The 576,716-nt window shown below is 39.3% G+C and overlaps 5 protein-coding genes, 5 long non-coding RNA genes and 8 pseudogenes across 29 annotated transcripts, besides 12 other annotated features; 8 read left to right on the forward strand and 10 right to left on the reverse strand.

Moving 5' to 3' along the window:
• On the reverse strand, positions 15,835–26,319 carry GUSBP9 (GUSB pseudogene 9; annotated as a pseudogene).
• Positions 22,151–22,652: an enhancer, noted in NCBI's record as "H3K27ac hESC enhancer chr5:70499789-70500290 (GRCh37/hg19 assembly coordinates)". NCBI's record gives its function as "activates a minimal SCP1, AML or CMV promoter by ChIP-STARR-seq in primed H9 embryonic stem cells {active_cell/tissue: H9 hESC(primed)}" and the evidence as "EXISTENCE:reporter gene assay evidence [ECO:0000049][PMID:30033119]".
• Positions 24,474–24,974: an enhancer, noted in NCBI's record as "H3K27ac hESC enhancer chr5:70502112-70502612 (GRCh37/hg19 assembly coordinates)". NCBI's record gives its function as "activates a minimal SCP1, AML or CMV promoter by ChIP-STARR-seq in naive H9 embryonic stem cells {active_cell/tissue: H9 hESC(naive)}" and the evidence as "EXISTENCE:reporter gene assay evidence [ECO:0000049][PMID:30033119]".
• LOC124900994 (uncharacterized) lies at positions 28,868–36,373 on the reverse strand. The gene has a single exon (XM_047417973.1). The coding sequence runs from the start codon at positions 34,571–34,573 to the stop codon at positions 33,989–33,991; it is 585 nt and encodes a 194-aa protein (XP_047273929.1). The 5' UTR covers positions 34,574–36,373; the 3' UTR covers positions 28,868–33,988.
• On the forward strand, positions 33,552–34,241 carry LOC728452 (POM121 membrane glycoprotein (rat) pseudogene; annotated as a pseudogene).
• Positions 36,374–38,414: 2,041 nt separating the features above from the next.
• Positions 38,415–77,484, reverse strand: GUSBP17 (GUSB pseudogene 17; annotated as a pseudogene). Its single transcript, NR_033968.1, has 4 exons — positions 77,379–77,484; positions 44,156–44,343; positions 40,484–40,568; positions 38,415–38,645 (listed from the first exon to the last, which is right to left on the reverse strand). The product of NR_033968.1 is annotated as a GUSB pseudogene 17 (transcript).
• Positions 40,795–41,294: an enhancer, noted in NCBI's record as "H3K27ac hESC enhancer chr5:70518433-70518932 (GRCh37/hg19 assembly coordinates)". NCBI's record gives its function as "activates a minimal SCP1, AML or CMV promoter by ChIP-STARR-seq in primed H9 embryonic stem cells {active_cell/tissue: H9 hESC(primed)}" and the evidence as "EXISTENCE:reporter gene assay evidence [ECO:0000049][PMID:30033119]".
• On the reverse strand, positions 46,894–54,679 carry LOC124900993 (uncharacterized). Its single transcript, XM_047417972.1, has one exon. The coding sequence runs from the start codon at positions 52,592–52,594 to the stop codon at positions 52,010–52,012; it is 585 nt and encodes a 194-aa protein (XP_047273928.1). The 5' UTR covers positions 52,595–54,679; the 3' UTR covers positions 46,894–52,009.
• Positions 51,573–52,262, forward strand: LOC728575 (POM121 membrane glycoprotein (rat) pseudogene; annotated as a pseudogene).
• A 56-nt stretch (positions 77,485–77,540) lies between the features above and the next one.
• On the reverse strand, positions 77,541–108,045 carry LOC105379016 (uncharacterized). Of its 2 annotated transcripts, none has more exons than XR_948416.3 (3): positions 107,784–108,045; positions 102,524–102,597; positions 77,541–79,033 (listed from the first exon to the last, which is right to left on the reverse strand). It is a non-coding gene; the product is annotated as an uncharacterized LOC105379016 (long non-coding RNA). The 2 variants fall into 2 exon arrangements; XR_948417.3 differs by lacking the exon at positions 77,541–79,033 and adding an exon at positions 83,333–84,527.
• Positions 107,079–107,904: an enhancer, noted in NCBI's record as "OCT4-NANOG-H3K27ac hESC enhancer chr5:70584717-70585542 (GRCh37/hg19 assembly coordinates)". NCBI's record gives its function as "activates a minimal SCP1, AML or CMV promoter by ChIP-STARR-seq in naive H9 embryonic stem cells {active_cell/tissue: H9 hESC(naive)}" and the evidence as "EXISTENCE:reporter gene assay evidence [ECO:0000049][PMID:30033119]".
• Positions 107,905–108,730: an enhancer, noted in NCBI's record as "OCT4-NANOG-H3K27ac hESC enhancer chr5:70585543-70586368 (GRCh37/hg19 assembly coordinates)". NCBI's record gives its function as "activates a minimal SCP1, AML or CMV promoter by ChIP-STARR-seq in naive and primed H9 embryonic stem cells {active_cell/tissue: H9 hESC(naive and primed)}" and the evidence as "EXISTENCE:reporter gene assay evidence [ECO:0000049][PMID:30033119]".
• Positions 139,220–264,945, reverse strand: LINC02197 (long intergenic non-protein coding RNA 2197). Of its 2 annotated transcripts, none has more exons than NR_134269.1 (3): positions 264,891–264,945; positions 263,834–263,978; positions 139,220–139,604 (listed from the first exon to the last, which is right to left on the reverse strand). It is a non-coding gene; the product is annotated as a long intergenic non-protein coding RNA 2197 (long non-coding RNA). The 2 variants fall into 2 exon arrangements; NR_134268.1 differs by lacking the exons at positions 139,220–139,604; positions 264,891–264,945 and adding exons at positions 170,044–172,112; positions 264,139–264,525 and having other exon boundaries at positions 263,834–263,974.
• LOC105379025 (uncharacterized) lies at positions 192,225–195,022 on the reverse strand. Of its 2 annotated transcripts, none has more exons than XR_001742723.2 (2): positions 193,631–195,022; positions 192,225–192,567 (listed from the first exon to the last, which is right to left on the reverse strand). It is a non-coding gene; the product is annotated as an uncharacterized LOC105379025 (long non-coding RNA). The 2 variants fall into 2 exon arrangements; XR_001742722.2 differs by having other exon boundaries at positions 192,225–192,871.
• Positions 193,974–204,182, forward strand: PMCHL2 (pro-melanin concentrating hormone like 2 (pseudogene); annotated as a pseudogene). The gene is made up of 4 exons (NR_003922.1): positions 193,974–194,205; positions 194,476–195,769; positions 203,485–203,622; positions 204,005–204,182. The product of NR_003922.1 is annotated as a pro-melanin concentrating hormone like 2 (pseudogene) (transcript).
• Positions 216,447–217,078: an enhancer, noted in NCBI's record as "OCT4-NANOG hESC enhancer chr5:70694085-70694716 (GRCh37/hg19 assembly coordinates)". NCBI's record gives its function as "activates a minimal SCP1, AML or CMV promoter by ChIP-STARR-seq in naive H9 embryonic stem cells {active_cell/tissue: H9 hESC(naive)}" and the evidence as "EXISTENCE:reporter gene assay evidence [ECO:0000049][PMID:30033119]".
• LOC107987420 (uncharacterized) lies at positions 263,772–264,774 on the forward strand. Its single transcript, XR_007058809.1, has 2 exons — positions 263,772–263,861; positions 264,249–264,774. It is a non-coding gene; the product is annotated as an uncharacterized LOC107987420 (long non-coding RNA).
• Positions 272,775–273,701: an enhancer, noted in NCBI's record as "H3K27ac-H3K4me1 hESC enhancer chr5:70750413-70751339 (GRCh37/hg19 assembly coordinates)". NCBI's record gives its function as "activates a minimal SCP1, AML or CMV promoter by ChIP-STARR-seq in primed H9 embryonic stem cells {active_cell/tissue: H9 hESC(primed)}" and the evidence as "EXISTENCE:reporter gene assay evidence [ECO:0000049][PMID:30033119]".
• Positions 273,702–274,627: an enhancer, noted in NCBI's record as "H3K27ac-H3K4me1 hESC enhancer chr5:70751340-70752265 (GRCh37/hg19 assembly coordinates)". NCBI's record gives its function as "activates a minimal SCP1, AML or CMV promoter by ChIP-STARR-seq in primed H9 embryonic stem cells {active_cell/tissue: H9 hESC(primed)}" and the evidence as "EXISTENCE:reporter gene assay evidence [ECO:0000049][PMID:30033119]".
• BDP1 (BDP1 general transcription factor IIIB subunit) lies at positions 273,840–396,477 on the forward strand. Of its 9 annotated transcripts, XM_047417372.1 has the most exons (41): positions 273,840–274,278; positions 276,768–277,044; positions 280,006–280,115; positions 282,247–282,306; positions 284,285–284,410; positions 285,543–285,676; positions 288,584–288,678; positions 302,031–302,085; positions 304,673–304,816; positions 307,593–307,871; positions 309,173–309,320; positions 313,439–313,597; positions 315,459–315,615; positions 319,751–319,842; positions 320,788–320,980; positions 322,810–322,940; positions 327,654–329,340; positions 330,430–330,617; positions 331,374–331,596; positions 333,133–333,311; positions 334,250–334,460; positions 335,511–335,641; positions 340,478–340,679; positions 340,945–341,138; positions 342,128–342,512; positions 350,497–350,616; positions 357,231–357,267; positions 357,746–357,838; positions 359,643–359,871; positions 360,294–360,454; positions 362,546–362,696; positions 363,228–363,408; positions 366,871–366,934; positions 367,609–367,795; positions 371,305–371,509; positions 375,075–375,114; positions 378,171–378,426; positions 380,463–380,709; positions 390,503–390,688; positions 394,196–395,234; positions 396,016–396,477. In XM_047417372.1, exons 1-39 carry the CDS (start codon positions 274,067–274,069, stop codon positions 390,632–390,634), a joined length of 7,875 nt encoding a protein of 2,624 aa, XP_047273328.1. In that variant the 5' UTR covers positions 273,840–274,066; the 3' UTR covers positions 390,635–390,688; positions 394,196–395,234; positions 396,016–396,477. The 9 variants fall into 9 exon arrangements, with proteins under 9 accessions (XP_047273328.1, XP_016865119.1, XP_016865120.1 ...); XM_017009630.2 differs by having other exon boundaries at positions 394,196–396,477; XM_017009631.2 differs by lacking the exon at positions 394,196–395,234.
• LOC100419852 (sterol carrier protein 2 pseudogene) lies at positions 293,747–294,458 on the reverse strand (annotated as a pseudogene).
• Positions 301,591–301,885: an enhancer, noted in NCBI's record as "tiled region #10712; HepG2 Activating DNase matched - State 6:EnhF". NCBI's record gives its function as "activates a minimal TATA promoter and a strong SV40 promoter by Sharpr-MPRA in HepG2 cells {active_cell/tissue: HepG2}" and the evidence as "EXISTENCE:reporter gene assay evidence [ECO:0000049][PMID:27701403]".
• Positions 350,058–350,258: a silencer, noted in NCBI's record as "peak5278 fragment used in MPRA reporter construct". NCBI's record gives its function as "represses an SCP1 promoter by STARR-seq MPRAs in K562 erythroleukemia cells {active_cell/tissue: K562}" and the evidence as "EXISTENCE:reporter gene assay evidence [ECO:0000049][PMID:32103011]".
• HMGN1P12 (high mobility group nucleosome binding domain 1 pseudogene 12) lies at positions 355,841–356,035 on the reverse strand (annotated as a pseudogene).
• LOC124900999 (uncharacterized) lies at positions 398,328–402,443 on the forward strand. The gene is made up of 4 exons (XR_007058810.1): positions 398,328–398,788; positions 399,147–399,232; positions 400,639–400,762; positions 401,140–402,443. It is a non-coding gene; the product is annotated as an uncharacterized LOC124900999 (long non-coding RNA).
• Positions 405,188–405,974: an enhancer, noted in NCBI's record as "NANOG-H3K27ac-H3K4me1 hESC enhancer chr5:70882826-70883612 (GRCh37/hg19 assembly coordinates)". NCBI's record gives its function as "activates a minimal SCP1, AML or CMV promoter by ChIP-STARR-seq in naive H9 embryonic stem cells {active_cell/tissue: H9 hESC(naive)}" and the evidence as "EXISTENCE:reporter gene assay evidence [ECO:0000049][PMID:30033119]".
• On the forward strand, positions 405,529–476,895 carry MCCC2 (methylcrotonyl-CoA carboxylase subunit 2). 7 transcript variants are annotated; one of them, NM_022132.5, is made up of 17 exons: positions 405,529–405,743; positions 411,115–411,181; positions 414,469–414,553; positions 417,848–417,949; positions 420,695–420,822; positions 422,545–422,657; positions 444,829–444,942; positions 450,310–450,374; positions 453,132–453,231; positions 453,340–453,435; positions 459,192–459,264; positions 462,008–462,084; positions 464,400–464,466; positions 467,286–467,442; positions 468,258–468,372; positions 470,858–470,943; positions 474,932–476,895. In NM_022132.5, exons 1-17 carry the CDS (start codon positions 405,615–405,617, stop codon positions 475,047–475,049), a joined length of 1,692 nt encoding a protein of 563 aa, NP_071415.1. In that variant the 5' UTR covers positions 405,529–405,614; the 3' UTR covers positions 475,050–476,895. The 7 variants fall into 7 exon arrangements, with proteins under 7 accessions (NP_071415.1, NP_001350076.1, XP_016865177.1 ...); NM_001363147.1 differs by lacking the exon at positions 444,829–444,942; XM_017009688.2 differs by lacking the exons at positions 459,192–459,264; positions 464,400–464,466; positions 467,286–467,442; ... (1 more) ...; positions 470,858–470,943; positions 474,932–476,895 and adding an exon at positions 454,293–454,356 and having other exon boundaries at positions 461,960–462,076.
• Positions 537,464–539,234, forward strand: CARTPT (CART prepropeptide). The gene is made up of 3 exons (NM_004291.4): positions 537,464–537,641; positions 538,069–538,152; positions 538,697–539,234. The coding sequence occupies exons 1-3, from the start codon at positions 537,483–537,485 to the stop codon at positions 538,802–538,804; spliced, it is 351 nt and encodes a 116-aa protein (NP_004282.1). The 5' UTR covers positions 537,464–537,482; the 3' UTR covers positions 538,805–539,234.
• Positions 537,602–538,488: an enhancer, noted in NCBI's record as "H3K4me1 hESC enhancer chr5:71015240-71016126 (GRCh37/hg19 assembly coordinates)". NCBI's record gives its function as "activates a minimal SCP1, AML or CMV promoter by ChIP-STARR-seq in naive and primed H9 embryonic stem cells {active_cell/tissue: H9 hESC(naive and primed)}" and the evidence as "EXISTENCE:reporter gene assay evidence [ECO:0000049][PMID:30033119]".
• LOC100422013 (catenin beta 1 pseudogene) lies at positions 572,570–574,500 on the reverse strand (annotated as a pseudogene).

Here is a 576,716-nt window from a genome sequence, read left to right on the forward strand (position 1 = left end):
AAAAATGGACAAAGTACATAAACAGGCATTTCTCAAAAGAAGACATACTAGTGGACAGCAAACATATGAAATAATGCTCAGTCTCATCATCAGAGAAATAAAAATTAAAAACACAACGAAATGTCACCTTATACTAGTCAGAATGGCTATTTTTTAAAAGTCACAACACATCAGGTATTGATGAGAATGCAGAGAGAAGTGAGTGAATCCTTATATAGTATAGGTGACATTTTTATTTATAGAATATCAAAATAGTTACTTAAAATTCATTTGAATTATAAAATATTAAAATGTAGATTTATGAATACTTTGTACTTTCTAAAAGTTTAACCACAATAAAAATCCAAACTACCACTGTTGTGTCCATAATAATTCATAATTGTATGTGATGATGTTGAGAAATCTTCCTAAATATTAGGATGAGTCCCTCATTTATTTTAATGAAAATATCATTCTTAAAAGCATTTCAAGGAATATAGCTCAATAATTCAACGAATAACATTTGCAAATTGATAATCCATGGTTCAAAGATGTCAAGATGAACTCAAAGTCTACAGGGATACCCTTTTGATTCAAGGAAATAATGTTACCCTAAATGAGAGAAGATAGGGAAGACCATGTCAAATGAATCACTTTTTGATGTGGTTTGGCTGTGTCCCCACCCAGATCTCATTTTGAATTTTAGTTCTCATAATCCCCATGTGTCATGGGAGGCACCTGGTGGGAGGTAATTGAATCATGAGGGCGGTTACCCTCCATGCTGTTCTTGTGATAGTGAGTGAGTCTCACAAGATCTGATGGTTTTATAAGGGGATTCCACATTTGCTCGGCTCTCATTCTTCTCCTTCCTGCTGCCATGTGAAGAAGGACTTGATTGCTTCCCCTTCCACCATGATTGTAAGTTTCCTGAATGTTCCCCAGCCGTACGGAACTGTTAGTCCATTAAAGTTCTTTTCCTTATAAATTACCCAGTCTCGGGTATTTCTTCATAGCAGCATGAGAACAGACTAATACACACTTCAATATTGATTTACATTTCTATGATCATCAGTGATCTTGAGTATTTTTTAATGTTTGTTGGCAACCTGCATGTCTTCTTTTGATAAATGTCTGTTTATGTCATTTGCCTACTTTGTAATGACATAATGTGTTTATTTATTTATTTATTGGGTTCCATGTAGATTCTGGATATTAGTACTTCGTTAGATACATAATTTGTGAATATTTTCTCCTGTTCTGTAGGTTGCCTGTTTACTCTGTTGATTATTTCCTTTGCTGTGCAGAAGATTTTTAGTTTACTTAGGTCCCATTTGCCTATTATTATTTTTGTTTCATTTGCTTCTGATGACTTAGTCATAAATTCTTTGTCAAGGCTGATATTCAGTAAAGTTTTCCTAGGTTTTCTTCTAGGAATTTTATAGGTTTTTACATTTGAGTATTTAATCAATCTTAATTTTTATATATGGTGAGATATAGGAATCCAGTTTTATTCTTGTGTATACGGATATCCAATTTTTCTAGTATAATTTATTGAAAAAGGTATCCTTTCCACATTGTTTATTTGTGCACGCTTTGTTGAAGATTAGTTGGTTGTAGGTATGTGGCTTTATTTCTTGGTTCTCTATTTAATTTTATTAAACTATGTATCTGTTTTTGTATTGGTACCATGCTGTTCTTGTTACTATAGGTTTGTAGTATAATTTGAAATGGGGTGAAGTGCTGACTCCAACTTTGTTCTTTTTGCTTAGAATTGCTTTGGCTATCTGGGTCATTTTTTCAATTCAGGATTTCATATACACTTTGGGATTGTTGTTTTCTAATTCTGTGAAAAATGACATTGGTAGTTTGATAGAAATTGCACTGAATCTTTAGATTGCTTTGGACACCATGGTCATTTTTAATTTTTTTTAATCCATGAACATGGGATATTTTTCCATTAGTTTGTTTTATTTCAGGTTTCTTCCACCCATCTTTTGTAGTTCTTATTGTAGAAATATTTTACCTCCTTGGTTAAACGTATTTCTCAGTTATATGTGTGTGTGTGTGTGTGTGTGTGTGTGTGTGTGTGTGTGTGTGTGTCTATTGTAAATGAGATTGAGTTCTTGATTTTGTTCTCAGCTTGAATATTATTGCTATATAGAAATACTACTGACTATTGGACATTGACTTTGTATTCTGAAACTTTATTGCAGTCTTTTGCCAAGTCTAGGAGTCTTTCAGAGTCTTTAGGGTTTTCTTTGTATAAGACCATGCCATCTCTTAATGTAACTTCTATCCCAACTTTTGTGGTAATTTTTTTCTTGCATTTTTCATAATTTTATTTTCTAATTTGTTTATCCAGAAATACCATTTAGTTCTGTTTGGTATTAGACTTGAAAACAGTGCAAATTTTCTTTCTTAATAAATAATGAAAATAAATTTCGTTTTTGAAATTCATCCATGTTTTTGCTTAGTTCATTCATTTTTACTGATGTATTGAGTAGTCTTAAGTTACCAATTTCATTTTTAATAGTTATGCTTTTTCCAAAAATTTTATAATAATTAGTAGTTTTATCATGACTATTCCTATATACATATTCATATAAATGCATAACCAAGAGTGCAATTGCTCATTTGGAGGGCATGCCATCTTTAGCACTATGACTATTAAATAAATTGTTTGCATTGATTAAGAGAGTGATATTCCACATCATCACCAGGACTGTGGATTGTCAGACATTTTAAGTAACTGTGGCTCCCCATACAGGATAACTTGGTTAAACTTGCTATTCACTTGGCATCCCTAGCATTATATTATTGTCATCATAAGAATGGAACCCAAAGTTCTGGAGTTTTTAATCAATTATTAAACAACAATTAATCGAATAGCGTGTAAGTTCCTAACCTTGTGCTAGCCGTTGTCCTACGTTTGTGATAAGAATAGATAAAGTGCCCTTCTACCTAGCAGTTTAGACAATAAACAAAGAGAAAAGAAATTAAATGTGTATTGTATGATAGCAGGTTAGTGATAATCACTAATAATCCAATGAGTTTATATGATACCAAAATATTGATTAGATCAGGAAATCACTGCTAAAGAGGAAACATTATTTATCAGTATGTTTATAACAGATGGAGCAATGAGTATAAAAGTCATGTGTTAGGGTATGCAAGATGATGATATAGAGCAGAGTAATCAAGGCAAAGGATAATGGTAGGTGGAGAAGCCAGCTTATAGTTCTGAGCAAGATTATATCTTTAGCTTTTATTAGGCATGTAAATGAAATACTTTTGAGATTTTCAGCTGGAAAAATGAAACTAATGTGAAATGCATTATATTGCCAGAGATGACTTCCATTGCCTGGTGGGGAAGAGACTGGAGGAAGGATGGATAATGGCAGCACACAGATGCTGCTGAGAAGCTATTTTAGTAGTTCATGTAAGAGACAATTGTCAAATTTGCAATAAACTTCCAGGTGAAATGGAATTGACTTTCTAATGGCTTGGAATGGTGTATATAAAACAGCTGGTAATGACTCCATGTTTTGAAGCTTTAGAAAATAGATTAATAATGGCTCAAATTACTGAGTGAAAAATTACTGGGAAAGAAGCAGGATTGGCAGGATGCAGATAAAGAATTCTCTTTTACTTACTAAGGTTGAGATGCCTATTTGATATTCAAGGCAGTCGCAAATGAGATGAGTGTTCAGGAATGAGATATCAGCTAAAGATATAAATTTTAGTCTTGTGCCCATATCTTAGCTGCAAGGAAGGATTTTATGAACTGCTGGTGAGACTGTAAATCAGTGCAATCAACGTAGACAAAGAAATAAATGCATACACCATGTCATCTTGTAATAACTCCCAACCCCCAACACCTAAAGAAGAGACTGTGTGTTTAAGTTGGGAGTGTATTGTGGAGTAAGAATAAGAAACAGGATGGGTGCTATAGGGAGAGAGAGTAAAATCTAGAACACATTATTAAGTTAGGTGATGGAATACTATATGACCATTCACTGAAGTGAAACAACGGGGGAAATATGTATCCATCAGCTCTAGGAGTTCCATTTTTCAAGCATAGCCTCATGGATGCTAACTTCTCGATGTGTCTAGACAGTGCATTTATGAGTAACAAGCAAAATGCCTACAACAATCCACACAACATTGTCTGAGAAATCCCACAGCAGAAAGTGAATTCTTGCTCTGGTCTGAAGCCACATACTATCACTTCCATCTTTATGAAACTGACCAAAGTCTACATAAAAATAGTAACCAAGGCTCTGACTGGAACAAGAGGTAATGCTGAGAGGGTCTGCAGTGATGTAAGATCCAATACACCCTATGATTTTTAAATTTTGTTCCTGGGTTTATAGCCTAGAGAAACTCTGACATATATATGTGTATATATATATACATTCATATATATACACATTTAATATATATATATACACACATACACATTCATAGCAGCTTTTTGTTGAAATAGCAAAAAATGAGAAAAAAACTAAATGGCAATATAATGAACAAAAGGGAGCTGTGTTTTGATATTTTTATATAGTACAATGCTAAACAGCATTTAAAATAATTGATAAGAATTATATGGGCCAACATAGATGGACATCATCAATGTCATATAAAACAAAATAAAGCAGAAGGTAGATAGACACTTTTTTTTTGAGTCGGAGTTTTTGCTCTGTTGTCCAGGCTGGAGTGCAGTGGCGTGGTCTTGGCTCACCGCAACCTCCGCCTCCCGGGTTCAAGCAATTCTCCTGCCTCAGCCTCCTGAGTAGCTCGGATTACAGGCACCCTCCACCACGCCTGGCTAACTTTTGTATTTTTAGTAGAGACAGGGTTTCACCATGTCGGCCAGGCTGGTCTTGAACGCCTGACCTCAGGTGATCCACCCACTTAGGCCTCCCAAAGTGCTGGGATTACAGGCATGAACCACCACGCCCTGATGATAGACACGTTTTTAACTTCTAAAAATATATGATCATGATTGTGTCTGTGGAGACTTGCACATATACTAAATTTTAAACAATTAGAGATATTTGTTCATTACCACATTTTGGGAGTCATTATTTCCTCTATGAAGAGAGAAAGGAATTTGATACAAGTTCACAGGGGCTTCCAGTAGATTGAGACTTTTATTTCTAGCTGAGCTGCTGATGTATGAATTTTTTTTGTTATTATGACTTTCATATGTATTAAAAATAAAATGAAAAAACAAGGATTAGGTGAGGAACCTATACGTCTCTAATATGCAAAATACCACAGAAATAATGACTGTTGGGAAATTAGGCCTTAGCTCTGATGTTTGAACCATCCCCTCAATGTTTCCCAGTGCTTCTTAGAGTATTTTGATCACCTCTGTGTTGGTGCTTTAGAACTAGAGAAGAACGTTTTGTTAACTTTTTTTTTTTTTTTTTTTTTTTTGAGACAGAGTTTCACTCTTATTGCCCAGGCTGGAGTGCAGTGGCACAATCTCGGCTCACTGCAACCTCTGCCTTCTGGATTCAAGCGATTCTCCTGCCTTGGCCTCCAGAGGAGCTGGGATTACCTGCCACCACATCTAGCTAACTTTTTGTATTTAGTTGGTCGGGCTGGTCTTGAACTCCTGACCTCAGGTGATCCACCCATGTCAGCCTCCCAAAGTGCTGGGATTACGTGCGTGAAACACTGCACCTGGCCTTTTGTTAACTTTTAGTTTAAGTTCAGGAGTACACGTGCAGGTTTGTTATACAGGTAAACTCGTGTCATGGGGATTTGTTGTACAGGTTATGTTGTCACCCGGGTATTAAGCTTAGTACCCATTAGTTACTTTTCCTGAACCTCTCCCTTTTCCCACCCGCTACTCTCAGGTAGGTCCGAGTGTGTGGTGTTCTCCTCTATGAGTCCATGTGTTCTTATCACTTGGCTCACATTTATAAATAAGAACATGCTGCATTTGTTTTTCTGTTCCTGCGTTAGTGGGAGCTGAGGATGGGTGGAGCTGAGGATAATGGTCTCCAGCTCCACCCATGTTCCTGCAAAGGACATGATCTTGTTCTTTTGTATGGATGAATACTATAAAGTCTTCCAAACTGTTTTGGTTTTGGTTTGTTTTCTTTCTTGAGAAAGGAAAGACAAAACAGAAATAAAAGAGTAGGCCGAGCGGGGTGGCTCACGCCTGTAATCCCAGCACTTTAGGAGGCTGAGGCAGATGGATCACTAGGGGTCAGGAGTTTGAGACCAGCCTGAACAACATGGTGAAATCCCGTCTCCACTGAAAATACAAAAAATCAGTCAGGCATGGTGGCACATGCCTGTAATTCCAGCTACTAGGGAGGCTGAGGCAGGAGAATCGCTTGAATCTGGGAGGCAATGGGTTGCAGGGTGTGCTGGGATGGCACCACAGCCTGGGTGAAAGAGTGAGACTCTGTCTCAAAAAAAAAATAATAAAATAAAAAAGGGAGAGAGAAAGAGTACCAATGTATGGCAGAAATCAAGAGAAGAGTTTGCTTTTTTGAATAACTACACCCTGGACATTAGTTTCAAGAAACCGTCTGCTGGAAATATAACTATATGTTTAAGTTGATGGATCATTATTACACGTAGCAGAAAGAAAGTCACTCCTTGCTAGAAAGCCCTGTGTAGGTCATTAGGCATCACAGTGTGGAGTTATCTAAGCAAGCACCAAGGTAGGATATCTGAATAACTGATTTATTTCCATGTTTACTGACAATATTCATTGCAACAAGTCAGTAGAGAAACAGTAAAGAGGGCAGGCATGGCTATGCTTCTATAGAATCTAGTGAAGAGGAGATAATTTCAAATAACCCAAGAAGGTAAATGAGTAGTCAAATTTTCAAAAGGACTATTAACTCACAAACAGGAAACTATAATAGAAAATAGTTGGTTGAAGGCAGAATGCCCAGTTCAGAAAAGATTCCTCTGAAAAGCAATATATAAGCATAGACTTCGAGGATGAAGAGTCACTCATTTTGAAAGAGCAGATGAAGAAAGTTTCAGGACAAAGAAACAGCCATCTGCAAAGACCTCAACAAAGATATCACACAGAAAATGCTGTATTTAATCTGTTGCTAGACAAAAGTGAGCTACGGATCACATGGTCTTGGATGAGGGAGACAGCTGATATAGTTTGGATGTCCCGCCCAAATCTCATGTTGAAACCAGATCCCCAGTGCTGAAGGTGGAGCTTGGTGGGAAGTGTTTGGATCATGAGGTCGAATCCTTCGTGACTTGGTGCTGTCTCCATGGTAGTGCACCTACCCCAACATACTCTCTCTCTCTTGTTCCTGCTTTCACCATGTGAAGTGCCTGCTCCTGCTTTGCCTTCTGTCATGAGTAAAAGCTCCCTGAGGCCTCTCCAGAAGAAGATGCCACTGTGCTTCCTGTACAGCCTGCAGGACTGTGAGTCAATTAAACATTTTTATAATATCCAGTCTCAGATATTTCTTCATAGCAATACAAGAACAGCCTAATATAACAGATAAGCAGGGACTAAAGTCATCAAAATTAGAATTGTGCATTTAATTTTGATTGCATTTAATTTTGATTGCATTTAATTTTGATTGCATTGAAAAGGCAGATGCTTTGAGGCTAGAATGAGGTAATAACTGTTTTGTTTTGTTTTGTTTTGTTTTGTTTGCTCTTAACAAATTAGTGTGACTTCAGTCCATAGTAAATTGGAGAGGAACTGGTAGAACATAAAAGAACTGGTAAAAAGCCATTGTAAACACTCAAGTTTCAAAAACAATTTTGTGGTAAGGGCAAATCCTCAGGTCAAGAAAAGTGTGTTACTAAATTCTGTTAGTTTCCAGAAGAAAGATAAAGTCATATGACACAGATTTTACTCCTTACGTTAGAGAGTGTGCTAAGGATACCACCCACATTTTCCAACATTTATTTCCATCATGTTTTATGATCTTCATCTATATTCCATCCTCGTTATTTCTAGCAAGTCTATGAAATTTCTTACATTAATAGAAATAATGTATTAATATTCAGCAATGTGCTAAACATTGTTGAAACATTGTCTCAATATTACTCTTGGAAGAGCTCTAAGGTAGACAATATTTCCAATATATGAGTCATGAGGAAACTGAGGAATGGAAAGATTAAACAACTTGTTGAGGGTAGCATAATTGTAAATGGTGAAGACATAATACAAATCCTAATATCTATGACTCTAATGCTTTAAAAAATCATTATATACACTACGCTGTCTCTGATGTGTGAATCTACCCACTTCTAATTCATTATAACAAGTATTTGTTGCCAGGTAGCATTCCGGGCTTTGGGGATACATCTTTGGAAAAGCTTACAGAAATCTCTGTCCTCAGGGAACTAATATTCTAGGGACTATACAATAAACAATAAGCAAAAATGTAACATGTATAGTGTGTTAGACTGTAGTAAGTACAATGGCAAAAAATTAAGAATGGAGAATGTCTAAGGGGACAGATTGTTTGGAATTTGAATAAAGTGGCTATGGAAAACTTCACTGGGATAATGGCATCTGACCAAAAGCATGAGGAAGATATAGAACAAACCGTATCTGTTGCATGTTTAGTAATAACCAAGAAAATACTGTACGTGAAGCTGAGTGAGAAAATTACATAGTGGAAGGAGGGAAGTCCATAGAAGAATTGGGGGCTTCATGTGGTGGAGCATCTATAAAGCATTGTGCAAGATTCTGACTTTTACAATGAATGAAACGAGAGATCAGAGTTTTACACAGAAAAAGGTAATAACCTGATACATGTTTTAAAGTGATTATACAAATTGCTCTTTTGAGGATGTACTGAAGGGTGCCTTACGCAGAATCAGAAACACCTGTTTGCTGGCCATTTCAATAACCTGGGCAATAAATGATGGTGGTTAGCACCAGGATGCTAGTGGTGAAAGTAGCAAAAATGATCAGAATTGAGCTGCATTTTGAACATACAGTTAATAAGTTCTGTGGCATGACAGAAAAATGATTCCATAATATTTCTATTGAGCAACCTTGTTGATGTGATATTCAAACTAAGTCCTAATATTAAACAATGTAGGAATTTCAATGAAAATATGACCAAAGGGAGAAAATGGCTCCCAACCTACTGTAATTAAAGTTCCCTTCTGTTGTTTTAAAATGCTACTATGGATAGAGAAAACAAGATATGGATTTGGAAGAAAATTGCCCACAGTCTAATTGTCAGATTTATTGACTTAAAAATGTTACATGGCAATAAAGTTGAAAGAAAAATAAGAAGAAATTCTAAAAGCCAGCATGTTAGATTTATTCCCTCCACAAAAAGAATTGCTAATATTTATAAAGTGAGATAATATGCCAAATACTTGTACTTGGCATAATTGCATTTTCTCAACAAATCCTATATAATCAACATTGTTTTATTTGTATATGTGTGAAAAATCATGACACCTGCAGTTTAAGTTACATTTGTATGAAACAGTCAATATGTGGCAGAGCCAGAATAAAGCCCACGTTTAGATTAAAGGAATTCTCTTTCCATTGCACCCACCCGTATTGCCTGTGGAAACCCTAAACAAGCCATTTAAATTTGTTGGAATTCCGTTTTTCAACTTTTTAAAACCTCTTAAGAGTCCAGTCCTAAATCAAGTTAATGTTTAAATTCTTCACTTATGCTTAGTATGTACATTATTCCAAAATGTGAATTGGTCCCAAATATCATATTCATTCTAACAGAGGACATTAAAAGTTTAAAAGATATCTGTTATATGGCTGAACTGATTATATTTTATCGGAAAGTGAAAGGAACTACTCAGCATATTTCTAATGAGTATACAGAGGAAAAGTACTTTGCCTCATTTAATTTTGTAAAATCTCTCTCTGGCACATAATTCACAGTCTTTTTTTGCCCACAGGAATAGTGAGGCAGATATGTATTAATTCATGTCATAATACAAGAATAGGTAGCGATAAAACACTGGCATTTTCCAAATTGCCAGTATAAAGAATTGCCAGAAGAACATGGGTATTAGCTTCAGATTCGCCAAGGGGTTAACATTTATGTTATCTGTTAAATATGAATTATGTATTAACTTCTCATATTTCATATATAAAACTTTATGCTTTGGTCCTGTTCCTCGGGATGACCTTGATGTAATCAGAAATAATAGTGTTCTTTACCAAAGACATTAATCAATAACTTTATAATACGAAGCACTATGAATATTTAATGGCTTCAGCTTGAATAATTCAAATCCCGTATTACTAAAAAATAAAGTCAGTTGAGTGACTGAGAGTTCCATATTCCACAATTCCTACTCTGCTTACTACCTATTCTATTTACTATTCTCTTTACTATTTGAGAAGGGTATGGAGTTGTGTATGTTGCAAACATCACGTAACTTTTGTTCGACTTTCTTGAACACGTCATATTATTTTTTTTAGTTCATTTTCTGAATATAAGTAATTTTTGGTGAATTAATACTTTAAACAAGAGTTCACCTGGAAAGCAGTAGGCAAAATTTCATTAAAAATATTATTTTATTAACATACCTTAAAAATGTAATAGGACAATGCCTCAAAGAACAATTTCAAAATAAAAACACAGAAAACAAATGACCAGCAAAATTGCTCTGAAGTCTTAAAAACAGAAATAAATACTTCAATAATCATAGGTAATATGGAAATCCAATGTATGACTTACCTATAGAAAACCCTTCTGGAATTTCATTTAAATCTAACGTCAATATGAGCTATGTAGGAAGTCCATTAATAAATAAGAATATTATATAGGTACACATGTATATATTAATTTTAAGCCATATGCAGCCCTATTTGAAAATGTTAAAAAAAATCATCAGGATTAGTCCATACTGATTATTAAAAAATAAAATTGTCACTGCTCATTGTAGAAGATAAATGTCAGCTGTGCAGCAGATGTGTTTATAGCCACCCAGTAATCCTATCGCCTCAATAATGCATTTCCCTTTTTTTAGTTAAAAACTTAATTACATTAAGAAACTGTATGTGTTTAGGAATATGAATATAGAAGGAGTAATCGTTTAGTAAAATAAGTTTTACTTGCATATTAAAATTTACTGTGTTTGTGAAGATGCTGATAGTACATTACATATGGAGATCCAAGTGCACATAGTCACTAATTCTTTAAACTATGTTTGATATTAGTAATAATTTACTTTACATATATATCGGAATTTAATTGAAAAATAGTAAATGACTGCTAATATACATTATTCTTCTGAGTTGCATTTTTGCTTAATGAAATAGAATTTTTAAAAAAATTGTTTATCTTTATTCCTACTAGATTATACATTTCATGAGAAAAGCATTATCTCTTTATTAGTATATTTGTTTACCTATATTAGAACTTGACTTTGAAATAAACCAGATATAATACCATTGTTGTAGATGTATTTATTGTAGTAAAAATAATATTCTGCATCTGAGTTTTGAGCAAGGAGATTTTACAGTCTCCTTTCAGTTAGAAAACTACAAGACCCTCTTAACTGATGTTGGAAATGTAAGTAAAGAAGATAAAAATTAAAATGATAAAGAAAAGCATTTGGGGTATAGTAGCACTGTGCTTCCCAGGAGAATGAGTTGTTAAGTGCTCACTCCGCATTTTTCAGTAACATATACTTAAAGTAAGCACACAGGGGCTACAGACGCTATTTTTTGGTTCAACATGACCTGAGCAGTTAATTATTTGTAAAGGGAAGAAGCAAGAATAGGCTCAGGGAGGGAGACAGAGAAAGACTGGGTGGGGCGGGGAGGGAGGGAGAGTTTCACCTGTATCTAAAACAGATCAGAAGCAATTTCTTCCTCCAACTCCTCACTTGTCTATTTCTACTAATAAAGAGCAAAACCAGACAAAATAGATTATTGTGTCATTTTTGTTTTCTTATTTTGTAATACACAGAAAAACTCAAGCTGGAGACGGAAATGAACAGATGCACATGGCTGGAAAGACTCAGTGCTAATCTCTACAATGTTGTTTTAATAGAATGGAGACAGGACCACATACTTTCTTACAATAATGAGGATCAATAAAGACAAAACTGACACTTTGTAATGAATAATGATCTGAACACTCACCTGAGAAAGTATCTCTTTGTTGCAGGTTTTTGGAAATGGGCTATATTTTTTGAATCATAACCGATATGTACTGCCATAAACAAGAGGATTTCAAGCCAGCTCCATCTGGTCGAAAATTATTTTATTTATTACTAAGAGAAAAGTGTAAGACAAGTCCTGTGGTAAAAACAGATTTATTGCCTCTGCTATTCACCTGTGTTATTTCTTCATATATTACCATTGACATATATTATCCATTCTTCACAGCAATGGCTTTGCCGTGGCAAATTAAATATCTCATTGTCCTTCTCTGTCCATTTTACATTATAATGTTTCTGAGCAGACTTTTATAGCTCTCTCACAGAATTATAGCAAGTCTTTAAATAAAAACAAAATTGAAACAAAAATTTTAGACTCAACTTAAAATCCCTCTTTATTTTATAATTTGGATTTTTAAGTAAAATATGCTATATCCTATTTAACGAGAACTTTCATATGTAATGTATCAATGGAATTATCTAAAGCTCATTTGGTTTTGCATAAAAACACAATTAGAGTAAAAACATTCTAAAATAGACACTGGAATAAAAACAATGAAAGCAAAACTATTAATTTTACATTTTTCATTCAAGTATTTTGATTTTTACTATATTATATTATTATATTAGGTATCAGAGTAATCATTGATCGCTTTCAAAACCCTGCTCCTTTCTAGGTGCAATGAAGAATTTTTATTTTATTGAAAAGTTATCTTAAGATGTAAGACTTGTGAATGATAGTAAAGATTTAGTAGACCCAATGTATTCTCAGATAAATGTAAAATAAGCAAGATATGAATTAAAGGATAAATATAGAGTTTAACAGCATAGATCTTAAAATCCATTATCATAAGGTAGAAGGATGTATAATTTATCATGATTAAAATATACTAAATATTCATATCACAGCATTCTGATTTCTGATATCTACAATTTAGGTGACATATATACATATGTGTGTATATATATATAACTGTATTATTTGATATTTTAAAAGATAAAAGAGTTATATATTCAAATACCAGTATAGATGTTGCTCTGAAAGTATTGTTAGATGAGATTAACATGAAAATCAGTAATTTCTGAGAAAAGCAGATTATTTTCCAAAATATTGTAGGGCTCATCCAGTCAATTGATTATATTAAAAGACTGAGATCCCTCAAGGAAATAATTCTGCCTGCAGATTGCCTTTCGACTTGAGACTGTAACATCAACTTTTCTCTAGGTCTCTTGCTTGCTAGCCTACCCTGCCAATTTTTTATACATTAAAAAATATTTTTCTCAAATATTGTAGTTCTGCTATTTCCAGAAACGCTTGAGGATTGTACTTCCAAGTTCTTTTAAAGTTGATCATCGTCATGAAACTCATCATCAAATGGCATTTGAGCAAAATCTTTATTAATTAAACATGAGTGGAAGTTTAAAGGCCAAAGCACAACTCACTCAGGCATTGTGAACTATGTGTGCAGACAGATCACAACTCATCCTTGGTCTCTGGGTGTGTCTGCGTCTATTACTGACTTACCCTGGATATGTAAAATGAGTAAGAAAAACTTTTTGTGTTAGCCACTGGGATTTTTGGTTTGTGTATTACTTTAGCATATTATCTCATTTTGAATGCTATAGTTTAGGACACTAGTTTAAACTACTGAAGTTAAAATGTTCTCCTTATTTCAGAGGAGAGAAGGATCTTACAGTGACAGACATCCATTAGTAAGAATTAATTTCTAGAGATAAAGTGAATTCAGTAACCACAGTGTCAGTAGAGTCAGCATGGTCAAAATAGTCTACATGGGAAATGTTTGGTGGCTCTTAGTTGATCATGGAGTCTCTAGAACCAAAAGTTATGAATGCCAATTAAGTTTCGATTTGGCTTATATGATCTCAAATCTTCAGGTTTACAAAACATATCTTGAGCCACCACCCAGCTCTGTCACCCAGGCTGGAGTGCAGTGGCACCATCTCAGCTCATTGCAGCCTCCGCCTCCGAGGTTTAAGCGATTCTCATGCCTCAGCCTCCTGAGTAACTGGGACTACAGGTGCTCACCACCATACAGGGATGTTTTTTCTATTTTTTTGGAGAGACACGGTTTCACCATGTTGGCCAGGCTGCTCTCGAACTCCTTACCTCATGATCCGCCCACCTCGGCCTCCCAAAGTGCTGGGATTACAGGCGTAAGCCACGGCGCCCAGCCCATTTTTTCTTTTCACCCACCTCGGCCTCCCAAAGTGCTGGGATTACAGGCGTGAGCCACTGCACTGAGCCTACAGCTCATTTCTTAACACATAAAGCTTTGCACCTCTCCACAAAACTGCCATCAGGGATGTCCCCAGAAACCATTCATCCCAGGTGCCACGCAGAGAAGAGTTGCTTGTTCTCCTTTTCCCTTTACCTCTTCCCTCTCACCTCATCATGTTCATTCATTCATCCCTTTTCCATTCTCACTTTTAAGCTTTAACCTTTCAAAAGCCTATCTTCCCCTATAAGTAATGTATTGTAACTCCCGCCATCACCATATCCTTCTCCAACCAACCAAACTGCCATCCTGAGTTTATGGAAAGTCCATAAACTAAGAAGAAATGGGAAACATTCATTGCTAACTTGGCAGCCCCTCATCCACCCTACGTGAGAGCACAGATCTTATTGTCTTTGAAGACCCTTTCTTTTTTTTTTTTTTTTTTTTTTTTTTTTTGAGAAGCAGTCTCACTGTCGCCCAGGCTGGAGTGCAGTGGCACAATCTCGGCTCACTGCAAGCTCCAACTCCTGGGTTCATGCCATTCTCCTGCCTCAGCCTCCCGAGCAGCTGGGACTACAGGCACCCGCCACCACGCCCGGCTGATTTTTTTTGTATTTTCAGTAGAGACAGGGTTTCACTGTTAGCCAGGATGGTCTCGATCTCCTGACCTCGTGATCTGCCTGCCTCGGCCTCCCAAAGTGCTGGGATTACAGGCATGAGCCACCGTGCCCAGCTCCTTTTTTTTTTAAAAGACAGGTCTCACTCTGCTGCCCAGGCTCAAGTGCAGTGGTGTAATCATGGCTTACTGCAGCCTCCAACTCCTGTGCTCAGGCTATCCGCCTGCCTCAGCCTCCCAAGCAGCTAGGACTACAGGCACACACCACCACACCTAGCTAATCTGTTTAGTTTTTGTAGAGATGGGGGTCCTGCTATGCTGAACAGGCTGGTCTCGAACTCCTGGCCTCAAGCAATCCTCCCACCTTGGCCTCCCAAAGTGCTGGGATGACAGGCATGAGCCACCATGCCTGGTCTGAAGACTTTTAAATGCTGCCATATTCAAGACGCGTTGAAACTCACCTGTATTCGATGAGCCTGCTTTTCGCAAATGAGTAACATAAAACAGACTGAAATACCTTAAGCTTCTCAGCCTTTTACCCTCCTCTGGAATAATGAGTGTATCCCAAAAGTAAATCCATAATGAGGTCCAGTTTTTCCTTCATCCTTGGCTATGAAATAGACAAGAAAAAGGCAAGCTAGCCATTTCCATCTCACTATAGCAGACTCTCATGTTTGCTTTTTGACCGTACGTGGGAAGCGGGGGCCTGACTGCTTTCCTACTTCCTAAGCACAACTTACTTTTCCTAGGAAATTATCAACACAACCTACATGGATTAAACCAGGTTCCCCCCTTTGTTTCCAATATTCTTACAGCCAAAATGTCCAGAATGGGCAAGGCAACCTGAAAAAATGAGGACGGGTACATTATCCCATGCGCTAAACTGCCACTTACACTGGTTAGTCATGAAATCGGCAAAATTCCAGATGAGCTCTCCAACCACGTATTTTCTGCGTTTTTGATCCAGACCCAGATGGTACTGCTCTAGCAGACTTTTCTGGTCCTCTTCACTGAACATCAGAGGTGGATCCTGGGATTCAAGGCAAAGAGAATTAAGAGTAAGAACTGGCAGAATTGTAAATGTTAGATAAAAATAAAGATCCACTTGATGGTGACCAAAATATCTGTCCTCACTGGGGGCTGTAGGGACTGCAGGACTCACTGATGCTAGGGTAAAGACAGCCAGGGAGAAATTGGAAATCATCATTCTCAGTAAACTATCGCAAGAACAAAAAAACAAACACCGCATATTCTCACTCATAGGTGGGAATTGAACGATGAGATCACATAGACACAGGAAGGGGAACATCACACTCTGGGGACTGTTGTGGGGTGGGGGGAGGGGGGAGGGATAGCATTGGGAGATATACCTAATGCTAGATGACGAGTTAGTGGGTGCAGCACACCAGCATGGCACATGTATACGTATGTAACTAACCTGCACAATGTGCACATGTACGCTAAAACTTAAAGTATAATAATAATAAAAAAAAATACAAAAAAAGAAACGACAGCCAGGGAATGATGTAACCCAGAATTAAAAAGGAGGTTTAAAAAAAAACCATCAATTAGCAACTGCTTTATTTATAAATATAACCTGATACTCAATTTTTCTTACTTTTCCGTCTCTGTCTGCTGATACAGTCTTAAGGCTGAACTACACTAGAAGGAAAAATATGTCTTTAGGTCAGGCGCGCTGGCTCATGTCTGTCATCCAAGCACTTTGGGAGACCGAGGTGGGAGGACTGCTTGAGCCTAGGAGTTCAAGACTAGCCTACAAAAAGTACAAAAGTTAGCCAAGCATGGAGGCACACACCTGTGGTCCCAGCTACTTGGGAGGCTGAGGTGGGAGGACTGCTTCAGTCCCGGAGGTCAAAGCTGTGGTTTGCACCACTACACTCCAGCCTGGGTGACAGAACAAGACCCTATCTCATGAATGAATGAATGAATGTAAAATGAAATTAAACTAAACCAGGCTGGGCATGGTAGCTCAGGTCTGTAATCCCAGCACTTTGGGAGGTCGAGGCAGGAGGATCACTTGAGCTCAGGAGTTCAAGATCAGCCTAGGCAACACAGTAAAACCCAGTCTCTATAAAAAGGCTAAATATTCGCTAGGTGTAGTGGCGCATGACTGTGGCTCCAGCTACTTGGGGGGCCGAGGAGGAAGGATCACTTGAGCCCAGGAGGTTGAGCAGTGAGCTGTGATTACGCCACTGCACTCCAGCCTGGGCAACAGAGTAAGGCTGTCTCAAAAAAAAATTTTTTTTAATTAAACCAGATAAATTCAGTTATCCTAGTCATATATCAAGACCTCAATAGCCACATGTAGCTAGTGGCTACCATTTCAGACAGTGCAGACATGGGGCATTTCCATCATTGCAAAGGTTCTTTTTTGAAACAAGGTCTCACTCTGTCACCCAGGTGGGAGTACAGTGGTGCAATTATGGCGGACTGCAGCCTTGACCTACTGGGCTCAAACAGTCCTCCTACCTCAGCCTCCCAAGTAGCTGGGACTAGAGGCAAGCACGACCATACCCAACTATTTTTTTTTTTTTTTTTTGAGACGGACTCTTGCTCTGTCGCCCAGGCTGGAGTGCAGTGGCACAATCTCGGCTCACTGCAACCTCCACCTCCCCAGTTCAAGCGATTCTCCTGCTTTAGCCTCCTGAGTAGCTGGGATTACAGGTGCATGCCACCACACCCAGCTAATTTCTGTGTTTTCTTAGTAGAGACGGGGTTTCACCATCTTGGTCAGGCTGGACTTGAACTCTTGGCCTCGTGATCCACCCACCTCAGCCTCCCAAAGTGCTGGGATTACAGGCGTCAGCCACTGCACCCAGCCACAACTCATCTTAAATATTTTGTAGAGATGGGGTCCATGTTGTGCAGACTGGTCTCAAACTCCTGGGCTCAAGAGATCCTCTGACCTCGGTCTCCCAAAGGGCTAGCATTCCAGGTGTGAGCCAGCACACCCAGCACTGCAGAGGTTCTATCAATGCTCACCTAGACCCTCTCGAGTTTCTTAAGAATTCAGAACTGGGGCTGGGTATGGTGGCTCATGCCTGTAATTCCAGCACTTTGGGAGGCCAAGGCAGGTGGATCGCTTGAGGTCAAAAGTTCAAGACCAGCCTGACCAACGTGGTGAAACCTCATCTCTACTAAAAAAAAAAAAAAAAAAAAAAATTAGGTGAGCATGGTGGTGCATGCCTGTAATCCAAGCTACTTGGGAGGCTGGTGCAGGAGAATTGCTTGAACCTGGGAGGCGGAGGTAGCAGTGAGTCAAGATTGCACCACTACACTCCAGCCTGGGCGACAAGTGAAACTCCTCCTAAAAGGAGAAAGAATTCAGAGCTGGTTACCTTTTCAAAGAGAATGAACAAGGGTGCATATCCACAAATCACTTCCCCCTACTTGACTAGTTTGCAGAAGTGTCATTCTGTAAGCACGATAAATTTAAGGGTGCAAACAGAACAGTGCAGTCCATTGTGGGTGGCTGTTCCCTGTGTGTCAACGGGAGTCCCAGGAGCTGTGCAAAAGAGTGTGAGCTGGCTGGGGAGGGGACAAGGGGCTGGATGGGGTTCAGGAATCCACATGAAAAAAACCCCACAAGACAAAGCAACATATCTTTGGTGAGAAGGACAAAAAATGAGATGGATAAACAAATGAGGACAGGCCAGGCATGGTGGCTCAGGCCTGTAATCCCAGGATTTTGGGACGCGGAAGCAGGCAAATCACTTGACGTCAGGAGCTCAAGACCAGCCTGGCCAACATGGCAAAACCCCACCTCTACAAAAATACAAAAATTAGCTGGGCATGGTGGCAGGTGCCTGTAATCCCAGCTGCTTGGGAGGTTGAGGCAGGACAATCGCTTGAGCCTAGGAAGTGGAGGTTGCAGTGAGCTGAGATCACACCATTGCACTTCAGCCTGGGTGACAGAGTGAGACTCCATCTCAAAAAAAAAAAAAGACAAAGTGAGTGATTAAACATGGCTCTAAGATCTCACCCATGCCCTCAATAGGTATTATTTAGCATGTACTGTGTCAGCTATTGCAGAGTACCTGGGAAACAATAATAAATAGGACTCCTGTCTCCTGAGCCCACAGTCCGATCAAAGAGAGAGCCAAAGAAATAACAACGGTGCCTGGCGAGAATGTTGGGGGAGCCAGGTTCCGGCTGCAACAGGGCAGAGCACGGGGAAGGTTCCCTCCGCCTGGGGCAGGCAGGGTAAACCTCCCCACAGAGGGGACAGCTATGAGGAGACTCAGATGCCAAATAGGAATCTTTTCAGCCACGTGTCGTGACTCATGCCTGTATTCCCAGTACTTTGGGAGTCCAAGACAGGAGGTGAAGACCAGCCTGATAGCGAGACTGCATCTCTACAAAATATTTTAAAACTAGGCTGCACATGGTGGTGCACGCCTGTAGTCCCAGCTACTCAGGAGGCTGAGGCAGGGGAATTGCTTCAGCCCAGGAGTTCGAGGCTGCAGTGAGCTATGATGACACCACCACACTCCAGCCTGGGCAACAGAACAAGACCCTGTCAGGAAAAAAATAAAAAATAAAAAAAGGCTAGCACAGTGGATCACACCTGTTAATCCCAGAACTTTGGGAGGCCAAGGCAAAAAGATCAATTGAGTCCAGGAGTTTGAGACCAGCCTGGGCAACATAGCAAGACCCTATCTCTAAAAAAATAAAAAGAAAAGGATCTTTTAGTTGGTGATTATGGTGCCAACTTGGGCATTCCAGGCAGAAAGAATAGCTCAAGCAAGAGCAGGAGAGCAAATGAGGGCAGTGGAAACAGATCAGTGGCCAGGAGTGAGAAGAGAAGAGGATGAAAACCCAGGAGAGAGCAGAGGACACTGAGTGTCCTGACTAGGGGTTAGGACTTTGTCCTATGGGCCTGGGGGAGCCAATGACAGGACTCAAAAATTTTGATTTGTGGCCGGGCACAGTGGCTCACACCTGTAAATCCCAGCGCTTTGTGAGCCTGAGGCAGGAGGGTCACTTGATCCCAGGAATTCAAGACCAGCCCGGGGAACACAACAAGGCCCCATCTCTACAAAAGTAAAAAAATTAGCCAGGCATGGTGGCCTGTGCCTATGGTCCCAGATACTCAGGAGGCTGAGGTGGGAAGATCGCTTGGGCCCAGGAGGTTAAGGCTGCAGTGAGCAGTGATCGCACCACCGCACTCCAGCTTGGGTGACACAGAGAGAGGCGGTCTCAAAAACACATAAAAATTTGGATTTCTTAGAAAGACCACTTGGGCACGGGTGATAGGAGGCTGTCTGGAAACAAGGCCAGTAAGGAGTCCACCTTTGAGGACCAAGCGAGTGGGGCAGAGGCCTGCCTGCTGGTGAGAAGGGAACGTGGACAGGGTAGCGGGAGGTGAGCCCAAAGCTGAAGCAAGGGGAGCACTGCAGTGGGCGCAGGGCAGGGTGGGGGAGGCAAGTGGCATCTCTGCCCAGAGAGAATACACAAGCAGAAAGTTCAACACCGCTTACCTGGTGAAGCCCTACAAGCGTTTCCACTCCATACGCGCTCTGAATAATGGGATTGTGATGTCTTACACCAATTCTCAAACTGGGCGGCCAGCTGCAGCCGAATCAACTCCAGGTGCCCGTAGTTGCGATACCAAGAGTAGTAGCTGTTCACACGGATCACATCCACATACAGAGCCTAGGACCAGAGCAGCAGAGCCCGTTCAGCAACCACAAGACCGCATGACTCAGTACTCACATGCTGTGGGGGCTCCTCTGACAGAGAAGGTAAGAAGGGGATGTAATCCCAGCACTCTGGGAGGCTGAGGCAGGAGGGTGGCTTGTGGCCAGGAGTTCGAGACCAGCCTGGGCAACACAGCAAGACCCCAGCTCTACAAAAAATAGTATCAAGAAAATCAGCACGGCACAGTGGCTCATGCCTGTAATCCCAGCACATTGGGAGGCCAAGGTGGGAGGATCACTTGAGCCCAGGAGTTTGAGACCAGCCTGGGCAACGTCGTAGGACTCCATTTCTACAAAACAAAACAAAAAGCCTAGAACGGGAAGAGCTGCCTCTCGGGGCTGAGAACATCCAACTGCACCAATTTAGATCCTGAAATTACCCTGCCCCACAAGCAAAAAACATGGTCACAAAGTGGCCCAAAGGAGGCAGGCCTGTGATTGCACATTGACGCTCACGACGTGTGCAGCTGGGAAGGGCTGTGAGAGGCAGAGCAGCTGCCAACACGCAGTCCTCAGCCAAAACCCAGGGCCCCCGCCACTGGAACTGACTCCTCTCCAGGCAGCACTCCCAGCACTGGGCATCCCCTCACCTTGCCCTGGAGAAGCCCTCCCACCCAAGGGGCCAATGCAGTCATTCTCGCAGATAATCTTTTTCCGCTTTGTTTGGAAGACAGAGTCTCGCTCTGTTGCCCAGGCTAGAATGGAGTGGCACAATAATGCAACCTCTGCCTCCCACGATCAAGCGCAGGCGTGGTGGCATGTGCCTGTTATCCCAGCTACTTGGGAGGCTGAGGCAGGAGAATTGCTTGAACCTGGGAGGCGGAGGTTGCACTGAGCTGAGACTGTGCCACTGCACTCCAGCCTGGGCAACAGAGCAAGACTCTATCTTAAAAAAATAATAAAAAATAAAAAAGAATGCTAGTATCAGCCAGGCACGGTGGCTCATGCCTGTAATCCCAGCACTTTAGGAGGCTAAGGCAGGAGGATCACTTGAGCTCAAGAGTTTGAGACTGGCCTGGGCAACATAGTGAGATCCCATCTCTACAAAAACATTTAAAATTAGCCGGGCACAGTGGTGTACCCCCGGAGTCCCAGCTACTTGGAAGGCTGAGGCAAGAGGGTTGCTTAGGCCCAGGAATTCAAGGCTGCAGTGAGCTGTGATCACACCACTGCACTCCAGCCAGAGCAACAGAGTAAGACCTTGCCTTCACACACACACACAAAAAAACAAAAAACTCAGGTTCCAACCCTGGAGTTACTAAATCAGGATCTCAGAACGCAGAGATCTGGCATTTCAATAAAACTTCCCCTGGAGATTCTGATCAGCCAGGTTTGGGCCAGATGAACTCTAAGCTCACTTAAACCTTTGACATTTTATGAGTCTATTAAATCGAGTACAAAAAATGCTGAGTCCAAACCGGGCAAACAAATCCCATCTCCCTATGCCCAGCCTCCTTGGATTCAGAAAGCCACACTGCCTGGAGAGTAAGCAGAGAGAGAATTGTCATTAACCCAAAGACCATCTTTGAAAACAGACTGGCCGCGGCTGAGTGCGGTGGCACACGCCTGTAACCCCAGCCCTTTGGAAGGCCGAGGCAGGAGGATCACTTGAGCCCAGGAGTTCGAGACCAGCCTGGGCAACATGGCAAGACCCTGTCTCTATCTTTCTAAGTAAAACAAAATAAAAAGCTCAGACTGGCAGCACATGGTTCTTTCCAGCTGTTCCCATGAGCAGGCTTCAGGACAAGCCCAGGCAAAGGCAGGGAGAAATGGGGTGGGGACCCCCAGGCTCACCCCCTTGTCTGCTGCGTAGGTGGAGTTGGTCCCAAAGGTCACAGGCTGGGAGGGGTCCAAGGCTTTGGTGTGAGCAATCACCATCCTGTCCACAAAAGAGAGAAGACACAGGTTCCGTCAGTCCGGGAAAGGCTCAGACACCCTCCCATCCTCTCTGTCCCATCTTCCCCTGCCAGAACACAACTGGTGGCCAGGCACGATGGCTCACGCCTGTAATCCCAGCACTTCAGGAGGCTGAGGCAGGCAGATCACTGAGGTCAGGGGTTCAAGAACAGCCTGGCCAACATGGCAAAACCCCATTTCTACTAAATATACAAAAATTAGCCAGGCTTAGTGGCACGCATCTGTAACTCCAGCTACTCGGGAGGCTGAGGCACAAGAATTGCTTGAACCCGGGAGGTGGAGGTTGCAGTGAGCCGAAATCACACTACTGCACTCCAGCCTGGGCCACAGAGCAAGACCCTGCCCCAAAACAAACAAACAAACAAACAAACAAACAAACAAACAAAAAGAAAGAAAGAAAAGAAAAAAAAAAAAAAAAAAACAAAGCACAGAGCCGCTGCTTTCTTCCCTAACTTGAGATGTATTTTACATAAGGGCACGTTCCTCTAGTCCTAGACCGAGCTCTCTAACAACACTCTTTCTCCCCCACCCCTGAATCCAACTCCCCCAGAGGCGTAGCCACCCTGCCGGGTACACAGAGCTGAGGTCACTGGACTGAACACTGCCAGAAATGAGGTTCACTTCCTGAAATAGCTCTTGAACACAGGAGTGAATGGGCTGTGGATTCAGGTGGAATATTTATTAATGCATCAAGCAAACAGGTAGTGCGAGGTGGGAGGTAGGCATGAGGCTGGGTGCTAGGTGCTCAGTAATGACTCAAATCTAAGTCCACAGGTCCTGGGCAGTGGGAGTGGAGATGCATGCACAGAAAAACGGTGCAAGTGCCAGGCGAGGTGGCTCAAGCCTAGAACCCCAGCACTTTGGGAGGCTTACTTGAGACCAGGCGCTTGAGACCAGCCTGGACAACATAGCAAGACCTTGTTTCTACAACAAATTTAAAAATTAGGGCCGGGCATGGTGGCTCAAGCCTGTGAGCACTTTGGGAGGCCAAGGCAGGTGGATCACGAGCTCAAGAGTTCGAGACCAGCCTGGCCAACATGGTGAAACCCCATCTCAACAAAAAATAAAGAAGAAAACTAGCTGGGCATGGTGGCGTGAGCCTGTAATCCCAGCTACTCGGGAGGGTGAGGCAGGAGAACTGTTTGTACCCAGGAGGTAGAGGATGCAGTGAGCCAAGATCGCAACACTGCTCTCCAGCCTGGGAGACAGAGCAAGACTCTGACTCGTGGGGAAAAAAAAATATTAAAATTTAGCCTGGCAAGGCAGCGCACGTCTGTGGTCCCAGCTATTTGGGAGGCTGAGTGGGGAGGATCGCTTAAGCCCAGGAGGTCGAGATGGCAACGAGCTATGATTGCACCACTGCACTCCAGCCTGGGCAACAGAGTGAGACCCTGACTCTGAAAAACAAACAATGAAAGAAATGTTGCGAATGGAAATGACAAGTGGTGGCAGGAATTGGGCACTCTATGAGACAACAGACACATCCCCGATTGGAGAGTCAGGGACAGGCTCTTAGAAGAAATGGCCTTTATGCTGAGTCAAGTTAACCAGGAGGGATGAAGGGAAGAGGCTCCCAACAGAGGGACCAGTCCGTGCTCAGAGCTCCCAGCATCTGCCCAAGGCCTCCACAGAACAGACTGTTGTGTTTTTGTTTTGTTTTGTTTTGTTGAGATACAGAGTCTCATTCTGTAGCCCAGGCTGGAATGCAGTGGCATTATCTCAGCTCATTGCAATCTCTGCCTCCTGGTTCACCTGAGGCGATTCTCCTGCCTCAGCCTACCTGGTAGCTGGGATTACAGACGTCCACCACCATGCCCAGCTAATTTTTGTATTTTTAGTAGAGACAGGATTCACTACCTGTTGACCAGGCTGGTCTCGAACTCCTGACCTCGGGTGATCCACCCACCTCAGCCTCCCAAACTGCTGGGATTACAGGCGTGACCCACCGCATCCGGCCTAGACCGTTGTTGAAGCTGGTTTTCTTCTTCTTTCCTCAGTTCTTTTCTTTTACATCTTCCCCCCATCATTGCTCTGCCCATCCGAAGGCTGTGGCTGGCACAGGACAGAATAGAACCTCCTAGCCTCAAGTTCCAAACCCACACTCTCCAATAGCCAGGCTCTCAGATGGGAAGCTTCAAAGCCTTGTGACAGCCTGGCTGAACCTCTCCAGCCTGGGCCCTCCCTCCATTTCCTGCCCCGGAAACAGGCATCTCCTCTGGCCACCTCCCAAAGCCTGTCTGGAAGCCTCAGGCACCCGCTCCTGGAAGCCTGTACGATTCACAACAAACGGCCTGTCCACCCAGTCGTGCTGAGCACACCCCTATTCCCCCGAGCTCTGAATTGTCCTTTGCCCAGGCTAGGACAACATCTCAGAGCCTTCTGCCTGCTGCAGACTCGGCTCAGCCCAAATCACTCCATGAAATTGGGGTGTGGCATCTGCCTCAAGGAGCATTTCTACAACCTCTGCTGCCTCTACCGCAAATGAAACTGGCTCTCACCCACTGGCTCTCGGTGACGGGCACAGTGCGGAGCCCCACAGGGAGTGTGTAGAAGTCAAAGGCCCCAGTGACTTCTGTGCAGTCAGCCGCACCTACGACAGCCAAAGCGCCAGGTGTGAGCGCCCCGACAGCCTGAGCCCCATCTGGCCTGCCCTACAGCAGGAAGACCCCTCGTGCATGCACCCCAGAAGTCGCCACTGGGCCTGCAGAGAAGCAGCAACCAGAGGCTCTGCCCTTCACTGGCTGACCCTGGGACCTGCCCTTCAAAATCAGGCCTTCTCCTTGACCAGACGAGGTGGCTCATGCCTGGAATCCCTACACTTTGGGAGGCTAAGGCAGGAGGATCACCTGAGTCCAGGAGTTCAAGACCAGCCTGGGCAACCTAGTAAGACCCCAACTCTATAAAAAGGAGTTTTTTTTTTTTGAGACAGTCTCACTCTGTCACCCAGGATAGAGTGCTGCGGCATGATCTCAATTCACCGCAGCCCCTGCCTCCTGGGTTCAAGCAATTCCCCTGCCTCAGCCTCCCGAGTAGCTGGGATTACAGACGTGCACCATCATGCCCTGCAAATTTTCATATTTTAGTAGAGACGGGGTTTCACCATGTTGGCCAGGCTGGTCTCCAACTCCTGGCCTAAAGTGATCCGCCCGCGTCAGCCTCCCGAAGTGCTGGGATTACAGGTGTGAGCCACCATGCCCGGCCTACAAAAAAAATTTTTTTAATTAGCCAGGCATGGTGGCATGTGCCTGTAGTCCCAGCTACTCAGGAGGCCAAGGTAGGAGGATTGCAGCTCAAAGCTGCAGTGAGCTGTGATCAGGCCATTGCATTCCAGCCTGGGTGACAGAGTGAGACCATCACAAAAACAAACAAACAAATAAATAAATAAATAAATAAATAAATAAATAAAAAATCTGGGCCTCCCACCAAGGGTGGGAAACATCAGAAAGCTCAGAGGACCACACCTGCCCGTTCACCTGTCCTGGGCTCCTGCTGAAGCCAGGGCTACCAGATGGGGGCAAAAGACCTCCCTTACGCAAGTCCCAAACCACCATTACCTCCCACGAGTACAGGTAGGCGGGGTGTTCGTGCATCAGGTACGGCCACCAGAGGTTGGCACCCAGCACCTTCAGCTGGCCCTGGGTCCCAGCCTGGTTGTCCACGACTTTGTTTTCTGCATTCAAAAGACACACTTCCAACTTGAACTGGTTACTGCACTTGACGGAGATCTGGTAATTCACCAGCCCTGCAGGAGGCAAGAGAGACCAGGGCTTAGGGAGGGACATGACCTGGGTCACACAAACGGGAAGGCCCCACAATGACCACTCCCAGGCACTCTCATTTGCTTCTGTTGCTTTTTTTTTTTTTTTTTTTGAGATAGAATCTCGCTCTGTCACCCAGGCTGGAGTGCAGTGGCATGATCTGGACTCACTGAAACCTCTGCCTCCCAGGTTCAAGTGATTCTCCTGCCTCAGCCTCTGGAATAGCTGGGATTACAGGCACCTGCCACCACATCCAGCTAATTTTTGTATTGTTAGTAGAGACGGGGTTTCACCACATTAGCCAGGATGGTCTTGATCTCCTGACCTCGTGATCCGCCTGCCTCGGCCTCCCAAAGTGCTGGGATTACAGGCTTGAGCCACCGTGCCCGGCCCTGAACCAATGCGCCCAGCCCGCTTTTAATTTAATTTTTTAATTTTTTTTTTTTTTTTTTTTTTTTTTTTGAGATGGAGTCTCACTGTCACCCAGGCTGGAGTGTAGTGCTGCGATCCTGACTCGCTGCAACCTCCACCTCTGGAGTTCAGGTGATTCTCCTGCCTCAGCCTTCCGAGTACCTGGGAATACAGGAATGCACCACCATGCCCGGCGAATTTTTCTATTTTCAGTAGAGACGGAGTTTTGCCATGTTGGCCAGGCTGGTCTCGAACTCCTGAACTCAGGTGATCCACCCGCCTCAGTCTCCCAATAGATTACATATATTATTAATGAATTGCTTCCTTTAACACCCTATTCATTGAATTTTCCAGTAAACCACAATTACTAATTACTCCTGAAATCAGAAAAGAGGTTAAAAAGATTTTATAACAGTATCCTATGAAATCTACTACTTTCAAGTAATAGTAGTTGAATTACCAAAACCCGTCACTCAAGCCAATGACTACAATTAAGATATGAGTAACATTTCCTAGATAAATAAAGTCAATTAATTATATTTGCATCTGGGAAATAGAGAAAGTACATATAAGCCATGATTTTGAAGTCAAAAGAGAGAGAATATTTGCCAAGGAGGGGTGAGTTATAGTATGTAATTATAACATACAGAAGCTTTTTGTATGCTGGTAACTAATTTTAATTTCCTACATTTTTATGTAGATTTCTGCTATTCTTGTCCTATTTTCCTAATCATCTTTCTATATGAATGACTACATAATTCTGAGAATACCAAAAGAGACAGACACAGAACCAATCGGATTCCTTTCTTCTTGAAGCTTCTGCACAGCAAAAGAAACTATCAACAGAGTGAACAGACAACCTACAGAATGGGAGAAAATTTTTGCAACAATGCATGTGACAAAGATCTAATGTCCAACACTGATAAGGAACTTAAACAAATTTACAAGAAAAAAAAAAATCTCATTAGAAAGTGGGCACAGGACATAAACAGACACTTCAAAAGAAGACACACATGCGGCCAACAAGCATATGAGAAAAAGCTCAATATCACTGATCATTAGAGAAATGCAAATCAAAACCACAATGGCATACCATCTCACACCAGTCAGTATGGTTATTATTAAGAAGTCAACGCCGGGCATGGTGGCTCACGCCTATAATCCCAGCACTTCAGGAGGCCAAGGCAGGCAGATCGCATGAGGTCAGGAGTTCCAGACCAGCCTGGACAACCTGGCGAAACCCCGTCTCTACTAAAAATACAAAAATTAGCCCAGCGTGGTGGCGGGTGCCTGTAATCCCAGCTACTCAGGATGCTGAGGCAGGAGAATCGCCTGAACCCGGGAGGCAGAGGTTGTAGTGAGCCGAGATCATACCACTGCACTCTCCAGCTTAGGTGACAGAGCGAGACTCTGTCTCAAAAAAAAAAAAAAAATATTTGAATTTTGTTTAAATCGCTAACACATACTGGGCATTTAATAACAAAAAAAAAGGACATGAGATTGTGATCCTTATGAAGGTTTGAGAGGCATTTCACTAGGGTTCAACATACAGCAGTCTGAAACATACTGTAATAATTTAATCCAATGGCTCATCTACAGCACCTAAAAAGATTACAGCAGATTCTCATTATTCAGTGTAGTTACGGTCTAGAAAGTTCCATGAACAAATAAAAAGTTAGGTTTCAGCAAGCTACTGGTCACACTTTTGTAAGCTTACCAACACCTACTTTTGTTGTATGTGTGCTTATTTAATATATATTGTTGGCCAGGCACAGTGGCTAACGCCTGTAATCCCAGCACTTTGGGAAGCCAAGGCGGGCAGATCATTTGAGGTCTGGAGTTCGAGACCAGCCTGGCCAACGTGGTGAAACCCCGTCTCTACTAAAACTACAAAAAAAAAAAAAAAAAATTAGCCAGGCATGGTGGCGCATGCCTGTAGTCTTAGCTACTTGGGAGGCGAAGGCAGGGGAATCGCTTGAACCCAGGAGGCAGAGGTTGCAGTGAGCCAAGACTGCACCACTGCACTCCAGCCTGAGCAACAGAGTGAGACTCTATCTCAAAAAAAAAAATAATAATAATTAATTAAATGAAGAATAAATAAATAATATACATTGTTCATTCATTAACATTGAACTCACAGCCAACGGCACTACAGCACTCACGCCTGAATGGAGTTTATTTAATGCATGTATTTTCTCTGTAAGACACATCACAGACTTCTTGGACTTGTGAATGCTAAGCAGCACTTCAGCACTATGCTTGGGGGTTAATTTAAATGGCAAAACAACCAACAAACAGTACAAAAACAGGAAAAGCATGGCATTAAATAGACCACAAAAAGGATACCTGACTATTGTATGAGAGCTGAAAAAGAAGGCAGAATATCATCCTGTTCAAACTCAAATTCTTTGACACTCTGCGCAAACACATGACTATGAAAGTGCTGTGAGTACTGATTTGGGGGTTACAAAAAATAGTAGGTGAGTTCACAAATACAAAAGCTGAAAACAAGGAGGATCGACTGTATTTTCGTAGACAATCTAATCTCAGAAGATTTCAGTTCAGACAAAAATCATGATAATTACTGTATTACAAAAGGGCACTAGATAGGGGGGAAAGAGTAAAAATCACAATTAAAACAAAGGTTCAAAATTCTGCAGCAACCATATCCAGTTACACTTTAATATGTTTGCGGCAGACTACATTATTGTTCCCAACTCATCACCCCTCCCTATATCTAAAACCTTTCCCCAAGACAATGCAGTTCCTCCTGCTAGAGATCAGGTATATTTATCTATACTATCAATGTTAGCCATGGACAAGGTATGTGCTTTGGCTGACTGAATGTTAGTGGACATGAGAGAAGCAATGGCTTAAAATGTACTTCCAGAACTGGAGTTTCCTTGTGATTCTATCACTGTGACAGAAACACATTCTCAGGTAGTCCACTGATCCAAGGGGGAACAAACACACAGAAAACATACCTAGACTCTATCTGCAGCTTGCAGCCTCACCAAGCCAACAACAGTCAACTCACAGATATGTTAGCAAAAATAAATGTTTTTCGTACCTTAAGTTTTATATAATTATTGACCTGCAGTTAACTGATATACAATATACATTAATCTTAAAATATCAGTATCCCATTAAAAATATTTACATTAAAAACTGAGACCACTTTCTTTCCTCCTTTTTTTTTTTTTTTTTTTAAATTAAGAGACAGGGTGTCTCAATGTTGCCCAAGCTGGAGTTCGGTGGCTAGTGGCTATTCACAAGAACGATCATCGCACACTACCTCAAACTCCTGGGATCAAGCAATCCTCCTGCCTCAGCTTTCCAAGTCGCTGGGACTATAAGTGTGTACCACAGCATGTCAGCTCTCTCTCTCCTTCTTGACCTAAAGCCTAGCATAAAATTAGCTAAGTAGAATGTTTCCAAAGATGGCTGCATCAGTATCTCCCATCCCACATAATTTCTGTTTGATTTTGCCATTCACCCATAAAATGGTGGGATCTACCTCCCCTCCTTGCAAATTTGAGCTGGCCCTCTGATCCTGTCTAAGATCTGAAGCCAGATATTAAGGTACTTCATTAATTTCCATGTTTGTCCTCTATGCAACCTAGCAATCAAGCAAGAAGTCAAAACATACTGACATAGTTTGGATGGGTCCCCACCCAAATCTCACCTTGCATTGTAATAATTCCCACGTGTCAAGGGTGGGGCCGGGTGCAGATAACTGAATCATGGGGATGGTTCCCCCCATACTGTTCTCGCGGTAGTGACTAAGTCTCATGAGATCTGATGGTTTTATAAATGGGAGCTCCCCTGCACATGCTCTCTCCTGCCTGCCACTATGTGAGACATGCTTTTGCACCTCCTTGCCTTCCACCATGACTGTGAGGCCTCCCCAGCCATGCAGAACTGTGAGTCAATTCAACCTCTTTCCTTTATAAATTACCCAGTCTCAGGTATGTCTTTATTTGCAGTGTGAGAACAGACTAATACAATAAGTTGATACCAGTAGAGTGGGGTGCTGCTGTAAAGATACCCGAAAATGTGGAAGCAACTTTGGAAATGGGTAACAGGGAGAGGCTGGAACAGTTTGGAAGGCTCAGAAGAGGATAGGAAAATGTGGGAAAGTTTGGAACTTCCTAGAGACTTGTTGAATGGCTTTGACCAAAATGTTAATAGTGATATGGACAACAAGGTCCAGGCGGAGGTGGTCTCAGAGGCAGATGAGGAATTTGTTGGGAAATGGAGTAAAGTCACTCTTACTATGCAAAGACACTGCAGGCATTGTGCACCTGTATTAGAAACGGGCATAAGATAGGCGGGAAAGAGGGAAAATAAGAATTTTTTTCTAGAGTTCCCTACAGATCTGTGGAACTTTGAACTTGAGAGAGATGATTTAAGGTATCTGACACAAGAAATTTCTAAGCAGCAAAGCATTCGAGAAGAAGCAGAGCATAAAAGTTCAGAAAATTTGTAGCCTGATGATGCAACAGAAAAGAAAAATCTATTTTCTCAGGAGACTGGGTTGTAGAAATTTGCATAAGTAATGAGGAGCCAAATGTTAATCACCAAGACAATGGGGCAAATGTCTCCAGGGCATGTTAGAGACCCTCACAGCAGACCCTCCCATCACAGGCCAGGAGGCTTAGAAGGAAAAATGGTTTTGTGGGTCCAGAACCCCCTGCTGTGTGCAGCCTAGGAACTTGGGGCCCTGCATCCCAGCTGCTCCTGCCATAGGTAAAAGGGGCCAAGGTACACCTCAGGCCATGGCTTCAGAGGGTGCAAGTTCCAAGCCTTTCAGGTTCTAGGTGGTGTTAAGCCTGCAGATGCACCGAAGTCAAGAATTAACGTTCATGAACCTCCGCCTACATTTCAGAAGATGTATGAAAATGCCTGGAAATCCAGGCAAAAGTTTGCTGTGGGGGGGAGGGGAGGGGAGGGGGGGCCCTCATGGATAACCTCTGCTAGGGCAGTGTCAAAGGGAAATATGGGGTTGGAGCTTCCACACAGAGTCCCCACTGGGGTACTGCCAAGCAGAGCTGTGAGAAAAGGGCCACCATCCTCCAGACCCCAGAATGGTAGATCCACTGACAGCTTGCACTGTGTGCCTGGAAAAGCTGCAGACACTCAATGCAGCCAGAAGGGGGGCTGTACCCTGCAAAGCCACAGGGGCGGGGCTGCCCAAGACCCTGGGAACCCACTTCTTGCATCACCTAGATGTGACACATGGAGTCAAAGGAGGTCATTTTGGAGCTTTAAGATTTGCCTGCTGGGTTTTGGACTTGCATGGGGCCTGTAGCTCTTTCGCTTTGGCCAATTTCTCCCATTTGAAACGAGTGTATTTACCCAATGCCTGTATCCCTGTGTATCTAGAAAATAACTAACTTGCTTTTGATTTTACAGGCTCATAGGTGGAAGGGACTTGCCTTGTCTCAGATGAGACTTTGGACTATGGAATTTTGAGTTAATGCTGAAATAAGAGTTTGGGGGACTTAGGGGAAGGCATGATTGCTTTTGAAATATGAGGACATGAGATTTGGGAGGGGCCGGGGAAGAATTATATGGTTTGGCTCTGTCCGCACCCAAATCTCATCTTGAATTGTAACAATTCCCATGTGTCAAGGGTGGGGCCAGGTGGAGATAACTGAATCATGGAGGCAGTTTCCCCCATGCTGTTCTCATGGTAGTGAATAAGTCTCATGAGGTCTGATGGTTTTATAAATGGATGTTCCCCTGCACATGCTCTCTCCTGCCCACCATGTCTGACTAAATTTTGTATTTTTACTAGAGACGGGCTTTCACTATGTTGGCCAGGCTGGCCTCCAACTCCTGATCTCGTGATCCGTCCACCCCGACCTCCCAAAGTGCTAGGATCATAGGCATAAGCCACCACACCCGGCCTCTTTTTTTTCTTTTTCTTTTTTTTATCTGGAGACTGAGTTTTGCACTCGTTGCCCAGGCTGGAGTGCAATGGTGCGATCTCAGCTCACTGCAGTCTCCACCTCAGCAGGAGAGCAGGAATCTTCAGTGATCCACGGGCAAATATGCAGCCATTGTGGGCACCTGTTCCTCCCGCGACCTTTGTGCCCACGTCTCTCCCTCCAGTACCTACTGCACGACCCCCCACGTCCGCCTCCTGCCATTGCCAGCAGGTGCCTTGCGCGGGTACCTGGCTGCGCTTATTCATCCATTATGGTCGCTCTGTCACTGGTGCCATTATGTGCTCACATGCCCACTCCCTCAGGTTTAGAAGTCGCGTTGCCCGGCAACAGAACAATCTGCTGGCTTAGCCTTTGGCCAAGTTGGCAGCTGGACGAGGACGCTCAGAGCCCAGCTCTTGAGAGTTCAAGTATCCGACAGTTCCCCACTGCTCCCAGGAGCGGTTACCCGGGCACTCTGTGCCCCTCATTCCTGTTTGGGCCAAGGCCGAGGACCTGCGAGTAGGGCTCAGTTGCCTGGAGCCCCTTCAGCCCATCCCCCAGTTCACTTTGCTTGTGGGATCTCCCCGTTGCTCCTGCCCCTGGACTGAGTGGCAGGCCATCCTACAAACACCCGGACACTCGACATCACTGGTGTCAAGACAACTCTAAGAAGGTTTCAAGTGATCCTGCAAGACCTGTGTTCCATCCTGGTGATTCTGTCTTCAATTTCACTGCACAGGTACCACAGTAAGCCAGTGCTGTGTGCTCCGAGTTCCAGGGCATCCCCCAGCTCAGCCACTACACTGAGCACAAGGACTCTGTGGGGCCCAGGAGCAGGTAGTCACCCCTTTGGGGTCCACAACACCCGGCTGTCCCCAGACTTGTGTCCAGGGAAGATAGTGTTGAGGGCCCTCAAGGAGAGCGGGGCAGGGATGCCTGAGCAGGACAAGGACCCCAGAGTCCAAGAAAATCCTGATGATCAGAGAACGGTCCCCGAGGTCACCGGGGATGCACGGTCTGCATTTTGGCCCCTGCGGGACAATGGAGGCCCCTCTCCCTTTGTGCCCAGGCCCGGGCCTCTGCAGACAGACCTCCATGCCCAGAGCTCAGAAATCAGATATAACCACACATCCCAGACATCCTGGACGAGCTCGAGCACCAAACGAAATGCCATCTCCAGCTCCTACAGCTCCACGGGAGGCTTGCCGGGGCTAAAGCAGAGGAGGGGGCCAGCCTCATCCCGCTGCCAGCTGACCCTCAGTTACTCAAAGACAGTGAGTGAGGACAGGCCTCAGGCTGTCTCTTCGGGTCACACACGGTGTGAAAAGGGGGCAGATACAGCACCAGGGCAGACAATCGCCCCAACGGGTGGCTCCCCCAGATCCCAGGACTCTAGGCCCCGTAGACGCAAGATTCCCCTGCTGCCACGCAGGCGAGGGGAGCCTTTGATGCTGCCACCTCCCTTAGAGCTGGGGTACCGGGTCACGGCTGAAGACCTGCACCTGGAAAAAGAGACGGCATTCCAGCGCATCAACAGTGCACTGCACGTTGAGGACAAGGCCATCCCGGACTGCAGACCCTCACGGCCTTCCCACACTTTGTCCTCACTTGCAACAGGGGCTTCGGGTGGGCCTCCCGTTTCTAAAGCACCCACTATGGATGCACAGCAGGACAGACCCAAGTCCCAAGACTGCCTGGGCCTACTGGCCCCCCTAGCATCTGCTGCAGAGGTCTCCTCTACAGCTCCCGTGTCTGGGAAGAAGCACAGACCACCAGGACCCCTGTTCTCCTCCTCAGATCCCCTTCCTGCCACCTCTTCCCACTCCGGGGACTCAGCCCAGGACACCTCGCTGATTCCTGCCCCCTTCACACCTGCAAGCAGGGATGCCGGCATCAGAAGAATGTTTCGTGTTCGAAATTGTTTGAGGGGTTTGGGTTTATTTTTGTTGGTTTTTTCTTTTTTTTTTTTGCTTACGTGGGCATCCTTCAGCTTTTAATAATCTGAAAAATTCTATTTACCCATTGTCAATGTGTATAAATTAATCTCAGTCAATTTTATACAATAAAAGGTGAACTTTTATCCATCAAACAATAATTTAACAAAAAATGTACCGGAAGAAGAATGTTCATTACAAATATAGGAAACATAAATATTACCAAATATTGGCAAGCACTAAAATGTTCAGAAATATAAGTCTATTACAGTTATAGCTCTCTCAAGCAAAAAAACAGCAGAGAAAAACTTAGTTTTCCTGAGGGGCTATTTATTTACTTAGGGATTTGTTAAAAGGTCAAATGGGGTCACACAGAATACTAAGAAGAGCTGTTCACCCAGGCCTCACTAAGAACTCTTCTTCATGCAGTAGCTATATAGTAATATGACAACTGCTCCTACGACCCAAAGAGGAACTACAGCAACTACTCTTTAGCATCTGTTGCTCCCAACTCTGCTTTGCAATTATATGACTCAAGCATTCTGGCTCCGTTAACTATTACTGCTGTTACTCCCAAGTAAATTCCCTCTAAAAAATAAAAATTTTTAAAGCTGTAATTTAAGCTCTCTGCTGCCTCATGACTTCAATTCCATCAGAGTTACGCATTGTTTCCTCTGTACATCTTTGCTCTGCTTCCATTGCTAATTCCCTAGTAAAGTGTTGTATATTCAAAGTTCCAAAGAAACAGAATATCCAAGACATCACCAATCATCCAAAACACAGTGTAGGAGGCCACAGTTAAGAGAAGCAAGACCATTAGCTCTTTTTATAGGCTCGAGAACAACAGGATGCTTTGGTCCTGTATCAGCAGGACGCTTTTTGGGTAGATCCTACTGCCACCCTACTATCGGGTAGATCCTACTGTCACCCTAGCTATGGGCACATGTCAGAGTCCCATGTAATAAAGGAGACAAAAGGAAACCACCACGAGTATAAACTAAGAAAAGTACTCCAAGGTTTCTAAGAATGGAGCTGTATAACTCACTTTGCCCCGTTTGTTACTTCTCCACGGTACTTACCACCACCTATTACATATATTTTGTTTATAGTCAGTCTTCCCCCATTAGAATGAAAGTTCCGTGAGGATAGGACTATACAGTCAGCCCTCAGTATCCATGGGGGACTGGTTTCAGGATCTCCTGAGGGTAACAAAGGATACTCAAGTCCCTGATATAAAATGACATAGTATTTGCACATCACCTTTGCACATCCTCCCATATACTTCATATCAACTCTAGATCACTCATAATATCCGATGTAAATGTCATGCAAATAGTTATTGTACTATATTGTGTAAGGAATAAGGACAAGAAAAAAGTCTGTACATGTTCAGTACAGACGCAATTTTTTTTTCCAATATTTCCAATCCTTGGTTGCCTTAACGGATGTAGAACCCAGGAATAAGTTCTGGTGTCCTATTGCATAGTAGGATGAGTATAGTTAACAATAACATATTATATATTTGAAAATAGCCAGAAGAGTAGATTTTGAATTTTCTCCCTACAGAAAAATCATTATGCAAATTACCCTGATTTGATCATTACACATTGAGTACATGTATTAAAACATCACATTCTACCCCATATATATGTACAGTTATTATGTGTCCATAAAAATTTAATGTCAATGTGTGAAATAAAATGAAAAAATAAAAATTTTTAAAGCTGTAATTATCTCCATCTGGTAGGAATATATACAATCTGAAATAAAAAATATATTTGTAATTGTTAGGACAAAATAGATTATACATTAAGTCTGCAAATTATAAATTATAAAATTCTCACAGAACCTGAAAAATTATTGATACTGTTAAATATTTAAAAAGCTGTCCTTGGAGAGAAAGAAACCTATCAGATTTACATCAACAAGTGTAATATGTCAGCCTATTACCATCTGCTACAGACTGCATGTTTGTGTTCCCTCAAAATTCATATGATAGGCCCGGCGCGGTGGCTCATGCCTGTAATCCCAGCACTTTGGGAGGCCGAGGCGGGTGGATCATGAGGTCAGGAGATCGAGATCATCCTGGCTAACATGGTAAAACCCCGTCTCTACTGAAAATACAAAAAATTAGCCGGGCGCAGTGGCGGGCGCCTTAGTCCCAGCTACTGAGGAGGCTGACGCAGGAGAATGGCGTGAACCCAGGAGGCGGAGCTTGTAGAGAGCCGAGATTGTGCCACTGCACTCCAGCCTGGGTGACAGACAGAGCGAGACTCTGTCTCAAAAAAAAAAAAAAAAAAAAAAAAATTCATATGATAAAGCCCTAACCCCCAAGGTGAGGATACTGGGAGGCGTGGCCTTTAGGAGAGAATTAGGTTTAGATGAGGTCATGAGAATAGAGCCCCTATGGTGGCATTACTTCCTTTATAAGAAGAGACACTAGAGCTGCTTTTCTCCCTACCATGTGAGGATACCGAGAGAAGATGGCCATTTCCAATCTAGGAAGCAGGCCCTCTTTAAGAAACGTAATTTGCCAACACTTTGATCTTGCACTTCCAGTCTGCAGAACTGTGAGAAATATCTGTTTTTTTTTGTTTGTTTGTTTTTGTTTTTTTTGAGACAGAGTCTCATTCTGTCATCCAGGCTGGAGTACAGTGGTGCGATCATGGCTCACTGCAACCTCCGCCTCCCAGGTTCAAGCAATTCTCCCACCTCAGCCTCCCAAGTAGCTCAGACTACAGGCGTGCACCACCACGCCCAGCTAATTTTCGTAGAGACAAGGTTTTGCCATGCTGCCCAGGCTAGTCTCAAACTCCTGAGCTCAAGTTATCCACCTGCCTCGGCCTCCCAAAGTGTTAGGAATACAGGCATAAGCCACCACGCCTGGTCAAAATATCTACTGTTTAAGCTACCTAATTTATGGTATTCTGTTTTAGCAGCTGAAGCAGACTAAGATACCATCCTATAAGCTACAGACCAGCACTATCCAATAGAACTTTATATGACGAGCAAATGTTTTATATCTGTGCTATCCCTTATGTTAGCCACTAGCCACATGTATCCATCAAGTATTTGAAATATGGCTAGTGCAACTAAAGAACTTAATTTTTAATTTTCTTTTTTTTCTTGAGATGGAGTCTCGCTCTGTCCCCCAGGCTGGAGTGCAGTGGCGCCATCTCGGCTCACTGCAAACTCTGCCTCCCAGGTTCACGCCATTCTCCTGCCTCAGCCTCCTGAGTAGCTGGGACTGCAGGCGCCCGCCACCACGCCCGGCTAATTTTTTGTATTTTTAATAGAGATGGGGGTTCACCGTCTTAGTAAGGATGGTCTCGATCTCCTGACCTAATGATCTGCCCGCCTCGGCCTCCCAAAGTGCTGGGATTACCGGCGTGAGCCACCACGCCCGGCCAATTTTTATTTTATCTTATTTAAATAACCACATGTGGCTAGTGGCTAATGTATTGAACACTACAGCTGTAGACAATACGAAATAAATATAAAGCAGTCTCCACTTTGGAAAAACAGAAGACTCTTACTGCCTCATAATATAGATGAAAAATGAAATACTAAGATAAGTAAAACGTTCTTTAAAGAACAAAAACAAAAGAAAACCTAATGAAAGCTATAAAAGTCCATTGGATAATAATGCTACCAGTACTAAGGAAGTACAGCCCCTAAGAGTGACTTGCAGTCACAAATATAAAAATGACTATTCAACTGAACTCCTAAGGTGAAAATTTCTTATTCACCATGCTCCAAAATGGTCTGTAATATTCTTCAGAGATGGCATGGTGGGGGAGGCAAGTGGCATCTCTGCCCAGAGAGAATACACAAGCAGAAAGTTCAACACCGCTTACCTGGTGAAGCCCTACAAGCGTTTCCACTCCATACGCGCTCTGAATAATGGGATTGTGATGTCTTACACCAATTCTCAAACTGGGCGGCCAGCTGCAGCCGAATCAACTCCAGGTGCCCGTAGTTGCGATACCAAGAGTAGTAGCTGTTCACACGGATCACATCCACATACAGAGCCTAGGACCAGAGCAGCAGAGCCCGTTCAGCAACCACAAGACCGCATGACTCAGTACTCACATGCTGTGGGGGCTCCTCTGACAGAGAAGGTAAGAAGGGGATGTAATCCCAGCACTCTGGGAGGCTGAGGCAGGAGGGTGGCTTGTGGCCAGGAGTTCGAGACCAGCCTGGGCAACACAGCAAGACCCCAGCTCTACAAAAAATAGTATCAAGAAAATCAGCACGGCACAGTGGCTCATGCCTGTAATCCCAGCACATTGGGAGGCCAAGGTGGGAGGATCACTTGAGCCCAGGAGTTTGAGACCAGCCTGGGCAACGTCGTAGGACTCCATTTCTACAAAACAAAACAAAAAGCCTACAACGGGAAGAGCTGCCTCTCGGGGCTGAGAACATCCAACTGCACCAATTTAGATCCTGAAATTACCCTGCCCCACAAGCAAAAAACATGGTCACAAAGTGGCCCAAAGGAGGCAGGCCTGTGATTGCACACTGACGCTCACGACGTGTGCAGCTGGGAAGGGCTGTGAGAGGCAGAGCAGCTGCCAACACGCAGTCCTCAGCCAAAACCCAGGGCCCCCGCCACTGGAACTGACTCCTCTCCAGGCAGCACTCCCAGCACTGGGCATCCCCTCACCTTGCCCTGGAGAAGCCCTCCCACCCAAGGGGCCAATGCAGTCATTCTCGCAGATAATCTTTTTCCGCTTTGTTTGGAAGACAGAGTCTCGCTCTGTTGCCCAGGCTAGAATGGAGTGGCACAATAATGCAACCTCTGCCTCCCACGATCAAGCGCAGGCGTGGTGGCATGTGCCTGTTATCCCAGCTACTTGGGAGGCTGAGGCAGGAGAATTGCTTGAACCTGGGAGGCGGAGGTTGCACTGAGCTGAGACTGTGCCACTGCACTCCAGCCTGGGCAACAGAGCAAGACTCTATCTTAAAAAAATAATAAAAAATAAAAAAGAATGCTAGTATCAGCCAGGCACGGTGGCTCATGCCTGTAATCCCAGCACTTTAGGAGGCTAAGGCAGGAGGATCACTTGAGCTCAAGAGTTTGAGACTGGCCTGGGCAACATAGTGAGATCCCATCTCTACAAAAACATTTAAAATTAGCCGGGCACAGTGGTGTACCCCCGGAGTCCCAGCTACTTGGAAGGCTGAGGCAAGAGGGTTGCTTAGGCCCAGGAATTCAAGGCTGCAGTGAGCTGTGATCACACCACTGCACTCCAGCCAGAGCAACAGAGTAAGACCTTGCCTTCACACACACACACAAAAAAACAAAAAACTCAGGTTCCAACCCTGGAGTTACTAAATCAGGATCTCAGAACGCAGAGATCTGGCATTTCAATAAAACTTCCCCTGGAGATTCTGATCAGCCAGGTTTGGGCCAGATGAACTCTAAGCTCACTTAAACCTTTGACATTTTATGAGTCTATTAAATCGAGTACAAAAAATGCTGAGTCCAAACCGGGCAAACAAATCCCATCTCCCTATGCCCAGCCTCCTTGGATTCAGAAAGCCACACTGCCTGGAGAGTAAGCAGAGAGAGAATTGTCATTAACCCAAAGACCATCTTTGAAAACAGACTGGCCGCGGCTGAGTGCGGTGGCACACGCCTGTAACCCCAGCCCTTTGGAAGGCCGAGGCAGGAGGATCACTTGAGCCCAGGAGTTCGAGACCAGCCTGGGCAACATGGCAAGACCCTGTCTCTATCTTTCTAAGTAAAACAAAATAAAAAGCTCAGACTGGCAGCACATGGTTCTTTCCAGCTGTTCCCATGAGCAGGCTTCAGGACAAGCCCAGGCAAAGGCAGGGAGAAATGGGGTGGGGACCCCCAGGCTCACCCCCTTGTCTGCTGCGTAGGTGGAGTTGGTCCCAAAGGTCACAGGCTGGGAGGGGTCCAAGGCTTTGGTGTGAGCAATCACCATCCTGTCCACAAAAGAGAGAAGACACAGGTTCCGTCAGTCCGGGAAAGGCTCAGACACCCTCCCATCCTCTCTGTCCCATCTTCCCCTGCCAGAACACAACTGGTGGCCAGGCACGATGGCTCACGCCTGTAATCCCAGCACTTCAGGAGGCTGAGGCAGGCAGATCACTGAGGTCAGGGGTTCAAGAACAGCCTGGCCAACATGGCAAAACCCCATTTCTACTAAATATACAAAAATTAGCCAGGCTTAGTGGCACGCATCTGTAACTCCAGCTACTCGGGAGGCTGAGGCACAAGAATTGCTTGAACCCGGGAGGTGGAGGTTGCAGTGAGCCGAAATCACGCTACTGCACTCCAGCCTGGGCCACAGAGCAAGACCCTGCCCCAAAACAAACAAACAAACAAACAAACAAACAAACAAACAAAAAGAAAGAAAGAAAAGAAAAAAAAAAAAAAAAAAACAAAGCACAGAGCCGCTGCTTTCTTCCCTAACTTGAGATGTATTTTACATAAGGGCACGTTCCTCTAGTCCTAGACCGAGCTCTCTAACAACACTCTTTCTCCCCCACCCCTGAATCCAACTCCCCCAGAGGCGTAGCCACCCTGCCGGGTACACAGAGCTGAGGTCACTGGACTGAACACTGCCAGAAATGAGGTTCACTTCCTGAAATAGCTCTTGAACACAGGAGTGAATGGGCTGTGGATTCAGGTGGAATATTTATTAATGCATCAAGCAAACAGGTAGTGCGAGGTGGGAGGTAGGCATGAGGCTGGGTGCTAGGTGCTCAGTAATGACTCAAATCTAAGTCCACAGGTCCTGGGCAGTGGGAGTGGAGATGCATGCACAGAAAAACGGTGCAAGTGCCAGGCGAGGTGGCTCAAGCCTAGAACCCCAGCACTTTGGGAGGCTTACTTGAGACCAGGCGCTTGAGACCAGCCTGGACAACATAGCAAGACCTTGTTTCTACAACAAATTTAAAAATTAGGGCCGGGCATGGTGGCTCAAGCCTGTGAGCACTTTGGGAGGCCAAGGCAGGTGGATCACGAGCTCAAGAGTTCGAGACCAGCCTGGCCAACATGGTGAAACCCCATCTCAACAAAAAATAAAGAAGAAAACTAGCTGGGCATGGTGGCGTGAGCCTGTAATCCCAGCTACTCGGGAGGGTGAGGCAGGAGAACTGTTTGTACCCAGGAGGTAGAGGATGCAGTGAGCCAAGATCGCAACACTGCTCTCCAGCCTGGGAGACAGAGCAAGACTCTGACTCGTGGGGAAAAAAAAATATTAAAATTTAGCCTGGCAAGGCAGCGCACGTCTGTGGTCCCAGCTATTTGGGAGGCTGAGTGGGGAGGATCGCTTAAGCCCAGGAGGTCGAGATGGCAACGAGCTATGATTGCACCACTGCACTCCAGCCTGGGCAACAGAGTGAGACCCTGACTCTGAAAAACAAACAATGAAAGAAATGTTGCGAATGGAAATGACAAGTGGTGGCAGGAATTGGGCACTCTATGAGACAACAGACACATCCCCGATTGGAGAGTCAGGGACAGGCTCTTAGAAGAAATGGCCTTTATGCTGAGTCAAGTTAACCAGGAGGGATGAAGGGAAGAGGCTCCCAACAGAGGGACCAGTCCGTGCTCAGAGCTCCCAGCATCTGCCCAAGGCCTCCACAGAACAGACTGTTGTGTTTTTGTTTTGTTTTGTTTTGTTGAGATACAGAGTCTCATTCTGTAGCCCAGGCTGGAATGCAGTGGCATTATCTCAGCTCATTGCAATCTCTGCCTCCTGGTTCACCTGAGGCGATTCTCCTGCCTCAGCCTACCTGGTAGCTGGGATTACAGACGTCCACCACCATGCCCAGCTAATTTTTGTATTTTTAGTAGAGACAGGATTCACTACCTGTTGACCAGGCTGGTCTCGAACTCCTGACCTCGGGTGATCCACCCACCTCAGCCTCCCAAACTGCTGGGATTACAGGCGTGACCCACCGCATCCGGCCTAGACCGTTGTTGAAGCTGGTTTTCTTCTTCTTTCCTCAGTTCTTTTCTTTTACATCTTCCCCCCATCATTGCTCTGCCCATCCGAAGGCTGTGGCTGGCACAGGACAGAATAGAACCTCCTAGCCTCAAGTTCCAAACCCACACTCTCCAATAGCCAGGCTCTCAGATGGGAAGCTTCAAAGCCTTGTGACAGCCTGGCTGAACCTCTCCAGCCTGGGCCCTCCCTCCATTTCCTGCCCCGGAAACAGGCATCTCCTCTGGCCACCTCCCAAAGCCTGTCTGGAAGCCTCAGGCACCCGCTCCTGGAAGCCTGTACGATTCACAACAAACGGCCTGTCCACCCAGTCGTGCTGAGCACACCCCTAATCCCCCGAGCTCTGAATTGTCCTTTGCCCAGGCTAGGACAACATCTCAGAGCCTTCTGCCTGCTGCAGACTCGGCTCAGCCCAAATCACTCCATGAAATTGGGGTGTGGCATCTGCCTCAAGGAGCATTTCTACAACCTCTGCTGCCTCTACCGCAAATGAAACTGGCTCTCACCCACTGGCTCTCGGTGACGGGCACAGTGCGGAGCCCCACAGGGAGTGTGTAGAAGTCAAAGGCCCCAGTGACTTCTGTGCAGTCAGCCGCACCTACGACAGCCAAAGCGCCAGGTGTGAGCGCCCCGACAGCCTGAGCCCCATCTGGCCTGCCCTACAGCAGGAAGACCCCTCGTGCATGCACCCCAGAAGTCGCCACTGGGCCTGCAGAGAAGCAGCAATCAGAGGCTCTGCCCTTCACTGGCTGACCCTGGGACCTGCCCTTCAAAATCAGGCCTTCTCCTTGACCAGACGAGGTGGCTCATGCCTGGAATCCCTACACCTTGGGAGGCTAAGGCAGGAGGATCACCTGAGTCCAGGAGTTCAAGACCAGCCTGGGCAACCTAGTAAGACCCCAACTCTATAAAAAGGAGTTTTTTTTTTTGAGACAGTCTCACTCTGTCACCCAGGATAGAGTGCTGCGGCATGATCTCAATTCACCGCGGCCCCTGCCTCCTGGGTTCAAGCAATTCCCCTGCCTCAGCCTCCCGAGTAGCTGGGATTACAGACGTGCACCATCATGCCCTGCAAATTTTCATATTTTAGTAGAGACGGGGTTTCACCATGTTGGCCAGGCTGGTCTCCAACTCCTGGCCTAAAGTGATCTGCCCGCGTCAGCCTCCCGAAGTGCTGGGATTACAGGTGTGAGCCACCATGCCCGGCCTACAAAAAAAATTTTTTTAATTAGCCAGGCATGGTGGCATGTGCCTGTAGTCCCAGCTACTCAGGAGGCCAAGGTAGGAGGATTGCAGCTCAAAGCTGCAGTGAGCTGTGATCAGGCCATTGCATTCCAGCCTGGGTGACAGAGTGAGACCATCACAAAAACAAACAAACAAACAAACAAACAAATAAATAAATAAATAAATAATCTGGGCCTCCCACCAAGGGTGGGAAACATCAGAAAGCTCAGAGGACCACACCTGCCCGTTCACCTGTCCTGGGCTCCTGCTGAAGCCAGGGCTACCAGATGGGGGCAAAAGACCTCCCTTACGCAAGTCCCAAACCACCATTACCTCCCACGAGTACAGGTAGGCGGGGTGTTCGTGCATCAGGTACGGCCACCAGAGGTTGGCACCCAGCACCTTCAGCTGGCCCTGGGTCCCAGCCTGGTTGTCCACGACTTTGTTTTCTGCATTCAAAAGACACACTTCCAACTTGAACTGGTTACTGCACTTGACGGAGATCTGGTAATTCACCAGCCCTGCAGGAGGCAAGAGAGACCAGGGCTTAGGGAGGGACATGACCTGGGTCACACAAACGGGAAGGCCCCACAATGACCACTCCCAGGCACTCTCATTTGCTTCTGTTGCTTTTTTTTTTTTTTTTTTTGAGATAGAATCTCGCTCTGTCACCCAGGCTGGAGTGCAGTGGCATGATCTGGACTCACTGAAACCTCTGCCTCCCAGGTTCAAGTGATTCTCCTGCCTCAGCCTCTGGAATAGCTGGGATTACAGGCACCTGCCACCACATCCAGCTAATTTTTGTATTGTTAGTAGAGACGGGGTTTCACCACATTAGCCAGGATGGTCTTGATCTCCTGACCTCGTGATCCGCCTGCCTCGGCCTCCCAAAGTGCTGGGATTACAGGCTTGAGCCACCGTGCCCGGCCCTGAACCAATGCGCCCAGCCCGCTTTTAATTTAATTTTTTAATTTTTTTTTTTTTTTTTTTTTTTTTTTTGAGATGGAGTCTCACTGTCACCCAGGCTGGAGTGTAGTGCTGCGATCCTGACTCGCTGCAACCTCCACCTCTGGAGTTCAGGTGATTCTCCTGCCTCAGCCTTCCGAGTACCTGGGAATACAGGAATGCACCACCATGCCCGGCGAATTTTTCTATTTTCAGTAGAGACGGAGTTTTGCCATGTTGGCCAGGCTGGTCTCGAACTCCTGAACTCAGGTGATCCACCCGCCTCAGTCTCCCAATAGATTACATATATTATTAATGAATTGCTTCCTTTAACACCCTATTCATTGAATTTTCCAGTAAACCACAATTACTAATTACTCCTGAAATCAGAAAAGAGGTTAAAAAGATTTTATAACAGTATCCTATGAAATCTACTACTTTCAAGTAATAGTAGTTGAATTACCAAAACCCGTCACTCAAGCCAATGACTACAATTAAGATATGAGTAACATTTCCTAGACAAATAAAGTCAATTAATTATATTTGCATCTGGGAAATAGAGAAAGTACATATAAGCCATGATTTTGAAGTCAAAAGAGAGAGAATATTTGCCAAGGAGGGGTGAGTTATAGTATGTAATTATAACATACAGAAGCTTTTTGTATGCTGGTAACTAATTTTAATTTCCTACATTTTTATGTAGATTTCTGCTATTCTTGTCCTATTTTCCTAATCATCTTTCTATATGAATGACTACATAATTCTGAGAATACCAAAAGAGACAGACACAGAACCAATCGGATTCCTTTCTTCTTGAAGCTTCTGCACAGCAAAAGAAACTATCAACAGAGTGAACAGACAACCTACAGAATGGGAGAAAATTTTTGCAACAATGCATGTGACAAAGATCTAATGTCCAACACTGATAAGGAACTTAAACAAATTTACAAGAAAAAAAAAAAATCTCATTAGAAAGTGGGCACAGGACATAAACAGACACTTCAAAAGAAGACACACATGCGGCCAACAAGCATATGAGAAAAAGCTCAATATCACTGATCATTAGAGAAATGCAAATCAAAACCACAATGGCATACCATCTCACACCAGTCAGTATGGTTATTATTAAGAAGTCAACGCCGGGCATGGTGGCTCACGCCTATAATCCCAGCACTTCAGGAGGCCAAGGCAGGCAGATCGCATGAGGTCAGGAGTTCCAGACCAGCCTGGACAACCTGGCGAAACCCCGTCTCTACTAAAAATACAAAAATTAGCCCAGCGTGGTGGCGGGTGCCTGTAATCCCAGCTACTCAGGATGCTGAGGCAGGAGAATCGCCTGAACCCGGGAGGCAGAGGTTGTAGTGAGCCGAGATCATACCACTGCACTCTCCAGCTTAGGTGACAGAGCGAGACTCTGTCTCAAAAAAAAAAAAAAAATATTTGAATTTTGTTTAAATCGCTAACACATACTGGGCATTTAATAACAAAAAAAAAGGACATGAGATTGTGATCCTTATGAAGGTTTGAGAGGCATTTCACTAGGGTTCAACATACAGCAGTCTGAAACATACTGTAATAATTTAATCCAATGGCTCATCTACAGCACCTAAAAAGATTACAGCAGATTCTCATTATTCAGTGTAGTTACGGTCTAGAAAGTTCCATGAACAAATAAAAAGTTAGGTTTCAGCAAGCTACTGGTCACACTTTTGTAAGCTTACCAACACCTACTTTTGTTGTATGTGTGCTTATTTAATATATATTGTTGGCCAGGCACAGTGGCTAACGCCTGTAATCCCAGCACTTTGGGAAGCCAAGGCGGGCAGATCATTTGAGGTCTGGAGTTCGAGACCAGCCTGGCCAACGTGGTGAAACCCCGTCTCTACTAAAACTACAAAAAAAAAAAAAAAAAAATTAGCCAGGCATGGTGGCGCATGCCTGTAGTCTTAGCTACTTGGGAGGCGAAGGCAGGGGAATCGCTTGAACCCAGGAGGCAGAGGTTGCAGTGAGCCAAGACTGCACCACTGCACTCCAGCCTGAGCAACAGAGTGAGACTCTATCTCAAAAAAAAAAATAATAATAATTAATTAAATGAAGAATAAATAAATAATATACATTGTTCATTCATTAACATTGAACTCACAGCCAACGGCACTACAGCACTCACGCCTGAATGGAGTTTATTTAATGCATGTATTTTCTCTGTAAGACACATCACAGACTTCTTGGACTTGTGAATGCTAAGCAGCACTTCAGCACTATGCTTGGGGGTTAATTTAAATGGCAAAACAACCAACAAACAGTACAAAAACAGGAAAAGCATGGCATTAAATAGACCACAAAAAGGATACCTGACTATTGTATGAGAGCTGAAAAAGAAGGCAGAATATCATCCTGTTCAAACTCAAATTCTTTGACACTCTGCGCAAACACATGACTATGAAAGTGCTGTGAGTACTGATTTGGGGGTTACAAAAAATAGTAGGTGAGTTCACAAATACAAAAGCTGAAAACAAGGAGGATCGACTGTATTTTCGTAGACAATCTAATCTCAGAAGATTTCAGTTCAGACAAAAATCATGATAATTACTGTATTACAAAAGGGCACTAGATAGGGGGGAAAGAGTAAAAATCACAATTAAAACAAAGGTTCAAAATTCTGCAGCAACCATATCCAGTTACACTTTAATATGTTTGCGGCAGACTACATTATTGTTCCCAACTCATCACCCCTCCCTATATCTAAAACCTTTCCCCAAGACAATGCAGTTCCTCCTGCTAGAGATCAGGTATATTTATCTATACTATCAATGTTAGCCATGGACAAGGTATGTGCTTTGGCTGACTGAATGTTAGTGGACATGAGAGAAGCAATGGCTTAAAATGTACTTCCAGAACTGGAGTTTCCTTGTGATTCTATCACTGTGACAGAAACACATTCTCAGGTAGTCCACTGATCCAAGGGGGAACAAACACACAGAAAACATACCTAGACTCTATCTGCAGCTTGCAGCCTCACCAAGCCAACAACAGTCAACTCACAGATATGTTAGCAAAAATAAATGTTTTTCGTACCTTAAGTTTTATATAATTATTGACCTGCAGTTAACTGATATACAATATACATTAATCTTAAAATATCAGTATCCCATTAAAAATATTTACATTAAAAACTGAGACCACTTTCTTTCCTCCTTTTTTTTTTTTTTTTTTTAAATTAAGAGACAGGGTGTCTCAATGTTGCCCAAGCTGGAGTTCGGTGGCTAGTGGCTATTCACAAGAACGATCATCGCACACTACCTCAAACTCCTGGGATCAAGCAATCCTCCTGCCTCAGCTTTCCAAGTCGCTGGGACTATAAGTGTGTACCACAGCATGTCAGCTCTCTCTCTCCTTCTTGACCTAAAGCCTAGCATAAAATTAGCTAAGTAGAATGTTTCCAAAGATGGCTGCATCAGTATCTCCCATCCCACATAATTTCTGTTTGATTTTGCCATTCACCCATAAAATGGTGGGATCTACCTCCCCTCCTTGCAAATTTGAGCTGGCCCTCTGATCCTGTCTAAGATCTGAAGCCAGATATTAAGGTACTTCATTAATTTCCATGTTTGTCCTCTATGCAACCTAGCAATCAAGCAAGAAGTCAAAACATACTGACATAGTTTGGATGGGTCCCCACCCAAATCTCACCTTGCATTGTAATAATTCCCACGTGTCAAGGGTGGGGCCGGGTGCAGATAACTGAATCATGGGGATGGTTCCCCCCATACTGTTCTCGCGGTAGTGACTAAGTCTCATGAGATCTGATGGTTTTATAAATGGGAGCTCCCCTGCACATGCTCTCTCCTGCCTGCCACTATGTGAGACATGCTTTTGCACCTCCTTGCCTTCCACCATGATTGTGAGGCCTCCCCAGCCATGCAGAACTGTGAGTCAATTCAACCTCTTTCCTTTATAAATTACCCAGTCTCAGGTATGTCTTTATTTGCAGTGTGAGAACAGACTAATACAATAAGTTGATACCAGTAGAGTGGGGTGCTGCTGTAAAGATACCCGAAAATGTGGAAGCAACTTTGGAAATGGGTAACAGGGAGAGGCTGGAACAGTTTGGAAGGCTCAGAAGAGGATAGGAAAATGTGGGAAAGTTTGGAACTTCCTCGAGACTTGTTGAATGGCTTTGACCAAAATGTTAATAGTGATATGGACAACAAGGTCCAGGCGGAGGTGGTCTCAGAGGGAGATGAGGAATTTGTTGGGAAATGGAGTAAAGTCACTCTTACTATGCAAAGACACTGCAGGCATTGTGCACCTGTATTAGAAACGGGCATCAGATAGGCGGGAAAGAGGGAAAATAAGAATTTTTTTCTAGAGTTCCCTACAGATCTGTGGAACTTTGAACTTGAGAGAGATGATTTAAGGTATCTGACACAAGAAATTTCTAAGCAGCAAAGCATTCGAGAAGAAGCAGAGCATACAATTTCAGAAAATTTGTAGCCTGATGATGCAACAGAAAAGAAAAATCTATTTTCTCAGGAGACTGGGTTGTAGAAATTTGCATAAGTAATGAGGAGCCAAATGTTAATCACCAAGACAATGGGGCAAATGTCTCCAGGGCATGTTAGAGACCCTCACAGCAGACCCTCCCATCGCAGGCCAGGAGGCTTAGAAGGAAAAATGGTTTTGTGGGTCCAGAACCCCCTGCTGTGTGCAGCCTAGGAACTTGAGGCCCTGCATCCCAGCTGCTCCTGCCATAGGTAAAAGGGGCCAAGGTACACCTCAGGCCATGGCTTCAGAGGGTGCAAGTTCCAAGCCTTTCAGGTTCTAGGTGGTGTTAAGCCTGCAGATGCACCGAAGTCAAGAATTAACGTTCATGAACCTCCGCCTACATTTCAGAAGATGTATGAAAATGCCTGGAAATCCAGGCAAAAGTTTGCTGTGGGGGGGAGGGGAGGGGGGGCCCTCATGGATAACCTCTGCTAGGGCAGTGTCAAAGGGAAATATGGGGTTGGAGCTCCCACACAGAGTCCCCACTGGGGTACTGCCAAGCAGAGCTGTGAGAAAAGGGCCACCATCCTCCAGACCCCAGAATGGTAGATCCACTGACAGCTTGCACTGTGTGCCTGGAAAAGCTGCAGACACTCAATGCAGCCAGAAGGGGGGCTGTACCCTGCAAAGCCACAGGGGCGGGGCTGCCCAAGACCCTGGGAACCCACTTCTTGCATCACCTAGATGTGACACATGGAGTCAAAGGAGGTCATTTTGGAGCTTTAAGATTTGCCTGCTGGGTTTTGGACTTGCATGGGGCCTGTAGCTCTTTCGCTTTGGCCAATTTCTCCCATTTGAAACGAGTGTATTTACCCAATGCCTGTATCCCTGTGTATCTAGAAAATAACTAACTTGCTTTTGATTTTACAGGCTCATAGGTGGAAGGGACTTGCCTTGTCTCAGATGAGACTTTGGACTATGGAATTTTGAGTTAATGCTGAAATAAGAGTTTGGGGGACTTAGGGGAAGGCATGATTGCTTTTGAAATATGAGGACATGAGATTTGGGAGGGGCCGGGGAAGAATTATATGGTTTGGCTCTGTCCGCACCCAAATCTCATCTTGAATTGTAACAATTCCCATGTGTCAAGGGTGGGGCCAGGTGGAGATAACTGAATCATGGAGGCAGTTTCCCCCATGCTGTTCTCATGGTAGTGAATAAGTCTCATGAGGTCTGATGGTTTTATAAATGGATGTTCCCCTGCACATGCTCTCTCCTGCCCACCATGTCTGACTAAATTTTGTATTTTTACTAGAGACGGGCTTTCACTATGTTGGCCAGGCTGGCCTCCAACTCCTGATCTCGTGATCCGTCCACCCCGACCTCCCAAAGTGCTAGGATCATAGGCATAAGCCACCACACCCGGCCTCTTTTTTTTCTTTTTCTTTTTTTTATCTGGAGACTGAGTTTTGCACTCGTTGCCCAGGCTGGAGTGCAATGGTGCGATCTCAGCTCACTGCAGTCTCCACCTCAGCAGGAGAGCAGGAATCTTCAGTGATCCACGGGCAAATATGCAGCCATTGTGGGCACCTGTTCCTCCCGCGACCTTTGTGCCCACGTCTCTCCCTCCAGTACCTACTGCACGACCCCCCACGTCCGCCTCCTGCCATTGCCAGCAGGTGCCTTGCGCGGGTACCTGGCTGCGCTTATTCATCCATTATGGTCGCTCTGTCACTGGTGCCATTATGTGCTCACATGCCCACTCCCTCAGGTTTAGAAGTCGCGTTGCCCGGCAACAGAACAATCTGCTGGCTTAGCCTTTGGCCAAGTTGGCAGCTGGACGAGGACGCTCAGAGCCCAGCTCTTGAGAGTTCAAGTATCCGACAGTTCCCCACTGCTCCCAGGAGCGGTTACCCGGGCACTCTGTGCCCCTCATTCCTGTTTGGGCCAAGGCCGAGGACCTGCGAGTAGGGCTCAGTTGCCTGGAGCCCCTTCAGCCCATCCCCCAGTTCACTTTGCTTGTGGGATCTCCCCGTTGCTCCTGCCCCTGGACTGAGTGGCAGGCCATCCTACAAACACCCGGACACTCGACATCACTGGTGTCAAGACAACTCTAAGAAGGTTTCAAGTGATCCTGCAAGACCTGTGTTCCATCCTGGTGATTCTGTCTTCAATTTCACTGCACAGGTACCACAGTAAGCCAGTGCTGTGTGCTCCGAGTTCCAGGGCATCCCCCAGCTCAGCCACTACACTGAGCACAAGGACTCTGTGGGGCCCAGGAGCAGGTAGTCACCCCTTTGGGGTCCACAACACCCGGCTGTCCCCAGACTTGTGTCCAGGGAAGATAGTGTTGAGGGCCCTCAAGGAGAGCGGGGCAGGGATGCCTGAGCAGGACAAGGACCCCAGAGTCCAAGAAAATCCTGATGATCAGAGAACGGTCCCCGAGGTCACCGGGGATGCACGGTCTGCATTTTGGCCCCTGCGGGACAATGGAGGCCCCTCTCCCTTTGTGCCCAGGCCCGGGCCTCTGCAGACAGACCTCCACGCCCAGAGCTCAGAAATCAGATATAACCACACATCCCAGACATCCTGGACGAGCTCGAACACCAAACGAAATGCCATCTCCAGCTCCTACAGCTCCACGGGAGGCTTGCCGGGGCTAAAGCAGAGGAGGGGGCCAGCCTCATCCCGCTGCCAGCTGACCCTCAGTTACTCAAAGACAGTGAGTGAGGACAGGCCTCAGGCTGTCTCTTCGGGTCACACACGGTGTGAAAAGGGGGCAGATACAGCACCAGGGCAGACAATCGCCCCAACGGGTGGCTCCCCCAGATCCCAGGACTCTAGGCCCCGTAGACGCAAGATTCCCCTGCTGCCACGCAGGCGAGGGGAGCCTTTGATGCTGCCACCTCCCTTAGAGCTGGGGTACCGGGTCACGGCTGAAGACCTGCACCTGGAAAAAGAGACGGCATTCCAGCGCATCAACAGTGCACTGCACGTTGAGGACAAGGCCATCCCGGACTGCAGACCCTCACGGCCTTCCCACACTTTGTCCTCACTTGCAACAGGGGCTTCGGGTGGGCCTCCCGTTTCTAAAGCACCCACTATGGATGCACAGCAGGACAGACCCAAGTCCCAAGACTGCCTGGGCCTACTGGCCCCCCTAGCATCTGCTGCAGAGGTCTCCTCTACAGCTCCCGTGTCTGGGAAGAAGCACAGACCACCAGGACCCCTGTTCTCCTCCTCAGATCCCCTTCCTGCCACCTCTTCCCACTCCGGGGACTCAGCCCAGGACACCTCGCTGATTCCTGCCCCCTTCACACCTGCAAGCAGGGATGCCGGCATCAGAAGAATGTTTCGTGTTCGAAATTGTTTGAGGGGTTTGGGTTTATTTTTGTTGGTTTTTTCTTTTTTTTTTTTGCTTACGTGGGCATCCTTCAGCTTTTAATAATCTGAAAAATTCTATTTACCCATTGTCAATGTGTATAAATTAATCTCAGTCAATTTTATACAATAAAAGGTGAACTTTTATCCATCAAACAATAATTTAACAAAAAATGTACCGGAAGAAGAATGTTCATTACAAATATAGGAAACATAAATATTACCAAATATTGGCAAGCACTAAAATGTTCAGAAATATAAGTCTATTACAGTTATAGCTCTCTCAAGCAAAAAAACAGCAGAGAAAAACTTAGTTTTCCTGAGGGGCTATTTATTTACTTAGGGATTTGTTAAAAGGTCAAATGGGGTCACACAGAATACTAAGAAGAGCTGTTCACCCAGGCCTCACTAAGAACTCTTCTTCATGCAGTAGCTATATAGTAATATGACAACTGCTCCTACGACCCACAGAGGAACTACAGCAACTACTCTTTAGCATCTGTTGCTCCCAACTCTGCTTTGCAATTATATGACTCAAGCATTCTGGCTCCGTTAACTATTACTGCTGTTACTCCCAAGTAAATTCCCTCTAAAAAATAAAAATTTTTAAAGCTGTAATTTAAGCTCTCTGCTGCCTCATGACTTCAATTCCATCAGAGTTACGCATTGTTTCCTCTGTACATCTTTGCTCTGCTTCCATTGCTAATTCCCTAGTAAAGTGTTGTATATTCAAAGTTCCAAAGAAACAGAATATCCAAGACATCACCAATCATCCAAAACACAGTGTAGGAGGCCACAGTTAAGAGAAGCAAGACCATTAGCTCTTTTTATAGGCTCGAGAACAACAGGATGCTTTGGTCCTGTATCAGCAGGATGCTTTTTGGGTAGATCCTACTGCCACCCTACTATCGGGTAGATCCTACTGTCACCCTAGCTATGGGCACATGTCAGAGTCCCATGTAATAAAGGAGACAAAAGGAAACCACCACGAGTATAAACTAAGAAAAGTACTCCAAGGTTTCTAAGAATGGAGCTGTATAACTCACTTTGCCCCGTTTGTTACTTCTCCACGGTACTTACCACCACCTATTACATATATTTTGTTTATAGTCAGTCTTCCCCCATTAGAATGAAAGTTCCGTGAGGATAGGACTATACAGTCAGCCCTCAGTATCCATGGGGGACTGGTTTCAGGATCTCCTGAGGGTAACAAAGGATACTCAAGTCCCTGATATAAAATGACATAGTATTTGCACATCACCTTTGCACATCCTCCCATATACTTCATATCAACTCTAGATCACTCATAATATCCGATGTAAATGTCATGCAAATAGTTATTGTACTATATTGTGTAAGGAATAAGGACAAGAAAAAAGTCTGTACATGTTCAGTACAGACGCAATTTTTTTTTCCAATATTTCCAATCCTTGGTTGCCTTAACGGATGTAGAACCCAGGAATAAGTTCTGGTGTCCTATTGCATAGTAGGATGAGTATAGTTAACAATAACATATTATATATTTGAAAATAGCCAGAAGAGTAGATTTTGAATTTTCTCCCTACAGAAAAATCATTATGCAAATTACCCTGATTTGATCATTACACATTGAGTACATGTATTAAAACATCACATTCTACCCCATATATATGTACAGTTATTATGTGTCCATAAAAATTTAATGTCAATGTGTGAAATAAAATGAAAAAATAAAAATTTTTAAAGCTGTAATTATCTCCATCTGGTAGGAATATATACAATCTGAAATAAAAAATATATTTGTAATTGTTAGGACAAAATAGATTATACATTAAGTCTGCAAATTATAAATTATAAAATTCTCACAGAACCTGAAAAATTATTGATACTGTTAAATATTTAAAAAGCTGTCCTTGGAGAGAAAGAAACCTATCAGATTTACATCAACAAGTGTAATATGTCAGCCTATTACCATCTGCTACAGACTGCATGTTTGTGTTCCCTCAAAATTCATATGATAGGCCCGGCGCGGTGGCTCATGCCTGTAATCCCAGCACTTTGGGAGGCCGAGGCGGGTGGATCATGAGGTCAGGAGATCGAGATCATCCTGGCTAACATGGTAAAACCCCGTCTCTACTGAAAATACAAAAAATTAGCCGGGCGCAGTGGCGGGCGCCTTAGTCCCAGCTACTGAGGAGGCTGACGCAGGAGAATGGCGTGAACCCAGGAGGCGGAGCTTGTAGAGAGCCGAGATTGTGCCACTGCACTCCAGCCTGGGTGACAGACAGAGCGAGACTCTGTCTCAAAAAAAAAAAAAAAAAAAAAAAAAAAATTCATATGATAAAGCCCTAACCCCCAAGGTGAGGATACTGGGAGGCGTGGCCTTTAGGAGAGAATTAGGTTTAGATGAGGTCATGAGAATAGAGCCCCTATGGTGGCATTACTTCCTTTATAAGAAGAGACACTAGAGCTGCTTTTCTCCCTACCATGTGAGGATACCGAGAGAAGATGGCCATTTCCAATCTAGGAAGCAGGCCCTCTTTAAGAAACGTAATTTGCCAACACTTTGATCTTGCACTTCCAGTCTGCAGAACTGTGAGAAATATCTGTTTTTTTTTGTTTGTTTGTTTTTGTTTTTTTTGAGACAGAGTCTCATTCTGTCATCCAGGCTGGAGTACAGTGGTGCGATCATGGCTCACTGCAACCTCCGCCTCCCAGGTTCAAGCAATTCTCCCACCTCAGCCTCCCAAGTAGCTCAGACTACAGGCGTGCACCACCACGCCCAGCTAATTTTCGTAGAGACAAGGTTTTGCCATGCTGCCCAGGCTAGTCTCAAACTCCTGAGCTCAAGTTATCCACCTGCCTCGGCCTCCCAAAGTGTTAGGAATACAGGCATAAGCCACCACGCCTGGTCAAAATATCTACTGTTTAAGCTACCTAATTTATGGTATTCTGTTTTAGCAGCTGAAGCAGACTAAGATACCATCCTTATAAGCTACAGACCAGCACTATCCAATAGAACTTTATATGACGAGCAAATGTTTTATATCTGTGCTATCCCTTATGTTAGCCACTAGCCACATGTATCCATCAAGTATTTGAAATATGGCTAGTGCAACTAAAGAACTTAATTTTTAATTTTCTTTTTTTTTTTGAGATGGAGTCTCGCTCTGTCCCCCAGGCTGGAGTGCAGTGGCGCCATCTCGGCTCACTGCAAACTCTGCCTCCCAGGTTCACGCCATTCTCCTGCCTCAGCCTCCTGAGTAGCTGGGACTGCAGGCGCCCGCCACCACGCCCGGCTAATTTTTTGTATTTTTAATAGAGATGGGGGTTCACCGTCTTAGTAAGGATGGTCTCGATCTCCTGACCTAATGATCTGCCCGCCTCGGCCTCCCAAAGTGCTGGGATTACCGGCGTGACCCACCACGCCCGGCCAATTTTTATTTTATCTTATTTAAATAACCACATGTGGCTAGTGGCTAATGTATTGAACACTACAGCTGTAGACAATACGAAATAAATATAAAGCAGTCTCCACTTTGGAAAAACAGAAGACTCTTACTGCCTCATAATATAGATGAAAAATGAAATACTAAGATAAGTAAAACGTTCTTTAAAGAACAAAAACAAAAGAAAACCTAATGAAAGCTATAAAAGTCCATGGGATAATAATGCTACCAGTACTAAGGAAGTACAGCCCCTAAGAGTGATTTGCAGTCACAAATATAAAAATGACTATTCAAGTGAACTCCTAAGGTGAAAATTTCTTATTCACCATGCTCCAAAATGGTCTGTAATATTCTTCAGAGATGGCATGGTAAAGTACGATAAAAGGGTAATATTAACAGTATGCTGTCACAGGTGCCATTCTCTTAAAAAAGAAATCCAAAAATAAATATAAATGGAAAGCAAATAATTAATGGAGTTTTGACGGTCAATCAATGGTAAATATTATTGGCATTAGATTTTTCTATTAATTATAGTTTACCTATGATCATGTATTTTTCCATTTAAAAATTACCCTAAAACTTAATGGCTTAAAATAACAAATATGTATGACACAATTCATAGAAGTCAGGGAAATGATGGATTTGGGTAGGTGGTTCTGACTCAAAGTCTCTCATGAGTAAAGGTTGCTGTCATGTTGTTGACCCAGGCAGCATCCCCTGAAGCCTTTAACTTGTGTTGGAAGGTCCGTGTCTTAGTTTGTTTGCACTGTCGCTACAGAATACCATAGACAGGGTAGCTTATAAACAACAGAAACGTTTCTAATGGTACCGGAGGCTGGATGGTGCAAAATCAAGGTGCTTGCAGATTTGGTGTCTGGTCAGAGCCCATTTTTTAGTTCATAGTTTACTGTCCTCTAGCTCACATGGCAGAAGGGGCAAGGACGCTTTTTGGGGTCTCTTTTATAAGGGCACTAATCCCCGGCTGGGCAAGGTGGCTCACATCTGTAATCCCAGTACTTTGGGAGGCTGAGGCAGGCAGATCACGAGGTCAGGAGTTCCAGACCAGCCTGGCCAGTATGGTGAAACCCCGTCTCTACTAAAAATACAAAAATTAGCCAGGTGTGGTGGTGCGTACCTGTAGTCTCAGCTACTCAGCTACTCAGGAGGCTGAGGCAGAAGAAACACTTGAACCCAGGAGGCAGACGTTGCAGTGAGCTGACATGGCACCACTGCACTCCAGCCTGGGTAACAGAGCAAAACTCTGTCTCAAAAATAAATAAATAAATAAATAAAAATAAAAATAAAAACAAAAAATAATAATCAAGGCACTAATCCCCAACATGAAGACAGACTATCATCTACCAAAAGCTCCACCTCCTACTATCATTACACTGGGGGTTAGGATTTCACAAATTCAGTGCATCATAGTCTGCTTCTAGAATGTTTAATCATTTGGCTGGATATCAGATAGGATGCCTCGGTTCTTCATGTGAGCTTTCTAGAAAAGATAGTTTGGAATTATTTGCATGGTGGCTGGGCTCGTAAAGAGTTGAAGGAGAGAAAGAGAGAGAAACACCAGTAAGGAGCAAATTAGTTCACTCAAAATTAAAACCCTAGCCTTTGTGACCTTGTCTCACAAGGTAACATTCCAATCCTGCGGTGTTTTATTTCTTAGATGGGAGTCACTCAGCTTAGCCTGCCTTCAAGGGGAGGAGTATGAAGCTCCACTTCTTAAACTGAGAAGAATCAACAAATATGTAGATATATATATTTTTAATAGTATTACAGCTCATGAACCCATTTAAACCCATTTTAGAACTTTAAAGAAATATTTTAAAACGGAATTTTCAATTAAGCAGAAGAAATTGCCAGCTGTGGAACAGTGAACTTTATCGCTGAAATCACACACATATATACACACACACAGTGCAAACTCATACATGATCAAATCTATAATCTTATTACACAAAGTTTTGTGAGAGGAAAAATGCTTGACTTTTCAAAAGGGCTCATTTATTAAAAATAAAATGACCATTGTGTTCATTTTAGCTGCAACCTTTAAGCAATCAATGACTATATACTTGCTGTAATCATCCTTTAAAATTAGAATTATTGAAAAGCTTTATCACTGATGAATGAAAGAAAGTAATATTGATTTGTGGCCAAGAGAGATAATCTCAGGCAATAAACAGGTGCAGTCTTTGAAGGAATCATTTTATTTTATTACTTTCTGACATTATTGAAGCCAATTTTAAATAAATTCATCATGTTTTTAAATTTAATCACGTATTATTTTATCATACATTAGGTAAAGTTTCAATCTAAGTAACTCCTGGATAAAAAATGAAGTATATCAATTTACAATTACAAATACCCAAATTGTACAGGCATGCATTTTTCAATGACATTTATAAACTGTGTTTTGTTGTTTGTGCCTTGTGTTTGTTTTATTAATCAAATTAATTTATACAGATATATGTATGGAAATGAGACAGATATAACCAGTTCTCTATAAGTAAGCATTATTTAATGGAGTCTTTCCTTTCACTAATGATCATCAGGACAGCTAGGGAAGTGAGTTGAAATTTTCAGGCCATTAGGTTAATAGTTCTAGTAATTCTAGTAATGTTTCGACAGTCATAATATAAATGATACTATGTGGCTTGAATTAATGCATTTTCTTATGTAACAAATAATAAGACAATTTTTAAAAGTGGTAATTACTATTTTTAAATATGACAATTAAAAATAATGAAAGAAAAGAGGTTGTACATTGAGTAGCCATAACATTATCTTTAAACATATTTATTCTTCATTTCCTAACTTTTCCCACCTTTTGGCTAAATCGTATGTTCTTTCTCTAACCTCACTTCTGTTTTATTACTCTCTGGGAAAGATTTTTATATAAAACGTCTAAGCAATCAAACCTAACACAGGATGAATTTCTACACATTACTATACCCTCTGGTCACTATTTTTTTCTTCTCTTTATTGCCCATTTCCCTGTTCTTGAAACATTCCAATTATTTGCCTTCCATGACATTCTACTCTTACTTTTACTTTTCTGTCTCTGATTACTCATTTCCAGTTCCTTTTGTCATCTCCTTGTCTTCCTACACCTGCCAATTAAATTTGAATTTCCTCTGCATTTCATCTTATGTCTCCTTTTCTTCTGCCAAATTCTCTCCTTAGACAAATACAGTCATTCCCATGGTTTTATATCCCACTTATATTCAGGGGCTCTAGAATGTATAGCGCCAGGCCAAATCTATCTTAAGAACTTACTTTACTTAACCAATTACATCTGCATCTGCTCAGGATCATGTAACCCACATCAGCATTTGGCTCTTTTGTAGACCCATTTTTTCTTTTCCTGGAAGTCTATTTTGACACCTACTTTCTGTCACTACCCACGTTTTAGCATTTAGCCTTGTCAATTTACTCTCATCCATATGTAACTCTATCCATTTTCTTCTCTCTATTATGAACAGCAGTTTGAGCCATCATGACCAATTTTGCAGTATCCCTTCTTAAATCAGCCTCCTGTTTCGCATTGGACATTTTCACCCCCCAGCAATTCCACCGATTTCATTCTCGGAAAAATATAAATGAAGAGTTACATTTTTCAATAGCCATAATCATTAAATTTCCATGTGTAAGAAAATGTTCAGAACAGTATCAGTGCATTTATAATAAAATTTAAAAACTTGACCCACAAATCTCTACTTGTCCTTCTAGTTTTATTTCATTTGTCTCTCGTCAATCTCTACATTCTGATCACCACAATCTTTTAATTCATCTGAAAGCTAAGCTCTCTCTTAATTTACATTCTCTATACTTGCAATTTTGTCTACCTAGAAGTGTCTTCTTCCATCTTTGGATTGTTATTGCAAATCCATTGAATAGTTCTCATCTGAATTGTTTCTTCCTTGGGATGACTTATAAACACTTCATCCTACAGCCAAATCAGAAGACCAATATCAAAATCTTTCATCACATCCTAAATTTGCTTATATGTAATTATATGGCAAGAATCTCTTTGTCTTTATAATCATTATTCACTTATCTATGTTTTTTAAAAACTCTTCTAGGTGGTGATGCTAAGCTCCGTAATGTTGGGCTTGTTACCTGTCTCAACTATCTTCCACACCTACCACAGTACCTGCTACATAGATGTATTCAATATATATTTTTAGAATTAGTAAATGATGAGCAAGCGTGTACTTTTGTTCTCTTTCATTACAGTGTTAGAAATGCTATTACAGCATTAGAAAAGATAATCAGAAAGAAAATTTAATAGATCATCAGAAAAAATCCCAAGACTTTTAGGCAAATGAGCCTACAAACACAGGTGGAATGGACTTGCAATTTACCAAGAAATAGGTTTGTCATACTTAGAAACCAACTGCATAAACATGTTTTTATCTATTAATAACTTCATTTTCCAAAACGCTCTACTTTATATGAGACGATTCTTGATGGAAATACCATTTGCTTCTAGGCTCGTTGCTTAAACATAAAGTTAAAAATCTTTGTATGACACATAAAATTGTGGTGACTGCTTAACTTTGCAACTATAGTGCTCCTGAAATGCTCATTTAACCAGTCTGTGTTCCAGACCTACAGAACTTAGATGGTGCTAAAATTGCGCAAAAATTGTGTATTTCTTCTACAACTAACTTCTGATAAAAAGGGGGCAGAGAAGGTTAACTCTCTCCCCCTTTAGCTTTATTTGCTTAGTGAATTTCTACAAAACATAATTTAAGTGCTATATTTTTCCAAGGTTTTAATAAGGAAATAAAAACCGCAATAGGTATCTTAAGCAGAAAGTGCATTTCATACATATACAATAGGAAGGGCTAAAATAACTAAAGTAGCTGTGGCATGGAGGAAGGTTTTGAGTTCTTGAATTCAAAGGCACGCAATCATTTCTGCAATCCTGGGTCAAAAAGATGCTCCTGCTATTAAAACTTTAAGCCTCTTATGCCCATGAAACTGGGGATTAGGCACAAGGATATTGAATCCTACCACTTCCACTACTTCTGAACTATTGTCCCCATGATTTCACTTGCCAGAATCAACAATAGCAAGACAGGCTTTGATCTCTTCCATTTTTCTAAGTCTGATTCATATGCAAACAATCGGTAAGTGGTCTAAGCTGCATTCATAAAGCTAGCTCAAGGGAAGCTGCATTGCTTGTTTTGTTTTGTTTTAGTTTTCTAACCTCTTCAAAGAGTGGAACGAAAGTTGAGGAAACCTGTCCAACAGTCTACCACACACCTTCCATGAAAGGTTCCCCAACACCTCCAACAAAATAATGTAAACACATGCTGGAACCTGTATTACTCTCGCACCATAACACTTCCCACACTTCCCACGATACTTTTTCTCTTCATGGGAATATCCTTCCAAAACATGCTGATATCTCCTAAGCATTATTCATCTGTCGAATTTTCCCACCTATTGTAAGGTCTTCCAATTGTTAGGTTCTTAATAAATATATTTTAAATTATTAAAATTCTGAACTAATGGGTAATCAACTGTACGACCCGAATTGCTCATTTGCATACAGCTGAAGTCCCTCCTCAAAACTTCTGTAATACATGAAACTTAGGCAAATGGTTGGGTCATTACCATATATTACTTTATATTTTTATTTATCAGTATATGTGATTACAGTTATGCTTATGTTAATTGATATGTATATGTACATTGTATTATTCTGTTACATAGCACAGCATTTTGTACTCAAAAAGTGACCAATAATAATAAGCTACATACTTTGGGAAGCATTGCAGGCTAGTCGTACAGTTTTGTTTTGTTTTTTTCCCTGCAGCCTGACAACCTTTTTAGTCATTCACTAAACCTCTCTCAGCTTCAGTTTCTTCATCTGCAACATATAGCAAATAATAAAACTTAACTCAGATGGTTCTAGTGTGAAATAATACAGAGTAAATGTGCCACCAAATACAAACCAATGGCTTGATTGACATAACTCACTGCTAATTTTCTTGAAATGATTCAAAGTATTTTCCAGACAAGCACACACTGAGGGAATTCGTCACCACCAAACGAGTCCTATGAGAAATACTCAAAGGTGTCCCAAACACAAAAATGAAAGGTCAACATTCATCATCATCATCAAAACACATGAAAGTAGCAAACTCATAGGTCTTGTAAAACAGTCACACAAAGTAGGACGAGCAATCAAATAGCAACACAACAGATTTCCACCAAACCACAAAGACAAAGAGACACACAGAAAGAAAAACAAAAAACAACAACAAAATAACCCCAAAGAACTTATAAAACAAGTAGAAAACAAACAGCAATATGGCAGAAAGAAAACCTCATGTATTAACATTAACCTTGAATGTAAATGAATTAAACGTTCCACTTAAAATATATAGATTGATAGATATTGGGCCAGGTGCAGTTGCTCACACCTGTAATCCCAGCACTTTGGGAGGCCGAGGTGGGTGGATCACGAGGTCAGGAGTTCGAGGCCAGGCTGGCCAACATAGTGAAACCCTATCTCCATTAAAAATACAAAAATTAGCCAGGCGTGGTGGCCGGCACCTGTAATCCCATCTACTTGGGAGGCTGAAGCAGGAGAATCGCTTGAACCTGCAAGACGGAGTTTGCAGTGAGCCAAGATTGCGCCACTGCACTCCACTCTGGATGACAGAGTGAAACTCCATCTAAAAGTAAAAAAAAAAAAAAGAAAGGTAGATTGATGGAACGAACTAAAAAATGATCCAAAAATATTATGCTTACAAGAAACATATAGACACATACAGACTGAAAAGTAAAGACACATACAGATTTAAAGTAAATGGGTGAAAAAAGATACTCCATGTAACGGAGACTAAAAGCAAGCAGGAATAGCTATACTTATATCAAGTAAAACAGAACTTAAATCTAAAACAGTATAACAATGACAAAGGAAGTCATTACATAATGATAAAGGGATCAATTCAGCAAGAGGATATAACAATTCTAAACACATATGCATCCAACACTAGACCACCAAGATTCATCAAATAAATATTACTAGACATAAAAAAGGAATAGACAGCAATACGATAATACTGGGGGACTTTACCATCTCACTCACAGCATTAAATGTTATCATCAAGACAGAAAACAAATAAACCTAAGACTTAAATTCAACCTTAGATGAAATAGACCTAACTGACATTTACAGAAAATACTACCCAGCAACTACAGAATATACATTCTTAATAAAACCGCAATTTCACCCAACAATCCCACTACTGGAGATCTACCCAAAGGAGAACAGATAATTGTATGAAAAAGGTATCTGCACCCATATGTTTATCACAGCACTATTCACAATAGCAATGTGTCCCTCAGTGGATGATTACATTAATAAATCTGGCACATATGCGCTATAGAATACTATTCAGCTATACAAAAGAATAAAATCATGTCTTTTGTAACAACATGGATGTAACTGGTCATTATTTTAAGTGAAACAAATCAGACACAGAAAGACAAATACTGCATGTTCTCACTTATAACTGGAAGCTAAATAATGTATACACATGGACATAGAATGTGGAATGATAGACAACAGAGACTTGGAAATTTCAGGAGGGTGGGAGGAGGGGATGATGAGAAATTATGTAATGAGTACAATGTACATTTTTCAGGTGATGTATATTCTAAAACCCTTACTTCAACACTATGTACTTTATGGAGGTAATAAGATTATATTTGTATCCCATAAATTTACATAAATAAAAAATTGCCTTCTGTACTTACTTTAGCCCAGTTATTGTTAGGTTCAACATTCAGCACTTTACTCAAATTTTCTATAGCTTTCTGGACCTTTTTTTGATATTTATATATAGTAGTGTGGCACAGAAGTGCTAATATTTACCAAAATAAAAGTTATATTTTTAATTAAAAATTAATTAAAAGGTTGTAGAATCTCAGGATGGAATGCAGACTGTTACAAATTTATCTAGCTCTATTATGAACCATACAAAATAACTTCAGTGAGGGACTTAAGGGAAAGGGTGCTAGTCAAAGTGATATTGAAAATGAGTGCAGTCTCTTAAGATGAAAGGCAAAAGAAACTTGTACGAAGGCATTTAATTTAGTTGATAAAGATGTTCTTCTACTAAGGGCAGGTTATCAATTCTGGTACAGCTATATACATATACTGGAAGTGAACAATTAACTAAATAGATGTCACAAAATAAGAGTCAGGATTTTTATTGTTGGAGTGGGGGTTTAGAGATACAGGAAGGCATTGATGCTTGCGGGACTAGGTTAGAGGTAGTGACATCAGTAAGAACCCATGTTTAGCTTAATACAGACATAGATGGTGATATGGTTTACATTTTGTCCCCTCTCAAACCTCTCGTCCAATTGTAATCGCCAGTGTTGAAGGAGGGGTCTAGTGGGAGGGGATTGGATTATGGGGGCAGATTTCCTCCTTGCTGTTCTTGTGATAATGACTTAGTTCTCACACAATCTGGTTGTTTAAAAGTGTGTAGCATCTCCCCCTTAGTTCTCTTCCTCCTTCTCCAGCCATGTAAGATGTGCCTGCTTCCTCTTTGCCTTCTGCTATGACTGTACGTTTTCTGAGGCTTCCCCATCCTTGCTTCCTGTACAGCCTGTGCAACTGTGAGGCAATTAAAGCTCTTTTCTTTATAAATTACCTAGGATCAGGTAGTTCTTTATAACAATGGGATAATGGACTAATATAGATGTTTACATATAGAAATATTTAAAGATATGTGTAAGAATATACACATTGTTTCTTTGCTCTCTCATCTTAGAGAGCTATGAAAAAATTGATACTCCCTTAGCTACAGGCACAGCTAGCACTTAAATATTGATTTCATATATAGAAAGCAGGGCGTCTTTGAAAGTGGCTGATTCTAAGAATGGGGAAGAAAATACACAAGATGAGCCTGGGACATCCTCTAGTGCCAGAAATTATGAAAATACTAACAAAAATCTATTCGTGAGATATGTCAAACAAGCACAGGGGCCAAGTGAAAGGTCTTTCAATTTCTAGAATAATTTTAGCAACACAATACATTAATTGGTAGTATATTTGGATTATACCCAAAAATGTAATTTTCCTTAGTCCATATTGATATCAATAAATGACTGAATAAACAAATGAATGAGATAAAAGAGGTAAATCTCCTCTGCAAATAATTTACATATGTATTCCAACTAAAGGAAGTCAGCTCTTAAAGACATCTTAAGCAATACTGCAACTGAATTAGCTTTCCAAAGATACTGTCACAATTCATCTATTCCAAGACCTATACATTTCATATTTTAATATCTCCTGAAAATATAATGCATTTTACAATTCAGTGGTATGTCTTAGTTTAATTAGCCACAATGCGAATTACTTGCTTAACGGGACATAAAATAGTGCATTATACAATCTATGGGCTCTTGGACTCAAGAAAATACGATAGAAAGGAGTTTATGTTAGAGTCTGCACACTGACTAAAGATCAGAGCAGAAAGCAGATTCTAGGAACAGTCACATTTGTGGCAGTCACTGGTCTCGGCATGCAACAAAATTCAAAGTAAATAGTGGTAAGGTGGGAAATGGACAAAGCTATGTAGCTAGAATCAGAAGTCTTTGAAATCAAAACATCAAGATTCAAACTATTTAGGGGCAGTGGGGCTGACGTGGTGACCGTGGGCCTGATCAGATAAAACCTTTACAAAGAAACAGTAGCTCTCAGACTCACCTCCTGAGACAGAGTTGTTCTGAGGGGAAAATGGGTAAGTTTCTACAGTAACATACAGTACTTAAACATACAGTAAGATACAGTACTTAAAGCCCTGACCTGTCCAGTTCCCAACACATCTTTCTTGATGGGCACCTAAATGTCACCTTTTGGTTTTATTTTTGTGTTTTTCTCATCTAAGCTCGGAGAGCAAAGCCTGACAGGGTGAGCCCCCAAAGTGTGTTCATGTCTTAAGAGTGTCCAGAAGCCACCTAGGGAGTGTGCAAGTTTTTCATTTTCATGCCAGGGACAATGTCTCTCTTTATTGAGCTAATGGCAAGGTATGGGCCTCAGAATATGTACAGTTTGAACATATTTGCATCTTCCCTTTAATTAACTGTGAAATCTGTGAGGCTAATGAGAAGAAAATTGATGGGTAGTCGGTGGAAGAATTTTTTTTTCATTGTCATATCTTCAACTTTCCTGGGGTATAATAAGAGATGCACAGTCAATTCAGTATACTTGAAATGTGTGATGTGGTCAAATTTGAGATAGATATATATATATATGTATATACTTTTGGAAATATCACTACATTCACAACCATCATTATGAAAAGTTTTCTTGTGCACCTCAGTAATCAGTCTCTCCCTCCATGCTGTCTCCAGGCAGCCATTTGATTTTCCATCAGGTAACATGAGTGAGAAGAAAATGTTTGTTGCAAGCTATTGAAATTTTGTGGTTGTTCACTTTTTAGAAACTCTTTGGAATTTTCTTTCTCATATCTTTATTAACATATAAAGTGTCTGTTTGGCATACTTTCAGATAATGTAAATAATATACTCAGCAATTGTTTTGTGCTGGGCTTCCATTTAATCTTTCAAGATCATATGGATTTTTATAGCTTTATATGTTGTGTTTGGCATCTTAAGCTCACTATCTACCTACTGACTCTTAAATCCCAAACTCTAAAGAGGTTCTGAAGATTCCAAACAATGGCTTGATAGCTTAAAGTAAAAAAAGCTCAGGATAACTCAAATTTTGTGACTTAGCATGCTTGAGAAAGTTTTTTTTTTTTTTGAGACAGAGTCTCACTCAGTCACCCTGGCTGGAGTGCAGTGGCGGGATCTCGGCTTACTGCAAACTCCGCCTCCCGGGTTCACGCCATTCTCCTGCCTCAGCCTCCCGAGTAGATGGGACTAAGGCGCCCGCCACCGTGCCCGGCTAATTTTTTTTTGTATTTTTTAGTAGAGACGGGGTTTCACCGTGTTACCCACGATGGTCTCGATCACCTGACCTCGTGATCTGCCCACCTTGGCCTCCCAAAGTGCTGGGATTACAGGCGTGAGCCACCTCGCCCGGCCTTGAGAAAGTGCATTTAAGCTCCTTCCTAAATGAATGATTATTTAGTCTTGCAGTGTCCATAATTTCTTTAGGTCACTTACGGAAGTCTCAAACTTGTCTGTAACACCTGATAATAACTTCCAGTACTATTCTAAAATGTAGATTTACTTTATCACATTTTCTTCTAACTTCTACTTGCCCCTGTTGTAACAATCTTCATTCTTCTTTTGTACTTATATTTTCTCCTTTTAAAACTCAATATCTAGGTCCTCTCATAATTGTGCTTAAAATTCATCCTGCAGTAGTGTCAGAGCAGGGTTTCTCAAAGTCATTGTGGGGAACTATCGTGTACATTGTAAGATGATTAGCAACATCCCTAGCCTCGACCACCAGATGCCAGTAGCACACCCTCTCTTTCACAGTTTTTTTTTTTTTTTTAATCAGAAATATCTGCGCACATTGACAAATGTCCACCGGATGGGAAGAAGAATGTGGGGTGTAAAATTCCCATTTTTGAGACCCACTTGCTTAGAATGTATTAAAGACCTATAATTGAAAATACCTTGGCAAAATCTCCCAAAATTGTCTCTCAAAATAACAGTATATACAGTGTAACATACACAACATCCTGTTATACTAATGAAAAAATCTAAGAAAAACTCTATAGGATGATATTTAGATATTACAGTCACTATATTAACTATTAGGATAATGTGCCACTAATTCCCAATCGTCACTGCTTTCATGTAGTGCTTGCTCCATATTGTCTTAATGTTAATCCTTAACATACACAGCCTAACATATTTATTGATGTGAAAGTTTTTGTTTTATTTTCAACAACACGGTCTCAACCAGGGGTGATTTTCACTACCAGGGACAATTTGTCAATGTTTAGAGACAATTTTAGTTTTTACTGCTGTAGGTAGTGGAGTGTGCTATTCACATCCGGTAAGTTTAGGGCAGGAAAACTGGTAAACCTCCTATAACATGAGGCTAGAGCCCACAACAAAATTATCAGGTCCAAAAATGTCAATAGTATTGAAGGTGAGACAATTTCTAGGGAGATATTACACCTTGATATTCTCATTTAATATGCTGGTAATGTAATCCAGCATTTTTCCAAAAATGAGAATAGCCTGGTGGCCTTAAATGTCATTGTTTTACTCTTACTTACATTGGACTAAAGAATGAGATCAAATGCAGCTGAATAATTTGGATATTTAAAGCAATAACATTTTTCACTAACGCGCATAGGCTTAATGCCTGGGTGACAAAATAATCTGTATACCTATTTACCTATAGGTTTACCTATATAACAAACCTGCACATATACCCCTGAACTGAAAATAAAAGTTAATAAATAAAGTAATTACATTTGTTTAGAAATAAAATAAATTTAGAAATGGAAAATATTGTTGAAAATATTCTAAGAATTTTAAATTTATACATTAAAATAAAAATAATCTGAATATTATTACCAACAGAAAATCTTTGTCTTGATCTCAAATTCCAAGTAGAATACCTTTAGACTATCTCTAGCAATAGCTAACAGAATAAGATTTACAAATCTTGATAGATCATTTTTCATGCCTGTGTCATTTTAAAATGAATTGATGGCTGTTAAAACTTAATTTAATTTGAGTCTCTTCCGGATCATATACATAGTTTTACAGACAGCCATGTTCAATGAAATTATAATATGTAACACAAGAAATATGCCAGATGTAAAGTAAGAATCTCTTTTAAACGCTCTGATATTCAAAAATCTTTATCAGATTTCCTAAACTAACGATTTTAAACAAAACCTTTTAGTTAAGAAAGCATTGGTCTCAATAGTAAATCTGCCAATATGAATTGCTGCATTTTATTTTTGAACTTTCTAAAGGCCATCTGCCAGAGTAATTAGATATAAAATCCTGCATGCAATCTAATATTAGATGAAAAGTTTAAACTACCAATGATACAATATTGATGCACAGAGGAATGAATTGATTTTTTATGTTATTCTCAAATTGAAAGTCAATCTTTTTATAAAATAAATTTATAAATAAATCCAAATATGATATTTTAGCTCACTTTTGACAGTAGGTTTTCAGTTTCTGATGTTAACAATGGCATAATTATGATTTGCTGAATGACTTTAAAGTGATCGGATAAGGAAACAATTAGGGTTTGCAGTAGCTGGAGAAAGAAAAAAAAGAAATATTTAGATATTGCATACTCAATATGGCACATACTACGTCACAGGCTTTAATATCAGTTGACTACTCTCTTTAGAAGGAGTACGGTTTGACCTAGACCAGTTTATTTATTCATTTTTGTAATAATTTTTCCTCATTCTCTTTGACACATTGGTTAACCTAAAATTACTGTGTCGCTTAGGACATTGACTAAAAATCGTAGTCTTTCAGTTTGTGGCTGCTCACAGGATTTTTTTTTTTTTTTTGCTTTGGCTTACTAAATAATCTTTTATTGGAGTTAAAACAACAAAGCTAGTAAAGATATATAAATCAATGCCAAAAAAAAGGAGACAGGCCTACTTATATGCCATTATCTTCTGTTATTGCCGTTGGATAGAAGACAGACATTATCATTTTTAATCAATTGTATACTTCATAAATATGATACAACAGATATTTTTACTTCCAAGATTATACATAGAGTTTTTATGATTCCTTTGTGAGTGTGAACTATATAGCTGTCCCTAAAACATAATTGAGAACAGAAAGGTTTTATTTTTAATTATATAATTTTCTTGCCCAAGTTATATGGATTCATAGGTTACAGAATGTATAACAATATACATTTTTTGCATTTTTAAATTTACTGTATAATTTATTTCTGAAACCAAATTTGATATACAACTATGTAAACCATTAAATATGATCTGGATTAAAATAATCTTAACAGACAAATCCAAAAACACTGCATTTTATTATTTCTATTTCTAATGTTACCTCCAGGTTTAGACTCCCCTAAGTAATTGACTCTACCTATTATGTTTGTGTTTTGAAACATCACTCTATATTGTAACAAAAAGAAAAATGACACAATTAGTTTCCTATATGTACACAAAAATTTTCAGTTTTAAATAAGGAAATATAGTTTTGAAATTTAAAAAAGTAAATGTTATAATATTTTCTCAAATAATTTACTACTCATATTCCCATTGCTTAGTTTCATTAATTTTTACACTCACATTTTACATATCCAAGATATATTTCCAGCTTTATTTTCAGAATGAACTGCTAGGATCTTAGATGAGTTTATTATTTTGCACGAGGTGCCACTGCTTGACACCTGATTGTGTGTATACCCCCCCCTTTTTTTTTTATATACTTTTAAGTTTTAGGGTACATGTGCACAATGTGCAGGTTAGTTACATATGTATACATGTGCCATGCTGGTGTGCTGCACCCACTAACTCGTCATCTAGCATTAGGTATATCTCCGAGTGCTATCCCTCCCCCCTCCCCCCACCCCATAACAGTCCCCAGAGTGTGATGTTCCCCTTCCTGTGTCCATGTGTTCTCATTGTTCAATTCCCACCTATGAGTGAGAACATCCGGTGTTTGGTTTTTTGTCCTTGCGATAGTTTACTGAGAATGATGATTTCCAATTTCATCCATGTCCCTATAAAGGACATGAACTCATCATTTTTTATGGCTGCATAGTATTGCATGGTGTATATGTGCCACATTTTCTTAATCCAGTCTATCACTGTTGGACATTTGGATTGGTTCCAAGTCTTTGCTGCCCAAGGTAATTTATAGATCCAATGCCATCCCCATCAAGCTACCAATGACTTTCTTCACAGAATTGGAAATAACTACTTTAAAGTTCGTATGGAACCAAAAAAGAGCCCGCATTGCCAAGTCAATCCTAAGCCAAAAGAACAAAGCTGGAGGCATCACGCTACCTGACTTCAAACTATACTACAAGGCTACAGTAACCAAAACAGCACGGTACTGGTACCAAAACAGAGATATAGATCAATGGAACAGAACAGAGCCCTCAGAAATAACGCCGCATATCTACAACTATCTCATCTTTGACAAACCTGAGAAAAATAAGCAATGGGGAAAGGATTCCCTATTTAATAAATGGTGCTGGGAAAACTGGCTAGCCATATGGAGAAAGCTGAAACTGGATCCCTTCCTTACACCTTATACAAAAATTAATTCAAGATGGATTAAAGACTTAAACGTTAGACCTAAAACCATAAAAACCCTAGAAGAAAACCTACGCATTACCATTCAGGACACAGGCGTGGGCAAGGACTTCATGTCTAAAACACCAAAAGCAATGGCAACAAAAGCCAAAATTGACAAATGGGATCTAATTAAACTAAAGAGCTTCTGCACAGCAAAAGAAACTACCATCACAGTGAACAGGCAACCTACAGAATGGGAGAAAATTTTCGCAACCTACTCATCTGACAAAGGGCTAATATCCAGAATCTACAATGAACTCAAACAAATTTACAAGAAAAAAACAAACAACCCCATCAAAAAGTGGGCGAAGGACATGAACAGACACTTCGCAAAAGAAGACATTTATGCAGCCAAAAAACACATGAAAAAATGCTCACCATCACTGGCCATCAGAGAAATGCAAATCAAAACCACGATGAGATACCATCTCACACCAGTTAGAATGGCAATCATTAAAAAGCCAGGAAACAACAGGTGCTGGAGAGGATGTGGAGAAATAGGAACACTTTTATACTGTTGGTGGGACGGTAAACTAGTTCAACCATTGTCGAAGTCAGTGTGGCGATTCCTCAGGGATCTAGAACTAGAAATACCATTTGACCCAGCCATCCCATTACTGGGTATATACCCAAAGGATTATAAATCATGCTGCTATAAAGACACATGCACACGTATGTTTATTGCGGCACTATTCACAATACCCCATTCTTTAGACTTTTAAAATCAATACCCACTCTTCCCCACGAACAAGAGAAAGTAAAAACAACTAACAGTGGATTTCTGTATCACGATGACTCATTTTCAATAGAACACTACCATAGGTCAAATGGATGAATGCATAAATAATGAATGGATTAATATCTTTTATATAATCATGTGCCACATAACAACGTTTACATCAATAAGAGACAGCATGTAAAACAATGGCTCATTAAGATTATAATAGGGTTGAAAAATTGCTATCACCATTATAGATTGATCACTCTATGAAGTTTGCACAGTAAGATAATCACCTAGCCACACACTTCTCAGAACATATCCTCATTGCTAAGTGACACAAGGCTGTATTTCATTTAATGATTGCGTAAATAGTTGTTGAGAAAAATCTGCACTCTAAGTACCAGGATAAAAGAGATTAATAATAAATTAATGATTAAATGCACCATGATCAATCTTATCATTGAGGTCTATATGCTACATTTGGATTACATCGTAAAGGCAGAGGTTAATCATCGCAACTTACACAACAGGATACAGAGTGGATCAGCAGATAATTACATAATAGAATACAGTTTGAAACCTGCAAGATGCATTAGAATTAATTAGAATCAAACCATATGTGTGACTTTGGTTTAAATGTGCAAAACCTATTAATATAGATATAGCCAGGACATTTCTATTGTGTGTGTGTGTATATATATATATATATATATATATAGTGTGTGTATATATATATATACACACACACATATACATGTATATATACATACATACATATATATATTTTATATATATATATATATATATATATATATTTTGTGTGTGTGTGTGTGTGTGTGTGATGGAGTTTCGCTCTTGCTGCCCAGGCTGGAGTGCAATGGCATGGTTTCAGCTCACTGCAACCTCCGCTTCCAAGGTTCAAGCAATTCTCCTGCCTCAGCCTCCCAAGTGGCTGGAATTACAGGGGCCAACCACCACACCAGGCATATCTTTGTATTTTTAGTAGAAACTGCTTTCACCATGTTGGCCAGGCTGGTCTCGAACTCCTGACCTCAAGTGATCTACCCCCTCGGCCTCCCAAAGTGCTGGGATTACAGGTGTGAGTCACTGTACCCAGTTTGTCTTTATAAATCTTATAGAAATATTTAACTTTTAAAATCAACCACACACAATTAAGACTTTGATAAAAGTAATTAAGAAGTAAAGCAATGGAAAAAGCAATTTTTAAAAACATATATGAATGATTGAAAGCCAGGAGTAAAATTAAGAATTGTATTAAAATATCACTATTAAAATTAGCTACATAAATATTTAATTAATGCAGCTAAATTGTTAACAAAATTTACAGAAGAAAAGTATGTTAACATTACTGAATCATCTTAAAATCTTATTAAAATTTAAAGTTCTTCTCAACTGAAATTATATCACAGAAAAAAATAATGTCACCTTAAAAAGTTTAGGATTAGAAATACATAATTATTTTTAAATATAGTCTTTATATATTAATTATATTTCATTAATGTCTTATTTCTTGAATAAACTTTTTTCATGATACTATTTAAGTGCCACATTCTACAATAATATGGAAAACAATTCTACAAAATGTGGCATACAGTAATTGATAGGTAGTATAGCACACCTTTTATCTCTTTATAGCAAAAACATAATGTGTAAATTAATATAACACTAAGTCCCATATTGTCATTTTTTGTCAAAGAGCTATCTCCTTGAAAACCATCATCCTCAGATGCATCTCTAACTTCAAAAAGACCTTAGAAACTGTAACAATTGTAAATGCGTTATAACTTAAAGAGATATTATCTTCACATTAGAGGCTAACAGGCTTATACCTACTGATAGCTGACAAGTATTATAGGAATCCTGGCAGGCAAATTGTTGCATAAAAATTATGTAATTTACTAACTGTAAAATAACCTTTAGAGTTTAGAATCAGTCAGATAAGTAGAACAGACAATTGTTATCAAAGCCATATAAATGGCTATTAAAATTATTTTTTGCTACCCTCATTTTATCTCTGAAGAGACATCTTGTTAAAAAATGAATAACAGACACATATAAATACCTAATTACAAGCAGAGTTAAGATTAAAATTCAGCCTCATTAGGGGTGGGATAGAAATCAGTACACTAAAGAATATTTTGGTGCAGGTAGTTTGTTTCAAATGATTCAACCTTCAACATTACTTCACTTAAATTTTAGCAAACTTTCTGCTATAATTTAAGCATACAGACCTATGACACTAGACATATGTCCTGTGTAAGCCTGGGCTAGGGGAGCTCTATTTAATACTTACATAAACCCCAAAGATGTCCTAAGAAATAAAATTTGGAAAAACTTTGATGTGCTACAGCACGGATTTTCTCCTACAGCAACAGAGCAGACACTTGAATGTAGTTATACTCCTGCTTTCCACCTCCCTGTCAAAACAATAAAAAAGGCCACAGGCCTGTGGTTCTGGCCTCCAGGGAACTGGTGGCTTCTTTAACCCACACTGCTGCTGCTGAATCCCATTTAGGTTTAGGGTTTATTTTGTATATGCCTTTGTACAGGCTAAATGCTGGTCTAGTTGAAAATCAACCTAAAACAACCTTAATAGCATCTCATTTTATTGTGACTTTACTTTTTGTGTTGTTTGGTGTTTTACTTTTGGAGACAGAGTCTTAATCTGTCACCAAGGCTGGAGTGCAGTGGCATGATTATGGCTCAACCTCCAGGCTCAAGTGACCCTCCCACTTCAGCCACCTGAGTAGCTGATACCACAGGAACATGCCACCACATAAGGCTAACTTAAAGAACATTTTTTTAGATGGGATCTCACTATGTTGCCCAGGCTGATCTTGAGCTCTTTGCCCCAAGCAATCCTCCCACCTTGGCCTCCCAAAGTGCAGGGATTATAGGTGTGAGCCACTATGCCAGGCCTCTCTCATGACTTTAAACTTGAACATGCTTTTGTGCTGTGGCCGAGTTTAGGATCCCAACCAGCCTGTGATTACTGTGGTCACCACACAGATTCCCTCTTGTTCCATCTTTTATATTCCATCTTCTCACTCTCATAACTGTGTGGATAGGAAAACAATTATCCATACAGGTATGATATTGGCAGAGAAAATCACAAAATGTTTTAATGAGCAAACACTTTGGGGATGGTAATAATCTTTCTACCACCTTCATTGTCTTGTTTAAGTATCTCTACATTCTTCTTTAAAAATTAGGAATATATCTTTCTTGCTCTTTCGTTGTTGTTGAACACCAGAAGGGGATATTCCTTAATTCTCTCTCCATAGCTAAGGACAGTACAGCACAATATTCCATTCAGCAGGTGAAGTCAGTATGAATGAATGCATTTCAATCAGCAAATTGCTGGTTGTGTTGCAACTCCTAGTTATGATGTTTTGTGTACTTTGAAGGGCTCCCATTAATTAAGGTATTTCTTATAAGCATTCAGAAAGTTTCTTTTCTTGGCATGCGACTTGAAAATTTGTCCTGATATTTTCCCTGTGACAATGTTTTGTGAATTGTAACTCAGCCACTTAAGTGGCTCCTCATAATAAAGCCACATGGTATCCATGTACACATATTTAACAAATCAAAGAAGTGGTTCTCAACCTAATCTCTAGAGGAGGTCCTTCTTGTTCACTTTCAATAACTATGTTGAAGAATAGATTCTAAAAAGCTATCACCAAATTTTCGAATATGTTTTGAAATTTGTGTCCACAAAATCTATAAATCAATAAATGTATAGAATAGAGCATAATAATCCAATTAACAAATTTAAGATGTCATCTAAGCAGGAATGAATGCAATAAATAGGCCTTCTTACTTCAAAATCAACTGCAGAGGTAATGCATTGCCACTAGACTTGTGTGCTGTGTTGGTAATAAATTAACAAAAACTTTGGGGATAAGAAAAATCTGCAAATAAAATGGTGTGTCATTTGTGAAATATAATCACAAAAATGTTCAGATTGTTATAATTAACAGAAAAACTATTGTTTTTATTATATCCAGTGTTTAACAGACACTATTCATGTATACATACAACATTCTTATAATAACTCTTGTGTCCATGTAAATAGCAGTCTTGCCAAAAAGAATTGATTATCATGTAGTAGTTTGTAAGTATTTTCATGCATAGGCTGCAACCCTTTAGAGTGCTATTCTAATAAATTATTAATATTAACTTGATGAACACAATTCTAAGACATTTCATTTGAGGATATGTTTATTAACTATTAGGTTGGTACAAAAGGCATTGCGTTTTTTGCCATTACTTTCAATAAAAAATAGAACCAGCATTTAGAAATCTACTTTCAGAAACTTAATAAAATGAGAATTTGTCCTCTTTTACATATAGGAAGCCTGCATAATAAGCATTCTGTTGCTAGTACATAAGCTTCCCATTTTCATCAGGAAACTATACACTTACATTTCACTTTTACTAACTTCAATGCATGACTTCTACCTTCAAGGTGATTTCATGCTTCTAGCCACCATGTCTGTACTCCAGGACAGCAGCACAAAGTGTAGAAAAATAAAAAAGACATACCTCCCTAATGAGTCAACTGCACTTAAGGAGCCATCCCAGAAGTTTCACACGGCTTATTTGAATACAGCTATATCCAGATGCAAGGAATGCTGGGAAATGTGGTATTGTGCGCAGCTAAAGTTGGGATTATGTTAGTGAAAATGAGACCACGAACATTGGAAGGTTAAAAGCAATCTCTCATGACATATACAATTACAGAAATTAAATTAAATCTTTAAGCAATGTGATAAACCTATGGAATGTTAACAGGCAAAAATAGCAACATTAAAAATTACAGTGAGGGAATAAGGTATGATTCGTTTGTAGATGGTTTGTGTGTCATTAATCTAGGCAAAAAGTCATAAACTCCTCTAACAGTGACCACATGTATAAAAGAAATAATAATACACACTATGGCTAACAACATTCCATTTTGGCCTATTTACTGTTGTTAAGTCTCTATGGTTAGCATCAGAAATGTACAGTTTTGATAGCCTATGACCTCAACATGTTCAGTTTGATAGTAGAAAGGACAACATAAAGACAAACCAATCAACAAATAAGAATAAAAACTGTTAAAAAAAGGACAATATTATCATAAGAACATAAGGATGTGATAATGTATTTGACATATCGTTTATTTATTGTTTTATAGTTGGATAATACATATAAATTTACTGCTCCTTCAATGTTAGAATCAATAGAATCATAGCAGAAGTAATTAAGCAGATAAAGATCAAAACGTCACCTTTATTACTTACTGTTTGAAAAATAGTCTAAGGCTGGTTTTACAGGGTTGCTCCTATCCATCACCTGATGTGAAGTTTCTTAGGAAGCTTCAGGACTACACCAAAGAAGCAGAACCTGCTCTTTCACTCTGTTGCATTGTGTGGAGTGCAGGGCATCATGACTGCTCTCTACAAGAAAAAGAAAGGAAATAATTAAGAAACGCACAAAAGTTTGTGAATTGAGAATCCCAAAATAGGTATGAAATTGGTTAGCTTTCTAAATTCACCAATCTCATAACTAACACCTGTCCCCATGCAGTGAATGAGTAAAGGATGGACAGACTCCATAATGATTATTCTAGGGAAAGCCTTCTGAGTAGAAAGAGGAGAGTTTTGCAAACAGTTTTGTAGAGTTTACTCTTGTTTATGCACTGATAATAAATAAGAGTTCCTAAAATTCTCTCTAGAACTCTAGGTAAATGAGATATTTCACTGCTCATGCTGTGTGACCTTCATGTCCCATCTGCCTAGACTGTAAATATGCTTTCTGAAGTTTAAAAGAATTAGTATACTATGCTTACATTAAGCAAAAAAGTACCCTTATTATGCAGGATCAAGTAACACTCTAAAGATTCATGTTTATGAAAAAACACTGATGATTCTATTTTATTATGTGTCTTCTAAAGAGAAAAATACTTGTGCTCTGCAGCATAATTTTACAATGTGCTATTCTAAATACTTTCATTTAAACAAGACCATTATGAAAATGTTTTGCACACAGAAATATATTTTGAATACTTTTTTAAAAAGATCACAAAGTATATGGTCTCTGTACGTGTTCAATTATTTTAATGCTTTCACTATAACAGGAATTCTTAAAGAGGATATGTACTTGCATAATGCTGATAATTCTTTCTCATTTCTGTTTGTGCTTTGGCTGTTGTTACAACCACTGAAAGTAGTAATTACATGAGTGTATTATCCATGATTATCTTTAGATATATGTGCATTTTCTTTAATTAAACTATAAACTCTAAATGAAAAATAAAAAAGAAGTCACCTCTTGTCTCTTTGTACAATATTAAAATTTTTTTCTTGTATCCAGAGTTTCCCAAATGCCTGTTGCAAAATTTTACTTAGGGAGTAGAAAGTGGAGAATCAATATGGTAAAAAAAACTGTGTTACAGGGAAGGAGACACAGGGTAAGCATTTTCCTTATCTTCTCTCCTGTATCTACGTGCTGCACAAGCATAAATGATAGCAGTCACATGAACGAGTACTTTTCAAGAACGTAGAATATGGTGATGGAAAAAAAAAACCGCTTTGAAACATCGAATAATATAAAAGCCAGAACTACTACAACTATTTTTTACATCCATAGAAGGTAAACTATTTTTAGATATAAAATTCCTTCTGACGGTAGTCCTGATCATTTAACCAATATTTTGATAAATCAAAGAAGGGAAAAATGGACATTCAGTCCAAAGATGGGCATGTATTCCCATGCCCAGTCAGGCAAAATTGTGGATGTTCTTTAAAATAACAATTCATTCAACAAATAATTTTTAAATGGCTACTGAATACCTGGAAAGGTTCTAGACACAGGGGCTATAGTAAGAAACAAGAAGGAACTAATTGACAAGAATGTGCTCACCGACAATGAAACATCTCCTCATGGAGCTTGAGTTCTGTTTGAAAAGACAGAGAACAAAAAAATATTATTGCACAGAGTGTTAGTTATGTGTGAATTAAAAGACTGGTCAGTACTTGAAGGAGAAGGAGTGACAACAAATCTCACTTCCAGTTCTATTTACCTGAACAGATTAATTCTATTTTGTTTCAATGCAACAGTAGTCCTACGGTTAACAAGATGCACTACACAAAGCAAACAACTTATAAAACGCATTTTTTCCTTATATTGCAAATCAATTTTAAGTGGATCTACAAATATACAATAAATAATATAAATTACGGATCGTTTGTTTCTAAGGTAATAAGTACATTTGTTAATTTCACATAAATAATTTCAGAAGGAGAGCAAATGTAAAAATGTGTTTTAGACAGTGGAGATGCCATTTTATTGTAAGACTATTTATACTCAAAGGACAAAGTAATCAGCTTTCTATGTCAATGATCGTCCTTCTCTATTTCACCCAGTTCCAGACAAACCCAAGTCTTCCAAGTCTCTTCATATATCTGATCCAATAAAATCTATAATGAGTTCAGTTAGCATACACACACACACACACACACACCACACACACACAAGCACACAAACACACACACGACTGCATTGAAATACTTGCTCTAGGGAAGGAACATAGTGTATATGCAACTTGTGTACTTTCTAAGTATGGGAAGACTAATCCTTTAACAACTGCATTTACTTTCTTTCACTTCTATCGTTGCTATCTACTCCTCAGAAATCTACTTAAACAACCAATAAATATATATGATGTTGTTATGAGAGTTTTGGAAATAATTCCTAAAAATTTGCATGGTTGCCTCTTTATATTTGGCAGCTTCTATCACCCATGGGAACAACCCCTACAGAATGATCAGAATATAAAGCATGTGAGCCCTGGGTTTCTCAGGCACTGGAAGGACCTGTCAGAATCCTCTCAGGTGGGTCAAAATGGCCAGGCTTTATAACCTCATCTCCATTCGTGTTTGCATGTCCAGTGCTCCAGGATGCCCTAACATTGAGCCAGACAATGGTTACAGCTGAGGCAAACTTTGAAGGAGCTGAGAGCTGAAGGCTGCTTTGTAATATTGCTCCTAGCAGCCAAGGGGGAAAGAAATCTTTTCTTGAAGAGCGATCTGTGTCCATAGCAAAATGTTTTTTTCTTAGCTCTTGTAAAATCGAAATTGTTTGCTTTTGAATTTTTTTAAATGATTCCTTTAAGATTCTTAATACCAAGATATCACAAGGTCAAGGAATTTTATAAAGAAGTATTTCTATTTATGTAATTTCCTAAATTTATCTATACACAAATCAGCACTAAAACATGCCTTTGATACTAACAACTTGATCGGTTTGTGAACCAAATCTGTCATGCAAATACATACGGCTGTTTTTAGATAAATTCTAAAGGTATTACCAAATCATTTAATTTTATTGTGTATCTCAATATTCTGGTTGATGTATAAGTTTAAATAGAACAAACTATTTGACATTGAAATGTTCTTTATCAAAGGAGAAGGAATACAATTTTAAAGCCACAACGAGTGACACATAGTTCTGAATGATTTATTGGCTGTCTGCCATTCTGAAATGGCTGCCAGTCAATGTTACATGTGACATCTTTCAGATAGTGTGAACTCTTTTATGCAAGCACCTTTCACTATAAAATTACAGCTGGAGATCATGAAGAGAAAAGTGTGGTGTTTATCTTAATGGGCTGAAAGACCTATTTCAACAGTTACAGTAATTCAGAAAAATAGTCTGAAGTCTAGTATTTCAATAATGTTATTTTCATAGATTTTAATCTCTAAAGACAATGCTTCACTTTTGTAGAAAATGACTTTTCTAATCATCCTGGATTTCAAAATTCTTTCCATTACTTAATATTTAAATCACTGGCAGAACTTGGCATGAGGACTAGAGAGCTGTCACCAAGCAGCCAGTCATTTTTCTTGGCTTCCCATATGCCATGCCCAGCAATAGAGCATTTCTTAGTAGCTGAGGAATAGCAGCAGTGCTAAACACAGAGATGACATTAACAGGAATGAGAGGGTCCAAGCTGTTTTCCTAGACTAATTCTCATTCAGCCTGAATTCAAAGCATTTTCCTATCATTATCATAGATATTTCGCTTGTGGTATTATCTATCTTTTGGCAATGTTGATTTTTTTCTGATTATCCAAATAAGTAATGTTAATGGAAAAAATCAGATATTAGGGGAAAAAAAACTCTAGAAATAAATGTTAACCCAAGACAATAACAATTCAATTAATTTATATGATACCTTAGGGATTGTGTCAATTATTTTTTAAATGAAATTCAAAAAATTCAACACCTGTGTTTTCTCCTACGATTACAAATTCAACTAGGGCACAATTGTAAATGGTTGTATTTGGTTGAATTTTTAGATTGTTTATAAGTTTTACTCTTGCAGACAATAATAATGGAGTTTCTTTGAAAATAAATTTAGTTGTTCTATAACCAAGGCATAAATATTCAATTCAATAAAATTAGCAAAAATATTAAATGAAAAGTATATTATATATAAAATGCATAAATAAAATATCCTGCACTGATCATTTTATGTCTATGGTTACCCTATTGATTCTGTGCACATTTGCATATGGGTATATATGCAATTTTATACAATGAAGTATTAATAGTGTACATAAATTTAGTAATTATTTTACCCCTTAAAAGTATATGCAATGAGTGTCACTTATATATAAATTCTGTTAACGTGGAAGAAGAATGTTAGTCAAAAAAACTACGAATTTAACAATTTTCTGGTTAATTCAAAGGGCTTTCCAAAAATGTCTTTTAAAATTCAATTTCATTTATTTTCTCATAGCAGAATATGAGAATGAATCTTTTTTGCTGCAAATTGGCTAGCAATAAATTTTTATTTTTATTATTTTAATTCTGTGAATTTCGGGAATGGAGTCTCATTCAGTATAAATATTATAATACTAATGAGATTGACTCCCTCCTTCTTATTAACAGTGTGCATTTTTACCCTCCGTGATTCAGTGCATGGTGTAGTGCTATAATTAAAAATGAACATTTTTTTTTAAATTTTATTATTATTATATTTCAAGTTTTAGGGTACATGTGCACAATGTGCAGGTTAGTTACATATGTATACATGTGCCATGCTGGTGTGCTGCACCCATTAACTCGTCATTTAGCATTAGATATATCTCCTAATGCTTTCCCTCCCCCCTTCCCCCACCCCACAACAGTCCCCAGAGTGTGGTGTTCCCCTTCCTGTGTCCATGTGTTCTCATTGTTCAATTCCCACCTATGAGTGAGAACATCCGGTGTTTGGTTTTTTGTCCTTGCGATAGTTTACTGAGAATGATGATTTCCAATTTCATCCATGTCCCTACAAAGGACATGAACTCATCATTTTTTATGGCTGCATAGTATTGCATGGTGTATATGTGCCACATTTTCTTAATCCAGTCTATCACTGTTGGACATTTGGATTGGTTCCAAGTCTTTGCTGCCCAAGGTAATTTATAGATCCAATGCCATCCCCATCAAGCTACCAATGACTTTCTTCACAGAATTGGAAATAACTACTTTAAAGTTCGTATGGAACCAAAAAAGAGCCCGCGTTGCCAAGTCAATCCTAAGCCAAAAGAACAAAGCTGGAGGCATCACGCTACCTGACTTCAAACTATACTACAAGGCTACAGTAACCAAAACAGCACGGTACTGGTACCAAAACAGAGATATAGATCAATGGGACAGAACAGAGCCCTCAGAAATAACGCCGCATATCTACAACTATCTCATCTTTGACAAACCTGAGAAAAATAAGCAATGGGGAAAGGATTCCCTATTTAATAAATGGTGCTGGGAAAACTGGCTAGCCATATGGAGAAAGCTGAAACTGGATCCCTTCCTTACACCTTATACAAAAATTAATTCAAGATGGATTAAAGACTTAAACGTTAGACCTAAAACCATAAAAACCCTAGAAGAAAACCTACGCATTACCATTCAGGACACAGGCGTGGGCAAGGACTTCATGTCTAAAACACCAAAAGCAATGGCAACAAAAGCCAAAATTGACAAATGGGATCTAATTAAACTAAAGAGCTTCTGCACAGCAAAAGAAACTACCATCACAGTGAACAGGCAGCCTACAGAATGGGAGAAAATTTTCACAATCTACTCATCTGACAAAGGGCTAATATCCAGAATCTACAATGAACTCAAACAAATTTACAAGAAAAAAACAAACAACCCCATCAAAAAGTGGGCGAAGGACATGAACAGACACTTCTCAAAAGAAGATATTTATGCAGCCAAAAAACACATGAAGAAATGCTCACCATCACTGGCCATCAGAGAAAAATGAACATTTCAAAGATGTGCTTCCAAATGCCAAATCATCACTAAAAAGCTCTGTGGCATAGAGGAAATTTCACAACCTTTTAGTGCCTCAATTTTGTGGAAGAATGGTTAGGAGGCTATTGCAATAACAAAAGAAAATTTGAATAGCTGTATCCAACATGAAAAGATTGCTAGTAGAATTAAATGAGTTACTATAGGTAAAACAATCAGGGAAGTAATTAAAGAGAATCTGCACTAACATTGTTTTATTAATTTAAAATATCTGTACACAATCCTTTGACTCATTTGGAATTAGTTTTAGTGTATTTTAGAAAATAAGGTTTATTTTTTATTTTCTCCCAAAACAATTCTTCAAGACAACTTTTCGAACAGTAAATTCCTTCTTTGTTTATAATATGTATTTTAATAAAGTCACTTATCTTCATGATTTCTAGGACATCGGTTCTATCTAATCTACTGTTCAGCATTCGTCTGAGTATTTTCTGAGCAGCAATTAACCCCTCTGTACCTCTGAGTGCCCACATTTCCTTGATCCATTTCACCTTGCTGATCAATCCTTCTTTACTCATAGTCTAAATTTTTTTTTTAGAACTTCTGAGAGTGCCCCAAACCTTGGTCTTGGGTCTTCCTTCAATCTTATTTGTCTTTCCACCTGATCTTAATTATTTACATCACATTATACCCTATCTTTATGGTGACAAATCTCAAAATTATCTCTCTGACCTAAACTTATCATTAAAGATTTGGTTGCAACTTATTAAGAAGTCAGGTTCAATGTAATACATGCATTGTTGATTTAATAAGCTCATCAAAATACTTAAAATTTTATTTGAATGCAAAAAAATAAAGCTTTTAATTTTATCTCCTATTTAATAATTTTGACAAAAACATTATACCAATCATTACTAATTATTGCTGGCTTTTAAAATATTATCTGATTAAATATTTTTGACTTGGAAAAATGGTAACAAATGCTTCTCTCTTTCTTGTCCCCTTGAACCATACTTGATATTGCTTTTTCCAAATCCGGGCCACAAGTTCAGAATATAACCTGTTAAAATATCTTCTGTGTATAAACTATCTTTAAATTTTCTTGAGAGAATACTGAGTAACCAAAAGCATTGCTCCTTCACCCTACAAAAGAGAGAAAAATTAAAAAATCACATTAATTTGTAATTTTAAATGGTAATTAAAGCTATTGTGAGGGCTCTTTTATCGGCCAAACTTGTGAACAAAAAACAGCTCAAATTTATGTGTAAATAAAATATATTGAGATGAAGCCTTTCATTCAATGTGTGATTTTCAGTTCAAAAAAACACACTGATGTTCAAGAACAAAGACTGGTACAATAACTATCTACAAAATGCTTTTGTTACTAGATTTTAATTCCTTCATCAAACAGACACAGTCAAAGTTGATAGTGTCACTAGATCTAGAGGTCTATCAATATCCTTCCCACCATTTAATATGTTCTTAATCTCAGGGAAATTCTAAATCATATTCTTCTAAACTGTACAGTTGACTCCTGAAAAACACAAGGTTTAGGGCCATCAAACCTCCCTAACCCCTCCCCACCACCCCAGCACAGTCAAAAATTCACATATAACTTTGGACTCCCCAAAACTAAACTAACAGCCTACTGTTGACTGGACAATCCTTAACACATATTTCATACGCTGTATGTATTTTACACCGTAGTTTTACAATGAAGCTAGTTACAGAAAAGAAAGTGTTATTAAGAAAATTATAGGGAAGAAAAAATACGTTTACAGTACTACAGTATATTTATTTCTCTCATAAGTTTACAATCCTGTGTTTACAAGATGGATCCTTCTTCTGAAATGGCAGCACACACAGCTGCAGACCTCAATCTAGGGTACCTATCAAGCAATTCATTGTTTTCCTGTAATGTCAGGACCCTTCTCTGTTTCCTGGAAGAACTTTCAGCATCACTAGCAGCACTTTTTATAGGTCTGAAGGTGTTATTCAAGGTTTATGGTATTGCACTAGACATCATGAATAATACAGGAGAAACATGAGAGAACACTTTTTACTGTGTTAATTTACTGGAGAGACAAGCTACTCACAAGAAGATGATTAGCATTATGTGGCATTTTAAGTGAATACTCACAACACTTGAGTTCACTGCAAGAACAACAGGTGGAGGCTAGGAAATTATCCCAGTAGTACAGTATGTATTACAGTTAATTTTGTGCAGTTATGATTTACTTTTGTATATTTTTGTTTTACTTTTCTCTAAACTTCAATTGGCTGCATGTATGCTCTGTGTTTGCCTACGTCTTGATAAATTTTAACTTTTTATAATAGACGCATATATATTTCATTGTATTAAATGATCACTAGTATCTACATATGATTTATGCATTCATGACATCGTTTTCTTAGTTTTTTAATATTTCTTGTGTAGATGGGTCACCTGTTATCTTTTTCAATTTTTCATAAATCTCCAAAAATTTTCTAATATATTTATAGGAAAAAATCTACATATGAGCAGACCTGCACAGTTCAAACCTGTGTTGTTGAGGAGTCAACTATATATTATAATTTAAGAGAGGATTCAACTCTTTCATTCTACTGGCAATGGGTTAACATAAACTTTAGTCAGAACTGCTGAGCTTTTCTGGCACAATGAGGACAAATTGACCAATGTATTTAACCAATAGCTGGGGGAAAATTTTGCTAAAATTGGTAAGTATATCTTTATATAACTATATCCTTACAACTTGTCTCAACCTTCGTCAGATTAATCCTAACAAAACTGTAAAATGTCTCAGTAAAAATCTAAATGAATTTTTCATAACAAGTGCTGGCAATAGATTTTAAATATGTTCTGATCATTATTTGTCTCTTGTTGGCATGGAGAAAATCCTTTTTTTTTTTTTCAGCCTGGGGAATCCCAAACTATATCTCTAGTAACAAGGAAACCATTTTACCGGAATTTTTATTAACATGGAAAAGTTCTGTCAATTAATCAGACTTCACTGTCCATATCACTTTCAACCTTTTGGGAAGGTAGAAAGATGGAATTCTGAAACTAAAGTTGGTAAAGTTCACAGAGATCGTCAAACTTGCATGGTCTAAGGTATTTCTTCTTTCTGTGGTTCATGAGTTAGTAACAGCTAAACCAAGTGTCTAGGAATATTAGCTCTGATTCTAGAAATCTACACTTATTTAACTAAATGCTGTAAGGACTCAGGAAATCCATTCTTTCAACAAAAGTTACTGAAGACTTTCCCCATTAGTATCCTAAACAATGTCTGCAAAATTGGTTTTCATACCTGGATACCTTGTCTTCTAAGAGACACGGCAGGGAAAGATCATAGGAAAAAAGTCACTATCAGGCACAGCTAACAACTAGCAAACCCATAGTCTTTAAAAGACTGATCCTTTGATTCCTATCTCTCAAGTAAAGAGGTTTAGGTCATCTTCATATTACAGGAAAGTATCCCTACCAAAAACTTCTAACTAACGACTCTTAGGATTCTTCCAAAAGCAAATAGTCTTTGGGAGAAGACAGCTTCCATCAAATGCCTTTGGATCAAGTGAATCACTATATGAGATATCGGTATCTGCAAACCAAGATCCACAAAAAAAGATCCATTGTTTGTCATATTTAATCTGTATATCTTGAGTTTTCATTTTCCTAGTTAACTTTATCTTTTTATGCTTAAGGTTACATTTAATTACTTTACCTATAAAGCTACTATTCCTAATTCCTCTATGCCGTCCTTAGTCACTCTCTAGAAGAGTCCGGAAGCTGGCCGTAATTTGTTCACAATTTGGCTAAACATGCAGTTGAATCAGTGCTAAGCTGCACACATTTTCCTTAGGATGCCAATTAGAGTTTTTTTTTTTTAACATCGATTCCTAAATATGAAACATCTGGGTTTATCAATAATTGGACTCACTATTTATTGTTATTTTATCTGACAAACAGCAGAGTATTAGATAAATAGAAATCTTAAATCCTAACATGCTGCACCCAGGAAAGAAAGCTTATGCCTACAGCAGAACAGCACTTAGGGATCTTTAATAGAATGCAACTTCTGTCACTAAACCTTTAGAAAGAAATGTCTTAAAAAGAAGAGAACAAATGGCACATACTTAATTCATTTCTCACATTTACATATCATAAAAAATTCTTATTACATATTCAAGCTCCTATCACATCTACCTCTTCCTCTATGTGATAAGGTCTTCATTTTATATCCCCAAAAGTGATTAATAGCAGAATGGAGCTGAAAGCAATCAATAAACTCAATCAACCTTAATGACTGCTACTGGATTTGTGGTACCAGAACCTATTGATTATTACAGCAATCTTGACATAAACTAACATACTGATGTGGTAGTCAGAATAATGGCTCTTCAGAGATGATGGGGTCCTAATCCAGATAATTTATAAATTTGTTAGCTTACCTGGCAGGACAGACTTTGCAAATGCAATTAGAGTTAAGGATTTTGAAATGGAGAGACTATCATAGATTTTTAGATGGCCAAATGCAATCATAAGATTCTTTACACGTAGAAGAGGGAGATATAAAAGGAGAATGTGAAGACTTGCTCCTTCATTTGTAGCTTTGAAGGTCAAGGAAAGGAACTGTTATGAACTGAATATTTGTGTCTCCCTAAAATTAATCTATTGAAGATGATTGGCATTGTTCAAATATTAATAGATTATTTTCAATGATCTATTAATTGGCAGTGTGATAGTATCTGGAGATGGAGCTTTTGGGAGGAACCTAGGTTGAGATAATGTCCTAAGTGTGGTGTTCTCATGATAATGTTAGTGTTCTTATAAGAAAAGGTGGAGATACTAGACCACCTCCCACCCAACCACCCTTCTCTTTCTCTCTCCGTAAACATGTATCCAGGAAAGGCCATGTGAACACAGAGAGAAGGAGGCCATCTACTAACCAGAGAGGGAGTGGGCCCTCACCATGAACCAAATATACCAGCACCTTAATCTTGGACTTCCCAACTTTCAGAACTCTGAGAAATAAATGTCAGTTGTTTAAGTCACCCGGTCTATGGTATTTTCTTACAGTATTCCAAGCTGCCCAAGACAGGGAACATGCATCAAAGAATGCAGCTGGATTCTAAAGCCTGGGAAAGGCCAGGTCATGGATTATTCCACAGAGCCTATAGAAGCAATGCAGTCTTCCAATGCTTTGATTTTAAATCAGTAAGACCTGTGTTGAACTTCTAACCTGGAATACTGCTAAACAATAAATTTATGTTGTTTTAAACTACTAAGTGTATTGTGATTTTTATAACAGCCACAGGAAAATAATACATTTGGCAAATCAGTGCATGTTTCATGATGGTCAATGATATGCCCCAGGGTCCATCTTAGCCATGATTTCTATCCCTTCAAAAACCAAAACAAAATAAAAAAGTAAAACAAAAAGACCAATTTTACTATACTACTTGATTTTTAACAATATTTTATATGTATTTAATCCAGTATATCCAAAATATTGTCATCTCAGCATAAAACAATATTAAAATTATTCAGTTTTACATTTTTTAAACTAAATCTAGTTTGTATTTTACATATAGCATAAATCAATTCAAATCCACCATATTTCAAGTGTTCAATATCTACATGTCACTAGTAATGACTATAGTGGACAGAATTGATCCAGATTTCCAGGTGTATTGCTATAAAACTAACCATATTTTTATCTTATTAAAACAAAACAAAACTCCTCCATAACTATGTCTATGTTCCTTTTGCTTTTATTAACATTGAACATATTCTTGTTTTTAATCTAATTTTGTCTGTATTTAGGTCTATTTTTTGGTGGTGTTATTTCTTGTATGCTTGGCATCAACTTTTTTTTCAATTTCTTAGACTATCTAAACTATTATGCTCTGAGTTTAGCTCAATTTCAATCAGCTACTCACTTTGAAAGACTCATTTAACTCTCTTAAGCCATTCTCCACAAACATGAAAAATCTTCCTCTCACTCTTCCCTGCTGAAACACTGCAAAAGTATGTCAAAATGGTGTACTTTCTTGGCACAGGGTTTCAATAAACTTAGTTTTGCTTTAATAACAAATTATCTGAATATATTTCAGGGAGTTCCACTGGTAAAAGCATAAAATCATGTTAGTTCAGGTCATCTTTTGTAAAGTTATGACAGTGCCATAGTATCAATTCTTGTCAAAATTTATGACTTCAAAATCAACTTAATATGCATCAACATAGATATTTTTTAGTTAATTCTAGACTCCAGGTGCTCATTTAAATAATATGGGTACATAAGACTGAACAAAACCAGTTGCTATTGAATGTACATTTTAGAGAAATACTTCATACACAGCTGTGTTTTGTTAAATAAGAAACTTGATGACATAATCAATATCACGGCAGCATACAACTGTTTGGTTAGTATGTCTCTTTAAACAAGCACATATGCTCATTCATGGAGTGTGTATTTGTATCTGTGTATGGTCTGTGTGGTGAAGCAGCAAGCAACAGTTGGATGTCTTAATTATCTAACAGGAAAAAACACCTAAATAATCAGAAGAAATTTTGATTTATTTATTAGTTCGACTGAGCTTTTCTCTTGAATGTAACACAGATGGTCCCAGATTTACAATGGTACAACTTTACAGCTTTATCATGGTACAAAAGTGATAAACATTCAGTAGAAACAATGCTTTTATTACCCATATACCCATTCCGTTTTTCACATTCAGTATTTAATAATTTACATGTGATATTCAACACTTTATTTAAAAATAGGCTTTAGGTTAGATTTTTTTTTTGGACTGGCTAATGTAAGTGTTCTGAGCACATTTCTTAAGTGTATTTTTTTTTAATACTTTAAGTTCTAGGGCACATGTGCACAACTTGCAGGTTTGTTACATATGTATACATGTGTCATGTTGGTTTGCTGCACCCATTAACTCATTATCTACATTAGGTATTTCTCCTAATGCTATCCCTACCCATCCCCCCACCCCACAATAGGCCCCAGCATGTGATGTTACCCACTCTGTGTCCAAGTGTTCTCGTTGTTCAATTCCCACCTATGAGTGAGAACACACGGTGTTTGGTTCTCCGTCCTTGCGAAGGTTTGCTCAGAATGATGGTTTCCAGCTTCATCCACGTCACTACAAAGGACATGAACTCATCATTTTTTATGCCAGCATAGTATTCCAGGGTGTATGTATGCCACATTTTCTAAATCCAGTCTATCATTGATGGACATTTCGGTTGGTTCCAAGTCTTTGCTATTGTGAATACTGCCACAATAAACATACATGTGCATGTGTCTTTATAGCAGCATGATTTATAATGCTTTGGGTATATACCCAGTAATGGGATCACTGGGTCACATGGTATTTCTAGTTCTAGATACTTGAGGAATTGCCACACTGACTTCCACAATGGTTGAACTAGTTTACACTCCCACAAACAGTGTAAAAGCATTCCTATTTCTCCACATCCTCTCCAGCACCTGTTGTTTCCCAACTTTTTAATGATCGCCATTCTAACTGGTGTGAGATGCTATCTCATTGTGGTTTTGATTTGCATTTCTCTGATGACCAGTAATTATGAGCATTTTTTCATGTGTCTGTTGGCTGCATAAATGTCTTCTTTTGAAAAGTGTCTGTTCATATCCTTTGTCCACTTTTTGATGGCTTTGTTTTTTTCTTGTAAATTGGTTTAAGTTCTTTGTAGATTCTGGATATTAGCTATTTGTCAAATGGGTAGATTGGAAAAATTTTCTCCCATTCTGTAGGTTGCCTGTTCGCTCTGATGGTAGTTTCTTTTGCTGTGCAGAAGTTCTTTAGTTTAATTAGACCCCATTTGTCTATTTTGGCTTTTGTTGCCATTGCTTTTGGTGTTTTAGACATGAAGTCCTTGCCCATGCCTATGTCCTGAATGGTATTGCCTAGGTTTTCTTCTAGGGTTTTTATGGTTTTAGGTCTAACATTTAAGTCTTTAATCCATCTTGAATTAATTTTTCTATAAGGTGAAGGAAGGGATCCAGTTTCAGCTTTCTACATATGGCTAGCCAGTACCATTTATTAAATAGGGAATCCTTTTCCCATTTCTTGTTTTTGTCAGGTTTGTCAAACATCAGATGGTTGTAAATGTTTAGCGTTATTTCTGAGGCCTCTGTTCCATTCCATTGGTCTATATCTCTGTTTTGGTACCAGTAAAATGCTGTTTTTGTTACTGTAGCCTTGTAGTATAGTTTGAAGTCAGGTAGCGTGATGCCTCCAGCTTTGTTCTTTTTGCTTAGGATTGTCTTGGCAATATGGGCTCTTTTTTTGATTCCATATGAACTTTAGTTTTTTCCAATTCTGTGAAGAAAGTCATTGGTAGCTTGATGGGGATGGCATTGAATCTATAAATTACCTTGGGCAGTATGGCCATTTTCACGATATTGATTCTTCCTACCCATGAGCATGGAATGTTCTTCCATTTGTTTGTGTCCTCTTGTATTTCGTTGAGCAGTGGTTTGTAGTTTTCCTTAAAGAGGTCCTTCACATCCCTTGTAAGTTGGATTCCTAGGTATTTTATTCTCTTTGTAGCAATTGTGAATGGGAGTTCACTCATGATTTGGCTCTCTGATTGTCTGTTATTGGTGTATACAAATGCATGTGATTTTTGCACACTGATTTTGTAACCTGAGACTTTGCTGAAGTTGCTCATCAGCTTAAGGAGATTTTGGGCTGAGATGATGGGGTTTTCTAAATATACAATCATATCACCTGCAAACAGGGACAATTTGACTTCCTCTTTTCCTAATAGAATGCCCTTTATTTCTTTCTCTTGCCTGACTGCCCTGGCCAGAACTTCCAACACTATGTTGAATAGGAGTGGTGAGAGAGGGCATCACTGTCTTGTGCTAGTTTTCAAAGGGAAAGCTTCCAGTTTTTGCCCATTCAGTATGATACTGGCTGCGGGTTTGTCATATATAGCTCTTATTATTTTGAGATATGTTCCATCAATACCTAGTTCATTGAGAGTTTTCAGCATGAAGGGCTATTGAATTTTGTCAAAGACCTTTTCCGCATCTATTGAGATAATCTTGTGGTTTTTGTCTTTGGTTCTCTTTATGTGATGGATTACATCTATTGACTTGCGTATGTTGAACCAGTCTTGCATCCCATGGATGAAGCCAACTTGATCTTGGTGGATAAGCTTTTTGATGTGCTGCTGGACTCGGTTTGCCAGTATTTTTGTTAAATGTACTAAATGCATTTTTTACCTAAAATATTTTCAACTTATGAGTATATCCAGATCCATCATAACACATCTTGGCCTGTGGTTATCAGGATGTAACTCATTATAAGTCGAGGTAGATTTGTATTATATCCCATGTACACACACACACACACACACACACACACACACACACACACACACACACACAGACTTAATCTGTTTACAGAAATAAAAGGAATAAAATACCGTTTCTATTATACACCAAAACTAGCCATCTTGACAGATACTTCACTCTGAAAAATAACGTTTTATAGCTACTTTACAGATTAGTATAATAATTTGGTGTTTCTGTTTCAGAGATTCGATTTCACATTTCAATAAGTAGGCCGCTCCCTCTGCTAAGCCTGGGAATGTAATTCTTTTGAAAAACTATCTGTGCTGTAAAATTACATGTCATATTGGGAAAAGGACAATCGCAAACAGTAGTCACACATAAAATCAAGCAACACAGACATCCTTTTCACATACAGTGAAGACCCTTGTCAATTTTGAGATTACACAGGAAAACAGAATGGGGGACAAGTGTCTCTGACACATAGAAAATCCCGTGAAGAAGAACTCAGCTGACACAATCAAAACATACACAAAACTGAAAGAAACAAGGTGAGTGCTTTTTATATTAGTTCAGCTGTCAAGAAAGTGTAAAATAAACCTAACATTTTTTTACTAAGTGAGGATTTTCTTTTTTGAAACATCATCATTTATATTTATCCAGTTTGCAACTTCATCAGCTGAATCTCAGGATGTGTTCCATGACACTGAAGGACAATTAAATCATATCCATGACAATATATGAGAAGCTGACAGGAGAACATGGTGGCATTTGAATTAATGTCTATCATTAGATAGAATTTCTGATCACATAATTTAAGTTGTAGTTTTCCATACAATTTAATCAAGATAAGCACTTATTAGGTGAGTGATATACTTTGGCTCTGTGTCCCCACACAAATCTCATGTTGAATCGTAATCCCCACGTGTCAGGGGAGGGGTCTGGTAGGAGGTGATTTGATCATGGGGGTGGATTTCCCATACTGTTCTCGTGACAGTCAGTGAGTTCTCACAAGATCTGATGGTTTAAAAGTGTGTGGAACTTCCCCCCGGCTCTTCTCTCTACTGACACCATGTGAAGAAGGCACCTGCTCCCCCTTTACCTTCTGCCATGATTGTTAGTTTCCTGAGGCCTCCCAGTCGTGCTTCCTGTTAAGCTTGCAGAACTGTGAGTCAATTAAACCTCTTTTCCTCATAAATTACCCAGTAGTTCTTTATAGCAGTTTGAGAAGAGATAGATACAGAAAATTGGTACCAGAGAAGTGGGGCATTGCTATAAAAATACCTGAAAATATGGAAGTAACTTTGGAACTGGGTAACAGGCAGAGGTAGGAAACAGTTTGGAGGACTCAGAAGAAGACAGGGAGATATGGGAAAGTTTAAATCTTCCTAGAGACCTGTTGAATGGTTGTGAACAAAATGCTGATAATGATTTGGATAATGAAGTCCAGGCTGAGGGGGTCTCAGATGGAGATGAGGAACTCATTGAGAACTGAAGAAAAAGTTACTCTTGCTATGCTTTAGCAAAGAGACTGACAGCCTTTTGACCCGGCCCTAGAGATCTGTGTAATGTTGAACTTCAGAGAGATGATTTAGGGTATCTGGTGAAACAAATTTCTAAGCAACAGACCTTCCAACATGTGGCCTGGCTGCTTCTAAAAGTTTATGCTCATGTCCATGAAGAAAGAGATGGCTTGAAACTGAAACGTATATTTAAAAGGAAAGCAGACCATAAAAGTTTGGAAAATTTGCAGCCTAACCATATAGTAAAAAAGAAAAACCCACGCTCTTGGGAGAAATTCAAGCAAAAATTTGCATAAGTAAAGAGGAGCCAAATGTTAATGGCAAAGACAATGTGGAATACGTCTCCAGTACATTTCAGAGACCTTTGAGGCAGCCCCTCCCATTATAAGCCTGGAGGCCTAGGAGGGAGAAATTGTTTAGTGGGATGGGCCCAGGGCCCTGCTGCTCTGGGCAGCCTCGGGACATGGTGCCCAGTGTTCCAGCTGCTCAGCTCCAACTGTGGCTAAAAGGGTCCAAGGCACTACTCAGGCCATTGCTTCAGAGAATACAAGCCTCAAGCTTTGGTGGCTTCCACATGAGGCTGGGCCTGTGGTTGTGCAGAAGGGAAGAGGTGAGGTTTGGGAACCTCCATCTAGATTTCAGAGGATGTATGGAAATGCCTGGATGTCTAGGCAAAAGTCTGCTGCAGAAGTGGAGCCCTTATGGAGAACCTCTACTAGGGCAGTGCAGAGGGAAAATGTGGGGTTGGAGCCCCCACACAGATTCCCCACTGGGGCACTCCCTACTGGAGCTTTGAGAAGAGGGTCATAGTGCTTCAGACCCCAGAATGGTAGATCCACTGACAGCTTGCACGGTGTGCCTGGAAAAGTCACAGGCACTCAATCCTAGCCTGTGAAAGCAGCTGTGGGGGCTGTGCCTTGCAGAGCCACAGAGGCAGAGCTGTCAAAGCTCATGGGAGCCCAGATATTGCATCAGTATGCTCTGGACGTGAGAGATGAGGTCAAAGAAGATTGTTTCAGAGCCTTAAGATTTAATGACTGCCTTGTCGGGTTTTGGACTTGCATGGGGCCTGCAGACCCTTTGTTTTGGCTAATTTCTCCCTTATGGAATTGGAGTGTTTACCTGATCCCTGTACCCCCACTGTTGTCTTGAAATTAACTAACTTGTTTTTGATTTTACAGGCTTATAGGCAGAAGTGATTTGCCTTGTCTCAGATGAAACTTTGGACATGGACTTTTGAGTTAATGCTGGAATAAGTTAAGACTTCCAGTCTGTTGGGAAGGCATGATTGGTTTTGAAATGTGAGAAGGACATGATACTTGGGAGGGGCCAGAGGAGAAATAATATGGCTTGGCCCTCTGTCCCCACCCAAATCTCATCTCAAATTGTAATCCCCTCATGTCAAGAGAGGGGCCTGGGTGGAGGTGACTGGATCATGGGAGCAGATTTCCACATGCTATTCTCATGATAGTGAGTGAGTTCCAAGAGATCTGATGGTTTAAAAGTGTGTGGCACTTCCCTCCTTGTGCTCTCTCTCTCCTGGTGCCATGTCAAGAAGAACCTTGTTTCCCCTTTGCCTTCCACCATGATTTTCTGAGTTTCCTGAGTCCTCCCATTCATGCTTCCTGTAAAGCCTGAAGAACTATGAATCAATTAAATCTCTTTTCTTCATAAATTACTCAGTCTCAAGTCATTCTTTATATCATTGTGAAAACTGACTACTACGGTTAGCAATCTTAAAGAATACTTGTGATTTTGAGAATCAGGCACATATTTTTTTAATAATCGGACTGCTTACAATTGTTTAACTCCTTGCAACTTATAGTTAGTGCCTAAAACTTTGATGACTTTCATTACATTTCAATGGCTCTGTTCCCTTATAGCAAACTACCTTTTTTACTGTACTTACTGTAACTACAGTGCATTTATTTTCAGCCCAAATAGTATTCAGTAATAAGCATTTCTTCCCACATAAGAATAAGTTATATTCCTATTCACTATATTCTAGAATTTCTATTTTCCTTCCACAGTGCCAGCTAAAATTAAAGTGGAATAATCTATTGGGGCCCTGTGTATTTAATGTTTGTTTTCTTAGTATATTATAAACACTGTGAAGGAAGGAAATCCTTGCCTCTTGTTTATACTTTTATCTCCATTATAGAAACACTCTGCATTATTTTCTTACTGCTGCTGTAGCCAATTACTACAAAGTTAGTGGTTTAAAATAGCACAAATATAGTGTCAAACAATTGTGTTTGTCAGATGTCTGCAATGCATCTTATGAGGCTAAAATCAAAGAGTGAGAACTGTTGTGTTCCTTTCTGAAGGTTTTAGGGGAAAATCAGTTTCCTTGACTTTTCCAGCCTCCAGAGGCTGTCCTGATTTGTTAGCTTATGGTCTTTCATTTGTTCAAACCAGAAATGCTGTGTCTCTCTGACCATTCTTTTGAAATCATACCACCTTATGTTTCTAGCCAAGAATGTTTCCCTAGTTTAAACCCATTTGATTACACTGAACTCAAAAGGACACTTTTTCATCTTACCATCCTTAACATTATAATACTTGCAAAGCCCCTTTTACCAGATAGTTAACATATTCACAGCTTCCAGAAATCAGGACATGCGGTTTTTTTTTTGTTGGTTTGTTTGTTTTGTAAACCATTATTTTGCTTACTATACTGTCTTAATTGGAGGAAGCAACTTCTTCGAATAGGTGAATTAATTTCAAATTGATAATGTGATTCTGAATGAACATTAAAGAAATCAACTATTACACCGAACATTACTTTATTGAGCTAAACAAATATTAACTGACTATATAAAATTCATTACACATTTGGAGATAGAATTTTGTACTCTTTAATAAGACTTTTTACATTTTTTGCAATCCTTTTTCTTATTTAAAAAATCAGTACTGTATTAGTACCCACAATATAAGTTTGTTCTAAGAATCAAATGAGATAAACATTTCAGACACCTATCATAGTATCAAGTTCATATCGTAAGCCTAAAATACCAGATGACTTTTATTATTTTCAGAATGTAGTCAAAATCAACATAAAGTTACATTAACACTTGGTTTACTGTATCATAATGCTAGCTTTGTGTCATATCTATCTAGAGAGTACACTGAATAGCTTAAACCAAGTAGAAGGTGATTTCTTGCTTACATAACAGTTTACCATAAGTAATTTTGGCTAAAGACGCATCTTTCCTGCAAAAAATAATTCAAGTTAACGAAGGATCTACTATTACCAAATTGTATCTTCCCAGATTACTTTGTATATATCACCATTCCAGAAGACAAAAGACTACTCATGAAATACAATTTGCACACTTCTTTATATATGAAAAATTCACTTCTCTTCCCTCTGTAAACAACTTAAAGTTTTGCCCAGTTACTGCCTACAACTTAGAGTTCAGGATGTTTCATGACGTGCAGTTCTCTCCCTCAGGCCACTATATGACTTAACGAGGACTAGTGTCCTATAAAGTCAAAAGACAAATTATCTGTAAAATCTAAGTTACCATGGTGAAGCTCCTATCAGAAGACAAAGAAGTCTGCAGAGCACTGACAAAAATATTTCTGAGCAGTACAAATATTTATTTGATGAAACCATAAACATGTCCTGTGGAAATAACTTTAAGGTCCATTGTCCCTGTGGCTCATAGATTTACTTTCTGAGGTAATTTACATTTTCTCTTATTCTCCATGCCTCCATCTTAAATTAGAACAATGAGTGTTTTCTCAGCATGACTCATCAATTGCACTGATTAGTGCAATTTGGGATGCTTGAGGATATTTTAAGCCTTAATTTTTTTTTCTCACAATAGGCTTATTGTACCTTTGCCAAGTAGTTATGTGGAAACCATTTATTTATTTATTGGATCTAGTTTATAACCAAACATACAGTTCTTTCCTAGGTATAATTCTAAAGTCTGCCTCATTTCCTTCTTTTTTCTCCTCCCCAACACACATATGCTTCTCTGACTGTAAAGATGACTACTTTAAGGTCATTTGAAATCATGGACTTGAAAGAGAAAACAACTTCCCTGATGAGTTCTTTGCTTCAGGGCTGGGTTCCTTGTTTTTTATGAACACAGTAGGATTTAATTTCTGAGCAGCTTTTTCAACCTAATCAGAAAAACCTGAGCTTTTCTGTCACTGTATAATTCCACCATTACTAGACTTTTTGTTTACAAGTGGTTTCCAACAAGGAATGACTTTGTTTCCATAGAACACTTGTCAGTGTCTGGAGACATTTTGAATTATAATGATTAGGTGGTGATGCTACTGGTATGTGGTGGTATAGCCTAAAGATACTATTAATATCCTACAATGCAAAGAATAACCTCCCACAGAATGCAGGAATATCAGGCATAAAATGTCAATAATGCTAAGGTTTAGCAACTCAACTCTATCCACTTTCTTTCCACTCTAAAGACAGGATATTTCTTTTTTCTTTTTTTTTTTTTTTTTTTTTTGCCTGTGTTTATCTATTTCTTGGATTATGGAACAGAACAAACATGAACACATTACCTTTTGCCTTTCCTCATTTCCCACACTCTTTCCTAGAGGTAATATTAAGCTTCCAATTAATTTTAGATGGTAGTTTCAATAATTTTTTTTCACTGGGTATTACAAGTCTTCATTTCAACCCTCTGAGTTTGGTTTACTTGTCCATTTAATACTAATTTAGTGGATACGTTTTAGGTGCTGTTATGGCAGACCCAACTCAAGCTGGTGATTTCTATATTACTTGGAATCGTGCTAGTTGCTTTGACAACTACACTCAACAACATATAATATCTTAAACAGAACAGAAGTTTCATTCATATAAACTGTTTTTTTAAGATAGGAAAAGCATTGCTCCTTTATGTCCGCATTCAAGAACATAGGCTACTAAGGTATTTAATCTGCAGTATGTTGCTTCCAAGACTACTGTAGAATTGGCCGTTCCAGTCAAGCATACTGAAAAACGTATACAGAAGAGTGCATGTTGGGATTTTGGAGACTAAATTGGATATAAAATATGTTATTTCTACTAATTTTCCACTATTTTGACTTTAATCCCATGCCCTAATATAAAGTATATAAGAATGAGAAACATAGTTTATGTATCTATCAAAATAGAACATAAATGTTTGTGAACATTTGAATCTGTCAGCTTCTCTTGCTCACGTGCCTGTAGTGCCTGTACTCAGGATGCTGAGGCAGGAGAATCGCTTGAACCCAGGAGGTGGAGGCTGCAGTGAGCTGAGGTCACACCACTGCACTCCAGCCTGGGCAACAGAGCGAGACTCCATCTCAAAAAAAAAAAGAAGTGACTCAACTGATTGATGTGTAAAACCTCATTGTAAAATAATGTTCTACAAATGAGACATTAATACAGTTAAATTTTTGGATTAAAAAAGTCTGCCACTTTGTGAATATGTTTTATTTAGGCTTGATTTAGTTAATTTTCTTTTTTCTTTTTCTTTTTCTTTTTTTTTTTTTTTTTTTCTGAGGAGTTTCACTGTTGCTGCCCAGGCTGCAGCGCAGTGCTGGGATCTCGGTTCACTGCATCCTCCACCCCGCCAGTTCAAGTGATTCTCCTGCCTTAGCCTCCTGAGTAGCTGGGATTACAGGCACCCACCACCATACCCGGCCAATTTTTTGTGTTCTTAGTACACATGGGGTTTCACCATGTTGGCCAGGATGGTCTCGAACTTCAGACCTCAGGTGATCCGCCCACCTTGGCCTCCCAAAGTGCTGGGATTACAGGCATGAGCCACCGCACCCAGCCAGTTAATTTTTCTATTAACTAAGACCTAATTAAGATTGAGGCAGAAGAAATGGGTCCTTGGGATTTGAAAATTACTATTCAATTTGGAAGTTTAATTTGCAACATAGATTGTCTGTTATTAAATTACTAGATATAATATCACAAAGGTGGAAAGAAAGGTTGCTTAGTTAAAGATCTAAGTTACTAGTCATGGTGTCAGATATAGAGAATGATTGAAGGTTATCAGAGTCACACACCAGATGAGTAAATTGTTGTTTTCAAGGAAGAGGTTACATAAAGGTAAGCGGAGTAATATTTTAGCATTTTTGTTAATTAAAAATTTGTAAAGTTATTTCCATTTCAAGGAAATTACTCTCAGTAATTTTACGGGTAAAATGACAAATTCCAAGTTTAATTTTCACATGTAACACCCTCCTTGAGCACTTATTTTTATAAAGCTATTAATCTATTTTGGTCTCAATTTACCTTTCTTTAAAGAGATTTTAAAATTTTCTGAAAGAAGCTAACATCTGGAAGTGTAGCTGTTATATTTTTCAATTTTTAATTACATATTTAATTATCCTTTAATTACTTAAGGTTATTCTCAAAAGTGAAGAGAAAGCTGGGATCACACTGCGTAAGATTTTACTCCTGAATGTAATATTCAAAAATGTTACAAAGTCTATCAAAAGGTTTTCATTCTGTGACAATACATGGTCAATTTGACATTGTCAGGAAGCACCACCCCCACTGAGAGATACCAAATTATGGAGTAAACCACCGTAATTTAGGCAGATCTTGAGAGAGAAAATGCTGAGTGGATGCAGAGGCAGCAATGAAGCTGAGCTGAAGAGGGAGGAAGCCTGTGCAGGGAACCCAAACACTACAGCTAGTTCCCCAGAATGGCTCCTAGGAAAGGGCCTCTGCCTGAGAGAGACCTGTGGCCTAGAACACCTAACACAAGAAACACAGTGATTGCAGGAGACTCCCCCAGGGCCCAGGAGCACATCTGGTGATGGAGGCATCTCTCCCACCCCCACTATAGAGCACACCTGCAAACAAAAGGAAGTATAAAACAGCCATGCCACTGGGTATTAGGCTAGCCACTGGCCATCACTCTTAAGCACTATGCATTGGATCACATCCCAAACTACAACATCAAAATTTATCCTGCTACATATACACCTGTGAAACCAAACACCAGAATTACTCATACATAAAAATCCTGGACAGAGAAAGCCCTGACCCTTTGAAAGCATCCAGAAACAAAACCAATTGCCTATACTCAACATACACTACAGTTAAAGGAACACTAACCCTACCAGAAGAGAAAAAATCAGTGCAAGAACTCTGGCAATTCAAAAAGCTAGAGTGTCCTCTTACCTCAAAATTAGCCCACTAGCTACCAAGCAATGGTTCTTAATCAGTCTAAAATAATTGCAACAGACATAGAATACAGAACCTCGATGGCAGGGAAGCTCATGAACATTAAGGAGAAAGTTGAAACCCTAGCCAAGTAATCCAGTAAAGCAATTTAAGTAAGTGCTGAAAGATGAAATTGCCATTTTAAACAACAGCCACACTGAATTTCTAGAGCAGAAAAAATTCAGTATAAGAATTTTATAATACAATAAGAAATATTAACAGAAGGTAGGCCAAGCTAAGGAAAGAATCTCAGAGCTCAAAGACTGGTTCGTTGAATCAACTGAGTCAAAAGAAAATTTTAAAAAAGAATTAAAAAAAGAAAATGAACCAAAGCTTTAAGAAATATGGAATTATATAAAGAGACCAAATCTACGACTCATTGTCATTCCTAGAAGAGAAACAAAGAGAAAAGGCAACTTGGAAAATAGATTTGAGAATAGAGTCTATGAAAATTTTCCTAACCTCGCTAGAGAGAGTGACATGTAAATCCAAAAAATACAGCAAACCCAGCTAGGCACTATAAAAGGTGACTATCCCTAAGGCACACAGTCATCATATTCACCAAAGTAAATACAAAAGAAAAAAAAAATCTTAAAGGCAGCTAGAGAGAAAGGTCATGTTTTCATAAAGCAAGAACTCCACTAGGCTAGTAGTAAATATCTCAGCAAAAACCTTACAAGCCAGAAGAGATTAAGGGCCTATGTCCAACATCATTAATGAAAATAAATTCCAGGCAATAATTTTATATTTCACTAAACTAAACTTCCTAAGTGAAGAAGAAACAAATTTCTCCTCAGATAAGCAAATACTGAGGGAATCAATTTCAACTTGACCAGCCTTATGAAAGGTCCTTAAGGGAGTGCTATACATTGAGTAAAAAGAATGACACCTGCTACCACAAAAGCCCACTTAAGTACATAGCTCACAGGCACTATAAAGTATCTACACAATCAAGTCTACCTAAAAACCAGCTACAAACGTGATGATAGGATCAAAATCTCATGTATCAACATTAACCATAAATGTAAATAGGCTAAACACCCCCACTTAAATGACATACAATGGCAAACTGGATAAAAATGCAAGGCTCACCATCTGTAGTCTTCAAGAGACTCATCTCATATGTAATGACAGCCACTGGCCCAAAATAAGGGGATGGAGAAAATCTGCCATGCAAATGATAACAAAAAAGCAGGAGTAACTATTCTTATATCAGATAAAACAGACTTTAATCAAAATTAAAAAGAACAATTGAAGAATGAAGAGCATTACGTCATGAGAAAGTATATGATCAAACAAGAATACTTAAGTACCCTAAATATAAATGCACCCAACATGGAGCACCCAGATTCATAAAACAAGTTCTTTTTGGACTACAAAAAGACAGACGACCACCCAATAACTGTAGGAGACTTCAACACCCCCGCTGGCAGCACTGGATCATCAAAGCAGATAACCAAGAAAGAAACTGTGTACTTAAACTTCACACTTGACCATTTGGACCTAATAAGACATCTACAGAACACTCCACTCAATAACCACAGAATATACATTCTTCTCATCTGCACAGGGAACATATTCTAACATTGACCACATGCTTGGTCATAAAGCAAGTCTGGATAAATTTTAAAAAATGAAATCATATCAAGCACACTCTTAGATCTCAATGTAATCAAAATATAAATAAATATCAACATCTCTCAACACTACACAAATAGATGAAAATTAAACAACTTTCTCCTGAATAACTTCTGTGTGAAAATCAAAATTAAGGGAGAAATTTTAAGAAAGTGAAATTAATGAAAATGGGAACACAAATTACCAAAATCTCTGGGATGCAGCTAAATCAGTGTTAAGAGGAACGTTTAAATGCCTTTATCATAAAGTTAGAAATACTTCAAATTAACAATCTAACACTACACCTAAAGGAACTAGGGAAGAAAAAAAAAAGAACAACCCTACATCAACGCTAGGAATGAAAAGAAACAACTAAAATAGAGAAGATCTGAATGAAATTGAGATGCAAAAATCCATACAAAAGATTAATGAAACCAAGAGTTGATTTAAAAAAAGAGATTGATAGACCTTTAGCTAGATAAACAAAGAAAAAAAAGAGAAGATCTAAATATATAAATCAGAATGACAAAAACGACATTAAAAATGGTCCCACAGACATACAAAATAATCCTCAGAGAATACTAGGAATAACTCTAGACACAAAAATTAGAAAATCTAGAGGAAATGGATAAATTTCTGAAAACAGGCAATCTTCCAAGATTGAATCAGGAAGATACTGAAATACTGAAGAGACCAATATGAAGCTCTGAAATTGAATAAGTAATAAAAAATCTACCAAGCCAAAAAGCCCTGGACTATATGGATTCACAGCAAAATTCTACCGGAAGTATAACGAAGAACTAGTACAATTCTACTGAAACTATTCCAGAAAAGTTGAAGAGAACGTACTCCTTCCTAACTCACGCTGTGAAGCCAGAAGCAGCTTAATACCAAAACCTGGCAGAGACGCAAAAAAAAAAGAACATTCAGGTGACCACTGTTGACGAACATAGACTCAAAAATTCTCAACAAAGTACTAGCAAACTGAATCCATCAGCAGCATATCAAAAAATTAATCTACTATGACAATACAGGCTTTATTCCTGGGATGCATGGCTGGTTCAACATATGCAAATCAATAAATGTGATTCACCAGATAAACAGAATTAAATCAAAAACCATATGATCATCTCAATGGATGCCGGAAAAGCTTTCAATTAAATCCAGTGTCCCTTCATGAAAAAACAAAACAAAAAAAAACCCTCAACAGTTGAGGCTTCAAATAAGCATACTTCAAAATAAAAAAGAGCTATCTACAACAAACCCACAGCCAATATAATACTCAATGGGCAAAAGCTGAAAGCATTCTCCTTTAGAAATGAAACAAGCCAAGGACATCCACTCTTACCACTCCTATTCAACATAGTACCAGAAATCCTAGTCAGAGCAATCTTGCAACAGAAAAAGAGAAAAGCACCCAAATAGGAAGTGAAGATTAAGGCAAACTATCTGTCTTCACCCAACAATATCATTCTATACCTAAAAAACCTTAAAGACTTCAACAGAAGTCTACTAGAAATGATAAAGGATTTTAGCAAGGTTTCAGGATACAAAATCAATGTACAACAATTAGTAGCATTTCTATACAACAACAACATCCAGGTTGAGAGTTAAATTAAGAACACAATCATATTTACAACACCTAGGATGAAAATAAAATCCCTGCAAATACAACTAACCTAAGATGTGAACGATCTCCACAAGGAGAATTACAAAACACAGCTGAAATCTGAAGCTGGATGCAGTGGTTCATGCCTTTGGGAGGCCGAGGCAGGTATATCGCTTGGACCCAGGAGTTTGAGACCAACCTAGGCAACATAGTGGAACCTCATCTATACAAATTTTTTTTTTTTTTTTAAATAGCGAGGCATGGTGGCACATGCCTGTAGTCCTAACTACCCTGACGGCTTGAGGCCAGGAGTTCAAGCCTGCAGTGAGCTATAATGACTCCACTGCATTCCAGCCTGGGTGAAAGGGTGAGACTCTGTCTCAAAAAAGGAAGGAAATAAGAAAAGGAAGGAAGGATGGAAGGGAGGGAGGAAGGGAGGGAGGGAGGGAGGGAGGGAGGGAGGGAAGGAAGGAAGGAAGGAAGGAAGGAAGGAAGGAAGGAAGGAAGGAAGGAAGGAAGGAGATTTTGATAACACAAATAAATGGAATAACATTCCATGTTTACAGATTAAAAGAATCAATATTGTTAAAATGGCCACACTGCCCAAAGCAACTTGTAGATTCAAGGCTATCTCCATGAAACTACCAACATCATTCTTCACAGAATTAGAAAAAACTATTCTAAATTTATATGGAACACCCCCAAAAGCCAGAATGGCCAAAGCAATTCTGAGCAAAAATAATAAAGCCAGAGAGGCGTCATACTACCCAATTTCCAGCTATACTATAAGTGTACACTAACCATGATACTGTTACAAAAGCAGACACTTAAGCCAATGGAACAGAATAGAACACTCAAAAATAAAGCTGCACACTTACCACCATCTGGATCGTGGACAAGGCCAACAAAAACAAACAATGGGGAAAAGGCACCCTATTCAATAAATGGTGCTGGGATAATTCGCTAGCCATAAGCAGAAGAGTGAAACTGGATGCTTACCTTCCACCATACACACAAATTAATTCAAGATGGATTAAAGGTTAAAATGTAAGACTTCAGATTATGAAAACTCTAAAACAAAACCTAGGAAATATTTTTCTCGACATTGGCCTTGGCAAATAATTTTTGGCTAAGTTTCTAAAAACAATTGCAACAAAAACGAAATTGACAAGTGAAAGTCAATCAAACTAAAAAGCTTCTGCACAGCAATAGAAACTATCCACAGAGTAAACAGACAACTTACAGAATGGGAGAAAATATTTGCAAACTATGCATCTGATAAAGATCTAATATAACAAATCCATAAGGAAGAAAAAATGACAAGCATAAAACAACCCCAGTTAAAAAGGGCAAAGCTAATACAGGAGCAGAAAATCAAACTCCGCATCTTCTCACTTATAAGTGGGAGCTGAACAATGGGAACACATGGACACAGGGAGGGGAACAACACACAATGGGGAACAACACACAACACACACTATAATTTTCTGTAGGGGGTTGAGGAGAGGGAGAGCATCAGGAAAAATAGCTAATGCATGCTGGGCTTAATACCTAGGTGATGGGTTGATAGGTGCAGCAAACCACCACCACACACGTTTATCTATGTAACAAAACTGCGCTTCCTGCACATGTACCCCAGAACTTAAAATTTAAATCAAGAAAAGGCAAAGGACATGAACAGATATTTTCTCAAAAGAAGACACTCAAGTATATGAAAAAACACTCATCCTTACTAATCATCAAATAAATAAATGCAAGCAAAAACCACAGTAAGATGCCATCTCACATCAGTCACAACAGCTATAATTAAAAAGTAAAAAAATTAGATGTTGGCCAGGCTGCAGAGTAAAGGGAATGCTTATACACTACTGTTGATGGAAATGTAAACTGGTTCAGGTACTGTGGAAAGTATTTTGGAGATTTCTCTAAGAACTTAAAACAGAGATACCCTTCGACCCAGCATTCCCATTACTGGGTATATATTCAAAGGAAAATAAATTATTCTACCAGAAAAATATATATGCACTCGTACGTTCATCAGCATGTTATTCACAATAGCACAGACATGGAATGAACCTAGGTGCCCATCAAAGGTGGATTGGATAAAGAAAATGTGGTACATATACACTATGGAATACTATGCCTCCATAAAAAAGAATGAAATTATGTCCTTTGCAGCAACATGGATGGAGCTAAGGACATAATCCTAAGCAAATTAGTGCTGGAAAAGAAAACCAGATACCACACATTCTCACTTATAAGTGGAACCTAAACACTGAGCACACAGGAACATTAACATGGGAACAAGACATGCTGCAGGCTATGGGGGTGGGGGAGAGAGGGGAGCATGGGCTGAATAACTACCTACTGGGTACTATGCTCACTACCAGGGTGCACTGTACAAAAGTAACAAATCTGCATATGCACTGTGTCTGGAAAAAACTGAAATTATAAAAACCAAGAGAATATGTTTCTAATGAATGTAGACTTTATTTGATGGACTGGACTAGAATATAATATTTTTTTAAGGGGAAAGGCATTGGGGGATGCACAATGTCTACAGGTTTCTAAACCTCTCTGGTTTCTCACCTAATTCATAGTCTCTTATGTCATTTTCATAGTTTTCATATTCTGCCTTTCCACCTCTTCTTTTTAACAAGTAAAATTCCTCATAGCATACAAAAAAACAATTTTATAAAAAACCCATATTATAGATCAGGGACCTGTGGATTATATGCTATTAGAACTATACAAAATGTCTCTATATAGTTTTCTGTATCTTTGGAATATCTTTGGGTGAAGCTGCAGACCTTCTTGGTGAGTGTTACAGCTCTGCGCAGAGCCAAACAGTGAGCAGCAGCAAGACTGCAAAGAGCAAAAGAACAAAGCCTCCACACTGTGGAAAGGGACCCTAGCACGTTGCTGTTGCTGGCTCTGGCAGCTGCTTTTATTCCCTTATCTCACCCCACCCACATCCTGATGATCGGTCCATTTCATAGAGAGCTGATGGGTTCATTTTACAGAGAGCTGCTTGGTCTGTTTACAATCCTTTAGCTAGACACAAAAGTTCTCCAAGTCCCCACCAGATTAGCTAGACACAGAGCACTGATTAGTGCGTTCACATACCTTGAGCTAGACACAGCATGCTGATTGGTGCATTTACAATCCTCCAGCTAGACGTAGTAAGTTCTCCAAGTACCCACCGGACTCAGGAGCCCAGCTGGCTTTGCCTAGTGCATCCCGGCCGCGGGCGGAGCTGCCCGCCAGTCTCTGGCGCGCTGCCGCACTCCTCAGCCGTTGGGCGGTTGACGGGACCGGGTGCCGCGTAGCAGGAGGTGGCGCCCGTCCCCTCGGGGTGGCGCGCGGGAGCCTGCGGTTGGGGGGCGGGGGGCGGGGGGCGGGGGGCAGGGGACGGGGGCGGGGAGGAGGGTGAGGGCTCCAGCATGGCAGGCTGCAGGTCCCGAGCCCTGCCCCCTTGCCCCGCGGGGAGGTGGCTGAGGCCCAGCGAAAATTCGAGCGCGGCGCCGGCGGGCCATCACTGTTGGAGGACCCAGTGCACCCTCCGCAGCTGCTGGCCCGGGTGCTAAGCCTCTCACTGCCCAGGGCCGGCGGCGCCAGCCGACCGCTCAAGAGTGCGGGGCGCGCCGAGCCCGCGCCCACCCGGAAGTCGCGCTGAGCCCGCGCCCACCCGGAAGTCGCGCTGGACCTGCGAGCACCGCAGGCAGCCCAGGTTCCGGCCCGCGCCTCTCCCTCCACACCTCCCCGCCAGCAGAGGGAGCCCGCTCAGGCCTCAGCCAGCACAGAGAGGGGCTCCCACGGTGCAGCTGCGGGCTGAAGGGCTCCTCAAGCGCGGCCAGAGTGGGCTGAGGCCGAGGAGGCGCCGAGAGCCAGCGAGGGATGCCAGCAAGCTGTCACCTCTCAGAAATACAGGAAGAACATCAATAATGTTCGAAGTTATAAAGTAGTAGGTTTCTATCAAGAGTAAAACATAAACGAAGTTATAAAGTAGTAGGTTTCTATCAAGAATAAAACATAAACGATCAAAGAATTCCTTATAAAAACATTTTTTATTTCTAGGAATCAAAACATAAATATAAAATTTGAGAGTCCACCAAAAAAAATTAGATGCCAGATTTCACTATAATTATCAGGGAAGCGCCCAAATGGGTTGTTTACGGCGCCTCGGGGAAACTTTCTGTTTCGTGTTAAGGGTCTTGAACCATGATGTTTAGAAAACCATGGGCTGATGCTTTCAGAACCTCTGTGATTTTTGCCTCCGACACTGCATCCAATAGACTAGCATGTTGATTAGGGAAAGCTAAATTCAATAAAAGACGACTGTAAGTGGGGTCACCACCTTGAGGGGTCATGTTAGAAAAGTAGATGATAAGGTGGTATTGATAGAGTATTGAAGTCTGGGCTCAAATGGTTGCCCGGGGCCTTTCAAGACCAATGACTGATAAGAATAGGTAATGTTCAGGACATAGAGTTTAGGATTGGGGGACACTGTGAGTTAAGGGCCATGACAGAAGTCTTCATAAGTAAACTGTTAATTGACACAAGCTGCTACCTGCCCAGGTGAGCAATCTGTTGGCCCAGAGGAGAGTTGCTTACTGACATAAATTGATTTGCAGAAATTTCCTGAAGCAAACAATAAGTTATTTATTGGTTTGCAGCCTTACTTTCCTGAAAAATGAATTGTGAAATCATGTTGACACAGATGGCCTCAGGTTTCAGTTCGGATAATTAAGCTGTGTAAATATAGAAAGTCGAAGGTTTCTGGGTGCTGTTGATTCACAGTATGCAACAATGATCATATTACTTTTATTTACTATGAGCTTCAGCTGAAAATCCAAAAGAAACTTTAATTTCAGATATTTAATGAAATCATTATAGCTGTGGTAATTTCCTTTAGCTGGGTGTGAGTGTGTGATGTGAGCGTGTGGTGTGTGTGTGTGTGTGTGTGTGTGTGTGTGTGTGTGTACTCTGGCAGCATATTCCAAATAATTTCTGTAAAATTTCAGTTTGAAATTAATAGAAGACATATTAAATTGTTTAAACTCTTTGTTATTTAAATTCTATATTACTTTAGTCGATTACTCTGTATTATTACGGCAAAGCTTTGATATGTTGCCCTGAATTTAAAGAAAAGGCTGTTCGGCCTAAAAACAGGAATATTTTATTACCAAAAAGAATTAACTACCATATGTCATTTACAGAAAAGAGTAAATTCTTCAGGGCATAGAAAATACACATTTCCTTCTGTTTGTGTGGAAATAAGCAAAATACCTGTTATAATAGATTCCTCACAGAATTTTGTGAAGCTTCAGGTAAACTTGAAAGAGAAAAATTAAAATGCTAGAGTTTCATAATTACAAATTGGGATATAAAAATAGAATAATTATTTGAATTTTGTATTTCTCTCCAGGGGATCAAAAGTAATATATAAACTTTTAATAAATATTGATATAGCTTCACGTTGACTCCATATGTGAGCAATTTGCTTTCTGTTAAATTCACAATTGCATAATTTTTTTCAGGCTGGAATGCACTTGGATGCCAGAGATTTTGATTTCTTCATGTGAAATAAGGTGATAATACATTCCAAAGTATATTTTTTTTCAACTTTGAATATATCTGGTGTATTTGGAGTAATATCTGAGTAAATACACTTATATGTAAGAGAATCAAAGGAACAAGATATTATTTTATATCCAAGGAAATTAACACTTAGAACATAAATACGTATTGCATTACTTCATATTAAAGAAATGTTTTACAAAAGAAAATAAAGGAGCTTATTTTATAGCCCCATTTCCACAAATAATAGCAAAGGTACATACACATATCTAATGTTTTACACACTCATTATTGTTTCTCTTAAAATTTGTTGCTTATACTATTTTAAAAGGCAAGCCTATAGATTGTTGTGTGTATATACATATACACACAACATACATATATGTGTGTGTGTGTGTGTGTGTGTGTGTGTATATATATATATATATATATATATATCAGCAAGCAAGAGAATGGGCCTCTTCCTGCTGAGGTTTAACATTTGCATGTATATGTATATTTTGATTCACATAGACTTATTGTTCTTTAATTACATGAACAGTGATTCCTGGTTACATTATTGGAAAATGGAAGCAATGCTCAAAGAGCATCACCTAAATTTCCATCATATTTTGCTCTCAATATATTTTGTACATCCAAATATATTGTGATTAATCTGCATACATTTTTGCTGTTCTAGGTGACGCTGGTATGAGGCTAGGTAATACACGACCTTAGTCTGCATGTTGTACTTGTGTAACACACATAATTTTACAGTGCTAACAGGTGCTATAATAACTAACTATAGTTAATGATGAATGAAAGAAGGAAGATGTTAAGATGTTAGGGAAGGACTCAAAAGATGCAGTGCTTGAGTTAGAATTTTAAGGGAGATTATGCAAAAGCAGTCACTTAAGGTGGGTCGGGATGATCTAGAATGTGGGAATGATGTATGCAAAGTCACACAGGAGAGATACAGCATGCATGTTTAGAAAATTGTTGATTACATATGGAAAGTTTGCAGGACTTGCATCCTAGAATGTCAGGATTTTAAGCTAAGTAGGGTTCAAATTAAATTTTTCACATACTTCGCTGCATTATAATAACTAGTTTATGTTTAACTCATCCACTAAACTAAGTTATTTGAAAAGAGATGCCAGTGTTCACTCAATCTAGTTGTCTGTCATTAATAATTTAAAAATAATTGAGATTTTAATTTTGGTCTGCTAAGCCTGTTTAATTAAAATTTGACGTTAAATAAGATTTTACAGGCCTCATTTTTTTTTCAGTCATCACAGTTTGAATATTAAACATTACTACTTTTATCTCCCTCAGTCAGCATAAAACATACTACTTATGGTTTTAATAACCAAATTCAATGAGCACCAACAAAATTTGATGTAACTATTAACTTTGAAATTTTGTTGAAATAGAACTATGCCTTGGGTATCATTCAAAGCATTTAATTGTTGCAATAAAAAACTTTGAGATAAATTGAAATGATGGACAATATGGGTCGAAAGCAACACTGGCTTGAGGGAATAGGCTAATGTTTGAGAACAGAATTGTTAAGGACAAGATTGGATGTTTATATTATTTTAGGAAAGATACACTCTAATGGAGTTTAATTCTAAAATGTTTAATATTATGAAAATATTATATGTTATATGATCATTATAGAAAATTAAAAATATAAGAACATCAGAAGCAAAATAGTCAAAGTCTACCTAAACCCAATTAGAAGTGAATACTATTAATCTTGATTTGCATGTTTCTAATCTTATTATTATCAAATTAATAAACAGCTTTCAGATATTCTGCTTCTCCCTGTTACTAGATCAGGATAATGTCATTTATGTACAGGCATCTCCTGCTTACTCAGTTCAGCATTGATCAATAAATATTTTAGACTTCCATTCAAAACACTTCCATTTTTCTTTTGCCCATATTCTTTTTATTCAGTGCTGCCTGTTTTCAAATACACAACACTTTGTCAAACAAATTCCAACATTAGATTGGATATAGTTGGTATCAAAGTAGTAATACACATTGCCATTCCTAATCCTCAGTGCATTGATCCTGAAAATTATTTGTAAGAATAGAAAAATACTGGATATTTCAAATTAAGTCTCATTTTGTTGCTTACCCATGAAAGACTGGAATTAACCAACATAACCATTACAAGGTGATTGAGCAAATGAATAGATGGAAAATATTATAGAAACTTTACTGCAGTTCATCAACCATTGTGGTCATTAGGCCATAGGAAAATACAGTGTGACAGTACCCCTGTCTTCTTTTCCATTTGTTAAGTCTCATATCCAAGTAACAGTGGGTAGACCTTATGAGAACCCAAAGTGAGATAAAAATAATTTTTGGCTTTTCAATGTATCTTATTTGATCTAAGAGGTATTTCCCCGACTTTGATGCAATAATTCTTGTCACAAAATTTGACTTTACTGAAGACCGTTTTAAGGATCTTTGCAGCTGACAGCAGTGACTTTTTTACCTCCTACAAAGTTTCAACTGACAGTCTTATTGTCTCTGACTTTCCCAAATTAATGACATAATTAGTCACCAGGGCTTTGGCTGCTCAATAGGGATTTAGTAAGCAATGAGTCATATGTTGGGGAACACTTCAACAAACAAAATGTTGGCAGAGAAAGATGTATGAATCAGCTAGGAAGAAACACTATTCTATCACTGAGGATCTTTCTAATATTAGATATCACAGAAAAATTTTCATATAGATTACCATACGAGTGAGCCAAAACCTCTAGGAACAAAAAAGCTTAGTATAATTATAACTCCTTGCCATGATTTAACTTAAAATTTCTTTACTTATTTAGCAATTCTATAAACAAGAATCATTTCTGTTAAGGATACTAAGGAGAGTGTTCCTATTGAATCAGAACATTTAAAACAAATAATTGAGGGAACTCACACATGTAAAACGTCATTAACCAAACTAAAATAAAATGTGAGGGCATAAACTTAACCAGAAATGTTTAAAACCTATATATAAAAAAAACTAGAAAACACTTCTGAATGGCACAAATTTGGACTTGAGCACGGGGAAAGAAATTCCATGCTCTTGAAAAAGCCTTAAAATCATAAATGTGCCAGTTCTTTAAATAAACTTATATCTTCTGTGTCATAACAAAACGACATTTTCTAGAATTTCTTTTTCCAGATTTAGAAAAATAGACAAATTTACTTGGAGGAATAAAGAAGCAAGAATAGCTAGAAATATCCTATAAAATCAATGGAATTTGGAGTCAATACAAAATATTAAGCAATTCTTAAAGCTTCTATGATTAAAATGAGTTATAACTACAGATAGATGAAGATCATATAGAAAATCAAGACATTGACAGATATGGAAAGGTGGTATATAATGAAAACATTTCAGATCAATGAGGGGGAAATGTTAACCGGAAAAGAATATTAAAAAGGCAATGAACTCAATAAGACAACAAGAAGCAAACCACAGAAAAATAACTGGACTGGATTAGAAAGAAAATATCTTAGACACTTCAAAAATAAAATATTCAAATAACCAATGAACTTATTAAAAGGTTTTTATTTATATTGGTTACCTGAAAAAATAATTCAAACCACAATGAGATGTAAGTACTTGTCATTCAGAATCCTGAATTTGAAAGGAATATTTTAGAATTCTAAGTTGAAGAGAAAGTGCAAAGTATTGATGAGAATGTTGACTAATTAGAACACTCAAATTGATGTTATTGGCATAACTTAGTTCAAATAATTTGGATAAAGATATGTATTAGGCCCCAAAATTCTACTTGTAAAGATGGTTTCTCCAGAAATGCATGCATATATATAGCTAAAAAAAAATGTGTACTCATGAAAACACTTTTCAGAATAACACCAAAATAACCCCAAACTGTGGCCCAAAAGTGGACTAAAATACTTATAAAGAGTACAGTAAACAAATAAGTTGTAATATGATCACCTAATAAAATATTAGAGAAATAAATATAAATAGTTTCATTTGCAGGTCATATAGTCAATTCGTCTCACAAATATAATATTAAGCAAAAAAATGTGGTTCAAAACACTACACACACTATTTGATTCCTTACTGGTAAAAGTTAGAATAGTGTTATGTTAGGAGGGATGGGTGGAAATCAGGTGTGTGACTATTACATTTTCTTATTCTGGATGATCATAGTATTTTAAAACTCACTAAGCTTTAAACTTATGTGCATTTACCCATGTGTATACAATACTTTAATAGAAGCTTCAAATCAATGAGAAAACATGAAACTGTCTGATGGAAAAATAGCTTGAGGAAATGAACAGGTATGGCAGAAAAGAAGGGCTGCATATAGTTTAAAAACTTGAAGAGATGTTTAATCTCTTTGCAAATAGAAAAACATACGCATTTAAATTGAAATACCATTTTCATGTTCCAAAATTAAAATTATTAGAAATATGATGGTAAACAGTGATGGTAATATGGGAGAAAGGAAACATCCTAGGCAATTTGGCTAAGCTTTTCTGAGAAAGATTTAGGCAATATGCCATTAAAAGATTTAATGTGAACAAATGGGAAATTTGCCCACATAAATAAATGGAAAGATACTCTATTTTTCCTAATTTAATCTGAAAATACCTAAGCCCCTGATATTTTTCTAAAAACTGGAATGTCCCTGTGGTCATTGGGTTTTAGAGACATAATTTTCACTGCGATGGTCATAATTTTAAAAGGTTGCATCATCCATTTTTAGTTAACATATATTGTACTAACATCACATATCTATGTAACAGAAAAATAGAGTCAACTCATGTAGGGACAGACATGAAAATGACAAATACATATAGAGATAGAAAGGTATCTTGTGCATTATACTGAGAAAGACAATAGAAATAAACAATTTACATGGGTTGATTTATTTTGATTAAGATATATAAGTGGTTAGATAAATGTTAAATAGGTCAGTATGTAATTACAGAAAATGACAAATTGTTATGTATGGTACATTTGTAGGCATAACACAGACATTACATTTTGGAAAATTGTGTTCTATGCAACAGTGCCAAGTCTAATGAAAGTAAGAGGAAGAGGAATTCAGCCAAAGTACCAACCCCTGTTATCCATTCCTTAAGAAAGGAACTTCTTTATACACTCAAAAGAGGGGATTCTTTTTAAATTTGTTTCCAGAGGGGCATCTGCATACACATACACATACACATACACACACACACACACACACACACACACACATTTACATTATATTTAAATGTGTGTGCATGATATATATATATACATGTATTTATTTATTTAATATATATGTGTTATCTGGGTCCTATATAGGAACACACACACACACACATTTTGAATCAAACACTCTTTCGTATAATTTTGGTGACAAACGTATGCAATAAATGAGAATACTTTAACTTTCCAAAAAGCTATTCAAAAGTATAATTTTCAAATAAAATATATGTTTGTATGACAACAAATGATTTTTTATAAATAATATATTCTGCATTATCAATCTGCCACTGGTTTTTATTAAATAAAAAAACCTGTAAGTTTGTATGCTCTTAAAATACATATAACATTTGTAAGAATAGTTTTTGTGTAAAAATAATTATAGTTCACTATAACTATGTTAAAAATAGACATAGCCAGGCAAGTCGCTCATGCCTGTAACCCAGCACTTTGGTAGGCTGAGGCGGGCAGATCACTTGAGGCCAGGAGTTCAAGACCAGTCTGGCCAACATAGCGAAACCCCATCTCTAATAAAAATACAAAAATTAGCCGGGCATGGTGGCCCATACCTTGTAATGCCAGCTACTCAGGAAGCTGTGGCAGGAAGATTGCTGGAACCCGAGAGGCGGAGTCTGCAGTGAGACAAGATCATGCCACTGCACTCCAACCTGGGTAACAGAGTGAGACTCTGTCTCAAAAAAAAAAAAAAAAAAAGAAAAGAAAAGAAAAGAGAAAAATAGACACAGATGAAGGGTGTCTTTGATTATGCAAATAGATTACCCATCTTGTACTCACTGTGTTTATTTCAATAAATGATCCACAGAATATGCTACTTTTGATTTATAGTTTTCTTCTCCTTCACCGCTGTGGACTGGGAAAATATTTCTTATTATTTCTGCTGCAGAGTAGCAAAAAATTATGAGCCAGAAGGAAGACCACTACAACAAGCAAAATCTCTGAGTAATCATAAAATGAAGAACTATTTCCTGTTGGGATTCACTGTGACGAATTTGATTTTAAATTCTTGATGTTGGCATTTTATTTTTAAAACTTAGCTTTCTTGCCTATTCTGAAATTGTCAAAAATTCAGAAAAACAATCATGATCATTTGCTTGCTGACCAGTGGAGACCTACTGATTTTTAGGCTGTGAGACTACAGTAATAAATAAATAAAAAAGTTCATACTTCCTTCTATCGAGGGAAATTGAGCATTTTTCTCATAGTCCTAAATCACCAGATCAAGGGATATATGTAATACTTGAGTGTTGACATTTTATTAATTTTTATATTTAACTAGAGCTGTAAAGTTGAAACAAATGGGTCAATGCAGTAGCCCATAAAATATTTTAAAAACACATAAAAGAAATATCACTAAAATTTAAACATAAAAAAAATACAAAAAAACCCTGAGCTATAGGAAGGGAAGTATCCTCTAAATGCCCAAGTTGAAGGTAGTCCTCTTAGAAAGGGACAGTAAGAAGCAGTGTTTGATGGGAACGTGATTTTTCAAGTATTTGAATTTTCAAACTCACCACATTAACTGAGTAAAATGAAAAAAATATATAAACTTCCTCTGAGGCAGAAAAAACATTTGGCATTTTCAAGATAGAATTATAATAAAAATATCTCGCCCCAATAGAATACAAAGAAGCATCCTTAAGCAAATAGAAGGCATCTACGGAAATATCACACTGAAGTTTGAACTAATAAATTATTCATTTAAGATCCAGAAGAAGACAAAGTGTCCTCTTTCACTATTGTTCTCTCTACTGTATGGGAGGAATTAACCAGTGAGACAAATCAAATAAATAAGTAAAACATACACAGTTAAGAAATGAAAAATACAATTCTAAATTTTTAAACAACTCCATTACCTACACATAAACTTCTAGTGACTGTAAAAATCAGCTGCTGGAATAAACTAGTAATTTTAGCCACATCATAGAAAAAATAAGTCAACCCATTAACTTATTTCTATATATTTCCAATGAGCAATTAATGATAAAAATCAAATCCATGTAAAATACTAATAAAAATAAAATATGTATATATGATTTTAACAAATTACATGCAAGATCTCTCTAAATAGGAAACTAGCAAAAGTGTTGGGAGATGTAGGAAAGTTCTAAATAAATGGAGTCGCATACAATAATTGATGGTTTTGATGTGTGTCCCTGCCCAAATCTGGTATGATGTAATCTCCAATGTTAGAGGTGAGGCCTGATGGGAGGTGATTGGATCATGGGGTGGATTTCTCATGAGTGGTTCAGCATCATCCCTCTTGATACTGTTCTCATAATAGTGAGTGAGTGAGTTCTCATGAGATCTGGTCATTTAAAAGTGTGTAGCAGCTTCCCCTTTCACTCTCTTGCTGTTCTGGCCATGTGACGTGCCTGTCCCCCTTTGCTTTCTGCCATGATTGTGCGTTTCCTGAGTCTTCCCAGAAGCTAAGTAGATGCCAGCATCATCCTTCCTGTATAGCCTGCAGAACAGTGGGGCAATTAAACCTCTTTTCTTCATAAATTGTTGAATCTTCTGTATTTCTCTATAGCAATGCCGGAACAAACTAATACAATAATCATGGCTTGAAAGTTCAGTGAATTTTAGTGTGTAAAAGGTTTTGGTTTTTCCAAATTAATCATTCTAGAAATCCTCACCATAATCACAAAAGATATTTTTATATAAATTGACACACTGATTTAAAAATGTACATCAAGAGAGCAAAAACAAATGATAGAAAGCTGAAAAAAAAGTTGGAATACTCACACTTCCTAACACCATGCAATAACTTAAAGCTATAGTCATCGAGAGAATGTGTTATTAGTAGATGGATAAACAATTAGAGTAATGGAATGGAATAGAGTTCACAAATAGATCCATGCTTATATGAATAATATAATATCAAAGATACTGCAGTTATTCAAAGGGGAAAGATAATTTTATTTAACAAAGTGTGCAGAACTACGAGATAAATGTGAAGAAAACAAACCTCAAGTCCTTCCTCACAACAAAAGCGTGAATGAGTTCAAAATTAAAGGAGTCCAAAATATATTATGGAACAATGTGTAAAAGTGAAAGCATAGGCTTCAAATATAAAGCACAGAAAATGTCTTAGTAAACTACATGAAAGCATTTCTTTTTATCCAAACTGTGGATACATTTCTTTTTATTCAGAAAGCAATAATTATATAATGATAAACTACAGAAATGTGTAAATATATTTATACTTTAATGTTTATTTTTAATTACACAATTATATATACTATTTATTATGAATAAGAGCAAGAATATATAAATATAATGTACAACATAGAAACAAGAGAGCTATAAAAACTAACAGATGCTACACAAAAATGATATAATAGCAAATAAGCAAATGAAAAATTTCTTAATATCGTTAGTAATAAAAAATAAAATGAGATAATTATACACATCTACTAGAAAAGCTACTATTTTAAAAATTGTGTTACCAATATTTGGCATAGATGTCAAGAAACCAGACTCTAGAGTTTGCATACATTGACGGTGGGAGTGTAACACAGTACAGCTACTTTGGATAACTAAATCTACCTTACATGTACCAATTCTACCCCTAGGCATTTATCCTAGGGGGGAGAAAAGCATAAGTCTGTAAAAAGGCTTGCACAAGTACCTTTATTCATTATTGTCAAAAACAGACACCATGCAACTGTCCACCAAGAGCGGCGTTCTCAAGTTCAGCACTATTAGCTGTTGAAGTGGCTTAATTCTTTGTTGTGGGGAGCTATCCTTTGTGGAACCCTGGCCTGTGGACACTCTATCCCCTCCTCCACAAACCTCTGATAACCAGAAGTGTCCCCAAACATTGGAAATGTCCCCTGGCAGGTAAAATGTCCCTCATTTGAGAACCTCTGGTCAAGAGTTTAGTAAATAAATTATAGTGGTATGTCTATGAAATGAAATAATATGTAACAATAAAAAAGTGCTACTTCAACATGCAAGAAATTGTTGAATCTCAAAAATATTATGCTTAAGGAAAAAAGACAAAAAGAATTCATACTCTATAATTCTACTGATATATAATTGTAGAAAATAAAAGCTAATATATGGTAATAAAACCAGATTAGTACTGGATTGACAATGTGTTGAAAGTCAAAAGAAGAGGCTTGAGATCTCTTTCTAGTGTGATAGTTTTACAAGTATATACGTATGTTAATGTTTAAAAATTTCACACCTCAAAAATGTGCAGTATACCAGATGTTAATTATATCTCATAAAGCTATTAAAATTTTATCTCAAAATTATAGCTTTATTGCATTTAGGGCATTATCCAATTTTGAATCTAATCCAGTTATCATAGCTTAATGCAGTATTATGAAAATAATGCCTATAAAGGTCCAGTTCCTCAAACACCCTTGGAACCAATTTTGTCATCTATATTAGTTACCTTGGGCTGCTATAATGAAGTACCACAAGCTGTGTGTCTTTAAGCAACAGAAATTTCTTCCCTCACAGTTGCGGAGGTCAGAGGTCAGAAAACAAGGTGTCTGCAGGACCAACCTCTCCTCTGGATGCTCTAGGTGAGAATCTTTTCCATGCCTTTCTCTTAGCTTCTGATGTTGCCATCAGAACTTCAGATGGTGTTCCTTGGCTTCTGTCAATATTAATACATAAATCCTTTTCAGTCTCAGCTTCTCTCTTCACATGGTCCTCTCCACATCCTATCTGTTTCTGTTCCCTCTTCTTATAAAGACAGCCCATGTTATTTTAAGTCCCACCTACAGACATAATTTTAGCTTGATTACATCTGCAAAAACTTTGTGTCCAAATAAGGTTTCATTTACCTTATGTGTATAACTAGGGGTTAGGGCTTGAACATACGGGTTTGGGGAGGGGAACACAGTTCAGACCATGACACTCATTGTTTCACTCATTAATGAGTTAAGGGTGCTTTGATATTATTACATTTGAATGAGAGTGGTCTTTAAAATTACATTTTGTCGTGTAGTTTGTTCCACCCTGATGCTTAAAGGGAGTCACCTGCCTCAGCCAATTAAACTGTGTTGTCTCTGCAGTGCGTTTTATCACAAGAACATGACCTTTAAGCACAAGAACACCTTGTACTCCACCACTAAAAACAGAAATGACATCTACCTTCACTGCTTCCCTATTTCTCTCCATCTTTACTGACTTGGTATTTTGTTGTTGCTGTCATTTCTGGTTGTTGGTCAATTTTCATTTCTGTTCTTATTTTGCTGATAATTCTTATAAATCAGTGCTGAATTTTGTCAAATTATTTTTCTGCATCTCTACAGATGATCATTTTATGTTTTTGTCCCTGTGATAATTTAATGAATGTCATTGATCAATTTTTAAATAATGAATATCTTTGCATTTAAGATAATATTTTTCACTATTAATGTTATCTCTGAAATGAAAGCTAAACCTAGTCAATAGATATTAGAGGTGCATGATTTTTAAAATTGTATAAAATTAGATAAAAAATACAAAGAAATATATATAATTTTAAAACTATGTAAAAATGTAAATGCCAAATGATAGAGCACTAAATGAAGCTTGTAATATTAAATACAACCTTTAGAAACTCTTTTGCAGTGCAGGAAAAAAATAGAACTGAAAACAAAGCAGAAGAAATCACAGATATAAAATTAAAGAGGATAGAATTAAGCACCTGAGTTCCCACATCTAAAGTGAAAATCTAAGAATTTAAATATCATTCAAATACAGACTAAAATACAATATAAAATAAAATTTCCTGAGCTAATTTTTAAAATACTGCTTAATTTGTAGGTAAAAATGCAGACTAATTTTCTGACTATATTACTATAAAAACCTTCTACAAATATTTTTTAACTAAAATTATAAGAAAAACATCCGCCATAAACACGTAAGATTAGTATTTTCGTTTCTGAAGTATAAAATGTCTGGATAGACTTGAGCTTGTTGCTTTAGTTTTATATGTGAAGACTGGAAAAATTCTGTTTTGTTTTGAAAAATATTTTGAGCTAAAAATGTTGTATTCCACATTTGTTAGGAATGGAAGTCTTTAAAATATGAAATATTTCCAATTGAAGAAAAATAGTGAAAATGAACTTTATCTGAATAAGATTAATGAAAATTACATGTTGAAAAAGTAAAATAGTTATGTGTACTAACAGTGACTACTAACCCAACAATATAAAATTAAGTAAAAATATTATTACCATGTTAAATACAAATTAAAATTAATTATAAAAAAGTTAAGATCTATGATTAAAGTATTAAAATAAAATGAGACTGTATTCACAAATCTAAAAGCAAATTGGTGAATGACATATTTTTTGAAATAATAAATTCTTTGGCATATTTTATATTTTTTATTATAAATGAAAATTATTTATTTGAAATATTTAAAGGAACAAAATATTTGCAGCTCTATTTTATTGAGAAAGGAATTACAAAACAAAAACAAGGAGCTTTTGTAATTACAAAAGAATATATTAATAATATTATTTAGAAGCACAAAACCAGAAAAGCTTTATATTATTTCTAACAATAAATGTAAACCATCTAATTTTCTGAAAAGGGGTGGAAATAAATATTTAACAAAGAAGATGTTATTCTTAAATTGTAATATGTACATTGCCTAAAAATAAAAAGGTAGTTGAAGATATATTGTGAACAACAAAAAATGAAGAGCTGATAATATTAATGTGCGAAGGAAACTCATAACATATTGTACTAATTATAAATCAGTGTATTGACAAAACCTGAGTCCTCAATTATTATTGACTGTCATTGACATGTTAATGATAGAATATTAAATATAGAATATAATAAAGCAATTTAGAATAAAAAAGAGAAAGCGATAGACATGAATAGAAACAAAATGCAACTGTTCAATATTAAAAGCCTTTCTAAATTGCTTGTGTTTTTCTAGTGACCTGTTTCGCTATGCAGTGTAGGCTCAGGTGTCTAGATTTTAGTTGCAGATAAACACAGGTAGTGTTTTCCAGATCTCAGAATGACCAGTTACATAAAAATAGGCCATAAACCATATATTTCATTCTTACGGTTGACAAACCTCTAATTCACCTGAAAATATTAAAAAGAAAGAAGACAGACGTGACAGTGGTTGGAAGTTGAGGATAAGAAGAAGTTGGCAGAAATAAGCTTTCTTCTTTTGGACAGCAATGCATGATAAAAAAAAATTAAACTAAAATCAGTTCATTTCCACTAACTGGGACTTATTTAGAAACTTTAAGAAAGTCTGAAGAATTTCAATTGAGGAGTAAATAAGGGCCAATTTATTTCATAGTGTGGACTCTCAAGACAATATACAACAGTGCTTCTCAAAGTTAAACAGTGTATGAGTGACCTGGAAATGAAGATGCAGATTTAATAGGGCTGGAGAGAAGTCTGAGATTCTCAATTTCTAATGAATTAAATTACAAAGAGGAGAAAATAAGGTTATTGCTTACTTTATATACATTCACAAACACAGGCTAATCAAATAATTGTTTAAAGTATTGCTCTGATAAGAATTAAATTACATAGTTCATAGGAAACATTTTCTTTACATTCGGATTTTATCTATTATTAGAATAATAATAGAATCTTGACTTTATGTAACTCTATGTTCCAAACAACTAGAAACTTTTCGATAGCAATTGTTCACCATTTAATAACATTTTTCCAAGATACCTAATGCACTCAAGGACAAAATAGCTGCCTTCCAGTGATTTCCAATTTATTCAATTTTCAGGCCATCTGTCTGCCCACACAATGACAGATTATAGTTACATTCTTGCCATGCTCTGAACAGCTAAGCCAATTGTTTTCAATCTTTTTTCTTCAGCAACTCCATCTCTTAAAGTACTTCAGAGTAGTTCCTGAAAGGATTCCTCTTTAGTTAAATGGCTATACAGCTCTCCCATCATCCAAAATAATCAGTGGAGAGATAGCAATATTTTTCATTACATTAGGCCAAGTTCCATTGCTTCCTTCATCTTGTAATCTGATCAGAAACACCACTATAGATTCAATAATTGAGTTTAGAGTTTCAGAGAATTTGGGGTCACAGAACATCTATGTCTATTTTGTAAAGATTATTGCATATTACTGAAATAGCTTGTCAAACACTGCAGTCTGCTTAAAGTATCAAAATAGAAATGTTGAATGCTGTGTCTGCACAGAGTTCATTTAAGCAAAGAATCTACTAGGCTCTTAAGTCTGTTAATGCAAATTCCTGAATACAGCTGACCCTCCATACCCCCATTGTGGGTGGATTTAACTAACCATGAATCAAACATATTTGTTAAAAGAAATACCAAGAATAATTTTTAAAAAGAAATACAACAATAAAACAATGCAAATAAAAAACAATCCTTATAACAATTATGTGCATAGCATTTATATTGTATTCAGTATTATTAATGTAAGTAATAATCTGGAAATGATAGAAAGTATACAAGAGGGTTGTGTAAGTTATATGCAAATACTAGGCCATTTTATATAAGAAACTTGAGCATCTCTGGCTTTTGCTATGAAGGGATGATGGTGGTAGGATTGGTGGTGGTCCTGGAACAAATCCCCAGCAGGTACCAAGGGGGACTGTAGACCCCAAAGCTGTTTAGGAATGGGTCACAGCAGCAGGACTGAGGCAGGAATGCTCCCCACAGAAAACATCAACCACCTGTTGATTTTTGAATCTGCTCCTCTCAGGCATGCCTTCAAATGCTATAACCTGGAGATTCAACTCATTTTCATGCTGCTAAGTAGGAATAGGTGATTCAATTCCCCAAGAAAGTGACAGAGGTCCCTGAAATATAGATTTAAAGTTACATAGTGTCAAATGCTAGTCATTTTCTTTTTGCTCGATGGTATCCTCTCAGAAAAACCTTTTATAATATTTCTAATTCATTTACCAGATTTATAGAATCATCAAATTGTCTATCCATGTGTTTTTCAAATATTTTGTGAAGTGTCTAGGGTAACAACCTAGTGTTCGAACGTATTTTGTGAAGTGGCTAGGGTAACAACGTAATGTTCGAACTTATGTTCGTATTTAAATACAAATGTATTTTGGTTGAGTGATTACTCAAGGTCACTGAGGAATCCACAAGGTTAACCTCCTGACTCTAGAACCATTGTTATATAGAGATATATAAATAGCTGATTTAATATTATAGGCTTAGCAAAATATTTAATAAATAAGGTCTTAGTAAAACAACACACATGTATTTATCCACTTATTTAATTTTGTTTTTCCATTTCTTCTGAACATAAGTTCCTGAGGACACGGGCCTTTTTTCACAGTTCATTTTTGGATTCCAACATCTAGCCAGTACTCTGCAAAGAGCACTGAATTTGAAAGAAATTTCTCAGTTAATGATTTGAATCATATAAAATATTTAGTAAATTTGAAAACTAGTAACCGTGTAAAGCGATTAAAACAAACATACTAGAGGGTAATAATCCCCCGCCCCTTGCCTTCTTCCTTTACATCCACTTCATTCTTATTCTTGTCTACTTCCCCTGCCCCACCCAGGGAACGTGGTTAGCCCATCAGCTGCAAAGATTGTTCTCATATAATATTGTTCCGATGGATAATGAGACTCTGAAAGTGGAACATAAACAGATAAAACAAAAACAAACAGAAAAGAACCCAAAAACCTAAACTCAACTTCAGTTAAAGCAGAAAATATCTGTCCAGCCTAAACCAGGCATACTCCACAGACTTCTGTTAGACGCCTGATCCTACTTCAGTCTGGAACCACCTAGTCTTCAGGTTTGCCTGGTGCTCACCAGCTGAAGAAATCCTTTAACGACCTTTATTCAGTCAAGTAAATCGTTTTCTTTTGGCAACTTGCATGTTATTTTTTAGGTTTTCATTTATTTATTTTTTTATATTTAAAGTCATATTTTCTTCCTTTTATTCACTTTGCTGGTCTTTCTCACTTTGATTTTTTTTTTTTTGCCTTGTTTTGCATTTGTTTACTTTAACATTTTTTGTAACTTATCTCTTTTATTTTGGAAATTATTCACATTATCAGTTTTCTTTTGCTAGGCAATTTTGATATTCTAATAAACATTATTAACATAAAATATAAAGTTTACTAACACCAAGCCCAAACAATACAAAGTCTTAGGGCTCTTTAATTGCAATTATTTAAAAATATTTGCTACAAATTGTTCATTATTTTATATTCATGTTGTTTTTCTTATTCCCACAAATCACATATTGTTGGTGTGTTTGTTAAATAAAATTGTGACTGCTTATATATGTTTTTTCACATCCTTTCTTCTTCTAATATTTTGGAATTTACATCCAGTTAATTATCCTTTATTCTATGGTACATACTGTAAAAGTTACTATTCTTGGTAGTAAACTCTCAGTTTTTGGATTGTCTGAAGATGTCTCTATTTTGATCTGCTCTTGAATTCTAAATCTAATTGACATAAAATTCTAGATTTGCCGTTATCATTTATTAGCACTTCAAAGATATTCCACAATTTTCTGACTTTCAATATTTTTGTTGGTAAAAATGGTGATTGTTAATTGGCTTGCATATTCTGTTTTGGATATTCCACTGTTTCCTTATAATTTGTTTATTTATAAGGAAACTTATAAACAAATTATAAGGAAACAATAGAATATCCAAAATAAAGAGAATAGTTATGGGTTCGTTTAGATAATTCTTCAGAATCTACTAATTTGTGTCTTTCTTCTTTACTTCTGTAAACTTTTCAGCTACTATATATTAGAATATTTCTTAACTTTTTTATATTCATTCTGAAATTTCTTGCTGAAATTTGTTCAGAAGGTGAGTTAACGGAGCTATACATCTTTAGTGTCATGTGCTCTAAATTGCAAAATACATGTATTTTTATTTCAGACAACTTGAGTAACATTTGTGCAAATGTTTTATATACACGGACTTAATTTGGTAAATTTAGGCATGTGGTAGACAAATTTAAAAATGTATAAAAATCATGGGCAAGCATATGAACATTCTATTTTTGCTACTATAAAAAAATAGCAGACTATCCAACTATTTTATGATACTCAACGATACATCTTACTAAATGGTCACGACTCTTGCCTCTCAGGGTCAGAGTTTGCAATAGTGAAAGCAAGAGAAAGCCACGGAAAAAAAAACAGGGAGAGGGAAAATATTAAGCTCTAGAATATGTACATTGTTTTGCTTGTATAAATTTAGAACATTCAACACATGTTTACAATGAATACATATAAAATACCAATGACATGAGGAGAATTAGAATAGAAATAAATACAAGGATTCTTTCATGATAACTAAAAATATCAGTGAAGGTTTGTACATAAAATTTAGGGATTTTATATTATTACCTAATACAATTCTGGCTATAACATCACTAAAGGATTGTAAACGTCTGCTGGGAAACCTATGGGAAAAAAATGCAAGTGGAACTGGTGTCATACAAACACATTTTCTAATGGGAAGCTTAACTGGTGAAATGTAAGTTGGAAACATTACTCAATTTAGGTCTATGAAAATGTTTTCCCAAATACAATCTTTTCTTGTTTGATAGGAGGTTTTACTGTGATGTATTATTTCTGACAGCCTCTTTTTTTTTTTTTTTAAAGGAAACGAGTAGAATTAAGTGAATTGATTATCATATCTAACCTGTAAGTACAAATTACTTTCCCTTGGAATTACATAATTGATAATTGTACATCCTCAGATGTGTTTGAATCTGAGATTTACTCTAAACTCAGAGGAAAAAAAGTGAAATTTTGTTTCCATTGTGACACCTTTGTTTCCTTTTTAAGTTTTCAAAATTTCTTAAAAATTATTTTTCCCTTTCATAATTTATTCAACAAGTATCTATTGTTAGGTGTTGGGAACACAAGACCTAAAACTCCTGACAAATATATTCTATTTCTGAGGTCAATTTGTACATTAATAAATGCATATATAATACCAGACAAGATTGTAATGCTAACCAGTTTGACTTTGAGGCACGGTATTCAGAATGTAAATGCCCCTGGAAAAAACATTGAATATAAATGCCCCTGGAGAAAGAATGTAGTTGGAAAAAACATTCTGAGGTAAAATTATGCAATATTGGTATGACTAATTAGAGTGACCAGAGGTTCACACATTTTTGTGACATGCCATTGGTAGAAAAAGAGCCATAGCTGAAAAAATATGGCAGTCATAAGATGTCAGTGGAAATGAAGACAAGGATACCTTTTGGTCAATTTTCTTGAAAATATTGGCTTTTTCAACAGTGTAGTTTATTTAAAATTTAGTCCCAGTTCTTAGCAATTATTTATATACTGATGGACTTATATCCAGGGTCTTCTTGAATTAAAAAAAGTCAAAAAATAATTTTATAAATTTAAAATATTATAAAATTATGATATATACAATTCTTGCTCTCTCTGTCATATTTTTCCAATTTTTTGTCTGTCTTGTTTTTTCTTGCCTTTTCTTCCCTGTCCTTTCCCTTTCGTTTCTTTTCTTTTTGTTTCCTTTGTCTGGCCTTGCTTTGAGTTTCTTTTCCAAACGAATTCACTGGAGGTGGTATTTTTATGCATAATATACACAGCAAATGTCTAGGGCCTCTCATTTTTTACAAATCTTTGTAAGAAAAGGCTATCTATTAACCCAATGACATTGTCATAACCTTTTCTAAATTTCAATGATATTCAGTTTCTCGCAGCTATTACATTACAAAGTATACCTCAGTAAAAATCTAGTAAGTCATAGGGCTGATGTTGCTGATTGCTCACTTGCTCAAGCCAGAAGCTTAGAATACATGCTTGATTCTTCACTTTCCTGTGGGTTTATGCCAAATCAATTTCAAATCTATAGATCTTATCCTCTAAATAACATACAGCATGCCTACTTTTTTCTCTCTCTCGACTACTGTCACATTAATTCAAAAGAAAAAGACTGATGATTCCTAACTTCCTGGCTTCAGTAATTGGCAACGATGACATCACTACTAAGGCTTCACTTCTCACCTCTGCTTCCATATGAGTGTAATGTTATTTTCTCCTATGACAGATAAGTTTATTTTTCACCATTAAAAGGTAAGAAACTCACTCATAACCAAAGTTGGAGGAGACAGTTATTTTTTTTCCCCAGCTTGCCTGTTAAAACCATAAGGAATGATTAATCTGCCATGGTGCTTGATGTGGCCCAGGGATGTGCTCAGACTCAGTCATGTAGGGGCAGGTGGTATTAACATTAGTTCAAACATGGAACCATGGCATGTGTTAGAAATAATGGCTTATATTAGAAACTGGACATAAAATTGTCGTGAGCAAGAAAGTTACCTCAATTTGAGTCTACTAGAAGTTTCAGAGTGCCATTTCACATGGCCACAAAGTTCAAAAGTTCCAAAAGAAGCAAAAGTTTGACCAAGAAATCAGTGATTTTTTAAAAAAGAGAAATTGAGCTCAATCATGTTTTTTATATCTTCTACTGTACTAAAAGTTTTTTTCTCAATAATTGACTAAAAGTTCATTAACTACTGCACAGACTTCAATATTTAGAAATGTAATACGGGCTTGCTAACTAAAAGTGAAGTTATTTTATTGTCGGAACTAGCTATTGTTAGAAAGACTCATTTGCTTTTTATAATACAATTTTACATATGATTTATAGATTGACAGATTATAACAATTTATAGATTATTACCTCATTAATTTATTGAATAACCTGACTAAATTACTTAGTCACTGAATTAAATACAACCCAGCCTTAATACTTTGGGTCAAGGAACATTGACCAAATATGTATTTATGCCACAGATTCCTTGAAATTTCTTACCAAAGTAAATTGTTTCATGAAAAATACAGAAATAAATTGGTAACTAAATAAAACATGTTCTATATTTCAACTTGAAAAATTAAAGAAATTAATAATTCTTAAAATCAAAGCAATGATCATTTGTTTCCTAATTATTATTATTGTGAATGTACTTAAAATTTTTGCTATGCTTTTAAGAAAGATGTACTTCTATTAAAAATTATTAAAATAAACAGCAGAGAGACTGACTTTTCAAAATAGTTTATCTGGGAAGAGCAATGAACTGCAATTTGGGATATGTGTACCGTACTGAACCATAGGCACATTTGAAAAAGCTGGGGGAGCCGAAGCTTTTTTAAGGGTAAAAGGTGAAGTTCCCCATCAAACTACCGTTGGCATTCTTCACAGAATTAGAAAAACCTATTTGAAATTTCATATGGAATCAAAGAAGACCCCATATAGCCAAGACAATCCTAAGCATAAAGAACAAAACTGGAGGCATCACACTACCTGACTTCATTACTGCAGGGCCTCAGTAACCAAAACAGCATGGAACTGGTACCAAAACACACATATAGACCAATGAAGGTGAACATAGACCTCAGAAATACACCACACGTCTACAACCACCTGATCTTCAACAAACCTGACAAAAACAAGCAATGGGAAAGGATCTCATATTCAGTAATAATGTGGGAAATCTGGCTAGCCATATGCAGGAAACTGAAACTGGACCCCTTCCTTACACCTTATACAAAAATTAACTCAAGATGGATTAAAGACTTAAATGTAAAACCCCAAACCATAAAAACCCTAGAAGAAAACCTAGGCAACAACATTCAGGACATAGGCATGGTGGGCAAAGACTTCATGACAAAAATGCCAAAAGCAATTGCAACAAAAGCCAAAATTGACAATGGGATCTAATTAAACTAAAGAGCTTCTGCACAGCAAAAAAAAAAAAAAAAAAAAAAAAAAACTATCATCAAAGTGAACAAGCAACCTACAGACTGGGAAAAAATTTTTGCAATCTACCCATCTGACAATGATCGAATATCCAGAATTTACAAGGGACTTAAACATGCTTACAAGAAAAAGACAAACAACGCTATCAAAAAGTGGGCAAAGGATATGAACAGACACGTCTCAAAAAAAGACATTTACGTGGCCAAAAAACATACAAAAGAAGCTCAACATCACTGATCACCAGAGAAATGCAAATCAAAACCACAATGAGATGCCATTTCACGCCAATTAGAATGGAGATTATTAAAAAGTCAGGAAACAATAAATACTGGAGAGGATGTGGAGAAATGGGAATGCTCTTACACTGTTGGTGGGAAAGTGAATTAATTCAACCATTGTGGAAGACAGTATGGGCATTCCTCAAGGATCTAGAACTAGAAATACCTTTTGACCCAGCAATCCCATTACTAGGTATATACCCAAAGGAATATAAATCATTCTACTGTAAGGGAACATACGTATATATATTTATTGCAGCACTATTTACAATAGCAAAGACATGGACCCAACCCAAATGCCCATCACTGATAGACTGGATAAAGAAAATGTGGTACACATACACCATGGAATACTACGCAGCTATAAAAAAGGAATGAGAGCATGTCCTTTGCAGAAACATGGATGAAACTGGAAGCCGTCATCCTCAGCAAACTAACACAGGAACAGAAAACCAAATACCGCATGTTCTTATTCGTAAGTGGGATTCGAACATTGAGAACAAATGGACACAGAGAAGGAAACAACACACGCTGGGGCCTGTTGGAGGTTGGGGGGTGAGGGGAGGGAACTTAGATGATAGGTTGAAAAGTGTAGCAAACCACCATGGCATACGTATACCTATGTAACAAACCTGCACGTTCTGCACATATATCACTTTTGTTTGTTTTTTGAAGAAGAAGAAGAAATAAAGAAAAAAAAAGGTGAAGTTCATGTAAATTATTTTAAAATAAACCTCTTTGGCCCCAGAAGCTTATTGCTTGGTATGGACAAATACTCATCGGTGATACTGGCTATTGCTGGGAAGATGTCTTCATAGAAGCGTCGTATCTAAAATTTTTGTAGTTTTCAGGGAGTCCTTGCAATAATTCTTTTAGAGACATCCATGCATGAAGGGCCTTCTTTTATACTCTCCCAGCTCCATTTTGTTGTGGTTTGACTTCAGTGAGTCAACTTCTTTGCTTGTAACTTTAACATTTCCCCCCTTTGACCAAGAATTTTTTCTGAAAGCATTGCTGATTAATCAGCCTATAGTTAGGTTTTGATTGTTTCTTGGTGCTGGAGTGGACCTTTCCTAGTCAGTCTGATCCTGCATCAGAGGTGAATGGCCAGCAACTAAGAGCAGATGTCAAAACCCTATTAGTCACATTTAAGAAACAAAGAGGTTCAGAAGGAGTGGCTCTCAGGATAAATCTGCCTGGAGTTCATTGCTAAGTTCAATTTTGTCAGTTCCATAGGCATTGACTACCATTTGGAAGTTCTGGACCAGTGTTACTCTGTTAGATGCATCATTTCTGCAGAGGTTGGACAGGAAACAGATAAAAAGTTTAAAAAGAATGATGCGGTACAAAATTAATAGTAACATGAAATATTGTCTATGAACATGGACCCAAAGGCAGCCAACTAATGAATCAAAAGTCTATGTGAGACTGAGTGAGATCTGTTGTAGCCATAAAGCCTGTCTTGCTATTTTATGCAATTAGGTCTTGACTTCCCCAGAGAAATATATTCAGGTACAGCATGTAGTTATTAGCAATGGCACAGACATTCTTGTTCAACCAGTAGATAATTGAGAGTTATCTCATCCTGTCCTGTTGTGTTATCTACGGCTACTCAGCAAGATACTTTAATGAGCACTGCTGGGCGGCAATAGCCTTTGCGGTGAAGCCTGCAACGAAACCCAAGGTGGCAAATAAATTAGGGATGTTGCCATAGTTACCCACTGGGTGGACTAAAGGATCCCTTAGGTCATGTAAAGATGTGGGTTTGACACGACAGATCCAAAACTTCATTCAGTTACGGAAGCTACTGAATGTGAAATTCTAACCACAGCGTTATTCTGCCAAGTGAAAAATGTAGGCATAAGCAAGAAAAAAAAAAATAAGAAGGATAAGAGTCCAGTTTTGTTACAATGTCTTGGGAAAAGCTTTCCACACTGTGATGTCATCAACTTCTTACTCTGGTTTGTAGTTTGAATGTTCCTGGGTATAGCATGGGGCATTTTAGTCAATTCTCTTTGTAGCCCACACAATAGCCATGAGATTTCTCTCTTGAAATTTACATGGAGTTTTCTGGCTCCAACTTGTAGGACTTTAGGAACAAGGCAGTTTATGTTCTTAGTTGGAGAATCATAGCCAGACGTTGGAGGAAATTAGAATAATTAAGTGCCCTGTCTAATTTAGAGATAGATGACAAAAACTTGAAAACAACAAAGAAAACTACAATCTACTAACAGGTGTACTGCAGTTTTTCTTCAGAAACATAATTTTTCTCTGTACAATCATCCCTATTTCTACTAAAGATAATCAGAGTAAGACTAATTTGTCTGCTGAATAAGTTTAGTCTCATTAAACTTGGCATGATTATTGACAACAGTATAGCAAGAAAAGGGATGAAACATGGGCTGTTTTTAAGTTTATTTTGATGGAACTTTTGATAAGAAATCTCAGATTAGACTTTTAAAAGCCTTTCAAGGGTCAGAAGTCAAAGGAGGGCGAACATCAGACTTTGGCTGCAGTATCTAAAAATCTGCATGAATTTCTCTCTTCTTGAGGTCTCCAATATATCTGGAGGTTCCTGGCCTGTCAAGAGGTAAAAATGTTTATTCACTCACTGTGAGCTTGGGAATCCTTGAAGCTAGGCATCCTGTGCATAGTCTCAAATATCACATTCAAGTCAAACCATTTATAATATAACCAATGTTTGTAATTCTATCCTGTTACAAAGAGAATAGATTTTTATTGAATTAATGCAAATAACTATGTTGCCATAAAATAAAAATATCAATAAGAGCTCTCTGAAGACTGCAGCCGCAGGTAGGAAGAAAAAATAAATATTTCCATTTTTATTTATAAAAGTATACTTTACCAAATTGCTGTATGCTATAGATAGCTTTTTAAAAGTTTTCTCAAATCTGGAAAACAAAAAATTTAAAAAAAACAGCAAAATGTTAAACAAAAAGTCACTCGAAAATATTGCCATCAGTTTGTTTAGTCCCATTCATTAAACTTATTCTACTTGATCTGGGTTAGATGTTTTAAGAAGCCATCGTTTCTTCATTAGAGTCCTGGAAATTCTTTCCCAGTCCAGTGGTATAATCTTAAACTCATAAGAAATCTAAATTCCAGCATACTTGTTAGAGTCCTTTTCATGAACCTCCTTGAAGAGGAAGTATTTTTCTTTATTCATTTTAATTTATTCTCTACAATACTTCATTAGGGAGTTCAATGATTTGCACTCAGAAGTTAAATAGCCAAGAGGCAAGCAAGTATAATAAACTTCAGAATTGGACTGAGGTTGTTGCACTGAAGGCCATGTAGTCTTTTGCTTCAGGGAAATAACAACAAAAATAACCAAAATGAACACATAGCTCCCTAGGCTTCTGAATCTCAGTAGAGAATAACATCAACATTTAATGAAATTGTAGATATTAACACATCATGGGAAAAAAGATACTGTGCAAAATATTATAATTAACACTTGGCACTTCTTATGTCTAGATTTTTATTATAAACAATAAAATATATGTAATATCTTAACTACAGACCTTTCATGTTGAAAGGGCATCTAACATAACTTGTTTTAACATTATGAAGGGAAAAAGTTTAGAAATTTCAAAGTGGAAACAATCCAACACTAACAAACTATAGTGATCAAAAGTATTAACTTTTAAAGAAAAACAAGGACAATTCATAAAAGTAGAACTACCATTTGATCCAGCAATCTTACTGGTTATCTACCCAGAGGAAAAGAAGTCATTACACAAAAAAGATACTTGCACATGCACGTTTATAACAGCACAATTAGCAATTGCAAAAATGTGGAACCAGCCTAAATGCCCGTGAATCAATGAGTGAATAAACTGTGGTATATATTTATGTGTGTGTGTGTGTGTGTGTGTGTGTGTGTGTGTATGTATATGTATATATATATGCATATGTATATATATATATATGCATAAATACATATATGTAATGGAATACTATTCAGCCATAAAAAGGAATGAATTAATGGCATTCATAATAACCTGGATGGGATTGGAGACTATTATTCTAAGTGAAGTATCTCAGGAATGGAAAACCAAACATTGCATGTTCTCACTCTTAAGTGGGAGCTAAGCTATGCAGATGCAAAGGCATAAGAATGATACAGTGGACTTTGGGGACTCAAGGGAAAGAGTGGGAAAGGCATGAGGGGTAAAAGACTACAAATTGAGTTCAGTGTATACTGCTCGGGTGATGTGTGCACCAAAATCTCACAAATCACCACTAAAGAACTTACTCATGTAACCAAATACCTCATGTTCTCCAAAAACCTATGGAAATAAAAAATTTAAAAAATTACAGAAAGGGAATGTATTATGAGACAAGCCACGTTTATAGACCAAAGCATGCTCATAGCTAGGGATGAAACAAACCACAAACCAAGCCAGCAAAGTTGGGTTGATTCCTTGAAAAGAATGGTTACCTATTGTCCAGATTGAGTAGCCCAAAGACAGAGGAAACACTGAGCGTAAAACATTCCCTTTTTTTTAAACCTACCACTCACACCACATGCACTGATCACTCTCATCACTGCTTTGGTAAAGCATGTAGGATGCAGTTCAGTTTCAATTTGGAGCTGTTACCTCCCCAGGCAAAGCTGCCACACAGATGATCCAGGCTTGGTGTTTTTCCTGAGAGCCACCTGCCACACATTTTCATAAGGTGACCATGACTATGCACATCCAGGCTACTTCCTGACTAGGCCCTGTTCAGGAAGCATCCTGAGGTGTCCATTCCTCGTGGAGCCAAATAGTTCCCTTGGTTGACTCCTGAGTCCCCTTGGCAAGCCAAGCAGAATTCAAGCATTTCTACTGCTAGCCTTGTGTGGGAGCATGAGCGAATGTAAAGGGAGCAAGGCTCTTCAGTCCATAAACCACAGCCTACTTCAGGGTGGTGCTGGACCAGCCCTATTCTTGGGTACTGAATTTCTTTTTCTCATTTGTTGGGATTTTAAATTTTCTATTTATTTTCTTAAATGGCAGGTATCCTACTGCATCTTCAATAAAATAAAATATATACATATATATGTTGTACACTGGAGAAAACAAATAGGGGAACAGTTTGATAGTTTAGCCCCATTTTTTGCTTTTATTTAACCTTTAGAAGAAAACACAATTATTAAAACAGAATGCTTGAGCAGTAATAAGCGTAGCCCTATGTATCAATATTATTGTACAAATTGGATGTGGGTGCTTAACCCAGAGCTGACCACCCTGATAATAATCCAGAAAAAAACCATTGTTACATCTGTTTGTAACAAGACATTTATTATTCTCAGCACCAGGACATCATAAAATGACTCCTTGATCTTCATTTACTTCACCAAGGGAAACGTGGCAGGCTACAGAAACTCAGCACAGCAGTTAGTGGGGCTGTGCCCTGGGTGCCCTGATGTCACCCACATTTCCCTTGCATGTCTCAGGTCCTAATAAGCAGTGCAGGACAATGTTGAGCCAACCTACTCACCCGTGCCCATTCCTTCCCAGAAACTTAAAGGTGATCCCTATAATAGCACATATGTCCTTTCCCAAATTGTGTCTTTGCTCCCCTAACCCCATTCTTGGCAGAAGAAAAAACAAAACATCTCTTGACTTGAATATTTGCTTATTTTAGAAACCGACACAATCACCATAAACTTAAAAAAAAAATAAATCAAAATGTTGTTTTCACTGGGTTGACAGCTATCTGCTTCAAGAATTCTCTAAGCATGTTGTTGAAAACCAGTGTAACATCTTTAGGATCTTTCTCCCAACTGACCAGTCTTCCTGTGAATCATTTCAGCAGTTCCTTTGTGGCAATGTTTACAAAGCATCTTCTAAGTCCTCTAATTCTATGAGCTTTGCTATCAAAATAGTGAAGAATAGGAAAGGGGGAGGAAAAAACTAGCTGACAGCTGTTTGGAAATCAGCAACAATGTGAAAGAGAAATGTATCTCATGAAAGTTTGAAAGACATGGAATAAATGAGCTCTTTGGAAATTTGCCCTGGCGGAGTGAAGATTCCCACTTTATCTTCTTAGGCAAGATAAAGATCCACCTTATGTAATTACACAGCTTTGTTTAAGCATCCTGTAAAAGACTGAAAAATCAACTGTCTTCCTAACTCTACAGGCAAACTAGAAAAAGGATCTCCCTGCTTACTGGTCCCTCAGGATGTTTTCCTGAAAAGAAAACCAGCTTAGAGATACTGGATTTTCTTCTATGACAAAGTGTCCTCTTAAAGTCCAACCGAAACTTGTTTGCACACTTACACTTCTGAAAGCCTAGGTCCGACTATAGGGCTGATACCGGGAGAGAAGTGAAGTAGCTGGGTGGTGAGGAAGTGGTCTCTCCTTTCACATCTCTGTGCAGTCATGATATCAAGACCCCTTGTGGACATCTCTATTCCATTCCTCAGTCAGTGACACCACAGAGCTCTGTTTGATACCGGGAGACTTAATGCAGTAAAAGTGACAGAAAGTGCAACTGATAGTAGGATGAAAATTATAATCTTCAAGGATTATTGAGCCATGAGATCTGCAATGCTATCGTAGGGTTTCTGATCCTGATGTGGGTCTCTGTCCAGGATCCTTGAAGAAATTATGGCACCCACATCCAACCCTAACATAGCTTCCACTTATGAAACAAGGAGGTTGTAATCAACTCTTGGTATGTAATAAACTGGAAGTTCAAAAATGTAATTTAAAACAATCTAAAAGAATGTAATGTTGGTCTCCATTGCACAGACTGCTAGGGGAATATATCAACTTGATTTGGGGAGGCTGTAGAGGTATATAGAGGAGTATATGGGTTAAACCTTAATGGACCATCAGTTTCAGAGAAGAAGCAATTTTTTATTGTAGCTGATGGCAAATGCTTTTAGAAAAGAATGAAAGCAGTCGGTCCCTGTGGATGACAGACTTAGAGCGGCCATGGTTAAAAATCTCATGGAGTTTATTATAATAATAATGTAATTGACAAAGAAATTTGTTTATTTCTGTGGCATACAAAACTTGAAGATAATAACCAAGATTATGACCGATAACATATCAGATTTTGAAGAATTTATTTTGTAACACATATCAATAACATTCTGAAATACAACTTAAAGAAGGTTTAGCACCACTTAGTATTTGACAATACTCCCTATATAATTTAATATATCAAGTAAGTCTCATTAGTTTAATATATCTCTTTACAATGTGAGATACACATTCTTTGATCTTTCCAGGGGTCCAAATGAGAAATATCAAAATTAACTTGAGGGCAAAAAGAGTTAATTTAAAATATTATTTTGGGAAGTTTGTCAAAAACATCAAACAGTTTAAAACACTTTATCAGAGTACGATAACAGGTAACCAAAATGAAAATTAAAAGATTTCAAAAAATAAATGTAGAAATTTACATAATTGTCAACAAAAACATAGCTTTTTAATACTGAGAACATTTACTTTTCTCTTTTTTTAACTTTTATTTTAGGTTCAGGGGTACACATGTGGGTTACTTACGCATTTATATAGGTAAATTGTGTGTCACGGGGTTTGGTGTGTAGATTATTTCATAACCCAGATAATAAGCATAGTACCCAGTAGGTAATTTTTAAATTTTCATCCTCCTTCCTCCCTCCACTCTAAAGTAGGCCCAGTGTCTGTTGTTCCATTTGTGTCCATATGTACTCAATGTTTAGCTCCCCTTATAAGTGAGAACATATGGTATTGGGTTTTCTAGGATAATGGCCTCCAGCTCCACTCATGTTGCTGGAAAAGAGATGATCTCATTCTTTTTATGGCTGCATAGTATTCCATGTTGTATATCTACCACATTTCTTCATCCAGTCTACCACTGATGGGCATTTAGGTTGATTCCATGTCTTTGCTATTGTGAAAAGTGCTGCAATGAACATACACGTGCATGTGTCTTTATGGTAGAATGATTTGTATTTCTTTTGGTATATACTCAATAGTAGGATTGATGAGTTGAATGGCACTTCTGCTTTGAGTTCTTTGAGAAATGGCCACACTGCTTTCCACAATGGCTGAACTACCTTACATTCCCACCATCACTGTATAATCATTCCCTTTTCTCCACAACCTCACTAGCATCTCTTATTTTTTGAGTTTTTAATAATAGCCATTCTCATTGGTGTGAGATGGTATCTCATTGTGGTTTTGATTTGCATTTCTCTAATGATTAGTGATGTTGAGCATTTTGTCATATGCTTTCTGGCCACATGTATGCCCTCCTTTGAAAGTGTCCGTTCATGTACTTTGTGTACGTTTAAATGGGATTGTTTGTTTTTCACTTGTTGATTTTTTTAAGTTCACCAGATGCACTGTGCTGGGGTTCTGTGATAGTCCCTAATTGCTGTGCACCCTCCCAAGCCTGAGAGCAGCAGGAGGGAGGGTTGCGAGACAGCAAAAAGGTGGACTGCCTCTCTCTTTGGGAGCTGCATGCCGGAGAAGTGTAGAGCTGCTCCCAGCTGGAGAACTCAGGAGGACTAGGGTGGCCTCACTAGCATCCCAGGCTAGTGGGCCTTATCCTACAAGGTTCAGTGGTGGTGAGGTCTGCAGTCTATCACTGCTCAGCCCCATGGACTTGGCCCCTTTTCTGGGGAGCGTGCAAGAAAACTTGGCCTTCCCAATTGCTGGAGCTGCAGCCCCTGGTTTTGGGGTACCCAGGGAACAAATGCTACTGGGACTCCACACCTACCTAAGAAGCAGCTCTACCCAGACTCCACATGGCTCTCTGTTTTGGTCTGGAGACCCCAGCTGGGGTATCTCCTGAGCCCAGGGATTCAAAGGTTCGTGGCAGAAATATGCATCCCACGGGACTCTCACTCACTCACCATTTTCTTGTAGGGGGATTCCCCTGGGTCTGTGCCACTCCTGGGTGAATGGTTGATCTGTCTCACTCTTCTCCGTGATCCGAAGGTCACACTATGTCACTGATGAATCCTTATGTGTCCACCTGGATGTTCCGGTTGAAGAGCTAGTGTCTCACCACTCTTCCTGCTATTTGTGAGAGTGGCACACACTAGCTGCTTCTAGTCAACCATCTTGGCCCCACCTCACTCACTTTTCTCAAGTAATCAAAGACCTAGTAAAAGAGAGCATAAAGCATAAGAAATTACCTTGATAAACAAAAAATCTTGGTTTATTAGGCCAGTTATCTAAAAGGTAGAGAAAACATTTCACTATTGTCTATTAAGAGCAGGTCAATACTCAAAGAAAAGCTTGTTGTTTCAGCACAGGGGACAAATTTCAAGTTTTCCATTCCTGTACTTTTGATAATAATGCTCAAGTTTTCAGAATATTTATAAATAATTTCCTTTTAACTTTAGCCAACTTGGTCACACATAAAATTCTTTTCACAAGATTAATCTTCCACAAACTTTCTATAAATTTGTCATCCAGTTATCTTATTCAGTTTTTGTCTATATTTTTTCTCTTTTTCTTTTTGGAACAGTAAGACATTCTACTTTTAGACAAAAAATACTCTCTTTTTCCCTTAACAAAAACACAACCTCTTACTTATAACTTTCTGTATGTGTTTTCCTTCCCTCACGTACAGATTTGTTTCCCTTCATTATTTCTAGTTTAAATTACTCTAATATTAATTTTAATTAACTCTTAGTAACCTTAATTTCTAGTGAAAATTAGTAAGCATTTTGAAGTGCATCATGTTAGTATTTTGCAGATGAACACCATCTCATAAAATAATTTTTATGCCTTTAATTAACAGGCCCAAATATGTTTAGCTTTTCCATAACATGTGAAACCAAGATGCCAAATTACGTATATTTTAAACTTCTGTTAAGCAATTGATATTTCAGTATTTTCCTTAGAAATGACTCAAATATTAAATCAGTAAAGTGTTACTTAATTTAATATAACATGATTTTAAGATTTCAAGTCACACTAAATTATTTTTGAAATTCTGACAACTTTATTATCAACCTTTTGTCAATTTATATTCACCTAATTCACTTGTTCTTAACAATTGTGCTTCAGTTCCTCCTTAAACACAAGGATGAGTGGATTTATAGCTTTAAGACATTCATTATACATCTCAGTAATAGCAAGCTTGTTTCACCAGTAACTTTAGGTTTAAAAACTGTATCTGTACATTGTAATTAATGCTGACAATTCTGAAAATATTTGTTTTTATTTTGCCAACAAATTTTAAAACTAGCTTTGTCTGCCAAAGATTATTTCGTCACATAAGCCAAAAGGCAATTGAGTTTCTGTTTTTCTGAGAGAATTCTTAGTTTAAACACTTATGTTTTCTCTGTAAGCCAATTAAGTAGAGCCGTTTATGAATTTTGGTAGAAAAAATTGTACATACGCACACACACACACACACGTAGAAAAATACAGACAGAGGAAGAACTTACAACTTGCATTAAGAATTGTTATTTGCCTGGCTTGCAAGTAGTTTTACTCCCTCTTTCAGACTATCTGTCTTTTAATGATCTGTTCAATTGGCCCATAAACAAGTGTTAGTTAGGCCACCCAAAATTTGTACTTCCAAAGAGATGATTTTTAGGTGAAGGAATGTAGAAAATTTAAATCTCAAAGGTACAGAACTTAAACACCACTATTTGTTGAGATGAAAAAAAGCATATATAGGAAGCCTTCAAAATGAAATGGTCAAGGGTGAGTTTACACAGATAGATAGATTTAGGTCTCTTCCTTTTGCTTTGTGAAAGCATCTAGTGTTTTAGGTGTCAGAGAGGGAGATATCCTTACAAAGCAGAGATTATCATTACAGGTTTACATTTCTTACAAAGAGTTTCAAAATAAACAGGTAAATGCCAAAAACGTATATTTTGGAGACGGATTAATTCACTAGTTGGTCTATTCAACTTAACTTGTTTCCTAATGAGATTAAATTCATGCACAAATAACCAAACCAAAAATTAAACCAAAAGAATACTCACCAGAAAGGATGTCCTTTACAAGAGCAGATCCCCCAAAATGTAAGAGTTCACTGAAAAGGTGGGAGCTCAAACCAAGAGAGGACTTATCTCGCAGCATAAAGACAACTTGTACAAGTGAAGATCACAATAGGCTCAGGTGAGTATCATACACAATTTCAAGTATCGCCAGATACTTGAAAGCCTTCCAAAGGCTTTCTTTGTTACTGTTTGGATAACAGTGCTGTAACTGTAAGTAACAAAGAAGGCTTGGAGCCTTTGCATCTTGCTTCTGACATTAGATTATGTCAACTTAAACAACAGAGATACTGACTCTCTAAAATAAAGAGTGTATTCAGGAAATAGCAGTAAATTGCAATTTGAAATACACATGCTATGGTGGACCTTAGGCACCAAAGAAGCTGAGGGACTGTATTAGTTTGTTCTAGCACAAAGAACTACCTGAGACTTGGTAATTTATAAAGAAAAGAGGTTTAATTGACTCATGATTTCATAGGCTGTACAGGAAACATGATTGGAGGAGGCCTCAGGAAACTTACAATGATGGCAGAAGGCAAAAAGGAAGGAGGCACGTCTTACATGGCCGAAGCAGGGGGAAGAGGGCAAAGGGGAAATACCACACACTTTTCAACAAGCAGGTCTCATGAGAACTCACTATCACAAGAACAGCAAGGAGGAAATCCACCCCCATGATCCAATCGCCTCTCACCAAGCCCCTCCTCCAACATTGGGGATTACAATTCGACATGAGATTTGGGTGGGGACACAAATCTAAACCATATCAGGAAGGCAAAAATCTTAAAAGAGAAATTTTATGTAAGTTTTGTAATAAACCTCATGGGCCAGAGAAGCTTGTTACAAGAGTTGGCAAATACTCATTGATAATATTGGCTGTTGCTGGAGAGATGTCTTCATAGAATTATCATATCTAACATTTTCGTGGTTTTTGAGAGAACCATTGCAGCAGTTCTTATTATAGACATATGTACATGAAGGCCCCTCTTTCATGGCCTCCCAGCTTCATTTTTTTATGGTTTGATGTAAGTGACTCCATTTTGGTGCTCACAACTTCCACATTTCTCCCTTTTGGTTGAAATATTTTTCTGAAAGCATTTCACACTTAAAAGATATAGATTGGCCGGGCATGCTGGTTCATACCCGTAATCCCAGCACGTTAGGAGGCGGAGGTGGGTGGATCACCTGAGGTTGGGAGTTCGAGACCAGCCTGACAAACATGGAGAAACCCCATTTCTACCAAAAATACAAAATTAGCTGGGCGTGGTGGCACGTGCCTGTAATCCCAGCTACTCAGGAGGCTGAGGCAGGAGAATCACTTGAATCCAAGAGGCAGAGGTTGCAGTGAGCTGAGATCACGCCATTGCACTCCAGCTTGGGCAACAAGAACGAAACTCCATCTCAAAAAACAAAAACAAAAACAAACCAACAAAAAATGAAATAATTGTAAAAACCAACTATAGTTCTCAGTAATGATAGTTTCATTACCGTCAGCTATTAGTAGAGTTAATTAACTCCTATCAACCTCACATTTTCCATTTAAAAAATGCAGGAGAAAAAGTTTGATGTGGGTTTAATGAGAAAATTTATATAAAATAGATCTAACTACTATATTTATCACAAAACAGATGCACAAACTATGTTTTTTTCCTCTCACTTGTTCTTATTTTATATATCATTTTAATTGAGGAAATCATTGAGCATAATGTAACAAATATTTTCATAAGTTATTATAAAGAGGGTTGAAGGACTTGTTAGAAAGTGTCTGGCAGTGGAAAAAACATCTGAATAGAAAATGAAAATAGCATGTGAATGCTGAAATAGCGTATTAAATAGCTGCAACTCTAATATAATTTACATTTGGATTTTAGTATAGACAGAATACTTAAATTTATTTCTGCAGTCTTTTCAGTTGTTAAACATTTTATTGAACTCTTCATGTGCCTTTCAGATGTATTGTGCTTCAAGTGTGCTTGTACCAGCTTTTTCTGTTTAGAAATGCTTGAGTGTCTCCATTGTCAAAACGATCAGAAGGCAGTAATTGTATTTCCAATGTGAGGACAAACAATACTAGATATCCTGCGATCCTACATTGTAAAAAATATTCCCATCAAATGCCCCAATGGATAGCCACGTAAGTGATCATCTGTAATTATTTAGTCAAGAAATGAATATTTTACATGTAAATACTTTGAATGGCTTAATACAAACTAAATTTTTCAGAATGCAACCACTATGGAAATTGAAGAGAAAAAGTCTTTTTATTGTAGAAACTTCCCAGAGTCTTTCAATATTTACAAAAATTATGTTGCCAATGGCAATACCTTAGTTATTTGAATCACCAGTAGAACACACTATAAAAACATGCATTGTCACATCTGTACCCTGTCACATCCAGGATAACGATAATATTGAGATATATAACTATTTAGCCCTTATTTTAAAACATCAGGTAACAAGCATCAATCAATTTCTATCAAATGTTTCAACTTGGGTATTACAGCATAAGCAGAAATATACTGTTACCAATATCCCAGCCAATTTCTTTTCCTAATGAAACAATAAAACTGAGAATATAGAGACCATTTAGTAAAGCTGATATATATATATATATGTTTGCATATGTGTGTGTGTGTATATATACATATAAATGTAATTAATACAGTAGATGAGGTCAAAGAAGCAAGTGATACACAACTTTTAATTTGGATGGGATGTCCTTGAAGATTCCTGTATTAGTCCTTTCTCACATTCCTATATGAAAATACCTGAGACTGAGTAATTTATTAAAGAAAGAGGTTTAATTGACTCACAGTTCCCTATGACTGGGGAGGCCTCAGGAAACTTACAATCGTAGTGGAAGGTGAAAGGGAGGCAGGCACTTTCTTCACAAAATGGCAGGAAAAAGAAGGATGGAAGGAGGAACTTGCCGAACAGTTGTAAAACCATTAGATCTCGAGAGAACTCACTCACTGTCATGAGAACAGCTTGGGAGAAACCACCTCCATGATTCAATTACCTCCACCTGGTCTCTCCCTTGACATGTGGGGATTATGGGGTTTACAATTCACCATGAGATTTTGAGTGGGGACACACAGCCAAACCATATCAACTCCTAAATCTTAATACACTTTATTACTAGCTGATATGATTTGGATCTGTGTCCCTTACCAAATCTCATGCTGAATTGTAATCCCCAATGTTGGAGGTGGGGTCTTGTGGGAGGTGATTGGATCATGGGGGCAGATTTCCCCCTTTGATGCTGTATCATGATAGCATCCTCATGAGATATGGTTGGTGAAAGTGTGTGGCACCTTTTCTCTTCCTCTCAGTCCTGCTTCTGCCTTGCAAGATTCGTGCTTCCACTTTGCCTTCTGCCATGAGTAAAATCTCCCTTTCGCCTCCCCAGAAGCAGATGCTGCTATGCTTCCTGTTCAGCCTGCAGAACTGTGAGCCAATTAAACTTCTTTGCTTTATAAATTACCCCATATCAAGTGTTTCTTTATAGCAGCAGTGTGAGAACAAGCTAATACACTAGCCTTCTTGAATACATCTTAGCAAGCTCTCGAGCAGCGTAACCACATAGATTAGAGAAGGCCAAAACTGACAGATTCCCATCTTGACCAAAGTTTAATCATTCTTCTCCAGTCCCTCTTCTCAGGCCCAGTTTAACAAAGACGCCTGCTAAGCCAGTTCACTGAGAATCACTTCGCCCTGGATATCTTATCACTTTGGCATGCCTTTAGCAATAATGCAGTTTAGCAAGAACCCCGCTCCCCGCCACCCCACCCCCCGCCACCCTTAATATCTAATTAGTTTCTATCCACTGACTCACTCCCTCAGCTCTTTGCTTATAAATTTCCAGCTCCATGCTGGGAGAAATTTTAGTTCAATCTCTCTCTACTATAGCTATATTATTCCCCCATTGCTATAGTCCTGAATAGTCTTCCTTGCTATTTTTAACAAGCATCTAGTGTACACATTTCCTTTTGACAAAACATAGTGTCCATATGTAGAGGGAAGAGGAAAGCTAACAAAATATAAAGTCATCCAAACCACACACACCTTGGACAAGCTTATCATGTGTGGGAATAAAATGCTGGAGGTGGGTTTGGCTTCCCCCCCAAAAAAAGTGTGTAATTTGAAATTTCATATCAAGAACAGTTAAATTCCCAGATTCTTTATCATTACTGAATACCTTAGTAATTATTCTTCATTTAACACAACAGGAAATAGGAGATTTATTTTCTGGAGAGACTTGTCCAATTAAAGTGGGGATATGGTTGCTCCGTTGAGCAGAAATTTGGCTTATATAGACCCAAAGCTCAGAAAAAGAGTTATAGATCTAAAATGACAATCATTGAGACAATAAAGTTCATGGAAACCACAATGGGAAGCATCTACGTGGAAATAAAAAGTTGGATTTTCAGTAGAGAAATTGGTAACAATGTAAATTTCCTCTTAATGTCAGGTGAGAACTAATTCTGAAGTCAGAGGAGGAAAGTAGCCTACAACAAAGAGTAAGATCATCTTGACAGGATCAGGGAGAAAGATAATAGTTGCAAATGGAGACAGGTATATTGATTTAGTGCCAGGTAGTTGAAAGACTATGAGTATAAAGACTTATATTTTCTCTGTGTTGCAGTAGCAAAGTCATCTGCAGAGAGAGAGAAGTGAGAAGGGAGAAGAGAGTGTCAGAAATTAGAGGATTGTAGAGATTGAAAAAGTTATGTCAGGCACAATTGAAAACCCGGTTTCCAATGGTGATCATCGTCTTAAAATATTATCAGTTTGTTTTCTTGCATGACATTCTTCAGCAGCAGTCATGGACTGAGAAATATGCAGAAATCAGATAGTTGAGTTCATCTAGAGAAGAGGTTGCAATGTGCTTCTAAAAAGGACAAAACCAAAAGCAACCGAGAGAGAGAAAGAGAGAGAGAGAGAGAGAAAAATGAAGATGTGAAAGGGGATAGGTCAAAACTCAGTAATTTTTTTTAAGCAAAGGGCCAGATAGTAAATATTTTTATTTTGTGAGCCATATTGTCTCTGTAGGAAGTACTCAGTTCTCCCATGTTCTGCAAAAGCAACCATGGACAATAAGAAAATGTGGCTGCGTTCCAATAAGAATTTATTTAAAAAATAGGAGATGGATTGTATTTAGCCCAAGGGAAGCAGTATGTCAATTCTGGTTTTATGTTACTGGCAATTACATTTTAAAATATTCAGTAATTGAATCTACAATATCGATTCCCAACTATTGCTGCATATTAGTATCATAATAGAATGCCAGGTCCCAGAGACACTGGGTCAGCCAATCTCAATTGGGGCCAAGGCACTCATATGTATCTTTGGAACCTCCTCAGGCAATTCTAACATAAAGCCAGTGTTGAGAAGAGCCATTGTTAGTTTGCTTGTGGGAGTAACTGACCGCAGGAGGATCATAATGCTATAGGCAAAGGCTGAGGCACCAGTGGATTGAAAGTCTTAGTGAGGCAGGAGAACAGCTGCAGTGGGAATTGTTGCCACACTGAACAGACAGGAGATTGATCAAAGAGTGGTGTGCTTATTTAGTCATTTAAGAGGAATATCATGTTTTGTCATTATACATTTCATGGGTTTGGTAAGCAGCCTCTAAAATTGCTCCATGTCACTTGTACCCCTGGTAGAGGTAACTCCTTGAGGAATCTTCTACTCTGTTGTCCTAGTTGAATTTATCTCACTTCACTATCAAATAGACTGTGGCAGAAGTGATGGATATCACTTCCAACATTAGATTGCACAAAGACTGTGGCTTCTGTCTTGGGAATCCTCTCTCTCTCTTTCATTGTAAGGGAAGCTGACTTCTATGTTGGGCGCTGCCTATTAAGAAGTCCACATAGCACGGAGCCAGTGTCACCAGTCACAGCCAGCAAGGAAGGACCTGGGGACTGCCCCCAGCCACATGATTAATCTTAGAAGTGAATCTTCCCTAAGTAAGGCTTTTAAATGATGGCAGCCTTATGAGAGTCCTTGAGCTAGAGGGCCTTACTAATTCTGATATAGTTCTTGACCCAGAGAAGTTGGCATAATGAATGTTTGTTGTTTTAATCCACTAAGTTTTGGAGGTAATATGTTAAGCATCAACAGATAACTAATAAAAGGAGTGATTCTGAGCAAGAAAGCCTTAAATGGAGGGAAGCTAAGGTCAAATAGTTTATGAATATCATCCTGTAAGAATACAGGGCTTGGAGCTTTGAAGGTGGGAGCAGAAAAAAATTTATGTAAGCTTGTCATTAACAATATGACTAAAAAAGTTCATTATACTGAAGGATAAATGCTTACATGTGCCTCAGAGAATAGATGTTTTTATTCCTGGGAAGAAAGATAAACTTTTTCAAAAAACATAAAGATTAAGTAGGATGCAGTTTCCAGCTTTGGATTCTGACATTCAGGACATGGGGAGGGTGATGAGCTTCTCCTGGAGGACTGAATTTAGGACACAATCAAGTTCATGATGGAAGCCCTTATGAGGTAGAGAGGGAGTGCATCTCAGCTCTTTCGATTAATTAAATGATTGCTTGAATTGGAGAAGGTGTGGGTATTTTGTGTTGTTTGGGTGAGTACATTGGAATGGTTTTCTAGCATTCCTTTGAGATTTTCCACAGTATAAGTTAAGGTAAAAGAACATTTTTACTTGTTTCAGAAAGCATACTGAGGAAGCTTTAATGTTACTATTAAGTAGGTAGGGAAATGACCAATATTATAAACGCAGATTTCCAGCCTCTCCTTTTAATGCTTTCAGAATGATTCCACAAGAACCTTGAAAATGTTGAGTATTTATATTTATTTTATGCCCTTTTATTGTGATTTTTTTAATAAATAACATTTTTTTGGTAAATACTGGAAGTTAATATTCTATAGTTCAGAAAAGCAATTTTGAACACTCAACTAGTGAGCCCATATAAAACTACATAACAGCACAGAATATAGTAAAATAATAATATAATGAACTGGGAGACAAACTAGGCACTGTGTGCCAAGTTTTTCAAGGAAGATACAATTTCAATACCAATGAAATAAACTCCCACAAATTGATTTTTCTTTGTGTGCACTCATCAGTGTAAATACAATTAAGTAATAAAGCCTGTACTTGTTCAGGAAAGATGTTTTCTATTCATAGTCTGATATCTGGGTGCTTTGGTTTCTGATAATTTGTTATGTAAAAACCCTGCAAATTAAAAAAAAAAAAAATCAGCAGCTCCAAGTTCATGGGCCCTTATCACAGAGGATTTAAAACCTGTGCATTTTCTTTAAACTGAGAATATTATTACATTTTTTAATCCAGTGATGAGACCATAATAGTTTTCTGAAATAATTCAGAATAATTATATACCTAAAAGTTAATTTGCATGTGCTGTAATTTAAATAAAAGGACAGTTAATTTTTGCATTACAAAACATGAAAAATAAAATCAAACGTTGCATCTTTACTTTTATTACATAAATTCCTTTACATTGTAGTGCCCCCTAGCACCACGCAAGTTTATAAACTGCTTTCAATATTAATTATGTTATTATAATAATAACTAATTTAAGAATGTATTATTAAAGTCAGTAATTTAATAATAATAATTTCAATAATATATGTGTCACAAAAATACCTGAAATTACAATTAGTATGTCCGGTTTACTGATGGGAATACTGTGGCTCAAAAACATCATCTCAGGCAGGGTGTGGTGGCTAACTCATGTAATCCCAGCACTTTGGGGGTCCAAAGCAGGTGGATCGCCTGAGATCAGGAGTTTGAGACCAGCCTGGCCAACATGGTGAAACCTCATCTCTACTAAAGTACAAAACCGGTCCGGCATGGTAGTGCACACCTGTAATCCCAGCTACTCGGGGGGCTGAGGCAGGAGAATCACTTGAACCCATGAGGAGGAGGTTGCAGTGAGCCAAGATCACACCACTGCCCTCTAGTCTGGGTGACAGAGCGAGAGTCCTTCTCAAAAAAAAAAAAAAAAAAAAAAAATCATCTCACCCAAATCATGTAGCTACAAAGTTATGGTTTAGAATAATTCAACTATTTTACTGAAATCAAAACTTTTACTATTAACCAATCAGTTACACTCAGCTTTGTGTAACTGAATACCAAATAACATCATGTTCCAGTAATTTTCATTTGAGTGAGAAGGGAGCACACTGGTACCCTGGACACACCCAGATACACTAAATCAGAATCTCTAAAACTTGGTGACTGTAAAAATAATTTTATTCTGAGTCTGAAACATATGCTCCGTGTTTCTTAGCAAGTTTCTGCAGCACAGGAGTCAGGTGAGGGAAGGTAGCGCCCCACTCCTGGTTATGGAAGGCAGAGGGTGAGTTCTGCTGCACATATGAAGCTATGGAGAGAGCAAGACTGCATAGGAGCAGGGTACAGTCTCTGGATATAGAAGACAGATAAACCTGGGTTATAGTTGACCCAGTGGAAAATTATAGGCCAAGAATAAGTTTCCAGATACCTTAATAGGACTGGGCATTTGATAAATTTTGAAAGTTCTCTGATAACTCGTATGTGCAGTGTAGGCTAAGAACTCATGGAAACAATATAGACATTTTTTGCCTCTCAGGGATATGCAGACACCCCAGTTCAGATATGATGTCTTCATGATCATCAGAAATCCAGATGGCTATTATCTTGTTGCTTTGCACCTCCAAGTACTGCTGCTTCTCATGTTGCCCCATGGCTGCCCCAGATCTAGCCATCAGAGCTGCCTTTCCAAGAAGGAAGAAAGCACAGAGATAGGACATGCCCCCTGCATGTAAGTCAGCTTCTCAGAAGTTACACGCGTTACTTCCCCTTACACAACATAGGTCAGAAATTGGTCACATGTGTCATGCCCTATGTTAAGAAAAGATTGGGAATATAGCATTTATTCCTGGTGATCATGTGTCCGGCTAAGCATTAGAGGACATTTTTACTGATGGCGAAAGGGTCAATGGAGATTGCAGTGAACCAGCCATCTCTGTCCAATAGGCACTTTATTTGGTGACAATAATTATAGGAAAGGTAGCACTAGACAGTTTTAATTCATTGAAGTTATTTTGGGTTTTTCTTGTTACTTTGTTTGTTTGCTTATTTGTTTTATCCTTCAGAGAAATGCTAGAAATTTAGTAATTAAATTAAATATTTCATTGAACACAAAAGCATAACATTATGGAAAAGAGTAACTGTTGTTTGGTTTTATTTATATATGTTAGTGTTTATACTGACTAATCTCACCAATGGAGACAGACAATTTCTAAGATTTATTATAGGCATTGTGTTTGGATCTTTCTTTCAGAAAAGTAAAAATCAGCTTAACCCAAAAATTATTTTAATAATAATTGGCATATCCAGCTTCATCCATGTCCCTACAGCGGACATGAACTCATACATTTTTATGTCTGCATAGTATTCCCATGGTGTATATGTGCCACATTTTCTTAATCCAGTCTATCATGGATGGACATTTGGGTTGGTTCCAAGTCTTTGCTATTGTGAATAGTGCCGCAATAAACATATGTGTGCATGTGTCTTTATAGCAGCATGATTTATAATCCTTTGGGTATATATCCAGTAATGGGATGGCTGGGTCAAATGGTATTTCCAGTTCTAGAAGCTGGAAACCATCATTCTGAGCAAACTATCGCAAGGACAGAAAACCAAACACCGCATATCCTCACTCATAGGTGCAAATTGAACAATGAGAACACCTGGACACAGGGTGGGGAACACGACACACCGGAGCCTGTCGTGGGGTGGGAGGAGGGGGCAGGGATAGCATTAGGAGATGTGCCTAATGTAAATGACGAGTTAATGGCTGCAGCACACCAACATGGCACATGTATACATATGTAACAAACCTGCACATTGTGCACATGTACCCTAGAACTTAAAGTATAATAAAAATAAATAAATAATAATTGGCATATCCAGAACCCTTTGCTGTCTTCTGCTACATTTGCACAAATTCACAGCTATTTGAATACCAGTCATTGTCAATCCTGGTCAGCTTTGAAAATACTGTTCCTTAGTTTTGCTCTCTGCCTAATTTACTTGGATTGAGGGGAAACCCAGGAATCAGTTGATTTGAGTACGTAGCCAATGTTGTAAAGAACTAATTGCTTTAACTTCTAATAGAAAAATATCACTATTTTTTTTAAAAAGTTACATAATTCATGTGTAGGAACATAATCCTTTTAGCCTAGAAGTAAAAAATGATATAGTCTTGCCCTATAGCACTGATCATGGCCATATATAATTTATAATAACCAAAATAATGACAATATTTTGGTACAGCATGCTCTATTAATTTGAATGCTCACGAGTTAACACATAATTCAATGTGATATGTATTAGGTTATAGAAAACCATGAGGTAAAAATCATAGGCTGCATTGAACTTTCTACTTCCCCAACTTTGCCTCATTATAGGGAGGGATGCAGCCCTAGAGTTCAAGAATTCCATAAAGACCAACCTGAAATTCTGGTGCCTGGCATCTTGTCACACCTTCTTCCAATACACAAACATCAAGGAGTGTAGAAGTTGAACATGGTCTGTTGTCACTGCCTCAAAGAATCCACTTCTAGCTTGTTCACACTAGGGTGTGAACATTTAAAGAGGGTAGGGAAGAACCACCTGGGTGGATTTTCACTGGGGATCTTATAATAAACTCTCAAAATCCCAGATTGAGACAAGGGAAGGGATGCTCAGTCGTATGTAATTAGGAAAAAGAGAGGGATTTTGAACCCACCCCTGCATCATCTAAGTCAAATAGAGCCAGTGTAACTGTTGGGACCGTTGCAGGTAGGGTGTGCTAGGTACCAAGCCGCAGTTAGGTAACCAATGACTTTTACAAGCTTATTTTCATCTCAGTACACCACATGCTTCATGTGCCACGTGCATGTATGTAAGTTACACATCTAAGATTATATTATTGGGTTACACTACCATGAATTATCTAAGGAAAACAGAATGATCATCATTGTGTGTGCAAAGACGACTTCTGAAATTAATACCAACAAGAGATTTCTTCTTTGCATATTTTCAAGCAGAAAGTGGACTAAATTATATCATTGGAGCATGACGTCTCAAAAAATATTTATTGCCAAATAATTCTTTACTGCTAAAAATTATTTATTGCATGAAATAGAAAAGATCTGAGACTGAAACTTCCATTTAAAAACATGATTTAAAAAAATAGAGTAATTACATAACAATTATGAAACTCAGATGCCAGAGTCAGAAATCAAGAAATTAACTATGTCAAGCAATTACAATATGATTACAAAGGCCCTTATATATTCATACAAGCTTTTTGCATTTTTTGAGCTAATTTTATGAAAAACATCAAAAGCCAGAAAACTAATGCTTAATGTATATTTTAAGGCCAAGAACAATATAGAAAAATTAATTTTCTCCTTAAAGTTTTTTAAGATATTTAAAGTAAACATTTTAAAAATTATTTAATCTGTGACCCAATTTGAATCACTTTGCTCTTCAGATTCCGATGTCTCCACAAAAATTCCGATGTCTCCTTGAAATTAGCTGATACATTATAAGAAATGAATGACTGTCCTGTCCTATTTGGGATACACATAAAAGTTACCCCAAAGGTTTAATTAGATAGTGAAGTACAAAAATACAGATTTGTAAAATATTACATATATAAACAATATAAATCTCTATTTTGACAAGTGACTTGATAAACTAGGTTAAATAATTGTTAATAGAGTTGAGTAAAGGCAGTGATGTTGGTAAACTAGTGATCCAAATGAAAAGAAAGTCGGCTGGGCACGGTGGCTCACGCCTGTAATCCCAGCACTTTGGGAGGCCAAGGCGGGTGGATCACAAGGTCAGGAGTTCGAGACCAGCCCGGCCAATATTGTGAAACCCCGTCTCTAATAAAAAATACACAAATTAGCCCAGCGTGGTGGCATGGTGCCTGTAGTCACAGCTACTCAGGAGGCTGAGGCAGGAGAATCGCTTGAACCAGGGAGGTGGAGGTTGCAGCGAGCTGAGACCACACCACTGCACTCCAGACTGGGCAACAGAGTGAGACGCCATCTCAAAAAAAAAAAAAAAAAAAAAAAAACCAGAAAAAAAGAAAGTCTTGATACATGGTGTATGCTGCATGTATGTAATTTACACTTCAAAGAGTAAGTCCTCCCACCATAGCTGTTTTCAAGTTATTACCATTTCAAGATACTAACTCCTGTGAATAGGAGGGTGAAGTCTTTAAATTACAGGAAATTGCAATAAAAGCCTGAGGCAAAGATATTTCAAGGGTTTTGGTTAAACAAAAGACACATTGGCTGGCATGAACAAGAGGAATCCACTATTGAAACCATCTTAGTCAATGGCAGGAAGACAGTGTTATGAGTCTACTGGTTACAGAAAATCTTTGTTTTAAAAACTCAGGTTTATCGAATTAAAATTTATATATGCCAAAAGTCATCTTTTTAAGTATGCAGTGTGTTGAAAACATAGATGGTTATATAACAAATACCATCCTCAAGATATAGAACAGTAACATCACCTAGAAAAATTCCCTTTTGTGCCTTTTGAATCAGTATTTCTGCTGCCCTCAGTCTTTGGAAATCGCTGTTCTTTGTCCCTATGGTTTTATATTTTCTAGAATGTCATACACAAGGGAGCAAACAGCATCCTGAATAGGCCTTTAAATCTGGCTTTTAAAATAGCATAATAAATCTGAGACACATTCATGTTGTTATGTTATCAGATTTGTTTCTTTTTCTTCCTAATGTGATATTAAATAGATACAGTATATAACTTTTTGACTATTCACCAGTTTTTGAAATTATGAATCATATGGTTAAAGTCACCAACAGATATACATATGTATATTACATATATGTATAATAATGTATGTATATATAATATATGTATATATACATATATGTATATAGTATACATATAAATCAGTGGATTCTTCAATTTTTTTATTGTCAAAATGATTTTTCCATTATAATTCCTTTGCTTCTCTGTTGAAAGTTTTAGAATGAGCTTGTTTGTTAGTTGCAAATATCCTGTTAGGAATTTTAACTGGATTGAATTTTTGTATTGAATTTTTTGTTTGGTTTGAACAGAATTAATTTATTGTCAATATTGGCTACCAAGCTCTTTACTTATTTACTTCTTCTTTGATTTCTTTTACCAGTGTTTTTTTAGTTTTTGTTACCCTTTCTCCATGTTTTTTTAGATTAAGAATTTAATGTTTCTTGTGCTACTTTAAATGTAACTTTAAAAAATTCTAATTTCCAATTGTTCATTAATAGTGTTGTAAAGTAGCGGGTCCCCCACCAGGGAATTTAAGGGCATATGTTGACTGCTTGAGTCCTGAAGGCTAGATGGTGAGCAAAGTTCATGGTGCTCAGCCGAGGAGCAGATGTCCCTGAAAACCAAAACATCCGGGAGCATATCTAGGTACATACCAAGAAGAACAGTTTCATCACATGTAGTAAGCAAAGAGCCAGAAAAGTAGCTTTGGCCGGGCGCGGTGGCTCATGCCTGTAATCCCAGCACTTTGAGAGGCCAAGGCGGGCGGATCACGAGGTCAGGAAATCAAGACCATCCTGGCTAACGTGGTGAAACCCCGTCTCTACTAAAAATACAAAAGATTAGCCGGGCGTGGTGGAAGGCGCCTATAGTCCCAGCTACTCGGGAGGCTGAGGCAGGAGAATGGCGTGAACCTGGGAGGCGGAGCTTGCAGTGAGCCGAGATCCCGCCACTGCACTGCAGCCTGGGCGACAGAGCGAGACTCCGTCAAAGAAAAGAAAAGAAAAGAAGAAAGGAAAGGAAAGGAAAGGAAAGGAAAGGAAAGGAAAGGAAAGGAAAGGAAAGGAAAGGAAAGGAAAGGAAAGGAAAGGAAAGGAAAGGAAAGGAAAGGAAAGGAAAGGAAAGGAAAGGAAAGGAAAGGAAAGGAAACAGAAAAGAAAAGAAAAGAAAAAAGTAGCTTAAAAGCAGCTTAGAGGAAGATGGTGGGCAGCAGGCGGATCTCTGGAGTTATCCCGCTGCCCTTTACGTAAGTCCTAATAAACTCATCTTCTCATGAAGCTGGACTTGTCTGAGTCCTTCTTTGTTATTTCAGCACTATCTCTTTGGCAGAGGGATGTTCTTCTACACAGGTCTGGGTTTTTCCTGCAACAATTATATATAAAAAATAATTCTGTATATTAACATTATAGTGTTATAGTGCATAGTGTGAAATTACAAAACTCACAATTTATTTCTAGTAGCTTCACTTTTAATAATTTTAATTATTTTGTACTCACAATTTATTTCTAGCAGCTTCACTGCTAATAATTTTAATTATTTTGTACATAATGGAATACTGTGCATAGACCATCCACGAATCAAATAGAGTTTTATTTCTTCGTATCCAATTTGTATGCCTTTTGTTTATTTTTCTTACTTTAGTACACTGGTTAAAATTTCCAGTATACAGTTAAATAGTTCTTGAGGACAGGTTTCCTGTACTTCTTTTCTTCGTGCCTGTGTATAACGTATATTTAACTATATAATACATACAACACAACTATGTTTGTCTTCATATAATTTTTTACCTTTTTTTTAGTTTGTTTACGTAGCCCCTATATCTCTAGAAATGTTTCTTGGATTTACGATTTGATTGCCTTCACTTCTTTTGGAAAATTCTCATTCATTTTGTTTTTAAGTATTTATCATCCTTGTTCTCTTTCATGAATCCGTTCAAGTTAGGCATCCAGAGCTGTCCTTCAGCTCTTGGATGCCATGTTCTGCTATTTATCACTCTTCTTGTTTCTTACTTGTATTTGTTATTCAATTTCTATGTTTTTTATCTTCAACTTTACTGTTCCATTCTTTATTCATATCAAGTCTTCTGATGAATTACTTCATTGGTGTTTGCATTTTGAGGTAGATACAACAGTATATCTATTGAGACATTAATTAGTGCAATTAAACCGAAGTTTAACACATTTTAAGTAAAAATTTATCCCACTATCGCATAAAACTTGTGAAAGTTAAAGTCATCAGCACTTAATATTGTCTGTCATGCGAGGCAATCGGCACTCAAGTGGCAAATGCACTCATTTAACTCTAAATTGGTACTTTAGTTAATCTCTCATATTGATTTTTTAACCCTTAAACACTGGCAAAGAGAAGCATACACCTAAAGAGAGATTTTTTACATTATTGTTTATTTAGTTAGTTTTTAGAAACAAGGTCTCCTCTCTCTCCCAGGCTGGAGGGCTGTGGTGCAATCACAGCTCACTGCAGCCTCAAAATCCTGGGCCCAAGCATACCTCCCACCTCAGCCTCCCAAGTAGCTTGGATTACAAGTGCCTGCCTCAGTACCCGGCTACTTTTAAAACATTTTTTGATACACATAGAGTCTCAGTTTGCTGCTCAGGCTGGTCTCAAACTATTGGTCTCAAGCAATCCTCTTGCCTCAAGCTTCTGAAGTGCTGGGATTACAGGTTAACCAGGACACCTGGCCGAGAGGTTATTTTTTGTTGTTTTAATTTCTTTATTTAATAGTCTGTGTATTTAAATTTTGTTGACAATAATCTTAACAGCAACAATAGTATCTACTTGAAAGGTATGCATTCTATATATAATTCCTTAGATATAAATTTAAGTATAAATATTTGAAAACTCTTTAATTTTTTAATATTGTGTCCCATTTCTTAAAAAAGAGAGAAGCTATATTAACTTTTGAATTCAGTACACAGTTAACAGTTCTTTCATTTAATATGTGATAATATAAATTTAACAGTGAAACTTTCAAATACTCATATTAACTTACCCTGATAGATTTTATAGCTTTAATATAAAACTTCTCATAAATGTAAAATTTGACAAAGCACAATATTCTCCAGGAAGTTAGAAAAGTAATATAATTTTCTGTCTCTCAGAATGTGTTTTCTAACCTCTAAATATAAATTGATGGACTAATCTTTTAAAATTCAGAATCAAATATAATTGCTTTGGTTTGATCATTGAGAATTCTTTTTCCATTCCATCATTTTATAGTTTTTGCCTAAATAAAATACTTAAGGAAGTTATTGTTATGTTGTATTTGAAAGATGCCTGATGGAGAAACATTCATAGTTCTTTTCTATCCTTATGAAAGGTTATATGAAAACATATATATATGTATATATATAAACATGTGGATAAAGTACAGAAAATCCTATCATTGCCTCTGACTCAAATGGTAATCTTTAATATAAAGATTTGAAACTTTCATGGAACAGTATATCAGAACTTTATTTCCAATTTGTTTATGTATACTTAACGTATATCCTAAGTATCAAGAAATCACATTCAATTAACATATACATTATAAAACAATTCCTATATGATAATTCTAATAAGTAAACATGATTTTAGTGGTAGTAATTATTCAATCAAATATTCATATTTTAAAGATTAAATCTTCATATTTTAAAGCACATTACATCAGTTTACAATTCGATATTGACTACTGGATAGAATTTATCAATGAAATTTTGAATATGGCATGGTTAATGCAGATCATGTGAATTAAATTGCAAGGCAGAGAGCTTTTAAATTAAAAAAATAAGCTGGTTTATAAATCCAGTGCTAGACAGTTAATAAAAGCAATACATATAAATCTCCCAGACACCTCCCAATCTTGGTATTTTGAAATATTTTCCTCTTTTTAATATTATTTAAATAAAAAAATTATCTGCCTTTAAGCAACAAAACATGAACTCTTGGTAGAAAATTCACTAATTGACATAGGTATCTAGACTTATAAACCTGTAAAAAATGTGAAATAGAAGGCATAAAGTATTTGAGTCAATAAATTACTAACTAAATCTTTTTTTTTTTTTTTTTTTTTTTGGGACGGAGTCTCGCTCTGTCGCCCAGGCTGGAGTGCAGTGGCGGGATCTCGGCTCACTGCAAGCTCCGCCTCCCGGGTTCACGCCATTCTCCTGCCTCAGCCTCCCAAGTAGCTGGGACTACAGGCGCCCGCCACTACGCCCGGCTAATTTTTTGTATTTTTAGTAGAGACGGGGTTTCACTGTTTTAGCCGGGATGGTCTCGATCTCCTGACCTCGTGATCCGCCCGCCTCGGCCTCCCAAAGTGCTGGGATTACAGGCGTGAGCCACCGCGCCCGGCCTTAACTAAATCTTTTGATTAAATCAGCTTTATAAAAAAAGTAAACGTAAACACATAAGTCTTTGTATAAGCACCCCTACATTTTTAAAAGTATATTTGCCTTTTCATAAACTCAGTTGAGTAGTGGTAACATTCATCATCACAACTTTTTAGAGGCAATGAAATTGATGTCATTTGAGGTCTTCATCTCATATTTATCTTTTATTTTCTTATTTTGTCATGTTTAGCAAAGGATAGTAAAAGTAGAGGATCATTCAACCCAGAAATACAGGGAAACTGATCCTTGTAAATAGCACCCTTTATAGACTAATGGATATTTTAAGAGCAAGATGTGCTAGAAAGGAAAATAAGGCAATCTCTTAATGCTGTGCCTTTTCTTCCATTACATTTTTAGATTATATATTATCCCTTGTTTATTGCTGTAGCTGGGGAAAATATTTTTATTGAAATAGATTGTTTTTTGAAGTTTGCTATATTAGGTAAAAATAAATACCAAACTTCTCTGTCTTCAGTTTAATAGAAAAAAAAAAATCCCTTGTTACTCTGTTTCTGCCTTACTGTTAGTAGAAAGATTTATGATTAAGTAATTTTAGTAGGACAACATTAAGAACAAAAACATGAACCAAAATACTTTTTAAAATAAATATACACATTTTTACTATATATAGACACATATATAAAAGTATATATACATATATGTATATATGTGACTTCAATAACAGGAAAATAGATTTTCCAGATGAAGAATCTAAACATCTCATCCATAACAAAAGGTTAGGCTCTATACCAATGCTTGAATGAAAACTGTAATATCATCCATTTAAAAAAATGCCAACACATGCATAATTTTAGGCTGTAAAAATGAAAATATTTCAGAATTGATTAACAAATGGTGGAAGTTAAAGTTGTCTCTTCCCGACCTGCACTTTGTTTTCTGTCTCTTGCCTTTTCTCACATTTTATTTTTCCTTCCTATCTCAACAATATACCCCACCTGCAGTGTGCCCAATGTGGACACATACCTGCTTTTTTCAGGCACTGTTTTGGACAACATTTCCCTACTGAGCATTAAATCACTTTTTCTTAAATACGTACTAAAGATTTCCATGGCTGAAAAGCTAGTTCCACATACATTAATAATCCTTGAAGAATTAAATCAGATACAACCTCTACATCAGCACAATATTTCAAGGTGGTAAGGGAGTGCTACTGCTGGGTTTGTCTTCACTTAATAACTTTATTAATGATGTGGATGAGTGAACAAATATGAAAAGAAAATTTATAGGTATTACATACGTAGATTCTGCAGAAACAAATAGGCTGGAAGGTAATGACTGTAGAATGACCTAGAGAGGTTAAAAAAAGAAAATAGTAGTCCAATATTATTCCACTTTTAAGTAAATGAGACCATTAAGCTCTTTAAAATAACCAGTAAATAAAAACTCAAAGCAATGATAGCTACATCAAAAAGTGAGGGAAGAGGGGAAATTATATGTTGCAATGTTACAGAGTACATTAAAGCATTCAGTATATTTCCTGAAAATTTCATAAGCACAGTTCTTAATGTTTATTCATAAATAAACAAAACCAAACCAAAAGCCATAGTTCATTTGTTTCTAACTAAGAGTACAAATTATTTATGCGGAAAAGTACATATAAGCTCACATAAATAACACGAATAATGTTTTCATTGTGAAGATATTCATAACGTTCAAATGACAAGGTCTTAGGAACTCTGCACCTTCATTAATTTTAATCAATATTTAACAATCAAGATTGTTTTCAATAAATCATGATCTAATAATGAAAGGGGGAAACTATTTGTTTTAACTTTCATTTCAGTTTTACCCTTTACTCACAAGTTGAAATTCATTCTCACTCTTTGCAAACTATTTTGAAACACTTCCAGGTAAAATTCATATAAATATTTTATTTTTCCTAATTTTTGGAAAAATTTTAGACTATTACAATCTGAGTTAATAGCCTAGTTCCTTTGTTGATCCAGTGTAAATAAATATTTCTCTTTTCTTGCTGTATTAAAAAACCCACAGTCTCTATAGCCAAGTCTATATCTATATCGATATCTATCTGTATCTGTATCTATCTATGTGTATCTCTATCGATGTATGCATACACAAATAATATCTGTGGAAGAATTTTTTTTCATGTAGTGTAATATCCACAGCTCTTCTACTTTAACCATAACTCAAGTTAATAACATTTTATTGTCTTTTGTTAGTTTTACCTGGAAAAGAAAGCACATCATATACAATATTATAAAATAGAAATAAAACTAAATATAGCGTTTTAGAAGGTAACAAAGTTTTATGTTTAAGGATATTAAATAAAATCTATTTCTTCCAGTATATTTTTTCACAATCTGTCTTAAATGGAATCTTCAGATATCTTAACAAGTTGACTACTAGATTTTGTAGTGTATTCCAATCAGATATCTATCTGAGGCCACTCTTTTTTTTAATAATCTAGGCTTCTGTAGACAATGTGGAAACATTTTTAAAATGATGACGCCCTCCTTTTCCTTCGTAGCTAAATTAGTACACAAAATTCTAAATATTTCCTTAGTTTTAATAATAATAAAGCAATATAAGATTCACCCTCTGTATTCAATTCTTTGTTACCAATTCTGCTACAATGAGAATTTTTGAAATTCTTAGTTATAACCTTTATTTTTGATAATTGCATTTAAAATGCAATGATAAAGCAAATAATTAAAATGCTAGGAATAAAATTGTCCTTTATTAGTTTATCATAAAGTTCCATAAATTTCAGCTCTCCTTGATTTCTCACTATTCTAGTTCATCAATTTTGTAATTAATCATTAAACATTATTCTTTCTCTATATTAAAAATATTAGCAATTAAAAAATCCCTATTTAATATTATATTCATTGTTTTAGTTTGATGCTTTTTTTTTTTAGTGATATGTACAGAAGACAAAAAAATGATGTGCAGCCTTTGTGTTCCATTTATTGTTGCGTAAAATAAAATTTCATCAATCTTGGATAAAAATTCTTAGGCCTATGATTATATTTGAAGGAAACACTAACTTCTGACATGATTATTTAGAACACACATTTTCTTAACTTGTCTTCCATTTTAGTGGAGCTATAAATAGCTTTGGCAAATTTTTCTGCTTTGCTGTTAATTTAACTCAGTAGATTTATTGAAATTTTAAGACACCACGTTACGCAAGATTTAGGGTATGTGACTACTCTTTCCTCCTGTGTGGAGGTCGACATTGCCACAGTCTAATATCATAGTTCCCCTAACTGGTCCCCTCCCAGAAGTGAGTTGCAAGTTCCTGCTGACTTTCAGAATTATTTCTCCATGTTTATGTCATTTTGATGCAAGAGAGGTCAATACACAGGTATGTCATCAAAATAATATTTAGACTATGTCATTCCCACAAAAAACAACTTATATGCCATGTTTTACTCACTACCAAAGTCTTGTTGAATACTACTTGTTTCATTCCTCTAGCCAGGAGACAACCTGGCAGGTATACTGCCTGAGCACCAAGAAGTTATCATATAATTTGCGTTTCACTGACCTCTCTTACCTTGTCAAATTACCCACAATAATTTTGGTAAAGTTGCATCTAACTTGGTATGGACTAAAAATACTTGCGTCGCCCCCAAAATTTGTATGTTAAAACCCTAATTCCACTGAGATGATATTTGGAAACAGGGCCTTTGGGAAATAATTAGGTCATGAGTCTCTCTCTCTCTTTCTCTCTCTCTCTCTCTCTCTCTCTGTCTGGTCTCTCTCTCTGTCTCTTTATGAGGACATGACAAGGAATGGAGGTTTTACCTGTAACCATTGACTGGCACCTTTATCTTGGACTCTCAGCCTCCAGAACTCCGAGAAGTAAATTTCTATTGTTTAAACCAGTCAGTGTATGTTGTTTTTGTTGTTGTTATAGCAGCTTGAATTAAGACACAATTTTCCTAAAACTTAAAAATGTCGGATTGGTGGATAAAATTGTATTTCATTGTGCTTTTTTCTTCAAGCCTTATACCTCTGACTCCAAACTCATAGTAACCAGTGTAAGACATGGTAGAATCTTTCCACTAGTGCTTGGGACACTATTTATAGTATCTACCCAATCTAATTTTAATGAAAAAGTTGAAGGTTGGTATAAAAAAATGTTTATCATCTAGGAGTTCCAGGCTCAATTCAACATACTTGTGATGGTCTCATGTAGTAGCAGTGACAGTCAACTACAAATGGTGCCTGAACAGGGACATTTCAGAGACTATCAGGGACATACAGAGACCTGAAAGGACCTGGAGGGACCTGAAGAGGTCTGCAGGGATAAACAGAGATAAGTAGAGGTAAGTAGAGAAAAGTAAGTAGAGATAAGTAAGTAGAGAAAAGTAGAGATAGGTAGGGAAAGACGGGGACTTGCAGGAACTTGCAGGAACTAACAGGTACCATAGGGACAGACAGAGACAGATAGGAATAGATAAAGACTAGCAATATAAGGTCAGTGCCCTGAAGAGGTACTGGTCTGTGTCCTAAAGAGGTACAAAAGTAGAGACTAGCAAAGACTAGGAGAGATTTGGAGGAACAGACAGGGACAGATAGGGACAGATAGGGTCCTATAGGACTAGAGCGAGGAAGGTCTGCTGGAACAGAAAAAAACTAAAACCAACTAGATGAACGAGAAAGCCCATTACAACTCTGTTGGCAGCGACATAAGGTTAGTGCTCTAAAAAGGTACTGGTCAGTGCCCTAGAGGTACAAAGAATGGGAAGTTTTTAAAACAGGGAAACGAGGAAGAATTTGGCTATTTCTTTTCTCTTTTTTGTTTGTTTGGAGTTTTGGTATGTACCATCTTTTTGTTATTTAGAATTTTTTGCCCCACCTACAGTGCCTATCGAAAATGGTGAACAGAAGAGGGAGAATGAAAATTGCCTTGTATCGTCTTCTTTGGTGGCTACAGAAAGGCTAACTTTAGCTTTGGCTTTCATGGATTGTAAACGTGCACTGGCACCTGTGAGATGTGCAGAGGACTTGGGAGGCTTTCTCAGAGCTTGTCAAGATGTGGGAACTGAGCTTCATTGCTCTGCAGTATTGACTCAGGCAATAGCAAATTTGGTGGCTGACAGATCTAAAAGAAGCCAAGGGTCAAGCCCTAAAGTGGGAAAGTGTCATAAGTGTAGAAAACTTGGACGTTTCAAAAGAGAATGCCGTCAGACCTCTGTGAACAAGAGATCTTGTAACATAGTCCCCCTCTTAACAGAAAAAAAATGCCGGACTTTGCCCTCGATGCAATAAAGGAAATCATTGGGCTAATCAACACCACTCAAAATTTCATCAAAACGGCACCCCCCTGTTGGGAAGCAAGAAGGGGGCCTGGACCCGGGCACCTCAAACTATGAGGGCGTTCCCTGTCCAGGCCACAACTCCGTTTCAGGGGTGGGTTTCCAGAGGCACATGGATTCCCTCTCCCCAGGAACACCTGGAAACGCAGGATTAGATCTCCCAGAGAACCAATTACATTAAATGAAAGAAACAAACTCACTAAGATTCACATTGGTATTTGGGGATCTTTGCCAACAAGATACAAGGGATTGATTTTGGTAAAAGCTGTCTTAACTTACAGGCCCAGGAGTTGTTGATTTTGATTGTGAAGGAGAAATTCAGGTAGTGGTAATGTCACAAGATCTTTGGGTTTTTGAACTGGGACAATACGTTGCTCAATTTTCGCTTCTTCCCTGTAAATTGTACCCTTCTCCACATAAGAAGAAGCGAGGTGGTCAGGGATTTGGAAGTGCAACTAGGAGAGAGATTTATCTATCACCACCCATAGCATCTAGTGGACCCACCTGTACAGTGCAAATTGAAGGTTTAAGGATTGCTTTTTGCTATACTGTTTTACGAGAAGGATAAGCCTCGATTTGCTTTCTCTGTGCCGTGTGTTAATCAGAAAGAGCCTGCTTCTTGTTCTCAGTGGAAAGTTTTACCCCACGGCAATTAACCAAAGAGGCAGAAGCTGAGTTACAAATGTTTCAGCAATGGCGTGCCTCCCGGCTACAGCAAAAAAAATAAAAAATAAATAAAAAAGAAAACACTTTTGATTCTGTTTGGTAGATTTACTAACGTGGGGACGAGGGTATACTTACATCTTTGCAGAAGATGAACAAACCGAGTGGGTGCTCCCAAGGTGTGTACGACCGTTGAACAGGAGACTGGAGGGACCCATGGATCCCAACCATGGACCTTGTTCCCCCAGTATGAACCATGAACCAGTTGAATCTGAATGCAAAGATGGAATGAGGACCACTAGAAGCAGGGAGCTCTCTTCTTCCCCATGCTAGCCTTTCCTTAAAACAGTTTCTTTTGTTTTTTGTTACCATTTCTATGTTCGTCTCTTCATTCAGTCTAGTAATGACGGTCTCAAGTAGTAACCGTGGCAGTCAGCCACACTTAAATCTTAATGCTTTTAAATTCTAGAAGGAACTCAAAAAGAGACAAACAAGTCAGTCATAGTAGTAATACATGGAGAATGAATTGTGAAATCTAAGAGACTGAATATCATGTCAAGCATAAGCTTTTTCAAAGCAATTAAACTGGGCTTTTAATGACATTACTTAGACTTTCCAGACAAAATGTGTAACAATACAGCTAATTTTAATAAAATGACTTTGAAATCCCCAAACTCAAATATAATCTCATGAAGTAATTGTTTGTGATAACACCTTAATATGTTTTATACCATCATTATGAAAAACAGTGCAAGAGAAAGGAGAAAAAATTCTTTATTGTGAGTTAAAAACTTTGAAACCTAAGTCAATCATTTTTATTGTTTCAAGAAATATTTCCCCACGGCTACTTTAGTAGCAAAATCAAAGTCAGGAGAGCCCAGGCTTCTGTAAACAAAGTTTAATTGTATCCCCTCCCCCTTTCTTCTCTGTCTCATAATTTTCTCAGTACTTTTTAAGGAGCGAGAGGCATCCCCATGAATGACACTGTTATAGGTTCTAAGGCAGAGGATGTGATGATGATGATCTTTGGGAAACGGTGAGGTGAATGTTGTCCACGAAGCTGCTTTCTAGTAGGGTGTCTGTGGGAAACTATACCCTTTCTGTGGGGTCTTCTGAATGTAGCTAATACTATTTTTGTTTGGGCTGGAAGTTTTTTATTATTATTGTTTTTACACTTTAAGTTCTAGAGTACATGTGCATAACGTGCAGGTTTGTTACATATGTATATATGTGCCGTGTTGGTTTGCTGCACCCATTAACTCATCATTTACATTAGGTATTTCCTCTAATGCTATCCCTCCCCCATCCCTCCACCCTACGACAGGCCCCTGTGTGTGATGTTCCCCGCCCTGTGTCCAAGTGTTCTCATTGTTCAATTCCCACCTGTGAGTGAGAACATGCGGTGTTTGGTTTTCTGTCCTTGTGATATTTTGCTGAGAATGCTGGTTTCCAGCTTCATCCAAGTCACTACAAAGGACATGAGCTCATCCTTTTTTATGGCTGCATAGTATTCCGTGGTATATATGTGCCAGATTTTCTTAATCCAGGCTATCCTTGACGGACATTTGGGTTGGTTCCAAGTCTTTGCTATTGTGAATAGTGCCTCAATAAACATATATGTGCATGTGTCTTTATAGTAGCATGATTTATAATCCTTTGGGTATATACCCAGTAATGGGATGGCTGGGTCAAATGGTATTTCTAGTTCTAGATCCTTGAGGAATCGTCACACTGTCTTCCACAATGTTTGAACTAGTTTACACTCCCACCAACAGTGTAAAAGTGTTCCTATTTCTCCACATCCTCTCCAGCACCTGTTGTTTCCTGACTTTTTAATGATCGCCATTCTAACTGGTGTGAGATGCTATCTCATTGTAGTTTTGATTTGCATTTCTCTGATGACCAGAGATGATGAGCCCTGTTAAGTTCTATCCTCTCCATATGTCCATGGGGCTGTTGGAAATATTCTTTTTCTGGGCTTCATGCTGTGCCCAGAGCATTTCCTTTTTCCTTCTCCTTTTTAAGGCAAGGATGCATCTGTTTTCATAAGGTTTGTGATAAAACAACACTCAAGTTTTGCAAGTTACATGATTGTCATCATCATCGCACTAATTTTTTGTGAAATATGCATTTTAATTACTTCCAAGAGGGTTTATTTCTAATGAAAAAAATTAAACAATAAATAATTTTAGACTTACCCCATGCAAGAAATGACAAATTCACTGAAGCAAACATGTTTAGGCTACACTGTATGCAATCTACAAATTGCCTGCTCAGTCTCAGTTTCTTGCATATATTTCTCATACATCTAAATGTTAATTTCCACACTTCTGTCTCTCTGAATCCCTGGCAAATGGCAATGGCTAGTGACTTTGCATTCACCTATCAGAAAAACATGAATCCGGACACACTTCCGGGAGCGTGGGACGTGGTAGGAATTTACTGGATAATAGGAACTGATATGTTATTTTGAGAGTGCTAAAATTCTCCCAGTGAATGTAACTTTGCCTATATTTTATATAACTTATTGGTTTTGGTTTGATAATTAAAAATATCAAAATTATCCTGGGGCAGGAGCCAAGGATGGTATTATACAGTGAGAAGTGAGTCCCACATGTCAGTCTTGTCATTTTCTTCCTCAGATAAAGTGCAGAATTTTGTCATCAGTAATATGAAAGAGAGATTTTACAGAAAAATTGCCAATTTTTGTCCATGAAGATGAGGGCAATATGCTAAGTATCAACGGACTAAAAGATGGCATATATTTTTTAGTGGGACATCCATGCAAGACTGCATTTCTTACCTGTTGACTATTACAGTAAATAGAAAATAATTATTTTAATTAAGCGACTACAATTTAGGGCATTTGTTGTAGAGATTTACAAATGTTTCACATTGCTTGACTTCAGGGGGCGCCATTTTTACATCATCCATTTCTAATAGCATGGCCAAGAGTATACTCCAAGTAACAAATGAGGTATAGCATATGAGACAAAGTAGAAACACTTAAAGGGTTAAAGAAATTTTCACCCGTATCTCTATGATGCAAAGTAAAGCAAAAGACAAAGAAACAAGCAAAAAAGAACAAGTGGTCGCCAAGCTGGACTGCAGTGATAAAACCATGGCTCACTGCAAACTCCGCTTTCTGAGCTCAAGCAATCCTCCCACCTCAGCCTCATGAGTAGCTGGGACTACAGGTGCCCACCACCACTCCTGGCTAATTTTTGGGTTTTTAGTAGAGACAGATTTTTGCCACATTGGCCGGGTGGGTCCCAAACTCCTGAGCTCAAGCAATCCACCCACTTCAGCCTCCCAAAGTGTTGAGATTACAGGCATAAGCCACCACACCCGGCCGCTGCATTTTTTTTTAATGGGAAATAACAAGCATATTCATTACATATAAAATGATATATTTAGAAATTTTGTAGGCTTTATAAATTCTGTTGGATAATGGAAAATTTTTTATTGTATTTTTTGTGTATGAGAACATAATGTTATAAAGTAAAATGTACATAGAGGGAAATGGGATTGTGAGGATAGTAACCATAGGTGAGGAGATGGATGAAAGAAAGGTCTTACACTGCTGTAAGGAGCTGTTACTATATCTTCTTCATATTTTTATAAAACATATCTTATTAGAAGACTTAAGTTACTTATTTTTTTCTTGTATGTATATATTCACCTCCATTTTGAAGGCTATTAGTCTGGGAAACCTACAAGAACATTGCCGTAGGGAAGCTCAAGTATGTTAACAACAACAAAAATAGTTCTGTGAATGCCTTTACATAATATAAGGTCTACATATTCTCTCTAGATCTGTGCGCCGTAAGACTGGATTTTGAAAAGCTGAGGCATAGACTGATAGCTCTTTACCACACTTGTTTTTTCTTCTTTCTGGATACATAGCTTGGCTATATTTCCATGCAACTGTGTCCCGGTTAATGTGTACCACTTTTAGAGGGTGGTACATATAAATGTTTCTTCCAGTTCTTTCAACATGTGTCATTTGAAAAAGGAGAACTCTGAAGCCCTCTAGGAAGTTGGAGCTACAATACTGGAGGCCAGTTTCCTGAATTACTCCCTGGTAAAAGCCACCCAGACAAGAAATGCCTTTATTTGAATGTTATTAATGAGAAACACATTTTAAACTTTCAGCCACTTTAACTTTGAGGATTGTTTGTTAAAACAGCTGGTGTTACCCAAACTGTTATAGGAGTCTACTAAATATCATTTCATTTTTTTCCCTTCTCAAACTCAGAATGAATTGGGAGATAGCCGTGGGCATTAAAACTGTTTCAAGAAGTGCAACTTAGCGTTCAGGGCTGACCTCATGAGCTTCCAGAGACATCAGAGTAAGTGACCCTTTTTCTAGTTTCGAAGCTCTGTTCTAGTTCTAAGCATGCAAATAAATTTTAAGCAGGATTTCTTAGCCTGCAGGAGCTGAGGATGATTAATAAGTCCTGCTGTTATGCATAAATGCACTGACCTATACTGTGCCCTTCAGTCAAATTGTATATTGTTTAATCGTGATAAATGAAGTGCACCAGGCACAGATAAGCTAGTCCCTGGAGTATGTCCAGATACACCTGAAAGAAGAATGACTCAAGCTGGGTGTGTAAAGCTACACTTTGGAGGATAGAGCTTCCCACAGGTGCAATGGAACTCTCACTTCTCACTTGCTCAGAAATTATGATCTGCAGTGTGAGTCTCCCCTGGTAAGGAAACGTGTCCAGCTCCTTGAAACATGTTCTAGAGAACAGCATTCATTACCCTCCCATGAACTTAAACATGCTTCTTGGCTCCTGTGCATTTTAGGTAAGTAAGCTTTGATTTCCCCAGGTGGTGTCGGTGTCTAGTCTTTTCATAAACTTGCACTTACTATTAACATGGAGAGGACATCCACAGGCCGAGATACATTGCCATGTCTTGCATTAAAAGCAAATGAACCTGAAGTTTTTTTGTAAACAACTTACGAAGTTTCATTTGATTTGATTTGATTTTTAATAATTCCCTGAATTGCTGTGATAATTAGAGTAGTGAATTCATTTCTGGTATGTTTTAAAAGTAATTCAAGGAAAATAATTTTGCAGAATCCTGATTTAGATAATATGAAGAGTGAATAGGAAAATGATGAAATTGTTGCTGCTTTTTACAGAGGCTTAGAATCATGGAAATCATTTGCTTTCAGGTATAAAAGGGAATAATTTCATTTTCTACTTTTTACTTTAAATTTCTGTTATCTATGTCTACATGCTTCTGTCCATTTCTTCATAGTTTGTTTTTTAAATAATATGCTTCTACCATTCTCTGAAAGCTATTTTAATTTTTCAGCTTGAATATAAATTGGTTGATACTGGCTGCAAATTATTTTTGGTATTCTAATTTGTCTATTTTTCTTTTTCTTGAAATGGAATAAATAAGCTTCACACACACACACACACACACACACACACACACACACACACAAAAACCCTAAACAAACAAAAAAAATCACACAGCACCAGCAAACTACTAGGATTTACTGTAGGATAAAAGCTCTACATGGCCCTGCATACAAACTTTCTGCATACTTCTGCAAATTTTTATGCATTACTCAATCCATTAAAAATCACCTTGGAAGAAACTGCAAACACAATAGAAACTAAATGAGATAGTCACAGAGAACAACAAAAATAGTAATTTAAGCTCCCATACAACATCAAGTGTGTTCAGTCTATTTTTGGTTCTTCGGGTTCTCTTTAAAATTGAATTGAGTTTGTATATGCATATGTATGTAGGAGTGGAGGATGGAATTAATTATCCCAAACATCCTACACTCACTCCTCTAATATTTCTTTTGTTAACATGCAAATCTGTTCTCTTCATTACGGTGATACTGCATTTACATTACAACACAATTAGAGATCATTAACTTTCTCCTTTATAATCAGCCATTTTCACAGGCCTTTGATATACAAGCACCTATAATATATTCTTACTCATCTCACACTTTCATTTACCAAAGTGTCAAAACAACATTTTTACATCATTGATATTTGTTTTAGTTTCTGCAAGCTGGCTGTTAGAAGATGATTACTTCTCTTAAATTACCTCTTACCCTCATCTTGCTATCTTTTTAAAAGGAAAGAAAAAGCACTATAAAAATCAGACACTTTGGGTTCTGAACCTTTTATTTTGTGTGAAAAGATACTTATTTATGTATGCTAAATCACACTGATGCGGAAGACAAACTGGCTCTTCGTTATTTTTTTTTTTGGCACTTTATAGAGGAAATGTGTGGAGAACAGATCTTTCCTAAGGTATTATATTCATGTGCCTTAAAGATTAAGAATACTCAATGCGCCAAGAAGTGCTATATACCAGAAAAGTTTGTATCAATTAATGTATCTAAATTAAGTTAAAGTTTCTTTCAATTTAATGTGCTTGCAGATGTAAAATTGCATGTTTAAGTTTTGCAGTTATGTACTAAATCTGGTGCTACACTTCTAATGTCTAAAGGTTTTATTCAATTTCAATTTATTTGTTTTATAGTTTGCCAGAATGTGCTTATGAAAGGCACTCTCAGTCATAAAAATAAATTATAAGCAGACTGGCACGTAACTATTTTTTTAAATAATAAACTTTCTGATTTTAGAGACTTGTATTCTTTTATAGGTCCTGGTTCTCTTTCACTCTCTGACCTATAAGAACCCATACAGCGTGCATTGCTGTGTATGGAAAAGCAGTAAAGGGAAGTACAGCCACCTTTTAGGTCCCATGAATAGCAAAATCTCTTTGACTAATCTCTTGTTTCAGGGTACGTCCACTCCTTGTTTAAAGAATGTAACTGGCTGGGCTTGGTGGCTCACTCCTGTAATCCCAGCACTTTGGGAAGCCAAGGTGGGCAGATTACAAGGTCAGGAGTTTAAGACCAGCCTGGCCAATATGGTGAAACCCCATCTCTACTAAAAATACAAAAATTAGTTGGCCGTGATGGTGGGTGCCTGTAGTCTCAGCTACTCAGGAGGCTGACTCAGGAGAATTGCTTGAACCCAGGAGGCAGAGGTTGCAGTGAGCCAAGATTGTGCCACTGCACTCCAGCCTAGGGGACAGAGTGAGACTCCATCTCAAAAAAAAAAAAAAAAAAGAATGTAACCACACTCAATAGTCACTAGCACATTGTTCTGAATAGACTATATACTGAAAGATATCTGCTGGATATAGAATGACCTCAGGAAAAAGTCTAGACACTATAATCCATCTCACTTGCCAGCATTTAGCGACCTTTCAGCTTCATTACTGACTTTCACCCAGTGTCCCTCAGGTGAGTGACTTGAGTCCTCTTTCATAATATTTGGCAGGAGAAAAGATGAGGTCATTGCTCCATCAATCCCGTCATGTCATGTCTGCTCATGTGTCATAGCTTATAAATAGTCACATGGTTCTGTCCAAGTGCAAGGGGGGCATTGCAGGTAGAGGTCCGTCTCCATGTGCCTTGAAAAGAAAATAACCAAATATCAGGGGAAAACAATAATATGAGCCATAGTGCCTGATATATACTATGACATCATAGAGATTTAATGAGTATTAATCAGGATTCAATGGCTGCAGGAGACAAACAGTTTCACAAACGAGGGCAATTAACTGGCTCATAGGCAATATCTCAAGAAAGGTGGGGTATTGTTATACTTCATGTGTTGCAGAAACATAGATGCTCCAATTTTACATGTTCTTTCTGTGTATGTAACATTCTTTGCCTTCTGGGTCTCAGCTTTATCTCTCAGGTTAACGTCTGTCACAGCTGTAGAGATAGTCACTGTCAATTCCTAGTTTCACAGTCTCCCATTTTCCAACGGAGTCTTACTCTTTCTTTGTTTCCAGTTCAAATGTATTATTGAAGAATCCTGGTTCTTAATTTAGCTTCGGGACCTATTGAATCAGTCTGTGGAAGCTGGAATAATATGATTAGGGCAGCAGAAATGAAGAATGCTTCTTTAGACCAATCACTATGTCCATGAGGCAGACTAAGGACTACATGACCCTAATAAATTCTAATTTCTAGAGCTTCTTATCTGGATCCTGAAGCAGTTTCGGCCTTTATACTATGAGAGACTGAATACACTAACAGACAATGGTGGTTCCACACACAGAAAATCAACTCTGACCTCTGCAGCAACCAGTCTGCAGCGATTGGTCCAAATGCTTAGGAATTGGTGGGTAACTTCCAGCTTCCCTAAGTGTTTCCCTCCAGCTTCCAATTTAGAACCAACCAGAGAATGCTAATTATGCAGCTTCACCCATCAAATAGGATGTTTTGCTTCTAGTTATCCAACCTTTAGATTCCCCATGACAATAATTTCCAACCAGGGCATTCCTGCAGCCTTCTGGTTTTCCCACGATAAAGCTTTCTCACTGCCTGCCTGCCTTTGATTCGTTGCCATATTGCAAGTGATGGTGGCCAACTCCCTGGCTACAGCAAGCTCTGACTGAATAACCTGTATTTCTTTTCATTTGAGCAGTCTTAGCTTATTTTTATAACTATTGAGGAAACGTTGTAGCAACCCTTACACTAAATGAACTTAATTATGCCAAACCTTTACTTACTACTTAAACAAATACTCTTCCAGACAATGTTACCAAACAGTGTCCCCTTTGTTGTGAAATCTTGTAGATACTGTTTAATTAGTAGAATCCTCTTACTTTCTTTTCCCTGTCAGTTTTACAGTATCCAACTGGTCCCGTGTATGATAGAAAACATTTCTATAAGGTAACACAGTATATTTCAACCCACACTATTACTATTGATGAGATTACTTTGCTATTCACATCTCATAACATTAGCAAAAATGCACAAATCTTAAACTGCCTTCTTTTTCCCCTCCAGGATGAAGGACAACCACATATTTAGCTGACAGTGATTCAAACTCTCATCTTGTCCAAAACTGACTTAAATGGCATAACTTTAATTAACTCTGATCTTACATTATCTGTTGACAGTTTTCACCTAGAATAGAGAAAATTAACCTTGTTTTGGATATTCTCTTATCTCTGAAGACTCCATCTGCCTGGGTTGCTGAATCAATTTTTGTAACTGGAACTCACAATCCAGCCTGAGGCAAAAAGTGAAGAGTATATGAGAGAGAGAACATTTATGTAGATAGTAGACAAGCACTAGAAATTGTGCATGATTTTGGAATGAAGGGCTCTTAGGTTCATTTTCGACTCTTAGCTGCAAGTATAGAAATTAAAAAGAAAATTAATGTTTTATCTGACTCCTTAAGAAATTATAAGTTAATTTAAACATATCTACTCCAGTGAAATAGAAATGAAATCTAAAGTTAATTCTCAGGCATATTGCTTTGCAAGAAATGCTCCTCTTCATAGAAAGCTGCCCAAGTAAACAAAATACTCCCTTACTGTAAACATTTATTCCTCTTTATGAAAAGTTACTTGTAAAAGAATTTTAACTAGGTATTGAGATTTATTTGACAGTTCAATGATAGCCACTCGGTGGCTCCTAAATCCGTACAAATAACATTAGCAATCACACTGTGTGGATCTACCTAAAATACTAAAGGTAACTCAGAATCAGTGTTACTAAGATATCGTGGATGAGTTTGTCTAGAGAAGAGCAAGCATGCCTTATCTGGAAATTCTGTAACCACCACAATGCTGATTAATCTGTAAAAGTGGGTCAAAACTTTCAACCACTATCACAGGCACTTTAACCCCCTATAAATGGACATTGTACAAATACCTTAGTCCCAAGGAAACCAATATGTCCTGGAGATTGTTTGTGAATGTCCCTAGTGGAGCAAAGCCTAAGTATAAGAATCTTTTTGGTGTGTTTTCCCCACCTGGGATCTCCTGTCAACCCTGTCAGCTGAAGGAAGGGCTCATTTTACAAGGAAGTGTTTTTGACGATTTTGCATGGTTGTCTTTATCTCTAAAGCATAATTACACTTATAATCTGAAAAGTATATAAAAGATAGAGATATTAAGTTGTTTGTTAAAAATAAGTAATCTGAATGTTCAGAATGACTTCATCTCCCTTGTTCTATAGTGCTTCTTTCAGTGTTACTAGCCATGTGATCCTCAGCTTTAAATCTTACAGGCTTTTTCTTGTGAAGTGGTAACTGTAAGAACCATGAACTTGGATCTAGTTACTACATTCGCCAATTCTTCATTTTGTGGTAGTTGTTGTTATTTTTCTTTATGAGACAGGGTCCTGCTCTGTTGCCCAGGCTGATGTACAGTGGCATGATCACGGCTCATTGCAGCCTTGAACTCCTGGGCTCAAGCAATCCTCCAACCTCAGCCTTCTGAGTAGCTGGAACTACAGGCATGCACCACCATACCTCACCATTTTCTTTTTTTGTATATATACATTTTTTTTTCGGTAGAGAATCAGTTCTTCATTATTAAGTTTATAAAATACCAGCCAGAGGCCAGGCGCAGTGGCTCACGCCTATAATCACAGCATTTTGGGAGGCTGAGGCAGATGGATCACTTGAGGCCAGGAGTTCAAGACCAACCTAGACAACATGGTAAAATCCTGTCTCTACTAAAAATACAAAAAAATTACAAAAAATTAGCCAGGCATGGTAGTGCCTGCCTGTAGTCCCAGCTACTTGGGTGGCTGGGGCATGAGAATTGCCTGAACCCAGAAGTCAGAGGTTGCAGTGAGCCGAGATCATGTCACTGCACTCCAGCCTGGATGACAGAGAGAGAAGCTCTCAAAAAAATAAAAATAAAAATACAGCCAGAGATCGATTTAACTGTTAACTATTATTTGATGTAATTAGCTACATACCTATCATATAATTAAAATTCAGTATTGAGATGGTTGTCATAGGGACACTTCAAACCAGATTAAGTTTATTTTAAAAGTGAATTGAGAGATTTTACTTTATAAAAAAAAAACCAATTTGGTTAGTTTGCCATTTAGGCTTCTAATTTTGATCTGAGGCCTGCTAACCCTGGAGATTACACAAAGACTTTGTGAGGCGTACTGCGGCCAGGCAAAGACTTTTAAAGAACAGGTTTCCAGGTGTCACATTCGAATACTTCTTTCATCATTCTTGCTGTCCCTCTTTCATTTCTTCTTTTTCAAAAGAATTCTTCTCCCACAATGTTTCTTTTTTTAAAAGAGAAAAATATATCTCCACTTTTTTTAACTTTACCTTGGTGCTTTGTCCCCAGGTGTTGAAATTTCCAGGATGCAAAACGAAGGGGCAATTCAAAACATTCATCTCCACTTCTCAAAAGTAAGTCACCTTGATGACTGGGTAACAAAATCTTGCTAATCATTTGTGTTTTTTGTTTTGTTTTGTTTTGTTTTAGATTTTTAATTACTTTTAAAAATTTGAAGAAATACCTAGTTGAATTGTCAATGGACATCTGCAATTTTTGTTGTCATTCTTCAAAGGAGTTCAAAGAATCAAATGTCATTGTTATAACAAAGCCCTTCCAATCCTATCCACTTATTTCTGAGAACAAGATTTCTCAGTTCTTAGATCTTATAAAAATAATGATATAGGAATAAGAATGATGTGGAACCTGCCACCTTCTAGCAATAAAAAAGGTTCATTTATAAAAACATGAATTTATAGGCAAAACATTAGGAGGTAAATTTCAAAAAACGCTTTTGCAAATAATTAAATTTTAAAATCTGTCACATGTTTATGTTTTAATTCAACTTTTAATAAAATTTGAATGTATGGAGGCATTTTTTATTTTTTCCTCCTTATCACTCTGGGCCATAAAGCTCCACTTCTTTCAGAACATGTGCATGAGATATTTATACAGCTCTTCAGGTAAGGTTACTAATATGCAGCCCTGTGATGCCACCAGTTATAATTCTATTACTGCATTACTACTCTTTCAATTAAAAAGAAATAGTAGAAAAAACAAAGCAAACAAACAAACAAAAGGCAAAATAATTGCATTTCAGAGGATGTCTGTTCCCGTGTAAGGTGCGCCTGTCCTTGCTTCAAGGGGAGTGGGTTACTTTTTTTTAAGTTTTTATATTTTCAAGATTTGGGGTTTGATACAACCATTTTTTTTTTAACTTTAAATTCTGGGATACATGTGCTAAACGTGCAATTGTGTCACATAGGTATACATGTACCATGGTGGTTTGCTGTACCTATCAACCTGTCATCTAGGTTTTAAGCCCCACATGCATTAGGTATTTGTCCTAATGCTCTCCCTCCCCTTGCCCCCCACCCCCCGACAGGCCTTGGTGTGTGATGTTCCCCTCCCTGTGTCCATTTGTTCTCATTGTTCAGCTCCCACTTATGAGTGAGAACATGTGCTGTTTGGTTTTCTGTTCCTGTGTTAGTTTGTTGAGAATGATGGTTTCCAGCTTCATTCATGTCCCTGCAAAAGACATGAATTCTTTCTTTTTTATGGCTGCATAGTATTCCATGGTATATATGTGTCACATTTTCTTTATCCAGTCTATCAATTGATGGGCATTTGGACAACCATATTTTTTGTTGAGTTTTGTTTCTTTAGTGGCTTAGCCATCTCTGCTGGTTTTAGTTAGTTCCAGCTGAGTCAATGGCTCATCTTAGACTGCATTTCTACCACCAACCTCTGCAAGGAAATACTCCATAGGACTTCTGGCCTAGACCTGAGGTTGCCATGGATTCATATTGAGCAAGTGAGTTCCATGTACACATCCCAGTCTTTCCTCAAGTAGCCTGCACGCCCTGTCTCCACCCTCAGTTTAAGAACACCAATGAGGTTTTTGAGATGTTCTTCTTACTTTCTGCCAAAGCAAGATATCTGATAGAAGGAGAAACCCTGTATTGACTCCCTGGCTTTTTGTTTATTCCAAAATTATGCTCTGTCTGGCTGACACATTGTGAAATTTAAGGGGAAAATTAGACCTTTTCCTCATTTCACTTTCATTGTTTTTTTTTTTTTAAATCTATTGTGTATTTCATTCATTTTGGGGGGGGAACAAATTCTACAAACTGCTTTAATATTGTCCTTTTTTTCTAATATTCACATTAACTTTTTATGTAAAACATACCAATGCTTTTAATAAAGCTTACATAGGAATAAACTATTATAGACCTGCATAGATATAAGTACCCATGTATTAATCTACATTAAAATAATGGATTTTATTCTGCGAAGACTCCAAGTTGCTCCTGGGTGCTAAGTGAAGCACTTAGGGAAATGTGTTCAGTCTTTGAGGTCATAGGAACATTAGATTATATCAAAGGAAACCTGGAGCCATCAGCTAAGTGGCCCTTCTGTCCTGTAGATACATAAAAACTAATGTGCTCCGCTATGCGGCTCACTTTCTGCTATTAGATACTATGAGGCACTAAGAAAAAACTACTGCCTGCATCATATCTTTCTTCGGTTTGAGATAAAGAGAATGGCCAGAACTGTATACAAGTCATGAAAGGCCCTGGTGTACATTTTTCAAAGTAGTGCAGATTGTGTTGAAATTATCAGTTTATCTTGCATATAAAAAAAACATATATACACTTTGAGTAAAATATAAAAAGTGGTAAATATCAGGAAAAGTTTGTTTTACTGTAACCATTTCTTGTTCTATTCTATTTGAGTATTTGCTCTATATATTTGATATACTTCCAGAATGCATCCTATTCACAAAGCAGGCAATTACTCTATCAGTGAATACAGTTGCAGAGTCTCTCCTCTATTCAGCTTCATTTGTACCTCCACTCCAGCCACTTGCAGAAATGGCGGATGCATCAAAAAGACTGGTTACAGGCCTTGCACCCTCCAAGCGGCTAATTACCAAGATGTTAAGTAAATGACCATTGCTCTTTATCATCCCCAATGGCGTATAAAAAGGATGTTAAACAGGTTGTCTCATGTTCCCTATACATTTATTCATTCCCGTGTTAAAATACGTCTTATGGGAAAAACAAAATTCACCAAAGAATGAGGAAGCGAACATGTGTTAACAGAGGGACTTCTGGCTAATTTTACAAAGAAGGATAAAAATTCTCAAAATATGTGTGGGGTGGATTGCGGGGGTATTACATATTCATAGCATGCCGCAGAAATCATTTTAAGTCTATCAAAAACAACTATATTGTGCATTTTCAAATAAGCACATATAAAAGATGAGCTATAAGAAGAGAGAAGGATGCTAAAATAAATAAGTAAAAGAGAAAAATGGCTGGGCACGGTGGCTCAAGCCTGTAATCCCAGCACTTTTGGGGGCCGAGAGGTCAGGAGTTCAAGACCAGCCTGGCCAACATGGTGAAACCTGGTCTCTACAAAAATACAAAAATTAGCTGGGCATGTTGGCTCATGCCTGTAATCCCAGCTACTCGGGAGGCTGAGGCAGGAGAATCCCTTGAACCTGGGAGGCGGAGGTTGCAGTGTGCCAAGACCGCATCGTTGCACTCCAGCCTGGACAACAAGAGTGGAACTCTGTCTCGAAAAAAAAAAAAAATAAAAATAAAAGAGAAAAGTAGGTGAAAAGAAGTAATTAAATGGTAAGGAAAGAATAGGTCAGGACAGGAATCCAGGATGACTTTACTATATTTGAACCATAGAACATTAACCAAAATCTTATTTTTCTTCCCCTCAGTAGTTTGAAGTTGAGCAATATCTGTGTCTTTTGCATCACACTCTGAAATTGCAAATTATTTCTTGTCCTTTCAGATAAATGATTATGCAAAAGAAGCCCAGAACTGGCACAATTTAGAAGGTTTGAGGTTGCTCTCATGTGTTTGTAGGGTATGCTATCATCATCCCATAGCCTAAGGCTGTAGTATTGGACTCTCTGGAAGCAGCTCTGAATGTGATAGGATGGAGATAATTGAAGATACAAGCAGCCATTATGTGTCTGAATATTGGTTTACCAGAAGAGCTAGATGTGTAGGAGCACATCCTTACTTGACAAATGTCTGACAGAATGACCTGGCACCATTACTGTTTTAAATGTGTAATATGCTATCTCAACTGGGACATTTTATGAAAGCTATAGGTTGTGACCTACTGTTCATTACACTTAGTTTCTGAGGTGCCAAAGACTGATGTGTGAGCCAAAGTTCATTATTGTTCTTCACTGGATCTTTGCATTTATTAGTCTGATGTTAATGGGATTCACTCTTGAGTTGGATTGATGTTCAAGGTTAGAGCCACAGATGAGCTCCTGATCTTGACCAGAAATGATTTGCCCATTGCCAATTAGAAGAAGAAAAGGGCAAGGTGGAGGTTGAACTTGGAGTTAATAGGAATAATAGATGCTGAGGGTACAAGATGAAACTCAGTAAGATAATACACTCTATTCTTAGACTGGCAAATTTACATAGTAAAGAGAACTTTTATCATTGTCATCCAAAGAAAATATAATCCTAAGAGAAAAAGTCCAGCTAGTTTTTTTTTTCTTTTTTGTTACCTGCTCATAGGATATAAACTTATTTCTATCACACACAGGTATCATTTTCTTCTATTTCACACAAATGTGTGAAATAAAACACATAGAAGAAGAAATAAAACACTTCTTCTATTTCACACAAATGACAAAAAATGTCCTTCAATTATTTTGACACACGATCTCTCAAGATACATATCCTTTTATATCAACTATAAATACAAATTTAAAATTTTGATAAAAGAGAAATAACTGGAATAAAACAAAGCAGTATTTTTTAAAACTATAGCTGTTCCCCTAAGATATTCTCACACTAAAGAATTTTTCCCAATTCTTCTCCCCCACTGAGAAGTACAGTCTTCAAAAATTAGTCCAGGTATTAGTGTTTACCAAGGAGGAATATTTTGAACAAGAATAATCTGATGCTACTTTTCATTTGTCAAGTACATTTTCTAAATTATATTCTAATAAGAGAGAATATGCACATTTGCATGTCATGATTCTTATAAATATTTACTGAGTACTGTCTCTCTGTAAAGAACTACAGTGGGATGGATTTAAGATATATAATACATAATTTTTCATCTTCAAATTGTTCACGTTTTGTAGAGATAGTAACTTGTGCATAAATGACTAGAATGTTAAGTTGCTAAGTGACAAGTGACAAAAATGTTTAACCTGTAAAATCTTCCCCTTGGGAAATTGAGGAATAAAAACTTCCAACTAAAGGAACAAAGATTGTCATGAGCAAAGTTGTATAAAAAATAAATTAAATGTAGGATAATAAAGGTAGTGTATTAAAGTGAGAAGGGTTAGGGTTTCTTAGGTGACAGACTGGCTTGATTTTGTGACTTGTGTGATGGAAGCAAGTTATGTAACACCTCTGAGTTTCCATATCTTCATCTGTGAAGTAGACATAGCTGAACCAACCACATGGAATTGTTGCGAGGGTGAAATGCAATGGTGTGTGCAAGTTTCTAGGCAGTGTTGGACTGGATCTACTATTACGCTATACAAATGATACTTAGAATTTTTACAGTTATGCTTAATATTGTCATAATTCCAGGAAATGAGAAAAATCTCAGCAGAGGTACAAAACGGGCAAGCTCTGGGCAAAATGATCTTAGTGGGTTTATTTCAAAGGATGCTTGAAAGTAATCTGTGGAAAACAAAATTGACAAAAAGTGCATGTTGAAATGGAAATTAACGGGTCTTTGAATGTTAAGACAAAGATAGCGGGCATGCTCTTTCATCTGTCTATCCCTGGCCCTTAGCATGCCTGGTGCTTTTCAGTGCTCCAGCTTTACGTGTTTAATCGTTTTTGTTTCATTCGAAATAAGTGTTCTCATAGATATAGAAAACCAGCAGGCAATAAAATATATATTCTGAGCTGTGATTTAGTGGTATTATTACTTAGCAACAGTGTGTAGGATGAATTACAGAAAGCAAAAGTAGGGCATAATTATAATCACTAAGACTAATTATCAATATAAACTTTTGCCAGAACAATTGTAAATATATGGAGAGGTGATGCACATGAAAAACACATTAAAATACCCTAGGATTTTGCCAAAATAAGCTGTGTAATAAAACAAAGGGAGAAGAAATTGAAGAATATGATGAAGTTTAAATTGAGGTTCAAGGTGTTTTGCATGAAGAAAGATGAGAAATTTAAATTTGAGATATGATGAGTTTATGGTAGGAAATTGAGATACCATATTTTGCCAGTTGGACTAGACCTCACAAAAAGACTCAAAATAAGTATGCAGAACGCATTAGTTTAGATATATTTGAAGAGACCATGGGAAAAAAGGAAAAAGGGAGGAGTTTAAAGAGTCAAACAAAAAGATGATGGAAAGGCAGTGGGAGACATAAAAGGGAACCAGAAATCTTAAGAGGAGAAAGTGTTCTGAAGAAACACACAAAGTCAATTACTTAAAAAGTTGAGAATCACTGGCAGTGCTGGATGATCGTGACTTTTTTCTCTATTTCAGTAAGCGGGCGATGGACATTAGAATGCAAGAGATGGATGAGGTATGGAAGTAGAAGGAATAAATGTCAACTATTATTTTAAAACATTTGCACAGAAGAAGCAAAGTAGGATAAGAGCTTAAAAATAAAGGTTCTGTTTATTTTCATTTTGTAGTCGTAGGGAAAATGTGAGCATGTTAAAAGAAAAGCTGAGTGTAAAAAGGGAATGAGAGGACAAATTGAAATAGACATGGGTTCAAATCCCAGATCCCACTGGACATCTCTGAGGCTTACTAGACATCATCTGTAAATATAAGATAAACACCTAATATAAAATGTGTTCAGCTATAAGAAGTTTGAGTTAGTGTATATGATTTTTAGAAAATCAATTTATCATATACAATAAAACATATATTAAATTAGACAGTTTGATGCATATTGACAATTGTATATCCCCTGCACATTTCCATCATATATGAAAACTTCTCACATGCCCTCACCATCTCAATCCCTGATCACAGGCAACCACTGATGGAGGTTCTGTCATTATGTACAGGATATATCTTTTCTAAATTTTGTATAAGTGACATCATACATGTGCATTATTTTGTTTCTGTCTTCTTTATCTCAGCATCTTGTTTTTTGAAATTTGTTCTTATTGAGTACATCAGTGGTCAGCTCCTTATTATTGCTTAGTGTATTTCATTTTAGGAATAATGTTCATTGAATTTATCCATTTTATCCATTATAATTTTGAGGGAAATTTGGGGTTTTTCCAGGTTGGGGCTAATATTAAAGCTGCTATGAACATTCAGGTACGACTCTATGTATAGATATGTCTAACTGTCAGCTTCTACATAAACATTTTAAAAATCACTATCTCTAAGAAAACTAGGAAATCAAACATCTGGAATTCGGCATTGGCTACCAATTGTAGATGAAACATACTTTTTCAATGATTTAGACACAACTGTCACAGCTTACAAAATGCATCTTCACCAATTAGTTACCTAGTTAGGCTCTGCAGACTTAATTGTTTATCTCTGACCATAGTCCTAACCCAACTTGGCTCCATAGTTGCTGGGATAAGATAGATTGATTTTAGCTATTGGTATCAGTATTCTACTTCCCACATGCCTGTCGAAAAATGCTCTTAGAGTTTTAGAACTGGAATGGCAAAATTTATTTCCTGAGTGATTAAATGGCTCCACTCCTACTATTCTAGGTCACCTTGTTCCTTGTTGAGAGATAGCCACATCCTGAATGTGGCTCTTTTCTCTCAGCTTTGCACCCACTGTCAATAGGCAAATCTCAGTTGCAAGAAACTCTTTAGGTAGAATGGAAGTATTATTCTTTCTGCTACATGAACCTGAAGGAAGTATTCTCAGATTATCCAGACCTAAGGAAGGATACATTCATCTATAGCTCCCTCTCAATTTACAGAAATGTTTGGTTGGTAGAGAGTCTTGCCTAAGTATTTAATCTGGCCCAAGGTAAAGAAATACTGCAACCTCAGATCTACTAGCCAAGGGGAGCTGGGTTGTTTTGAAAGGCACTGTAATGTGCCCCCTTTTTCTTACACAGCAGTGGGCACGATTAGGAGGCAAAAACTTATGGAAAGGAAAACTTAAGTTCTTCCTTATAAAAATTTAAAACATGTATCTCCATGGAGGGCCTGCAAAGTCTTTATAGGATATTTTGCCTTTGGGAACTTCTTTTTTTATACTACTATTTCAATCTCCTCACCTCCCTCTCTGTCTCTATTTCTAATTAGATAGATCATAGATACAGGTATAGATAAACATAGATATATAGATGGAAGGCCTTGATTGAAAGTGCTACAACCTCCTTCCACTGTTGAGTGGAAGCACCTGCTTGAGGGATGTACCAGTTTAGTTAGGAGGAGGAAATGAGGAGGGGAGTCTGATGGAGGAAAAAAATAAAATGTTCTGAAGTGATTGAGAGCACAGAGAGTTTGGAATAGACCTGCAAACAGGGGGCCCTTGCTAGGAACTAGGGCACATCCATGAAGTGACTTTGCTGTTGTGTTTACATTATTTGTCTTTTTCCATTAGATACTTGCCACGGTTATATTACGCATCCACAATTTCAAGATGTTGCAGTTTTGGGATGCATTGTTTTATTTCCCCCGAGAACACAGCAGCCTTGTGCAAGAGGCATTGTGCATGACTAGGAGAGGAAGAAATAACAAACTCCTTAAGAACAACAGGAGGGGGAAACGGGGAGTAGTTGTTTAGACAACTAATAGTTAATTTCCAGGCCTTGCCAGGTCAGGAAAGGAAAATCCCTAGGTGGGGTTCATACCTGTAGTCAAATACAAGTAAAACCAAAAGGTAGGGCCTAATCCAGGCACATTTATTTTTCCCCAAATACTTTCAAAAAGAGAGACCATTGAAGGAGTGAGGGAGTCTCAGGGTTTTAGGCTACATATGCTTTTCATCCACCTTGTCTATGCAACTCAGGTCCAGGATTCCTTCCAGCCATCACTAACTGAACCAAATTCCAAGGAGCCACTGCTTCACATTGCCATGCTCCGTGTTTTGCACAGAGGCTTCAGTTTTGATCAAACATGTTTTGTTTTTGATTATCACACATTCCACTCCAAAACTAAATATTATTTCCCGAAAATAATTTGTCATTTTAGAAATTGATACAACTCTGAAATGATTTTATCTGTTTGAATACTTTGATGATCATCTCAGACACATAAGCAGAAATTTAACATAAAGAGTTAAAGATTGATAATAAATAAAATTGTTTTTCAGATTCATTGAAACATTCTTAATTTTTCTTCTAAAAGAAATGAGTAAAATTGATTTTGTTATTTAATATCTCTAGAGGTGCTTATTTTAACTAGTACCTTATAACTAGAAGGTATCTGGGTCTTCAAAAGAATTTCATAGCATACCTCTGATCATTTAACTTGGCAAGTTTGTCTTTCAGAATATGTTGTAGTCAGATAGTCGAGAATGATCATTAGTGAATTCTCATATCCATCCATCTATTTCAAGTTGTACTTTGCCATAAATCCAGTTCAGAAATCTGTGGGAAAACTTAGCACTTCTGAAATTTTAGAAACTAGTTAAAAGGGATTGAATTCAGCCTTTCTGAGGCACTGAAGATAAAACTTAGACTTATATTTGTAATTCAACCCAAATGACAAATTTTTCAGTTACAGATTTTAATCTGGTTTTTAACTACCTCATAAAATTTTTACCAGTAAGTTCTACATAAAATAATTCAAAAATCTGATTGTCAGAACCACTGCAATTTCTCTATTATGAATGTATTTACAAGTCATCCTGCATGTAAAAGAAGCAATTTCATGTGGATAAGTAAAATGGTTAAATTTGTTTGTATTCTATACATCTATACATAATTACATGTACATATACATAATTAAACTTATACCCTTGTCGATGATGAAGTGAACGGTTAAAATAAAGTATGCTAGTCTTCACTTAATCATGTTATTTTAATTCAGCATAAAAGATAGATACAGTCATTATCTAACTAGTTAATTTGATTTTTTTTGGTTATTCTTATCCACAAGTAAGGCTTTTAGATAGATCTGAAATGGGATAATGGTGGAAGATGAGGAACTACCACTGATCAAGTAGCCATATTAGCAATGATGCAGTTTGCACAGGGAAAACAAGAAGGAATAAATAAGCAAATGGGAGAAGAATTACAGAGAACAGTATCCAAGATGCTTCAGTTCAGATAATATTTTGTTTCATTATGAGAGCCTGCACTTAATTTTCCACCAGTTTACCAAGCTAGCGTGACCATCATGACCTTGTACCATCTTCAGATTCCACGAATGGTAGATGAAGAGTTCTACCCATCACTTCTAATAGGCAAAGATAGCACATGCCTACATGCACTGATTTGGAAGAAGGACAAGGCTAGAGATGGTGAGCGTTCCGCTTGAGCTATGGGCTATTAGCTTGTGGTAAACATGACTTAATAGTCAGTGATATGGACTTCACTGGCAGGTCTCATTCAGATAATCCCACAGTTCTTCTACTTCTTAATATAATATTTTCTAGGATAGGGGGTGGGGTGTAGTTGGGGGATCCATCAGGTGAGTTGAGAAGAGGAATGTGATAGGAACTTTTGTCACTGTTGGAAAGTGCGTGGGTGGTGACATTGAATAGATTCACTCAGGGAGACAAGTTAGCATATCTTTCATCTTTTTATAAGCAGCTGAGTAGAAAGAAATTGAGCAGCAGGAAAGGAGGGACAGGATACAAGAAAGTGTCTTTTCTTCCTCTCCATTCTTACAATGTCCTGATTCTTCAGCCCAGAGCTTTAAATATTTTTGTAACTACTTTCTTGGGGAACTGTCATGTTAACAGTAATTTTGTATATATTGAGCTCCTAAAGCTATGGATGCTTTATAAAGCTACAATGTAAATTTATTTCTCTCCATAATCCCTGTCACTTTCCCTGTCTCCACATAAAAAGCAAGAGACTTAACATTTCATTATTAATTACAGCAACAGCAAGTTGGCTGTCAGAGTCAAACCTCCACACACTCCCCCCACCAAGCTGCTGAGCTTCCAGCCATTTACTCATTAAGCTTATGATGATGATGGAGTTTTTAAAACCTGCTCTTTGTAATGGACAGTAGACCTTAAAAATCTGTCATAAATTGCTCAACTGAGGAAATCAAATGGCAAAGAGAGTGAACCAGTGTAAGAGCAAACAAATTGCACCATAAAAGAAAGTAGTGTCTTTAACTGAGCTTTTATTTTTACAAAGAATGTGAAAGCAACTTGGAGACTGTAAGTGGATGCTGTGAGACTGTTTAACTAAGAGCAGTTATTCACATTAAAGAGGCTGAACACATAAGGAAAAAAAAAAAAGAAAGAAAATCAGACCAAACAAAAACAAAGGAACAAAACCGCCTTAGAGTGTTTTCGTTTTTCAAATGATATGGTACTGCTGAGTAAAAATGACTAGGTCCATTTTTAAGTGTATTTTTTTCCTTAACATTTTAAAACCAGACTACATAAGATAAAAGCATATTACAAGGTGAATACCGATCAAGTTAAGGATCTAAGCGTATAACAGATTTTTCTCTCATATTTCATAAGAGATTTTTCAAAATGCACATTAATTCTGATATTTTTATTCATTTATTCAGGAAATATTAATGAGGACTGTTGAAGTCAAAATAGAAATGTAAAGAGGAATCTCTAAATTTAACATTTAATTAAGAAATAAATAATTTGCAAATCAGGGCATATATTCAGACCGAGTGGTCTTCAGCATGTCTGAAGAATGAAGAGAAGGCTGGAGGTTTTACTAAAAAAAGAAATATTAATTATTGCTCTTTGAGAAAGTTCATTAGCATTGGTAAGGTTCTGGGAAGCTGGAACGTCTGACTGGTGACTGATGGTGGGTAAAGTAAATCTTAGATTTGTAGCAGGTTTGTTTGGCAACTATTAGATAAAACAGTTGTGAGGTTACAGCAGGCACTTTCAGCAGCCAGACTTGCAGTGAATTACATTTTGGGAGAGCAATGTTTTGTGTCCTGAGTGCTTTTTGCCCCTGCCCTCTTGACTCTGTTTTCACTGGGTATGACGAGAATGCCCCAATTCAAATAATCAGCTTTCACAGTACCTATTATGGTCCAGTTCTTTTCTCAAACACTTTGGAATTCAAGAATAAACTAAACAGAAGAAAATCTGACCCTGAAGAAGAAAGTAACAAATAAGTCATAAGTATAATGGATAGGTAAGTTATATTGCAGATTTGAAAGAAATATGTGATGAAAAATAAGAGAAGTAGAGCAGGAAAAAAGAAATTAAGATGGTAGGTGTGGTGGAAGGAGAGGAGGCAAATGCAGGCTCAACCAGAAGGTAAGAAGTCAACAAACATTTTGGAAGGTAGGAGTTGTCAATATGGACAACATGGACATCTGGGGGAAGAGTTCCATGTGGAGTGAGGTTACCCTAAATAATTGAACTCGCTGGAAAAAAACACAACTCTCAATTTTACTACATAGAAGCTCTTGTAAATGAGAGCAGATGAGCTGTTACTTGTGTTGTGTCCCCAAATGAAACAGCTCATTCTAACATGGGGTAGTGTGCATCAAAGACAAATCATGCCATCTCACAATAAGTATACCCACCAAGAACCTTTTGGAGACCTATATTTGGCACTAAAAATACCATTATGAAGAAGAACTTGTATGCCTAATTGCACCCATGCTTTGGTCAATCCTCAATTATATATACATTATAATCAACCACATACAAAAGTCTAATATGTGCATTTACCCTGTGATTCTGTTTTATTCATATTAATAGAAGCATGTTTCTACCACTGTGGTGTCATATTATTCAATTATTTTGAGTTTTAAATCCCAGGGACCGACTTTACCTGAGTATTGTAGCTCTAAAGTTGGAAAGAAAAAATAATGCTGATACCATAATCAGATAGACATAAACAAAAGTGGGAAGAAATCTGCTATTGTGATGAAGCCTATATCATTTAACACCTGAAACTTTGACCAAGCAGAATAAATGAATGAATAAATAATTAAATAAATTAATAAAATGATTCTGGAATTGTAAGCAAGGGAAGATGAAATGATCAGTAGCAAATAACCAAACATGAGCTGACATCATGAAGAAAATAGCAAATTCATGAATTATTCTAAAATCGAAGCATTTGTTAGTCTTAAGTGTGAATATCTCTCTATGAAATTCTTTAATCTGGCCTTACAGTATGATTTACAAAGCACAGTTTCTATTTCTAAGAGCCTCTTACAACTCAAAACTTGCCTTACAAATTTTCTTAGAAGTAATCTTGACAGCAAACACATATTGTTTGAACTTTGTTTTTCATATTTTGTACATTAATTGCCATTCACGTTTTAGTAGTAAATTCTACGTGGTCCCAGGTGTGTGACTGTGCATGCAAGTTATATCAGAACAGGCCTTCCCAGCTTTGTCTTATCGTTATAATATGCAAACTATTGGCATAATTCTACATCTCCCTAAAGATTTTTTGAGTCTTTTGGGATTGATGGTCTCTCTCCCTCTCTCTGGATGCTGCTTTAGGACACTTACTAAGTATACTACTGTGTCTTTCTCAGTGATTAATGATGACTAGATTAATTGGCTTTCTCTTTCATTGTAAGTTCCCCTTTAACATTTCTGATTTTAATTGTGAGAAATAACCCTGCGCATGCATGTATTAGAAGTCAGGGAAGATCCTCTTGATCCATCCCATCAATTTCCCAGGAGCAATTGGCATAATTTAAATCTTCATCTAACTATTCTCCTTCAATTGTAATTGGTGCCACCTATTTTTAAAGTAGCCTATTCTTGTAACATTAACGTTATTTTGATAATTTATTGCGACCCCATTGCCAAAAACAGGCACAAGGGCGCCATAAATAAAGCAGTCTGATAATTGCTTAAACAAAACTGGGCCCCATGGACCAGCAATAAACTGTCATTAAGGTTAGGCTGGAGAAGCACCTGCAATTTCTCTGGATAACCTCTTTTATTTCTCTGTGTACACTACTGCTCATTTCAGAAAATGACAGTTTTGAAAGAGATCAGCAATTTGTTGAAACAAAGAATGAGAAAAACATGGTCTTGGAGGTATAATTTACTTTTACATTTTGAATTAAAAAATAGAAAAAGATATGTTGAAAAAAATTATCATATGAAAACCATAAGATTTCTACTGTAGAGCTAGAGCTATTTCACAGTTTAAAAGCTTGCTCCCTTTGTGGTAACTTTTATTTGTTATTTAAATTCAAGTTAATCTTCCCTGACTTGTAGTACTAAAAAATAGTACTCATGGTCTTTTATTGTTTTCATGCACAATTTAGATAATGTATTTTAGTGTTGCAGCTTGGCTCAGCAATTTTAAAGATTTAGGTTCTGAAAGTTGTTCATCAATAAAGTGGCCTATGTACCTCATTTGCAATGTGAAAGTGTTAGAAATATGAAAGAATTATATTTATTTTATAATACAAAATATAGAAAGATTAAAACTATATTTAAAACCAATTCAGAACACACAAGTAGGTATCACTTAAATGTCTTTTTCAATGTCGGTGACATTTTTAGTTGCTTTTCTTTCTTAAAATTTGCTCCCAAAGTGGCCATAATAATTGATATTTTATAAAGTTGGGGAAAAAAACAAAATGAATGTCTTCCTTTTATATTTATCAGAAGGTTATTTAAATGAATTCTTCTTGAATTTGATGGAAGCATTTTTTAAATTATGTTAATTTTAACACATCAGATGCATGTTTGAATACAAATAAGATCAAATAGGTCTTGAGTCATATCTGCAGGATCTTAATTTTAACATCATAGAGACAAAGATTTTAGTTAATCTTTTGTTTTGCTGTCAAATTTCCCTCTAATTTTGGACATGACACATTTTATCTTATTGAGTTTCAATTATATATGTATAATTATATATATAATTGAATATATATGTGTACATATATACGTAGATATATATATATATGTTGGACTCATGAATGTACATGAAGATACTAGCTTTGAATGAAACAATGTCAATTGCAAACTGCTGTTCATGCTTAATATAAATTCAATTATGAACCGAAATCCTTTAAGACAAAACAGGGAACCAGGTACTCTTATAACTTTTCTCCCAATAATTTGATTTTTTGGAAAAATTTAGTACCATATAATTTTCCCCCAAATATTACCTTTATTAAAAATAATAGTAATAATTCTGGAGAGTTATTTACACTGTGATTTATTAAATCAATCCCTATGATTTAATGTAGTGATGAAAGTGGTCTTTATATTTAAAATGTGCATGTTATATTGCCAGTTTTTACTGAGCACATACATTGTCGGCTAATACATACTCCTTTGTAGGTGAGTGTTTAGCGAAGAAAGCCATTGCTCCATTGGCAAATTAGCGTCATTAGTTGAAGGAGCCCAAGGGTTTAAATTGCAGGAGGTTTGCAGGAAGCATGTGCGCTGGCAGAGCTGTGTGGTAAGGCATCTGCAATAACCGTCTACATTATGCTTCCATTTAGGTGGTGTCATCACTCTGTCACTTTCATCTATTCCATAATTTGCACAAAAAGAAAGCACACCACAACAACTCTTTAAATTCCAAAAATGTATGGTAAACTGTCAGTTTCTCTTGTATGAAGTTGTTTATCTCAGGATTTTACTTGGCGTGCAATTTCTCAATAGACGTATCCTTCCTTCTGAAATGCAAAGGAAATCCCATTGATCAATAGGGGTTGCAGTACTTATCAACATCACAACGGAGACAGCTTAATTCCTCAGATTAGCATTTGGCTCAGATCAGCAAATGTTTTCTGAGAAATTACTATTTATACATTTAAAAGTATCCAACTTCCCTATCTTCCTCCTATCAGCTCAAAATATAAGCCCGGGCCATGTGGCTGCATCTTAATCACGTTCGAGCTGGAGAGCCATCAGTTGAAAGCCTGTCTCAGTTCATAGATACGAGAGATTGTAATATTTTAACATTTCCTCCTGCCAAGTTGCTAAGCAATAAAACTATCTTGGCACTTTCCTGCCAGTTCATCATGAAGAACTACTTTAGTTTAGCTTAGTCTCTTGATGAAACAAATGGAAGGCAGCTGCACCAAACGGCCTTTCAGAAACGTGTTGCCAAACAAATCCCGGGAACTTTCACCCCTTTGCATAGCTAATTTAGATGGCTTGAAGCAGAGAAATCCCATGTTAGTATCAGCATAGAAAATCAAGTCTTAAATATGAGTGATTAAAAATTATACAAACAATAGCTCATCATAAATTTGCCGAGTGCTATTGTCCCATATTACCTTTCTCCAAGGTATACCTAAGTGTGATGATTTCTCAGCTAAAAAAAGGCACATTTTTCATACCATAAAGTCAACTTAAGTCAGACATACTAGACAAGCTACTGGCTAAATTTGAAATGTATTTCTACTTAATTTTTACTTAGCTTTTGAGAGTTTTGATTACATAAGTAATGCCAAAAGAATGCCACACAATAATTTCAAACAACAGAGAAATGTATACATTTAAAAGTGTATAAAGTAAAAAGAGAAGTAAGTTTCCTTTCGCATTCATCCAATCCTGTATATTTGTATGTGTTTTTTCACAACTGCCTCTGTGCATGTGTGTATGTGTATTTGTGGCTGCATATGTATAAACTAAGAATTTTAGTCTATAAACTTACAGCAAATATTGACACATTTATTTATTGCTGTTATTGTTTTTATTAAAATTGAATCATATCCTGAGCCCCCAACTTGCCATTACATGAACTAAGTTCTTCCCATCTCAGGAATCAGAAAATCCCAAGAATCTTTATCACAACAGAATGTTCTGGGAGAGTCCCCTTGGATTTAGGACACACAGGTCACCAAGGAAATGGCCCTGTGCAAACTCACACCATCATGTGAAGTGGACATCTGCATTCTAGTGCTACACAGACTACACCATCTGCTTCAGAGAGTTTGCAGGTGATCTTCTCTCAGTCTGTCCTCCTCACATTTCAGGTCCTTCACAGAGCCAACTCCTGTTCACTGTTATCCTCAGCCTGAAATCACAAAGCTTCCTTATGTAGGCCTTCTTTATCAACTCAGATTAAATTAAAACCTTTCCTCCCAGTGGACAACAAGGCACTTTTTAATGTATCCATTATCATACTTCTCAAATTTATTTTTGCCAACTCTCTGCTTCCTTACTAAACTATGGTATCCATAAGCGTAGCTTACAGTGCTCAACATTTATTCATTAATTGGACAGATACTCACTGAGCTTCTACTATGGTGAATTGATGTGCTGGATGCTGAGAATAAAACTTCTATTTGAATGGCATGATTCTCTCTCACTGTCCCTACCTTTGAGACAGATGTGAATAAAAAAGCCACACATTATTACTTAATTAGAATGATAAGTGTTATACTATCTATGTGAGTAGTTGGAGCAAGTTAGTCTAGTGAGAGAGGTGAGTGTTTCAGGAAATTCTCTGGAAAAATTTGTATGTAAGTTGAGACCTGAGAAGTAAACACAACTTCATTAGGAGAGAAGAGCATCCTTAGTTCTTTAGTGAGACTGGAAGGTGTGTGGAGTAGAAGCCTTAGAGAGGAGGAGGTGGTGGAAACACATTCTGAAAGAAGAAGTATTCTAAAGCCAGGCTGGCCAGCAAGGATTTTATATTACCGAATCTTTTGGGTTTTTTTCCATGAGAATACTGTGAAGCCATAAGCAAGGCAGCAATATGAGTAGATCTGCAATTAGAACATGATGGTGGACTTGGCCAAGATGGTGAAAACAAACAGAATAGAATTGAAAAATATTTTGGAGTTAAAAATAGGAGAATTTATCGATTCACTGATTGTGGGTCTGAGGCAAAGAAGATAAAAGTTAAAAAATATAAGAGGAAAAGCAATAGTTAACACTCATAATGCACTTGCTAGGTACTAATCATTAAGTTTCTCACATGTATTAGTAGATTTAATTTGCACAATAACCATAAGAAGTAGGTGCTATTATTACTCAAACATCATCGATGAGGAAAGTAAATCAAAGGGTTAATAAATAACTTGCCCAAAGTTGTACGGCCATAGGGTGGTTTGGTTCCAGAATCTATTACTTACACATTACTCCTGGGCTTTTGGAATGAGAAACTGAGGATGGTGTTGCTATAAACTGGAACAGGGAACATTGGAGAAGCAGTGAATCTGGGTTAAGGCACAAGATGATCTTTGAACAGGTTGAATTTAAGGTGCCTCTGAGATAGGCAGCTAGAGATGACAGGTCTGGCATTCTAAAGTTGAATATAAACAGAAGATATCATTTTGGGACTTATCAAAGTAGAAATGATAATGAAAGCCATGAGATGCATGAAAGCATTCAGGATTACAGTATAGAGTAAAAAAAGAAAGCCTATATGAAGTAGAGGAAGGGGTATTGGCCTCATTGTCTAGGGAGGAACTGCTAGGGTAGTAGAACAATGGGATTATGCTGTCACAAAAAACAAAGAAAAAACATAATTTCTTAAATCATGGTCTGTCACTGAATCTGGTTATAAAACCTTATCTTGCACTAGAAGGATCTGTAGCTTTTCCAGCTGAGAATGGGGTTCAGGATACCGAATCAACACTAGAAAAGAGAGAAACTGGGGATGAAGAAAACTCAGCTAAATTTCCTATAGGAAGGAGAGATTTTGACAGTGAGTAGTTTTTCAAAATTCAGTTCTTACATCCTACCATTAAACATAACTCTGAGTTTAAGCAAATTTGGATGCAATCATAACAAAATCAAATACGACCATGGCTCAATTACACCTGCCAAAAATGTGGGATTAAGAAGTGTTTAATTAGTTCTTATCATTTTGGTTTACTCAGAATTAGTTATACTAGATCCATTATTCTTTTTTCTTAATAAATTTTGTGTGATAATTATAGTCCTTTAAACAATTTAAACTTTCTTCTTCCTTCAGCACTCAGATGTATGCTGGGAAGAGTCTACCAACGTTGCTGGCAAGTCTGATTCTTTTTTTGATATGGACCTGTTGGTCCATATCATCTTTTCAGAAGAAAAGCATTTAATTGCCAATGGGAGGAGAAGCCCATAATGTTACTGTAACTTGGGTATTATGTTAACTGTCTGTTTTAAAAGAAAGTAGCGTTAAGATAGATCAGTAACCAAAATCATAGGCTTTTTCTGTGCATTGAACTTTGTGAAAATGCTGTATAATTTTGACTTACTAGTATTTTTGAACAATGCTTAACATACTAACCTTACATACACTCTAGACCAAAATAAGGCATCATAATTTACACCTTAATCTCAAAAATTAAGCATGTCTTTGGTGAATGGTTTTATATATACATAAACCTAAAACATATAAGACAAAAATTTATGTTTGGAGCCTGTGTTCTGTAAAGAGAAGGTTGATTTGTCTTTTAGCTATCGTATTTGGAGTGGAACTATAATACAAATGTATAATATTCTTTTTTTTTTTTTTTTTGAGATGGAGTCTCACTCTGTTGCCCAGGCTGGAGTGCAATGGCACGATCTCGGCTCACTGAAACCTCTGCCTCCCGGGTTCAAGCAATTCCCTGCCTCAGCCTCATGAATAGCTGGGATTACAGGTGCCCACCACCATGCCTGGCTGGTTTTTGTATTTTTAGTAGAGGCAAGGTTTCACCATCTTGGTCAAGTTGGTCTGGAACTCCTGACCCTGTGATCCACCTGCCTTGGCTTCCCAAAGTGCTGGGATTACAGGCGTGCACCACTGAGTCCAGCCTATATTCTTGTTTATCAGTTCAAAAATGCTCTGCACTGTTTTTGACTCTTTAAAAATAACTTAGATTCAAATTTATAGTAGAAGAAAAAAAATCTTTCAGATAAGAGGTGTTCTCCAGAATGGAAGAACGACTTGGCATGTAAGAAATAGCGTCAGTGTCCTAATGCATATTGTGACTGTTTGCATATACTTCTGTTTGTAAAAATATCGGTTTTATTTTCAGAGGATTTGTAAGAAACATTTAAATTTTCATTGAAATAAATGACAAGTCATACTGTCACTTAAAAAAAAAAAAAAGACCTTTGTCAAGGAGAGTGCAGTCAACCAGTAAACTGCAGATTCTCAGAATGTTTATTGACGTACTGATTATTCATTCTGTTATACTCTAACATCTGTATATTTTTACCAGTATTCTCAGACCACTTCTACCAAAACATAAATCTGTGATTGTGATCTCTGAAAGTCAGTCCTTTTATCTACTCAAGTAAGTGCAAATTTTAGAAAATAATTTTCCCTAGAAATATAAGTTGTTCTTTTCTTAATTTATCCACTAACTGTTTAGAAATATAATTAGCTTCTAAGATTTGAAAAACGGTAAATTTTAAAAGTCATATCTATTGGTTAAAGTTTAAAATACTTCCAGGAAATAAGCAGAATTGAGTTAATGTTAATTTTATCCAACTAATACTTGAAAAGGATCATTGATTTATATTACTGCCAGCTTAAACCATTTTAATTAATGTACTACTAATCATAACAGTGTTAGTTACAATTTTGTCTTCAAGTACAATAAAGACACATAGATTTGAACTCTTTTGATTATTTTTGGCCTCTTGGTCAATGCCTCATAGTCAAAATTTTAATTAAGATTTTGCACTAAAAGTAAAAAGAAAATTGGGATAAAAATGTGCAGTGTGTTTTATTCATTATGTGGAGGCATCTTTCCTATATCCAAGTTTAACTAATACTGGTCCTCTACCTGCTTAGATTAACTGGTAAGAATTTTATAAGCATTTCTTACTATCTGTTATAAACCAAAAATGGCAATCTTTCCACATTTTGACGTAATAATTTTGAGCTTATTACAAATTAAAATAAAAAATTAAAAACAAATATTACCTTATAAAAATTCAAACGGTATGTATTGAATATTAATTTAAATTACTGTTATTAATATTACATGAAATACGCATGTTGTAAAATTTTAAATTACTATCTGGTTAAATAAACTATACATATTCTGTAGAGTCAAATCAGATTTTGGCAATGTTGTAGAATTTAACTGAATGCCCAGATGGAGGAACTTGATTATATTATATAAAGGGGACTACAATCCTAGAGTTGGACTCAAGCACAAGCATTTCTCATTATTTTGCAGAAGAAGACACTAAGGTTTTCAGAAATTAAATTGCTTTTTGGAAAAGGTGGGAGATTCTGGGAACATAGAAACTTGAATCCAGTTTTCTTCAACTCCACGTCAAGACAGTTGCATTGTGTGAGAAAATAGCTACGGCCATTTGTGGTAAAATCACATATATGCAATTATGTGAAACTAATTGTGTATATGTATCTGTGTATGTGTGCGTGTACAATATATAAACTATCAATATTTATCAAAGTCCGTATAGCTGCTAGCAATGAGGGGGATCTAGGATTCTATCACATGATACCTTTTTATGAGGCCTTTGTTCTTTCCAGTACATTTGTCAGCTCGTTCATGAAAGAGATTCTTAATTATTTACTGAAATATCACAAAAGTGATGGTGAGCTAGGTTGCCACATTGATCCTGATAGGTCCTTGACAAATTCATATTGACTCTCCACAAATAAAACTATAAGGCAGTTTTTCCCATTGTGATGCTTTTGTCTACAATCTTAATTGTTAACTCTTCCAAAGAATAAACACACAATATATCAATTTTTTAACCCATTTAGGTAGAAATATGGGTATATAGAAAGGAAGAAAGCAAGGTTAACGGTGAGCAGTGGCTAAATGAACAAGAGAACATTCAGTTAAGTATCTCATCTCCAAAATGGTATAAACTGTGGCAGAAAGTACTTTGTTGAATCAATAGTTTCGAGACAGACATACAGTAGGGACATCGAAGGTACAAAATAGAGCACTGATGAAGGAGTGAATTATCATCTTCACAGATGAGTAGAGAAAGAGAAGGTCTAAATATTGAGATGAGAATATAGAAATTTCTGATGCACAACACAGCTCAGAAATTCAATCTGAATATATTCCAATTCAGTGCCTTGCAATAGATCCATAATGATCGCCTATCTTTCCAGCATACAAAGCAATGCATATCATTTAAACATTTTTCTAGCATGAAAATGTGCCTGGGTTATGCAATACACACTTTACCAAAATATGATTTTGGTGGCTGTAAGCACTTAATTGTAATGACCTGTAAAATGAGCAACATTTTTAACTCCGAAATTCTAATCAATATTAGTTAATGAGGTGTGTGACAACTTATAATGCTTTTAAATACTCTTAGTGGCCATCATAATACAAATTTTCCCACTTACAGCATATTTAATTTTAATCCTTGCAATAATATAAATGAAATACATCTAAAACACTTTATAGTAAGCACTCAAGTAAAAGTCCCCATAACATGGCCTTAAAAAAGGTTAATCTTTTAACAATGGGGTCATGAAAACATTTTTGTTATAGATATTTTTATGTTCCTCCTTGTATCAATCAGGATTAAATTTTCAAATATTCATACCATTTAACAACAGACTGAATAAATAACAAAGTTGTTAACACAAAATGAATAAATGTTTTGTATACATTAAAAATAGAAGATAGAAAAAATAACTTGGTAATGTGTTTAAAATATTTTATGGCCTCTACCCCATTATGTTATTCCATTTTCTCATAACTGTAGACCTTTAGCTACCAAACAGAGGGAAGGGGCATTGTACACTAGTTACCTAGAAAACAAATCATTTATAGGTCTTATTTTTGGAAAAGGAGATATCTTTTAATTCAACTAAAATGTAAAACATTGGAAGTGTCCCCCTATCAAGGCTTAGTTTTACTATTGCTTAATATAGATGAAGAAAAAATAAATCATATACTAAACTCGGGAAGCTTGGGTTTTCTCTTAAAGTAAGCCATGCTGTGATTGTTCCATCTAAACAGTTATATCAACTTTACTTTGTATCATATGAAAACAACAGCCTGCTGAATGACTATGTATTGTCTATTTCCACCTGCTAAACAAGATAAGACCACATGAAATAGGATCAGCTTAGCCATTACCTTCAGGAAGCTTCAGACATATTGTTTATTGCAAATGGACATATATTATAAATGTATATACAGACACATCTTTGTGATATTACTTCCTGAAGTATGTTCTTATGGAAATTTAACTTTGTTCATCCAGTCAGATTTCCAGAAATGTATCTACTGTGACAATTAATATCTTATTCTCCAACTCTTTGTTTTTCTCATTCTGTACTTACTTTGCTTTCATCAAAGACATTTTAGCAAAATTAATTTCCAGGACCATTTTCTTAGTGAACTAATGCCATTTGATCACCAATGGCCATTTTCGTTTTTATCTCGAGGATCACATTGGGCATTTGTCTCTGACTTTTCAGTCAGTTTATAATGCATTCTTGTTCCCTTTGGAGGATGTTTGTTCTTTTTTTCTCTGCCCGCTCCCAACATTAAAATCCAAGGTAAACTCTTAATTAAGTGGAGTTGACAGAAGTCACATTTTCTCTATAAAGAACAATTGGAATCCACTGGATTTGCCCTATCAAGAAAAAAGAAAATCATATCTCCAAGAGTAGGTATTGGTAATTAATTAATCCCTAATCTTTTTGAAAAGTATCTGTATTAGTCCATTTTCATGCTGCTGATTAAGTCATACCTGAGACTGGGTAATTTATCTTAAAAAAAAAAAAAAAAAAAGAGGTTTAATGGACTCATAGTTCCATGTGGTTGGGGAGGCCTCACAATCATGGCAGAAGGCAAAAGGCACATCTTACATGGTGGCAGGCAAAGGCAATGAGAGTCAAGAGAAAGGGGAAATCTCTTATAAAATCATCAGATCTCCTGAGACTTATTCACTACCACAAGAACAGTATGGGGAAAACTGTCCCCCATAATTCAATTATCTCCCACCAGTTCCCTCCCACAAGATGTGGAATTATGGGAGCTACAATTCGAGATAAGATTTGGGTGGGGACACAGCCAAGCTGTATCATTATCAGATATTGTATTCATCTGGTAGTGGTCAGTAAATCTGTGCACAATCTCAGAGTTGGCTGATTTTTGCTTTTCCATCCTTGCTATCTCACACCAGTGGTTTCCATCCTAAAGTACACAAACCATGTTATTTTTCTGCTCTTTGATTTCCTAAGCAGTATACCAGCTACTTTAGGACTGTGTTCCTGTACAGTGCCCCTTTTCTTCACGACCACCTACAAATCTATTAAGTACTTAAAGACTTTTTTCCTGTGATGGGGATTTTGATGCTTGTTTGTTCTTTCTATGCCAATTTCATACACTTCTGAGTCTCATCCATATGTCCCAACTGCTCCCTCTAAAACTAAAAGCTACTATTTATTAAGTATTTGTTGCATTTCCAAAATCACTCTAAGTACTTTGTCTACATTGTCTCATGTAATCTTCACAGTTTTCTGAGTTGTGCATTATATGTTGCTACTGTCCACATTCCTTCACTAAAGTTATGGATTTTAGTTTATTTTAATTAAATGGCCAATGAAGATTTTGAGAAGTAACTAGTATCACATAGCAGAGGTGGGAATGCATTTGAAGAGATCTATATTAATTTTCTAAGGCTGCCATAGCAAATTTGCACAAACTTGGCATCTTAAAATAACAGAAATTGATTTTTTTTACAGTTCAGAAGGCCAGAAATCTGTTTTCTCACAGTTTGGGCCAGAAGTCAGAAAGCAGCAGAGTTGGTTCCTTCTGGAGCCTCTCAGGAAAAACCTGTCTTATTCCTCTTTCCTAGCTTCTGGTGGTTCTTGTCACTCCTTGGCATTCCTTGATTTCTTGATTAGTTGTATCAATCCAATCTCCAACTCTGTCATTGAATGGCCTTCTTTCTTGTATAACTCCCCTGCATCTTTGTATTCAAATATTCCTCTCCTTTCTCTTTTAAAGATACTAACCACTGGCTGGGCATGGTGGCTCACGCCTGTAATCCCAGCACTTTGGGAGGCCGAGGCATGCGGAACATGAGGTCAGGAGTTTAAGACCAAACTGGCCAACATGGTGAAACCCCGTCTCACTAAAAATACAAAAATTAGCTGAGCGTGGTGGTGCACACCTACAATCCCAGCTACTGGGGAGGCTGAGGCAGGAGAATGGCTTGAACCCAGGAGGCAGAGGTTGCAGTGAGCCAAGATCTTGTCACTGCACTCCAGCCTGGGTGACAAGCAAGACTCCGTCTCAAAAAATAAATAAACAAAAGATACTAATCATTGAATTTAGCTCCCACCTTAACTAAGTAGGACTTCATTTTAACTTGATTACATCTCAAAAGACCCTATTTCTAAAAAGGGTCACATTCATAAGTACCAAGGATTAGAATGTGAACATATATTCTTGAGGGACACAAGTCTACCCACTAAAATGTGTAATTCCAAATTGCATGCTCAATTTTACAGTATACAGCACTAAACTACATCCTACTGCTTTACTGGGTGACTCTCTTTTAAAGGCCTGCCATGGTCTTTACCGTAATTCTTCAATTTATTTTGCTTGAGTTGTCCTATATGTTTTTCTAGACCCAATCTCAAGCCATCCTTAGCAAGAATCTTAAGAAAATCTCCCAAATTGTATAAGTACTCAGTCAATGCAGAATAAGCAATGCTTTCCCTGATTAGTTCTATTCTGTTTCTTCTGCTTCTGAACCTCTAGAAAGATCTCACCTGAGTTTCAGTAGAGTCTCTATACATCCTACATGAATGATCTAATCTCCAACCTCAACAGACTTCAAGTCAGTAATAAGTAAACAGAAAAACTTTGACTCATGTTTAAAATATTTCACTTGCCTTGGCCTCCCAAAGTGTTGGGATTACAGGCGTGAGCCACCACGTCCGGGTGGATCACAAGGTCAGGAGTTCAAGACCAGCCTGGCCAAGATGGTGAAACCCTGTCTCCACTAAAAATACAAAAATTAGCCAGGCATGGTGGCAGGTGCCTGTAATCCCAGATTCTCGGGAGGCTGAGGCAGAGAATTACTTGAACCTGGAAGGCAGAGGTTGCAATGAGCCAAGATCATATGACTGCACTCCAGCCTGGGTGACAGAGCAAGTTTCAAAAAATAATAATAAATAATAAAATAAAATATTTCACTCATAAATTAATTGATTCAATAAATGTTTCATTCAAGTACGTACACATTAGTACATGGTTTCAATGATCCTTGATTTAAAACCTTGGAAATAGCTTTAATTCTATATTACATTTACATCGACATCCACTCAGGTATGAATATTCTGTAGAAAAGTTTTGGTTTTTCCCTTTCCATTCTTTTGTGAAATGTTTGTCTTCCTTGTCTGCTAACACTTTTTAATATGACAATTATCATTAATTATTCACAAAGTGAGTTAATATTTGCTACATATTTAATGTCTAATTTGTTTCACTATTTTAAACGTACTGTACCTGGCTTCTGAAAAGAATGCAAAGCCCTCAGAGTCAAGTGCATAATATAATATCCTTATGGTTTTGCAGCCTACTATTCGTTCGGTACTCAATAACTAGCAATGAACAGCAAATGTAATTATATATGTGTATATATATAGAGAGAACATTTATGTATATATAGAACATATATATGTATATATATAGAACACACACACACACACATATATATATATATATGAAACATAAGAATTTATGTATAGCTAAGCTGAACATTTGGCTATCAGATAAAACTGTAGCTTTACAAATACTTAAGAACAGAAAAACTGAGATTGCTCCTAGATCTGGGGTGGCCAAAAGAAATGGAATCAGATGTTTTTGTTAATAGGTAATGCCCCAAATCTTATCAGTCATAAGCACTGGGCCAGACAGACCTGTGCTTAGATATTCTAATATGGTATACCTTTACTAGTACCTTGGTTAGAAAAAAAGATATCCCCTCTAGGTGGACAAATCAGAAAAACAGACCAGCTGTTAACAGGTCAAGCTTAAGAGCACATGGCTTGGTGATGGTGGCAGAGAAGGAATTTTAGACTCTCCGGCTCCCTCCACAAGGCACTATTGTGCAGCACACACATTGCACAACCTCACGGAGTAGTCTTGGCCTTAGCTGAGGGGATGAAAAGAACTGTTTAGTTAAGAAGTGAGATTTAGCAGCTTACATAAATCCTTAAGGTGTTTTACGCACTTTTTGTACATCAGTGCCTTACATTAATTAATCCATTTAATTCTACCTGCCATGAGTCTACCACACCCATTTTACTCATGTGGAAACCAAGGCACAGGGAGGTTAAATGGCTTGTCCAAGGTCACACAGCCTTTGAGTGGTAGATTCCGGATTCAAATACATGCAGCCTGATACTGAAACTTTGTTCGTGAACACTTTACTGCCTTTAAACAGATGAAATTAGAATAAATGGAAATTCCTGGGACTAACTATTAAAAAAGTGTAATAAGCTGTAAGAAGGAGGCATTATTAAGTAAAGGAACTCACTTTGGGAAATACCAGCTTAGAACTTAATAGGCTTATGATGGTATTTATAAACAATCAAAGGATCAAGTTGATAAGCCATTCTGTGACTTGTTGATAAATATCTTATCAGTTTTTGTACCCGGCTGAAATCCTTCCTCAAGAGATTAAATCACCAAAGGGGTTAACTCTTTGTTTTGTGTGCAATTTTTCCACTGCCAATAATTTTGTTCTCTGAGCAGTGAAACAAGTAATTCCCAAATTAAGAGCATGTTAGGACTATAGGTCCTCATTTTCCTAACTGCAAAGAAAATTATTTTAAAAGTAATTTTCCCCTCAGAAGCAATTCCAAGACTGAAGATTAAATATACAGAGAAGCAATGATTCAGGCTTTTAAAAAAATCGCTTTTTAAAGGAGTATAAGTGAAAACAGTTAAGTAAATATATTTAATTACCAAGATTTTATTGTATCTTTTACTCACATAAAAAGACTAAAATAAAACGTTTCTGGTTTTCACAGTAACTGATCTGATAATGTCAACTTTTGAAAACAGATAGTTATGACTCAAGGCTTTGAGAATGTAAAGAGACGCCCTTCACATGTTGAGAAATGGCACGATTTCACGTTATCAGTGCAGTTCGGTTCTCAGGGGGAAAGGTAAGCCCATAGCTAACTCCAGCTCCAAGCTGCTATTTCATGATAACAGCTCACGGAGCTGTGGGCCTGCTAAGCCTTTCCCACCTCGTTCTGGAATTCCTCTATAGCCCATCCGTACTACCAGGAGACTGGATCCGCAAAGTAGACACTTGGTCTCATGAAGCCACTGCTGGGCTCCAGAGAGAAGGAAAAACTAAGCGGTTTTAAAACCCCCGCCCTCCTTGGTTTACCTCCATCATTAAAAAACAACAATGACAACGACAACAAAAAACAAAACTAAAACGACTTATTGTTTATTAATTATGTTGTGGCAGACAATATGCTGAACATTAGGCATAATTAAATTCTTTTTAAAAATTGATAATTTATCTCTGTTTTATAGAAGTGTGAAACTGTCAGGAAGACAGATGAAATGATTTGCCTGAGGCCGTATCATCAAACAAGAAATTCATATTCACCTTTCTGGAATTCTTAGGATAATGATTACATGTGTTCAATTGTTAAAAATTGGCAGATAAAATTTTATGTATTTACCACGTACAACATGAAATTTTGAAACATGTATACATTCTGGAATGACTAAATCCAGCTAATTAACATAGGTATTGTCTCACATATTTACTTTTGTGGTGAGAACAGTTAATATCCACTCTCAACATTTTCCAAGAATACAATATATTACTAACTATAGTCACCATGTTGTAAAACGGATCTCTTCAAGTATTCCTCCTATATAATTGAAATTTTGTATCCTTGGACCAACGTCTCCTCACCCTACTCACTCCTCAAATATCCCTACCCTTGGAAACCACTGTTCTCCTCTCTCTACTTCTAGGATATCAGCTTTCAAGAGTGAGATCTTGTGGCATTTGTCTCTCTGTTCCTAGCTTATTTCACTTAACATAACGTCCTCTAGGTTCATCCATGTGCAACCCCCTAGGTTCATGTCCTTTTTTAAGGTTTAATAGTTTTCTGTTGTGTACATATGCCACAATTTATTTACCCATCCACTTCTTGATGGATGCTTCAATTGTTTCTGTACTTGAGCTATTGAGGACGATGCTCCAGTGAACATTGGAGCACCGATATTTTTACAGGGTGGTGATTTATTTTTCTCTGGATATATATACCCAGAAGAGAAAGTGCTGGGTCATACGATAGTTCTTTTCTTTTCGTTTTTTTCTTTTCTTTTCTTTTCTTTTTTTTCAGAAACCTCCATACTGTTTTCCACAGTGGCTGCACCAATCTATATTCCCAAATTAAACTTCAATGTGCAGATGAATTACCTAAAATTCTTTATAAATTGCAAATGCTGGTTTAGAAGGTGTGCTGATTTTGATGCATTTTTAAGACCCCCCTCCCATCCCGTGTGATGTTCCTACTCCACTCACTGATTTCCCATGTATTATCTAGGGTCTTAACCACATTGCTTGTTTTTCTATTAGAGTTTGGAACTGGGTCACCCATGCTCTGAGGCTCTATGAAACCCTGAAGGGAGAGGTAAACATATAAGCTCTGCAATCCAACTGCTTGGTTTTGTATTTTGGATTTGAAACTTAGTAACCATTTTCACCCAGAGGAAATTCCTTAAGCTCTGTAAGCCTCAGTTTCTTTATCTGTAAAGTGGGAGTTACAGTAGTATTATCTCTCACTGTATTTTTAAAGACCAAATGAGAAACTTGATGTAAATAGGAACCTAATGCCTGGTACATAGTGAAAGTTCAATATATACATTCATGAGTATTTTTAAGTAAAACATGTTCATTGCAACATTATTCACAGGGGCCAAGATATGAAATCAACCTAAATGTCTGCCAACAGATGACTGGATAAAGAAAAGATTATATATATATACATATATGTGTGTGTGTGTATATATATATATATACACACACACACACCCACACACAAACATATATATGTATATATCTGTGTATATGTGTATATATACACACATACATGCACAGATATATATGTATATATGTATATATGTATTACAGGCGTGAGCCATCTCGTCTGGCCAATTATCATTATTATTTTAGAAATTTATCAGTGATGCTTTTCTGTTCAGCTTTAATGAGGTGTAATGACAAAAAAATTGAATATATTTATGTATGCTGTACACTGTGATGTTTTGATATATGTATATATTATGAAATGATTACCACAATCAAGCTAGTTAACATATACATCACCTCTCGTAATTATCTCTTTGTGTAGTGAGAACATTTAAGACCTACTCTCTAAGCTGATTTCAATTATACAATATAGTATTACTAACTATAGTCACCATGCTCTACGTTAGGTCCCCAGAAATTACTTTTTCTGCATAATTGAAAATTTCTATCCCTTGACCAACATCTCTCCATTTCCCCAACCCCAGTTTACACACACACACACACATACATATACATATATAGTGTATATATACACATATACATATATACATATGTGTATATATATATGTGTACATATATATGTGTATATATACACTATATATGTATATGTGTAAAATTAGATGGGTGTGGTGGTGCCTGCCTGCAATCCCAGCTACTCAGGAGGCTGAGGCAGGAGAATCGCTTGAACCCGGGAGGCAGAGGTTGCAGTGTGCCGAGATCATGCCACTGCGCTCCAGCCTGGGCGACAGAGCAAGACTCCATCTCAAAAATAATAATAATAATATCAAAAATAAAATAAAAATTGCTTAGAAATTTCAAAATACAATACCTTCCACTGAACTTCCTTAATCCACATAGCACTGTATTTTTCTGTCTATTGCATTGCCACAAATTTAGCCACTTAACACAGATTTATTATTGCACAATTTCTGTTGGTCGGGAGCCTGCCACATTTTGGCCAAGTCCTCTTCTCAGGGTCTCATAAGGCTGTCAGGGTGCTGGCCAACTGCATCGTCATCTGGAGGCCTGACTACAAAAAGATCGGCTCAAAGGCCCCTCAGAGTGTTGGCAGCATTTGTTTCCTTGTGGTTGTAAGATTGAGGTCCCTCTTGCCTCACTATCTGTCAGCTGGGAGTGACCTCACCTCCTCCAGGCTGCTATCAGGTTATGCCACAGGCCCCTTCCGTTTCTGTAATAAAGAACTGCCCTCATATTGAATCCATATCACACCTCAGATTTATCTGATTTCCCTTCTGCTTTCAACTAGACAAACTCTCTGCTTATAGAAAGGCTCATGTGATTAAATTGTGCTCTATTTTAAGGTCAAGTGTGCTATGTAACATGACCAAATAATGAGAGTAAAATCTATTATAGTGACATGCCCTGGAATTATGTAGAAGCGAAACTATTGCTGGAGGGGTAATCTTTGGGGCCAACTTAGACTATTGATTATTCCATGTTCAAGGAGAGCTGGCATATAATTGGAGAGCTAAGAACCGTCAATATCTCAACATCTAAAAAAATAAAAATTGTAATTGTATTTAAAATGTTAGGAAACATAGTTAGAAATTTAGGGTTTTAAGCAGATATAAAGATCTTTTAATCATGCTACCACCTAATTACAATATTAGATAAAGAAGAACAATTAAGCCTAGTCTATATGTTAGAGAAATATAGTAATTTTTTCTGGAATGATTTATTATGTGCAGACTTTGGGTTATTGGAATAGATCATTGACCATATATGTTTTAAAGTACTTAAAAATATTTTATAAATAAAGTTATTTTTATACAGAACAGAAATAGTTGATATTGAATCAGAAATACTGTATTAGCATAAGTCATATGTTTAAGGAAATATATTCCTAAACAATAGGAAGAAACACAGGCAACACTGATGTAAAAAAGATTTACAGACATGAGCTGCATGCACTTGGTTTATGGACTAGAATTCTATGCCTTCTAGAAGCAGAAAATATGCAACGACTCATTCTGCCTTATGGCCATTTCAGAGCTTTTAATCTAATAAAACCTATATGTCAGCCAGTAGCATGTCAGGGTCTTATTACTCTGCTTCCTTAGAGTCTGATATGGGAGGTTAAGTCCCTGCACATATGTACCCCTTGGGGTTCCCTGAGGTGGAGCCGTGCAGGTTTGCTTCTTTGCTTACTGATATATATAAAAAAGATAACATTAAATATTCTATTCCTGTTTCACTTATGCGTTCACTAAGAATGATGAAAGTGGGAACTGTGTGGCATGGCCTAGGAATTGTGCATGAGCACACTCTATTTTACATGTCTCATCAGAAGTCAGTTTCTAACCTTCTTCTGTCTGTAGACAAGCATATCACCTAAGCTTTCTCAGAGATTAAAGGTATACCACCTAGCTTAAATGGCCCTACTAATGAAAGAGAGGTACACTTAAATTGCATCTTAATGAGAAAAAATATGAAAAGGAGAATTAATAGAGATTTCTCAAATAAAATCTAATGAGCATAATTTTTATTATTGAACAATGTTTGCCTATAAAGTCTTACTCAACTTGATGAAAAAATGCTAAGATACATGTTAAGGAGTCCTCATTTTAATACTTTATAAAATTGTATATACATATACTTAAGAAAGAAAAATAATGGCATATTTGCTGTCTTTAAATCATTGAGAAAAAAATAAAAGACTACATGTGTCATTTAATTTAGCTAAAGAAGGAAGGTGACTGAAAAATACAGTTTTTACATAAGATACTAAGTAGCTGGCTGGGTTTTGCTAATGTTCCCAAATTTGAAATCATTTTAAAAAGAACACTCCAATGAGCACCAGAGAACTGAGATGTTTTAAAATAAAATTATAACTGCACTTAATCTCACATTGTCTCCTTAGCCTTTTGACATTTTAATTGCTGTGCCATTTTTCACTGAGATGGCAAGCATTTTTTACATATGCATAATGTAGCCTGTGTTAATGCATATTGATTAAAGTAGACAGTGATGCGAGGATGTTGGAATTTTACCCACTGTGACCCTATTGAATGTTTCTCTCTGCTCTTTTTGTTTTCTTTATAACCAGAGGGGGAAGAAAAGCATGTATTTTCCAACAAGTCTCTATGCTATCTGAACTCTAGTATTAACAGGTGAAAAGTGACATGTTTAACAAAAGAAAGACTAGAAAGCATCTACATCACAAACTTGTAAGTCTTTCATTTCTGCATTGGAGACACTATAGGAAAATCAATAACTTCCTTTGAGTCTAGTGATCTAGCTGCTTACAAGAAATTTACATCTCCCTGACAGGCAGTTTGTAAGGTCTGGTTCACCTGGGTCACAGGAGTACACATAATTTGCATCTTGAGCAATTTCTCTCTTTCCTTCTACCTGTTCCATGAGGAAAGAAGATTGAACCTGGTCATAAAGAGAATCTCATTACGTCTCAGCTGAGAAGAGTAATTTTGTAGGTGTTCTTGGATTGCAAGAGTATCATATAATGATAATATTTTCTCATAGCTCTTCAGACCTATGCACACACCAGGAAATGAAAGTAACATACACCCAGGCACATTTGAAGCTTCTGAGCTGTCATTCACCAAATGAAATTTAAGTGTTCCATCAAAGTCATTTGCAAATATGACCTCAAGATGGATATCCAGATTCTTTGCTAACAAAAATATACAAGAAGATAGACATTTAGCTTACCTCTCATAAAATCTGAAAAAAAAATTCCCCTTCTATTTTATTTTGCCCTTCAAAATACACAAGATCTGAATGTCAAATAAATGTTTATATTATGATATGCTAATAATGCCTGGCATATATTTTCCTAGTTAGTTCTGTAAGCTCAGTTAAAAACAAATAAAAACCAAGGAGGCAATGCTGAAAACTTTTTGAATCAAAAATAGAATGCAATAGCATTTAATTATAATTAAGTCTTTAATATGCTTATTTAAATCTCACATACTTTTAAGCATGGGTCTATTTGCAAATTCATCTAAATAAATATTTGGCACGAAGTCTAAATCCACTTTATTCCAATGTTTTTTTTTCCGGGATAAAGATTATAATGAGATTCAAATGTAATAATTTTCATCCTGTATTCATGAAAATAATTGTCTAGGTGTAAATGAACGTATTATTACAATTCACTATGTGTACTCATACCTAGTCGTGAGGTCCTCATATATAAAATAGAGGGAGAGTACAACTTTAAAGTGTTTTATATATCCATTTCATATTTTTTCTCTTTGCAATTTGGGATGAATCTCCTTAGACAAATGGTTATGTTATTAACGCACCAACATTAACCTAGAAAAGGCTACTTAGTACTACTTAACTTGAATACTAATCACCCTGGCCTCAGTAGCCCACCATATCTTGCAAAGTATTCTGAAATAGTATTGGTGATAAACACCATTTGGAAAGGAAAAATGGCTGTATCTGTGTTTTTACATGCACACTCCCCTCATTATTTTTGCATATGATAAAATAGATAATATTTACTGAGCACTTATCACAAGTCAGTTGTCTTGTTAAGTGATGCAGAAGCATTTTCTATTAGTCCCCAGAAAACCACTGGGAGGTTGGTACAACACAGCTCCATTTTATCGAAGGATCCATTCATGAAGACCTTGTACTCACAAAATGAAAGATTAATTTCCCGCAGGAGCAAATAAAAAGCTGAATGGGGGTGTTCTTTAGAAATATCACGGTGGTAATTCAGCTTGATTTAGAATGAATTTCTAAACCTATCTCTGCTGCACTGTATTTGGTGGCTTGCTTCCCAATATTAGCCGTGTACACCTTACTTTTATATCATTATGACAGAATACACTTTTTCTTTGCATGATGACAATACATGTTTAAATAAAAGTCTATGCATCAGCAAAAGCACTCACAGGTGTTCTGATCCACTTGAACACCTGCTTGATTTACAATATGTTGACAAATTAGCTCAGGTCATCATTTATATTATCTAATGTACTAGTGCTACATACAAATAATAAAAACAAGAATTATAATGGTGTCCCTTCAGCTTTGAAATTCTGTGACTCTTCATAATAGCTTTGCATTATTTTAAAATTAGCATATAAAATAAAACTTCATTATTTAAAAATTTGAGCACAGTTAAATTGTTGGCATCGGTTCCTCTATGTTTTTGAATATACAGGTTCCTGAAAAGGTCCATAGTTTTAGCAGAGCAGACTTTACAGCAGTGGTGAATTTTGAGGGAGAAAACAGATGAGGACTGTCAATGTGCAAAACAAAGACCTAGTAAAAAATCAGCAGAAGAGAAAGAAACTATCAATGCACACCACTCAACAGCAAGGACAAAAGAGAGACAGGACAAGAGAGGATCTGTTGACAATGGTACACAAAGAAGGAAATAGAAAGAAAATACTGATTTTCAACTCTGGTTTAATATGGTGACTTCTTATCCAACTGCCTTAATGTTGAAAATGAATAGTTTTCTCCAAATTTCTTAAGATCATGAGGATATGCCTACACATTTTCATTAGAAAATGGTGCATGGGTAAAATTTTCTTTAATGTTTTGTAGTGTGGTAGCATGTTTTTCTGCCAGGTATATTAATAAAACCATATTATATTGCGTCTTTTCTGATCTATAATTATAGCTTACATGGTTCAGATGAATTTCCTCTCTGGCAGCTCTCTGACTTAATCGCTGCTGGTAAACACTATCACTCATTTTTTACCCACCAAATAAAATTTTTCATCTTGACGCATTTTGTCTGCATTGCACATATTTAAATACTCAACAACTACCACAGCAAAAACTCACTTCGGTGTTTACCTTGTAGACAAATGGCTTATCTATTTAGCTTAAATTCATAAACTTTGTTACAGCGTTATCAACTGGATGAGTTTAAATATACTGGAATCAGGTTTACCATGACATAATTTAGATAGTTTAATAGTTCATTAACAAGATATTAACAAGATCAAAATTATTACTCCTTACTGAAAAAGGCAGCTCTATATACAAGGACATAGTCAAGACAGTAGCAAAAAGGGTCTGTGTGTGTGCGCGCGTGCATGTACATGTGTGTGCCTGCGTGTGTATGATTCTTTAAGGTAATGTTAGAGACAACAAACGGTAATAGACGGAGTAAAAATAAAATATGTACCAGGCCAATGAAAGTTAGAAAAACTTCACCTATCTATTGCAATATACGTTGCTCTTCTGTTCTGGCTCAAACAGGTATGTGTTCCAGAAAGTTGCAAAACTCCTCAAAGACTCTTCAGTTCAATAGGGTATCCATCATCGGACCCATACAGTTGAGATTGAAAATAGATTCAGTCTGGCAGAAAAATGTCCACAGAAGGCTTTTCTCTTTTTTTTTTCTTTTTAGAGAAAAACAAGATAAAGCAAAACAAAATAAATTATTAACATGCTGCTTTGGATATGTTAGATGTGTTTCCCAAGGGACACTGTGGTATCTTCGTGGCTGGATATTTTCAGAACATCTCAGTGTATTTTCTTATTTACTGCCCTTGGTTCTCCTAGACTTTTGAACATTGAGTAGTCACATGAACGTTGTTTAGCAAAAGGAGGTGAACCAAGTAAATCATTCTCTGAGATAAAGAAGTCCATGGGAATTGGCCTTACCTCACAGAAACAAACCAAAATGAATTGTAATATTAATCTTAGTGCATTCAGGCTGCTATAACTAAAATAGCATATACTGGATAGCTTATAAACAACATAAATTTATATTTAACAGTTCTAGAGGCTGGGTAGTTTAAGATCAGGGTGCTGGCTGATTTAGTGTCCGGTGAGGGCCCCTTTCCTGCTTCGTAGGTCACACCTTTTGGCTGTGTCCTGTGTTCTCACATGGTGAAAGGGACCAAGGAGCTCAACTCCCTTGGGCCTATATTATAAGGGCACTAATCCTATTTATGAATGCTCCACCCTCATGACTAATCAGCTCCTAAAAGACCCTACCTCCAAATACCATCACCACAGGGGTTAGTTTTCAACATACAAGTTTGGGGGAAAAGCAAACATTTAGATCATGGCAATATTCAATATCAGAAGCAGAAGATGATTCATGCTAGAGGGTCCTCGACAACTGTGTTTGGGAAAGTCATGCATGGCTCTGCACGGAGTCTCTGCCTGGCCCTCATTTAACACTCATGACCCTTGGAATGCACACGCTCTGTGACCTTGCCCAAATCCTGAAGCTTTCATTCCATAATTTAAGGGGAAGATATAAAAGTGTATAGAATTCAGCTGTCATAGAAGCTTCACTATTCTCATCCTCTCTCTTCTCATTTCTTATATCTTAACTATGATTGCTAACCCCAGTGAGCTCTTTGTCAACACTATGTTATGGAGTTCCCCTAAACCTTTTTGTTTCACCTCTCCTCTTCGGTCCTGTGTTCTGAAAATTAAAGATAAAAATTTTAGATGATTTAAGAATCCTTATGAAAAAATGAGCTAACTCTGGAAATTTAAAATACTAAAACACTTAAAAGAGAATATCATATTGCAAGAATAATCAGAAACAACCTAAAGAAAAATATCTGGCTGGGCATGTTAGCTCACACCTGTAATCCCAGCACTTTGGAGGCTGTAATGGGAGGATCACTCAAGCTCAGGAGTTCGAGACCTGCTTGGACAACATAGCAAGACCCTGTCTGTATCATAATAATAATAATAATAATAATAATAATAAATTGCCAGACATGGTTGCACGTGCATGTAAGAGGCGGAGGTGGGAAGACTGGATGAGCTCAGGAGTTCAAGATTGCAGTGAGCTATAATTGTGCCATTGAATTCCAGCCTGGATGACAGAACGAGAACCTCTCAAAAGGAAGGAAGGAAAGAAGGAAAAAAGATGGGGAAGGAAGAAGAGAGAGAGGGAGGGGGGAAAAGAAAAAAATCCAAACACCTCAAGTGTGGTTAACTGCAGTTGGGAATTCACTTTATATTTGAGCTTTCTGAAATCTGAGATACTAGAGAAATATATATTTAAAAAATAACATGCATAATAACTTTATTACATTTATTTGTAAAGACTCATATGTTTATTATAGAATGGGGGATTAATCTTTCATTAAACTGGTCTTGTCGAAGTCACTACAACATTCAGTTCCCAGCCATGTCTGTATAATGACTTCTTATCAGTTTATGTTGCTTCAGCATCCATTTTGAATACTAGTATTGCTTTCTCATACTAGAAGCAGGGCTCAGTCACCCTTTACACAGTTTTTCATCCTACAGCATACCCAAAGGGCTGAAACTGGTGGTCATATATAAAAATTTAGAGGCATCTCTTCTGCCTAGCAGACTGAACACTGCTTTCTTGCCCCTTTCTTTAAAGGGACCATTCAGTCATTTGCTCTGAACTTTGAAGGCCCACACCCTAATCTTTATACAGTGTGCTAGTTGCCACCCGTTTCTCTCTCTTTGTCTGACTCTTCATTTCTGCCTGCCATGACTCCAGGATAAAGAACTGCCCTCCAGACTCATTATACCCTCCCACACACCCTTACTTGGATCCTGGAGTCTGCAAGGAAAAGTCCTTGAACTTGTTCCTTATTTTGGTGTTACATTAAATTTGCACTTTCCATCTGAAGAATCAGGAGCTGCCTCAGGTTGGGTTTTCCCTGGAACACTGGGGAGAATAAAAGGTCAAGCTCCCAATGCCAAAGTGTTGACCAGGCAGGCATAAACCAGACACAGGTCAGACAAGAATCACAGGTGGCTTGCCAGTGTAAGTTTTCCCTGGTCGCAGGTATGATGTGTTTATTTTTAAAAATAACATCATGCATATATTAAGTTTATTTGTAATAAACTTACAAATAAAGTTTGTATACACCCACATCCAACTCCTCATCATTTGCCCTTAGTGCAGGTTTGTCAGCTGCTCTAGTACTGGACCCATAATTTAGCTGGGGCTCTGACATCATGGAATATTTTATTTTCCCTTACCTAGCTCTCAATACACCCTATAATGCAGGCTATTCCTCCGCAGTCTCTTTTGTTGGTTCTTCCTCTTCCCTCTGACTTTTTTTTTTTTTGAGACAGAGTCTCGCTCTTTCGCCCAGGCAGGACTGCAGTGGCGCGATCTCTGCTCACTGCAAGCTCCGCCTCCCGGGTTCATGCCATTCTCCTGCCTCAGCCTCCTGAGTAGCTGGGACTACAGGCGCCCCCCACCGCTCCCGGCTAATTTTTTGTATTTTTAGTAGAGACGGGGTTTCACCATCTCCATCTCCTGACCTCGTGATCCGCCCACCTCGGCCTCTCGAAGTGCTGGGATTACAGGCGTGAGCCACCGCGCCCGGCCCCCACTGACGTTTTAATGTTGCATCTCAAGGTTCAGTCTTCGGCCCTCGTTTATCCTGTTTATATACATTTGGTTGGACTTCTCGTCCAATGTCAGGACTTTCGATATCCTCAATATGATGACAACTTCCAAATACATATTTCCAGCCCAGACTCCCTCCATTCCTGTATATTGCATGGACATAACACAAAGAATCATGTATCAATATTTACCACTTGGATGTCTAAAATGCATCTCAAACTTGGCATGCACAAAACTGCACCTTCAATCCATGAACTCACACACACCCATCTATTTGTAGTCTTACCCACTTCAGTTGACATTCACAACCATTCAGACCAAAATTTTTTAAGTTGTTCTTGAATTTTCTTTTTATTTTACATGCTACACCCATGCCATGGGTAGAATACTGCCCCAAATATTCATAATTTGAACATTTCCACCATCTTTGTTAGAATTATCCTGACATGAGACACCATTGTCTCTTGCCTGAAGTATTGCCATTTGTAACAACACCCAGGATCACACTGTCAATGAGATTCCCAAGAATTAGAAATTTGATCCAGTACTGAGCTTATTAATAATTTCAAGGGTACATATAAATGCATAATACAGGTGAAGCAGGAAGAATTCCATGACAACCAGTATGACTCCCTAGGTCATTTTTTCATCTCACCGTTATGTCTTTCAAGTAATAGATGAGACTTCTAATAAAGTACATGGTCACCTCACTTACAAAGAAAAAGCCATTTAGATTATAGAACATCACAATTTCATACTCATATAGTTACATAATTCACATTATGTTAATCAGGAAGTATGTCCCATGAATCTGTAGATTCCAGGTTTATTTACCAGAAGCAATTACAGAAGAAGCAAGTACATCCTGCCCAAAACTTTTCATAGTAAATACTCTCCTCCTAGTGTTACCAGGGGTCCTTGCTCCCAGAGCTCCCAAGATGGTGGTGGGCCACTTCCAAAATGGCGGCAGGCCACTTCCAAGATGGTGGCAAGCCTCATGTTCTCTGACTTGGGGTTCTTGGCCTCAAGATTCCAAGGAATGGAATCTTGGGCCATGCAGTGAGTGTTATAGCTCTATTAGAAGTCGTGGGTCACAGAAGAGAACTGTGGAACCCAGTGACTAGTGTTCAGCTCAATTAGGACGAACCCAAGCACTTAGCTGTGCAGGAACAATGGCAAGACTTTAACCCGATGGGGAGCGACAGTGGGCGCCTCGCTGAATCAGGAGCACAGCAGGCACCCTGCTGGATCCTGAGGGATGGAAGTCAGCGGAGGGTCCCTAACGGCGGCAAAACAGCAGTGGTGGACAGCGAGTGAAAGCTCAGCTCAAGCCGTAACAAACACGGACCAGAAGAGTGCAGTTGCAAGATTTAATAGAGTGAAATAGAGTGAAAACAGAGCTCCTATACAAGGAGGGGACCCCAAGGGGGTTGCCTTTGCCTGCTCAAATGCCTGGGTTTATATCCCGATCCTTGTCCCTCCCACTGTGCTCTCAGGCAATAGATGATTGGCTATTTCTTTACCTCCTGTTTTTGCCAAATTAGCATTTAGTGAGCTCTCTGATTGGACAGCTGTGAGCTCAGTTGCAAGCCCCGTGTTTAAAGGTGGATGTGGTCACCTTCCCAGCTAGGCTTAGGGATTCTTAGTCAGCCTAGGAAATCCAGCTAGTCTTGTCTCTCACTAGCACAAACCATGTAGTTTAATTGCCAGGAGGTCTGTCATTAAACATGACAATGTTTAATAGGAGATTAGACTTCTCACTGAATGTGTTTGTTTCCCAGGAGCACTGCCTTGCGAAAGGGAATTAATTCATCATTTCATCGCAGACCTGCTGTGTAAACATTTTCATCTCACCGCATAACAATGTCTCTGCTTTCACTTTGGCCCCGACATTCTATTCTGAACACAGCAGCCAAAGGGGCTGGTTAAAATGTTGGTCTGATCATGTCATTCCTTTGCTCATCACCGTGCAACTAATCCACATTTCATTCAGGCTAAGAGTCAAACTCCTGACAATGGCCCCGAAAGCCCCACGTGATCAGTTCTTGTTACTTCTCTGAGTTCATCCTCTGTTAATCTCCCTTCACTTTCTCCATGACAGGCACACTAGCCTCGTAGATGTTCTGTGGATTTGTTAGGTGTGTTCCTGCTGTGCTTTTCATAGATACACACAGTGACAATTCCTTTACCTCTTCTAAATCTTTTCTGAACTCTTACTTTTTCAGTGGGTGAATGTTTGATGACCCTATTTAAAATTGCAAATATCCAGCCTCCCAACACACATACACATACACATACACATACACATACACACACACGCACACACACACACACGCACACACACACACACATTCCAAGCATTTGTGGTCAACACTCTGTGTTTCACTTGTTTTTTCCTTATGTCAGAGGCCTTTGAACCACAGCAACTCCATCTTGAGTAGGGGCTGGGTAAAATAAGGCCGAGACCTACTGGGCTGCATCCCCAGATAGTTAGGCATTCTAAGTCACAGGATGAGATAGGAGGTCAGCACAAGATACAGGTCATAAAGACCTTGCTGATAAAACAGACTGCAGTAAAGAAGTCAGCCAAAACCCACCAAAACCAAGATGGCGAGGAGAGTGACCTCTGGTTGTCCTCACTGCTACACTTCCACCAGCACCAGGACAGTTTACAAATGCCATGGCAAGATCAGGAAGTTACCCTATATGGTCTGTAAAGGGGAGGCATGAATAATCTGAATAATCTACCCCTTGTTTAGTATATAATCAAGAAAATAATATAAAAACAAGCAACCATCAGCCCTCAGGGCTGCTCTACTTATGGAGTAGCCATTCTTTTATTCCTTTACTTTCTTAGTAAACTTGCTTTCACTTTACTCTGTGGACTCACCACGAATTCTTTCTTGTGTGAAATCCAAGAACCCTCTGTTGGGGTCGGATCAGGGCCCCTTTTCAGTAACACTTATCAATTATCACTTTTTTAAAAAAAATACATAATGGCTAGTTCCTATCTTACACTGTTAGAATGCAAGTTTCAGATATGCAAGGATATTTATCTCTCTTGTTCGTTGATGTATCCCAAATCCCTGGAAGAGGACCTAGTTAGATAGTAGCTTCTAAGTATTTTTTAATGAATATCTGACTGCACTGGGAATTATATAGCTGTTCATTTATATTGGACATCTGGTCATCCCTTGAATAGAAGTCAATGGGTTTTTTTGCTTATGCCCATACCATATTGTCTGGTAGTTGATTAAGATGATTTTCCCTGGAATATATTTCTCTTAAAAATATTTTCTCCTTCTAAATTACCAGCAACCAAATTAAGATGCTTCAAGTATTTTGCTAAAAAGATTTTAAAAGTAGGTCAATTAGAATAAATCCAAAGAATAGCATTTTTACTATCATGCACTGCCAATTTCTTATATGGCACAAGTTTGCCAAATTATGCAAAAATATGTACACATGCTTTTAAAATATTTTGACAGATTAAAAACTACATAGTAAAACAACTGTAAAATGATTACCAAGAAAAGCTTCATTTCATAAAAATGCTGTTTCTCTAATATATCAAATTTGAGATACACTGTTAATTCAATGCTCATAATTGAAAAAATTCTTACTTTTAGAAATGATCGCTCCCTAGCGAGAAAGAATATATCTTACATTTTTTTAAAAAAAGCAAAAAATGATGGCAAAAGTCAATTTGAACCCAGTTGAAGTAATCATTTAACTGATAAGTAATACTCTGTAAATATCTGTTTCTTCAGTTTCAGAAGAAACTTCAGTTGTTGATCTTCAATTCCTATGTTTTATATGAAAATATTTTGAAAAGAAAATAAGTGTTTTCCAACTGAGCATAATAAAGGAGGCTAAACATGATTATTCACACTTTGCAGTAATATACCTTTGACAGGCATGAAACATACATATGGATGAGAAAAGAGAGACCTCAATTTGTTTAGATTAGACCCATTTCAATCAGCAGGAGAAAACACATGTAAGAATGGATGTGGTTTGTGAAACACTGTGTTAGAATCTCTCTGTTTATATTCTGAAGGATGCTAGTCATGTGAATGATTTTAAGCAGCAGAATATATAAATGCCAATCAAGTAAATCACTCACGAAGAGCCAAAGCATCGCTGAAAGAAAGATACCCCAGGGAATTGGAATGACCTTACGCTGCCAAACCAAAGCAGATTGAAAAGTTTAATGCCATGGACAGATTTTGACAGTGGTAATGGTATTGGTGTCCTTGGCTCGTTCCTACTCTGGGGAGTTATAACTTTAAAAGCTTTGATTTTTGTTTATCATGACAAGTTCTTCAAATATATAGCTCTTTGGACTCAATGGCTCTGCCATGCCCCATTTCTCTTCTGTAGGCCTGGAATCAACTATGAGAAAAGAAAGCATAGCCATATATATTTTTCAAAGACATAATTTAAAACTATAATTCTACTTTGATACTTACAGATACTATAAATTTATAGTGCTATAAATAGTTAATAACATCATGATGAGTATTAAATACTCTTATTTTACATAGATTTGGCTATTTTCTTTTACGATGTATTATGTCTGTGACTCCCTTAGGTCTGCTTTGTTCATGACATTAAAGTTAAGCTTTGAAAATCCATATTCCATTTCTAATAGCTTTCCTCTGGCACATGAGTACACCTGATCTAAAGGGTGACATCATCCTTTACTTTCTCAATCATCTTGATTTTCCTCAAACTCTGGTCAAAACACCACCATTAGATGGACACATTTTCCATCATTTTTATAAGGTTCTTTTTCCTCTCAATACATGTAACTGCCACATATAGCAACCGAAGGATGATAAGAGAATTTTCATGGCACCCAAGGTGAGAAGCTGAGGATTGTCAGAGAAAGGTGGAGTGTTTATTTTTCTTTCTTTTCTCTTTTGATTCACTGTAGTTCTGTACCAATATCATCTTTGTCCTAGCTGAGCATGCCTCCTGACTTTGTGGAATAATGTGCTATATGTTCATGTGCATAAAGATAATATGTATATTTATAGTATGCATTAATTTGAATGAATCGAAATTAAAATTATGTGACTTTTTTCTCTCATGTCCCCTCTTCCGTTATTACACTACTAGTCCTCTCTAAACCCACTGACACTGTCCATTGTTCTGAATTTGATTCCAGAGTTAGAGCTCAATTCTCTGCCTAATATAGTATTTTCTGTTTACATAGTGATTGCTCATATATTTTGCTCTTGTCAGAAATCTTTGACGGACTTATGCTGCATAAAAGTGCTGAAGGAAGAAGTCATTTAATTTTAAAATAATTTGTTTACTATGCATTAGAGTCTAACAAAGACAGATGGATACACATTTATGGTAATAATGCTTATTTCTCTCATTTCCTTCTCATTGTATTAAAACTAAGAGCAAATAAGCACAATTCGGCTTCTGTTTGTGTGATTTTTACTTTTCAAGTTCTTTCCATCCTGACTCTCCTTGCAGCTTTCACATATGGACACATATTATTTGTGTTGAACATGATTCAAATACTGTTTTGAGTTATGTTGTACAATGTCTGATATATGTCATATATAAAAATAAAGGGTCTAATATATTCCTTCAAAGAATAATCAAGGTAAGTAATGTGCGCATGGGGCACACACTGTTCAAATAAATACTACAAAGAGACAGCAGTCTTTGCTGTGAGGCACACATCTTCCCTAGTGACCTCCCCTTGACAATAACTACGCTCCACTAAGGATGAATAAGGATCATTTCTTTTTCTCTCAGATGAGAAAACAGTACAACTACACTAGATGCATTTATCTTTTGTCTTTGCAACTGTCTTTCTGCTTCTTTGTCCATCCAATCTCTGTTTCTCTAGTCTAATTCAGACCTGCTCATTTCCCTCTCCTCCTGTCCATGTCTGTCTTCCTGTCTCCCTCTCTCTCTGCCTTTCTGTCCTATTTTTGCCTCTCAATTTCTCTCTACTTTTGTTTTCTTTTGGTTTGTCTTTCTGTCTTTTTTTCACTTTATCCTCTTCTACTCATATTTATATATGCATATAAAGAGATACAGAATTTACACTTTATAAGTTGAACTCATTTCTGTTCTGCTCTCTTGCATAGTAAAATATCAATCACACTAACCTGCTTACTGAGCCGAAGTTCTTCCTTACAGTTGAGAAACCTTCTATGCGTCTAAAAATGAACAGTCGTATCCATAACAGTGACAGCATGCATTTGATTTGCATAGTGCCTTTTCAGTCAAACTGTTATGCAGCCTAGTTAGACCTCTGACTTTGAGGATGCAGACAGAATTGTTTAACACAATGACCTTGACGAGCCTCACAGTAAAGTCTCATTCTGAGAAAATCACACTTGAAAGATAAAATAATTTACACCTAGCATTCTAGAGTATAATTACACCCATGATAGACATTACTTTTCAGGGCTGAATCTATGGCTACATTTTATAATGCAAGGGGAAAGAGAGAGATAGAAATGATTGTTTGTTGAGTGCATATCACTGACTAAGCACAATGCTAATTGATATATAATATCTCATTGTATTCTCTATGTCACATGCTTATCCTTCTGAGTTACCTCTGTTTTATACACGAGAAAACCAGAGTTCTAAAATAGTACATTAACTTGTTTAAGGTCACAGATTTAGGAAGTGGTATTTTTGAGATTCCATCCTGAGCCATGTGTACTGAAAATATAGGTTCTATACTTGTTAATATATGTCTTCCATATATTCCTATGAGGGTCCTATTTCTTAAAGTTATATAACTTTACTGCTTATTTAAAATATGCCCTAATTGAAATAAACCACTACAATTTTATTTGCCATTACAATCTTTGGATTAATTTTCCAAAAAGCTGACACCTAGCAAATTGTGAAAGGGTGAAATGTGTAGTTGAATAACACACCTACAAAGGCAGAAAGCTGAATGTCCCTCAGAATAGTAGAAACAATTACTGGGGCTGTGGAGGGGGAATGATAATAGCCAGACCTGCTTCTCTTGAATACATTTTATTGAAGATATCAATATTCAAAGGCAAAAGATAATAATAATGATCAAAAACTTTAAGTTGTTCTGATTTTCTCGATGTATTTTCTAGGTGTGTTAGTTTGAGGGAATTGAATGTATTGAATAATTCAATTGACTTTTCACATTTCACATACTAACATTTCCTGAATACTTTTAAGGCAATTGTACTTCTTTGACATTTTTAAGGCTAACAACAATCCTAAATTGTAGATATAATTTACTGTAGTTAAATAAATGATTACCTGAAGCTGGGAGGGTTTGTTTTACGTTCACTTAGAGAAATGGCAATTCAAATGATGAGTTAACTTATATATAAGCTTCTTATATATAACTTATATATAAGCTTCTTTTTTAAATTTTCAAACTCAGTGCTTTCCTCTAATTATCGTTCTTCCCAGTCTACTTCTGAACTCACTTTTCTATGTCAAAGTAATATGTCTCAGTTAACATTGTACAATCTAACCTCTGGCAGCAGAACCACGAATTCACTGAATTTGGGAGCTGGTGCCACATTTTTTGTGATAATTATGATCTTAATAGTATGACTTTTTTCTAACTTCCAATTAGATTGAACTTTAAAATTAACATTTATCTTATTTTACTTATTTTGTCCATAGCTACTGTTAAGTAGAATTTTAATTAAGCAGCAGTTGGTAGCAGTTAGTTTTAAGTTGTTAGAATTCGTGATCATCTAAAACCCAAATGTTAGTAGACACATGCTTAAAAATAGGTGCTGTCAGAGGTCCACAAATACTTGGGTCTTTTTGCCAGTTTTAACAGTTAAAATTAGATATGCTTCCATGTTATTTGGAAAGAAACAATCCAAGAATATCTAGTCCAAGAACTTGCGTGGTCCACTGAACAGCATCATTGACAAGGAATCAGGCCTTTGCTTCTATTCCTGGCCACATGCTGCGAAAGTCATTCAGATTTATCATGCAGATGACTGGCTTTGCATATCCCTATCATTATCACTAACGCTGAGATAGCAATTCCGACTTACCACACAGGAATCTCTAATGATTAATTGGATAATGTTCGTTAAGTGCTCCCAGCTACTTAGAATAAATGTACTAGATGGCTATTAAGCATTGTTATTATAAGATGTTGCTTAGATGTAATACCAGTGACTGACTGCTCCATAGTTATGAGGAAAATTACTTCCTCTGATAATATGAGTGTAACACATATTGACTTAAAATATACATTCTTTGGCATACATTTAGACTTTCCAAATGAGCTAAGCAAAGGGCGGCCTTCTATATGGTTTGTTAGTTGCTTATTTAAGAGTGCATACTATCTGTGTGGCACTTTTATAAGCACTTCATCCTTACGATAATACTGAATGCCAATGATATATCCTCACTTTTTATAGGAAGGACACAGAAACATAAATGCCTTGCCTGAGGCCACACAGCTAGTAAGTGGTAGGGTCAGAACTTAATCCTTTTAAAATTGGCTTCAAACCACTCATGCTTAACCACTCCCTTAGACTGCATAGCTCCTATATTTACATTTGTATTGTGTTTATCCCTTTGCTCAAGAAAGTGGAAGTGTTTGGTTATATATCACCTGGAAAACTTGCTGATCTATCTTTTTAAAGACAAATTGTGCAAGGTTAATCCAGGAAGATCCCCTAGGGAAAATCAGTTAAGGAGAATTGAGAGATAAAGAAAGCAGGTGTAGGAGTGAGAAAGGTAACCTGAGTTCCTTGTCTATGTACAGGTGTCATCACTTCCTATTAATTGGGGAAGACATTTTAAGTTCATTGTGATTTTGAATTTAGATGCCTCCAATTTTTTGAAAATGCAGAAAACAAATTATAGAAATGCTATGTGAAGTTATAGCATCTGGGAAAAAGAACAAGTATTTTCTTCTCTAATGTTTCATCAAGTGAAATGATTTGGGCTGTAAATAAAGTGCTAGTACAATATATTTTCAATGATAAAAGAAATTATCATCTCTCCAAACAAGACATCCAAGGCAAACTAACTTAATTTTAAATTCAGCACCTCAACAGCATCATCAAGGATCCACACTTTTTCCCTCTTTATTCACTAGACTCCTCAGCATGTTACCTGAGCCTCTTATCTGCTCCTTGAAGATGACTGAAGCAGCTCCATCTACCAATTGACACACATCAGGATCTGCAAGAACAAGAACTCAATCTTCCTTGTTTCTCTCTTAAAGCCCCACAAGAAATCATTTCCCTTGTATCTCATTGGCTGAAACTTTGCAGCATGTTTGTTCCTAAAACAAATAGCAAGAGGGCTAAAAGGTTCACAGTTAGCTAAATTAGTCAAGATTCACTTCTTTCATCAGGAACTGGGAGGTCTCTTTCCTTAAATTCCGTTGCTTTGTGAATGAATGTGGTTTTCGGAACATAAGTCATAGTCTCTAAACAGGGAAGAGGGATGTCTATTGGGTAGATGACTGTATACTGTCTACTGTTACTCTTATACTTTATTGAATGCATTTCCTTTTTTCTCTATTTTTTAATATTTGCATGGTGAGAGTGAATTCATTCAATTGATTTTAATTTTAAATATATATTAATGCAAATTTTACATAGCAAAATGAAAGAAATTTTTAGTTCATTAGATGCTGTGTCATTGTATTGTACTGAATTTTCTCCTAATTTTGTAATTCTGAGGATGACCCACAACCCATCTTTTCTCAAACTCAAATACAGACATTACCCAAGACTCATTAATCAGAACCAATGACATTTTTGTCTGGTTTGTGTTTTCTTCTAGATGTCAAATTGACATGTAAGGATTAACATATCCACAAAACAAACTTTATCAAACTAGGCTGCCCATTTCTATGTTCTGTCCTCTGTAATACATCATTTACATTTTGCTTTATTGATTTTTATTTAGCATAATACTTTTGGCAGTGGTGGTGGCCTGTGTGTACATGTATGTACATACATGTGCTAAATGTACACATTTAATTACATATATGTGATTTATGTTATATAATTATATAATTTATATAATTTAAATTTTATAATTATATAATTTATGTAATTATATAATATAATTTACATTTTATAAATCTAATATAATTTATATAATTTATATAATATAATATAATTTATGAAATTTATATAATTATAATACATACACTTTTATATAATATAAATATTAATAACTATTAATATTTATTAATAGTTATTAATAAATATTAAATAAATACTAATAACTATTTCAAATGCTTTAAAATATTTGAAATAACCTGTATATAGAATTAGACTTAGATATCTAACCCTTATATAGGATTAGGCTTGGATATCCCAGACATCCAAATAGAATCCTATATACAGATTAGATATTCAAATATTTTGAAGAATTACTTCGATTTTTACAACCTTGGTTAACTCTTCCTTCCTATGAGATGGTATGATGTAATTTTTACTACTTTTATTATACTGTTTGCCTGCTGTGTGCTGTAGCTATTCATATACTAAAATTGTTACTCCTACCACATACACTGTGATAGTAAAAGCACAGCTAACACTTACATAATGTGTAATTTCCTTAGTATTTTCGATGTTACCATAATTTTTTGCAATGCTAATTAGTATTTTATGATAAAGTACGCTTAAAGAAATGTGGAGAATCCTAGTCTAGAAAAAATAGTTGAGCCTGTAAAAGCTGATATGCCACATGCCACTCCAAGTGGAATGGAGATAGTATGCTGCATTTCCCAAACATGTTTGGCCAGGAATCACTTGTGGTTATACTCATAGAATTACTAGTATTCTGTGAAACACATTAGGTGAATATAAGTATTGTGATTTGTAATGCATGCAATGCTTTAGGAATAAATATCATTTCATTTTCACAAAACATTTGAAGTAAGTAGATCAATAATTGTTAGTATTCTCATTCTATAGATGACAAGGTTGATGTAAAAAATGTGGCACAAGATTCATTGGAAATTCAAAATAAAATGTCCTCAACTTTGACTAAATCCTGTGTTGTCTTCATTACACTAAACACATGCTTAAAGCTCTACTTCTCTTGTATTTCTTTCAGTACCTTGCGCAGTACCTTGAACTTTGTAAATACTTCAAAAATAAAACTTGCTTCAAATTTCGTCTAATTTAATAGTAAGTTAAAATTAAAGCAAAAACAAGAAGTATGACTATGTCCCTAATAGTTTGTCAACACATTGATATAACAAAATGGTTTGTTTAATCAGTTCAAGATCCAATGGCATTTCTAAAAGCTTTTCAAAACTGTAATTAAGTTTTGTTTTTTAACTAAACTACAAGCCTAGAATTTAGTGAAAAATCAGGCAGAAATCATGAATTGGAAAATATGTCCTGACATAGCTTTAGGTAAGAAATGGAATGATTAATATAGACCGACCATAATGAATACAAATGGAGTTCTACCTGTTCTATTAAGTGAACCATGGGAATCAGTCAATACCATTTATCTTGAGGACAAGTAAAGACTGAGTCAAAATACACTAAAAAGAGGGTATATTAATGTGGATTTCTAATTAACCGAATCCACCACACTCTGGTCATCAATGGTAAAAAGTTGCAAATATGCTTTATATATGCACAACCATACAGATAACTAATGTCAACTCAATTTGCAAAGCTATACATTTTAATGAACTGTCTTTAAATTGTATTAATTTTGAAAGAAATTTTGCTGTGCCAGGAATATAAGACACTAGCAACCATCTCAAGGCTCTAATGACTCTATTTATATCATTTATTAGTCTTCCACATTGTTATTATTATAAATGTCCTATACCTACTTACCTAGAGTTAAATTAATATTTTAAAATAAATACTAATGAATTAAACGCCTAATTATTTAGCACATACAAAAACCCTCATTCTCAATCACATTTCAGATTTAAAGAAATGCTTTTACTTTGTGAATTGTCTCGTAAATAAATTTAGTTCTCTCTTTTAGGTTTAATAGGGTTTCTAAACATGCCTGGTTTAACAGATTATCAGTATTTGTTACACATTGTGTGTAATAGCATTAATTTAGAAAATTTAATGTACAGACACATTTTTCTTCTTCACAAATAGTAAACCATCTATCCATGTCAGATGTAGAAAAAATTGTTTAAAGCAAAATATGGTAGCTTCTTCTGTGTCTATCAGGTTATTCTGTTAAATGCCAGAAGGACTCAGAAGTTCAGGATCAAACAGAAAGCTAATATAAATCTATTTGGAAAACTTGAGAATGAAAAAAAAATATGTATATATATATATATAAATGCATTTCTTTGCGGATTTCCCAGGCTTGAGTTTTCCTAAGTATCAGAAGGAAATGTAAATTTTTTATAACCAAAATTAAGAAATATATGGCGTTAATTAAAAAGAATAGAAAATAAAATAATGCAGCTAAAGATTTATAGGTTGAATGGGACATGCCTGTAAAAGGAATCTGTATAGGTGGTATCTATGTAGGTCAACCTACAACAGAGAGCGTGAATGCTGATGGCAGAATGAAGTCTAATCAGGGTAAGGAGAGAAAATTCTAGATATCCCTGATGGCTCATCTCCTCCACCCTTTCAGTGACTTAGCAAGAAACTGGATCAGCTCACCTGAACTAGCGCAATAAATAGGACCAGAGGCTGAGCTCAGGAGCTTTCTCCTTTTAACTCGGCCACTTCCTAAACCAAGAAGCACCAATCATCACAGGGTTACTAGATGTTTATTTTCTTCCTTTCTCCACTCCTAAAAATGTGTAGATCATTAGAGGGCTGGTATCTCCTTCCCGGAACCCTTTCTGTGCTGAATCCAGTCCAGCTCAATCTGCTTTAACACGTCTCTATGGATTATTGAGCAACTGGGGCTCATTTGAGTCGTCCTAGTTCTCAGTGTATACATTATCTTCAAACAAACTCTATCACATATATACACTTCGGGGTATTAGGGTGTGAATGCCCATATCATCCTTATAATCCAGGACAAACTTTGTATATCTGAATGCAGTGGCAAGATTTTCACTTTTCATATTTGAATGAAAGATTCAAAACCATGTAAACATGTAAATCCCTTCATTGTTTTGTTGTTTTGTTTCTTTTTTTGAAAGTCTGTCTCCAGATTAAGTTTAACTGATCAATATATAGTATCTTAATCCATGTGTTTTAGGAAACAGTCTTTCTGATACTTTAAATAGCTGTGTTCAGATGATCACGTTTGTTATATAACATTCTCTGCTCAATTATCTTCTATTTTGCTTTCTTCCTGCCTTCCTCACCTAAATAAGCCAGCAGCTTTGTTTCTCATACCAAATGCTAGGTGTCATCTTTTTATTCCTTCCTTATCTATTCCAATAGCAGAGTCTGGTTAGTTCTACCCCAAGTGTCTTTTCAATCCTTGCACTTGGTATCTCTCCATTATGAATACCGTATTCCAAGCTACTGTCACTTTCTGCCTAACTGCCACCCTATCTTGTCTCTCTGCTTCTGCTCTCCTACCAGTCAAACCAGATCTCTTCCACAGGGGAGTGGGAGTGATCATTTAATCAGATCATATCACTCTTCTGCTAGGAGCATGTCCAAACTCAGAGCCCTCATAGAGTTGGGGCACTTTCTACCTCTTTCACTTCCTCCTGTATCACCTCTGACTTCCCTCACTATCCTGCAGCCCCATTTGCCTGCAATGCCTTTCCCTCGATATCTTCATGCTTTGCCTCTTTGCTCATGCCTCAACCAAGCTGCCATATGATCAGACAAGCTACCCACACTACTGATTCACACACAGGCATATGCTCATATCTGCTACCCTCCAACCCTGCCTTTTATTGTAATCAATAGTATTTATGATAACCTGACATAATACATATTTGTTTCTTGCTTCACTGAATGTAAATGGTATTATAAATGGCATGAAACAGGGATTTTGACTTCCTAGGTGGTTACTCTACCCTCAGTACTTAGCACGTTGCAGGTTCTGCAGAAATCCTGATTAATGGAAATGCTGACACAAATCACATGATTATTTTATGGTGAAATCACAAATTTCCCTACCTATTTTTTTCACACAGAAGTAGCTTTGCTTTTTTCTCATTAGTTGTATTTATCTTCTAAATGAAATGAAAATATATTGCCGAAACAGGAGTAAGTTTCCTGTAATTTGGGTGTGGGAATCCCTCTGTAGAACTTAGTGCCTGAAAACCTTGCTTCACAGGGGAAGGAATAATGAATCTCATGTTTAAATTATGTAGCACAAGTAGATATAGTATCAACCTAAAAAATTTCACAAATTCTTTGAAAATCCAACTATTCAAAGAAAATCCATATTCAAGCACAGACTTTAATCTGGAGTTACTCTTCTATTGGATCTCTATATAGCTTTGAAACTGATTAAAGCTGGCTTTGATTTCCACATTTAGAAATTAATCACACATGGCTGGATCACGGCCATGGGGGCTGCTATTCTAGAGCAACCTCTCTCTGTGAGACTTGGAAAAATATGAGGAGAGCCACCCACCTATCACACCATCAAACACTTATATAGACACACAACTGAGAGAGGGGTTGCTTCATGTGTTCTTTTCTCTAAAAACATCCTCTGGACATTTCTCTTTTAGCTTCAACGACTCTGTTGGTTTTTAAGTAGATAGAGAGATGGTTTGACAAATTAAAAGGTAGCTAGCTTACTAAACATAGCACGGTGAACACTTAATTCCAATCATAAAATAACATTTTACTATGTTCAAATTGTGAAAAACAGACGATAGTAAATGAAGATATCACTACTGATGGTGAAAGAAAGAGAAAGTAACACGATTGCTGTTGACTTCTCCAGCTGCATCTTCCCTCACTGGCATGTATCCACACCGTGTTTCAGGAATACCAAGATATTTATTATTTCCTAAATAGTCAAGGCTACTTCTCATCCCTTAGATCTAATTGGTCATGCCTCTCTGCCCAGCAGAATTTTAACACCTATCCTTTCTCATGCTAACTTCTATTTAGATTTCAGATTAGATCTCAAAGTTAAACTCCTTCAGATGTGGACTCAGCTCAAATACCATGGATACCAGAGATATCATTGACTTAATTATTCTTATGCTGATTAAAGCCTTCCTTGGGTTGTTGTGATAGATTATTGTGATAGGGGATATCAGATATCCTCAAAATTATAAATACCTATGGTATTAATAGTAATTTTTTTGCAGAAAATTTACTTTTGAATATCTATGTATTTCTAATTTGTAAAATCACTTTTCTGTTATAAACAATGAACATCTCTTTATGCAACAGATAGTTTATTCATCAATCTTTGTGTCTTTTTCTGATTGTTTCTATTAATTAAACTCTTAGAAGCTGAAACTGCTAGATAAATGCTGTTAACATTTAACACATATTGGCAAGTTGCCATTCTGAAGAGTAACACCAATTCATACTCTTACCAATAGTCCTCAGGGTACCCTTTTCCTCACATACTGTGAACTCTAGGTATTATCAATCTTTTTAACTTTGTAAAACTGAGAGTCAAATAAACTTGTTGTTTTGTGGTTCTACTATACCAAGAAAAGATATAATAGACATGAAAATGTTGGCATCTTTATGAGTCTGGAATTAAAGGAACTTTCCCTTTCTGCTTTCTAATTTGATTTAAGGAATATATTGCACTTTAATAAAAAATGCACTAAAATGATTTGCATTTGAAAATCTCTTTAATATTTTAACTCTGAAAAGACAGACTTGCACAATGGTTAAGACTGTGAGGTGAGGACTCAAGTGGGTCTGAGTTCAAATTGAAGCGTATGCACTTAAAATGCAGTTTTATCATCTGGAATACAAGGGTGATAATCCTTGCTCTTCTAGGATTAAAATGATCTCATAAATGTTGAGTACTGAAAGAAGTATTGGCACATAATAGGCAGTTAATAAATAGTAGCAGTGAGGAGACTCCTGGTAAACATAGCATTTCAAACTTACGCATTCTTCCAAACAAAACAGAATTCATCTATGTACATGGACATGTATTTCTTACGAGGTTTTCTTCCATAGATAATGAATGTAAGAAAGCAAAATTAATTTGCTTGTGATTATTTGTGTTGTTATCAAGTATGGGTTTATGACATACTATAGAGTATTCTTTGGAGGCAGGTTATTGCTTTCATCCAATAAGAGGAGATTTAGTACTATAAATAGAAAATGCTTAAAGCTTTTCAGAATTTGTCTTAAAAGTAATTAAATTTCAGTTTAAACTATGATATTTTGCTCATTATCGTAAAGTTGGAAGATAAATTAAAAGTTTCAGAAGTTATTTTAATACAAATCTAAAATTCAATCATTATTCTTCTAAAATGCAATAAATTAAAAGATTATAACGGCTTGAAGTTTACCTTAATAACAACTTTTTAGTTGATGGTACATAGCTCCTGTGGGTCAGAATATGTTTTTAAAGTTTCTCAATTTGATCACATTAGCATTTGCACTGGATAAAAATGAATGGTACCACAGAATTAAGCAACGATTTCAGAAACAAATTCAAAATAAACTCACACTTAAGTGACTAAACAAATTGGCCTTCCATCTATTAATTTAGCACCTATAGAGTTCTAAAGTTTAGAGATTTAGGAAGGTACTAAGAGTGGCAAATGTGTGTCATCTGCATCTTAAAAAATAAGAAACATTAATTCACCAAACAGAGTGGTATTACCAAGTAGAGGAAGCCACTAACACATGCAAACAGAGTGGGTAAATTCACGGTGACTTCAGAGTACTTGTGGTTGTTGTGTGGGAAGCCTAACATGGAAGACCATGAATCCAAGTCAGAAAGATAATTAAGGATGAATTATGTTAAGGAGATTATATCTCATTAATTTCCCTCATTTATGAAGGAACTTGGACATTCTTAGAAATTTTCTCTCTCCAATAACATCTACTGCAAACATGGATCACATCATGAATGCCACAGGAAATAACCTAGATCATAAACCATTCCACTGGCTAATTTTGCTTTTTTCCCTACCTAACTCACCCTACAGCCACTCACTTTCCTCAGTCCTTTTACATTTCAGCTCCAGTTTCAGGAAATGACTTTGTTATCTACTTAGAGAAAACTGGACCTATTGATAGAGAACCAATTAATCTTTTCTTCCCGCAACCTACAACAAACTCACCTAAGTCTACAGTGACTTAATTTTTTTTCCTTTTACAGTACATCAATCATCTATTTGTGTCTGTAAGACTATCCTTTTGCCAAAGTTTTCAATACTCAATACAAAAATCACAGTTTTTAATTTTTTTAATTTTTTTTATTTTTTATTTTTTATTTTTTGAGACGGAGTTTCACTTTGTCGCCCAAGCTGGAGTGCAGTGGGGCGATATCAACTCACTGCAACCTCTGCCTCCCGGGTTTCAAGCGATTTTCCTGACTTAGCCTCCGAGTAGCTGGGATTATAGGCATGCACCACGATGCCTGGCTAACTTTAGAGACGGGGTTTTGCCATGTTGGCCAGGCTGGTCTCGAACTCCTGACCTCAAGTGATCTGTCTGTCTCAGCCTCCCAAAGTGCTGGGATTATGGGCATGAGCCACCGTGCCCAGCCAGTTTTTGAATTTGAATGCCCATAGAGAATACACTGCAGTTACCCACAGAATCTATAATTGTTTATGACTTTATATCTAGTTGTCTTGCTTGTATTGAGTCAGATTATTTGTTAGACATCAAAAGGCACATAATTTGGGGTACCTTGAATTACGTTATCTCTTTGATGTATCTGACATTGACTACTTAACTAAATCCTTCCCCTGTGTATGTAAACCCCTTCAGATTACTTACAAAAATAGACACACAGACCCTCTGTTGGACAGCAGATCATCCTCTCCTCCCTCACAAGCAAAATTATCATGAAGCATTGCATATCGTCTGAATCTCTGTTCATTTCTTTCTCTCCCACTAACATTTGCAGTTGGCTGTAATTTCCCTTCAAATTCCTATTAACTTATGAAAGTTGTTGATAGGGTCACGTATAAAGTTCCATGTGAACAAATCTAATAAACATTAATAAGCTTTTTTTTTGCATTCATATTCCTAGAGATACTTGATGACCCCCTTCACCTAGAAAGTCTTCCCTCTCCTTTATCACATAGAAGTCCCCTATTCTCCTCAGCATTCTTCCCCATCCTCCTTTACAGTCTCCTTAGACATCTCATCTTCTATGGAAACATAAAATAGTGAAATTCTGAAAGACTCATCTTTGCCTTTTTTTCTTAGAGATCTATATTCTCTCCCCACATAAGCACATTTATGTCTAGAGTTCTATTTGCTATTTTGTGCCAATGTTCCCAATATTTATATTTCAATCTCGGGCTTATTTATATTTTTTATTTTGAGATTCTTTTTAGTTTTATTCGCATGCACTTAACAATTTCCAAATACTCTTTGGTGTTATGTTTTATGGCACATTTAATATAATGTACACAAAAGCAGACACTATCATCTTGCCCTGTTTCTTCCATCAATATCTGTCTTTTTTCTTGGCTCCTAATTTCAGGGAATGGTAATTTCCCTTTCTGCAAATTAGACATCTGGGAGTCATCCTTGATCTCTCTCTCTCTCTTTGATTCCTCTGTGCCCCATGCCATCCATATATGAGTACTTAAAATTTTTAATCACATATTAAGAAACTACTCCCAAATCATCCCGGAAGTCTTGCCACATCTCTCCATACTCACTACAATCTTTATATCCCAAGCTATCTTGATCTCTTTCTGGCAATATCTTCTATTCTGCTGCACTCCATGCACTCTGACTTTTTCAATCTGTTTTCTAAGTATATCACTCCCCCGCTCCATCTTTAAACCCTATAATTAGTTTTCTTTGAATTTAGAATAAAGACTAGGTTTATAGTTTTTACGACCTGAACAATTAGTCACATTCTCTTATTTCTTCTCTCTGTTCAAATATACTGATCTTTCATTTCTTAAATTTTCCGAGCCTCTTCCTACTTAAGGAATTGTATTCACTTTGTTTCCCTTGTTTAGATTCCTTTTTTTCTAACCTAGCTTTTATCATTTTTCAGTTTGCAACTTAAAGTCTCCCTCTCTGACTTCCCAGGTTTCTCAAGTCACCTCAATATATGCATTCCACATGTTGGTGTTGTAATTGTACCTTTGTTTGCTAAGTGATTTGATTACAGTCCCTTTTACCTACCATAAGAGGATTGCATCAGCGTTACCACTGTTTCTTCAGTACCTAGTTTGGTAGATGTTTGTTTCTCCATAAATGCTCAGCTAAAAGAATATTTTGCCTGTTAGAATGAGCTGTATTGAGATAACTATGCAGGGTGGGAGCACAGTTAATTTTTGTTTTTAGAAATTTTACACAATAGGAAAATAAAAGGAACAGATGGAGTGCGGGTGTTCTAAAAATAGGGAAATATTTTTGGAGGCTATATTAATAGCCCAAGATCCTGCCTGGACTGAAGATATTGATGAAGGCACAGCAGTTGGGTTATAGATGAGAAAGTGCAACTGAGAGATACTTAGATTAATGTAGTGATTGTTTCTGACTGGCTGGGCTGGACCCAAGGTAAGAGAGGCCTCATGAGCAAATGATCAACACTATAAGTTCTAATGAGTTGTAGAACTTTCTCTACAACTGATTAGAGCTTATAGTGCCAATAAGAAGATAGCGATGAAGCATTTTATGGTGAATTCTCAGTTACATTTTCCAAAGGCGGAACTTTAGTTGTTTAGCATGGAGAAGTTTAGAAGAATAATAGAGATAAGTACTACATGGTGCTCAAAGAGAGAAGTGGACTGATGAAACAAATTTGACAGTCATTGGTACAAGTTGCAGATAAAGTTATGAATGTGGCTGGGAACACATAGAGACTGGCTTTGGCTCAACCACAGGAATAATCTTAGAAGGAGAATGAAAGAATTTGAGCCAAAGAAAATTAAAAAGAAATGGCTACATGGGTAGAAATAAAACAGCAAGAAATTTGGGAATAAAAACCAAGCGAAGTGAGAGACATTCAAGGAGAGAGTGGTGAATCAAGATGAGGACTAAATAAAATATTGCTTATAATATTTGGTGATCAGAATTTGTTTTTAGGATTATCAAGTGTGTTGTTATTGGAGCTAGACAGGCACCTATAAAGCCTGTTGTAAAGTGCATGGGACAGAAAAGAATCAGAAGTTATAGCACAGACTACTTTTAAAATATTTTTTTCTTATAAAGAAGAAAGAATTATATGGTGGTAACCAGATAAGAAAGCACATGGAAACGGGTGATTTCTTCTCGTGAAATTTAATGAAACCAAACATTTTACCCTTAAAATACAGCATTTACTCTATTTCATGCAAGTCACTAAGAATTCTCCCTGACCTTGCCGTAAGAAGGAAGGGGCACCTGTAGGTACTACTGCTAAGGATCAGCAGGGACAATCTCACTCAAACCCACAGGACACAAGAAATCTTACGAGCTAAACAGAATTGACTGAAAGTCAAGTGCAATGTTAAAAAATCCCAGAAAGCCATAAGGCATTCTGCGAAGTCATCAAACTGAAAGGATAAAGAAAGCAGTGATACAGTCAGAAATATCCCCCAAAAGCAAGAGACTTGACAGTTAGAAAGGGTCCTTTCTACACGAAAATAACTAGAGTAGAGTCATTAATGGCCTATTTTTATTTTCTGTCCTAATATATGAAGAATGGCTAGTTTGCAAAGGAAGAATAAATACCCTAGTGATAAAAAAAATTACAAAGTATGGAATTAGAGAAACCTGGGTGTGACCTTCCAGTTGTGTGGTTAAGGGTATGATTTTAGATAAGGCATGAAATGTTTCTTAACTCGGTTTTTTTTTGTTACTTTATTAAATGGGCAACAATGGCTACTCTTAAGACTGTAGAGAGGACTAAGACAATAAATCCAAAGTTTTTGGCATGTAACACACGCCTAAGAGATAATAAAGTTATTCTTGATAGAGTCCTAGATTAGAAGTAGTGAGATGGGTTCATAAAATTGACCCTTGGTTTTTGAAACTAAAAATAGTTTTCCATTTCCAAAAAATATATATCATGTAAATATCACTAGTAACACGTATAACAACATTTTTTTCCCCTGAGGCAAAGTTAAGGCAAAAGATAATTTCAGAGCCTTAAATATCTCTTGCCTAGAGCTCCTTCTTCAACCATTCCTCAACAACTATAGCGAGATCTGTCCTCTGTGTCTAAAATTTTCATAACTAGTAATTGTGAAACTAGTGGTCCAAAGCAAATGAAGAATAACTGCCTTGATATATGTATATGCACGACAATGAACACAGCAAATCCTGAGAAAGAAAGAATGGATTGGAACAGAGAAAAATAAATCCTCCTGAGAACTACATCTTCTTCTTATTTAGAACTCCTGTCCTTACTTCACATGTGCAGAACCAGCTCAAAGTCCGGATGTAAGCCAGCCATGCCCCTTACTCTGCTGTGAATATCATTCCCCCCAACAGTAGTCTCAGACTCTTCATTTCTCCATGTGGAAAATGTTGCCAAGTCACACAATACCTAGTACACAGCACTAAAGTCATTTTTTAAAAAGCTTTTAAGTTCAAGGGTGAAAGTGCAGGTTTGTTACATAGGTAAACTTCTGTCATGGGGGTTTGTTGTACAGATGATTTCATTGCCCAGGTATTAAACCTAGTACACATTAGTTAATTTTCCTGATCCCCTCCCCTCTCCCACCCTACCCTCTCTGAAAGGCCCCAGTGTGTGTTGTTCCTCTCTATCCATCCATGTGTTCTCATCATTTAGCTCCCACAGTTTATCTAAAGATGTGTGCTTATAAATCTTCCTTCTCCCTTCTACTTCTGGCAAATAAAATATTCTTTTTGTTCATCTGCAGAAAGAAACAGAGTCCTCCTTCTCTCTCTCTCTTTTGTTTTTTTTTTCTTTTTTTTGAGAAGGAGTTTCACTTTTGTCGCTCAGGCTGGCGTGCAATGGTGCAATCTTGGCTCACTGCAATCTCTGCCTCCCAGGTTCAAGCGATTCTCCTGCCTCAGCCTCCCAAGTAGCTGGGATTACAGGTGTGCACCTCCATGCCTGGCTAATTTTTTTATTTATAGTAGAGGCAGGTTTCACCATGTTGGCCAGGTTGGTCTTTGATTCACATATCAAGGCATGTTACAAAACTATTTATGCAGAAATGGCACACGTGAGCTGCTGGCATGTAACCTGAATCCTAAATTGGTTGGGAGAAATAGAAATTGTGTACCATAGAATCAAAGACTTTTACCTTGACATTCACAGTGTGTCCCTTTTCATGTAGATGACATTATTTACTATTCATTGTCTCAAACACATTTCCGTGTATAAGTGAGAAGGTCCTAGTGCTTATTTGTCATAAGGTAAGTGAAGATGCTTCATGGGACAAAAGAAATCTGACAATGCAGCAAGATTTTTAAATTTTCTATTGTGGTAGGAGTTTTACTGATTATCACTAAAATAGGGAATGAAGTGGGTTTTGGGAAATCAGTTCCATTTACATTTATTCCACAAAAAAGATTTATATCTATATGCCACTCTTTCTTTGTGTATGCTAAGGTGTATGAAAGGAAGAAAATCCTCTGTGATTTGCATTAAGAACAGTAAAAAACAATATTGAAGGACTTCATCATAACCAGTAGGAGAACCTGGTCAAATTAAGCACATTTGTGATTCCCAGAACATTCTGAAGAGAAATACTTGAGTCATTCATTTGGTTCTAAGTACACCTGACAGAATTGCATCTGGGCATCTTCTCAGGGGAATCTTCTCTCCTTAAGTGCCCTTGAGTAAGATCTCTCTACAGTTAAGTGCCTGACATTATTAAGAATCTTAATTTTGTACTGACTTCTTGTATGCGCGGCATAAGATTTAGGCAAAAGTAACACTGCCTCTTTCAAAGTCAATTTGAAACACACATATATGAAGAATTTTTTAAAAAGTCAATAACTATTGTCATTCAGTAAAATCCTCAAAAGAAATGTAATAATACCAAGTCCTTCACCCACTTCATTTTGATTTGAATTTATCAGAAAAAGTTCTGAAATTAATATCTAACCATATAGTCAAGCTGTGCCAAATGATTGTAGATTAACCAGTGAAAATCTATTCACATTTTTTCAGTAGTGTGAGAGATACAGCAGCCAAAATCTACGGATTTGTGTTTGGTTTTTTGTTTGTTTGTTTGTTTTTTGAGACAGAGTCTCCGTCTTTTGCCCAGGCTGGAGTGCAGTGATGTGATCTCAGCTCACTGCAACCTCTGCCTTCCGGGTTCAAGTGATGCTCCTGCTTCAGACTCCTGAGAAGTTGGGATTACAGGTGCGCACCACCATGCCCAGCTAATTTTTGTATTTTTATTAGAGGCAGCTTTTCACCACGTTAGGCAGGCTGGTCTTGAACTCCTGACCTCAAGTGATGCCCCTGCCTTGGCCTCCCAAAGTGCTGGGATTACAAGTGTGAGTCACTGAGCCCGGCCAGCATTTTTATATACCTGCAAAAGACACTTTGAAATAACAAATAAGTTGTAATGACACAGTTGATAGAAACTGGAAAATGTATCCTTCCAATGTGGAGTAAAATAGCAAAACATGCTCGTAAAAGCACTAAATAAATAAGAAATATTAATGAAAAATATCTAACTGTAAATATCTTGAAGAAAATACTTAAAGTACAGTTTTAGGGATTGAACCTAAACTTCAAGTTTAAATGTTCCATAATATTTAAATTTATTTACAATATAAATTTATAAAACAAAATAGATATTCAGCGTGGAAATTCAGAACGGAAACATATACAAAGTTACTGGTGTTACTAATAAGTGCACGTGGTTTGCAACTGATTGCTCTTATGCAAACACTCACACGAACACATGTGAGGTCCCCTAGGAGTAATAGACCAGTCTCTGGCATCTGGGCAGATGGTGCTTATATTGCTGGCAGGTGATGAAGCTGAGGGAAGACACTTATCATCTTAAATCCCAGAGACCAACGCTTTCAACTTAAAAATGAAAATGTCCCAATTATAAATCCCTGAGGTGGAAAAGGCTGCAACACGAAAGCATTCTAAGCCATGCCTTTGTGTTGTATTGCAGTCAAGAGGAAATAAAGAGGTCCCCTTTGTTTAATAAGCAACTGAAAGTTTTTCTTTCATGCCTCTCATATTTCTTGGCATCACCATAACTGTTGCCATTTAATCAAGATTCCCTTTAAACTGGTGAATGCTAGCAGAATGTCTCAAGAGAGCTGATTTCCTTCACTTTCAAGTTCATTGTGACCACGAATGCATTAACCTGGGCTGCCTACATTTCTTCCTGTGCTGTCACATAAGATATACTCCACATAAAAATAAAGAACATCAACCTTGAAAGAGGAAAAAAAAAAAAAGAAAGAAAGAAAAAACTACATTTAGCAACCCAGACTAGAATCTAAGCTCTGTCAAAGTGATTTCTTATTCCATTTTACTGAAGCAGTGCCAAGCTTTATCACTTCTGAGTTCATGTCTTACAGCTGAGGCAACCCACTTGAATTGGTAAGTTGCTTAAAGTATACACGCGCTGTTCACGTTGTCACTGATTTAAAATGAGAGAGGAGTTCTGCAGGTGGAATACAACTGAAATAGAGGAAATGGGAACTAGAAACATTAAACCATGCGTAATTAATGGTTCTTTGTCTTGCTGGTCCTCTGGAACTCTTTTTATGAGTGTTATGCAGATGCCCTATAGCAGGAAGGGCAGTGCTGTCATTTGAATAGGGTTGGTTGTTCTCCACCAAAGTGCATTTTGAAATTTGATTCCCAGCATGTAGGTGTTGGGAGGTGGGGTCTAGTTGGGAGGTGTTTGGGTTGTGGGGGTGGATCCCTGATGGATGGCTTGGTGCTGTGATCCTAGTAGTGAGTTCCCACTCTCACAAGACTGGATTACTTCCCTTGGGAATGGATTTGTTCTTGTGAGAGTGGATTGTAATAGAGCCAGGGTGCCCCTCAGGTTTCCCTCTCTTCACATGAGTTCATTTCCCCTTTGGCCTTCACCATGTTGTGACACAGCACGAAAGCCCTTGCAAGAAACCAGGGCTATGGCCTTGAACTTCTCAGCCTGCAGAACCATGAGCTAAACTAATCTCTATTCTTTACTAATTACCCAGTCAAAGGTATTCCTTTAGAGCAACACAAAACAGACAGAGAGAGAGAGGCAGGATGCTTAGTGCTGAGGGTCCAACTTTGTATCATCCTACATTTTTCGTTCACATTGGCATCACAAATAGAAATGGAGAAAATAAGTATGATTGCTGCAGCTAAATCTGACAAACTGTCACCTACGTACACCATTTCTACACCATGTAATCTCACATAACGTCCACAAGTGTCCTGTGCCTATTAGCATTTTAAAGGGCTTTGTGGCCATCATACTCTCGCTTTGGAGCTAGGGATGTTTCATTATCCTCAATTAAAACTCTCTCAGAAGCAAGACTGGCAAGCATTTATTTATATATTTTCCTTAGAGGCAACATGGGAGGCATGGATTCTGTAAAGGAGGCAGGGTGCTCTTCTGTGCTGCATCAAGAAGCGATGCTGGTTTGGAATAATTCTCCTAATGTGAAGCTATCTCCATTAAAACATAAACCATAATTGTGGAAAGCAATTTGCTCAGGAGAACTAACAGGGTTTCTTATTGTGATTCAATAACAAGGGAGCATGGAGATGCAATGCTGAAAATGCTCCCCAAACTCTTTTAATTTTCTTGAAGTGTAATTTTCTTCTGTGAAACCAATGTGAAAAGCTGAAATCATTTCTATTATACTCAGAAGCAAGATGTATATACATTTCCTGTAAATTAACATTTTCCAACTTCAGTGAACTTAAACACTCTTCCATTTGTTTGTTTCAAAATGTGGATTAATAAAAACTTGAAACCATGACACTGCCGATAAACAGTGAAAGCAAATCCACAGCTAGGTCAAAAGCTGATGTACTTAAATTTCTAATCAGTTTTGTCATGCTTTATACAGCTGCTTCTCTTTCACTAACAATTGATTATAGTTCAATAATGATTATATACCAACATGAGAGGTTGATAAATATTAATAATATTTTAAAAATCAATAACATTATTAAGAGAATCTTTCCTATAGAATATGGTCAAAATCAATAATAGCATATAAATATATCAGATGCTGAGATATTGCATACTGTATGCTACTAAAGTCAAAATCAATAGTAACAATCAGGAGATCTATTATTTTATTACTTATACTTAACATAAGTAGATATTCGATCTGTACAATTCTATTTCTTTTATTAGGCATAACATGGATCAAGGAAACGAAAGGAGCCATAAATGGTTCTAATAAATTTATAAAAACATTTATTTGTTAAAAATTTGTAGCTAGCCCGTTTCTTTTTATAGCATTATCCACTAGTGAAGGACAAGAAATAGAAATATCTTTTTAAAAAAAATTTCTATTTTTAATCATAGTGCTCAATAGTGGCACATGCAATGGCTTGAGATCTGTGGTGCATCCAGGGGATAACAGATGCCTCAGAAGCATTACCACATCTTCCCCTCCCCTACCCCCAGCCCCGTGGGCTGCATTTTGTTGTGACTCCTGTGTGCTTTTCTAAGACGTGTTTGCTTCACAGCTGGTGAATGGACACTTTCCATCACTTCACCTCTTGGCAACAGATGCCTCTCAGTTAGGCACAGATGCTGAGTGTCCACCCATCCCTAACATTAGCCTTGCGTTCTGGACTAATTGGGCCAACAGAGTTGCAATTAAGATTTGAATAATTAGATAACGGACATGATTACTTTTGTAATTAATCCTCATACTGAGTCATCATGATCATGTCTGGGGTGATGACCACTGGCTTATACTTAATTCAAATAGAGGTAGTGAGTATTAAAAGCAAAGCATTAGCAAAAATACTCCCTCACTTCTCCTCTAGAAAAAATAAATATGACACTACATATAGACACACAATTTTCATTTTTCAAGTACATTTTACAGTGATCTGTTGGATGATGAGAACTCATTTCAATTTAATTCATGCCTCCATCTGTCTGTCTGTCTGTCTATCTATCTATCTATCTATCTATCTATCTATCTATCATCTATCTATCAATCGTCTATCCATCTTTTTTTCCCAAAGACTTCCACTTTGGCTTCTGCACTGTTTTGGAACTGTGACCTATATTTTAAAATGAGTGTTTTCTTTCCTTTTTCAAAAATTTACCATATCATAAAAACAAATACATATAAACAAACTGAAGTTGACCCCTCTCCCTTCTCTTGTCTACAAAAAAGCCACAGATGTTAGAATTTCTTATGGTTTGGCTGTGAGTTCCTCCTCTTGTCTCTACTCTTTCCACATACTGTCCATATCTGTGACTCCTAGAATGTCATCTGGTAGGAGTGTGTTGCGAAAAGACATCCAAAGCCAACAGTGCCAAGCAGACCTGCCAGAGCTCTTGTCTCTGCAGATCCCTCTCAGAAGCCTGTTGTCTTCAATTAATCTTCTCAATGAAAGGATCAATCAGCTCCGTAAATCAGGGTCTCAGACTCATCCCTGACTGCACACTCCCACAACTGGCGCATGCCAATCTGTTGCCAAATGAAGTTCACTTTTCTCTTTAAATGTTACTCAACTCCCACCACTATGTATTTCGCTCCATTGCCTCAATGTGGGAATATCGTGATATCTTTCTGAAGTAATGTAATAGTTTTCCTTTCCTATTCCTGTCCCATTCCAAACTTCCTTCTAAATTGGCACAGGCTTCTCTGTATGACTGTGTTCCTCCATCGCTGCATTTTAGCTGCTGTAGCTTCTCTCAATCCTAGGAATAAACCAACATCCCAAGTGTTACTACATGGACGCTTCCCTTTGCCTAGAACAGTCTTTCTTCCCTCTTCATCTAGTAAACTGCACATCCTCAGATCTCTGGCCATCAATTTTCCCAAGAGGTGTTTCTTGTCCCTCTAGACCAAGCCAAGCCCTTCCTTTATACTCTCTTACAGCCTCCTTCTCATTTCACTCTTAGCGCTTTCCTCACTTTGTAGTTATATGAGCTTTTTTGTTAATCATTTCAGCTCACAGATACACTGGATCGACCCAGTTTCTGACACACAAGAGACTCTATGCTCTTAAATTAATGAATGATAAATGGTGTCATATTGAAAATGGGTTAAACTGTGTGATTCAGCAACTAAGGATAAAAAGGTTTCAGAAGTAATTACTCAATATTTATTTATAAGTTGTCTATATACACCAATGGTCTTTAAAGAACAGATTCTTTCATATATGTGTTCATGTATGGCAAAATTAATACTCATGTTTTTTGTTTGTCTGTTTGCTTGAGACAGAGGCTTGGTCTGTCTCCCAGGCTGGAGCGCAGTGGCCTGATCTTGGCTCACAGCAACCTCTGCCTCCAGGATTCAAGTGATTCTCCTGACTCAGACTCCCCAGTAGCTAGGATTATAGGAGGGCCACCATGCCCAGCTAATTTTCGTTTTTTTGGTAGAGACAAGGCTTCACCATATTGGCCAGGGTGGTCTCAAACTCCTGGCCTCAAGTGATCTGCCTGCCTCAGCCTCCCAAAGTGCTAGGATTACAGGCATGAGTCACCATGCCTGGCAGTCAAATATTAATATGTGACTGACACAATACAGGTCTTTGAAGATATACACATAATTAATATGTAGTCTGGGCCTGCAAGGAACTTATAATCTCTCAAGTAATACAAATCTCTAAAGACAAAATTAGGAGCCATGACAAACTAATAAAATAATGAGTTAACGAGGCTGGTGGCTGGAAATGAGAGAGCATTTTCTGGTGAATGTAATGTCACGTTTGGGTTTCAAAGAGAGTAGGAATTAGCCAGACAAGTTACACAGATGTAGAAGAATAAGAAGGAGAAGAGCAGACACATTTAAGGCCCTATGGACAGCATGGATAAAAGTCACAGAGGTCCACAAGCACCATTAGGGGTGTGTGTGTGTACATTTGTGCACACAGGCTTATGCATGTGCCTACAAATTATTCACAGTGACTGAAAAGAAAAGAATGGTGAGAGGTAAGGAGGGGTGGGATAAGCTGGGGGGATGTCAGAGTAGGCCTCTTATCCCAGAATAGACTGTGGCTCACTTTGTAGATAACAGAGAGCCATTTGAGATTTCATGTAGGTAAGTGGTAAGGTTATATTTGTATTTGAAACAGAACACAGCTGGGGAGGCTACACTTGAAAGGGAAGAGACTGGAGGCCAGAATATTGAAGAAGAGGCTGAGTCCAGGCAAGAATTTGCTATACTTGCCTGCATAGGCAAGAGTGAAGGCCTGTACTTAAGAGAGATGCAGTAGGTATGCAGACATGGCTACATAGTTAAGGAAGTCGGAAAAAAACTGAGATTTGTGATACTGGAATGGAGTGTGGAAAAAAAAAATCATAGTTTAGTAAGACACTCAGGTTACAAACATACATGCTGGAGAAAATTGCAATTTTAACAAATGTATTTTAGCTTCTCTGACTCATGAATCTGAGCCCTACATATGTCTTTTTGTTTGTTTTTGTTTGTTTGTTTGTTTTTGAATACTAAATGTTTTGAACACCAATTTGGATGGCTATAAAGTTTAATGTGAACTAAAGATATCATAACTTCTCAAATTCAGGCTTAATGCTTCTAGGAGTAAACATGTTCAGAATTCTAACCAAGAGCATAAGGAAATGTAATGACATAACTTTGTTAAAACTAGATTTCGATGTCATGTTTTTTGAAGCTATGAATGTTAGACGATGGGGAAACTCCCAGGTCTTTTCTGCTTTACATAACATGTAAGTATTTTTGTCTCTTTTTGCTGGTTACTTTCCTAGGCATTGAGGAGTACAGGTGAATTCATATATTACCTTTGGGGTAGGTTTTCACTTAGTGCTGAATGTCAACCTGTTCCTTGAATGGGCATAATTCAGAAAAAAAGCTAATTTGTGTGTTATTATCAGAGATTATAGTTCATTTTTTATTCTGGCTGTTGTCTTCTTTGAAACTTTTTTCTTTGTAGGTATACAAATTTGGATAAGCAGCCAGATGTATCAGGCAAATTCTTGGGGAGATCCATGTTTGCACAATTGTTGATGTAGTTGTTTTATAGAAGAAAAACCCACGAGGGTTGCTGAGTCATCAGACTCCACTGTACTCTTTCACTGCAGTAGAGAATATAGTAAGAACTTGGTTTGGCTCAGTACAACATACTAGCTCAGTGGTAGCCTACACAAGGTATTATTTAAGACTTACTAATACAATTGAATTTGTGTAGGATTATCTTCCTTTAATTTTCCTATTAAGAATAACTTAGGGACTGCAAGGGAGAAAGGAATGTTTTATTGAAATAAGTGGACATTATCATAGCCAATACTTACAAATGTTAGAATTTGGAAATGAAAATGAGGCTTCTATGATCAAAACCCAGGATGGAGTCTAGGGCTTTGTCTCTGACACCTCATTGGAGATGAGTCCTGTCCTCTGTGCTAGAAGATCTATTTTAGTGCAGTCCTGGTAGGAAAAGAAAGCTGGCCCCTAGCCAATGGTAAATAGGGGTTAACAGAGATGAGACATTCAGGTACCAGGCTTGTGAGCTAGAGAGGTGACACACTGCTTACTTAATGGTGTCTTATGTAACCTACCTCCCCCACTATTCTTTCTTTTCTTTTCTTTTTCTTTCTTCTTTTTTGTTTTTTTTTTTTTGTTTTTTTTTGTTTTTTGTTTTTGAGACCGAGTCTCACTCTGTCTCCCAGGCTAGAGTTCAGTGGCACAATTTCAGGTCACTGCAAGCTCTGCCTCCTGGGTTCAAGCGATTCTCCTGCCTCAGCCTCTCGAGTAGCTGGGATTACAAGCGTCCGCCCCCATGCCCGGCTAATTTTTGTATTTTTAGTAGAGACAGGGTTTCACCATGTTGGCCAGGCTGGTCTCGGACTCCTGACCTCAAGGGATCCGCCCAGCTCAGCCTCCTAAAATGCTGGGATTACAGGTGTGAGGCACCGTGACTGGCCTCCCCACTATTATTTCTTTACTTTATGAAAAAAACTTGCCACTTGGTCTGTCGGTGCAGTGTGGTCTTAATGAAAAGGCCAGGTTCAAGTTGTGAGTAAAAAAGAAATAAAAGGCAATATGTTATTCTTTCCCTGTAGCTACAATTTTGTGAGTAATGGGGACCACGGGCATGGGACAGTTTCACCCAGAGGAGCTGTGATCTCCCAAGAGACATCAGCAGTTGTGGTCTTGCCTGGCAGATGGCAGGAGGTCAGACAGGGAAATACAAGACTTTTTTTCTAAGAGTATAAGCGAGCACCTTGGGAGTTTCACAAACAGCCAGGAGAGAAATCAAGTGACTCAGGGGCAGCAATCAAGGCAGTGATCCTGAGCTATCGTAAAGGTGTCAGTTGATGAAAATAGGACCTGATGATATTATCCCAAGCCTAGAAATATGGGTTGCCATAGGTTCTTGATAAAAGTTAGTTTTCTGTCCTCTAGGTAAACAGAGGCTTTTTAAACTTGAAATTATTAGGGAGATTTGAGACCAAGATTGTAGCTAGAATCAGTGACAGGGCAATGTCAGTGAAATATTGGGACATGGGCTATCCAGTTGCTGAAATAATAATAACCTCCTCAGCAGTAGTGTGCTTGCTGTAAGCCAGGTGCTTCACTAAGCACATTTATTATAGTATCTCATTATATAACTACCTGTTAATATTGTCTGTGTTATGCTATGAAAGGAAATCAGAGCATTAAAGAGTGACAAAAATTGTCTAAAGCTACATAGGTAGTAAGTGGTAGACTCAGATTGAAATGTCAATGTGTTGAATTGTGAATGCCATTCTTTTAACCATTATGCCTTTCCAATTCTACTTTACAAACTTGGATGTGCTACCTGGTAACACTGTTAACGCTGGGAAAGCCAAAGGAAAAACAATTATTATTTTTCCTTTGAAAAATTGTTATTTGTCATTCATTAAGATGGGTGCTTTCTCATACTTTACCTCATTTAATTCTCAATACAATGAATAAGAAAATATAAAATGTGTATTTATACCTTTTAAACACACAGAAGCAAAGGATTCTCCAACTCTCACTCTATTGCCACCAAATTTATTTCTTATGGGGATTTCTCTTTCTCTACAATCTTCTGCAAAAGAGAGCATGTTTTGCCATTTTCTCTCCTTTATTTCTTGTTCCTAAATTTAGCTCAATATGAGGGAATAAAAGCCTGGTGTGAAAAACTCTTTTTTCCTAGGTGGCATCTCTCCTCCCTCTCTTTCTTTCTGTCTTTCATTTTCTCAGTTTCAACCTATTAGTAGTAATAATTTTTAAAAAGAGTCATATATACATATTAATCACAGAATTTAACCTAGATGTTTACATAGATTTAAATAAGAACGTTCTACACGTCTTCATTTCTCTATCCTATATTACAGAAGTTTTGGTAGAAATAGTGTGTGTATATTACAGCGTGTATGTATGTGGGTGTGTGTGCATATGTATGTATATCTCTGTCTATTCTATCTGCATGTAATTTTTTTTTTTTTGACAGAGTCTTGCTCTGTCGCCAGGCTTGAGTGTAGTGGCATGATCTCAGCTCACTGCAACCTCCGAATCCCGGGTTTAGGCGATTCTCTTGCCTCAGTCTCCCGAGTGGCTGGGAATACACGCACTACCCCGCCCAGCTAATGTTTGTATATTTAGTGGAGATGGGGTTTCACCATGTTGGCCAGGATGGTCTCGATCTCTCGACCTCATTATCTGCCCACCACGGCCTCCCAAAGTGCTGGGATTACAGGCATGAGCCACTTTGCCTGGCCTGTATGTAATCGTTTATTCATTTTACAGAGATCATTAGAATTTTCTCTCCTGCTTTCTCATGCACTCCATTCCAGGTGACATCCTATACACAAGCCACATATACAGTGAGAAACTGCCTACGCTGAGTTGACCTCAAGTAGGTAGAAGGCTTTACGCAGCTTCAAAAGTCCCTCATTTGCTCTCATCAAAAAAGGATATCTGCAAGGGGACTAGAGACATTTATTCTAACATGTGCATCAGGACTCAAACAACTTCTGAGGTGTCCTCAGGCACCCAGAGGGCTCTATTGTCCCACTTCTCCTTGTTGCCTGTGTTCTCCTTTCAATCTCAGCCTAAAGTTCTTGTGGCTTTGGGACATCACTGTAGCTCCTTGTTGGGTATTCTCTCCCTTTAATTATTTCATGTGATAGATCTTGCTTCTTTTCCCCAAGGAAAGGGATTCAGAGTGGGTCAGTCGAATTTCTTAATCCTCAATCAGACAAAAAAGTAGATCATGAAAAATAATTGATGGGTGTTAGGCTTAATATCTGGGTGATGAAACAATCTGTACAGCAAACTCTCATGATACAAGTTTACCTACATAAACCTGCACTTCTACTCCTGAACTTAAAATAAGAGTTAAAAAATAGATTATGGTAAGATTTTCATTAATAAGAAACTGTTTGTTGCATTTCTAACACAGGGGCCTTCAATACCTCAACTTAAAGAATGGAAAGAATAGGCCGGGTGCAGCGGCTCATGCCTGTAATCCCAGCACTTTGGGAGGCCGAAGGGGGAGGATCATGAGGTCAGGAGATCGAGTCCATCCTGGCTAACACAGTGAAACCCCGTCTCTACTAAAAATACAAAAAAAATTAGCTGGGCGTGGTGGCAGGTGCCTGTAGTCCCAGCTACTTGGGAGGCTGAGGCAGGAGAATGGTGTGAACCTGGGAGGCGAGCTTGCAGTGAGCCAAGAGTGCACCACTGCACTCCAGCCTGGGCAACAGAGCGAGACACCATCTCAAAATAAATAAATAAATACATAAATAAACAAAAAAGAATGGAAAGAATATTGGCAAGGTAGATTTTGCCAGAGAGTATCAGTGAGATGCTTTTAAAGAGAAGCAGCTTTAAGCAGCATTGTTTCTTTTCTGATTAGTCAGCTCTTCTGTTTTATTCTAAATTAGCTTTCATTGCTTTTTGTGAAGATCAGGTATTGGTAAGGACTCCTTATTGCATTTTCCTAATCTGAAACTATGATGTTATTATCACTTGTTCCTAAAATACATCTATACCATAAAAAGTTTGGGGCAATTACTTTATTTCTGGCTCAATGTCTCCCAAGATGATCTCAAACACAAAATCATTACTGTTAATATTTATAAAGTCTCTCAAAAAGTATGGATTTTTCTAATTTATAAATTTGTATGCTTCTTGCAGAAAATCCTTAAACCTTTCTTATTTTTTTCTTTTCTTATGTATCAGTGTGAAATCAATTTGAAAGTTATTAAAAGGCTTTACATGGTGCTCTTCACTTGCAAATTGGTGGGACAACATTCATTATGATAAAAATAACAGTAAAATAAGTATGATTTTATTCACAACAATATTATTCTTAATCATATTTAAAAGAATAAAAAGATAATTTACTTATAATTACAACAAAGTTCTTAGCAAACCATGCAGAATAACTTTTTTCATTACTAAAATATCATAGTGTGTGTGTCTGGGTGAGTGTCTCTATGTAATTACCATCTGTGTCGGGGTGTTCATTTCTAGCACTTCAGTAGTCTCTCTTTTGTACTTCTGTCAGTCACCCCAAAAACGTACTGATAGTGTTGGCTAAATGAATAATGCAATAACACTTTTATTCTACTTGCATTTTATGTAATAACTAATAATGTTAAAAAAATGCTTCAGATTTATTTTACACACCAAATAAGCATATTGTATAAACATGTTACATACATGATAGTTATGTTATCTGACAATGTTAGAAACAGGCATTTCTGACACTCTTCAATATTTTTATTTTTATGTAGGAATCATAACAAATGCCTAAGGAACTTAATGTCTACAAAACTATTTCTGCTGTTTAAAAGATACCTAGCAACTGGAATGTTAAATTTGCTCTATTTGTATAAGTAGTTATGCTGTTGTCAGATTGAGATGAGTAACTCCAGGACCTATGAAAACTCTACTTTCTATTCCTATATGACTTCAACAATTCTGCTCTATCTAGTAAGTGATTTATGCACAAAACTCAAGGCAAGTATTTGAATACATCTTACACTTTCATTGGTAATGGCTTTATGTGGACAAAAATGCTATCAATTCTGAATTTTCCTTTCGGAATGCAAAACCTATGAAACATTTCAATAAATATAACACAAGCAGAATCACCCTCTTTACCAATCCTCAAGATTTTGAAATGTTTAACAAACCTGACATTTTTTATTTTTATTTATTTATTTAGTAAAAAAAGCAGATAGGAAAATTCGGCCTATTTTTTGTACTTAGTATGGGTCACTAGAGAGATAGAGAGAGTGAATGGTCTTTCAATAACCTCAAACTACAATGTGTTCAAAAGGGGAAATTGGAGAGGCACATGAACTTGAATTATGATTATAGAGAAAGTGCCAGAGCACCCAGCTCTGCACCTGGGAGTACAGAATTCTTAAAACGAGGAAATGCTTACTCAGATTCCTCCAAATATGGAACAAACCACTTGGGGAAGCAACACATTTTAACTTTACTGGTTCTTTTCAAAATAAGATCACCAAACTTCTTGAATAGGACACTAATACAACAGACACACAAACAAAACCAAAGACAATGAAGAGACTCTATGTTGATACATGTGTGGCTACTTAGTCATGAGGGTTAGATAACTCAGGAGTCTGTAAAAACTAGACTAGAAAAGACCAGGAGAGGCGTGAGGGTGGGAGATGGCCGGTAGCTTCCTAAGTTCATATGTTGTTTAAGACCAAGGGTAATATAAACACTATCACACAACAAGCTTTACTTTGTTAAAAGAATCAGTGTGAAGCATTCATAGCTTTAACTAAACTTTTGTGTTAACTGTTTTCATTCCCCGCTGCTTACCTCTGGGCTGAGTTCCTCTTTTCATGCCTGCAGATCAGAGCATAATTGGACCTGCTCTTTTTCCCTAAAATATTTTCAAGAACAAAATGGCTTAGCATCCCATAGAGAAAAACATTCCTGATGTTTAATTATACTTCTCAGTAGATGTAGAATTGTGGGATATTAAACCTGTTTACTTTTTGTTTGACAAGAGATATGTCTCTATTATTTTTCTATTATGTTCCCCCTTGGACACTAGTCACAACATTTTTCTTTGCATTCTTTTTCTCTCTGCCTTTTAGATGTTTGCCTTTAGGGGCGCTGACAAAAAACATTTTATTTGGTGGATCTGCATTAGAAATCACTTCTTTTCCTGACAAGCTATTTAAAATGTCACTTGTGCCTTGTGAAGGCTTTTAGAAAAACACAGAGACCTGGACCCAGATGACCCAAACTGTGTTTCTGCAAGGATTGCAATTTCCTTTTGAGGATTATGGTTCCAGGGAAGATTGCTTCTAAATATCTGTGAGAGAAATACTTTCCAGAATTATTGCTGTTGTTTACTCTATATTGATTTTTAGAGTATTTTACCTCACTTCATATAAAGGACAAATAATAAAATATCATTTAATTATTGTAATATTAAATATAACAGTGTAATTATTTCTCAAACACAAGAGATCAAAGTGTATCTCTTCAGGATGTGCTTTTTGACTACTGATTATCAAGTACAATATAGCCAATTTCAGTTGTTTGTTCTACCAATTACACTTCTCTGAAGATCAAAAAGCTGGAGAATAGGAATTAGTGTAGCTCCCCTATACTAATTATCATCCAGTTATGAAATACAAAGCTATAAGAGTGGTGCTTTTGAAGAAAATTGACGTGTGAGTTAAAATATGCATGTTCATTGATCACAAATGGATGAGAAATGTCACCCAGTTATTACACAGAAAAGAGCTGATTGAAAATAGGTGACTTTTACCAAACGTGTGTGAACAATTTCCACTGTTCATTAAAGTACAAGATATCTACATCATCCATAAGGTGGATATGATGTTGGAAATGCATTAAACAGATTTCAGTGGTTACTACCATGATAAGTGTTTTGAATTAATCTAATTGTTACTATACTTTGTGTTCTCTGACATTTCATCAAGGGGACATAGGGAAGCAAAATTCTTTTCAGAATGTCAGGAATTTAATTGCCCAAGTAGAAGGAAGAAGCATTGGCTTATGAATAAATAACTATGTTTTTAATTTGAAGAAGATCACCAACTATTCTTTTTACAAAGGATTTGGGCACATAAGTGCCTGTCACTGGGAATATAGTAGTGAATGACACAGGCATAGAACCTGCCATCAAAGAGTTTGAAGTGTGGCATTATTCAATGAAGTAATGAGTTCTGTGATTGGATTATAAGGGACATAGAGTGTGCTATGGAAACTGATAGAAAAAACATTTGAACTCCACTTGTAGGGGCCAAAAAACACTTGTATGAAATGTATCTTGAGTTCTGAAGGTCAATAGATCTAGTCAGACAAAAAGTCAACTTACTGTGACAGACAGCAAACATGAAATCTCAGACATAGGAACCAAATGATAGCAACCATGGCTGGGTCATAGACTGCTTGAGATTAAGAAAAAGCAGATATGATGCAGCATCCAAACCTCACGTTGAAATGGATGCAGCCATATTCACCATATAAAGATATGGAATCAACCTAAGTTTCCATATCTTAAGATATCTAAGATACAGAATCAATCCATCACAAAATGACTGGATAAAGAAATGTGGTGTATATACAAAATGGAATACTATTCACACATAAACAAGAATTAAATCATGTCTTTTGTGGCAACATGGATAGAACTGGAGGCCATTATCTTACGTGAAATAACTCAGAAACAGACAAATACCGCATGTTCTCACTTATAAGTAGCACTAAATAATGTGTACAAATGAACATAGAGTATGAAATGATACACACTGGAGACTCAGAGCTTGGGGGATGGAAAAGTGTGAGGGAGGATAAATAACTTAATGGGTACAATGTATATTATTTGAGTGATGGATACCCTAAAATGCCAGACTTCACCCTATGCAATATATATTGCATATAACAAAATTGTACTTGTACCCCTTAAATATATACAAAAAAATGGGTGTCCAGTGGGGGTTTTAATTATGTCTTTAAAAAGCAGGGAAACTACAAGAGAAGCCTTAACATGGGGGTAATAGGGCAAGCTTGTATTCAGAGATATCAATTTTCTGTCAGTATATGGCATTATCTTGTGTAGAAAAGGAATACGGTAATGCAGCCATAAGGCAAGTGACAGATGAAGGTGATAAGAACTGTGGGGAAACAACGAGGGAAAGCCAGGGGAGAGAAAGTTAGAAGGCAGGATTGAAAGGACCACATGTTAATTGGATCTGTGGGAAGTGACAAGTGGGAAGGCAAAGATGTTTGCTGGATTCCTAACTTGACACATTGGGTGGATTAGAGTGCCACTTACTGAGATGGTAAAGAGAGAAGACATAGAAAAGGTTTTGAGGCGAGATTAGGGAATGCACTGATATCTCCCTCCCTCTGCCCCTCCCTCCCTCTCTTTTCCTCCCTCCCTCCCTCCCTACTTTCCTTCCTTCCTTCCTTCCTTCCTTCCTTCCTTCCTTCCTTCCTTCCTTCCTTCCTTCTTTCAACATATAGTTACTACCTCTGTGACAGACACTGATCTAGGTGATGAGCCTGCAGCAGTAAACAAAGCAAGGTTCTCATCTTCACAGAGCTTACAGTCCCATTGGAGCAACCATCAGCAGGTAAGACAGTAAATCTGAGATGAACAATAAGGAGAAAGAGATAGGGTGGGTGATATTTTAGGTAGAATGGTAAGGGAAAACTGAAAAATTAGTTTCAGCTAATATTAGCGACAACAAGCTCTGCACAAAAGGGTCAGAGATTTTGCCAGAGTTAACCCTTAGTGTTCTATCTCTGAAATAAAAAGCTCAGAAGTTCTCCTTCTAAGAATGTCAATGGTGTTAAATTTAAATAGCTCAGTTTGACTTTGATTATCCAGCAAGAGTAGAGGCAAAAAAGTGGCCTTTTCTGTTAGGTCGCAGTCAGGAGGTGGGAGGATGTGAACACTTCTCCACGTCAGTACTAGCAGATATGGCCATCCATATTCTTCACTTTTCCTGAACTCTGAAACTGAAATACATTCATTCATCTAATCCTGCAATACAGAACCCCTGAAAATCACCTATGGATTTATAACTTTGCCAAATTTATGCTCATTCAACTTTATTTGGTTCAAAGCTCTACACGCGAACTTTCATATATTCTTGGCACAGCATTTAGGTAAGTGACTTTCTCTCCCTTCAACTCCACTAAAACTTATTTTCTCCTATAGTATACATATTTTTGTTTTTCATGTGCCTTTTTAAATTTTTTAAAATTTATTTTTTAATTGACACATAATAATTGTGCATAATTATGGGAAACAGTGTGATGTTTCAACATAGGTATACGATGTGTAATAATCAAGTTAGGGCAATTAGCATATCCATCATTTCAGAAATTTATCATTTGTTTGTGGTGAGAGCATTCAAAATTTTCTCTTGTAGCTATTTTGAAATATATGTTATATTAACTATAGTCACCATGCTGTGCAATGGAATACTAAAACTTATTTCTCCTATCTAACTGTAACTTTGACCAATTTGTTTCTATACATCTTTTTCCCTCCCCCCGCCACAGCCTCTGCTAACCTCTAATCTACTCTCTACTTCTATGGGATCATCTTTTTCAGATACCGCATATGAGTGCAATCATGAGGTATTTGTCATTCTGTGCCTGGCTTATTTCACTTAACATACTGTCCTCCAGGCTCATCCAAGTTGCTACAAATTACAGAATCTCATTCTATTTTATGGCTGAATAGTATTCTACTGTGTATATATACCACACTTTCCTTGTCCACTCATCTGCTGATGGACACTTAGGTTGATGCCATATCTTGGCTGTTGTACATAGTGCTGCAATAAATGTGGGAGTGCAGACATCTCTTTGACATACTGATGTTATTTCCTTTGGATACAGACCCAGCAATGGCATTTTGGGATCATATGGTAGTTCTATTTTTAATATTTTGAGAAACCTTCCTACTCTTGCCTATAATGACTGTACGAGTTTACATTCTCACCAACAGCAATATGAATTCCCTTTTCTCCACATCCTTGCCAGCACTTGTTACTTTTTGCTTTTTTGATAATAGCCATTCTAACTGAGGTGAGATGATATCTCACTGTGTTTGTAATTTACATTTCCCTGAAGATTAGTGATGTTGAGCATTTTTTCATGTGCCTGTTGGCCATTGTATGTCCCCCTTTTGAGAAATTCTATTCGGATTGTGGGATAAGAACTCAAACACACAGATTTAGAAGCAAAAATAGATAAATGGGATTACATCAAAATAAAAAGCTTCTTCATAGCAAAGGAAACAATCCACAGCGCAAAGAGACAACTGACAGAATGGGAGAACATATCTATAAACTATGCATCTGACAAGGGGTTAATATCCAGAATCTATAAGGAACTCAAACAACTCAATGAAATAGAAACATAGAATTCACGTGTTTTTGTTTTGTTTTGTTTTGTTTTTTGTTTTTTGAGACGGAGTCTCCCTCTGTCGCCCAGGCTGGCGTGCAGTGGCGCGATCTCAGCTCACTGCAAGCTCCGCCTCACGGGTTCACGCCGTTCTCCCGCCTCAGCCTTTGCAAGCTCCACCTCACGGGTTCACGCCATTCTCCTGCCTTAGCCTCCCGAGTAGCTGGGACTACAGGCACCCGTCACCACGCTCGGCTAGTTTTTTGTATTTTTAGTAGAGACGGGGGTTTCACTGTGTTAGCCAGGATGGTCTTGATCTCCTGACCTCATGATCCACCCGCCTCGGCCTCCCGAAGTGCTGGGATTACAGGCGTGAGCCACCGCGCCCAGCCCAATTCACGTGTATTTTTTTAAGTAGCTAATAACATGTATTTCTATTTGAAGTAGTAAAAAATAAAATGTAAAATTCAGACTAGAGCAGCAATAAATCTAGCTTGCCCTTCTGAAAATTCTTTAATGAGTTCTCATTATTCCTGGGTTAAAGTTCGCACCTCTTACACAGGCATCAATGAAGCTGCTCTTTTTTACATATTCACCACTCCATTGTCATGTTCTATCAAACTAATGTGGTGCTGGAGGGTGTCAGGAATGCACCCAACATATCTCTGTGCTTTTAGCACATAGTGTGATTTCCATTAGGAGCTAATGGTCTCTCTTTTCCTGTCTGTCTAAATTCAAGCTATTCTTTAATTTACAGATAAGGGAATTCCTCTTGGCCTCTCTGTTTAAGTCAGGAGCTATTTTTTGTGCATTGACAGCAGTCTGTACATATGTTCCATGATGGCAGACCACAAGCATTGTGACTACTCGTTCTTTAGTTCCCCTCTCCCACCATCAGGCTGAGCATATTATGCATAGGAACTAGGCCTTGTCAACATGTATCCCTAGCACCTAGCACAGCACCTAACACTTAAGAGGTACACAATAGTTACTGAGTAAATTCAATGGATGAATGTCAATGAACAAATATGGTTGAATCTTACACATTAAGATTTTATAATGTGTTAAAACGTTAACAACAAAAGCAAAAGCAATTGCCTCAATTCTAATACAACAGCCACAGAAATTAATTTGGAATATTCACTCAATCTTGGTCAACAATATTTTCTGAGGATAAACTCTGTAACAGACACTATCTTAGGTACTGAGTTGCAGCTTTGAATAAAAGAAACAAAAAGCCTGCCTTCATAGAGCTCACATTCTAATAATGGGGAGTGGGGAGAAAAACAATAATCAAATAAATTTAAAAGAATACGGTTGATAAGATTTTAAACATTACACAAGAAAATAATAGAGAAGAGTAATAGGAAATTATGGGGGCAGGTTTGTAATTTTTAATTTATATTACCATAATGATGGTAATATAAATTATCCAAAATTTATATCTATATTAATGAAATATATTTCCCTCTATTGTTTATAGATTTTGGCAATAAGAAAGAAATATGGCAGTTGAGATTAGAAAGGGAGAAAAGTTTAAATAAAGAAGAGAGATGAAATCAATATCCTTGTAATTCAGTTTTGGGAGAGAAGAAAGTTGAACTGACAAAGAAGAAAGTCTTAAGGCTACATTGCTAGAATACAGAGAACTGAGATGTTACCAGAGAAGTCAGCATTTTCTGATAAGTTTTGAACTTCAGTATGGAGTTATCTTGGGCAATGCTATAGCCAAAAACTTCTAGATATTGGGAAGGGAGACTGGAGAAGCAATGAACACCCTGTCCCTCTTAATTGCAAGGAATTAAATATGTCAGCGATACTTACCTAAATATTTTGCTTTCTAAGACATCCAACTATTCTATGTCCAAAATAGTTATGTAGAAATCAACAATAGATTAAATATACACACAAAATTTTATATTATATATTAAATATAATATACATATTTCTCAATTTTGACCTGGTTCAGAATTTTTCATCACCTTCCTGAGATGGGAAAAGCTTCTCAAGAAGGTTGATCAACATCTGATTCAGGTGAGCTAGGCAGTGAGTCTCATCCTGTGAAACGTCCTCCAGTAGACACTCGTCCACCCATGGCAGCCATGGGGCAGAGTAGGGGGCAGTGGTGATATGAGAGCAGCATTTCTCATCACCAGTAGCATCAACCTCTCTGGCAGGTTGTTAGAAATGCAGAATCTTGAGGCACACTCTAAAACCTCTAAAAAAGATCCCCAGGTAACTTGCGTGCCTGTTCTTAAGGTTTGAGAGTTGCTGGTCGACAGCAGCAGTGTCCAACTGGGGCTACATAATAGAGTTACCTGGGAAATTTTTTTTTTAAATCCCAATAATTAGGCCACATTCTTATATATTCTGTTTTTGTCAGAATCAACTGTATATGTCTCAAACTGTGGTTCCTGGTTTCTTTTCTACAACTGAAAGAAATCTACCAAAGTTTTGACCTACTAAACCCACTAAGGTTTGACTTGTGAAATCAGCACTCCAGGAATGAGACCCAGGAATCTGCTTCTTTATTTAAGTCACATAGCAGTTGATTCCTATATGTACCAAAATATAAGGTGTGGCTTGGAGGATGAAAAATAATGGATTCCACTGTAAAAAAAAAAAAAAAAAGAGTTTCTCTATGTTTATTATTTGAATCAATATGCAAAGTATGCAATGGAATACTTTTGCATATATACACTGGTAGTTGATAACTTTGTCAAAATTTATAATTAGAGGTTTTAAATACCATAGAAAAATATGGATGAATTAGTGAGTGTGAGGAAATAAAAATACTGAGTCTCTCCAGAGACAGACATTTAGATAGTTATCTTCAAGACATTTAAAAATATTCTACCACGGTCCGGCGTGTTGGCTCACACCTGTAATCCCAGCACTTTGGGAGGCGGAGGTGGATGGATCACGAGGTCAGGAGATCCAGACCATCCTGGCTAACACGGTGAAACCCTGTCTCTACTAAAAATACAAAAAAAAAAAAAAAAAATTAGCCGGTCATGGTTGCAGGCGCCTGTAGTCCCAGCTACGCGGGAGGCTGAGGCAGGAGAATGGCGTGAACCCGGCAGGCGGAGCTTGCAGTGAGCCGAGATCGCGCCACTGCACTCCAGCCTGGGCGACAGAGCGAGACTCCGTCTCAAAAAAAAAAAAAAAAAAGACTGCCTCAAAAAAAAAAAAAGAAAAAGAAAAAAAATTCTACCAAATATTCATTATGCTGATAATAAAAAAATCATGCAAGATGAATGTTTCTCTTCTAAAGAAGCAGTCAGCAAACTTTTTCTGTGAAAGACAAAATGGCCAATATTTTTAGCTTTTCAGGCTCTACAATCTTTTTCTGCTCTACTATTCAACTCTGGCTTTGTGGCTTGCAATCAGCCATTGACAAGATGGAAATGAATAGCTGTGGCTGTATTCCAACCAAACTCTATTTACAAAAACAAATCATGGGCTATTTTTCTGGCCCCTGTAATACCAAGTTAGATTGTTGACTACCAGTGGTCAAATGGAACTTCTTTTTCAAGACTTGTTCAATTCCTTTCAATGTACGTAAGAAAGAGTCAAAGAATTCAGTTGCTAATTTAGTCCTCATGACAAATAGGATGGTTTCTCTAAAATGGCTCCTAAGTTACATTCTTTTAAGAAACATCCACTTCATCTGTGTAAATCCAACAGGACCCCCAAAAAAGAGTATGCCCCAAAATTCAAAATGTACTTATATAAACACAGTGTTATGAAATTGTTCCTGGAAGTTTTGCAAGATCCACGTGTTCATTGTTGCTTAGGAGAGAAAAGATCTCTAATTTTTGCTACTTTACAGGTAAGGTGACAGCTAATAATAAGGTTCTCTATTTATAATAACAACTATCATTTTCTGAGGACCTGAGCAATTGTGGATATATCAATTCCCTCCTTTATTTCTCAGAACACTACAATAGGATAGGTACTGTGATTGGCTCAATTTTAAATAACATAAAAACAAAGTTTAGACACCTTAACTGACTTGTCCAAGGCCACAGAGCTAGAAAATGCCCTCAGCTGGATTTGAACCAGGTAGTTGAACCTAGAACACGTACAGCCACTAAACATTACTGCCCTATCCATTGTCTACCAGAACTATGAACATGTAAGATACTGAGTTAGTTGTAATATTTTCATTTGTAAGGGAAATAGATGTGCTCAATTTGAATGGATTAACAGGACTAAAACTACAGAGAAAAATGTGAATGTGAAAAATGGGGAAGTCTCACCACTGCATGGTATGCCTGGAATACGATACGGGATATCAACCCAGGATAACACAGTACTTCCTCTGAGAAGCACTCTTTTCTTCTTGCGCTTAGCTATTAGGGTAAGTTAGAAAATGTGTCTGTTCTTACTGACCTAATGCAATTAACCTCTTTTCTTTCTTTTCTACTGGCCTCATTACTGCAGCTTATTCATGATTTCCACAGACTGTCCTTTCTATGTTTCTCAACTTCTTTTCCTGGCCACTAACTGCTGAGGCTCCACATGGTATTTCAAATTTAAGATAACCAAGTCAAATATTTGTTATTTCACACAGAACATTTTTATTGGCATGGTTCTCCTGGAAGGCCACATGGTGGCCATTGGCCAGTCTAGAGAGGGCTCTCTTAGACCTTGGCACATTCATTTCTCATCAAATCTACTGCGGCCAGTAGAGCCTAGACACATGGTCATATTTTCTTGGTGGAAACACCTATGCATTGTGAACTGTTACCATTACAAGCTCTTCTACAATATTGTTCTTTATAGATAATATTCATTCTTTTGGAATAGTAATACAGGAGGTAATGTGTACATATACTTTGTTTTTTCTGTTATTCTTATACACAATTAGGATAAGCCAACCATTTTCCAACAACCTAGAGAATTGAAAGTACGCTGGTTGGTTGTTGGAGATTATACACATATATGCCTTGAACATATTTCTAGTCATTGTGGAACCTGTTATTTACAGTATCTGGTACAACGTCATCTCTTTCCAGATTTGGGAACATGTTGGAACACAATAAATTATCATATTTTATAACCATACAACCTAACTTCTAGTTACCATCTTAGCACATCATTGGATATGACAGCTAATCATATTAAATTTTCCAGGTCACCTCTAATCTTATAACATCCCTCCCTTCTTGTCACAGGATTAGATCAAATATTAATTGAAAAATATTACCACAATATCAACACGATTAGCTACACCAAACCTCTGTGGACATATGGGAAAGTTTATGTAAAGTCAGCATAGCAAATAGGCTGCTGAATATGTAAGTCTGTTTTTTCTGAAGTCCACTTCCAACATTCAATTCCAACAGTTAGTTTCTCTACCTTTTCTAATATTGTGAATATCTTTCACTATTAACCTGAGTTCCCTTAACTTCCTTTTAATCGCATTTCAATACAATTAACACTGAATTTATATCTCTACATTTTATTTTATTTTATCCTGAGAGTGTGTCAACCTCTCTTGGAAAGATGTATATGTTACAAATACTAAATTTCAGTAGAGACTTTGCTTACAGTAGAGTGCTTTTTCTGTCAGTAGTAATCAGAATTAGCTGGAAGCAAAGACTTGCACACTAACCTCTTTCAGAAACTAAAAGAACAAAGTACATGCTGGTTTCCAATACTGGTGGTGATGGAATTTACAAAATCATTTATTTTGTGTAAACAAGAGTTAACCTGTTCTAAAGGTAATATGATTACTCTGTACTATCTTAAAAATAGTCTTACAATATTCATGAGTATCATGTCAAGTGCTGGAAACAGTCACCATATATGAGGTAACAAAAAGGTATGGTATAGAGTGTATGAGTTTTAAACACAGCCAGATCTGAATTTTAGTTATAGGTTCATTACTGTGTGCCCTTGGCCCAGTTACATATGCTCTCTCAGATTCCAGCTTTCCTTCTGGAAAATGAGGGCAAATAACATCCATGTTAACATTTCAACTTTCATATGTTTTTATATTTATCATTTATTCATATATAAAAAGTTTATAACTCAGCTATCTGAGTTGAGGAAGCATGTGAGCTAGATTAGATACTGCCTATCTCTAGTGTCTTTTATTGAACATATTACTTATTGAGGAGCAAGTTATAGAAGAACTTGAAGCAAGTTTTGTAAAGTTTTAAAAGATTATTTTATTTAAATTTTGAGACTTCCTACTCTAAGTGAGGTTATCCTATGAGATGTTTTCCCATCTTACAGAAGAAATAAACTACCCTCAATCAAATGAAAAATGGAATTCAATATAGATTAAGGAGGCAGATGCTAAGTAAAATAAACTGTTACTAATTCTCAGTTGAACCCAAGATTTTCTTCATCCTCTTATCAGTATATTGCAAATTCAGACAACTATGACAATGGTAAGACTCCTTTAAGCAATTGCATTTTTAATTTTTTAAATTAAATTTGTATTTTAAGTTCAGGGGTACATATGGTGGTTTGTTATATAAGTAAACATGTGTATTGGGGATTTGTTGTTTTTTGAATGAGAACTACAATTCCCTCAATTTTTAAACATAGATATTTCATTAGACAGTAAACACAACCTTCAATGGACGTACTCTGGTCAGACACTTCAGTGGTCAATACATCCAACAAAAAAGTTCATTGGGTCTGATGCCACCATCAATTCTGAAGTTGGCACAAGGATAGAGATGTTTTCAGCGACATGCAAGTTCGCTAGTAGCAAGTGTGTGTCCCTGTTTGGTTAATGTTGCCTCTTTCTGTTTATCAAGTTTGCTTAAAAAAAAAAAAAAAAAGAAGCCAAAGACCCAGGGACAATCACTGTAGTCAACACATTCTTCTCTCAATTATCTTTAATTCTATTGAGAAATCATCTCCCCAGGGAAAAGAGATAGACGTCTCAGAACAAGAGAAGTAGATAAAAGTCTTCAGGCTTTAGCTACAAACATACTGGTAGCCAAGTACACATCAGCCTTTGGGAACCTTGAAAATAGTTTACTCCTCTGGAAGAAGCAGTAACATCGACATCAGCCTGAAAAGCTCTCCAGAGAATTTCAGAATGATAGCCAATTATTAGAAAGTGTTCTGACATCTTTATAAAATGTCCCATCTCAAGAGATCCATAGAAGAAAAGGGAAGTCAGCACTTCAGGAAATACGAGTGCTCACTCTGAAAAGCACACTTGAGATACCATTATAAATCTTTATACAAAAGCAGCTAGATATTTACATTTTGCTTTAACAATAGAAATTAATTGTTAAAAATCAACCTGTTTCAGTATTATATGTGATATTTTAAATAATGTTTATTTCATTATTTGAAAACTTTTATGTCATACAGTATCAAGGTAAGTGATTGCTATTCTTCAGTATTTAGAGTGCAGACTAATAGATCACATAATTATAGTGATATAATTATTTAATTACTCTTAATTACATAAAAATTTATCATAATATGGAGTAAAACCATCAGGCATGTATGCGCTTAGTAAGGTAGAAAAGAAAAAGTTCAGGTAATTAAACTTTGGAAAAAAGTTGCTTACAATACCTTTCTAGATATTTTTAACAAGCTTACAAGAAAATGGGTAAAAAAGAATTAATATGGAATGGTTTAATCTGAATTACCTGGATAATTGCCCTAAGTGATATAGGAAATGTAAGCTTCACTTCGATTCATTATATCTTAATAATAAAAATGAAATAAAACATAAAAAAGATTTTTTTACAAACACATAATCTCTTATTGAAGAATTCTTTCAAAAACAAGCATTTTAGAAAGCACTTAATTTTCCTTTGCTTTCTTTTTTTATTCATGTCATAAAAGAAATCCACTTCTGTTGAATAAGGACTATAAATTATATGAATGGTATAATAAGTCTTCTAGTTTCATTTTTCTTAATACTTGCATCAGAAACTATAACATTTAAGTTTTAAGTTCCAAATGGATACTATTAAAATATTCAGGGATTTAGTCCTAAATCCTTAAACCAAAAGGGAGCTCAGGAATATTGCTAAAGTAGAAAGCTGCACAAAATCTCAACTCGCATTTGCAAATTTTCTTTCCATCTGATTTAACTTTGAAGCTTTCAGACTCAGATTTTACTATATGACATCAACAAATCACTTCAATCAAAATCAATTTACCTTGGCAATGCACAACCCTTCCAGATAGATTATTAAAAAGGTAAAATGAGAAATTAACTATCTTTTCATGTTCCCTTTTATTTTCTCTGGATACAAGGCAGAATGAATGTATTTCAAAAGAAATTGCCCTGAGATATCATTATCTCCAACGCCGTTTTTACTCCAGGAAACTTGCTTATAAATTAAGCTTTTCCTGACACAGTCACTTGCTGCAGTGCAGAATGTCAGTTTAGTCAGTTAGAACTTTCAATGCAGAAATTCAGTGCCATGCAGTCACCCGGATAAAGCAGCACTTACCTTAATTGAAATTTTCTCTGTGAACGAGGTGAGAAATCCGTCAAATCAACCGTGATGGGGTGGGGAGATCGAAGTTTTCAATCAACACCCTCTAAGTAGCTGCATCCTGTGCTCCTTTTCCCTGTTATGTTGAGCTCCTCACTGTCTAAGGAGAGAAAAACATCAGCTGAAATCCTCCGAGGTTCCCAGTGAGTAAATGAGGACTAAGCGATGTTTCTGAACGGGAGATTCTCCGTGAGCGTGCTCCGTTTGGAGGCTCCCTAACACTCTTGGCAGGTCCCTGGAGCCAGGCGCTAATCATTGACCTGATTAGCAAGAACGCTCCGGGTGCGCAGGCAACACACGCCGAGGGTTGGTGGGTCTCCCGGGAACTGGAAAAGGCACCAAGGCCACTTGGGAATCTTGTCTTTTCCAGCCTAATGGATGAACTACAACTATGATTATAATTTGCAAGGAGATTAGCTGCCGTGCTAGCCATCGCAGGACTTAAACAAATGTGCTTTCTCCTGCTGTTTTTCAAGGTGCCTTCGTGTAAGATATTAGGTACAGTGAAACAATTAATAGACTGATAGAGCTGACTTGTAAGACAAGCTTAAAGCTGAAAAATGTTTAAAGCGATGTGATCAAAGAGATAGCTGCACTTGTCCCTGACGCTCGCCTGCTACATACTTCAACCTTTGTCGAAGTAAAATGAATTTAAAGGTTTATTACAGCCCTCCAGAGTGCAACTCTCTGAATTTATAAAAAGGAAGTATTCATACTAAATAAGCATATTTGGCAGATTGCTACAGACACAAGCACTCAAACCACGGCATGAACACAGCCTTGCTTGTGTAGTTTTCCAAACGGCATTTTCAATTAGCATTAAACTTGCAAAAAATGTTTGCATTGTACCATTAACCAGAGTAACGTAGGAGAATACAGCACTACACCTAACCGAATCATCTCTTTGATTATCTGTTGAAACACTGATTTACTAAAACAAAAACAAACAAGCATATGAGAGGATCGAAAATATCTAACAACTTTTTAAACGTAGTTATGTGCCGTTACCAACCTGCTGGTCCCCATCCGTCATCCGCTCTTTCTGCCACTGATCACCTTCTCAGCACTTCCTCATCAAGTTCCTAGTTCCCTGAAGAGATCTAACTCTCTGGAAAAGGTCACATAACTGAATGCCAAAGCCCCAAATGGTTAATTTTTGACAGCTCTCACTTTTGCAGGAGAAAATTATGCAAATAACATAAAAAGAACAGATGAAAAAAGTAATTTGCATGTCTTGAGGGTGAGAAAATTCTCATTGCCAGAGAGAAAGCTGACGACTGTCCTCTCACAATGATCCTGAGTGATATGTTCAGCACTTTTGTTTTTTTCCAGTGGGCCTCACTTGGGACATATGGCATTTCCTTGATGTGTGTGTGCGTGTGTGGGTGGGTGCGTGTGCTTGCGTGTGTGTGTGAGAAAGAGAGAGAGGAAGAGCGAGAAGCTATATTTACATTGTGATATTTATATATATCTTAGAAAACCCTCAAATTTCAGTAGGCGAATGCACTAAGTATAAATAATAGAGAATCCGTTTGCCTTATACATTCCCAAATATATTTTTAAAGTATCTCATTAAAATACAAGCTCTTGGTGAAACTTTTTGGACAAAGTAAAACTTCAGGGTAACTGAATTGCTGTTACTAAGGCAGGTACTCATCCTACTCTGAAAACGGAGACGGCCCTGCAGGAGACCCAGGAGGTGGGGCTGTAGCCTCCCATGCAGAGGTCTCTTGCTCCCTCAGCTGGTGGAGGGTGACAGCCGAATGTGAAGAAACCCAGTCAACCACTTCAGGAGAGGGAGAACAATTTTTGCTGCTGTAAAGCAGGAAACCCATTGTCCAATTTTAGATTGGCATGAGAGTGTTATAGTAGAAAAGAGGCTGCTTACATCGAAGTAAATGCACCTTGAGCATAAATTGTAAAAATAAGAAAATGTAACTGCTAATTTCTCCTGAGAGGGTTCCAACTAGTCTTTAACACAATACTTGTAAATAACAGTGGGATAGATTCCAGGGCTCTAATGTGTAGTTGGTCATGCAATTAAAGCACTCCGTTTCTCATATTGGTCTAAGTCCCATTCTGAGGATCTTAAATTGTGAACTATTTTTAAAACTTATTAAAACATTAAGACACGGCTTATTTTCCTGAACCCTGCCAGCCAACCTGCAATCATCATCACCAACTAAAACAGGTGCACACGAAACTCTGTGCCATAGTAGATGGGTTCTATCTGGAAACTCCAACTCCATGAGACTGCCCTGATGACATTTCCAAATAATCAGCCTTTCTGTTCTCATAAAATCCAGAGGTCTTTCAAAACCCTGAATGGTTTCTACAGAGAGTATGATGACTCTTCAGTAGTTTTTTTAACCTGTGTTGGAACACTAATTGATTTTATGTGAAACTACACACATGAAGAACAAAGCAAAATAAGACCATTTTGTTGGAGGAGTGAGGGGAGACCGTAGTCACATGAAAATAACAGGTACTGTCTATTACATGCTTGCTATGTAGTAAGTGACTGGCATGCACTTCAGCTATAGCTATCCATGAACCCCTTAGTCCAATTCTATTAAGCAGACATTATAATATTTTATTTTTTTAATTAATTAAGTTAGGGCTCTGAGAAGTTAAGCAAATTTGCCAATGTTGCATAGTCAGTACAGAAGAAACCCACCACTAAAAGTCAGGTTACTGTAACTATAAAATTAACAAATATTTGGAAGTTCCCAAATGTTAAAACTGATCAAAATCCCTACTTCCAACAGAATGGGAACATTTTCTAGATTTTATGATTAACAAAAATCATTTTCACATCTTTAAAAACCATTTTATAACTGATAAACTATTGTAACAGTTCTGCTATTAAAAGTTATGTATGATTTAGCAGAAAAAAATTCACAAAAAAAACTTTAGGCTAAAAAATAGATTCCATCCAGAGCTTCCAAATATATAATTCCATTAGCACAAATTACTCAATTTCAAATTTTTAAAAATCCCTTCTGCAATTCATTTGCTCTCCCACTCAAATATAATAATTATTGCTTTTTTAAAACAAGAAAATAGCTCCACTCTAAGTAAATGAATATCTCAAGAACAGTCATAAAAATATATTAGGCCAAAATTATGATGATTTTTACTATCCTAGTTCTCCAAGTGGCATAATGTAACAGCAAAGCTCAAATGTACTAGGGAGCTAAAGTTTATCTCTGATTTGTTCATGCTTTATCTACAGGTTTCTTAAAAGTCACATGAATCCTATCATTTCATATGGCTCTTTGAAATTCTCAGACACATCCATAACTTTACACAGAAGCATTGTGACCACACTCTTTCAAGATGTTTAATAAAATAAATGATGATAATGCAAACTAATGCAACATTTAAACTTTGCCAAGAACTTATTCTCTCATTTGATTCTTACGGGAATCCTGTGAAATAGGTTACCATAAGTATTTTTCTCATATGTTAGTGATGAGGAATAAAAAGAGCAAGTGATTGTCCTTTGGTGTTCGATAGCGGAAAACCTAATGTCTTCCTTTTTACATAAGTCCTATTGCTCCCCACTATGTCAAATAAATATGTTTATCTGAGTCATCTTTTTGTCAAAAAGGATCTTAAGTGGCTATATAAACAGAAGCCAGTCTTTCTTCATTTACTTAGGTTTGTTCCAAACAGTGTAAATTGTGATTATGATTTATTGAAGAAAAAATTACTCTGAGCTGACAGGGAACTTGTGATTTATGTATACTGGAATAACAACCCTTAGATTTCCTACAGACTTTTCCTGATCTTGGCTATTATTATTTAAATTGGGGATATATGAAGATATTTCCCAAATATTAGTCTTATGATTCTTACACAAATAGAATCTTGCTTCTGTATACCAATGTAGATTCAGCTATTACCTCCCTACCACTGTTTGTGGTGGTTTATCTGAACAGACCTTGAAAAATTACCGTTAATTATTTTAAATGGATCTATAAATACATATACATAAACAAGCCACCTAACTAATAACAAATTGATCTTGCAGCAGCAGCATCAAGCTAATACTATCACACAGAGGTTTGCTGAATGCTAACAGATTCTCATGTATTATACATATTTCTGCTTATGTCTAAATCATGGAGGCTGAATGACTAAACTCACCAGCCTTCAAGAGAAATTTTTATTTTTGATTCCGGTTTCACACACATATACTCATGAGTTTAAGATAAGATGAAATTTTAGATAAAAAAGAAAGCTAAACTGGATATCAGAAAACTTAGACTATAGTCAAAATTCTAGCAGTGAGTAGTTTTCTAACCCGAAGCCATTTAAAAAGCTTCTATTTAATAATTTCATTGGAAAATTTGAGGAAATTAAACTATATTATCTCTAGGATTTCAGTCAGTTATGAAAATACATCTATTTGACTAATAATTTGTGATGTTCTTTCTACCTAATTCAGAAATAATCAAGCAATTAAGAAGGAATTATTGTCTGCAAATACATGTTTTCTCCCTTCTCACACCCTTCGGTGCCCCAAACAACTTACTTTATACTATAAATAACATTATAGCAAGGATGTGTTGATTTCATAGTTCGAGTAATTAAAAAATCAGCCAGAAATTATTGATTTGAAATTGTAAATGGAGTAGATAAAAAAACTGCTAAGGTCAAGAATATTCTTTAAATGTTTTAAAATAATTATAACACGTTTCTTATAACGAGAACCGAAGCCCGTGGAGACTTGGCGGCGCCGGGAGCCCTGCTGCTACACACGCCTGGGAGAGCCCAGCGAGAGCCCAGAAAGCGGGTTCTGTTCTGCCGGAGGGATAGGCGTGTGTGGATTTTCCCCACTGTGCGCCAGGCACAGGGGCTCCACCAGCTCCCCACTTTTTTTTTAATAGGAAATCACAATAAACACTACAATATCTTACTTTTTGGCAAAGCACATTAGCTTTCATTCATCCCCTTGCGGAGGCGGAGAGGGGCGGATGGAGACTGAACAGATTGAGGGTAACTGCAAAAGGCACTGTCCTTTACATATTTTCCTTCCTTATTCTAAACACAACTCTGCAAGTTAGGCTTCATTGTTTTCATTTTGCATAAGAGACAGACTTAACTGCGTAGGAATTGATATGAGAATAAAATTTAAGACGGACTCTAAAGCATATTTATTTTCCAGTTTATTCCAGTGCCCTTGTCACGATCCACAGTGCTTCAGGAGTTTTAGGCTACTGACTGTGCTTAGGTTGTTCGGTGGGGAGAGAATGGCAGGGAGTGCAGTCTTAACCACAATTCAGAATAGCCCAGAATAACCTCGGAACCTAGTAAAAGCTGTGGACCATCTGCCATTGGTAGAAACACGTGTAGAGATGCTTCTGTGGCTCATGTAGCGTATAATTACTTCATCTCTTTCATTGTTATACACACACACACACACACACACACACACACACACACACACACACACACACACAAAAGAATAAAAACAAAAAGAGGCCGGGCGCGGTGGCTCACGCCTGTAATCCCAGCACTTTGGGAGACCGAGGCGGGTGGATCACGAGGTCAGGAGATCGAGACCATCCTTGCTAACACGGTGAAACCCTGCCTCTGCTAAAAAAAAAAAAAAAATACAAAAATACAAAAAATTAGCTGGGCGTGGTGGCCGGCGCCTGTAGTCCCAGCTGCTGGGGAGGATGAGTGAGGCAGGAGAATGGTGTGAACCCGGGAGGCGGAGCTTGCAGTGAACCGAGATCGCGCCACTGCACTCCAGCCTGGGCGACAGAGTGAGACTCTATCTCAAAAAAAATAAATAAATAAAAATAAAAACAAAACGATAACATTGTTACAAACTGAGATGATTTGGATACCCCACATTGCCCTATATTTTAAAAACTTTTATTTTGGAAGATCTGAAATTTATACAGTACAAAAGCATTAGTAACAAGGATAACGAATCCTCAAGGAGATGCGACCAAACTTCAATTATTACCTCATAAAATCGTCTATTTTAGAGAAGGTGGAGAAAGTGAAGACTGAGGAGCTCTGGAGATGAACTGTCTGGGTTGAAAGTCCATCTCTACTAATTAGTAGCTGTGTCAACTTGGACAGTATTTCATTATGTTAAAGCGTTCTTACCTGTAAAATGGGGAGGTATGTACCTTCTTCATTAACTGAATTAACGTATGTGAAGTACTAGGTCCCCAGCATATGGTAGAACTCAATATGTTAGCTCTTACTGTCATTATTCTTTCAAATTCAGAGAGCCTCGCACACATCACTATCCTATCCCCACACCCCACCTCTCTTCCTTAATACTGCTAGCCTCTGCTTCCACTTAGTGAAGTAACTTGAAGGGAAAAGATTGACTTTCTGGCACCGTGTTTTGTTTTGGAGACAGTATCTAACTCTGTTGCCCAGACTGGAGTACACTGGCGCAATCTCCGCACACTGCAGCCTCAGCCTCCCAGGTTCAAGCGATTCTTGTGCCTCAGTCTCCCAGTAGCTGGGATTACAGGCGGCTGCCACCCTGCCCCGGCTAATTTTTGTATTTTTCGTAGAGACGGTTTTTTGCCTTGTTGGCCTGGCTGATCTTGAACTCCTGGCCTCGTGTGATCTGTCTGCCTCGGCCTCCCAAAGTGCTGGGATTTCAAGCATGAGATTTCAACCATTCCAACCTCTGGCACAGTTCTTTATAGAGATAAGGTCATCTAAAGAGGGAATGGGGTGGGATTGGAAGGTAAGTGGTAGAGTTTTTTTGTTTGTTTTGTTTTGTTTTTTAGACGGAGTCTCCCTATGTCGTCCAGGCTGGAGTGCAGTGGTGCGATCTCAGCTCACTGCAAGCTCTGCCTCCTGGGTTCACGCCATTCTCCTGCCTCAGCCTCCCAAGTAGCTGGGACTACAGGTACCCGCCACCACGCCCAGCTAGTTTTTTGTATTTTTTTTCGTAGAGATGAGGTTTCACCGTGTTAGCCAGGATGGTCTCGATCTCCTGACTTCATGATCCGCCTGTCTCGGCCTCCCAAAGTGCTGGGATTACTGGCGCAAGCCACCGCGCCCGGCCGGTGAGTAGCAGAGTTGTTTTTGTACGTGCTCTCAATTTAATCTAATTGAACATTTTTCTTTGCAGCTGAAATTTTGCAGTTCTTAAGTTGTAGGGCTACACATGATATACCCCATGTACACAAAATGTGTTGTGTGTGTCTCTCAGAGAAAAGTAGAGATTTAAAAAATTCGTATGATGCCACTAAGAATTTACTCCACAAACTTGTGTAACAAATGTCTTATGACTTTATATTTAATAATAAAATTTAATCTGATTCTGTTCCCATCCCTTTACTGGTGGGAAATTAAATCTTAGTCACTATTTACTTTCTGACCTGTAAAAACTTGGGACAATGCCCTAGTCTCTTAAGTGGAACAGAAGACCATCTGGGGAAAGGCCCTGTGTCTTCAGTTGGTATCAGAATATGCTGTTCAAAGCTGTGTAGACCTGGCAGTGGCTCCAAGATTCCTGAGACATCTTTAGCAGGGTATTCTCTCGAATTCTTGAGCTTCTTTAAATAAAGAAGATAAAACTGAGATACTGTTCCTTTTCCAGAGTATTGCAGGGAGCCCACGGAATCCACAGACCTCCTCTTTTCTCTTCCTTCCTTCCTTCCTTTCTTTCTCTCTCTCTTTTTTTTTTTTTTTTTGAGACAGGGTCTCACTTTGTCACCCAGGCTGTAGTGCTGTGGTGTGATCTTGGCTCACTGCAACTTCCGCCTCCTGGGCTCAAGCAATCCTCCAACCTCAGCCTCCTGAGTAGCTGGGATTACAGGCAGAAGCCACCATGCTCAGCTAATTTTTGTAATTTTGGTAGAGATGAGGTTTCACCATGTTGGCTAGGCTGGTCTTAAACTCCTAGGCTCAAGTGATTCGCCTGCCTCAACCTCCCAAAGTGCTGGGATTACAGGCACGAGCTGTGCCTGGCCTCCAGACCTTCATTTTCTTCATAGTCTTAGAGATATATGTTTTCTCTTCTCTGCTTTCAGTCTTGCCTTCCTACTCTCAAAAGCACTTGCCTCTTTTTTGTTCTCCCTTTAGGTGATCAATTTCTTCAGTCAGTTCAGAATTTTATTCCTTTGACCTTTTGTTATTAATGTATCACCATATTCTTGTAGGATTTTCTTTTCCTTCTAAGAAGAAAGTCAGGCCTTTGTGTTCCCATGAGTCAGGGGATTTGTATCACTGGTTCAAACATTGGCCCAATACCTCCAAGGCCAACCTCAGCTCTGGCTATTTTTCCTCTCATCATAGAGGACTTCCCTAGCCACTCTACTGCCAGCCTCCCTCCCATTACTTTCTATCACATCATCCTGTACATTTCTCTCTTTTTTTTCTTCTTATTATTAAATTTTTGTTTTAAGGACAAGGTTTCACTTTGTCACCCATGCTGGAGGGCAGTGGCACTATCATAGCTCACTGCAGCCTGGACCTCCTGCCTCAGCCTTCCAGGTAGCTGGAGCTAGAGGTGGGAGCCATCACAGCCACCGCATGTAGGTAATTTGTTTTAGGGGTCTCAATATTTTGAGCAGGTTGGTCTGGAAGTCTTGGGCTCAAGAGATCCTCCCACTTCAGTCTCCACAGTAGCTGGGATTATAGGCGTGCCTCGCCATACCCGGCATTCAACCCTTAAATTTATTTCATGACATTTGATATACTTTATTTTATTGCAATTAATTAATTAATTCATTTATTTTAAGACAGAGTCTCACTCATTCTGTTGCCTAGGCTAGAGTGCAGTGGTGCCATCTTGGCTCCCGGCAGCCTCCACCTCCAGGGTTCAAGCCATTCTCCTGTCTCAGCCTCCCATAGCTGGGATTACAGGCTTGCACCACCAGGCCTGGCTCATTTTTGTATTTTTAGTAGAGATGGAGTTTAACCATGTTGGCCAGGCTGGTCTCGAACTCCTGACCTCAAGCAATCTGCCTTGCCTTAGCCTCCTAAAATGCTGGGATTACAGGCATGAGGCACCCACGCCGGGCCTGATACATTTTAAAAATATCTTGTTCATTTCTTTTTTGTATTTTCTCCTCCCAAATCCAGAACGTCTTGTTTACTGCTACCTCCTGAAGCAGATTAAGAACACTCACAATAATTTACAAGGTTTCAACTATAATAATTTTTAAACAGGCTGGAGTGTAGTGGTACGATCTCGGGTGATACATTCATATTAAAAAGTACACAAGGAGGTTGGGCGTGGTGGCTCACGTCTGTAATCCCAGCACTTTGGGAGGCCAAATGGGTGGCTCGCTTGAGCCTAGGAGTTCAAGATCAGCCTAAGCAACATGATGAACCCCGTCTCTACTAAATATACGAGAAAAAAAAAATTAGCCGGGTGTCGTGGCGCGTGCCTGTGGTCCCAGCAACTTGGGAGGCTGTGACGGGAGGATCGCCTGAGCCCGAGAGGTGGAGGCTGCAGTGAGCCAAGATCGCGCAACTGCACACTCCAGCCTAGGCGACAGAGCAAGACCCTGTCTCAAAGGACAAAAACAAAAAAGTACACAAAGGCGTACGGTAAATGGTCTTCCTACCACGACGTGTTTTCCAGAAACACATTCCTCTCCTGGGAGGTAACTATTATCAGTTTCTTCACACCAGCATTTTTAATCTATGTCTACTCAATTTAGAATTTCTAAACCCTTCAGGATCTTCAAAAGACAAAATCGGCCAGCGATTTTAATAGTTCCAGTAAAGGTTTGAGCAGAGAAGTGGACTTTCTTCTGTTCCTCTTTTCAACTACTCCTAAGGACTCCTGGAGAAGAAAGAGCAAATATCTCTGCATCTCAATTTCTGGTCCGCAGGTAACCCAGTCTCAGTAGCTTGGTAGTTACCATGGCTCCCAGTGCTGTGCGTCTGACGTCATTCTGCGGCGCTGGCTGATGGCGCAATCAGTTGCGGCGTCCTGTGAGCGCGGGGATGCTGGGAGGAGGGTGAAATTTAGCCATCGGTGTGTGGCAGGGTCATGAAAAAGCGGCGGCGGCGGGAGAGAGGAGGAGGCGGCGGCGGGGCAGTGAAACTACGGTAGCTGCCCCCTGAGCTGGTGGTGTGGCTTTGTGGGGAGGGCGTAGTTCCTAATCCCCTTTCCGGGCAGCCGCCGGGGCTCGGGGCTGTGAGCGGCCGTGAGGCTGCCTCCCCGGGCCCCCTGCCTCCGCCATGTTCCGCAGGGCACGCCTTAGCGTGAAGCCGAATGTCAGGCCTGGTGTAGGCGCCAGGGGCTCCACAGCTTCCAATCCCCAGCGTGGACGGGAGTCTCCCAGGCCGCCGGATCCTGCCACGGACTCTGCTTCCAAGCCCGCGGAGCCCACAGATGTGCCCACAGTCGATTTCGGTGGAGCGGAGCCCCAAGAAAAGGCTCCTAGGAGCAGGTAAGAGGTTGCAGAGGGAAGAATTTTCATTTGTCCCGCCTCTCCGGGCATGTCACCTGGAAGCTGAGCAAATGAATTTTATCACAGGAGTCCGCTCTCGTTTGCAGTAAGCCTTTCAGTTGAGGCTTGATGAAACCACTCCAAACTGCAGTTTAGTTGTCTGACCTGCAGGGTGTGGCTTGTGTGGATTTTGTCACGGTCTATAGATTCTCCGAGAGGAGACCATGTCTTCAAGTGGTGGTAGGGAGAATCGGGGTATGGCAGTCCTGAAGTGAAGAATATCCACACTATTCATTTGAGAATTTAGGTCACTATAGTTTTCATCCTTCTGGAGTGCTTTGCAGGGAAGTGTTTTTGTCTTTCAATTTATAAAATATTTATTTTTTAAAGGAGAAGATAAGTATTGCTTTGGCTTTACCGATTTATGTCAGTGAGTAAGAGTTCTGGTCACTTAATTGAAGTGTGCCTCTTTAACTATGGTGACCGTGTTTCCTGAATAGAGAAGCATGGCTTTAGCGTCATGTATCATATTTGGATTCAGGACTCTTTTAGTCTACAGGTAAACTTTTCTCAGGCAGAATTTGCTCATCTGCAAAATGGGAATAATATTGCCTACTTGGAGCGTTTTGGTGCAGATTGGAGATAATTCATATTAACTACCTTGCAGGGGATATAGCAGAATAGTTGCCCGCAAAAAGTTACTAGTTTTTTAGAAAGGTGATGGAGTAAATTTAAGACATGTTAGGCTAAGATGGTCTCTGTTTCTATATATATGAGGAAATCAGTAAACAGCCTTGTTAAGTGAAGTGAGATAGTACAAATTCTGTTTATGCTGTGATAGGAAGGTGAAACATTTATTTATTTTTGGAACATCTTCCTCTATTGGCCTGAACTGGTGCTGAGTGTATGGTGTTACGTTGATAGTTCAGTGATGGTTAGTAATTTCCAAGTTTATTACATGAATCTGTTTCAAAATTTCTACACAGAAAGGAGATACCGATACTAGTCGCTGTTACATTAATAAAGTTCTCAGAGATTTCGTTAATTATGTGTGAGTGCGTGATGGTTGATAATTTAATAAATTGCCCAAAGATTGTAGTTTTGAGATATTTATGGTCAAGGATATTTAATTTTTTTTTTTGAGTTGACATTTACGTTTGGGGAATATAATTTGTTTTTTAGTCACTTTTTTTGCCATTACTGACTCTGGGAAAGTGGTTTTTTTTTTTTTTTTTAATTAGTTTTTTTTTTAGATGGAGTCTTGCTCTGTCGCCCAGGCTGAAGTGCAGTGGTACGGCTCACTGCAACCTCCACCTCCCGGGTTCTTGCAATTCTCCTGTCTCAGGCTCCCAAGTATCTGGGACTACAGGCGTGCCCCACCACGCCCAACTAATTTTTGTATTTTCAGTAGAGACAGGGTTTCACCATGTTGGCCAGGCTGGACTCGAACTCCTGACCTCAAGTGATCCACCTGCCTCAGCCCAAAGTGCTGGGGTTACAGGTGTGAGCCACCGTGCCCAGCCTCTTTTTATTTTTTTGTGGGTCTTTGCTAGTTGTAAAACTCTATAGGATATATATTCTGTCATTATGCATTCAACATAATTGGGTGAAATGCAGATAATGCATGTATCCATAACAGCTAAGATACGAATTTAAATTGAAGTCTTCCTGGAAAGGTTATTCTATAAGTTAAGGCATTTTCTAATTTTTTATAAGTAATTATAAAATAGGAAAAAAGTAGACTGTTTTTAATTATTGACTTATACCACCTCTTTTCTTGACTTAAGTTGCATTTATAGACCATTCCTGAAATACTTATATCTGAGGTATACCATACCTAATATGCAATTTGGGGTGACTGAGTACTTTTTTTGACTGAAGTTTATTCTGATGGCTGTATAAGTAGAGTTGTACCTGACAAAAGATAAATGATTTCTGCCTCAAAGGGAATTGGGTTTGGCTACTGTAACTAAATGTTTTTCTTCAAATACTGCAATACAGATATTTCAGAGGTTTGGAGTTTTGCATATTTGATTTGACTGACCTCGGGTTGATAAGTAAAGTAAAATGCCGGTAGTTTAGACCAGTTTAAAATGTCAGAGTGAATTAAAATTTTTTTAAATTTTATATAGAAATTAATTATAAATTATTACTTTGTTACTTAGTAATTCAAATTAGGTTGACTAAGCTTTGTTCTGTAAGTTGGTTATTTGTTTTGAGGGGGGTAAGCCTATAATTATGTGCTGTAATGTGCCTAGGGACTTTATGTTTGAAAAAGATTAAGAGTCTATTAGAATTTACGTATATTTAAAAGATTTACTAAACAAATTTTTTTGTAACCTGTCATAATTATCATAAATCTCAAGTTACTAATTTTTTTTTTTTAATTACGAGATTGCAGTTTTGGATTTTCACCAGACTAGGTTTTAAAACTAGCATGTGTAACAGAAGATTCATGTGCCCTCTTTTTTCTTTTTTAATTTCAACAGTACTGAAAAGACTGGTGGTGACAATGATGTTGAAGAATCCAGTAGATCTTCCTCTACTGTTTCACAGAGAAGAAAGCGAATATCAAGTACTTCTAGCCTGGTTAAGTCTAGTGTCAGTGTTCCTTCAGAATCTCATCCCTTATCTACAATTAATCAAGAGGCTCCACAGCCAACTGCCACTTCAACAAAAGAGAAACAGCCATGCTCAGACAGATACCGAATATACAAAGCCCAGAAACTGAGGGAAATGTTAAAAGAAGAATTGAGAAAAGAGAAGGTAAGGGAGGAGAATCAGGATTTTGATGTTGCCTTCTATTTATGTTAGTAAGGAATCATTGGGAAGAAAAGCATTTGTAGCATTTTGATGGGGGAACAAAACCACATAACATCCCTTAGTCAATAGAACATCCCTTCTTGTTAATGGATTGATTGATACACCGTGGACTTAAATTACATTTTTCACTGATAGTAATTTTTACATTATTTATTTATGTTTTCACTGTTTTTGGTGAAGACCACAAATAAGTTTCATACGCATACACATAGATGCACATACACAAACATATTTATAAAATAAACCTTCAGTCTGATTTTTCACATAAAGATGTCCAAGTGATAAGTGATATATTTATTTGAATTAAGACAAGTATAGGCCGGGCGTGGTGGCTCATGCCTGTAATCCCAGCACTTTGGGAGGACTAGGGGGGCAGATCACTTGAGGTCAGGAGTTCAAGACCAGCCTGGCCAACATGGCAAAACCCTGTCTCTACTAAAAATACAAAAATTAGCTGGGCCTGGTGACGTGCATCTGTAATCCCAACTACTGGGGAGGCTGAGGCATGAGAATTGCTTGAACCTGGGAGGTGGAAGTTGCAGTGAGCCGAGATTGTGCCTCTGCATTCCAGCCTGGGTGATAGAGTGAAACTGTCTCCAAAAAAAAGACGAATATAGTTGAGCAGAATGAATTGGTAATGTTTTCTAAATTGACTATGGAAAATTACAAGTGGGAAAAATTTGTGTTATGCATATATTAGAGTCCATGTTCTTTTTAATCTTGAGGATTGATTTCTTTTCTAGAAGGGCAGGTAACAGCAGTAGAGCATGCTGGCCCTGGAGTTAAATACTTAGGGATTGAATCTCAGCTTCATTTCTTTACTAGCTTTGTGACCTTGGGTAATTTAATTAATCTATTTCCTCATCTGTAAAATAGACCAATAATAGTTCAGGTTGAGCATCCCTGAAATTGAAAATGCTCCAAAGTCTAAAATGTTTTGAGTGCCAAAGTGATGCTCCAGGGAAATGCTCATTGGAGCATATTGGATTTCAAATTTTCAGGTTAGAGATGCTCAGCCAGCATGTATTCTGCAAGTATTCAAAAATGTGAAAAAATCCAAAATGTGAATCATTTCTGGTCTCAAGTATTTCAGATAAGAGATGCTCAACCTCTATCTAGCTCATTAGAGGGTTGTGAAGATTAAATGAGTCAATACATGTAAAACACACTTAAACTGGTGTCTTGGGCCTTGTGCAGTGGCTCACGCCTGTAATCCCAGCACTTTGGGAGGCCGAGGTGGGCGGATCACCTGAGGTCAGGAGTTCGAGACCAGCCTGGCCAACATGGTGAAACCCCGTCTCTACTAAAAATACAAACATTATCTGGTTGTGGTGGTGCACGCCTGTAATCCCAGCTACTCAGGAGGCTGAGACAGGAGAATCGCTTGAACCTGGGAGGCAGAGGTTGCGGTGAGCCAAAATCGTGCCATTGCACTCCAGCATGAGTGACAGAGCGAGACTCCGTCTCAAAAAAAACCAACCAAACAAAAAAACTAGTGTCATGAAAATAGTAAGTGTCCAACCAGTGTCAGCTTCTGTTATGAATTATAAAATGCCTCTTAGTTTTTTTTAAATTAAGGGAAGGCATTTTGCTTGGTGCTTTATATCTGTTATCTTATGTAATTATATCAACTATGTGAAGTAGATATCACTGTTTCACACAGGAGAAAACAAGCTTTCAATTTATGTCTTCTAAAATGTAAGCCTCACAACAATTGCTTGAACCTGGAAGGCGGAGGTTGCAGTGAGCTGAAATTGTGCTACTGCATTCCAGCCTGGGCGACAGATCAAAGCCTCTAAAAATGTTTTATGGGTTGGGAATTGGGGGTGGGGGGATTAAAAAAAAGTTCTGTATTTTACAGAAACTGCTTATTTGCTTATTTAATTTATTTTGGGGAATTAAAGATTAAACATTTGCTTCAAGAATTTTACAAAATACACAGAATTTCAAGTCACTACAGGGTAAAAAAAAAGCTGTGTAAGCATAAATTCTCAGTGAGCTATTAAGATGTTTAGTTAGAAGGCATCAGTAAGCATTTTATACATTGAGCTTTATTAGTTTTATTCTTTGGTTATTTATTTAGTTTTGAGACAAGGTCTCACTGTCACCCAGGATGGAGTGCGCTAGTATAATTGCAGTTCACTGCAGCCTCAACCTCCCAGGCTCAAGTGATCCTCCCACCTCAGCCTCCCAAGTAGCTGTGGCTATAGGCATATGCCACCACATCCAGCTAATTTTTTTGTATTTTTTTGTAGAGATAGGGTCTCATTTATGTTGCCCAGGCTGGTAACTCCTGAGCTCAAGCGATCCTCCTGCCTCAGCCTCCCAAAGTGCTGGGATTAGAGAAATAAGCCACTGTGCCTGGCCACATTGAGCTTTTATCTAGTCCTAGTCACTTTAATTGTTAAAATCTAAATACTGCCTGGGTGTGTGGTTCACTCCAGTGCTTTAGGAGTGTGAGGCAGGAGGATCACTTGAGCCCAGGAATTTGAGAGCAGCCTTGGCAACGTAGGGAGACTCCATCTCTACCAAAAAAAAAAAAACCCCACAAAATTAGCCAGGTGTTAGGCAAGCATCTGTAGTCCCAGCTACTTGGGAGGCTGAGGTGGGAGGACTGCTTGAGCTCAGGAGTTCAAGGCTGCAGTGAGCTATGATTGCGCCACTGCACTTTAGCCTGGATGACAGAGCAAAACCCCATCTCAAAAGTAGATAAATAAAAACTAAAAGCTATTGAGGGTAATGTGCTACAACTTTTTAATATTCCATCTACAAAATTACATAATTGGGGTGAGAATAATATTAAAGCACTTACAGTGAACGCAACAGTGGACTGTATATTTGCATATAGTACATCTGAAATTCTTTAATATTTATAAAAGTGGATCTGTGTGTTTATGTATACAGAAACAATGGAAAAACAAATATGCTATAAATGAAAGTCAGAGGCCACCAGATCGTTCAAAAATGACTATGAGAGACTTCATATATTATCTACCAGATAATAATCCAATGACGTAAGTAAAATTTATTTCTGCTTTACTATCTCTTTTTTTTTTTTTTTTTTTTTGGAGGTGGAGTCTCGCTCTGTCACCCGGGCTGGAGTGCAGTGGTGCAATCTTGGCTCACTGCAACCTCTGCCTCCCAGGTTCAAGCGATTCTCCTGCCTCAGATTCGCGGGTAGCTGGGATTACAGATGCTCGCCACCACACCCGGCTAATTTTTGTATTTTTAGTAGAGACTGGGTTTCGCCATGTTGGCTTGCCTGGTTTTAAACTCCTTACCTCGGGTGATCCACCCGCTTCGGCTTTCCAAAGTGCTGAGATTACAGGCGTGAGCCACTGCACCTGGCCTTCTGTTTTACTTTATTTGGGTATGTAGTTATATAAATAGCACTTTTATAGTAAATTTTTTAGTTTTCCAAAAACATGTTGACAAAATTTGGAACACATATGTCCTTTTAAATAGAATTTCATAACAAAAAGTAGCAGTATTTCAAGTAACTGCTTTCTGGGGATGGTAGATTATGCCCTTTATTTCTGAGATTAAAAATAAATTTCCTGGCTGGGCACAGTGGCTCATGCCTGTAATCCCAGCACTTTAGGAGACCAAGGTGTGTGGGCCGCCTGAGTCCAGGAGTTTGAGACCAGCCCGGGCAACATGGTGAAACCCTGTCTCTACAAAAAGTACAAAAATTAGCCAGGCATGGTGGCATGTGCCTGTAGTTCCAGCTATTTGGGAGGCTGAGGCAGGAGGACTGCTTGAACCCTGGCATTTGAGGCTGCAGTGAACCATGTTCATGCCACTGCATTCTGGGTGCACTCAGGGTGACAGAGCGAGATCCTGTCTCAAAAAAAAAAATGTTTTTTCTTTGTTATATTAGTTACCAAGGCATAGTGAAACCAACTAAGCCACTTTTCTGTAATCAAGATTGCAATTTTGGCCAGGCGAGGTGGCTCATCCCTGTAATCACAGCATTTTAGGAGGCCAAGGCGAGAGAATTGCTTGAGCCCAGGAGTTTGAGACCAGCCTGGGCAATGTAGTGAGACCCCATCTCTACAAAAAATACAAAAATTACCTGGGCATTGTGGCGCACAGGAGGCTGAGGTGGGAGGATCACTTGAGCCTGGGAGTTCAAGGCAGCAGTGAGCCAAGATTGCACCACTGCACTCCAGCCTGGGAGACAGCGAGACTCTGTCTCATTTAAAAAAAAAATGTTTGAAAGGATTGGAATTTCTATTTTTAACATACTATAAACTGATCTAAAGGAGTGATCCAAGTTTTATGCCCTGCCTTCTAATAAAGACAGTAGTAGTGTGATTAATAAATCCTCCAAGAACAAAGCTTCTTTATTAAAGTTAGCCTGGGGTTTCTGAGGCAGGTTTATAATAAATCTCATTGTTGTATTGTTGATGGTTTAGCAGGTAGAGGTAGGAGTTGGGACAGTTCCTCAGCATAGCCCTTTTTCAGATTCACCAGGTCTTTGGCCCTGTTGAAGAAAGGGCCAGAAACCTAGGTTTTGAGTTGTTTAACATCCAGGAGTTGGAGACAAGTCACCTAAGTAAGCTGCTTCATGCCTTGGGATTGGGAGCCTCCTTTCACTGAGAAGTTAGAGGATAAGAACATTCTCTGTTGGGCGTGGTGGCTCATGCCTGTAATCTCAGTGTTTTGGGAAGCTAAGGTGGGAGGATTGCATGATCCCAGGAGTTTGAGACCAGCCTGGGCGATATGGTGAGACCTCGTCTCTACAAAAAATTAAAAGACAAAAATTAGCCTGGTGTGGTGGCATGCACCTGTAGTCCCAGCTACGTGGGAGGCTGAGGTGGGAGGATTGCTTGAGCTCAAGAAGTAGAGGTTACATGGAGCTGAGATCACAGCACTGCACTTCAGTCTGACACAGCAAGACCCTGTTGTTGTATTAAAAAAAAAAAAAAAAAGTATTCTTTACTTAGGACCTAACAAATTATTTGTATGTGATGACAAGCTTTTGACTGAAAAGTTGATTGTTGGATTGTACTGTCATTAACGAAATGCTGTGATATATCATTAAAAATTAGAAGTTAGAATAATTTTCTTCTTGCCTACAGATAGAATTGGGAAGATATAAATTAATAATTTATTAAAGATATTGTTATTTATGTTCAATAGTTCTTCACTGGAACAAGAAAAGAAAACTGAAAAGCCATCGACTCCAGTCCAGACAAGAGAGTAAGTATTTTATTTTTGAATATATTCTATTCCTACATTTTTTAAGAAATGAGATCAAATGGTGCTTCCTGTTATAGTTGAATTACATTTGATTGGGGTTGGGCACAGTGGTTCACTCCTGTAATCTCAGCACTTTGCGAAGCCAAGATGGGAGGATTGCCAGAAGCCAGGAGTTGAGACCAGCCTGGGCATCATAGTGACATTTTGTCTCTACAAAAAATGTAAAAATAAGCTGTGCATGGTGGTGTGTACATGTAGTCCTAGTTATTCAGGAGGCTGAGGTGGGAGGATCGCTCGAGCCCACATGTTCAAGGCTGTAGTGAACTATGATCACGCCACTGCATTCCAGCCTGGGTGACAGAGCAAGACTTTGTCTCTTAAAAAAAAATTACATTTGGTTGGGCTATTGTTTTTGTAATTTTAAAATTTTAATTTAATTTTTGAGACAGGATGTTGCTGTGTCACCTAGGCTGGAGTGCAGTGGTGTGAACATAGCTCACTGCAGCCTTGACCTCCTGGGCTCGTGATCCTCCTGCCTCAGCCTCCTGAGTAGCTGGGAGTACAGGTGTGTGCCACCACGGTTGGCTAAATTTTTTAGTTTTTTTTTTTTTTTTTTTTTTGAGATGGAGTCTTGCTCTGTCACCAGGCGGGAGTGCAGTGGTGCGATCTCGGCTCACTGCAGCCTCTGCCTCCCGGGTTCAAGCGATTCTGCTGCCTCAGCCTCCCGAGCAGCTGGGACTACGGGTGTGCGCCACCATGCCCAGCTAATTTTTGTATTTTTAGTAGAGACGGGGTTTTACCACGTTGGTCAGGATGGTCTCCATCTCTTGACCTCGTGATCGGCCCGCCTCGGCCTCCCAAAGTGCTGGGATTACAGGTGTAAGCCACCATGCCCAGCCTAAAGTTTTTAGTTTTTGAAGAGTTTTTTTTCATAGAGATAAGGTTTCACTATGTCGCCCAGGCTGGTGGTCTTGAACTTCTAAGCTCAAGTAATCCTCTCGCCTCAGCCTCCAAAAGTACTAGGATTACAGGCATGAGCTGCTGCATTTGGCCATTTTCCTTAAGGCTCAAATGAGCATGAAAATACTAACCCTGAAGGATTGTACTGAAAAGTTAATCAAATAATCTAGAAACTAATGCTATATAACTATAAGCATTATTATTATTATTATTATTTTTACAGATAGGGTCTTGCACTGTCACCTAGGCTGGGGTGCAGTGGTGTGATTAAACTCTTGGCCTCAAGAGATACTCCTGCCTCAGTCTCCTGAGTAGCTGGGACTATAGGCACGCATCACCATGCTGGGCTAATTTTTAAATTTTTTTTGTAGTGGTAAGGTCTTGCTATGTTGCCCAGGCTGATCTCAACTCCTGGCCTCGAGTGATTTTCCTGCCTTGGCCTCTGAAATTGCTAGGATTACAGGCCTGAACCACCATGTCCTGTCTGTTTCTCTTTATTTTAAAAGAGAGTAAAGACTGCTTGGGCCAGGCACGGTGGCTCACGCCTGTAATCCCGGCACTTTGGGAGGCTGAGGCGGGTGGATCACGAGGTCAGGAGTTTGAGACCAGCCTGGCCAACATCGTGAAAACCCGTCTCTACTAAAAATACAAAAATTAGCTAGGTGTGGAGGTGCGCGCCTGTAATCCCAGCTACTGGGGAGGCTGAGGCAGTAGAATGGTGTGAACCCAGGAGGCGGAGGTTGCAGTAAGTCGAGATCATGCCACTGCACTCCAGCCTGGGTGACAGGGCGAAACTCCATCTAAAAAAAAAAATAAGACTTCTTACTAAATGTCTCGAGATAAAACTTGAGAAAATCCTCTAATTGCGTCCTTAATAACACATACTGTTTTCATTTGGATTATAGGGAAAGTTGGAAATAGCTAGAAGGTTGAGTTTGTAATCATTTATTTTAAGTTTTATACTATTTAGGCACACTTTTCATGCCTTTGTGAATTAACTTATCTTTATATGTGGTAGGCAAGAAGGTAAGAGTACTCCTAATGCTGAAGATAATGAAATGGAAGAAGAGACAGATGATGGGCCATTACTGGTTCCTCGAGTAAAAGTGGCAGAAGATGGTTCCATTATTTTGGATGAAGAAAGGTATTTAGAAAAGAGAAAAAGTGAGATTGTGGTTACATGAGAACAAACATGCTTTGTCTAGTGAAAGAGGTCCTCTTTCTGTATTGGCCTTTGTCACTTAGACCTTGACGTTCTTATTTGCATAATGAATATTGTAAATAGAAAAGTGGGTTAGATTAATTTGTAAATTTTAGTAATTTTTATAACTATTTTGTATGAGAAGATGCCCTATCATCTATTAACCTAACACCATTGTTTTATTATCTTTACTGGTCATTGAGTCAGGCTGTTGAACTAATCATATGCTGTCTTCCACTGAGGATAAATTTCTAAGATTGACACAGTCTTGAAGTCAATATTCAAGTTCTCATATTATTAAGAGCATATCCTGGTGTGTGGTGATAACTAATGGATATACAATGAAATGTAGGTTTAACATATTTTATGATTTTTGTTATGGTGAGGTATAATTCATCTTTTGGTTTAATTTCTCAGTTATAACATTAAATTTTGCACATTGGGCATTGTGGAATTTAGTTGTCTTAAGGGTTTTTTTTTAAAAGATGATAAATTAGTAAGTAAATAAATAAAGCAATGGAAGGTCTTTGAAAGTTTAGCCAGTGAAAAATAATTTTATAGCATTCACATTCTATAATTAAACATAAATGTAATACTGCTAATAATAGTTGTTTTTGTGTGCTATTTTCCATTAGTTTGTGATGATGATTTTACTGGTCATTAAATAGTTAGAGCATATTTAACTGCTTTCTCTGCAGGAATGTAAAATATAAAGTGCTTGTGTTTTTCAAAATTTCCATGGAGTCCAGCACAGTAATACATATTGAATATCAAAGACATGTGCAAGTCAATAATACAAATACCGTTTTATAATACGTAGCCCAAAGATGTTTTGTAAATATTATATTGCTGTTATGGATTTTGAAAATGAGTTGACATTTCTTTCTACCCTCTTGGAATCACATTGTAGGTAAAACTTAGCAGATGCTTGGAAAATACCCATATTTCACATAGGTATTATTATGCCTTTGATATGATTGCCATGCTAAACCTCAAAATATAACTATTTACATCTCATTTGCTATTTGTTTCCTTGTTTTTAGTATACATCTATTTAAAAATGTGTTTATTTCAGTTTAACTGTAGAAGTTTTAAGAACAAAAGGCCCTTGTGTTGTTGAAGAAAATGACCCCATATTTGAGCGCGGTTCTACAACTACATACTCCAGCTTTAGGAAAAACTATTACTCTAAACCATGGTCAAATAAAGGTAACTAATTTTCATTTAAAAATGTGTAAGTTCTCTATTTGAAATGAATTGACTGTTTCTGAATTAAATCAGTTCTCCCCTAAGTACATAAAATGCAAACTACCATTTTATTCCAGCTAATTTTATTGACACCTCTATCTTATGCCCTCCATGGAATGGTATCTCTGACTTTGTCTTACAAATCTTCAAAAAAATTTTATTTTTTATAGCAACTGGGTCTCAGCCAGGTGCAGTGGCTTACACCTGTAATCCCTGCACTTTGGGAGGTTGAGGCAGGAGGATCACTTGAGGCCAGGAGTTTGAGACCAACTTGGGCAACAAAGCAAGACCTCATCTCTACAAAAAAATTAAGAAAAAAAATTAGAAAGTAGAGATAGGGTCTTGATTGATTGCCGAGGCTGGAGTGCAGTGAAACTATCTTAGCTTACTGCAGCCTTGAACTCTTGGGCTCATGTGATCTTCCTGCCTCAGCCTCCCAGAGTAGCTGGCACTACAGGCGTGTGCCACCAAACCCAGCTAATTTTTTGAAAAAAATTTTTTTATTTTTTGAGACGGAGTTTCCCTCTTGTTGCCCAGGCTGAAGTACAATGGCACGATCTCGGCTCACTGCAACCTCTGCCTCCTGGGTTCAAGCGATTCTCCTGCCTCAGCTTCCCAAGTAGCTGGGATTACAGGCATCTGCCACCACCCCCAGCTAATTTTTGTATTTTTAGTAGAGATGGGGTTTTATCATGTTGGCCAGGCTGCTCTCAAACTCCTGACCTCAGGTGGTCTGCTCACCTTGGCCTCCCAAAGTGCTGGGATTACAGGCATGAGCCACCGCACCTGGCCTGTGTTTTGGATTTTTTGAAGAAATAAGGTCTCAGTATGTTGCCCAGGCTGGTCTCCAATGCCTAGGCTCAAGCGATCCTTTGCCTCCCGAAGTGTTGAGATTATAGGCGTGAGTCGTTGTGCCCAGCCCAGAAATTTTTTTTTTTTTTTAATTTCTTTCAGTCACTGTTCTGCTGAAAGAAATATTTTTTAAGAATTACCTTTATAGTCGTTTTGGCTGGAATGTTCCTCTCTGTCAAATCTCTACAGTAAATACCATTTAAATAAAAATTAACAATACAATATTTCCTTTTTTTTTTTTTTTTGAGATGGAGTTTCGCTCTTGTCGCCTAGGCTGGAGTGCGGTGGCGCGATCTCGGCTCACTGCAACCTCTGCTTCCTGGGTTCAAGCGATTCTCCTGCCTCAGCCTCCCGAGCAGCTGGGATTACAGGCGCCTGCCACCATGCCCAGCTAATTTTTGTGTTTTTGGTAGAGATGGGGTTTCACCATGTTGGCCAGGCTGGTCTCGAACTCCTGACCTCAGGTGATCCGCCTGCCTCAGCCTCCCAAAGTGCTGGGATTACACGCGTGAGCCACTGTGCCCAGCCAACAATACAATATTTCTAATGCGAATAATGTTCTACCTCAGATAATATTGTATAATAAAGCTTCTATAGATAAATATGCTGTTAAAAATCTGTTGCATGTTGGTGCTTATTGTTTTTATTTTAAAAACAGTAGTTTTGAGGAAAAATTCAAACAGCAGGATATAGAGTAAAAAGATTCTATACTTCCCTTCTTTCACTTCCCTATTCCTATTCTCCTGAAGTGTAACTTCTGTTAGTAGTTTCTTTTTTTGAGACCGAGTCTCACTCTGTCACCCAGGCTGGAGTGCAGTGGTGCGATCTTGGCTCACTGCAGCCGCCACCTCCTAGGTTCAGGTGATTCTCCTTCCTCAGTCTCCCGAGTAGCTGGGATTACAGGCATATGTCACCATGCCCAGCTAATTTTTGTGTTTTTAGTAGAGACGGGGTTTCACCATGTTGGCCAGGATGGTCTGGAACTCCTGACCTCAAGTGATCTGCCCGCCTCGGCCTCCCAAAGTGCTGGTATTTACAAGCGTGAGCCACCGTGCGTGGCCTCTTGTGTATTTTTCTAGCTACTTTCTTTATATACTACTTAGCACATCTTAGTTGCCTATGTAGTGTAACCCTATCCTGAGTATGACTCATAGCTTTCTTCAGAGCACTTTGAATAAGATCAGCTAGGCAGAATGAATGTTTTAAAAAAAAAATTCCAGATGCTTTTGTATGATTTCTTTTTCTTTTTTTTTGAGGTGGAGTCTCGCTCTTTCGCCCAGGCTGGAGTGCAGTGGCGCCATCTCAGCTCACTGTAACCTCCGCCTCCCGGGTTCAAGCTATTCTTCTGCCTCAGCCTCCCCAGTAGCTGGGATTACAGGTGCACGCCACCACGCCCAGCTCATTTTTTTTTTATTTTTAGCAGAGACAGGGTTTCACCATGTTGGCCCGGCTGGTCTCAAACTCTTTTTTTTTTTTTTTTGAGATGGAATTTCACTTTTGTTGCCCAGGTTGGAGTGCAATGGCACGATCTCGGCTCACTGCAACCTCCGCTTCCCGGGTTCAAGCGATTCTCCTGCCTCAGCCTCCCACATAGCTGGGATTACAGGCATGTGCCACCATGCCCAGCTAATTTTGTATTTTTAGTAGAGACGGGGTTTCTCCATGTTGGTCAGGCTGGTCTCAAACTCCTGACCTTAGGTGACCCACCCGCCTCAGCCTCCCAAAGTGCTGGGATTACAGGCGTGAACCACCGCGACCGGCCCTGGTCTCTAACTCTTGTCCTCAAATGATCTGCCTGCCTTGGCCTCCCAAAGTTCTGGGATTATAGGTGTGAGCCACCATGCCCAGCCTACGATTTCTTATACTGAAAAGTTTTTATTTATAATAAGGTGTTTTTAGGTATTGCATGGGGATCTTTCTAGTAAAATTAAGTACTGTCAAATTCTGTAAGATTTCTTTTCTCTGAAATATTGATATAATTAATTTTCAATCATTCTAAATCTTTTATTTTCACAGAAACAGATATGTTTTTTTTAGCCATCAGCATGGTAGGAACTGACTTTTCTATGATCGGACAACTTTTTCCTCACAGAGCAAGGATAGAAATTAAGGTAAAGTAAACCCATCACATTTGTTGATTGGAAAGAGACCAAACATTACAAATGTTAGTAGTATTATTCGCTTACCTTTGGTTTAAATCTTAGTTCATCTTTTTTTTTTTTTTCATTGAGACAGAGTTTCACTTTGTTGCCCAGGCTGGAGTGCAGTGGCACAGTCTCGGCTCACTGCAACCTCTGCCTCCGGGTTCAAGCAATTCTCATGCCTCAGCATGTCACATAGCTGGTATTACAGGCACCTGCCACCACGCCCGGCTGATTTTTTTACTGTTTTAGTAGAGACGGGGTTTTACCATGTTGCCCAGGCTGCTGTCGAACTCTTGAGCTCAGGTTAATCCCCCCATCTTGGCCTCCCAAAGTGTTAGAATTACAGGCTAGAGCCACCGTGCCCAGCCCTTTTTTTTTTTTTAAACTGTTATGATGGTTTTGTTACATTTATCCCTCTTTATTGAAAAGTAATATTTATCAGTTCTGATATGGGTATAATCTTCTTTATGTTAGTTTCATATTTTCTTATATCTTCTTCATTTCTAAAATGAATTTGAGGCAGTACCAATAAAAATGCACTGCAACTAAGATATAAGAAGAGTTACATAATGAAAAGAGAAGATAAATGTACCAGAGTACTTTGGTTAAGGGTAGCTTTTTTTTTTTTTTTTTTTTTTGAGATGGAGTCTCGCTCTGTTGCCCAGGCTGGAGTGCAGTGGTGCGATATCGGCTCACTGCAACCTCTGCCTCCTAAATTCAAGTGATTCTCCTGCCTCAGCCTCCCTAGTAGCTAGGATTACAGGCGCACACCACCACGCCCAGCTAATTTTTTATTTTTCGTAGAGAGGGGGTTTTACCATGTTCGTCAGCCTGGTCTTGAACTCTTGACCTCTGGTGATTCACCCACCTTGGCCTCCCACCAAGTGCTGGAATTACAGGCGTGAGCCATCATGCCCGGTTGAGGGTAGCTTTTTCAATGCAAAATGTATTTCAGAATTTCCTAGGAAAGCTTAAAGAGAAGAAATCTGAGTTTACACAGTTCTCATTTTCTGATCCGTTGCTTTCCTAGGCCCCCTTAACTTTGGGACAACCAGTGGCACTAATAACAACAGTGATGTCAGTTACAGCTATTATATGCCCAAGAGGATGAGCTTTCTCTGTTTTTTAGTTTCTTTGCTTGAGAAACTTTATACAAGTTTTCTGGGTTTAAGTGCATTTGAGTGTCATCACACTATGTTGCCATAATGCATTCTCAATTGATAGTGAGATCTTTACTCAACCATGGGCTTTTTACTTCATTTCTCATCCCTATCATGTTCATTACATTAATAAAAGGAACCATTAGGAAGGTATGTTTTTTCCACTAGAACTAAATTAGGCATGGATTGTCTGGGGACATTACATAAGGGGCATTGTACAGTGTAATGAAATAGTCTTGTTATTTCTGCAAGAGATGAGGAACTTTATATTCTTCATGTTCATTTTCTAATGTTGATCTTTGATAAAAGAACAAAATGTTAAAATTCTGTGAAGGCTAGAAATTGATTTTCTGGAATTGGAGTGCTCTGCTGATCTGTGTAATTAATTATAAATTTGTCACTGGGCTATTTGTCTCAAAAATCATGTATATTCTTTTCCTGAAAGGTTACTATGGCTCTAGCAGGTCGTTGGGTAAAGTGTAGAAAAGTGAGAGTAGGCTGGGCATGGTGGCTCACGCCTGTAATCCCAGCACTTTGGGAGGCCAAGGCAGGTGGATCACCTGAGGTCAGGAGTTCAAGACCAGCCAGGCCAACATGGTGAAACCCCGTCTCTACTAAAAATACAAAAATTAGCCGGACGTGGTGGCGCATGCCTGTAATCCCAGCTACTCGGGAGGCTGAGGAAGGAGAATCGCCTGAACCCGGGAGGTGGAGGTTGCAGTGAGCTGAGATTGTACCACTGCACTCCAGTCTGTGCAATGGGAGTGAGACTCCATCTCAAAAATGAGAATAGACTGTATTTAAAGCTACTGAATTACATTACCTTGATTTTCAAATATTGGACTAATGTATTCCTGTATAACTTCCATTTGGTCATAGTGTATTCTTTTTCTGTGTTGCTCTATTTTGCTACATTTTCTTGAGGATTTTTTTGCTACTTTGTTCATAAGGGATACTGATTTGTAATTTTCTTTTACAAAGTCTGTCCTATTTTGATATGAGGCTTATACTGGTTACAGAAATTGAGCTGAAAAGTGTTCCCTCTTCTATTTTCTGAAATAATTTGTTGAAGATCAGTATTATTCTGTCTTTAATATTTGATAGAATTTACCTGTGAAACTATATGATCCTGTAGTTTTCTTTGGAGGAAGAGTTTATTTTATAAATATACTCTTTCATTGATAATTTGTATTTTCTCTCTCTCTCTTTTTTTTTTTTTTTTTTTTTTTGGAGACAGGGTCTCACTCTGTCACCCAAGCTGGAGTGCAGTGGTGCTATCATGGCTCACCTCCTGGGCTTGAGTGATCCTCCCACCTCAGCCTCCTGAGTAGTTGGGACTACGGGCACGTGCCACAATGCCCGGCTAATTTTTCGTATTTTTTTGTAGAGACTGGCTTTTGCCATGTTGCTCAGGCTGGTCTGGGACTCCTGTGCCCAAGTGATCTGCCTGCTTTGGCCTCCCAAAGTTCTGGAATGACAGGTGTGAGCCACTTGTCCTAGCCTCTTTTTTTCTTAATTCATCTTGCTAAGTGTTTATTAATCTAAACATCTTTTTAATGAACCAACTTTTCTTAATGTAATTTTTTTTTTTTTTTTTTTTTTTTTTTTTTGAGATGGAGTCTTGTTCTGTAGCCCAGGCTGGAGTGCAGTGGTGACATCTGGGCTCACTGCAAGCTCCGCCTCCTGGGTTCATGCCCTTCTCCTGCCTCAGCCTCCCGAGTAGCTGGGACTACAGGCACCCGCCACCACGCCCAGCTAATTTTTTGTATTTTTAGTTGAGACGGAGTTTCACTGTGTTAGCCAGGATGATCCTATCTCCTGACCTTGTGATCCGCCTGCCTCGGCCTCCCAAAGTGCTGGAATTATGGGCGTGAGCCACTGCGCCTGGCTTCTTAATGTAAGTTTTAGGTTTCCAATTGTTGGTGTGTTTTTATTGATTTTTTTTTGTTACTGTTTAGCACTTCCTTCCATTTACTTTGTGTTTGTTTTTCTAGCTTCTTTATTTATTTATTATACTTTAAGTTTTAGGGTACATGTGCACAACGTGCAGATTTGTTACATATATGTACATGTGCCATGTTGGTGTGCTGCACCCATTGACTCGTCATTTAACATTAGGTATATCTCCTAATGCTATCCCTCCGCCCTCCCCCCACCCCACAACAGGCCCCGGTGTGTGATGTTCCCCTTCCTGTGTCCATGTGTTCTCATTGTTCAATTCCCTTTTCTAGCTTCTTAAGATGAAAACTTAGAGCACTGATTTTAAAGCCTTCTTTTTTAAAGTAGACATTTAAAGCTATACATTTCGTTTTTTTTGACACAGAGTCTTGCTCTGTCGCCCAGGCTGGAGTGCAGTGGCGGATCTCGGCTCACTGCAAGCTCCGCCTCCCGGGTTCATGCCATTCTCCTGCCTCAGCCTCCCGAGTAGCTGGGACTACAGGCGCCCACCACCATGCCCAGCTAATTTTTTTGTATTTTTAGTAGAGATGGGGTTTCACCATGTTAGCCAGGGTGGTCTCGATCTCCTGACCTCGTGATCCTCCTGCCTCAGCCTCCCAAAGTGCTAAGATTACAGGCATGAGCCACCGTGCCTGGCCTGTACATTTCCTTTTAAGCATCACTAGAGCTGTGTCCCACAAATTTTGATTTTTTTTTTTTTTGAGACAGTCTTGCTCTGTTGTCCAGGCTGGAGTGCAATGGCATGATCTTGGCTGACTGCAAACTCCACCTCCCAGGCTCAAGCAATCCCCTGCCTTAGCCTCCCAAGAAGTTGGGACTATAGGTGCACACCACTAACACCACTATGCCCAGCTAATTTTTGTATTTTTTTGTACAGATGAGTTTTCATCAGGTTGCTCAGGTGGGTCTCTGACTCCTGAGGTTGGCCAGGCGTGGTGACTCACGCCTGTAATCCTAGCACTTTAGGAGGCTGAGGGGGGTGGGTCACTTGAGGTGTGGAGTCCAAGACCAGCCTGGCCAACATGATGAAACCCCGATCCTATTAAAATACAAAAATTAGCCAGGTGTGGTGGCAGGCACTTGTAGTCCTAGCTACTCGGGAGGCTAAGGCAAGAGAATTGCTTGAACCCGGGAGGGAGAGGTTGCAGTGAACCGAAATTGCATCACTGCACTCCAGCGTAGGCAACAGAGCAAGACTCTGTCTGAAAAAAAAAAAAATATATGATCCACCCTCCTTGGCCTCCCAAAGTGCTGGGATTACAGGCGTGAGCCACCATGCCTGGCCCCCAGTATAAAATTTTAAGAATTATTAATTATTACTGATTAAGGTTATTAAATGCATAACACTAATTACTTGCCAGCTATTGGTAGTCTTTTTCTTCTCTAGTTCATCCAGGGAACTCTTAAATTACATCTTCAGCAGAATAATCCTTAAATGTACTTTATTTTAATTTTTTTTTTGAGACAGAGCCTCGCTCTGTTACACAGTGTGGAGTACATGGGCATGATTACGGCTCACTGCAGCCTCTGTCCTGGCTCACTGCAGCCTCTTACCTGCTGGGCTCAAATGATCCTCCCACCTCGGCTTCCTAGGTAGCTGGGACTACAGGCACATGCCACTATGCCCAGCTAATTAAAAAAATTTTTTTGTAGAGACTAAGTCTCACTGTGTTGCCCAGGTTGGTTTCGAACTCCTTGACTCAAGTGATCCTCTTGCCTTGCCCTCCCAAAGTGTTGGGATTACAGGCATGAGCCACTGTGCCTGGCCCTTCAGTGCACTTCATAAGCAAAATGGGAGCTTTTGTTTATGTACTTTTTTTGTATTTTGCTGTTCCTAATTTTATTCTGAAACTCAGTTTTACTCCAGGCCATAAATAACGTATTAACTTTGTAATGCACAGTTGTTTCCAGTTCAGCAAAGCAGTAGTTCATTATCAGGCTGTATTCACCCAGAGGTTAGGAAAACCAGGATTGGTCACACCTTTTAAAACAAATCTATCTCATGTTATTTTTCAATGTGTAGTTTCAGCCTAAATTCTGACAATGAAATTGTATGAATTCCTATCTGTGAGATGAGATATCTTGATTTTCAAAAGTAGCCAAAGGGAGTTCCTCGCAGCTTACCTTTGCTCGGCTGAAGCTGAAAACTTTGTAACTTCATATTGCCAGTGATTTTCCCTTTGCCTTGAAAGAAGGAGAACTGAGGATTCATTTTACCACTTCAATCACTAAAGCCAGTAAATCCTAGTCAGTCTTTGTGATTGTGTGGTCAGCTTTCTCATCTGAGTTAGAGTTAGAAAGCACTGATCCTTTGTGTTCTTTACCTCCACCACTAGGTGGCTTCTTTACCCCCTAGGCCATTCATTCTTCACCTTAAAGGCAAAAATACCACGGATTTTCTTCACAATCTGTCCACTTTCCTCTTCAGGCTTCCTCTAAATCTCTTTAAACACAAGATTTGCCTTAAATCCATTCCCTGTAAAGCTGGTTGGAGCAGCCTAATTTGATGAGTTCTAAAAGAACTGGCAGCTTTGAGAAAACACATCTTGTGAAGTGTTAAAACCCCAGCTTCTCTAAGGCCTAAATTATGCTGCACGCCAACCTTTGCATCAGGAGCTTGCCTCTTTCTAGCTTCCTTTCTCAGCTGCTAGCAAAGTTCAGCACACTGAACCAGCTGTTTATTGGTTTATTATAAAGGATATTATAAGGGATACAGATGAAGAGATTCATAGAGTACGGTCTGGAAGGGTCTTGAATGCAGGCACTTCTGCTGGAGGAGTTGGGGTGCACTGACCTCCCAGCACGTGGTTGCATTCACCAACCACGAAGCTCCTGAAAATCTCAGCCTTTTATTTGTTTGTTTTTTCCATAGCCCCAAATAACATGGCCAGCTTTGACTTTTTTTTCCCTTTTTTTTTAGACAGAGTCTCGCTCTGTCATCCAGGCTGGAGTGCAGTGGCACGATCTCAGTTCACTGCATCCTCTGCTTTCCAGGTTCAAGCCCTTCTCCTGCTTCAGCCTCCTGAGTAGCTTGGAATTACAGGCGCGTGCCACCACGCCCAGCTAATTTTCTTTTTTTTGAGATGGAGTCTCGCTCTGTCACCCAGGCTGGAGTGCAGTGGCGCGGTCTAGGCTCACTGCAAGCTCCGCCTCCCGGGTTCACACCATTCTCCTGCCTCAGCCTTCCGAGTAGCTGGGACTACAGGCGCCCGCCACCACGCCTGGCTAATTTTTCGTATTTTTAGTAGAGACGGGGTTTCACCCTGTTAGCCAGGATGGTCTTGATCTCTTGACCTCGTGATCTGCCCACCTCGGCCTCCCAAAGTGCTGGGAATTACAGGCGTGAGCCATCGTGCCCGGCCCCCCCACCTTTTTTTTTTTTTAAGTAGAGATGGGGTTTTGCTATGTTGGCCAGGCTCGTCTCAAACTTCCTTACTTCAAGTGGTCTGCCTACCTCAGCCTCCCAAAGTGCGGGGATTATAGGCATGAGCCACCGAGCCCAGCCTCTTTTTCCTTTCCTTTTCTTTTTTTTTCTTTCGAGACAGGGTCTTTGTTGCTCGGGCTGGAGTGCAGCGGTGCAACCATAGCTCACTGCCGCCATGACCTCCTGGGCTCAAGCAATCCTCCTGCCTCAGCCTCCTGGACCACAGGTGTGCGCTACTGTGCTTGACTAAATTTTTTATTTTTTGTAGAGAAGAGGTCTTACTGTGTTGCCTAGGTTTGTCTCAAATTCCTAGGCTCAAGCAATCCTCCTGCTTCAGCCTCTCAAAGTGCTGGCGTTACAGGCATGAGACACTGCACTTAGCCCTATATATTTTTAAATTCACCTTACAGTGAACTTATTTTATAATAGTTTAATGAGGCAGCTGGTCCAAGTGCACTGGTGTTTACAACTAAATGATCACAACTGATTACAGATTTCTTTTTTAATATTAAAAATTTTTTTTAAACACCAGCTGACCCATGTTCAGACAAATTTTTTCTTTTTTTTTTTTGATATAGGGTCTCACTCTCTGTTGCCCAGGCTGGAGTGCAGTAGTGTGATTGTGGCTACCTGCAGCTTCAGCCTCTTGAGCTCAAGTAATCCTTCCATCTCAGCATCCCAAGTGCCCAACTACAGGCATGTGTCACTATGCCCACCTAATTTTTCTATTTTTTTGTAGAGATGGGGTTTTGCCATGTCGCCCAGGCTGGTCTCAAACTCCTGGGCTCAAGCAATCTGCCGCCTCAGCCTCCCAGAGTGCAGGGATTGCAGGCTGAGCCACCATACCTGGCCCAGATAAATTTCTTTTATCCTACTCTACTGGCCTTAAAAACAAAAATAAACAGCCGGGTGCGGTGATTCACGCCTGTAATCCGAGCACTTTGGGAGGCCGAGGCAGGCGGATCACCTGAGGTTGGGAGTTCGAGACCAGGCTGACCAACATGGAGGAACCCTGTCTCTACTAAAAATACAAAATTAGCCAGGCGTGGTGGCACATGCCTGTAATCCCAGCTACTCGGGAGGCTGAGGCAGGAGAGTCGCTTGAACCCGGGAGGTGGAGGTTGCGATGGCCGAAATCATGCCATTGGACTCTAGCCTGGGTAACAAGAGCAAAACTCTGTCTCAAAAACAAAAACAAAAACAAGCAAACAAAAAAACAGCTCTCTCTCTCTACATATAGATATATATGAGTCTTTTGTCTTTTAAGGAAATCAAGTAGAAAAAAGCTAGTTTTTAGCATTTAACTATTTATTTACCATTTTTGGTGTTTTCATTTCTTCCTGTAGGTCCAAATGACAGGTCTACTGTTGAAAAATTTTCTGAGCTTTCATTTATCTGAATGTTTTTATTTCAGCCTTTCAGCCTTGTTTTTGAATGATATATTTTGCCAGTTTGACAGTTTTTTCTTTTTGGTCTTTTAAAGATGTCATTGTATCGTCTCCTGGCTTTCAGTGTTGCTGATGAAAAGTCGACAGTAATCATATCGTTCTTGCCTCATATATGATTAATTATATTTCTCTGGCTGTTTTCAGGATTTTTTTTTTTTAATTTTAGTATTCAGCTGTATGACGATGATATGCCTAGCTTTAGTTTTGAGTTTGCTCAGCTTCTTGCATCTTTTACTGTATTAGGGAAATTTTAAATTACTTTTAATAGTTTCTCTGTTTAATCCTCTCGTTCTGGAACTCCACCAACATAGTTTACCCCATGTGACGTTCTACAGGTTACCAAAGCTCTGACCACCTTTTTCCAATCTTTTTTCCTCCATTTCAGTTTTGATAGTTTCTATTGTCATAGCGTCAAGTTCACTGACTCTGTCTTTTGTCTTCAATCTGCTGTTAAACCCATTTAGTGAATATTTTATTTCTGATACTGTATTTCTTATTTCTGTAATTTTCACCTGGTTTTTATTTTATTTTATTTTATTTTATTTTTGAGATGGAGTCTCGCTCTGTTGCCCAGGCTGGAGTGCAGTGGTGCGATCTCGGCTCACTGCAAGCTCTGCCTCCCAGGTTTACGCCATTCTCCTGCCTCAGCCTCCCGAGTAGCTGGGACCACAGGTGCCCGTCATGCGCCCGGCTAATTTTTTGTATTTTTAGTAGAGACGGGGTTTCACTATGTTAGCCAGGATGGTCTTGATCTCCTGACCTAGTGATCCGCCTGCCTCAGCCTCCCAAAGTGCTGGGATTACAGGTGTGAGCCACTGCACCTGGCCTCCTCCTGGTTATTTTTTATAGTTTCCATTTCTCTGCTGAGATTTCCCCATCTCTTCACTATACTTTCCTCTGAATCGTGAAACATCTCTATAATGAATGGCTCCTTTAACTTTTTTGTTTGTTTATTCTAATATCTAGATCATATTGGAATCTGTTTCTTTTTTTCTTTTTTTTCTGAGTCTGCTTGCCAGGGAATGGGATCTTTTTCTTTTTCTTTTTTTTTGAGGCGGAGTCTCGCTCTTTTGCCCAGGCCAGAGTGCAGTGGCGCAATCTTGGCTCACTGCAAGCTCCGCCTCCCGGGTTCACGCCATTCTCCTGCCTCAGCCTCCCAAGTAGCTGGGACAACAGGCGCCCACCACCACGCCCGGCTAATTTTTTGTATTTTTAGTAGAGACGGGGTTTCACTGTGTTAGCCAGGATGGTCTCGATCTCCTGACCTCGTGATCTGCCTGCCTCGGCCTCCCAAAGTACTGGGATTACAGGCGTGAGCCACCGTGCCCAGCCTTGACTTTTTCTTTTCTTTTCCTATCACATTTTCCTATCTTTTCTCATGTCATGTGGGTTTTAAAAAATAATTAATTTTTTGGTCTCCGTCACGGGTTTTTTTGTTTGTTTTTGTTTGAGACAGAGTCTCGCTATGTCACCCAGTCTAGAGTATAGTGGCGTGATCTTGGCTCACTGCAACCTCCGCCTCCCAGGTTCAATCGATTCTCCTTCCTCAGCCTCCTGAGTAGCTGGGACTACAGGTGCGCACCACCATGCCTGGCTAATTTTTTTTTTTTTATTTTGAGACGGAGTCTCACTCTGTCGCCAGGCTGGAGTGCAGTGGTGCTGTCTCAACTCACTGCAACCTCTGTCTCCTGGGTTCAGGTGATTCTCCTGCCTCAGCTTCCCAAGTAGCTGGGACTACAGGCGCGCACCACCATGCCCAGCTAATTTTTTTTTTTTTTTTTTTTTTTTTTTTTTGTATTTTTAGTAGAGACAGGGTTTCACCATGTTGGCCAGGATGGTCTCAATCTCTTGACCTTGTGATCCACCCGCCTTGGCCTCCCAAAGTGCTGGGATTACAGACGTGAGCCACCGTGCCCAGCCTAATTTTTATATTTTTAGTAGAGGTGGGGTTTCATCACGTTGGCCAGGCTGGTCTCGAACTCCTGACCTCAAGTGATCCACCTATCTTGGCCTCCCAAAGGGCTGGGATTATAGGCGTGAGCCACTGTGCCCGGCCATTTTTTTTTTTTTTGAGATGGAATCTCACTCTGTTGCCCAGGCTGGAGTTCAGTAGCATGATCTCAGCTCACTGCAACCTCTGCTTCCTGGGTTCAGGTGATTCTTCTGCCTCAGCCTCCCAAGTTGGGATTACAGGTGCATGCCACCATGCCTGGCTAATTTTTGTATTTTTAGCAGAGATGTGGTTTCACCATGTTGGCTAGGCTGGTCTCGAACTCCTGACCTCAAGTGATCCACTCACCTCAGCCTCCCACAGTGCTAGGATTATAAGAAGTGAACCACCATGCCCGGCCAACCGTGAGTTTTTTTGAAATTGCATACTAGGCCAGGCGTAGTGGCTCATGCCTGTAGTCCCAACACTTTGGGAGGCCAAGGCGGGTGGATCACGAGGTCAGGAGATAAAGACCATCCTGGCTAACACAGAAACCCTGTCTCTACTAAAAATGTGAAAAATTAGCCAGGCGTGGTGGCGTGCGCCTGTAGTCCCAGCTACTTGGGAGGCTGAGGCAGGAGAATGGCATGAACCCGGGATGCAGAGGTTGCAGTGAGCTGAGATCGCGCCACTGCGCTCCAGCCTGTGAGACAGAGCAAGATTCCGTCTCAAAAAAAAAAAATGAAATCACATACCAGACATTGTGAATGATGTGTTGTAGAGTGTCTGGATTATGTTTTTTCTTTTTTTTTTTAAAGCGCAGTGGGCCAGGCGCGGTGGTTCACACCTCTAATCCTAGTATTTTGGGAGGCTGAGACGGGAGGATTGCTTGAGCCCAGAAGTTCAAACCCAGACTGAGCAACATGGCAAGATCCCATCTCTACAAAGAAAAAAAAAAAAAAAAAAAAAAAAGCCAGGCTTGGTGGCACACGTCCCCTAGCAATTCAGGAGGCTGAGGCAGGAGGATTGCTTGAGCCTGGGAGATCAAGGCTGCAGTGAGCTGTGATCACAGCACTGCATTCCAGTCTGGAAGACATCAAGACTCTGTTTCAATAAACAAAACAGAATAAAAAATAGTGTTGACTTTTGTTCTGGAAAACTGTTAATGTACTGCCAACTTCTTTGTTCCTGTTAAGGCTTGTCTTAAAGCTTTGTTGAGGCAGATCTAGACTGGTCTTTAATCTAGGACATCCTTTCTCCAATGGGATTTCTCATCTGATTTACAGAAAATAATTTGAATTACTATTATATTTTATTATTTTCTTCTTTTCCCAGAACAGTCTCATGGTAGGCATGAGTTATTATTTTCTAAGTTCTCTAAGGATGGTTATACTAATACTATACTATTAATAGATAAGTGAGAGAAGGGAATGCATTGCATACAGTGGCTGCTTTAATGCATTAGTACTTAATTCTCATGCTACATCCCTGGTAGAGAAAGGCTACTCTAGGGTATCGTTTTTATCTCTAATGGTGATCTTTCTGGTGTCTGAGGTGAATGTATTTGGGTATTAATGAGGTCTTTCCATTAGGATGCACCTGAACTCTATTGTCATATGGTGTTTTATGACTTTTAGCATCTTCCTTCTGCCTTCATGGCTTTAGCAGCTGTTCTCTTTTAAGCCTTATATTCTGGACATATGCAACCCATACTTAGGCCAAGGTATCATGGGGTATTTCCACCAGGCCTGTGAGGTACCCCTCTACACAGTTCCTTTTTAGAACTATGCTCCTAAAGATTCCCTACCTCTGCAGCCTAGTTGGATTGCTGTACCCTGTTTGGCCTTCACCTCCCTTTCCTTGGTTAGGAAATTGAGCCCAGGCAGAGAGCCAAGGTAAACATGGGCACATCTTGTCTGTTTTCCTTCTCTCCGTGATTGTAGTCTTGCTCTCACTATTGTCCTTTGCTTGAAAATAATTGATGCATATATTTTGTCAGTGTTAAAAGTCATTCGTGGTGGAGTTGGATATGTAGGACCTGTCCATAATGAGTTACTTTGCCAAGGCCAGAAGTGGAAATTATGGGATTTATTTTGTGATCATGGAATTTGGCCTGTTACTGGTTCTTACCTATGAAATCATTGACTAGTTTCAATATATTTCTTTGAGAAAGTTTTAAATTGTTCTGAATTATATTACCAATTAAGTAAAATATGAGGTAGCACTGTTTTAGAATTAAATGCCTGAAGCCTATTGATATTTCTTTTAGGACATTTAATTTAGTGTTTATAGCCAATCATTTTTTGTGGAGGTAACATTTGTTAACTTTTGAGGAAATGTTTAAATAACAGTATGATCTTTTAAGGCAGAAATAAGATTATCTTTGAAAACTTCTGTATTGATAATAAGTTTTGTGAAGAAAAACAAAAGAATGGGAAAGAAGGGCAACCTGTACATTAAAAGATGTTAATGTCATATCAGGTTTTAAAAATATGGGCAAGGCTAAACTGTATCATCTAAGAATACACACTTGGGTCATAAACAATAAGGAAATACAAGAAAGTGATTGCTTTACAAGTCATATTAGTGGTTAAGTTCTTTTGAAGGGAGGAAGGGGGCATGAAGTACTTCCTTTGTTTTATGTGATATTCTCTCTCTCTTTTTTGCAATTAAAAAGCTTTATTTTTGTGCTTTTAATAAAAACTTGTAGATCACTGACGTGTAGATGGGAAACATTGGCTGTTTGTTTCCTCTCCTACGATGTGTTTGCGTGATCAGACGTCTTCAGACACAAACTTATGCCCTCAGTCTTCCTAATGACTTTAGGATGGATTGAGCCTTAAGCCTTAAACATCTCCCTCTTAATGGAAGTAATCTGGTAGTAAACTGAGGACAGGGATTTTTGGGGCTGAGAAAAATGTGAGGAAATGTGCCTTAATATATAGAAGTTTGTCAGGATAAACTTGGCCTGCTTCAAAATTTCACTTAGTTGTTTCTCTATAGTCTTCTCTCCATGCTACTTGAAATATATTAGAACAATGATGTCAGAGGTTTAACCTGTTACGAATACTTAATTTTTTAAAAGTTAATACCAGTGAGCTTAGTCATAGGTTTGATCTGCTTTCATGTTTGTTGACTTTATTTTTTTCTGTCCTCTGTAAATCCAGCTTCCATTGCTGATTCATGCTATTGGTAATGAGAATCAAGAAGCTCAGTAAAAATCTTTCATCCTTATTTTTAAAAAGCCGAAGGTTTAAGTAACTTGCCTATTGGCAAAGACATATTAAGTAGAGAGCAGTATGTTATTCCTAAGAGTTTCATTTTAATGCTTACTGCATTTAAAAAAAAATGCTTGTTTTATGAGAGAAAATTACCATAGGGTTTTTTGTTGTTAACAGAATAAATTTAAACGGGAAGAGAAAACAAATGGATGGAGAATAGACAAAGCATTCCGTAAGTATTAAGACCTCTTTTACAAAGTATTACTTGAAGAGCCTAAAAAATGACCAGTCTTTTGTCTTTGGCTTTAGTGTGTTTTAGATTTGTTTTGTTCCTGTATTGGCATTAAGAGGAAGCAGTCTGAAATTTTTCTGTTTAGCAGTATGGGTCTGGCACTTGCTACAAATATATTGGCAGGAGATTATCCAGAACATCTAGGTGCAGGTAAACAGTTCTAAGTCCAAGAAGTTATGGAGGGATTGATGCTACCACTTCTAAGTGTTATTTATTCTGAAGGAACTGTATGGGAGGAGATCATTGTTTCTGGAAGACAGTACTATTAGTTATATAGATGGTTCTTTCTGGTTCTGAATGACTAATCAGTCATTCAGTCAATAACACTGACCACCTACTATATGGTAGTCATTGTTCTAGGTATTGAGCATGTAATGGTGGAAGATAAATGGCAGATGAGAATCCTGCATTTAGAACCTTAAGTCTGATTGGATGGCGGAAGAAATATAGTTGATAAGCATAATTTTAGGTAGTGATTCATTTCCAAAAAGAAGAAAAAAGAGAGGGTGGATGTTTAGGTCTCTTTTTTCCTAATGATCATTGGATCATTAGGGAAGTTCTGTCTGAAGAGATACACTAGCATTTGAATTTAGATCTCATCTGAAGGAATGATAGATATCTTGCAATTTCTAACTAAAATCCTCATTAAAATTAACATATTTTTCTTCAAGTCTAGAGAAAGATATCAAAGGATCTATAAAGAAAAATACATTTACTGTTAAAAATAGTTCTTGTATTTTTTGATTACAAGATAGGTCTTTTTTTCACCACAGCTGTGGACAGGAATATATTTTTTGTGGATTTACAATTATCAGTATTTTATGATTAATAAATGTATTCAATGTCCATTTAGTCGTAAGATTAGCCATAGTGCTAATTTTAGAAAAAAAAAATCCAAATGTAGAGAGTACCTACATTATGTAGCATGTATATTTATTTTATGAGTAGACACTAAGGTAGGTGGGTGGATCCTACACCCAGTGTTTTATCGGGTCTTTAGGGAAACTGCTTTGAGGAATGGCTCTTAGAAGATCTGGAATATTGTGCTCCTCAGCCCATTCCATATTAGAGAAGTGGTCCTGAAACTTCATTAAGTGTAACACATTATAGTCAGAAAATAATTCGTAAATCTATAAACAGTCTATTTGGATTGTGAAGCATTTTTATAGACTATTATAATAGATATTTTTAAAATTTATTGATCTTAAACAGGATACAGTGTTGTATGCCTATAGGCCCAGCTACTCTCAGGAGTCGCTGAGGCAGGAGGATCTTTTCAGCCGAAGAATTCGAGGCCAGCCTGGGCAACACAGCAAGATCCTATCTCAAAACTAGAAACAACTCATTGATTTGGAGGCTTTCTATTGGAAATTTTTTTTTTAAATTAAAACCTATATAAGTTTTTTGAGAGAACTTATGTTTTGAATTTCTCTGAGAACCATGTGGAGATCCTTTATGATTCTTTGAGTGCTATGTCTTTCAGAATCATTGTGGAGAGTCAGAACAAATGAAGTCTGGGTCAACAGTGAAATAGGGTCTTCAGGAATCCCAGATTTGGGTTTAGTTTCCAGAGATTCTTTTTATTTTAGTATATACCTTCTTTTCTGAGGCTATCTTGTAATCAAACCAGTCTTTGGCTTATGTGCATAGAGCACCATTTTCTCTACATTGACTTTAAGTTCAAGCAAGGATTTGCCTCCTGGTCTGGATTCATTCCTGGAGTGTTCACTGATTACTTTCAGATATAATGCTGTTGATAGGTATTTAGTGGGCATGTTCCTGATTAAATTCATTTACTTCCCACTTTGCTGATACTTATAAGAGTAAATGGTGAAATGGTTGTGATAAAGGTAGGGCATATGGTGGTGAACAGGCATTTCAAGGACTTCTCAGTCCATAAAAAAATTGATTTATATTTATACACAGCTCAAAGTGTAGTTCAAGTTTTGACAAAGAATATGCCTGTGTAATCACTACCCCAAACAATAGAGGAAATGTTTTCATCACTTCACAAGGTCTATTATGTCCCTTTCTGAACAATCAAATGCTGTCCTCCTGGCCCAAGGCAACCACTATTTTCATTTTAATCACCATAGATAGCTTAGTGTGTTCTAGAATATCTTATACATGGTATCATATAGTATGTACCCTAGTATCTGTTTTCTTCCACTCAGTATGTTTTTGAGATTCCCTCATATTATTGCATGTATCAGTAGTTTGTTCCTTTTGTTTTGTTTAAAACTAGTTTATTTGCAATAAACAAATTATTACAAATTTGTAATAAATTATTATTTGTAATAAACTAGTTTATTTGTTTCGTTGCTGAGTGGTGTTCTGATGTGAACTAATCTATTTCCCTGCTAAGACCAACCTATTCTGTTGCTGAGTGGTGTTCTGTTGTGTATTTGTTTTTCTGTTCTCCTACTGATAAACAAACCCATTTGCTTTTGATGTTATGATACTTTAAAAGCTAGAAGTAGCTTTTAAAAATAAAAACTTGAAAGTTCTTTTCCTTTTCTTTAAACAGAGGAAAAGCGCCCTTTTGACTTCGATTTTTTTGCTCATTTGCTTCAGAAAGTTCTTGCTGAAGAAGAGAAAAGAAAACAAAAATCTGTTAAAAATCACAGTTTAAAGGAGAAGAAATCCACCAAACCACGGAAAAATGTAAAAGGTATTGATTTTAAAAGGAAGTGTGATAGTTTACTTAGTAGTAATAAACTTGCAATATTGTCCCTCAGGCCTTTGAGAGTTCATGTGTAGCTCAGGTAGTTAAGATCATCAAAGCATCCAGTTGGAGGGAGTATATGTTTTTTCAATCAACTAGTTATCTGGTCCAAAACAATAGCTTTCTTTTAAAATTTTTAACTGGCGTGATTGGGTTATTTGATATCTCTCTAGCATAGAGGATAGTTGTAGCCAGTCAAAGAGCATCAGAATTTGGAGTGTTGTATTTCATGTTTGATTATTTATTATCATTTTCCTCTGTAAAACAAATCTGGTATAAAATTCTAGGATTAAAAAAAGGAACTCTAATCTTCTGGGGTTGTGACTAGACTGTATTGGTTGAGCGTAACTTATTTCTGAAGGCTAATGTTGAGTTGTAACAGGTAGAAATTGTATATATGTAGGTATTTTTATTTTTAGGCTTATGTTTTCTTAACTATTTGAACTCTGGTCTATAAGGACAATGTTTAGCTATAATCACATAAAGAAGACGCTCGGAACTATAGGGAACCTTATATGTTAGCTAGCTTACATTTTAGCCCCCTTTGTGTTGTTTTTTTCTTTTTTTCTGTTTTTTTTGAGACAGAGTTTCGCTCTGTTGCCCAGGCTGGAGTGCAGTGGCACGATCTCGACTCACTGCAAGCTCCGCCTTCCGGGTTCACGCCATTCTCCTGCCTCAGCCTCCCGAGTAGCTGGGATTACAGGTGCCCGTCACCACACCCGGCTAATTTTTTTTGTATTTTTAGTAGAGACGGGGTTTCACCATGTTAGCCAGGATGGTCTTGATCTCTTGACCTCATGATATGCCTGCCTCGGCCTCCCAAAGTGCTGGGATTACAGGCGTGAGCCACCGTGCCCGGCCCTTTGTATTGGTTTTAATCACCAAGAAACAGCCCCAGAGATCGTAAGACACTTTTTCCTAAGGACTCACAGTGTGTGTAGTGGCAGAGGCAGAACTGAAACCTGGGATGGTGAGAGCCTGTGTTGGGGGTCCCCACGACCACCACCGGGGTTCGATTATCCACTAGGAAGACTAAGGATTCAGCATCCTCTGCCTGGAACATACAAAAATTTCGGATTTTCAAAAGAAAAGCAGTTCAGCATAAACCACATTGTACAGCTAAGGCACAGTGAGCCACTCTTATCAGTTAGGGTGGTAGGAACCCTTCCCAGAACCAAATTCTGAGACATGGCCCAAGGGCCAACCTTATAAGAAGGATTTTCAAAGGATAGCAGTCAAGCCTGCAAAATTAACTCTTTACTGTTCAAAGCTAGGCTAGAATTTCTTCTTCTGGGGCATATCTTTTAAAAAGTAGTATTGATAACTACAAAATACCTTTATTCTTAGTAGTCTTTTTTTTTTACTTACACATAATCGTAGAAGATTATGTATCTTCTTGTATGTTACAGGTGATAACATGAGTAACTCACTGTATCTTACTTAATGTAAGAACTTTTTTTTTGAGACAGGGTCTCACTTTGTTGCCCAGGCTGGAGTGCAGTGGCCTGATCTCGGCTCACTGAATCCTTCACTGCTCGAGTTCAAGCAGTTCTTTCACCTCAGCCTCCTGAGTAGCTGGAATTACAGGCATGTGCCACCATGCCCAGCTAATTTTTGTAATTTTTTTGTAGAGATGGGATTTTATCATATTGGCCAGACTGGTCTTAAACCCCTGACCTCAAATGATCGCCCACCTTGGCCTCCCAAAGTACTGGGATTGCAGGTGTGAGCCACCACGCCCAGCCAGAACTTTTTTTTTTTTTTGAGACGGAGTTTTGCTCTTGTTGCCCAGGCTGGAGTGCCATGGTGCCATCTCAGCTCACTGCAGCCTCCACCTCTCCAGTTGAAGCGATTCTCCTGCCTCAGCTTCCCAAGTAGCTGGGATTACAGGCAAGTACCACCACACCCAGCTAATTTTTGTATTTTTAGTAGAGACGGGGTTTCACCATGTTGGCCAGCCTGGTCTTGAGCTCCTGACCTCAAGTGATCTGCCTGTGTCAGCCTCCCAAAGTGCTAGGATTACAGGCGTGAGCCACCATGCCCAGCCCAGAGTTTTGCTCTTGTTGCCCAGGCTGGAGTGCAATGGTGCGATCTTGGCTCACTGCAACCTCCGCCTCCCGTGTTCAAGTGATTCTCCTGCCTCAGCCTCCCGAGCAGCTGGGATTACAGGCGCCTGCCACCATGTCCAGCTAATTTCTGTATTTTTGGTAGAGATGGGGTTTCACCATGTTGGCCAGGCTGGTCTCGAACTGCTGACCTCAGATGATCCACCCTCCTCAGCCTCCCAAAGTGCTGGGATTACAGGTGTGAGCCACCATGCCCAGCCTGTATTAAATGCATTTTCAATTTACAGTATACTCAACTTATGATGGGTTTATTGGGATGAAACCCAGTGTAAGTCAAGGAGCATCTCTATATGTAACTGTTTTTGTTTAATAAAAATGAGATTTTATGTGTATCTTGTTCTGCTTGGTTTTTTAAATGCAACAATATGCTTTGAAATTTTTCACATGACTACATATAATCTTACCTCATTATTATTATTGGCTCCGTGGATTTTTATATATTATTTAGTCATTTCCCATTAGACATTTTAGGTTGTCTTTAGGTTTTTTGTTCATACAAATAAATAATACAGAGGACATCTTTGAGTCTCTTTCCCACCTTTACAAATTTTTCTTTAGGTTGTTTAAATATTTATAGTAATTTCTCTTGTTTTCAGTGAAAAAAGTTGCCTGTGAAGGAGTGAATAATGATCCAGATGAGTCTATGAGTTCTAGAATTTCAGACACGGAAAGATCTCAGAAGGATGCTCAGACAGTTGAAGAAGAGTCTCTGACCTTATCAAGGGAGGATGCAGAGCAGGTTGCATTAGAAGTAGACCTAAATCAAAAGAAAAGAAGGAGGAAGAAGCAAGATGGAGCTAATGAACTGGGAGTAAACAATCTTTTAGAAAATGCCACTGTTCAGGCGGGTCCTTCTAAAGGAGAAAAACACAAGAGTAAGTTTCTTACATATTTAAAAAGCCTCTATATTACTTGAGAAGACATGTACAGTAATATGGTATGTAACTTAATTTTCTGTCTAGATAGCAATTAATGATGCTTATTAATTGGTTCTGTACTAATGGTACTGTGCTAACGCTGTTTATTTTTAATTAAAAAAGTTTATGTAAAAAAATTAAACAAATTAAAGTGGGGAGATTGTTCTCTAAAGTTTGTTTCTAAGATGTATCACCTCCTGTGCATTCCCATTAACTATGATTAGAAATCACATCTATATAGAGTTAAAAGTATGTTGCTATGTCTGTCAATAAAGCACAGATTTTCATGTTGTACCTCTACAGAGCACCTCTGTGAACCCACAAGGGGTTAGTTCCTATAAAAGAACTAGTGGAATATGTATTCCTTCCCTTTTTCTTTTTTACTCTTTGAATGCAAACATATTGCCACTTATGAGTTGCTTGGGGATGAGGGCTAAGAGTTTGAGGGGGAGTCTTGGTCCCTTTCCTTAAGAGTTCATATGTAGATTATTTAAAGCTGATAACCAAGGAAAAGGTAGGAGCAGACCAGAACAACCTTTCTATAAAATTTATGTTTTCTGTAGTTCAGATTTACCCATCTGATTTTAATAAAAGAGTACTGGTAGCTAACATAGTATGCTTTGTAGGCATCTCAATATTATGCTCTTTTTTGGCTTATTGGAGTCATTACGTATAATGCAGAACAGCTTAATGATTCACAACCAGGTTTTAGAAATCAAACAGACCTTGCTTTAAATTCCAGCTTTTTTACTTGCTTAAGTATTGCATTGGGAAAGTTACTTAAGATCTCTGAACTCAGGGGGTTCTCTATGAGGTTAATGTTAATATATTTTAATAGGATTGTTTCAAGTATTAAATGAGATAATGCATCTGATGGACTTAAGGGTTCCTGCCGCTTAGTAAGTACTTAATAAATGATAGCTATTACTGTGTTACTAATTAGTATACTTCTGAAGGAGCAAAAGAATAGTTAAGTCAACTTTTAGTTTCCCTACTTGACATATAAAATAAGCCACTTTAAATACTTAGAATTTAAGATAAAAGGAAGATGCTACAAATTGCCCAAGAAGCTTGAGCTGATCCTCATATATGTTAAGTTTTTATTATGGTCTAAAAATAAGATGTGTGCCTTGCAAATAGGGACTTGAATGTTGCTTAAGGTTTTGTAGGAAAAGAGTGTTATAGGTAAATTCCTTTGTGCTCTAAAAAAGATGTTTTTGCTGTCATTTTTTAGAATAACATGCATTTTGTATTTGTAGATAAATGTCAGGCTATAAGGCCTGAGCTAAAGGAAGGTGAATGCAGTAAGGAGCAGATGCTTTCCTGCACACAAAACATAGATGGCATTGTGGGTTTTGCCTCCACTGAAAAAGTTGAGAAAAGAACTGACCCCATCCTTTCATTAAGGTATTTTCTGTGTCTTTTCTGGTTTTATCCACATCTGTTGATTACTGAGAAAGGAGTGTTGAAGTCTCCATCTGTAACTGTGGATTTGCCTGTTTCTTTTTTTCAGTTCTATTTGTTTTTGCTCCATATATTTTGAAGCTCTGTTGTTAGGTGTGTACATATCTAGGATTGTTTTGTCTTGGTGAAATTCCCTTTATCATTATGTACTATCCTTCTGGTATTGCTCTTTTTTTCTGATGTTTACTTTGCTATTGTAGCTTTCTTTTGGTTGGCGTTTGCATGGGTTTATCATTTTCTGTAATGATTTTCTCTATTTTTGGTTTTCGTTAGTTTGAATGTGATGTGTCTTGCTGTGTGTGTGTGTGTTTTTAAATTTTATTTTGTAATATAAAATCATGAGATTTACCCTCAATAGATTTTTTATGTGTACTATACAGTGTTGTTAACTATAAGCACAGTGTTGTATTGCTGATCTCTGGAATTTTTTTTTACCTTGCATAACTGCACCTCTATACCTATTGAACAGCAACTCCTATTTCCTCCGCCTCCCAGCCCTTGGCAATCATGATTCTTTCTTTGTTTTGTTTTGTTTTGTTTTGTTTTTGAGATGGGGTCGGTCTCTGTCACGCAGGCTGGAGTGCAGTGGCACGATCTCAGCTCACTGCAACTTCCACCTCCCAGGCTCAAGCAATCCTCCCATCTCAGCCTCCTGAGAAGCTGGGACCACAGGCATGTACCACCATACCTGGATAATTTCTTGTATTTTTGGTAGAGACAGGGTTTCACCATTTTGCTCAGGCTGGTCTTGAACTGAGCTCAGGTGATCCACCTGCCCTGGCCTCCCAAAGTGCTGGGATTACAGGTGTGAGTCACAGCGCCCAGCCTCATGCAGTATTTTTCTTTCTGTGACTGGCTTATTTCACTTAATGTAATGTCCTCAAGGTTCATCCATGGTGTAGCATATGAGAAGATTTCCTTTTTTATGAGCAAATAATATTCTAGTACATGTATAGACCACATTTTCTTTATGGACATTTAGGTTGTTTTTGTCTGTTGGCATCACTGAACATGGGAGTGCAAATATCTCTTTGAGATCCTGATTTCAGTTCTTGTGGATAAATACCCAGAAGTGGGGTTGCTAGATCATATGGTAGTTCTACTTTTAATTTTTTGAGGACCCTCCATACTGTTTCCAATAGCGGGTACACCATTTTACATAACCACCAACAATGTACAGGGTTCCAGTTTTTTTCACATCTTCTTCAATACTTGTTATCTTTTATTTTATTAATAATGTCCTTCTGAACAGGTAGAAGGTGGTTTCTTATGGTTGTTTTGATTTGCATTTCCCGGATAATTATTGAGTTGAGCATCTTTCATAGCTGTTAGCCATTTGTATATCTTCTTTGGAGACATGTCTATTCAGGTCCTGTGCCCAATTTTTTAATTAGGTTATTTTCTTTTTTGCTATTGAGTTTTGAGAATTATTTATATAGTTTGGATTTTAGGACCTTATCAGAAATATGATTTACACATTTTCTCCCATTCCATAGGTTGCCTTTTCACTCTGCTGTTTCCTTTGGCGTACAGAAGTTTTTTAGTTCAATGTAGTCCCATTTGTCTAATTTTGCTTTTGTTGCCTATACTTTTGGTGTCATATCTAAGAAACTGTTGCCAAAAACAAACTTAAAGCTGTTTACTATTTTTAAGCATACAATTTAGTGGCATTATTTACATTTACATTGTTGTGCAGCCATCAGCACTATTTCTAAAGCTATTTTATCACTGGAAACAGAAAACCTGTACCCATTATGCAGTAATTCCTCATTCTCCCCTCCCTGCAACCACTGATAATCTCTAATCTGCTTTCTGTTTCTCATCCAAGTATTAATCAGGACCAGACTTGCTTAGTTTGAGATCAAATTAGGCTCATTGAGAGCGGTAAGGATGTAGACAACTTTCTGTCTCTATGACTCTGTCTAATCTAGATATTCACATAAGTGGAATCATATGCTATTTCTCATAGTTGTTTGTTCCTAGGTGACAGATAATCTAAAGTGTGAGTTCAGAGATACACCTAATTTCATAAACTACACAAAACTGTACTCGTGACTTTTTCTAATTTTTAAAATAATTAAAAAATGTTGTGACAGGGTCTTACTCTGTTGCTCAGGCTAGAGTGTAGTAGCGTGATCACAGCTCACCACAACCTTGAACTCTTGGGCTCAAATGATTCTATCACCTCAGCATCTCGAGTAGCTGGGACTACAGTCATGGGACACCATGACTGGCTAATTTTAAAAACATTTTTTAGTAGAGATGTTTTCCAGGCTGGTCTCAAACTCCTGGGCTCAAGCAATCCTCGCACCTCAGCATGAGCCACTGTGTCTGGCCCTAGCTTTTTCTAATTTAGGGGAAAAACAACCTTGTAATGACTGTTAAAGTCCCAGTTGGTTTTGGAAAACAAAGAGTTGATTCTAAAATTGTCATGTACACAAGAACAAAGGCTCAAGAATGGTAAAGACAGTTTTAAAAAACACCAACTTTGCAGAGGGACTGTGCTAGTAGACTAATTTTCGAGCTAGAGTAACTAAAGCAGCATGGTATTGGTGTAGGGTTAGATGAATTGACTCAGTGGAACTGAATATAGAGTTTAGGAAGAGACATTTAGGAATCTGTTATATGGCAGAGGTAGCTTTAGAAATTAGCGGGCAAAGATAGAACTAACTTCATTAGATTGAGCTGAGATTTGAAAAACATAATATTTGATCCTTGTGTTACCATATCCGCTAACTTCCTGATGGATTGAAGACTACATGTATAAAACAAATCTTTACAACTTTTAGAAGAAATGTAGAAAAATATCTTTGTAATGTGAAGGCCTCAGGTAAGACATTTCTATTAAGACGTAGAAAACACAGACTTTAAAAGATAAGATTGATAAGTTTGATGGTAGTAAAATTAAATACTTCTGTTAACAAATCCTCCATAAAGAAAATAAAAGGCAAGTTACTGATCGGGAGATTTTATGTGTAATATCTAGACAATAAAAATATATAGAGAACTCTTGCTGATAAGTCAGGAAAACATAAACACCTAGTAGAAAAAATGAACAAGAAAAAAAGAAAAAGGTATGGCTAAATGTGAATATGTGTTGAAATGGTCAGTGCGTGGCTATCAGTTATATTATTGTTAGTTGAAATTTATTTTGTGACAGAGTCTTGCTCTGTCGCCCAGGCTGGAATGCAGTGGTGCAATCTCAGCTCACTGCAGCCTTGACTTCCTGGGCTTAAGCAATCCTCTCACCTCAGCCTTCTGAGTAGCTAGGACTACAGGCACGTGCTACCACACCTGGCTGATATTTGAAATATTTTTTAATATAGTAGTTCTCACTTTGCGTAGGACTATGTTAACTCAACTTGAGCTTATTGGAGCTGTATCTTTGCTTTATTTGACTTTTGGTTACACAGTACCCTGCATAGCAAGGATTGCCTATATAAATTTTAATGAAAGCTAATTCCTAAATATTAGTATTATTTTACGCATGTTTGATTTGTGAACCACATTTAATAATTTCTCATTTTGAAGCCTTTTCTTTTTTTGAAACAGAGCTTTGCTCTGTCACCCAGTCTGGAGTGCAGTGGTGTGATTCCACCTCCCGGGTTCAAGTGATTCTTTTGCCTCAGCCTCCTGAGTAGGTGGGATTATAGGCCTGCACCACCATGCCCAGCTAGTTTTTGTATTTTTAGTAGAGATGGGATTTAACCATGTTGGCCAGGATGTTCCAAACTCCTGGCCTCAAGTGATCTGCCCGCCCTGGCTTCCCAAAGTGCTGGGATTACAGGCGTGAGCCACCTTGTCCGGCCTTCATTTTGAAACTTCTTGAGCATGTTCCTAAGCGTGTAAATTTGTGGCTGCTGCTTTCTCTGGAGGTACAGTTTTTATAACATGATGCAAGATGGATCATAGAAAAGCTAATGTAGCAGTTTGTATTACTCTATAATGTGAAGCAGCATCTTGCAAAATGGTGATTTTGTGTGTTTAACATTTTTAAAAATAATTATAAAATATATATCATTAGGAATTCTTTTCTCTCTGAAATATTTTCTTTTTTTTAGTAATCAACAAGATGCCACATCAGTAGCAACTGAGTCTTCAGAATCAAGCACTTCAGATTTGCCTTCATTCGAAGTTGGAATTAGAGCATTGTGTGAGGTGAATAATGCTGAGGGTAGTTGTATAGAAGAAAGAAATGTTGACCTAAAAAATAATTCACTGTAAGTATTTTATACGATAGGATTTATTTATAAAATTTTGATAAGGTTCTTAAATGATAATAATGTTGCTTCATTTAGGGATTCGAGGGGATTATTAATACATACTTTATTAATAGTAGAGGGAATCATTTAATATGTAATTATACTGTAGTCTGTTCAGAGTGTAACATCAGGTGTTTTACTTTATATTTCTTTGCAGAAAGATTCTCTTTCATATCTGTTATATAATAATGATATGAATTTTAGGAAGGTGGTAACTTACGAAATTCTAAAACAATTTGGAAGCCTAAATATTTGCCATGAGATTTTACTTTTACTTGGTTTGAGTTATTTTTTATGCCTGGTGTCAAAATAATATTTTGATATTGGTGATTTCAAGGAAGTATATCTTCCAGTATGCAGATACTGGTTAAATTAGTATCTTCCCAAGAAACGATTAAAAACATCATAAAAATCTCCCTTTGAAGAGGTATCTGAAAGTTTTATACTTCCTTTTAGTCTTCCTTGTAATTCCTCATCTCATATGGGCTTAAAAGCTATTAATAGTTTATGGGCTGGGCGCAGTGGCTCACACCTGTAATCCCAGCACTTTGGGAGGCCGAGGCGGGCGGATCAGGAGGTCAGGAGATTGAGACCATCCTGGCTAACACAGTGAAACGCTGTCTCTGCTAAAAATACAAAAAATTAGCCGGGTGTGGTGGCATGCACCTGTAGTCCCAGCTACTTGGGAGGCTGAGGCAGGAGAATGGCGTGAACCTGGGAGGTAGAACCTGCAGTGAGCTGAGATCATGCCACTGCACTCCAGCCTGGGCGACAGAGCGAGACTCCATTTCAAAAAAAAAAAAAAAAGAAAGCTATTCAGTTCATAAATTCTTATTTTTCAGTAAAGTACTGTCACAATGGAAATCAAACTTAAAAATGTCAGTCTTTGAAATAGACAATACATTCATAGGGTTCAAACATCGAAAAGTATAAAAAGGTATGATTGAGCTCTCCCTCACACACACATACACATTTAAACATTTATGAATTTTTTTTTTTTTTTTTGAGACAGGGTTGCACTCTGTTGCCCAGGCAGGAGTGCAGTGGTGTGATCATAGCTCATTGCAACCTCAACCTCCCAGGCTTAGGTGATCCTCCCACCTTAGTCTCCCAGGTAGCTGGGACTATAGGTGCTCGCCACCACATCCAGAGACGGAGTCTTGCTCTTGTCACCCAGGCTGGAGTGCAGTGGCACCATCTTGGCTCACTGCAACCCCCGCCTCCCGGGTTCAAGGGATTCACCTGCCTCAGCCTCCCAAGTAGCTGGGACTACAGGCACGTGCCGCCATGCATGGCTAATTATTGTATTTTTAGTAGAAACGGGGTTTCACCATGTTTGCCAGGCTGGTCTCGAACTCCTGACCTCAGGTGATCCACCTGCCTCAGCCTCCCAAAGTGCTGGGATTATAGGCGTGAGCCACTGCGCCCGGCCTTCCCATCATCATTTAATCTTACTTAATATTTCTTACGTTTTATCCTCACTGTATTGTATTGCATTTCATCTTATCCTCCCTATTATGAGTTGCTACCTTCAATATATACCAAAATCATGTCTATTTTGAAGTTATTTTCTGGATTTTAAATTTGTTTCATTTATCTGTTTATTCATATGTTAGTACCACACTGTTTTAATTACTGATGATGAATGGTGTATTTTTAATATCAGATAGAACAAGTTAGTCTCTTTAAGTTTTCTTTGCTACTCTTGTTCTAAGTAAGCTCTTAAAGGAGTTCTTCCTAATTCTCAGTAGGTTATTTTAGAAGTTCATTTGGACATGACTGCATGTTTGATGCTATTTAAATAATGTTAATTTTTCAGGGAAATTGATCAAACAGAAAATGTTAAACCAATGTTGAGAGGTCGCTTCCAAAGACCTAAACCCAATTTGTCAAGGGCTGGGAAGAAATCAGTTCTTTCACAAGGCAAAACAGAGTCAGAGAGCAAGAATTCACATTCAAAAACTTCAGTTGAAAAGGTATGGGGTAAGAGATTTCATGGAAATTAAAATTATAAAAATTTTCTTTAGATAGTTGGGAATAAAAGTTGTTGACTTGAAATTACAAAGTACTGTTACTGATATTAAAACAGATACAAGAACTTACATTAACATTAGATTTGTTCGTATCTTATTAGTCTCCTGTTTACACATTTTCTTTAACCTGGGATGTAATCATTTCAGATATCCTCAGTGGTGATAAATCTGTCTTCTGTTTACTTCTATAAAATTTTTATTTAAAATATTTCATAAACCAGCTATATATTAAATTCTGCCCACAACATTCTCATCTACACACAGGCAGTCTCATTTCTGTTTGTCTTTTACAAACTTTCTGTTTGTTTTTTCTGAGACAGGGTCTTGCTCTATTGCCCAGGCAACAGAGTCCAGGAGTGCAATGGCAGTATTATGGCTCTCTGCAGCCTCGAAATCCTGAGCTCAAGTGATTCTCCCACATCACCCTCCCCAGTAGCTGGGACTACAGGTGTGTGCCACCAAACCCAGATAATTTTTTTTTTTTTTTGAGACGGAGTCTCACTGTCTCCCAGGCTGGAGTGCAGTGGCGTGATCTTGGCTCACTACAAGCTCTGCCTCCCAGGTTCACGCCATTCTCCTGCCTCAGCCTCCTGAGTAGCTGGGACTGCAGGTGCCCACCACCATGCCCGGCTAATTTTTTGTATTTTTAGTAGAGATGGGGTTTCACCGCGTTAGCCAGGATGGTCTCTGTCTCCTGACCTCGTGATCTGCCTGCTTTGGCCTCCCAAAGTGCTGGGATTACAGGCGTGAGCCACCGCACCCGGCCTGATTTTCTGTTTTAAGTTAGCAAAAATTTGGAATGGAGTTTCACTGTGTTCACCAGGCTGGTTTCTAACTCCTGGCCTCAAGTGATTCTCCTGCCTCAGCTTCCCAGTGTGCTGGGGTTATAGGCATGAGCCAGCTCACCTGGTCAATAAATTTCTTTATTCTTTTTCTTTCTTTATTTCTTTTTTTTTTTGAGATGGAGTCTTGCTCTGTTGCCCAGGCTGGAGTGCAGTGGCACGATCTTGGCTCACTGCAGCCTCTGCCTCCCAGGTTCAAGCAATTCTTCTGCCTCAGTCTCCCAAGTAGCTGGGATTACAGGCATCTGCCACCATGCCTGGCTAATTTTTGTATTTTTAGTAGAGACAGGGTTTCACCTTGTTGGCCAGGCTGGTCTCGAACTCCTGACCTCATGTGATCCACCTGCCTCAGCCTCCCAAAGTGCTGGGATTACAGGCGTGAGCCACCACGCCTGCCGTCTTTTTTTTTTTTTTTTGACATAGGATCTCGCCCAGTCGCCCAGGCTGGAGTGCAATGGCATGATCCTGGCTCACTGCAGCCTCTGTCTCCCAGGTTCAAGCTATTCTTGTGCCTCAGCCTCCTAAGTAGCTGGGATTGCAGGCATGCACCACCACGCCCAGCTAATTTTTGTATTTTCAGTTGAGACGAGGTTTTGTCATGTTGGCCAAGCTTGTCTTGAATTCCTGACCTCAAGTGATCCGTGTGCGTTGGCCTCTCAGAATGCTGGGATTACAGGCATGAGGGCACCATGCCTGGCCAATAACTTTATCTATGTATGCACACATTTCTATAATTTTTAACCATAATGTGTATAATGTTTAAAACCTTTTTCTTTTCTTTGTTTTGTTTTTGAGACGGAGTCTCGCCCTGTCGCCCAGGCTGTGGTGCGATGGCGTGATCTCGGCTCACCGCAACCTCTGCCTCCTGGGTTCAAGAGATTCTCCTGCCTCAGCCTTCCAAGTAGCTGAGATTACAGGCGCGCGCCTCTATGCCCAGCCAATTTTTGTATTTTTAGTAGAGACTAGGTTTCACCATATTGAGCCACCGTGCCCTGCCAAAACCTTTTTCAGCTGACCACGGTGGCACACACCTGTAATCCCAGCACTTTGTGAGGCCAAGGCTGGTGGCTTACTTTAGGCCAGGAGTTTGAAACCAGCCTGGCCAACATGGCGAAATCCCATCTCTACTAAAAATACAAAAAAATTAGCTGGGCATTGTGACACATGCTTGTAATCCCAACTACTCGGGAGTTTGAGGCAAAAGAACCACTTGTACCCGGAAGGGAAGAGGTTGCATTGAGCCAAGATTGCACCACTGCACTCCAGCCTGGGCAACAGAGCGAAACTCTGTCTCAAAAAAATAAAAAATTAAAAAAAAACCCTTTTCCTCTGAAACTATTAATTTACATTTTTTTGGGTCCAATTGATCTTTTTAATAGCTGTGTCATGTTAACATGTTATTGATTTACCTAATCAGTTCTCTACTAATGGATGTTCAGATTGTTTCTATTTTTGTTTGTTTTTTTAACTCTTGTACATTAGAAGCAAACAATTTTGTAAGTAAGGCTTTCTCAAGGAAACAAAGTATAAATTTCTAGAGACGGGTGGGATCGTTGGGTCAAATAATGTTTTAAATATTTTTGTGATTCTTGTTATGCATTGTCTTTTGTTATTTGTTATTTTTATTACTTTAAAAAATTTTCTGGTATGTCTGAGTCTCCTGAATTGTTATGCATTGTGAAACTGACAGTCATAAATAATCTATTTACATTGCTAAATGAATCTTTCTGTTTCCTTATAACTTTTCCAGAATTCTATTGTTACCATTTTTTTTAAACTAAAACACTTTTTAAGATGTTGGTTTGCTTCTTTTCCTGTTTTGTGAAATATCTTTTATCATAATCTTTATAGTACAGTTACATTATTCTAATCTTATGTTTATTGAATTGTAGAAAATTTGGAAAATACAGATTCATGTAAAAGTTAAAACAAAAATTACTTGTAATTTTTTTCTTTACCTTTTTTTCTTTGAAGTGTTGTAATCTTGTTTCTTTTTTTTTTTTTTTTTTTTTTTTTTGAGGTTTAGTTTCACTCTTGTTGCCCCAGCTGGAGTGCATGGTGTGATTTCGGCTCACAGCAACCTCCGCCTCCTGGGTTCAGGCGATTCCCCTGCCCTCAGCCTCCTGAGTGGCTGGGATTACAGGCATGCGCCACCATGCCCGGCTAATTTTTTGTATATTTAATAGAAACGGGGTTTCACCATGTTAGCCAGGCTGCTCTCGAACTTCTGACCTCAGGTGGTCCACCTGCCTCAGCCTCCGAAAGTGCTGGGATTACAGGCGTGAGCCACCATGCCCAGCCATTCCTTCTAATACTTGTAATTTCATTATTCCCTTGCAACCAATCTTTTCACATATCTCCTTACAGATTTTCTTTTACACAACTGAATCATGGTTTCAATACAGTTTTGTATCCTTTGGTAATTAACATTTCAGAAATATTTTTCTGAAATATTTAGTGTGATTCCATTTTTCTTAAAAAAAAAAAATGTACATCAGGTGTGGTGGCTCACACCTGTAAGCCCAGCCCTTTGGGAGGCTGAGGCGGGCTAATCACCTGAGCCCAGGAATTTGAAACAAGCCTGGGCAACATGGCAAGATCTGGTCTCTACAAAAAATGAAAAAATTAGCTGGGCATAGTGTGCACCTGTAGTCCCAGCTACTCAGGAGGCTGAGGTGGGAGGATCACCTGAGCCTTGGGGGTCAAGGCTGCAGTGAGCTATGATCATGTCACTGTACTCTAGCCTGGGCGACAGAGCATGACCCTGTCTCAAAAAAAAAAAAAAAATTCTCATCTGCATTTAGGATTTTTAGAAAATCTCCTCTAGTTAGAAGTACAAAAAATGAAGTTCTTATTTATTCATTTATTGAGATGGAGTCTCACTCTGTCACCCAGGCTGGAGTATAGTGGTGTGACCTCGGCTCACTGCAACCTCTACCTTTTGCGTTCAAAGAATTCTCCTGCCTTAGCCTCCCAAGTAACTGGGACTACAGGCACACGCTGCCATGCCTGGCTAATTTTTTGTATTTTAGTAGAGACAGTTTCACCATGTTCCCCAGGCTGGTCTTGAACTCCTGAGCTCAGGCAATCCGCCTGCCTTGGCCTCCCAAAGTGCTAGGATTACAGGCTTGAGCCACCGTGCCCGGCCAGTTCTGTTGTTTTAATTTCCATTTGTTTATTACAAAGTTTGAACTGTTTATTGTAAGTAGATAAATTGTAGCAAATTAAATTCACAGAACCACGTGGAAAAAGATAAAATGAATACATTGGACATTTTGAGAATGGAGACTACAGAGAGAGAGAATCCAGAAGCTGAAACTGTATCTGTGTGAGTATTCAGGAAGTAGTAAAAAAAAAAAAAAAAAAAAGTAACTCTTAGGAATGATGGTAATAATTTGTTTTCTACTTAATAAGGTCTGAATTTAATTTTCAAGCAGCATACTTTAAGTTCGTTTTCAACCATAGGTGGTTTTGAAACATTCATAATACTCTCTCTGCTTGATATTGCTTATATAAATTTTATGAGTCTATTGAGTTAGCCATTACATTTGAATGTTTACAGTATATGCCCCTGGATAATTTTATTTATACTAAGAGATTTTAAAAGGGAATATTTAACTTGAAATAGAAATCTAAAATAGAATGTGAATCTGACTGGTGGATTCTGGGCTCTTCCAGGGGTTACCATTTATACTATGATTTGGGACTAATCCCCTGGAGTTCTACATTATTCTATAGTATCCTTAGTCAGGAGTAGTATTCTATGCTTGGCAGATGTAGATTTTTCCAATTTTGTAATAAAATTCTATTTAAAAGTGCTTTTTCAAGAGGGCTTCCAGGATTATGTCTTTTTTTTTCTCTCTCTTTTTTTTTTTTTTTGAGATGGAATCTCGCTCTGTCACGTAGTGGTGCAGTCTCTGCTCACTGCAACCTCTGCCTCCCGGTTTCAAGCGATTCTTCTGCCTCAGCCTCCCAAGTAGCTGATATTGCAGGCGCCCACCACCACACCTGGCTAATTTTTGTATTTTTAGTAGAGACAGGTTTAACCATGTCGGCCAGGCTGGTCTCGAACTTCTGACCTCAAATGATTCGCCCGCCTCGGCCTCCCAAAGTGCTGGGATTACAGGTGCGAGCCACTGCGCCCGGGCGGATTATGTCTTTTCAGGAAACTTGTGAATTATTTCATATTCCAAATGGTTTACTTATTCATGCCAGGGAGAAGGAAATTGGTGACTTCAAAATAAACATTAATTTTATTTCTTTGTGGTTCTAGTTTGGGTGAAAAAAATTGTCTGCAGGAAGGGAGTCAACTAAAGGCTTTAAGACCTGTACAAGTGAGGGGCCGATTGCAAAAGCCAAAGCCAAATGCAGGTAAAGCTGCTGAAAGAAAAGAAATTCTCATATCACAGGAAGAAATTGGGGCCAATGTAGAGAAGAATGAAAATGAATCCTGTGCTGATAGAGATGTAAGTACTCTGATTCCTCCTCACATTTTTGGTAAGCAAGTACATGAGCCTTAATATAAGCTTCCCTTCACCCACATACTTACATACATACATACATACATTTATTTATTTATTTATGACGGAGTCTTGCTCTGTCGCCCAGGCTGGAATGCAGTGTCGCGATCTTGCCTCACTGCAACCTCTGCCACCCAGGTTCAAGTGATTCTCCTGCCTCAGCCACCTGAGATCGTGCCACCGCACTCCAGCCTAGGCGACAGAGCAAGACTCTGTCTCAAAAAAAAAAAAAAAAAATTCACATGATCTATAATGTTTTTGTATTTTTAGTTGTGCGACTGCAGGCTCACACCACCACGCCTGGCTAATTTTTGTATTTTTAGTAGAGACAGTGTTTTGCCATATTGGCCAGGCTGGTCTCAAACTCCTGACCTCAGGTGATCCACCCGCCTTGGCCTCCCAAAGTGCTAGGATTACAGGCATGAGCCACTGTGCCCAACCCCTTTACCCCCTTTTCAAAACAGTACTGCACAATTTGTGTGCATCATTTATTACATTTTTGGTCAAAATCTCATAGCCAGCAGCTTTGCTAGTTGTAAAGCCATTTTAGATTTTGGGCATTTACATGATAGATAATCTGTTTCACCTGACCTCATATTTGGAGTTGCTTTTCCGTATCACTTAGTGGATGTTTGAATTAATCTTTTGTTTTGAAGAAATAAGTACATATGTGAGTTTTAACATTGGCTTAAACAGCATAAAGTGTTAAAAGCTCCCTAGTAAGATACAATTCCAAGAACAAAGACTGTGAATTTTAGATTATTTACATAGCCTTTGTGATAAAGATAAAAGTTGTCATGTTTTGAGATTTCAATTTCTTATAATTCCCATGGTCTCTAGGCCAGGCATGGTGACTCATGCCTGAAATCCCAGCATTTTGGGAGGCCGAGGTGAGAGGATTGCTTGAGGCCAGGTGTCTGAGACCAGTCTGGGCAACATAGTGACACTCTGTCTCTACAAACAAAAATTTTTTTAATTAGCTGGGCTTGGTGGTGTGCTCCTATAGTCCCAGCTACTTGGGAGGCTGAGGCAGGAGGATCAATTGAGCCCAGGAGTTCAAGCCTCCAGTGAGCTATCTATAATTATGCCGTTGCACTCTAGCGTGGGTGACAGAGTGAGACCCTGTCTTAAAAAAAAAAAATTCTGACCAGGCGCAGTGGCTCATGCCTGTAATCCTAGCACTCTGGGAGGCCGAGGTGGGCGGATCACGAGGTCAGGAGATTGAGACCATCCTGGCTAACACGGTGAAACCCCTTCTCTACTAAAAATACAAAAACGTTAGCTGGGTGTGGTGGTGGACGCCTGTAGTCCTAGCTACTCGGGAGGCTGAGGCAGGAGAATGGCATGAACCTGGGAGGCAGAGCTTGCAGTGAGCCGAGATCATACCACTGCACTCCAGCCTGGGCGACCGAGCAAGACTCCGTCTCAAAAAAAAAAAAAAAGAAAAAAAAATTCCCGTGATCTATAATGCATTTATAGTAATCAAAAGAATTCAGAAAGATAGACCCCACAGGGGTATTTCTAACAGATGAAACCAAGGCAGTTACTTGTTTTTTGATTGGGAGGAAAAGAATGGGGCTTTGAGATATCCTAAAAGGAGTAACTCATGAAATTTTCTAAGATAGCTAAAGAAAAAACATTAAAAGTATTTTAAAGTCTCCATTTTATAATGTTGAATTTTTTACCATTTTATACTTAAATTGGACATTTTCAATGAAATCTGTTATGCCTCATTGTGAAACCTAAAACATTAGAAAAATTTGTTTGTTTTTAAGACTCCTCAACACATGGAAGATCAATCGCGTAAAGATTTTGAAGAGGAAGATGTCATATTACAGCCTGAGAAAAATGATTCTTTTCAAAATGTGCAGCCAGATGAGCCCAAGGTTCTTAATGAATGTCTAAGGTAAGCATCATTTTGTTGATATATAATCTTTGGATTTTGTAAAAAGTTTTAGAACTCAATCAGTTTTTTAAAGCAGAAGCAATTTAGATGGATTTGTTGTCTGCGTGTCTAGTTATGTAGTGTTTAAAAATATAACTTCACCTTTCAAGAAAGTTTATGTTGTAGCCTTTATGTGAATTTCTCAGATGGTTTGAAGAAAGCTACTCATCGTAAATTAGTACTTGAGTTAACATGAATAGCCTTATCACTTTATTTTATTTTATTTTACTTTTTATTTTTTGAGACGGAGTTTCACTCTTCTTGCCTGGGCTGGAGTATAATCTCAGCTCACTGCAACCACTGCTTCCCAGGTTCAAACAATTCTCCTGCCTCAGCCTCCCGAGTAGCTGGGATTACAGGTGCCTGCCACCAAGCCCAGCTAATTTTTGTATTTTTAGTAGAAACAGGGTTTTACCATGTTGGCCAGGCTGGTCTCGAACTCCTGACCTCAAGTGATCCACCTGTCTCGGCCTCCTAAAGTGGTGGGATTACAGGTGTGAGCCATCACACCCAGCCAGCTTTATCACTTAACATGCATATTGAAATATATGTTTATGTTCAAATGTAAAATGCTACTTATTTTTAAAATATTTGTTTCTTTGGAATTAGATTGAGCACATATTGCCTTTATTTAAGATTTATAAATTTTATTTAAAACTTATGTATAGAAACCCATACTGCTTATAGTCAAAGTCTTTTCTATTTTTTATTTCTTCCTTGGAGGGTACCAAGCCAGACTGATGGAATTACTGGTATACTATTTCAACTTTTCAACTTGGAAATGTTTAATGTGCGCAAAAGTGCAGTAGTGGACTCCCATATACCTGCTGTCCAGTTTCAGTAATTAATATTTACCAGTCTTTACGTTTAAAGGCTAGCCTATGCTATACTTTCTTACAGCTGTATTAGCCTATTTAAATAGTACCTAGCTGGGCATGGTGGCTCATGCCTATCTAGCTACATGGAAGGCTGAAGGAAGAGGATTGCTTGAGCCCAGGAATTAGAAGCTGCAGGGAGCTATGAATGGGCCACTTTACTCCAGCCAGGGCAACAAAGTGAGACAGACTCCTGTCCCTCCAAAAAAGAAAAGTACCTAACCTGAGAGTGAAAGCTAGGTTTCCTGAACTACTTTAAAGATCTTCATTGGAAGACAAAAAAATTTCTCTATTTCTTGTTGCCTTCACTATTCCTTTGCTTCTTATTCCTCCCCACTGCCCGGATTATTTTACTAATGTGCACACAGTCTCTAGGTAGAAGTTTGTATGACTACATTGCTTGCTGCATATCTCTGATATGGATTTTAATTACAGTTAGCTAACAAATTATTCTTTTTATTTATATTTTTTCAGTTTAAACTAGAGTCTATTAATAGATACTGTGGCTTGGTAGAAAATTAAACTTTTCTGAATGGCCTCTGGGTTTTAGAACACTGGTGGACACTGTAACTAATACTCAATCTGATCTCAACAACTTTCCTCTCCATGGGCAGTGTCATTTTTGCTTTGTCATGTGACCTTTCTAGCCTTTGAATCTCCAGAATCCTCAAAAGCAATTCTAAGATTCTGTGTTTTATCAAATTATACACCTATGTCTAACAGAAAGTTTTCCCCCTCTCCTACTCCACATATGTTGGCCTGTTCAAGATGCTATGTAAGAGAGATAGTAGGAAAATAGTCTCTCAAAGAATGCATTAAAAATTCTTTAGGCTGGGCATGGTGACTCACACCTATAATCCCAGCACTTTGGGAGGCTGAGACAGGAGGATCACTTGAGGCCAGGAACTCAAGACAAGCCTGGACAACATAGCAAGACCCATCTCTATTAAAGAAAAGGTACTTTATTAGATAAACTAGTGAGTATTTCTTTGAAATTTAATCTTCTAGGTTAATTTTGCATCTTACCTACTTCATATAAATATTTTAAGTTTTTTGTCATGATTGGTGATTTGGTGATGTTTGTTTGGAGGTTTATATATATATATATATATATATTTGAAACACACACACACACACACACACACACACACACACACACCCATATTTTTTTAAAGACAAGGGTCTTGCTCTGTCACCCAGGCTGGAGTGCAGTGGTGTGATCATGGCTTACTGCAGCATTCACCTTTTGGGCTCAATTGATCCTCTTGCCTCAGCCTCCCAAGTAGCTGGGACTACAGGTGCATGCCACCACATCTGGCTAATTTTTAAATTTTTTTGTAGAGACAGGGTTTCGCCATGTTGCCCAGGCTGGTCTTGAACTCCTGGGCTGAAGGGATCCTCCTTCCTTGGCCTCCCAAAGTGCTGGGATTATAGGTGTGAGCCACCACGCCTGGCCATGAATATTTTATAGATTCTTAAACTCCGTGTTTTAGAAAAACACATATGCAGACCTTAAAGCACATTTATAGTTTTGTGCTCATTCCATACCTTATTTTCTCCATTCATGATCCTCTTGTTTTGCCTTTCTTCTCAAATTTGTGATCTGAGGAAAGTTCGTAGATCCACTGTATATTTTAAGTTGAGAAATAATCTAGTTCAATTTTATATCTGATATCCAGTCTCAGATACTGCCCTTCAGTTAATTCTGTACTTCTTTTGTTACTTAGAAACAATCAATCTATTGCTTTGGTGGAATGGCAGTTTAAAAAATCTAAGCACATAGAATATAATTATAACATTGCATATCTGTATCTTACAATCTGAACTGTTATGGAAATAATGAAATTATTAATAAAGCCTTTGCTTCAAGCATTTATATGTTTAAATAATACGCCTGTTTTCAAAATGTGACTTTATAAAGATAGTTTATTTTATCTCTTCCCATGGTACCCAAACCAAGATTGCTAGCACAGTAATCTCACTAAAAGCTAGATGTTTCTGGATGGAGATGAAAAGTATCATAAATCAAAAAATGGAATGCGGTCCATTCAGGACTAATCAAATTAAATTTCCTTTATTGATTGCTGTTAATTTTACATTTAACGTTGTCAATTGCTAAAGTTAATGATGGATATAAACACTTCAGTTATGTAAACAAGTACAATTTGAAAAGCAATCTTATTCCTAAGGACCTGTCTTACAGTATCAAAAATTGCATTATTGAAAACAGTTATTTCAGTGAGGAAGGATAGTATAGGACCTAAAGAAGTTGAAACAAGCAATAGCATACTTTTGTTGTTTTGTTTTTGTTTCTGTTTGAGACAGAGTCTTACTCTGTTGCCCAGGTGGAGTGCAGTGGCATGATCTTGGCTCACTGCAACCTCCGCCCCCTGGGTTCCAGCTATTTTCCTGCTTTAGCCTCCCATGTAGCTGAGATTACAGGCGCGTGCCACCACGCCCTGCTAATTTTTGTATTTTGAGTAGAGACAGGGTTTCATCATGTTGGCCAGGCTGGTCTCAAACTCTTGACCTTAAGTGATCCACCTGTCTCAGCCTTCCAAAATGCTGGGATTACAGGCTGAGCCACCATGCCCAGCCTAGCATACTTTTAAGTAAATCTTTTGCTTATTTGTTTTGTTTTTTGTTTGTTTGTTTTGAGATGGGATCTTGCTCTCTTGCCCAATCTGGAGTGCAGTGGCATGATCATGGCTTACTGCAGCCTCATCCTTCCTGGGCTCAGGTGATCCTCCCACCTCAGCCTCCTGAATAGCTGGGACTACAGGTGCACGCCACCTCACTTGACTAATTTTTTTTTTTTTTGTAGAGATGGGATTTCTACCAAAAACTCATGGGCTCAAGCCATCTGCTTCAGCCTCCTGAAGTGCTAGGAGTACAGGCATGAAGCATCATGCCCAGCTCAATACGTCTTTTTTTAAGCTGTTGAATGTATAGTTATATACCTGTTCAGTCCGACATGGCCGAATACAATCTAGTGTTTCATTTGATCTAGCTTTTGCCCAATATTAATAACTTTTCCTAACCAGTCATTTAAAAGCCCTTTCATTCATTTATATGTTTATTGATTTTACCATCTATTATAATAAACAGAAAGCAAAACAAAAAGTGCTGCTGCTTTTCTGGAGAGCAAGGTGCTTGCTTTGGATAGTGGTTGTGTGCCCAGTAGCATTCAGCAAAGTATTATTGTGTATTTGGTCTGTCCTTTGATTCTTTACTTATGTTATGAAATAACAAGCCTTTAGAGAACTATCTGTATAGGAAATCTCATATAAAATTGGTTTTAAAAGGTGAGGAGGGCAGACCTCATTTGTAGTCCTAAGATTTAATCTTGGTCAAGTCATACTTGTATCCAGGTATTTGAGGTGGTCAGGTCTATTATGGCAAACCATTTGTCTGTATAAAAGATAGAAGGGATGAAGAGGTAGAAATAGCAGACATACATCAATCTAGCTCCAATGCAGAGAACTGGAGAGTCTTTCCCAGTCAGTATTTATAAATGGTAGTGTGAATGACAATTGGAAAGACACTGTTAGGATCAAATAGCTTCTATACTGATTGACCTTACTAGATATATATATATATTTAAACTTATTGCTGTGATTTCAAAAGGTGGGATTTTTTTTCTTTTAATTTTTAAATTTTACCCAGCGATTCCTAGGCCTTCCTTAATTTTTTTGAATTTGAGAGTTTCTGGTGTTTCTGTAGTGATTTCTCAAACATCATCTCTTCAGCAGGCAGTCTGGTTTAAAACTTGATTGTGTGCCCCCTTTTTTTTTTATAGCGTTCAAGAGAATAATAAGGCAAATAAACTTAACCAAGTCCCAATTCTAAGGACTCGATTTCAGAAACCAAAGCCAAATATAGGAAGAGGAACTGGAAGGAGAGAAATTTCCTCAAAGGAAGAGGTACTAGAGAAGATTCTTGTCTCTGGGGAAATGGCGGCAGCATTGAGAGAAACTGTAAGACTAGACACCTCACCAAAGGAGATGGTACCAGCAGAGATTAATACTAAAGAAATGCAGTCAGATTTAAAAGAAACTGGAAGAAGAGCCATTTCTCCCAGGGAGAAGATTCTAGATGTGATTGATGACACCATAGAAATGGAGACAGGTCTGAAAGCAATGGGAAGAGAGATTTGTCTAAGGGAGAAGACGCCAGAGGTGATTGATGCCACTGAGGAAATAGACAAAGATTTGGAAGAAGCTGGAAGAAGAGAAATATCCCCACAGAAAAATGGCCCAGAGGAGGTTAAGCCTCTAGGTGAAGTGGAGACAGATTTGAAAGCAACTGGAAATGAGAGTTCCCCAAGGGAGAAGACACCAGAGGTGACTGATGCCACTGAGGAAATAGACAAAAATTTGGAAGAAACTGGAAGAAGAAAAATATCCCCAAGGGAAAATGGCCCAGAGGAGGTCAAGCCTGTAGATGAAATGGAGACAGATTTGAACGCAACTGGAAGAGAGAGTTCTCCAAGGGAGAAGACACCAGAGGTGATTGATGCTACTGAGGAAATAGATTTGGAAGAAACTGAAAGAGAAGTATCCCCACAGGAAAATGGACTAGAGGAGGTCAAGCCTCTAGGTGAAATGGAGACGGATTTGAAAGCAACTGGAAGAGACAGTTTCCCAAGGGGGAAGACACCAGAGGTGATTGATGCCATTGAGGAAATAGAGATAGATTTGGAAGAAACTGAAAGAGAAATATCCCCACAGGAAAATGGCCTAGAGGAGGTTAAGCCTCTAGGTGAAATGCAAACAGATTTGAAAGCAACCGGAAGGGAGATTTCCCCAAGGGAGAAGACACCAGAGGTGATTGATGCCACTGAGGAAATAGACAAAGATCTGGAAGAAACTGGAAGAAGAGAAATATCCCCAGAGGAAAATGGCCCAGAGGAGGTCAAGCCTGTAGATGAAATGGAGACAGACTTGAAAACAACTGGAAGAGAGGGTTCCTCAAGGGAGAAGACACGAGAGGTGATTGATGCTGCTGAGGTAATAGAGACAGATTTGGAAGAAACTGAAAGAGAAATATCGCCACAGGAAAATGGCCCAGAGGAGGTCAAGCCTGTAGGTAAAATGGAGACAGATTTGAAAGAAATTAGAGAAGAAATTTCCCAAAGGGAAAAGGTGCTAGCAGAGTTCAGTGCTATAAGGGAAAAGGAGATTGATTTGAAAGAAACTGGAAAAAGAGACATTCCCATCATGGAGAAAGTATCAGGAAAGATGGCTGTTGTTGAAGAAATGGAGGCAGATTTGAAAGAAACTGGAAAAGAAAATTTTAGAGAGAGAGGATCTGAAGAGATCTGTGTTACTGAGGAAAAGGTGGCAGAATTGAAACAAACTGGAAAAACAGACATTTCTCCAAGGGAAAACGAGCTAGAGGAGACCAGTACCTCAAGACAAACTGACACACATTTAATGCAGAGCGGTAGCAATGACTTCAGTGCTGTGCCTTCACTAGATATTCAGGTATGTATTTTTCTGTCCTTTAAAAGTTTTTTGAATGCTTTTTTCAGAGGAAATAAATAATTCCATGATTATTTTGTCCTTAAGTCCAACAACACTTAAAAATCTCTAAAAGTCTAAAGTCTTTTGTAGCCCTAAGTTTCTATGTTTCAGTGCCTTGAAGAAACTGTATGTTCTTTTTTAAAAAGATAACTTTAGGCTGGGCACACCTTTAAACCCAACACTTTGGGAGGCCAAGGTGGAAGGATTACTTGAGCCCAGGAGTTTGAGACCAGCCTGGGCAACATAGAGAGACCTTGTCTCTACAAAAAATAAGATAAAATAAAAATAAATAAAATAAATAAAAAATAAAATACAATAACAAGGTGTAAGCCTGTAGTCCCAGCTACTTGGGAGGCTGAGGTGAGAGGATCACTTGAACCCTGGAGGTTGAGGCTGCAGTGAGCTGTGATTGTGCCATTGTACTCCACCCTGGGTGACAGAGTGAGACCCTGTCTCAAAAAGAAATAAAAATAATTTCCAACTGTGAAAAAGTCACTGTTATTATTATTATTTTTTTTCTTTAAGTCAGATGGGCAAGGATCAAACTTTTCTTTTGGCTTAGGTTTGAGATCTCAAAAATGTCACTGTTCTTAATATCATTTGAAGTTACTCTTTTAGGTAAAAGAAGAATAGGAAATTAGACTGAATTTGTACTAACCCTAGCGTGAACACACATTATTTCTTTTGGCCACATCTGTATCTGCTTTTGTTTCTTGCCCCACCTGACTTACTTCACTTCTAAAAGTTCTTTTTGTTTTTTCAAGTTACTTTGAAGTTCATGATCTTCTAACATTTTCAAGGACTTTTTTTTTTTTCTAACTTTTAAAAATAGATAATGACATTTGTGGTTTGGGAAAGTAATAATATGCAACATAAAAGGGTTTCCTGAATTCCAAGTTTTAACATTTGGAAATTAAATTTTATTCAAAAATTAAAAACTTCTAAAGTTTTAAAGGAAAGTGTTTAGAATTTAGTAGACTTTTGTTTTAAATATATAAGATGTTTAAATACTCTTTTATTTGTGCTGATTTACTATGACTGTTCCTCTAGAACATTAGCAGTGAAGTACTGTCGATGATGCATACACCTGTAGAAGAAAAAAGAAATTCTGAAAAAGAAGTATCAAGTCACTTCAGTCATTTCAAGATTTCTTCACAGACTCATGAATCTGATAAAACAGAAGTCCAGGGGATTCAATCTCCAGATGTTCCAGAGCAGTTTTCAGATATTAATTTAAGGTACAAGTGTGTTTTTAAAGAAAAAGATATTAAGTTATAGTTGCAGATTACGTTAAACTAAGTGAGGTTTCAAGATATAACATATACAGGATAGTGTTAGAGCTTTTAAGATAGTTTTGGGAAGACTGGGAGAGAGGATTGAGGTCACTCTGACAGTCAATTGTGAAAGTTACTGACATACAAAATTGTATGTAACAGTCTTAAATCAATACAGGTTTGATAGACTCATATTTTCTTTGTGCAGAGATGGTGTAATTCCTAGGCTCATACCTGGATTGTACCACTCATGGTTTTCAGGATCTGCCAGATAGTTCGATTTGTTTTCCTGTTAAGAATTAGAATTAGGCCAAGTATGGTGGCTCACACCTGTAATCCTAGCAATTTGGGAGGCTGAGGTGGGTGGATCCTTTGAGCCTAGGAGTTTGAGACCAGCCTGGGCAACACGCTGTAGAAACCCCATCTCTATAAAATAAAAAAACAAAAACTAGCTGGGTGTGGTGGCACATGCCTGTAGTCCCAGCTACTTGGGAGGCTCAGATGGGAAGATCACTTGAGCCCGCGGAGGTCAAGGCTGCAGTGAGCTATGATTGTGTCATTGCACTCCAGCCTGGGGGATAGAACAAGACCCTGTCTCCAAAAAAAAAAAAAAAAAAAAAAAAATTAAATGTTTACCGCCAGTCTCTAAGGTTGTACTGAGACTCCGTTTCCACTGCCCCTTCAGTTCATTCTAAAGCTTGATAATCCTTGTTCCAAAAGCAAATCTCTTCCTCAAGAACAGAAGCCACTTGAAATTAAACCAGCACCTTTTGTGAGGAGCCGATTCAAAAGACCAAAACCAAACTTAGCAAGAGCAGCTTTGAAGAGAGAGACTACAGAATCAGAAAAATATATATATGAGAAGAAATCAGAAACCAAGAAAATGGAGACTATTGTGATGCAAGAAAATAATGAACAAACTGATACTCTCCCTTCTCAACATGTGAGTGTATTTGAGATGGAAGTTCTGTGTGGGTGTTTTTTTTTTTTTTTAAGTTATTAGGACTACTAAAAGCACCTGGCATTAAAATTCTACAAATATTTCTGTGTAATTTTTGCTGCATGTGATATTGCTCCCATGCTTAATGTGCCTCATTGTTCCACATAATTTGTGTAAGAATCTCAGATATCTGATAATGGGCAAACGTGTTGTGGGAAAGCGTTCAGGTCTGGGCTCTGGTTCCAGTTCCAGCTATGTGACCATTGATTAAACAATTTTCTTCATAGAAAAAATGACAATAATAGTTTTTTATTTTTTTTATTTTTATTTTTTTGAGATGAAGTCTCACTCTGTTCCCAGGCTGGAGTGCAGTGGCGCGATCTCGGCTCACTGCAACTTCCACCTCCCAGGTTCAAGCGATTCTCCTGCCTCAGCCTCCTGAATGCTGGGACTACAGGCGCGTGCTGCCATGTCCGGCTAATTTTTTTTTTTGTATTTTTAGTAGAGATGGGGTTTCACTATGTTAGCCAGGCTGATCTCGAACTCCTAACCTCGTGATCTGCCTGCTTTGGCCTCCCAAAGTGCTGGGATTACGCTGAGCCGTGGCGCCCAGCGAGAATAATCGTTTTTTATTTCACTCTCTTGTGAAGGTGAAATGAAGAGTTAAAAGCTTGATTTGAGTTAAAGGTGATATTTTATTTACTTTATTAACTTGGTCCATAACAGATTAAGATTGTGTGACATACCATCAAAAAAACATTGAAACGAAATGAATAATTATAAACTGAATGTTTTCCACATTCAGTGGAAGTCCTTCTTAGAATTAAAATTCTTATTTGATGTCTTAAAATAGCTCAGTACTTTACTGTGCATCAACATTTGTACTATTTCTCCTAAGCTTATATTCATAAAAGATAAGTTACATTTGTATTATACTTTCTGATTATAGAAATTTTAATTTGGAAAAATATATGTATTCTAAAAAGTGAGAGTCTTTTATAATGTCACGTCCCTTTCCCCCAAGTTAATCATACAGCAATTTTGAATATATCCACTTACACTTTTTCGTCTTACAGTTATAAAATGATAAAATGGGAAGGTATTTTTATTGTTTTCCAAAATGACATTAATTCTTGCTTTCTGATTTTTCCACTTACAGTATTGTGAGCTTCTTTTTAGATCAGTACAAAGAGATATATCTTCTTTTAAATGATTAGGTACTATTGCATTGTAAAGAAATTAAAATTTATTTATTCCATCCCCTAATGATATATCTGTTTTATTTCTGATTTTTTTGTTTGTCTTTTCCGGTGAGGGAGGTGGTGCTTAAATTGTTACAATAAATATTTTTGTGTGTATATTTCTACTTGTTGAGTATTTATAAGATACATTTCTAGAAGTGGAATTGCTGGGAATTTAGAATTTTGGTATAGACTACCCTATTATTCTTCACGAAGATGATATCAGTTTATACTTGTAAAGTTCTTATTTCCTTATACTTTTAGCAACTGTGAATGAAATTTTTTTTCTGTCTTCTAGGATGAAGCTTCCCTAATGATATCAAGAGAAAAAGACACATTAGGTCACAGGAATGAGGAGGCTGTGATATTGCCATGTACACAGACTGAAAGGAACCTTTCACCTTCAAATTCTTGTGAACCTAAAGAGGAGTCTCAGTCAGCACCAGTCCAGAAAAATGACTCAGTTGTTTCTGTGGGGTAAACAGTGATTTTCTTTGACAATATAAAATAAGAGAGATACTTCTTTTAAATATTTCTAATTTTTATTGAGATATGTTAATGCATTTAAAAAGTGAACATAAAGAATATTGGTTTAATTTTATTGATACAGCAGACTGCCTAAAATATAATATCAGATTGAATTCAACACCTTCTAATGGTTGCCTGCTTATCTGCATTGTCAGCTGCGTAAGAGTGTATACAAAGCAATGCATTTAAAAACTACAAGTTGAGCATCCCTAATAAAAAATTCTGAAATGTGCCACAATTTAAAACTTTTTGAGAGCTGACATGATGCTCAAGAAATGCTCAGTGGAGCATTTTGGATTTTCAAAGTAGGGATGCTCAACTGATAAGTATAATGCAAATATTTCCAAATCTAAAAAAATCTGAAATCTGAAACATTTCTGGTCCTAAGCATTTTGGATAGGGCTACTCAGCTTATATGTATATAAGCTATATATATTCATTAACTTTTAAAAATTAGTATACACATAAGATAAAATTTACCATTTTAACTATTTTTTAATATACAGTGGCATTAAGTGTATTCACATTGTTGTCCCGTTGCCACCACCATTCATCTCTAGACTTTCTTTTTCATCTTCATAAAATGAAACTCTCTACCCATTAAATACTAACTCATTCTCCTCCTCTTCCAGCTCCTGGCAACCACCATTCTATCTGTATATTTAGCTACTTTAGGCATATTATATAAGTTTATTACCTTTTAAGAATTGACATAACTGTTTTCTTTTGTAAAATAAGATGTTTATAATCAGAAAGCAATTTCCCTTTAATGGTACAAAGTATTTTTTAGAGTGTTTATTAGAGGAGATCCAAATTTTACATTTTTACATTAGTTTTCAGCTTTTTACAGTCAAGCGCCCTGCCTTTCTCCCTGTCCCCTTGTTTAGGACTAATAATGTAAACACTTTCCAGCAAGAAATGAAGGAAAGTGTTATCCAAACTGCTCGACAAGTAAGGGGCCGACTTCAGAGACCGAGACCAAATATAAGAAAGACAGGACAGAGGCAAATAGTAGACAAAGGTGAAGCCAAAGGCATAATTAAGGAAGGAAGAACGATATTACCAAAAGATGAAACTGAAAAGAAAGTCTTAACTGTGGTGAGTTATTGTTATGTAATTAAATTTAGCCTTTTAATGCATTTAAAATGTCAAGTTATAGCTCAGACATAGCTTAGAAATACAGGCATCTGACACTTATTCTACTCAATGAATACAGTTTCCAGTTTTGTTTCAGATTTGCTCTTCTGGATTTTTTTTTTAAGTGAAAATAGATTTATTTCTTTTCTAATTAATGAAGCTATTCATCGTAAAATGTTCCATTAGGACAAAATAATATAAATACCGCAAATCTTACTCTGAGATAACCACTGAAAACCTTTTGACATATCTTACTGGATTTATTTCCATGCACACATTATGTGCACACTTATGCAAATTTAAACAATAAAGTCATTACGTACTATAACTTTCTGTTATTCACTGAATACTATGTTAAGTGGCTTTCTGGATCAAGAAATATGTTAGTTACATCATTTTTGCTGTATAACATGCTGTTTTGAGTAACAGTTTAATCTCTTATTAATGGGTCTTTTGGTATTAGGGAAAAAGTCTAAGTAGTGTAATGTCTAAAAATGTTCATTTTAGGTAGTTCTTATTTTTCTGTTAAACAATGCAAAGTCTAGATTTAAAATAATCTTTATTTGAACCAAAAAGCTCTTTCTTAAAAAAAAAAATTAAACTTTGTTTATTTTTAATTTCATAGCAGGTGACTATTATAGTTTTCAAAGTATTATGTAAACATATTACTGCAATAATCTTTGAAACTTTTCTCTGAACTAGGCATCCTTGTTTTTGGCAACAGAATGTGAACATTACATATCCAGTTTGAATCTAATTTTAAAGAATTAACCACCCATGGTGGTATCTGCCTGTAATCCCAGTTACTCAGGAGGCTGAGGAAGGAGGATCGTTTGAGCCTAGGACTTTGAGACTAGCCTGGGCAGTATGATGAGACTATCTCAAAATGCATAAATAAAAATTTAAAAAAGAAAAGGGATTTTAAAAAACTAAATATCTTAATGGTGGAAATATTTTAAGAGGTATATTCTGCTATAAAAATAACATACTAATATGATTTTGTCTTTTCAGTCAAATTCTCAAATTGAAACTGAAATTGAAGTTCCATCGTCCGCAGTTCCAGAACACAGAATGTATGAAAATCAAAGTCAGGTGGTTCTTGTAGAAAACCTTCATGTTAACAAAACAAATGAAACAATCAGGTGAGTTTGCTTTTAATGAGAAAAAATAAGACTTTTCAAAGATAAAAGTTATATTTTTGCATAGTTGACTTTATATATTAATAACTTCACATCCTGAAAATGTTAAAAGGATAAAGTAATAAATACTTGTGATACTAGAGTCTTTTAAATCTGCTTCTCGAATACTGTATGAATTGCATGGCTGATATTCTCTTAAGTATATGATATTCCCTTAAGTATATGTAATTTCTCTGAAAAGTTTGACAAGCATCCTACTTTTTGGTACCAAAACTAAATTTTTAATAGTAGACAAAGATTCTTAAGTTCTCTGTATCTTTTTTAGAAATTTAGGCCAGGCGCAGTGGTTCACGCCTGTAATCTCCCAGCACTTTGGGAAGCCAAGACGAGAGGATCGCTTGAGTCCAGGAGTTCAAGACCAGCCTGGGCAACATAGTGAGACCTCGTCTCTATAAAAATAACAAATAAAAAAAAGAAAAGAAGTTTATAACCTACTGACTAAAATTCATTAATAGGTAGTGCTATAAAGTATACTTAACAGTATACTATATTTAGAGGTAACTACATCGAAGCCAAATGGTAAGAATGATATCTTTTAATTGAGATGAGCTAGTAGGGTGAAGAAGTTTTAACATTACCACTTTTATTTATTACTTGCTATCTGCCTTCTTATTATTAAAGCAAGATGTGTTCTTTTCTTTAGTAAAAACGCCTTTCCTTTCTGTATATAGTTCTTGGTCCATCTAACTTACTGTCTTAGTAACTAGAACATGTTTTAGTGAAGTATTTATTAATTTTCCTCCAGGATGTTTTCAGCACTTATGAATATACTTTAAATATTTCAGCTTCCTTTAATTAGGTAGAGTGACTTTGGCTTTCTGGGAAATGCAGAGGAGATGTTATTGTATCCTTTTTTAACCCTCTCTAGTTAGGTGAAGCTAGAATTTGGGCATGTTAGGTCATCTGTCAAAACAGGTGCTATTGATTTATATTTTCTTTTTATTATATTTACTTTTTGAGACAAGGTGTCTCACTGTGTCGCCCAGGATGGAGTGCAGTGGCGCAGTCACAGCTCACTGCAGCCTCAACTTCCTGGGCTCAAGCAATTCTCCCACCTCAACCTCTCGAGTAGCTGGGACCACAGGTGCACACCATCATGCCTGGCTAATATTTTTGTATCTTTTTGTAGAGATGGGGTTTCACCATGTTGCCCAGGCTGGTCCTGAACTCCTGAGCTCAAGTGAACCGCCCATCTCGGCCTCCCAAAATCTTGGGATTACATGGTGAGCCACCGTGCCCGACCTCTGTTAATTTTAGATGCTTGAAGCAGTTTGCTTTCATTTAGACGAGTTTCTAATGTGAAGTTTTTATTTTAGTATGGATTACTTTTTTTTTTTTTTTTTTGGAGACAGAGTCTCAGAGTGCAGTGGCTTGATCGTGGCTCATTGCAACCTTCGCCTCCTGGATTCAAGTGATTCTTGTGCTTCAGCCTCCCGAGTAGTTGGGATTGCAGGCACCCACCACCACACCCTACTAATTTTTGTATTTTTAGTAGAGATGGGGTTTCACCATGTTGGCCAACCTGGTCTCGAACTCCTGACCTCAGGTGATCCACCCACCTCAGCCTCCCAAAGTGCTGGGATTACAGGCATGAGCCACTGCGCCCAACCTGGATTACTTTTGTTTTCAATATTACAGCCCCTCCCCCTGCTTTTTGTCTTAAAAAGCCTTAAATTTTTTTTTGATATATAATAGTTATACATATTTTTGGACTACATGTGATATTTTGATACATTATACACAATATATAATTACCAGATCAGAGTAACTGGGATATCCATCACTTCATACTTTTATCTTTATATTGGCAACATAATTTTCTAGCTATTTTGAAATAATACAATAAATGATTGTTAACTATAATTTTTCCTACTGTACTACTGAATACCAGAACTTATTCCTTCTATCTAACTGTATTTTTATACACACTAACCAGCTTCTCATTACTCCCTTCCCTCTTGCCTTCCTAGCCTCTGGTGAGCACCATTCTAATCCCTACCTCCATGAGATCCACTTTTTAAGCTGCTACATATGAGTGAGAACCAGCAATATTTGTCTTTCTGTGCCTGGCTTATTTCACCTAACATAATGACCTCTAGTTCCATCTATGTCACTGTGAATGACAGGATTTCATTCTTTTTTATGGTTAAATAATATTCCATTGTGTATATATACCACACTTTCTCACTTTCTTTATTCATTTGTTGCTGGACACTTAGGTTGATATTATGTGTTGGCTATTGTGAATACCACTGCAGTAAACATGAGAGTTCAGATATCTCTTTGATACAGTGATTTCCTTTCTTTTGGACATACACCTGGCAGTAGGATGGCTCAATCAAATGGTAGTTCTATTTTTAGTTTTTTGAGGAACTTTCATACTTTTTTCCATAATGGCATTCCTACTTTATATTCCCACGAACAGCCTATGAGTTTTCCCATTTCTCCACATCCTGACCAGTATTTGTAATTTTTTGTCTTTTTAACAGTAGCCATTTTAACGGCAGTAGGATATCTCAGTGCAGTTTTGATTTGCGTTTCCGTGATGATTAATGATGTTGAACATTTTGTCAGACACCTGTTGGCCATTTGTATGTCTTTTGAGAACTGTCTGTTCTCTTTTGCCTATTCTTTAATCAGATTATTTGTTTTTTTGCTATTGAGTTGTTTTTGTTCCTTATATATTCTGGTTATTAACTTTTGTGAGATGGATAGTTGGGAATTTTTTCTCCCATTCTGTAGGTTGTCTCTTCACTTTGTTGATTGTTCCCTGTGCTATGCATTGAAAAGTCTTTCCATATTGCTTTTATTTTAAGATTAAGGCCAATTTTTACTTCACATTAATTTTAGGTTCCCTTAGCCATTTTTTCAGTTTTTAAAACTGGATATTTTATTGAAATGTTTTTTACTAAAATGCATTAGACTTATATTACAAATGCTATATTGGATTAGGTTGATGATTGATCTCAGAGCAATTTAACTCTGATAATGTCTAGGAAACATTACAGATGAATTTGTTTACATCATTCACTTCTCCTAATTACTAATTATGGGATTATTTTCTATGTATAATCCCTTTTTGATCTCAAAGAATTATAGAATTTTACCACTGAAAATAACCTTATATACTCATTTATTCCACAAACATTTTAGTGTCTGCTGTGTGCCAGGCATTGTTCTAAGTGCTGATGATGTAGGAATAAATGAAGAAAAAAATGCTGTCACTGTGGAGTTTATATTCTAATTGAGAAACAGATTATAAATGAGAAATAAGTTGAATAAATAAGTGATAAATCAGTAGAGAAAAATAAAGTTTTGAGTAGGGAGTGTTGTGACTGGGGATTCACTTTTTAATCAGCAGTGACCAGAGAAAGCTTCATTGAAAGGGTGCATTGAAGGCCGGGCATGGTGGCTCACACCTGTAATCCCAGCGCTCTGGGAAACCAAGGCGGGCGAATCACCTGAGTTCGGGAGTTTGAGACCAGCCTGACCAACATAGAGAAACCCCATCTCTACTAAAAATACAAAATTAGCCAGCCGTGGTGGCGCATGCCTGTAATCCCAGCTACTTGAGAGACTGAGGCAGGAGAATCGCTTGAACCTGGAGGCGGAGGTTACAGTGAGCCGAGATCGCACCATTGCACTCCAGCCTGGGTGACAAGAGCGAAACTCCGTCTCAAAAAAAAAAAAAAAGATTAGTTTTTAATGCAGATCTTTCAGAGAACTCAAGATAGGTACTTATATATCCAGTTATTCTTTATAAATATTCAGGTTTATATTAGTTTTTTTTTTTTTTTTTGGAGACAGAGTTTTGCTCTTGTTGCCCAGGCTGGAGTGCAGTGGTGCAACTTCGCCTCACTGTAACCTCCACCTCCCAGGTTCAAGTGATTCTCTTGCCTCAGCCTCCCGAGTAGCTGGGACTTCAGGCATGCACGACCATGCCCAGCTAATTTTTTATTTTTGGTAGAGATGGGGTTTTTCCATGTTGGTTAGGCTGGTCTCAAACTCCCGACCTCAGGTGATCCGCCCACCTCGGCGTCCCAAAGTGCTGGGATTACAGGCGTGAGCCACCGTGCCTGGTCTCTATTAGTTTTTAAGCTTCCTAATTCAGATCTTTGCCAGTTGCTAAAATATTGTCCAGGAAACCATTAGATAGCTATTCAGGTTACCTTGGGAGCTCTGGCTACTCTCTTGAATGCTAAAACGTCTTTTTGTTATTTGGCAGATACAGACGGATTATATTGAGAACCTTATGACATTGGTTGTCAGTAAACCCTTTTTAGTGAGAGTTCAGGCATCTGTTAGGAGAATAGACTCTACCCTTCAAGTCTACTTTAGAACTAGAAGTATCGAGTTGGTTATAACTGTCATATATTTGTTCATGCTTTGGGGGCCCAGTTGAAGGCATGTGTTTAAAGTGCCATTATGAAATCCATCTTCAGCTACTTGCCTTTTTTTTTTTGGTATCCTGTGATTTCTCTGAAAATTAAAGTAGCATGAAATCATATAATAGAATGAATAAATGAAAGTTTAAAAAGATTAATATTATTGTAAAACTTTTTCAGGCTCTATAGAAAATGGAAGCTATAAATGCTTTATAAGTTCTTTTCATATCAGCAATGTGTGGTTTCATTTTACATGCTTGATTTTATTGCCAATTTATATATAGTCCTTTGAACATAGAATTGATTTGTATCCAAAATTGTTTGATGTAACAGCTGTTATATCAACAAGAAATTCTGATTTTTGTTCTTCAACATGATTCATACTTCATTCTAGACATGAAAATAAACCGTATGTTCCTAGTTCAGCACAAATGACAAGAAGGAAATTCCAAAAGGCTAAGCCAAATTTGGGAAGAGCACACAGTAAGAAAGAGGAACCAGTTTTAGAAAAAGTCACAACAGATCAGAGCAAGGAAGGCAAGCCAGAAGATCATTTGCTGCAGAAAGGAGCTTCCAACACCCAGCTCCTTCTAAAAGTAAGTTTGGGCAAAAAAAAAAAAAAAATTTTTTTTCTCAATGAGGTCTGTTTTGTCAAGATCATGAAGAGCATGAGTAAAATACAGTTTTGACTTCTGTACTGTAACCATTTTCATGAAAAGTGACTTTCTAGTGTTGTAAAAGATGAGCAACCAACTGCTTGTAGATATGTGTAAACTTAGAGGTTTAGGCCAAACTACCAAACCAAATTAACATAGAGATTGTTTCTGTAGTAATACTAGCTAATTTCTTCTTAAATTTAAGGAAAAAGCTGAGCTTCTGACATCTCTGGAGGTTTCAGCAAGAAAAGATTGTGTAGGTTCCAAAGAGTCTGCTTTGGCAAAAATAGATGCGGAATTAGAAGAAGTTGGACCATCAAGAAGGGTTGGAGAGGAAACTGTAGGAGATAATTCACCATCTTCAGTTGTTGAAGAGCAATATCTCAATAAACTAACAAGGTAACATTTTATTTAACAAAATGTTTCACAATAAGAAATAAAAATCACTTAACTTTTACCTTAACTTACTGGTAGAACAAAATTTTTGGGTGTTGAGTCCATTAGACATGGGTAGAAACTTGACCAAAGAGGAGTATGTATGTATTAGCTAAGTAATTAAGGTGCTCATTCAAATGGAGTCACAAACACAAATAAAGAATACCCTACTTCTATAGTTTTCAAAGAAAATGGAAAGAAACTTAAGTTCTAGAAACCAGCACTGCTCTAGTGGATTTCTGCTGCCTCCTTTTTCTTTTAACCTATCTGTTTACCCAGTAGGATAAACTAATACCACATTTGATCTCATATTCTGTATTTATTGGTCCTGTGTCTTTTTTTGTTTTTGAGACAGTTTCACTCTTCTCGCGCAGGCTGGAGTACAATTGCGTGACTCGGCTCACTGCAACCTCCACCTCCCAGGTACAAGTGATTCTCCTGCCTCATCCTCCCGAGTAGCTGGGATTACAGGCGTGCACCACCGTGCCCAGCTAATTTTTGTATTTTTAGTGGAGATCAGGTTTCACCATGTTGGCCAGGCTGGTCTTGAACTCCTGACCTCAAGTGATCTGCCTGCCTCGTCCTCCCAAAGTGCTGGGAGTAGAGGCGTGAGCTACTGCGCCCAGCCGGTTCTGTGTCTTTTATCCCTTTTTCTTCTAATAATTTTCAGTTTTGTGTTTATTTTATCTTCACTTTCATATTACAGGAAAGAATGGTCCAGAATTAAAAACTTACTATGAAAAATTTGTAGGTAGATAACTAAGAATTAACTCTGAGTGAGAAACTAGTAGTTAATTCCTTTTTTATTTTCACAGCATAAGATTTTAAAAGAATGGGTGGTGGGAATTTTCATTTTAATGACTGGAACTGGAATTTCACTCTAAAAGTTTGGTTTTCATTAAAATTATCCTTGCATGCATATGACCTTATTGTTGTTTTGATTAAATATCTAGCTGTCCACAACCGTTAAACGAAACAAGTTACTCTAAAATTGCCCTGGATGGGAAAACAACTATCTCTTCTACATCTGAGTATGAGAGAAATCGTGGTGAAAGGAGAAGTCATAAAAAGTTCAAACCAAATGTCACCAGAGGTCGTGGATCAAAACGAGTTCGGGGTAAGACCTCTAAGAAGGAACCTAGAGCTTCCAAGGCCATGCTGGTGACTCTTCGGGCTTCCCAGGAAGAAGATGATGATGCTGACGATTTTGAGTCTGACTATGAGGAAGAAAGCTATCATCTTGCTCCCGAAGAAGTAAACAAAGCTCCAGTATTTGTACCTGTTGGTCTCAGATCTCCTGAACCTGTTTCTGCTCAGATTGAGGAAACAATGGAAGAGGTTCGGTTTTTTTTTAAAACCTTGGTACTTTATCTTACTTGGTTTTCACCTCTTGTTTCTTTTAGGGGATCATTATTTCTTCTCGTAGTGATTATTAGGATTTGAAGAGTTCATTCTCTAAATAACCTCTACCAAATATAATTTGGGGCCTTGTATAACCTTTTGTGATTGCTCAGTCCCTATGGCCCAGGCCCAGCAAGGGAGTCAGTGTAACAACGAGAGAAATCTGCTTACACTTGTACCTGGAAGCTGTTTAGTCTACTTTCTGATAATCTTTCTTTTTTTTTATTTTTTATTTTTTATTTATTTATTTTTTATTTATTTTTTTTTATTGATCATTCTTGGGTGTTTCTCGCAGAGGGGGATTTGGCAGGGTCATAGGACAATAGTGGAGGGAAGGTCAGCAGATAAACAAGTGAACAAAGGTCTCTGGTTTTCCTAGGCAGAGGACCCTGCGGCCTTCCGCAGTGTTTGTGTCCCTGGGTACTTGAGATTAGGGAGTGGCGATGACTCTTAACGAGCATGCTGCCTTCAAGCATCTGTTTAACAAAGCACATCTTGCACCACCCTTAATCCATTCAACCCTGAGTGGACACAGCACATGTTTCAGAGAGCACAGGGTTGGGGGTAAGGTCACAGATCAACAGGATCCCAAGGCAGAAGAATTTTTCTTAGTACAGAACAAAATGAAAAGTCTCCCATGTCTACCTCTTTCTACACAGACACGGCAACCATCCGATTTCTCAATCTTTTCCCCACTGTTCCCCCCTTTCTATTCCACAAAACCGCCATTGTCATCATGGCCTGTTCTCAATGAGCTGTTGAGTACACCTCGCAGACGGGGTGGTGGCCGGGCAGAGGGGCTACTCACTTCCCAGCAGGGGCGGCCGGGCAGAGGCGCCCCTCACCTCCCGGATGGGGTGGCTGGCCAGGCGGGGGGCTGACCCCCCCCACCTCCCTCCCGGACGGGGCGGCTGGCCGGGCAGAGGGGCTCCTCACTTCCCAGTAGGGGCGGCCGGGCAGAGGCACCCCTCACCTCCCGGATGGGGCGGCTGGCCGGGCGGGGGGCTGACCCCCCCACCTCCCTCCCGGACGGGGCGGCTGGCCGGGCGGGGGGCTGACACCCCCCACCTCCCTCCCGGACGGGGCGGCTGGCCGGGCGGGGGGCTGACACCCCTACCTCCCTCCCGGACGGGGCGGCTGGCCGGGCGGGGGGCTGACCTCCCCACCTCCCTCCCGGATGGGGCGGCTGGCCGGGCGGGGGGCTGACCCCCCAACCTCCTTCCCGGACGGGGCGGCTGGCCGGGCGGGGGGCTGACCCCCCCACCTCCCTTCCGGACGGGGTGGCTGGCCGGGCGGGGGGCTGACCCCCCACCTCCCTTCCGGACGGGGCGGCTGGCCAGGCGGGGGGCTGACCCCCACCTCCCTCCCGGACGGGGTGGCTGTTGGGCAGAGACGCTCCTCACTTCCCAGACGGGGTGGCTGCTGGGCGGAGGGGCTCCTCACTTCTCAGACGGTGTGGCTGCCGGGCGGAGGGGCTGCTCACTTCTCAGATGGGGCGGTTGCCAGGCAGAGGGTCTCCTCACTTCTCAGACGGGGCGGCCGGGCAGAGACACTCCTCACTTTCCAGACTGGGCAGCCAGGCTGAGAGGCTCCTCACATCCCAGACGATGGGCGGCCAGGCAGAGACGCTCCTCACTTCCCAGACGGGGTGGCGGCCGGGCAGAGGCTGCAATCTCGGCACTTTGGGGGGCCAAGGCAGGCAGCTGGGAGGTGGGGGTTGTAGCGAGCCGAGATCACGCCACTGCACTCCAGCCTGGGCACCATTGAGCACTGAGTGAACGCAACTCCGTCTGCCATCCCGGCACCTCGGGAGGCCGAGGCTGGCGGATCACTCGCGGTTAGGAGCTGGAGACCAGCCCAGCCAACCTCTGATTAATCTTTCAAACATTTTGGTGTTTTCTGGTTGATAGAGAAGCTAGAAGGGACATACTTTTTTTTTTTTGATTTGGACCAGGCATGGTGGCTCACGCCTATAATCCCAGCACTTTGGGAGGCCGAGGTGGGTGGATCATCTGAGGTCAGGAGTTTGAGACTAGCCTGACCAACAAGGTGAAACCCTGTCTCTACTAAAATACAAAAATTAGCTGGGCGTGGTGTCAGGTGCCTGTAGTCCCAGCTACTGGGGAAGCTGAGACAGGAGAATTGCTTGAACCCGGGAAGCGGAGGTTGCAGTGAGCTGAGATCGTGCCACTGCACTCCAGCCTGGGAGACAGAGCGAGACTCTATCTCAAAAAAAAAAAAAAAAAAAAAGAAGAGTGCTAAAATACATGTAACATAAAATTTACTATCTCTCTCTCTGTTTTTTTTTTTTTTTTTTTAAAGACGGGGTCTCAGTCTGTCACCCAGTCTGGAGTGCAGTGGTGGGATCTTGGCTCATTGCAACCTCCACCTCCCAGGTTTAAGTGATTATCCTGCCTCAGCCTCCTGTAGCTGGGACTACAGGTGTGCACCACCAAGCCTGATTAATTTTTGTATTTTTGGTAGAGGCAGGGTTTTACCATGTTGGCCAGGGTGGTTTTGAACTCTTGACCTCAAGCAATCCACCTGCCTCGGCCTCCCAAAGTGCTGGGATTACAGGCGTGAGCCACCATGCCCAGCCATCTTACTCATTTTTAAGTGTACACTTCAGTGGCATTAAGAACATTCACATGTACGTGTTGTCATGCTACCATCACTACCATCCATCCACAGAACTCTTTTTTAAAATTAATTAATTTAGAGATGGGGTTTCGCTATGTTGCACAGTCTGGTCTCAAACTCCTGAGCTCAGGCAATCCTCCTGCCTCGGCCTCCCAAAGTGCGGGGATTACAGGCACGAGCTACTGCGTTCTTTTTTAAGATGATTAAGACATCCCGCAATGAGTGGTTGTCCCCTAGCCTGGCAAAAAACCAAGATACAAGATACAAACACCCAACACCTGTCCCTTGAGCCCCATCTCTATGCCGTCTGGCCTGGTCACTCTCAGGTCTGCCTTGCACCCCTGGCGAACTCTTTTTATTTTGTTAAAACTGAAATTCTATACCCATTAAACAGTAACTCTCCATTCCTCCCACCCCCTAACCTTTTGGCAACCACTTTTCTACATCTTGTCTCTTTAATTTGACTCCTCATGTAAGTGGAATCATACAGTATTTTTTTGTGTGACCATTTTATTTCATTTAGCATAATGTTTTCACAGTTCATCTATGTTGTAGCTTATGTCAGAGTGTTCTTCATTTTCGAGGTTCAATAATATTCCATTGTGTGTGTGTATCATGTTTTGTTTATTCCTTTATCATCAATGGACACTTGGGTTGCTTCCACCTTTTGGCTGTTAGAAATAATGCTGGTATGAACATAGTTGTATAAATACCTCTTTGAATCTCTGCTTTTACTTTTTGCGGGATATACCCAGAAGTGGAATTGCTGGATCGTATGGTAATTCTTTTAATTCTTTTTTTTTTTTTTTGAGATGGAGTCTCTGTTGCCTAGGCTGGAGTAGAGTACAGTGGCGCAATCTTGGCTCACTGTAACCTCCATCTCCCAGGTTCAAGCAATTCTTCTGCCTCAGCCTCCCAAGAAGCTGGGATTACAGGCACCTGCCACCACACCCAGCTAATTTTTTTGTATTTTTAGTAGAGGTGGGGTTTCACCATGTTGGCCAGGCTGGTCTCAAACTCCTGACCTCAAATGATCCATCTGCCTGGGCCTCCCAAAGTGCTGGGATTACAGGTGTGAGCCACTGCACCCGGCCTCGATCTTATGTTAATTCTATACTTAACTTTTCAAGCAACCTTTATACTGTTTTTCATAGGGCTGTTATCATTTTACATCCCTATCAACAGTGTACAAGCATTGCAGTTTCGCTACATCCTCACCAGTCGTAGCTATGTTGTAACTTTGGCTAGTAATCATCCTAAGGGTTGTGAACTAGAGAAACGTGTTGAACATATTTAGCTTCCTTACACTTTTGCCTGTTAGTCTGCCATTCCAACTTTGTAACTTCAAAGTTTTCTGTTCTGCCTTAATTTTCAGTCACTTCTTTGGCTTACTGAGGAGCATATCTGAGTCAGTTTTGTGTAAGCATTCATGATAGTTTCTGAGTAATTTGAAATGAATCAGAGTTAACTAAGATAGTGGCAACAATAAAAGAAGCAGTAAGAAACAGTAAACAATTCAAGTAATGTTTAAGATAATTAAGGTAAACTTTACATGTTAATGTAATTCCATTAAGAATTAACGGATTATCTGAATCTGTAAAGTCACATTTATGAAGGGAAGTCAAAATCTACTTTTATTCAGTGTTAATAATAACCTGGTAAATGTTTTAGAGTAAATGAACTAATAAAATGGTTGAAGCTAATTTAAATGATGCAAAATGAGGTTGTTTCTTACAATTCAAAGTAAAGATAGTAAATGTAAGCATTATGTGAAACCAAGAAAATGCAGAAGGAAGAGTAATTTTGTGGAAAGATATCTGGTTAATGCTGCATGAGAGTTCATTTAGCTATATATTTTGTATTTTTCTTTAAGTGAAGGCAAATTGCTAGTGAAACTATCAGTAATTAATTTCTGAAAATTAGATTCCAGACTGTATCCCTGAATTAATACAGGCTATCTTTTTTAATAGCATTAATCATAGTAATTGACAAGGCTTTCCTTAGATTCTATTCCTTATGGCCAGCCTACTAAACAGGGAAATTCATATATATGTTAGAAAAAATGTTCTTTAAAAAGCATTGAGGCCAGGCACGGTGGCTCACACCTGTAATCCTAGCACTTTGGGAGGTTGAGGTGGGCGAATCACGAGGTCAGGAGTTCGAGACCAGCCTGGCCAACATGGTGAAACCCCATCTCTACTAAAAATACAAAAATTTGCTGGGCGTGGTGGTGGGCGCCTGTAATCCCAGCTACTTGGGAGGCTGAGGCAGGATAATCGCTTGAAACCAGAAGGCAATGGTTGTGGTGAGCCAAGATCACACCACTGCACTCCAGCCTGGGCGAAAGAGCGAAGCTCTGTCTCAAAAAACAAAAGCATTGAAAGGCCAGGCATGGTGGCTCATGTCTGTAATCCCAGTGCTTTGGGAGGTTGAGGCGGAGGATCAGTTGAGGGCAGGAGTTCAAGACCAGCCTATACAACATAGCAAGACCCTGTCTCTACATTCAGTCAATAAATTAGCAAGGTGTGTTGGTGCGTATCTATAATCCCAGCTACTCAGAAGGCTGAGTGGGGAGGGTTGCTTGAACCCAGGAGTTTGAGGTTACAGTAAGCTACAATCATGCCACTGCATTGTAGCCTGGACAACAGGAGGAGACAAAAGCTTTGAAGCACAATGGAATGTTTTTCAGCCCTAAAGGGATATAAAGTGTTGATATGTGTCACAACATGGATGAATTTTGGAAACCTTAGGCCAAGTGAAAGAAGCTAGTTACAAAGTATCGCATACTGTGTGATTCCATTCATATGAAATGTCCAAAATAAGGAAGTCCACAGAGACAGAAAGTAGATTAATGGTTGCCTAGGTTTTGGCAGATGGGGAAGAGAGGGGTTAAGGGAGAGATAGCTAATGGGTATAAGGTTTATTTTTGAAGTGACAAAAATGTTCCACATTTGAATGTGGTGATGATTGCACATATCTGTGAATATCCCAAAATACATTGAATTGTACACCTTAAGTGGGTTAACTGTATGTTATGTGAATTGCAAGTCTTTTTTAAAATAAACTGTATGATGCTTAAAAAACCAACTTTTACTTTATAGAATATTCCCTTTTCCCATCCAGTCCCAACTCTTCAAGAAGTATTTTTTCTTCTCAAATCATCTGAACTTTAAAATTTTTTTTTGTTACATTTATTTATTTTTCTTTTCTTTATTTTTATTTTTTTGAGATAGGGTCTTACTCCATTGCCCAGGCTGGAGTGCAGTGGCATGATTTCAGCTTGCTGCAACCCCCGCCTCCCAGGCTCAAGCAATCCTCCCACCTCAGCCTCCTGAGTAGCTGGGACTACAGGTGCACAACCACCACACCCGGCTAATTTTTTTTTTATTTTATTTTCAATAGAGATGGGGTTTTACCATGTTGTCCAGGCTGGTCTCAAACTCCTGAGCTCAAACAATCTGCCAACCTCAGCCTCCCAAAGTGCTGGGATTACAGGCATGAGCTACCGTGCCTGGCCTATTGTTTTTAAATTCATTTTTTTGGAGACAAGATCTTGCTGTGTTGTCCAGGCTGGCCTCAAACTCCTAGGCTCAAGCGACCCTCACACCTCAGCCTCCGAGTAGCTAGAACTACAGGCATGTGCCCCCGTGCTCACTTGAATTTTTTGGTTCATCCCAGTCCTGTCAGATATTACCAAAGATTTTTCTCTAAATTTTGTATCTGAGGAAACAGATGTGGTACATACAAATGTAATTATAACAAATATGTTGGCTGGGCACAGGGTCTCATGCCCATAGTCCCAGCACTTTGGGAAGCCAAGGTGGGCAGATCGCTTGAGTGCAGGAGTTCGAGACCAGACTAGGCAACATGGCGAAACCTCATCTTTACAAAAAATACAAAAATTAGGCATGGTGGCACATGCCTGTAGTCCCAGCTACTTGGAGGGCTGAGGCGGGAGGATTGCTTGAGCCTGAGAGGTTGAGGCTGTAGTGAACCCTGATAGTGCCACTGCACCGCAGCTTGGGCGATAGAGTGAGGCTTTGTCTCAAAAAAAAAATAACGTATGTCTTGAAGGCAGATTCTCAGACTTGACTCTTTACTCACAGTTTCTACTCAGCCATACAACGTTTTATACTGTTTTTTTCTGTTAATAAGAGAATAGGCCCAGGTGTTGTGGCCATCATCGCACCACCGCAGCTGGGGTGACATGAGTGAGACCCTGCCTCAGAATAACAAAAGAAAAACAAAAAAATAAGATAATAAGAACCAGACTATATTGTATGTATTCTAGTAGGTAAATACCTTTTTAGTGCTCAGATTACACGGCTCTTTAAGTAATAGGACTCACAAATGAAGAGTAAATATGAGTGAACTTCTTATTTTACATGGCTGTTGCCCTGGGTATCAAGAATCGTGCAGGCTTTGGGGTTTTGGGAGAAGGGAGTTGGTGTGGGGGCAGTGGTATGATAAATATTTTATTTATTTATTTATTTATTTTTGAGAACAACTTGTCACTCTGTTGCCCAAGCTAGAGTGCAGTGGCATAATCTCGGCTCAATGCAACCTCCACCTCCTGGGTTCAAGCGATTCTCCTGCCTCAGCCTCCCCAGTAGCTGGGACTACAGGCAGGCACCACCATGCCCGGCTAATTTTTGTATTTTTAGTAGAGATGGGGCTTCGCTGTGTTGGCCAGGCTGGTCTTGAACTCCTGACCTCAGGTGATCCACCTGCCTCGGCCTCCCAAAGTGCTGGGATTACAGGCGTGAGCCACTGCGCCTGGCCCGATAAATACTTCTAAGGGCTTTCAACTCATTATAGATAGCATTTATGACCGTATATAATTAGTTGATTACATGTCTGCTTTTCTGTTAGATTGTGAATTCATTGAGGATAGGGACTACACTTATCTTATTTGACTTTATATCCCTGTACACCTAGCCTTCTATAAATGTTAACAGACTGAACAGAGAAATTAGGGGGAAAGTGAGGACAAAGTGAAGAAAATGGAAAATGAAATGCCAGGCACTAAGAAGATGAGTCTTAGAAAATTTGCTTACTGGTTTTAATAGTCACAGCCACCTCAAAAATTTTAAATGTTTTACTTTTGCCAAGTTGCTGTCAGTCAATAAAAGAATTACTCCATTCCATTTTTTAAGTTATGTATGAATGTGGATTATTTCTTCATTTTAGCGTTTCATCTTACTTATTCATGTTGAAGATGAGGCTTTGTTTTGCTGTTTATAATATGCCAAAATGAAATGATAAAACTTTATTTTGACAGCTTGAAATAACTGTGAATGTCCCAGATGTAGGATGCATAGCTGTTGTTGAACATGAGCTACCAAACACAGATGTGACTACTGAAGAAATGAAACAAGAAGAAAATTTGAGTGTACCGTTTGTAAGCATCCATTTTAATATGTTTTGGCCTTTTATTCTTTGTTTACTTTGAAAAGACTGGAGGTTCCTTTTGATAGCTTTAGGTTTATAAACACTTTACTTAGCTAATTTCTCTTTGTAAGGAGCTGTTAGTCTGAGTAGTAAAAACTAGTGAAAGCAATGATTTTGTTTGTTTGTGGGCAGAGCTCTTAATATCCTCATAGACTTTTACATTAAAATTCAGTTGCATTAAATTTATACTAAGTATAAACAAGTTAAAATATATTCTGTTGCGTTTTATTTGCACTCTTCCATTATTGGTATTTATTTGCCTTTGCAAGCGGAGGCTTGAAATTGTAACTTTTTAAAAACAGCTTTATTGACATATAATTTACACACCATATGATTTTCTCATTATTTAAAGTGCACAATTAAGTGACTTCTAGTATCGTGCAAACATTATCACAGTCAATTTTAGGACATTTTCATCACCTCAAAAAGAAACCTTATTAGCAGTCACTACTCCTTTCCTCCCAACCCTCACTGGCCTGGGGAACCAATAATTTGCCTTCTGTCTTTATAGATTTGCCTGTTCTAGATGTTTCCTAGACATGAAATTATAAAATCTGATCATTTGTGTCTGGCTTTTTTCACTTAATGTAACATTTTTTACTGTTCATCTATGTTGCAGCATGTAGTGGTACTTCCTTACTTTTTGTAGCCTAATAATATTCCATATGGATATGGTACATTTTGTATATCCATTCATCCATTCATGAACATTTGGATTATTTTCATTTTTTGTGTGTTATACATAATGCTGCTGTAAACATTCATGTAGAAGTGTTTGTGTACAATATGTTTTTATTTCTCTTGGGTACATTTCTAAAAATGTAATTGCTGAGTCATATGGTAACTCTATGTTTCATCAGTTGAGGAACTGCCAAACTGTTTTCCAAAGTAGCTATACCCTTTTACATTCCCACCAGCAGTTTATGAGGGTTCCTGTTCTTCCATGTCCTTGCCGGCACTTGTTATTTCACTTTTTTTTTTGTTCGGTGGATTTTTTTTTTTTTTTTTGAGACGGCCTTGCATTGTCACCCAAACTAGAGTGCAGTAACACAATTGTAGCACACTACAGCTTTGACCTCCTGAGTGTAAATGATCCTCTCCACTCAGCATCCCAAGTAGCTGGGACTGCAGGTGTGTGCCACCATGCCCAGCTAATTTTTTTTTTTTGTAGAGGTGGGGTCTTGCTGTGTTGTTCAGGCTGGTCTCGTACTCCTGTCCTCAAGTGATACTTTTACCTCAGCCTTCCAAAGTGTTGGGATTACAGGCATGAGCCACTGTGTCTGGCTTGACTTTTTGGATCTAGCTGTCCTAGTGAGTGTGAAGTGGTGTCACATTGTGGTTTTGATTTGTATTTCCTTGGTGACTAATGATGTCAGGCACATTTTATGTTCCTATTGGCCATTTGTATATCATCTTTGAGAAATGTCTATTCAAATCTTTTGTCTGTTTTTCTTTTATTGTGCTATTTGTCTTTTTATTATTGAGTTGTAAGGAGTCTTTATATAATCTAGATAAAAGTTGCTTAGCAGGTATATGATTTGCAAATATTTCCTCCCTTTCTGTGGGGTTGTCTTTTCACTTTCTTGATTTCCTTTAAAGCAAAAAGTTTTAAATTTTGATGAAGTTCAGTTAATCTGTTTTTTCATTTGTTGCTCATGCTTCTGTTGTCAGATCTGAGTCCTTTGTCAAACCCAAGGTCATGAAGATTTACCCATTTTTCTTCTAAAAGATGATTTTTGCTTTTACGTTTAAGTCTTTGATCCATTTTGAGTTTATTTTTATACATGGATAACCTCATTATCCAACTTATGTCTTTTGCATGTTGCTATCCATTTGTCCTATCACCATTTATTCGAAAAGACTATTCTTTCCCCATTGAATAGTCTTGGCACCCTTATCAAAAATCAGCTGACCATAGATGTATGGGTTTATTTCTGAATTCTCAATTCTGTTGCATAGATCTATATGTCTGTTCTCATGCTGGTGATGCTATATTGATTACTGTTACTTTGTAGTAAGTTTTTTTTTTGTTGTTGTTGTTGAGATGGAGTCTCGTCTGTCGCCCAGGATGGAGTGCAGTGGCATGATCTCAGCTCACTGCAAGCTCCGCCTCCTGGGTTCACACCATTCTCCTGCCTCAGCTTCCCAAGTAGCTGGGACTACAGGCGCCCACCACATTTTGAGACGGAGTTTTCCTCTTGTTGCCCAGGCTGGAGTGCAATGGCGCGATCTTGGCTCACCACAACCTCTGTCTCCCTGGTTCAAGCAATTCTCCTGTCTCAGCTTCCCGAGTAGCTGGGATTACAGGCATATGCCACCACGCCCTGCTAATTTTGTATTTTTCGTAGACACGGGGTTTCTCCATGTTGGTCAGGCTGGTCTCGAACTCCTGATCTCAGGTGATCCACCCGCCTCTGCCTCCCACAGTGCTGGGATTACAGGCATGAGCCACCGTGCCCGGCCTGGGATTGTTTTCTTAATTTCATTTTTGGATTGTTCGTTGCAAGTGTGTAGAAATAAAAATGATTTTTGTATATTAGCTTTATATCCTGCAACTTCTTTGGTGGATTCCTTAGGATTTTCTATTTGTCAAATCATGTCATCTGCAAATAAAGATAGTTTTACTTCTTTCTGTATTAGTTTCCTAGGATCACTGTAACAAAGTACAGATGCTCCTCGACTTATGAGGAGATTATGTCCTGATAAACCCATCATAAAATAACAATTTTTTTTTTTTTTTTAAAGACAGAGTCTCACTCTGTTGCCCAGGCTGGAGTGCAATGGCGCAATCTTGGAGGCTCACTGCACCCTCCGCCTCCCAGTTTCAAGTGATTCTCCTGCCTCAGCCTCCAGAGTAGCTGGGATTACAAGCGCCCGCCACCACATCCAACTAATTTTTGTATTTTTAGTAGAGATGGGGTTTCACCATGTTGGTCAGGCTGGTCTCGAACTTCTGACCTCAGGTGATCTGCCCACCTTGGCCTCCCAAAATGCTGGGATTACAGGTGTGAGCCACCGTGCCCGGCCTAAAATAAAAAAATTTTAAGTCGGGTACTCTTTGCACCACAAACTTGATAGCTTATAACCACAGAGAATTCTCCAGGCACTTATGGAGATGAGAAAAACAAAACAAAACAAATTTATTCTCTCACAGCTTTAGAGTCTAGAAGTCTAAAATCAAGGTGTCACCAATGTTGGTTCCTTCTGGAGGCTCTGAGGAAGAACCATCCCATGCCTTTCTCCTGCCTTCTGGTGGTAGCCGGCAGTCCTTACCATTTCTCAGCATGCAGCAGCATACTTCCACCCTCTGCCTCCATTACCACATGGCATTTTCCCCTTGTGTATGTGTAACCTCTCATCTTATAAGGAAAGGACACCAGTCATATTGGATTAGCACCAACTCTAATCCAATATGACCTCATCTAAATTTGATTATATCTACAAATACCCTATTTTTAAATAATGTCATATTCACATTATTTGGGTTTAAGACTTTGACATATCTTTCTAGGGGACACAATTCAACCTTTGATACTTTCTGACCTGAATGCCTTTTATTTCTTTTTCTTGCCTAACTGCCCTGGCTAGAACCTATAGTTCAAAGTTTAATAGAAGCGAGAGTGGGCATTTTGGTCTTATTCCTGATCTTAGGGGTAAAGTATCCAGTCTTTCATCATTTATTTTTTTCATAATTGAGATTTTATTGGTTGTGTTGAGGATCAGTACACAATTCTTCACATTTATACCGAAAATCTAAAAAGCCATGTATTGTAATTATTTTTAAGTTACTCTGGTGACTTTCCAGCTTAAAATTTGGAGGCAAGTTTTCATTAAAAGGCTATCAAGTACCAGTATCCTTACATGTTGATAAACTGTTACATACTTCCACAATTTGCAGTTAAATAGCATATATACTGCATACTCAAATTTTCAGTCTTTCACAGCACATTAACAAAATTATTAGGAAAACAGGACTACCACAACCAAAGATTTATAGAGTGCATACAATTCTGACAGGGAGAGCCATGATCAAGGAGTGGTTTTCTTTAGGAAGCAATTCTGCTAAAAAACAACATGGGCCCAGGCGCGGTGGCTCATGCCTATAATCTCAGTAATTTGGGAGGTGGGAGGATCACATGGTAGTTCAAGGCCAGCCTGGGCAACAGAGGGAGACTCTGTCTCTACAAATATGTTTTTTAAAAGTTGGCCAGTCATGGTGGCATGCGCCTGTGGTCCCAGCTACTGTGGAGGCTGAGGCAGGAGGATCGCCTGGGCCCAGGAGGTTGAGGTTGCAGTAAGCTGTCATCGCCGTCACTGCACCCCAGTCTGGGCATCAGAGCAAGACTCTGTCTCAAACAAACCTGAACCAGGTCGAGCGCGTTGGCTCACGCCTATAATCCCAGCACTTTGGGAGGCCGAGGCAGGCAGATCACAAGGTCAGGAGTTTGAGACCAGCCTGGCCAACATGGTGAAACCCCGTCTCTACTAAAAATACAAAAAATCAGCCGGGCATGGTGGCACATGTCTGTAATCCCAGTTACTTGGGAGGCTAAGGCAGGAGAATTGCTTGAACCCAGGAGGCGAAGACTGCAGTGAGTGGAGATTGCACCATTGCACTCCAGCCTAGGCAACAGAGCAAGACTCTGTCTCAAAGCCAAAAAACCAAAAAACCAAAAAAAAAAAAAAAAAAAAAAAGAACCAGAACCAAACCATGGGAATAAAAGTAACTTAAAAATTTCAAGACATCAGATACAGGACTGTGACTCCATATTGCCAGTTAATATAGTGGAATGTTAAGATGATACCCAAGACAGTCAAAGCCTCCCATAATTCAATATCGCACACTGTTTTCTGGTTGTACCAAAAAATAAACAACTGGAAAATGATTTTTACCCTTAAAAGCATGTACACTTAAAAAATGGGATGAGGTGGGATTTCCTTCTTCTTAAAAATGTTTCTAGAGTTACTAAAAAACTTGCATTTGTGAAATAGTTGAGAAAAATATTCCTCTGGAATGTACAAGAAGGGAGACAGGTACTATTGGTAAGACATAGTATATGATATTAATCAGACTTGGCTTTTTTTCTCTCTGGGCTTCATCAGAGGCTGGACTTTCCTTGGTTTTTGTTTCTCTGTTTTCTGTAGGTAAATCTGATTTCTTGGTTAGCCACTTTGGTTTGTTTTCCCTTTGTTCCCCGTTTTTCTCTTGTTTGCACTTTTTTTGTCTGGAGATTTATCCTTTCCTGCTGCCTTTTTTGGCTTTGTTTCCACTTTTGCAGGAGCAGGTTTAGCTGACAGTCATACTAATCTCATCTTGGGCTCTTTCCTTCACCGCCCTTCTGCTGAGCTGATCTTCCTCTTGGGCATCTTGTGGTCAGGAGTGTGCATGCTGGGTGCCTGTGAGCCGCACCATGCTGAGAGCCTTCTCAAAGCTGGGCTGCCTGGCTGCTACCACTCCTCCCATCCTGTCTTATCATTAAGTATGATGTTACCATGGATTTTTCATAAACGTCCTTTACCAGGCTAAAGAAGTTACTTTCTATTCCTAGTTTGTTGAATGTTTCTTTCATTAAAGGGTGTTGGAATTTGTCATATGCTTTTTCTGCATTTATGGAGATGATCATGTGAATTTTGTTTTTCATTGTATTTTTTGGACGTTAAACCAACCTTGCTTCCCCAGGATAAATTCTAGGATCATAATGTCTAATTTTTATTCATTGTTGGATTCAGCTTGCTAGTATTTTATTGGTGATTTTTATGTCCATATTCATAATAGATATTGGTCTGTACTTTTCTTGTGATGTCAGGAGATGAAGTCCTACTCCCCTAGGGAAAAATGCTCTCCAGGTGGGACCTTGGGGACTGGGGGCCTTGTATTTTTGGGTGCAGCAGTTTGAGGTGGAGTCTCTGCCATGCTGAGCTGGGAGGAAGGAGAGAGAAAGAGCAGTGTTAGTTCACATAGACTCTCACCTTTGTTAGCAAATTTTCAGATTTTCTTGAACAGATATTTCTTCATTTGCTTTTTGTCGTTAGGATCAGTTTCAGAGGCTTTTAAATGTTTTGTTTTTAAAATCAGTTTCACTGAGGAGTGGGTCAGTGAAGCTTCTCAAGCTGTCGCTCTGGACATTGGTTCTGTAACTTCTTAATTTATTAAAATGCATTTAAGTTTTAAGCTACGTAGTAGTATAAAAATTTTGCAATACCCTTTAGGCCTTGGTTTCCATTGGGTAAAAATTGGCAGCAGATATGACTAGAGTTGAAGGATTATGAAAATGAAGAAGTAAAGTAAGAATGGTAGACGTACATAACAAAATGATAAGAGTTAAAATTTGCACATAATACAAGAAAAAGATAAAGTCAGGAGCAAGAGACACAAGAATTTTGCCTTTAAATTGTTTATGTTCTTGCTGGTGAAATTTTGTGAATAATTATAAATTAAGACAAACCAGTTTACACTATTGTAGCTAAAAGTATGGAAAGACCTCTGAAAATGTAGTGCATGCTGAGAAACAGAACATGTTTGGGGAAGTATTTTAAGATGTTACTTATTTTTTTCCTTTTTAGGAAATGACCACAAGTGAACATATCCAAGATGAACCAGGTAACTGTTATCAAGGAAACTGCTAAGACTACCTTGATTAACACTAGTACAGTGATTTAATAGTGGGGATAATAAATGAATCAGTTTGCTGGAGAGTTTAACAAAAAGATTCAGCTATTGAATGTGTTGTCTCTGTGAGAAATGTGGATTCTTGGAATGTTATTTTAGAAGGTGAATTAAAAAAATGTTTAAGAAGTATTTGAGCATTTCCTCTGGATCTTCACAAATGGGAGAGCATTTTCCTTGAAGATATTATTTAATGGGAGGGAGGCATGGTCAGTGAGTCAAAACCAACAGTGATGATTTATTTATTTGTAGCATATAACCTGAACAAAAGACTACCTTAGTAAGGGATTAATGGCTCAGAGGATATTGGAATCTGCTCCTAGGAGATAAACACCTTAATTAAAAATCTTTTTTAAGTGAACAGATTTCCGGATTCATTCTTTTTTTTAATGTTGATATATTTCCTCACAAGGTACCAATGATGGAAGCACCGAAGCTGCAATAACTTTACTTACAATGGGAGATCTAGTATTGCAGTCAGAGATCAGTAGTGAACAGGGTGATGGTAAGAATGAAAGCTAAGTCCTATCAAAAATAGAAACTTTTAAAACCTAACTTAAGAAATTATACCCACATTTGAGTAATAACCCTTTTACCTTTGAAGTTGTCTCCATTTTGTTGTTCTTCCATAAAATATGATATGTATGTATTGATCCATCCACTATTTTACTACTGTTTAGGTGTAGTGACAGCTAATTCAAGATCATGCTCTTGGTTTATTAAGAATAATTTGTATTCATGGAATAGTTGTATGCATGGAATAGTTGTATGCATGGTAAAGGTAGTGAATACTACCTTTACCATCATAAATGTCATTGGTTAACTGAGCTCATTGATCACTGATATAGTTTATACATGTGTCTTTTGCAAAGGAGTTGCTGCTTGGGATGGTATTCACAATTAGATGACAAATAGAGCACAAAGAGACAATAGCACTCATTGAAATAATTTAGTTTAAACTGTTCTCAGTTTGGACAGAGCCAAAAGATATATCAACCAAGATTTTTAACTTATTAGATGGAAATCACAGACAAGTGATAAATCTTTACTATCTCAATATCTTTTAATTGCATGAAATGAATAATTATACTATTCCTGGTAATTATTTTGCCTGGTTACCATTCATTTTATTTACTTATTTATTTATTTGAGACGGAGTTTGGTTATGAGTAGCCTACCATTCATCTTATTTATTTATTTGAAGCAGAGTTTCGCTCTTGTCACCCAGGCTGGAGTGCAATGGTGCGATCTTGGCTCACTGCAACCTCTGCCTCCCAGGCTCAAGCAATTCTCCTGCCTTAGCCTCTCAAGTAGTTGGGATTACAATCGCATGCCACCATGCCCAGCTAATTTTTGTATTTTTAGTAGAGTTGGGGTTTCACCATCTTGGCCAGGCTGGTCTCGAACTGCTGACCTCAGGTGATCCACCCGTCTTGGCCTCCCAAAGTGCTGGGATTACAGGCATGAGCCACCGCACCCAGCTTCCATTCATTTTAAGTATTAGACTTTTGGGCCAGATGCAGCAGCTCATGCCAATAATACCAGCACTTTGGGAGGCTGAGGCTGGTGAATGCTTGACTTCAGGAGTTCAAGACCAGCCTGGGCAACATGGTGGAACCCCGTCTCTACAAAAAATACAAAAAATTAGGCAGGCATGGTGGTGTACACTTGTAGTCCTAGCTGCTTGGGAAGCTGAGGTGGGAGGATCGCTTGAGCTCAGGAGGTCAAGGCTGCAGTGAGCTGAGATCGCACCACTGCACTCCAGCCTGGGTGACAAAGTGAGACACTGTCTCAAAAATAGATAAATAAAGACATATTAGACTTTTAGGCTTGGAACCATGTATTTATCAGGAAAGTCTCTGATTTGTGTTCTGTATAGGGCTCCTTTCTTAGTGGCAGAGTATTGCAGTACAGCCTGTCAAAAACATATAGAACATAAAGTACATATAGAACATAAAGGTTTTAAAAATCTTAAATGCTGACAGTGCTGTCTTGAAATCCATCTGAGATTATATAATTACTGAAAGTAACAAAAGAACTCATTTTTACTAATAATCGGATAAAATTCCAGTCTGTAAGGATTATTAAGCTCACAACAGGTCAAATCCCTGGCATGAAATAGGGAGATCATAAATTTACAGCCAACAAGGGCAAAATTTATTTATTTCTAAAATCTTTTTCTATTGCTGCCACACAAATGAAGCAAACTTTAATAATACAGAATTTTACAATTACTAAATGTTGAGGAATTTATTTTGAGCATCTATAATTTGGTCCATTTTAATTTTGTTTTTTTTTTTTTTCTTCAGTAGGAGTATGTATAATTCCTCATGTTCATTCAAAGGATAAAAGCCATATTCCTTCTAGCCTAGATAATGTAAATCACAAAATTGTTCATGAATGTCAGGAACTTTCTTCACCTGTCATTACTACATCTCCTGCATCATTTGAAGAAAACAAGATTGTATTGGAGGAACAAAGTTCCAGAGAAGAAATAAGTTTAATGGAGAAAGTAAAGGAGAATGCTACACCAACCAGGTTTATTTTAGTATTCAATTAATAAATATTACTAAAACCACCATCAAATTAGTTAATAGCTTTGAGTAATGCTTTAAATGTAAAGTAGGCAATGCTAATTTCTTACCCTTTAAAGATAGACTGATTTTGATTTTAGGTTAGTGGTTTGCATGTTTAAATTATAGTAGTAAATGTTGTGTATCTTTGAAGCTTTAATGAAATAGATTTATGTAAATGTCTCTGTTTTACAAATACAGACTAAATTCTCTTCTTAAGACCTCTAGTAAAGTTACTACTTTGTAATTTTAGTATTAAGAAATGAACACTTGTAGACAGTGTGGCACCTAACAGGTCATTCACTCTATCAGTGCTAGACAGACTGTATTAATGTGAGAGAGCAAGATCTAACATGATTCATGAATTTCTCTATCTTCTGTTTTTAGGAATACAATTTCTAAAGTGACCAGTAATTTGAGAATAAGAAGTAGGCTTGCTAAGCCTAAACCAAATCTTGAGAAGACTTTAGGGACCAACAGGCTTGATGATTATCAGGAAGTTTCCAGTTTGTGTGTAACCAAAGGGGCAGAAATGGAAACTCAAAGAGGTAAATTTTATTCTCTTAATATGTTGCAAAATCATTTTGACACAAGAAATTACATTAACATTTCAAAGAAATATTTGGTCATTAAATTGTTTTAACTTACAATAAAATAGTTTCAAATTAAAAAGTAAGACGAGCTATAAAATAAATACCCATAAATCTACCAATTGGTTTTAGTAATTAATACCATTTTGCTACATTTGTTTGATCAATTTTTTGTCCTTTTATTCTCTCTCTGTCTCTCTCTTTCTCTCATTCTCTCTCTCTCATAGTTGACCCTTGAACTAGGGGCACTGACCTCCCCATTCAGTCAGAAATTTGTGTATAGGCTGGGTGCAGTGACTCACACCTGTAATTCCAGCACTTTGGGAGGCTTGAGCCCAAGAGTTCGAGGCCAGCCTGGACAATAGTGACACCCTGTCTCTTATGAATTGAAAACATATATATATATATATTCATGTATAACTTTTGACTCCCCAAAAACTTACCTACTAATGGCTTACTGTTGATCAGAAGCCTTATTGATAAGATAGTTAATTAACACATATTTTGTATTTTATTTGTGTTATATACTGTATTCTTATGATAAAATGGGCTGGAGAAAATTAAAAAAAAATTGTTTTTTCTGTTTTTTCAACTCATGTCCTTGAGCCGTAGAGAAGTGAAAATGTTATGAGCCATAGAGAAATGAAAATGTTATGAGCCATAGAGAAATGAAAATGTTACTAAGAAAGTCAGACTGGGGCTGGGCACAGTGGCTCATGCCTGTAATCCCAGCACTTTGGGAAGCCAAGGTGGGTGGCTCATTTGATGAAACCAGACTGGGCTGGGCCACAAGGCAAAATCCCATCTCTACAAAAGTACAAAAATTAGCCAGGCATGGTGGTGCATGTCTGTAGTCCTAGCTACTCAGGAGGCTGAGGTGGGAGTATCACCTGAGCCTGGGGAGGTTGAGGTCGCAGTGAACTGTGATCATGCCACTGTACTCCGGCCTGGGCAGCAGAGTGAGACTTCATCTCAAAAAAAGAAAAAAGAAAAAAGAAAATCAGGCTGGGCACGGTGGTGGTGCACACCTGAAATCCTAGCCCTTTGGGAGGCAGAGGCAGGAAGATCACGTGAGCCCAGGAGTTTTGAGACCAGCTTGGGCAATATAGGGAGACCTTGTCTCTACAAAATAATTTTTAACAGTTAGCCAGACGTGGTGGCACACACCTGTGGTCCCAGCTACTCAGAGGTTTGAGCTCGCCAGATCAAGGCTGTCGTAAATTGTGATATTGCCACTGCACTCTAGCCTGGGTGACAGAGCAAGACCCTGTCTCAAAGAAAAATAAAAGGAAGAAAATTATAAGGAAGAGAAAATACATTTTCAGTACTGCATTGTATTTATTAGTACCAAAAGTTTATGTCATCTGTTTACAAGATGAAACATCTGTCTGAAATGGTGGGCAACCCCAACTACAGGTGTCAACCTGTAATACATATCAAGCAATTCAGCTTTTTCTTACAATGTTATGACTCTCTCTGCTTCTTGGGAGTGCTTCCAACATCATTAATGATACTTTGTATGGGTCCCATGGGGTTATTCACAATATTGCACTAAACATGATGAAAAATACATGAGAACCATGAGAGGTCACCTTTTCTAAAACCTCTCTCAACGTGCAGTCTCAAATTACCTCTTCTATATAGAAGTCTTTTTTTCCCCGTTTGTGATATTATTCTTTGCAGTGCAGCTCCTTTTCCAAGACTTCCTCTAAAGTGGAACTAGCCCAACCTCGGTGTACCCACCTCGAAGTCTCTTTTATATGTTGAGTTTCTAATTATTGATGCTAGTACCATAAAATGAGGATACAATTATCATGGCAGCCATGAGTGAAATTTTTGTAGAACAGGATTTATTAATCATGTGTTTTACTGTTCAAAAATCTATTAGCTAGGACTTTCTGCCATGTGTATAAGCCTGATTTGTGGAATAAGAGAAGTTTGGAAGAGTCACTATATAGGAATCTTCCTTTTAAGAGGGCATATGTTTCTAATACAGGGATTTTAGCTGTATTATTTTGGTCTATATCGTAAGTGTGCTTTTTGTTTAAGAAACAGAGAAAAATGCTTCCAAAGCAACAGAATTGGAAAATAAAAACCTCGGACCAGTTACAACAGCAGAGAATAAGGATCAGAGCAAATTGGCATGTGTACATGGTATCAAAGGGACCAGTATTTCTTCAGAAGTAAACCTAACTGAAAGGTAAAAGAGTGAAGAGGTTCTGAGATTCAGTTTATATTGTTTCAGCTATAGCCTTAAGTTGTGGCTGTAAGAATTTGAAAAAGAAGTTCTGGCCGGGCACGGTGGCTCACGCCTGTAATCCCGGCACTTTGGGAGGCCAAGACGGGAGGATCACGAGGTCAGGAGATCGAGACCATCCTGGCTAACACGGTGAAACCCCGTCTCTACTAAAAAATACAAAAAATTAGCCGGGCGTGGTGGCGGGCGTCTGTAGTTGTAGCTACTTGGGAGGCCGAGGCAGGAGAATCGTGTGAACCTGGGAGACGGAGCTTGCAGTGAGCCAAGATCGCGCCACTGCACTCCAGCCTGGGCGACAGAGTGAGACTCTGTCTCAAAAAAAAAAAAAAAAAAAAAAAAAAAGTCCTATTGCATTAAATATGTTTTAAAAGTTTGAAAACCATTGAATTAGATGATCTTTTACACACCTAGCTCTAAAAATAATTCCATGATTTGCCTGATTTCAAATGACATGCATGCTAAACTCTCTTTCAGAAACGAAAATCAAGAAGAGAGCTCTCAGGAGGTTCACATGTTGTCAGTTGCTCCAGTTGCTTCCTCTGAGACAGGGCCCTGCACACTTGGTTTGGATAGGGGTCTTGGTGAAAATTCTGTTGAAGAGCCCCAGATAAAGGACTCTAAAGGAGACAGTGTGCTTACACTTCCTGTGCCAGAGGTAAAAGAATGTACAGTATAATAAGGGATAGCAAGGTGTTTTCCTCCATTTAAAAAAAAAAAGGTATAATTTACATACAATAAACTTCACCTCTTTTATCTTCATTTTTCTTTATTTCTTCTTTTTTTTTTGGAGACAGTCTTGTTCTGTTGCCCAGGCAAGAGTGCAGTGGTATGATCTCAGCTCACTGCAACCTCTGCCACCCAGATTCAACAGATTCTCCTGCCTCAGCCTGCCAAGTAGCTGGGACTACAGGCATGTGTCACCACAGCCAGCTAGGTTTTGTATTTTTAGTAGAGACGGGATTCGCCATATTGGCCAGGCTGGTCTTGAACGCCTGGCTTCAAGTGATCCACCTGCGTTGGCCTCCAAAAGTGTTGGGATTACAGGCATGAGCCACTGTGCCTGGCTAACTTCACCCTTTTTAGTGTACAGTTCTTCAGGTTTTTATAACTATGCAGTCATGTAACCAATACATGAACAGTTCCATAAAAAGTTCCCCAAGTGAGAGAAGCCTTGGACTTGAAGAACATGTATACATTATCCAGTTAAAGGGAGAGGAACGTGTGTGTAAAGAACAGGTGTGGACCGGTTGCAGTGGCTCACACTTTTAATGCCATTAAAAAAAAAAAAAGCCAGGCATGGTGGCATTTGCCTGTAGTCCCAGCTACTCAGGAGGCTGAAGTGGGAGGATCGTTTCAGCCTGGGAGGTAGAGGCTGCAGTGAGCTGTGGTCGCCATGCACTCCAGCCTGGGAGACAGAGTGAGACCCTGTTTCCAAGAACAAACCAGTATGAAACAGCATGTAAGCAGTATGAGTGGAATATTAATGAAGAAAGTGATTAGAGATGAACTTAGAAAGATAGCCTGCAGACAGATCATAAAAGGATTTTTATGACTTGCTAAGGAGTTTGGTTACATTTAAAGTTACGAGATTCCTTACCCCACCCTGACTTTTTAATTTTTACTTTTTATTTTGAAAAATTTTAAACTTAGAAGTTACAAAAATCTTACAAAGAATTATCCCATACACTTCACTTTGATTCATTAATTGTCAATATTTTGCCTCATTTGTTTTTTTACTCTGTCTTGCTCTCCATCTGTATAGATAAATACTTGGCTGGGTGGGGTAGCTCACGCCTGTAATCCCAGTACTTTGGGAGGCCGAGGTGGGCAGATCACCTGAGGTCAGGAGTTCAAGAACAGCCTGGCAAACAAGGTGAAACCCCATCACTACAAAAATACAAAAATTAGCCAGTCGTGGTGGCATGCACCTGTAATCCCAGCTACTTGGGAGGCTGAGGTGTGAGAATTGCTTGAACCCAGGAGACAGAGGTTGCAGTGGCCAAAGATCGTGCCATTGTACTCCAGCCTGGGCGACAGAACAAGACTCTGTCTCAAAAAAAAAAAAAAAAAAAAAAAAAAAACCAAAAAACTGAATCATTTGAAAGTAGGTTGAGTCCATAAATACCTCATCTTGTATCTAATAAGGACAAGGAAGTTCTCTTACAGAGAAAGGACAGTACTGTTGTCACACTCAGTATTACTACACTATTTAACATTGTCTCAACAATATGTAATATACAGTTTCATTCCAGTTTCCCTAGTTGTCCCAATCATGTCCATTATAGCTTTTTTTCTTTTTGAGACAGAGTCTTACTCTGTCACCCAGGCTGGAGTGCAGTGGCACGATCTCAGCTCACTGCAACCTCTGCCTCCCAGGCTCAAGTGATTCTTGTGCCTCAGCCTCCCAAGTAGCTGGGATTAAAGGTGTGTCCCACCACACCTGACTAATTTTTTCGTATAATATTTTTAGTAGAGATGGGGTTTCACTATGTTGGCCAGGCTGGTCTTGAGCTCCTGGCCTCAAATGATCTGCCCACCTCAGCCTCCCAAAGTGCTGGGATTACAGGTGTGAGCCACCACGCCTGGCCAGCTTTTTTTTTATTTTTCTTAAATTCAAGATCCAATCAGGGCTCTCACATTGCATTTGATTATCCTTTCTCCTTATTTTCCTTTAATCTAGAGTATTTTTCTTGTCTTTTTGTTCACAAAAGAGAAAAAGCAAGAGAAGTTTAGACCAGTCTAGGCTGGCCTACAGTCTGGATTTCTTTTTTTTAATTGCTTCCTCATTACTAGATTCAACTTACATATTTTAGGGCAAGATTACTATATAGGTAATAATGTGTTCTTCCTTTTATATCACATCGGGAGACACATAATGTCAGTTTGTCCCATTATTGGTGATGCTGACTGATCACTTGGCTAGAATGGTACCTACCAGATTTCTTCATTATAATGGCATCTTTTCCATTCTGTATTAGTAACTTGTCAAATGAGACCAACGCAGCAAGCTGTTACCCTGTAGTTTTAATATCCACTGATGATTCCTGCCTTAATCAGTTACTGACATTGTTGGTTACAAAATGAAAGTTTTAAGATTTTAAGCAGGCCAGGCGCAGTGGCTCACACCTGTATTCCAGCTCTTTGGGAGGCTGAGGCGGGTGGATCATGAGGTCAAGAAATTGAGATCATCCTGGCCAACATGGTGAAACTCTGTCTCTACTAAAAATACAAAAATTAGCTGGGCATGGTGGTGTGTGCCTGTAGTCCCAGCTACTCAGGAGACTGAGGCAGGAGAATTGCTCGGACCCAGGAGGCAGAGGGGCGGAGGTTGCAGTGAGCCGAGATTGTGCCACTGCACTCCAGCCTGGCGACAGAGCGAGACTGTCTCAAAAAAATAAATAAATAAATAAAATAATAAAAGATTTTAAGCAGTAGAAGCCCGGCATAGTGTCTTACACCTATAATCCCAGCACTTTGGGAGGCCTAGGTGGGTGGATCACTTGAGCCCAGGAGTTTGAGACCAGCCTGGGCAACATGGCAAAACCCCATCTCTACCCTTGAAAAATACAAAAAAATTAGCCAGGTGTGGTGGCGTGCATCTGTACTCCCAGCTACTCAGGAGGTTGAGGTGGGAGGATCGCTTGAGCCCAGGAGGCGGAGGTTGTGGTGAGCTGAGAGATTTTAAGCAGTAGAGAATTACAGTCAGGATTGCATTTTAGAAAAACCATGTTTGTGGTTTTTTGGAAAACAGGAGGGAACCATACTGCATGCAGGGAAAGCAGTTTGCCTTCATTCAGATGTCACCTACTAATAGTACAATGGCTGGTGTGATGGGAGTAGAGAAAAAGTTGTGGGGTTTGGGTCTCCCTATCCTGTCACTTCAAAAATCATTTCATAAAATGCACATATTTAACAATGTAGTCAGGATTCTTTGTATTAATATTTATTTAAATGAATCAAAAGTTTATTGGAACAGCCTAAAGCTTCAAACACTTGAAAACTGTATATGGTTAGATGTTGTTGAGTTAATCTCTTCACTATATCATATTGACAGGAATAACTTTTTAAATGTAAGATTTGGCCAACCTGACTCTTTCATTTTAATTTTTTATGGCAGTATACACCAACAAGTATTCCAGAAGTCCAACAAGAGAATATAATCAATCCTCAAGACCTAACAGGTATGATAATATGCTTCAGTGACATGTCATAGAACTTAGTTGTATGATTTTTACCCCTTATTTAACTATGGAAAAACATAAAACAGTTGTATTTTAGTCTATGCTGGCCTTAAATTTAAAACGTTTTATAGAAACACCTTGAAGTATTTTGTGTATCAGTTTTGTTTTTCAGAGTCATAAATCTTCTCCCTAGTATATCACCTTTATCCTTTATGAAATTACTTCTTGGGCCAGTCATGGTGGCTCACTTTGGGAGGCGGAGGTGGGTAGATCACTTGAGGCCAGGAGTTCGAGACCAGCCTGGCCAACATGGTGAAACACCATCTCTACTAAAAATACAAAACTAGCCAGGCACGGTGGCATGCACCTGTAATCCCATCTACTTGGGAGACTGAGGCACAAGAATCGCTTGAACCCAGGAGGCGGAGGTTGCAGTGAGCCGAGATTGTGCCACTGTATTTCAGCCCGGGCGACAGAGCGAGACTCTGTCTCCCCCCCGCAAAAAAGGAGGGAACTTACTTCCTCAGGCTGGGGGGTTGTTGGGGGGAGCATTTATTTATTTAGTCTTGATGATAAGTTGTCCTGAGACTGTCTTTTTAGAAATGAAATAAATTAATGATACTCTGTTATTTCATAGTTGAGCTTTTTTATTACTAACTTTTAAACTTTGATAGTGAATCTAGTTGCTAATGTACCTCAAGATGGAGAAGATGAACAAGCCTTTATTTTAACTCTGGTGGAAATCCCAGCCAATGCAGTAGAAGAATTTACTGATGCCACTGCACAGTTCATGCCAAACCCTTTACTGCCAGCTCCCATATTGGTCAAATCAGTGAATACCGAAGAAAGGGGTGACATGAGGTAACGAATGAGTGAAACTGTTTTTGCTAGGAGGAAAAGTGATTTATGAACTAAGTAGCATTGATTGAACAAACCATTCACCAATGTTAGTTGTTATTGTTGTGGAGATCTTATTTATCATTTATGTGGTAAGTTAGAGAAGAAATGTAATGTGGTAGATTTTATATCTGATAAAGATGCCACTTAAATGTTTCATGTATTAGTTTTGTATGAAACTTGTTTATTAAGTTATTTTGAAAGCTAAAAAAATTAACAGTCTAGATCATAAAATGATACCTGTTAAAAGTGTGGTTACTTTGTATAAACATACACATATGAAACTGTGAAATATGCATTCACAGAAAGTTGTGAAAATAGTACAGTGGTAATAAATACAGTTTTTTTTCTTAAGAGACAGGGACTTGCTTTGGTGCCCAGGCTAGAGTGCCAGGCTGAAGTGTAGTGGTGCCATCATAGTTCACTGCATCCTCGAACTCCTGGGCGCAAGAGATCCTCCTGGCCAGGCGTGGTGGCTTGCGCCTTTAATCCCAGGGCTTTGGGAGGCCAAGGTGGGCAGATCACCTGAGGTCAGGAGTTGAAGACCAGCTTGGCCAACATGGCGAAACTCCATCACTACTACAAATACAAAAATTAGCTGGTCATGGTGGCCTGCGCCTGTAATCCCAGCTACTCAGGAGACGGAGGCAGGAGAACCACTTGAACCCGGGAGGTGGAAGTTGCAGTGAGCTGAGATTGCACCACTGCACTCTAGCCTGGGTGATAGAGTGAGGAAAAAAAAAAAAAGATCCTCATGCCTCAGCCTTTCAAGTAGCTTCTCAGCTACAGGTGCGCACCACTGTGGTTAGCTAATTAAAAAAAAATTTTTTTTTTCTTTTTTCAGAGGTAGAGTCTTGCTCTGGTACCCAGGCTTGTCTTGAACTCCTGGCCTCATGCATTCCTCCCACCTTGGCCTCCCAAAGTGCTGAGATTACAGGCATGAGCCACTGTGCCCAGCTGTTCTTGATACTCTTATTTTAATTCTTTATTTTGGAAGTAAGTTATATCTTAACTACCATTAATTAAGATAATTGTCCATCGTGTAGCATTAGAAATTGAAGACTTTAATATTTTTATTTTTGGAGACAGAATCTTGCTCTGTTGCCCAGGTGGAGTGTAGTGGCGTGATCTCAGCTCACTGCAACCTCCACCTCCCGGGTTCAAGTGATTCTCGTGCCTAAGCCTCCCAAGTAGCTGGGACTATAGGTGCGTGCCACCACACTGGCTAATTTTTTGTATTTTTAGTAGAGATGGGGTTTTACCATGTTGACCAGGCTGGTCTCAAACTCCTGGCCTCAGGTAATACACCTGCCTCGGTCTCCCAAAGTGTTGGGATTACAGACGTGAGCCACTGCGCCTGGACTAGAAGGGACATTTTAGGTTAAACGTTTAACTTTACAATTAGGGAAAATACTATTAAATATTCAGATTTATTTTATTATTATTTTTTAGTTGTTTATTTATTTATTTATTTATTTATTTATTTTTAATTGATCATTCTTGGGTGTTTCTCGCAGAGGGGGATTTGGCAGGGTCATAGGACAATAGTGGAGGGAAGGTCAGCAGATAAACAAGTGAACAAAGGTCTCTGGTTTTCCTAGGCAGAGGACCCTGCGGCCTTCCGCTGTTTTTGTGTCCCTGGGTACTTGAGATTAGGGACTGGTGATGACTCTTAACGAGCATACTGCGTTCAAGCATCTGTTTAACAAGCACATCTTGCACCGCCCTTAATCCATTCAACCCTGAGTGGACACAGCACATGTTTCAGAGAGCACAGGGTTGGGGGTAAGGTCACAGATCAACAGGATCCCAAGGCAGAAGAATTTTTCTTAGTACAGAACCAAATGAAAAGTCTCCCATGTCTACTTCTTTCTACACAGACACGGCAACCATCCGATTTCTCAATCTTTTCCTCACCTTTCCCCCTTTCTATTCCACAAAACCGCCACGTCATCATGGCCCATTCTCAATGAGCCGCTGGGCACACCTCCCAGACGGGGTGGTGGCCGGGCAGAGGGGCTCTTCACTTCCCAGCAGGGGCGGCCGGGCAGAGGCGCCCCTCACTTCCCAGCAGGGGCGGCCGGGCAGAGGTGCCCCTCACCTCCCGGACGGGGCGGCTGGCCGGGAGGGGGGCTGACCCCCCCACCTCCCTCCCAGACGGGGTGGCTGGCCGGGCAGAGGGGCTCCCCACTTCCCAGTAGGGGCAGCCAGACAGAGGCGCCCCTCACCTCCCGGACGGGGCAGCTGGCCAGGCGGGGGGCTGACCCCCCCACCTCCCTCCCGGACGGGGCGGCTGGCCGGGCGGGGGGCTGACCCCCCCACCTCCCTCCCGGACGGGGCGGCTGGCCTGGCGAGGGCTGACCCCCACCTCCCTCCCGGACGGGGTGGCTGCCGGGCGGAGACGCTCCTCACTTCCCAGACGGGGTGGCTGCCGGTAGGAGGGGCTCCTCACTTCTCAGACGGGGCGGCTGCCGGGCGGAGGGGCTCCTCACTTCTCAGATGGGGCAGCCGGGCAGAGACGCTCCTCACCTCCCAGACAGGGTCGCGGCCGGGCAGAGGCGCTCCTCACATCCCAGACGGGGCGGCGGGGCAGAGGCGCCCCCCACATCTCAGATGATGGGCGGCCGGGCAGAGACGCTCCTCACTTCCTAGATGGGATGGTGGCCGGGAAGAGGCGCTCCTCACTTCCTAGATGGGATGGCCGCCGGGCAGAGACGCTCCTCACTTTCCAGACTGGGCAGCCAGGCAGAGGGGCTCCTCACATCCCAGACGATGGGCGGCCAGGCAGAGGCTGCAATCTCGGCACTTTGGGAGGCCAAGGCAGGCGGCTGGGAGGTGGAGGCTGTAGCGAGCCGAGATCACGCCACCGCACTCCAGCCTGGGCACCATTGAGCACTGAGTGAACAAGACTCCGTCTGCAATCCCGGCACGTCGGGAGGCCGAGGCCGGCGGATCACTCGCGGTTAGGAGCTGGAGACCAGCCCCGCCAACACAGCGAAACCCCGTCTCCACCAAAAAAATACGAAAACCAGTCAGGTGTGGTGTCGCGCGCCTGCAATCGCAGGCACTCGGCAGGCTGAGGCAGGAGAACCAGGCAGGGAGGCTGCAGTGAGCCGAGATGGCAGCAGTACAGTCCAGCTTCGGCTCGGCATCAGAGGGAGACCGTGGAAAGAGAGGGAGAGGGAGACCATGGGGAGAGGGAGAGGGAGAGGGTAATATTCAGATTTAATTCAATACTATGGAATTTAAGTTATAAGCCCTGAAGTATGAATGGAGCTCAAAACTATTAATAGCATTTTTGGGGCCATGGCCGTGTATCTCTTAGTTTGGAGTTTTTTGGTTTTATTGGAATTTTCATTGGAATACCTCAGCCTTTAACTTTATTATTGGAAGGATTTCTAGGATCCTTTAAAAAAAAAAGTGTTAAATAACTTCTAATTCAGTAATTTAGTATGTATTTCTTTTCTATGCAGTATTTGTTTACCAGCAACTTCAGTTGGTCAAGATGCCATGGGTTTATCTATTTCTGGAAGAGATAATTCTAAAAAGCCGCCTGATAATTTGGATCTTGTATCTAGGAAGAGATTTCAATGCAGGCTTGATAAAAATGACCACATTCCTCCTGCCAAAAAACGTTCACTCACTTTAAGAGATGACTGTCAAGAATATACCACTGAGGTAAGTGGTATATTAAGTACCACTCAATATGGCCATTAAGTAAGATGGCCATATTGCAACAGATCTGTTCCTATTTTTTCCTTTATTCTCTTTAAACTTTTAGATATATATAAAGATAGTTCTGACATTTATCATCATAAGTTATTCAAGTAAAACTGGTTTTGGATTATCACTTTTAACCAATGGTAAATGAAAATTGATGGAGAGTAATCAAGAAACTTATTCCCAGCTCTGTATTGGTGGCTAAAAATAAGACCAAAAGCATTATATATGTCTGGATCTTGGCTCTACCACCTAGTAGCTGTAACACCTTAGGCAAGATACTTCACCTCTCTCTCTGATCAGGTTTCCTAATATGTAAAATGATAATACTAGTATCATCATCATCATCATCATGCCTAAAGCTACCCATTGCTTTTAGGAGTAAAACCACAGCCTTTAGTGCCCCACATTGTCTTGCTGATTTTTGTCTCTAGTCTCATTTTGTGCCAGCTTCTGCCTCACTTTCTGGCCACACTGGCCATCTTTCAATTCCTTAAATGTCCCAGGACACTTCATTTGATGTACCTTCTGTGTGAAACATTCCCTTGAAAAACATACAGACTTCTTTAGTTCAGTCATCAGTGCCTCAGGGAAGTCCGGCCAGACCATGCGAATTCAGTCACCAACCACTATGTTGTAGGTTTCCTAGTACCCTCTTGTTTTTATACTCATCTAGTACTCATCATAATTTGTAACTACACTATGGAAAAGTCCTTTTAAAACCCGTGTTCTCAAAGAGAAAGTTAAAGACCAATAGTTCTTGAGTAATAGTTGACAAAGAGCAAGTGTGCTTTTATATATTTGGTGAGTAAAAAAATGGCATATCCCAGAACTGTTTTATTTTCTCTTGTTATGGGTAAGATTGAACATCTTTTCATATGCTTAAGAGCCATGTGTATTTCCTTTTCTATGAACTGACTTTTCCTTTACCCACTTTTCAATTAGATTATTGATCTTTTTCTTAGAGAACTGGAAGAACTCTTATATATGTCTGTGGTAATGAGTTGCAAATCTTTTTTCCCAGTTTGTCATTGTCTCTTGACTCTGCTTTCTTTGTTGTTGTTTTCTCATGCAGAACTTTTGGATTAACTTTTTATATGAACATTTCCAGACATATTAAAAGATAGACTAGGTATAATGTGCCCCCATGTACCAGTCACCCAGTTTCAATAATTTATCAGCATTCCATGCAGACATTATTTTGTTTTGTTTTAAAAATATCTTTAATGACATGGACAAAAGACCATAGTACTTTACTAAGTACAAAACTAGGTCACCAGACTATGATACGCCATTTAAAAAATGGTAGTTATACAGTGGTGTGAATATGTAAGAAAAGTATAATGTCCATTTGGCTTATTTGTGATTTTTATTTTCTAAACTTTGTTTTTAGCATTTTAACAATTTTTTAAAAATTGCTTTTACTAGTTGAGTATCCTTTATTCGAAATGCTTAGGACCGGAAGTGTTTCAAATTTCAGATTTTTTTGAATTTTAGAATAATTGCATTATACTTACATTTGTATTATACTTAACAGTTCCACATCCCAAACCTGAAAAGCCAAAATCTGAAATGCTTCAATGAGCATTTCCTTTGAGTGTCATGTCAGCACTCAAAAAGTTTAGAATTTTGGAGCATTTCGGATTTTCAGCTTTGGGATGCTCAGCCTGTACAAAATTGTAGGATACACATACACTGTATTCAGATAGAAGACATTTTTTATTTTCCATAATCAGATTTATCAGTCTTTTTGTGTATGGCTTCTGGAGATTATGTTATACATTGAAAGTCCTTTGAGACTTAAATTTCCTAGTTAATGTTAATATTACTGATTTGTTGCGAATTTGATTTGGTGTAAGGAATAGGGCCAAGTTAATTTTCCTCATATGACTTTTACCGTTTACTGAATAATTCATCTTATTTCCACTGATAGGAAATTCTGCTTTTATCAGTAAGACAGTAAATCTTCATATTTGTTTGGATATATTCCTAAAACTTCCTTTTCTTTTATGTTGATTCACCTATTTGTTCTGGGGCCAGTATCATCATACTGTTTGAATTTTTGTAGTTTTCTTTATTCTTTTTTTTTTTTTTGAGATGGAGTTTCTCTCCTATTGCCCAGGCTGGAGTGCAATAGCGTGATCTCAGCTCACTGCAACCTCCACCTCCCAGATTCAAGTGATTCTCCTGCCTCAGCCTCCCGAGTAGCTGGGATTACAGGCAGCCGCCACCACGCCCAGCTAATTTTGTAATTTTAGTAGAGACGGGGTTTCTCCATGTTGGTTAGGCTGGTCTCGAACTCCGGACCTCAGATGATCCGCCTGCCTCGGCCTTGCAAAGTGATGGGATATTACAGGTGTGGGCCACCACGCCCGGCCGAATTTTTGTAGCTTTATGATGCACTTTGGTATCTTATAGGGACAGTATCTCTCCCAAACCCATACAATTTTCTTCTTTTTTCAAGTTTCTCCTCATTACTTATATGTTCTCAAATTAATATGAATTTTAGAATTAACTTGTTTAGCTCTTTAAAAAAGAGTTCTATTGGTATTTGTATTTGAATCATATTAACTTAGATTAACTTAGGGGAAATTGACAGCATAATTATAATATTGAATCTTCCTATTCAAAAACATGGTATGTCTTTCCATTTGTTTAAGTCTTGTTTTGTGTCTTTCTATTTTGTGTTAAACTCTTCTTCATATAAATCTTACACATTTCTTATAGGTTACCCCTATGAGTTTTATCTTTTTTGTTGCTGTTATCATTAAGTTCTTTTCTATTTAGAGAGCTTACTGAGTTCCCTCATTGTATGCAGTAATTTTTCAGTTGGTTCTCTTGGGTTTTGTAGGTAAACAGACATACCATCTGCAAATATAATTTTAATTCTTCTACTTTTTGTAGTTCTAATTTTTTTGTAATTATAGTGGCTAATATAACTAAAAAATAATATTAAAAAGTGATCCAAATAGTGCACATCTTTTTTTTTAATTTCCGATTTTAATAGGAGAACTTCCAGTGTTTATTATGTGGGATGCTAGCTTCTAGATTGCAATAGTTATATTTTATAGTGTTAAGAAAATATCTGTTCCATTTTATAAGTTTTTTTCAAGAATGAATATCATTGGGTACCTTTTCTATAAATACAGATGATTTTTCTCCTCAGGTCTGTTGGTTTATATTAGATTTCATAGTGTCAGATCATCTTTGCATTCCTGAAACGAGCTCTACTTGATTGTGATGTAGTAGTCTTTTGATGTGCTGCTTGTACTATTTCTTTGATACTTTTGCACTGATATTGAGACTGATTATAAAAGGCAGTTAGCAGCTTTCTCTCTTCCAGTGGGCTCTGGAACATTTTAAAATAGTAGCAATATTTTTGCCATAAATGTTTAGTAGAATTCCTCTAAGAGCTTTTTGGGAGATAACATAGTTTCTTTACTTAAAGAAAAAAAGGAAATAAAATTAATTTCAGTTTTACTTGATAAATTTCTAAATTTTTTTTTAAATTTTCTTAAAATAGGTGCACTCAAAGGAATTAACAAATGTTTTTGAGGAAACAGGTAAGTGAAATACATTTTAACATGATTGCATTTTGCTAAATACTCCTGATTATTTGGGATATACCTTGTTCAAATATGAGATTGAAACTGAGTATTCCTTTTCTCCAAGAGTAATACTTGTATTATCAGCACTTCTTTCCTGCAAAGGCCTTGGATTTGGCAGTTTGGTAGGCAAAAGAAGGTCTTTTCATCCTGTCATCAGTTGAAGACTATGTGGCTACAAGGATTTTCTATGTAAGCTCAATAACTACACTTTAGGAGTTAGCTGAATGTAATGGCTTTTTTTCTCCCCCGCCCCGCCAAGACAGGTTCTCACTCTGTTACCTAGGCTGGAGTGCAGTGGCACAATCACAGCTCACTGCAGCCTCCACCTCCCAGGCTCAAGCAATCCTCCCACCTCAGCCTCCTAACTAGCTGGGACTACAGGCATGCGCCACTATGCCAAGCTAATTTTTTTTTTTTTTTTTTTTTTTTTTTGAGACGGTGTCTCGCTCTGTCACCCAGGCTGGAGTGCAGTGGTGCGATCTCGGCTCACTGCAAGTTCTGCCTCCTGGGCTCACACCATTCTCCTGCCTCAGCCTCCCTAGTAGCTGGGACTACAGGCACCTGCCACCACGCCCAGCTAATTTTTTGTATTTTTAGTAGAGACAGGATTTCACCGTATTAGCCAGGATGGTCTTGATCTCCTGACCTCGTGATCTGCCGGCCTCGAAATTTTTGTGTTTTTTGTAGAGACAGAGTTTGTATTTTTTGTAGAGACCATGTTGTCCAGCCTGGTCTTGAATGTATTTTTGTAGAGATGGGGTTTCGCCATGTTGCCCATGCTGGTCTTGAACTCCTGGCTTCAAGCAGTCTGCCCACCCCAGCCTCCAAAAGTACTGGGATTATAAGCATGAGCCACCACCTGTGGCCTATAATGGCATTCATAATAGGTTCTTTACCCTGAAAATTAGTTTAGTTCTAGAGATTTTTTCAGGCTTAAGCCACCTATGGAAGCTGAAAAGATCTTAGAGTCTTCTATTTTTATAGGAATCTAAAATTTCTGTGGGACATTAAACCACTTAGGATCTATTTCCCTCATGACTAAAGCTGCCAGTCACATTTATCCTGTGTTTATACAACTCTGTTTTTCATTTCTTTTATGACATTATTTCTCTTTTCTCTCAAAGTTAGGCTTATCATTCACACCTATAGCCATTGCTTTACCATGGCAATGGCACTCAAGAATAAAAATGTTGCTGATGGCATCTTACAGAGTTAGAGTTACAAGATAGAGAAGGGTTTGATAACCTATGATGGTTCTGGTTCTTTAAAAACACTTATAATGGGCCAGGCGCAGTGGCTCATGGCCTGTAATCTCAGCACTTTGGGAGGCCGAGGTGAGTGGATCACCTGAGGTCAGCCTGGCCAACATGGCGAAACCCCATCTCTACTAAAAATACAAAAAATTAGCCAGGCGTGGTGGTGGGCGCCTGTAATCCTAGCTATTTGGGAGGCTGAGGCAGGAGATTGCTTGAACCTGGGAGACGGAGGTTGCAGCCAGCTGAGATCACGCCATTGCACGCCAGCCTGGGTGACAGAGCAAATCTCTGTCTCAAAAAACAAACAAAAAATACTTGACTGGGCGTGGTGGCTCACGCCTGTAATCCCAGCACTTTGGGAGGCCAAGGCAGGTGGATCACCTGAGGTCAGGAGTTCGAGACCAGCCTGGCCAACATGGCGAAGCCTCATCTCTACTAAAAATACAAAAATAAGCTGGGCGTGGTGGCGGGCACCTGTAATCCCAGTTACTCGGCAGGCTGAGGCAGGAGAATCACTTGAACCTGGGAGGCAGAGGTTGCGGTGAGCCGAGATTGCGCCATTGCACTCCAGCCTGGGCAACAAGAGCGAAACTCTGTCTCAAAAACAAAAAAAAAAAACAACAAAAAAACCCCACACATATAATGGGCTGAGCACAGTGGCTCACACCTATAATCCCAGCACTTTGGGTTGCCAAAGTTGGTGGGTCACTTGAGGTCAGGAGTTCGGGAGCAGCCTGGACAACATGGTGAAACACTGTCTCTGCTAAAAATACAAAAATTAGTTAGGTGTGGTGGTGCATGCCTGTAATCCCAGCTACTCGGGAGGCTGAGGTGAGTGAATTGCTTGAACCCGGGAGGCAGAGGTTGCAGTGAGCCGAGATCGCGCCTCTGCACTCCAGCCTGGACGACAGAGCGAGACTCTGTCTCAAAAAAACAAAAACAAAAAAACTCTTATAATGTTAATACAGTCTTAGACTTAATTGTCCCAACTTTGACTGTGAAACTGTAATATGGTTACAGTTTACAGCCTCTAGAGATGTTCTAAGATTGCTCCCATCCATCTGCTCTCCAATAAAAGCATTAAGCAAACCACAATACAGTGAAGTGTTAGTGAATTTGTTCTATGCTATCTTTAATTAGGTTGTTTCTTTTAGCAGGTTTACTTATCAACTTCATTCTCCCTTCACAGAGCTAAAACACTCTCTCTGAGAACAAGGCCTTAGCTATACTAAGGGAAAACAGGTTTTTTATTGAGCAAGAAAGCTTTAGTTATTTTGTCCTAATCTTTGGCTACTTTGGCTTTTGTCTACTATTTAGTTAAGGAAAGAGAATTCTTTAGCTAAACTTGAGTATTTGAGAGTCTGTAGGTTTTACTTTTCAGGAGACCACAGGTACTTGAGTTACCACCTATATTTTGGATTGGTTTGGTTTCTAAATTTTAACAAACCTTAGCTTTTTTAGAAAGTAATCACTCTCCCATTTTGATTGCTCAGGAAATATTTCTGGGAAAATATTTTCTAGGCCAAAATATATTGATATAACTATTTTGTTTCTGAATGCAGAAGCTGTTAGCATACCTTATTAACCAATTATAATATTCTTAATAATCCAAGTAACTCCACTAATGATAATTTAGCTTACTCTTATTAGGGTAGGTTTATTATAGAATACCATGGGTTTCTTTTCAAATGCTGGGATTACATGGAGTGTATTAACTTCAGTATCCTTGCTTTCCATTTGCTCTTTTTTTTGAAGGGGAGTCTCACAAGGGACAAGATATTTTTCTTACCTCAGGAAGCACACTGACAACTCCAGAACCTCAAAGACAGCAAGTTGAAGCAGCTTTTCAGAGTAGAGGATCTAGATCTCCTGATGCATGCATGGACAAGAATGTGCCTCAGTTACCTCAGGATGAAATGATTGTGTCTGATAAGGAAGAAAGAACTGATGCTGCTCCTAAGTCTCAGCAAATGGATAGCAGAACATCGTCTTCTAAAGCCTCACTATCCAGGTATCATGAACAAATCTTTAATAAGTGTTTTGCTCTCTGTCTTAATAAATATAACCTATACAGAACAGATTAGATCCAGTACTAAGGATGGTGTTTAATAAACATATTCCTCCATCAGTAATGTAAAGGAAAAAGTTTCAGCCAAGGAAATACAGTAATATTGCAGATACACATTCTGTACAATAAGAGCTTAAGTGCTAAAACTTTTTTAGATAGAAAATCTTTAGAATATTTTGTACACTTATTTTTTTAGATTATCCATGGTTATTTTGATCATTACATAATCTACCATGTTCAGTAGCTACTAATGCACATATGTATGGATGCTGACATCAGAAGTTGTTTTACTGAAGTCCCAAATAATGTGTCATTTTTCTCCCTTGTGACAAACCAAAGAGGTAAACCATGGCTTTCTCCCCATAAGAATAAGTGTTGGAATTTAAGCAAGAGCCAACTTCTCTCACAATTTCCTCATATTCTAGAAGCAATGATTATCAATAATTATTGGCTTGTCAGCAGCATCCAGAAGATTAATGTGGTGTTGCTGAACTGAAAGAGGTGGGGGAACATGCACTAGTCTCCACTAAGGGGAAGGGGTTGGGGAAAGGACACATGTAGCTTAAAAGACATATTTAATAGATCTATTGTTTTTGTTATCTAAATTATAGAAGGTAAAGCTCAGTGGTATCTCTTCTGGCCTTAGATATGTGCTGAAAATAGAATGAGGCCCAGGTACAGTGGCACATGCCTATAATCCCAGCTACTCAGGAGGCTGAGGCCGGAGTTTGAGATTGCAGTGAGCTATGATTGTGCCTGTGAATAGCCACTGCACTCCAGCCTGGGCAACATAGCCAGACCCGTCTCTGAAAAAAGAAAAAAAAAGGCTGGGTGCGGTGGCTCATGCCTGTAATCCCAGCACTTTGGGAGGCTGAGGTGGGTGGATCACCTGAGGTTGGGAGTTCCAGACCAGCCTAACCAACATGGAGAAGCCCCATCTCTACTAAAAATATAAAATTAGCTGGGCATGTTGGCACATGCCTGTAATCCCAGTGACTCAGGAGGCTGAGGCAGGAGAATCGCTTGAACCCAGGAGGCGGAGGGTGCGGTGAGCCGAGATTGTGCCATTGCACTCCAGCCTGGGCAACAAGAGCGAAACTGTCTCAAAAAATAAATTAAAATAAAATAATAACATCATGAGAGTTTGGATTAAAACAGGTTGAGAAGCAGTGTTCTAGAACGGAAGTCAGCATTTTTTGTAAAATGGCATTTGTATATATTTTAGGCTTTGTAAGCCATGTGGTCTCTGTTAACAGCTATTCAGCTCTGCAGTTACAGCACAAAAGCAACCATAGACCATATGTAAACAGATGAACATAGCTGTGTTCCAGTAAAACATACTCACAGAATTGGGTGCGGGGCTGCATGTGGCCTGTAGAGCATACTGTGCTGACCACTGTTCCACAGCTTTGCTACTCAGAGTGTAGTCCTGACAACAGCAGTATGGACATCATTTGAGAACTTGATAAAATGCAGAACTCAGGCCATGCCCGCTACCAACTGTGCGAATCTTCATTTTAATAAGATCCCCAAGTGATTTGAATGCTAGAGATGTTCTAGAGACCGGGGTCCTGCTAATTTTGCCCAGGCTGTTTTTGAGCTCCTGGCCTTAAGTGGTCTTCCCACCTTAGCCTCCCAAAGCAGAAGCAGGTATTAAGGTTGTGTCTTGGCTGGGTGCGGTGGCTCACGCCTGTAATTCCAGCACTTTGGGAGGCTGAGGCAGGCAGATGACGACGTCAGGAGTTCGAGACCAGCCTGACCAACATGGTGAAACCCCGTCTCTACTACAGCTACTTGGGAGGCTGAAGCAGGAGAATCTCTTGAACCTGGGAGGTGGAGGTTGCAGTGAGCCGAGATTGCGCCACTGCACTCCAGCCTGGGTGAGAGTGAGACTGCGTCTCAAAAAAAAAAAAAAAAAAAAAAAAAAAAGAATGTGTCTTCCTGGGTATTCTTGAATATCGTTACATTTGTATTTCTAGACCTGGCAGAAGACCCCTGGGATTTTTATCTTTAATATGCTCAAAGAATAGTTTGGAGTCTGATGAACCTATGCAAGTCCATAGTAAGAAACGCCTAAAACCTCTTATACCTGGATTAAGAAAGAAATTGAAAAGATCTAATCCATTCAATGAAAGCCAGGAAAAAAATCGAGAGTCCTCTGATCTGCTTCCATCTCCAAGTGTTATTACTACTCAATCTGAGAATATTAGCAGCTCAGCAACTCAGGTATGTGATAACTACTGTATTTTATAGTTTGTATGAGATGGGTTGGATATGAGATTCAACTAGGGAAAACATAGTAATTTGTTATTTTTATTTGATGTCAGAAATTATTTTAGAGCAACTCCCATCCTTCTCTCCATCGTGTTCCTCCATAATGGAAGAAGAAAAGGTGTTGAGTCAGGAAGTTACAGTTAGATTAGTACAGAGCCATTGAACTAACCATAAATGGACACTTAATAGCCATTCCTTTAATCTAGAGACCCTTCTGACTTGTGGAAGCAAAAGGAAGCAGTGCTGACACCCACAAGAATTTAAGGAACTGTAAAACTAGAATTTGTTCACATGTTTCATTTCTATGTCTCCTGAAGCTGTCCAATGGCAAGTATTGGGATGGAAAACTCTGTAAACCTGTATCAAAGACTTTGTAAAAATATTGGGGTGACTTAAGATCTTGACAAAGAGAAGGCTGGTGAGCATCTGTTGAACAGCATGAGCCTTTGGAAGGGGTACTTTTGTAAAGAACATCTTTAAACTTTTTAAAAACATTTTGTATTATTTGTTAGAATTATTTTCTGAGATCAAGATATCAGTCTAGCTTATCATTGCCAAAGTCGTGGGTTTTGTTTTTTTTGTGTGTTTGTTTTGAGACAGAGTCTCACTCACTCTGTCACCCAGGCTGTAGTGCAGTGGCGTGATCTTGGTTCACTGCAACCTCCATCCCCTGGGTTCAAGTGATTCTCCTGTCTCAGCTTCTCGATTAGCTGAGCTTACAGATGCATGCCACAACACCCAGCTAATTTTTGTATCTTTAGTAGAGGCGGGATTTCGCCATGTGGGCCATGCTGTTCTCAAATGCCTGGCCTCAAGCCTTGGCCTCCCAAAGTGTTGGAATTACAGGCATGAGCCACTGTGCCTGGCCTGTAGTGTTCTTATTATATTCAGGGAAAAAGGCCCTTTGTGATAAAGATTGCAATTTTTTTTTTCTCTGTATGTCATTTGTCTTTTGATTTTATTTATGGTGGTTTTTGTCAAGCAGACATTTTTTATTTCTGTTTAATTTGTCAATCTTTTATAGCTTTCTGCTTTCAGATAGTTTAAAAAGGTACTCTTCCCAGCTGGGTGCGGTGGCTCACGCCTGTAATCCCAGCACTTTGGGAGGCCAAGGCGGGCAGATCACCTGAGGTGAGGAGTTTGAGACCAGCCTGGCCAACATGGCAAAACCCCATCTCTACCAAAATACAAAATTTAATCAGGCACGGTGGTGTGTGCCTGTAGTCCCAGCTACTTGGGAGGCTGAGATAAGAGAATTGCTTGAACCCGGGAGGTGGAGGTTGCAGTGGGCTGAGATCATGCCATTGCATTCCAGCCTGGCTTTGTCTTAAAATAAATAAATAAATAAAAAGGTACCCTTCCCCACCTACCTCCGTCCAGAATTATAAAAGTGTTTTTCCATGGCATTTTTATAGTAGAGTTTTTTAAAAAATACTTTTACATTTAAATCTTTTGATCCATCTAGAATTTGTTTTGGTAAGGTATTGGTCTGACTTTTTTCCCCCTGAGATGGTTATATAGTTGTCCAACATCATTTATTTAATAATACAATAACTGTTTTTGATATGGCACTTTTATCAGATGCTAAATTTCTATATATATTGGGGTTATTTCTAGTCTTCTGTTTCATTGATATATCTGTCATTCGTGTGCCAATACCATGCTGTCTTAATTTGTTTATAGATTTGTAAGTATGCTAATTTCTGATAAGGTATCTTTGATATGTTTTCTTTAGGTGCTGTTTTGTCATGGGTCTGTCTATTATGCAAATAATTAAAGTATTTTTACTTTATTTAGTGACAGATTTAACCATATTATATTTTTCTTTATTAAAATTTTTCATGGAAATTAGGATGAAGTAATGGATTATGGGTACACTGTAATTTACCTAATTATATCTAGTGTGGTATATTTAGTTGCTTCCTATTTTATTATTATAACTAATGCTACAAAGGTTATCTTAGTCATAAAACTCCTACTATGTTTAGGATTATTTACTTAATGTAACAGCATAGAAGTGAAATTTTTGGGTCAGTGATTGTGAACATATTTAAAGCTCAATATTTATTGCCACGTTGCTTTTCAAACAGATCATATTGGTTTAGACTGCTATATATACACACACATATATATATAAATGTTGTATTACAGTTTTATTTTTACTTTATTTTTATTACCTTTTTAGGTTTCTTGTGATCAGCCCTTACTGAAAGAAGGATATAAAAGTGCCCAAAAGCGGGCCCCTCAAGGGGAGGCAACCACAGTCTCTGAATATTTCTTCAATGATATCTTCATTGAAGTGGATGAAACAGAATAAAACAATCTTTTCTCTTTTTCTTTTTTAAATTAGGTCTAGGATTTCCAGAGTCAATTACATCAACAAAACAGTATTTAGAGCAAAATATCACTGTCTTATTTTTCTTTAGGTTGATTTTGAATACTTAATGAGCTTGATTTGAAGCTTTTATAATCAGTGGAAAACATTTCTGAGGTTCCTTTCATTCTGACTGATTCAGCATTTTGCAAATAGCAAGCAATTAAGACTGCTTTCTCAGACAGAAATAACAACTCTTGTTTACATTTTGACTCTTCCTGTGCTAAGCACACATGGACATTTGGGAATGTTGTGGATATATGTCTCTGTATGAATTGCAGTGCAGACAGATTTGGGGGTTAATTGTATCATATTTAACATTTAGCAACTTCTTTTGTGAAGATTTTTTATTTTTAGGGGGAGATGATGAAGGATGAAGGCTTTTTCATTTGCTTCTAAGTACAGTCATGTATCACATAATGAAGTTTAAGTCAATGATGGACCACATATATTACAGTGGTCCCATGCAATTAAAATGGAGATAAATTCCTATCAACTAGTGACATTATAGCCATCATAACACAGTGCATTGCTTTTTTATGTTTAGATATGTTTAGATACACAAATACTTACTATTGTGTTACAACTGCCTACAGTATTCAGCATAGTAACACATTGTAGAGGTTTGTAGCCGAGGAGCAATAGGCTATACCACATAGCCTCAGTCTGTACGGTGTGTAGCAGCCTGTACCATCTCAGTGTTTGTAAGTACACTCTGCGTTGTTTCACACAAGATCACCTAACAAGGCAATTCTTAGAACATGTAGTTAAGGGACACGTGACTATATGTGAAAACAAATTGTCAAACTTCACTTTAGTATGGCAAATGTTAAAGAACTTTTCTATTATCAGCTGTTTGTCTGACTGAAAAATACATATTTTTCTAATTCATGGTGATGTAACATTAGTCCTAATTGAAAAACTAGTATTTAAACATAATTATTTATAAAGATGACACATCAAAGGGCTTATTTATTTTTAAATTTTTTATTTAAAAGGATATTCAGTTTTAGCTATTTTTACCCCTCAGATTGTAGATAAAGAAGGCATTAAATTTATGTTTGTCTCCTTTTTCTGTTTAATTTTAAAGATATTTAAAATGATATAACTAAAAATGTTTAGCTGGTGTATATGTTTTGAATACCTTTTTCCCCTCAGTTTAGTATATTGACTTTGTACTGTAAATTTTTCTGCTTTTCTTGGATAATCTCAGGATTTTCATGAGGATAGGGGGAACTCAACTTTATTTATGAGACAAAATTTCCATACAAAGCTCAATCTCCTTTATACACCCACAGACATAATATTAGTTTTTAAAAAGCCAATTTCTTCATAGTTTTTTCCCATTAAATTCTCAAGGAACACTTGGATCTTTAAGCACGGAACATAATCATGATGTTAAAAACAGAGAAAATAAGGCTTTATAAAGTTAATGATTATCATCAGTATGAATTTAAGGTTTGTTTTAATTTCAAGATTTGATTTTTTATACGTGTAATTCTATTATCTACCCAAGCAGATCTGTAGTGGTTCCAATTAGACTTCTCAAACAGCAAATTTATCCTGATTTTATTTGAAAAGCCTCTTGGATTGATAGTATAGTAGCTCAGGCATTGGAAACTTTCTGCAAACTGTTTTGGGTTTGCAGGCCAGATGGTCTCTGTGGCAGCTACTCAGCTCTGCAATTTCAGTGTGAAAGAAGCCATAGACAGTACTTGAATGAAGGACTGTGGCTGGATTGGCCTTTTAGTTTGACCCCCTACATTAGGCCCCAAATTTTCTTACCCTGAGGTGCTGATATCTGTATGGATGAGTTATTTGTCACTAAAGTTATGAGTTGTGCCTAAAAGTTAAAACTGTTGACTGTATTATGTAATGATCAGTATTTCAGTTGGGAAGATATTTTAGAGTCTAGATAATTATGTTTGTATATTGAAAAAATGGTGGCCAGTTTTTAAGTTCCTTAATAGAAGAGAATTATGTCTCAGCACATATAACAGTAATGCTAATTTATTGAAACTACTGCTGTTAGAGCACTTCTTATTCATTGTCTTTTAGTGAAATTTATGGCGTAACACTTTGTCAGAGAGGAGGCTATATAATTCGGAGCGGAAATTGTCTATAAGTAGGCATTTATTTCATGATTGATATGTCACAGAAATCATGGTAGTAAATCACATTGCTATTTGAATACCCTGTTTTTGTAAGTTTTTAAAACTCATATTCTGAAAAGATTTCATTCTCTTAGTGTTAGCTTGGGAGTTAGATTGCCATGATTAAACTATTATTTATCCTTGTGTAATATTAGTTTTTAACTTTAACATCTGTTTCTTTTTAATCTATAATGAGCTAGTTTTATGGAAAATGGAATTTCTTACTATATAAAGAATACAGAGACTCATTGTATTAGAGAATCAAGTCAGCCAGCTAAAGTATCCTACTGTTAAATCCTTAAACCTAATTTTGGAAAAGAGAAAGTTAATCAATGTATTTACCTTACATGTTGGAAAGAACTATGTTAGGTCTGATTCATGTGAAGAAGATGTTGCAAAGGATTTATTTCACAAATTTTAAAGGAGATATGAGTAAAAGTTTTTATCTTTTCTTGACTTTTTCTCCTGAACACTTATGTCTTAGCAAGTGGTCAACATGAGGATTTGAACGCCTAATTGTTGGTAAATGGTTGAGGCATGACAAAAATATTAATATCCACTGTTTACCATCATGTTATTTGAAACAAAAGTGACCATGTATACTATCTTGCTTGAAGAAGTCTTTGACAGAAAAAGCAATATCATGTCATTTATAAATTTTCTTGTTCTAAAGAAAGCAGTTATATATATATATAAATTATGTAAATAAAAGTTATTTTATATCATTTCTGTTGTGTCCTTTTAAGATGACTAAATAAAGAATTGGCTGGGTATCGTGGCTTACACCTGTAATCCCAGCACTTTCGGAGGCCGAGGTGGGAGGATTGCTTGAGCCCAGGAGTTCAAGACCAGCCTGGGCAACATAATGAGACCTCATCTCTACAAAAAAATTAAAAATCAGCCAACTGTGGTGGTGTGTGCTTTTGGTCCCAGTTACTCAGGAGGCTGGGATGAGAGGTTCGCTTGAGCCCAGGAGGAGGTTGAGGCTGCAGTGAGCTGTGATTGCCCCACCACACTCCAGCCTGGATGACAGAAGAAGACCCTGTCTTTGTGGGGAGGAGACAAATTTTTGACAGGTGTGCATGTCGTTATTTCAAAGCTGTAGGAGTCTGCAATGTGATTGTCCTAATAGTATTTGGAAGAGACTCCACACAGCATCTCTGTTTGCTGCAGCATCGCATCCTGAATCTGCTGGAGAGCCCTGTCTTACATTGGGTTTCACTAAAAATCGGCAGTCTTACGGGCTACCCAGTAAGTAGGTTGGGGTAGTATTCCCAAATATATTTTATCTCAAACTCAAAGGGCGACTTCAAACATTGTTGCTTCTGTCTTCATGGTGACCAGTGCAAGGTGCAGAATCTTGTCTCCCTCTCCCCACTGCCTTTGTTTAAGAGATGGGGTTTCGCTTTGTTGCCCAGGCTGGAGTGTGGTGGCGTGATCATAGCTCACTGCAGCCTCGAACTTCTGGGTGCGAGCAATCCTCCCAGGTAGGTGAGCCGTCATGCCTGGGTAGCTTGTTTCTTCCCTTCAAAAATAGATCCCATGTCCTCAGACCACTAGACCCTTAGGAGATTCACCTATGTGGCAGGCTCCTGAACTTTAACAGTATTTACCTCCCAACCTCTTATATATGTATGTCTTCCTAAGACATCTAGCTGCTTGCTAATTCGTGCTTTCCAGCTCCAGTTAGCATAATGTTATACATGTCACATTTCATTTTTTTGTCAAAAATCAAGAAAATAAAAGTCTCTCCAGACTATATAATGAAAGAAAATGAGGGTATTCATATCACTCTGAAGTAAGACAGTAAAATCAGTTGTCCCTGCCACAATAATTCAAGTTCTTTTAATTTTTCTTACTGGAATGGAAAATGTTGCATTTTTTTCATGGCACTAGCTTTATTCCAGGTATTAGGAGTTGTGTTGATTTGGTCTAATAAAGGTACCAATCGCCAACTGCAGCTGTGATTGACATCATTTGTTAAATCTGTGATAACTTATTGTCATTCCCCAAGACCAGTGGTTCCCAAACTTTATTGCACATCAGACTCACCTGGGAAGCTTTAAAAAGTTTCTGTGTCCAAGTGGTATCCCTTATTGTTAAATCAGTGTCTGGGTGCAGTGGCTCATGCCTGTAATCCCAGCATTTTGGGAGGCTGAGGCGAGACATAGCGAGACCTTATCTCTACAAACAAAACAAAGCAAAAACTAGCAGAACATGGTGGTGTGTGCCTGTGGTCCCAGCTACTTGAGAGGCTGAGGCAGGAAGATTGCTTGAGCCCAGGAGTTCAGGGTTGCAGTGAGGTATGATCGTGCCAGCCTGGGTCACAGAGTGAGACCCTGTTGCTAAAAAACATTAAAAAATAATAGGGCCAGGCACAGTGGCTCACGCCTGTAATCCTAGCACTTTGGGAGGCCGAGATGGGAGGATCGCTTGAGCCCAGGAGTTTGAGACTAGCCTGGGCAACATGGCAAAACCCCTTGTCTACTAAAATGCAAAAATTAGCCAGGTGTGCTAGCACGCGCCTGTGGTCCCAGCTACTGGAGAGGCTGAGGTGGGAGGATCACTTGAGCCCAGAGGTGGAGGTTGCAGTACGCTGATATTGTGCCACTGTACTCCAGCGTGGGTGAAAGAGGGAGACCCTGTCTCAAAATAATTAGAAAACACACACACTCGCAGTGCCTGGGGGTGGGCGTCAGACATCTCCATTTAAAAAAAAAATCTGCAGGTGATCCTAAGGTGTAACACCAACACCAACACACAAAACAAAAAAATGTGAAACATTGTTCATTCGGACCTGTCTGACTTGAACAGCTGGCCAAGCTGGTGAATCAAATGGAAATGTAGTAGGAATCAACAGATCCCACTCACTATGTGGGTCAGAGAATGGGGGTGGTTTAAACCTTCTACTTGGCCTTTCCTTAATGCCTTATCTCATGGGTTAAGGAAACTGTGTGATGATTCTGCTATATCCTACTTCTGTGTATTCTGGGACTGAGGAAATAATTACAGGATGGGCTCCTGTGAGAAGTCAGACCAAGAATCCATCTTTCACGCAACCTCCATTAGCCTTCACTCTGAAAACTGGATCACAGAGGCTTTTAAGGTCTCTGGAAATCAGTATAATTTCAGAGTCACTATCTTAATAACCGTGAAATAGCTGAGTATTTTTGTTTCCCCAGTGCAAAGACCCTGATGAATAACCATAGTTCTCTCTGCAGAAGGCTTGGGGGAAGATTTATGGTATACCCATGAAGCCACAATTACAAAATCCTTCCTCAGAGGCTCCCATCTGCCCCCTCAGTCAAGGGACTTTGGGTCTATAACCTGATTTATTTAGTCTGGAAACTGGATATGAGGCTCTCTCCACTATGGAGACTTGAGTTTGGTTCTTGCACAACAGACCTAGAATTGTTTTGTCTATAGGTGTCATGCAACACTTTAGAAGGCTGTCAGTCTAACAGGAACCTTGGGATCAATTAGCCATCATCACAGATCCCCACATGTAAAAATACACTATGTCAATCCTTTGCTATGGCTTATTACAGTAATTGTGCCTACCTGGTCTAAAACAGTTCGGCATTGCTGCCTGGCTTCTTCCAGTATTCCCAATGAGGTCAAGGGGCCTAATTCCTTGGCAGTACCTCTCACCATCATCTCCAGTCTGCAAAGGACAACCATCATAGTGGCTGCATCAGCTCTTTAAAGAGGCTGATGCTTCTGTTACCAAGACTTTAAAGAAAAGAGTGTCCTCCAGGCCCTCTTGGGAGTTATGGTTAGGGGGTGTCTGAATAAGATGCACATAAATACAGCCAGTCCCCCTTTATCAGCAGGTTCCATATCCTGAGATTGAGCCCATCAAGGATCAGAAATATTTGAAAAATAAAACATAAAAATAACAATACAACTATAACAAATAATACAAATAAAAAATAAGTATGACAACTATTTATATAGCATTCATATTGTATTAAGTATTATGAGTAACCTAGAGATGATTTAAAGTATATAGAAGAATAGTGCTATGTTATATGCAAATACTATCCCATTTTATTTTATTACTTTTTGAGACAAAGTCTGGCCCTGTTACCTAGGCTGGAGGGCAGTGGCACGATCTCAGCTCACTGCAGCTTCCACATCCTGGGCTCAAGGGATCCTCCCGCCTTTGCCTCCCAAGTAGCTGGGACTATAGGTGCATGCCACCGTGCCTGGCTAATACTTATATTTTTTGTAAAGATGGGTTTTTGCCATATTGCCCAGCTGGTTTTGAATTCCTGAGCTCAAGTGAACCAACCACCCGCCTCGGCCTCCCAAAGTTCTGGGGTTACAGGCCTGTGCCACCGCACCTGGCCCCTGGAACCAGTTTTTCTCAGATACCCAGGGACAACTGTGAATCCATTCCAACATCCTCATTTTCCTGAGTCTTCAGATGGCTTCCTGTACATGGCTTCCTCTGTATAGTAGTGAGCATCAGAATCACCTTGGAGGGCTTATTAAACACGGATTGCTGGGCCCCAATCCTGAAGTTTATTTTAATTAATTATTTATTTATTTTTGAGATGGAGTTTTGCTCTTGTTGCCCAGGCTGGAGGCAATGGCAAGATCTCAACTCACTCCAACCTCCACCTCCTAGGTTCAAGAAATTCTCCTGCCTCAGCCTCCCGAGTAGCTGGAACTACAGGCATGCCCCACTATTTTGTATTTTTAGTAGAGGTGGGGTTTCACCATGTCGGCCAGGTTGGTCTCGAACTCCTGACCTCAGCAGGTCCACCTGCCTCACCCTCCCAAAATGCTGGGAATATGTTGGGAGCCGAAAAGGCCAAAGGGATTGTGACCAACTCAGCATTCCACTGGAGGCTACATGATCAAAGAGCAAACTGTTTATCATGAATACAGAATGTGGGCAAACTCACTTCTGTGCCTGCCCCAGAAAGTTTGCTGAGGGCCATCGCTCCCTGGCCCCGGCTCCTTGAGGTTATCTACTGGGACGTCTAGAGCCTATTGTTCGAGGAATGCAGTCTTGCAAGCCTACTCTGGACTGAGCAGCTGACCTCTTCTTCCACACCCCTTCTCACTATCTCTTTTGCCTAATAAATACAGAGGGCTGTGTAAAGCTCAGGGCCCTTGTTCACTAGAGACAAGGTGTCCCCTGACCCTTCTTCCAAACATATTCTTTTGTCTCTTGTCTTTATTCCCGCATTCATCCCCCTTTGTTCAGTCCACCAGGGATCCTGGCAGGCTGCAAGTGGTGCCTCGAACAGCAACAGAATCTGGTGCTTTACAAGTGGCGTCCAAACACAGGGGCTTCGAGGATGTGAATGAAGAATGTCTGCTAGAGCAGAGGAACTGAAATTGACAAGGCGAATGGGGACCCCGGGATGAGTCTGCTGGCAGCGGATATAAGGTCAGTGCCCTAAAAAGGTACTAGGAGCAGTGCTTTAAAGAAGTACTGGGAATGGGAAGTTTTCTGAATCAGGGTAACATGGAGCAGAATTTGTCTATTGAAGGAAAACATTATGTGCAGTTGCTTAAAGTTTCGTTGAAACAAACTGGTGCTCGGGTTCTCAGACATTCATTAAGATGCTACAGGAGGTTATTACGCATAACCCATGGTTTCCACGGCTTATTAAAACTCTTGATGTGGAAGATTGGGACAGAGCAGGAGAACGATTAAAACAGCCTCATGAAAAAAGGTCTTAAAGTTGATTCTTCTGTTTTTTCCACTTGGAGTTTAATTTGTACTGTACTTCTACCATTAGCTCCTTATTATTCTGTGGGACAGCAGGCTGAGTCTAAAAATCTGAAAGAATCTGTTGTCCCACCCACAGCTCCAGCTGAAAATAAAAAACAGGGCCAGGCATGGTGGCTCACGCCTGTAATCCCAGCACTTTGAGAGGCCAAGGCGGGTGGATCATTTGAGGTTAGGAGTTCAAAACCAGCCTGGGCAACATGGTGAAACCCTGTCTCTACTAAAAATACAAAAATTAGCCGGGCGTGGTGGCATGTGCCTGTAGTCCCAGCTACTCAGGAGGCGGAGGCAGGAGAATGCTTGAACCCGGGAGGCAGAGGTTGCAGTGAGTCAAGATCGTGCCACCGCACTCCAGCCTGGGTGACAGAACGAGACTCTGTTTCAAAAAAAAAAAAAAGAAAGAAAAGAAAAGAAAAAACAGGAGAGGGAGGATGAAAATTGGCCTATACCACCTGCTCCAGTTGCAGAACCATCTGCACCACCTCCTTAGGTAGCAGAAATAGAGACCCCAATACAAATAATTTTACGCTCTGCTGCCATAGCTGGAGAGTCCTTAGGACCTTGTGCTTTTCCTATTTCCATAAGACCTGATCCAAATAATGCACAGCAGCTCATTCATGAACACACTCGACTAGAGTTTAAGTTGTTGAAGGAATTAAAAGTGAGTGTGGTAAGTAAGGGCGTACAGAGCCCATTCACCTTAGGATTACTAGAATCTGTGTTTGGTGCTATGCGTCTTTTACCCTTTGATGTAAAACAATTGGCGTGAACTTGCTTGTCTGCTAGTGCATATCTGACGTGGAATTTAAATTGGCAAGAACTGTGTGCAGACCAGGCTAGACAGAACCGTGTTGCTGGACCCGGAGACATTACAGAGGATTTGCTATTGGGTAAAGGCCCTTATTCAGACCTGGAATGTCAAATGGCACTCCCAGATACTGCTTATCAGCAGTGTGTACAGGCCACTAAACGTTCCTGGGCCACAATTCCTGAAGAGGGAGTCCCAGTACAGTCCTTTTCACATATCATGCAAGGGTTGCAGGAACCCTATGTACAATTTCTTGCAAGATTGCAAGAGGCAGTGAAGCGTCAGATTCCTCATACCGTGGCTGCAGAAATGCTAACTTTAACTCTAGCTTTTGAGAATGTAAATGCGGATTGTAAATGTGCCCTGGCACCAGTGAGGTGTACAAAAACTTGGGAAATTTCCTCAGAGCTTGTCAAGATGTAGGAACTGAGCTTCATCGATCTACAATGTCAGTGCAAGCAATGGCTAATTTAGCTGTTGACAAATCTAAAAGGAGCCAAGGGTCAGACCCTAAAATGGGAAAATATTATAATTGTGGAAAAACTGGACATTTAAAAAAGGAATGCCGCCAGATCTCAGGACAGAAAGGATCTTACAATGCAGTTCCTCCCCCAGCAGAAAAAAATGCCAGGACTTTGTCCTCGCTGTAACAAAGGAAATCACTGGGCTAATCAGTGCCGCTCAAAATTTCATCAGAATGGCACCCCCCTGTCAGGAAACGAGACGGGGCCTGGCCCTGGGCCTCTCAAACAATGAGGGCATTCCCAGTTCAGACCACAACCCCATTTCAGGGATGGGTTCCCGGAGGCACATTGGTTCCTTCACCCCAGGAACACCAGGAAATATAGGATTAGATCTACCCGCTAGAGAAAGAATCATGTTAGTTGGGGGAGACAAACCCATCAAAGTTCCCACTGGTATTTGTGGTCCTTTACCCACAGGATACATGGGACTAATTTTAGGCAAAAGCTGTCTTAACTTACAGGGCATTACTGTAGTCCCAGGAGTGATTGACTCTGATTATGAAGGAGAAATTCAAGTAGTTTTAATGTCACAAGATCTTTGGGTTTTTGAACTGGGAGAATATATTGCTCAATTATTGCTTATTCCCTGCAAATTACACCCTTCTCCACGAAAGGAGAAATGAGGAAATAAAGGGTTTGGGAGCACAACTACATGGGAAGTCTGTCCCAACCAGTAGCCTCTAATAGACCCACCTGTGTAATACAAATTAAAGGAAAGAAATTTTATGGGCTTATGGATATGGGAGCTGATGTGTCAGTAATATCTAAAGACAATTGGCCCCCATCCTGGCCCTTGCAATTAACTTCTGCATACTTACTGGGAGTAGAAACAGCTCAAAGTGTTCAACAAAGTGCTGAGATTTTACCTTGTCTTGGTCCGGATGGACAGTCTTGTACTTTTCAGCCTTATGTCGCAAATACAGCTATCAATTTATGGGGTCGAGACTTACAGCATGGGATATGAAACTTACAAATGAAAACTTTGATAACCCAGGATTTAAAATGTTGAAGAACATGGGATATCACAGTGGAAAAGGTCTGGGGAGGTTCCTACAATGAAACCCTAATCCAATATCAATAACTGGAAAAACAAATAGAAAAGGGCTAGGACCTCAGGATTTCTGATGGAGGTCATTGATATTTCTTCTCCACGCTCTGCCTTACCATTAGAATGGCTCAGTGACAAACCCATATGGGTGGATCAATGGCCGCTATCTTGGGAGAAGCTGACGCAACTTCAGCAGCTAGTAAAAGAACAATTGGATGCAGGACACATAGAGGAGTCAGTTAGCCCCTGGAATTCTCCAGTGTTTGTTATTCCAAAAAAGTCCAGAAGTTGGTGACTGCTGCATGATTTAAGAGCTAGTAATGCAAAAATTCAACTGATGGGCACCTTACAGAAAGGTTTACCATCTCCAGCGGCTATTCCAAGAGACTGGCCTCTTGTAGTAATAGATCTTAAGGACTGTTTCTTTACTATACCCATACATGAGAAGGATAAGCCTCAATTTGCCTTCTCTGTGCCTTCTATTAATCAAAGAGAACCTGTTTCTCATTATCAATGGAGAGTTTTACCCCAAGGCATGCTTAACAGTCCTACGCTATGTCAGCATTTTGTAGGACAGGCATTAAAGGAGCCTCGGAATATGTTTCCTACTGCTTACATCATTCATTTTATGGCTGATACTCTTTTGGCCGCTCCTACAGATCAAATATTGCATCAATTATTCAGAGAAGTAAAGTAAGCTCTTGTTAATTGGAATCTCAACATTGCTCCAGAGAAGGTACAAACAACTTCCCCATACCAATACTTAGGAACTATTGTTACAGAGAGAAGATCGACCAGAGTCACGACGACATCAACCCCCATAACCTGGGACAACTCAAGAAAACTACGCAGGAAGCTGAGAAACTACTGGAGTGTCAAGGCCAGACAAAAACCCCTGATTCCGTGTTCTTGGCCATGTTAGCCATAATATCCTGTGCAGTATGTTTTTCCTGTGCAGAGGCAAAAACATATTGGGCATATGTTCCCAAGTCCCCAGCAGTATGACCCATACTTTGGAGTGACACTCCTCCTAAGATTTATCATGATTAAGGAGCATGGGCTCCAGGACCCCTAACTCCACCTGACATAGAACAGTTAGACTCTCAGAATAATGTCATTAATTATACCGCTCCATTGGAAGGACTTCCTTTGTGTGTCACCACAAAGACATCACTCAGCCATAGCTGTCTTACAGTTCAAGCTCACACATGGTTGAGTCACTATGGGAAAATCATGTACTTATTAAGTCTTGGTTATATTAATGTAACCGGTGTGCTAACCAACCATTCCTGGCCCAATCGCCTTCATTGTGCTGACTATACAGAATGGATTCCCTTCAATAGTTCCTACCCCCCTCCATAGACCCAGTGTCTTGGCCCACTGGCTAGAAAACAATCTATGTTAACTGGAGACATTGTGGATTGGGGACCTAAAGGCCAATTAGATGGAAAAGAAGAAAATCAGAAATCGTGGCACAAACTTTGCTGGCATTGGTGGCAAGCTTTTAATGCTTCTTCTTTATATAACACTGGGATCCAATCCCAGTCGGCCGCCCAGATTGCTTGGCATGGAGCAGGCTTTAGCCCGCCTCTTCCTCAGTGGCATTATCTAGGGAGGAAAGGACCAATTCAAAAGATGATATGGAAGGCAGCATTCCCATTTATGAATGGCAACATCTGGGTTGCCATAATACTATCCAATAATAGCAATAGTAAGCAACACAGTCTTAATGTTACATTTGTAAAGAATATCACCACTCAATTTACAGTTTGTGTTTTTAATCCTTATGTGTTTTTGGCAGCTAAGAAGGACCAGCTCCAGGTAAACAATACCCAATTGACCTGTAAATCTTGCCAGTTATATCACTGCATTAATCATAGCACATTGCAAACACATAATATCTCTACTTTGATGATTTTAGGTTGCATCCCTGGGCTATGGATTCCTGTTAATCTGTCTGAGCCATGGGCTGCCACAATTGCTTTACATTTTGTGAAACTTCTTCTAACTCAGTTTACTCATTGTGTCCGTAGAGGCTTAGGCATGATAATTTTTGCTATTGTTTACTTGGTCACACTAATAATTTCTGTTGTGATGTCCTCTGTAGCTTTGCATAGTTCTATTCAAACAGCTCAGTATGTGGAGAACTGGACACGCACAGTCAACCAAGGGTGGCTACTTGAGAATAAAATTAACACTGAGTTACAAACTGAAGTGGCAGTGTTATAATCCACGATTCTATGGTTAGGGGAACAAGTACAAAGCTTGCAATTGCAGCAGTAATTGTGTTGTCATTTTAATCACACTCATATTTGTGTAACCAACTTAGAATATAACCAAAGTGAGTATCCATGGGATCTTGTGAAAGCCCATTTGCAGGGAGCTTTCACATCCGACATCACCTTTGATATTGGTGAATTACAAAACAAAATTCTTGATTTAAATAAACAAATTCCAGAGTTTCAGCCTTCTTTAGAAGACTGGACTGAATTCCAGCAAGGCCTGGAGAGCGTCAACCCTTGGACCTATCTAAAGCACCACATTAACATCTTATATATAGTTCTTGGAATAATGTTGTTTTGTCTCTGTCTTCTGTTCATAGTCTGTAAAATCGGATGGACTGCCAATCGGAGAATGAAAGCTACCCAGCCTGGCCTTACATTCTTTCACTTAATACATAAACAAGAAGGGGGAAATGTTGGGAGCCAAAAAGGCCAAAGGGATGGTGACCAACTCAGCATTCCACTGGAGGCTACATGATCAAACAGCAAACTGTTTATCATGAATACAGAATGTGGGCAAACTCGCTTCTGTGCCTGCCCAGAAGGTTTGCTGAGGGCCATCGCTCCCTGGCCCCGGCTCCTTGAGGTTATCTACTGGGACATCTAGAGCCTATTGTTCGAGGAATGCAGTCTTGCAAGCCTACTCTGGACCGAGCAGCTGACCTCTTCTTCCACACCCCTTCTCACTATCTCTTTTGCCTAATAAATATGGAGGGCTGTGTAAAGCTCAGGGCCCTTGTCCACTAGAGGCAAGGTGTCCCCTGACCCTTCTTCCAAACATACTCTTTTGTCTCTTGTCTTTATTCCCGCATTCATCCCCCTTTGTTCAGTCCACCATGGATCCTGGCAGACTACAAGTGGCGCCTCGAACAGCGACAGAATTAGGTGCTCTACAGGATTACAGGCATGAGCCACCACTATGGGCCCCAATCCTGAAGTTTATGATTCAGCAGATCAGCCTGGGGCCTAAGAATGAGCATTTCTAACAAGTTCCTGGGTGAGGCTGATGCCACTGGCCTGTGAGCACGATTTGAGAATCACTGTTTTATAGCAGATTCTCAAACTTGGCTGCCTACTGGAATCACCTGAGATGTTTAAAAGAATACTCATTCCTAGGTTCCAACATCAGAAATGATCATTTAACTGGTATGGAGTGCTTGGCTTGGGATTCCTTTAAATAGCTTTATTGGCTATATTTGACACACAAACTGCATATATTTAGAATACAATTAAATTTTAATATATGTGTACACCCATAAACCATCACCACAATAATAATAATATATCCATCATTTCCAAAGTTGCCTCTTCTACCCTGGCCTCCTGCTCCTCCCTCTCTCCTGAACACCTCCCAGATCCCAAGGTAACAATCTGCTTTTGGTCACGATGGATAGCCTGCATTTTCTAGAATTTTATATAAATGAAATCATATATACCCTTTTTCCTTTTTGGTTTCACTTCTTCCCTTTAGCATGATTTTTTGTTTGTTTGTTTGTTTTTGAGACACAGTTTCACTCTTTTTGCCCCGGCTGGAGTGCAGTGGTGCAATATTGGCTCACTGCAGCCTCTGCCTCCTGAGTTCAAGTGATTCTCCTGCCTCAGCCTCCCAAGTAGCTGGGATCACAGGCGCCCGCCATCACGCCCGGCTAATTTTTGTATTTTTAGTAGAGACGGGGTTTTGCCATGTTGGCCAGGCTGTTCTCGAACTCCTGATCTCAGGTGATCCATCTGCCTCGGCCTCCCAAAGTGTTGGGATTACAGGCGTGAGCCACCGCATCCAGCCTTAGCATGATTATTTTGAGATTCATCTACCTTGTTGAATATATTAATAATTTATTCTTTTTTAAAAATATGGTTTAATCTTTATATTTTGTATGGCTTTTCTCATAAAGTGGATATATTGTATTTTTTAAAGGTTAGCCATATAGCATAAGTATATACCAAGTACTCCTTATTTCTAGTCTCTTTGTTTCTTTCCCAATCTCCTCTTCTCCTCTCAACATGTTTCAATTTGACTATAATTCTTTTTTTTTTTTTTTTTTTTTTTTTTTGGAGATGGAGTCTCACTATTTGCCCAGGCTGGCCTCAAACCCTTGGGCTCAAGTGATCCTCTCACTTTGGCCTCCCAAGTAGCTGGGACAATAGGCACAAGCCACTGCACATAGCTTCTTTGAAATAATTTTAGACTCACATAGAAGTTGCAAAAATAATACAAAAAGTTCCCCTTGTATCCTTCACTTTTCCCCCATGATTATGTAAGTGTAAATAAAAATCTAAAAACAATTAAAAATTGAATTTTCCTAGAAAAGAAAGAATCCCCCAGTCTGTCTTCAGAGCGTTTACTTTAGAAAACTTGTAATTGTGAATTCCTTCTCTGCCCTTTGAAGATGTATTTACATCTTCTTTTATGAGGCTCGCTCTTTCGCCAGCCTAGAGTGCAATGGCACAATCTCGGCTCACTGCAACCTCCGACTCCCTGGTTCAAGCTATTCTCCTGTCTCAGCCTCCCAAGTAGCTGAGATTACAGGCACGGGCCACCATGCCCAGCTAATTTTTGTATTTTTAGTAGAGACGGGGTTTCACCATGTTGGCCAGGATGGTCTCAATCTCCTGAGCTCGTGATCCGCCTGCCTCCACCTCCCAAAGTGCTGGGATTACAGGTGTGAGCCACCATGCCCGGCCTACATCTTTTTTTAAATAAGCTTAATAACCCATGAGAAAGGTGTTAGTTTAAAAAAAAAAAGATAAATAAATCTCTTGTCAGTTTTTTTTTTCCCCAACCCCATAATCTTATCCTTAAGGACCTGGAAGCCTTCTCTTTGAAATGAAATCATCGAGGGAAATAGCATTCCTATTTCCTAGTCCTATGGAAGGGTAGGAACCTAACTTCAGCTGGCACCTGTTAAGTTACAAACCTACCATAAAGACATAAGAAATTTAATTTTCCTTTGGATAAAGACAATTAACAAACACAGGTGACTACTCCGATTCGCAGGTGACAGGTGGTGCTGTGAAGTCATCTTATTTGAGGACTAGTTGTTTATCTTGAAAACATGTATGACATGGGTTGCATCTGCCTGGTTATATAAAGGGGTGAGTGTTTTTTATTTTTTTGAGACAGAGTCTCACTCCGTCACCCAAGCTGGAGTGCAGTAGCGCAATCTCGGCTCACTGCAACCTCTGCCTTCCAGGGGTGAGGGTTAGGTTGTCTTTGCAATCTCTTTAGCAGATTGCCTGTAATGCACATCACATTCTGGTTTGATAGGTTTTCAAATACTAAAATTGTTTTTTTCTCTTCTACTTTAATGGAGAGGTTTTTTGTTGTGGCAGGAATTTTTGTCTTAAATTATATTTCCCCAAGAACATCTTATATAATCCTAGTACAATGATGAAAACCAGGAAATTGACATGTGCGCAATACTATTAACTAAAGATTTTATTCAAATTACAGCCAATTCTCAATATCCTCAAGGATTGGTTCCACAACTCTCCTCCTCCACCAAAACCCCAGGATGCTCAAGTCCTTTATATAAAATGGTATGAGCATATGTCTTATGCACGTCCTCCCATGTACTTTAAATTTTCTCTGGATTATTTCTAATAACTAATACAAATGCGAATGCTATGCAAATAGTCATTATACTGCATTTTAAATTTGTATTTTTTTATTGTATTGTTGCGTGGTTTTTTTTTTTTTAAGACAGGGTCTCAACTATTGCCCAGGCTGCAGTACAGTGGTGAGATCGTAGCTCACTATGGCCTCGACCTCCCATGGCTTAGGTGATCCTCCTGCCTCAGCCCCCGAGTAGCTAGAATTACAGGCTCCACCACTCCCAGCTAATTTTTGTATTTTTAATAGAGATGGGTTTTTCGCCATGTTGCCCAGGCTGGTCTCAGACTCCTAGGCTCAAGTGATCCGCCCACCTTGGCCTTCCAAAGTGCTGGGATTATAGGTGTGAGCCACTGCGCCTGGCCTGTATTGTTATTTTTTTATTGTCTCTTCCCACCCAATATTTTCCATCTGTGGTTGGTTGAATTTGCCGATGTGAGATCTGGGGATACAGAAAGCTGGCTACATATCATGCTTACAGGCAGTGCATGTGTATATACAATTCCATGAAATTTTATCCCATGTATAGGTTTATGTAACATCACCACAGTCAGGGTACAGAGCTGTTCCATCACCCCGAAAGTCACTCTCATGCTGTCAATTATAGTCATTCCCTCCTCCAGCTCTAACCCTTGACAACCACTTATCTGTTCTCCACTACAACTTTTTTTTTTTTTTTTTGGTCACCTAGGCTGGAGTGCACAGCTCATGGCAGCCTTGACCTCCCATGCTCAAGCAATCCTCCCATCTCAGCCTCCCAAGCAGCTGGGACCACAGGTGCATGCCACCACGCTCAGCTGTTTTTTTGAAAAAAGTTTCTGTAGAGACTGGGTTTTGCTATGTTGCCCAGGTTAGTCTCCAACTCCTGGGCTCAGGCGATCCCCCACCCCTGCCTTGGCCTCCCAGAGCGCTGAGATTACAGGCATGAGCCACCATGCTGGGCCCACAACTTTTCATTTCATTAAAATGGGATCATACAGTATGTAACTGTGCAATAAAGGGTTAATTCAGCAGGTTTGGGTTGTACACATTCCAAAGAAGGAACTGACACTTGACCAGTTCCTTAACCTATAAGCCCTTGAAATAAATGTCCTGCCTTTTAAGAGTTTTTGTATACCTGGGGCCTTCAGCCATGACAGATAGTTTATGCTAATTTTATGCTGATTTAAAACTGTATCCTTTCACTGTAATAAGCCATAACTGAACATAGCTTTTCTGAGTTCTGTGAGTCTTTCTAGTTAATCATTAAGCTTAAAAGTGGTCTTGGATAACCTTTAGAGATTGTGCTTTACATAAAATCTAACTTTTTTTGTTTTTGTTTTTGTTTTTTAAGAGTTGGGGCCTCGTTCTGTTGCCCAGGCTGGAGTGCAGTGGTGCAATCATAGCTCACTGCAGCCTTGACTTCCTAGGCTCAAGTGATCCTCCCACCTTGGCTTCCGAAGTAGCTGGAACTACAGGTACGCGCCACTATACCAGGCTAATTTTTTAAGAGTGGGGCCTTGCTGTGTTGCCCAGGCTGGTCTTGAACTCCTGGGCTGAAGGGCCTCAGCCTCCCAAGTAGCTGGGATTGTAGGTGTGAGCTACCGTGCCCTACATCATTTTTATTGCAGGCAGTATTGTGTCATATGGATTTACCATAATTTGCTTATTCATTCATCTGTTAATGGACATTTGGGTTGTTTAGAGATTTTGTGTATTACAAATAAAGCTGTTATAAATATTTTTGTTCAAGTTTTTGTATGCACACGTAATTTTATTTACCTTGAGTAGATTCTTATAATAGTGAAAAGTAAAAAAGCCTTTATCACAGCTTGGAGTCTATTATCTTCTGTAGATGCAGGGCAGTTTGGCCGAGAATCAAGCCAGGATTTGACAAGAAGGGAGTTGAAGGGTCAATGAAAGGTACAGTATGATATAAGGACACTACACAGGAAGGAATGGAAAGCTGAGAAATAGGATGGACACATTTGGGCAGATGTGGTCAAGACCCAGACTCTCAAATGCCCAAATCCCCTTGAGCTTTTCTCAGAGTGGAGGCAACCTACCCTCATATCCACTCCCCATTCCTGACCAGCCTTTCCCTGTGTAAAAGGCACTTAGTCGCTTCATCTGGGGCAGTTGCCTTATGAGCTGATGCTAGTTCTTGTAAGGGACTGATCCTACCCTGCCTCCTTGCCTCTGGATCTTAACAGAAGTTAGTTATTCCAGTGCAAACCAAAAAGTACTGAACGTGGCCCAGAAAGAGATAGTTTCTTGCCAGTGTGTATTGGCAAGAGTTAGGGAATATGGAAATGGATTGTTACGCCAAGGAAAACAAATATAAGGTTGGATTGGGATAAATGTATAAACATGAGTGCATGTGCTGGCATGTCAGTCATGTTTTCCAAAGATAGTCACACAATGTCTCTCATCTTTTCTGCCAGTGGCCTTGACACTCCTTCCATTGAGTGGTGGGGTCTATGTCCCCTCCCCTTGAATCCAATAGAGTACAACCAAAGTAATACCATGTGATATCCCAGGTAAGGTCATTAAGTTTCTACAGAAGAGACTTGATAGCAAAGGAGAGCCTGCCAGGTCTAACTGCTCATCCTGACCTCCCAGCTTCTTGCCTGGCCTTTAAATAACCCTCCCTTAGGTGTCCTGGAATGTCTCCTTGCTCTGATTCCAGAGCAGTTATTTTTTATGTATTCATTCAACAAATTTAGCGTCTGTAATATGCCCAGCATAGGCCATAAATGATGACACTGACAAGACCCCAAGTTGGAGAAACTAAATGAGCCCTAACAACAAGTGCTGACCCGAGCCACAATAGAGGCCTGTTGAAGGGAGAAAGAGGTAATGAGGTGGGGTCAGGGAGGGCTTCTGGAGTAGGAGATTCCTGAGCCAAGTCCTAAAGGATGTGTATGGGCTCACCAGGTGGAGAAGATGGAACGGACAAGTCTGGTCGTGGAAAGATGCCCTGGGCAGAGGGAACGGTGCGGATAAAGGAAGGAGAGCAAGTGGAAGATGGCAGCCAATGGGAATGAGCAATGCATGGGAAGGAACTGAGGGTGAGATGAAAGGCAGCGCACCAGGCTGCAGAGATCAGCCCTGGCGGTTACATTTTTCAATTAATTCTCTTATTTTTATTATATAAAACATTATTTTGGCCAGGCGCGGTGGCTCACGCCTGTAATCCCAGCACTTTGGGAGGCCGAGGTGGGTGGATCACGAGGTCAGGAGATCGAGACCATCCTGGCTAACACGGTGAAACCCGGTTTCTACTAAAAATATGAAAAATTAGCCAGGTGTGGTGGCGGGCACCTGTAGTCCCAGCTACTCGGGAGGCTGAGGCAGGAGAATGGCATGAACCCGGGAGGCGGAGCTTGCAGTGAGCCGAGATCGTGCCACTGCACTCCAGCCTGGGCGACAGAGCGAGACTCCCTCTCAGAAAAATAAATAAATAAATAAATAAAATAAAAACATTATTTTACTTTATTTTTATTTTATTTTTATTGTTTTTTTTAGAGACAGGGTCTAGCTCTTGTCACTCAGGCTGAAGTGCTTGGCAAGATCATGGCCCACTGCAGCCTCAAACTCCTGGACTCAAGTGATTCTCTCACCTCACCCTCCAAGTAGCTAGGACTACAAGCACATGCCACTGTGCATGGCTATTTTTATTTTTCAGAGACATGGGCTCACTATGTTGCCTAGGCTAGTTTCAAGTTCCTGGCCTCAATAAAACATTATTTTAAAAAATCAGAGATGGCAAAGATTATGTTCCTTGTAATCTCAATAGTGGGGTAGAGAGACACTGGACACTAACAGATGCTAGGTGACTGCTTTTGGCCTTCTGTGCATTTGCACTTCACCTTTTGCATTTTTCTACTTAGCTGTTCTGGGAACATTATACATTTCCAAAGAGCTTCTTGTAACAAAAGTTACAAGAAATAAGAAACATGTATGACTTTTTTTTTTTTTTTTTTTGAGACAGAGTCTTGCTCTGTCACCCAGGCTGGAGTGCAGTGGTGCCATGTCGGCTCACTGCAGACTCTGCCTCTCGGGTTCCAGCGATTCTCCTGCCTCAGCCTCCCAGGTAGCTGGGATTACAGGCACGTGATACTATGCCTGGCTAATTTTTGTATTCTTAGTAGAGATGAGGTTCCACCATGTTGGCCAGGCTGCTCTCAAACTTCTGACCTCAGATAATCCACCTGCCTTGGCCTTCCAAAGTGCTAGGATGATAGGCATGAGCCACTGCACCCGGCCAAAACAGGTATGACTTTTAAAGAAAGCAAGGAATCATATCCTATTGTGTCTTTTCTGTCTTCGGGTGGTGATTTTAAGTACTTTGCATCATTGAAGAACTATTTAGAGAAAAATAAAGTGTGGCAATTAAAATATCAAACCCTCTCTTCTGATACCCTGATACATATGAAAAGTCAGTTTTTACTGGCCTTTTTTTCTGTTGACCATGGGAGGCAAGCACAGTGTAAATCATACCTTTGCAGTTTAGCTCATGCTCTCCTCCATTTGCACAAAGCCTGGCCATGTTCATTGCTCAGTCCACTCTCAACGCTTCTGCAAGGCTCAGCTGCAACCCTTTCCCAATTGCATTCTGTTCCTTTAATGTCTGTCCTACACAGTTCAGTAAGAAATCATGTGGCCATTTGTATTATTTTCTTATAAGTACCTTGAAGTCTGAACCTAAGTTTACCTCCAGGTGTAGACGCACCCTTTCTCTACCCCATCCTCCCCCTTTACTCTGCCCCACTAAGCAACCAATGGAGTAGAAGTAGTAAGTGCTCAATAAATATGTGAATGAAAAACCTTAAGTTCAAGGCATTTTGTATAGAATGTTTTAATTTTTATGGGTATATTTGGAGTCCTTTATTTAAGACCACAGTGCTGATGTCCACAATCTGTCACTACATAGTGCCTGGTGTGGTGGCTCATGTCTGTAATCCCAGCACTTTGGGAGGCTGTGGCGGGCAGATCGCTTGAGTCCAGGAGTTCAAGACCAGCATAGCCAACATGGTGAAACCCCTACAAAAATAAAAAATTAGCCGGGCTTGGTGGCACAAACCTGTAGTCTCAGCTACTGGAAAGGCTGAGGTGGGAGGTCAAGGATTCAGCGAGCTGTGATCGTGCCACTGCATTGCAGCCTGGGCGACAGAGTGAGGCCCTGTCTCAAAAAATGAAATAAAGTAAAAAATAAAAATAACTACATAGCGAAAATAATCAGAAGAATGTTTAAGGTCTCCAGTGAAAGGACAACAGGCTTGTTGTGCTGTTCGCAAGCACGTGTTAGATGCGATTCACTCATGTTGTTGGTGTGTCACTGGGGGTTGTGACTGCAAGTTGTCCAGGTTCTTGGCATTGTGAACAAAGAATTGGACAAAACGCCCAGCAAAGCAAAGAAAGAACAAGGCAACGAAAGAACGAAAGCAGGGATTTACCGAAAACGAAAGTGCACTCCACAATGTGGGAGCGGACCGAGCAGAGCTCAAGGGCCCGGATATAGAATCTTCTTGGGTCCAAATACCCACTAGAAGTTTCCTATTGGCCATTTTATGCTCACCTCAAACCCGATTGGTTGCAAGAAGCAAGCAGTCAGAGGCTAGGGTGAAATTACAAAGTTATACTTCTATGCAAACGAAGACTGGACCCCCAATCAGTCTGATTGGTTGTGGACAGCAACCATTCAGAGGCTGGAGTTAAGGTTCAAACTTGGCAAAGCAAGCCTCCACCAGCAGTAAGTCTGATTTGTCGGGGACAGCCAATTTCCTATCTGCCCTGCGGAAAAGGTGGGGGGGTTTGCAAAGGGAGTAGCCTTTGGTCCTTTTGTTACTTAGGCATGGAAAGTTAGGGTTTTCCTTTCAGTTTAGCTCTAGGAAGTCAGCGTGAGACAGCCTTAGGTTCCCTGCTTCCAGACTTATTCTCCTGCCTTAGGTACAGTCACTATCGTGATATTATCTATCGCTGTGTCAACACAACACCAATCCAAGCCCAACCGCAGCTCTCTCACTGCCGCACCGCTTCGTGAGGGTCGATCCGCCGGGGAGACCTGCTCTCCTGCGCTCGGGACTAGACGCGACCTCGCGGGGCTGAGGCTCTGTCCCTTATTGGCTGGGTCAGGGGGCGTGGCGCGGCTTGACCAATCGCGGGCGGCGCGCTTAGGCACGTGTGTGGACAGGCCTGAGAATCAGAGAAACCTTCTCTGGGGCTGCAAGGACCTGAGCTCAGCTTCCGCCCCAGCCAGGGAAGCGGCAGGGGAAAGCACCGGCTCCAGGCCAGCGTGGGCCGCTCTCTCGCTCGGTGCCCGCCGCCATGTGGGCCGTCCTGAGGTTAGCCCTGCGGCCGTGTGCCCGCGCCTCTCCCGCCGGGCCGCGCGCCTATCACGGGGACTCGGTGGCCTCGCTGGGCACCCAGCCGGACTTGGGCTCTGCCCTCTACCAGGTAGGCTGAGCGCCCCGGTGGCCTGGCCGCCGGTGCCAGGCTAGGAAGCAAGTGGAGGAGGGGCACGCTTCAACAACTGCTGCTCTCTTGTCCGGAGCCCCAGTTGATTCTGTGACGCACGTGAAGTTTGAAGAAGAAAAGCCTAACAGATACAAGAAAGTTTAGTTCACTTTTAGAGCTGGCACTGTACTTTGTGTCTTTGAAATCAGTGGTTCTTAAAGCCTGGTTTAGAATTGCCACCTGGGGAGCTAGCTGAATAGCTGCCTGAGCCCTACTCTGGACCTTGTGGGTCTCAGGTGGAGTCGCTGTGTTTATATTGTTAGTGAACTCATTAGGGGACTTTTGGCAGCCAGCTTTGGGAACCACTGGCCTAGAGCAGCCCAACGAGGGGCGCTGTGCTTAGGAAATTTGAGTTTAAAAGTTGATTATGATGGCCGAGCCCAGTGGCTCACGCCTGTAATCCCAGCGCTTTGGGAGGCCCTGGCGGGTGGATTACCTGAGATCAGGAGTTCGAGAACAGCCTGGCCAACGTGGTGAAACCCCATCTCTACTAAGAATACAAAAATTAGCCGGGCATGGTGGCGCGCGCCTGTAATCCCAGCTACCTGGGAGGCTGAGGCAGGGGAATCGCTTGAACTTGGGAGGCGGAGGTTGCAGTGAGCTGAGATCGTGCCATTGCACTCCAGCCTTGGCAACAAGAGCGAACTCTGTCTCAAAAAAAAAAAAAAAAAAAAGTTGGTTATGTTAATAGAAAATATCCCACAGTATCTTTGAGTGGCTTTTCTTGGAATTAGGAGGCATCATAAGGCCAAAAAACTCAAAACTTGCGAAATATCAGAGCTGGAAAATTTCACTGTGTTCCCACGATTTCTAAGCCTATACAGATAACATCTAAATAGTGCAAACAACACACAATTGTTTGTCAGTCCAGAATGTTTAATTCAGAATTATTAAGTGGTTATTGTGGTCTAGGCACTATTTTAGATATTTGGCATGGATGCGTAGGAATGGAACTAATAATTTTGTAGGGAAGATGGACAAGAAAGCAGGTAACTGTGGTACAGTGTAAGAAGGGTTGTCTAAAGCTTGAGAAGGTGGTTACAGAAAGCTACCGATAGGAAGTAATGGGTGAGATGAATCTTGGGTAAGAGCTGGCCAAGTTCAGGGTGCAGGATGGAAGGTAAGACTGTATAAACCAAGAGAGTTACAAGAACATAGGTACTGAGTTATGAAAGTGTATATCTGGTGTGAGGACTTGAATTCCATGTCTAGGACATGGAATTCATTGAATAGTGTCTGGTGATGGGATTGATTGATTATGGGGCCAGATAGAGGAGGATCTTCCATGCAAAAGCCACATTTAGATTCCATTTGGCAGGTTGTCCATTAAAATATTTAAGTAGATAAGTGGCATGATCCTATGGATATGGTAGAATCATCAGTGTGGTGGCAATGTGGAGGATGGATTGATATAGGGAAAAGACTAGACCTAGGTGACAGTGGAGAGTTGAGTCTTGAGATGAAGGAGTCAAAGTTAGAGTTGTATGTAGGAGGGGGGCATAAATACCTGAGGAGCAAAGATTATAGAGTTAATAACTGAGTGGAAGGGGAAAATGGATGACTTTGGAGTTTCCAACTGGGCAGAATATTTAGTTAGGTGGAACTGCCATTAATACAAAGAAGGCTTTGGTGATGGGTTTTGTATGAATCACCTTTTGCTAGGTTGCGCTTTGTGTAACAAATAATCAAAAAATCTCAGTAACTCACAACAGTAAATATTAGTCTCTCACTTGATTTTGTTTTGTTTCTTAATCTCTCACTCGTGTTGGTGGCCTTTGGTTAGCTGCTGCTGTGACTGTTCCACTGCAGGGTAGGTTCAGGTCTGCTCCATGTGTCTTCCCATTCCTGGACTGAGGCTGAAGAGCAGCCCTGAATTAAACATGCCCTTCTCATGGCCGAAGGCACAGGAGCAAGAGGCTGAACACAAATTGGATTTAAAATCCTTGCTGGCATGTGATGAAATTAATGTGTGCTCACATTAGACAAAGCAAGTCCATGAGGGTGGGGGAGAATGGGATGAATGATCCAGTTTAGCTGTGTTTCCTGATTACAAATAAAAGCAACTATAATAAGTAATAATAATGGCAGGAATTTTATAGTGTACCCACCATTTTTCTAAAGGCTTTATGTGGTTTTACTCATGTATTTATCATAATGATCCTGTGCAGTAGGTACAATTGTTATTTCTGTTTTATAGATGGGAAAACTGTGGTATATAGGGTCCAAGAAATTTGTCTGAGATAACACAGAGCCTGAATTTGAAGCCAGGTGGTCTGGCTCATAACTCTTGAGTCCAGGGTCTTAACTGTTGCTCTATAATGCTTCTCACTCACCCAGCTCTACCTAGGTGGGTTCTATGGTTGAAAAGATGGGGTGGGAAACTTGTCAGTGGCTCAGCTCCAATTCATTATGACTGTCAGGCACTAACCTCTGTGGTTGCTCAGCTTCACAAGAAAATTACTAGGTTGTAGAATGTTGTTTCGCAGGTGATTAAAACACACACACACACACACACAAACACAAACACCTGGCGTCCTGAGAGATCAAGATTTGCCAAATGCAGTATCAGTAAGTAGGGAAACTGAAAGTTGAACTTGGTTTTGCCACTAAACTACACTGCCTCTTGGTTAGTGAGTCTCATCCTAAGGAGGCTAGGTTGGTTGATAAAGGATTGCCTGGGAGGTGAACTGTAGCCAGTACTGGCTCTTCTGTGATTTAAGTCTGATGGGCTGAGCTTGGCACAGATGTTGCCCAGTCTGTAGAGGCAAATGTCAGCTTCAGTGGGTCAGTGCTTTTCTTCTTTGACCCACTGGTTGCTTAAAAGTACGTTGTTTAATTTCCATATATTTGTGAATTTTCCAGTCATCCTTCTGCCATTGATTTCTAGTTTCATTCCATTGTGATTGAAAGGATACTTTTGGGCCAGGCATGGTGGCTCAGGCCTGTAATCCTAGCGCTTTGGGAGGCCGAGGCTGGTGGATCACCTGAGGTCAGGAGTTCTAGACCAGCCTGGCCAACATGGTGAAACCCTGTCTCCACTAAAAATAAAAAAATTACCTGGGCATGGTGGCGCACGCCTGTAATCCCAGCTACTTGGGAGTGTGAGGCAGGAGAGTCGCTTGAACCCGGGAGGCGGAGGTTGCAGTGAGCTGAGACTGTGCTACTGCACTCCAGCCTGGGCGACACGGCCAGACTCCGTCTCAAAAAAAAAAAAAAGGATACTTTGTATGATTTCAGTCTTTTAAAATTTATTAAGATTTGTTTTGTGGCCTGACATGTAGTCTATCTTGGAGAATGTTGCCTGTGCACTTGAGAAAAGTTACATACTTTTTTCTGCTGTTGTAGGGTGACAAGTTCTGTATATTGTGTTAGCTCCAACTGGTTCTTTCCCTAATACCATGCTGCTTCCTTGTTTTTTATTTTCTGGATTTTGCAGAGCAAGAGAATGTAGCAGAAATCATGACCCTCAGAGCTCTTGGAGCTGTAGAAAATAGGAAATAATGGAGATATACTGTAGACTGAATATTCATCTAAGTTTGAACAGTTAGGAAGTTGCTTAGTGTTCTGTCAAACAGAAGGAACTAAATAACTAGAGATGCTAATCACATGGGGAGCAAAATGTATTAGTGGGCCAAGTCTGAATTTCAAAGATAATTAGCTAGTTAAGTATTGTTCTAAAGTAATATGCTGACCAAACAAAATTTAAAAATACAGAAGGGTGAAAAGTTAGTCCCTCTACCTCTTTTCTACTTCTCACTGTCAATATTTCCTTGTGTATTACTTAATTTGTGTATATATGCCAGCATAGAGTTTTGTTCTGTTTTTTTTTTTTTTTTTTTGAGATGGAGTTTTGCTCTTGTTGCCCAGGCTGGAGTGCAATGATGCAATCTTGGCTCACTGCAACCTCCGCCTCCCGGGTTCGAGGGATTCTCCTGCCTCAGCCTCCCGAGTAGCTGGGATTACAGGCAAGCACCACCTTGCCTGGCTAATTTTGTATTTTTTAGTAGAGACGAGTTTTCTCCATGTTGGTCAGGCTGGTCTCGAACTCCCGACCGTAGGTGATCTGCCCGCCTCGGCCTCCCAAAGTGCTGAGATTACAGGCGTGAGCCACCACGGCTGGCCGAGTTTTGTTCTTTTTACTAATTTATTTATTTATTTGAAACAGTCTTGCTCTGTCACCCAGGCTGGAGTACAATGGCACGATCCTAGTTCACTGCAGCTTCAAACTCCTGGGCTCAAGAGATCCTTCCACCTTAGTTGGTCAAGTCGCTGGGACACACCACCATGCCCAGATAATTTTTAAATTTTTATTCTTTTTATTTTTATTCTTTTTGTAAAGATGGAAGTCTCCCTATGTTACTCAGGCTGGTCTCAAACTCCTGGGCTTAAGCGATGCTCCTGCCTCCGCCTTCCAAAGCTCTGGGATAACAGACATAAGCCACCACACTCAGCCTGTTCTTTTTAAAACATAAAATAGGATCCTTGGCCAGGTGCGGTGGCTCATGCCTGTAATCCCAGCACTTTGGGAGGCCGAGATGGGCAAATCACTTGAGGTAAGGAGTTTGAGATCAGCCTGGCCAACATGGCGAAACCCGGTCTCTATTAAAAATACAATAATTAGCTGGGCATGGTGGCACACACCTGTAGTCCCAGCTACTTAGGAGGCTGAGGCAGGAGAATCGCTTGATCTCGGGAGGCGGAGGTTGCAGTGAGCCGAGATTGCACCATTGCACTCCAGCCGGGGCAACAAAGGGAGACTCTGTCCCAAAAAATAAAAATACAAAATTAAAAATAAAAATAAGATCCTTTTTCTCCCTCTGGGATTTGTTTTTAAGTGTACTTTGTCAGTAAGCAAGCATTGGTTGGAATCTCAGATAGTGACTGATGGGACAGGAAAAATAAGATGGTATTCTAACCTTCAAAAAGCTTATATTCCTTAAAATAGGAAAACAAATAGAGATCAGTTTAAGTTCAGAAGGTGTTTAAGGAAGAAAGATGTTAAATTGAGTAGGAGTGGCCAGAAGTAGAGTTGAAGATGAGATAAAACATGAATTAGGCTTACAGAGGAGTAAGATATGGAGAGATGGACAAGTGGGGTGGTGAAGAAGAGCTTGAACAAGACAGGCAGGGGTGAATCTTTTCCATACGATCCAGTGGCCCAGCGTGGCTGCCACAGATGGGGTGGCCCAGTGTGGCGGCCACACAGAGTTGGCACAGACCACTGTTTTTTTTTTTTTTTTGACCTTTATTTTGGTAAAAAGGAATTGCTTTCTAATATTTCTCTCCCCTGTCTCCTCTATTTCTGTTTTAGGAGAACTACAAGCAGATGAAAGCACTAGTAAATCAGCTCCATGAACGAGTGGAGCATATAAAACTAGGTAAACACAGCATTTATTCCACAGCTTATGCCTTTACTTAAGATGTCCTAAAATAGTTATTGCTTTTAGGAAAAATACTGGAATTAAGCTTTTGATATTTTTTTTTTTTTTTTGAGATGGAGTCTTGCTCTCTTGCCCAGGCTGGAGTGCAGTGGCGCCATCTCAGCTCACTGCAACCTCCGCCTCCTGGGTTCAAGCCATTCTCCTGCCTCAGCCTCCCAAGTTGTTGGGATTACAGGTGCCTGCCTCCATGCCTGTCTAATTTTTGTATTTTTTAAATAGAGACAAGGTTTCACCATGTTGGCCAGGCTGGTCTTGAACTACTGATGTCAAGTGATCCATCTGCCTTGGCCTCCCAAAGTGCTGCAATTATAGGCGTGAGCCACTACTCCTGGCTGAGCTTTTGACTCTTAAGACTATGCATTTGTTGGTATGCAGGCATTTAATTTTATTTTTCCTATTACTTGGCCAGTTTTTCTCTTCATAGAGTACTACCACTTTTGGGGGGAAAAGTAAAGATTCAAATTCATAAATTTTATGAATAAATAATTTATTTTTAATTTTTATTAATTTTTTTTTTAAGAGATGGGTTCTTGCTCTATTGCCAGGCTGGACTGAACCCCTGGCTCAAGCGATCCTCTCATCTTGGCCTCCCAAAGTGCTGGGATTACAGGTATGAGCCACCACACCTGGCCAGTGATTTCTTAGTAGGCATTTAATATTTCCTCCCTAAGTGCTGAATCTCAGATGGAAAGCATTCTTCATATTTGATAGACTGTTTCAGATAACTTTTATCAACAAGTATATAATACTTAAAATTGTATATAATACTTTTAATGTAAAATTTTACATTTAGGTTAGAGTAGTTTAAATACTGGATCTCAGGAGTATAAAAATAGTGAAGAAGACTGGATTTGGAAAGTATGGTCTAGAATTGCTTATTTACTAGTTTATTTAGAGACAGGGTCTCCTCACTCTGTTGCTCGGGCTGGACTCGAAGTCGGGAGCTCAAGTGATCTTCTTGCCTCAGCCTCCCAAGTAGCTGAGACTGTACCTGTGCCCCTGTACGCAGCTATGGAATTCATACTTTTGAAGCCATTTTAGATCAAGGTGTTGTCTCCAGAAAAAGAATTCAAACTCTTGCTGAAATGAAAGTGTTTTGTTAGGGGTGATAACTCAATTGTTATGCCCATTTTGAGAGTTTGATTTGGTGAACTCACTGTCCCCCTTAGACATTAAGATGGTGGGTTTTGGGGCCAGGCACAGTGGCTCACGCCTGTAATCCCAGCACTTTGGGAGGCCGAGGTGGGCGGATCACATGAAGTCAGGAGTTCGAGACCAGACTGAGCAACATGGTGAAACCCTGTCTCTACTAAAAATACAAAATTAGCTGGGTGTGGTGGCGCATGCTTGTAATCCCACCTACTCGGGAGGCTGAGGCAGGAGAATTGTTTGAACCTGGGAGGCGGAGGTTGCAGTGAGCCAAGATGGTGCCATTGCACTCTAGCCTGGGTAACAGAGCGAAATTCCGTCTCAAAAAAAAAAAAAAAAGAGGTGGGTTTGACTCAATGGAGGGTTGAGGAGTCCTGTGGCATCAGGTGCCTGCTGGGGATGGTGGATGCTGAGGAACCGTGGTGCAGGCTGGTGGCCACAGGAGGGTAGAGGACTGAGCCGGACTCCCTGGGGAAGGAGGTAGGGAGAAGGGGGAAAGGACAAACTTGGCTGTCACAGCTTTGCCAAGAATTAAATGTCAGGGGAGCTTAATTATGTGCTCTGTGAGCCTGCATCAAGGATAACCCTCTTTCTGGTTCTTCCTAATAAAACCAGAATTCACCAGCTGCTCCAAATTGTAAGGCCCCACTCTAGACAGAATTGCTAAAGAGTGATGTTGTCTTAAGTCTCTCTCTTTTTTTTTTTTTTTACTGAGACGGAGTCTTGCTCTGTCACTCAGGCTGGGGTGTAGTGGCGCGATCTCAGTTCACTACAACCTTGGCCCCCCGGGTTCAAGCGATTCTCCCGCCTCAGCCTCCCGAATAGCTGGGACTACAGGCATGCACCACCACACCCAGCTAATTTTTCATATTTTTAGTAGAGATGGGGTTTCACCATGTTGTCCAGGCTGGTCTCAAACTCCTGGCCTCAAGTGATCCACCCACCTCAGCCTCCCAAAGTGCTGGGATTACAGGCATGACCCACCTGTCACTTTGGGAGGTCAAGGCAGGAGAATTGCATGAAGCCAGGTGTTTGAAACCAGCCTGGGCAACAGAGTGAGACCTCATCACAAAAATTTAGCTGGAGTGGTGGCACATGCCTGTAGTCCCAGCTGCTGGGAAGCCTGAGGTGAGAGGATCACTTGAATTTAGGAGTTCAAGGCTGTAGTGAGCCATGCTGGCACCACTGCACTCCAGCCTGGGTGACAGAGTAAGATCTTGTCTCAAAAAAAAAAAAAAAAAAGGTCCTACTTGGAAGATCGTTTGAGATTATTTTCTTGCCTAAATAAACAAAGAAATAGCTTTCTGAAATAGCTGAACATTTCATTAGACAAAGACTATATTAAGATGAAATTCTTGGACACCAATAAAAATAAACTAATGTTTTAATTATTAAAGGTACAATTTGATACTTCTGTTCTTGCTCCATTACCTTGGTTTGCCGAGAGTGGGTTATAGATATTCCCAAGAATACTCCAGTGGGCTCTTCAGTTATAATTTTCTTTGTCTGTCATGATGTGAGCAATGTTGAGAAGCACTGAAGACAATCTCTGAGTCAAGGAAGGGGACTTTTAAATTGCTAAAGTGTTCAACTCACCCAGTTGCAAGCCTAAAAAGTTACGGATCACTAATGTCATCTTTAGGTAAATTTACTGCACTTATCATGGAAGTAATTTCTAAAATTTTATTTTTACCTGGTACAAATGAAGATAGGAATTTTCCAGATCTATCATAGCATGTATTTAATAAATGTGGTGGAGATGAGGCATTATTTGCAATATGTGAGCTGCAGAGAAAATACTCTGTAATTTATGTAACTACTAGTGAATTCAGAACATAGACTCTAGGATATACTCTAAAATCAGGGATAGATTGATTTTTTTTTAATACCAGTTTTTACATTTACTTCAGAAAATTGGCAACTTGTAAGTTGAGTGAATGATTATTAGCCTTTTCTCAGAGGATATGTTGAACTTTTAAAAAGTGCTATATTTTGGATTAAGTATTATGTTTTTCTGGCATTGAGACCTTTTTATCGTGTCAATCTAATCTAATCTAATCACATTTCTATCATAGGAGGTGGTGAGAAAGCCCGAGCACTTCACATATCAAGAGGAAAACTATTGCCCAGAGAAAGAATTGACAATCTCATAGACCCAGGGTGCGTACATAGCCAAGTACTGACTCAGAGTGTTCTCTGTTCCATAGTACTTTATTAGACAGTCTTGTAAATCAGTTATTTTGAATTCTAGTTCTCATCGTAAGATTCAGGAACATGTGTTTATTGAGAGCCTACTATGTGTCAAGCACTATGTGTTGACATGTTTATTGAGAGCCTACTATTGGTCAGGTACTAGTGATATATCAGTGACCAAAACAGACACAGATCTTTGCTCTACTAGAGTTTACATCATAGCAAAGGGAGACAGAAAGCAACAGTAAAGACTGTAACTTCTGGCTGGGTGTGGTGGCTCACTCCTGTAATCCCAGCACTTTGGGAGGCCGAGGTGGGCGGATCATGAAGTCAGGAGATTGAGACCATCTGGCTAACATGGTGAAAACCCGTCTCTACTAAAAATACAAAAAATTAGCTGGGCATGGTGGCATGTGCTTGTAGTCCCAGCTACTCGGGAGGCTGAGGCAGGAGAGTCGCTCGAACCCCAGAGGCAGAGGTTGCAGTGAGACGAGATTGTGCCACTGCACTCCAGCCTGGGTGACAGAGCGAGACTCTGTCTCAAAAAAAAAAAAGATTGTAAATTCTGTAGTGTGTTAGTAAGTGACAAATGTCATGAGAAAAAGAAAAGGTGGCCCAGGGTAAAGGAGAGGAAGATATAGGGCAAGTTGCAGTTTTAAGAGGTGGTGCCAAGGTAGGCCGCATTGAGAAGGTGATGTCTGAGCAAAGATTTAAAGGAGGAGAGAGAGAGAGAGAGCCTTGTAACTCTCTGGGGAAAGAGTGTTTCAGGCAGAGGGAATGGCCAGTGCAAAGGCCCTGAGGTGGGAGTGTGCCAGGTAATGCTGGTATGCTCAAGGGGCAGCCAGGAGGCTGGGGTGGTTGTGGTGGAGGGAGTGAGGGGAGAGGAGTAGGAGATGGGTCAGATCCTGTATGGCCTTGTGGGTTATCATAAAGGTTTTGGTTTTCACCATGGGAGAAATGGGGAGCTATTGTAGGGTTTTGAACAGGAGATGATTATGATCTGACATAGCTTAAAAGAGTGCTTCTGGCTGCTGTGTTGTGAGTAGATGGAGCAGCAAGGGTGGAAGCCCTGTGACCAGGTAGAGGGCGATTGCAAGGATTTGAGGGAGACATGATGGGGACTCGGCATAGGGTAGTAGTAGTGGTGGTGGCAGGAGTGCAGGGTTCTGGATGTATTGTGAAGACAGAGCCAACCCAACAGGATTTCCTGAAGGATTGGATATGGAGTGTAAGGGGGAGAAGAGGGGTAAGTGAAAACTCCCAAAGTATTTTTTCTCCTGACACGTGCACACACATCCAACCTGGAGACAGCACTGTTAACACCTAGTATATTATCCTTCTAGGCCATTTGTATGCATATATATATACCAGACACCTACATTTTTTAAAAATGCAAATGAAATCGTACTAAATTTGCTGTTTTGTAGCCAGCTCTCTTTTTTCCCTCCTAATGTATCTTGACCATGTAAGTAAGTGAGAGGCGGACTAGTGGTTAAGAGCCTGGCCCCTGGGGCAAGATTGCTTATGAAGCTCCCGGCTCTGCCCCTTACTTACTGTGTAACCTTAGACAAGTGACTTGATCTCTGTGTGTTTCAGTTTCCTCATCAGTAAATGAGGGTCACAATAAGATCCACCTCAGAAGGTGGTTCTAAGGAGGACATGAGTGAGTGTTTCTTTTTTTTTTTTTTTTTTTTGAGACGGAGTCTCACTCTGTCACCAGGCTGGAGTGCAGTGGCGCGATCTCCGTTCACTTAACCTCCGCCTCCTGGGTTCAAGCGATTCTCCTGCCTCAGCCTCCCGAGTAGCTGGATTACAGGTGTGCACCACCATGCCCAGCTAATTTTTGTATTTTTAGTAGAGACGGGGTTTCACCATGTTGCCCAGGATGGTCTCAATCTCTTGACCTCGTGATCTGCCCACCTTGGCCTCCCAAAGTGCCGGGATTACAGGCATGAGCCACCACACCAGCCGATAAGTGAGTGTTTCTAAAGCCTTTAGAAGAGAGCCTGGTATTTGGAAAGGATTTTTATTTTAATTAATTAATTAATTATTTATTTTTTGAGATGGAGTTTTGCCCTGTTGCCCAGGCTGGGGTGCAGTGGCATGATCTCAGCTCACTGAAACCTCTGCCTTCCGGATTCAGGTGATTCTCCTGCCTCAGCCTCCCGAGTAGCTGGGATTACAGGCACGTGCCTCCACGCCTGGCTAATTTTTTTTTTTTTTTTTTTTTGTATTTTTAGTAGAGATGGGGTTTCACCATGTTATCCAGGCTGGTCTCAAACTCCTGACCTCACGTGATCTACCTGTCTCAGCCTCCCAAAGTGCTGAGATTACAGGCATGAGCCACCGTGCCTGGCCATTAGTTGTTTTTTGAGACAGGGTCTCATTCCATTGCCCAGGCTGGAGTGCAGTGGCACAGTCACAGTTCTCTGCAGCCTTGGCCTCCTGGGCTCAAGTGATTCTTCCACCTCAGCCTCCCAAGTAGCTGGGACCACAGGCATGTGCCATCATGCCCAGCTGTGTTGAAAATTTTTTTTTTTTTGTAAAGATGGGGTTTCCCCGTGTTGCTCAGGCTGGCCTCAAACTCCTGGGCTCAAGCAGTCCACCCACTTGAGCCCCACAAAGTGCTAGGACTACAGGCATGAGCCACCCCACCTACCTCCAAAAGTTTTTAAGAGATGGGGTCTTGGCTGGGCGTGGTGGCTCATGCCTGTAATCCCAGCACTTTGTGAGGCCGAGGTGGGCAGATAACCTTCAGGTAAGGAGTTTGAGACCAGCCTGGCCAACATGGTGAAACCCCGTCTCTACTAAAAATACAAAAAATTAGCTGGTTGTGGTGGCGCATGCCTGTAATCCCAGTTACTCGGGAGGCTGAGGCAGGAGAATCGCTTGAACTCAGGAGGTGGAGGTTGCAGTGAGCTGAGATCGCGCCACTGCACTCCAGCCTGGGTGACAGGGCAAGACTCCATCTCAAAAAACAACAACAACAACAAAAAAGAGATGGGGTCTCACTATGTTGTCCTGGCTGGCCTCCAACTCTTGGGCTCAAACAGTCCTCTTGTCTCAGCCTCCTGAATAACTGGGATTACAGACTTGAGCCACCACACCCATTTTAGATTTTTAAAAATAGATTTTATATACAACATGTGTATTTGAAATATTGTCCCATTGAGGAAAAATCTTTTCCTTTTCCATGTGTAACTGTTTAAATGTGTAGTTTTTAATGACATTAATTCAAACAACATCCTTTCTTCGCTTTAGGTCTCCATTTCTGGAATTATCCCAGTTTGCAGGTTACCAGTTATATGACAATGAGGAGGTGCCAGGAGGTGGCATTATTACAGGCATTGGAAGAGTATCAGGGTGAGTATTCTACTTGTGCTTCATAATGTGGGTTGAGAAGAAGACTTTGATGAGGCACAGGCATCCAGCACTCACTTTGCATATTAGCATGCGATTTGTATGCTATTTATATTATGTAGGACTGGCTGGGTGTGGTGGCTCACGCCTGTAATCCCAGCACTTTGGGAGGCTGAGGTGGGTGGATCACCTGAGGTCAGGAGTTTGAGATCAGGCTGGCCAATGTGGTGAAACCCTGTCTCTACTAAAAATAAAAAAATAAGCCGGCATGGTGGCACACGCCTGTAGTCCCAGCTACTTGGGAGGCTGAGGCAGGAGAATCGCTTGAACCTGGGAGGCAGAAGTTGCAGTGAGCTGAGATGGAGCCACTGCACTCCATCCTGGTGACAGAGCAAGACTCCGTCTCAAAAAAAAAACAAAAAGATGTCTTTCCATGGAGACAAGGGCAAGGAAGGAGACCAGTCTTTATCTTTTAACTAGAGATGCTCTAGTACTGGATATTATGGCTGAAAAAAATTCAGTCATTTAATAGGTATAAAGTAGTACTTAATTATAAATTCTTTCTTTTTTCCTTTTTTGTTTTTTTTAGAGATGGTGTCTCGCTCTGTTGCCTAGGCTAATCTCGAACTTCTGGGCTCAAACGATGTTGAATATAGGCTAGCACATCATTATAATTTTTTTTTTTTGAGTTGGGGTCTTACTCTGTTGCCCAGGCTGGAGTGCAGTGACATGATCATAGCTTACTGTAGCCTCAAACTCCTGGCATCAAATGATCTTCCTGCCTTGGCCTCCCAAAGTGCTGGGATCACAAGCATGAGCCATTGCTCTGGCCTTTATTATAATTCAAATTGACCTTTCTTACATAAAAATTGTTGAATGGTTTATATCATCACTACTCTTTCTCTGACAAATGACAGATGAGCTGAATTTGCTCAAATTAAGCAAAAAAGAGGATATATTGATTCTCTTATCTGGTGAGTCTGGGCATGGCTGTATCTGGGAGCTCAAATGGTCTTAGGTATTACTAGGTCCCAGGCTGTTTTCTACTCCTGGCCCTGACTTGCTGTGTGTCAGCTTTGTTTCTAGGCAGCCTCTCTAAATCCAGAGGCAGTGATGGTCATAGGCAGTTCCTGGTTTATATTCTATAAGTTTAGCAGCTGCAGTGGAAGGCAAGATCTGCTTAGGCTTAGAGCCTGTCCCATTGCCGAGCCTCAGTGGGAACTCTGGGTAGAAAGACCTGGTCCCTGTGCCCCCCTTTAAGGCAGGCTCTGGGGTCAGTCCTACTTGAGCCACCTGGATTAAAGATAAGAGGCAGTTTCTGAAAGAAGGTTTAGTTTTGTTGCCAAAATAATAGATGCTGGGTAGGCAAAACCAATAGAAATGCAATCTAGTATTTTTGTGGGCCAATTTGATTTCTCATTCTGTAACAAGTCTGTGACCTTTAATAGACAAGCAGATATGGCTATGTCCCTTGTCCATGGTCACATAACTAACAAGTTGGCAGAGCCAGAATTTCAGTCTAACTTTGTCTGACTTCACAGCCTGGCCTCTTTCCAGTACCAGAGCTTCTTAAACTTTCTAGCGTAGCACCCCCAGTGGTAGGAAGTATGAGCACACACTCTGGAGTGTGAGGTTATGGCCCAGCAACCTATGAGAAGCCTACATTTCCTTTGAAGTCTAGTTCGTTTAATGTTAAATCATTAAAAGTTTGCATTCTACTCTATAAAATGTTCATTGCAGTGCAGAAAAAGGTTTTATATGACCTAGGGAATAAAATTGATGCTCAAAGAAGAGTCCTGTTTGTCTTGTGGCGAGCCCTGCTGGCCACATATCCTAGTATGAGAAGCTCAACACTACCCTGTGCTGGGTGTTCAGTTGCCGTTCTCTATTTTCAGCAGGGATTTAATGACTCACTCTTTAGAGTTGTAGGCAGCATAAAGTGAGGTAACACAAACATCAGAAACATAAAGAAAATTGAATTTTGTAAAGAGCACACTGTTGTCATCTCAGATTTCAAGGGTACCTCTGACCTTAAGGTTTCCTGCCAGTGCTGTACAGTTTCCCCAACCAGCTGTGGTTGTTGGCCGCCCTGCTCTTTGTGACTCATACCCAATAAACTGGTTTTGGTGAGAAAGGGCACTGTTGATGACTCAGGATACCTTTCATGTGTTTTTAGTATATTAAAGTTTGCATTCATTCTGACTTCAGTTAAGATGAACGTTATATTTTAGACTACATTTAGTTTTGTAGAAAACCATGGGGCTGTAATGTTGAAGAACAAGAATACAAAAAATAAATCTTAGTACTAAAGGTCAGTTTTCATTTTTGCAAAATACCCTCCTAAAAGGAGACTTTGAAGGTTTATTATGAGGGAATTCTTTTCCCTTGAGACTTGGATTTTTTTTTTCATTATTATTTTCATCTTATTAGGACCTTTTCATTCAAAGAACCATTATGACACAAGGCTTAGGTTGTTAGTTTTTTATTACTAATCTAGGACTGATGACTTTTCAAAAACCAAGTGTGAGTTTATAAACTTGTTAGAAGTAATTGTTTTGTATTATATAAATTAATATGTGAACTGTGATTAAAGTTTGCATTTATATCCTAAGACTGCTGTCTGCTAATGGATGTTAATAGTGATACGTACTAGAAGTTGAAGGTTGTATTGGGGTATCTTGTAATGAGTGTAATTAGTTTTGAAGAAATCTCTTAAATTCTCTCTCCAATGAAATTTCTGCCTTTCAGAGTAGAATGCATGATTATTGCCAATGATGCCACCGTCAAAGGAGGTGCCTACTACCCAGTGACTGTGAAAAAACAATTACGGGCCCAAGAAATTGCCATGCAAAACAGGCTCCCCTGCATCTACTTAGGCAAGTCACCAGAGTGGTAAAATAAACTATTATTAGCTGGTAAAATGCAAGATAGTTTGGAAGGCTGTATGTATTACATTTGGGATGGGTATTTTATAAACCTGTTGATTTCTCCTGTAATTATAAAGGAAACACAGGTTCTTTGCTGAAAACTCTGGGGGAAAGTAAACAAGAACTGTTCATAGTACTAGTGCATAATACTCATACATTTTGACGCATGCCAGTTTTTTTCTCTATGTGTTGTGTGGTTTTTTTTTTTTGTTCTCTAGATCCTGTTTTTCTTTTAACTTTATGGATCATACTATGAAAAAAATAGTAGCAAGTATTTATAGATCTCTTGAGTGCCAGGTACTGAGTTAAATGTGCAAGTATTATATAATTTGAGCAGATGTAATTTAAAGTAAATTTAATTTCCAGTGAAAGTAAACTTATATTTGAAATTAAAACACATTTAAATCAAAGAACCTGAAAGCAAAGCAGTTTAAAATGGGCCTTTCCTCCGGGCGCGGTGGCTCACGCCTGTAATCCCAGCACTTTGGGAGGCCGAGGCAGGCGGATCATGAGGTCAGGAGATGGAGACCATCCTGGCTAACACACTGAAACCTCGTCTCTACTAAAAAAAAATACAAAAAATTAGCCGAGCGTGGTGGCAGGCAGCTGTAGTCCCAGCTACTTGGGAGGCTGAGGCAGGAGAATGGTGTGAACCTGGGAGGCGGAGCTTGCAGTGAGCTGAAATCGTGCCACTGTACTCCAGCCTGGGCGACAGAGAGAGAGACTGTCTCAAAAAAAAAAAAAAAAAAAAAAAATGGGCCTTTCCTGATACTGGGTTAGTCTGATAAAATTCCAACATACGTTGTTCATGTATGCAGGTATTTGAACGGGTACTGATGTAGAGGTATTTTTTGTTTTGTGTTTTTCTGTGAAGTTGAATTTACCTGATTAACTCACAATACGAACTGCTCTGCACGTAGAGAAAACAGCAAATGAGGCCCAGCTGCTTGTAGGTGCTGTGCTGGTCTTTATAGGGGATACAGTGAGGAGGATTTTGTTGTCTCTGTCTTCAGCGAGCTCATAATGAATTGGACACAGCATATAATGTGCAACCAACAAAAGACTTAATGGTTGCAGATTCTGAACTAAGTGCTTTCTATACATTTTTCAAGTCATCCTAATATATGATATGGCTCCTTTTTTTATCTTCATTTCGTGGGTAAGGAAACCGGGGCATAGGATGGCTAGGAAACACACCTATAATCACACAGCTGTGAAGTCATGAGCTCTGCTTTGAACGCAACTGACCTGTGTACCCACCACTCCAATCTGCAATGAAAACAGTATCAGAAGGCAATATGTATAAATTATTATATGAATTCTGTGGATGGCTTTTGTATTGGTTTAGAAGAAGGAAAGATACTTTTCCACCTTAACTCTTTAAGAATTTATGATGTTTCTGGGGCTTTAGCTGGTCCTCAAAGGAGAGAAGGTTCTAACCATTTCGAGAAGAATTTTGCACAGAGGTGGGAAAGCCTGATGGGTTTGGGGCAATGAATCCTTTTGGCTGCATTGGGGGTTTGGAGAACGAGGCTCTATAACAGTTTAGAAAGACAGGGCAAGTTTTTTGTGAATGTGATTAAGAACTGATGCTGTCATTGATACAAGTTTCCCTCTGCGTAGCACATTTAGTTCATAGAGATGCTTATGTTTCTCATTTCTTGTCTTCAGTTGATTCGGGAGGAGCATACTTACCTCGACAAGCAGATGTGTTTCCAGATCGAGACCACTTTGGCCGTACATTCTATAATCAGGCAATTATGTCTTCTAAAAATATTGCACAGGTAATTTTTCATGAATAAAGTGTACAGTGGTGCTTTTTACTCTTAAGTATCTTTACGAATTAGGTACTCTGGGATGGCTTGAAAGTAAAACAGAATTTAACACAAAATCTAATCTTTTTTTTTTTTTTATACTTTAGGTTTTAGGGTACATGTGCACATTGTGCAGGTTAGTTACATACGTACACATGTGCCATGCTGGTGCGCTGCACCCACTAAATCGTCATCTAGCATTAGGTATATCTCCCAATGCTATCCCTCCCCGCTCCCCCCACCCCACCACAGTCCCCAGAGTGTGATATTCCCCTTCCTGTGTCCATGTGATCTCATTGTTCAATTCCCACCTATGAGTGAGAATATGCGGTGTTTGGTTTTTTGTTCTTGCGATAGTTTACTGAGAATGATGATTTCCAATTTCATCCATGTCCCTACAAAGGACATGAACTCATCATTTTTTATGGCTGCATAGTATTCCATGGTGTATATGTGCCACATTTTCTTAATCCAGTCTATCATTTTTGGACATTTGGGTTGGTTCCAAGTCTTTGCTATTGTGAATAATGCCGCAATAAACATACGTGTGCATGTGTCTTTATAGCAGCATGATTTATAGTCCTTTGGGTATATACCCAGTAATGGGATGGCTAGGTCAAATGGTATTTCTAGTTCTAGATCCCTGAGGAATCGCCACACTGACTTCGACAATGGTTGAACTAGTTTACAGTCCCACCAACAGTGTAAAAGTGTTCCTATTTCTCCATATCCTCTCCAGCCCCTGTTGTTTCCTGACTTTTTAATGATTGCCATTCTAACTGGTGTGAGATGGTATCTCATTGTGGTTTTGATTTGCATTTCTCTGATGGCCAGTGATGACGAGCATTTTTTCATGTGTTTTTTGGCTGCATAAATGTCTTCTTCTGAGAAGTGTCTGTTCATGTCCTTCACCCACTTTTTGATGGGGTTGTTTGTTTTTTTCTTGTAAATTTGAGTTCATTGTAGATTCTGGATATTAGCCCTTTGTCAGATGAGTAGGTTGTGAAAATTTTCTCCCATTTTGTAGGTTGCCTGTTCACTCTGATGGTAGTTTCTTTTGCTGTGCAGAAGCTCTTTAGTTTAATTAGATCCCATTTGTCAATTTTGGCTTTTGTTGCCATTGCTTTTGGTGTTTCGGACATGAAGTCCTTGCCCATGCCTATGTCCTGAATGGTAATGCCTAGGTTTTCTTCTAGGGTTTTTATGGTTTTTGGTCTAATGTTTAAGTCTTTAATCCATCTTGAATTGATTTTTGTATAAGGTGTAAGGAAGGGATCCAGTTTCAGCTTTCTACATATGGCTAGCCAGTTTTCCCAACACCATTTATTAAATAGGGAATCCTTTCCCCATTGCTTGTTTTTCTCAGGTTTGTCAAAGATAAGATGTAGGTATGCGGCGTTATTTCTGAGGGCTCTGTTCTGTTCCATTGATCTATATCTCTGTTTTGGTACCAATACCATGCTGTTTTGGTTACTGTAGCCTTGTAGTACAGTTTGAAGTCAGGTAGTGTGATGCCTCCAGCTTTGTTCTTTTGGCTTAGGATTGCCTTGGCGATGTGGGCTCTTTTTTGGTTCCATGTGAACTTTAAAGTAGTTTTTTCCAATTCTGTGAAGAAAGTCTTTGGTAGCTTGATGGGGATGGCATTGAATCTGTAAATTACCTTGGGCAGTATGGCCATTTTCACGATATTGATTCTTCCTACCCATGAGCATGGAATGTTCTTCCATTTGTTTGTATCCTCTTTTATTTCCTTGAGCAGTGGTTTGTAGTTCTCCTTGAAGAGGTCCTTCACATCCCTTGTAAGTTGGATTCCTAGGTATTTTATTCTCTTTGAAGCAATTGTGAATGAGAGTTCACTCATGATTTGGCTCTCTGTTTGTCTGTTGTTGGTATTTAAGAATGCTTGTGATTTTTGTACATTGATTTTGTATCCTGAGACTTTGCTGAAGTTGCTTATCAGCTTGAGGAGATTTTGGGCTGAGACAATGGGGTTTTCTAGATATACAATCATGTCGTCTGCAAACAGGGACAATTTGACTTCCTCTTTTCCTAATTGAATACCCTTTATTTCCTTCTCCTGCCTAATTGCCCTGGCCAGAACTTCCAACACTATGTTGAATAGGAGTGGTGAGAGAGGGCATCCCTGTCTTGTGCCAGTTTTCAAAGGGAATGCTTCCAGTTTTTGCCCATTCAGTATGATATTGGCTGTGGGTTTGTCATAGATAGCTCTTATTATTTTGAAATACGTCCCATCAATACCTAATTTATTGAGAGTTTTTAGCATGAAGGGTTGTTGAATTTTGTCAAAGGCTTTTTCTGCATCTATTGAGATAATCATGTGGTTTTTGTCTTTGGCTCTGTTTATATGCTGGATTACATTTACTGATTTGCATATATTGAACCAGCCTTGCATCCCAGGGATGAAGCCCACTTGATCATGGTGGATAAGCTTTTTGATGTGCTGCTGGATGCGTTTTGCCAGTATTTTATTGAGGATTTTTGCATCAATGTTCATCAAGGATATTGGTCTAAAATTCTCTTTTTTGGTTGTGTCTCTGCCCGGCTTTGGTATCAGAATGATGCTGGCCTCATAAAATGAGTTAGGGAGGATTCCCTCTTTTTCTACTGATTGGAATAGTTTCAGAAGGAATGGTACCAGTTCCTTCTTGTACCTCTGGTAGAATTCGGCTGTGAATCCATCTGGTCCTGGACTCTTTTTGGTTGGTAAACTATTGATTATTGCCACAATTTCAGCTCCTGTTATTGGTCTATTCAGAGATTCAACTTCTTCCTGGTTTAGTCTTGGGAGAGTTTGTGTGTCGAGGAATTTATCCATTTCTTCTAGATTTTCTAGTTTATTTGCGTAGAGGTGTTTGTAGTATTCTCTGATGGTAGTTTGTATTTCTGTGGGATCGGTGGTGATATCCCCTTTATCATTTTTTATTGCGTCTATTTGATTCTTCTCTCTTTTTTTCTTTATTAGTCTTGCTAGCGGTCTATCAATTTTGTTGATCCTTTCAAAAAACCAGCTCCTGGATTCATTAATTTTTTGAAGGGTTTTTTGTGTCTCTATTTCCTTCAGTTCTGCTCTGATTTTAGTTATTTCTTGCCTTCTGCTAGCTTTTGAACGTGTTTGCTCTTGCTTTTCTAGTTCTTTTAATTGTGATGTTAGGGTGTCAATTTTGGATCTTTCCTGCTTTCTCTTGTGGGCATTTAGTGCTATAAATTTCCCTCTACACACTGTTTGAATGCGTCCCAGAGATTCTGGTATGTTGTGTCTTTGTTCTTGTTGGTTTCAAAGAACATCTTTATTTCTGCCTTCATTTCGTTATGTACCCAGTGGTCATTCAGGAGCAGGTTGTTCAGTTTCCATGTAGTTGAGCAGTTTTGAGTGAGATTCTTAATCCTGAGTTCTAGTTTGATTGCACTGTGGTCTGAGAGATAGTTTATTATAATCTCTGTTCTTTTACATTTGCTGAGGAGAGCTTTACTTCCAAGTATGTGGTCAATTTTGGAATAGGTGTGGTGTGGTGCTGAAAAAAATGTATATTCTGTTGATTTGGGGTGGAGAGTTCTGTAGATGTCTATTAGGTCCGCTTGGTGCAGAGCTGAGTTCAATTCCTGGGTATCCTTGTTGACTTTCTGTCTCGTTGATCTGTCTAATGTTGACAGTGGGGTGTTAAAGTCTCCCATTATTAATGTGTGGGAGTCTAAGTCTCTTTGTAGGTCACTCAGGACTTGCTTTATGACTCTGGGTGCTCCTGTATTGGGTGCATATATATTTAGGATAGTTAGCTCTTCTTGTTGAATTGATCCCTTTACCATTATGTAATGGCCTTCTTTGTCTCTTTTGATCTTTGTTGGTTTAAAGTCTGTTTTATCAGAGACTAGGATTGCAACCCCTGCCTTTTTTTGTTTTCCATTTGCTTGGTAGATCTTCCTCCATCCTTTTATTTTGAGCCTATGTGTGTCTCTGCACGTGAGATGGGTTTCCTGAATACAGCACACTGATGGGTCTTGACTCTTTATCCAGTTTGCCAGTCTGTGTCTTTTAATTGGAGCATTTAGTCCATTTACATTTAAAGTTAATATTGTTATGTGTGAATTTGATCCTGTCATTATGATGTTAGCTGGTGATTTTGCTTGCTAGTTGATGCAGTTTCTTCCTAGTCTTGAAGGTCTTTACATTTTGGCTTGATTTTTGCAGTGGCTGGTACCGGTTGTTCCTTTCCATGTTTAGCGCTTCCTTTTTTAGGGCAGGCCTGGTGGTGACAGAATCTCTCAGCATTTGCTTGTCTGTAAAGGATTTTATTTCTCCTTCACTTATGAAGCTTAGTTTGGCTGGATATGAAATTCTGGGTTGCAAATTCTTTTCTTTAAGAATGTTGAATATTGGCCCCTAGTCTCTTCTGGCTTGTAGGTTTCTGCCGAGAGATCCGCTGTTAGTCTGATGGGCTTCCCTTTGAGGGTAACCCGACCTTTCTCTCTGGCTGCCCTTAACATTTTTTCCTTCATTTCAACTTTGGTGAATCTGACAATTATGTGTCTTGGAGTTGCTCTTCTCGAGGAGTATCTTTGTGGTGTTCTGTGTATTTCCTGAATCTGAACGTTGGCCTGCCTTGCTAGATTGTGGAAGTTCTCCTGGATAATATCCTGCAGAGTGTTTTCCAACTTGGTTCCATTCTCCCCATCACTTTCAGGTACACCAATCAGACGTAGATTTGGTCTTTTCACATAGTCCCATATTTCTTGGAGGCTTTGCTCATTTCTTTTTATTCTTTTTTCTCTAAACTTCCCTTCTCGCTTCATTTCATTCATTTCATCTTCCATTGCTGATACCCTTTCTTACAGTTGATCGCTTCAGCTCCTGAGGCTTCTGCATTCTTCACGTAGTTCTCGAGCCTTGGTTTTCAGCTCCATCAGCTCCTTTAAGCACTTCTCTGTATTGGTTATTCTAGTTATACATTCTTCTAAATTTTTTTCAAAGTTTTCAACTTCTTTGCCTTTAGTTTGAATGTCCTCCCGTAGCTCAGAGTAATTTGATCGTCTGAAGCCTTCTTCTCTCAGCTCATCAAAGTCATTCCCCATCCAGCTTTGTTCCGTTGCTGGTGAGGAACTGCGTTCCTTTGGAGGAGGAGAGGTGCTCTGCGTTTTAGAGTTTCCAGTTTTTCTGTTCTGTTTTTTCCCCATCTTTGTGGTTTTATCTACTTTTGGTCTTTGATGATAGTGATGTACAGATGGGTTTTTGGTGTGGATGTCCTTTCTGTTTGTTAGTTTTCCTTCTAACAGACAGGACCCTCAGCTGCAGGTCTGTTGGAATACCCTGCCGTGTGAGATGTCAGTGTGCCCCTGCTGGGGGGTGCCTCCCAGTTAGGCTGCTCGGGGGTCAGGGGTCAGGGACCCACTTGAGGAGGCAGTCTGCCCGTTCTCAGATCTCCAGCTGTGTGCTGGGAGAACCACTGCTCTCTTCAAAGCTGTCAGACAGGGACATTTAAGTCTGCAGAGGTTACTGCTGTCTTTTTGTTTGTCTGTGCCCTGCCCCCAGAGGGGAGCCTACAGAGGCAGGCAGGCCTCCTTGAGCTGTGGTGGGCTCCACCCAGTTCGAGCTTCCTGGCTGCTTTGTTTACCTTAAGCAAGCCTGGGCAATGGCGAGCGCCCCTCCCCCAGCCTCGCTGCCGCCTTGCAGTTTGATCTCAGACTGCTGTGCTAGCAATCAGCGAGACTCCGTGGGCGTAGGACCCTCCGAGCCAGGTGCGGGATATAATCTCCTGGTGCGCCGTTTTTTAAGCTGGTCCGAAAAGCGCAATATTCGGGTGGGAGTGACCCGATTTTCCAGGTGCGTCCGTCACCCCTTTCTTTGACTCGGAAAGGGAACTCCCTGACCCCTTGCGCTTCCCAAGTGAGGCAATGCCTCGCCCTGCTTCGGCTCGCACACGGTGCGCGCACCCACTGACCTGCGCCCACTGTCTGGCACTCCTTAGTGAGATGAACCCAGTACCTCAGATGGAAATGCAGAAATCACCCGTCTTCTGCGTCGCTCACGCTGAGAGCTGTAGACCGGAGCTGTTCCTATTCGGCCATCTTGGCTCCTCCCCAAAATCTAATCTTTTTCCACAGAGAGTATCTAAAGGTTGTCTCCAATTAGAGCTTTTTATTAACTATAGGAATACTCCTATACTGTAATAAGATTATTAAAACAGGTTTTAGGCCAGGCGCGGTGGCTCACGCCTGGAATCCCAGCACTTTGGGAGGCCGAGGTGGGGGGATCACGAGGTCAGGAGATCGAGACTATCCTGGCTAACGCGGTGAAACCCCGTCTCTATTAAAAATACAAAAAATTAGCTGGGCGTGGTGGCACATGCCTGTAGTCCCAGCAACTTGGGAGACTGAGGCAGGAGAAATGCTTGAACCTGGGAGGCAGAGGTTGCAGTGAGCTGAGATCATGCCACTGCACTCCAGCCTGGCGACGAAGTGAGACTCCGTCTCAAACAAACAAAGAACAGGTTTTTAAAAGGAAAACAGGGTTTAAAAAGAAAGGGCTCCAGTAATTCCTTTTTTAGGGCTATACCCTAGGGAAACTCTGATATATGTATGAAGAGATACTTAGAAGAATAATTCATGGCCAGGCACTGTGACTTGTGCCTGAAATCCCAGCACTTTGGGAGGCTGAAGTGAGAGGATCACTTGAGTCCAGGAGTGAGAGACCAGCCTGGGCAACATAGGGAGACCCTGTCTCTACAAAAAAATAAAAAATTAGCCGAGTGTGGTGTGGCACATGCCTATGGTTCCAGCTTTCAGGAGGCTGAGGTAGGAGGATCACTTGAGCCTTGGAGTTTGAGGCTACAGCGAGCTGTGGTTGCACCACTGCACTCCAGCCTGAGAAACAGAATGAGACCCTGTCTCACAAAAGAAAAAGAAAAGAAAAGTTCATTATAGCATTGTTTGTTAGAGCAAAAGTTAGAGAATAACCTAACTGTTCATTCATGGGAGATTAATAATACAGTTTTTGTCTGTTAAAAGGAATGAACTAAAATTGCATCTGTCAATATAAGTCTCAAAAAGTAGATTGAGTAAAAAACATAGTAGAATCAATATATGGCTATTTACTATGTATGTAAAGGTTAAATACATCGAATCCTACTGTATATTATTTGTGTATAAACATGCACGTGGGAGCGATACACTCAGCTTTAGAACAGTGGTTGCCTCTGAGGTGGGAAGGAAGAGACAGGGATGAGGTAGGAGGTAGATAGGCGCTTCAACTATATCTCAAATACTTTATTCCTTTTTTTTTCTTTTTTTTTTTTTGAGATGGAGTCTTGCTCTGTTGCCCAGGCTGGAGTGCAGTGGTGCTACCTCGGCTCACTGCAAACTTTGCCTCCCGGGTTCACGCTATTCTCCTGCCTCAGCCTCCTGAGTAGCTGGGACTACAGGCGCCCACCACCATGCCCGGCTAATTTTTTGTATTTTTAGTAGAGACAGGGTTTCACCACATTAGCCAGGATGGTCTCGATCTCCTGACCTCGTGATCTGCCGACCTCGTGATCCGCCCGCCTCGGCCTCCCAAAGTGCTGGGATAACAGGCATGAGCCACCGCGCCTGGTCAAATACTTTATTCCTTAAAAAAATGATCTGAAGTAAATTTTGCTTAATGTCAAGGTTTATTAAGATTAGGTATTAGGCTAATGGATGTTTGTTATTCTGTAATTTTTTTTGCATGGTTGGAATATTTATAATACAGATGCTGCTATTGTGTTTTCATTTCTTTATTGGATTTAAGTTTGTCATATTTTTATTAATATTCTGATTAATCTATACTTGCAATTATTATATATCTTTTTGATTTTTCTATCAACATAGTTGGTTGTAATTGTTTATGGTATATTTTACTGTTACACAGTGACCATGCCTACCTATATGCTTTATTTATCTAAATAGAAACTTCGGCTTTGCTTACTTTTGCACAGATGGCCGTTGCATTATCTATATGAAATTCGTATTGTGGTCTCCATTTAATCTGGTATTATATTTTTTTCTTTTAGAGAAACAGGATCTTGCTATGTTGGCCAGGCTGGTCTCAAATTCTTGGCCTCAAGGATCCTTCTGCCTTAGCCTCCCAATGTGCTGGGATTACAGGCCTGAGCCAACATGCTGGGCCTGGTGTTACAATTTTTATAGCTTACCTTTTATTAGTTTCCTAGGGCTGTTGTAACAAATTATCACAAATTGAGTGGCTTAAAGCAACAGCAATTTATGTATTTATTTAGAGATGAATGTCTTGGTATGTTGCTCCAGCTGGTCTTGAACTCCTGGCCTCAGATCATCCTCCTACCTTTGCCTTGTGGGTAGCTGGGATTATAGGTGTGAGCCACAATGCTTGGCTAACAGAAATTTATTCTGTGAAGTTCTGGAAGCCATAACTCTGCAGTCAAGGCAGCAGCGGGGCTGTGCTTCCAGGGGACATTCTGTTCCTTTCCTAGCCTCTTCCAGCTCCTGGTGGCTCCAGGTATTCCCCTGGCTTATGGCTACCTCCCTCCCATGTCTGCCTCCATCTTCACGTGACCTTCTCTGGGTATCTGGGTCTTCTCCTTCTCTATCTTATAAGAACACTTGTCACTGGATTTAGGGACCACCCAGGTAATCCACAAGATTCTTAATTATATCTGCAAAGATTCCTTTTTCAAATGAGACCATCTTTACAGATTCTGGTGATTAGGATATGGCTATATCTTTTTATCTTTTGTTGGGGGAGGCTACTATTTAAGCACTATAGCCCTCTATCATCTAACATGTTCTTTGCTGTGTCTTTCTGCTGCCAGGTGGAGTCTCTATTCCTGTGGAACTTTGAAGTTTAAAGTGCTTTAAAATCAGATCTTTTAAAAATCAAAAGTGTACTTACTTCTTGGAATAAGCAATACCTGCTTATGATAAAAAACTCAAAATGTCTGAAGGGCATTTGACTGAATGACTGTCTTCCTTTTACTTATTTTATTTTTGTTTTTTAAAAAATATTAGGGCTGGGCGTGGTGGCTCATGCCTGTAATCCCAGTACTTTGAGAGGCCAAGGCAGGAGGATTGCCTGAGCCCAGGTGAGACCAGCCTGGGCACACACCTGTGGTCCTAGCTGTTTGGGAGGCTGAAGCAGAAGGATTACTTGAGCCCAGGAGGTTGAAGCTTCAGTGAGCCATGATTGTACCACTGCACTTCAGCCTGAGTGACAGAATGAGACACTGTCTCAAGAAAATATACATATATTTATAATATATAATATATCAGAGAAGGAAGGTGGAGTAAGTACTAGTGTTTTCAGTATGAAGAAAAGTGCTCACACATAGCCGGACATCTTCAGTGCAGATTTCAGGTTTAGGGCTCATATATTCAGGAAGGGGTCAGAAAAGATACTATGGAGACTCAATATATGATAACAGAAATTTCTTTTTAAATTCCAAGAGGTTCATATTATATATCTAATTCATATTATATAGTTCATATTATATATATATGGTTCATATTATGTATAACGTATATAATACACACACACACACACACACATATATCAGTATTTCTTTGAGCTACTTCTCTTAGCCTTTATTTTTTTCTATTTCCCTTAAATAGGAAAGGAGGTTTAGGGTTAAGGTTTGCCTTCTCATATTTTAATGAACCGTATTTTTAAGTTTCCATAGTATCTGTTCTGAGCCTTTCCTGAATATATGAGCCTAAACCTGATATCTGCACTGAAGATGTCAGGCTATGTTTCTCCTCTTCTCAAAACCTAAACCCGTCATTTATGATTTTAATACTAACCTCTCCTTTTTGCTTCATCATTTATTCCCTTTCTCTTACTCTAATTAATTTTCTTGGGCAAGGCACGGTGGTCCACACCTCTAATCCTAGCACTTTGGGAGGCTAAGGTGGGAGATTGCTTGAGGCCAGGAGTTTAAGATCTAACGTGGCCAGCATAGTGAGACCCCATCTCTCTCTCTCTCTTTTTTTTTTTTTTTGAGATGGAGTCCTGCTCTTGTCCCCAGGCTGGAGTGCAGTGGCGTGCAATATTGGCTTACTGCAACCTCCGCCTTCCAGGCTCAAGGGATTCTTCTGCCTCAGCCTCCCGAGTAGCTGGGACTATAGGCACATGCCATCATGCCCAGCTAATTTTTGTATTTTTAGTAGAGACGGGGTTTTACTATGTTGCCCAGGCTGGTCTCGAACTCCTGAGGTCAAGTGATCTGCCCGCATTGGTCTCCCAAAGTGCTGGGATTACAGGTATGAGCCACTGTGCCCAGCCCAGACCCCATCTTTTAAAAATGAAAAAATTTTTTATCTGCTTATTTTTCTTCTCACACCCCAAAATCACGTTGATACCTTTTCTTTAAAGGAAACAAAAAAAGAACACTAAAATGATGCCAAAAGATAAAGACCTTTTCTAGCTTCTGCTGTTTTTGAAGCTTTTCTCCCTACCTGGGTGGCTACATTTTTTTCCCCCTTTGAGATGGAGTCTCACTGTGTCATCCAGGTTGGAGTGCAGTGGCACGATCTCGGCTCACTGCAACCTCCACCTCCTGGGTTCAAGCAATTCTCCTGCCTCAGCCTCCCTAGTAGCAGGGACTACAGGCATGCACCACCATGCCTGACTAACTTTTTTGTATTTTTAATAGAGATGAGGTTTCCATATGTTGGCCAGGCTGGCCTTGAACTCCTGACCTAAGGTGACCCACCCACCTCGACCTCCCAGAGTGCTAGGATTATAGGCGTGAGCCACCGCGCCCAGCCAACATTCTTAAGGATTGGCACATTGTCTTCATTCTAACTGCTCACTCCTTCAAACCTCCATGCCCTACGAGAGTTTCACCAGCCTAGAGACCAGATTCCCACTCTGCACAGCCTCTTGGTATCATCATTTTTTTCCTTTTCGTGAAATTCTCCTTATGCTTCATGCCACTGGGGTGCCCTTATTTATTTATTTATTTTAACGATTTAGCCAGATCTCATTACCTGTCATCTCCCTGATCTTTATCTAGTCTTGACCACCTCTACATCTCTACTTTTGAACCTCGGGGGTTCTGCTTTCTCAGTCAATTTCCTGCTGGTACCTTAGTATGAAATAATAAGAAATATACACATTGATCTCTGTCCCCAGTTCCAGGAACAGAGCTCCTAAAATCCTCATAAGTTTCTGAGCAGTAGGGGCACTAGGAGGCTCTTTTGTTCCAATATTTGGTGTCTGCCCCAGTTCCTCCGACAGAGTTCCTAATACCCTTGTAGATAGGGGTACTAGAAGAATCTTTTGTTCTATGATTTGGTCTTTGACCCCCATTCTTGTCACAGAGCTCCAAAATCCCTTGGAATTTCCTGGGTGATAGGAGCATCTTTTATTCTGATGAGGCGACTCTTAGTGGGCTCCTGGATGGTGCTGGTCACCAGAAAGACCAAGCCATGACCATAAACTTGGAGCTTTCAGTCCCAGCCCTATCCTTCAGGGAGGGAGAGGGGCTGGGGATTGAGTTAATAATTGACCATGCCTCTGTGATGAAGCCTCCATAAAAATCCCTAAATGGTGTTCAGAGAGCATCTGTGCTGGCAAACTCATCCAAGTGCTAGGAAGGTGGTGCATTCCCACTCCGCGGGGACAGAAGCTCCAGCCCTCAGGACCTTTGCAGACTCGCCTTATGTATCTTTTCATCTGGCTGTTCATCTGTATCCTTTATGATATCCTTCCTAACCAGTAAATGTAAGTAAAGTGTTTCCCTGAGTTCTGTGGGCCACTCTTGTAAATTAGTCAAACCCAAGGATGGGTAGTGGCAGCCCTGATTTACAGTCAATCAGAAATATAGGTGACAACCTGCTCCTTGTGGATTGGCATCTGAAGTGAGGGCCATCTTGTAGGACTGAGCCCTTAGTCTGTGGGATCTGATGCTGTCTCTAGGTAGACTGTAAGAACTGAATTGGATTAGAGGACAGCTGGTGTCTGCTGGAGAACTGCTTGGTGTGTGGAGAAATACCCCCACATATCTGGTGTCAGAGGTATTGAGTGACTGTGTCAGACAGTAGGAAAAACACTTTTTCCTCTGTCTTTTCAGACTTAGGTTCAAACTAGACATTGAACACATTAACTTCCCCTACTCATTTGTTCCCTCACCTGAGTTCCCATCTACTGCTAGCACTACCTTGCTCTTTCCCTAGGACTTGATGTCATCCTTGGCTCTTTTCTCTGCATTTTCCCTTACTTAATCCTTTTAGGTCAAAAATATACATCTTTGACATTTTTGTATCCCTGGCAGTTGCTCTGATGCCGGGCACAAAGTGAACACATCCTAAGCCTTTGCCTAATATATTGATGAGTCCTGTTGGTTTCACCCTTGGGCAGTTCCTCTCCACTCTGTTCCTACTATCACCCCCAGAGGCAGCTCAGGCCTTTGTTACCACTAGACTGTGGCTCTAGCCTCACCTGCCTGGTGTCCCTGTCTGCCTAGTCTATCCTTTCCCATACAGTGGACACATGCTGCAAGGTTATTCTTTATGTGGCCCTCCTGTTACTATTTGCTACAAAACAAAGCTCATACTTCTTAGCCCGATACTTAAGCCCCCGTGTGATCGGATTTCAACCTAACTTTCTAGCCTTATTGCTCCTGGACCCTAAACTGCAGTCAACCTGATGCAGTCACTGGTCTCCATATATACCATAGCCTTTTTTGACCATCTGCTCAGGCCCATGCTGGTCCTCTTTCCCCTCATCCTCCTGGGTCGGAGTCTCCAACCCATCTTCCAAGACACATCTCAAATGCCACCCTTTTAAGGAAATCCCGGAATCCTTTACTGGAAGTAATATTTTCTTCCTCCTAGCTCCCATAGTTCTTGTACTGTGCCTTACTAATAGCATTTATCCCTTTAATCTAGATATATCTGGACTAATTTCCTCTACTAGTCTGTTAGCTACTTGAGAATAGGGACAATTTAGATGAATTTTTATATCCTCACACATTTCCCTGAGATGGTACTTACTTAATATTTATTAAAAGATAAATCTCCTTATAACTATTAAAGTTGTAATATGATAGATATTGAGTGGTTCTGTTTCCTAAGTTTAATGTTTGTTTTGTTGTTTATTTAAGACTTTGGTTTAGACAGACTGATAAAACAATTCCTTATGTTTATTATATAAGTTAATCACTTCTAACTTCAATTATGTTATGTATTTATTTCGATAGTAAGCACCAGCTTCCTTACTCAAATTTAGTTGTTTTTCTCTCCAAGGTTGGTTTTTATTTAATGTTACTAGCCTTGCCCATTGTAAATTCATTTACCTAGTTATTTCAAAGAGTATGTCTATTGGCAATCATACCCGTATCGTTTTCTGTATCTTTGCTGCTATAAAAATGTGGACAGATTACTATAGACCTTCCAGGTTTCAACATTTTCTTTTGCTCTCAAGGAGAAAAGATAGTTAAACTAGGTACTTACTTTTATGTTCTCTTCTGTTTCATCTTTCCTTCATGGCAGATTTTAAGACCCCTTAATCGTTTCTGGAGTTTAAAGAGTTGATGTGTGGGTGTCTGGTGGTCTTTCTTTGAGTCTCATGTCATGAGAATGCCTTCTCTGGGCCTTCTCCATATCTGAGGCCTGATGACATGATGATCTTTGCAATGTTCTTCTTTTATTTTCCCAGTGGTGCAGTTTAAATGTGTCCCCCAAAAGTTTATGTGTTGGAAATGTGATTGCCATTGTGGTGATGTTAAATGGTGGCACCTTTGGGAGGTAATTAGGTCATGAGAGCTCTGCCCTCATGGATGGATTAATGCTATCATTGTGGGAGTTTGGCCTTCGTTTGCTCTCTGTCTCACACACACTTGCCCTCTCTTGCCCTCCCACCTTCTGCTGTTCCACCATGGGATGACTGTCAGATGCCAGTGCCATGCTCTTGGATTTCCCAGCTTCCAGAACCGTGAAAAGTAAATTTCTTTTTTAAATTCTTTCTTTCTTTCCTTCTTTCCTTCTTCCTTCCTTCCTTCCTTCCTTCCTTCCTTCCTTCCTTCCTTCCTTCCTTCCTTCCTTCCTTTCTTTCTTTCTCTTTCTTTTTGTAGAGGTGAAGTCTTGCTGCTCAGGCTGGTCTTGAACTCCTGGCTTAAGTTATCCTCCCACCTCAGCTTCCCAAAGCATTGGGATTATAAGCATGAGCCACTATGCCAGGCCAAATTTCTTTTCTTTATAAATTACTCAGTCTTGGGTATTCTGTTATAGCAGCAGCAAACAGTCTAAGACACCAATTATGGTTTCCATGTCTGGCTTTTTAAGTGTGAGACTTAGAATCCTCCTCAGAAGTGGGATCTTCATGTGTGTTTTCTTTAGGTCTCACATTACTTTTGATTTTTATAATTGAGTGATAGTCTAGTTTGCTGTAGATTGATCTTTGCTCTGGTGCATTGGTTCTCTTTCTTGTTTTAGTATAAGCAACAAGGTTTTTGTTTGAATGAACAGTTTGTTTCTTCTGAAATAGGCATCATTCATCTAGCCATGCTTAGTTGCAGTTCCTCAGGCCTTTCTCTTTTCCTTTGTGTTGTATTCTGCCTATTTTCACTTCTTTTTGGAGACATATTTAAAATTATTCTCAGGTTTCCCTTTCTCCCCCCTACCTTACCTCCCTCCTCCTCCCCGCTTGCCTTAGCTTATTATTTTTGAAATGTATCTTGTTGGTTTTCACTGTTTTGACCTTGGTAATTGTTTTGAGGAGCTTAGTTAGGATAGGTACTGCATCCTTTTTCTTTTTTTCTTTTTTTTAAAGACAGGGTCTCACTCTGTTGCCCAGGCTTGAGTGCAGTGGCACAATCACAGCTCACTGCAGCCTTGACCTCTCAGGTTCAAGTGATCCACCTGCCTCAGCCTCCCAAGTGGTTGGGACTTCAGGTGCACACCACCTTGCCTGGCTAATTTTTATTTTTATTTTTGTAGAGATGGAATCTCACTATGTTGCCCAGGCTGGTCTCATACTTCTGGGCTCAGGGAATCTTTCTGCCTTGGCCTCCCAAAGTGCTGGGATTACAGGCATGAGCCAATGTGGCCTCTCGTTGTTTTATTTGTTTATTTATTTTTCGGGACAGGTCTCTTTATGTTGCCCAGGCTGGTCTTGAACTCCTGGGTTCAAGCAATCCTCTTGCCTCAGCCTCCTGAGTAGCTGGGATTACAGGCGTGTGCTACCCTGCTTGGCTTGTTTTAAAAATGCATTTCAAAGCAGGCACGGTGGCTCACACCTGTAATCTCAGAGGCTGAGGTGGGCAGATCACGAGGTCAGGAGATCGAGACCATCCTGGCTAACATGGTGAAATCCCGTCTCTACTAAAAATACAAAAAATTAGCCGGGCATGGTGGTGGGTGCCTGTAGTCCCAGCTACTCGGGAGGCTGAGGCAGTAGAATCGCTTGGACCCGGGAGGTGGAGGTCGCAGTGAGCCAAGATCACGCCACTGCACTCCAGCCTGGGCGACAGAGTGAGACTCTGTCTCAAAAAAAAAAAAATGAATTTCAACCTGTGATGGAGATGGATAGGGCCTAGGAGAAACAAAATCACTGTTTGATTTCTTTGAGGCTCTCTGACAAAAAGATTGAGGAGGAAACAGAACATACTGGATAAGACTGACTTTTTGGATTCTTTGTGCATTTCAATCTATCCAGTTGGCATAGGTAAGCATGACTACTATCAAATCAGTGGTATTGATCAGTCAGTATAGTTGATAACGTTCTTAAATTCTTGACAGCTATTGAATTGAGATGTATATTTTGTGGCTTTTATTTTTTAATGGTGGCTCTTCAGGTAGGGGCAGGAAAAATGGGATGTGGGCAGTAATATCTGCTTTCTACTTTGAATTGAAAAAGAAGTAAGGTGACAGATTTAAAAAATTATTATATTTTTAATGGCTTTTCTATCAAGCAGTTGGACCTTTTTTCTCCCTCCAAGTTATATTACATTTATCACAGCATTTCTATGAATTGGATAGTATTCTACAATTTTGCAGGGAGGAACTGAGGTCTAGAGTTCACCTAGCTTTTCAGAATTAGATAAAAAATCTCTTAGCTCTCTGTCAGAGACCCTTTCCATGGGGCAGGCTGTTGACCTACAATATGTAATTTGCTTTTGGTGCAAGGAGACCCAGTCTCTATTTGTTTAGGCAAGACCTAGAGGGTAATGAAATTCAATCTAAAGCTTTTCTGGATGATTACCTCTGTTTTGTAGCATCTCATTTGCTTTTGCTTGGAAATGTTGCCTGTGCCTTCTGTGGAGGGGATGACAAGTATTGTTACTGTCAGGTATGTCTCATCCTCATCCTTCTTGCACGTTCTTACTCTTGATTCAAGTCTTAGAATCACCTCACCTTGCAAGAGTGATCTCTGTTTGTTCCTGTCACAGAGCAGGCCCATCTCACTGGTGACTGGGTGGACGGTAGTCTCTCAGTGGAGTTCTTTGGAGTTCACCTCTGTCCTGATGCAGATGCAGGTCCCTGTGATGTCTGTCCTGGTACAATGCCTATGTTGTGCCACATCACAAGCCAAATCTCTGCCTCTGAGTCTGGTCAGAAAAGTTTCTGGTCATGCATCTTATGTCTTTTCAGTGTCCTTAGGTAACGTCTTTGTGGTACCACCAGTGAATGCTTTGGGACATGGCAAGTTGTTAATGCTGTTTGGCCCTGGGATCCCTGTGCTTTGTGAGAGAAAGAAGCAGATACAGGAAGAAGCAGATACAGCTGGGCACGGTGGCTCATGCCTGTACTCTCAGCTTCTTAGGATGCTGAGAGGTAGGAGGATTGCTTGAGCCAGGAGTGCTACCTGGGCAATATTGGGAGGCCTCATCTAAAAAAAATAAAAATAAAAAAGAAAGCAGACACAGTGGCAGAACTCTTGTTCCATTCACTTTGTCACCTTTTGGGAGTAAGTGAATGACTCAGAACTAAATGACAAGGATTATTAGTTGGGCGTGGTGGTGCACCTGTAGTCGCAGCTACTCAGAAGGCTGAGGTGGGAGGATCTCTTGAGCCCGGGAAGTCAAGGCTGCAGTGAGCTGTGTTTGTGCCACTGCACTCTAGCCTGGGCAACAGAGTCTCAAAACAAAAAGAGAGAAGAGATTGTATGACATTGAGTGACAGTGACTAATCATTAATTAGTGAGCTCTTTTATCTCTGTTTTTTAATTTAATTTTTATTTCTGTCATCAGAATTTGCTTTTAGCAATATTAAGATTTTGCCTGTTGATTACCAGAGGCTGGGAATGGGAGTAGAGGTTGGGGGAATGTGAGGATGGTTAATGGATACAAAAAAAAAAAGAAAGAATGAGTAAGACCTATTATCTGATAGCACAACTGGATGACTGTAGTCAATAATAATAACAACTGCACATTTAAAGTAACTTAAAGTATGTAATTGGATTGTTTACAACTCAATGGATAAATGCTTGAGGGGATAGATACCCATTCTTCATGATGTGCTTATCTCACATTGCATGCCTGTATCAAAACATCTCTCGCTGGGTGTGGTGCCTCATGCCTGTAATCCCAGCACTTTGGGAGGTCAAGGTGGGAGGATCGCTTGAGCACAGGAGTTCAGGACCTGCCTGGGCCAAGTTTCTGGTCATTCATCTTACATCCTTTCAGTGTCCTCTTAGTGGAGAATGCCATAGAATTTTCTTTCTAGGGTTTCAGATCACTTGTCCAGTGAGCTTTGTCCAGTGTAGGCTCATGTAACGTCTTTGTTGTACCACAGATGAATGCAACATGGCAAAACGCCATCTCTACTAAAAAAAAAACAAAACAAAACTCAGGTACCCCATAAATATATAGACCTACTATGTACCCCCAAAAATTAAAAATAAAAACAAGATTTTGCCTGTTAGATACTTGTTTGAGAATTTTGACTCCTTTGTACTTATTTTTTTGACTCATTAAAAAAATTTTTTTACAGCTTCGTTGAGATATAATTCAAATATCATATAACTTACCCATTTGATGTGTACAATTCAATGGCTTTTAGGATATTCACAGAGTTGAATGAATCAATTTTAGAATATTTTCATTCCCCCAATAGCAGTCACTCCCCATTTCTACCCAGTCCCCTGCAGCCCTAGGCCACCACTAAGCTACTTTCTGTCTATAGATTTGCTTGTTCTGGACATTTCATGTAAAGGGAATCATATGATAAGTAGTCTTTTGTGACTGGCTTCTTTCACTTAACATAATGGTTTCCTGGTCTTGAACTCCTGGCTTCAAGCAGTCTTCCTGCCTTAGCCTCCTGAGTAGCTGGGATTACAGGCATGTGCTACCCTGCTTGGCTTGTTTTAAAAATGCATTTCAAGGCAGACGCGGTGGCTCACGCCTGTAATCCCAGCACTTTGGGAGGCGGAGGCGGGCGGATCATGAGGTCAGGAGATCGAGACCATCCTGGCTAACATGGTTTCCATGTCTTGCTCCTGGTTTTCCTTCGCTCTCTGGGATGGCACAGAAAGTTGTACATATTTCTGCAGTACGTTTCATAAACTGTTCATGAAAAAAGAAAAAAAAAGTTCTACATATTGTCTGCCATCTCTGGAATAGTTGAACAGGTTAGATAGGTTCTTTGAAGAACAACAATAGAAAAGTACTTCCAAACAAAGTCTGTCTCAAGTCTTCAGATGCACTTCAATTGTAGTCACTTAAGACAGATGTTTTTTGATCTCTGTATTAATTGTCCTATTGTAGCAGAACAAATTGTCCCAAAACTTGTGCAGTGTAAAACAAGACACATTGATTATCTCGCAGTTTCTGTGCGTTGGGAGTCTGGGCGCAGTGTAGCTCTGGGTCTCTCACGTGGCTGCAGTCATCTCGGAGCTTGACTAGGAAGGACCCACTTCCTGGCTCACTCCCATGGCTGTTGGCAGGGTCCAGCGCTTTGGAGGCCTGTTTCTTACGAGCTGCTGGCCAGCGGCCTTCCTCAGTTGCTTGCCATACAGCCTCTTCCTAGAGCAGCTCACACCATGTCACGTGACTTCATCAAAGTGAGAGAGTGAGAAGACAAGAAAAGAAAGAGGGCCAGCAAGAGCAAGAGGGCCAGCAGGATGGTAGACAGTTTCTCATGGCCTGACCACAGAGGTGACAATCCATCACTTGCCATATTCTCTTTATTACAAGTGAGTCACTGGACCCACCACATATTCAAGAGGAAGGAACTGCACAGAATGTGAATACCAAGTCACGGGTTTGGGGGGACCATTTTAAAAGCCTGGTTACCAGAATCTCCTGTCCTTTTCTGAGCTTGTGTAGCTAGTGTCAGAGAGGTGGATTGCTGGTTTCCTTGGTTGTTGAGGAACTGTGGAGAAATGTGTCGGAAGTGCCCTTAGCCATATGGTAAAATTCCCGGAAGTAGATATGCTAATAATTTGTCAGCTATTCCCTTGTGAGACTTTTCTAGATCTCTCTTCCATCCTTCTTCCCCTACTCAAATGGTGTCTTAGTCATTTCCAGCTGCTATACCAAATTATCATAGACTACTGGGTGTCTTAAAAAACAGACATTTATTTCTCATAACTCTGGAGGCTGGAAGTCCCCAGAGATAAGGGTACGAGCATGGCCTGGTTCTTGATCAGGGCCCTGTTCTTGACTATGTTCTCACATGGTGACCAAAGAGATCTCCTGTCTCTTCCTTATAAGGGCACTAATCCCATGGGGAGGGGGGGCCCTACCTCATGACTTCATCCCACCAAATTACTCCCCAAAGGCCTCTGCCTCCGCATACCATCACTCTGGGGAGCAGGGCTTCAGCAGATGAGTTCGGAGGAGACACAAACATTCAGTCTGTAGTAGATGGTATGATGGCATTTAGTTTCATTTCTCTCACCTTTGTCTTACTACATTTCTTTCTTCCTTTCTTTTTCTTTTTCTTTTTTTTTGAGACGGAGTTTTGCTCTTGTTGCCCAGGTGGAGTGCAATGGTGTGATCTCGGCTTACCGCAACCTGTGCCTCCCGGGTTCAAGCCATTCTCCTGCCTCAGCCTCCCGAGTAGCTGCGATTACAGGCATGCACCACCGTGCCTGGCTAATCTTGTATTTTTAGTAGAGACGGGGTTTCTCCATGTTGGTCAGGCTGGTCTCAAACTCCCAACCTCAGGTGATCCGCCCACCTCAGCCTCCCAAAGTGCTGGGATTACAGGCGTGAGCTACCACACCCAGCCCCTGCTTTCTTTCTTTCTTTTTTTTTTTTTTTTTTTGAGATGGAGTCTTGCTTTGTCGCCCAGGCTGGAGTGCAGTGGCGTGATCTCGGCTCAGGGCAACCTCCGCCTCCCAGGTTAAGTGATTCTCCTGCTTCAGCCTCCTGAGTAGCTGGGTTTACAGGCATGCAGCACCACACCCAATTAATTTTTGTTTTTTTAGTAAATACTGGGTTTCACCATGTTGGCTAGGCTGGTCTTGAACTCCTGGCCTCAAGTGATACACCCACCCCCACCTCCCAAAGTGCTGGGATTACAGGCATGAGCCACTGTGCCCAGCCTGTCTAACTACATTTCAACACAATAATTCCTCTTCCTCTGTTTCCTCCCTGACCTGCCTCCCTCATCTTGGTCTTTGAATTCTTGCTGACAGTTGCTTTCTCCTCCTTTTGCTCTCTGGTTGTTTTCATGGGACTCTGCCATGCCTGCTTAGTTCTTTAGGTATTATTTTTGAAAACTGTTCCTTTTTAGATTTGACATCACTGTGACTCTTCTGTAAGTTCCTTGACTGTATTTCTTTTTGGATACTGAAATAGTTTGAGCTGAACTCAGTGTTCTGGTACAGAGAACAGGATGCTAAGGTAAAATTGTGTCCTTTGCTTCCCACAGAAATTTGAAAAAGAAAGCCCATAAAATGTTTCAAACATGCAGAAAGTATACAGAATAATAGAACTGAATGCTGGTGTGCTCACTCCCTGGGTGTATTAAGTGTTAACATGACATTTTGTTATCTTTGCCACAGATTTGAAAAGAATGTACTCATTTAAAAGTTTATTTATGTGTTCAAAATATATTGATGGACATGTTGGTTATTTACATATTTTTGCTATTGTAACAATGCTATGTGAGTGTTTCCCTGTGCTCATAGGCAAGTTTTTGTAGCCATAGATAATCTGTAACACAAACTTCTGGGTGATTGATAAGCAAAACTGTAAGTGATAATCACTTCTGTAATATGTTGACAAATAAATGTTGAAGCCACTTTCAATAACATACATGAAAGCTTTAGTTGAGGAAGAATGCTTTTTGTGTTGGCCATTTAGATGGAAAAATGCTAACTCATGTTACCTTTCATCTTTTGATTATACCAGTATGGCATGCTGTTTTTCAGAACATGCTGTTTGCATGCCTATAAGGAAAACTGATGGAATATTGGAATTAGTAGCAAAAATTGCTTTCATATGATAATTTAAAAAATATTCATTATATACTTTATTTTTCCTTGGTGGTATCGTTCAATCCTATTTAGGAGTCATCAGCCAAACCTATATTTATTATTCTTTGTACCATCCTAATTTCTGAGCAAGATTTTTTTAAAGCTTTTTATTATGGAAAATTTTAAACACACAAAACTAGAGAAGATAGTACTGTGAACCCTATGTACACATCACCCAACTTCAATACAATCGACTTTTCTTTTGAGGAAGGCTTTAAACTGCAATCTTAACATTAGTTTTATATTTAGAAAGTATTACATCCAGCGTAACACAAAATATTAATAACATCCATTTGAAGAGTTATTTTAGTATTCCTGTGAGGTAACTGGCAAATGTTTAGAGGACTTATTATTATTATTAGACATAAAAGTCATCCTTTTAATACAGTTTTGCAAAATTATAGGTATATTGTGGATTTCTTCTCTCCATTAGTTTTTCAGGCCAGTAGTCTATCAGGCCAGTCTTCTCTCTGACAGGGAGATTGTCCATAAGTTTTGTAAAAGTGAGACATAAGCCCTTCAAAATGTTTTGATACAAGAAGTCAGAAAACTATTTCAAACATTTAGAGGACTTTGTTTTTAAAATGATGTTCAGGGACCAACCAGTAATATCCCCTGGTCACTGCAGTGTTTGTGGGATTCTGGATCAAACACTATAGAAGTCACTGCATGAGCTGCATCTCATGTGTTTGTCGTGTGCTTGGATTCCAGATCGCAGTGGTCATGGGCTCCTGCACCGCAGGAGGAGCCTATGTGCCTGCCATGGCTGATGAAAACATCATTGTACGCAAGCAGGGTACCATTTTCTTGGCAGGACCCCCCTTGGTAAGAACATAAGAACGTTGGTCGATGGAAATTAAGTATGCAGAACATAAAATACACCATTTAAACTATTTTTTGATGTTTTAAAAAATATTGTGATAAAATATGCATAACATAAAACTTACTGTTGTAACCGTTTTTCAGTACAGCTTGGTGACGTTTAGTATGTTCATATTGTTGTGCAACCATCACTACCATCTATCTCGAGAACATTTTCATCCTCCCCAACTGAAATTCTCCCTATTTCCGTCACCTCTGCCACCTCGGCACCACCATTCTACTTTCTGTCCTTATGAATTTGACTATTCTAGGTATCTCACATGTCAGTGGAATCATATAATATCTGTCCTTTTGTGATAGACGTATTTCACTTAGCAAAACGTCTTCATGGTTCTTCTATATTGTAGCAGATGTCAGAGTGCCCTTCAGTGTTAAGGCTAAATAATGTTCCATTGTATGTATACACTGTATTTTGTTTATTCATTCATCCATCAATCGATATTTGGGTTGCTTCCACTCTCAGGCTATTATGAATAATGCTGCTATGAACATGGGTGTACAAATTTCTATTCAAGTTCCTGCTTTTATTTTTTTGGGTATATACCTGGAAGTGAAATTGTTGGATCATATGGAATTCTATGTTTACTTTTTGAGGAATCACTTCATTCCTTTTTATGGCTGAATAATATTCCATTGTATGGTTATGCTGTGTTCTAGCTATCCATTCATCAGTTGATGGGCATTTAGGTTGCTTCTGCTTTTGGGTATTATGAATAACGGCGCTTTGAATGTATAGGTTTTTGCATGGAAATGTTTTTATTTCTGTTGGATATGTACCTATGAGTAGAATTGCTGGATCATGTGGTAGCTGTGTTTAGCATTTTGAAAAACTTCTAATCTATCCAATACATGTTTTACATTTCTACCAGCAGCATGTGAGGGTTCTGATTGTTCCACATTCTTGTCAACACTTGTAATTGTATGTTTGTCTGATGACAGCCATCTTTGGGGGTGTGAGGTAGTACCTCATTTTGGTTTTGATTTGCATTTCCCTAGTGACTAGTGATGTTGAGGCTTTTTTTTTTTAACTTTTTAATTTTTATTTTTTATTGAGGCAGAGTCTCACACTGTTGCCCAGGCTGGAGTGCAGTGGTGTGATCTTGGCTCACTGCAACCTCCACCTCCCAGGTTCAAGTGATTCTCCTGCCTCAGCCTCCCAAGTAGCTGGGATTACAGGTGCACGCCACCACTCCCGGCTAATTTTTGTATTTTTAGTAGAGACAGGGTTTCACCATGTTGGCCAGGCTGGTTTTGAACTCCTGACCTCAGGTGGTATGCCTGCCTCAGCCTCCCAAAGTGCTGGGATTACAGGCATGAGCCACTGCACCTGGCCAAGGCATCTTTTCATGTGCCTGTTGGCCATTTGTATGTCTTCTTTGGAGACATGTCTATTCAGATTCTTTCTCATTTTTAAATTGGGCTATTTGTCTTTTTATTTAGTTGTAAGAATTCTATATGTGTTCTGAATACAAGTCCCTTATTAGATTTGCAAATATTTTTGCTCATTCTGTAGGTTGTCTTTTTTACTTTCTTAGTGATGTCTTCCTTTGAAGCACAAAAGTTTTAAATTTTGATCACATCCAGTTTATGCATTTTTTCCTTTGGTTTCTTGTGCTTTTGGTGTCTTATCCAAGAAGCCTTTGCCTAACCCAAGGTCATGAAGATTTACTCCTCTGTTTTCTTCTGAGAGTCTTATAATTTTAGCTCTTGCATTTGGGTCTGTGATCCATTTTGAGTTAGTTTTTGGGTGTGGGATAAGGAAGGGCTCCAGCATTGCTCTATATGTGGATATGCAGTTGTTCCAGCATCATTAGTTGAAAGGACTCTCCTTTCCCCATTGAATGGTCTTGGCAGAAAAAAACTTTTACTTATTTTTTCTTTTACCTCAGCTATACAATTGTTTGACTCAAGGTCAATAACAAGTTAATAAGCTGTTAAGAGAAAGCAGCAAGATTCCTACAGTGTATTAACTTTTGTGTAAAATGGAGAGAAATATACATTTGTATACTTCTATATGCATAAAGAAGTTCTAGAAAAGATACGAAAATACTGCTTAAAATGTAGAGGAGAGGAAACAGGGTAGAAGAAAGACCTTTGATTTTTTTGACCCTGAGACTGGGTACAGTGGCTAATGCCTGTAATCCCAGCGCTTTGGGAGGCCAAGGTGGGTGGATCACTTGAGATCAGGAACTCGAGACCAGCCTGGCCAACATAGTGAAACCCCATGTCTCCTGAAAATACAGAAATTAGCCAGGCATGGTGGTGTGCACCTGTAATCCCAGCTACTCTGGAGGCTGAGGCAGGGGAATTGCTTTACTGGGAGGCGGAGGTTGCAGTGGGTTGAGATTGCGCTACTGCACTCCAGCCTGGGCAACAGAGCGAGACTCCATCTCAAAAAAAAAAAAGAAAGAAAGAAACAGAAAAGGACAAATAAATGATTTTACTTCTATGAAATATTGAGAATAGGCAAATTCATGGAGGCAGAAAGTAGATTAGTTGTTGCCAGGGACTAGGAGGAGGGTGGAATGGGAGTGACCGCTAATGAGGATGGGGTTTCTTCTGGGAGTGATGAAATTTTCTGGAATTGGGTAGTGGTGATGGTTGCACACTTTGTGCACTTTGTGAATGTACTAAAAGCCACTGAATTGTATGCTTTAAAATAGTGAATTTTATGGTATGTGAATTCTATTCCAAAAAGTTTGTTGCTTCAAAAATTTGTCCAAGAATCATCTTTGGTTATGGAATACTAATACAAATTCATTAGAAAGAATATGTTAAATAGAGCTTATGTTTTGATGTAAAATAAGTATATTTCCCAAAAGAGGGTGTTAATTTTTAATAACTTTTACTGAAGATCAGGTAGGCCTGAAGGGCTGCCATTTCAAATGTAAAAGTCTTAAGGCATTATTTTAAAAGCCTGCAGCCATTATTATTATTATTATTATTATTATTACTATTATTATTTTAATTTATCTCTTGTATGTGATAGCTGTCATTTGTTAATGAGAGGAAAATGCACTCAAAATTTACCTTTGTATAGTAAAAGGTACAAACTTTCATGGGCCATTCTTGTTTATTTTTTGACTAGAAAATGAGTAAAGATATGACTACAATTTGAAAACATCTTTTTGGAAATACAGGCAGATCATAATAGTGGAATAATGCGAAGGGTTTTAGAGAGAAGATTTTGTCTAAGGGTCAGTAGTTACAATGTCCATTCAGTTAACTTGTACCTTATAAAGAAGCCACTTGGCAGCCAGGGAAGCCTGAAGTTCTGTTGGAGAACTGGACCCCATCCAGCAATCCACCTTTGAAAGACCATGTTCACAGGGAGAAAAAGGCAGTAGCAGCAGCCTCATCCTTTAGAGAATTCTAAATTCTGACGCACGCTTGACCGAATGTTGAGAAAGGGCTTTGAAGGGTTTGCACGTAGTGTGGGGTGTAGTGCTGTAGCTTTTAGTAGCTTAGAGTAGTTGAAAAAAACAGATAGTAAGACAAGTTTTTGAAGGCGCTTTTTGTTCTCCTGTCTTTTGTTTATCTTTTGAACTTGTCATTTAGTCAAATGAGCTGTTTTAATTTTCTCTTTGACTTCTATCATCTTTGCACCTATCACACTATCAAACGTTGTGGGTGTTCAATAAATATTAACTGATGACAAATTCTTATTTTTTTTTTTGGTTGATATTAGTCAGATCCCTGAAAATAAATATAATTTATCTGTTGTTTATTCCTTTTTGCAACTTTAAATATCCAGACACCTCTTATAATTTGTTATTGTCTGGACTGAATGTTATTTTACACTAAATGTTTTGGAAGGAAAAGAACCAAGAATTTAGTTCTGGGGGTGGAATAATTGGAGGTGAAAATTTTAACTAACTCTCTCTGCAGAAGGATATTTAAGACAAAGCTTTTGATGTAGAGAGTAATAAGTTGTTTCTATGCTGTATTTTCTTTTCTTTTTTCTTTTTGTTTCAGGGCTCCCCTCAAGAAAGACTTTTTCTTTACCTTCAACCTCTCTGTGCTATATTTTAGATTAATGTTCATTATTCTAATAAAAGCTTTTCTTATTTGAGTTGATTAATTTGTTTCTTTTTCTTCAAAGAAATAGGAATCAATAAATAATTCCTAAGGGGTTGGATTGGCATTTAGCCTTAAATTATTTTTCTTTCTTTTTCCTGGTAGAATTTCTCTGGCTATAATTAAGTTATTCTTAATTTATTACTGGAGTTTGTTTCTTTTTGGCCACATTCTGCTAGATCTTAGGTTTAGGTAATCTTGGAGATTTTTTTCCTACCTCTCTTTCCTATGCAGAGTTTGTGATAGTAAATGGAATTTTTCAGCATGTTATTGAGTATTCAAAGATGAATAAATCACAGTTCCTGCCACCAAGGAATTCACAGCATAGAGGAGATGACAGACATAACATGCACATTACTGAACTACATTCTGACACATGCCGTGTTGGAGGTGTAAGTGCAATGCCCTTGGACCGTGGATAGGCAGGCAGTCCTCTATTAATACCATGGAGAAGGCCTGGGCGGGTCAGGAAAGCTGTGTAGAGGAGGCAACTTGAGGTGGGACTTGAAGGGTAAGTGGGAATTCGTCAGGTAGGTGAGAAGAAGAGATCCCAGGCAGTGGGAGGAACACACACACAGACACAAAGTCTTGACCACATGTGTCAGGGCAGCATGACATAGGGAAAGAGGATGGCCTTTCAGGTCTTTCTTCTTTTTTTTTTTTTTTTTTTTGAGACGGAGTCTCGCTCTGTCGCCCAGGCCGGACTGCAGTGGCGCAATCTCGGCTCACTGCAAGCTCCGCTTCCCGGGTTCACGCCATTCTCCTGCCTCAGCCTCCCGAGTAGCTGGGACTACAGGCGCCCGCCACCGCGCCCAGCTAATTTTTTGTATTTTTAGTAGAGACGGGGTTTCACCTTGTTAGCCAGCATGGTCTCGATCTCCTGACCTCATGATCCACCCGCCTCGGCCTCCCAAAGTGCTGGGATTACAGGCGTGAGCCACCGCGCCCGGCCAGGTCTTTCAAGCTGGAAACGTGTGGGCTCAAATGAGACTCCATTGCTTGCTATGGACTGTAAGCAAGTTCTTTGTGACTCTGGGCTTAGATTTTTCACCTGTAAGAGTAAAGATAATAGTCTCCAGGTTTCCTAGGTGCATGAATGAGAAAGCACAGTGTTCTTTAGTTCTATGGAAGAAAAAGTACAGGTATAGTCAGGTGAGGAGTTGTGCATGTTGGGGAAGCATTTTTATATGTCTGATGGACCGATTTCACTGATGATTTTTATCCTTGTTGTAGGTTAAAGCGGCAACTGGGGAAGAAGTATCTGCTGAGGATCTTGGAGGTGCTGATCTTCATTGCAGGTGAAACAGAAATGGTTGTTTCTTTCCGGGATTGAGTGTCATTTTGTTTGTTTGTTTAAAAGAAGTTTTACGTATTTGTTTCCAGTGCTAAACTTGCCAGACCACACCACAGTTTATTTGTTCTTGATCTGCTGGTTTAATGTTCAATTCTTTGAACTGTAGAGTTGCATTTCCAAGCTAGAGCATCAGCCAAGAAGGACTGGAGAGACAGGTTTCTTATTTATTTGACAAACATTCATTGGGCACCTGTTATGTAGCAGGCACTGTTCTGGGTGCCTGAGGTAAGAGGTAGATACTATCTTTGACTTCGAGGACCTTATATTCTAGTCAGGGAGGTGGGCAATTGCAAGTAATTGCACAAAATTATGTAAATGTGGCTGATACGCGATAAGGCTTACAAAGGAGAAGAGGGAAGAGCATAGAGGAGGTGGGTCTGCCCTGGGGTGTACAGTTAAATGTTTAGTAACTGGTTCTCTGGGGAGGAAAAAATGCCCCGATCTGTGGCATTTGCCAATTTCTGTGGTATGAGTGATCCCACCATGGCTGATTTCAGGCTGCCAACATGATGCCTCTATGTGGAATCAGACACAGATGCACGTAGTTGGCTCTTGTGAGTTAGCTGTGAGCTGGCTTCGTCACATTGTTGGCCTGACCATGTTAGGTTAGAGTGCAGGGGTAAGAAGACCCTCTACCTCCTAGAATGTTGTCAGAAGTCAATGAGATACAATACATGTGGATTGCTTTAGAATGAAACTATACCTGCTTTTGATAAGTTAGCTATAAATGTTGGTTGCCATTATGATTATTTTCTTGTTTGTCATCATAGTTGCTCAATAAAGGTTTTAGACTTTTTTTTTTTAGGAGTAATTGGGAAACAATTGAGGAGGAGGGTTTTTTTTTCAGTTTTATATATATATATATATATATATATATATATATATATATATTTTTATTTTTTGTAGAAACAGGTGTCTCACTGTATTGCTCAGGTTGGTTTAAAACTCCTTGCCTCAAGCAGTCCTCCTGCCTTGCCCTTCCGAAGTGCTGGGATTACAGGAGTGAGCCACTGCACCTGGACTAAATTTTTAAGCAGTTTGACTATTTAAAAAAAGTAAAGCTGTAGGCAATATATTATGTTAAGGGTGTAGATTCTGGAATTTAACTTCCGTTTGCCTCCCCTATTCCCCTTGGGACTTAGACAAACTGCTTACCCTATCTGAGTCTCATTTCCTCATAGATAAAGTGAAAATTGTGAATAGTGCCTGCCTCATAACACAGCATCTACTACATATAACAGTAATAACTCTATTACTGTTATTCATAATAACCTGTTTAAAATTGTGAGGAAATGATTGGGGGTGATGAATTTTTTTTTTTGGAAAGTACCATGAAATTTATTAGTCACAAGTGGCTCTGTGTTCTCTCAAATGCATCTTTATACCTCTCTTAAGTCATCCTTAAGAGCTAATTTGACACAAAGACTTATATATACAGTGTATCATTGAAGGTTTTCCTTTCCTGCTGTTTTGGTAAATACTAGACAGTTTTCATAAAAAAGCATTTTATTTTAAATATTTACTGATTTAGAAGCTGTTCCTTCTGCTTCTATTTGACTTCTGACAGTGTAGTTATAAGTCAGCATTTATAACTGGTATTATGTATGAAGCATTTAAAATATATGGTCAGTCATAACATGATAAAATGTTGTATTAAATTAAAGAAACTGAAAAAGATCTACCATTTGTGAGGCATCTGTGGGCTATGAAAAAGAGTAAACGTGGTCTCTGCTTTTACTCAGGAACTCCCAGTCCTAAAGTAGAGTGTCATGAAATCACTGAGAGCCTAGCTCTAAGATATGTCTCCCAAGGAGTTTGGTGTTTTCCCAGGCAAGCCATAAAAATTTAGATTGCAGCAGCTTAGTCCTTACTCATAAAATGAACAAATTATTTTTTTCAGGTATGTATTTTTGACTGACTTTACAGAGTTTTAAATACTTTATTAGAAAGTCATAGTTTATCTACATTTATCTACTATTGAAATAACAGGCCATCTAATTGGGACAGGACTAATAACCAGAGCAAGCCCGTACTTCATTCACTGCACTTGAAATTGAACAGGAACTTCCATGGCCCCTGCCACAGAACCGTTTTACTAGTTCCGATTTTTACCCATAATCCAAGGGCCAATGTATTCAAGCCTTTTCATTTGTTGCCTGTGATGGCTTACTGTCAGTGTAACTTTGTAGGGAGGGGGCTCAGAGTTCTCTCAGAAATGAGAGGCCAGAATTGGCATCTCCATTAGGAGCTCAGTTACGTACACAGTTTATGCCGTAACCAACTACATCATGAAAGTGTGCCGTCTGTGGTTGGCCTTCATCACACGCAATTCTGCTTACGGTACAGGGGATGAGTACTTAATAGAAGCCTTTGTCAGCAAGGCCCCTTGGTCTAGCAGAGGAAGGTTAAGGTTAGAAAATAGAAGGCGGGGGTTCTTATGTAGCTACTTGTGGTCTTAGGTGAAGGTACTTAACTTATGCGTACTTCAGCTTTTCCTGTTTGTAAAACAAAGGGAATACAGTTTTGCCAGAGTTCTTAAAAGGACTACTTAAGATGACATTTATTAAAGATGACAAATTTTTTAAGTGTTTTAGAAGTAAAAGTGCTGTCATCTTTAGATGAGAGAAGATACTTGGGACCTGAGATATTTAATTATTTTCCTTTTCCCTGTTCTGACAAGTTTAGTTTGCTTATTCTGTAGAAAGTCTGGAGTAAGTGACCACTGGGCTTTGGATGATCATCATGCCCTTCACTTAACTAGGAAGGTTGTGAGGAATCTAAATTATCAGAAGAAATTGGATGTGAGTACGATATGTTCTTATATCTTTTATTTTCCTGAAATGCATTTTGACTCACTGCACCTTGAAATCATGTCTTTAAACAGGTTAACATGATCTATATTTCTGCAGGTCACCATTGAACCTTCTGAAGAGCCTTTATTTCCTGCTGATGAATTGTATGGAATAGTTGGTGCTAACCTTAAGAGGAGCTTTGATGTCCGAGAGGTATGTGAAAGTGGAACTGTGAGCTTTATGACCAGCTGTGAGTCTCTTTGTATGTGTATCTATTTGCAAAGCTAAAGTTTGTTAAGATATGTTCATGCCTAGAAATAGATGTGGATCTCAGTAAGGAGTGACATATGTGGCAATGATACCTTTCCATACTGTGGATATCATTGGCACAGAGTAAATACTGAAAGAGGGGAGTGGGGGACCTCAATGATTGGAAAGTTTTCATTGCGCAAAAAGTGTGATTTGGTCATAAGTAAGACTCCATGTCCTGTGCACATTATGAATGATGTAAGGCAACTTAACAATTGTCAGCTATTTCTTTTCATTGTTCTTATTTTGGGAAATGGGTGAAATGTCAGTAAGTTGTTGGAAGAAAAAACATACCCTTTTAGATCAATATGACATTTGCAATGATTAGACCTGATTACAGTTGAAAATGTTGCTATGGTTACACATTGTCGACATAGTGTTCTGTAATTTAGATGGACAACTTTTAGGGTTTAGAGCATATAGTCTTTTATTTTGTTCAGTATCCATAGTTGGCAGAGTAGTTTTTAAATTAGGAAATTATCTTAATATCAAATTCTGTACTGGAAGTTTTAATATTTCAAATTATATTTTCCCCTTGACTATAAAATATTATATATTAGTTGTGAAAAATATAGAAAATACAGAAAAGAAAAAAATTAAATTGCATATAATTCCACCCTCTAGAGAAGGTGGCTAATATTTGGATGTTTTAGGTTAATGTGTATATACGCACATTTTTATGTAGTTGAGATAGTCTATACGTATATTTTTTTGTTTTACTTTTTCTAGTTTAAATTATAAACATTTTCCCATGTCTTTAGAAATTCTTCATGAAATATTTTCTACGGCTAGATCTTAATTCCTATAATAGTACTTGGCAACATGGTAAGTAGTCAGTAACTATTTTCTGAATGCATTGATGGATATAATGTTCTGTTGTATGGATTTATTTAGGCAATACCCCAGCATTGCTAGTGGGTCTTAAATCCTGGATTTTATTGAGCTTCAAGTGATACTTCACTTTAGCAAACGTGACTTAGTTAATTGTAAATTTTTAAATGAGGTTTTTAGTTTAACTTTTAATTAATTATAAGCACAGGAAAAAATGGTACTTAAACTCTGACATACTTGAAAAATGTGTTGGGCCAGGCGCAGTGGTTCATGCCTGTAATCCCAGCACTTTGGGAAGTGGAGGCAGGCAGATCCCTTGAGTCTAGGAGATCAGCTGGCTAACATGGTGAAACCCCATCTCTACTAAACATACAAAAATTAGCCGGGCGTGGTAGCACATGCCTGTAATCCCAGCTACTCGGGAGGCCGAAACAAGAGAATCGCTTGAACCTGGGAGCAGAGGTTGCAGTGAACCGAGATTGCACTACTGCACTCCAGCCTGGGTGACAGAGTGAGACTCTGTCTCAAATAAATAAATAAATAAATAAAGATAAAAATAAACAAATAAATAAAAGAGAAAAATGAGTTGTTCCAGGTAGCCAAGTTCTCTGGTTGGCTGAGAATTCACCCTTTTTCGTGTAACCACTGCAACCACTGCTTCCCAGGTTCAAGCGATTCTCCTGCCTCAGCCTCCCGAGTAGCTGGGATTACAGGCACCCGCCACCATACCTGGCTAATTTTTGTATTTTTAGTAGAGGCGGGGTTTCACCATGTTGGTCTGGCTTTTCTCGAACTCCTGACCTTAGGTGATCCGCCCACCTCAGCCTTCCGAAGTGCTGGGATTACAGATGTGAGCCACCACACCTGGCCAATTAATACATTCTTTTAAAAAAAATGTATTAAAGTTATAGCTTTTAAGTTCAGCTTAAAGATACATTATTCTATGTATAAGTCTAGGAAATTTTAACATTTCCCCCCTTCTTCCTAAGAAATTTTCAAATATGCTGAGATGTTCAAAGAATAATACAATGATCACCTGTATATGAACCTCATAGAGTCAACAATTGTTAGAACTTGTGTCATTTGTGTGTGAAATACATTTTAAAGCACAGGCACACCTCAGATACATTGTGGGTTCAGTTCCAGATCACTGCAATAAAGTTAATATCACAATAAAGTGAGTCACATGAACTTTTTGGTTTTCCAGAGCATATAAAAGTTATATTTATACTATATTGTAGTCTGTTCAGTGTGCAGGAGCACCTTGCCTTTAAAAAGTACATACATTAATTTAAAAATACCTTATTGCTTTTAAAAATGCTAACAATCATCTGAACCTTCAGTGAATCATCTTTTGCTGGTGGAGGGTCTTGCCTTGATGCTAATGACAGCCAACTAATCAGGGTAGAGGTTGCTGAAGGTTGGGGTGGCTGTGGCAATTTCTTAAAAGAAGACAACAATGAAGTCTGCCACACTGACTGACTCTTGCTTTTATGAAATATTCTCTGTAGTATGCAATACTGTTTGCTAGCATTTGATCCAGGGTAGAACTTTGTTTTTTTTCAGACTGAGTCTCACTCTGTCACCCAGGCTGGAGTGCAGTGGCGCGATCTCAGCTCACTGCAAGCTCAGCCTCCTGGGTTCATGCCATTCTCCTGCCTCCTGAGTAGCAGGGACTACAGGTGCCCGCCACTGCGCCTGGCTAATTTTTTGTATTTTTAGTAGAGACGGGGTTTCACCGTATTAGCCAGGATAGTCTTGATCTCCGGACTTCATGATCTGCCCGCCTCGGCCTCCCAAAGTGCTGGGATTACAGGCATCACCCACCGCGCCTGGCCCAGGGTAGAACTTTCAAAATGAGTCAGTCCTCTCAAACCTGACTACTGCTTTATTAACTAAATTTATGTAATACTCTATATCCGTAATTGTCATTTCACAGTGTTTGTAGCATCTTCACCAGGAGTACATTCTATCTCAAGAAACTTCTTTTTTTGCTCATTCATAAGAAGCAGCTCCTCATCTGTTCAAGTTTGAACATGAAATTGCAGCAGTTCAGTTACATCTTCAGACTCCACTTCTAACTCTAGTTATCTCCACCACATCTGAAGTGACTTCATCCATTGAAATCTTGAACCCCTCAAAGTTACCCATGAGGGTTGGAATCAACTTCTTCCAGTATCTTTAATTTAATTAAATATCCTTAATGTTGATATTTTGACCTCCTCGCATGAATCGTGAATATTCTCAATGGCATCTAGAATGGTGAATCCTTTCCAAAAGGTTTTCGATTTACTTTGCCCAGATCTGTCAGAGGAATCACTATCTATGGCAGCTATAGCCTGAGGAAATGTATTTCTTTTTTTTTGAGACGGAGTCTCGCTCTGTCGCCCAGGCTGGAATGCAGTGGCGCAATCTTGGCTCACTGCAACCTCTATCTTCCAGGTTCAAGCAATTCTCCTGCCTCAGCCTCCCAAGTAGCTGGGATTACAGGTGCATGCCACCATTCCCAGCTAATTTTTGTATTTTTAGTAGAGACAGGGTTTTACCATATTGGTCAGGCTGGTCTTGAACTCCTGACCTCAGGTGATCCACCCGTCTTGGCCTCCCAAAGTGCTGAGAATACAGGTGTGAGCCACCACGCCCGGCCCAGGAAATGTATTTCTTAAATAATAAGACTTAAAAGTAAAAATGACTCCTTGCTCCGTGGGCTACAGAGTGGATGTTATAACAGCAGGCATGAAAAGAACACTCATCTCTTTGTGCATCTCTATCAGAGTCTTGAGTGACCAGGTATATTGTTAGTGAGCAGTAATATTTTGAAAGAAATCTTTTTTTCTGAGTAGTAGGTCTCAACAGTGGCCTTAAAAATTCATTAAACCATGCCACAAATACGTATGCTGTCATCCAGGGTTTGCTGTTACATTTATAGAGCACAGGCAGAGTAGATTTAGGATAATTCTGCAACTTAAAGTCACCAGCTGCATTAGCCTTTAACGAGAGAGTAAGCCTGTCCTCAGACGACGTGCACTAACCTCTCCCCAGCTATGAAAGTCCTAGGTGGCATCTTCTTCCACCAGAAGGCTGTTTCATCTACACTGAAAATCTGTTGTTTAATGTAGCCACCTTCATCAATGATCTTAGCTAGATCTTCTGGATAACTTGCTGTAGCTTCTATAATACATCAGCACTTGCTGCCTCACCTTATACTTTTGTGGTACAAATGGCTTTTTTTTTTTTAAACCTCATGAACCAATCTCTGCTAGCTTCAAATTTTTCTTCTGCGACTTCACCTATCCAAGCCTTCAGGGAACTGAAGAGAGTTAAGACCTTGCTCTGGATTAAAGGGAATGTTGTGCCTGGCTTGATTTTCTATCCAGACTACTCAAACCTTCTCCATATCAGCAACAAGGCTGTTTTTGCTTTCTCGACATTATGGATTTTTTGTGAAGATAAGTGAATGTATTTTATGTGGCCTGGTGGTGTTAATTGTAATGCAAATACAACATAGTTTTTCACTAAATGGTCCTAAATTGCTGTGCCCTTTGAGCAGCCGTATCTCTGTGTGGAAGAATGATAGTTGTTACGTGTTGATTGCTTGTTAAAGGTACAATTTTTACAGGTATATAGCACCCAAAACAGATAACTGTTACATTCCCATTGTATTATTGGATTTTTTAGGAAAAGAAGTAAAAAATAATTCAGAGTAAACTTTTACTTGATGGTGAGAAAGATGTTGGGAAGCATTCACTCAGTTTTCAGCCTTTGCATCATACAAAACAAGATTTTGATTGATGTGGCAGACAGAAAAAGCGAAGTGCAAACTATGTAGAAAAATAGTATGTATCATCTAAAATAGTTTCTGAAATTGAAAATATGCTTCCTGTTTAGAACTCCTTACAGTAGTCCTGATATATAATGATAAGCCCCAGGGATAAACTATTTAGTAATTTCCACTCCTTTATACATATGTGGATGATCCTTCAAGTATACCAGATTCAGAATCAATGAGTCTTTATTAAGTGCTTAATAATAGTGATAGCTACACTTTAATGAGAGCCTGACAGTATGCTTTAGTTAGCACTTTATTTTTATTTTTTACTTTTTTATTTTTCTTTTTTCTACCCTGTTAACTGATAGTGCTGTTTATCCTTTTATTTTTTTTTCTAATTTATTATTTCTTGCTGAAAGGAATAGTTAGCACTTTTTACATTTTTTTTTTTTTTTTTTTTTAACAGATGAGGAAACTGAAGCTTAAAGAATTTTCTAGTTTCTCAGTCGGAGAGCTGGGAGTCAGAGCTGGCTTTTCATGTCAGCATGATTTTTGTAGGTTCCTACTTCCTTACAAGTAGATCATATCTTCACAGCTCTTCTGTTCCATCATTCCAGAAGTGAGAACTGAGACTCAGAGGGGTGAAGTGACTTACTCCAGGGCATACCAGTCATACTTGATACCTTAGATTGGAGCCTGTGTCTTTTGACTCTGAGCCCTGTCTCTACCCAGCTTTCTCATTGCATCCCTGAACCTCTGCCGGTACATTCGAACAGTCCTTGAAGCTCTAAGTCTAGCAACCAGCCCTTGGAGCCTTTCCTGCTTTTCTTGCATGCAGCATGGTGCTGTTGCTTGTATAGTGAAGTATAAAATCAGAACCCAGAATGACTTCAGGGCATTAACCAGGCATGTCAAATGAAATTCTAGTGAGATTTTCTGTGTAGTGTGAAATTTTGTGAAAGTGACAACTTCACTGTGAATTGTTTTCCTATAAGTAACTTTAATACAAAAATTCTTTTGCAATATAATTTCTCAAGGCCATTGTTGTTTTTCCTCTTAGGTCATTGCTAGAATCGTGGATGGAAGCAGATTCACTGAGTTCAAAGCCTTTTATGGAGACACATTAGTTACAGGTATAAAGGTGAAGAATTGAAAATACGAACATTTTCTGCTGCTTTGAAAATCAGGAATCTCTTGTTTCAAGACTTTGATACACTTGACATGGGCTTTGTTGTTGAGAGCACTACAAATGTGTGAGCCACTTTTAAAAGGAACTGCTTTATAAACATAATTTGTAGCTTAATGGCTTCATGGATCCAAATAGTTTAAAATGTTAATAGCTAGATGCTGTGGTGTGGGTCCCTATCTGTGACTTTGTGACATTAGTTGTATAAAAAGGTTCTTATAGTAAAATTAGTAGAAAATACTTGTAGTTCTTTTTGTTTTTCTGGATAACAATAATTATTTTGAAAGTTTCAGCACTGTTTCCTTTGTTCTTTACTGTCCAATTCAACGAGGAAGTTTTATATTGTGTTTAGCTTCCCAGAAGGATATAGAGTGAGTTAAACCTTCTCACAGCCTCTGTGTAGGTCTTAAGCTGATTCATGCAGACACTAGATTGAGAATTCAGTATATCACGTCAGGAAAAACAAAATAAGGATGTTTATAAAAGTTAATTTTTTAAATCTAAACTGTTTAGTTTATAGGCCTTTGAAGAAGAGTTTTTGAGATAGATGCTAGACCCATAATAATCTATTTGGGACAAATGGAAGAACAAATTTTGTGAATTTTACTTGTTCATAAAAAACTTGAAAATATAGTAGTTAGTCAAAGGTAATACCAGAGTAGGAAAAAAACTAGCTGCAGAAATCCAAATTGCAAATATACATTGAGGCTTAAGGATAAATCACAGTACTTTGTCCTAGTTTGATTTGTGAACAAAAGAAGGGTTCACACTGGGAGTAGAATTTATGTTTTTGTACTTAGGTGTTTAAGTGATTAAAAGCTTTTTGTTTGATATATAGACAGGATTTGTCACCAAATTGTTCAGAATGTAACAGTCATTGTGTAGCAGTTTAAAACAAGTCAAAGCCATTTCTGCTTTCTGTAAAGATGGATGGGCTGTCTTTGTCATCTGCTTTTATGGATTTGCCTCCTACTTGCTAAAAGCCCTGTGGCACTCTTATCCCCTAGAGTACACAACCTGGTTTCTTCCATCTCTTGACTGTACTGGAGTTCAAATACATTTAGGGACAGAGAAGGGGAGTGAGAAGGAGAAGAAGGGAATGAGAGGCTGGTGGTGGGAGTTGGGGGTGGGGGTGGCGGATAAGAAGGATGGGAGGAATGAGAAGGTGGGAGGCATAAAGGGTGAGGAGGTGAGAGGGAAGGACAGATTTTTCTGGTTCTCAAATGTCTCTGGAAGTTCCTCAGGGTTTCCTCCTGCCTCAGCACTTACCATGTGTAGCCTCTAGTCGTTTCTTGGACACTGTGCTTTCCCGTTTGTAACTCAGGTTTGATCAGGCAGTTGGTGAAGACCGTCCCTCTATGGGTGTCCCTAGTAGTGTGGGGACATGTTCCCTACTCAGCGCATCCTGTCTGTGCCTGGAGATCCCTAAGTGGGGCCTAGTGTGGGTTGAATCTAAGTAGTTAACAGGGTTGCGCATTTGCAGGGGCAGCATCTTTCCAGTGAGTGATGTGTTAAATTCCCATGTCTTTGTGCAGTGAAGCAGGACTAAGAATGGATTTCTGGACTTTTTGGAAGTTTACCCCTTTCTGAATTGCTTCTGTAAGTGGCAGTGCCATTTAGGATGTACTGCATAAGTTTTTGGCTGGGATTTTAGGACTGAAATACATGTAGGTGGCCATCAAATCAGGGTTTCATTGTATCACATTAAATAAACATGATAAGTTAGCCAGGTGTAGTGACTACTGGGGCCTATAGTCCCAGCTGCTTGGGAGGCCAAGGTGGGAGGATCACTTGAGCCCGGGAGGTTGAGGCTGCAGTGAGCCATGATCTCGCCATTGCATTCCAGCCTGGGCGACAGAAAAAGACCCTGTCTCATAAATAGATAAATAAGAACATGATGATTTTTAAAAAGTCATAAACCCAGACAAAGCCAGAGTAAAGAAGAAAAAAAAAACAAATCTTTAAAGATTCAGGCTGGGCGTGGTGGCTCATGCCTATAATCCCAGTACTTTGGGAGGCCAAGGTGGGAGGATCACTTGAGCCCAGGAGTTCCAGACCAGCCTGGCAACATAGCGAAACCCCATCTCTACAAAAAATACAAAAACTAGCTGGGTGTGGGGGTGAGTGTCTGTAGTCTCAGCTACTCAGGAGGCTGAGGTAAGAGGGAGGATCACTTGAAGCCTGAGAATTTGAGGCTGCAGTGAGCCATGACTGTGCTACTGTGTTCCAGCCTAGGCAACAGAGTGAGACCTTGTCTCAAAAAAAAATTCAGTTTTCTGGCTTATCAGTATGTTGATACTCTCTCTTATCTGTTAATTTTTCTTCAATAATTATTTTGATATTAAAAATGATATTTTTATAGTATCCCTAGTGTCTGGTACATACTAGACACTCAGATATATTAAATGAATAAATGGATAATACACTAAGCCAATTATTTAATCAAATCAATCAAGACAAATGGATAACTCTACATGTATCGTGACCCTTTCTAGAAGCAAAAGAAACCAGAGTCTAGGACCTTAGGAACAAGAAGATTGTGACATGAGCTGTTTTATACCATAGACAAAATCTCTTTGCATTTTAAACTTGGATCTGATATTAAAGAATGTGTAAATATGCCTCTTTCTTGTGAATTGAAGCCCTTGGAAAAGCACAAGACATAAATCTTCTTTGAACTTTCTTTTGAGGATTTGCTCGAATATTTGGGTACCCAGTAGGTATCGTTGGAAACAACGGAGTTCTCTTTTCTGAATCTGCAAAAAAGGCAAGTACTGTTAAAAATATTTCAAGATTTTCTGTTTTAATTTAACATAACGTTGAAGGTCAAATAATGAGTTAAAATTTATTGCATAAAAATGCTTAACTAGATGCCTCAGCAACCAGAACACTGTGTGCGCGGGCATGTGTGTGTGTGTGTGTGTGTGTGTGTGTGTGTGTGTGCGCGCGTGTGTATATATGTGCATGTATGTTAGTATTTGAAACAGTTTTTATGGTGGTTTACATTAACATGCTGTGACGAACCATCTGGAGCACTATTAAAAATGTACTCATTTTAGGAAAATTCTCCTAAGATACTTGAGTTATAATTGCTATAGAGGACATGTACATATTCTCAGTTGATAGAGAATACTTGTCCTGAAAGTGCTTCATGTCCTGGAGGGACTCAGAGGTCTCATGGTTCAAAGATTCAGGTGGTTCTGAGACATGATCTGTTTATTCTCTTCTATCCCATTATCGCTTTAACTTTATTGTATTTTTACTTTTTGGAAATGAGAATAGTGGGTCTTTGTTACTGGACCCGTGACTTTAAAAAAGGAAGTTCTTTTTATTTATTATTATTATTATTTAATTCAATCCTCCAAGACATCAGAAAAAAGAGGGAGTTCTTGAATATCTTTTGGCTTAGTTATTATTTGATTTCATATATCATCTCAGATTTACCTAAACTTGGATAAATGTAATTCATATACTTATTTGATAAAAATGTCTTTTAAAAAAATTTTAATTCACCAAACTACTTCAGGAAATAAAATGTTTCCTTAAGAAAAAATATGTTTAGTATTGCTTTTTCTCTTGAAATAACAGGGTAAAAGTTCTCTTTATTGATGCAGGTAATAGGCAGTTAAGCTCTTTCATACCCTAATTGAGGAAGAATTTGTCTTTGGTGAAATTTTTTATCAATAAAATTGGTTTCTGTATTCTGCTACTTATTATTACTCCTTCAACTTGATTATAAAATGAGAACAAGAAATTAAAAGTAACAAAAATAAAAAATCACTTATAATTATACCAGAAATAGCTTTTAGTAACATTTTATTATTTTTTCTTAATAGTTTCCTTTTTTTAAAAAATTGATATGCTATATATAGAGAGGTTTTGCATGTTTTCATTTAATAGTATATAGACAGTATTTCTCAAAATATTAGATATTCCTGAAATAATGACTTTTAATGAATATATAATATACTTATTTCAATAGAGGAAATGTCAGAGTGAGTCCAAACAAACTCTGCCTGGCTTTATTTGTCAGCTTGGTACAAATAAACCCCAGAGGAGTTATGTTTGGCCTCAGCCTGACGTTTCATTTGTTGAAATAAGCCCCAAAGGTCTATGTGATTTTCTCATTCTTGTAAACGTAGTCATATTGAAGTCGAGCAATTACTTTGCAATTTTGTACCTGACAAGGCATTTCCAGCAGAAGTAAAGAGAAATTCAGATAGACTAAAACATAAAGGAAATGGTTTATAAGAGTTTCCTAACTCATACAATCTTTAGGGAAGAAATAGTTGTATTTTTGTATCATTAAATAATTTCCTAAACTCAAGGTTAGAAGATTTCTATCACTCATCTAATCTAAAATCCCATTTATCTGGGGAATGTTGGCAAGGATGATATATTTACTATAATCCTGATGCATTAAAGAATTTCAGATGATCATCAAAATGGAAATGTCATCTTCATATCCCAGGAGGGTTTATATTCTGGCTTTTCTAAAGTGGAGAGCTAGAGAATTATCATATAGCAGAGTTCAGCAATTCTCATTCGCATCAGTTCTTTCTTTTCTGTTACTTAAGTTTCACTTGCTGTTTACAGTGTTAGTGATTGACCTCATCCTTGACGCAACAATAGTCTTAGAGCCATGTGCCAGTGATTATACAGGTGATTGTGCAAAACTAGTGTAGTACAAACCTACAGTTACATATCCTATTGATAATGGAGTAGCACTGTACTATTACTGTTACTCTTTCTATAAGGTAAGACTAGCCAAACAAAGGGTATTCTTAGCCAGGAGTGGTAGCACACACCTGTAGTTCCAGCTACTCAGGAGGCTGAGACAGGAGGATTGCTTGAGCCCAGGAGTTTGAGGCTGCAGTGAGCTATAATTGTGCCACTGTACTCCAGCCTGGGCAACAGAGTGAGACCATGTTTCTTTAAAAAAAAAAAATTAATAAGAAGAGAAAAAATTTTAAAGGGGAGTATTCTTTCTTGTCTTTGGCTGAAGTTGTGGTGTTTGTAGAATGCATGATGATAATAGAGTTAATTCCCTTTTAAAAAGATTTTTATGTTATTTGCTTATAGGGTACTCACTTTGTCCAGTTATGCTGCCAAAGAAATATTCCTCTGCTGTTCCTTCAAAACATTACTGGTAAGAAAATAGCTTAATCAGTTTGGTTGTATTGATTCCAGAGCTGTACCATCAGTGTGGCTCATGTATTGGACAGCACACATGTAGACCACTTCATCAGAGCAGGAAGTTCTACTGGACATGCTCTTTCTGGAGGCCCTTTAAGAGTTAGCACTTTTCTTCATGCATGTTAAATATTCTGAGGAGATTATCCATATTTTCTTTCCCCCAAGTAGCTGGGCCTACAGGCATGTGCCACCATGCCTGGTTAATTTTTGTATTTTTGTAAGACGTAGTTTCACCCAGACCATGTTGCCCAGACTGGCCTCAAACTCCTGAGCTCAAGCAATCTGCCCGCCTTGTTCTCCCAAAGTGCTGATACTACAGACATGAGCCACGAGCCACCACACCTTGCTGATTATCCATATTTTCTAAGTGAAGCTATTTCTGAGTTATGTACCTGATCAGCATTCACATGGCCACCCTTTACTCCTGTGTGTGCACAGCCACACACCCAGAAAGCAGCAGGAGCATGATCTGATCACTGCAGAGAGCATCATGCTTTTCCTAGGACCCTTTTCCTCCTCAAGATTTCAGGCACGTGCTACGGTCTTCCCTTTTATTGTACAGTTAATTCAACTTAAGTAACATCATTTTAAAATGTATGTGTATACCCTGAACCAAAGTCTGGGGATTTGAGTTTTGGCCCCAAAGAATGGTATGACCAAAGTGAGATATGTCACCTCTCTGGACTTTACTCCAGAGATGACCTTAACATGGTGGATAAATTGATTTTTAAGGTCTGTTACGGTTGAAGAGTGAATTCTCTGATTCTCTGGTATCCTTCATTATATGTTGCAGAGTGTCTGAGATATACAGGGCACTCAGATATGTTGGTTAGCAGAAAACAGCCTCCCCCATCCCAGGCTACCTCAGCTTCAAAGGAAGGAGAGGCTCTTAGTACTTGTTGGGATCATGCAAGCCTCTTTGAGAAGGAAGAGTCAGGCTCTTGGCAGTCAACAGGGCTTGAAATAGTACTGGTGCTAAAGCATCTTCATCCTGTGAGCTACTTAGGTTCATGATATTTGGTTAGATGAATGTTGAGAGAAGTTATATCCAAATGGCAGCCTAAGAGGGTCCTGCATGGTAACTTATGTAAAAGGGCAGATAGAAAGGATTCTGAAGCCTAACTATACCAGAGTTCTTGTTTTTAATAATGATTCCTGGATTGTTAACCACCAGGCAGTTAAAACTCTGTGGTTTGAAGATATCTACATTTTTGTTTTGTTTTGTTTTGGCCCTGTTGGGTTGAGTTTAGTTTTTCAGCATTGCATTTGAGGTTCCTGTGGGATATTCACCTGGAGGCATATAGTGGGCAGGTGAATAAGTCTCAGCACAGGAGAGGTGTTTTAGGTAGAGATGCAAATGTAGACATCATCAGAATATGGAGGTAATTTTAAAGCTGTGGGAATAGATAAGAACCCCCCTGAGAGAAGAGAAGAAGGTTCAGTGACAGTCTTCGAGTACCTCTGATTTTTTCCTTTTTCTTCAAGAGTAAAGGAAGATGGGGAGCATGATTATGCAGTTTTCTTAAGATTGGAAGAAGAAGGATTTGAGAAAGCGAAGTGAGATGCCTCACTCTTCTTTTTGAAGGCAGGATCCCCTCCAGAGAATAGAGGGATGGTGGGTCGGGTTGGGTGGGGTGAGAACTTGAAGACAGCTGATATTTGAAGTAGGTATGGTGGGAATGTTACAATGGAGTCAAGGCTGGGGAGATTGAGGAGTTTCTGAGCTTTTCTGAGGGTCCAGCTGAGTAGGATAGCTGCAGGAAGCAGATGGTGCCAAGTAAAGGGCTGTGCTGCCATTCCTGTGGTGACTGCAGAAGGCACACGTGCTCTGGAGGAACTGGTTGGGTTGAATTGGATGACCAGATACTGGAGTTTGGCAAACCAGGGATAGTGGCAGTCAATGAGGCAGGTGAGTCTGCAGGCCCACAGATGGAAGAAATGCCTTTGCTGGAGACTTGCGGGGTAAGGAGACAAGCGAAGCCCAACTCAGTGTTATAAGGCAGAGAAAGAGGAACCCAAGTTCTGGAAGGCAGTGAAGTTGCAGAGCAGCCTCCACAGAGCTAGGGGCTTGAAGAAATAGAAGGATCCTCTATTGAAATGGAAAAATAGTTTTTTTTTAACCTTGCTATTGAGTCACTGGCAGGGACTGTTAGCATCTCTATGAAACATTCATCTTTATGTCTTCAAAGTTTCAAAGCATCACTTTAGAAAGAACAGTCTGTTTTAAAACCAGGTCAGTGAAAGCTAAAGCCCTCATAGTTAGGCTCATCACAGCACTTTGTCCTTAACTAGCCATGTCACATTCTTTTCAGCATCAAGCTGCTTCTTTGACATCATCTCCTTTTTAAAATTTTTATTTATTTATTTTTAAATAGAGGTAGGGTCTCGCTTTGTTGCCCAGGCTGGTCTCAAACACCTGGCCTCAACTGATCCTCCCGCTTAGGCTTCCCAAATTGTTGGTATTATGGGGGTGAGTCACTGCACCCAGCCAAGATCATCTCTTGAAGATAGATTGCATCCTCATATTGTTTGAAGGTTTCTGTGTGCATCCAGATGAACTGCTTTAAGAAAATTTAGAAAGTGATTAGAGAAAATTTTATTTTATCCTTTTAAAGCAAACTTTTTAACGGTATGTTTCACATATAAACATTTTCTTAAGGCGAGAGGCATTTAGTAAGATGAGTTTAGTAAAACAAGATGTCCTTTTGGTGGAATTGCGTTCCGCATATTAATCCCATCACCCAGAGGCTCTCTTTCTGATCTTTCTCTCAGGATTTATGGTTGGTAGAGAGTATGAAGCTGAAGGAATTGCCAAGGATGGTGCCAAGATGGTGGCCGCTGTGGCCTGTGCCCAAGTGCCTAAGATAACCCTCATCATTGGGGGCTCCTATGGAGCCGGAAACTATGGGATGTGTGGCAGAGCATATAGGTAGGTGTCATGATTTTCTCTGAAACAAAGAAACATGCTTCAAGTATAAAATACATGGTCAGTTTATTTCAGGTGTATTTGAAATATAGAATGCCATTCCCAGATCTCAATCAATTATACCGTAATTTGTATCATTTGGAGGGGTGAAATGAAATTTAATGCCAAAGGTGTTATTTGGAAGAAATCTACAATGGGAGTCAAGAAATACTTGAAATGGCTGATAATGAAAATGCCACACATTAAGATTTGTGCAGTGCAGCTAAAGTCTGGCTCTGAGAAAGGTATGTAGCCTTAAAGGCATATACGGGAAAAGAAGCAAGACTGCAAGTCAGTGAGCTAAGCCTTCATCTGTGGGAAGTTCAAAGAACAGCACGTTAAACCCGTGACAAATAGAAAGGACATAATGAAGAGCAGACATCAGATAGAAGAATCAGTATAGCCCAAAGTTGTTTGGTTTGAAAGTTCAACAAACTTGATAATCTTATGCTTAAACTAAAAAATAAAGAGAGACAGCACATATAACCACTATCAGGAATGGAAAAAAGGACATGACTGTAGATCATGAGAGGATATTATGAACGCTTTTATACCCAGAATTACATGGAGAACTTAGAAGTCCCATCTGTGCTCAGGACCCTCCTCTGGAGTCTAGTCTGGGGTGTGTTCCAGGCATTTGTATATTTGTGAAAGCTCTACAGATGATTGTAATGTGCAGCCAGAATCAGGAACCACTAATTTAAAAGGCAAACATGGGCCTCTGAAAATCTATGTTGTATATTGACTTAATTTGTTTATTCTTCCTTTTCTTCCCCCAGCCCAAGATTTCTCTACATTTGGCCAAATGCTCGTATCTCAGTGATGGGAGGAGAGCAGGCAGCCAATGTGTTGGCCACGATAACAAAGGACCAAAGAGCCCGGGAAGGAAAGCAGGTCGGTGTCGTTTTCTCTTGTTTCTCTCTGGTTTTGCCTCTCACCATAAACACCCTGGAGCCAAGGAGCAGCGTGCCTGGAAGCCCTTGGTGTTCATGGCTGGGGACCTGGCGCACACTGCCTGGCCATATTTAGACTGTGCTGCCCTGGAAGTTGTTCCAGCAAATCACATGATTTCTGTCCTTTATCTTTTTAAAGCCATTTCATTTGGGGTACTTTCTTTGTGGCCATTTAAAATTGTTTCAGAATTTCCAAGAAAACACTTTTTTATTTTATTTTTATTTATTTTTAAAATTTTTGAGACAGAGTCTCGCTCTGTCACCCAGGCTGGAGTGGAGTGCCGCAATCTCGGTTCACTGCAGCCTCCACCTCCTGGGTTCAAGCAATTCTCATGCCTCAGCTTCCTGAGAAGCTGGGATTACAGGTGTGTGCCACCACGCCAGGCTAATTTTTGTATTTTTATTTATTTATTTATTTATTTTTGAGACAGAGTCTCGCTTTGTCGCCCAGGCTGGTGTGCAGTGGCACGATCTCGGCTCACTGCAAGCTCCGCCTCCCAGGTTCACGCCATTCTTCTGCCTCAGCCTCCCGAGTAGCTGGGACTACAGGTGCCCATTACCATGCCTGGCTAATTTTTTTGTATTTTTAGTAGAGATGGGGTTTCACTGTGTTAGCCAGGATGGTCTCGATCTCCTGCCCTTGTGATCCACTCGCCTTGGCCTCCCAAAGTGCTGGGATTATAGGCTTGAGCCACCGCGCCCGGCCTAATTTTTGTATTTTTAGTAGAGACAGGGTTTCACTATGTTGGCCAGGCTGCTCTCAAACTCCTGACCTCAAGTGATCTGCCCACCTCCCAAAGTGCTGGGATTACAGGTGTGTGCCACCATGCCCAGCCAAGAAAACACTTTAGAAACTGACAGTAAGTATCTGAGGCATAAAGATGTTTGATTCTTAGTCATTTGTACTTAGTGAGATTTAAATAAGTCTGATGTACTACTTTGATTTTATGACCAAAAGCAGCAGAATTTTGTTCTTTCTATTTTACTTTTAGATTGTTGTTAAGGATACCCTGAGTGGGAGGGCTCCGTCATCTATTGAGAATTGAATAACATTATCCTGTGTATAAATGAAGAAAAATGGAAAGGGCAGTGGAAACTTGATGAAAGGCAGATCAGCAAGCGGCTGCTTTTAAAATGAATTCTTTTGTTTGTGTCTCTGTTGGAGATTGTTTGAAATTTTGCATTAATTTTTATTAGTTACAACTTTTAACTCCTGTGTAAGCACCAAGTATGAAGATGATGGTTGTGTGTTCCTGAAGTTGCTTAGGTACACTGTTGTCTCATTATGGGAAGGGATGGAATGGAGGGAGCCCTGTCTGCTCTGTGCAGGAATCATCAGGTCTTCCACCTAGATTGTGGAGTGAGGTACTGCCTCCCTGAATGCATCCATCCATGCCTCACATCCCTAGTTGTCTTTTCCAAGCACTCGGAACTCTGGAGACTTACATTGAGGTTTCAGATTCACTTTAGTACCTACTAGTATCAAAGGAAACAGATAGCTTTGCTTTTGTGCGAGTGGTTGGGGTGTGGGTGTGTGGGTGGGGGAGGTGAGATATGAAATTCTACCTGATACTTCAAAGACATGTCTGAAACTCTATGAAGCCTAGCATGGTGATCTCTTATTAAGTAGTTGTTCTTTGATTACTTCAATATACAGATACTTGAATTCATTCATTTTTATACAGGAAAGGAAAGCACAGTGTGTTAATGGTTCTCCCTCAGAATTCGTGACCTAGAAAATGATATTAAGGTATTAGCATATTTACGTAAAAGAAGGTAGAGTTTATTTGAAATAAGTCTTTGTTTCTGCTGTCGAGTTGCTTTTTGAGTTGAAAGTATTTTTCAGGGTTTCAAATTAAGTTCTGAAGATTTTTACATCTGAATTAATTATCACTTGATCCTTGTAATACTGATGGGAAGGCTGTGAAATTCTTAATTAGGGGAAAATATCTCTCAGTTCTCTGGGAACTTGACTGAAAAGGTTATTCAAGATTTGGTTGGTATTTTACCCCTTTAAGCTTAAACATTTAAGCTTAAGTTTTAAATTTTGGCTATTTTAAATGAGAATCTCATACTTTTCCACATTCTTAACTGGAGGTTGCTAAGTGTAATGCAGCCCTTTTGTTGGGTTGTATAATTCACATCTATTATTGTACCTTGCTGTGATACACAGTACCCTGGGCTTTCACCTTACGTGAAATAGCCTCAGGATATTGTCTCTGTTAGGAGAGATGGGATGGGGCACTAACTTGATACTCATGTCTTAGCGTGTATGTTAATGATCACTTGTAATTTATACATCACTATGCACATGTTAGATGTAACATTATTATTCATGACATCTGTTGTTTCTTTTGAATTGAGATGATCTAAACAGGGCCAGTTGTTCACTGAAGCTGACTTACTCATGGCCTCTTTTCCTTTAGTTCTCCAGTGCTGATGAAGCGGCTTTAAAAGAGCCCATCATTAAGAAGTTTGAAGAGGAAGGAAACCCTTACTATTCCAGCGCAAGGTGGGGGCCAGAACATCACTAACTCTCTGATGGGTGCAGATGGCAGTCAGAGGAACAGCTTTACAGAGCTCTGTGTAGTTGAGATGGTCCAGCATTCATAGGAACTGGAAAATAACATTTGGACACACTTAATTTTGTACTGTTGTTTCTTTACAATCTGAATGGCTACTGCTGAAATGCCACCCCTCCTCCCAGCATCCCTGCACTGTGGACTCACCACCAGTGGTCTGATTCTCGCTTCCCTTGTCTTCCCCCTAGTTGAGGTGTCTGGGGCCTGGAGGGGTCCTGCAGCCCAAGGTGGGCCATGTTAGGAGCCGAGAATAAGTTATAAGCTTGGCTGTGTTACTTCAGAAGTTCTAATTTTTGCTTAAAAACCCCTCTCCTTGATCATTTTGTTTTTACCCCATTTTAAACATGAGATTGGTTGAACACTTACTGGCATTTGTTGACAAGTATGCTTGTACGTTTGAAAGGTGATTAGTCACTGCCAGGGTCTGTGTGTCGGCGCCAAATAATTACCTCACAGACCATTGCCGCTGTTGGCTCGGTTTTTTTCTTACACCACTTAATGAGGTAATAAATTATCATGCCTGTCCCAGCTGAAGACCTGCTGGTGCCTGCTTTCACATCTTTCTTCAACAACTTTAGTGTTCTGCATTCCGAAGACTAATCTAAGCTTCATGTCTTCCTTTCATCCCTTGGGCAGATGGAAAAAAGAAAGTAACTCTTTCTGCATCTTGTAAAATTAGCTTATGTTGTAATTTATGCTGGCGAAGGCAAACTGGAGAGGAGAGGGGAGAGAAAAGAAAATCAGGCCAGGCACAGTGGCTCACACTTATAATCCCAGCATTTTGAGAGGCCAGGGCGGGCAGATTGCTTGAGCCCAGGAGTTCGAAACTAGCGGGGCAACATGGTGAGACCCAGTCTCTACAAAAAATATACAAAAATTAGCCAGGCGTGATGGTGTGCACCTGTAGTCCCAGCTACTCAGAAGGCTGAGGCAAGCAGATCAGTTGAACCTGGGAGGTCAAGGCTGCAGTGAGCCGAGATCATGCCACTGTGCTCCAACCTGGGTGACAGAACAAGGCCCTATCTCAAAAAAAAAAAAAAAAAGCAAAAGTTAGAGTCCATTACAATCATTTGAATGGTTCCTTGGTGGATACAAAGACAAAACATACTGATTTTCAAGAACATAATTAGTTTGAGGAGATAAATAATACCATTTGGGTGTGTGTATGTGTTTTTGTTTTTGTTTTCTTTAAAGACAGAGTCTCACTCTGTTGCCCAGTTTGGAGTGCAGTGACGTGATCTCAGCTCACTGCAATCTCTGCCTCCCGGACTCAAGCAATCCTCTTGCGTCGGCCTCCAAAGCTGGGACTACAGACATGTGCCACCACACCTGGCTAATTTTTTTGTATTTTTTGTAGAGATGGGGTTTCACCATGTTGGCCAGGCTGGTCTTGAATGCCTGAGCTCAAGTGATCCTGCCTCGGCCTCCCAAAGTGCTTGGATTACAGGCGTGAGCCACCTGTAATCGTGGCTGGCCAATATTTGGGAATTTTTAAAGGTTTTTTGCTGAATATATATTTTTACAAACAAATTTACAGGTATATTTTATTGTGGTGGTTTGATTCATTTAATTAAGAACAAAATATTTTATAGTCTTTGAGAGCTAAACATGTTCCTGATTTTATCATCGTGTAAACAGACATATAGTAGCCAGTAAATGGAAAGAAGCAATAGAAAGCCGTATAAGAGGTTTGAGATGAAATATAAAATATATATTGTTAAGCTTTTCTATAGTTTTTTTTTTCCACATAAGATTTTGACTGAAATACACAGGGACAGCTGAAATATTAAAGTTTGAAAAATTGTGTATTTTGTGTGAGCTGTTAGCTTGTTTTTCAGCCCTGGCTAAGATAAATCATCTCTTGAGAAAGATTGCATCTTTTATTATTTTCATACTAACATTATTATTATTTTTTAATGGATTACATTCAAGGCAGAAGAGTAAATGGCCCAGAGAGACTTATCTTTGGAAATAAATGTTAACAGACAGTAAAGTTTTCTGTGGATCTGTAGATTTTTTTTTTTTTTTTTTGAGACAGAGTTTCTTGTTGCCCAGGCTGGAGTGCAATGGCATGATCTCGGCTCACTGCAACTTCCGCCTCCTGGGTTCAAGGGATTCTCCTGCCTCAGCCTCCCGAGTAGCTGGGATTACAGGCGTGTGCCACCACGCCTGGCTAATTTTGTATTTTTAATAGAGATGGGGTTTCTCCATGTTGGTCAGGCTTGTCTCGAACTCCCAACCTCAGGTGATCCACCCGCCTCGGCTTCCCAAAGTACTGGGATTACAGGCATGAGCCACTGCACCTGGCCAGATCTGTAGATGTTTAACCCTTCTGTTGAAACAGCTGGTGGCATGGAGACAGCAGCTTTCTTTCAAAGCTGAAAGGATTTCCAAGCCAGTTTATGGTACCTTCCTTGGGTTTAGTAAATCTCAGCTTCACAGTAAAATTCCCTGGCCTGCTTAGGTTTGAACATGGCTAGATCTGTCTTTTCAGAGACAGAGCTTGTTATTATCAGTTACTGAAACCTACAATGTTTTCCTTAATCCTAATAGGTTACATATGTAGCGTGCCAATTTGCTTCTGCTCAGTTGTTTTTATAATCAAACTTTTATCCGGCATTTCATTAGTGCCTCTTACCTGGGGCAGTCTTTTTAATGAACATTATTAAGCAGCCCCTTCATCACCATGCTTGCTGTGCTGCAGGCTTCAGAGGGAGTGTAATCAATTCACCTGGTTGCAGATGACAAGAGTGGCTTTCTTTTTATTGGGTGTTGATACTTTAGGGTCCCTATTATGAATGTTTTATGAGCAAAGGTTTGATTCATGTCTGTCAATGTAAGAATGGTTTAATAGTTGATGCCAGGTTCAGATACCGAAGGGAGTTTATATAAAAAAAGCAAACTGCCACCTACTAATAACCTTTAAAAAGTAATATTTCTCAGTCATTTTTCGTTATACATTTGAGGTTGTCAATGAGAAGGAAACTAAAATTTCTACTTAAAAGTTTCTTCTGCAAGCAGTTTAAAGTTATTGTTTTTCCTATTGTAGCAAAAAATAAAGACCTACATTTGAAGGTATCTATTTTATTAATAAAATGTACTGAAGCTGGCCGGGTGTGGTGGCTCACGCCTGTAATCGCAGCACTTTGGGAGGCTGAGGTGGGCGGATCACCTGAGGTCAGGAGTTCAAAACTGGCCTGGCCAACATGGCGAAACCCCGTCTCTTCTACAAATACAAAAATTAGCCAAGTGTGGTAGCGCACTCCTGTAATACCAGCTGCTAGGGAGGCTGAGGCAGGAGAATTGCTTGAACCCAGAGGGCGGAGATTGCAGTGAACTGAGATCGTGCCACTGCACTGCACTCCAGCCTGGGTGACAGAGCGAGACTCCATCTCAAAAATAATAATAATAATAAATAAGATAAAATGTACTGAAGCCTATTCAATAATTTTCATAGTTTCTTAAGAGTTTGGATGGGGGTTGGGGAATATACATTTTCCAGTAAAGTTTGAGGTTATTACCTGGGTATATGTGGTTCTGCATATTAATGACAGAATACACCAACTTGGCTTATATATTTGTGTGGGAAGAAAAGGAATAGGAAAATTTTTCCTGAAATAAGTAAACGTATTGTCAAATTAGGGGTTACTTTGAGATCTCTTATAAAAGTAGTTCCTTAAGCCTTAAGCCTGACATGACATTCTGTGGTGGCCTGGGATGAAGGTCATATCATTTTTTTCCACGTTTTCCCCCTCTGTCTTGAACGTAGTTTCTGTTGTGAGATTATGGTACATGGATGCTAATCAGTAGATCCATATATTACCTGAAGGAAAACTTCCTTGGCATTTCTGCACATGGAGAGTGTATAAATGGTAGTTTGGTGGTAAATTCATAACTCTTTTTTTGTTCTTTTGTCAGGGTATGGGATGATGGGATCATTGATCCAGCAGACACCAGACTGGTCTTGGGTCTCAGTTTTAGTGCAGCCCTCAACGCACCAATAGAGAAGACTGACTTCGGTATCTTCAGGATGTAACTGGAATAAAGGATGTTTTCTGTTGGACATGTACTGAAAATTAACACATGTAGTAGCCTTAAAATTTTAGACTTCTCGAACATGAGGCTGTTACAGTAATTTTTTTAACACTGTGCATTGTACTTTTCTACCTTAAAAAAATCAGTGAGGATATTTATTTAATGAACATCAATTCCTTTTAAATTTTCTTAGAGAAATTTCTCTGTGGCTCAGTTTTACCACCCATAAAGCGGAGACAGTAATTTACGGTTATCCTTTCTGACCCACAAAGTATGAAAAGTTCTGTAATCTGTAAACTCAGTTCTGTAATCTGTATTATTGAGATGATTAATATAAAGTTGTATTTTCACTGAAATGATTGTTTTGCTGGTTATGCTTGGTGATATTTTAGCGGGCTTATTTTTGAAAGGCATCTGTTACTTCAGTGGCATAAAGTGCCCTCACACTGCTGTGCAGCCATCACCACCATTCATCTCCAGAATTTGTTCTCAGTCCCAAACTGAAACTATACCATTCAAACAACAGCGCTCCCCATTTCCCCCTCCCCCGAGCCCATGACATCTCCTTATTATTATTTTTTTTTTGAGACAGGGTGTTTCTCTGTTGCCCAGGCTGGAGTGCGGTGGTGTGATCTCGGCTCACTGCAGCTTCCACCTCCCGGGTTCAAGCGATTCTTGTGCCTCAGCCTCCCAAGCAGCTGGGACTATAGGCACGCACCACCACACCCAGCTAAGTTCTGTATTTTTAGCAGAGACGGGATTTCACTAGGTTGCCCAGGCTGGTCTCAAACTACTGACCTCAAGTGATCCACCCGCCTCGGCCTCCCAAAGTGCTGGGATTACAGGTGTGAGCCACCGCGCCTGACCACATCTCCTTATTCTTAAATGTATGTGTTTCTCATGGTTTGATTTATTCTTGCTGGGCCATTTCAGCCCCTGTCATGGCTTCACTCGCCATCTAAATGCAGATGATTACTGCCTTGACGGTTCTTAACCCAGCTCTCCCCTGAGCTGCAGGCCTGCATATCCAGTAGGTCTACTGGACATCTGTACTGGTTGTTGTGGAGGAACCTCTGGCTTGCTCATTAAGTCCTACTGATTTTCACTATCCCCTGAATTTCCCCACTTATTTTTGTCTTTCACTATCGCAGGCCTTAGAAGAGGTCTACCTGCCTCCAGTCTTACCTAGTCCAGTCTACCCCCTGGAGTTAGAATGGCCATCCTGAAGTGAAAAGTAATGTCAGATTACTCCCTTCAGTGATTTCTTGTAGAAGTGCCAATCCCTGAATGCCACCAAGATCTTAATCTTCACATCTTTAATCTTATCTCTTTGACTCCTCTTTACACCGGAGAACGGCTCCAGCTGTTCTAGCTCTCTTTCAGTTCTTTGAACCTTCCCACCTTAGGGTCTATAAGGTTCCCTCTGCCCAAATTGTTCTACTCTCCCTTCTTCTTCAACACATCCTTCAGTTTAAGCACTTGCTTCTCTCAGTTTAAACTCCACTTCCTTAGGGATGTCTCTGTGACCTCCCTGTGCTGGATTAGCTTCCCTACTCTATGCTCTTGTAAAACACTATCTACTTCCTTTGTCATAAACTCATCATTTTCCTATAAACATTAATATTGTCCTCCTGCTAGAATGTAAGCTCCGTGAGAGCAAGGATCCTCCTGTTTACCCTGTACCTCCAATGTCTGGCACTTGTAGGTGCTCAAATATTCGTTGAATGAATGAAAAATCCATATTGTAATTGATGTCCTCTGGCCACATAGTTTTAAAATTAGGTGATTGATTATATGACCGAATAGAACTATCAAATGTTTTCCTAATAAAGTCAATATTTCAAACATTTGTGTGTGATATTTAGTATTTTAAACATTTGTGTGTGATGTTCAATGTGTACCAGGAAGTCAATTTAGTTTTTGTGGGGAGAATATAGATAGATGATCAAATTCAGTGGTAGGTTACATTTTCAGAAGCAATACATTAAGTATATTAAAATAGTAATATTAAAATTTTAATGAAAATGCACATCTATGTCAAAATGATTTTCTATATAAAGACTAGGTAATATTCCTTTGGTAGGAACCATTAACAAGTCAAGGATTCATGGATATTTTAGGACTGCTTTTGCTTTTCTGGGAAGAAACTGTCCATCAATAAAACCACATTTAAGTGAATTGGATTTTTTAAAACTTATTTTTCTAGAGGCAGGGTCTTGCTATGTTGCCCAGGCTGGACTCGAACTCCTAGGCTCAAGCAATCCTCCTGCTTCAGCCTCCCAAGTAGCTGGGACTACAAGCTTGCACCACTACGCCTTGCTCTATTTTGTATATTTTACCCAACAATAAACATTTATAATTGTCTTACCAAAATAGGTAATACTTTTTAAACATTTTGACTATCATAAATATGAATTCCAGCAAGGATAATATGAGCTACTTGGAATTTGAAGAAATATACAAGTTAGTCTCTAAATTTGCCCCTGTTGGTACTTAAAGAATGAAAAAGACAAGATTACTTCTATTTTTCAGTTTATAAGAAAAGTATTTTCAAATCGAATTTGTTAAAAAAAAAAAAACACTTCTGCACCAGCAGAAGGCACTATTGAGTGTTTGAGTGACACCATCATTTGCCAACATGCTTATGTGTATGTCTCTCCAGAGAGAGGCCATATGTTTCCTTCACAGGGATAAATCAAAGCAGGTTTTGGAATGATACATTAATAAGATTATTTTTGAGAGGCCACATTAGTTCTAAAATGCATTGAGTTTGGTTTTATGGAAGATTAAATCTCCACTAAGAGTCTTGGCGATTTTTTTTTTCTTAGTGATCTTCTAATGATTGGTTCTGAAGTTTCATATATGGAAAAATGGCAAGAAGATGAACTAGGTTATCATAGCCTAGTGTCATTCATAACATTTCCCTTAAAATGTTACAATTAAGTACAATTAATATTTAATGATGACATAGATTTTAATCATTTTCGACAAAACGTTTTGTGCCTTTCCACTAAACGCTTAAAAATAGTTTGTTTCAGCGGGGCACCCTGGCTTAACACCTGTAATCCCAGCACTTTAGGAGGGTGAGGCAGGAGGATTGCTTGAGCCCAGTGGTTGGAGAACAGCCTGGGCAACATAGCAAGACCCTGTCTCTACTTAATAAATAAATAAATAGGTAAATAAATAAATAGTGCTTTTATTTTATGTGCTTCAAATTCTCTTGTATCTGGAATCAGGATCCTGAGGACTAAGTTTTTCTTAGGGATGAATGAAATTTCTATGCCCCTTTTACCTTTCTAGGCAAATGTACATTCCATCAAGTTGACTGTGTAACTTACCATCCACATTGGGGCTTTTGAGAGTGAGAAAAAGGGGGTCTTAATAATAACTACACTGGGAAACAGGTCTGAACTGGGACCGACTCATCCCAGTTTGAACTGGGATGTGTGCTCGCTGCCTGTAACATCATCATGACTGAATACTTTGTTTGCATATCAGCTTTTGAAAATTCTTAGAAGCCTTCGCTCAAGATACCTGCTTCATGACTTTCAATATAGATTTCAGTATGATACCAGTCACATAATATGTGTGCATTAGCATTCTAGGGAGTCATTTAATTGACCCTAGAGGAGAGTTTACCATAGGGCAGGGATGATTTTGTTTCCCAGCTGTTAGTTTTCTGAGATCAGTGGTTCAATATGTCTGGCAGCTTTGTCTTTCACAAACCAAGTCACATGTTTGTGCTACTTTTTAGGGTAAGCAAGAGAAGTATTTTTCAGGGAGAATAAGGTCTTAGAAGGTGATGATTTCACAGAGAAGTTATCGCAAGGAAAATATACCCAGAACCAGATGTTAGAAGTAAGCTGGAGTAGAAAAAAAAATTTTTTTTTTTTGAGTCAGGGTCTCGCTCCAGTGCCCAGGCTGGAGTGCAGTGGCGTGATCTTGGCTCACTACAGCCTCTACCCCTTGGGCTCAAGTGATCCTCTCACCTCAGCCTCCTGAGTAGCTGGGACTCGGGCACATGCCATCACGTCCGGCTAATTTTTGTATTTTGTAATTTTTGTGTTAGCAGAGATGTGTTTTCGCCGTGTTGCCCAGGCTGGCTTCAAACTCCTGGACTCAAGTGACCCGTCTGCCTTGGCCTCCAAAAGTGCTGGAATTATAGGCATGAACCATTGTGCTCAACCAAGAAAAACAATTTTTTTAAGTGTAATTCAGTAAGTGTTGATTGTAAGAAGTGAACTCAGAAGAAAAACAGGTAGAATTTTAGAATACTCAGACTAATTTTAAACGTTCCTGTAGAAAATGTATTCAACATTTTTCAGCCACAGCACTGTTAATGACATTCCTTTATCTACCGGATAATTAGAAATAATTTTTGTCTTAAAGTTATTTGTAATCTAAAAATCTAACAATGTTACTTGCGGAAAATTTAGGAAGACAAAGTGAAGAAAATAAAGTGAAAAAAAAGCTTCATAATCTCACTACCTAGAGATAACTGCTATTAATATTTTTCGTGTACTAGTCTTTTTCTATCTTTACGAATTTTTTTTTTTTTGCAAAAATGCTGTGTGCTACATGTTATTCTGTAATCTGCATTTCACTTAATGTATTGTAAATATAATGACCTGTTTACATGAAATTTAATATTCTGCAAATTTTTTTCTTTTTTGAGATGGAATCTCACTCTGTTACCCAGGCTGGAGTGCAGTGGCATGATCTCGGCTCACTGCAACCTCCGCCTCCGGGGTTCAAGTGATTCTCCTGCCTCAGCTTCCTGAGTAGCTAGGACTACAGGCGCGCGTCACGACACCCAGCTAATTTTTGTATTTTTAGTAGAGACGGGGTTTCACCATGTTGGCCAGGCTGGTCTCGAACTCCTGACCTCAGGTGATCCACCCACTTTGGCCTCCCAAAGTGCTGGAATTACAGGTGTGAGTCACCGCACCCAGCCTAATATTCTGCAATAACTCTGATGTTGCACGATAATGCAGTGCATGAATCCTCCCTTTGATTTAACTACTCCCCTATTGTTGTACCTGTAGGTTTTTTCTGGTTTCCCACATTACAGATAATGCTGCAGTGAACATCTGTTTAGTTTCTTTACATATCTGTGATTATTAGGATACATTTTTAGCAATAGTGTTGTTGGATAAAAGTGTACAGGTTAAAGTATACACAGACCTTTAAGACTTGTTGGTAAGTTTTGCTCTATAAGTGTATATTATGGTATTTATTGCTGGATGTAATGGTTACCGTGGTGTTTTTAGATACAGAAATAGCTTCCCATAGAATTAAATTGTTTAGCAGAAACCAATGTTTTCTTTCATTGTTAAAAGTTGTGTCTAGGCTGGGGCATGGTGGTTCATGCCTGTAATCCCAGCACATTGGGAGGCCAAGGCAGGCAGATCGCGCGAGCCCAGGAGTTTGAGACCAACCTGGGCAACATGGTGAAACCCTGTCTCTACAAAAAAATAAAAATAAAAAATTAGCTAGGCATGCTAGTGTGTGCCTGTAGTCCCAGCTACTCAGAAGGCTGAGGTGGGAGGATCACTTGAGCCCGGGAGGCCAAGGCTGCAGTGAACTGTGATCGTGCCACTGCACCCCAGCCTGGGCAACAGAGCGAGACCCTGTCTCAAAAAAAAAAAAAAGCTGTGTCTAAGTGACCATGTCACATTAGCAACGAGTTGTGAAGACTGAGCATTAATGCATGGGAGGTCACGGTCGTGGAGAGAACACTGGGCGGGGTGTGGACCGGTTTCGCTCTAGTTCAGCTACTAACGCGCTGTATGAACCTGAGGAGGATGGGAGGGGATTAAAATCAGCCTTTCTGGCCCAGTGATTGTTTTCCTTCCCTCCTTCTACATGCCTAAGTCTTTTCTCCACCTCTCCAGATTCCCTCTTTCTCTGCTAGTGGATGGCTAGGGAAGGTGGGCCGAGGGGTGAGGACTGGAGGGAAGGGTAGATAGGGTATGCTGAGAGCCTTTTTTATTCCACAGGAAAGCATGTACCTCAGGGCTCGGTGGGACTCATGGTGGCAATCATTTACCAGGAAGACCCATTCTCCAGTTGGTCACAGCTTGTTTTGTTCAAATGAGCATACATTTACCGAGGGCTCACTATGTGTCGGGCTTCGGGATGGTACACAAAGATAAGAAGACGTGGCTCCTGGCCTGGTGCAGTATCTGGTCAGTGACTTGAGGGTTATCTTCAGCCTCTTGGTACCCCTCTGTCTTCTTTTGGTAACTGTACTTTCATTCTCTTTGGGAACTACCCCTCTCCTGTTCTGCACAGTCTTGGCCAGTGTGGCAAGCAAAGAGCCCTGGACACCAAGGGCTGGACACATGTTGAGGCTTGGCCAGGTGGACTCTCTCAAGTGCTTTGACTCATTAGCAGAGAGACAAAGATGGAAGACGAATGACACTGAGTTCAAGTAGACCTGAAGAAGCTGTTCGTTCACTCACCTCTGCTCCAGGGTCCCTGGCACAACCCTGATTACTGAGAATCTGTGAGTCAGAGGCATCTGTATCCTTCCAACAATCTTATTTATTGATTTATTTAGGAGAGTCATGTTTCAATGCTTGTAGCAACCAACCCTACCTGGCAACATGTTCTTCTGCAAGCCAGAGGTTACAGTAAGTCACTCTATGTTTTCAAACTTGGTGAAAGAACGATGGTATAGACAGAAGAGTAAACTGAGAATTTTGGTCCTCAAATACACAGAACATTCAAAGGAGGAGGGTTGTGGCTTCTCACCACCATCCCCAGTGAGGATGGATTGAATGTTTATTTTTTAAATGTAAATTAGTTAATGATTGATTGAGACAGGGGCTTGCTCTGTCATCCAGGCTGGAATGCAGTGACATGATCATAGCTCACTGCAGCCTTAAACTCCTGGGCTCCAGGGATCCTGCCATCCAGCCTCCTGAGTAGCTTACAGGCATGCGCCGCCATGTGGGGCTTCTGGATCAAGGGTTTAAATCGTCACAAGGGCAACTCAATTTATTGCAATGTTTTGATCACTGAAATATGTCACTGAGCAAGATGTTAGGTTACTTTTAATTGGAAATCTGGCTAAAAATCTGAAAGTCTACCACTGGGGATAGTTTAAAGACAATCATACCAGGAGACAGAATGTAGTGACTTCTTGGGTAGTCTTAAGTGGCTTTTGTATAGCCTTAAGGCCACAGTGATGGTCTTATGAATGATAAACGAATTGTTGCCCAGGCTGGTCTTGAACTCCTGAGGTCAAGTGATCCGCCAACCTCAGCCTCCCACAGTGCTAGAAGCGACTGCGTCCAGCCCAGAATGTGCATTGCTAACAAGTTTTCACCTGACACTGATGCTGCTGGTCTGGGGATCATGCTCTGAGAACCACCACTCTCAATGATCTCTAAATTCCTTCCTAGCTCCAAAATGTTAGGATCCTAAGATAAATTTCTGCTTTGTGATATTATCATTCTTGCATATTTGCTAGGTAATTGTACATTTCTCTCCCCCATTTTCAGGGAAGGGTGAGTTTGTATTAACTTCTCGGTAAGTAGGTGTTCTTTTAGATCAGTGATTCACAGCCCAGACTGCACATTAGAATCACTTGAGAAACTTTGAGTAAGAAAAATCCTGACCAGGTGCAGTGACTCACGCCTATAATCCCAGCACTTTGGGAGGCCGGATTGGGGGGCGCGGATCATGAGGTCAGGAGATTGAGACCATCCTGGCCAACATGGTGAAACCCCGTTTCTACTAAAAATATGAAAATCAGCTGGGTGTGGTGGCGCATGCCTGTAATCCCAGCTACTTGGGAGGCTGAGGCATGAGAATCGCTTGAACCCAGGAGGCGGAGGTTGCAGTGAGCTGAGATCATGTCACTGCACTCCAGCCTGGTGACAGAGCAAGAAATCTGCCTCAAAAAAAAAAAAAAAAGGAAGAAAAAGAAAAAATCCTGAGGCCCTGGCTGCATGCCAGGTGAACTAAACAGACCTGTTCAGGTTAGGACCCAGGTATCAGTAGTTTTTAAAACACTCTCAAGTGACTCTGATGTGCAGTCAAAGCTGAGAATCACTTCACAGAGGAAGGCTAGATCAGTAGATTTCAAAATGGGCACTGTTCATTTCAAGACACTTTCATGAATTTAAAATCTTAAATTTTACATTGTGTACAGTTTTTCCTGATAGAGCTCACAGCGCAGATAAAAGTTGGCCTTATTTTGGTTTCTTGACCTACCTCGTTTCAGGCAAACTGCTGGAAGTGGGTACCGATAGCTAAACATTTCTAAAGAGATCCCTGGTGATGGAAAGAAATGAGATCAGAGCAAAAACAAACAAGCAAAGACAAGGATTTTATATAATGGGCCATCACAGTAGCTGGCATTTTGCTTCCAAAGGATCATCTCCAGAGTCATTTCTGCTCTGGTGGCTTTGTTGTAACTTCTTAGTGGATTAAACAGAGGGTTTAGGTCTCTGAGGATTCTTGCCCATTCATTTCCAGCCGACCATGACTAGACTTTTAAAAAAGGGAGTATTAGGCCAGGTGCAGTGGCTCACACCTGTAATCCTAGCACTTTGGGAGGCCAAGGTGGATGTATGGCTTGAGCTCAGGAGTTCAAGACCAACCTGGCCAATGTGGTGAAGCCCCATCTTTACTAAAGATACAAAAATTAGCCAGGTGTGGTGGTGCTTGCCTGTAGTCCCAGCTACTTGGGAGGTTGGGGAGGGCAGATCACTTGAGCCTGGGAGAAAGAGGTTGCAGTGAGCTGAGATTATGCCACTGCACTCCAGCCTGGGTGACAGAGTGAGACCCCTGTCTGAAAAATAATAAAATAAAATAAAGTAAAATAAAATAAAATAAAATAAAATAAAATAAAATAAAATAAATAGGAAATATTCATCACCAACATGGATGACTGATAACTTGAGATTATTATCTTTTTTTTTGAGACGGAATCTTGATCTGTCACCCAGGCTGGAGTGCAGTGGCATGATCTTGGCTCACTGCAACCTCCACCTCCTGGGTTCATGCCATTCTCCTGCCTCAGCCTCCCGAGTAGCTGGGACTACAAGTGCCCGCCACCACGCCTGGCTATTTTTTTTGTATTTTTTAGTAGAGACGGGGTTTCACCGTGTTAGCCAGGATGGTCTTGATCTCCTGACCTCGTGATCCACCCGCCTCGGCCTCCCAAAGTGCTGGGATTACAGGCGTGAGCCACCGGGCCCTGCCATCTTTTTGTTTCTTATTGTGGTAAAATACATATAACATAAAATTTCCCCTCATAACCATTTTTAAGTGTACAACTCAGTGGCATTAAGTATTAATACATTCACATTGTTGTGCCACTGTCACCGCCATCCATCTCCAGAACTGTCTCCTCATCCCAAACTGGAACTCTGTACCTATTAAAAAGTCATTCCCCATTCTCTCCTTCTCTTCAGGCCCTGGTAACCACTATTGTACTCTCTATCGCTGTGGATTTGCCTATTCTACCTCATATGAGTGGAGTCATACAGTATTTGTTCTTTTGTGTCTGGCTTATTTCACTGAGTATAATGTCATCAAGGTTCACCTAGAGATTATTTTTTGATCAAATATATTCGTGTCACAATTAAATTGGGTCCATAAAGATGTCAGTCTCATTTCAGTTAAACAAACACACAAGTGATGAAAAGAGCAATTATTTCCCCTGAGCTTTTAGGAAGCCCCTGGGATGGGCTGGTGTGGTGTGCATTTAGTCCTGCTTCTGGCAACTGTATCCTCTTACTTGCTCAGTCCAGAAACGTGAGTGTCATTGTGATTCTTCCCTCTCTCTTACCCTGACATCCAGTTGCTCTATAAATCTCATTGATTCTGCCTCATCAAAAGCTAAGTCCTCTTCTGTTATCACTGAACTAGCCTCAGCGTAGGCCTTTATTCTCTCTTGGATCAGTGTAGAGCCCCCTAACCAGTTTCTCTGGTTATCGGCCATCAGCCATTATTTCATGAATTCACCCAACAAATATACTGCATGAACATTTCTCATCTGGCCTTGAGCCTGTCTCTTCAATTACCATCTTCTGCGTAACCCCTTGAGCCATCTGTCTCGAACAGATCTGATTTTACCCAAGTTTGTCTGACTCCAGAGCCACGCTTTCCCCAGTCCACTCACAGCCTCACAATAAAGGATGGAATAAAGATTCAAAACTCTTGACAGGTTAAATTAAGGGCTCAGAACAACGAGATGAAATTTAAGAGTAATAAATACAGAATCCTATCTCTAAACTTAGGAAAATAAAGAGCTTACATACACAACTGGGGAAATCTGGCTTTGCAATAGTTCATATGGAAAAAATAAAATGATCCTGGAGTTTTGTCAACGAGCTTGACGTGGGTTAATGCTGTGACGACATGCCTCATGATAGCTATTTCTTTTTCTCTTTCTCTTCCCTTCCTTTCCTTTCCCCTCCCCTCTCCTCCCCTTCCCTCCCCTTTCCTTCCTTCCTTCCTTCCTTCCTTCCTTCCTTCTTTCCTTCCTTCCTTCCTTTCTTTCTTTTCTTTCTTTCTTTCTCTTTCTTTCTTCTCCTTCCTTCCTTCTCTTTCTTTTTTCTTTCTTTCTTCTTCTTTTCTTTCTTTTCCTTCCTTCCTTCCTTTCTTTTCTTTTCTCTTTCTTTCTTTCTTTTCTTCTTTTCTTTCTTTCTTTCATCTCTCTCTCCTTTCATTTTTTTTTTTAATAGAGTCTCACTCTGTCGCCCAGGCTGGAGTGCAGTGGCACAATCTCAGCTCTCTGCAACCTCCACCTCCCGGGTTCAAGCGATTCTCATGCCTCAGCCTCTCCAAGAGCTGAGATTACAGGCACATGCCACGGCACCTGGCTAATTTTTATATTTTCAGTAGAGGCAGCATTTCACCATGTTGGCCAGGCTGGTCTCTAAATCCTGACTTCAGGTGATCTGCCTGCCTTGGCCTCCCAAAGTGCTGGGATTATAAGCATGAGACACCGCACCAGGCCTTTTAAAAAAATTTTCGAAATGGAATCTCACTATGTTGCCCAGGCTGGACTTGAACTTTTGGGCCTCAGTCTCCTGAGTAGCTGACAGGTGTGTGCCACCACACCCAGCTTAGCTATCCACATTTTAGACTGTACTAATTAAAAAAATGTATCCTGATCATGGGCCATAATAATCTCTATTCTTTGGGCTGATCATTGCCTTCAGCTCTGTAAGTCATATTCTTGGAAGAATATTAACCAACTAGAGGGCATGCGGGGCAGTGGTTCTGAAGCCTGAGTAATGCCCCACGGCTGTACTAGGAGAGTACATAAAATATAGAGATTCCTGGGACCTACCCCTGGATATTTTCAGGTGATTCTAATACATATCTTAGATTGGGTATCACTGATCTGGAGGACACCAACGACATGATGGTGAAGATACCGAAGGAAGTGGGTGTTTAGCCTAGAAGGAAAGGACATGGGGAGGTGAAAATAGGCATTTCTAATCTCTGAAGCTCTGTTATTTGTAAGTTAAGTGGCAGAATGAGGAGAAGGCGTGGTGTTCAGGGAAGTTTTCACAAGAATTTAGTAATACTGGCGGGCTCGGTGGCTCACGCCTGTAATCCCAGCACTTTGGGAGGCCGAGGTGGGCGGATCACGAGGTCAGGAGATCGAGACCATCCTGGCTAACACGGTGAAACCCTGTCTCTACTAAAAATACAAAAAATTAGCCAGGCGAGGTGGCGGGCACCTGAAGTCCCAGCTTCTCGGGAGGCTGAGGCAGGAGAATGGCGTGAACCCGGGAGGCGGAGCTTGCAGTGAGCCGAGATCACGCCATGGCACTCCAGCCTGGGGAACAGAGCGAGACTCTGTCTCAAAAAAATAAAAATTAAAAAAAGGAATTTATTAATACTGAGGACTGCATGGTTATGGACCAGACTATCTCAGGAAAGAGTAAAGAGGAGCCCAGATGTCAGGGATGCTGTAGAGAAGTACTTCAAACTTGAATGCTTGAATCCCCTAGGGATCTGATGCAAATGCAAATTCAGGCCAGGTGCGGTGGCTCACGCCTGTAATCCCAGCCCTTTGGGAGGCTGAGGCGGGCGGATCATGAGGTCAGGAGTTCGAGACCAGACTGGTCAACATGGTGAAACCCCATCTCTACTAAAAATACAAAAATTAGCTGGGTGTGATGGTGTGCACCTGTAATCCCAGCTACTTGGGAGGTTAAGGCAGGAGAATTGCTTGAACCTGGGAGGCAGAGGTTGCAGTGAGCCAAGATTGCACCACTACACTGCAACCTGGGAGACAGAGCAAGACGTTGTCTCAAAAAAAAAAAAAAAAAAAAAAGCAAATTCTAATTAGTACGTTTGGAGTAGGGCCTGAGATTCTGCATTTCCTGTGAGCTTTCAGTGACGTCAGTGCTGCCAGGCTGTGGATTGTGCTGTAGTAGAAGGCTGCAGTAGGCGATTCCAGTACCGGTCTAGGCCAGGTGAACTCAGTGATCTCTCAGGTTAGAGAGGGTATTCAGCAAAGTTAATTCAAGATAGAGAAAGCATCTAACAACACTACATTGGAATCCTTGAGAACTTTTGGTGTGGAATATGCTTTAATTAGGTTAGTTTAATTCTTTCATTTTCTAGAAACTAGGTATTAGAGATGAGTGATCAAGAGCATAAGAGCATAAGCTTTAGAATAAAATAAACTTGAGTTTATGCATTGCCCTCACCATTATTAGGATTATGAAGCTAGAAAGTAATGACCCATCTGAGCCTCATTTCTCCATCTGTAATAACCTCTCACTGGTTTTAATTTTTTTCTTTAAAGACTGGGTCTCAGTCGTTGCCCAGTCACAATCACTGTAACCTCAAACTCCTGGGCTCAAGCAATCCACCTGCTTCAGCCTCCCGAGTAGCTAGGACTATGTGTGCACCAGCAAACCTGGCTAAGTTTTAAAATTCTTTGTAGAGTTGGGGTCTCACTGTGTTGCCCAGGTGGGTCTTGAACTCCTAGACTAAAGCAATCCTCACAAAATGCTGGGATTGCAGATGTGAACCACCGTGTCTGGCTTTTTATATGAGTATTTATTGTGTTACTATATGTAAAGTACTTAGCATGTATATGTGCTCTTCATTATGATTTTTATTAAGTTATTAATTTAAACAAGCATCAGCTCTGCATTGCTACACTCCCTACTCCTCCTGTGCTCTTGGAGTATTCTTGAGAACTCTGTAAATGTCATGGAGCACGATGGTGAGTTCTCAGAGGCCAGGCACTCTCCCCATATTTCTGTAAGTTTACTGGAAATACCTTTTTATGTGTGTCTCATGTCTTGACGATTGGCATTTTCTTGCCTTCACCTTCACAAATTGAGAACTAAATATTTTCTCTACATATTTTGATCAAAAGTATCCGTGGATATAATTTGATTTCCTGGACTCATTGCCATTTTTTGGATTTAGTGTTATCATAGAGCGGGTGTCTGTTAGGTGTCTGCCCAGCATCTGTTCCTGTTTCTCTCCTGCAGAACTCCAGTTGTTTTTTCTTTTGTTATTCATACCTACAAATGAATCCACATGCCTTGGGAAGCCAGTGAACCCACAGCTCCAGATGGGCCTGACTGGTGAAAAACTTCCCATTCTCTTTTCCAGGGATTGGCATGAAGGGATGTCTGTTGAGCGGCGGTTGTAGGAGACATTTCTTTGCCCCAAGGAAAAGCTAGAAAATTTGATCTCTTTCTTCTCCGGGATCTGGTCATGTGGACATGTGACTCTGGGATCTGTGAAGCCTTGTTGCTGCCAGTTGGAGGATGAAGCCAACACTGAGGAGGCCGAGCAGGATGAGGGATCTATCTCCTTGATCCTGCCATTGAGCCATGGACCCACTGCCTTGAAGCTGCATCTCTGGACTTTACACTGCGTGAAATAATACATATCTTTAATGTTTAAGCCATTTTAGTTGTGTTTTCTATTACTTTAGCTAAAAGTACCATTACTAATACTGATGTCTCTGCTTTCAGCGATGCATCCCAAAAGCAGTGGGAGGATTAAAAAAATATTCTGTAATCGCAATGAATTGGGGAAGGAATTTTCTCCTCTTGTAAGAAAGAATTACTTCCTAAAAAGTTTCTCAGAAGCCATTTTTTGGAATGTAACTCTAAAACCTTTCTTAAAATAGAAACTATCTACATACCTGTATTATGCTTGATATGTTTGATCTATAGCTCTCGACTTTTTTTGAGACAGTGTCTTGCGATGTTGCCCAGGTTGGATTCAAACTCCTTGACTCAAGCAATTCTCCCACCTCAGCCTACTGAGTAGCTGGGACTACAGGTGTCCACTCCCATGCCTGGCCCTATCTATATTTTTTGGAGAGGCGACACATAAAGTTAGTAAGCATATCATAATTGGGGACATATCAACTCACAGAAAACAAACATTTCAGGATTGTGTTAGTCTGTTGGTGAATTCTTCTCTTTTTCCTCCTCTTTTCCTCCTCCTTCCTCTCTTTCTTTATCCATACTTTCTACATAAACATTTTGGGATAAAATTTGAGAAGGAATATTTTAAAATGTGATTTGCAAGCTGGATCAGTTTTAAGACCGAGTTTGCTAGCCCTTGATTATCTCCCTGTCCACATCTTTTCCATGCATGCCAGCAGGGAAGGGGCATGAAAGCAACGAAGGCCTTTTGAAGGGTGCTCCCATCCACACCTATTCTATCCACACCTTTATCTCATGGCCATTAAACCCCAGGCATCCATTCTGGACTCTGGTTCTTAGTGGAAGACGTTTCTTTCCTGCTAACCATACAGATTGGGCTTAGTGCAATCTGGGGCTATTTATGTCTCCATATCCCAAGGCAATGATGATAACTGATAGCATAGTGAATCAAAGAAGCCATGTTAGTGTGCTGTCCCACTGCTTGACAGCTGTCTGAGGGATTCACTTATATACTCTCACTGCTGGAGCTTCAGCAAAGGTGACTCTGAAATTGCATGGTGAAATTGATCCTGGGCCATTCAGTGAGGAGACTCACGCATGTGGGAGGCTCATCTCCCAACCAGTCTCCCACAGTCCTGTGTCCCACCCCTCCCCCCGCCCTCCAATGCTCTCTTCACATTGCAGACCCTCCTGGCACTCTTAAAAATGATTTTTGGTCATGCCACTCTCTTTCGCTTAAATACCTTTGTTAGCTCCCTGTCACTTAGGGATAAAATTTAAATGTCTTTCCTTGGCATCCCTGAGTGTTTTGAGCCTGGCTTACAATTTAAAAATTTTTTAGAAAATCAAATAATACCTACCATGGTTAAAAAATAAATAAAGAGGCTCAAAACAGTCCCTTGATCCACCTTTCTCATCATCCTTTATCCATAGAGACCCTCACTTTTTTATTTTTAATTTTCGTGGGTACATAGTAGGTATATATATTTATGGGTTACATGAGATATTTTGATACATGCATGCAATGTGTAATAATCACATCAGGGTAAATGGGGTATCCATCACCTCAAGCATTTATCCTTTATGTTACAAACAATCCAATTATGCTCTTTTAGTTATTTTAAAATGTACAGTTATTTTTGACTATAGTCACCCTATTGTGCTAGCAAATACTAGGTCTTATTCATTTTATTTTTGGTACCCATTAAGCATTCCGCCTGTACCCCCAAAACCCACTACCCTTCCCAGCCTCTGGTAAACATCCTTCACTCTTTATCTCCATGAGTTCACTTGTTTTACGTTTTAGCTCCCACAAATAGGTGAGAACATGTGAAGTTTGACTTTCTGTGCCTGACTTATTTCACTTAATATAATGACCTCCATTTCCATCTATGTTGTTGCAAATGACAAGATCTCATTCTTTTTATGGCTGAATAGTACTCCATTGTGTACCACATTTTCTTTATTCATTCATCTGTTCATGGATAGTTAGGTTGCTACCAAATCTTGCTATTGTGGATAGTGCTGCAATAAACATGGGAGTGAAGATATTGCTTTGACATACTGATTTCCTTTGTTTTGGGTATATACCTAGCAGTGGGATTCTAGACCATATGGTAGCTCTATTTTTAGTTTTTTGAGGAACCTCCAAACTGTCCTCCACAGTGCTTGTACCAATTCACATTCCCACCAACAGTGTATGAGGGTCCCCTCTTCTCCACACCCTCACCATTGTTGGTTATTGCCTGTCTTTTGGATAAAAGCCATTTTAACTTGGTGTGAGGTGATATCTCATTGTAGTTTTCATTTGGATTTCTCTGATAATCAATGATATTGAACACCTTTTCATATACCTGTTTACCATTTGTCTTCTTTTGAGAAATGTATATTCAGATCTTTTGCCCACTTTTAAATCTGATTAATAGATTTCTTCCTATATAGTTTAGCTCCTTATATATTCTAGTTATTAATTCTTTGTCAGAGGGACAGTTTGCAAATATTTTCTCCCATTCTGTGGGTTGTCTCTTCACTTTGTTGATTGTTTCCTTTGCTGGGCAGAAGGCTTTCGACTTGGTGTGATCTCATTTGTCCATTTTTGTTTGGTTGCCTGTGCTTGTGGTGTATTACTCGAGAAATCTTTGCCCAGTCCATTATCCTGGATAGTTCCTCCAGTGTTTTCTTTTAGTAGTTTCATAGTTTGAGGTCTTAAATCTAAGCCTTTAATCCATTTTGATTTGATTTTTATATATGGCAAGAAATAGGGGGTCTAGTTTCATTCTTCTGTATATGGATATCCAGTTTTGCCAGCATCATTTATTAAAGAGACTGTCTTCTCCCCAATGTGGGTTCTTGGTACCTTTGTCAAAAATGAGTTCTGTAGATGTGTGTGTTGTTTCTGGGTGGTCTATTTGGTTCCATTGGTCTATGTGCCTGTTTTTATGCCAGTACCATGCTGTTTTGGTTACTAAAGCTCTGTAGCATAATTTGAAGCCAGGTAATGTGATTCCTACAGTTTTGTTCTTTATGCTCAGGATAGCTTTGGTTATTCTGAGTCTTTTGTGGTTCCAAATAAATTTTAGCATTGTCTTTTCTATTTCTGTGAAGAATGTCATTGGTATTTTCATAGGGATTGCATTGAAACTGTAGATTGCTTTGGGTAGTATAGACATTTTAATAATATTGATTCTTCCAATCCATTAACATGGAATACTTTTCCATTTTTTGGTGTCCTCTTTACTCTCTTTCATCAATGTTTTGTAGTTTTCATTATAGAGACCTTTCACTTATTTGGTTAATTTCTAGATATTTAATTTTATTTGTAATGATTGTAAATGGGATTACTTTTTCAATTTCTTTTTCAGATTGTTCACTGTTGGCATATAGAAATGCTACTAATTTTTGTATGTTGATTTCATATCCTATGACTTTACTGAATTTGTTTAACAGTTCAAATAGTTTTTTGGTGACATTTTAGGTTTTTTTCAAATATTAAATTATATCATCTGCAAACAAGAATAATTTGACTTCTTTCCCAATTTGGATGCCCTTTATCTCTTTCTGTTGTCTGATTGCTCTAGCTAGGACTTCCAGTACTATGTTGAATAACAGTGGTGAAAGTGGACATCCTTACTGTATTCCAGATCTTTGTGGAAAGGCTTTTAGTTTTTCTTCATTCAGTATAATACCAGCTGTGAGTCTGTCATATATGGCTTTTATTATGTTGAGGTAAGTTTCTTCTATACCGAGTTTTTTGAGTGTATTTTTTTTTTTATCATGAAGGGATGTTTAACTTTATCAATTGCTTTTTTCAGCATCAATTGAAATGATCATATGGTTTTTGTCCTTTATTCTGTTGACATGATGTATTACCTTGATTGATATACATGTGTTGAACCATCTTGCATCCCAAGGATAAATCCTATTTGGTCATGATGAGTGATCTTTCTAATGTGTTGTTAAATTTGGTTTGTTAGTATTTTGTTGATGATTTTTGCATCAATATTCATCTGGGATTTTGGCCTGTAGTTTAGTTTTTGTTTGTTTGTTTGTTTGTTTGTTTTTAATATGGTCAGGATCTCCCTATGTTGCCCTGGGTGATCTTGAACTCCTGGCCTCAAGTGATCCTCCTACTTTGGCCTCCCCAAGTGCTAAGATTACAGGTGTGAACCATTGCACCTGGCTACTTTTCTTTCTTTCTTTCTCTCTCTTTCTTTTCTTTTCTTTCTTTTTCTTTCTTTCTTTCTTTCTTTCTTTCTTTCTTTCTTTCTTTCTTTCTTTCTTTCTTTCTTTCTTTCTGTTCTTTCTTTCTTTCTTCTTTCTTTTTCTTCTTCTTCTTTTTTTTTTTGATACGGAGTCTCTGTCTGTCACCCAGGCTGGAGTGCAGTGGCGCAATCTCGGCTCACGGCAAGCTCCGCCTCCCGGGTTCACGCCATTCTCCCGCCTCAGCCTCCTGAGTAGCTGGGACAACAGGCGCCCGCCACCGCGCCCGGCTAATTTTTTTTTTTTTTTTTTTTTTTGTATTTTTAGTAGGGACGCGGTTTCATCGTGTTAGCCAGGATGGTCTTGATCTCCTGACCTCGTGACCCGCCCGCCTTGGCCTCCCAAAGTGCTGGGATTACAGGCTTGAGCCACGGCGCCTGGCCTCTCTCTCTTTTTTTTTTCGGTGTGTCTTTGGCTAATTTTGGTATCAGGATAATACTGGGCTTGTAGAATCAGTGTGGAAGTATCCCCTAGTCCTCCATTTTGTGGAATAGTTTCAGTAGGATTGGTATTCACGCTTCTTTAAATGTTTGGTAAAATTCAGCAGTGAATATTGGGTCCCAGGCTTTTCTTTGCTAGGAGATTTTTGTTATTGCTGTGATCTCATTGCTTGTTACTGGTCTGTTCAGATTGTGTATTTCTTCATGGTTCAATATTGGTAGGTTGTATGTGTCCAGGAATTTATCAATTTCTTATAAGTTTTCTAATTAGTTGGCATACAGTTGCTCATAATAGCCTTTAATAATCCTTTGAATTTCTGTGGTATTGGTTGTAGTGTCCTCATTTTCCTCTATGATTTAATTTATTTGGGTCTTCTCTCCTTTTTTCTTAGTCTGGCTAAAGGTCTGTCAAATTTGTTTATCTTTTCAAAAAACCAAATTTTTGTTTAGTTGATTTTTTGTATTGTTTTCTCCATTTCAATTTCATTTATTTATGCTCTGATCTGTATTATTTCTTCTACCAATTTTGGGTTTGGTTTGCTTTTGACTTTTCTAGTTCATTAAGATACATCAAGTCAGGCACAGTGGCTCACTCCTGTAATCCCGTCACTTTGGGAGGTTGAGGTGGGAGGATCACTTGAGCTCAGGAGCTCAAGACAAGCCTGGGCCACACAGTGAGACCCTGTCTCAATAAAACATCAAAAAAATTATCTGGGCATGGTGGTGTGTGCCTGTAGTCCCAGCTACTTGGGAGGCTGAGGTGGGAGGAATATTTAATTTCCGTGTGTTTTTATAGTTTCCAAAATTCCTCTTGTTGTTTATTTCTAGTTTTATTCCATTTTGATCAGATAAGATACTTGATATTATTTCCATTTTTTGAATGTTTTAAGACTTGTTTTGTGGCCTAACATATGGTCTGTCCTTGAGAGTGATCCATGTACTGAGGAGGAGAATGTGTATTCTGAATATCCATTGGTTCCATTCAGTCTACAGTGCAGATAAAGTCTGATGTTTCTTTGTTGATTTTCTATCTGGATGATCCCTCCAATGCTGAAAGTGGGGTGTTGAAGTGTCCAGCTATTATTTTATTGAGGTCTATCTCTCTTTTGAGCTCTAATAATACTTGCTTTATATGTCTTGGTGCTCCAGTATTGGGTGCATATGTGTATACAATTGTTATATCCTCTTGCTGAATTAACCCTTTCATTATTATATAATGACCTTCTTGGTCTCTTTTTATAGTTTTTGTCTTGAAATCTATTTTCAGAGATACTTACTTTTAACCATTTCTATATTTTGTTCTTTGGTGATTACAATATCCCTATATGAATGTCTATATTACAATTTCATTGCTTTTCAACCTTAGAAATTTTCTATTTAATTTTTGCTGTGAAAAATCAACATTTGAGTTTAGTTACACAATCAACCCCCTCCATTCTCCCCTCAATATAGTTATAATACCACAGATTCATCATCTTTTATCCACAGTTTTATCATTGAAAGGCCACTAAGTCTAAAAGGTTTTCTTGGTGGTGGCAGAGTAAGTTTGGTGCCCAAACCAACTTCATGTCAAATTCAATCTCTAAACTATCTTACATGTACTTAGTTATGATAAAGTGTCTAGTGAAGCAAGTGCCTTTGGGGAAAAAGTGGCTACTGCCCCTGACCATTGTGTCAGTAATGATGACTACAAAGGACACTATCCTGGGGTGGATTCTTCTGGGTATTTTAGAGAAAGCAAATGGCAAGCTTAGATATTAAAATTCTCAGCTCTAGTAATAGAGAACAAGAGAACTGTCTCTCTCTCCCCACAAACACACACACACATACACATGCACACATGCACACACACACACACACAGAATTGTGACTGGGGGTTAACTCAGAGGTGGGCTGCAGGGATGTGGTGCCAGGCATAATCGTTTCCGCTAAATAATACATTCCTAAAATAATCTCTTATTTCTTTTAGCCACAGAATCAATCTTGCTGAGGACAAAATTTAAGTGACTTCGCAGCCTTGCCATGTCTCTGTTATGAGAGTTAGGACATTGATTGAGAAGAATGGGATATCTAGTAGGCTTAGATGAAGCTGAGAATCTTAAGTCCCCAAGTTTCTGTGAGCTTTCCTTGTTGGTGGAAGCAGGCTACCCTTCTGTAGACTAGCCTTTCTCAACTTTGAAGACTTTATAGTAATCTTACCTGGGGGAGTTTCCTTATAAGAGAATATCTGTTGTCCTTAAGATCCACTTCAATCTCCCCTTGTTTTCTCCCTAGATCAATAACTAGGGAGACAAGTATAAAGTTTGACATGGGAGGCAATAGCTAATCCTGCAGAAGAGTTGCAGAAACACAGTTGAAGACATAAAAGATGCAAGGTGCTAATACTTATCTCATCCCTGTTGAACTTGTCTTTTTGGCCTTTGCAGAAGGCAGAAGAATCTTGGAGAATGACCATGGGTGATGGTCACTCATACTTGACTTCCATTTTACCTGCTCTTGCAGGTATGGTATGCATACTGGAGCAAATTAATACAGCTCCTGGCACCTGGTATGCAGATATTGACCTGGAAAATGTTTTTTTTCTCTTTACCAATTTGCAAGTATCACCAGAAACCATTTGCTTTTAACTGGCAGGAACAACAGTACACTTTCATAGCCTTTTCTCAGGATAACACTTCTGAGAAGTGTAATCAGAAGCAGAGTCCTGCTTCTGTCATAATGTAGTTCACAAAAGCCTTCGTCATTTTGACATGCCATACAACATTATGATTTTGATGACTATGTTAATTAGACCTGATGAGAAGGAAGGAGAAAGTACTCATGATACCTAAATGAGACAATTGTGAAGCCATGAGAATTGAGGGGTCTGTCTCCTCAGTGAAGTCTTCTCAGGGAAGTCTCCTCAGTGAAGTTTCTGTTCAGTTCACACACCCTCCTGCAAGGTGAAAGGGTTGCTGTACATTTCAGCGTCTACCAAGAAGAGGAGGCATAACACTTGGTAGGCCTTTTTGGATTTTGGAGGAAACATATTTGAAAACGCTATTTCCACCTTTTTCCTTGTAAACTTTCAGTTTGCAATGAGTAACAGAGCAAGAATAGGGGAATCATTTGGCTGTATAAGGCTGTGGGAGAGCATTGCTTGGTGAACTGAATTTCAGCTGATTCCTGTTCTAGATCTCCTTGCTGCCCTTTACACATTCTGGTCACTGAGTTTGGAGCCTATTGTAGTGGAAAGGATTATGCCTGGCCCTACATCCCTGCAGCCCACCTCTGAGTTAACCCCCAGTCGCCATTCTGTGTGTATGTGTGCATGTGTGCATGTGTATGTGTGTGTGTGTTTGTGGGGAGAGAGAGACAGAAAGAGAAAAAGACAGGGTCTTGCTGTCTTGCTCAGGCTGGAGTGCAATGGTGCAATCATAGTTCACTGCAGCCTCGAACTCCTGGGCTCAGACAATCCTCCTGCCTTAGCCTCCAGAGTAGCTGTGACTACAGGTCACAAGACCCAGCTAATTTTCATACTTTTTGTAGAGATGAGGTCATTTCTCTCCATATTGACAGTTTCTTATCTGAAGTACCTGCCTCTCTCTGCTTCGAGTCTGCTTGGAGGCTTTCTCCTATGCTGTGAGAGCTTTTCTCAGTGTGCAGGGCAGCTTGGAGGTCTTGGGGACTTTTTTTTTTTTTTTTTGAGACAGAATCTCACTCTGTCACCTAGGCTGCAGTGCAGTGGCATGATCTCGGCTCACTGTAACCTCCACCCTTCAGGTTCAAGTGATTATCGTGTCTCAGCCTCCCAAATAGCTGGGATTACATTTATGCACCACCATGCCCAGCTAATTTTTGTATTTTTAGTAGAGACCGGGGTTTTGCCATGTTGGCCAGACTAGTCTTGAACTCCTGGCCTGCCTTGGCCTCCCAAAGTTCTGGGATTACAGGCATGTAATGTGATCTGCCCACCTCGACCTCCCAAAGTTCTGGGAGGCGTGTAATGCCTCCAGGGGCAACAATCAGCCTGCGAGAGATGGAAGTCATTGCATAAATCTTCTGGCTCCCTGGTATTGCTGTGAGATGACTCTGAGATGCGTTCTGTATCCTCCAGTGGACTTGAGCTCTCTAGTTGCCCACAGCAGTAATCCTCGTATTAACATGGACTCTTGGCTTTTTCTTTCTTTCTTTCCCATTTCACTTTGCCCATTCCCTCACTATGCTTTTTGGAGATCACCTGCCAAATAAACTACATGTATAGAAGTCTTTGTCTCTGAGTCTGCTTTGGGAAACCGTAAACTCTGGCATCTGTCAAGAGCTCCGTGTATAGACTGAGGCTTCCTCAGCTCTGCTTCGTGGGTCAACATCCTTTCCACTGCTTTCTAGCTTGATGAATTCTTCTGTACATAAACTGATGACCTCTCTCCTATGCTCTTTGTTTTCGTTAGCTTATTCCTTATATGCTCCTTTCTGTCGTTTTATTGGCATATAAAGAGGGTGAGGAACCATATAGCTGTGCTTATTTGGCCTTCAGTCAAAGCCTACCTTATCTCTTTAACCTAAGTTCCTATTCCTTCATCTTCTGTCCACAAGCTAACCATCATGGGACCCTCAAATCTATTTCCCTTTTTCAAGCCTTTGCATATGCTCTCCTCCTACCTGGGATTTCATTCTCCTTATCATGGCCAACAAACTTTCTGGCTTTTCCTCAAAATTCTGGTCAAAGGGTAACTCTTGTATTAAATTTTTCCTATTTTTCTCTCTCTCTTCAAACAGTTAATATTGATGAATTCCACATCTATGTCCTTTAGTTGCCTGCATGTTCTGCAAGAACAATGTCTCTACCTCTTTGTTTCCCACTGTATTCCCAGTCACTGGCACAGTGCCTGGCCTGGCTCAAATATTTGTTAAATGAGCAAATAAATCCATTCCTTAAGGGTAAGAAAGCCAATTTAGGTGGACATGTCAGCACCTGGAACTTAGCTGGTATGCAGATTGACCTCTGTGGGGTCATTGTAGGAGAGCTATCTATTTCCAACCACTCTTTAGGGGAAGTGCTTACAAGATGGACATTTGGAGTAGTCAGTGAGAGACTGAGACTGAGATGACAGCAGATGTGGTGGTAGAAATATGAGCAAGAAGTCAGGTTACTGTGCTCTGCCCCAGGTTTTGTCTATCGTCACCTTGGAATTGTTGCTAGGAGTGAGATGATTCTGTGATATCTCAATTTCCAATCATTTATTTACCAGAGGCCATCTGGTGTGCATGTTAAGAGGTGTAGTAAGGCTGGGTGTGGTGTCTCATGCCTGTAATCCCAGCACTTTGGGAGGCCAAGGTGAGAGGATTGCTTGAGCCCAGGAGTTCAAGATCACCCTGGGTAGCATAGCAAGATCCTGGTCTCTACAAAACAATAAAAAATTAGCTGGGTGTGGTGGTGCACGCCTGTAGTCCCAGCTACTTGGGAGGCTAAGGTGGGAGAATCACTTGAGCCCAGGAGGTCAAGGCTGCAGAGAGCCAAGAATACACCATTGCACTCCAGCCTGGGTGACAGAGCAAAATCTTGTTTCTTAAAAAAAAAAAAGAGGAGCCAGAGTGAATCTTGGGTTTGAATCCTCACCTCTGTCACTTGCTAGTTTTGTAATTTTGGGGCAAGTTACTCAAACTCTCTTTGTCCCAGTCTCCTTATCTGTTGTGAGGATCAGGTGAATACATATTACATATTATTATATTACATATTTGTTATGTATTACTTATTTTATATATGTATCATATACAATCATTTTTAACCCATGTAGGGCACATACTGAACCCTGTGTAATTTTGGCTATTGTTAATATAGTAATTGCTAGGTGAATCATGCAAGATTTTAGGAGAACAGGTGGCTTGCCTGAAGCCACCAAGGGAGTCTGGGCTGCGTCTTGGGTGGTAATCTGTATATTCTGGGATTCAAGGACCATTGAAAAAATCTTAGCTGCCAGAGGATGCAACAACTGGCTGCACCTCACTGAGCAAGAGGACTTGTCACAGAGTCAGACCTATGCCTGGATCCAAGTAACAGGATGAGATGATTCAGAAAGTCTGTCTGATTTCCGTCACTGGAGTTCTGCTGTGTATTTGGCATCAACAAGTCAGTGTTCCCTGAAGGGCTCGTTCAAGTCCAAGTCATTGTGTTTTTGTTACTATGGACACATGGATGCAAAAGGAACTGAGCCTTAAAAAAAGATCCCTTGATATTGAAAATGTCAGCATGTTTCCTTTGGTTATTGATATTTGAAACTATTAAAAAGTAAATCCAAAACTATTTCTTCACCAGTGAAAACATTAAATGAAAATAAAGGTGATTAGTGTCAAAGTTGTAGGACCCAAGCGTTTCTGGTTAGGTCGTGGGCTTATGATGAAGATGCTTGGATTTCACATAGCTCAATTCTCTCTTTGGACCTCTCTGGACTATTTGTCTATGTCCATTTTCTTTAGGAGTTTTCTCAGGTGGGTTTTGTTGCCCCCATATTTTGAGTTGAAGGGTGGGACCAAGGAATTAGACTAGAGTCAAATTGTTAGAGGATATTTCTATTCCTGGAATAGCAGCAGGTAAAAATACTGGAGAATTCTGGCAGCATCTCTCAATGACCCTTTCTTTAAATATTAGTTATTGCTTTGATTCATGTGTTCATTGTGTTATGCTATATTTTTGTTTTAATTGTTCAGTGGTTGCTCTAAGGTTTACAATGCACATCTTATCATATTCTCCTGCAAATAATATTACACTACTCCTTAATACTTTAAGAACCTTACAATAGTTTGCTTCCCTTCTATGCCATCTTTTGTGCTATTATTGTCGTATATGTTACATGTGTTATAAATCCCAAAACTCATTGTTATGATTATTTGCTTTAAATGATCTTATAAAGAAGTATACTTATTTTATAAAATAACAACAAAAAAGTATTTTATATTTACCCCCAAAGCTTCCATCTGATGCTCTTCATTCCTTTGTTTAGATCTGAGTTTCCATCTGGAATAATTTTTCTTCAGCCAAAAGAACTTCCTTTAACAGTTTTGTTTTTTGGTGATGTGGATCTGCTAGCAGCAAGTTCTCTCCACTTTCATTTTCCTGAAAATGTCACCTTCTTTTTTAGGTGGGGGCAATAATAGTTGGTTCAATATGTGTATCAATAGAATAAAATATATTTATATGTTATATATAATGTTTGTATATACATTTTATATTTATATATTTGCAACTGTTTATAATATTTCAGAAGTATATTTAAAGGCATTTACTGTACATCAAGTGGAAAACAGTAGTTTATGGAGCTGGATATATAGTATAACGCTATTTCTTCTACAGAAGTTATATATGTATATTTAATGACAGAAAAGCCTGGCCAAGTGCAGTGGCTCATGCCTATAATCCTAGCATTTTGGGAGATTGAGGCAGGAGGATCACTTGAGCCCAGAAGTTTGAAACCAGCCTGGGCAACATGGTGAAACCTTGTCTCTACAAAAATACAAAAAAATAGCTGAGTGTGGTGGCGTGCACCTGTGGTTCCAGCTACGTGGGGGGTGGTGGTGGGGGGGTGGGACTGAGGTAGGAGGATTGCTTGGGCCCAGAAGGTTGAGGCTGAAGTGAACTATGGTGGTGCCACTGGGCTCCAGCCTGGGTGACAGAGCAAGACCCTGTTTCAAAACAACAACAACAACAACAACAACAACAACAGAACAAACAAGCAACCGAACAAACAAAAAAACCAAGAAGGAAAGAAAGAAAAAGCTTGACACTATATACATGGGCATGTAAGCAGTGGCATATCAATGAAGTATCAATGAAGTACTTCTTTTTGCTTATTGGAATTTTCTGAAATTTCTGAAATGAATCTGTATCATTATTGTAATAAGAAGGCATAATTTGTTTGTTACAGGCTATTTGGTTTTTTTCTTCCAATCCTTTCACAGTATTAAAATGCATAGCTTAACAAAATTTGCTTAACAGTAAATGTTGAGGATCGCTTGAACCCAGGAGTTGCAGGCTGCAGTGAGCCAAGATTGCACTCCAGCCTGGGGAACAGAGTGAGACTCTGTGTCAAAAAAAAAAAATTTTTTTTTAGTATGGATTACATCATGGAGGACGGGAGGCAGGACTAGATTGCAGCTCGAACTTGGAGGGACAGAGCAGCATGTGGAGGCTTGCATTGTGAATTTTAGCTCCAGAACAACTGCAGGAATAAATCAGGAAACCTGAGAGGACCCACAGACCCACTGAAGGAAGCAGATTGCTCCTACAGGACCTGGGAGACACCCCAAATACAGTGAGTGCCCAAGCTGTGTAAGTGGGAAAGGGAGATCATCTGCCCCCAAACACACACCCTCACTGGGGAAACTGAAGGTCTAGTTTATGGGAGAAGATTTCGACCTCACAAAGAGCTGAGGAAATTTAGAGAGCTGAGCAAAATACAGGGATGGAGGAAGCAGTGGGAAAGGCCCTGTGAGCTCACTAGTCCTCAAGCAGGCCATTCCTGCCTGGCATCACAGGGATCCCTTGGGAGGGTGGTCAGAGGCATAGGGGAAATGCCACAAGGAGAAGGAAGTCTCCAGCTGAACTTTGTAACAATTTGAACTGGTCAAGAAGCCTCCTGGCCAGATCTCAGGGGAGGGCATGAATCCGGAGTGCAGACTCCACAGGCGGGGGAAGAACTGAAACCTACTTTCTTTCCCAGCTGGGAGGTGGGTAGCCTGGGGCAAGTTCTCAGCCCTGCTTGCCCACTGCCTGGAAATAAGCTCAGTGCTGTTAGAGAGGGCATGGTGGGAGTGAGACCAGCCCTTTGGATGGCATGGGAGCTGGGTGAGGCCTGTGACTGCCGGCTTTCTCCCACTTCCCTGACAACCTGCGTGACTCAGCAGAGGCATCCATAATCCTCCTAGGTATATAACTACATTGACCTGGGAACCTCACCCCAATCCCCCACAATAGTCACAGCAAGACCTGCCCAAGGAGAGTCTGAGCTCAGATATGCCTAGCCCTGCCTACACCTGGTGGCCCTTCACTATCCACCCTGGTGTCTGAACACAAAGGTCATGTACTCTTGGGAGTTCTAGGGCCCCACCCACCACCGGTTCCTCCCCATACTACCACAGCTGATGCTCTCTGCAAAGCACCACCTCTCCTCAGGAGGCCAACCAGCACAAAAATAGAACATTAAACCACCAAAGCTAAGAACTCTCACAGAGTCCATTTCACCCCACTGCCACCTTCACTGTAACAGGTGCTGGTATCCACAGCTGAGAGACCCATAGTAGGTTCACATCACAGGACTCTGTGCACACAACCCCCAGTACCAGCCTGGAGCCTGGTAGACTTGCTGGGTGGCTAGATCCAGAAGAAAGATAACAATCACTACAACTTGGCTCTCAGGAAGCCACATGGATAGGAAAAGGGAGAGAGTACCACATCACGTGAACATCCATGGGACAAAAGAATCTGAATTACAGGCTTCATCCCTAGACCTTCCCTCTGACAGAGCCTACCCAAATGAGAAGGAACCAGAAAACCAACTCTGGTAATATGACAAAACAAGGCTCTTTAATACTCCCCCAAAATCACACTAGCTCACCAGCAATGGATCCAAACCAAGAAGAAATTCCTGATTTCCCTGAAAAAGAATTCAGGGGTTAGTTATTAAGCTAATCATGGAGGCACCAGAGAAAGACGAAGCCCAATGCAAGGAAATCCAAAAAATGATATAAGAAGTGAAGGGAGAAATATTCAGGGAAATAGACAGCATAAAGAAAAAACAACAAAAACTTCAGGAAACATTGGAGACACTTATAGCAATGCAAAATACTCTGGAAAGTCTCAGCAATAGAATTGAACAATTAGAAGAAAGAAATCCAGAGCTTGAAGACAAGGTCTTCGAATTAACCCAATCCAACAAAGACAAAAAAGAAAGAATAAGAAAATATGAATACAGCCTTCAAGAAGTCTGGGATGTTAAATGACCAAACCTAAGAATAATTGGTGTTCCTGAGGAAGAAGAGAAATCTAAAAGTTTGGAAAACATATTTAGGGGAATAATTGAGGAAAACTTCCCCAGCCTTGCTAGAGACCTAGACATCCAAATACAAGAAGCACAAAGAACACACGGGAAATTCACTGCAAAAAGATCATTGCCTAGGCACATTGTCATCAGGTTATCCAAAGTTAAGATGAAGGAAAGAATCTTAAGAGCTGTGAGAAAAAAGCACAAGGTAACCTATAAAGGAAAACCTATCAGATTAACAGCAGATTTCTTAGCAGAAATCCTACAAGCTAGAAGGGATTGGGGCCCTATCTTCAGGCTCCTCAAGCAAAACAATTACCAGCAAAAAATTTTGTATCCAGCAAAACTAAGCATCTTATACGAGGGAAAGATACAGTCTTTTTCAGACAAATGCTGAGAGAATTCGCTACTACCAAGCCACCACTACAAGAACTGCTAAAAGAGCTCTAAATCTTGAAAGAAATCCTGGAAACACATCAAAACAGAACCTATTTAAAGCATAAATCTCACAGGACCTATAAAACAAAACTATGATTTGAAAAACAAAAACAAAAAACCAAGATACACAGGCAACAAATAACATGATGAATGGAATGGTGTCTCACATTTCAACACTAACTTTGAATGCGAATGGCCTAAATGCTCCACTTAAAAGATGCAGAACTGCAGAATGGATAAGAATTCACCAACCAACTATCTGCTGCTTTCAAGAGACTCACCTAACACATAAGGACTCACATAAACTTGAGGTGAAGGGGTGGAAAAAGGCATTTCATGCAATGGACACTGAAAGCGAGCAGGAGTAGCTATTCTTATATCAGACAAAACAAACTTTAAAGCAACAGCATTTAAAAAAGTCAAAGAGGGTCACTATATAATATTTCCAACAGCAAAATATCACAATCCTAAACATATATGCACCTAACACTGGAGCTCCCAAATTTATAAAACAATTACTAATAGACCTAAGAAATGAGATAGACAGCAACACGATAATAGTGGGGGACTTCAATACTCCACTGATAGCACTAGACAGGCCATCAAGACAGAAAGTCAACAAAGAAACAATGAATTTAAACTATACCTTTGAGCAAATGGACTTAACAGATATATACAGAACATTCCATCCAACAACCACAGAGTACACATTCTATTCAACAGTGCATGGAACTTTCTCCAAAATAGACCATATGATAGGCCATAAAATGAGCCTCAATAAATTTAAGAAATTGAAATGATATCAAGCACTCTCTCAGACTATAATGGAATAAAACTGGAAATCAACTCCAAAAGGAACCTTCAAAACCATGCAAATACATGGAAATTAAATAACTTGCTCTTGAATGATCACTGGGTCAAAACCGAAATCAAGATGGAAATTAAAAAATTGTTTGAACTGAATGACAATAGTGACACAGCCTATCCAAACCTCTGGGATACAGCAAAGGCGGTTCTAAGAGGAAAGTTCATAACCTTAAATGCCTACATCAAAAAGACTGAAGGAACACAAAGTGACAATTGGAGGTTATATCTCAAGGAACAAGAGAATCAAGAACAAACCAAACCCAAACCCAGCAGAAGAAAGGAAATAACCAAGATCGGAGCAGAACTAAATGAAATTGAAACAAGAAACAATACAAAGGATAAATGAAACAAAAACCTGGTTCTTTGAAAAGATAAATAAAATTATAGAACGTTAGCAAGATTAACCAAGAAAAGAAGAGAGAAAATCCAAAAAACCTCAAAAAGAAACAAAACGGGAGATATTACAACTGACACCACAGAAATACAAAAGATAATTCAAGGCTCCTATGAACACCTTTACACACATAAACTAGAAAACGTAGAAGAGATGTATACATTCCTGGAAATACACAACCCTCCTAGCTTAAATAGGAAGAATTAGATACCCTGAATGACCAATAACAAGCAGCGAGACTGAAATGATAATTTAAAAACTACCAACAAAAAAAGTCTGGAACCAGAAGGATTCACAGCAGAATTCTACCAGATATTCAAAGAATTGGTACCAATCCTATTGACACCATTCCACAAGACAGAGAAAGAGGGAACCCTCCCTAAATCATTCTATGAAGTCAGCATCACTCTAATACCAAAACAAGGAAAGAACATAGCCAAAAAAGAAAACTACAGATTGAATCCCTGATGAACATAGATTCTAAAGTCCTTAACAAAATGCTAGCTAACTGAATCCTACAACATATCAAAAAGATAATCCATCATGATCAAGTGGGTTTCACACCAGGGATGCAGGGGATGGTTTAACATACACAAGTCAATAAATGTGATACACTATATAAACAGAATTAAAAATCACATGATCATCTCAATAGATGCAGAAAAAGCATTCAACAAAATCCAGCATCCGTTTATGATTGAAACTCTCAGCAAAATTGGCATACAAGGGACATACCTCAATGTAATAAAAGCCATCCATGACAAACCCACAACCAACATAATACTGAATGGGGAGAAGTTGAAAGCATTCCCTCTGAGAACTGGAACAAGACAAGGATGCCCATTCTCACTGCATCTCTTCAACATAGTACTGGAAGTCCTAGCCAGAGCAATCAGACAAGAGAAAGAAGCAAGGGACATCCAAATTGGTAAAAAGGAAGTCAAACTGTCACTGTTTGCTGATGATATGATCATTTACCTCAAAAACCCTAAAGACTCCTCCAGAAAGCTCCTAGAACTGAAAGAAGAATTCAGCAAAGTTTCCAGATACAAAACTAATGTACACAGTTCAGTAGCTCTGCTATACACCAACAGTAACCAAGCAGAGAATCACATGAGGAAGTCAACCCCTTTTAGAATAGCTGCAAAAAATAAATCAATAAAATAGGAATATACCTAACCAAGGAGGTTGAAGACCTCCACAGGGAAAACTACAAAACACTGCTGAAAGAAATCACAGAAAAAAACAAACAAATGGAAACATATCCCACGTCATGGATGGGTAGAATCAATATTGTCAAAATGAGCACACTGCCAAAAGCATCTACAACTTCATTGCAATTCCCATCAAAATACCATCATTCTTCACAGAATTAGAAAAAAACAATTCTAAAATTCGTATGGAACAAAAAGAGAGTCCATATAGCCAAAGCAAGATTAAGCAAAAAGAACAAATCTGAAGGCATCACATTACCGATTTCGAATTATAGTATAAGGCCATAGTCACCAAAACAGCATGATACTGGTATAAAAATAGGCATATAGACCAATTGAACAGAATAGAGAACCCAGAAATAAACCCAAATACTTATAGCCAACAGATCTTCAACAAAGCAAACAAAAACATAAAGTTGGGGAAAGGACACCCTTTTTAACAAATGGTGCTGGGATAATTGGCTAGCCACATGTAGGAGAATCGAAACTGGATCCTCGTCTCTCACCTTGCACAAAAATCAACTCAAGATGGATTAAAGACTTAAATCTAAGACCTGAAACTATAAAAATTCTAGAAGATAACTTTGGAAAAACCCTTCTAGACATTGGCTTAGGCAAGGATTTCATGACCAAGAACCCAAAAGCAAATGCAATAAAAACAAGGATAAATAGTTGGGACTTAATTAAACAAAAGAGCTTTTGCACGGCAAAAGGAACAGTCAGTAGAGTAAACAGACAAGCCACAGAGTGGGAGAAAATCTTCACAATCATACATCTGACAAAGGACTAATATCCAAAATCTACAACTAACTCATATCAGCAAGAAAAAAACAATCCCATCAAAAAGTGGGCTAAGGACATGAATAGATACTTCTCAAAAGAAGATATGCAAATGGACAACAAATGTATGGAAAAATGCTCAACATCACTAATGATCAGGGAAATGCAAATCAAAACTGCAATACGATAGTGCCTTACTCCTGTAAGGATGACCATAGTCAAAAAAAAAAAAAAAAAAAGTAAAATAAAAAAACAATAGACGGTGGTGTGGATGTGGTGATCAGGGAACACTTCTACACTGCTGGTGGGAATGTAAACTAGCACAACCACTATGGAAAAGTGTGGAGATTCCTTAAACAACTGAAAGTAGAACTGCCATTTGAACTGCCATTTGATCCAGCAATCCCACTACTGGGTGTCTACCCAGAGGAAAAGAAGTTATTATACGAAAAAGATACTTGAACATGCATGTTTATAGCAGCACAATTCGCAATTGCAAAGTCGTGGAATCAACCCCAGAGCTCATCAATCAACAAGTGGATAAAGAAACTGTGGTAAAAGGAATGAATTAATGACATTCGCAGTGACCTGGATGAGATTGGAGACCAGTATTCTAAGTGAAGTAATTCAGGAATGGAAAAGCAAACATCGTATGTTCTCACTGATATGTGGGAGCTAAGCTACAAGGACCCAAAAGCATAAGAAAGATACAATGGACTACGGGGACTTGGGAGGAAAGAAGGGAAGGGAGCGAGGGATAAAAGACTACAAATAGGGTGTAGTGTATACTGCTCAGGTGATGGCTGCACTGAAATCTCAGAAATCACCACTAAAGAACTTACTCATGTAACCAAACACCACCTGTACCCCAATAACTTACGGGAAAAATTTTTATATTACACATATTAAAAGTGAATAACAATAAAAACAAAAACAAAAAGCGTAAATGTCATTTAGGCTTTCTCCTAATAATGCACATGTTAATTGGTAGGATTAAAATTAAAGCGTATTTCTGGATTCTGGTCTTTGAAAATAAAGATTACAGGGGAAAACTGGACAAACTATTTAAGACTACTGTGAAAACTGAAAAAACAGCGCCTTGACTTCATTTCCCCCTCAAAGTTGCAACATCAGCCCAGGAGTCAGAGCACTGAAAAGGCTTTAGTCTGTAGGATTAAAACCTAAAATATGTGCAACAATGAAATACATGATCTGCACACTTAGGTCAGTTTCCCTATGAGCAAACATTCCACATTGTTTCTAAAGCACTATCATCATTAATAAACTCTCATAGGCTCTTTTTATGTATAAGAATTGGTATTAGGAAGATAAATAGATACTTGCCTATTTCTACAGGAATTCTGCCATCAGAGTAGGGGATTATTTCCCATACATTCTTCATGTTTCAAGTTTTATTCACCTGCAATATTTAGGGATATTTTCATGAACATAGAATTCTATCTTGCTAATTTTACCCCGGTATTTTATAGATGGCATTTCTTTGTCTTCTGGCTTGCATTTTTTTAAATGTTACTGGTAATTCTTACCTTGTCTCTTGTATATAATGTGTCTTTTTTCATGGGTTGTTTGAATTTTTTAAAAATCATTGATGTGGCTTTCTTTATGCTTCTGATGTTTGAAGTTTGAGTTTCTTGGATCTATGGATTTATAATTTTCATAAATTTTGGAAACTTTTTGGCTGTTATTTCTTTGAGTATTTTTATGTCCCTCTGCCTTTTTTCCTGAAACTCAAATTCTATGTGTGTTAGCCCGCTTGGTATAATTCTATGAATGAAAGGCTGTTCATTTTTGCCAGACTTTTTTGGGTGTGTGTGTCTTCTGTGCTTCAGTTTGGATAGTTAAAATTGTCCTGTTTTTAGGTTCATTGATCTTTTTATTGGCAGTGTCCTAAAATCTTTTGTTAAGCTCCTCCAGTGAATTTTCATTTCAGATACTGTGTGTGTGTGTGTGTGTGTGTGTGTGTGTGTGTACCAACTGAATATATATATTCAGCTTTGAAAGTTCAGTTTAGGCTGGGCATGGTGGCTCATGCTTGCAATTCCAGCACTTTAGGAGGCCAAGGTGGGAGGGTCACTTGAGGACAGGAGTTAGAGACCAGCCTAGGCAACATGTTGAAACCCTGTCTCTACAAAAAATTAAAGAAAAAAAGAAAAGCCTGGTGTGGTGGCATGTGCCTGTAGTTCCAGCTACTCAGGAGGCTGAGACAGGAGGCATAATTGATCCAGGAGTTAGAAGCTTCAGTGAGCCATGATCCTGCCACTGCACAACAGCTTGGGTGACAGAGTGAGACAGGGTGAGAGACCCCATCTCTTAAAAACATAGTTCTCTCTCTCTTTTTATGTTAATATTTTTCTTTAATTCATATTTATAATAGTTGCTTTAAAGTTCTTGTCTGCCAAGTCTGTCAGTTTTAGACTTTTTTTTTTTTTTTTTTTTTTTTTTTTTGAGACGGAGTTTCGCTCTTGTCGCCCAGGCTGGAGTGCAGTGGCGTGATCTCGGCTCACTGCAACCTCCGCCTCCCTGGTTCAAGCAATTCTCCTGCCTCAGCCTCCTGAGTAGTTGGGATTACAGGCACCCGCCACCATGCCTGGTTAATTTTTTTGTATTTTTAGTAGAGACGAGGTTTCACCATGTTGGCCAGGCTGGTCTTGAACTCCTGACTTCAAGTGATCTGCCTGCCTTGGCTTCCCAAAGTGCTGGGGTTACAGGTGTAAACCATGGAGTCCGGCCTAGACTTTTTTATTGTGTACATTTTTTCCTCCTTATGGGTCACATTTTTCTGCTTGTTTTGCATGTGTAATAATTTTTGATTAAATGCTAGGTATTGTGAATGACACATTGGTGCTTACCTGGATTAAAAAAGTTTTTTTAGTAGAAAAGCAGAATGGCTTGGATCATTTATTGAAGTGGTGCCACTAATAAAGGAGAGGTGAGAGCCAGACTGGTTGGAGAAGAGCTGCCAAGAACTGGAACACTGGAGCACCTGCAGAATTTAGTCCTTTACCACAGTCAGTGCAGACAAGCTCCTGAAAGGAAATAATGCTGCTCATTGACTTGCACCTTCTTAAGACAGTCCTTTGGCTTATTAAATTAAAACTCCAAGAGGAAAAACTACTTACTCAGCACTCAGGTGATGGGTGCACCAAAATCTCAGAAATCACTACTAAAGAACTTAGTTGTGTAACCAAGCACCACCTGTACCCCAATAACCTATGGGAAAATTTTTATATTCCACATATTAAAAAGTGAATAATAATAATAATAAAATAACAATATAATAAAATAAAATAATAAATAAGGAAGATAAAAGGAAGACCACTGTTCCCTGAAGGTTAACTAGAACTGCTAGGGTCCTCCAAGGAGTGGATGAAGTATCCTAACAGGGCATATTGGGCAATGCCAGCTGCAAAGAAGAGGCCACCCATTGATCCATATTTAGGGAAAAGAGAACCGTCACTAGAAAAGCACCATTTCCAACCCCACGTCACAGAGCCAATACCCTGCTTGTGAGATGTCAGCTCTACCGTGGCAAGTGTAAAAGGCAGACCAGAAAAATAAAAAATCTACACAAAGTCAAACACCAGAGAATAAAAATATAACGAAGACCAGAAAATTAGTGGAAATGAAGGAAGGACAGATGAAAAATACAAACCATATGGGGACAAATGAATGTTAAGAGTTTGCCCAAATGCTTTCTGCATTGACTGTTCTACTGGCATCTGCCTGAACCTGTGGCTGAGGCTTGGAAATATTTTTGCCATGTTGGTGATAGGGTTTTTAGGTCATAAAATTATGTCAATCCTGGAACTTATTCTTTGTAATAGAGACTGTCCTTGACAAATTCTCCCAGCTCTCCCAGTTCTCCCTATTACCCTTCTTTACTTAATTTATCACCATAGGATATATGACATTTTGTATTTATTTGTTTTATGTATGTCTTTCCCAAGTAAAAAATAAGCTCCCTAAACCATGAATGTTTTTTTAACAGCACACTGATGACATATCAACCATGAAATTGTAAAGAATTTTATGCCTTTCAAAATAAATATTGAGATGAGTATTAAACCCATTGGCTTGCTCCCCACCCCCAAATTTTCTTTAGAGAATGTTGGGTTTTGATCAGCAGGCATTTAATTTGCTTGCTCATCACCTTTATCATTTTGAGTCTTTTTCTTTTAATTAAAAAAATTTTTTAAGAGATGGGATTTCCTTATGTTGCTCAGGCTAAAGTGCAGGCTATTCCCAAGTGTAATCATAGTGCACTACCACCTCAAACTCCTGGGCTCAAGTAATCCTCCTGCCTCAGCCTCCAGAGTAGCTGAGACTGCAGGTGTTCACCTCCATACCTGGCTTCAGCCTTGTTTTTAAGCATGATTAGGATGAGTCTAGAGTTACTCTAGGGCTACATTAGCCTATTTTTCCAGTGTCTTCTTTCTGGGGTCTTTGTTGATTACTCTGGGTTTTCAGCAAGTTCTTTCCACAAAGTTGGTTGAAATTCACATTTTCCCAATCCTGTGTAAGCTTTCCTAATTGTTTATTTTTTAAAAACAAAGTTATGGCAAAATATGCATAACATAAAATTTACCATTTAAATAATTTTAAAGTGTTCAGTTCAATAGCGTTAAGTATATTCACATTGCTGTGTGGCCAATCTCGAACTTTTTCATCTTGTAAAACTGAAACCCTATACCCATTAAACAACAGTCCTGCATTTTCACCTCCCCCTATCTCCTGGCAACCGCCATTCTAGTTCTGTTTATATGACTGTGACTGCTCTAGATATGTCATATCAGTGGAATCATACAGATTTGTCTTTTTGTGTATTTGTTCAGTTTTTTTTTTTCTTCTTGCTAGTGTTTGTTATTTCCCTAGTGATTGTTCTTTGCTGGGCTTTATGGAGTTTTACCCTACATATCCATCACATTCAGCCAGAGTCCCCAGGGGTCCCTTAGGCAGATTTCCGGAGCTCCCTCTCCGCCTAGCTCCCATACATTTCAGATGTTTCTCTTCCACACTCTGAGCTCTTTATCTGCAGCTCACAGTGACCTCTGTACTCTGTGTGGCTTCCCCTCCCCGTGCTGGGGTCTGGTTAGAGGACTCATCTGCTTGTTTTTCTCCTCTCTAGGATCGTAGCTCTGTACTGCCTGCTGTTCAGCATCTGAAAGTATGTTTTTGGCCAGTATTTTAGTTGTTTGCAGTAGGTACAGTCGCTATTAGTACCTTTCTTGTGACATAAATCCATATGGCATACAAAAAATCTTTTTCCTCTGGTTTCTTGAGGACAGGAACTATCGCTCTCCTCCTCCCTTTTTCTACTTCTCCTCCTTCACTGTCTTCTTTATTATCTTCATAGCTACCACCGAGGGAGCTCTTTCTGCAAGCTTGTCACTGTTCTATGCAGTATTTCATTTAGTTCTTATAACAATTCTACAAGGTTGAGTATTGTTTTACAGATAAGGGACCCAAGGCTCATATAGAAATAAAATGCTCAAGGTCTCATTGCAATATGTAGCAGAGATGAAATTCAAGCCTAAGACTTTCTCATTCCAAAGCCTTAACAGTTACACTAGTAGCTCTCATTCACTGATCACAAGATATTACATTTATGAGGATATACCCAGCAGGGTTCTTTTAAACAAAATAATTAATTAATGTTAAAAATTGACAAAATAGTATATCTTTATGGTGTACAATATGATGCTTGGATATATGTAAACATTGTAGAATGCCTAAATTATGTTAATTAACACATGCATTATCTCACATAGCTTTTTGCACTGAGAACATTTAAAACATACTCTTTTGGCAATTTTTAAGTAGACCGTATATTTTTAGTAGCCATAGTCACCATGCTGTACCATCAGAGTTCTTGATTGGAAATGATGAAAGCCAACTCGATCAGCGGGTATTGGGTTCATTCCTAGAATCAACAAGAGTAGGGAGAACCTGGCTTGAAAGACGGGCAGGAATGAAGCGGGGCCAGGTGGCAGGAAAGGCGCCAGGGCCCTGCTCCAGGACACCGCGCCCAGGCTGCTGCTGCCATTGCCCTTGCATGTTTGGCCAGTCCCTTGCACAGCGGGTGCTGCAGCTGCCACTGCCAGAGTGAACTCTGAACTGCTCTGCCTCTTTGCAATTGTTGGTCTAGAGTGAGGGCTCCAGTTGTCTGTGGCCCAGAGGTCATGTGTCCCAGAGAACAAGCACCTCACCTTAGGGCTTCTGTGGAGGGAACTGGGGCCCTGCCTTCTATCAAGACATCTACAGTGATGAATTTCCCAAGCACATGAAGGTGGTTTAGATGCTGGGAGGCCAAGAAGACAACAGTTGATGGTCACTCCAAGGATCATATACATATTTGTAGAATGACTGGTCAGCTTGAGGCTGGCTTCTCTTTTAGACTTACAAGGAAAAGAAAAAAAATTTTTTTTAGGTTTGCTTTCTTCTTTTCTGACAAAGCCAGCCCAGCACTTACCTCACTTTTTCTTCTCTTTTTAAAGTGCTTCTCATGTTGCAACATTGTAAGAAAGCAATCCCATAAAACCAAAGTCCTCACATTCTTTCAGCTACTTTTGTCTCTATTATGTTACAATAGTTAGATTTCAAAAATGGTAGCTACCATATCCTTGGCACTGAAACAAAGTACTTTACACACATGACCTTGTTTAGTCTTTGCAATAGCCCTAGGAGGTGTGGTGATTAATAGTCTTAGCAGCTCTCCTTTATACATCAGGACCCTGATACTCAGAGAGGATTCAAGATCCTAGCTACTAAACAGTGCAGCTGAATTTGTGACATGTTTTCCTTTTGTTTATTTTTTTTGCTTAATTTTTTTTGAGAAATTAAAAAAATTCAGAAAAGTCCAAGGAAAAATAGAATAGACACCTGTATTTCTATCAACAAGAATTAACTATGTTAATTTATATTTGTCTTCTAGCTTTCCTTTTTAAAGAGATAAAACATTAGAAAGACAGTTATGGTTTTTTTTCGTCATCTCTTTTCCTCTTCCGGTGCACTTTCAAATACTTTTGCATAATATATTTATACATTAGTAGCCAATGCATGGTATTATTTTTAACATACGTGTGCTCTTAAAGTTTTTGTAAATGATATGTGAAATTCTGCATCCTGCTTTTTTTCTGCTCATATTTTATTTTGACATCTCTCCATGTTAATTCATGTAGAGAAACAGACAACAAAGTGGTTAAGATCACAGGATCTAGAGCCAGACTGCCTGGCTGGGTTGAATCCAGCCCTACTATTACTAGTTGTGTGACTTCGGACACATTTCCTGTTTTCTCTATGCCTTAATTCCTTTATCTGTGAAATGTGGACTCTAATCGTGTCTTCTTTATTAGGTTGTTGAGCAGATTGAGTTAAAAACATGCAGAACACTTAGAACAGTGCCTGACACAGGAAACACTCAATAACTGATATTTGCTGTTGTTATTAAAGATGGCCCTGCATCCATCTGTAAGACAAATGTTGAATTGTTTATATTCATTTCCACCAAATTCCTCTTGTTTTCTTTAGCAAGCATCACCAACATTGGTGCATGAAGGTGAACTTGAAATCACTAGCCACTGAGCAGAATTTGTCCATTTATTCCATTGTGAGCTCTTGATAAGTATGGGCTATTGTCATTATCTTAGTCACTTCTTTTAACTCTTGCATAACCTTCCATCGTATCCATTCATTTCCTTAGGGATGGACATTTAGGTTGTTTCTTATGTTTTTCTATTAAAACCAATGCTGCAATCTTCATCCAGGTACATGTCTCCTTACACACACTTGGGCATGTAGAATTGCTGGGTAGGGATTGAACCCAGGCCTCCTTAATGCCAAAGACCTTATGTTGCTCCCACTTACAGAGTCATATGTAGAGACAGACAGTAAATTTCGAGGGTGATGATGATCCATGGCTAATGGAAAAATTCTTCAGAGATGCACATTATCTCTAAGAGATCACTCAGAGGGACCTTTGGCGGGGGAGATATTAAAGGTCTCCTTACCTCATAAATGAACCCACAATGAATATTTAGCTGAATGCAATACATATTAAGACAAACAAAAAACGTTGTACAGGGATATTATCAACATGAATCGTTTTTATTGCTCCCAAATTAAAGTTTATTAGAAAAAAATACTTTTTTTAATTTTTAGAAATTTTATTTATTTAATGGACATTTAATCATAGACATTTGTTGCAGAGTTGAAAGAGTGGTGATTTGTGCAGGCAAGATGCATTGAAACAGTATTTCTTTTTCAGTCTGACGTAGTAAGTCATATTACTGAGCCAAGAACTATTTAATTGTCTGTACATCAAATAGCTCAATAAAGTATTGGATGGTATGACCAGACAAGTGGAGGGATATTTCAAAATGTCAAATTAGTGAAGAATTGTAGAGAAGGAGAAAGAAAGGAGACAGACAGGAGAAAAGAAAGGAGGACTTCATTGGTGGCAGAGGTGGGGCAGTAGCAGGAAGTACTGGCTTGAAGGAAGGAAGTTCAACACCCGAGAGAGGAAGGAAGTTCAACACCCGAGAGAGGATGGTCTGTTCTCTTATCAAGTTCATCTCCAGGGACAAACTCTATAATTTCCCCCAAGCAGACCCTTCTCAGCTTTCAGCAGCATAAAAAAAAATGTGGAAATTCAGATTTAGTCCCATTGCTTCTTCTTTGGGTCTCTGAGGACTCAGATGGCAGCCTGAAGGCAGGTCTGGGAGCTGATATGTACCTTCCTGAGGCCCCGTGGGGAGAGGACCTGTTGCAGACTCTGAGCCCTTCCCTTGGTCCTCAGTCCCCCTCCCTTTCTTTTCCCAAGTCCTTGGCCTTCCGAGGTAGAATAATGCTCTCCATTATTCCACCCAGTGCCCCAAAACACCTGCGGTGGAGCTGAGGTACCCTGCGGTCAGAAGAGCGCCCCTGGTGGCGAGATCCGGAGCCAGCTTGCCTGATTTTGCCGTCCCAACCTGAGCTTCCTTTTCCACACCAGAGAAAGGGCGCAAATCAGAGCCCTCCTGGCCTAGAGCTGCTGAGTGGCGGGTGAAGGGCTCGGCGGTGTCTGGCGTATGCCAAGCCACATGCTTCCTGGAAAGCAGCAAGCGGAGAGTAGCCTCAGCCTGTGAAAATTCAGGGCATTGCTTTGGCTCGTCCCTGTCCCTGACCCTAACCTTAACCCTTATGTCTGAAGTAGTTTGAGAGGGAGACACAGGCCTTCCCAACAAATGGGCCCCTTTATTCTTTGAGTCGATGGGAGGCCAGGGCGGCCAGATCTCCCACTCCAGGCAGGTCAGTTCTCGTCAGGAGCAGCCTGCGTCTTTAAGGTCATAGCTGTTATTCTTGGAGTTATTTATTTATTTGTCAAAGTCTCGCTCTGTTGCCCAGGCTGGAGTGCAGTGGCGCGATCTTGGCTCACTGCAATCTCCGCCTCCCGGGTTCAAGTGATTCTCCTGCTTCAGCCTCTCGAGTAGCTAGGATTATGGGCGCCTGCCACTAGGCCCGACTAATTTTTTGTATTTTTTTTTTCAGTAGAAATGGGGTTTCACTATGTTGGCCAGCCTGGTCTCAAACTTCTGACCTCAAGAGATCGACCTGCCTCAGCCTCCCAAAGTGCTGGGATTACAGGCATGAGCCACCGTGCCCAGTCGGAGTTATCTTTAGTGACCTCAGGATTAGCCAGCCAGCTGGGGTAAAGGGGTGGGTTTAGAAGCTTGCTTTAAAGGTGTAGTCAAAGGCAAAGAAAAGCAAACTACGCTTTTAAGTAATGCATTTTGAGGCAGGGTGCGGTGGCTCATGCCTGTAATCCCAGCGTTTTGGGAGGCCAACGTGGGAGGATCACTTGAGCCCAGGAGTTCAAGATCAGCCTGGGCAACATAGCAAGACCTCCATCTCTATAAAAAATAAAATTAAAAATAAAAATTAGCTAGGCATGGTGACATGCACCTGTAGTCCCAGCTACTTGTGAGACTGAGGCATGAAGATTCCTTGAGCCCAGGAGTTGGAGGCTGCAGTGAGCTATGGTCACACCACTGTACTCCAGCCTGGGTGAGAGAGCGAGACCCCATCTCTTAAAAAACAACAACAACAAACAGACACATTTTGAGGAAAGCTCACAGCTTAGGCATTTTGTTCTGTCTGTGTGACCCAATTACAATGAGTTAAACATTTTCCTTCTCCTTTCCTTTCTCCCTTGGCCTATTCTTCAGACAATGTCTCATTCACAATTATCCTGTCAGTCACTGTTGTGATAAGGATCACGCTTTCTATGACTAACAATAGGCAATAAATTAATAACAATATCCACAGACATGTTTCCTGTGAAACTCCTTGGTTTCTGTTGCTACACATTTGAGTTAAAAATAAATCATTAGAAAAAGAAAGAAAGGAATAATTAGTCTACAAGAAACAAAAAAGAAATACTGCAAAATGTAAATCCCAAGCTTATAGCAAATTTCACACTAAAAAGCAATCAATTAAATAGATAACCTTTTTAATGATAATCAATATGATTTATGAAAGACCCTAAGCATACAAAATTCATGGAGGATAGAAAATGAATAGATGAAAGAACAGCGGATAAATTATACTTTATGAGTGTTAGGTCTGTTTATACCTTCTTGATAAATAGCTTTAGACATAAATTTAGAGTTTTTAAATGAAAACACAACTGAAATCCCTTCTCATTCTATTCTTTCAGGAAGGCAGGGTGGTGAGTAGATAGGACATGGGTTTTGGAGTTGATCTGCTTTAAATCCAGGCTCTAGCACACAGGTGACTGTGTGACAGGAAATGTATTATGTATTCTACCAACTCTGCTATTTCCCGTCCATAAACCTTGCAGGCTGCTGTATGTTAGACATGCACACACAGATGTGTCCATATACAAAGGCATATCCATGCACACATGTATTAATAAAGTATTTAGATATGCTTCCCAAGATTCATCTGTGTATGGGATTCAGCTGATCACCCCTGACTGCATGAACATCTGGTGAATACATTACAAACCATTCCTGCTGGTTTATAAATGGTGACAACAAATGACAATTAGAAAAGCTTATAAATACTACAAGCATTTCTAAGTCTTTACTTAATTCTAAAAAATTAGAATTTCTGTAATGTGTATAACATTAAATACTTACCATTTATTTTGATCTCAACAGTGTGTAAAGGTGTTTCTATGAATTATACATGATTCTGACTGTCACAGGATCAACTCTTGTCTGATCTGTTAATCCCTTTGTTGTTGTCTTTTTTTTTAATTGTATTATTTTTATGCACTTATTGTTTACTCTCTCAAGAGTTCAGCCATTGGGATCATTAAACATTTGATGTATCAGGGCATAGAGGTCCCAAGCATGGACGCTGAAATCAGAGTGCTAGGGTTCAAGGCTGTATTAGTCCATTTTCACACTGCTATGAAGAACTGCCAGAGACTGGGTAATTTATAAAGGAAAGAGGTTTAATTGACTCACAATTCAGGATTGCTGGGGAGGCCTCAGGAAACTTACAATTCTTGTGGAAGCCGAAGGGGAAACAAGGCACCTTGTTCACAAGGCAGCAGGAAGGAGGAGTGTCAGTGAAGGGGAAAGAGCCCCTTATGAAACCATCAGATCTTGTGAGAACTCACTCACTATCATGAGAATAGCATAGGGGAAACTGCTCCCATGAGTCAATTACTTCCACTTGTTCTCTCCTTTGACACCTAGGAATTATGGGAATCATGGGGATTACAATTCAAGATTAAATTTGGGTGTGGACACAAAGCCTCAGCCATATCAAAGGCTCAGCTCTGCTACCTTCAAACTGTGTGACCTTGGGCAAATTACTTAGCCTCTCTGGGCCTTAGTTTCTTCATCCACAAAAATGGCATAACATAGTCTTTTTAGGAGAACTAAATGAATTAATCTTCATAGTGCATGGCCCTGTTCTGAACTGTAATTGCTATAAAAGTCTGAAAGAATGAAATTGTTAATTTTGCTAATGATTAAAAATGGATAAAGAAAACACTTTATTATTATATTTGTAACTATTAAGATACTAGTAGTAACTATTAAGATACTAGTAATAACTATTAAATTAATAGCTATTAAAATATTAATATAGTGTACATTATTCCTGATACAGCTATTTAAGAGAAATATCTATGTAAAGTATCTGACACACAACAGATATTCAGTAAATAGACATTTTTTATTATTGTTATTCTCTCAGGAAAGAAACTTATGCTAGGTTATATTTAAAAGGCACTGATTAGATTCAGCTCTCTCTATGGAGCTTTGAATGGAAACTTTTTTTCTTTTAAAAGTAGTGTTTTCAGGTTCAGGAAAAACGTGATGACTAAACTGAGTCCTGTTAATGTGTCAAAGCCAAGTCATCACGTGTCCTGGGTGGCAGGAGGGCAGGAGGCCCTGTGTGGCAGATGGGTGATTGGAGTAGTATGAGTAGGTGACAGGGGCCTTTGAGGCTTTTGTCCTCCTGCTCTGGTTTTCTTATCACTCCTTCAGGTCCTATTTCAGAGTGGAGCAGCAGCCTTGAGAACTATCTGCCTAGGGTGGCTAGTGATGAGGCCGTCTAGATGGTGGCAGCATGGCAGTGGATGACAGTGGATGGCAGTGGATGGTGGCTTCCAAGCTGTTACCTACCCTGGCCTCCTTGCATAGAGATGGTCACAGGAAGCATTGCCGAGCTGTGTGACAAAGACCCAGGCTCTACCACTCAGAAGTTGTGTGGCTACCTAACTTTTCTGAGCCCTAATGTCCTCATCTGAAAATGGGAGAGTAATTCCTACTGCTTGATTTAAATGAGAAATGTCGGCTGGGTGCGGTGGCTCATGCCAGTAATCCTAGCACTGTGGGAGGCCAAGGCAGGAAGATCCCTCGAGCCCAGGAGTTTGAGACCAGCCTGTGAGCAACACTGGGAGACCCTGTCTCTATTAAAAAAAAATTACTTAAATGAGAAATGTTTGTGCTTTGCTCAGTGCCTGGGCCAGAGTAAGGGCTTTGTTAGTAGTAACACAGTGGTGTTCTGATGTAGTAGTGCACACAGTGGGGTTCTGATGGCAAAATCTATTGAATATCCCCAATGGTGCTAATGCATCTTTCCTTCAGAGTTACTGTTCAATAAGCTGCTCCAGGCTAGCCTAGAAATTAATTAAGTTTTTATCTCCTTTACCTTTTCACTATAAATTATAAAAGAATTTTCTTTTTTAAATTTCTCAAATGCTACATATTTTAGAACTAGCATTTCCCCGGTGGACACAGTTATAAAGGAATAAGCTCTCTGACAGTAAGACCCAGGCTTAGTTCAGGGAAATGGTCCTTGAGATGAAATCAGTAGGTATTACCAACACCCATTTCAGCTCAATCTGTCTGATCCCCAGGAAAAGAGATCTCCATCATTTCATTCTGGAGGTATCAAATCAGTATTTTCTGGACCTCAGGATGAAGCCCTTGCTGTATGGCGTTAAAGTCCAGCACTTAGGTCATGTCCGATGTCATCCAGCTGTCCACCATCACTCACTGCACTGTCAGTAGCTCTGGTCACACTTGATGTCCTGAGTGCCAGTGGAAAGTTTGTCCCCAAGGCTGACTTGCTGCAGGCTTATGCAGGATTCTCCGGGCAAAGGCTTAGGAGTAAGGGGCTGGGAGTTTAAGATCTTAGAACAAAGCCCAAATTGTACCTTACAGGAGATGCTCTTGGGCAGGTTTGTGTCTCCCTCTGCGGAACCCAAGATGTGTTCCTTCAATGAGCATGTGTGTGACAGGCTGCCCATGAGGGGTGTGGGATGTGGAGAGAGGGGAGAAAGGGGCTTCTACTTCCCTCTAGTCAGCTCTCAAAAGGCTTTCCTGGAGAGGGGAGGGAACCCAGGAGTGCAGCTGCAAAGGAACCCTGAGATACGCTGGATGTGCCAGGGTCTATGGGGCATCGGTCACCTGTTGTGCTGTGACCAGGTGAGGGGTGGTTGGCTGCAGACAGCGCAGTCCTGGCATACAGGGGAGGAGATGGACAGGGGTGCACATGCCCAGATGGCTGACCTCTCACTCATTCCCTCATTCAGAACTGTTCACTCCGTGGACGCTCTGTGCCTGTGCCTGGCACTTGTTGTCTTTACAGTCTAAGGAGGAAGATAAACATTTAACAATTAAACAAATACATCAGGCTGGGCATGGAGGCTCACTCCTGTAATCCCAGCAGTTTGGGAGGCCGAGGCGGGTGGATCACTTGAGGTCAGAAGTTTGAGACCAGCCTAGCCAACATGGTGAAACCGCTGTCTCTACTAAAAATACAAAAATTAGTTGGGCGTGGTGGCATGTGCTAGTAGTCCCAGGTACTCGGGAGGCTGAGGCAGGAGAATTGCTTGAACCCAGGAGACAGAGGCTGCGGTGAGCCGAGATCATGCCACTACGCTCCAGCCTGGCCGGCAAAGCAAGACTCCATCTCAAAAAAAAAAAAAAAAAAAAAAAACAACAAACAAACAAACAAAAAAAACCCAAAATGCATCAATCACAGACAGAAATAAGTCCTCTGAAGAAAATGGAGTTTTGTGATAAAAAATAACAAAAGGCAAATATTTTTGAGCAGCTGGAGAAGCCCTCTTTGAGGTGATATTAAGCAAAAAACTTAGAGAATGAGAAGAAATCGTCTAGGAGTAGGTGTGGGTCAAGGGGAATGGCATGAAATAAGATGAGCTGAGGCCCACAGCCTAAGAGATGCTCATAAATGAGTGAAGGTGGAGAGGTTGGCAAGGGCCGGATCACCCCCAACTTGCAGGCTGTGTAAGGAGTTATGAATTAGCACTGAAGGGATTTAAGCAAGGGAACCACAGGGCTCAATGTATGTCTAAAAAAGCCCCCTATGGCTGCTGTGTTGGAGACTGGGACTTGAAGGAAGCTAGACGCACAGCTTCTGAGTTGAGTTTTCCTCTTCTCATATTACACTGTCCTGTCGTTGTTTGGTTCCACCCCTCCCCTGCTGACCTCCCACCACACACCCAGCAGCCTCGCCAATGCTAAAGGACAGAGAAGTATTTGTAGCCCTCCATCAGCAGCCCTGACCCACAGGCAATAATTGCTTGCTAATTAGATCAGCTGTGACGGATCTTCCTAGGAAAGGGGTGTAGGTCCTGAGCCTTTGAGTCTAAGTATACTGTTCCGAAGGGGACCTATTTGGGCATCAAAATTCTTTGTTTAAAAAGAATCAGTTATATCAGTTCATAGTCTTACCCACTCCACACTGGCACCAGGGACTCTGGACCACAGATGGCTTGGTGAAGAGATACAGAGCAGAGAAGTATTACTGAAGAGCAGTCTAACTTGTGGTGAGATGTCATCCCCTCAAGCAAACTTGGTACACTATTTTAATACTGTGGGGAGCTTGGGCAAAAGGCTGTGTATTGTTCAGCTTTTCCTCCCCAGGGCCTTAGGAGGATGGTTGGAGAGAGAAATCTCTGCACATTTGAGGAATTAAACTGAATGTAGACAGATGTTGTGAAAGATGGGGAGCCCTGACTGCAGCTACTTTGTGGAATGCAAGGACCACCAAGATTAGATGGGAAATGTGATCTTGGAACTGGCATGGGTGCTGGAGGCAAGATGCGGTTTTGCATAAAGAGGCTGGTAGAAAGTGCTTTGGGTGACAGTTCATCTCCTGGGTGACATTTGTATATCTAAAGAGGATGGAAAGATGAACAACACAGTCTATTCTATGAGGATAATTATGTCAGGCGACCATATGCAGACTGCTAAGTTGTGGCGTTCCCATTCCAGTGGGCCAAGTGGCAGGCGATATAGTAATACTGTGATATGTTTGAGGTGTGTGGAAAGGAAGGCAGAATTCAGAGGGCAACAGGAATCATGACAGCCTTGGTACGACACTAGCAGGAAGAAAGAGCTATGACTGAAGAAGGCATTTGTCACCTTTGTTCCACACACATAGAATGACAGTGTAGTTGTCAGCTGTTGCAGATAAAGGGAAATTAGAATTACATTAGATATCTGGAAGAACTCTCCAGCTGTAAGAGTTTGGAGAGGCTGTGATTAGATTACCAAGCAGAAAAAAAAAATGGTTGCCTTATGTGACTGGGAATTTGTGAGTTGCATGCTATGTGCCAGGTATGGTAGTCATTGTATCTGTCATTGCAACTTCATGGAGCTGGTATTTTTATGCCCATTTTATGGATGTGAAATCTGAGGCCCATGATGGTTTGGTTTGCCCGGTGTCATACAGTGGGTAAGTGCCTGGTTTCAGTGCCTGTGTTTCTTCACCCACGCTCTTTAACTGGTGATTTTAACAAAAAGCTTCAACAATGATTTTTAGGGGCTTAATCATTCCCCTATTTATTTTTATTGGGTTTCCTCCAAGCCCTTATCCAGTGGCATATTCCTAAGAAGCCCTGGTAAAGCTTCTTAGGGCCAGGGCCACCCATCTTGGTTATGAGGACATTCCTGTGTCTTCCCTGAAACCACGGTCTTGCTAAATGTCGACTGAAAACATGTATGAATGAGACCTCCTCCGACTCCTGCCAATTGATGGGGCCCAACATTTAGCAGGTCATGCAATCAAGCTCTGCAGATGGACGTGCTCTTTCTTTCCTCAAGAAAGAGATATCCAGGCATCTGAGGACTTAGCATAGAAAAAGCTCTAGGTGGGAACGAAGGTGGCCACATTGTACATCTTCAAAGAGTTTAAATTAGTTGTGTAATTTTTAAAAAAATTTGGGAAACTTTCACATAAAAAAAGTCTTCATCTCCTTTTGAAAAACTAGAAGCTCCACCATTCTGTTTCCTGGTATCTGGCACTCTTCATTCCTTACCTTGCTTGTAGAAATCAGAGTTTGTAACCCTTAAGCTAGAACAAAGCTAACTGACCCAAATGCCCAGCTGATGTTCTGTGCATAAGCACCAAAAGAGCCATACTGATCATTGAAAGTACGAGATACTTCCTGCTCCCATCTGGGGAGCTTTTAAACTACCCTTACCTGGCAACTGCCCTGCACCAATTGAATCAGTACCCCTGAGGATGGAGTTCATACTAGTATTTTCCTTTTTTATAAGCTCCCCAAGTGGCTCTAATCTGCAGCCAAGTTAGGAAGCTCCGCTTTAGGGTTTCCCCATAAATAGCACTCCAGGCTTGGGTCTCTGTCAGAGAGATGAGCTCCTGAAATCTTGTATGCAAAGTGGCTGTTTAGTCTGCTCACAGCATCTCTTAGGTGACCCCATTCACCCTGTCCTGACAAGCAACTGGGTCTTTATGACTTTTACGTCTATGCTTCCAGAGTTAAGACATGTTTTTACAGAATTGTGGGTGGGGAAAGAGAATAGATGAGGAATGAACCGAGAATTATTTCCTTTTTCCTTTGAAATGCTTTGGACATTAAGACTATCATATGGCAAAGCTTAAACTTCCTAGGAAACAAGTAATGACATTTCGAAGCCACTTGCTCTTTAGGTGCATCCTTGCTTCAGAAGTAAGACACATAATAAAATATAAGACAAACGTGACAGGTTTCTTTGAAGTCTTTTTCATCTCCTGAGGAGAAATTTTCATCAGCAAGCATTGGGAGAGCTTGGTCTCTGTGGGTGTGTGACGGCCGCTGTAGGCGAAGCTACAATTATATCCATTCCAACCAACCCCCGCTGCAGGGTGCCGGGCAAAGGCCATGTCCATCAGTGATGTCTTCATCCAGGGCTACCCTGGTCAAGAGTGCAAATGGCAGAAAATGACATTTGCGTCTGGGCAAAAAGCATCATAAATGTTCACAGCTGTGGCTCCTCAGGGTCTTCCTTATCACTCAGGCATGGTGGGTTTTGTGTTCACTCAGGGTGAGACCTTTGCTCTTCCATCAGCCAGAAGGCTTCCAGGGCCTCCTCTGTCTACTCAGAGGGAAGATATTTGCTGGAGCACCAGACAGGTCTCAGTCCAAAGTTCAAGGTCTTTGTCATAAAGTGGCCAGTCCCGTTTCACATTTGGAAAGTCAACGCTTGCACTTGGAGACTCAGCCTGACATTTATTTCCAGCTTCCCATGGAAAACAACTTTGTTTTTCAGGAAACAAGGAGGATATTAAACACTAGAGAATCTCTTTTACAATATTTAAAGATTTTTTTTAGAATTCAAGTTTTATTTTCTCTTTTGCTCCTTTTTCTATCTCCTTTAAAAAAATGATAAAATTGGTAACAAAGTAGAAGGGCAATGTAAATTAAAAAACACTAGGTTTTCAGAGGATCTGGATTCAACCTCCTTCCCACTTACCTGGGGACCTGCATACAGTTACTTAAATAATCAGTTTTATCACCTGCAAAACTGGGAGCAGAATGTCTGCTCAAGGTGAGGATAAATAAGTCTTTCATCAAGGTTTGATGATTTACTATTTAGGGGGCTTATCTCTGCATGCCAGGAACTCTTGGGAAGCCCCTTGGAGTGTGTTCACGACCACTTAAATGAGAGGACAGTGGAAATCTCTGCTGAAATAAGAATGACTTGACTTTATCCATTTATACTGGCTTAGCTATGGAACTGTTCATGTTTTACAAGGGCTGGTCTTGAAATTTTGGGCTCAAGAGATCCTCTTGCCTCAGCATCCCAAAGTGCTAGGAATACAGGCATGGACCAAGAATGTCATCTGATGAATTTAGATTAAAGAGAGAAGAGGAGTAACATTGACACTCCTGTGTGGTGCCTGGGTAGCCCTGAATAAGCCTCATCTTGGCCAGTCCCTTGCCAAGAACATCTTTCCTTTCTTCTCTGCTCAAACGAACAATTCCACCCTTTGAAGCCTAGTTCATTTAATAACCTGCTTTTTCGATTGCCCCAGCCTAAAGAGCTTGCCTTTTCTGCACTTTTAATTCACTCATTGTCATTTATGATTGATGATTTATTTAACTATTTAATTAGTGATTGATGTCCTAGATTCCATTTTAATTGAATGCAATTTGTCTCATATTGCTGTTTAATTTTTTCATTTATCTCTGTCTAGTGGAAATGGCAGTGATCTGAATTTTACTTTTGGCTTTACTTCAAACTGTGTATCCTAAGAAAGATAGGTAACCTTTCTGGGCTTCAGAGCCCCAGTTATAAAACTCCATAATTCTGTTTCTTACCTTACCACTCAAGCTTAGTTTCTTACATGATTCTTGTTGAATTGTTTTATTTTGTTGTCAGAGTCATCGTAGTAGGCTGTTTCTAACATGGTCCCCCATGATCCCTGCTTCCTCCTATTCACACCCTTGTGTAATCCCCTGCCCTTAAGTGTGGGCTGGACTCAGTGAATTGAATATGGTAAAAGTGATGGGATGTCAAGTCTGTAATTAGTTTGGAAGAGACTGTGACTCCTGTTTTGTTAGTATCTTCTCACATGCTTGCTCCAATGGAGAGGGTGACTTAAAAAGGAATTGAGAGTGGCTTCTGGTCAAGAGTCAGCAAGTAACTTAGTTCAACAGCCTGTGAACAACTGAATCTTACTAACAACCACTGAGTTATCATGGAAGCGGATCTGGTCCCAATTGAACTTTGAGATAGCTGAGCTCTAGTTAACACCTTGTGATTGTAGTCTTGTGAGAGACCCTAGGCTAACACCTTAATTGTAGCCTCATGACAGATTTTAAAGCAGAGGAGCCCGCTAAGCCATGCCTGAATTTCTGCCCACAGCCATGCCCACAGCAATGGTGAGATACTAAATGTGTGTTGTTTGAAGCCACTAAGTTTTTGAGAAATTTGTTATGCAGCAGTAGATAACTAATACTATCTGTGAGATATCTACCTGTATTGATCAGATTAGGCTAAATTATGCTGCAGTAACAAATGACCAAAAATCTCAGTAGCTTACATCCACAAAAGTTTATTCCTTACTCACATTATATGTCCATTGAAGGTTGGCTGTAACTATGGTTAACATTTTCTTCCCTTCAGAACACTCCAGAACTCAGGCTGACAGACCTGCCTCTATCTGGAACATTGCAAATCATCCTGGAAGAGGAAAAAGAGAGCAGGGCAAAGTATGCGTTGGTTTTTACAGCTTCCGCATGGAAAGGTTATATCATACATCTACTTGTATTTCTTGGGCCAGTGCTAGTCACATGGTCACATATCAGTTCAACAGGGCCCCAAAGTATAATCCTCCTCCAAGAAGGGGCACTACATATTTGTGAACAGTGACACAGTGTAAATGGTACATGGTCAGAGGGAGTGGTAGCCTTGCCGTGCTATGATGTACAGAAAAGAGAAGGAACAGCTTACGTCCACAAATGGATGTGTATAGAAAGCCCAAGTCTTGTCTAAGAGACAAGGCTATGATTGAAGAGCTATCTTTCCTAGAGAAGAGTGAAAAATTAAGGGAATGTGAAACAGTAAGGGAAGTTGAGGGTTTTTACCAGCCCCATAGTCTCCATTGTCACTTCCCTAAGATCCCCCACAACCAGTGAACTCTCTGTGACAAATGCAGCTTCAAGACATGCCCCCTAGCACCCTTCTTCTGATTGGTTAGATTGCCTTCCCTAAATTCTCTAAGTTTTCTCTGTATAGAAATATAAGCACCTCCCTTGTCTTTATAACTTTATGAATAATCCTGTTCATAAAGTTAAACTGTGTTTTCATACAACTGTCTCGCAGCAGTCAATTAATGGGAGAGGAAACCTGAAACATGGTCCTGGGCAAGCCTGCCATCCTATGGGCTTCAGTCTTCTCAAAGTCCCACTCTAATCTCGCCTTCCTGAGTAATAAGCACAGTCCCTGTGGGCTTTCCGCAAATGTTGGAGGAGCTTAAGGAGTGATTGCTAGCTCATCTACCTCAGAGGCCTCACCAGGCTGGCTTTGGAGAAGCAGCTTCATGGGAAGTGCTGAGATCTGAATGGTAATACATCTAGCTTGCAGAGAAGCTTGCAGGAGAAGTCAGACCCTGACTTAGCTGGTAAGCCAAGCCAACGTGATGAATCTATTGCTAAAACCAGAATCAGATTAAACTTCTCCTGACACACAGCAGATAAACGTCAGGGCCAGAAATCCCCTAAAAAATAAAGGAGAGATTGGTTGATGATCCTTCCTCCCATAAAATATACTTTTGCCCCCAGGCCCTGCCTCTCTGGATCATGCCAGATGGTATTCTGTTTTTCCTGAGGTTATAATTTATGTCAAAAGAAATAGACCTCACTTAGATGAGTTCTGAAGGAAGCATAGAAGAGTCTCAGAATTGTGGTTTAAAAAGTGACCTTAGATGCCTTTAAAGACAAACTCCTGTCCTGCACAGGAATAATTTTCTCCAAGTCCATAATCTAGGCCATCAAAAACACACTGGAAATTGGTGATCAGGGACAAGATTTAAACTCCCCAGGATTCTTTAGGGTATGATCCTGCCCAAGTTTCTTCCCCCTCGTATTGCACCATGGAGTGTGAGGGGAAAGCACTGCAGTAGAAGTCTGTGGCAAAAGTGTGGAGACTATACCTCTTCCAGTGACACAGCAAGTTTTGCATTTAGAAAAATTGTTCCATCTTGCAATTGAAATGCACTTAGTTGTCAGAGGAACTGTTGAGAGAGGCCATAGTCTATACTTCAGATATCCTGCTTCTGAGACTGACTATCTGTTAAACAATTTATTCCTCTCTGGCACATTTTTTTTTCCTGGTATGAGGATGATAATGGTGTTTCTAGACAGTAAATTGTCAGTGCTTCTAAAGTGCTTGGTGCATCACAGATTATGTACTTTACTGAATGGTCATCTAGTTAGTGTCTACAGGTTATCTTTCATTTCATAGCAATTAACTTTCCCCTATACATCTGGTTATCAGGCACTATAATAAATACTGGGAATATAAGAGTGATTAGATACATTCCCTGCCCTCCAGGATCTCCTTGTCTAGCAAGTGAGATAGATATATGATCATATGATGGAACACATTAGACGTATCAATAAATATGTGTATAAAGATCTATAGAAACAAAGACAAGGCAGATCTCATGGTGTGATGGAGCCGTGATGAGGAAGACTTCAGATAGAATGTGTCTCAAAGTATGAGTTTTTTTTTTTTGAACAGATGGTTCACAAAAGAAGATATATTAATGGCCAATAAACATATGAAAAGATGTTCAACATCATTAGTCATCAGAAAATTGCAAAATAAAACCACAAAGACATATCATTTCACTCTCACTTGATTAGGTAAAATTATAGACCAATCGTACCAATGCTGGCAAAGACATAGAACTACCCTAGCCTACTGGTGGAAATATAAAATGATACAATGACTTTGGCAGTTTGTTAAAAAAATTACACATACATCTACCAAAAGAACTAGCCATTTCACTCCTAAGCACTTACTCAAGAGAAGTGAATACATATGTTCATAAAAAAACTTGCACATAAATGTTCATAGCAGCTTTGTTTGTTATATCAAAAACGGAAACAACTCCAATGTCCATCAACAGATGAATGGATAAACAACTGTGATATATTCACACGACGGAATGCTGCTTAGCTATGGAAAGAAATGAGTTATTGATACACACAATAACATGTTTGAGTCTCACAATAATTATGCTGAGTGAAAGAAGACAGACAAAAAAAGTACATATCGTATGACTTCAATTATACAAAATTCTAGAGAATGCAAACTAACCTGTGATGATAGAAAAATGAGTCAGTGGTTGCCTGGGGACAGGATGGAGGAAGGATGGATTGCCAAGGGGCAGAAGGAAACTTCTGAAGGTGATTGAAACTTTTATCTTTATTGTAGTGATGGTTTCACAGTGTATATATGTGGCAGACATAAACTAAGGTGACGCCAGTGATCTCTGCCTTTTGTATTCACCCCTTTGTGTGATCCCCTTTCCTTGAGTATGGATGGGAACTGTGAATTGCTTCTAACCAATACCATATAGCAAAAGTGATTAACTGTTACTTCTGCAACTACATTACATTATTTAAAGCTCCATCTTTTTTTTAAAAAAATTATACTTTAAGTTCTGGGACACATATGCAGAATGTGCAGGTTTGTTTCATAGGTATACATGTGCCATGGTGGTTTGCTGCACCCATCAACCCATCATCTACATTAGGTATTTCTCCTAATGCTATTCCTCCCCTACTTCCCCACCCCCCAACAGGCCCTGATGTCATGTTCCCCTCCCTGTGTCCATGTGTTCTCATTTTTCAACTCCCACTTATGAGTGAGAACATGCGGTGTTTGGTTTTCTATTCCTGTGTTAGCTTGCTGAGAATGATGGTTTCCAGCTTCATCCATGTCCCCGCCAAGGACATAAACTCATTCTTTTTTTTTTTTTTCTTTTTTGAGATGGAGTTTTGCTCTTGTTGCCCAGGCTGGAGTGCGATGGCACGATCTCTGCTCACCGCAACCTCCGCCTCCTGAGTTCAAGTGATTCTCCTGTCTCAGTCTCCCGAGTAGCTGGGATTGCAGGCACCCACTACTATGCCCAGCTAATTTTGGTATTTTAGTAGAGACAGGGTTTCACCATATTGGCCAGTCTGGTCTTGAACTCCTGACCTCAGGTGATCTGCCCACCTCAGCCTCCCAAAGTGCTGGGATTACAGGTGTGAGCCACCGCCCCTGGCCTGAACTCATCCTTTTTTATGGCTGCATAGTATTCCATGGTGTATATATGCCACATTTTCTTTATCCAGCCTATCATTGATGGGCATTTGGGTTGGTTCCAAGTCTTTGCTATTGTGAATAGTGCTGCAATAAACACACGTGTGCATGTGTCTTTACAGTAGAATAATACTTTGGGTATATACCCAGTAATGGAATTGCTGGGTCAAATGGTATTTCTGGTTCTAGATCCTTGAGGAATTGCCACACTGTCTTCCATAATGGTTGAACTAATTTACATAAAGCTCCATCTTAGCAGACTGCACTTAAACAGTCACCTTTTGTCCTTAATGAAGTGGCCATATTGAGGGAACTCAGGTGGTAAAGAATGAAGGGTGGCTTCTAAAAACTATGAGTTGCCTCTTTAAAACCTGAGGGTGGCCTGCAGCCAACAGCTAGCAAGAGGTGGGGGCCTTTAATCATACATCCACAAGGAAATAAATTCTGCCGATAGGAAGCATGAGGTTTTTAGATGTTCAAGGTATGGTAAAGACATTCGAGGACTAGGAAAGGGCATGAACAAAGGCAGACACATGTGTAGTCATTAGTGTTGTTCCATAATGTTTGCATTCTAGGTACTTGTTAACACTGTAATTCTTAGTCCTTTTGACTTTGGTGGAGCTGTGTGATTACTTCAGGCTAATGAGTTGGAAGGAAAAGTGAAGTATCACTTATGAGTCAAAGCTTTTAGTTGTTCATTAAAGACTGTCCAGAACTCTTTTTTCCATTTGGAACAAAATTAGCCACTTTAGAGATGGTGGATGATCTGTCAGTCTGGGTCCCTGAGTGACGATGAATAGAACAAACTCTTTTTTCCATTTGGAACAAAATTAGCCACTTTAGAGATGGTAGATGGTCTGTCAGTCTGGATCCCTGAGTGACGATGAATAGAACACTCCATCAATTCTTGATGCACATGGGACACGAGTGAGAAATATAACTGCATATTTTTTAAGTCACCAAGATTTGGGAGTTGTTTGTTGTAGCAGCATAACCTAGTAAATTCGGTGCAAAATTAAGAAATAAGGCTGATGTACCTACAAAGTAAAATATATCTGATGGAACTGGTTGGGAGCAGAGAAAAATGAGATTAGAAATATGGCCAGAGCCATATTATAAGAAACTTCAACACCATGCTGAGAAGTTGACTTGAACCTATAGACAATGAACAATCACTGAATGATTCAAAATTGCTCCCTATTAAGTCATATAGTTAATTTCTTGGGTATTCTAATCAGCTGCTTTAGTGCTAGTTTTACACTTTCTGTAAGCTTAGGAGATCTGGATCTGGAAAAGTTAGAGGAGAAGATGGTGTTAGCGGTGGCATGTAAAGTGTGGTTTTGGCATGCCACCCCTGCCGCACTCCAACAAGGTGTGCTGTGCTGGGATCCAGATAAATGTTTCCTTGTCCTAGGAAACAATCTATCTCTTGGTCAGTGCTATCTCCCTATATCTGAAAAGGACCACTTTTCTCAGGCTAGACCTTTAGGTTAAAAGCTTGTTTTTAGTATTTGAAAAATGAAATCTTTTGGGTTCATCTGTGCTCCTACCACCTGTTTATTGGATCCAAATTTGGAACTATCTATTGCCACTCTGGATTTTCTTTTTGTGCTCCAAAGTTCCTTTTCAGGCTTGTTTCCCATTATGCTTCCCCGTCTCTCACATTCCCATGCACCCTGCTCTCCAGCAACCCAGAGCACTCAGTGCTCCCCAGATCTCCTACCTTGATGACTTGACTTTGCTGCCTGCCCGCCCCCAAGGTCCCAGAGTGGGATGTTTGCTATTGTTGGAATTCTACCCATCCCCTAGGACTCAGTAGCTCATTCAAAGGATGCCCCTTTTTCACGAAGATTCCCTCTTGTGGCAATGAATCTCTGACTTCTCTGGGCTCCTCTTTCTCTAGTAGGACCCTCATCTCACTAAGTCATTGTATTTTAGGAGTTTGTGGACGTGGGCACAAATGACTAGACCCAAAGATCCTCAAGGCAAGAAGTGTCTGGATTATCTCAGCAGTCCTCAAAATACTTAGCAGAGTTGTGAGCATATAGGGCACCCAGATTTTAAAATTAAGTCTTGAAATGGAAAGCTTTTCAATTGGAAGCTTAAAAAATTGACTGAAAAGCTTTGTTTAATTTCGCCTGCTTTGCTCCTTCAGAAGCAGTCTGTAAAGCACATGTTCTTTGCTACTGCATCTCCACCCCTCCCAATTTAGAACCGACTCCAAGTGTCCTTTACTTACAGATTATTTTCTTTCAGATAGTGATAAAGATGTTTAGTTAGAACACAGTGAATAGCAGTTCCTTTGGAAGGCTATGGCTTGGAAGTAAACAGAACATAAATGTCAATGGGAATTAATCTCTCTTCTGCAGGGAGGAAGAGTGGAGAGCAAACAATGTAGAAATGAAAAAAAGTCACCCAAGAGATTGCATATGTGTACCAAAGAGAACAGAGTGATGTTTAACTTGGAGGAAAGTGCAACTAACACAAATAAGGAGAAACAGTCTTAAATATGAATATTTAGGAAGTCAATAAAACTGAGGACTTACCAAAATTTAAATTGAAATTTTAAATTTTTATTTTATTTTTGTCACAGGGGCTCACTTTGTCACCCAAGCTGGAGTGCAGTGGTGGTGTGATCATGGCTCATTGCAACCTCAACTTCTTGAGCCCAATTAATCCTCCTACCTCAGCCTCCTGAGTAGCTGGGACTACAGGCATGTGCCACCACTTCTGACTAATTTTTTTTTTCTTTTCTTTTTTTTTTTCTTTTGTAGATATGTGGTTTCACCATGTTGACCAGACTGTTTTTTTGTTTTGTTTTGTTTTGTTTTGTTTTTGAGACAGAGCCTCGCTTTGTCACCTAGGCTGGAGTGTAGTGGTGTGATCTCAGCTCACTGCAATCTCTGCCCTGCTGGGTTCAAGTAATTCTCCTGCCTCAGCCTCCCAAGTAGCTGGGATTACAGGTGCATGCCACCACACCTGGCTAATTTGTGTATTTTTAGTAGAGATGGGGTTTTGCCATGTTGGCCAGGCTGATCTCAAACTCCTGACCTCAGGTGATCCACCTGCCTTGGCCTCCCAAAGTGCTGGGATTACGGGCGTGAGCCATTGTGCCCAGCCAGACCAGACTGGTCTTGAACTTTTGAGCTCAAATAATCCTCTTGCCTCGGCCTTCCAAAGTGTTAGGATTACAGGTGTAAGCCACTGCACCTCGCTGAAATTGAGGATGTTTTACTGTTGAACAAGACTTGGTTGGGGTGAGGGATGGGAGAGGAGGGTTAATGGTTAACAAAGTAGTCTGATATTTGGGAAATACGACAACCTAAGAGGCCAGTGTTATTCTGAGTTACATAGGAACAGAAATTATTCACAACTGAAGGAGAAAGGAAGGGAGAGAGAAATACTAAAGCTTAGGAAAAAACATCACTGTGGTGTTAAATTCTGCCATGACCTTCTCATTACTTAAAATCTTAGGGCTCTAGGGTTCTAATTTAGTAATATTGAACACATATGTTTTAAGGGGTGTGTGTGTGTGTTTTCTTTTTTCCAAGAACAATACAGACATCGTTTTCTTGCCAAGTCACAAATCAATTGATGGGTTATTTTTATAGTGAAAAGTTCAGGACTCCAAGAGTTAGGCATGAGTAAGAAGAGGTTTTTAAAATGTTCTCAGATAGCAGTATGTTGTAAGTAGATCTTGCTGGCACTGGTTTCTTGGCTGTCTGCTTATGAGATTTCTTTACTTGAGCTATTTCAAAGAGCAGGACTGGAGGCCTACTCTATCTCAGAAAAGATGATTAAGAGAGATTTGTTCACATTAAATCTCCAAAGACCCATCCTGGCCATTGCTTCTCTTTCATGAGGTGACCTGCCTCCCTTTTCTATATCTGGGGTGAGAAGTAGTAGTTAAATTCCATATGATTTTAATTGCTTGGGGCATCAGTGATGGGCTTTTTTCCCCTAATGGAGTCATTACAAAGTAGTAAGAATATACAAATTCTCCTAACAGGGCATAATATGAAGACTGTGGAATGTCTCATGCTTTTGTTTCTTTTTGAGTTTTAACTTACATAAAAGTTGTCTTTGGGAAGAAGATAGCCTAGAATTTACTATACCATGCTAGCTAAAGACAGTTTATAAAGTCATTCTGTTCAAGATGAAGAAAAGCCTGTGGTATGTAAGTGACAAAGATGCCCCTGGCTTGTTTCACAGGATTTTCCAAGAGTCCTTTCCCTAACCCCTTAACTAAATGTGCCTTCCTTATAAGAAAATGATAGCACCAACTCAAGTTCAGCAAGATTTAAACTTTGGATTTTTTTCCAATAGAAGTAGCACAAAGGGAAAGTTATTACTTGTGTCTGGGTAGAACAAAATTGGAGAGAAAGTATTGCATTGACAATATCTACATCCTTCAGGAAGAATAGGCTAAAATCTTATTTGAGATTATTTTTCTTCTGAAGCTTAGAATAGTTTAAAGATCACTGGAGATGGTTTTTGCAGTGAGTGTCAATATGTCTCTGTAAGGTTTTAACAGTAAAACGTGCTGCCACTGAAGTTTTCTTGTGCAGAATCAAAAGGTATGTGTGGAAGGCAGAGCTGAGGGAGGTGTTAGATACATTTTCAAGTTGGGTTTACCCCACAGCAAAATATTTTGATGCTGTTAATATGTGTGCTATTCATTAGAAGAGATATCACTTCTTGAATTGCTTCCCAGTGAGTATTTGAGTACCAATTAAATACTTGATAGTTGAAGTAACCAGGCATATATTGTGTATTAAACTATCTTAATGACCCACATAATCTGCTATGCAATAAATTTGTGGGAGAAAAGTATTGATAGATGGTTTGGATTGAGTAGTCATAGATATTTACACTGAGATTTAAATAACAGAAGTAGTGAGCCTTTTGGAAATACAGGAAGACCTTTCAAGGAGGGGTAAGTGCAAAGACATCAAAGTATGAATGAGATTGGCCTGCTAGAGGACCAGAAAGAAGGCCATGTGAGGTTGGAGTGGAGGAGTCTGGGGCAGAGTGGTAGAACATGAGGTGGAGAGGGGTGAAGATCATATAATGCTTTGCAAGTCAGGATGAGGAATCTAGATTCAGTGCTTAGTAAGATTAGGAGTCATTAGTGTATTTTAAGGGGAAAAATACTCTGGTTGGTGGTGAACTATGGAGTAGAGGAAGGCAAGAGAAGATAGGGTGGGGATTAAGTGGTAGACATTAAGTTGACTGGGGCAGCTGTCTAGGACTGGGTTGTAGTAATGGGGATGGAGAAGAGTGGATGAATTTAGGAACAGTTGAGGGAAAGATGGTGTGGTGAAGGAAGCCAGGTGAGCAAGCAGGTCTAAGCGGGAAAGCATTGCTTTTCCTACAGGAATTTTCCTGTGCATTCAGGCTGTAAGGATCTCAACTTTTAAAAAAGCCACATTGTTCTCCCAAGTTGTTGGGGAGCTGGTTCACCATTGACTTCTGATCTCTGGAGATATTTTCATAATCATGGAGCTGTCTTTCTTTTCACTCTTTTACTCTCTTTCTAGACAGGCTTCTTGGATACCAAGGGTTGGTGGTGGGTGGGGGGAGGTTCTGGGGATGGTTAAATTTGCCTGGGCAGCCTCAAAGTTCAAAAAGGAGGGACAGGGAAGCTTAGCTAAGAACCAGGAGTTTGACATACTTAATCTCTCATTTCATCCTACTGATGACTTTGTGAGGTATATCTTTTTAATCCTAGATCTACAAAAGAGAAAGCTGAGGCTTGGAGAGGTTCTTCATTTTGTTCAAAGTCATACAACTTTTACGTGGTGTAGCCAGGATGGGAACCAGAGCCTGGCTCTCTGCACTTCCAACACCACTGCTGAATCCGGGTTTGTCTGTTTTCCCTCTCTTCTTTTAACTATTGTCACACAGATTCCATCATAGAACCCATCACGTGGAGGGCCACTATTTCTCTTTCTTTTGTATAGTATGTTTGCTTCCCCTACCCCACAGAGTAAGGTGCTCAGCAAATGTGGCTGTCTGGAGGCAACACCCCCTTCTCACCGCCACACTTGGGGTTGGGGTGCGAGGCAAGGCAGGGCTGGCGAGGTGGATGTTGCAGCTGTCACCACTGCTAGGTGTTGGGAAACGACTCTCCTGCCTGTGCATTGACCCGAAGGCATTTTCCATTTCCTAGGCCCCTCCCGCTTCCCGTCCCTCACCTCTAGCCCCTCGGCTTCAGCTCAGGCCCCTCGGGGAGCATCCCTTGCCGTGAGACTGACAGCCTTTGGGGGCGCAGGGTCCTGTTCTCTGCGCTCTAGCCCATCTGTGCGCAGAGCCTCGTTCCCAGGCGCCTGGAACCCGGCGGGCATTGACGTCAAGCGCCGGCGGAGCGCTGCCTACAGACGGTTGACCCGGGCCCTCCTCCACACCCCCTTCCTTCTTCGCCTCCTCCCTCTTTCCTGCACGGGGGCTCGGGCTCACTATAAAAGGTGGGAGCGCGTGGTGCCCCAGCAACGACGAGTTTCAGAACGATGGAGAGCTCCCGCGTGAGGCTGCTGCCCCTCCTGGGCGCCGCCCTGCTGCTGATGCTACCTCTGTTGGGTACCCGTGCCCAGGAGGACGCCGAGCTCCAGCCCCGAGCCCTGGACATCTACTCTGCCGTGGATGATGCCTCCCACGAGAAGGAGCTGGTCGGTATTCCCCTCGCTCTCGACCCCCTTGAGCTGTCGCCTTGTCTCTTCTCTTGCACGCCTCCCTCCTCCCCCCACCCCCACTCCTATTCCCAGAGTCAGGGCGCGGGGAGCTGAGCGCAACGCCCAGGCACCCACTGCCATCCGAAGAGCGTCTCGAGCTCACGGGCTCCTGGCAGTCTGTTGAGCGAATCCCTCATCCCGGCCCCTCTGAGCAACAGGGACCCCAGCGGCTCAGAGACCCGCGGTCAGTACCTGGGACAGCGTCCGCTAAGTTTCCACCCCTCGACCATTCCCTGTGTCCGCGGAGTCCCACCGCAGAGTGCGTGTGGGTCCGGGGCTCCTTATAACTAGGGCTGGAAGTGCGCACCTGGGCTGGGCTCGCAGCCAAGGCGGCAACTTCAGGCTCCGAAGCGGTGTGTTGCAGATCGAAGCGCTGCAAGAAGTCTTGAAGAAGCTCAAGAGTAAACGTGTTCCCATCTATGAGAAGAAGTATGGCCAAGTCCCCATGGTAAGGTTTGTGGTCACTCCCTTCCCGTGTTTTTCCAAGAGAAAGTACACCGCCTTGAATCGTACACACAGTCTTCTCCGTAGGATGTGGCTAAATAACTTAGGTAATGGGCTTGCAGGATTCTGTGGGCTCCTTCTTCCTTCCCGGGTGAGGAAATGGGAAAGCAGGAACAGGGGTTGTAAGAAAGTGTAAGTCTATTGTTTGTTGCTCAGGAAAAAGGTCTGATTTTTTTCCCCTCTGAGAGGGCAAGAAAAGGAGCCAGGAAATGTGATGCTCCCCTTCCCACGCCCCCCAACCCTCGCCACTTAAAGGTGGAAGAAACTAGGATAAAACTAATAATGTAAGTTTCTTTAAAAAATGTACTCTCACTGAGGTTATAAGCACAAGGCTCCCTGTTTCAGATCTGACTGTACGTAGACCTCTTGTGATGGTGATGGGGTCCAATTGCCCCTTTCAAGAGACAGAAATTGCGTTGACTGTGAGACTTGCCTGTTGGGAACCTGGGTTTGTTCATACTCGATGACCACACATTTTGTTGTTTCAGTGTGACGCCGGTGAGCAGTGTGCAGTGAGGAAAGGGGCAAGGATCGGGAAGCTGTGTGACTGTCCCCGAGGAACCTCCTGCAATTCCTTCCTCCTGAAGTGCTTATGAAGGGGCGTCCATTCTCCTCCATACATCCCCATCCCTCTACTTTCCCCAGAGGACCACACCTTCCTCCCTGGAGTTTGGCTTAAGCAACAGATAAAGTTTTTATTTTCCTCTGAAGGGAAAGGGCTCTTTTCCTGCTGTTTCAAAAATAAAAGAACACATTAGATGTTACTGTGTGAAGAATAATGCCTTGTATGGTGTTGATACGTGTGTGAAGTATTCTTATTTTATTTGTCTGACAAACTCTTGTGTACCTTTGTGTAAAGAAGGGAAGCTTTGTTTGAAAATTGTATTTTTGTATGTGGCATGGCAGAATGAAAATTAGATCTAGCTAATCTCGGTAGATGTCATTACAACCTGGAAAATAAATCACCCTAAGTGACACAAATTGAAGCATGTACAAATTATACATAATAAAGTGTTTTTAATAATTGCCCATAGTGCACTGCTGTTTTCATATAAGTAATTTAAGTGGAAATGGTGAGATTAATCATGCTGTTGTTTTCAAAGAAAAATATTTTAAAAATAGCAGCCTATTGGGAAAATGGCACCTTAGCTCCAAGGAGTTTTGATCGTTAATTAGAAGTTTGCCAAGCCAGTTTTAGTATACTCTATTTTTCTTTGATTGCAGCGATGTGGTGTGTGTATGTGTGTGTGTATGTGTGTGTGTGTGTGTGTGTGAGAGAGAGAGAGAGAAAGAGAGAGATGAATGAGATGGAGATGGTTGGAGTTGAGGTTATATAATTTTGTTTATTAAAACCTTTAGCCAGACCCTTTACTTTAAACAGTGAGACCAATAAACTATAAACAGTTTCATGTTTTAGTCACATTAAAAGCAATTTGAAAAATTAGAAATTTTGTTTTGACAACTCCCTTATTAGAAAATATACATTGATTTAAAGATATGGGCTGTTTAGGGTTGTTATTTGTCTAAAGACTCCAAGGTTATAAGACCCATTCATTCCCACAAGTAAATTCACACTCTTGGAAAAAATTCTCTATTCCAGGAGAAAGAGTCATTTCAGAAAATAGTTTTGAGGGGAACAAATAAAAATTGGAGGAGGTGAGAATTCAACTCAAGAAATTAAAACATATTAAATGTAAAGTTAAGTAGCTTTTAAATATTTCTGAGTGCTTATTTGAGGTCACATTTCCAAGGGTTTAAACCAGACTAAGTAACATCTAAGTAGCAGCATCATGAGAGAAATAAATGTTAACAGCTTCCTAATCCAAACTCAAGAGGCACTTGCATAATAGCAGAATTGAAAAATAAAGCCCCTCCACGGATTCATAGGGAGTTTTCTGATAGAAAATATTCTTATACACAGTTACCATTTTCAGTGTGATTATTATTATTAGCATGCCTAATCTTGCAAGATAGATATTATTACTATTTTTCAGAGTAGAAAACAGAGGGCAAGAGAATTATGGAATTTGCTTACACCATATAATCCTAAATAATAATTTTAGCTGTAATCCCTTTGACTCCAAAGATTTGTCCTTTTTCTCCATGTCACTTAGGCAATCAACAGACTGGGCTTTGAATTCCCCAGAAAGCACATCTTTCCTTAATAAAAATTGCTCACTGGGGGCCAAGGTGTATTTTTTGGGGCTGTGTTTCCGTTTGAATTCCCCTACACAAGCCTATATGTGATTAGAATGTGGTATTTTTGTTTGTTTCTTTTCTTTTCTTTTCTTTTTTTTTTTTTTTTTGAGACAGGGTCTCACTCTGTCACCCAGGCTGAAGTGCAGTGGCACAATTACGGCTCACTGCAGCTTCGATCTCCCAGGCTCAAGTGATCCTCCCACCTCAGGCTTCTAAGTAGCTTGGACCACAAGCATGCACCACCATGCCTGGCTAACTTTTGTATTTTTAGTAGAGACGGAGCTTCGCCATGTTGTCCAGGCTGATCTCAAACTCCTGGGCTTAAGCGATCTGCCCACCTTGGCCTCCCAAAGTGCTGGGATTACAGGCGCGACACACGTCGCCCAGGCAGAATGGGATATGTTTTAATTTTTAATAAGTGCAAGTAGTTATTTAATAGTTTCACAGTCTGCTACTTTTCCAGAAATCATTTCAGTTAGAATATTCTTGAGCCCCTTAACTATTCCTATCTATCACTCCTAAATAAGTCAGATCAGGAAATTGCTTTAGTGAACAGGCAGTACCGTCAGGGCTAACACACAGAACTGCTTTCTCTCCTTATTATTTTTTTTAGAGACAAGGTCTCACTCTGTTGCCTAGGCTGGAGTGCAGTGGTGCCATCCTGGCTCACTGCAGACTCAAATTCCTGGGCTTAAGGAAACCTCCCACCTCAGCCTCCCAAGTAGCTAGGACTATAGATGCACACAACCACACCTGGCTGATTTTTTAAAATTAATTTTTGGAGAGATGGGGTCTTGCTTTATTGCCCAGGCTAGGTCTTGACCTCCTGGGCTCAGGCAATCCTGCCTCTGCCTTCCAAAGCACTGAAATTACAGGTATGAGCCATCACACCTGGCCAGAACTGCTTTCCCTTTTAGCCTGGTGTGTTTCCCCAAAAGCAAGAGATGCTGGAGGAATCTGGAGTTCAAAGAAAAGAATATAAACTTGACTCTAAACCTTTTTAGCTTGTTCCCCTCACCCCTGCCTTTACTCTGTCATCCCTCCTTTCTTGTTTGATGAGACTAAGGGATATGGACAAGTGGCTATAGGAAATTGGTAATGGGGAATCTGTGGGCTCTGTATGAAGAGGCTTTTTTTTTTTTCCAAAAATTTTGTCTGGGGGCCCAGATTTTCAGTTAATGGTGTTAATATGTTCTGCACTAATGATAGCAGCACTTAATTTTTGATGGCTTGTTAAAAGTAACTTTGCCTTCCCATTTTATCAATACTGGAGTGATCAATCTTGGTGAGTATTGGGGTAGAAGATCAGAGCTGGAGTCCAAGTTTCTGCCCTGTCATACAGTCATAGCTGCTGATCCCATGGGGTGAGTGGCTCATACATCCCATAACCCAAGGGCCAGGTTCCTTTCTCAGAGGTTAACATCTAATCCTATATCCTGGACATTGCTCAGCATGCAAGAGGCAGTGGAAAGTCACAAACCTGCTCTTGCTCTTGTCCCCATCATGAGTCCCCCGGCCCCCTTAAATGATGTTGTAGACAGGCTATATGTGCTGTCTGGTCATTCACCTTGTCTGCTTGATAGTGGTACATTTTACTGATAGATTTTATAATGACGTTTTTCCTTGCATGGGATAAACTCCGCTTAGTTATGACAAATTTTATAACACATTATTGGCTTCTATTTGTTGGTATACATACTAGAACTTTTAAATCTATGCTTCTAAGAAAAATTGATTTGTAATTTTCTTTTCTTATACTGTCATTGCTTAGTTTCAGTGTTAGACTGTAATAGCTTCAAAAAATGAATTAGGAAGTTTGTTTTCCCCTTCCCTTTCCTTGTCTTTTGAAACAGTTTGTAAAGAGAGATTATCTGCGACTGTTTGGTTAAATTCTTTTGTGGGCGGAAGACTTTGATTACTGAGTCAATTTCTTCAATGATTTTTTAAATGACCTTGGAACTATGACTGGGGATAGATGAGACATGAGAGATTTGCACACTTCATTTGGACTTAATTTAAATCTAGTTAGGAAGGGTGTTAAAAAAGATCTAAGAATAGAATAAGGAAGAGCTAAGATTTTGAATTTATAAATTGAAGGATAACTTTAAAACCCAAGATGGCACTTGATTAATCTTTGCTGTGCATTAAAACTACTCTCAGAGATACAAAACCAACCAACCAAACCACTCACAGAGATAACTATTGGTTTATTCTGTTTTCTTGAGTCCATCTTAAAGGTTCTATATTTTTCTGGAAAATTGTCTTTTTCATTTAAGTTATGAAATTCACTGGCATTGGATTCAAATCTATTCTGTAAGTATAATTTTGTCCCACTTTCATTTCTAACATTGCTTAAATACTCTTTCTCTTTTTTGGGGGGGATTTGTATATTTATTGGTCATGTTTTTGTGTTATTAATCCTCTATAGTTGCTTTGTTTTCTAACTTACTGATTTCTGGTATTATCTTTGTTTCTTTCTATTTTCTTAGGTTTTACTTCCTAGTTCCTTGAAAATTAATTTATTCCCAATAGTTTGGTGTTTTAATATATATTTTTAAAGTTGTAAATTTGCTTTGAAGTAGCAATTCTTTAGTGTAGTGGTGTTATTATAGCTTACTGCAACCTCGAACTCCTGGACTCAAGTGATCCTCCTGCCTTAGCCTCCAGATTAGCTAGAACTACAGGTGCACATCACCATACCTGACTAATTTTTATTTTCATTTTTTGGTGGAGATTGGGTCTCGCTATGTTGCTCGGGCTGGTTTTGAAATCCTGGCCTCAAGAAATCCTCCTGCCTTGGCCTCCCAAAGTGCTGCGATTAGTGGTGTGAGACATTGCACCTGGCCCTGAAGTATCACTTCTGATGTGTATTAGGATAAGTGATACTAGCCATTGTAACCAATTACTCCAATACCAGACCCAAATCAGATTCTGACATTGGGGTGTGCGGCTTCCTTATGTGAATCTCCAACAACGACTGTGGGGGTCTAGATTTCTCATTTTGGGATGCATATATATATATATATATTTCTTTTTTTTTTGTTTTTTTTTTGTTTTTTTTTTGAGACGGAGTCTCATTCTGTTGTCCAGGCTGGAGTGCAGTGGTGCGACCTCGGCTCACTGCAACCTCCGCCTCCTGGGTTCAAGCAATTCCCCTGCCTCAGCCTCCTGAGTAGCTGGGACTACAGGCACACGCCACCACACCCGGCTAAGTTTTTTGTATTTTAGTGGATATGGGGCTTCATCCTGTTGGCCAGGATGGTCTCGATCTCCTGACCTCGTGATTCACCCACCTTACCCACCTTGGCCTCCCAAAGTGCTAGAATTACAGGTATGAGCCACTGCGCCTGGCCTCATGGCATCTTTATTTGGATGTGTAGTAGGAGTCTTTGAGTTGAGACTTCCTTTGCTTTCTAGCCTCTTTTAAAATAATCGGATATTTCATATCCAGATTTTTAATATTTAAATTTGTATATACTTCACTTTAGGAGTGATTTGTTAACATTTGCCTTAAGCTTTGCAACCACATAGCAACAATTTTCTTTCCCTAATTCTAAGTTTTATTATTCATCATTGATTCTTTTATAAAATCATCTCAATTCTTGAGTTCTTACTTTTAATTAATTGTAGTCTTCCTTTAAGTAACCTTTTGACGGTGGGTACTTGGGTATTATGTTTCTGAATCTTTGCATTCTTGAGATTGGTTTTACTTTGCTCTTGCAAGGAACTTTTTTTGTTTGTTTGTTTAAATAACAGAGGTATCGAAACTCCTTCCCATGCGATTAGTCCATTGTTTTCTGGTATTGGGGTAAGGGAAATCTTTCACTGTAGTTGCCTTTTTTTCCCCAGGTATCTTGTTTCTTTCAGTCTCTGAGTAGGTATTTTTTCCTATATTTGAGCTTCTTATATGTCACTCAGGGTATCTTGGTATAGGTCTGTCTCTGTATCTTGTCTGAATCTTGTTGAGCCCTTTCAATGGAAACATTCAAGATTTGCTTTGGGTAAGTGAAAGGTATTTCTCTCGTTTCTTTGCTTACTGTTTCTCTGCTGTGTGTTCAGTTTCTTTCCGGGATTCCTTTTACATAAGTGTAGGCTCTCTCATATCCATGTTTATGTGAATTGCATCTTTTCTTTTCTCCTTTTCATCTTGGTGTTTGTCCTCTGAGTCCTGGGGGACAAATCTTGAGACTGTTCTCTAATTAATAGATTTGGTTTTATTCAGTAAATAATCTACAGTCTACTGGATAATTCTCTACAATCATTTTCCCAGACCCCCTTTTCTCATAGTTCTGGTGTAAAAAGGAAATACTCCTGAAAGGCACAGACCACTCACTTATGCAGACTTCCCAGGGGGTGGGTTTTCCACAGCCTCTTTTTCGGTGACTGCAGAGAAGTTGAGCTATCAGGGCTCTGTAGGGAGATATTGGGACCAGATTTATCACATTTTGCTGATACCTGTCCCTGGCTGGAGATCTCAAAGGCTAGAATATGCTCTCAAAGAGAGAGAGGGTACCACGAGCTCTGAGATGGGATGTGGGAATGGTACCTCTTGTTCTTTAAATCACGTTATGATTATAAGAGCAGTGGATTTTTTTTTACATAAGCAGTAATAAAATCCTGTGTTCTGCATTGGGGAAGGGTTGAAGAAGAGAAGACATCCGGAGAAGGAATTTGGGGAAAAACATAAATATCTAACGAGCATTTATTAAGTGATTTGCTGTGTGATGTATATTGGAAACCTCTCTTCCTGTTCTCCAATGAGTTTTTCAGTAAATTATTTGTTACTTCAAGTAATAATTAATGTGGTTTTATTGAAAAAATTGCTAGGCCAGATGCAGTGGTTCATGCCTATAATCCCAACACTTTGGGAGGCCAAGGTGGGCAGATCGCTTGAGCCCAGGAGTTTGAGACAAGCCCGGGCAACATGGTGAAATCTCACTTCTACAAAAAATACAAAATTTAGTGAGGCATGGTGTCATGTGCCGGTAGTCCCAGCTACTCAGGAGGCTGAATGAGAGGACCTGAGCCTGAGAAGCTCTAGACTGAAGTGAGTTGAGGTTGTGCCACTGCATTCTAGCCTGGGTGACAGAGTTGTACTCTGTATCCAAAGTAAATAAATAAATAAATAAATAAAAAGTGGCTTATCAAATTTATTTCCTTTGACCAATATCCAGTATAGCAAGATAGATATATTCATTCATTCATTCGTTCACTAATTCATTCATTCACCCCTTTATTTGTTATTCAACAGACATTTTAAAGCACCTTTTCTGCGTCAGGCACTGTGGTAGGCTCCAGGGATACAGCAGAGAAGAAAACAGTAAAGACTGCCACCTTCAAGGAGCTTATGATGTTATGTAACAAGAAGGCTCTGTGTAGGAGGGACCCATAAAGGTGAACCTATGGAGGGAGAAAGATTCCTACTGTGGCATTGAATTCCTCTTCCCTGGGAATTTGTCCTGGTCCTCTCTTCTCTCGCCTGTTCCCACACAATACTCCTCACTTTCATTTCCCCAGGTTGTCTGGATCCCTTTGGTTTGTGTATCTTAGCTGCTGATATTGGTTTCCATCCCTTTGGTTCTGATATCCCATTTTGGATAGACCCTCCAGCTACTCTTCCGCATTGATCTAGTGCAGTTCTCAATTTTGCCCGCTGGTTTCCAGTTTCTGTGGTTGCTGTAAGAGACCACCCCCTACCCTTAACTTTCCAACAGGTATCTGGAACCAGTCCTAATTCCCACATAGCCATTCTGTAGGGAGAATCTGATTGTATCCACCATCTACAAGAGGGACCCACCCCCAGTTTTAATCCATGAACACTTCTGCGTGAAAACCCAGCCCATTTGGATGAGAACAGCCAAACCTATGTGTGCAGACTCCAGAAGGCAGAGCTACATACACATGGCCTTGCTTCTCTGCCCACCATCCCTGTTTCCCCAGAGCACTTCTATGCTGTCACCAAGGACAACTGCACCCAGGGCTGTCTGCTCTCTGGATGATTGAAACCATTAGTAATTTACCCAACTCCGGCTGCTGCCTTTCATTAATTATCACTATGCTAATGATGTCCCTCAGGAAAAGGAAAAAATAATAATTCTTCCTCCAATGTAGGCTGTGCAGAGACAGAACATCTTTCATAAATAAATCAGGGGTGGATGTTTTGCCTTGAATTCCTTTGAACTCTTCCCTCACAGAGACAGAGGATGTGGAAGTGGGCGTAATAGGATCAAATGAAGCAGGTGTTTAGCCTGTCTGTTCTTTCAGATAGGAGGTGGGGTCACCTTTACTTATATGCCTTTCTCAGTAAAGGCAGAGACTTTCTTAAAATGTAGCAAAAGGAACTGGATACAGCCCTCCAAAACAAAATTGTCTAGTAAAGCCATGGATGCGTAAAGCCACTGATACCGTGTTTAAATCACTACACTTGTGATTTAAGAAGACATTTCCCCCCATTTAATCTGACCTTGTAGACTCAAGGAGAACTAAATGAATTAACATATATGAACAGCACCTGAACACTATAAGAACTCCATAAGGGTTAGCTATTCCAAAGAATAAAGCAAAGTTCTGCAGCATTTTCTGGGCTCTCTGAGTTTATGAGTGGCGTCTATAGCGTTTGTTCCATGACATCTCTTGTAGACATGGTGGGACATAATAATGGGGTTTCCCTATTGAATCTGAGCAAGAGTTTGGTCACTCCTGTCCTGTTAGTAAGAAGGAGCAGGTAGACACAGAGTAGACTTTCAGGTGGGATGTCTAGATCAAGACAGACTTAGGGCGCTTGAAGCTAAATGCTCTAAAAGTTTTAGCAGCCCTTTGGCTGTAGTGGGTAGTTAGTTATTGTGGAATCCTAAGCTTGTTCTGGAATTCTGAAAATTTTATTGAGTAGTGAGAGGAGACCATGCATTCATCCAATAACTCTTTGAATAACAAGCATGTTACTCAATTCATGGTGAAAAATTTTCTTTTTTAGTTTTTTATTCCTAACTTTATTGCTATTTTCACAAAAATTGAATAAAAGAGAAAATAAGAAGAAAATCATCACTCCTGTTCATTTTTCAAGCCTTTGGGGGCTCTTTTCCTTCCTGAATCTTCCTTATGAGGCTGAATCTTGGTATTCTCTGTGAGTGTTCTTTTTTGGCCTTTTAAAAAATTATAGGCCAGGTGTGGTGGCTCACACCTGTAATCCCAGCACTTTGGGAGACTGAGCCCAGGAGTTCGAGAACAGCCTGGGCAACATGGCAAAACCCTGTCTCTACAAAAAAATACACAAAATTAGCTGACTGTGGTGACATGCACCTGTAGTTCCAGCTACTTGGGAGGCTGAGGTGGGAGGAACACCTGAAACTGGGAGGTGGAGGCTGCAGTGAGCTGAGACTGCACCACTGCACTCCAGCCTGGGTGACGGACTGAGACTCTGTCTCAAAAAAATTATAGCAAAATATACAAAACATAATGTTTATCATTTTAATCATTCATAATTGTACAATTCATTGGCATTAAATATATTCACAATGTTATGTAATCAACACCATTATCTATACTCAAAACTTTTTCATCACCCCCAACAAAAACTCTGTACCCATTAAACAATAACCATCTCTCTAGCTCCTGGTAACCTCTATTTTACTTTCTGTTTCTATAAATATGCCTATTCTAGGTAACTCATATAAGTGGAGTCATACAACATTTGTTCTCCTGTGTTTGGCTTAGTTCACTGAATGTGTTTCAAAGGTCCATCCATTTTGTAGTATATATTAAACTGTCATTTGTTTTTATGGAAGAATAATATTCCCTTGTATGTATACACCACATTTTGGTTATCCACTCATCTGTTTATAGGCACTGGGTTGTTTCCACCTCTTGGCTGTTGTGAATATGCTGCGAAGAATATTGTAATACAAATATCTTTTGGAATCCCCCGTGTGTGTTCTTGCTGGAGCTGGCCCCTTTGGAATGCTTCCCTTCCTCAATGCGATGAGATGGGTTGGGAGCCTTCTGTCCCCTGGGAGCCTTCCTCTTCCTCATGGCTCTTGGAAGACTTTAGGGGAGGTAACTTTAGGCTGACACTGAAGACCTTAGGGAGAAAGATTCCCCTTTTCTTTATTACGTTTCCCCACAGGTTTATCTTTCCTTTTTTCTCTTCTCACCACTGGTGAGATCGCAAGGAAATAAGACAGAGTATGAGCCTAGGGGCAGTGGAAATAGGAGGTCACTGAAATGGTTTTTGATTAGGTTACTCAAGTCAAATTAGACCAGCCAAAGCACAACCTTTTGAAATACAATTCAGTTTACCCATCCAGGCTTCTACAGAGAAGGTTGAAGGCAAGGTGATACTTGGTGATACTGCTCTGACTTTATTGTCTCTGTTCATTTCTCTTATAGGAAACTGGTTGGGGCTCTAAGGCCTGCTTAAGCCTTAGCAGGCAGGTGCTAGAGAGTTTAGGGGTCTCATTCACTTTTTTCTATTTCTTTCTTTCTTAGTCGCTTGACTTACATCTGGTGTATTCTGCAGAGTGACCTGGGTATATCCTCAGGGAAAGCCCTACACAAAGAGCGGGGCTCCTGCATTGGAAGAGACCTTTCAGGGACACTTCAAACCATGCCTGCAGCTGGAAGCTGTTGGGCAGTGCCCACTACGGAGCTGGTCATATTTGAGTTTTGAGAGGAGAGAAAGCCATTTCTGGGTGAGGGCAGGTTTCTTACTGATCTCAGATTGTCAGTGAAGGTGTGTTTCCTTGTAGGTGAAGGCTTAGGTAGATATCAGAGTTCTCTTGCACTAGGTAGAATCTAGAATCTGGTTTTTATGAAGCCAGAGATCCATTCTGGGGCCATAGTAGGCTTATCTAGAACTGTAACTGGCAGGGCAGTCTCACTTTCTTTTGCAAGGCCATTGCAAATGGTAGAGGATTCTGATGGCTGCCTCTAGTTAGTGGGATCCAGTGCTGCTGCTCATTTCTAGAACTGCAACAGGCTCCCCTCAAACTGGACTGGGCTTCTTGGCTTGATGCCAGATGTTTGATGGATTTTTTTTTTCTTTGCCCTGTTTCTCAACCTGTTTTCAGCAATCTTCTTTCTGGTCTGTCACTCTAGATAAAATAGATGTTTCTGCAAAAGAGAGATGCATCACAAAGGGAATACATATGTTCATAGTGTCACAAAGAGATAATACATTGAAAAAACTGATAAGGCCAGATACAGTGGCTCACACCTGTAATCCCAGCATTTTGGAAGACCAAGGTGGGAGGATCACTGGAGGCCAGGAGTTTGAGACCAGCCTGGGCAACATAGCAAGACCTCATCTTTAGAAAAAACAAAAAATTAGCCAGGCATAATGGTGCACACCTGCAGTCCCAGCTGCTCAAAAGGCTGAGGTGGGAGGATCACTTGAGCCCAGGAATTTGAGGCTACAGTGAGTTATAATCATGCCACACACTTCAGCCTGGGCAACAGAGCAAGACCTTGTCTCAACAAACAAACAAAATTATTGAAACCAAAAAAGACAGATAGCACAAAATTTGGACTCTGACAGTCTGGGTTTGAGTACTAGCTCCATTACTATTTAGATAGATAATCTTGGGCAAGTTATTTAACTCCTCTGAGCTTCATTTTCCTCATCTATAAAATGGGTATATAAATAATAACATTTAGGATTGTTGGGAAAATAAAATATTAATGCATGTTAAGTACTTAAAACAGTGCCTATTTAAGTATGTGGTTTTATTTTTTAGTGACGGGTTACCACTCTTTCCCTCAGTAACTTCCCAGGGATAAGGACCATGTCTATTTTGCTTACCACTGGATCCCTAGAGATAAGCACAATGTCTGGAACAAAATAGAAGTACAATAAATATTTGTTGTATGAGAGGATACTTTTTAATGGTTCAATGTTCTTAAAAGTCAGAAGAATAAAATAGTTGAGGAAGTGCAGGGTTTTGGAGTTAAGCACATGGCCAAGGTTATGTTGTGTTTCTGACTTCCTAAGAGACAGGCTTGTCACGTACCAACAGCTGCAGCAAGACCTTGTGTTCTGCTCTTTCTGGAGAAATAGAGAAACAGAAAAAGCACAGGAAATGGAATTGTGAGGGATGATTGTTATGAGGGTCTGTGTGCATGGCTTACAGGAGAATGCAAATTATGTTTCCAGGTGGAGTCTAACAATCAATTCAGAAAAATCAAGGTTAAAGGGGAAATGAAAATGATACTGGAGATTTTAAATAAATGAGATGGGCATAAAGGAAAGAAGTGGCCTTCAGGAATGGAGGCATTACCAGTATACTTATTTTTTTTTTGACAGGGTCTCACTCAGTTGCCCAGGCTGGAGTACAGTAGCATGATCACAGTTCACTGCAGCCTCAACATGCAAGGCTCAAGTGATCCTTCTACCTCAGCCTTCCAAGTAACTGGGACCACCGGTGTGTGCCACCATACCAGGCTAATTTTTAAAATTTTGTTTGTAGAGATGGGGGTCTCACTATATTGTCCAGGCTGGTCTCGAACTCCTGGGCTCAAGTGATCCTCCCACCTCGGCCTCCCCAAATGCTGGGATTACAGGTGTGAGCCACTGTGCCGTGCTGTACATTTCCAATGGGCTAGTTGGGATGCCTCTACAGAGGAGCAGATCTCTTCACCCCCAGGACATAGGAATCTTAGTGTCACAAACTTTTGTCAGCTATGTCTTCCAAGGGAGCTTTTTGATTGTACCCATTGGACTCTCCACAACAGATATGAATTAAGTGATATCCTAGTAATAATAAAAAATAATTATTTCTGATTCCCTACTCACCCCAGTCCTCACTTTATTTTTCTACAATCTTCCCCTAGATAACACTAAATCTCTATTCTGGCCCACAATAACAGCAATGTGAGTCTATCCTCTAGACAGCAGCATTAAATGATTGCTGGAAACATTATACTGGAAAACGGGTCCTTAGGTTTTAAGCTGAGTAGTGATTGAGTTGGTTCGTGAATTACCTCTTTTGCCAAATTCTGTATGTCAGGCTCAATCTGGTTGTTCTTGGAAACTAAGGAAAAATTAGATGTAAGAGAGGCTTAGGTTTGAAGCAACCTAGCTTCGGCAGAGCAAAGTGAGCTACATTTTGAAAGACATCCCAGGCCGTGGCTGCTACAGAAAGAACCAAGCTCCTGATGGCCATTTGGGCAGTGACTGGGCTGAATTAGCAGAAAGTGGGTGGGGAGAGAAACTTTTCTTAGCAGTTTAATTCGTGCCTTAGTTCATTTGTGTTGAGACTGGGTAATTTATAAACATTAGAAATTTATTTCTCACAGTTGCGGAAGCTGGGAAGTCCAAGATCAAGGCACCAGCAAGTTTGGGGTCTGGCGAGGACCTGGTCTCTGCTTCCAAGATGGTGCCTGGTTGCCGTGTCTTTTGGCGGGAATGATTGCTGTGTCCTCATATGGTGGAAGGGTGGAAACAAAAAAGGGCCTAGCTAGTGCCCTCCAGCCCTTTCAACAAGATTGCTAATCCCATTCATGAGGGCTGAGCTCTCGTGACAATCACCTCCTAAATGTCCCACCTCAGTACTATCACATTGGTGATTAAGTTTCAACATATGAATTTTGGGGGACACATTCAGACCATAGCATCATGCAATTCACACATTTAAAGTGTGAAATGGTTTTTAGTATATTCACAGAGTTGTGCAACTATCACTATGATCAAAGTTTGATCCCCCCTAAATAAATGTTTTTAAATCCCTAAAAGAAACCCTGTAGTCATTAGCAGTTACTTCCCATTCCCCACTCCCCCAGCCTTAGGCAACGATTAATCTCCTTTCTGCCTCTATAGATTTGCCTACTCTGAATATTTCATATATAAATGGAATCATACAACACGTGGCCCTTTGTGTCTGGTTTCTTTTACTTAATGTTTTCAAGGTTCATCCATGTTGTAGCATTTATCAGTACTTTATTCCTTTTAATTGCTGAATAATCCATCATATGGATAGGACACATATAATTCACCTGCTCATCAGTTGATAAACACTTCAGATCTTTCTATTTTTGCTACTGTGGAAAGTGCTGCTATGAACATTCACATGCAAGTTTTTCTGTGGACATGTGTTTGTATTTCTCTTGGATATATGCCCAGAGTGGAATTGCTGGATCATATGTATGTTTAACCTTTTTGAAGAACTGTCAAATAGTTTTCTAACATGGCAGCATCACTTTATAATCCCACCAGAAATGTGTGGGGTTTCCAATTTCTCCACATTCTTGCCAAAACTTATTATTGTCTTTTTTTTTTTTTTAATTATAGCTATCCTAGTGGTAGTGAAGTGGTATCTCATTGTGGTCTTGGTTTGTATTTCCTTAATTACTAATGATGCTGAGCATCTTTTTATATACTTATTGGCCATTTGTATATATACATTTTTTTGAGAAATGACTCTTAAGATCCTTTGCCCCCTTAAAAATTAGATTATTTGTCTTTTTATTGTTGAGTTGTAAGAGTTCTTTATGCATTCTGGATACTAGTCTCTTACACATATAATTTGCAAATATTTTTCTCCTCTTATCTGGGTTGTATTTTCACTTTCTTGAATGTGTCCTTTACAGCATCAAAGCTATACATTTTGATTTAATCCAATGTATCCATTTTTTCTTAATTGCTTCTGCTTTTGGTGTCATATTTATGAAACAATTGCCTAATCTATGGTCACAAATAATTACTCCTATGTTTTCTTCTAGGTGTTTCTATTTTTAACGCTTACATTCTGGTCTCTATGTTATCTATTGCTGCCGTAACAAACAAACAACCACAAACTTACTGACTTAATACAAATGTATTATCTTACAGTTCTGAACGTTAGAAGTCTGAAATGGGTCTCACTGGGCTAAAAGCAAGGTGTTGGCTGGTCTGTTTTTCTTCTAGAGGCTTTGGGAGAGAATGTGTTTCCTTACCTTTTCTAGCTTCTGGATGCCACTCACTCTGGCTCATGGTTCCTTCCTCCATTTTTAAAGTCAAAAACATCAGGCTAAATCTGTTTCATGCTGCCATTTCTCTAGCTCCCTCTTCCAACTTCCTCTTCCACTTTTAACAACCCTGGTAATTACATTGAGCCCACTTGGAAATCAAGGATACTTTCCCTATCTTAAGGTCAGCTGATTACCAACCTTAATTCCATCTGTAACCTTAATTCACTTTTGCCATGTGTTCCATGAAAGAGCCATATATGCAAAGCAGTCCCTAAATACAGAAAGAGCCAAGAAACCAAAGAACATGGCAGACAAATTCAGTGTGTCAGTAAACAATGTTTTATGGGGGGAACTTACAGATGGAAGTGTGGTCTTGGGTGGCTGCAAGACAGGTAGATCTTCACACCTGTTACTCCTCAGATCCAGGGAAGAAGTATACGACAGGGAAGGAGTGTGCATGCTCTATATGCAATTGGACAATTGAAAGCAGACCTCCAGAATAGGCAAGAATGCTACGTGTGCCGTAGCCTATAATTTGTGTGATAACATTAATGTTGTTTTGATCTGGAGTAGAATTGATAGTAAATACATTTTCTCACACTAATGACAATAAATTCACTAGGAATTCATGAAGCTAGGGTTAATCAGAAGTCAACATGGCAGATTAGCATCCAAGATGAAGTCACTTTTGTTTCCAGATATGTTGCTTAGTATTTTATAAGTTCTGGGGATTAGGACATCTTTTGGGGAAGGTATCGTTCTACCTACTATAGTCTATGATCTATCTTGAGTTAAATTTTATGTAAGGTGTGGGGTAGGGGTCCAACTTTATTCTTTACAAATGGGTATCTAAGTTGTCCCAGCACCATGACTATTCTTTACCCACAGAATTGTCTTGCTACCCTTGTTGAAAATCAATTGGCTGAAAATGTAAATATTTTCTTTCTTTCTCTCTCTTCCTTCCTTCCTTTCTCCTTTCTTTCTTTCCTTCTTTCTTTCTCTTTTCTTTTCTTTTCTTTTCTTTTCTTTCTTTCTTTCTTTCTTTCTTTCTTTCTTTCTTTCTTTCTTTCTTTCTTTCTTTCTTTCTTTCTTTCTTTCTTTCTTTCTTTCTTTCTTTCTTCTCCCTTCCCTTCCCTTCCTCTCTTTAATTTTTTGAGGCCGCTTCTTGCTCTGTCACCCAGGCCGGAGTGCAGTGGTATGATCTCAGCTCACCGCAACCTCCAGCTCCCAGGCTCAAGTGATCCTCCTACCTCAGCCTCCAGAGTAGCTGGTACTGCAGGCACACACCACCATGCCTAGCTAACTTTTGTATTTTTTGTAGAAATGAGGTCTTGCCATGTTGCCCAGGCTAGTGTCGAACTCCTGGGCTCAAGCAAGGCCTGCCTTGGCCTCCCAATGTGTTGGGATTACAGGCATAAGCCACTGCACCTGGCCAGTGAGTGTTTATTTCTGAGTTCTCAATTCTATTCAATTGATCTATATGTATATACTTATGCCAGTGTCACACTGTCTTCACTACTGTAGCTTTGCAGGACATTTTGAAATCAGGAAGTATGAGCCCTCCAACTATGTTCTTCTTTTCAAGATTGTTTTAGTCATTATGAACGCTTTGCATGTCCACATGAATTTTAGATCATCTTGTTAATTTCTGCAAAAAGAGCAGCTAGAATTTTGATAGCAACTGCACTGAATTTGTAGATAAATTTCAGGAGCATTACCATCTTAACAGTGTCTTCTGACCCATAAATGTAGATTGTTTTTCCACTTTTTGAGGGCTTCCTTAATTTATTTCAATAATATTGTGTAATTCTTAGAGTACAAGTTTTGCATCTCTTTAAATTTATTTCTAAATACTTTATTATTTTTGAAATTACTGCAAATGGCACAGTTTTCTCTTCTTTTTTTTTTTTTTGAGACAGAGTCTTGCTCTGTCACCCAGGCTGGAGTGCAGTGGCGTGATCTTGGCTCACTGCAACTTCTGCCTCCCGAGTTCAAGTGATTCTCCTGCCTCAGCCTCCTGAGTAGCTGGGATTACAGCTGTGCACCACCATGCCCAGCTATTTTTTGTATTTTTAATAGAGACAGGGTTTCACCATGTTGGCCAGGCTGGTCTCGAACTCCTGACATCAGGTGATCCGCCCGCCTCGGCCTCCCAGAGTGTTGGGATTAGAGGTGTGAGCCACCGTGCCTGGCCAAATGGCACAGTTAATTTCATATTTGGACTGTTTGCTGGTCTTTAGCGATATTTCTTTGGAAAATTTCAATGTTTCTCAGCTGTGCCATGGAAAAGGAAGAAAAAAATGTCTTTAATAGGCCAGCATTTTAAAGGAAAGTTGGTGGAGAATAGAGTATCTGTGAGGCTGAGGGTATCAGCAAAAGAATAAGAGCTCAGCTTTAGCTGTGGGGTTGCCATATTGCACAACTCCACGGAGTACTGTTCTCATTGAATTCTGTATGAATGGTGCTCTCTAAAGTTGTACAACACAGGAAGTCCTCATTCAGCTGACCCTTGCAACTACTACTTATAGAGTTCTTATGAACTAGGCACTTCATATGCATGGTCATATTTAATCATCCCAAAAAATGTATGGCATAGATCCTTTCTTCATATTTACAGATGAAGGAACTGGGGCTGAAAGAGTTCAGTGAGTGAACTTAAAGTCTCACACACCTGGTGAGTGTCCGAAGGGGATTTGAACCAAAACTTGTGACTATAACTACTGCGCTCTGCTGCTCCTTCCACCTGAAGATTTTTTTTTTTCTGAGTTCCTTTCTATTTAAATCCTGGCAGACTCTAGGCTTTACTTAGAGAGGAAACTGCTCTCTCAAACCAACTGTGAGGACTGTAGGTGATTCATCGTTCTAAGTTATAGATTTTCGTCTAATGAGAAGGATTGTTTGTGTGTTGGTTTCTCTGCCTAGACAAATCCCTTGTCCTTACCTACTGGACTGGGGTGTGGCTCTGCCCTTCCGGATAGCTGAGCCAAGCCGCCAGCTTGGTCTAACACAACTTTCAATGGCCTCCGTGGTCACTCTGAACCTGGTCAGACCCAAACCCCACTGCTCAGGCTGGCTCCCACAAATATACCCAAGTTTTCTGTCATTATGGATTTACGATTTTGTTTTTTGCAGGTGCTTACTTCCTTGACATGAAATTAAGTAGACTTTATTTATTTATTTATTTATTTATTTATTTATTTATTTGGAAGGAGTTGGGGCTTCTAAAGACTTGAAGTTATCACTAAGGCATAAGAAAGGTAGAAAGAGAGAAAAGAAGAGAGAAACATGAAGCTCCCAAAGGGCCTTGGTGCTGGCTTGGGTAGAGGAGACGATATATTTGAGGATTTTATTAAAATAAAAGTAGATAAATTGCTTGGTGATGACTCAGGCCACTTTTGATTGAAAAGCAAAACCTGTGAACTGAGGGGGCCTCAGTATCCCAGCATGATGCTGCTTAAAAAAAAAATCAACTTCTATTTCCCATTGTATTTTGCAACTTTGATGATTGATTATCTCAGCATCAAAGATGAAATATCTACGCACACAGAAAATGAGAGAAACAGTCACAGAACTTTCTCTAGCAGTTAATAACACAGTTAATGGATTTGGGGCTCTTTTCTTTAAAGGTGAACCAAATTGTAGGAGTCTCTGGGGCCTGAGGAAGCTGAAGGCTTTTTTGACCCTGACCGACCACTGCTGATGTCATCCAGGTTTCTGCTTGTCTTGATTAGGCTGAGAATAGCCAAACACTACTCATTGAGACAGATATTGATTTTGGTCAGGAAGTTCTGTCATTGGCAGTAATTACAATTGCTTGTTTTAATTTATCAGATCAGGAAATCTAATAAATTTTCCATGAGTCCTTTCCCCACGTTTGGTTGGTATGTAGAAAATATCTCCAAGTTATTTCTGAGAAAATGTGCCACAAAACAGGACTTAGTTATGAAATGAAAACTCTTGCTTTCCTCCTCACTGATACCATTGATGGGAAACCACCTTTTTAGTGGTATGGCTTGGGAGGAGCAACTTAATCAAGCTGCTTAAGTAAGCATCATACCTCCTTTTCTACACTTGTAAAATGAGAAGAATAATTGTACGTAGCTTTTTTTGTAAGAATTAACCAAGTTTATTCATTAAAAACTCAGAACACAAGAACACATAGTAGGCACTCAATAAAAGTCAGCTGTCTTTGTTGCTATTAACATTAATGAAAACACAAAAAGGCCTCTAAGACATATGTTGTAGATAATAGAAGTGGATTATTTTTGAGGTTTGGTACTGAGGTAGTACAGAAATGTACAGAGGGTTTGGGGAATAACTGAGAATAGCAAATTGAATTCCATATGTGGTGAAGATAAAAAGAAACAAACTTGTCTAATTATAAAGCACTGCATGTTTATTATAGAAAACATATTTTATAGAGAAAGAAAAAAACATATTCAAACTCTAAAACCCAGAAATAAGCACTGTTAACATTCTTCTATGTTTTCCAGATTTTTTCTTTGCATCTATAAATGCATGAATTTTTAAAATATATTTGAAATTCTGTGATATATAGTATAATTTTAATTTTTCTATTTTATTTTCTTTACCGTTATATATGATACTTCAGAATAACATGACATGTATATAATTTATAAAGCATAATAATAAAATGAACATCCGTGAATCTAGTTTAAACTTTATGTCTCCCCTCTATCCCTGGAGGCAACCACTATTCCCAATTTTGTGTTTTTTATTCCTTTGTTTTTTAAAATAAAAGAGTTTTTTAAAAAATTATGTCCACATAATATATCATTTGTTTCTGAGTTTTATAAAAAGAGCAACATACTGTCTGCAGTCTTCTTGAAATTACTTTACTAAAAACGTCAATATTATACTTCTAAGTTTTATCCCTATTGTTTTATTTGACAACACATCGTTTCCAGTTTTGTATAGTATTCTATTGTGTGTTTATACCATCCTTTACAAAAGTCCATTCTTCTGCTATTAGAGTCCATTCTTTCGCTATCACAGAGTCTGCAATAGACTTTCTCATACACATCATTTAGGGCAGTTTCGGTATCATGTGGGAAACGGTTAGAAATGCAAATTCTTAGACCTCATACCAGACGCATTGAATCAGAAACTCTGAGGTGGGATACAGAAATCTGTGTCTTAACCAGCCCTCCAGATATTTTGATGCTTGCAGACAACTACTGATATTGGGAATTTGTTTGGGAGTAGAATTAATGGGTCAAAAGGGTGTCTTAGTTCATTTTATGTTGGTATAACAGAGTACCACTGGCTGGGTAATTTATAAAGAAAATAAGTTTATTCAGCTCATGATTCTAGAGGCTGGGAAGTCAGAGAGCATGGCACTGGCATTTGGTGAGAACCTTTTTGCTGTGTCATAACATGGCGGAGGGCATCCTGTGGTGAGAGGGCAAGCACATGCCTGTTAGCTCAGGTCTTTCCTCTTCTTATAAGGCCATCAGTCCATCATGAGGTTCCCACCTTGATGAACTTACCTAATCCTAATTATCTCTCAAAGGCCCCACCTCCAATCGACTTATGAATTTGGGGACTAAGTTCCCCACACACAAAATTTGGGGGGCATATTCAAACCATAGCAAAGAGTATATAAATGTCCAACTTATAAGACTATGGCTGTTCAATACTGTGGCCACAGGTGGCTACTGAGTACTTGAAATGCAGCTACTATTAATGATGAACTGAATATTTAATTTAATTCTAATTAATTTTAATTTAAATACTGAAATGTAGTTATTGGAAAATTTTTAAGTATGCTTGGAACAATTTTAGTATGTCCATGACTTTTTCAGCTGTCAGTTTTATAAAATCTAAATAGAGATCAAAGATTTCCAGTGATAATTCAGCCTCTGAATGTGTAAAATGCATCCTGGATATTATGAAAAAAATCTCATTAATAATTATTTCAATATTGATTCCATGTTAATAATATTAATAATAATATTTTAATATATTACTAAAATAATATTATTTTAGATATAGTAAAGTATAATATATTATTGCAATTACTTTCATTTGTTTCTTTTTACCTGTTTAATGTGGTTACTCAAAAATTTAAATACTGACTTATAATGCTGACAAGTTTTTCAAATGGTTGCATCAATTTACACTTTCACCATCATTGCATGAGATTTCCTGTATACTGATAAACTTTATATTCTTCTCTTAACACTGAGAATTGTCGTATTTCCTAAGTTTTGCTAATCTAGTAGGTGTAAAACGCTACCTCATTGTGTTTTAATCTGCATTTTACTAGTTTTTAATTATCTTGAGCATTTAAAAATATTTCCAGTTATCACTTGTGTTTTCTCTTTTGTGAAATAGCTATTCATGTGATTTTTCCTTTTTTCTATTGGATTTTTTGTCTCTTTTATTGATTTGAAGAAGTAGTAAAACTATATTCTGGAAACTAATCCTTGGCTGGTAATATGTGTTGAAAATATGTTCTTCCAGGTTATGGCTTGTCTTTTCACTTTTCACTTTCTCTAATGGCATTGGAGCTTCCATAGAAAACAAATGATGACCCAAACAAGTGGATAGACCTGAGATCTCATATACCATTTCAACAAAGAAAAATAAATTGTGGAGTTGTGACAAGACAAAGGAAAAAGGAGTTTGGGCTAGGGATGATAACTTTTGGGAAAGTGACCAGGAAATATGTGGGTGAAACTAATGCAAGATAAGGGTTATTTCAGTAGGTTTCTTTGTACAGATTAAACTTGGTATCAATGCTCCATCTCTGGTGATAAGAATACAACTTGTTGGCGCAGGAAGGGTACCTTTCTCATGGGAAATCTTATGACCTGCTTTTAGGTAGAAAGGAGGTGGTCAGAGAGCCCTTCTTGAATCTGCTGTTTCTCAAGTGACTTCAGCTCAAAATACATCAAAGTGGCATATTTTGGAATAGCATGTTCTGATCCTTTACAGCATCAAAACTTGTAGAATGGAACAAAATCCCTGAGACAATCATGGCACACTCTTTTAAGAAATGTTGCATCACTCATTTTCTCAACAGCACAGAAGATAATATTATGTAAAAAAGCCACAGACACTGACAACTTGAAGTTGAAAAATAATTGAATGATACTATGCTGATAAAACTGTACCCAAACAAGCCTAAAATAAGTTTTAAAAATATTTACATTTTCCCTCTTCTGCTCTTGATATATAAAAAACAATGCATAAAATCAATAGTGTCTTCTATTAAATGAAATATACTTTCTTCTTTCTACTTGGGTTCATTTCACTATTCTTTTCTAATATCTTATGTTGAATACTTATAAGCTAGAGTAAATTCACAGTGCTGTTTTCCTAAGCCCTAATCCTATGGGGTGAAACGGTGAGGGTATCATGGTACCTGTAATGCAATGGGGAGCATTCAAAAGAACTTTGAAATTAAAAGACTCTAAACTTGTATGAAACTTCTGGGATCTGTCTATCCTCCCCTTCAGAGAGAGTGATTACTCAACCTGAAATGTAAGTAAATCTCCTCCAGGAAAGGAGAAAGAGGTCTTTATCTTTGTTACCTTGGGTTATTTCTAGGGAGTGAGATGTCTCTAAGCTTTACTACCCTGAAATGTCTCCTTATGCAAGCATTGGCTGTAAATGCCTTCACTCAGAGGACTCAGGCTGTGCAGGAACATGAGCTATTCATGGAGAATTCATGGCCATATGTTTCCATCTAAATATCGCTTTCGCTACATGACAGTTTTATTTTGTTTTGTTTTAAATATAGATTATAAATATATTTACAAATATACTTATATATTTGTAAAGCAATGAAAGAATATATTTATAACTTTATTTGCTTATCTTTCCTTTTTTTTTTTTTTTTGCATCCTAGTCTGTCTTCATGGAAAAAAGTCATTCTTTCCAAAGTTTGCTCTTTATAATTTTTTTAAAGTGAGTATTTGTTGTGTGGTAAACTTCCTCCATTATGAAACTTTAGGTCTTATTTAGATTTTAAGGACAACGTTGATTTATGTTAAAAGAGACAGCTGACCTTGTTAGGTTCAGGTCTCAAGTTTTGGCCTACTTTCTGTGCACTGTGTTTCCTGCGTCAGTTCTGTTTTCAAAGCCTCTGCAGTACTATTTGGATCTGTCCAGCATATACACTAGCCCATCTGGGACCGAGGAAGTGGTCTGCCTTACAGTGCAGATCTCAAAGCTTTTAATACACTGCTTAAGGTCAGATCCATGCACACACAGCTTGGAGTTGAGCCTGCAGTTTCATGCACACTTTCTGTTTACTCTCTCGAGTTCTTTCTTCTCCGTGATCTCTGTAACATTTTCCAGCTGACTGGGGCCTCCGTTCTTAGTCTTTGGGCTAGAAATAAGGGGTCTTCTTTTCTTTCTTCTGCTCTATACTTCCTTTTACTGCATCTCTGTCCAAGGATCCAAGGACAAGCAACAGGAAGGGGTGGGGGGGTAGAGAGAGAGAGAGAGAGAGAGGAACAGGAATTAATTCCATGCTCTTGGAATCACAAATACTCTGGTCAGAGAGAAGGATTCCTCTCTTTCAGACTGTAAGTAACTGCTACCACTGTTGCTGCTGCTATGGGTAAGAAAAAATGGAAAAAAGAGAGAAAGAACATGGATTTCTCTCCTACTTTCTCTGACCTTTAGAAATCTCCTTTCCCACTCCTTAGACCAGAAGGAGAGGGGTTCTCTTGGAGCTCTTCCTTTCCTCACCCAGTTTTGTGTTGCTTTTGAATCTAGGCCAGGAGATATTAGAAAGGAAAAAAAAAAAGGGGAACTCACTATCAGATCAATTCTTAAAATTTTGGCATCCTTCCTCAATCTTTCTGTTATCTCTTATTTACTTTTCATATTCCTGAGACAGCTGCTCATGAATTCTGCCCATTGTTTTAGTTGTGTTCAATGAGAGCAACAGAGTCAAATTGTTATAGTAGGTAGCTTGTCAGACATGAGCAGGGCAGGGCAGGGCTCCTGCCACCCCCAGCCAGGAATGTCAGGTGACCATCAGGTAATGGTCAGGCAGTTATTTCTCTAAGATAGTAATTGGCTGCAGCCTGTGCCAGGGAAAGGCAGTCTCCCAACAGATAGAAACACCTGAAACTGGTGATCAGCAGCTTCCTGAAAAGATCTCAGGAGTTAGGTGAGTGGGTTCAAGCATGCGCACTAAGAGGCAAAATGGCAGAGTTTAACTGGTACATGACCTTCTAGGAACATTCCACTGGTAAGGGAAGGATATGCCTCAAGTGAGCATGGGTACGACTCCAGTAAACACACTGTGCATGTGGCCCCTCCCAGGTACTGGAAGGCCACTGCAAATGCTTACAGACCACCCCAAGGGAAGAACAGCAGGGGAGAAGTCATGCAGAAAGAGAGCCAACATAAGAAACCCCAAGTCAAAGGTCGAACCGTGCACTGGCTCTCTCCAGTCGCCTGCTTGGCCCTCTTCCAAGTGTACTTTACTTCCTTTTGTTCCTGCTCTAAAGTTTTAAATAATATTTCGCTCCTGCTCTAAAACTTGCCTTGGCCTCTCACTCTGCATTATATCCTTCAGTTGAATTCTTTCTTCTGAGGAGTCAAGAATTGAGGTTGCCGCAGACACCTGTGGATTTGCTGCCAGTAACAAAATGTACTCACTCTAAATTGTCTGGAATCAGGATCAACTGGTATTCTTGAATGATAGTTGCTTTTGAGCACACAGCTCTAAGTTGATAGTTATTTCTCTTTCTTTTCTAAATACCCATTGTTGCTGTTGAGAAATTTTCTTTCAGTCAAACTGTCATTACTTTGAAAGTAATCTATCAATTTTCTCTGGCTACTTTTCAAAATCCTCTCCTGTCCTTTTGGTTTTCTTTCACCACAATATCTGTAGGTGTGGATTTCTTTTTTCTTTTTGGGATGTGTTGTGTTTCCTGGATTTTTGGATTCATGTTTATCATCAATTTTGGAATTTTTAATATTCTTTTTTTTTTGAGACAGGGTTTCACTCCTGTTGCCCAGGCTGGAGTGCAATGGTGTGATATTGGCTCACTGCAACCTTCGCTGCCTCCCGGGCTCAAGCAGTTCTCCTGCCTTAGCCTTCTAAGTAGCTGGGACTACAGGCACATGCCAAGGCACCCAGCTGATTTTTTGTATTTTTTGTAGAGATGGGGTTTCACCATTTTGCCCAGGCTGGTCTCGAACTCTTGAGCTCAAGCAATCCAGATTGCAATGATCTTTTTCCTGAATTACTTTAATAGCCTGGTAACAGGTATTATCTCCTCCAAGTCATTCTTCACAGTGTAGGAACAGTCATCCTCCAAAATGGCAAATCTGATTATTTCTTTTTCCTTAATGCAGATGTCAAGCATGGAGCTCAAGCAGCCATGATCACGAGATCGTGAGGCAGTAATTCCAGTAATGTGATGAAGTAGCAAGAGATAAGTAAGTCCAGGTCAGTGAAGACTTCGTGGGGCTGACATATGAACTGAGAAATGCCCACTTTTGGACTTTCAGTTAAGACAAAAATAAACTTACCTCTTTTTTTTTTCCCAGGTATCTGTTACTTTCCCTATTTTGCAATACTTAATGGATACATACAATCTGTCAACTCTTCTCTCTGGACCTGCGCATACACTGCTCCATCTGCCTGAAACAATCTTTCCCTGGTCAACCGCCTACCCACTGCCACCTTGGAGAACAGCTACTCATAGTCACCCTCAGATTATATCGTTTTCTCACCCATCTCATCCTCTTCCTTGCCGTTTCACCACCTCCCTTCAACCTTGGTGGGCTTTGCCCATCTGTCTGCTTGACAGGACACCCCTATTGTTACCTTTGACTGGACTATTAGATGACATCTCAGTTACTTACCTTTTATGTGCTAGAATTAATTTCCTAGCTGGAGTTGTCCCCATGACCTGAAGCTGAGTGCCTGCTCTACCATGCAAGAAGCTCTATTGCCGAGGCCTAGGCCTGTTTTGGGGGCTTCTCTAGCCAATGTCAATGTCCCATTCCTAGTTGCATTCTGAAATATAACATCTGAGTTCACAGTATTGTCTTAAGCTATAATCACTAGAGAGAGCTCTATTGGTGTTGTGGATGCCTTGCACCATGCCTATTACTTTGGAGAAGCACAGTAAATAAGTGATGGTTCCCTAGGATGACTGCATAGACACAGGAATGTTTGTTTTGGCTTAATGATAACACTAATGATGTTGCCAGTTGTAAAGGAAGGAACACTGCTCTTTCTTCATGCCACCTGTGAGTATATACCTCTATCTATCTCTCAAAAGGGAGATAACTTGTTAATCTGATGATGGAACAGAGTTCCAGACAATTACTGGGAGGTGGGGCAATGTGCCTTGAAGGGTGCCATCTTTGGTTCCACCACTCCTCTCTTGTTTACATTTTATTCTGTATGCATTTCTTTCTCTTTCATGCTGAGTCCAAGAAATTGGATGATAGCATGCTGGGTGGCCCTGAAAGTTCATCCATCTCTTTATAGCTCTCTGAAAGCACATCTGAGCTTGATAATCCCTAGATTTAGGTTTGGCAGGGAGGTAATAAGTCCTGCTAAGGTCTCAAGCAGAATCGACTTGTTCTAATTCACCATTTATTTATTTATTATCAGTTTTTTTTTTTTTTTTTTTTTTTTTTTGCAGAGATGGGGTCTTGCTGTGTTATCCAGGCTGGCCTCAAACTCCTGGCCTTAAGTAATTCTCCCTCCTCAGCCTCTCAAAGTACTGGGATTAGAAGTGTGAGCCATTGCACCGGGCCATAACTCAGTGTTTTGTTTTGTTTTTGTTTTAGTTTTCTTTTGAGACAGAGTCTCTCTCTTGTCACCCAGGCTGGAGTGCAAAGGCGTGATCTTGGCTCACTGCAACCTCCGACCCCCAGGTTCAATCAATTCTCCTCCCTCAGCCTCCCTAGTAGCTGGGATTACAGGTGCCCGCCACCATACCTGGCTTATTTTTGTGTTTATAGAGTTGGTGGCCAGGCTGGTCTTGAACTCCTGACCCCAGGTGATCCACCCACCTTGTTCTCCCAAAGTGATGGGATTACAGTTGTGAGCCACTGCGCCCGGCCAACTCAGTATTTTTAATGGAGCTCTTTTCAAAACATCAGGCATTTGAGAGCAATTAATAAAATGATTTTTTATTCTCATATTGCTGTTGCACCTTGCATATATCTTCCTGGAATCTTACTGTAGGAAACAAATGTGATGACAGGGCAGGATTTGTCATTCCTTGGTCTTTGATCATATGACCACAGATAGAGTTGAATGCAACCATGCTCTTCTTTCCAATAATCATGGTGACATAAGAACTCATGCAGTTATGGTTCGCAGCACTGACTGGCTGCTGCTGCTGCTTCTGAAGGAGAAGGAATAGAGAAGGAAAGAGGGAAAGATATTGTGAGCTGCCAAAGGTGAGGTCCTTGTAATTAGAATGTGGTTCATTACTGAATGCCGGATACTGGTTTGGTAGGTTACCTGCAGGAATATTTTTTGTGATCCAAAGATGGTCCAATTTCGCCCAAGAGAGGACCAACTTATTTTAAGTGACTCAAAGCTAGATGACAAATGGAGAGATGCAAGTTAAAAGACAGGCCTAGGCCAGGCACGGTGGCTCACGCCTGTAATCCCAGCACTTTGGGAGGCCAAGGTGGGTGGATCACCAGGTCAAGACACAGAGACCATCCTGGCCAACATGGTGAAACCCTGTCTCTAGTAAAAATACAAAAATTAGCCGGGCGTGGTGGCGTGCACCTGTAGTCCCAGCTACTCAGGAGGCTGAGGCAGGAGAATCGCTTGAACCTGGCAATCGGAGGTTGCAGTGAGCCAACATTGTGCCTTTGCACTCCAGCCTAGTGACAGAGCGAGACTGTCTCAAAAATAATAATGATAATAAAATAAAATAAAATAAAATAAAATAAAATAAAAGACTGGCCTAAAGCTGAATTTTCCCCATCATTTGGGTGGGCGATAGTCTTCACCAACCATTTCTGTTGGCCATGAGCCTCTCCATTGTCCCCTGCATCAAAAACAAACTCCATATAAAACCTCAGCAGTATTAATGGAATGAACACCACTGTGTTTGGTGGGCTGTCAATGAGGTGATGATGTCTGGCTCTTATTAAGCATCCTAAGTCAATTACTGATTGGCAGAAATAGAAGCACAGCATTATTTAGTTATGATCAGTGACGATACAACCGAACGACCTTCACACCCCCTGGAGGGCCACAGTGCTGACAGGCCTGTGGGTGTCTGCATCCTCTGAGCTGCCTGCGGGGAGCTGCTGATGTCTCCGAGGAGAGGCGGTGGATGTGGGCTAACGAGGACGTGCTGTTCCACACAGGGCACCCATAAAGTGCTGCCAGGTCTCTCATTAGGGACTCCTCAGCCCGGCCCTTTCTGGCAGGCAGCCAGTGTTCTCATCCACAAAGGAAGAAGGTGAGGCAGACAGAAAACAAAGTCCAGAGTGACCTTGGGACAAAATCAGGGTTGGGACTCAGTGTTCCCAAGGCCTGTGCCTGGCCCGTTCTGACGCTTGGCAGCTGTTTACCTGAGTGGGTGGCATGTTCTCCGCCCTCACTTGAATCACTCTTCCCAGTAATAGCCTCTGGCCCAAGTAACTCAGAAAAGTAATTGGTATGGCTTTGGTCCTGATGCTGGACTTGTTAAGATGGTAAGAGGAGATATTTGTGTTTATAACTAACTTAGCATGATTTAGTAAGGCAGACCACTTGGGCCATGTTATCTATATTTCTGTATAATATTTTATCTTTTGCCTGCCTGAGGATTATGGGACAGGCCAAGAAAATGGATATAGCAATAAAAGATCCATACCCAGGATCTGAAGAGGCAGATAGAATCTGATCATTGGGGGTACTTAGCAACATGCAGCTCTCGAGGAAGGAGGCCACCACCATTTCTTAGAGATACAGATATTTGGGTTCATGGGCTGACCAGTCCTGTCTATTCCCCTGGAATGGAGTGACTAAGGGCAGGAGAGAGAGGGCTGGGGAGTGAGCAAGGGCACATACCTATAGAGAATAGTATCCTTTGGTCCAAGCTGCATCCATCTTCAGTTCCAGTGGAGAAACTGAGGCAGTTTAGTAGCTTTGCCAGGGCCAAAGATGATCATAGCCTTTCTGTATATCCAGGTTCTCAGTAGGGGCTCTGGTTTGGTTTCATTTCTGCCTCATTTGTGGGGAAATGGTGACAACAGACTCGGGGCTCATCTAACTTTTCTTGAAGCTGCAAACAGGGCTGGAATACCTCCTGCTGCTTCCTCTGCATCCGCCAGGCTTGGTTCAACACCTATCAGACCTTAGGGGATTGTCCACAGGCTTACATTAATTACAGAGGACCGTTTCTTTCATCTGAGCACGTCAAAGACTTCTACAAAGCTCAAGGAGTGTGATGTTGTCTTGTGGAATTTTTTTTTTATTTTTCCAAGTCCTCTTGGAAAACACTTTTAAAAAGTTGACACCAGGAAATTGTTCCTTGGGTGATATATGACACACAGCATTTTCCAACATCCCCAATCATTCATTATAGATTGGGCCACAGGCAGCGTGGGTTTGGCTTGGTCCCGGAAACTTGCTTCAAGCCTATTGTCTAGTCATTGTTGGGATCATCTGAGTCTGAGGAGCTACAGGCAGGCTCTATGGGGAGGATGTGGAGGGAGGGAGGTGAGAGAAGGTTTGTCATGACTGCATTCCAGCAAGAAAATTATTGTGGCCTGGAGGCAGCTCTCATGTTTACCCTGGTAAATGTTTGAATTTTCTCTGTTGATTTGTAATTGAGACAAATGGATTGAGATGTCTGTTCACATTATTTTTAAAAAGTGATGGGCTCCCATATTGGCAGAGGCATTGAGGCACTCAGCAGGGTCAACTGGGACAGTGCTTCTGAGCAAAGTGTGAGTATGTGTTATTAGTGCTGTGGCCCCAACCTCTTGGCACGCTTGGGGCTCTCAAGGCAGAGGGGCAGAAGGCAGGGAACAGACTAAGCTGGCATAGGGCAGTGGTGGCATGGGGAAGGGGACCAGTAGGGACCAATGAGCTGGCAGCAGCAAGTTCCTAATGCAAGGTGGAGTACTGACATGTTTTGTTTTGCCATCACCCACGCCTGAGGTAGCCAGAAGTCAGGGCTTCCAGGAGATGGCTGCAGTTCTTGGTCATAGCTAAGTGTCCAAGGTACAAATCAGAGATTTGCCTAAGCTAATGTAAGGAAGCAGGGACCAGCCCCAAGAAAGCGAGCTGGCAGGGGGTAGCTGAGAGAGTCCAAGCCTCCAGTTCCTGAGGCTGGGGGGCAAGGGGCTGGGCCCTAGATTCAATGAGGTTACAGCTAGGAACTGGGGACATGAGGAAAAGGCCTATGAAGTAATCTGACTATGTATCCTGGGCATGAGGTAAGCACTGTTTGCTTTTTCTGTGGGCTCCAGACACAGGCAGCAACCATTCCTGGTGGACCAGCTGGTTTAGGAGGAGTTCCTCCTCTTCTTCTCCTCCCCCTCCCTCTCCCCCTCCCTCTCCCCCTCCCTCTCCCCCTCCCTCTCCCCCTCCCTCTCCCCCTCCCTCTCCCCCTCCCTCTCCCCCTCCCTCTCCCCTTCCCTCTCCCCCTCCCCCTCCCCCCTCTCTTCTTCTCCTTCTCCTTCTTCTTCTTCTTCTTCTTCTGAGATAGGATCTCATTCCATTGCCTAGGTTGGCACAGCCTAGAGGACAATGCGATCATAGCTCAACTGCAGCCTCGAACTCCTGGGCTCAAGTGATCCTCTTGTCTCAGCCCCCTGAGTAAACAGGATTACAGGCATGCACCACTACTCTTGGCTAATTTTTAAATATTTTGTAGAGACCGAGTCTTGCTACGTTGCCTAGGCTGTTCACGAACTCCTGGTCTCAAGCGATCCTCTCACTTTGGAGGAGGAGCTCTGAATGTTCTTTCCAGCCCAAAGCCTTATGGCCCACAGCTGGACTAACCAGGCCAGGCTGCAAGCCCTACCAGGGGGCAGAAGAAAAAGAACTCCTTCTCTGCAATGTGTTGCCTGCCTCTCTCCGTCAAGTGACATTGTCTCTCTAAGTCTGCCTCATTGCAGAGGATGTGAAAGGCTTCTCTCCCTTCCCTGCACTGTGCCCTTCTCTCCAGTTACTCTGCAGAGCACCCCTACCTTCTTCAAATCTCTTCTCTCTTGACACATTCCTAGTTTTAGTTTTATTTCTCTGGCTCTTTGTTTGCATCGTCTCTGGATCTCTTTGCTCTGCCTTGCCGTAAGTGTAGGGTCCCAGGGATCAGTTATAGGTGCGTGGTCTCACCCCACTCTCTGCCTCTCCTTGCGTAATCTGATCCCTTCCCGTGGCTCTTGTATTAGTCAGTTTAGGCTGACATAACCAAATATCATAAACTGGGTGGTTTAAACAACAGATACTTATTTTCTCACAGTTCTGGAGGCTGAAGTCTAAGAGTCAGTGAGGTGTCAGCACAGTCAATTTCTGGTCATGGCCCTCTTCCTGGCTTGTAGGCCACCTGCTGGCTGTGTCCTCACATGGTGGGGGCTTTGGGGGTTGGGGAGAGCCAGCAAGCTCTCTGGTGTCCCTTCGTATAAGGGCACTAATCCCATATGAGGACTCCACCCTCATAGGCTTATCTAAACCTAATTATCTCCTAAAGGCCCCATCTCCAAATACGATCCCATTGGGGGTTAGGGCTTCAACACAGGAATTTTTTGGGGTCACGATTCCTTAGGTAGCAGCTCTTTTTAGTGAGTTCCTAATGCATATCCTTAGCCCAGCATTCTGTCCTGAGTGATTCATCTATATTTCTAACTGGAACATTCTGACATGTAGTTGATCCATACACCCACAGGAGTCTCACACAAAACACATTATGTTCTGCTCAGACCAGCCACTTCTGCCATGTTTCCTAGATTAATTTATGGCACATAGTTTCTCTAGCATAAGCCTCTTCCCTGTGGCATGGTATGGCATAGTATTTGGGATTTATTGCCCTCTCAAGTTTGACTTTGGGCAGCCCAGAGTAGCTTTCCACCACGGCTGGGGGTAGTCATTCCGAGCACAGCAGTTACACACCTGCACAGGGCCGCAGCTGCACCTCTTCCATCTACTCCTGCTGATTTGACTCTTAAGGGCTATGGTTCTCAAGGGAGACTAACGTGGGAGGTTTTAGAAAATACTGATGCCTGGACTTCACCCTGGACCAAATGAATCCATTTCTCTGGGAGGGTCCCTGGCATCCAGAGGTTTCACAGTGAGAATGAAGAAACTGTGCTTTAAGCCACTCAGCCTGGGCACCCACATGCATGTGTCCTATGGCTGTTATCGCAGGTCGGGACCTCCCTCTCTGGAACAGCAAGCTCCCAGGGCTTGCCTTGCTTCACTCTCCACCTCTCTATCTTTCCAGATCTATCCATGACCTAAACTATAGGCTGCCTCCTGTCTTTGGTCCTGGCCCTGCCCTTTGAACTTGTCAGCTGATCCACATCACCTTGACTGATCATGACACACTCCAAAGGCTTCAACTTCCTCCCATCTCCAATCTTTCCCTGGCAAGCTGATCTGGTCTTGCTTAGCCCCTTTCCTCTGCAGGAGGATCTGGACATTTCTTTGCTATCTTCTAAAAAATTCACCATCATTACTGCACACCCAAGGATGTTTAATACTTGCTGTTGCTGTCAGAGCCCAAAACTGATTTTGACTATTATTGAGTCCCGCTGATAAAATCAGCAGCTATTTTTAACGACCAATTTCCTTCTTTGTTTGAACTGCTTATTTAGAGGAGGAAAGACAAGGTATGTGGCTTTTATCATTTGGCAATTTTCTGTGCTTTATTCTAGGTGTACAACACACACTAGGGGCAATATGCTAACCCCAGCACTGACTTGTACAAGAGTTTAATTTAGATTGTGGTATCAGATTGTGTTTGCTTTCTGAAAACTGACTGCACTTTGAGACCTGTAAACAATAGTAAATCCTACAAAATTAAATGTTAATAAGAAAAGCAACCCAGTAAAAAAAATTGGCAAAGGATATACATAGGGAATTCACAGAATATGAAATAAAAAATTACCAGTAAACATGAAAACATGCTTATTGTCACATATAAGCAGGAAACTACAAATTTAAAGGCATCATTTTTCACTAGATCAGTTGTTGGCAAGGATATGGGGAAATGGATAGATACAAGGATTTACATATATCTTTTTTTTTATTACTGGCGGGATTGTAATATAGGACAATTTAGGATTGTACTATATTCTGGAGGGCAATTTATCAATATATATTAAGATTTTTCTCAGTATATATTTAACTTTTTATCAATTTAAAATTTTATTTTGATTTGGAATCATTTTGGTAAATCCATTTTCTCCTGAGCATCTTGGGATCAACAACTGGTAAAACTGTCCGGTGTAAGATTCTAAATGACATCTCTTATTAACCCTCACCCAGAAATATTTTAAGCAGTATTTGACCAGAGCCATGAAATAGATCCACTTGCTTATTTTATGCATATAAAAAAGGAAAATAATTGGAACCCTTTGGTTTGTCAGTTTTACTTAAAGAGCCCACACAATGTTAGACTTTTTAGAGTAAAGTTAGAATTAGTGTTCTGCAATGGAACTTAGCAAACTTTTTCTGTAAAAGACCAGATTTCAAACATTTCAGCCTTGGTGGTCTATGCAGTTTCGGTTGCAGCTACTCACTTCCGCTGTAGAAACACGAAAGCAGTCCCAGATAATATGTCAGCTAATGAGCAAAGTGGTGTTCCAATATAACTTTATTTACAGATACTAGAAACTGAATTTCATATAATTTTCATATGTATGATATATCATTCTTCTTTTGATTTTTTGCTGAAATGTTAAAAAAATGTAAAAACTCTTCTTGCTTAGGGGCCATACAAAATCACGCAGTGGGCTGATTTGGCCTACAGGCCTTAGTTCACCAAGCCCTTATTATACTTCTTAAAAATTAGAAATTGCCGGTGCACTATTTATTGTAACTTAAATAACTAACCATTATTCCAAAGAAGACATTAAAGGGCCACTTCTGAGCAAGCAAAATGAGTTCCTTTACAAATATTTTACATTTATTATTTTGTTAAATAAAGATTCGGTTTTAAAAAATTTCATCTTATGACCCATTTTTGTACATTCTTTTCTTTGAATTAGTCCTCAAATCCATTTGTATTGTCACTCCTATGGATAATTTATAGGTCAGTATCAAACCAGGACAGCTGATGGTGGTCATCTGAGGCAGCCCATTCATAAGGCTCTAGGCATGTCCCAGATCTGGCAGCCAAATAGCTGGCCGGTCACCATCAGGATAAAGGTCATGATCTCTGTTCCACACAGGCCCATCCTCAAGGCATTCTGCCTCTATCCACAGCCAGGGTCATCCTGAAAATAACCAACGAAGTGTAAGACCAGTGGTCTCATTCTAAGCCACTGGCTCCATTCTGAAGAGAGAGCTAGTCAATTCATCTGAAAGGCAGTTTAACCTTATGCATTTGGAACAAAACTGTAGCCTCAAGCTGCCATTCTTATTTTTAGAGTGGAGGAATTGTGTCAAGAGTTATATCTCCTTAAATTTCAACAGCTTACACAGCTTCCTTGTCCAGAGCAAGTTCATAGAGAGGTTATTTTACTCAACCAAATAAATGTTACGTTCTTGGTTGTTATAGGAATTGTCCTCACTTTGGGAGGTGGAGGCAGAGGTGGGAGGATTGCCTGAGGCCAGGAGTATGAGGCCAGCTTGTGCAACATAGCAAGACCCTGTCTCTATTTAAAAAAATAAAAAATTAAAAAGTGGCTTCCTCTAGATTTTTTCTTATGTCAACCAGGAAGCACACTGATGATTCTGGCTAGAGATGGGCTCCAGATATATGTAAAGATACTGGGGTTCTACATTTTTAAGAAACTCAGCACAGCATAACCAGGCTGCTGAAGATGCTGTCTCATTCATTTAATAATAAGCTGACTATTATGAAAAGGATGGAATGCAAGCTCTAGGGTTTCACCTGAGAAATTCAAACCGATTGTTCTTTAGAACTATTTTGGAACTTGAAGCAATCTTTCAGGTGGTACAATTAAACAGGAAAGAATGGAAAGTCTTCACGGCACTAGTGTTCAGCTTCTAGGTTTACATGTGGTCAATCTGTGTAGGATGAATTCTTTCTAACCTTACTTGCAATAATTCAGCAATATGCAGGTATGCCCAGTAGATACAGAGGAGTTGAGAGTCATTTGTGTTTGCTGTCCTTCATGCTGGTGACTGTGGGGACATCCCTGAGCCCACACCTGTAGTCTTCATCATACAGGCGATGGCCTGGAATGCTCTTTCCCTTAATTATGGTCTCTTGGTCACGGTTAAATTACCACACTCACCAGCTCATTGATCTCTGGTGAAGACTACTGTTGCACTCATATGAAGCTGTGCCTTTTGCCCAGAAAATCGTGCATCTTTGTGTGAACAGTATGTCATTTCACAATTTGTCAATTCCAGTCAGTTTGCACTTGCCCACTGTCATTCTCCTGTGGGTGGAACACAGTGGTAGCTGCAGAGGCCATGCATATGGAAGAAATAATGATTGGTGAGTGGAGCCCTTTCCATCCTGGCTCAAGTGTGCAATGGAGTCAGGGACTCAGGCTATGGCTAAACAGGGTCTGCTTAAGGACCAACATCAGGACTAAACATCATTCCATTGTGTGTGCATCTTCATTCTTATGCCTCATCTTGGCAGTTTAATTAGTTTTACGGTGGCATGTTTTATCACCTATAATAGTTCAGCCAGACACTGGCCATTAATTGGAAGAGCTGCATCAAGCTGTGTAGATGGGACCCGTAGACTCCCATCATGTCTCAGCTTGTACTCACTGAGCTTGTGTCATTACATACTGCCCATCCACCAGCCACTTCTTGAGTGAACGACAGAAAATTTTTGATCCTATGTCTTCTGTAGGATCTGGATGGTATCACATCTACTTCCTCAGAATGTCCTGTATCACTCAGAGAAGGAGCAGTTATTGCAGCCCCACAGTGGATCCCTGTGTGGAGGTGGGTTTGTTGCTGCCTGTGACTAGCAGCTCCTTTTCTGATGAGCTCCTTGGCTATGTCCAATTCTACCAAAGCAGCGTGAGTAGACTTTTGTCCACTGAGGGTTTTTAAAAATCTGTTGTGGAGCCCACTTCAGAAACTCTCAAGGGAACAGGCTCTGCCCCCTGTGCAGGCGGAGGTGTCCTAGACATGTTGCTGCTGGGCTCTGTGGACCTTTTTCCATCTGCTCATCATGCCCAAGGTCAGGTGGAGAGAGGCTTAAAATCATATTGAAATTTTAAAGTTGTATATCTTATGTCCAGCAATTTTACTTCTTAGAACGTACTGTGGCAAAATATTTACAGATGTGCAGCTATTCAGTGCAATATTATTTATGATAATAAAAACTAGAAACAATCAGCTGGGCCTGGTGGCTCACACCTGTAATCCCAGCCCTTTGGGAGGCTAAGGTGGGCAGATCACTTGAGGCCAGGAGTTTGAGACCAGCCTGGCCAACATGGTGAAACCCTGTCTCTACTAAAAATACAAAAATTAGCCAGGTGTGGTGGTGCTCACCTGTAATCCCAGCTACTCAGGAGGCTGAGGCAGGAGAATTGCTTGAACCTGGGAGGCAGAGGTTGCGGTGAGCTGAGATCATGCCACTGCGCTCCAGCCTGGGTGACAGAGTGAGACTCTGTAAAACAAACAAACAAACAAACAAACAAAAAACCACAAGCCAGGCACAGAAAGACAAGCTTTGCATATTCTTATTTATTTGTGGGAGCTAAAAATTAAAACAATTGTACTCATGGAGCTAGGGAGTAGGATGGTTACCAGAGACTGGGAAGAGTAGTAGGGGGAGGTGGAGGAAGTGAGGAGGGTTAATGGGTACAAAAAATAGAAAGAATGAGTAAGACCTAGTATTTTCTAGCACAACAGAGTGACTATAGTAAAAAATAATTTAATTCTACATTAAAATAACTAAAAATGTGTAATTGGATTGTTTGTAACACAAAGGATAAATGTTTGAGGAGATGGATACCTTATTTACCATGATGTGATTATTACACATTGCATGCCTGTGTCAAAATATCTCATGTACCCCATAAATATATACACCCACTATGTACCTACAAAAATTAAAAATAAAAAACAACCCAGAATAGAAACAGCCCAAATATTCATTGGCAGGGGAGCACTTTAATGTGAGCACATAGGGAATGGGTACAACAGGTGCAGAGGATGAGGCAGATCCATAGGTTCGTAAAGCTGCATGAAAAGTATCTGCAACCCACTGCCGACTGAACAACAGGAAAGTCAAGATCCATAGGAGGGGTCTGATGCCATTTCTGCAAAGTATCAACTAGTAACAACAGCAAGAGGGTAGTTGCTGCTTGGATCCACAGCAGTGTCCAGAGCCGTTCTGGAGCCATGTGCCTGCTCTGGATGCAGGGCCACCAGTTCTCAGCTGGAAAGTGAGACGATAGTGAGGAATCTGTTTAGCATGAGAGGCATTATTCTAAGGAAAGCAGCTACGGTTAAAATCTTGTGTGTGTGGAAAGGAATAAAGGTGCCCCTCTTGGGTGTGAAGAAGGCTGTGCCACAGACAGGAAGAGGACTTACTTGTAGACGTATCCCCAGAACCCCCACCCCTAAGAAACGTCATATTCACCACTTCCAGAATCACAGACTTGGCAGGGCTTAATCATTTTTATTTTAGCAGCTCTTGCTTTTAATGTCTGATTCATATGGGAAGAGCAGGGAAACAGGCCCAGTCTCTGGGGTCATGGGTCTTTAACCTCACGATGAACCTGCCGTGGAAGAAAGAGTTGTCACGTTGAACGCTGGCCTTGACGCAGTTCTGAGTAGTCCTGCTCTAAAATGCTGAGGCCAGGCACCGAAGAGACTGGTCTTCCACTGCCCTCTGCAGCAGAAAGAGAACACCGCAGTCAGGGACAGGATCTACCCAAGCCATATAGGTGTTTCAGCTGTGATTTTTTATTTTCTAAATTGACAAATAAAACTTGTATATGCTTATGGTGTATAACATGATGTCTTGATATACGTAAACATTATGGTATAGCTGAATCAAGTAGATTAACGTATGCAGTACCTCACATGCTTAGCATTTTTTTTTGTGCTGAAAACTTAAACTCTACTCTCTTAGCAAACTTCAAATATGCAATATATTATTATTAACTATAGTCAACATGATGTGCAATAGATCTCTTGAGCTTATTCCTCTTATCTAACTGAAACTTTGTGTGTCCCCAGACAGACCCCCACTTCCCTGCCCTCCAGCCCCTGGCAACCACCATTCTACT

This window comes from Homo sapiens, chromosome 5 (assembly GCF_000001405.40).
Source record: "Homo sapiens chromosome 5, GRCh38.p14 Primary Assembly".
NCBI classification, from domain to species: Eukaryota; Metazoa; Chordata; class Mammalia; order Primates; family Hominidae; genus Homo; species Homo sapiens.

Excerpts from the sequence above, each read along its gene's own strand:
- LOC124900994 (XM_047417973.1), bottom strand. The coding sequence starts at position 34,573 with ATGCCGGCATCCCTGCTTGCAGGTGTGAAGGGGGCAGGAATCAGCGAG.
- LOC124900993 (XM_047417972.1), bottom strand. The coding sequence starts at position 52,594 with ATGCCGGCATCCCTGCTTGCAGGTGTGAAGGGGGCAGGAATCAGCGAG.
- BDP1 (XM_017009630.2), top strand. The coding sequence starts at position 274,067 with ATGTTCCGCAGGGCACGCCTTAGCGTGAAGCCGAATGTCAGGCCTGGT. Across the intron at positions 304,817-307,592 it reads ACCACGGAAAAATGTAAAAG|TGAAAAAAGTTGCCTGTGAA; the intron begins GTATTGATTTTA and ends TCTTGTTTTCAG. Across the intron at positions 357,839-359,642 it reads CAGTAGTGAACAGGGTGATG|TAGGAGTATGTATAATTCCT; the intron begins GTAAGAATGAAA and ends TTTTTTCTTCAG.
- MCCC2 (NM_022132.5), top strand. The coding sequence starts at position 405,615 with ATGTGGGCCGTCCTGAGGTTAGCCCTGCGGCCGTGTGCCCGCGCCTCT. Across the intron at positions 450,375-453,131 it reads GGTGCTGATCTTCATTGCAG|AAAGTCTGGAGTAAGTGACC; the intron begins GTGAAACAGAAA and ends CTTATTCTGTAG. Across the intron at positions 467,443-468,257 it reads ATGTGTGGCAGAGCATATAG|CCCAAGATTTCTCTACATTT; the intron begins GTAGGTGTCATG and ends TTCTTCCCCCAG.
- CARTPT (NM_004291.4), top strand. The coding sequence starts at position 537,483 with ATGGAGAGCTCCCGCGTGAGGCTGCTGCCCCTCCTGGGCGCCGCCCTG. Across the intron at positions 537,642-538,068 it reads CCTCCCACGAGAAGGAGCTG|ATCGAAGCGCTGCAAGAAGT; the intron begins GTCGGTATTCCC and ends GGTGTGTTGCAG. Across the intron at positions 538,153-538,696 it reads AGTATGGCCAAGTCCCCATG|TGTGACGCCGGTGAGCAGTG; the intron begins GTAAGGTTTGTG and ends TTGTTGTTTCAG.